This window comes from Bombina bombina, chromosome 6 (assembly GCF_027579735.1).
Source record: "Bombina bombina isolate aBomBom1 chromosome 6, aBomBom1.pri, whole genome shotgun sequence".
NCBI classification, from domain to species: Eukaryota; Metazoa; Chordata; class Amphibia; order Anura; family Bombinatoridae; genus Bombina; species Bombina bombina.
In genome coordinates this window covers 731,074,129-731,611,868 of record NC_069504.1, presented here as the reverse complement: position 1 = coordinate 731,611,868, position 537,740 = coordinate 731,074,129, and the positions used below count along the sequence as shown (strand labels likewise).

General features: G+C 40.2%; 3 protein-coding genes across 5 annotated transcripts; 2 read left to right on the top strand and 1 right to left on the bottom strand.

Moving 5' to 3' along the window:
* The first annotated feature begins 38,071 nt into the window (after nucleotides 1-38,071).
* Nucleotides 38,072-38,666, top strand: LOC128662241 (translationally-controlled tumor protein-like). Its single transcript, XM_053716064.1, has one exon. The coding sequence runs from the start codon at nucleotides 38,143-38,145 to the stop codon at nucleotides 38,653-38,655; it is 513 nt and encodes a 170-aa protein (XP_053572039.1). The 5' UTR covers nucleotides 38,072-38,142; the 3' UTR covers nucleotides 38,656-38,666.
* Nucleotides 38,667-57,118: 18,452 nt separating this feature from the next.
* On the top strand, nucleotides 57,119-510,758 carry LOC128663560 (patatin-like phospholipase domain-containing protein 6). 3 transcript variants are annotated; one of them, XM_053717939.1, is made up of 34 exons: nucleotides 57,119-57,389; nucleotides 61,082-61,184; nucleotides 146,423-146,475; nucleotides 155,695-155,732; nucleotides 155,809-155,943; nucleotides 181,181-181,340; nucleotides 200,131-200,211; nucleotides 210,265-210,393; nucleotides 246,067-246,147; nucleotides 246,643-246,715; nucleotides 277,682-277,783; nucleotides 316,213-316,298; nucleotides 316,738-316,812; nucleotides 330,791-330,868; nucleotides 331,063-331,265; nucleotides 364,601-364,732; nucleotides 365,492-365,612; nucleotides 366,855-366,968; nucleotides 375,743-375,806; nucleotides 375,893-376,003; nucleotides 376,091-376,154; nucleotides 376,277-376,445; nucleotides 384,653-384,835; nucleotides 387,208-387,326; nucleotides 387,440-387,596; nucleotides 404,161-404,277; nucleotides 404,420-404,489; nucleotides 404,580-404,696; nucleotides 409,953-410,101; nucleotides 432,215-432,367; nucleotides 473,030-473,146; nucleotides 473,217-473,310; nucleotides 509,952-510,007; nucleotides 510,077-510,758. In XM_053717939.1, exons 1-34 carry the CDS (start codon nucleotides 57,354-57,356, stop codon nucleotides 510,110-510,112), a joined length of 3,576 nt encoding a protein of 1,191 aa, XP_053573914.1. In that variant the 5' UTR covers nucleotides 57,119-57,353; the 3' UTR covers nucleotides 510,113-510,758. The 3 variants fall into 3 exon arrangements, with proteins under 3 accessions (XP_053573914.1, XP_053573913.1, XP_053573915.1); XM_053717938.1 differs by having other exon boundaries at nucleotides 509,949-510,007; XM_053717940.1 differs by lacking the exon at nucleotides 366,855-366,968 and having other exon boundaries at nucleotides 509,949-510,007.
* Nucleotides 510,759-518,223: 7,465 nt separating this feature from the next.
* LOC128664593 (zinc finger protein ZFP2-like) lies at nucleotides 518,224-525,924 on the bottom strand. Its single transcript, XM_053719410.1, has 4 exons — nucleotides 525,812-525,924; nucleotides 522,455-522,581; nucleotides 521,833-521,931; nucleotides 518,224-519,846 (listed from the first exon to the last, which is right to left on the bottom strand). Exons 1-4 carry the CDS (start codon nucleotides 525,920-525,922, stop codon nucleotides 518,318-518,320), a joined length of 1,866 nt encoding a protein of 621 aa, XP_053575385.1. The 5' UTR covers nucleotides 525,923-525,924; the 3' UTR covers nucleotides 518,224-518,317.
* Between the last annotated feature and the right edge of the window lie 11,816 nt (nucleotides 525,925-537,740).

Below are 537,740 nucleotides of genomic sequence, written 5' to 3'. Positions count from 1 at the left end.
AACCCCCCATCTGGGGTCAGACCTGAATAAATACTGGGCATATGGCCTTCAATAAAGTACATTCTGTTTTACCTTCAATGTGGAGCCTGGTCTCATGTTTGAGGGGGGAACTGGTTGGGTTGTGAGTTGCTAAACCCATATTCAGGACATCTTTCATCAGGTATTAACCCTTGGTATCCTGTTGGTACCGTAACACCACAGATATACACAAACACACACACATAAATACACAGATATACACTGATACACACACAGAGATACACACTGATACACACACACACTCATAAACACAAAGATATATACAGACAGAACGATGGATACATTTCAGATAATAACCTATTGTAAGAGGCAATGTGACTGCACTATATAGTATAAACAGCAGGTGATAACACACAAGTTTGCCCACAGCCCCATGTTAAACATACACAAAGGCTCTATTAACCTTTTAGCGCCGTTATGCCGTTGTATTCCGTCCAAACGACGCTGGGCTTTAGCGCTATTAGGACGGAATACAACGTCATAGCCGTTTGACTGTGATTGCAGTCTGGAGGACGCACCCCTGACCCGATCCCATAATTGAAATCTCACGATCGCGGGGTTTCAATTTGTCTACATCGGAACGTTGTTCCGATGTAGACATTATGACCCTATAATGAAAAGGGTTAATCTATCAGCTTTAGGAAACACTGTGTTGTATGTAACACTTTTATTTAATTACATTTGTTTACAAGATAATAATTTGTCATTATAATTTTCAGAATATAGGCATAAAGTGAATATTATCATTCACATTAAATATTTGCTGTTGAGCCAGCCACCCTACCTTCTTTTTACTAGTGCTGCAAGGGACTAGTCTAAATCTTCTCAATCTGTAATCACCACAGGGAGGGGCGGAGTGTGGAGCTAAACAAGCATGATGCCGTATGCTATAATAAATTGCTAAACTTAGTTGCCAGAGCGTCACCCCTTCCTCTTCTCAACGAACTACCTGACCGTAACTTTGTTTGATAAAAAACAGACAGTAGAGGGGAGGGAGGAGGTTGATGGAACGTAATGTATTACAAACTTAGACAGACAAACAGTAAAACAACTGCAGCGTTCTGCAGAGCTGCTGCCTCATTTATCTGCCTGGTTCTCACAATAACTAACTCAGGCACTAAAATGCCGCCCCTGTCAAGTACCACCTGGGTCAGTTGGACTCACTTGGTCCCATAATTGAGCCTGTGTTCTGTTATATTTGCCTAATGTGTTATGTTTTCCTACCTACGTAACACGTACGGGCAGATAGAGCACTTTCATATCCACCATTTTTGTTTGAAACGGAGGCTGATATCAAAATATTGATTGGATGGTAATATTTGACTGTTTTGAGTGCAGATCTCTCTCAAACATAAAACATTAAAATATAATAAAAAACTATTATATATGTTATTAGCTTGTGATGATTTTTTAGGGTACAGATATGTTTCCATTATTTTTTGTTACATAGCCTGAAAAATACATTTATAAAATGAACGCTATCACCACAAGCTAATACCATACATAATATTTTGTGTTAAGGTTTTAATTATTTATGTTTTAAAGAGCTCTGCACTCAAAACAGCCAAATATAACGTGGTCGGAAAATTATACAGAATCCGATCACTATTTTAACATCAGCCTCCTTTTGAAACAAATATGGCGGATATGAAAGTTCTCTAGCTAGCTGTAGGCTTGGCCATACGCATTACGTAGGTAGGACAACGTAACAAGGTAAGGAAATATTAGCCTTTTTTAAGGCTTCGGGTTTGCCTACGCTGCATCCAGGTGGATTCTTTTGGCTGTGTGTGCAGCCAACATTCTTTTGGCTGTCTCGTGAAGCCAACATTTCTTTGAGGATGCGTGCGCACCTGGCGACGGACGTGTTACAAACGCAATTATAGTTTAGATTTAGGTAATGGACTAATCTAGGATTAGGAAATGGACTAATGTAAACTGTGGTCTCGGAAGGAAAGATGCTTTTATAAAGTATGCACAAGAGCTTGTATTTGATGTGTAATTCCTTTTTCCCTCTCCTTTCAATAATATGTAATAGCTATGCAAGACCTACAAATGTAAGACAGAAAATATGATGTTCTATTATCTGTTGTATTTTATGTTGCAATGAAACAAAATAAAAAATATTTAAAGTAAAATGACTTTTTTGTCACATTGTCAAATTGTGAAGTGTGACTGGGACTGCTTTACACTTTGTTTATAAAGGAATTGCTTTCCTCTCACTGGAGGCTAAAAAAAGATTTTGTTGGAGAAAATCACCAGACCGGTCAGGTGATAATCTTCAAAATGTTTTAAGTATATAGCTGTGACAAATAAAAGAAGCCTGACTTCACACATCCAGAGGCCAAGGATGCAAGGAGGGGTCAGACATGCACCCAAACTAGACAGACAGGGATAAATGATTTGTAATACAGTTAGGGCCAGATTACAAATGGTGCGCTAACAGTAACGTGCAAGCAATATCGGGTTAATCGCGGCTGTTTGTGAATGTTGAGTTTATCGCTCATATAACAAGTTGAAAGTAATTGGGAACACGTGAGCGCAATTGCGATTTACGCTAGAATGATTACCATGACCTCAGAACTCTGGGCAACTGTTTCACAAAACAAAATGTGTGACAAATACATTAAAAAGTACAATTACACTCATAATAACGCTATCTAATAAAAATTATATATATATATATATATATATATATATATATATATATATATATATTGCACAAATGATATAAGGGCTCAGATATGAGGCCTCAGGTGACAGAAAAAAAAGGGCTTTAACATAGAGATACATACATATACATGTCTAAATATGTTTATATGTGTGTACATATGTATTTATATGTGTTTATTTGTTTTTACAGACATAAAAACATACAGGCATACCTCAGAGATATTGCGGGTTCGGCTCCAGACCACCGTAATAAAACGAATATAGTAATAAAGTGAGTCACACTTTGTTTCTCAGTGCACATAAAAGTTATATTTACACTATACCATACTCTATTAAGTATGCAATAGCATTATCTCTAAAAAAAAAAACCAATGTACATACCTTAAAGGGACATTGAACCCAAATTTTTTCTTTCATGATTCAGATATAGCATGCGATTTCTTTTACTAGATACGACAAGTCCACGGATTCATCCTTACTTGTGGGATATTATCCTCCTGCTAACAGGAAGTGGCAAAGAGCACCACAGCAGAGCTGTATATATATAGCTCCTCCCTTCTCTCCACCCCCAGTCATTCTCTTTGCCTATACTAGTAATAGGAAGAGGTAAAGTGAAAGAGGTGTTAAAATGATAGTTTTTATTTTCTTCAAGCAAGACTTTTTTATTTTAAATGGTACCGGTGAGTACTATTTTATCTCAGGCAGCAGATGGAAGAAGATTTCTGCCTGGAGGTTGATGATCTTAGCAGTTGTCACTAAGAGCAGTTGTCACTAAGATCCAGATGAGTTCCCACAGAATGGCTGAGGAGTACTAGAGAAGCTTCAGTGTGGGGAACGTTTTTCATGCTACAAGCATTGAGGTATGTTCAGTCATTTATTTCTGGAGAGACTGTGATATTTCAGAACAGGCTGACATAGTTCCCATGAGGGAAGGGGTAAGCAGTAATCCTATAAATAAGTAGGGGTATTACTGGAGACCTGTTTATGAATGATTATGGGATAAATGCTGCAAATGATGGCAGCATGGTTAGACACTGGGGCAGCATAACGTTTTATTGCACAAACTGTTTTATGTTCACTGTTACTGAGCATTGTATTGGAGGGTTTTCACATGGCTTTATTTGTTATTTGGGTTGCTAAAACCCACATGGCTAGTTCCTATACCGCTTCCTTGCGGTTTTTTAGGCTGAGAGACATCACATATGATGGGCGGGGCCTAATTTTCACGCCTCAGATGCGCAGTTGATCTTCACAAGAAGGCAGCAAACTTCAGCTTCGGTTGGGCCCAAACTGAGACATAGGCTAACGGAGTCATAGTGAGACTTGTCAGACTCCTGAGGGCAGGTAGGCGCCACAGCAGAGCTGTGGCGAGGTGCAGGGGGTTGTTAATTTGTTTTTTATAACGTTTTTCTTATAGAGGGTTACTTTGTCCCTACTTGTGTGTGCAATCTTAGGCTACAATATAAGAAGGATATATGCTAATATTGTGAGCGTTTTAGCATTTTAAAGCAGATTTGGAAAAATTGTGAGCTTTTTTACTTCTTAAAGGCGCGCAGTACCGTTTTTCAAAATTGGTCAAGAGACCAGAGACTATATTCTTTGGTGGTTGTCACAGGATCATCTGTCCCAGGGAATGTGCTTCCGCAGGCCAGCATGGGTAATAGTGACGATGGACGCCAGCCTCTTGGGCAGGGGTGCAGTCTGGAATTCCCTGAAGGCTCAGGGTGTTTGGACTCAGAAGGAGTCTCTACTACCAATCAATATTCTGGAACTGAGAGAAATATTCAACGCGCTTCAGGTGTGGCCTCAGTTGGCTTTGGCCAAATTCATAAGATTTCAGTCGGACAATATCAAGACTGTAGCATATATCAATCATCAAGAGGGAACAAGGAGTTCTCTAGCGATGATAGAGGTTTCAAAGATATTCCGATGGGCGGAGGCTCACTCTTGCCATATATCAGCAATCTATATCCCAGGAGTAGAGAACTGGGAAGCGGATTTTCTAAGTCATCAGACTTTTCATCCGGGGACGTGGGAACTCCATCCGGAGGTGTTTGCATCATTGATTCGTCAATGGGGCACACCGGAATTGGATCTGATGGCATCTCATCAGAATGCCAAACTTCCTCGTTACGGGTCCAGGTCAAGGGATCCCCAGGCTGTACTGATAGATGCTCTAGCAGTACCTTGGTCGTTCAATCTGGCTTATGTGTTTCCACCATTTCCTCTGCTGCCTCGTGTGATTGCAAAAATCAAACAGGAGAGAGCTTTGGTAATCCTAATAGCGCCTGCATGGCCACGCAGGACTTGGTATGCGGATCTAGTGGACATGTCATCTCTGCCACCGTGGAAACTTCCGTTGAGACAGGACCTTCTCATTCAAGGTCCGTTCCAACATCCAAATCTAAATTCTCTGCAGTTGACTGCCTGGAGATTGAATGCTTGATATTATCTAAGCGGGGTTTCTCTGAGTCGGTCATTGATACTTTGATTCAGGCTCGCAAGCCTGTCACTAGAAACTACTCATGGAGTAGGGTTAGGATTACTAGGATTTTGTCCTTTCTCCAAGAAGGATTGGAGAAGGGATTATCAGCTAGTTCCTTGAAGGGACAAATTTCTGCTTTGTCAATTCTACTACACAAGCGTCTGCCGGATGTCCCAGACGTTCAGTCTTTTTGTCAGGCTTTAATCAGAATCAAGCCTGTATTTAAACCTATTGCTGCGCCATGGAGTTTGAATTTAGTTCTCAATGTTCTTCAAGGGGTTCCGTTTGAACCTATGCATTCCATAGATATTAAGTTTTTATCTTCGAAAGTTTTGTTTTTAGTTGCCATCTCTTCTGCTTGAAGAGTTTCTGCGTTACAATGTGATTCGTCCTATCTTATATTCCTTTCTGATAAGGTGGTTTTGCGTACTAAACCTGGATTGTTTAAAATAAGAATATTAATCAGGAAATTGTTGTTCCTTCTTTGAGTCCTAATCCTTCTTCTAAGAAGGAGCGTCTGTTACATAACTTGGACGTGGTTCGGACCTTGAAGTTTTACTTACAAGCGACCAAGAATTTCCGTTAAACATCTTCTTTATTTGTTGTTTATTCTGGAAGACATAGGGGTCAAAAAGCTACGGCTACCTCTCTTTCTTTTTGGCTGAAAAGCATTATCCACCTGGCATATGAGACTGCTGGACAGCAGCCTCCTGAAAAGGTTAAGGCTCATTCTACTAGAGCTGTGGCTTCCACATGGGCTTTTAAAAACTATGCTTCTGTTGAACAGATTTGTAAGGCTGCGACTTGGTCCTCCCTTCATACTTTTTCCAAATTTTACAAATTTGATACTTTTGCTTCTTCTGAGGCTATTTTTGGGAGAAAAGTTCTTCAAGCAGTGGTGCCTTACATTTAGGTATCTGTCTTGTCCCTCCCGTTCATCCGTGTCCTGTTGCTTTGGTATTGTATCCCACAAGTAAGGATGAATCCGTGGACTCGTCGTATCTAGTAGAAGAAAAGGAAATTTATGCTTACCTGATAAATTGATTTCTTCTACGATACGACGAGTCTACGGCCCTCCCTGTCATTTTAGACAGATTATATGTTTGTTTCAAAACTTCAGTCACCTCTGCACCTTTTAGCTTTTCTTTTCTCTTCCTATACCTTCAGTCGAATGACTGGGGGTGGAGAGAAGGGAGGACCTATATATACAGCTCTGCTGTGGTGCTCTTTGGCACTTCCTGTTAGCAGGAGGATAATATCCCACAAGTAAGGATGAATCTATGGACTCGTATCGTAGAAGAAATCAATTTATCAGGTAAGCATAAATTTCCTTTTTAAGCAACTTTCTAATTTACTCCTATTATCAAATTTTCTTCATTCTCTTGGTATCTTTATTTGAAAAGCAAGAATGTAAGTTTAGATGCTGGCCCATTTTTGGTGAACAACCTGGGTTGTTCTTGCTGATTGGTGGATAAATTCACCCACCAATAAACAAGTGCTGTCCAGGGTATGAACCAAAAAAATTGCTTAGATGCCTTTTTTTCCAAATAAAGATAGCAAGAGAACGAAGAGAAATTGATAATAGGAGTAAATTAGAAAGTTGCTTAAGATTGCATGCTCTATCTGAATCACAAAAGGAAACGTTTGGGTTCAGTGTCCCTTTAATTAAAAAAATACTTTATTGCTAAAAAATGCTAACCATCATCTGAGCCTTCAGTGATTCACAATCTTTTTGCTGCTGGTGTGTATATATGTGCATACATGTGTATTTATGTGTTTATTTGTGAATATATACTGGAAAAAACTTGCTTGACATAGGGTTGCTACAAACCTTCAATTTGTAAAAAGAGCAATATCTGCAAAGTGCAATAAAATGAGGTATGCTTGTGTATATATAAACATAAATACATATTATGTACACACATATAGACATATACAGTATATAAGTGCATTGGAGCCATTTGCAGTAAAAGGGACAGTCAGTTTTAAAAGATAGATAATCCCTTTTATTACCCATTCCCCAGTTCTGCACTAAAAACATGGCTCATATTAATACACTTTTTACCTCTGCAATTACCTTGTTTCTAAGCATCTTCTGATGGGCCCCCTGATCACATGACTTTATCTATTGACTTGCATTTAAGCCAATTAATGCTGTGTTGTTAGAATCCAAAGGCGTCAGCACAATGTTATCTATATGGCTCACATGAACTAGCTTACCCTGTTGTGAAAAGCAAATACAAATGCATGTGATCAGGGGGCTGTCTTTAGGCACTTAGAAACAGACAAATATTTAGAGGTTTAAAGGTTATAAAGTATATATATGTATGAGACAGACCGAGACTGATTCTCTCTCTCTAATGGGGAAAATAAAGTAAACCCTCTTTGAATTCTATGGTTTTACATTCAGGACATAATAAAAATCATCTGGTCCTTAGCAGGTCTTAACAGGGCCGGACTGGGACTAAAAATAGGCCCGGGCATTTTAGGGCAAAGAGGTCCACTCCCCCCCCCCCCCCCAGCTCACCATTTCTTATTTAACCATAATTCATAAAGCAGCCAGCATATCTTTGTATTCTAATTAATCTGCATTATACAACTCAACTCACACTGTTATCTGATAGGGAAACATGGCATACTTGGAATCTATAAAACTGGTTGTAGCTACCTAGCCTAATTCAACACAATAAACATTACTTAGAGAAGAGATCAACAATGATCATCCAAGGCAGCAATAAGCAATTCAATTGGTATACATACTGATTACTGATGGCAGACTCTGAATCTATAAAACTGGTTGTAGCTAGCCTTATTCAACAAAATAAACATTACTTAGAGAAGAGATCAACAATGATCATCCAAGGCAGCAATAAGCAATTCAATCGGTATACATACTGATTACTGATAGCAGACTCATAATCTATAAAACTGGTTGTAGCTAGCCTTATTCAACAAATAAAGTTAATCAGTATAGTATGTATACTGACAGTGACTAAATTGCTTATTGCTGCATTGGATGATCATTGATGTAACTTATAGGTCACAAAGTGTAAGTCACATAACACACATTTAGAGATAGCTATAGTGCACAAAGTATATGCATAGGGAGCAAAGTATACGTCACATAAGATAACACACATTTAGTTGTAGCTATAGGGCACAATTACACAAAGTATATGTCACATAACACACAGCTATAGGACACAATTCTGCAAAGTATATGTCCCATTACATTCAGCTATAGGGCACAATTCCACAAAGTATATGTCACATTGTAACACACAGATTTATGGCACAACGTATTATGCCACTTAATAACACATATAGCTATAGCATGATGAATCTGATCTCTTCAATTGTTTTTGCTGCCTTGGATGATCATTTGCTGCCTTAGATTATCGCTTCAAGACTTCAAGAGATTAATGATGATCATCCAAGGCAGCAAAAACAATTGCATTATTATGAGTCACTCACATACTGATATATGCCGAAATTAAAGAATCAGAATCAGTAAGTGACATGTAAGTGACTTATAATGACAATCAGTATGTGACAAGTCCACTTAAATACTCACCCATACATACAGAAATACACACAAACATAAAAACACAAACACATAAGATGGTTTTAAAAAACAAAAACAAAACTATGCCACACACAAAAGAAAAGGAACTGGTTATGGAGCGCAGAAAGTACAGAAACATATTAACACGCACACACATATATATACAGCTATATATCCACATCAGCAAGAATAATGCTGTTACATGTGCCAGCTCTATGCCAAATTCAGACCCCCAGACCAGACGCATACTCTCTGCATTCACATTATGTGGATATACAACTGTTATATCACAATCCTGGTTATAGCAACTATAACACATTTAATGGTGTTCTTATAATTGATACCAGGAAGGTGTAGTGCGACACATCACTACTATATTAGTGGAGTCACCTATGATTATTGAGCTCAGTCAACAATTTTGCACTATCATTGCCCTTAGTATCTCTAATAGACTGAGGTTTGAAGTATTGTTGATATTTAGTATTTTCTTTGGGGGGCGATTACTTTAAGAGATAGGACTTGGTGAGACTTTGAATTACAAGGAGTAATAACCCATACACACATATTTAATTCATAAACATTGACCTCATATATCCCCTTTTCCTTTGCTTTCCACTGTCTATTTGCAGACCATAATTAGGGCTACATTACAACGTATACCATATTTGGCTGATGTGTACTAGTTGATTCAAATGCTGTTTAGCTGCTAGCGGTTTTAATTTAGCTTTACCCATTTTAATAAATAAATAAAGATTTGAGTTTTAATTTCAAGAACCACGTTACACCTTCATTAAAAGAAGGTCCAGTGTGCTGGAAATGGTATCCTGGCCAGCTCTCATGCTGAAATATGTAAATGCAATATAACAACATCAACCTCCTGACTAAAAGAGAAAATGGGGTCCGGGGGTTGGGAATTAAAACAGCCTACCATGGTGGCACACGTGTAATCACCATATACAGCCGCAGCAGGGGAGACTGTACCTAGGTGGCCTGCCTGGGCCTACTACTAGGCTAGTAATGTATCCTCTCTCAGACCAGACCTCACCTACCTGGCCACCTGCTGAGTTGCAGCCTCGTCATCGCACTCGCAGCTCTCCTCACTGGCACTGCTCACTAGCCACCCCCACTGAATGCCATGGATGGACCCAGACCAGCGGCAGCATCTTTCCAGCCTCCACCACTGCACTGACACACACAGCACTAGTCTGTCTAATAGCCGCTACCTCTCGGTGTCACGTGGACCCGGGCGTGTCGTCACTCACAGTGCGCTCAGTCTCAGACCTGTCAGTAGCATAGTTAACCGTCAGAAACAGTGCGCCTGTGCGACAGATCCGAATAGGGAAGGTATATGATGATTGGCTGAAGTATTACGTAGTACCGTATGGCCGCGGCGTAACTAAACCAACTAAGTTCTCAAGAGGATGGAATGTGATGCTGCTGCATTAAATTAGAAGTATACAGATACTTAAAGGGCCACTAAACCCAAAATCTTTCTTTCATGATTCCGATAGAGAATAGAAATTTAAACAATATTACAATTTACTGCTATTATTTATTTTGCTTCATTTTTTAGATATCCTTAGTTGAAGAAAAAGCAATGCACATGGTGAGCCAATCACACAAGGCTTATATGTGCAGCAACCAATCAGCAGCTACTGAGCATATCTAGATATGCTTTTCAGCAAAGAATATCAAGAGAATAAAACAAATTAGATAATATCAGTAAATTAGAAAGATGTTTAAAATTACATTCTCTTTCTAAATCATGAAAGAAAAAATGTGGGTTTCATGGCCCTTTAATAAACATTAACATTTATTAAATATTTTACAAAAAACAAATAAAAATTAAGTTTTTAAGAAAACTGTTTGTATGCTGTGAGGTTGCAGTGGGCGGGGCTAAACTACTTCGCGGCCTATCGGACATTTGCCCGGTATGCCCGACATCCAGTCTGGGCCTTAATATTTGGTAAATACAACCTTAGATGAACAACAACACATGACATATTACACTGTGTCATGATTTATTTAACAAAAATAAAGCCAAAATGGAGAAGCTATGTGTGAAAAACTAAGTACAACCTTATTCCTACCATAGGAATTAAGAGGCTAAGTAGCAGCCAGGTGCTGCTAATCAAATGCCCTTGATTAATTGATCATCAGCAAGTGTGACCACCTGTATAAAAGCTGAAGTTTTCGCAATTTGCTGGTCTGGAGCATTCAGGTGTGTGTTAACACAATGCCAAGGAGAAAAGACATCAGCAATGATCTTAGAGAAGCAATTGTTGCTGCTCATCAAGCTAGGAAGGGTTATAAGGCCATTTCCATCATTCTAGAGTGAGAAAGATTATTCACAAGTAGAAAACATTCAAGACAGTTGCCAAACTTCCCAGAAGGGACGTCCCAGCAAATTCATCCCAAGGTCAGACCGTGCAATGCTCAGAGAAATTGCAAAAATAAAAACAACAAGTTACATCTCAGAATCTACAGGCCTCAGCATGTTAAAGATCATGACAGTAAAATTAGAAAAAGACTGAACAAGTATGGTTTGTATGGAAGGGTTGTCAGGAGAAAGACTCTCTAACAAGAACATGGCAGCACGGATTAGGTTTGCAAAGTTGCATCTGAACAAACCACAAGACTTCTGGAACAATGTCTTTTGGACAGACGAGACCCAAGTGGAGATGTTTGGCCATAATGCACTGTGCCACGTTTGTGCTGATATGCTGTGTTTGGTTTTCACCAAACACCTCATACCAACTGTCAAGAACGGTGGTGGAGGGGTGATAATTTGGACTTGTTTTGCAGCCACAGAACCTGGGCACTTTGCAGTCATTGAGTTGACCATGAACTCCTCTGTATACCAAAGTATTCAAGAGTCAAATGTGAGGCCATATGTCCGACAGCTAAAGCTTGGCCAAAATTGGGTCTTGCAATAGGACAACGATCCCAAGCACACCAGCAAATCTACAACAGAATGACTGAAAAAGAAAACATTAAATGTATTGCAATGGCCCAGTCAAAGGCCAGACTTCAACCTGATTGAAATGCTGTGGCGAGACCTTAAGAGAGATGTGCATAAATGAATGCCAGCAAACCTCAATGAACTGAAGCAACGTTGTAAAGAAGAGTGGGACAAAATTCCTCCTCAACGATATGAGAGACTGATAAAGTCATAGAGAAAATGATTACTTCAAGTTATTGCTGCTAAAGGTTGTTCTACAAGCTATTGAATCATAAGGTGTACTTCGTTTTTCACGCATAGTTTCTCCACCTTGGCTTTATTTTTGAAAAATAAATCATGACACAGTGTAATATGTCATGTGCTGTTGTTCGTCTGAGGTTGTATTTACCTAATTTTAAGACCTGCTAAGGACCAGATGATTTTTATTATGTCCTGATACGTAAAACCATAGAATTCAAAGAGGGTGTACTTTCTTTTTCCCATGACTGTATATATTTTACCAAAAAAACATTATATATATATATATATAAATAAATATTTGTTTATGAATAAGTAGAATATATATTTTTTTGTGAGGACCATTGAAATGTGAAATATTCATATTTTCATGTCGGATTAGGGTGCTTGAGAAAATGCGATCGGGTTTGCATGTGAGTAGGGTGTTAGTTTTTCCCCCCTTTTTGTGCTCCTTTGAAGTCTAAGGGGGAATATGTTAACATGGTTGTAATATCTGAAGTTTGGCTTTTTGCACGTATCAGGTTAGCGCGCAAGCGATAAATAGAACTCAACTCGTAATCTGGCCCCTAATAAATCATAGATTTGGGAAAACTGTATGGAAAAGCATTGATTCTTAAAATCATTTTAGAAAATACATTTATTTTGCTAAAAATACCCAAAATATGGATAAAGGACAGATTAATAGAGCAAATGGTAAAAAAAAAGCAGAACTGGAATAAGTATTTCATAAATCTTTCTAAACCACAATTTATGAGTTATCATTTTTAGTATTCTCAGCTAACCATGATGCATGTTTATACTTTTCATTACAAAGCATTTTGTATGTCTTTTGAACATAGTTTCAATGTATATGAGGAATGTTGGACTACTGTCATGTAAAAAAATGCAAAATCAGTTTACCAATTTAAAAAAAGGTCATTTTAACCTGCAATCAAAATGTCAAATACATAAAAATAGTTTCTCGACTGAATTAAAGGGACATGAAACCCAAGATTTTTCTTTCATGATTCAGATAGAGCATGCAATTTTAAGCACCTTTCTAATTTACTCCTATTATCAATTTTTCTTCGTTTTCTTGCTATCTTTATTTGAAACAGAATGCTCTAAGCTAAGGAGCCAGACAATTTTTGGTTCAGACGCTGGACTGCATTTATTTATTGGTGGGTGAATTTAGCCACCAATCAGCAAGAACAACCCAGGTTATGAACCAAAAATGGTCCGGCTTCGAAACTTACATTCTTGCTTTTCCAATAAAGATACCAAGAGAATGAAGAAAATTTGATAATTGGAGTAAATTAGAAAGTTAAAATTGCCTGCTCTATCTGAATCACGAAAGAAAAAATTTGGGTTCAGTGTCCCTTTAAACATTTATACTTCTGTTATCAATTTTGCTTAATTTTTTGACATCTTTTATTGGAAAAGCAGCAATACACTACTGGGAGCCAGCTGAACACATTTGTAAGCCAATGAACATGGGCATACAAGTTCAGTCACCAATCAGCAGCAAGTTCCAAGCTCCTGAGCCTATCTAGATATGCTTTCAACAAAGGGTACTAAGAGAATGAAGCAAATTAGATAATAAAAGCAAATTAGAAAGTTGTTTAAAATGATAAGCTCTATCTGAATCACGAAAGAACATTTTTCCCTAAGTTTTTTTTTTCTTCATCAAAATGCATGATTAATAAGTTGTGACCTTTCTATTAATTTTTTAAAAACACATATAAATACAAGAAAGGTTTCATCCAAAAATAATAATTTATACTTTACTATTGTACATTGCTGATACCTTCAGACAGGACCACCCTTAGCATTTGTAGGGTCTTGGGCAAGCACCCTTATTTCCCTGTCCCAACATTCATTATTACCTATATAAAGAATAACACTATATATTACACCTGATAACATAAACACTTCTTCATTAACTAAATACAGGATGCACACTGAACCTTCTCCTACCTCCAATGGTGCAGGAGACCCTCTCGCCCTGCTAAGTGATTTGCATTGATACCTGCAAGTTTAAATACTATTCCAAGCAGAGACAATACTTGCTTATTTAGCCTTGTTACATTTGCACTACCATCAAAAAAGGATACATAAATGAGCCGTGATATCTAATAAAAAAGATTAAAGGGACAGTCTACACCAGAATTTTTAGTGTTTTAATAGATAGAAATTCCCTTTATTACCCATTTCCCAGTTTTGCATAACTAACACATTTATAATAATATACTTTTAACCTCTGTGATTATCTTGTATCTAAGCCTCTGCAAACTGCCCCTTTTTTCAGTTCTTTTGACAGACTTGCAGTCTAGCCAATCAGTGCCAGCTCCCAGATTACTTCATGTGCACAAGCACAGTGTTATCTATATGAAATATGTGAACTAACACCCTCTAGTGGTGAAAAACTGTTAAAATGCAATCTGAAAGAGGTGGGCTTCATGGTCTAAGAAATTAGCATATGAACCTCCTAGGTTAAGCTTTCAACTAAGAATACCAAAAGAACAAAGCAAAATTGGTGATAAAAGTAAATTGGAAAATTGTTTAAAATTACATGCTCTATCTGAATCATGAAAGTTTATTTTGGCCTAGACTGTCCCTTTAAGTACAATAAGGAAGGAGGTATGGCCTTAGGTGTAGCTAGGTAACCCTTGTAATGAGTGTCTGGTGACATCTTATGCCTTGGTGTGACTCGGTTTATTTAAAGGGATATTAAGCAGTGCTCTTTTTTGTAAAAACAAATATGTAAGATCAAAGTAAACATAAAAAGAAACAATTATGCAAAAAACAGCAAACAACTTGTTTTCTTGCTAAATTAGCAATTATCATGGTAGCCCCTGCCCTGAGTGTGATACGAGTGGAGAATTTTTTCTGTCAGTTCTGAGCATGAGCAAATCTAACTCTGTGTTATCTAGTAGTCTATTCACTTTATAGAAAACCAGCCTAGAAGTTTTATGACATCATCCTAGATAAACCTTCCTGTAGAGACTGCAACCACCTTGTAGGGCTGTGACAGGAAGTAATGGACAAAGTACAAATAAAGTTTAAAAAAATAAATAAAAGGTAAAATCCATTCAAATAGATGAATAATACATATTGCAATCATTTTTTATTAAGTTTATGCCACTGATTAGTACTTTTTTATTACAACAATGAAACAGACTGTTTAATATCTCTAAGTCTACAGCATAGTCGCTACATTAGGATATGCTCTGCCACAATAAGGCTGCTTTCATACTTAAAGGGACAGTCTATTACAGTCTTGTTAAAAAAGATAGATAATCCCTTTATTACCCATTCCCCAGTTTTGCATAACTAACACTGTTATATTAATACACTTTTTACCTCTGTGATTACCTTGTATCTAAGCTTCTGCAGACTGTCCCCTTATTTAATTTATTTGTAAAGACTTGCATTTTAGCCAATCAGTGCTGACTCATAGATAGCTCCATGGGAGTGAGCATGTTATCTATATGGCACACATGACCTAGCGCTGTCTAGCTGTGAAAAACTGTCACAATGTACTGAGATAAGAGGCAGCCTTCAAGGGCTTAGAAATTAGCATATTAGCCTATGTAGGTTTAGCTTTTAACAAATAATACCAAGAGAACAAAGCAAATTTGATGATTCAAGTTGTTTAAAAGTGCATGCCCTATCTGTTTCATGAAAGTTTAATTTTGCCTAGGCTGTCCCTTTAAATGCCAGAGACACACCTAAGGATACACCCCCTTCCTTATTGTACTTTGTAGTACAGATAAAAAATCATAGCAGGAGATTGAAGACACAATGCTATGTTTGGATTTTACCCTCTATTAACAGTTACAGTAAAATCTCAGCAGATTGGATATTGCTGAAATGACCTTTTTTTAAAACACTAGCCAGAGTGAATATTATAGTTTACTATACTATCATTTGGAGATTATTTCTGTACTGGACATGCAGATAATAATATCTGTGATGATTTTGTTGTGTGCAATATTAAATATTACATAGAGACTTGACACTTAGGCATTGTGTTCCTTCAGACGTTATATTTGTATGTGATTATTAAACATTTGTACATTTTTTACTACCAATATGTAAGTGGCAACATTTTTTCACAGTCTTTTTTCGAGTTTATCTAAAACTTCCACAAACGCACACACACACACACACACAACACACAGAGAAAACCCAGCACTCACTTACAAGCTCTCAGCTAAGATTTAAAAGCAAAAATGGAAAGGTTAGTCACCGCATCTGGCCAAATGGGACAAGCTCAGGTACCACGTCAAGGTCCTTTCCAATACCTGAGACCCTAAAACAGCCACACAATGCAAGCTTTCAAATCCAAACAAACTGAAAACAAGGGAAGGGTGCACAGGAATATGTAACCACCCTAGACATATACAAAACACGGAAGGGAACTGCACTCTCATACCGGACCGGGTACACATCCCATGACCCTGCAACATGCTCAGCCCTGGGTGCCACTGGCACTCACAGGAAGCTGTGCTGTCCCCAGAGCCACAAGCAGTTAACCCCAGACAGGTCTGGGTGCAAGAACCATAGGGAAAATTACAAAACAAATTAATACAACACACAGAGAAAACCCAGCACTCACAAGCTCTCAGCTAAGATTTAAAAGAAAAAATGGAAAGGTTAGTCACTGCATCTGACCAAATGGGACAAGCTCAGGTACCACGTCAAGGTCCTTTCTAATACCTGAGACCCTAAAACAGCCACACAATGCAAGCTTTCATATCCAAACAAACTGAAAACAAGGGAAGGGTGCACAGGAATATGTAACCACCCTAGACATATACAAAACACGGAAGGGAACTGCACTCTCATACCGGACCGGGTACACATCCCATGACCCTGCAACATGCTCAGCCCTGGGTGCCACTGGCACTCACAGGAAGCTGTGCTGTCCCCAGAGCCACAAGCAGTTAACCACAGACAGGTCTGGGTGCAAGAACCATAGGGAAAATTACAAAACAAATTAATACAACACACAGAGAAAACCCAGCACTCACTTACAAGCTCTCAGCTAAGATTTAAAAGCAAAAATGGAAAGGTTAGTCACCGCATCTGGCCAAATGGGACAAGCTCAGCTTGCATTGTGTGGCTGTTTTAGGGTCTCAGGTATTGGAAAGGACCTTGACGTGGTACCTGAGCATGTCCCATTTGGCCAGATGCGGTGACTAACCTTTCCATTTTTGCTTTTAAATCTTAGCTGAGAGCTTGTAAGTGAGTGCTGGGTTTTCTGTGTGTGTTGTATTAATTTGTTTTGTAATTTTCCCTATGGTTCTTGCACCCAGACCTGTCTGGGGTTAACTGCTTGTAGCTCTGGGGACAGCACAGCTTCCTGTAAGTGCCAGTGGCACCCAGGGCTGAGCATGTTGCAGGGTCATGGGATGTGTACCCGGTCCGGTATGAGAGTGCAGTTCCCTTCCGTGTTTTGTATATGTCTAGGGTGGTTACATATTCCTGTGCACCCTTCCCTTGTTTTCAGTTTGTTTGGATATGAAAGCTTGCATTGTGTGGCTGTTTTAGGGTCTCAGGTATTGGAAAGGACCTTGACGTGGTACCTGAGCTTGTCCCATTTGGCCAGATGCGGTGACTAACCTTTCCATTTTTGCTTTTAAATCTTAGCTGAGAGCTTGTGAGTGCTGGGTTTTCTCTGTGTGTTGTATTAATTTGTTTTGTAATTTTCCCTATGGTTCTTGCACCCAGACCTGTCTGGGGTTAACTGCTTGTGGCTCTGGGGACAGCACAGCTTCCTGTAAGTGCCAGTGGCACCCAGGGCTGAGCATGTTGCAGGGTCATGGGATGTGTACCCGGTCCGGTATGAGAGTGCAGTTCCCTTCCGTGTTTTGTATATGTCTAGGGTGGTTACATATTCCTGTGCACCCTTCCCTTGTTTTCAGTTTGTTTGGATTTGAAAGCTTGCATTGTGTGGCTGTTTTAGGGTCTCAGGTATTGGAAAGGACATTGACGTGGTACTTGAGCTTGTCCCATTTGGCCAGATGCGGTGACTAACCTTTCCATTTTTGCTTTTAAATCTTAGCTGAGAGCTTGTAAGTGAGTGCTGGGTTTTCTCTGTGTGTTGTATTAATTTGTTTTGTAATTTTCCCTATGGTTCTTGCACCCAGACCTGTCTGGGGTTAACTGCTTGTGGCTCTGGGGACAGCACAGCTTCCTGTGAGTGCCAGTGGCAGCCAGGGCTGAGCATGTTGCAGGGTCATGGTATGTGTATCCGGTCCGGTATGAGAGTGCAGTTCCCTTCCATGTTTTGTATATGTCTAGGGTGGTTACATATTCCTGTGCACCCTTCCCTTGTTTTCAGTTTGTTTGGATTTGAAAGCTTGCATTGTGTGGCTGTTTTAGGGTCTCAGATATTGGAAAGGACCTTGATGTGGTACCTGAGCTTGTCCCATTTGGCCAGATGTGGTGACTAACCTTTCCATTTTTGCTTTTAAATCTTAGCTGAGAGCTTGTAAGTGAGTGCTGGGTTTTCTCTGTGTGTTGTATTAATTTGTTTTGTAATTTTCCCTATGGTTCTTGCACCCAGACCTGTCTGGGGTTAACTGCTTGTGGCTCTGGGGACAGCACAGCTTCCTGTGAGTGCCAGTGGCACTCAGGGCTGAGCATGTTGCAGGGTCATGGGATGTGTACCCGGTACGGTATGAGAGTGCAGTTCCCTTCCGTGTTTTGTATATATTGTTTTGTGTATATATATATATATATATATATATATACACACACACACACAGTATATTGCTTGTGTTAAATGGGTCTCATTTAAATGATACTATATAATTTAAACGAGTAACAATTAGACATGTATTTTGGTTTTAAATAAAACTTTTCAGATTAATAAAATAAAAATGTATTATCTTCTTGACCTTGTAATACCATTTTTTAATGTCAATAGTCACTGTGCAAGAGTCTTATTTATGACCTTATTTATGACAGGTGTAGGTTACGATGTCGGCTGCATTACCCAGCGTGTGAGCCCCGTACATTTAGTTCAACTGCATGATTGGGCGCACTGTGATTAAACGGCTAGCCCGCCTTGTCACGCTATTGAAAAAAACAGAAGCAAAAGAGGACAGTGATGAGGGTAAGGTAAGTAAACTTCCCTTTAAATGTATTCCAGTGTACAGTATTTGACTAAGAATAAAATGCCTCCTCTGGCTCTGCCAGTCCATGCATTACAAATATGGAGCTAAATTAGGAAGGGGCAGTCAAGGGGTCAAATCAGAATTAATTGAGTGTTTTGTTTGTTACTGGCAACCTAGAGATAAAATGACTGCTCAGCTGTAAAACAATATACATGGTGGGATCAAGAGGAGGGGCTAAGATATGGATATATTTTTGTATTGGGAGGGACACCCATCTGCCAACCAAAGTCATAACTTGCCTTTTCTTTATAAAAAAAAAAGACTATTGAGTGCACCATAACTATATAGAAACTATAAAAATTTAAAAAGAAACCTGCCCCCAGCTTCACAATGAGAATGCTATGTGGCGAGCATTGAAATACATAAATCACAAAGACTCTTTAGATAGGTATTGCAGCTCTGGATAATAGTTGCTGGCATACTTGACAATACTTTCTACAGCACTTGGGGACAGGAGACTGATCAGTGGGTACATATTTAGGCCTAGTTTCCATTGTTGCAGCACTTGGGGACAGGAGGCTGATCGGGGGTACATATTTAGGACTAGGAATTTATAAAACCAACAATTTTTTATCGTTAAAATAAATGAAAATGGGACAAAATAATTAATGAAAGTATATTGCAAAGTTTTTTTTTTAACTACACATAAAGAGATTCTGGCTCCCTGGGAAAAATAATAAAATGTGTCCCCACCTCCCTCTAATTCTAAAGTGTAACCCCTTTTAGACATTAAGTTTTAAATGAGACACCCATTGTCATTCACGTGCAAACATGAATTACAATTTAGCCATCAATCAGCAAGCGCTACGCAGAGTTCTGAACCAAAAAATGGGCAGGCTCCTAAGCTTACATTCCTGCTTTTTCAAATAAAAACACCAAGAGAACGAAGAAAAAATGATAATAGGAGTAAATTAGATATTCAGCTGCTAGCAAAATGCATGTAGGGCTAGATTACAAGTGGAGTGCTAATTTAATTGTCTCTTTCCTTTCAAAGAGAAGATCTCTACTATTTCTAGAGATACTATTTCTAGCAAGAGTCCATGAGCTAGTGACGTATGGGATATACATTCCTACCAGGAGGGGCAAAGTTTCCCAAACCTCAAAATGCCTATAAATACACCCCTCGCCACACCCACAATTCAGTTTTACAAACTTTGCCTCCCATGGAGGTGGTGAAGTAAGTTTGTGCTAGATTCTACGTTGATATGCACTTCGCAACAGGTTGGAGCCCGGTTTTCCTCTCAGAGTGCAGTGAATGTCAGAGGGATGTGAAGAGAGTATTGCCTATTTGAATTCAATGGTCTCCTTCTACAGGATCTATTTCATAGGTTCTCTGTTATCGGTCGTAGAGATTTCTTCTCCTACCTCCCTTTTCAGATCGACGATATACTCTTATATACCATTACCTCTACTGATTCTCGTTTCAGTACTGGTTTGGCTATCTACTATATGTAGATGAGTGTCTTAGGGTAAGTAAGTCTTATTTTATTTATGACACTCTAAGCTATGGTTGGGCACTTTATATGTAAAGTTCTAAATATATGTGTTTAAACTTATATTTGCCATGATTCAGGATAATCAGTATTCCTTCATTCAGACTGTCAGTTTCATTATTTTGGGATAATGCATATGAATAAATATTTTTTTCTTACCTTAAAATTTTCAATTGACTTTTTTCCCTGCGGGCTGTTAGGCTCGGGGGGGCCGAAAATACTTCGATTTATTGCGTCATTTTTGGTGCAAACTTTTTTGGCACAAAATTTTGTCATTTCCGGCGCCATAGTTGACGCCGGAAGTTTGTTCGTGGTTGCGTCATTTTTTGACGCATGTGTGTTACAGACTTTTTTTGCGCCAAAAAATGTGGGCGTCGTTTTCGGAACCAGAGGATGTGGCGTCATATTTGGCGCCAAAAAATATGGGCGTTGTTCTTGGCGCCAATAATGTGGGCGTTATACTTGGCGCCAAAAAATGTGGGCGTCATACTTGTTTCCACTTTTTTTCACATTATTTAAGTCTCACTTTTTTGGTGCTTCTGATTGCTAGAGGCTTGTTTATTTTGCATTTTTTCCCATTCCTGAAACTGTCATTTAAGGAATTTGATAATTTTGCTTTATATGTTGTTTTTTCTATTACATATTGCAAGATGTCTCAACCTGACCCTGGATCAGAATCTACTTCTGGAAAGACGCTGCCTGATGTTGGTTCTACCAAAGCTAAGTGCATTTGTTGTAAACTTTTGGTAACTGTTCCTCCGGCTGTAGTTTGTGTTAGTTGTCATGATAAACTTTCTAACGCAGATAATGTTTCCATTAGTAATAATCCTTTACCTGTTGTTTTTCATTCAACATCTAATGTTCAGGATGTCCCTGTTAATGTAAAAGAATTTGTTTCTAAATCTATTAGGAAGGCTTTGTCTGTCATTCCTCCTTCCAGTAAACGTAAAAGGTCTTTTAAAACTTCTCATATTTCTTATGAATTTTTAAGTGACCGTGTCAGGGTTTGCTGAAACAAGTTTCCCTTATGTTTTGATAATAGAAATAATTAAGGACCACAACTGCTGGGAGAATGACTGTAGGCAATAGTTTGTTTTGCATGTGTGATAAGTTTGGATAACATATGAATAAACCTTGGCAACAATGATAAACTGGCAATCACTATGCAATGTTTAATATACAGGTAGGGATTACACATACACCCTATGGCTGCCACATGTATCAGGGTTGACACTGTGATGGAAAAAATAATAGCAGCAGGGGTAGATGTTAATCTGTCCTGAGATACAGAGATTCATAACTGAGTGAAAAGTAGAAGTAATATAAACCAAGGCACACTCAGAGGATCACTGTGATAAAATACAGAGCAAAACAAAATAAAACTCTATGAGCTGATTAAGTAGAAAATAAAGTCTCAGTGCGGCAAAAAAGGAGGCAGGAAAATAGATTGATGAAATTAACAAATAATTACTCACAAACTCCTAGACATTGTGTACTGAATGGGAACGTAGGAGGCAGAAGGAAACTCCGGAGAGCTAGTAGGCTTCAGGCCTCCGGCGAGATGCAGAGTGAATCGCAGCCGGCGATGACGTCACCGCGTTCCAGTTTAGTGCAGAGGAGGAAGCAGGAAAGGAGAGCGGAAGGCTTAAAGAGATATGCAGAGAACAGAGCAACTAAATCATATGACCAAGACAAAGTAATAACGGTTGAGCAGAGATTTACAGGTTTAAGGTACAAACGGTTATCATGTAGAATAAAAGGATATTAAATTCAGATGCTGGTAGTAGAAACAGGACCAAGTAGAAATCCTTGTATGAAGTTTCCAGGCAAAGGCTCACAGAATTGAACAACTTCAGAACTGCAATACTAAGCAATGAGCTTAGCAAGGAGGAGCCTTAAATAGGCAGAGGGAAAGGTAATTGCAGACGTTAAAGGGACATTGAACTGTGAGCTAGATTCCTGACAGACCGCCATCATTCTGACTTATCTGTTTCTGATGAGGATCTATCTGGTTCAGAAGATTCTGCCTCAGATATTGACACTGATAAATCTTCATATTTATTTAAGATGGAGTTTATTCGTTCTTTACTTAAAGAAGTGTTGATTGCTTTAGATATGGAGAAGTCTAGTCCTCTTGATACTAAATCTACTAAGCGTTTAAATTCGTTTTTTAAACCTCATGTAGTTATTCCAGAAGTTTTTCCAGTTCCTGATGCTATTTCAGAAGTAATTTCTAGGGAATGGAATAGTCTGGGTACTTCATTTACTCCTTCTCCAAGGTTTAAGAAATTGTACCCTGTGCCATCTGATAGATTAGAGTTTTGGGATAAAATCCCTAAAGTTGATGGGGCTATCTCTACTCTTGCTAAACATATTACTATTCATACATCGGATAGTACTTCCTTTAAGGATCCTTTAGATAGGAAGCTTGAATCCTTTCTAAGGAGAGCTTATTTATGTTCAGGTAATCTTCTTAGACCTGCTATTTCTTTGGCTGATGTTGCTGCAGCTTCCACTTTCTGGTTGGAGGCTTTAGCGCAACAAGTGTCAGACCATAATGCTTATAGCATTGTTAGTTAAACTTCTTCAACATGCTAATAACTTTGTTTGTGATGCCGTTTTTGATATCATTAGAATTGATGTCAGGTATATGTCTTTAGCTATTTTAGCTAGAAGAGCTTTATGGCTTAAATCTTGGAATAGAGATATGACTTCTAAGTCAACATTGCTTTCTCTTTCTTTCCAAGGTAATAAATTATTTGGTTCACAGTTGGATTCTATAATTTCAACTGTTACTGGGGGGAAAGGAACCTTTTTGCCTCAGGACAAAAAATCTAAAGGTAAATATAGGGCTGTTAATCATTTTCGTTCCTTTCGTCAGAATAAGGAACAGAAGCCTGACCCTTCCCCTAAAGGAACGGTTTCTGTTTGGAAACCTTCTCCAGTCTGGAATAAATCCAAGCCTTTTAGAAAGTCAAAACCAGCTCCCAAATCCGCATGAAGGTGCGGCCCTCATTCCAGCACAGCTGGTAGGGGGCAGGTTACGATTTTTCAAAGATATTTGGATCAATTCGATTCACAGTCTTTGGATTCAGAACATTGTTTCACAAGGGTACAGAATAGGTTTCAAGGTAAGGCCACCTGTGAGAAGATTTTTTCTCTCACGCATTCCAGTAAACCCAGTGAAGGCTCAGGCGTTTCTGAAATGTGTTTCAGACCTAGAGTTGGCTGGGGTAATTGTGCCAGTTCCAGTTCTGGAACGGGGTCTGGGGTTTTACTCAAATCTATTCATTGTACCAAAGAAGGAGAATTTCTTCAGACCAGTTCTGGATCTAAAAATATTGAATCGTTATGTAAGGATACTGACATTCAAAATGGTGACTATAAGGACTATTCTGCCTTTTGTTCAGCAAGGGCATTATATGTCTACAATAGACTTACAGGATGCATATCTTCATATTCCAATTCATCCAGATCACTATCAGTTCCTGAGATTCTCTTTTCTAGACAAGCATTACCAGTTTGTTGCTCTTCCATTTGGCCTAGCAACAGCTCCAAGGATCTTTTCAAAGGTTTTCGGTGCCCTTCTCTCTGTAATCAGAGAACAGGGTATTGAGGTATTTCCTTATTTGGACGATATCTTGGTACTTGCTCAGTCTTTGCATTCTGCAGAATCTCATACGAATCAACTTGTGTTGTTTCTTCAAAAACATGGTTGGAGGATCAATTTACCAAAGAGTTCCTTGATTCCTCAGACAAAGGTAACCTTTTTGGGTTTTCAAATAGATTCAGTGTCCATGACTTTGTCTCTAACAGAAAAGAGACGTCTGAAGTTGGTTTCAGCGTGTCGAAACCTTCAGTCTCAATCATTCCTTTGTGCATGAAAATTCTAGGTCTCATGACTGCTGCATCGGACGCGATCCCTTTTGTTCGTTTTCACATGAGACCTCTCCAGCTTTGTATGCTGAACCAGTGGTGCAGGGATTATACAAAGATATCACAATTAATATCCTTAAATCCCAATGTTCGATCTTCTCTGACTTGGTGGTTGAATCACCATCGTCTAATTCAAGGGGCCTCTTTTGTTCGTCCAACCTGGACTGTAATCTCAACAGATGCAAGTCTTTCAGGTTGAGGAGCTGTATGGGGATCTCTGACAGCACAGGGGGTTTGGGAATTTCAGGAGGCGAAATTACCAATCAACATTTTGGAACTCTGCGCGATTTTCAGAGCTCTTCAGTTCTGGCCTCTTCTGAAGAGAGAATCATTTATTTGTTTTCAGACAGACAATGTCACAACTGTGGCGTATGTCAATCATCAAGGTGGGACTCACAGTCCTCAGGCTATGAAAGAAGTATCTTGGATACTTGTTTGGGCAGAATCCAGCTCCTGTCTAATTTCTGCGGTTCACATCCCAGGTGTAGACAATTGGGAAGCGGATTATCTCAGTCGCCAGACGTTACATCCGGGCGAATGGTCTCTTCACCCAGAGGTATTTCTTCAGATTGTTCACATCTGGGGACTTCCAGAAATAGATCTGATGGCCTCTCATCTAAACAAGAAACTTCCCAGGTATCTGTCCAGATCCAGGGATCCTCAGGCGGAAGCAGTGGACGCGTTGTCGCTTCCTTGGAATTATCAACCTGCTTATATCTTTCCGCCTCTAGTTCTTCTTCCAAAAGTGATTTCCAAAATTCTAATGGAACGTTCGTTTGTATTGCTGGTGGCTCCAGCATGGCCTCACAGGTTTTGGTATGCGGATCTCGTTCGGATGGCAAGTTGCCAACCTTGGACACTTCCGTTAAGGCCAGACCTTCTATCTCAAGGCCCATTTTTCCATCAGGATCTCAAATCATTAAATTTGAAGGTATGGAGATTGAACGCTTGATTCTTAGTCATAGAGGTTTCTCTGACTCAGTGATTAATACTATGTTACAGGCTCGTAAATCTGTGTCTAGGAAGATTTATTACCGAGTCTGGAAGACTTACATTTCTTATTGTTCTTCTCATAAATTCTCTTGGCATTCTTTTAGAATTCCTAGAATTTTACAGTTTCTTCAGGATGGTTTGGATAAGGGTTTGTCTGCAATCTCTTTGAAAGGTCAAATCTCTGCTCTTTCTGTTCTTTTTCACAGAAAGATTGCTAATCATCCTGATATTCATTGTTTTGTACAGGCTTTGGTTCGTATCAAGCCTGTCATTAAGTCAATCTCTCCTCCTTGGAGTCTTAATTTGCTTCTGAGGGCTTTACAGGCTCCTCCGTTTGAACCTATGCATTCTCTGGATATTAAATTACTTTCTTAGAAAGTGTTGTTCATTTTGGCCATATCTTCTGCTAGAAGAGTTTCTGAGTTATCTGCTCTTTCTTGTGAATCTCCTTTTCTGATTTTTCATCAGGATAAGGCGGTGTTGTGGACTTCATTTAAATTCTTACCTAAGGTTGTGAATTCTAACAACATTAGTAGAGAAATTGTTGTCCCTTCATTGTGTCCTAATCCTAAGAATTCTCTGGAGAGATCTTTACATTCTTTGGATGTAGTTAGAGCTTTGAAATATTATGTAGAAGCTACTAAGGGTTTTAGAAAGACTTCTAGTCTATTTGTTAGCTTTTCTGGTTCCAGGAAAGGTCAGAAGGCTTCTGCCATTTCTTTGGCGTCTTGGTTAAAGTCTTTGATTCATCATGCTACTTTTTTTCTACTTCCTGGGCTTTTAGGAATGAAGCTTCTGTTGATCAGATTTGCAAAGCAGCAACTTGGTCTTCTTTGCATACTTTTACTAAATTCTACCATTTTGATGTTTTCTCTTCTTCAGAAGCAGTTTTTGGTAGAAAAGTAATTCAGGCAGCTGTTTCAGTTTGATTCTGCTGCTTACTATTTCATTTTTTTGATTTGGGTTGTGGATTATTTTTTCAGCGGAATTGGCTGTCTTTATTTTATCCCTCCCTCGCTAGTGACTCTTGCGTAGAAGTTCCACATCTTGGGTATCTGCTATCCCATACATCCCTAGCTCATGGACTCTTGCTAATTACATGAAAGAAAACATAATTTATGTAAGAACTTACCTGATAAATTAATTTCTTTCATATTAGCAAGAGTCCATGAGGCCCACCCTTTTTGTGGTGGTTTTGATTTTTTTGTATAAAGCACAATTATTCAAATTCCTTATTTTTGATGCTTTCGCTCCTTTCTTATCACCCCACTTCTTGGCTATTCATTAAACTGAATTGTGGGTGTGGTGAGGGGTGTATTTATAGGCATTTTGAGGTTTGGGAAACTTTGCCCCTCCTGGTAGGAATGTATATCCCATACGTCGCTAGCTCATGGACTCTTGCTAATATGAAAGAAATGAATTTATCAGGTAAATTCTTACATAAATTATGTTTTTTCCCCACAAAGACAGGAAGTCTAGGAAAAATGTAAAATCTCATTCTTTTCTTGTATCAGATAGGTAAAAGATCTGTTCAAAGCAAGGTTCCTATAGTTACTCTGGGGATCTAATGCTCATTAAACAAGTCCAAATAGGAGGAGATGTCGGTTCCCACCTCCAAAACTACTATTTCAGTAGCATATGCTCTAATACATTGTGTTCCAGCATTTAGCAAGCGCTACCCAGGGTGCTGAACCAAAATGGGCTGGCTCCTAAGCTTACATTCCTGTTTTTTCATATAAAGATTCAGAGAGAACAAAGAAAAATTGATAATAGGAATAAATTAGAAAGTTGCTTAAAATTGCATGCTCTGACTGAATCATGAACGAAAAAAAATTGGGTTTCATATCTCTCAAGGTTAGTTTATGTCCATATTAGATTAAAGGCTGCTTAGGAGGCTAGTGCGTTATCCATTAGGCCACTGTGGCTTGACACCACACACAAAACAACTATTGTTATTTCTTCAAACAAATTGAGTGTCAATTATTTTTTCTCTAACAGTAGAGATGGATAACACTGTTATTAACCTATCTGAACCTTCAGTGTCTTTCACTCCCTTCAGTGGCTATGTGTGGAGAGCTGTTTGGGAGTCTCTGATAGCACAACGTTTTGGATCTTCATAGACGAGGTTGCCAATCAATATTATAGAACTGTGCAATTTTTCAGGACTCTTCAAGCTTGACCTCTTTTAATAAGGGAGTCTTTTCTCCATTTCCAGACAGACAATGTCACAACAGTAACTTCTGTCAACCATCAAGGGGGAACTCAGAGTTCTCTAACCTTGATGGAGGTGTCTCAGAATTTTCTCTTGGGCAGAAGTCAAGTCTTGCCTAAATCTTATGATTCAAATCTCAAGAGTGAACAATGGGAGTCAGACTTTCTCAGTCATTAGTCTTTACATCCAGGGGAGTGGTCTCTTCATTAGGATGTGTTCTGATTGTTGATATTTGGGGCCTACCAGAAATAGATCTGAGGGCTTCTCACTTGAACAAAATGATTTGATAGAACTTCCCTGGTACTTTGCGAAGTCCAGGGATCCTCAAGCAGAGGTAGTGGATTCTCTAGTAGTTCCTTGGTCAGTTAACCTGCTTATCTGTTTTTTTTCCTCTGGTTCCTTCTTCCAGAGTGATTTTCAAGATAAGACTAGAAAAGTAATGTGTAATCCTGATTGCCTCAGCGTGGCCTTACAGGTTTTGGCATGCAGATCTGGTTCTAAGTGTCCCACAATAGCTTAGTGGTAAACTTTTCTGGCTAGTTAGTTAAGAGTTAAATTCCTAACTATGACTACATATTCTTCACAGTGCATGTCTGTAATATAAACTTAGAAATCTTTTTGAAAATTGTTTACTCTAAAGTGAGTTTTGTAGCTGGAAATATTACTCAGAATAATATATCTTATTATCTGATAATCCAATTCCCAGCAAGTTTATAAAGTAACAAATAACCTCAAGATAATGTTTCAAGAGGTGAGACATGTGTGAGAGACAAATGTATCAGCTTAAAACAATCCCTTTGCACTGCTGTGATCAATTAAAGCAATCTGTTAACCATGCTTAAGACTGTGTATAAACTTGTTCAAAGAGTGAGTTCATAAGTTTATAACAGAATTTTTCAACAGTAGATTTACACAAGTTCAGCAGCAATATATTTTAAGTAGTTCCTTGTCAGGTTAGTTTACACAGCAAACAAGTAATTGAGCAATTTAGTTAAAGAAATATACTTGCGGTTTAAATTCTGATCCTGTTTGATGAGATGTGCAAAAGGAGTTCTGCAAGGAAATCCTGTGAGACAAGAAAGCTGAATGACGTTGTGAGCTGTGAATATAAGAAGTAGTTCTGCAAAAATACTTTGTGTAGATAAACAAAGTTATGACTTGAGATGAGCTGAAAAGTACTGCAACACAAGCAAGATGCAAAAGCACAAAATAATCAAGCAAAGGTGTGCTGTAGGAAGTGAGGTTTTATAGCCAGGTAAAAAAGGAAGTGGAATGTCTTAAAGGGATATCACAATGTCCTTTCACTGATCTGTTAAGGATTATCCTTCCAATCGTTGCCAAAATCAGCTTTAAAGTCCAGTCATCTGCCTTAACCTCTTCCTCTGCAGTCAGACCTTTTATCTCAAGGTCCTTTTTTTTCCATCCGGATCTGAAATCTCTAAAACTTCATGGGATGTAAATTGAACACTTAGTTCTGAGACAGAGGTTTCTCCGAAAACTTGTCTCTAGGAAAATTTATCACAAGTTTAGAAACATACAATGATGTATAGATCATCATTTTCCTGACATTCTTTTAGAATCCCTCGGAATCTTCAGTTTTTGCAAGACAGTTTAGATAAGGAATATCTGCAAATTACCTGACAGAGCAGATATCTGCTCTTTCTTTTTATTTCTCAGAAGATTGCTTGTCTTTCTGATATTGCTTGTTTGTGTTCAGGGCCTGGTCCAAATTGAATCTGTTATTAAGCCTATTTCTCATTCTAGAAGTCTTTACCTAGATTAAAGGGTTTTGCAGACTCTTCCTTTTGAGCCTCAACATGTATTTGACATTAGACTACTTTGTTGGAAAGTGTTGTCTCTCTTAACCTTCTCTTCTGCTAGAAGAGATTTTGTATTGTCTGCTCTCTCTTGTGAGTCTCCTTATATTACATTAATCAGAATAAGGCTTTGCAGACTAAATATTTTTTTTTTGCCTAAAGTAGTTTCCTCACACAATTTAAGTAGGGGAATTGTTATTCCCTCTTTGTGTCCTAATCCTAAGAATGCTTCTTAAAGATCTTTGCATTTTTGTTAGAGCATTAAAATATTATGTTAATGCTACTAAAGATTTCAGAAAAAACTTTTAGTCTGTTTGTTCCTTTTTCTGGCCCTAGGAATTTTCAGAAGGCCTCTGCTTTCTTTAGCCTCTTGGTTAAAACGTTTGATTCATAAGGCTTATTTAGAGGTGGGTTAGCGGATTATGGCTCATTCTAGTAGGTCAGTTGCCACTTCTTGCTTACTGATTATGCCTGTTTTTTTTATTTTTTTATAAGAGATTTTCTTCTTTTGGATTGAGGATTTAATTTCTCAGCGAAAAAAAAATGGTTTTTTTTTTTTTTTTTTTAATCCCTCCCTTTATAGTTGCTAGTGGACTTCCACAACTTGGGTATTAGTTTCTCATACGTAATGGATCGTGGACTCTCACCACCTATATGAAAGAAAACATAATTTATACTTGCCTGATAAATCCATTTATTTCATGGTGGCGCAAGCCTCCACCCTTTATTTGGGGTTAAGTTATTTTAAGCACATCTTTTTTCCCTGCTCCTTATTTTTATTTTTTGGCTCTTACTCCTTCTTAAACCTCACTGCTTCGCTATACATTCAAATAAGTTATGTTTGAGGTGGGAGGGCACTTAGGGTTTGGGAAACTTTGCCTCTTTCTAGTGGTAGGAATGTAAATTCCATATGTAACGGATCATGGACTCTCACCACCATGAAATAAATTAATTTATCAGGCAAGTATAAATTATGTTTTTTTTTTAGGTAAAAAACATGGGACAAAAGAAGGAGTCATATAATCACCTAAAAAGCGGACATAGGGACATTATTATCACCTTATCTTGCTTAGACATTTGGTCACTAGTTTCTTTAAATACATTCATTCTACAATTTGTTTGAACCTCATGTAGATAATATAGTTACCATATAATTGTAATTTAAAAGTTCCCATAAGCAAGCCAGTAAGTGAATGTCTGACAATTGTGCCTATAATGTTAGTCTTTAAATTTACATAAAATGACAAAAAGAAAATGCATAAATGTGTTTAGAGCATTTCATAGCTTGCAAATAGCTATGTGTTTAACCTCTGCGACTCCTGAGCAGGACACAGCAGACAATTGCTGGATATGTACAGTATATATAAGCTTCCTGACTCAATGGCATTGTCCAGCTTATAAGCATCAGTGCACTGCCACTCTAGTGTGGACTTTAAAAAGACATAAAAATGCAAAAAAAAACAAACAAACAAAACAAAATCCTCTAATGTGTTACAGCATTTGAAAGGGACATAAACCCAAACATTTTCTTTCATGATTCCGATCGATTATACATTTTTAAATATCTTTCCAATTTATTTCTGTTTTTAATTTTGCTTAATTCTCTTGTTATCTTTTATTGAAGAAGCATCAATGCACTACTGGGAGCCAACTGAACACATTTGTAAGCCAATGAAAATGGGCAAACAAGTTCAGGCACCAATCAGCAGCTAGCACCAAGCTCATGAGTCTATCTAGATATGCTTTTCAACAAATGATACAAAAAGAATGAAGCAAATTAGATAATAGAAGTCATTTGGACAGTTGTTTAATATTGTATGTTTTATCTGAATTATGAAAGAAAAAAATTGGGTTTAATTTAACTTTAGATAATGTCCAAATTTGTTAATCATTCAGAGTGTATTATGATTAATATATAAATATGCTGTCTGTATTCCTCAATTTAGAGTTCCACATATGCGGTTATACACAGTATCCTGCTAATAATAATCCCCACAAGTAACACTCTCATTGGAGTCCCACAATCGCGGGTTCACATATGGGGTATAAGCAAGAGTTCAAATCATTGTTAATTCCAAGTGCATTGAAAATGTATGAGAACTTAAGGCTTACCACTTCCTTGGCTTTCTATCGGGAGTACGGACTGTACCGCAATGTAATCCTCCTCTGGTAGTGTGAGATTCGCAAGCACTTCGGTTATGGTGTGTATCGCCAAACTTCCCTGTGTTGTGGACAGCCTCGTTCCAGAAGCCGGCAATACGTCATCCAGCACGGCTGAACCTGTAAGATCGTGGGGATCCTCCACACCCCCAGAACAGTAACGGATACAGTAAAGACTTCCAAAAAGGTAATTTCGTTCTTACGGTAGTAATGAGCAAGGAGAGGAGAAGTATGTAGTATACAACTTCGATTTATTGAATAATTTTAAAAGCAGTAACAGAGCACAGCAATTCAGAAGTTACAGCTGACGCGTTACCTTTTTGGAAGTCTTTACTGTATCCGTTAATTTAACTTTAACTATGTGTGTAATCTCTTTGCACAGGTTAAACACAATCAATAGTGCAATATTAACCCTTTGAGTGCTAAGCACTTTCCCACCTGGGTGCTAAGATTTTTTTTTTTTTTAAACAGAGTAGGAAACTCTGTGACGGCTCAGAGCCGTCATTAGCACTCAAAGGGTTAACCCCTTGAGTGCTAATGACGGCACTGAGCCGTCACAAATTGTCTCAGTCAGGTGCTAATGACGGCTCAGAGCCGTCACTAGCACTCTTCCACTTTGAGGGAGATCTGGGGGCTCCCACCGGCTCCTACCCCAGCGATCGGGCCTGCATAGTGACAGGCATCGCCGGGGCTTCACGTTACATGCGGTGACGTTGCGCGCAATGATGTGATGACATCACAGTGCAACTTTATTTATACTTAACAATGTTATAGGAGCAGGGGGCATGCTGCTTAGAAGCCTGTATCTCAGGCATCTTACTAGCTACAGACCCCCAAGACCCACCGTTGGAAAGTTAATCACCTAACCTTTCCAACAGTGTAAGTCTTGGGGATCGGAAATAATAACAAAAAAAAGTTAAAAAAAATATTCTTAAAAATATAAAATAAAAACAACCTTTTAAAAAACCTTAGCACCCAGGTGGGAAAGTGCTTAGCACTCAAAGGGTTAAAGTCAGTCCTAGAGCAGCAACTCAAAAACATAAAGCAACCAATTTTCTCTATAAAACTCCCGTTTTTTGTTATCAAGCGCCCTCTACTTTTATGGTAAGGTCACTGCAATCTATAAAGTATGCTAACCACAGATGCTGAAATCACCCTTGCAAATGAGATATGTAGCAGTCAGCAGACTAGATAATTAAAGTGCTGATGTTAAGCAACTCCGGAAGTAATGTTATCTCATTTTTCAAAAAAATATAATTTCTATTGCCTTTGTCCTGATTTGTAACTGTCTCACTGCCACTTATATTAAAATTATATGAATTAACTATCAATCCAACGCCTATAGTTCTTTCCAACTTTATAATATGCCAATGACTCCTATGTGATACAGCTACAACTGACTTTTTAAAATAAAACATCTTTTAAAACTTATATTTCAACTGCATCTTTCATACCCACCTCCTCCTCTAGTGACTGCTTTATATCAGAACTACTAAAAATATATTTAACCCCTAAACATATTTGCTTGTATTAAACCACATACAAAACTTTGAATTCGGGATTGGGAATCTATCCGTAATAAATAAAAAAAACAAAATGAGTAGAATGGAATAGATTTTAACTAGTATTCTGAACACAGCGCTAACACACAATTATCTTTAGTAATTATCCATTATCTGCAGCTTTTGGTACTGTTGACTATGCAACCTATGCTGGAGAGATCTCTGGTCTTGGTCTTTTTTTGCTGAGGTATCACTTGGGATGTTAAAAGGATATTAAAGTGAAGTTAAACCCACTTTTTTCTTTCATGATTCAGATAGAGAATACAATTTTAAACAACTTTCTAATTTACTTCTATTATCTAATTTGTTTCATTCTCTTGGTATCGTTTGTTGAAGGAGCAGTAATGCACTAATGGTTTCTAACTGAACGCAAGGGTGAGCCAATCACAATCAATATATATATGCAGCCACCAATCAAAAGCTAGAACCTAGGTTCTCTGCTGCTCCGGAGCTTGCTTAGATAAACCTTTCAGCAAAGAATAACAAGAGAATGAAGGACTCTATCTGAATCATGAAAGAAAAATTTTAACCCAACATTTTTTAGATAGGGCATGCAATTTTAAACAACTTTCTAATTTACGTCTATTATCAATTTTTCTTCATTCTTTTGGTATGTCTTGTTGAAAAGCAGGGACCTATGCTTATGAGCCTGCCCTTTTCTGGAGCACTATATGGCAGCAGTTTTGCAAGACTGTTATCCATTTGTAAGAGCACTAGATGGCAGCACTATTTCCTTCTCCAGATGCCTACCTAGGTATCTCTACAACACAGAATATAATGGTAACAAAGCAAATTTGATAATAGAAGTAAATTGGAATCATTTTTAAATGGTATGCTCTGTCTGAATCACAAACGAAAATATTTTGGTTACATATCCCTTTAAGGGCTAGAATACAAGTTGAGAGCCAATTTATTGCGTGCATTTGGCTGTCTATTGCTACCGAGAGCTTGCAGTAGCAATTAGCGCTTATAAAAGTAACCAGAGATCAGATTTTTGGTTAATTTTTTATAAATGAACACAATATATTCACATTCCTTTTTGCTGCCTCTTGTCTCTATAACAAACTACATTACTCAATTACTCCTTCTCCCTCTCCACCTGCACTGTTCATTAGCCCATCTCTCTTAAACTCACCTTATTTTTGTACTCATGAACTTTACCTATTCCTAAACTCTCTCCCTCCATGCACCTCGTCTCAAAAACATCAAATCTGTATCTCATGTCACTCTCCCTCTTGCTTTTACTAACTGATGGTGACATCTCCCCTAATCCTGGTCCCCAACAACTGCCTAGCCGTGCACATTCATGTGTACCGTCCCATAGACTCAGAAAACAAAACTCTGCCAACCTTACTCACATTCCTCTTGCATCAAAAGCCACTTCCCCTTTCACTTGTGCACGCTGGAACTCTCGCTCTGTTTGCAACAAGCTCACTTCTATACAAGACCTCTTTATCTCTCGCTCCCTCAACCTTCTGGCCCTAACAGAAACCTGTCTCTCTCCCCTAAACACAGCATCCACTGTTGCTCTGTCACATGGGGGTCTCCACTTCAGCCACACTCCTAGGTCTGGTAATAGACAAGGAGGTGGTGTAGGTATTTTACTTTCCTCTTGTTGCACCTTTCAACAAATACATCCCATCTCTTCCCTCACATTTTCCTCATTCGAAACCCACATGATTTGCTTATTCTCTCCTCTCTCTATACTTGTTGCAGTCATATACCGACCCCCTGGCTCCTCAACTCAATTTCTAGATTACTTGGCTGCCTGGCTACCTTATTTCCTTTCTTCAGACACCCCTGCCCTCATTCTTGGCAACTTCAACATCCCTCTTGACAATCCCACTGCCTCATCTGCAAAACAACTTCTGCAACTCACTTCCTCTTTCGGTTTGTCAAAATGGACTGATTCTCCCACTCACACAGACGGTCACTCCCTTGACCTGATCTTTAGCTATCGATGCACTCTCTCAAGCTTCACAAACTCCCCCTTCCTCTTTCTGACCACCATCTCCTTACTTGCAACATATCATCCCTCCCTACAATTCTCCCTCCTTCTACTCCTCACACCAAACTTCACAGAAGCATTATGTCATTAGATCAGCAACAGCTTGCCAATTCCCTCGAACCCCTCCACTCATCCTTCTCCTCCTTTTCCTGCCCTGACCAATCTATCTGCCACTATAACTCCACGCTTACATCCATCCTTGACAATCTGGATCCTCCTACCATAGCTTGGAAATCACACACTCATCCTCAGCCCTGGCATACTCCTCTGACACGGTACCTACGCAAATGTTCCCGTAGTGCTGAGCGGCACTGGAGAAAATCTCGAAGTTCAGCTGATTTTCTTCATTACAAATTCATCTTGAACTCCTACTATTCTGCCCTTAATCTCCATAAGCAACACTACTCTTTTCTCTAATCTTTCTTCAAACCCAAAACGTCTGTTCTCCACTTTCAATACTCTTCTCCGCCCTCCCCCACCTCCTAATACAACTTCTCTGTCAGCTCAAGACTTTGTCAGCCACTTCATTTACAAAATCGACTCCATCAGAAACAAAATCAGCTCTCAACATAATTCCATTCTCTCACCCCCTCACATGCTCTCAATCAACCACAACCCACATAACCTTAAACTTAGCTCATTCTCCCCTGTTACGGAGGAAGAAGTTTCCGCACTTATACTGCGCTCTAACCTCACTACCTGTCCCCTTGACCCTATCCCCTCACAGCTACTCCCCTTCCTCTCTGCTACCATTACCCCTATACTCAATCACATTTTCAACCTCTCGCTCAGCACGGGGTATATTTCCCACATCTCCGCAACATGCACTAGTTACACCTATCCTCAAAAAACCTTTTCTTGATCCTACCTCCCCATCCAACTACCGCCTATTTTCCCTCCTCCCTCTTGAAAAACTAGTATATGCACGCCTTTCCCATTTCCTTACATCAAACTCCCTCCTTGACCCACTGCAAACTGGATTTCGTCCCCATCACTCCACAGAGACAGCAATTGTTAAGGTTACCAACGACCTACTTACGGCAATATCAAAAGGCCACTTTTCTCTGCTTATCCTCCTTGATCTGTCCGCGGCCTTTGACACCGTTGACCACCCTCTTTTGCTCCAAACCCTCCAATCCTTCGTTATCTGTGACACAGCCCTCTCGTGGTTCTCTTCCTACCTGTCAAACCGTGCCTTTCTCTGGGGCCTCCTCTGCCCTGCCACCACTTTCTATCAGAGTAACACAAGGCTCTGTCCTCGGTCACCTTCTCTTCTCAATCTACACGTCATCACTAGGTTCCCTAATAAAGTCCCACAGTTTCCAATTTCATTTGTATGTCGATGACACCCAAATCTACTTCTCTGCACCAGACCTATCTCCTTCCTTGCTAACCCGTGTCACTAACTGTCTTTCTCACATCTCTTCCGGGATGTCCTCTCACTACCTGAAGCTAAATCTCTCCAAAACTGAGCTCCTTATTTTCCCCCTTCTTCCAAAATCTCCACCCCCAATCTCTCTATAACTGTCGACAACTCCATCATTACCCCTACCCTGCATGCCCGATGTCTCTGGGTCACATTTTACTCAGATCTTTCTTTCACTCCTCACATTCTGTCCTTGGCTAAAGCCTGCCTCTTCCACCTTAAAAACATCTCTAAAATTAGACACTTCCTTACACAAGACACAACCAAGATTTTAATCCACTCTTTCATCCTTTCCTGCCTCGATTAATGCAACTCTGTCCTCTCTGGTCTCCCCACCTGCCGCCTAGCTCCTTTACAATCCAAAATGAATACCTCTGCCAGGCTCATCTTCCTTACATGTCGCTCCTCTTGCCTCTAGGATCAAACACAACATTCTTACTCTGACATACAAAGCCCTCAACTGCACTGCTGCCCCCTATATCTCAGACCTTGTCTCTAGATACTCTCCCTCCCGTCCCCTTCACTCTGCTCATGACCTCCTACTCAACTCCTCTCTTGTTACCTCATCACACTCCCGTTTACAGGACTTCGCCAGACTGGCTCCCATCTTGTAGAACTTTCTTCCTCGCTCCACAAGACTCTCCCCTAGTTTTGAAAGCTTCAAGCGCTCCCTAAAGACTCTACTGTTCAGGGATGCATACAACCTACGCTAACCTTTCTTTATACCAGTTCCTCTCCTCCATCGCTATCCCCTGAACCCCCTTAGCATGTAAGCCTAAGAGTCCAGCTGCTTGTAGATCACCTTATTAAGAGCTGACTAAAACAGTGCAACTCTTGGCAGCGCCCTCTACCCATTTGATCCATATAACTGTTTTCTTGTACTCCGCTTTTATAATAAAAAGTAGCATTTAAAAAAAAAAAAAATAACTGCACTAGGCAGTATTTTGGGGGTAAATTAGGCGGGTGTGCCTTCACATTGCGGTCTATGGGAACTGTGTGTTCCCAGTAAATATATATGTATATGCTTACATAGATATATATTTATGTGTTAATATGTGTATATACACATAAATAAATGTATATAATCATATACATATATACAACACCAATTCCAAAAAAGTTGGGACAGTATGGAAGATGCAAAAAATCAAACAAAAAGAGTAATTTGAAAACTCAATTTACCCTGTACTATATTGAAAACACACAACCATGTGCTTGTAATCCGGGCAGAATGTGGTTTGGCGTTGTCCTGCTGGAAAATGCAGGGACGTCCCTGGAAAATATGACATCTGGATGGCAACAGATGTTGTTCATCAAAAGAAGGTACGCTCGCCTTTTTCTCTGCCCAACAGCTGTCGGCGCTGAGCACAGAACAGACTGCTCCGGGGTCCCCGACACTTAAACCACCAAAATGATCATCTACAAGGACATTCTCACCAATGATGAAATGTTCTCCGACATTTATAAAATCAAAGAAAGATGTGGAGGGTTGTGTTTCGAAGTTAATGGCAAGATGGTTACCAGAACAGAAGGCACAATTGAAGATGCCCTTATTGGTGGAAATGCAACTTCCGAGACCCCAGATGAAGGGACGGACTCAACAACAGTCACTGGCATTGACATAGTGTTGAACCACAAGCTTGTGGAAACTGGCTTCACCAAGGAATCTTACAAACGATATATTAAGGGCTACATGAAAGCCATCAAAGACAAACTTGAAGAAACTAATCCAGAGAGAGTAAAACCCTTCATGTCAGGAGCTGCAGAGAAAATAAAGTCCATCCTTGGCAACTTCACTAACTATCAGTTTTATATGAGTGAGAGCATGAACCCAGGTGGTATGGTGGCTTTGTTAGACTTCCGTAAGGATGGAATTACTCCCTACTTAACTTTCTTCAAGGATGGCTTGGAAATCGAAAAATGATAACAAACCTTGGAATCGGTTGGGCAAAGTTTCAAAGACACTGCATCTGGACTGACTCCATTGGGCTTCATTCGTTTGTTTTTTTTGGCTCCTAAATAATTGCAATGGGGACATTTTTTAAATTTTTACCCACTTGTCATTGTGAAATAAAATTCATTGTAACCCACTGAAAGGCAGTGCCTCTTGGTTTGGTGTCTCCTGGGAATGTTAATTCTAAGGGTATAACCTGGGTTTGAGTTGGTTTGCACAAAAATACCCTGCTCATTATGACTGTACTAAACATGCACAAGGATGTGGACCTTCTGTTATGGACAACCTTCACATATATAAAGGAAATGACCCCTGGATTTTCAATTACTACACTCTTACAATTTGCCTTCTCAGAAGTCAGTTCTAGCTGTTCCATGTACTTCTCACTTTTGGAGGGGATCATGCTGTTAGCACCAACTGATAGAGGATTAAAATGACTGTTGCCTGCTCCAACAGGTTTTTTCCCCCCATCATGAAGGGATCTTTCTTTTAAAGAGAAATATGACCCTCTAAAATAAAATCTCAAAAAAAAAAGAAGAAAAAAAGAAGGTACGCTCAAGCACAAGTTTTCTGTATGAATAAAACTTCACTTTTATTAATTTATATTCCATATAAAAACAAGAGATAACCACAAAAAGGGGATGAAGGTGTAAGTAAGCATGGCTCCAAAATGTGTACATATCTTTCTGCATTAATGGTGCCCTCACAGATGTGCAAGTTACCCAAGCTGACATACTATGACAGATGCTGGCTTTTGGAGCTGACGCTGATAGCTTGAATGGTTCTTTTCCTCTTTGGCCTGGAGAATACAACGGCTGTTTTTTCCAAAACTATTTGAAATATTGACTCGTCAGACCACAAAACACGATTCTACTGTGCTACTGTCTACTCTTTTTGTTTGTTTGTTTTGCATTTTCCATACTGTCCCAAATTGTTCGGAATTGGGCTTGTATTTAATATTGCTGCACTATTTACCCCCTTCCATGCAATGTGAACACGAGGTCGCATTTGCATTGCTAATAACCTGTAATACCAGCTCACATTTGCGTGCGCTGGTGTTACAGAGTGTAGCACAAATATCGCTTTAGCAAAAGCAATATTTTGCACTCCAATTATAATCTGGCCCTAACCTATTTAGTGTGCGTTTACCAGAAATGAATCACTATGAGGCAAAATAACTGCATATACAATAAATGTTTTAAAAACATTTAAAATGGCCAAAACAGTAGGAAAAAAAGCCATTGTGTTGCAGTCTTGTGACAACCCCCTTGAAAAGCCTGTACGGCGCTGGTCGTTAAGGGGTTAAACTGCTGCTACCTAATCTCTCACCGCAAATTTAGAGTTGGCATATAAAAATATCCCCGGACTCATTCTGCCAGGGTGAATAAAAAGCCCTGAGATCAGAGGGGTGCCTTTGCATGAGCATTTGCTCATGCAACACTAAATTTGGGAAACAGATGCACCCCCCAATTTGCAATCAAATGTGAACTTTGTCTGTCCAATCATTGATAAATCTACCCCTATGTGTCATTACCAGACAAGTGCTGCCTGAGTCTTGGGGTCCCATCTGGTCCAGTTATAGAGCAAGACCTGCTCCTATCAGGCTCTTCAATGTAAATGTTTAAACGTTTAAACAAAAAATGCTACAGCTCTATTCTAGTTGTAATAATTTCTGCTTCAATGTCTGTGTGTATGTGCATGTGTCAGTGTGCTTCAGGTATGTGTGTTTTGATGATGTGATTGTGGCCAAAGTATAAGACAGTAAACTCAAAATTAAACAAATTGATTGGATGGAGTATGGCATTTAAAACAACTTTCCAGTTTACACCCAGGGTCAGCTTAACCATGGGACTAAGTGGCAGCAGTAGAGTGAGTTTCCAAAAAACAATTGAACAGACCAAAACTGGATGCTATCCTTGTCTACATTGCAGCCACTGCAGTTTGATAATTAAAGGAGGACATTTTGTACACCCTACAAATGGCAATAAATTTCAAATGAGAGATTTTCTAACATGTAGATCAACTTTTGTCATCAATATCATCAAATGTCTATGTGCCAGGATCTATGTAGGAAAAACATGTAGGGAAGTTAGAGAACGCATCACTGAGCATAAGTCCAACATAAGATAAAAAAAATAAGGATACACCACTTTCTCTCACTTCCTCTCCATGGGTCATAACATTAGTCAACTTAGGTTCCAAGTGATTGATCATGTCACTAGACCCAGGAAGGGAGGTGATAGGAAACATTTGCTCAAAAAGAGGGAGATGTTCTGGATTAAAAAAACTTGACTCCCTGACACCAAAAGGATTAAACAAAAGATTTTGATTGGTCTCAGTTCATATAAATAAGCCTGTTATAAATACAAATATGTGCAAGATTCTGATATCATTTTAAAATGTGTTTATGTATCGGTTTGGTGTTTAAGCTTTGTTTTTTTTATTGTATTTTAAATTGCATTTGAAATGGTTTATTCTTGAGCTGCTATTGTGGTAATAATGAAGGAAAAATTGTATACATGCATACTACAAAATAACCACATGATGGCAGTACAATTTAGTTTCTAATGCATGAGAATTGCACAGGTATAAAAGAAGCATACCTGTACATGATTGAGATGACATGGCTAAGAACCTATTGCAGGTTTGAAACATTATTTGTTTGTTATACTGATGGACCCTGCCTTAAAGGGCCAGTAAACCCACCAAATAATGTTATATAATTTTGCACATAGTGCAGAATTATATAATATTAGGTTAGCGCCAGCTTTCTAAATCAAAGTATGGCACAGATATTTTCCTACAAAAATGTATTTTACAGACCGCCGCTCCTGGCTCTACTGAGCGGGTCTGTTTTTTTTTTTCTAAGCGCATCGGGCACGCTGTCTAGTCACAGCCAGCCCGATTGCGCCATTAAAATGAATGTAGTTCGCTTCCACTCTGGTTTGGTAGTGGGAGCAAGCTACATTCCTTTTAATGGCGCGATCGGGCCGGCTGCCCGACACACCTAGAAAAAAACCCAGACCCGCTCAGTAGAGCCAGGAGCGGCGGTCTGTAAAATACATTTTTTTAGGAAAATATCTGTGCCATACTTTGATTTTGAAAGCTGGCGCTAACCTAATGTTAAATAATTCTGCACTATGTGCAGAATTATATAACATTATTTGGTGAGTTTACTGGCCCTTTAAGAAAATAAAGGTCTTTTAAAAAAAGATACTTGGTGGCTGGAAAATGTGTTTGTGTCCAGTTCGGTGGAGACCTGACTAGTCTCTTTCCTTGCCCCACTCTGGAGAGTGTGCTGTCTTCCCCCATGGATAAAGAAGCACTTAACAAGGGGCAGCACTTCAGTGACTGAGTCAGTCACTGTCACACCCAGACCACTCCTGTCCTCTGAGGGGGAAGTCACAGCCTCCTGGCACCATAACCTCATCATGCACAAAGACACAGTACTGGTCATAGGCAACATTGAAAGTGGGACAATTGCATCTCTTACCTAACTTCCTGACCACTTATTGTGTAATTATGCATTAGCATGCAGATAAACAGGCAGGCTTAGTAAGGTCAGCGTCCAGGCCTAGTAGGCTGATGTTAATCAGTAATGGTACTACTGGGGAGATGGTTTCATTGCCTTCTTGGACACAGACCTGCTGGTGCAATAAGGGAGAGGTATGCTGTCTGCATTTATCGATGTGCGGCTCGCATATATATAAATAGACCCCATAGAATGCTAAAGACATGTGCACACAATCCTAAACTCCTATCCTATCAGCCTGCTTATTGAGAGTCATTTACCAATACATTTCATTTTATATCACTAATTGGCACAATGTATGGTCCCTAGGGAATGCTGTAAACAGCAGCATTTGTGGAACCCATAGGGATGCTGAGCTGCAATGTACCTGCCTCTCTGAACTTAGCATGGTGCTATTTTAAAGCAAATTTACAGATACTTGGTTGTACATACACTATCTATCTATATTTATATCTATCAAATGTAACACTTCTTGTCACCTACATGCCTCTTGTTTTTTTGTGAACTACCTCCTGAAACCCCAGCTGTGACATTATCCTACAGACAAACTCAACTAATTGTTTACTTCCAAATAAAATTGTGCATTTGCTTTGAAACTAGAAAACGTTCTACATCTTCAAGGGACAATGTGAAGATAAAATAACATGCTGTAACACGTAGGTAAAGGCCTGTTTGTAGCCCCGAGAGTTGCTCTTTTGGTGTTTCTTTGTATATGTTTGGGCAGAGGAGAAGTATACGCTAGGAGCACACAGAACGCCAAAGGAGACCAGAGATTCCACCCAGTAAGAAATGCAAACATACATAAAGAAACACCGAAAGAGGTTGGTGATAAAATACAGTCAAACAGTTGCCGGTGAAAGTTTGCATTACAAAGTGGGGGAATACGTGGAACTGTGAAAGGCAACTGTAATAGTGTGTGAGTGGGTTTGTGATATTGCACCAAGTGGCTAATGGGAACCTGGAGTGTAAAACTGTCCAAATGTATATGCACAACTAAGTGGGCACTGCAACAGTGTGTGAGTGGGTTCTGTAAAATCACATCAAGTATCCATCAGGAACCTTGAATTGTTTAAAATAACGGGCAAGCAAAGTGGATATAATCCTCCATGTCTATTGAAATAATTATTTTTAAGATTGAGTCCTTTTTAAAGAAACACCATTTTTTTGAGAAAATATATTTTTTCTGTTTTTATTTATGATAAACACAGGTGGTTTATTTATATTGTATATGTTTTTATGCATTGTGGTAAATTAAACAAAGATTAGTATTTTATTGATATTTTGCTACTCTCTTTGTTTCATATATTGTAAGAATATATGTAACCAACTTGCCTCCATCTTGTCTCTAGTTCTTTATCTTGTATCTATTCAGCCATTCTGAACTATGTACCATGTATGTGATGTTTACTAATATAACAGCAGCACTGTTTATAACAAACAAAGCAGACTTAGACTGCATGTGCGTGCCTGATTTTGCTCTCCAATGCCTTGTATGGTGAAATACTCAGTTCCATGAAGTGCAGAATACTGATCAGTGACATGTTGTACCCGGCCTCAGAGATGACCTCTAACACATAATATTTAACATTGCACAATAGCAGGACATGCCAATCAACCTGAAAGAGTGAGTGTCGGTGGTGGTTGATCTCGCCACCTCTGAGGTGACGGAAGGGATGCCACTCGTTCCGGTTTTGAGAGGCACAGCCCCGGAATTGGGAGGTATGTCACATGTACCGGAAAATCCTCTCATAAACCCAGATTGCTCTCCTCTCTGCAATTTCATCTTCCCTCCCTCCCTGCCAGCCACAGCTCCTTTTAAAGTGAGTGTGTGTGTCTGCTCCCACTTCTTTCCATGCTAGCGCACATGGCTTTTAAAGTGGACACAGCACAGTAGGGAACAGAACTGCTGCTTTTATTTTTGTTATAGGGATTTTTTTGTATATGTGTTGAGAAAGCCTGTGCGGGAAGTTTCATTGGTGGGAAATCTAAGGCTTATAAACATCACGCCTGCATGTCCGTCTGTAGCTTGCAAGTGAATGACATGCAGACTGCAGAGGATCTGATAAGGTAAGGCAAAGCACCCTCTCAATGGGTGGACATGTCACTTGTCAGTAAATCTGTCACACAGGGTTAAAGGGAGAACAAACACCAAAATTGTTATTGTTTTCAAAGATAGAGTTTTGCATTACCAACACTGTTATATTAATATACTTTTAACCTCTGGAATGACCTTGTATCCTAAGCCTCTGCAAACTGCCCCCTTATCTCAGATCTTTTGACAGACTTGCATTTCAGTCAATTAGTGCTGACTCTTAAATACTTCCACAGGGGTGAGCACAATACATGTTATTAGCTATTCACAGCCAGACTGTGAGATAAGAGGTGGACTGCAGAGTCTTAGAAATCAGCCTATGTTTAGCCTTTAACAAAACATACCAAAAGAAAAAAGCAAATGTAATAATAAAAGTAAAATGGACAGTTGTTTAAAATTGCATGCCCTATCTGAATCATGAAAGTTTAATTTGGACGTCACTGTCCCTTTAATGCTTCTATAACCTCTGAGTAGGTAACTTATTTTCAGTGTGTGTAATATTTACACTCTTTTTTTATTGCATGGTTATTTTACACGGTGTAGGAAAATATGCTTGTATATTTTTTCTCTAAATGCTTATGATAATGACCTGAACAACTTTTACTATACAATTTTTAATTTTGGCTCAAGGTAAATTAAATATAATCAAAAAGTATTAATACTATTGGTGAAACTACATTAAAGCAATTATCTTAAAGTGACAGTAAACAAAAAAAATACACATTTACAGTAAATACAAATATCTGATTGCAAAGATGACTTGAAATTTAGCTTTAATTACTATGCAGGCAAGCATAGATATGCATTTACTGCAATGTTTAGTTTGTTTTCCCTTTAATAATTGATTGTCTAGGACTGTCTGCACTTGCAAGTTAGCAACCTTTTGTATTGTTTAAAGTTTAGCATATACAATTACAAGTTCAAATTAGGTCTCCTGTAATAAACATACATCACTATAAGCCACAAATGTTTCAAAGGGACATGAAACCCAAACATTTATTTCATGATTTAGGTAGAATATACAATTTTAAACAACCTTCCAGTTTGCATCTATTATCAAATTTGCTTCATTCTCTTGGTATCATTTGTTAAAGGAGCAGCAATGCACTACTGGTTTCTAACTGAACAGTGAACACATGGTTGAGCCAATGACAAACAGTATATATATATATATATATATATATATGCAGCCACCAATCAGCAGCTAGAACCTAGGTTCTTTGCTGCTCCTGAGCTTACCTAGATAAACCTTTTAGCAAAGGATAACAAAAGAAGGAACCAACTTAAATAATAGAAGTAAATTGGAAAGTTGTTTAAAATTGTAGGCTCTGGAAAATTGCATGCTCTGAGGTTCCGGTGGAGGAGGAGCACAGTAAGTGCTGCTGAGCTCCAGCTCCTGCCCTACAGCTGCTGGCGGTTACCTTCGCGCCATATCCCAATCAGTGGGATAGCTACCTGGCTAGCTTCTGACAACGCTGCTGGAACCAATACAGTGTTTTTTTTCCACCTCGCTGTAATGCAAGTCATGTGTTAAGACAAAGGATAAGGGGAAATGAAAGAAAGCTACTCTGTCTAAAAGCTTCTATATAAATTTCCTATATCTTCCATGCCCTCAATTGTAAAGATATAATTGAAAAGACATTTCTCCGTATTGACTAAGCATCACTCATTAACCGGCAAAGGGAGAAAATTGGAGAAATATGGTAAAACTTTTCTGCTCCCCCTGGTAATTTAGCAACAAGACACCGAGAAACCTGGGAACTCTACTTATTCACGCCAACTCCGACTACCTTGGAAGTTCTCACCGGGAGGATCACTGAACTCACCCCCCAAGATTTCCAACAATAGAACCATCACCTGTCCAGGGACACTCCTCCTTCATCTCAGACGGGGCGGCTTCCTCCCCACCCTCCGGCGGACAGGTGCTGGCTGGAAGCGGGGAGCGGACCTGTCGGCGTAAGGGAGAGGAGGGCTGCATCTGCCAAACTGAAAGAGGCTAGTCCGCTCCTGGTGGAACTCCAGCTGTAACCGGCACAGTTTGGAAGGATCCCCCGCTGGATAGTAACAGAGCCTGTGTGTCTCCGGTATCTGCGGTTAGACTACCCCGGCAAAGACAAAGGCACCTGCGTTGCCCCACCCTCTCCCACCGGTGCTGCGAGAGAGGGGTAGGCGGGCTGTAACCACAAGAGCGGGAGGTACAAGTCCTGGAGCCCCGCAAAAAGCAAGCAGAAGATTCTCTTCTCCCACCGTTGATACACGAGAGGTGGAGAGAATTACAGAGGCTCCAATCAAAATTTCTAAGGCACGAACAACTTCGGCAAAGGGCAGCCTCCTCCCTAGCGCAACACATCCTACACCTGTAAGAAGAGGTAACGCTCCCCATGAAAGGTTGATGACAGTAGCAGTTGAAGCTGAGGTGAGTTCAGTTAATTTACAGCTCCTAAACAGAGACACTACTCAAGAGCAAAAGCTATTACTTAAGGGGGAGCGGTGGCAATGAACATTCTCCTTTACCAGGCATAATATAGGAAAAAGTAACTTTTTACCATAAAGGATAAAAGCAAATCCCTTAGAAATACTGAAAAGCTTTGGAAGAAAACCATCAACTTTCATTAAGAACACTTATATAAAAAGCAGCAACTCTTCCTTTTTTTTTTTTCTTCTCCTTTTTTTTTTTTCCCTTGTTTGTTCTGTTGTTTCTACATGCTGAATTGAAAGGACACTAAAAGCAACACTGTAGCATGTTGGCTAAATTTGGTTGATATAACTGCATGTTCTTGCAAGATTTATTATTAAGTTGCTAGGAGTTATTTTACTGTTTCAGTGTTAAGGGAAGGAAGGCTAAAGTGGGGAAAGGCGAGGGAAAATAACTTAGAAGGGGATTGATATTGGTGGTAAGGAAATTATATTTCATTAACTTAGAAAACTAACCCTCCTTTCTTAGAATAGAGAAAAAATTCTCTAAGTACATGTAGGATTGTATGTGTTTTTTCTGATTTCGGGGGGGTTTTTCAATTTCACCCCCTCTGGCTTATTTTTACTTTACTGCATATTGTGCCAGGTCCACAAGTGAATTGTATTTAAAAAAATCAGAGTGTACTGCAGGTAGGGTTTTTTTTCTTTTTTCTTTTCCCCTCTGTTTCATTTTTTTTCTCTATATCGAGATATTGCCTTCTGCCCTTTCTAAATAGAATAAATATAATAACTAAAGGGTTTAACTAAGCTTAGTGGGTTCAAATAAGACCCAAACTGCCCCTTTGTACTGTAATAAAAAGATTAGAGGGGGATCATCAAATGGAAAACTCAAAGAATTAGATCTAATAAAATCAAAAGTTTGCTTCCCTTCATAGGATTAAAGGAGACAACACATATATAATCACATAACCTTCACTCATATCACGAATTTATTGTTCACTAATTTTTCACAATATAAATTAAATAGCTGGGTGGTCAACACCCCATCTAAATTACCTCCCTTTTCACTTTTTTTTAACACACGAGATCACCTCACTAAAATTTTCCTCACCTTTTTCACTTCTTCCCTTATACTCCCTCTTCTCCCCCCCTTTTTTTTTTTTTTTTCTCTCTCTTCACACGCACGCTGCACTTATTCCAAAACTAACTTGCACATGGACAAATATTTGCATGGTCATCCCAAAACACCTCCTTTAACCATGACAGGGAGACAGAGAGAGAAGAAGAATAAACCTCTCTCTGAACACTAACGGCAAACCCTCCAGCTACGCTGGAAACATTTGACATTCAAACTCTGGTTAATAGCATTTCGCTAGCCCTAACCCCTAAATTCGAATTCTTGAAAGATGAAATAAAACAGGACATTGCATCCCTATCCAATGAAGTCAAACAATTTGCGCATAGAATCTCTGAAGTAGAACAAAGAATTTCTGACCTTGAGGACCAGAATATATCAAATATAACAAATCGATCCTTGACTCTACAAATAGCTTAATACTAAAAATGCAGAGTAAAATTGAAGACTTAGAGGATAGGTCAAGAAGGAATAATTTAAGGGTTGTTGGGGTCCCAGAGGGAAAAAAATATGAGGATTTAGAGAACTTCATGTCCAACATTTTACCCCGGGTACTCCAAATTCCTGAATCCCACCCCCAGATAATTATTGAAAGGGCACATAGGATAGGATCATTTAACTTAAATAGAGTTAACACAAGACCTAGGCCAATCATCGCAAAAATCTTAAATTTTCAACACAAGGTCACACTGCTTCAAGCATATCGCAAGCACCAACCTATACTGCTAGACGGTGTAAAAATATTGATATTTCAAGACTACTCCGCAGAAACAGCTTCTAAAAGAAAAGAACTAGCCCCACATTGCACAAAATTCATAAAACAAGGGGCATGGGCCACATTACTATATCCTGCGAAATTGAAAATAGTCATAGAAGGTCATACTCACATCTTTGAATCTGCGCAGGAAGCAGAAAATTTTTATGTTGAAACATATCCTACAGTACTAAGTTAGAACAATGGAAAGGATAGACAGGATTGTGAAATATTGTTCTTTTTTCCTTTTCTCTTTTCTCCTCTCTCTCATCTTTTTCCTCTCACTTATTGGTATAATAAAGATGACAAAAACCATAGTGGGGGTGGAGGAGGGAAGGAAGGTCAAACTTCCTCTTATAATTTGTCTTACTTGGGTTAACTGGGTAATTGATTTTAAAAGAAAAAGAAGAATCTTTTGTGTTGGGTCTTTTTTTTTTTTTTTTTTTCTTCTCTCTCCCCCTTCCCTCTTTAATACTGTTTAAATGGACATAAAGAATACTTTTAAATTAATATCTTGGAACATAGGTGGCTTAACATCTCCTATAAAGAGAAAAACAGTGTTGTCCCACCTAAAGAAAAACAGTACAGATATTGCCTTCCTGCAAGAAACCCACTTAAAATCAGAGGAAGTGCTTAAACTTAAAACCACATGGGTTAAGGAAGTATTATATTCGTCTACAACTAAGAGGAAAAGTGGGGTAGCAATTCTCTTAGGGAAGAAACTTGATTATGAGGTCATATCTACAGAGACAGATGGAGAGGGAAGGTACCTGATTGTAAAAATCAAAATAATGAAAATAATGTATACACTTTGTAATGTTTACGCCCCTAATGTTTTTAGTTTACCGTTCTGGGAAAACTTACAAAACAAACTTATGCTACTTATGGAAGGACATCTAATCTTGGGGGGGGATTATAATATGGCACCCAAATACCCACTCGATAGACTGAGACAGAACCCTACCCCTCGAAAAACAAAGAGAGACAACTTAGAGTCAAAATTATTCATTAAATTAACTAATAATCTGAAGATCTGTGACATATGGAGGGTACAAAATTCGTCAGAAAGGGAGTATACATGTCACTCTCGTGCACACAAGACACTTTCCAGAATAGACCTTTTTTTAATTGATGAAAGACTATGTAAATCTAAAGTTATAGCTGATATTCTTCCAATTACTATTTCCGATCATGCCCCTATTTCTTTAGTATTCCAGTCCAACTATTTAACAGGAGGGAAAAGAGGGTTTAAATTCCCACAATATTTAAGCACTGATAATAAATTTAAAAACTGGTTGACAGCAAAATTTCGTGATTATGCTCAAATTAATCAGGAACATATCTCACAACCAGCACTTTTTTGGGAAACAGCCAAAGCTGTCTTAAGAGGGGAAATAATTGCATACACTATAGCTAGGACTAAAAAGTATAAGAAAAGGGAAGGAGAGCTTCTTAGAGCGGTAACAAATGCATACAATAGGCACATTTACCAGCAAAATTCAGAAACATGGTCCAGATATATCTCTGCGCTAGCACATAGAGATTCTTTTTACCTATACAAAACAACACAAAAGGACCTTAAACTACAGGCTAAGCTATACCACCACGGGAATAAAACAGGTAAACTCCTGGCAAATCTGGTAAAACGAGAGAAAGCATCTCCTATAATAGAATGTATAATATCAGAAGGCAGGCAACTTAAAACGTCAGCAGAACTTCTCCGAGCTTTTGAGGAATATTACAGAATCCTCTATAATGGTAAAACATCTAACCTTATACAGCGTGATGAATTTTGGGAAAAAATCACGCATCCTTTGCTATCGCACGAAATAACAGATTGCTTAAACTCTACTATTACCGAACAAGAAACTCTTACAGCAATTCATAAACTAGCTAACAATAAAGCTCCAGGACCTGATTCCCTCCCAAATGAATTTTACAAGATATTGTCTACTGAAATTACAAAGCATTTAACCTCCTTATTCAATGATCTCTATCTTAGAGGGGGCACGCCGTCATCAGATTTTGTTGCTTCTAACACAACTCTTATTCTTAAGCCAGGGAAGGACCCGGCAAGGAAAGAATCTTATAGACCTATAGCGCTTCTGAATACTGATTACAAATTGTTAGCAGCTATCCTGGCAACTAGGTTGCAATCCTTCTTTCCTTCCATTATTCACAAAGATCAATCAGGGTTCATATCAAAACGAAACTCCTCAGCTAAAATTAGGGAATTATTCCTAACAATTGAATATTTTAAGGTAATGGAGGAGATGCGAACCGGGGGGAGAGGGGAGACCCCTGATAAGGCGGTCATTTTCATCGATGCTGAAAAAGCATTTGACTCTGTGCATTATGATCATTTGTCTTACACTTTGGAAAAATTCGGGCTAGGCGGTAATTTTCTACGATTTTTTAATAATCTGTACAAAAACGCCTCCACGAAAGTCATAGTAAACGGAGATCTAACCCAGGCCATAAAATTAGAACGGGGAACCAGACAGGGGTGTCCCCTCTCCCCCTTATTATTTGACTTGGCAATTGAACCTCTGGCAATATCAATCCGTCAGCAACTGGAAGGAATTAAGGTAAGAAAAAAAGAGATGCGTATGGCACGATGTCTTGATATACCTATCAAATACGGTTAATAATTTACCTAAACTTCTCAAGATAATAGATCAGTTTGGGTCATTCTCTGGTTACAAGGTAAACACAGCTAAATCAGAGTTACTCTGGATCAAAAAGACAAAAGACTCAACGACTGAAATTCCTTTTACTATAGTACAAGACTCAGTCAGATACTTGGGTATATGGATATCTTATAACCCGGACGATTGGTATTCTTTAAACATACTTCCAGTACTTAAGACCGTCAAAGAAGTCTTTAAAAATTGGCAGAATCTCCCCCTCTCATTGTCAGGTCGTATTGCTTTGTATAAAATGACCCTTCTCCCTAAAATACTTTATGTTCTGCAGAACACCCCACTGATTCTTAAAAGGAAAGACATTTTATCATTTAATATAGCCCTGCGCTCGTTTATTTGGCAGAATAAGAAGCCTAGAATCTCATTAGCTAAATTAACATTACCTTTAAAACTAGGAGGACTATCTCTTCCTGATCTAAGGAGCTATAATCAAGCATTTTTAGCGCGGATCATAATAGATTTGTTAACCAATAGTGATTATATTACGAATTCTGAACTTGACGCAGATATTACTTATCCAATCGAGCTGAGGGCTATAACACACTGTAATAACAACCTCCTCCCTCCTGATTTAAAAAAAATAAGCTCGATCTGCAACCCAATAAAAATGTGGAAGAGGATGTGTAAACAATTATCTATTGAATCTAAGGTATCAAGATATAACACACTCTTAAATAACCCACAGTTCCCAGCAGGGATGCAATCGACCCTATTCGCTCAATGGCAGATCCAAGGTTTAAGCCAAGTCCACCAACTAATAGATTTCGAAACTAGAAGTGTTAGAACATTTAATTCCTTAAAGGAGGAATTTGGTATCCCTAATAAAAACTTTTTTGCTTACTTACAAGCTAGACATTACGCTACTAAGCTAACAACTGAGCATGGCTGGGACTGGTCACTTGGGAGTATTGATAATTGGATTCTTTTAGTTAAGAATGGGCTCACTTCAATCTCTTATATTTATCAAATAATGGTCTCACTTAGGGGCATAGAGACACTGGAAAATATTCGGCATAAATGGGCTGATTTGCTAAAACAAGACTCTCTTACTGTTAGCACAATCACCCTTTCAATACAAAAGGTGTATCGGGTAACCCTCTCTACAACTTGGAGGGAATCGCACATTAAGATTTTGCACATGTCACATTTTACTCCGAAAAAAGGCGCACAGTGTCAGGCCAGTTTTAATAAGTGTCCAAAATGCCTTCTCCCCTCGGCTAGTTTACTGCACATGTTATGGGAGTGTCCAAAAATACGAAATTTCTGGCTCAAGACACAGTACTGGTTAAATACCAGCTTAGGCCTTCCCTCTCTGTCTTTTTCTCCAACAAAGATTGTTCTACTTAATCAGGATGAGAGTTTACCTGTTAAGGAGGCCAAAATCATTAACCTGATCATTTTGGCTGGTAGATACCTAATTTTAAAAAAATGGAAAACAAAAACAATTCCGAGTGTAAAAGAAATTAAAAATTGCTTAAAGAAGCAATGTATTATTGAGCAAGTAGATACTGATTTACAAAATGACGATGACGTAAAGAGATTCTTCTCAAAGTAGTCTATATTTATAAAATCTCTCCCCGATAGTGAAATAGAATATATAATTCATCCGTTCAGAAACACAGAATTAATCCTATTAGGTATTTGGTAATCAGAGGTAACTATCCCCCCCCCCATTCTCTTTTATCTTTATATTTTTTTTTTTTTTTTTGTTTGTATGTTTGTCAGCAAATCAATAAGGTGTTAACCTTATTCGCCATAGTATGGGCATTTTTTGGTTTATATGTGTTAAAAAACTGGTTTTGTAATAACCCCCAAGTATGTAAATATAAAAAATATTCTCCCCCTCTTCCCTTTTTTCTTTTTTTCTGTACCCCAAAATTGAAACTATATTATAAAAAACAATAAAAAGAGACTATAAAAAAAATAAAAAAAAATTGTAGGCTCTGTCTAAACCATGAATGTCACTTTAAAATAAAAAATTACAAATTCAGATATTTTAGCATGAATGTTTGAAGCCATGCCTACAAACCACACCCCCATGTCCCACCCATGAAAAGTGTCCAGGAATTAGCTGGGTAAAAGGTGGCCACCCAAGGTTGCGGAGAGGCAGAAGAAGCAGTTTCTACTTTTTAAATATTTGTCAGCAGGATCGCTTATTCAATCTTGCTCCGCATAGCCTCAAAAGCTGCAAATGCAGCTTCATAAATCAAACCAAAGTATTATACTTAAACAGATCCGGAATGTTAGCGATATTTTAGATGGCGTTTCATTCATCAGTTGTAATGCGCTATAACTTAATTTTTAAGGCAGCGCTGAAATTCAAATACTCCGTGCTGTAACCACCCACTTCAAAAGTAATATTTTTTGTTGAGCTAACGGATTAAAATATTCTCCAATCTGTGCTCTAGCTACAATAAAAGTGCCGTATGGCTAGAACGCCGATTGAAAAACAGTTGAAACAGTTATCTCAACAAAAAAAATTACTTTTGAAGTGGGAAGTCAGATTGCGGGGAATTTTTTATTTAAGCGCTACATTAAAAAGTTATAGCTCATCTTCAGTACAACTGATGAATTTAACTCCATCTAAAATATCGCTAACATTCTGGATCTGTTTAAACAGAGGGGAAGATTACTATTACTTTAAGTGGCTCCTTCCCTAAGGATATGGATAGTCAAATGCAGTACCTCAGGATATAAGATACAGTGTTGATGCTTCCTGCATCTAAATGTGGAGAATTTGTTTCTTCTCCTTTCTTTCATCAGTATATTGAAATTGTTTGCACTACTGTAAGATATCTGAACACATCCGGTGAACCAATGAAAAGAGGCATCTATGTGCAGTCACCAATCAGTGCTTAGCTCCCAGTAATGTTTTACTGCTCCTGAGCCTACCAAGGTATGATTTTAACTTAAAGGGACATTATACACTCAATTTTTCTTTGCATAAATATTTTGTAGATGATCCATTTATATAGCCCATACAGGTTTTTTTGGGGGGGGTTTTTTATGTATAGTTTTGCTTATTTTTAAATAACATTGCTCTGAGTTTCAGACTCCTAACCAAGTCCAAACGTTTTAGGAGAATACCGAGGTATACCTACTCCAGCTTGCTTCTGTTTGTGTAAAGAGTCTTTTCATATGCAGAGGAAGGGGGCAGGAGAGTGTCTTTTATTTCCCACTTAAAGGGATACAAAACCCAATTTTTTTCTTTCATTATTCAGATAGAGCGTGCAATTTTAAGCAACTTTCTAATGTATTCCTATTATCTATTTTTCTTCAATCTCTTGCGATCTTTATTTGAAAAAGCAGGAATGGAAGGTTAAGAGCCAGCCCATTTTTGGTTCAGCACCTTGGTAGAACTTGCTGATTGGTTTGCTACATTTAGTAACCAATCAGCAAGCGCTACCCAGGTGCTGAAATAAAAATGGTCCGGCTCTTAAGCTTACATTCCTGCTTCTTCAAATAAAGATAGCAAGAGAATGAAGAAAAAATAATAATAGGAGTAAATTAGAAAGTTGCTTAAAATTGCATGCTCTGTCTGAATCATGAAAGAAAAAAAAATTGGGTTTAGTATCCCTTTAATGTGGGTGTTCTAGCTACCTTTTTAACAGAACTAAACTGGGAGCTTCTAAGTAAGTTTTTAAAGTGAACGTCAATTTAGATAAATCGGTGCCCGGTTTTTAATAATCCTATTAAAAACAAGGGCAGTTTAATTCATCAAAATTTACATTTCACTCGTTTTCTTCGAATACTTACATTTTAATCCTGACAGCCGCTGCAGCGCTTCCTCCGCTCGTCACAAGCCCTCTTTGCGGGTCCAAAATGATGAATCTGGCTTCCTCTAATCACGGCGTTGCCTCAGGCCATGATTCCCCCAGGGGGGAATCCCTGATTGGAAGCCGGATTCGTCATTTCTGACTTATGAAGAGGCTTCCGACGGCCGGGGGAATCACTGGAGCGGCTGTTAAGATTAAAAGGTAAGTATTTGAAGAAAACAAGTGAAATGTACAATTTGATGAATTAAAGTGCCCTTGTTTTTAATAGGATTATTAAAAACCGGGCATCGATTCATCTAAATTGACATTCACTTTAAACAGTTTTATACTGGATTTTTATATCAGTATCTGTGCATATTATTCTTTATAGTAGTGTCTATTGCATGCAGTTATATGAAAATTGGTGTACACTGTCCTTTTAAGGATACCAAGATAATGAAACCCATTAGTTGCTAAAAGTAAATTGGAACTTTTAAAATAAAACGTTCTATTGGAATCATGAAAGAAAAATGTTGAGTTTCAAGACCCTCTAAGTCACTCTCTCCCTAAGGATATGGATAATCAAATGCAGCATCTCAGGATATAAGATATATTGTTAACGCTCCCTGTACACGAATGTGGAGAATTTTTTTTCTGTTTCATTCCTTCCTCAGTGTTTCTTATACATTGAAAGAAATTGTCATAATTTTTTGTCTCCTTTAGTACAACTACTGTTTATATATTTATATATATTTACTGTGCTAAATATAAAAAACAAAAACAACTTTATGGTATTTGTTATTATTCATGTATGCTGATGAATTATGTAACTTATATGGTGCTTTGGAAGGGTTGCTGGTCAAATAGGGAGGGGGGCTGGAGTCCAGTGAGGTCTAATTTTACCCTTGTCTCCAGCACAATATTTGCCATTATATCAGTAGATGTATGTGGATAAAAGTTTATGTATATACTGTATATATCGCTGTGTTAAAACAGTATTTGAAGAAAAAAAACCCTGATATTTTGCATTTCTAATTTGCATATCTTACCCAGAATCCTCTTGTGCATTGGAAACAATGTATGTGGAATTTTACTGGGGAAAACGCAAGCGGGGAACTTGCCTAGATGTGCTAATTTTCTGTGCACAAATTTGTATTAATTAACTTTTGAGACATGGAGGATTTTAATCTCCCCCATAGTGTTAATGTGTATATATATATATATATATATATATATATATATATATATATATATATATATATATATATATATATATATATATATATATATATATATATATATATACACATATACATATATATATATATATATATACATACATACATACATACATACATACATACATACATACATACACACACACATATATATATATATACACACACACACATATATATATATACATATATACACTACTCGTGTACACCTAAATAAATAATTATTCTATTTTCAAAAACTTTAGAGTAGTACAATTCTTCCATATTTGCAACTGTCTTCCACTAATCATACAAAATGATTCAGTTTTAAACATTTACAGAAGCAGTTTTTCACCATGTTTTAGTTAGCACACCTCCCCCAGCATTTAAAAAAACATACAGTAAAATCCTATCACATATTTCTTTGACATTGCTAAAGTCCTCTCTGATCCAACTGTAATCTAGTAGTACTAAAATAACAAGCCAATGGAAGTTTGAGCAGGCAGAGGGCATTCCAGGACAGGCTACTATAGTAAATAAAGTAGTAGGAACCTTGGGTAGTGAGGCGACAAGTCAGACCGCTAATATAGAATATTACCTAAGTAAATACACAAATTAACACGTATTCCTCTTGCCCGCATGATACAGCACCATGGCTACCTGTTTATTCATACAATAAATCACTAAACTGATTAATAAAGTGAATTTGGGTAAGGGGCCAGGGCGTTCCTTACAATTCCAAAAATGGTCGGCATATCGGTTTCACTGTTCCCTGATGCAGTCACAGCGAGTAGCTAAGACTTGTGTATCCGTGTAGACAAGGTCATTCTGTGAGAAGGAAGGTGACAATAATATTAAGGGACAAGGATTTGAGCAATAACTAAAACACATTGCGCAAGTGAGGCGCGTAACCAGCCAGTGACAGAAAAAGTCACGTTATGTTAGCCGGGGAAACCGTATAGGTCAGGCTTTATGATGCTTGTGCGTTGCAAAATATAGATATCATCTCGCAATGCTGAACATTTTATAGAAAAAAAGCTTTGTTCCTGATCCAGAAGCAGAAATGGCGCAACAGGAACTGAGGCTGGGAGCAGACCCGGTAAGCAAAATAAATAAAACTAATAACCCTGGCAAGTTTACTAGCAAAGTAAAACTCTCACATTACTTGAGAAGGGGAGGTTAACACTGAATAAACACATTTCCACATTGTGACAACATTGATTTTCATCTTTGAAAATATAACAAGTGAACAAGAAAATCCAGTGGGTGAAGTTAAAAATTAAATTGACACATTTATAAGTTGTTGTGTTCTTCTATAACGTTAGTGATTTTTACTTTACATGAACTAAATTGTAATGGCAGCAGGAAATAGTGCGGCCAGTGCTCTTGCAAATGGTTGGCATTAATGCAAAAATGCTGCCATATAGTTCTCCTGAGTTTTTAAAGGGACACTCAATTCAAAATTGAACTTTCATGACTCAGAGCGTTTGATTTTTAACAGCTTTCCAATTTACTTACATTAACAAAATGCACATTTTTTTTTTAATTTACACTTTTTGAGTCACCAGCTCCTACTGAGCATGTGCAAGAATTAATAGAATATACGTATATGCATTTGTGATTGGCTGATGGCTGTCACATGATACAGGAAATAGACGACTGAAATTTGTCAGAATTTTTTTTTACTTCTCATTTGAAGTTTAGACTTTAGCGCTATTGCACTGTCTTTTTATCATGCAGTTGTTGATTATGCTAATCAACTGTATTTACTGGTCTTTTAAGTCCCTTCTTTTCATCAAAAGATACCAACAATTTGATAATAGAATGGAAAATTCTTTATAATTATCCTCTTTGTTTGTATCATGAAAATGTTGTTTTTGAATTTCATGTCCCTCTAACCTCTTTTTAGGGGTTATACATATCACACCAGATTAAAGTGAAGGTAAAGTTAATGTGTCTGCTACAAAAAAATAAATATATCATTCAAAATAAATAGCATGTTCATTCATCAATTCTTATATTTTACAATTTTACGTTTGATATCTGTTATAATGTGCTCCGATTTTGCTTTGCTCAAATCAACCCGTGTTTTTTTTTTTCTTTTCTAAACAACGATCACGTTGTTTAGACAGCCAATTGATTCTTTGGCCGTTAGGCGGCCATCAATTGACGTCAGATGCTTAATTGTGCGCATGCACGACTATTAGTAGTTCCTCCTTGAAAAGCGAGCGCGTCCTCGTGTAGCGCATGCGCATTAAGCGGTTCAGTTGTCTGCCCAAGTTTCAACCGCATCGGATCGCAAACTGAAACAATTTTGTTACATTTTGGGCGCATGCACGGTGATTAGAGGCTCGATGTGCACGAGCGTAGTTGACACGTATAGAGCGGGTGGGACCGCTCTATACGTCAAAGCATAGCAAACACGGAAATGCTGGATGGGAGGAGATTAGGATCGCAAGGATTAGAAAAATAAAGGTAGGTAAATACGGTCAGATATAAGTTTATTTAAAAAATAAACATAGCGACTACGTTGTACGTTGGAAAAGGAATATACATATCAATTTTTATGGGAAAAACTTTACCTTCACTTTAAATGTAAAGTGCAACTGATTGATAACAAGCAATGCACTGTCACTCTGCTTTGCATTTCTCAATCAGTTATTGAAAGGCCTTTGAAGGAATATGAAACCCAAAAAAATCAGTTGTGGATCAGATAGAGCATAGAATTTTAAAAAGATTTGCAATTTACTTATATTATCAAATTTTGTTTTGTTCCTATGGTATTGTTTGTTAAAGAGATACCGATCTGGAGAACTACATGGCAGGAAATAGTGCTGCAATCTAGTGCTCTTGCAAATGCATAACATTCTTGCAAAACTGCTGCTTTATGGTGCTCCAGGCACACTCATGAGCTCACTTCAACAAAAGATAACAAGAGAATGAAGAACATTTGATAATAGAAGTAAATTAGAAAGTTGTTTAAAATGGCATGCTCTATCTGTAAACATTAAAGAGCCAGTAAACCCACTAAATAATGTTATATAATTCTGCACATAGTGCAGAATTATATAACATTAGCCTAGCGCTAGTTTTCTAAATCAAAGTATTTCAGAAATATTTATCTACAAAGAATAATCATACAGACTGCCACTCCTTGCTCTACTGAGCGGGTCTGTTTCTTTCCTAAGTGCATCTGTGCACGCTGTCTAGTCACAGCTGGCCCGATCGCGCCATTAAATAAATGTAGCTCGCTCCCAGACCATTTAGTTAAATGACGCGATTGGGCCAGTGTTCTGGTAAGAGGGTGAACTTTGGAAAACAGCAAACCATGTCACTTCCTGTGACGTTACATCAGCTGTTTCACACATTTTGGACCTAATGCGCATGCGTGCCAGCGTCATCACATACCTGGCCTCATATGTCACTGGTAAAATATTTAGAGCTGTGAAATTCAGGAACCCTTTCTAGAGCGCATGCGTGGGATTTTGTATCACAAATGGTGCGCTCATGGAAAGCTGTTTATTCGGCTCCTCTGCAATATTCGGAACTCCGCCCCCCACTGCAACTACTCCCATTACTACTACTACTCTAAAGCTGAGTCTCCTTGCTCGTGCATGACAAACAGCCACTCAGTGTTTGTTTAAACATTTGTTGCAGCAGTAAATCTATCAGTTTTAGAGTAGTAGTAGTAATTGGAGTAGTTGCAGTGGGGGGCGGAGTTCCGAATATTGCAGAGGAGCCGAATAAACAGCTTTCCATGAGCGCACCATTTGTGATACAAAATCCGACGCATGCGCTCTAGAAAGGGTTCCTGAATTTCACAGCTCTAAATATTTTACCAGTGACGTATGCGGCCAGGTATGTGATGACGCTGGCACGCATGCGCATTAGGTCCAAAATGTGTGAAACAGCTGATGTAACGTCACAGGAAGTGACATGGTTCGCTGTTTTCCAAAGTTCGCCCTCTTACCAGAACACCGGCTGTGACTAGACAACGTGCCCAGATGCACTTAGGAAAAAAACAGACCCGCTCAGTAGAACAAGGAGTGGCAGTCTGTAAAATTAGTTTTTGTAGATAAATATTTCTGAAATACTTTGATTTAGAAAACTGGCGTTAGGCTAATGTTATATAATTCTGCACTATGTGCAGAATTATATAACATTATTTGGTGGGTTTACTGGCCCTTTAAATAAGAGCACTGCTGGTCCCAAGGGGAAACTACAGCTAATCAAGTCAGCAGCACTAGTTACACAGCTGTGCTGCAAACCAGACTCACAGTTTAAAGGGACACGAGACCCACAATTTTTCTTTCATGATTTAGACAAAGCTTAACATTGTAAACATTTTTCTAATTTACTTCTATTATCAATTTTGCTTTATTGTTTTGGTATCCTTTATGGAAGGAGTAGCAATGCACTACTGGGAGCTATCTGAACACATCGGAAAGCTAATCACAAGAGGCATACATGTGCAGGTACCAATCAGCAGCTAGCTTCCTGCTCTGAGCCTATCTAGATAACAACAAAGGATACCAAGAGAATGAAGCAAGTTAAATAAAAGAAGTAAATTGGAAAGTTGTTTAAAAATGCATGCTCTATCTAAATCATGAAAGAAAACATTTGGGTTTCATGTCCCTTTAAGGAAAGTGCATAGATTTGCCTTCACTATATGGTGTCAGGGTTTACAAGATAGCCACTGTGTTGCTGTACAGAAAAACGTCCACCATATTTGTGCAGGAAGGCTGTACTTATCCTCTGGCACACTAACCAAGGCTCTTTTATACCCCTTAGGATTACACCACCGTTTTTCAGATTCTTGGAGCAGGACTCATTGTTTTGGGTGGAGCCTGGGTTGTGTGGCTTATCATGATTATGTTACAAGGAGTGTTACAGAGTGAGTATACTTTATTTACTATTTGTTTTCTTACTGGAGTCTGGGATTTTTTATTAAATTATCCATTTTCTTGTATTTATTGTTATGGTGAATTATTAATAAAACATGCTTTGCCACTATACAGTTTTGCTTCTTTCCAACAGTCAAATATTAATTTTATTATTACTTTAGCACAGTTATGTTAAGAAAACAAAAATAACTACAAGCGAGAGTTGGTATTTCTTTCATGTAAGTGGCAAGAGTCCATGAGCTAGTGATGTATGGGATATACAATCCTACCAGGAGGGGGCAAAGTTTCCCAAACCTCTAAATGCCTATAAATACTCCCCTCACCACACTCATACCTTGTTTTTCAAAATGTTGCCTCTCATGGAAGTGGTGAAGCAAGTTCTGCTTGATTTTCTTTTGTGATAGGCGCTTCTAAGCATTTTGAAGCCCAGTTCCTCTCAAAGTACAGTGTTTGTCTGAGGGATGTGAGGGGAGTATTGCCTGACAATGCCATGTTTTCACCTATGGGAAATCTATTCTAAGGCTCTCTGTAAATTGGTCGCAGGGATTCATCTGCTGCCTTCCTTTACAGATCGACATTATACTCCTCTACCATTACCTCTGCTGATATGTTTCAGTACTGGTTTGGCTGTTTGCTATATGTGGATGGGTGTCTTCTGGTAAGTATATATATTATTTTTTAAGATATTCTCAGTCAGTTATGTTTGGCACTTTATCTTATAACGTTTTAAATGTATATTGTATATATTTGCCATGAGTCAGGTCTGTGTATTTCCCTTTGCAGTCTAACAGTTGGAGCATGGAAATTATGTTTATGGGAGTTTTTAGGCTTACCTGGGGCTCCAGTTAGTTGTAACTTGGAGTGTGTTTTTTTTTCAAAATTTTCGTGGGCTTAGGCTCGCAATGACGCAGAATGTTACTTTTTATTGCAATATCTTTGGCGCAAATTTCTTTTGGCGCCAAGTCGTGTCTGCCATTATGCAAGTAGCGTAATTTCTTGCAACTTTTGCGCCTGTTATGATGCAAGCCGCGTCATTTAATTTGTTAAGCCTTGGCGCCAAAAGTTTTTTTCTCTGCGTTTGTGTCATTTTTGGCGCCAAAATTTGTTATAGTAAGTCTCTCCCTCTTTTGCTCTCTGCTCTCATTTGATTCATAGAGGGTTAGGTTGCTTGCTTCTGATTTTACTTTTGTATAAAATTTTTATCCTAAGCATTGTTTCCCATTCTTGAAACTACTATTTTGAGGAAATTTGATATTTTGTTTAAATGTTATTTTTTCTTTTTTGTTACATGTTGCAAGATGTCTCAAACTGATCCTGCCTCTGATGTTACTGAAGGAACTAAGCTGACTGAACACAATTCTACCAAAGCTAAATGTGTATGTTGTAAATTAGCTGATCTTTCTTCTTCAGCTCAAATATGTGGCACTTGTTATGAAAAAGTATTACATGCTGATAATGTGTCTATAAGTACAAATACATCTACTGTAATCCTTCATAGTCTAATGTACATTATATTCCTGTAGATATGAAAAATTGCATTGCTGCAGCCATAGAGAAGTCTATGACAGCTATTCCGCCTTGAAATAAACTTAAAAGGTCTTCTCATAAATCTGATATAGTTTGTATTGATCGACAGCATACTGAAGTATCTTCTGCTGATGAGGATTTCTCTAGCTCAGAGGATCCTACTTCAGAGACTAAAATTGATAAATCAACTTTTCTTTTTATTAAAGGAAGTATTGTTTACTTTGGGTATTGAGGAATCAGGTCCTCTTGATAACAAGAATAGCAAACGTTTGAATTCTGTTTTTAAAACTTCTGAGGTTACTCCTGAAGTTTTTCCTATTCCAGATGCTATCTCTCATATGTTTACTAAAGAATTGTCTAAACTTGGTGCTTCTTTTAACCCTTCTTCTAGGTTTAAGAAGCTATATTGTCAGGGTATCTGTAGATGTCAGTGGACATATAAAATAAGTATGACATCTCTCAAATAGTAAGTTTGAGCATGCTCATTTTATCACTGAAAACATTCTGTGTCTTCCAAATCTTAGATCAGACATAAGATACATTTCTCCTGATTAACATAGCATCTAAGAGTTCAAGAGAGCATCTGTCTCATTAACCAGCACAAACCCCTGGGTTGATGGAGCCAAAATATGCTCAGAAGCCCTTTGAAAATTCTCAATATACATTCTGATCTGGGAGAAGCATATGCCAACTTTCACTAACAGACACATGTGATAATTTAACACCATGGCTCACTGGATTTGGTTTGAAGCTTAATTAGATTCAGGAAAAAACAGTCTAGCTGGAGAAATGACTAAATATCACCTAGATGTTAAGTGCCCCCTATTGAGTTTTGAATACACAAAGTTCATACATACGTCTCAATTTAAAAGAAATAGCTAAACAGAGACAAATGTGACATTGCAGCTCTTAAATTCATTTTTAAAATACAGCCTGTATAATTTTAAATACTGTATAAAAATGTGTATTTGTGGACCTAAAAAGCAGTGACTAATAGTAACATATTAGATAAATATTTGCTGAGCTTGATAAATACTGCAAATAGATGTATAAATGTTTGACATTTTTAACAAGATTTGAATATTAGCCAAAAAAATGGATCTTCGATTTTATCATAGAAATTGATAAAATACTGGTGTTTGGTGTCAAATTGTACATTTTCTGTTATGCTAAATGAATTCTAGATGCTGACAAGAAAGGTTTATTAATGCAAAAAGTTATAGTATATTAAATAATCACTTTATAAGGATGTATTAAATTGTTAGCAATATTGATAAGATTTGCATTTGTGGTTGTCTGCTGCCCCCTAGGGGATTAAAACTGGTATGACAGCCAAATAAATTATCTAGTGGAACACATGCAGAGCCAGATGAGCCAATCAGGGATGCACCTCCCAAATAACCAATGAGAGGGACAAGCTCCGCAAGGGCAAATCAGAGACAAACTCCGTTAAGGGCCTATCGAATTCAGATCAATGATTACAATAAGAATAAAAAGGGGTGGGATTATATCACATTATATAACCTCAATGCATGGAGAGAGAAAAAAAAAGTATTTTTGTCTGTTGAAACTTGTGATTGAATAACTGCTGCCAAATTGGGACACAGTCACTTTTTAAGCAAAAATCTGAGACTAACTTCTTGATCTATGCAATAACCTTTCTTCATATGAGGTGATCTGAATCTACTTGGAAACAATTGGAATATTGAATTGGTTCATGTTGGTGATGTATGACTGTTATATATTTTTAATATTTAAATCAAAGGTATTTGGTAACTATAACTAAATTGCAGTTAGTAATTTTAAAAGGGCACTTTGTATTTTAGCTTGCATTCACAGTTCTGTGTAGTTTTAAGCTAGTCTTTTGAATGCTAAGTTATTTATTTCAGCTCAGATAAATTAGCATATCATTTGGTTGTTTGCATTATTAATATATATAATTTCTGATGTATATAATTCAATGTGTGTCTAAACTTTAACTAATACAAATAATTTAGGAATTTACATTCATTTTAAATTGTTTTGTATGTTCATTTTATTGGAGGTTTGTTTTAAAGAATAATTATTAAATATATTGTGTTATAACCCTAGTATATACTGACAATATCCTTTACCTGTGGCTAATTTAGAGTTTTGGGAAAAGGTGTCTAAGGTTGATGGAGCTATTTCTACTCTTGCCAAACGTACTACTATTCCTATGGAAGATAGTACTTCCTTAAAGGATTCTTTAGATAGGATTTAATTTTCCTATCTTAGAAAAGCATATTTACATACTGGCTATATTCTTAGACCTGCTATTTCTATGGCTTATGTTGCTGCTGCTTCAACGTTTTGGTTGGACAGTTAACAGATCCTGAATTGTCTAGCATTGATCTTTTACTTCAACATGCTAATCATTTGATATTAAATCTATGTCTTTAGCTATTCTTACTAGAAGAGCTTTATGGCTTAAATCTTGGAATGCTGATATGGTGTCTAAATCTAGATTACTATCTTTATCATTTCAGGGTAGTAATTTTATTTGGTTCTCAATTGGATTCTATTATCTCCACTATCACTGGGGGAAAGGGAGTTTTTCTGCCCCAAGATAAGAAATCTAAGGGTAAATTTAAAGCTCCCAATCGTTTTCGTTCCTTTCGTCAGAATAGAGAACAAAAGACCTCTCCTTCCCCTAAGGCCTCTGGCTCTAATTGGAGACCATCTCCAAACTGGAATAAATCCAAGCCTTATAAAAAAACAAATCCAGCCCCTAAGACGGCATGAGGGTGCGGCCCTCAAACCAGTTCAACTGGTGGGGGACAGATTGAAATTATTTCAACACATTTGGACAGTTTCTGTTAAAAATCAGTGGATTCAGAATATTGTTTCTCAGGGGTGTCAAATAGGTTTAAGAATAAGACCTCCCATGGAAAGATTCTTTCTTTCTCATGTTCCAACAAACCCTGTGAAGGCTCAGGCTTTTCGGAAATGTGTTTCAGACCTAGAGTTTTCAGGGGTGATTGTTCCAGTTCTTCTGCAGGAACGGGGTTTGGGTTTTTATTCAAATCTATTCATTGTCCCAAAGAAAGAAGATTTGTTCAGACCAGTTCTGGATCTGAAATTTGTAAATCGTTTTGTAAGAGTCCCAACTTTCAAGATGGTGACTATAAGGACTGTTCTGCCTTTTGTTCAGCAAGGTCATTTCATGTCCACAATAGACTTACAGGACGCTTATCTTCACATTCCAATTCATCCAGACCACTATCGTTTTCTGACATTCTCTTTTGTAGACAAGCATTACCAATTTGTTGCTCTTCCGTTTGGCCTAGTGACGGCTCTGAGAATCTTTTAGAAGGTTCTCTGTGCCCTTCTATCTGTAATCAGAGAACAGGGTATTGTGATGTTTCCTTATTTGGACAATATCTTGGTACTAGCTCAATCTTTTCATTTAGCAGAATCTCACACTAAACAACTAGTGTGGTTTCTTCAAAAGCATGGTTGGAGGATCAATTTTACAAAAGAGTTTCTTGATTCCTCAGACAAGGGTCACCTTTTTAGGTTTCCAGATAGATTCCGTGTCCATGACTCTTTGTCTGACAGACAAGAGACGAATGAAGTTAGTTTTAGCTTGTCTAAACCTTAAGTCTCTATCATTCCATTCAGTGGCTATGTGCATGGAAGTTTTAGGTCTCATGACTGCAGCATTGGACGCAATCTTATTTACTCGTTTTCATATGAGGCCTCTACAGCTTTGCATGTTGCACCAATAGTGCAGGGATTATACTCAGATATCAACTGATATACTTAAATCCCAACACTCAACTCTCTCTGACTTAGTGGTTAGACCATCACCTTATTGTTCAAGGGGCCTCCTTTGTTCATCCTTCTAGGGCTGTGATCAAAACAGATGCAAGTCTTACAGGTTGGGGAGCTGTCTGGGGGTCTCTGACAGCACAAGGGGCTTGGAATCCTCAAGATGTGAGGTTACCAATCAATATTTTAGAACTCTGAGCTATTTTCTGAGCTCTTCAGGGGTGGCCTCTATTGAAGAGAGAACTTTACATTAATTTTCAAACAGACAATATCACAACAGTGGCATATGTCAATCATCAAGGAGGGACTCGCAGTCCTTCAGCAATGAAGGAAGTATCTCAGATACTTTCTTGGGCGGAATCCAACTATTGTCAAATTTCTGCGATTCATATCCCAGGTGTAGACAATTGGGAAGCGGATTATCTCAACCGTCAGACTTTACATCTGGTGGAGTGGTTTTTTCATCTTGTACAGATGTGGGGTCTTCCAGAAATAGATCTGATGGCCTCTCGTCTAAACAAGAAGCTTCCCAGATACCTTTCCAGGTCCAGGGATCCTCAGACGGAGATGATGGATGCCTTAGCATTTCCTTGGTTTTAGCTTACATTTTTCCGCCTCTGGTTCTTCTTCCAAGTGTGATCTCCAAGATCATAATGGAACAATCTTATGTGTTTCTGATAGCACCAGCATGGCCTCACAGGTTTTGGTATGCGGATCTTGTCCGGATGTCCAGTTGCCAGCCTTGGCCACTTCCTTTACGGCCAGACCTTCTGTCTCAAGGACCGTTTTTCCATCAGGATCTCAAATTTCTAAATTTGAAGGCATGGAAATTAAACGCTTTGTGCTTAGTCATAGAAGTTTCTCTGACTCAGAGATTAGCACTATGATACAGGCTTGTAAGTCTGTTTGGGTTTGGAAAACCTATATTTCATGGTGTTCCACTCATAATTTATTCTTGGTATTCTTTTAGAATTCCTAGGATTTTACAGTTTCTTCAGGATGGTTTGGATAAGGGTTTGTCTGCAAATATTTTTAAAGGACAAATTTCTGCTCTTTCTGTCTTATTTCATAGAAAGATTGCTAAACTTCCTGATATTCACTGTTTTGTTTAGGCATTGATTCGTATCAGACCTGTTATTAAATCTATTTCTCCTCCTTGGAGTCTCAATTTGGTTTTGAAGATTTTACAGGCTCCTCCTTTTGAGCCTATGCATTCATTGCATATTAAATTACTTTCTTGGAAAGTGTTATTTCTTTTGGCCATCTCTTCTGCTAGAAGAGTTTCTGAATTGTCTGCTCTATCTAGTGAGTCTCCTTAGCTGATTTTCCATCAAGATAAAGCTTTGCAGACTTCATTTACATTTTTGCCTAAAGTTATGAATTCTAACAAAATTAATAGGGAAATTGTTGTTCCTTCCTTGTATCCTAATCCTAAAAATACTCTTGAAAGGTCTTTACATTCTTTGGATGTGGTAAGAGCTTTGAAATATTATGTTGAGGCTATTAAAGATTTCAGAAAGACTTCTAGTCTATTTGTTATTTTTTTTCTGGCTCAAGGGAAATGTCAGAAAGCCTCTGTCATTTCTTTGGCATCTTGGTTGAAACTTTTGATTCACAAAGCTTATTTGGAGGCGGGGCAGTCTCCGCCTCAGAGAATAACAGCTCATTCTACTAGATCAGTTGCTACTTCTTGGTCTTTTAAGACTGAAGCTTCAGTTGATCAAATTTGCTAAGCAGCAAATTGGTCTTCTTTGCTTACTTTTACTAAATTTTAACGTTTTGATGTATTTGCTTCTTCGGAAGCAGCCTTTGATAGAAAGGTTCTTTAGGCAGTTATCTAAGTCTGATTCTAGTGCTTTTGATTTGAGTTGTTTTGAAATTTTTAAAAGAAAACTTAATTATTTTTTTAATTTCTCAGCGGATTTAGCTGTTGTTATTTTATCCCTCCCTCCCTAGTGACTCGTGGATTTCCACATCTTGGGTATTATATCCCATACGTCACTAGCTCATGGACTCTTGCCACTTACATGAAAGAAAACATAATTTATGTAAGAACTTACCTGATAAATTAATTTCTTTCATAGTGGCAAGAGTCCATGAGACCCACCCTATTTTTTGTGGTTATGATTTTTTGTATAAAGCACAGTTCCTCCTTTTTTGTATGCTTTTTACTCCTTCTTTTACACCTCCCTTCTTGGCTACATGTTAAACTAAGGTATAAGTGAGGTGGGAGGTGTATTTATAGGCATTTTGAGGTTTGGGAAACTTTGCCCCCTCCTGGTAGGAATGTATATCCCATATGTCACTAGCTCATAGACTCTTGCCACTATGAAAGAAATGAATTTATCAGATAAGTTCTTACATAAATTATGTTTTTTGTCCTATAGTATTTTTTCTTGCACTCTTTTAAAACCCTAACAGTACTTGTCAGTAAATGGTCTCTCGAAGCTCCCAGCTGTGCAAGATTGTCACAGCAGCTCTGTCTTGCTCTCACTCCCACAGCTTAATTTCCAGGGATAATCTCCTAGTTTTCAGAGCAAAAACGGTGACTACCCCATCCAACTCACACCCACAGCATGCACAAGCCTCCACCCCTTTTATAAAGCTCCATCCACTGTACATGCTTGACCACTGTCCACCTGTTGCCTGGAAAACTTCTGTGAAATGTTGGCAGATATGGTCTCTGATCTCTGGAGTAGGAAGAAACTTCTGCCAAAAGTTAACCTATGTATACTATTTCCTGCTTGAGTCAGTTCAGTTTCTACTTATTAAGAATTAGGATAGGAGCTCTGCTTCAGCTGAAGTGTTTGTCATTTTGTACAAATGAAGTCTCATACTTATTAGTACAGCAAGCTTGCTACTTCAGATGTCCAGCCGACCCCTGAAAATTGTCAGGGTTCTCATCTGTGACCTTGTACACACACACCTATGCCTGAGAATATGATTATCCCTGTGGTTTCTTCAGTGGATTTAAGGACTGTGGCTCTAATCCCCTCCAATTACCTTCACTTTTATAGAGCAATCTTGCAGGAGTTGGCAGGATGATGGTGTTTTCATAGTTTCCAGCTTTCTTGCTACCTGCTCTTTGTTTATTGTCTACTGTGCTCTGCACCTATCCAGATTTGCCCAGTTCTGGTCTGGAATACAATTTAGGAATCAGGTGGAATGTTCCATTTATTTGTGGTAATTGTGAGAATAATGGATCTATATTCCCCCATTTTCATTTTAACTATATTTTTCCCTTGCTCTTGGCTAGTTTTTTTCACTTATTTATATTGCAGTTCCTTTAAATGTTTGTTTCATACAATTTATGTGCAGTTTTCTGCACAGAAAAAATGTTTGTATGACCAAAGTATTCGGTTCATTATGGTGCTGCTGATCTTTTAAAACTTTTCCAATATTAAACTTTTTACATTGGTTCTCCCTGGCTAATACTTTCCATTGAGAGACCCCTCACTTCTATTATTAGTTCTGTCGATCCTACAAGTACTAGGAAACTCTATTACACTCCTTCCAGCTGCTAACCTTGGGCAGGTGTGTGCACTGGGGACCTCGGCCCTCTAGTCAGGCATGTGTTGTGGCAATTTAGCTTCCCCTTGTTTGTGGGAGCTCTTGTGGTGCCACCATGTGTCATGGGGTGATGTTCAGGACGGTCACTGGTGCTTGTGTGCTTGTTTGTTTAAACCAGCAAAATACTTCCTCCTTCAGTGTGTACCACTCAGGGCTGCAAACGTCACCAGTGTTTCTTGAAGTGATGTGAGTCACCATTGTGATCTTGTTATGCTTATTTCATATTAAATTGATGGTAAAGTTGCCGCAATAACAAAGAACCTTTGTGATACTTGTTATTTTTTAGTATAACTTTCGTAAACTCCCCTTTTTTCTGACTAAAAGGGATAATAAACTTTCTTGTTACTTACTATTAGCATTGTTACTCTTTCCGCCCTTTTGTAAACAACATTTTTTTTTGGTGACGTTTTTGTGAATCTCCTATCAAAACGCTTGCCGTACGGCACTGAAAAGTTAGCTAGAATTCAAAACTGTGTTTTAAAGACTTTACATTTACCATCACTTTAACCCCTTCACTGGTTCTTCTGCACAGATGAGTTCTGCTTTACAGTTGCCTTCTGCCAGAAGCCTCCTGATATTTTGAAGAGGTATGTATTGCTTTCTTTATGCCTCTCTTGATCACTATTTATTTGTATGCGCTCTGATAGTCTTTATTTGTTTTTTTCATTTAGCCCTTGTCTCAAAACTAAGATCATATGTAATAATGATCTTCTGTAATAATTGCTGATATGTCTACATTTGCCAGATTTATTGTAGATGGTTTACTAAACCCACTTATGGAGAACATTTTAACATTTCATCAGATTCCTTCCTCCTCAGACAGGTTTAATCTAAAGCTGATATTTCAGAAGTACCTCCAGCATCTGCTTCTAAGAAATATATTTTGAAAAATTTGTCAAGAATAAAAAGCCGCTTCATATGTCTGATAAATTATTTGTCTTTTCCCCTGCCTCAATTGGTCAGTGTTCACTTCTCCAGTCCTTCCAAGGTTGACATAGATTTACTGTGTCATTCTTACTAAGAATACTTTCCCCTGTTGATTACTCAATGGTAATGGTTACTCAGGAGACATGTTTTATCCTTTTCCCACAATGTTCTCTGTCATTAAAGCTACAGATTCCTGGTAGCCTGATGTGGTTTATTTTGTTGCTAATTTACCTGAAACTCAAGTTTTTCTTGCAGATTTAAAAAATAGTAACTTTTTTTAGACGTCAGAAGCCACTAAGATGTTAAAACGAAATAATCAGTTATTGAGTACTGCAAATCTTGTAAGAAGGGTTGAGACATAGGAAAGCATACAATTGTAAACAATTTTTCAATTTACTTCTATTATTTAATTTGCTTAGTTTTCTTGGTATCTTTTGTGGGAAACCATATCTAGATAGGCTCAGGAAGTGGGAGCTAGCTGCTGATTGGTGGGTGCACATATATGCCTCTTGTTATTAGCTTACCAATGTGTTCGTCTAACTCCCAGTAGTGCATTACTGCTCCTTCAATAAAGGATACCAAGAGATGTAAGCAAAATTGTAAATATAAGTAATTGGAAAGTTGTTTAGAAGTGTATGCTCTTTCTGAATCATGTAAGAAAAAAATTGAGTTTCATGTCCCTTTAACATCCTAGGGTTGCCCTTTAAGGGAACCATGCTGTGTGGTAAAAATATGTAAACCCTAATTGCCAAATATTATTGTGGTAGGAGTATGTTTCTTTCTCAAGCACCAACATTTTGCAAACCCTCTTCTTATGTTCGCAGACAAAATGCGTAGTTTTGAAATTGTAAATCCTCTAGTTCAAGCAGGGCCGGATTGGTCTACCAGGATACCAGGAGATTTCTCGGTTTGCTGCAGCAGCTGGGGCTGGAAAGCTACAATTTAAAGTGGTGATTAATGGATGCAATTGGGTTGTAGGGCTGCTATATAATATCAATCTGACATTTGTATTTAATACAAAGTAATGTAATTTAATTCTGAAAAAATATTTTGGAAGGAGTGTCCCAGTAATCCCCTTTGAGAAAAATGGGGCATGTGCATTCTATCGACTCAACGGAAAATAGGGCTGGTCTTCATATTTTCCAGGGCTGCTTTTTAATCTCAGTCCAGCTCGAAGTTAAAGGGACAGTCAAGTATAAATTAAACTTTCATTATTCAGATAGGACTTTTAATTTTAATCGACTTTCCAATTTACTTTTATCATCAAATTTGCTTTTTTCTCTTGGTATTCTTAGTTTAAACTAAACATAGGTAGGCTCATATGCTAATTTCTAAGCCTTTGAGGGCTGCCTCTTATCACATGCTTTTTAAATCTCTTTTCAACACAAAGAGACAGAAAGTACACGTGGGCCATATAGATAACACTGTGTTCAGGCACAGAAAGTTATTTAAGATCTAGCACAATACAATGCTAAATTTAAGACAATAGATAATAAACAGTCACAGTCATGTGATCAGGGGGCTGGAAGAAGGTTCCTAGATACAGGGTAATCACAAAGGTAAAAAGTACATTAATATAACTGCGTTGGTTATGCAAAACTGGGGAATGAGTAATAAAGGAATTATCTATCTTTTAAAACAATAACAATTCTATGGTTGACTGTCCCTTTAAAGAGATCCCTTTTGTTTTCAAAATTCGATGAGTCAGCCCCAGCAAAAGAACAGAGGGTGTGGAAGGTCAGGTACTGTCCAGCAAGCCAAGCTGCAATGATGATGCTCCTGCCCCTGTTTAGAAGCTTCAGTTCGTGAGCAGACATGATGATTAAAGAGACATTTGGGCAATAACAATCTCAAACAACTGGGTCCTGATCTATGGGATATGATTTGGAATTTACAATCATGCTTCTTCTGACTGTTCAAATCAGCCAATAGGATTTCAGTAGCTCTCATCCTATTGGCTGATTTGAATTTGAAGAATCAAATCAGCCAATAGGAATGCAAGGCATGTCATATTTAATCAAGTACCTTAAATTCACTATTCAGTGTACGGCGGCGATCGTACAAAGAGGATGCTCCATGGTTCTGCGGTCGCCGGTCTTCAGTTCCGCGGTCCTGGATGAAGATAGAAGAGGTCCCAGCTTGGACGAAGCTGTCGGCTGCTTGGAAGAAGACTTCACCACCTGGAAAAGGACCTTCCCTGCCGGACTTCAGGAACGGTGAGTACCTATTTGGGGGTTAGACTTAGGCTTTTTTTACATTTTTTGGGGGTTTGTTTTTTTTAGTGGGCACTCTTAAAAGAGCTGAATGCCCTTTTAAGGGCAATGCTCATGCAAACGCCCCTTTAGGGGCATTGGGTAGCTTAGGTTTTTTTAGTGTTATGTTTTATTTATTTTGGGGGGTTTGGTGGGTGGGGGGTTTTACTGTTAAGGGGGACTTAGTATTTTTTAAGGAAAATAGCTGTTTAACTTAGGGCAATGCCCTACAAAAGGCCCTTTTAAGGGCTATTGGTAGTTTAGCATTAGATTAGGGGGTGTTTTTTTTTGGGGGGGGGCTTTTTTTCCATAGGGATTAGGTTTAATTTTTTTATTTTGGATAATTTTGTTTATTTTCTGTAATGTTAGATTTTTTTATTTTTGTAATCTTAGATTAATTTAATCTTAGCTTTTTTTTTTTTTCAGTTTCAAAAGAGCTTTATTAAAGAAATTTGCAGGTTAACAATGATTTTAGGCATACATACAGATCAGCACAAAGTTGTCTAATTACTGCGAAAGTCTATGCATTCAACATTTCAAAGCTCTCTGTTTTTTTTTTTGATAAGACAATGTTGTAAGTTTTTCCGTATAACTAAGATTACAACTTCCCCACCTACATGGATGGGGTGATAAACAATAAAAGCAATAATAGCTTAGGAACGGTCTCTAAAAACCTTTATACTAATAACCTTTGAGAATAGAGGTATAAGGTTGGCGGGTTAAATAGTGTGGGAAGGGGAAAGAGGATTATTAGTAGAGAAAAGGAAAGGGGGTGGGGGAAGGGGGAGAAAGAGATAGGGGGGAAAAAAAAAAAAAGGGAAGAAAGGACTCTTTTACTATATGGTGCCATTCCATACAGCCAGTATCATCTCATGTGTGTCTAATTTATCTATTTTAAGGTAGTGGTATCTCTCCAACGCAAGGAGATCTGAAACCTCCCTTCTCCACTCCGCTACAGTTGGGACTACTTGGGATTTCCATTTTTTTGGAATGAGTTTTTTAGCTCCTGTAATCATAATCAGCAGGAGTGCTAATTTGGCCGGATCTTTGACTATGGGCAGGGAGCAAAACAGAATGCTCTCAAAGGAGCAATTTAAGTGTATATTCAGTAAACCTGACGCTATCGTAAAAATATCAGCCCAGTAAGCATTAAGTTTAGGGCATGACCACCAAATATGGGAGAGGGAACCTTCACCGCCACAGCCCCTCCAACAAGTACTGCTCAGAGTGGGAAACATCTTGTGCAGCCTAGTAGGTGTAAGATACCACCTACTAATAAGCTTGAAGTGTGTCTCCTGTATAGACGAGGATACAGAAGATCTTTTTGCTAGTGTGAAAGCTTTCAGCAATGATTCCCTGTCTACCTCTTGAGATAGTTCTTTGTTCCAAGTGGAGACATACGAGGGAAGGGACGTTTTGTCCTCAGAGGAAGTTATTTTGTATAGGAGTGAAATAAGATGCCTGGGTATTTTAGGTAGAACACATAGTTCCTCAAAGGGCGTGAGGATTCGTCCCATCTCGGATCTGTTTTTATGGTGAGAGACATAGTGGAGTAGTTGATGGAAGTTGAGCCACGGGGAGAAAATCTCCCCATGGGTCTCCGCCATTTGGGCCTGTGTTTTAAAGGAATTGTTTTCTTTAAGAAAATGCATTGATCCCACCCTGAGACAGTAAGGCTGATTGACTCGAAATCCTAGTCTCCAGTATGGAAGCCCAGGGTTTTCAATTATTGGTGTAAGGGGTGAGTGTTTAGATGAGATATGTGTACTAGTTGCCAGGGTCTTATCCCATTCTGTTAGCGTCTCTGATGTTATAATGTATTTATGTAATTGTTTTGGCCTAAGTGGGGGGGGGGATCCATGCCATTGTACCCACGTTATTTAGTGAGAAAATTTGTCTGTCTAGGTGCAGCCATGCTTTATCTGGGTTGTTGTGGGACCATTCCGTTATTCTCTGTAAAAAAATCGCTCTTCTATATGCAGCTAAGTTTGGGAACCCAAGGCCCCCCCTATCCCTTGACAGCTACATAGTTTTCTTTGGAACCCTAGGTCTGACGTTAGCCCATATATAATTCTCTATTATGGATTGTAGTTGCTTAATATAACCCTCATTTAGGGGGATAGGTAGTGCCTGCAAGACATAAAGAACTCTAGGGTGAATGTTCATTTTACATACCCCTATCCTCCCTAGCCAGGAAATGGGTTTATTCTTCCATCTAGATAGGTCCTTGGCTATATCGCTTTTCAGGGGGATAAAATTGTGCTTAAAAAGATCGTGTATCCCTAGGTACTTAAGTTTTTGCTGCGCCAGCGGTATATGGTATTGGGCATGTAATGAGGTTAAGTGATGGGAGGGGGTATTTATGTTTAAAAGTTCTGACTTATTTAAGTTAAGGTGGAAATTGGATACCTCTCCATAAGCGTTTAATTCTTTCAGTAACTCCGGGACCGAGGTTTCGGCTTTAGTTAACGTAAAGAGCGCATCATCTGCATATAGTGCTTGTTTACACTCCATATCACCCACCCTTATACCTGTGATTTTATCGTTTGATCTGACTTTTTGTGCCAAGACTTCCATTGAGATGGCAAACAATAAGGGTGAGAGTGGGCAGCCCTGCCTAGTCCCATTATTAATATAGAGTGTATTAGATAAAGTCCCATTAACTCGGACCCTTGCGTTCGGTGCAGAATATAGTGCAGTTGTCATATTTAGGAAGGCCTGTGGGAGACCCATCGCCCTCATAGCCCTCTGCAAGAAAGACCAGCCCACCCTATCGAAGGCCTTTTCCGCATCTGTTGCGAACAAGACCATAGGGGTGCCTGTCACCTTCGCATGGTTAATTAATTGAATCACTTTGGTTATATTATCTCTCGCCTCTCTCCCGGGGATGAAGCCAACTTGGTCCCTGTCTATTAATTCTGGTAGGAATTTATTCAGTCTATTTGCTAATATCTTGGCCAAGATCTTCATGTCAGTGTTAATTAATGAGATGGGCCTAAAGTTACTTGGGTTTGTGGCTTGTCTACCTGTTTTAGGTAGAACGGTTATGTGGGCTTCCAACAGAGATCTCGTTAATACTGGGTCCTCTTTGAGATTATTAAATATTTGCAACATATGAGGGGCTAAAACTCCCACGCATCTTTTAAAGTAAGCCGAGGTAAGTCCATCCGGACCGGGGCTTTTTCCAGAAGGGATGTCTTTTATGGCTAGTTGGAGCTCCTCTAGCGTTATATCAGCGGATAGAGAGTCAGCTGATTGTTTGTCAATTGTAGGCAGTTGAACGTGTCTAAAGTATTGATCTAATTTATCTTAGGTATTATGGGTGTCTCGAGCCTCCTGGCTCTCTAGGTTATATAAGTTGTCATAATAGTCACGAAAAGTGTCGGCTATCCCCACACTATCCCCTATCGTTTTACCGGGGTGACTAGAGAGTGGACGTAGGTGTTTATTTGTTTCCTCTTTATGTTTCTGGCTAATATTTTACCTGGTTTGTTTCCCCCCTCATAATAGTATTGTTTAAGATACAGCGCCTTGCGTTGATAAGATTCTGTCAAGTGGTGTTTAAGCGCCAGTCTATTATCTGTAAGGTCGGACAAGATTAGATCGTTGGAAGGGTCCTTTTTGTGAGCTTTCTCCAGTGAACTAATCATTTGTAAGAGTTTGGAGTGTTTATCTCTGGATATTCGATTCAATTTAGATTTTTGTTTTATTAGTATTCCCCTGAGCACTGATTTATGCGCTTCCCATTCTAATTGTCGAGAAGAGGATGTGTGGGAATTAGAAGCGAAGTAGTCAGTGATTTCTTTTTGGACTAAGTCCAGGAATGGTGTGTCATTTAAGAGAGAGTCCTCCAGTCTCCACACTTTTTGTGAGACCGGGATGTCGGGCCAAAGTACTTTGCAGGTCACTGGGGCATGGTCCGACCAGGTTATGGGGCCGATGGAGCAATCCCCGACGATAGAGAGGCCCTGCGAGTCAGTGAGTATGTGATCTATACGGGTGTAACAATTGTGGGGGTTGGAGTAAAAAGTGTAATCCCTATCTGAGGGGTGCAAGGTCCTCCATACATCATGGAGTGTGAGGTTGTGGAATATGTTTCTAATAACTTTTAATTTCTTGGCTGTTATATAAGAGGACCCTCTTGAGGAGTGTAGTTGTGGATCTAAAGCTGTGTTGAAATCTCCGGCTAAGAAGACTATCCCCTGTGAGTGATCTAGGATCAAGTTAGCTATTTTTTTGAAAAAGACGGTTTGTGCCTGATTAGGGGCGTAGACATTGATGATTGTGATTGAATGGCCGTATAGAAGGCCCCTTAACAAGATGTATCTGCCTGCAGCATCTTTTTCGGTGTGTAAAATTTGAATGGGTAGGGATCTGTGAAACAGAACTCCCACGCCAGCTCTTTTATTTGGGCCCGAGGCAAAGTGTGCTGTCGGGTAATGTCTATTGTGCCATTTTGTTTTTTTTCCCTTTTGGAAATGAGTTTCCTGAATCATAAGTATCTGACTGTTCAGCTTATTAAGTTCCCTAAAGGCAATGGACCGTTTCCCGGGGTTATTTAATCCCTTGGCGTTAATGGTGGTGATTTGTAATGTATGATCCTGGAATTTACTGATCCTGGGCTGCATGATTATAGAGGCAGTGGGGGGGGGGGGTGAAGAAAAAAAAAAAAGGAGGGGGAGGGGGGAGGAGGTGGGAGAGGGGGGAGGGAGGAGGGGGAGAAGTAGGGAAAAATACGGGGGGAGGCGAAGATAGGAAGGAGGAGGAAAGGGAAAGTAGAAAGGGGAGGGAGGGAACTCCTGGTGCTGAAGGGTGAGGGAGGAGGGGAGTCAGGTGAGCATTATTAAATATGACATTGTGCAGTTTAAAAACTAGATAACAACAACATTACATATATGGAGATAAAGGAACACTGACAAATATAAAGTGGAATGGTTGATAGAGGAGGAGTCTCTTAGACATATAGAATACAATACGTAATTCTAATCGTCCCTACCTATGGGGGACGAGATTGCAGTCACTATACGAGTTATAAAACATTTCTAGTGTCCACTTACATATAGGATGTGTAGATAAAGTCCCCATAAGTCCGGTGAGTGGTACAGGACAATATTGCAAACAGCAAAATAATCAGGTTCAGATGAGGTATTAAGTCCCGTAAGGACCTGGCAATGGGTATCATTGAACACAGATTTTAAGTTAGAAAACACAAAAACAGTACTTATCTATTCATCCGGAGCGTGTTAGTCCCTAGGTGTAATGTGCATGGAGGGGTCTCCTCTTGTAGAAGTTTGTGGAGCTATGTCCGTGCTCCCTGGCAGATCTAGATCCTTGTAGAATAGTTGAGGGTCAGAGCCCGGTCTGTAAATGAAAGTTTTGTTGTTGTGCATCACGATGATAGATACTGGGAAACCCCAGCGATATTGAGTTTTATTCCTGCGGAGGTGGGACGTTATATGTGAGAGATCCCTGCGTTTCTGTAGAGTAACCGGAGACAGGTCAGTGAAAATCTGGATTTCTTCACCAGCGTGTAGTATTGTGCGTTTTGATCTTGCACTTTTGAGGATATCCTCCTTGTCTTTGAAACTCAAAAACTTCACTATAATGTCTCTGGGTGGAGCTTTAGGAGGAGGTTTGGGCCGAAGAGCCCTGTGGGCCCTTTCAAGTGGGATTTCCTTAGCTGTAGGGTCGTCCTTTATCACCCTAAACAGGGCTTGCAGATAGCCCTCAATTGCAGGGGGGTGGATGGTTTCCGAAACACCCCTAAACCTTAGGTTGTTGCGTCTGCAACGGTTATCCAAGTCCTCCATTTTATCTGTTAGGTAAAAGATTTGTTCTGACTGGCTGCACAGGTCTTCAGAGTTATGTTTGATTTTTTCTGTAATGGAGCTGTGTTGTTCCTCTATCTTCAGAACTCTGTGGTCTAGTGCACCTATATCCTTCCTCAGATCCCCAAAAAGTGACCTCATTTCGGTAAGAACACTCTGAATGTCTTCCTTAGAGGAGAGGTGCAATATGTCAGATCTAGTGATATAGGGTGACTGAGGTATTTCAGTTTGGCTGTCCAGTGCTGGTGCAATATCCTGCTTGCCAGCCATGCTGTCTCTGCAGTTGTCTGACCTGGGTTCAATAGGCTTTAGAAATTGGTTAAGGGAGTTAGTGGGCCCAGGTGTCCCTGGTTTACTCTGTCTCTTACAAGGCATTACATCAAGCAGGAGCACTGGAGGAAAAAATAAAAAGTAATGTTCTGCTTTATATTGGGCCCTGTGTTGTTGGCAGGGAGGGGGTATAAGGTGAAAAGAGCCTGTTCTCCTATATTAAGTAATAGGGATTCAGTGATTAGGATGGCAACGATATTATCCCAGTTAAAATGATATCCCTGCGGGCCACAATGAAAATTAGGGGTTTGCTGCGTTGTGTGATGTGGGAAGTTGCCACGTGTGCACTAGGCCTGAGATGCAGATCCTTTTGGTGTATAAGGGCCTAATTGATACTCCCTGTTCCCTTAAGCAGCGCTTGTTGTGATCTCTTATTATTGGGCAGAAAAGGCTGACCCCACGGTGTCATATGTTTTTAGCCCCTCTGCGCACAAACCACCGGACCTCTCTAGGGGCAAATACTAGATTGACCAGTTGCCGCTATGAGGAGCGGGTATTTCCTTATGAGCGAACCCCTCTGAGAAAGGCGCAGTCACGGGGTGTCCCTGTCAGCCTTCGCTCATTCCCCCTGCTGAGCTGCGATATTAGCGGTCTGGAGGGGAAGCGGGCTCAAACTGTATGTATTCCCGGTGCAAGCTTACCAAGCCAAGACGGCCCCAGGTGCGTAGCTGAGCCCTTCACTGCTCGGTCCCCTTGAGCTGCAGCGGTTAAGAGCGGGCTTTTATGCTGCCGATGTCGGGTCTTCCCTTCTGCTCCAGCGGGTCAGGGTTTTTACCTCAGTCTCCCCTCAGCCTTATAACGTTAAAGAGTGTGGGTTATTAGGGCTCTTGCCATTGTGTAGCGGTTATTGCGGCCATCTCCCAGCGTGGCCTGGCTCCGCCCCCCTAATCTTAGTTTTTTTTAATTTTTAAGTAATATTAGCTTTTTTATTTTAATTGTTTGTAACTTAGTATTTTTAATTTAGGTAATTGGGGTTAATTTAGGGGGTGTTAGGTTAGGGGGCTCAGTAATTTAATTCGTTATTTGCGTTGTGTGGGTTTGGCGGTTTAGGGGTTAATAGTTTTAATAGGATTATTGCGTTGTGTGTGTTTGGTGGATTAGGGGTTAATAGATTTATAAGGTTTGTTGCGATGTGGGTTAATGGCGGATTAGGGGTTAATAGTTTAAATAGGGACTTTGCGATGTTGGTTAATGGAGGATTAGGGGTTAATACTTTTACTAGGTAGATCACGATAAGGGTGAATGGCAGATTAGGAGTTGATACATTTATTAGGTAGATGGCGATGTATGTGAAATGGCGGATTAGGGGTTAATAGTTTAATTAGGCTTATTGCGTTGTGGGGGGTTGTCGGTTTAGGGGTTAATACTTTTATTATTAGTTGCAATGTGGGTTTGATGGCAGATATAGGGGTTTTACGTGTCGGGTTTATTTTTGGGAGCGGGTTAGACTTTTACTGGAGATTTGACATTTTTTTTTATTTTCTTATGCGCCGGTAGTTTCTAAAGTATAGAAACAGGTAAAGAAAAGTTTCCCAAACCTCAAAATGCCTATAAATACACCCCTCACCAAACCCACAATTCAGTTTTACAAACTTTGCCTCCCATGGAGGTGGTGAAGTAAGTTTGTGCTAGATTTTTATGTTAATATGCGCTTCGCAGCAGGCTGAAGCCCGGTTTTCCTCTCAGAGTGCAGTGAATGTCAGAGGGATGTGAAGAGAGTATTGCCTATTTGAATACCATGGTCTTCCTCTAGGGGATCTATTTCATAGGTTCTCTGTTATCGGTCGTAGAGATTTCTTCTCCTACCTCCCTTTTCAGATCGACGATATACTCTTATATACCATTACCTCTACTGATTCTCGTTTCAGTACTGGTTTGGCTATCTACTATATGTAGATGAGTGTCTTAGGGTAAGTAAGTCTTATTTTATTTATGACACTCTAAGCTATGGTTGAGCACTTTATTTGTAAAGTTCTAAATATATGTTTTAAACTTATAATTGCCATGATTCAGGATAATTAGTATTCCTTCTTTCAGACTGTCAGTTTCATTTTTTTGGGAAAATGCATATGTATAAATATTTTTTCTTACCTTAAAAAATTTAAATTTGACTTTTTTTCTTCTAAATTGCGGGCTGATCAGCTCGCGGGTGCAGAAAATGCTTCAATTTATTGCGTCATTTTTGGCGCGAGACTTTTTTGGTGCAAAAATGTCGTCATTTCCGGCGTTATAATTGACGCCGGAAGTTTTCACGTGGTTGCGTCATTTTTTTGACGCATGTGTGTTACGGACGTTTTTGGCGTCAAAAAATGTGGGCGTCATTTTTTGCGCCAATAATGTGGGCGTCATACTTGGCGCCAAAAATGTGGGCGTCATACTTGGCGCCAGTTTTTTTCACATTATTTCAGTCTCACTTTTTTGTTGCTTCTGGTTGCTAGAGGCTTGTTTATTTTGCATTTTTTCCCATTCCTGAAACTGTCATTTAAGGAATTTGATAATTTTGCTTTATATGTTGGTTTTTCTATTACATATTGCAAGATGTCACTACCTGACCCTGGATCAGAATCTACTTCTGGAAAGACACTGGCTGATGTTGGTTCTACCAAAGCTAAGTGCATTTGTTGTAAACTTTTGGTAACTATTCCTCCAGCTGTAGTTTGTGTTAGTTGTCATGATAAACTTTCTAACGCAGATAATGTTTCCATTAGTAATAATACATTACCTGTTGTTGTTCCTTCAACATCTAATGTTCAGGATGTTCCTGTTAATGTAAGAGAATTTGTTTCTAATTCTATTCGGAAGGCTTTGTCTGTTATTCCTCCTTCTAGTAAACGTAAAAGGTCTTTTAAAACTTCTCATATTTCAGATGAATTTTTAAATGACCGCCATCATTCTGACTTATCTATTTCTGATGAGGATCTATCTGGTTCAGAAGATTCTGCCTCAGATATTGACACTGATAAATCTTCATATTTGTTTAAGATGGAGTTTATTCGTTCTTTACTTAAAGAAGTGTTGATTGCTTTAGATATGGAGGAGTCTAGTCCTCTTGATATTAAAACTAATAAGCGTTTAAATTCAGTTTTTAAACCTCTTGTAGTTATTCCAGAAGTTTTTCCAGTTCCTGATGCTATTTCAGAAGTAATTTCTAGGGAATGGAATAGTCTGGGTACTTTGTTTACTCCTTCACCAAGGTTTAAGAAATTGTACCCTTTGCCATCTGATAGATTAGAGTTTTGGGAAAAAATCCCCAAAGTTGATGGGGCTATCTCTACTCTTGCTAAATGTACTACTATTCCTACGGAAGATAGTACTTCTTTTAAGGATCCTTTAGATAGGAATCCTTTCTAAGGAAGGCTTATTTATGTTCAGGTAATCTTCTTAGACCTGCTATTTCTTTGGCTGATGTTGCTGCAGCTTCCACTTTCTGGTTGGAGGCTTTAGCACAACAAGTGTCAGACCATAATGCTTATAGCATTGTTAAACTTCTTCAACATGCTAATAACTTTGTTTGTGATGCCATTTTTTATATTATTAGAATTGATGTCAGGTATATGTCTTTAGCTATTTTAGCTAGAAGAGCTTTATGGCTTAAATCTTGGAATGCAGATATGACTTCTAAGTCAACGTTGCTTTGTCTTTCTTTCCAAGGTAATAAATTATTTGGTTCACAGTTGGATTCAATAATTTCAACTGTTACTGGGGGGAAGGGAGCCTTTTTGCCTCAGGACAAAAAATCTAAAGGTAAATATAGGGCTGCTAATCGTTTTCGTTCCTTTCGTCAGAATAAGGAACAGAAGCCTGACCCTTCCCCTAAAGGAACAGTTTCCGTTTGGAAACCTTCTCCAGTCTGGAATAAATCCAAGCCTTTTAGAAAGTCAAAACCAGCTCCTAAATCCGCATGAAGGTGCGGCCCTCATTCCAGCACAGCTGGTAGAGGGCAGGTTACGATTTTTCAAAGATGATTGGATCAATTCGATTCACAGTCTTTGGATTCAGAACATTGTTTCGCAAGGGTACAGAATAGGTTTCAAGGTAAGGCCGCCTGTGAGAAGATTTTTTCTCTCACGCATTCCAGTAAACCCAGTAAAGGCTCAGGCGTTTCTGAAATGTGTTTCAGACCTAGAGTCGGCTGGGGTAATTGTGCCAGTTCCAGTTCTGGAACGGGGTCTGGGGTTTTACTCAAATCTGTTCATTGTACCAAAGAAGGAGAATTCCTTCAGACCAGTTCTGGATCTAAAAATATTGAATCATTATGTAAGGATACCAACATTCAAAATGGTGACTATAAGGACTATTCTGCCTTTTGTTCAGCAAGGGCATTATATGTCTACAATAGACTTACAGGATGCATATCTTCATATTCCAATTCATCCAGATCACTATCAGTTCCTGAGATTCTCTTTTCTAGACAAGCATTACCAGTTTGTTGCTCTTCCGTTTGGCCTAGCAACAGCTCCAAGGATCTTTTCAAAGGTTCTCAGTGCCCTTCTCTCTGAAATCAGAGAACAGGGTATTGCGGTATTTCCTTATTTGGACGATATCTTGGTACTTGCTCAGTCTTTACATTCTGCAGAATCTCATACGAATCAACTTGTGTTGTTTCTTCAAAGACATGGTTGGAGGATCAATTTACCAAAGAGTTCCTTGATTCCTCAGACAAGGGTAACCTTTTTGGGTTTCCAAATAGATTCAGTGTCCATGACTTTGTCTCTAACAGAAAAGAGACGTCTGAAATTGGTTTCAGCTTGTCGAAACCTTCAGTCTCATTCGTTCCCTTCGGTAGCTTTGAGCATGGAAATTCTAGGTCTCATGACTGCTGCATCGGACGCGATCCCTTTTGCTCGTTTTCACATGAGACCTCTTCAGCTTTGTATGCTGAACCAATGGTGCAGGGATTATACAAAGATATCACAATTAATATCCTTAAATCCCAATGTTCGATCTTCTCTGACTTGGTGGTTGGATCACCATCGTTTAATTCAAGGGGCCTCTTTTGTTCGTCCAACCTGGACTGTGATCTCAACAGATGTGAGTCTTTCAGGTTGGGGAGCTGTATGGGGATCTCTGACAGCGCAGGGGGTTTGGGAATCTCAGGAGGCGAGATTACCAATCAACATTTTGGAACTCCGTGCGATTTTCAGAGCTCTTCAGTTCTGGCCTCTTCTGAAGAGAGAATCGTTTATTTGATTTCAGACAGACAATGTCACAACCGTGGCATATGTCAATCATCAAGGTGGGACTCACAGTCCTCTGGCTATGAAAGAAGTATCTCGGATACTTGTATGGGCGGAATCCAGCTCCTGTCTAATCTCTGCGGTTCACATCCCAGGTATAGACAATTGGGAAGCGGATTATCTCAGTCGCCAGACGATACATCCGGGCGAATGGTTTCTTCACCCAGAGGTATTTCTTCAGATTGTTCAAATCTGGGGACTTCCAGAAATAGATCTGATGGCTTCTCATCTAAACAAGAAACTTCCCAGGTATCTGTCCAGATCCAGGGATCCTCAGGCGGAAGCGGTGGACGCGTTGTCGCTTCCTTGGAATTATCAACCTGCTTATATCTTTCCGCCTCTAGTTCTTCTTCCAAAAGTGATTTCCAAAATCCTAATGGAGCGTTCGTTAGTACTGCTGGTGGCTCCAGCATGGCCTCACAGGTTTTGGTATGCGGATCTCGTTCGGATGGCCAGTTGCCAACCTTGAACACTTCCGTTAAGGCCAGACCTTCTATCTCAAGGCCCATTTTTCCATCAGGATCTCAAATCATTAAATTTGAAGGTATGGAGAATGAACGCTTGATACTTAGTCATAGAGGTTTCTCTGACTCAGTGATTAATACTATGTTACAGGTTCGTAAATCTGTGTCTAGAAAGATTTATTACCGAGTCTGGAAGACTTACATTTCTTGGTGTTCTTCTCATAAATTCTTTTGGCATTCTTTTAGAATTCCTAGAATTTTACGGTTTCTTCAGGATGGTTTGGATAAGGGTTTGTCTGCAAGTTCCTTGAAAGGACAAATCTCTGCTCTTTCTGTTCTTTTTCACAGAAAGATTGCTAATCATCCTGATATTCATTGTTTTGTACAGGCTTTGGTTCGTATCAAGCCTGTCATTAAGTCAATCTCTCCTCCTTGGAGTCTTAATTTGGTTCTGAGGGCTTTACAGGCTCCTCCGTTTGAACCTATGCATTCTCTGGATATTAAATTACTTTCTTGGAAAGTTTTGTTCCTTTTGGCCATCTCTTCTGCTAGAAGAGTTTCTGAGTTATCTGCTCTTTCTTGTGAATCTCCTTTTCTGATTTTTCATCAGGATAAGGCGGTGTTGCGGACTTCATTTAAATTTTTACCTAAGGTTGTGAATTCTAGCAACATTAGTAGAGAAATTGTTGTCCCTTCATTGTGTCCTAATCCTAAGAATTCTCTGGAGAGATCTTTACATTCTTTGGATGTAGTAAGAGCTTTGAAATATTATGTTGAAGCTACTAAAGATTTCAGAAAGACTTCTAGTCTATTTGTTATCCTTTCTGGTTCCAGGAAAGGTCAGAAGGCTTCTGCCATTTCTTTGGCGTCTTGGTTAAAGTCTTTGATTCATCATGCTTATGTAGAGTCGGGTAAGTCCCCGCCTCAAAGGATTACGGCTCATTCCACTAGGTCAGTTTCTACTTCCTGGGCTTTTAGGAATGAAGCTTCTGTTGATCAGATTTGCAAAGCAGCAACTTGGTCTTCTTTGCATACTTTTACTAAATTCTACCATTTTGATGTTTTTTCTTCTTCAGAAGCAGTTTTTGGTAGAAAAGTACTTCAGGCAGCTGTTTCAGTTTGATTCTTCTGCTTATTATTTCAATTTTTTTGATTTGGGTTGTGGATTATTTTTTCAGCGGAATTGGCTGTCTTTATTTTATCCCTCCCTCTCTAGTGACTCTTGCGTGGAAGTTCCACATCTTGGGTATCTGCTATCCCATACGTCACTAGCTCATGGACTCTTGCCAATTACATGAAAGAAAACATAATTTATGTAAGAACTTACCTGATAAATTCATTTCTTTCATATTGGCAAGAGTCCATGAGGCCCACCCTTTTTTGTGGTGGTTATGATTTTTTTGTATAAAGCACAATTATTCCAATTCCTTATTTGATGCTTTCGCTCCTTTCTTATCACCCCACTTCTTGGCTATTCGTCAAACTGAATTGTGGGTGTGGTGAGGGGTGTATTTATAGGCATTTTGAGGTTTGGGAAACTTTGCCCCTCCTGGTAGGAATGTATATCCCATACGTCACTAGCTCATGGACTCTTGCCAATATGAAAGAAATGAATTTATCAGGTAAGTTCTTACATAAATTATGTTTTTGATTAAGTCTATACTGTCCCTTTATGTCTGAACAAGAATTTTACCCTTCATATATCCAACTACTAGAGTAAGATGGGCAGATTTAATTGTCTTTTATTAAACACTAATCAGTGTGTTCAAGCATTTTGCCTGGTTTGTTTAAAAAGGTGTTTAACGTCTTGCATATATTATTAGTAACTCTGTACCAGGTTGAGGTGTTCTACATTGAGTATGAATTTTTGCATCATTAAACAATGAAGCTGCATTAGATAATTTTCTAACTTTTTCTTGTTTTCAGAGGGAGGAGACTGTTTCCCTTTTTTTCCCTTTGGTGTCAAGCTGGATATATATATTTTTAAGCCTGATCAGATGTACATTCTTCCTAGTTTTATGCCATTTATGCCTTATCAAAATGACTTTCAGCTCTGAGTATTAGATCCATTTACCAGTTTATCCATACATAATGTGGTTTCCTTTATAAAGATATATAGGCTTTTTTTTTGTTTTTTTGTTTTTTACTAACTACAAGGCCTATGCTTTTGGGGCCTGTGATTCTCAACTTATTAATGTTCTCACTTCAGTTTAAAGTGAAGGTAAAGTTCGCTGTATTACTATGCACTTATCAGTAATACAGCACAAATCAATGGCACTTTCATTCATGAAAATTTAAATTTTTACCTTTTATTAGTAGTTTTAGTTGCAATCTAACAAGCGTACGATTCAACCCGTTATATATATTTTTTTTTTATCCTGCTGGTTTTCAGAACAGCCAATTGACTTCCTGGCCGTTAGGCGGCTGTCATTTGACGTCACCGCTATCTTCAAAGCTCTGCGCATGCGTTAGATTCCTTCCTCTCCCTGGAAAACCAAGCGCGGCCCCGTTTAGCGCATGCTTACTGACCAAAATTTTTTTTCACTAGCAATACGTAGCAGGCTTGTTTATAACAAGCATTAACGCATGCGCATTGTGTACCATCGTCGATGTTTTGCGCATGCGCAGTGGTTATCTTGTCCGTGCACGAGCATTGTAGGCACGTATAGAGCGGGTGGGAACGCTCTATACGTCATAAGCTAAACAGACAGGAAATGGATCGTGGGTGGAGCTTGGAACGGTAGGGGAGAATCAAATACATTTAGTAACGAAATATGTAATGTAAAAAAAAAAATATGTTAGCGACTGTGTATTTTACAAGGTGATACGTTAAATAATCATTGCAAAAAGACAAAACTTTACCTTCACTTTAAGGGGTGGTTACTAGTTGAGTACATTCTTGAAAAAAAAATAGTTTTTAGCGAATTTTCTATTTTTTTTTTCTTTTGGATATTCAATTTTATGATATAACATATTATATTAAGCCCTGGGTTGCTGATTATGGCCTCCTAAGGAAGATTAGTACTGGTTTTAGACCTCTTTATTCACAGGGACTACTGTATTTTGGGTCTAGAAATCAATCTTGAAAGTACCGATACTTTAAAAAAAAAAAAAAGCTCCACTAATCAAACCTAAGGTTCAAGCATTCTCTTCCTTTAGTTGTCCCTAAGGCAAACAGATTATTCTCCTTTTACAGAATTATATATTTTTATCTTGTTTATCAGGGCAGGTACTTTGGGGCAAAGCTGAAAGTACTCTGTCCTGTTACCATTTGCATGCAGAGATAGGATGTGGTCCCTCTAAGGTGAGTGTTTTGGCCAATGTTATATTTCTCCAACATAGGTGTGTCCGGTCCACGGCGTCATCCTTACTTGTGGGATATTCTCTTCCCCAACAGGAAATGGCAAAGAGCCCAGCAAAGCTGGTCACATGATCCCCCCTAGGCTCCGCCTTCCCCAGTCATTCTCTTTGCCGTTGTACAGGCAACATCTCCACGGAGATGGCTTAGAGTTTTTTGGTGTTTAAATGTAGTTTTATTCTTCAATCAAGAGTTTGTTATTTTAAAATAGTGCTGGTATGTACTATTTACTCTGAAACAGAAAGGAGATGAAGATTTCTGTTTGTAAGAGGAAGATGATTTTAGCAACCGTTACTAAAATCGATGGCTGTTTCCACACAGGACTGTTGAGATGAAGTAACTTCAGTTGGGGGGAACAGTGTGCAGACTTTTGCTGCTTGAAGTATGACACATTTCTAACAAGACTTGGTAATGCTGGAAGCTGTCATTTTCCCTATGGGATCCGGTAAGCCATTTTAATAACAAGTTATAAAGGGCTTCACAAGGGCTTTAAAGACTGGTAGACATTTTTCTGGGCTAAAACGTTTGTTTTATAAACATGTTTAATGGTTTGTTACTTTGAGGAGTTATTTTTATCTTGGGAATTTTGATAAAAAAACGGCAGGCACTGTATTGGACACCTTTTTCACTGGGGGCCTTCTCTAGTCATAGGCAGAGCCTCAGTTTCGCGCCACTAATGCGCAGTTGTTTTTTGGGAAGCAAAGCATGCAGATGCATGTGTGAGGAGCTCTGATACACTGAAAAAGCGTGCTGAAGGCGTCATTTGGTATCGTATTCCCCTCTGGGCTTGGTTGGGTCTCAGCAAAGCAGATACCAGGGACTGTATAGGGGTTAAATGTAAAAACGGCTCCGGTTCCGTTATTTTAAGAGTTAGGACTTTCAAATTTGGTGTGCAATACTTTTAAGGCTTTATGACACTGTGGTGGAATTTTGATGAATTTTGGACAATTCCTTCATACTTTTTCGCATATTCAGTAATAAAGTGTGTTCAGTTTAAAATTTAAAGTGACAGTAACGGTTTTATTTTAAAACGTTTTTTGTACTTTGTTATCAAGTTTATGCCTGTTTAACATGTCTGTACCATCAGATAGACTATGTTCTGTATGTCAGGAAGCCAAAGTTCCTTCTCATTTAAATAGATGTGATGCATGTGATAGTGAAAATGATGCCCAAGATGATTCCTCTAGTGAGGGGAGTAAGCATGGTACTGCATCATCCCCTTATGTGTCTACACCAGTCTTGCCCACACAAGAGGCCCCTAGTACATCTAGTGCGCCAATTCTCCTTACTATGCAACAATTAACGGCTGTAATGGATAATTCTATTAAAAACATTTTAGCCAAAATGCCCACTTATCAGCGAAAGCGCGACTGCTCTGTTTTAGATACTGAAGAGCATGAGGGCGCCGATGATACTGGTTCTGACATGCCCTTACACCAGTCTGAAGGGGCTAGGGAGGTTTTGTCTGAGGGAGAAATTTCAGATTCAGGAAAAATTTCTCAACAAGCTGAACCTGATGTTATTACGTTCAAATTTAAATTGGAACATCTCCGCGCTCTGCTTAAGGAGGTGTTATCTACTCTGGATGATTGTGACAATTTGGTCATTCCAGAGAAATTATGTAAGATGGACAAGTTCCTAGAGGTCCCGGTGCCCCCCGAAGCTTTTCCTATACCCAAGCGGGTGGCGGATATTGTAAACAAAGAATGGGAAAGGCCCGGCATACCTTTTGTCCCTCCCCCTATATTTAAGAAATTGTTTCCTATAGTCGACCCCAGAAAGGACTTATGGCAGACAGTCCCTAAGGTCGAGGGGGCGGTCTCTACTTTAAACAAACGCACTACTATCCCTATAGAAGATAGTTGTGCTTTCAAAGATCCTATGGATAAAAAGTTAGAAGGTTTGCTTAAAAAGATGTTTGTTCAGCAAGGTTACCTTCTACAGCCAATTTCATGCATTGTTCCTGTTACTACAGCAGCGTGTTTCTGGTTTGATGAACTAGAAAAGTCGCTAGATAAAGATACCTCTTATGAGGAGATTATGGACAGAATTAGTGCTCTTAAATTGGCTAACTCTTTTACTCTAGACCCTACCCTGCAATTAGCTAGATTAGCGGCGAAAAATTCAGGGTTTGCTATTGTGGCGCGCAGAGCGCTTTGGCTAAAGTCTTGGTCAGCGGATGCGTCATCCAAGAACAAATTGCTTAATATTCCTTTCAAGGGGAAAACGCTGTTTGGCCCTGACTTGAAAGAGATTATTTCAGATATCACTGGGGGAAAGGGCCATGCCCTTCCTCAGGATAGGTCTTTCAAGGCTAAAAATAAGCCTAATTTTCGTCCCTTTCGTAGAAACGGACCAGCCTCAAGTTCTACACCCTCTAAGCAAGAGGGTAATACGTCTCAAGCCAAGCCAGCCTGGAGGCCAATGCAAGGCTGGAACAAAGGTAAGCAGGCCAAGAAACCTGCTACTGCTACAAAGACAGCATGAGATGTTGGCCCCCGATCCGGGACCGGATCTGGTGGGGGGCAGACTTTCTCTCTTCGCTCAGGCATGGGCAAGAGATGTTCTGGATCCTTGGGCCCTAGAAATAGTCTCCCAAGGTTATCTTCTGGAATTCAAGGAGCTACCTCCAAGGGGAAGGTTCCACAGGTCTCAATTGTCTTCAGACCACATAAAAAAACAGGCATTCTTACATTGTGTAGAAGACCTGTTAAAAATGGGAGTGATTCATCCTGTTCCATTAAAAGAACAAGGGATGGGATTCTACTCCAATCTGTTCATAGTTCCCAAAAAAGAGGGAACATTCAGACCAATCTTGGATCTCAAGATCTTAAACAAATTTCTCAGGGTTCCATCGTTCAAAATGGAAACCATTCGAACAATTCTTCCTACCATCCAGGAAGGTCAATTCATGACCACGGTGGATTTAAAGGATGTGTATCTACATATTCCTATCCACAAGGAACATCATCAGTTCCTAAGGTTCGCCTTTCTGGACAAACATTACCAGTTTGTGGCACTTCCATTCGGATTAGCCACTGCCCCAAGAATTTTCACAAAGGTACTAGGGTCCCTTCTAGCGGTGCTAAGACCGAGGGGCATTGCAGTAGTACCTTACTTGGACGACATTCTGATTCAAGCGTCGTCCCTGCCACAAGCAAAGGCTCATACGGACATTGTCCTAGCCTTTCTCAGATTTCACGGGTGGAAAGTGAACGTAGAGAAAAGTTCTCTATCTCCATCAATAATAGACTCCTTAGAAATGAAGATTTTTCTGACAGAAGCCAGAAAATCAAAACTTCTAAACTCTTGTCAAGTACTTCATTCTGTTCTTCTTCCTTCCATAGCGCAGTGCATGGAAGTAATAGGTTTGATGGTTGCGGCAATGGACATAGTTCCTTTTGCGCAAATTCATCTAAGACCATTACAACTGTGCATGCTCAGACAGTGGAATGGGGATTATACAGACTTGTCTCCAACGATACAAGTAGATCAGAGGACCAGAGATTCACTCTGTTGGTGGCTGACCCTGGACAACCTGTCACAAGGGATGAGCTTCCGCAGACCAGAGTGGGTCATTGTCACGACCGACGCCAGTCTGGTGGGCTGGGGCGCGGTCTGGGAACCCCTGAAAGCTCAGGGTCTTTGGTCTCGGGAAGAATCTCTTCTACCGATAAACATTCTGGAACTGAGAGCGATATTCAATGCTCTCAAGGCTTGGCCTCAGCTAGCAAAGGCCAAATTCATAAGGTTTCAATCAGACAACATGACGACTGTTGCGTATATAAACCATCAGGGGGGAACAAGGAGTTCCCTGGCGATGGAAGAAGTGACCAAAATAATTCAATGGGCGGAGACTCACTCCTGCCACTTGTCTGCAATCCACATCCCAGGAGTGGAAAATTGGGAAGCGGATTTTCTGAGTCGTCAGACATTTCATCCGGGGGAGTGGGAACTCCATCCGGAAATCTTTGCCCAAATAACTCAATTATGGGGCATCCCAGACATGGATCTGATGGCGTCTCGCCAGAACTTCAAGGTTCCTTACTACGGGTCCAGATCCAGGGATCCCAAGGCGGCTCTAGTGGATGCACTAGTAGCACCTTGGACCTTCAACCTAGCTTATGTGTTCCCACCGTTTCCTCTCATTCCCAGGCTGGTAGCCAGGATCAAACAGGAGAGGGTATCGGTGATTTTGATAGCTCCTGCGTGGCCACGCAGGACTTGGTATGCAGACCTGGTGAATATGTCATCGGCTCCACCATGGAAGCTACCTCTGAGACAGGACCTTCTTGTTCAAGGTCCGTTCGAACATCCGAATCTGGCCTCACTCCAACTGACTGCTTGGAGATTGAACGCTTGATTTTATCAAAGCGAGGGTTCTCAGATTCTGTCATTGATACTCTTGTTCAGGCTAGAAAGCCTGTAACTAGAAAAATCTACCATAAAATATGGAAAAGATATATCTGTTGGTGTGAATCTAAAGGATTCCCATGGAACAAGATAAAGATTCCTAGGATTCTATCCTTTCTTCAAGAAGGTTTGGAGAAAGGATTATTTGCAAGTTCTTTGAAGGGACAGATTTCTGCTTTATCTGTTTTACTTCACAAAAAGCTGGCGGCTGTGCCAGACGTTCAAGCTTTTGTTCAGGCTCTGGTTAGAATCAAGCCTGTTTACAAAAATTTGACTCCTCCCTGGAGTCTCAATCTAGTTCTTTCAGTTCTTCAGGGGATTCCGTTTGAACCCCTACATTCCGTTGATATAAAGTTATTATCTTGGAAAATTTTGTTTTTGGTTGCAATTTCTTCTGCAAGAAGAGTTTCAGAGTTATCTGCTCTGCAGTGTTCTCCTCCATATCTGGTGTTCCATGCAGATAAGGTGGTTTTGCGTACTAAACCTAGTTTTCTTCTGAAAGTTGTTTCTAACAAAAATATTAACCAGGAGATAGTCGTGCCTTCTTTGTGTCCTAATCCAGTTTCAAAGAAGGAACGTTTATTGCACAACTTGGATGTAGTTCGTGCTCTCAAATTTTACTTAGCAGCTACTAAGGATTTCAGACAAACATCTTCTTTGTTTGTTGTTTATTCTGGTAAAAGGAGAGGTCAAAAAGCAACTTCTACCTCTCTCTCTTTCTGGCTTAAAAGCATTATCCGATTGGCTTATGAGACTGCCGGACGGCAGCCTCCTGAAAGAATCACAGCTCACTCCACTAGGGCTGTGGCTTCCACATGGGCCTTCAAGAACGAGGCTTCTGTTGATCAGATATGTAAGGCAGCGACTTGGTCTTCACTGCACACTTTTACCAAATTCTACAAATTTGATACTTTTGCTTCATCTGAGGCTATTTTTGGGAGAAAGGTTTTGCAAGCCGTGGTGCCTTCCATCTAGGCGACCTGATTTGTTCCCTCCCATCATCCGTGTCCTAAAGCTTTGGTATTGGTTCCCACAAGTAAGGATGACGCCGTGGACCGGACACACCTATGTTGGAGAAAACAGAATTTATGCTTACCTGATAAATTACTTTCTCCAACGGTGTGTCCGGTCCACGGCCCGCCCTGGTTTTTAATCAGGTCTGATGATTTATTTTCTCTAACTACAGTCACCACGGTATCATATGATTTCTCCTATGCATATTCCTCCTTTACGTCGTTCGAATGACTGGGGAAGGCGGAGCCTAGGGGGGATCATGTGACCAGCTTTGCTGGGCTCTTTGCCATTTCCTGTTGGGGAAGAGAATATCCCACAAGTAAGGATGACGCCGTGGACCGGACACACCGTTGGAGAAAGTAATTTATCAGGTAAGCATAAATTCTGTTTTCATCAGGTCTTTAATATATATTGAAAGACCTAGAATCTTCTCTGTTCATAATTGTTGGAAACATTTAGCCCTGAATAGGTTCTCACCAGGTGAATACAAATAATAGAGGCCAAACCAGAATATTTCAGACAGCGGTAACCTGTTTGCAGGCTGATCTTTTTTTTATGCCAGCAGGACTTCTCTTACAGACAAAATAGAAGAAAAGAAAGGGGAGCTTTTGCTATGTGTAAAGACTTATATACTTAGAAAAAATTATTGATAAGAGAAATATATGTAATTGGTCATTGCTGCTCACACCATAATACATCACTAGCTAGGCAGCACAAAGCAGATAACAAGAACAAAAAATATTATATAACATTCCCCCCCTTTAAACGCTCTCTTAAAATACATTAAGAGAAACATTCACTAAGTAATAAGAGTCCTCACCGGTATTCCTGGCTGCTATGCGGCATCAGGCTATAAAATATTTCCACAGAAAACAAACAAAACAAACAAAATACATTCAGTGCATTTCTAGATAGAATACTTCACAACTAATTTTTACATTTTCACATTTATTGATTACCAGAGGAATAGGGAAGAAAAGAGGTTATAGGAATTATGGGATGCAACCGGGTTGGGCCATCAGGGTAGGTGGTAGTTTATGGGCTGGCTGTAGCCCGTTCCCATAAGATAGCTCAAGACCATCCGTAGGACGAAGTGCAGCCAAAGGAAGAATAAAGGGAAAGATGTTGACCCACAGATGATGGATCCAAGGCAGCCTCTAGCTATAAGGCTGTCTCAGAAAGATACCGTACACTATATAGCAACAAATTAGTGATTTTAGAATGTAATTTAAAATGCCCTTAAACATGGCCACTAAGCCAGAGATACATTGTATGCAACAACAAAGAGAGTTAAGCACACTATAAAAATGATTATGCCTATAAGCATATTACATAACCATCTAGTACTGTGATGCCAATCAAAAGGTGGTCAAAGAGACTTCAAAATCCAGTACTACCATCAATTACACTTTTGCAGATACTCTTTTAATTTGTTTATGGTCAGAGACATAACTATAATTCTCCCTCCCAATAAGATTGCAGACCTTCCCCCTCTTTGGGCAGCCAGTAGGTAGTCTAGGGCCATACAATTCTGGAGTGCAAGCTGTCTGAGTTTTGTCAACTCTCTATCCATGTTCTGGTGCTTCATATACACTCCTTTAACTGGCAGTATGGCCCTTCCAAAAGAATCCCCATAACACTGTGACACTATTTTGGTAAGGGATGTAGGATCCACCTCCCACCTATTACTGATAGCATCTGGGGGTGGGCATTAATGTTCTGAATGCCTGGCACTGCAATACCCATAAAATAAATAGCAGTCATGTTTCAGGATATAACAGACAAGTTTATGGCCATATATCCAGTACAGTCCTGGGGGAGGTTTAGTCTGTAGGGAGTTAACAGGGAAGACAAAACTGCAGTTGGGGCCTATAGGAAACAAAGTAAGGGGTCACACAGCAGCATGAGAGGAATTGATTACAGTCCAGTCATAAAGTTTATATAGTTCAAATTGTAAAGCTCTGAGTTTACCCCTATGGCTGTTTCTTACATGTAACAAAGTTAATGGGAGTGCATCAACCCATTTTCGTCCTGTCTGGGTACATAGCTTAGCAATAGGGAGCTTTAAAGTTTGATTCATTCTTTCAATCTGTCCTGAGCGCTCTGGGTTCCATGTGGTATGTAATTAAGCAATGAATAAGTTCTTTGAGCATTTGCATGGGGCATATCAGGAAAACCCCCCATCAATTTGCAGTCTCTCAAATGAATGGAAGGCACATGGGTGCACTTTTGATATTTTTATTCCCCCCCCTTGGATTAAACTAAGTACAGGTGGCACATTTTAATACAACTTGGTTAGTTGCTTGATGTATGCCAGAGGCAAATAAAAATGTGGATATTGCTTCAGCAGTGTGTTTACTGATGTACAAAGGAAAGCAGGAGTATTAGGTATGGCTCAGAAAGAGCTGGGTATCCTTCTGTCATGGTGTCCTGCGGAACTTACCTGTCCTAGGGCACCCACAGCGTCCTAGAGATCGGCTCGCAATGATCAGCATGCCTGGGGCTCCGTCCCTTTCAGTCAACGCCTCCTCTGCTCCAAATGTGGGCTGGGCACCTGCTGCTGTGTTGTGGTCTTTACAAAATGGAGGCTGCCATGCAAGACGTCCTGCCAAACGCTGCACAAGTTGGGAGGCATGATGAGGGGCGGAGCTGGGACCGTGAGGCATCCAAGATGGCACTGATTCCCAGGGCGTGACTTATGATCTCTGTGGAAGCCCTGCTTACAGGTAAATCCTGATCACTTGATCTGCATACCCTATATTACCCCAGTGCACGCCCCAACTAATGCTTGGTCTTACTCTGATTGTTTACTGACCTGCCAACAGTTGCTTGGTCTTGCTTGTTTACTGGCCTGCCACCTGCCCTGACCTATGGAACCTCCTGACCACGACTTCTGCTCTGATCTGCCCTGTATTGGATACCTGATCTGGCTTTGCTTACTCTTTTCTGCTGCACCTGAGTTTCACTCCTCTACCAGGCCCCTGGTGGATCGTGACACCTTCAGATGTTAACTCCTGTGAAGTCAGGTTGCAGACCCCAGTGTTTCCATTTCTGCATGCAAATGAGTCAGTGGAATGTCAACTAGAGGTAGGTAGGGGAGCCTGTATGTGTAAAATGTAAGTATTCTGTGTTCTCAGTGCAGATGTTGACGTTGCACTTTAAGATCTTTTATATCCTTGGGAAATAGGATCTTTTAAAAAAAAAAAACATACTGTATCTAGAAAAACAAATACTTGTGCAACATTTGCAATTTTAGTGCCTGCTGAAGTAAAAAGGAAATCCTCTGTTTCCCCAACTGTCCTATGACGTGAACTATGCCAAATGCATATTTACTGTCTGTGTGTATATGTTAACAGTTTGACCTCCTGTGAGAAAGGATGCACAAATCAGGACCACTAATGTTGCAGCTGGGCATTGTAATTAGGGGGTAATGAGTTGGCGTCAAAGTATCCTAAAGGGACAGTCAACACCAGAATTTTTGTTGTTTAAAAAGATAGATAATCCCTTTATAACCCATTCCCCAGTTTTGCATAACAAACAGTGTTATAATAATACATGTTTTACCTCTGTGATTACCTTGTATCTAAGCCTCTGCAGACTGCCCCCTTATTTCAGTTCATTTGACAGAGTTGCATTTTAGACAATCGGTGCTCACTTCTCGGTAAATACACATGCGTGCGCTCAATGTTATCTATGCGAAACACATGAACTAATGCCCTCTAGTGGTGAAAAACTGTCAAAATGCTTTCAGATTAGAGGGGGCCTTCAAGGTCTAAGAAATTAGCATATGAACCTTCTAGGTTAAGCGTTCAACTAAGAATACCAAGAGAACAAAGCAAAATTGGTGATAAAAGTAAATTGGAAGGTTTTTTTTTGGACTTGACTGTCCCTTTAAAAGGAGTTAGCACTGCATATACTGAGTTTCTGCTGCCATTTATAACTCTTTAGCTGATGTCAACAAAATTTCTGGGTTGTCAACAAAATTTCTGGGTTGTCAACAACATTTCTGGGTTGTCAAGTAGTAAGTCAGACAAGTCTTCTCTAAGATTTTCAGATAAGAGGGAGCCCATAATTCAGTCATAATGTGGCTCTTTTATCGTCTGGTCATTCTCTCATCAGGGAAATGTGTGTTCTTTTGAGCAACTGTGACCTCCCCTGCTAATATTAAAACCTGCAAGTCTGCATAAGCAAGCAACTAAGAATATTGCTAGACTTTCAATATAGCCTTAAAGGGACAGTCTACATGAAATGTTTTATTGTTTAAAAAGATAAATAATCCCTTTATTACCTATTCTGACTCAGATAGTTGTAATAATGATCTATCCCTTGCTGAGACCTCTATGCCTGGCCTGTATAAGAAGATACAATCACTGCAGACAATCCTTGTCAGATAGCTGAACTCGCCAATACCTTGTCCATCCACAAAGTTGCTTTATTCTGAATATCGGGTTACAGCAGATAATAAAATACAGCAGATGAATGAATGGTTACAGTATTTAAGCGGTCAAAAGTTGATACTGATCGTAGCTTGCAATGTATTAACATGAGTGCTTGTTACATGAGGCCTGTTAACTGCAGCCATGACACAGGAAAACATCATCAAGCTACAAGGGCGGAGCAATACACAAAAAGAAAATGCATAATAGGTCAAAGGTAAGATACTATAGAAAACAGGAGCATTACCAAAAAAGGGTCACTAGATGGCAGTACAGAATAAACATAGGGAAGCATTGAGAAAAATGGCATAAAAATATATAATTTCTTAACTATAACAACATGAATATTAACAGAGGCTATGTAATATTCTATGCCACATTGAGGCAGTACCCCCCCCCCCCCCCCGTCTGGCATAATAAATGTCACTATTTAAATCATAACGGAAGTTATGCATAACAATGTAATTTGCAGAGATGTCTTGAAGACCTGAAAGATATAAGGAGAACATACATATAATACAAGAACAACTATAATATAAGACTACAAGTTTTGTCAATTAAAGTTCGAGATACTTCCTTCTTGAAGTCACAGGAAGAATCCAACAGCATACATAAGTAAGTTCAGTCTCCAAAGGGCAAGAGCAAGATAAGTTCCATGATCGGTCTGATGAAAGTTTTTATAGTCCCTTGTCTTGCAACTTTCACCTCCACCTTACGCACCTTTCCATCATCACTAGGAATGCTCTTTACAATCAGTCCCATGGGTCATTCCATTCTTTCAGCTTGCTGGTCCTTTAAGAGAACGAGATCTCCAACCTTGATGTTAGGGTTCAGACGTTGCCATTTCCTGCGTCCTTGCAGAGTAGAGAGATACTCCATCTTCCAACGATTCCAGAAGCAGTTGGCAAGGTGTTGTACTCGCTTCCACTGATTGTAGCACAGATTTCCTGTTTTAAAGTCTCCAGGTGGAACAGGAACAGACCCAAGCTTCTGGGTAAGAAGAGTAGCTGGAGTGAGGAGAGTTGGGGCCTCTGGATCTACAGACACTGGAACAAGTGGTCTTGAATTGATTATGGCAGATGCTTCTGCCAGGAAGGTGGTTAGAATCTCATGGGTGAGTCTTGTGGATTTCAAGTCCATAAGCATGGAGTCCAGTATTTTACGGGTGATACCTATCATTCTCTCCCAAGAGCCACCCATATGGGAAGAATGAGGAGGATTGAAAATCCATGTACAGCCCTTTTCAGTTAGAAGGTCTTGAATTGGCCTAGAGTTGAGATGTAGCTCTCGACAGGCTCCAACGAAATTAGTTCCACAGTCAAATCTTAATGTTTTGACTGGTCCTCTGATGGCAAGGAATCGCTTTAGAGCATTTATGAAACTTGAGGCATCCATATATTCTATTACTTCAATGTGTACTGCACGCACACTCATGCAAGTGAACAGCACTGCCCATCGTTTGCTATTTGCTTGGCCACCTCGAGTTCTGTGGGCTGTTACCATCCATGGTCCAAAGACATCCAAACCAACATGAGTGAAAGGTGGGTCAGTACTTAACCTTTTAGCTGGCAAATCTGACATTTGCTGTTGCTGATGTTTACCTCTTAGTTTACAGCACTGAACACAGCTATGCAGTGTAGCTGTAATCTGTCTTTTTGCTCCTATAATCCAAAGGCCTGCAACTCTTATGGCACCCTCTGTGAAGTGTCTACCTTGGTGCTTAACCCCTTCATGGTAGTGCTGTATGAGCAAAATGGTGATATGATTGCGAGCGGGTATAATGAGAGGATTCTGTTCTTGACCTCCCACTTAGCCTTGTTTAATCATCCTCCAACCCTTAACATGCCATCATCGTCAATGAATGGGTTCAGGTTAGCTATTGGACTGTTTTTTGGAATGTCCCTCTTGTCACGGATACATTTACTTTCTGAGCCAAAGACATCCTGTTGTACACTGCGTATTATGAACAGTTCACTTTCAGCAATATCCTTTGCAGAAAGAAACCTTTGGCACACATGCCAACCTTGACAGAGAGCATCTGTGGACTTTGTGTGAAAGTAGTGTGCAATGTGGACTAACCTTGCAATGGTACGTACAAGCCTTGTCCACTTGGAGAAACGTTCAAAGCGTTGACAGCCCAAGACGAGTCTTTGTTCAGTTCTGGTGACAAGGGTTTTTACTTCAGGACGAATCTCTGGATCGTTGTCAGGTTCTAGAAGACATCAGCTGTGGTTTCTTCTGGATGACCCAGCAGGAATTCAGGGCCTGGTGTTAACCAAGAAGAATTTGCAAAGACACTTGCAGACACCGGCATGGTGGCATGATCATTGTCAAAGATTCTTTTCATAAAGGCAATGAAATGGTCCTTCATTTCAGGCCTGTTCTTTAGTGTTCGTTGAAGTGAATCTGGATAACGCCTGTTCATGATTGTTTGGGAGTTTGACCCTTGCAGCACGAAAAGGCAATGATGCAACCCAGTTGTTAGACGGGTCCTTAAAGAATTCTTTGTCCATTACTTTGATGAATTCTCTGTCTTCAACTGGCAAGGCTATTTTGTTGTCATCACTTGTAGTACAAAACACTGTGGTACCCAGATTGCCGTCACAAAGTATAGGAGTAACATCGGGTATTTGGATGATGTCAGGAGGCTTCTCCCTTACTTCATAATGATGAGAGCACTGTTTGAAGTGGGATGCATGTCCATTTCCTAATATGTAAGTTTTGAAGGAGTGGATCTCAGATGACGTACGTATACCATTCAAGCATACATCGCCCACTATCACCCAGCCTAGATCAAGTCTTTGTGCATAAGGGGCATCATCTGGTCCATCGCACTGCTCGCGTACTTTATGTATTCTGAGAATGTCTCTTCCTAGCAGTACCAAGATTTCTGCATTCATGTCCATTGCCGGAATCTCATCAACATGGTGCCTTAAGTGAGGATGGTGATAGGCAGCCTCTGGAGTAGGAATCTCTTCCCTTTCGTCTGGTATCTGGTCACACTCGACTAATGTTGGTAGGGGTATGCCTTTGTTTCCTTTGATATGAGAGACCATGAATCCATTGGCCCTTCTGCCAAAGGCCTCTACACGACCAGAACAGGTTCTGAGAGTATACGGTGTTGCATGACCCTCTATGCCGAAGATCTCAAAGAATTTAGGCTTAACCAGGGATCTGTTGCTCTGTTCATCTATTATAGCATACATCCTAGCAACTTTCTCAGGTTGATCCTGTGGGTAAATCTTGACTAGACATACCTTGGCACAGCATTTGTAGTCTAAGCCTTCTCCACAGACTTCTGTGCATGCAGAGGAAACGCTCGCTGTGACTGGAGCACGACTTTGTTGCGCCCCGTCATGAATTGAGACAGGGGTGGAGGCAGTTAGCTGCTGTGGGTTGTCTGGAAGTGGAGTAGGATGCATAGCTGTAACGTGTCTGTCGCTACTGCATTCTGTGCACTTTATAACAAATTTACAGTCTTTAGCAAAGTGACCATAAGAAACACAACACCTGTAGCATACTCTGGAGAATCTCCCTGCTCTCTTGTAAAGTCTTTGCCCTAAGCCCACGACATTTCTTAAGAGGGTGAGGTTTCCTGCGAATAGGGCACTGACGATTAGGGTCTTTATCTCTCTCCCCCGAGTCACTCTGGTGTGCAGGAGAGGATACGGGTGGTGAGATGTCTGTCCTTTTAACAGATATTGCTTTATTAAAGTCTCTTTGTTTAGCTGCCGTGTTATCATACCTTGATGATGTTGGCGAGGATGATGAAGCAAGCAAGTTGGGTTTGCAGAAGCTGAAGCTGGGATCGTTTCTCATCCAGGCTTGATCGCTGATGTACCTGCAAAAGTATGAGAATGGAGGAAAGGATACGTTATAGTCTCTTTTGTATCTTGAGCCCTGTTGTGCCCATTTCTCTTGCAGGTTACATGGCAGTTTAGACACCACTGGATTGACACCATGAGCAGTGTCCAGAAAGCTTAGTCCAGGTAGACGTGGGTCTGTCTTTGCCAACTCTAGCTCCATGAGGAGGTCACTTAGTTCTTGGAGCTTGCGATAGTCTTTGTTCCCTATTTTCGGGAAGTTTTGTAGTCTCTTGAACAGAGCGCTTTCTATGGCTTCAGAGCTACAATAGGCTTGCTCAAGTCTTGCCCATGCAGCAACAAGGCCTGAATCTGGGTGGTCAACATGTACTGTTCTCAGTCTTTTAACACGCTCTGCAGATTCTGGCCCCAGCCACTTTATGAGCAAATCGAGTTCCTCCTTGGTTGTAAGGTCGAGATCAGCAATAGCAGCCTTGAAGGTTGATCTCCAGGCCCTGTAGCTCTCTGGACAGTCGTCAAACCTTGAGAGGCTTGTGTTAATGAGCTCACAGCGTATCATGTATCTGGCGAAGTCAGTCAAGTCTGATCTCTCACTCTTTGGTGCCAAAGTAACTTGAGGAACCCCTTGGGTGTGAAAGTTCTTTCGTGAAGAAGGGTGAAGTTTACCAGGATAAAATGATGTTGCAAGAGCATTCAACTGTGGTGTAGTCTCTAAGGCTTCTGCTGGCTGTGGCTTGAGCTGCGGCTTGTCACTGGAAGTCACCTTATTGTCAGTGGGAGGTGATGCAGTTTGCTGCTTAGATGCACTTGTGTTGTGGATTTGAAGAGACTCAGGCATTTGGTGCTGAGAGGTCTCTGTGTTGAGATTGAGAACGATGGTGTTAGTAGGAGGCACAGGAAATGACTCTATATCGTTGCAAATATTATGCTTTAGCACGTATTTACTAGTGCGTTCAACTGGGTCTTCCAGATCTGCTGGGATTTGGCAATCTGAATTAGTACTTTCTCCCATTGCTTGTTCAAGGACCTTCAGCCTTGCTAGGGCTGCTGCTTCTTCCTTTTCCATTTGCAGAACCTTTATTTGGGCTTCCATCTCTGCTTCCCTTCTGGTAAAGGAGCTTTGTGCTTTTTTGATTCTGCATCAGCACGGGCCTCTATTAGCTTGTCGCTTAATGTTGAACTTCTGGAGCGAGAGGATCTAGAAGAACGTGCAGTGAGCTTAGTTGATGTGGATCTATGAGATCTGGTCTCCTGCAGTTGAGCAATGCAGAACTCTGCCTTTTTTTAGCTATTTGCACTAAGAGATCTCTATGTTGGTCCAGTGCATCTGTTCTAGTCAGTTCTGCTGAAGAGTCCTCTATATTAAAGTCCTGTAAGAAGGCTGTGTATTTTGCAGACAGCCGCTGGTAGCGTTCATACGCAGCAGATAGGTGATCTATAGAGTCTCTCAATTTGGCTGGTTGATCATTAAAGTGTGACAAAACTGACATGCATTGTGAAATTCTGTCCCATAGGTCTGACAGATTGCTGGAGAACTCATCTCTAATGAATTCATAGTTTTCTCTGAGTTTATGTGTCGGTTTTATTGTACGTTTGGGTCTTGCACTCTGTTCAGCAATATCTGCAGGATCTGCTCCCTGTACGTCTGCGGGTTCAGAGGCATGATGTATCTGCGTAGGTTCGGCTATAAAAGAGTCCTCAGAGCCTTGTCTAGACATTTTGCAAAAAAAGGTACTGTCTCTTTAAGAAGACAAACAGCAGCTTAGACAGGTGGGGTAACAGTTCAATGCAGAGAAACAGTTTTCAACATTCAGATGAAGTGCAGAAACTTGTGCGACCATGTGCTTTCACAAGATGGCGGATGGCCCTGAGCTTGATTGCAGATTAGGCACGCACATACATAGCAGGCTGTAGGAATTCTATACAACTTTTGACTATTCTGACTCAGATAGTTGTAATAATGATCTATCCCTTGCTGAGACCTCTATGCCTGGCCTGTATAAGAAGATACAATCACTGCAGACAATCCTTGTCAGATAGCTGAACTCACCAATACCTTGTCCATCCACAAAGTTTCTTTATTCTGAATATCAGGTTACAGCAGATAATAAAATACAGCAGATGAATGAATGGTTACAGTATTTAAGCAGTCAAAAGTTGATACTGATCGTAGCTTGCAATGTATTAACATGAGTGGTTGTTACATGAGGCCTGTTAACTGCAGCCATGACACAGGAAAACATCATCAAGCTACAAGGGCGGAGCAATACACAAAAAGAAAATGCATAATAGGTCAAAGGTAAGATACTATAGAAAACAGGAGCATTACCAAAAATGGGTCACTAGATGGCAGTACAGAATAAACATAGGAAAGCATTGAGAAAAATGGCATAAAAATATATGATTTCTTAACTATAACAACATGAATATTAACAGAGGCTATGTAATATTCTATGCCCCATTGAGGCAGCACATTACCCATTCCCCAGTTTTGCATAACCAACACCTCTTATCTCAGTGCTTTTGAAAGACATGCAGTTTAGCCAATCAGTGCTGACTTCTAAATAACTCTATAGGAGTGAGCACAATGTTATCTAATATGACACACATGAACTAGCACTATCTAAGTGTGAAAAACTCAAAATGCACTGAGATAAGAGGCGGTTTTCAACAGTTTAAAAATCAGTTTGAGCTTACCTAGGGTTAGCTTTCAAAAAATAATACCAAGATAACAAAGCAAATTTGATTATAAAAGTAAACTGTAAAGTTGTTTAAATTTGCATGGCCTATCTGAATCATGAAAGTTTAATTTTGACTAGACTGTCCCTTTAACAATAGATGGGTCCAAGTAATCTGGGAGGAACTTGCCCTCCAAGTGAAAGCTAACAGATACTGGCTATCCTGGTGAATAGGGATAGAAAAAAATGCTGTGCATAAGTCCACTACTGAATAGTAGAGAGTAACTGTAGAAATGCTCAGGTTAGAAACAACATGATGTCTACATATAACAAAGTTATTTACAGCCCTCACATCCTAAACAAATTTAGAATTCTGTTAGTTACAACAAAACCATACCATTATAAGAATTATCAGTTTCTATATGTCACTTTGCATCAAATACATTCTGCACCTTTATTTCTCTTGTAAGGTGTATCCAGTCCACGGGTTCATCCATTACTTGTGGGATATTCTCCTTCCCAACAGGAAGTTGCAAGAGGACACCCACAGCAGAGCTGTCTATATAGCTCCTCCCCTAACCCCCACCTCCAGTCATTCTCTTGCAACTCTCGACAAGGGAAGTATCGAGATAAGTGGTGACTTAGTGTAGTGTTACCTTCAATCAAGAGTTTGTTATTTTGTACTGTTTTACTCTCAGGCAGAAATTAGAAGAAGAATTCTGCCTGGAGGTTGATGATCTTAGCGGTTTGTAACTAAGGTCCATTGCTGTTCTCACACATAACTGAAGAGTATGGGAAAACTTCAGTTGGGGGAACGGTCTGCAGATTACCTGCTTTGAGGTATGTTCAGTATTTTTATTTCTAGAGAGATGAATAAGTTCTAGAAAATGCTGACAGAGCCTTGTGTATTTGAGGTAAGCTTGATGCAGTGATTTAACAATGACTGGGATCATGCTTACAAAACAGGGTAATACTCATGTTAATATTATTTAGTGTCAAAACGTTTACATGTTTTCATAAATAGAACGTTTTTTCTCTGAGGGAGATAAATCTTTATTTGGGGCCTAGTTTTCCACATGGCTAGTCAGATACTCCTAGGAGTATTTTCTTAAGGCCCCTCTGACATCCAGTACATGGTGGGAGGGGCCTATTTTACCGCTCTAGCTGCGCAGTTTTAATTCAGACTGAGACATCCAGCTTCCCTAGAGGAGTCCTTTGGCATCTGAGGACCATTTTAAAGGTTTTATTCCTTCACCAAATCATATTTGAGGGCAGGTAGGAGCCTCAGCAGAGCTGTGGCAAGGTACTCAACTGTTTTTTAACGGTGGTTGACGTTTTTAAATCCGGTTTGGGGGCTAAGGAGTTAACCATCCATTTGCAAGTGGGTGCAATGTTGCTTTAGTCCCTTACACACACTGTAAAAATTTCGAAGACTTTACTATATTTTTACATTGTTTTGCAGTTTAAGTGCTAGTTTTTTTCTCTTAAAGGCACAGTAACGTTTTTGTTTAATTGCCGTTTCACCTTTATTAAAGTGTTTTCCAAGCTTGCTTGTCTCATTACTAGTCTGTTAAACATGTCTGACATAGAGGAAACTCCTTGTTCAATATGTTTGGAAGCCATGGTGGAACCCCCTCTTAGAATGTGTACCAGATGTACTGAAATTTCTATAAACTATAAAGACCATATTATGGTGCTTAAAGATTTATCTCCAGAGGATTCTCTGACTGAAAAAAGGGAGATTATGCCATCTAGCTCTCCCCATGTGTCAGAACCTAAAACTCCCGCTCAAGTGACGCCAAGTACATCTAGCGCGTCTAATTCTTTTACCTTACAGGACATGGCGGCAGTTATGAATGCTACCCTCTCAGAGGTATTGTCCAAACTGCCAGGGTTACAAGGAAAGCGAGACAGCTCTGGGGCCAGAACTAATACAGAGCTTTCTGACGCTTTAATTCCTGTGTCCGATATACCCTCACAATACTCAGAAGCTGAGGCAGGAGAGCTTCTATCTGTGGGTGACATTTCAGATTCAGGGAAGGTGTTGCTTCAGTCTGATTCTGAAATGACAGCGTTTAAATTTAAGCTCGAACACCTCCGCTTATTGCTTAGGGAGGTTTTAGCGACTCTGAATGACTGTGAACCCATTGTAGTTCCAGAGAAATTGTGTAAGATGGACACATATTTTGCAGTGCCTGTTTACACTGATGTTTTTCCAGTCCCTAAGAGGTTTTCGGAAATTATTACTAAGGAATGGGATAGACCAGGTGTGCCGTTCTCTCCCCCTCCTGCTTTTAAAAAGATGTTTCCCATAGATGCCGCCATACGGGACTCGTGGCAGACGGTCCCTAAGGTGGAGGGAGCAGTCTCTACCCTAGCTAAGCGTACAACTATCCCCGTCGAGGACAGTTGTGCTTTCCTAGATCCTATGGATTAAAAATTATTGGGTCTCCTTTAGGCCTGTCAAAAATAATCGTTTTGACGATGCATCGCGATGCGGCATGAAACGATTCTGCATCGATGCGCTGAGACGCGATAATCGATTAACGTTTGCTGCACCAGTGTTCCAAGCTTCAAAGGAATAAATGCCAAGTATTTTTTTAAAAAAGCTGCAAAGTAAACCTTCATGAATTTGCCCCGTTTTTAATAGTATTTTTAAAAACAGGGCTTTCATTTGTGAAATTTTACTCTCATTTTAGGGTACAAGAAAGTAATTAAACTCAGGTTTATCAGGTAGACCATGTAATTTTAAGACACTTAAATGCACTTCTATTTTTAAGATGTGCTTTGTTCTCTTAATTGCACACATCTGTTTCTTGTGATTGGCTATGTTTTCAGCTAGCTGCCAGTAGTTCAATGTTGTTGCTTTAGCAAAGGATAAGAAAATGAAGCAAATTTAATAGGAGTAAATTGGAAAGTTGCATGTTCTATCCAAATCATGAAAGAAAATGTTGGAGTTTCTCATCCTATAAAAATAAATGTATTGCATCTATGCCCGTTAAACACAAGTGTTAAGGCCAGATGTACCTCACTAAATTATCAATTCATTTGGTGTTTAAGATTGGATCAGGTTTATAGGTAGTAAAAAAAATCTTTAGCTATTATAAGTGATAGACAGAGCAATCTTTGGTGCCAACTAAATCTGAATTTATTTTATTTAAATAAAGCCTTGGTTAAAGACAGGTACAAATAAAGCACACTGCAGAGTAATGGTACTGAAACAGTTACATTGCCACTGGCTGCCACTTCACACGTTCACGGATATGTCACCTTTTCATTTTGTGAGTGCGACACATCCGGATGGAAAGGGGTGGGGCTGCTTAAACAGCATTAGATGTGTGTAACATTTATAAATATATTCCAAACAGGTTTTTTTTTTTTAATGTAAATGATCATATTAAAATGTTTTGCTAAGAGGAGAAAATGAATGCTTAAAGGGATACTATAAGCATTTATGCCCCCAATACTACCTACAATTGAAGGTCTTGTCATCACTGCATCTGTAATGTTACAATAAGCTTCAGTGTAGAAAAAGAAATTACATTTAAATAAATTATAGGAATTTAAAGATATTGAAGATTTATTAAGAGGATGGTCAATTATGAAACCAAACCCTTCAATAACGGTTATACACCCAGTCTAGGCCTGTCAAAAATAATCGTTTTGACGATGCATCGCGATGCGGCATGAAACGATTCTGCATCGATGCGCTGAGACGCGATAATCGATTAACGTTACCCACGTGACCAGCCTCCAGGAAACGTAAAAGAAAGTGCGCGAAAGTGCGCGGTACATCGTTTTGACGTCACTGACGTCACGTCACCCAATAAAGCAACATGGGCGCTCATGGGCGGTCTCTTGAAGTGCCGAAGTTACGCAGTAGGAGCAAAGCAGCAAAGCAGGAGTTTGTTGCCTGAGATTGATGATGGTACACGGCGGTATACTACAGCTACACGGCGGGCTCATTTTTATTTTGTGGGAGACAGAGGAGGAGACCTATGGTGAGAATTAGACTAACTAACTGTTTGTTTAGTTAATAGTTACCAAAACGTTGTACATTTTGCCAATGCCATGCCATAATTGCCATTGCCATGCCTGCCTATTGCCTCAACTGCCTACTACTTGCCAATAGGTAAGAGCAAATCAATAAGGGGTACACAATCACATTTATTACACAATAAGGGGTAACAATTAAATACTTGCCTTATTTACTTAACGTAGTATGCTGAGCTGACTGAGGCTCAGGCGTACAACTATCCCCGTCGAGGACAGTTGTGCTTTCCTAGATCCTATGGATTAAAAATTATTGGGTCTCCTTTAGGCCTGTCAAAAATAATCGTTTTGACGATGCATCGCGATGCGGCATGAAACGATTCTGCATCGATGCGCTGAGACGCGATAATCGATTAACGTTTGCTGCACCAGTGTTCCAAGCTTCAAAGGAATAAATGCCAAGTATTTTTTTAAAAAAGCTGCAAAGTAAACCTTCATGAATTTGCCCCGTTTTTAATAGTATTTTTAAAAACAGGGCTTTCATTTGTGAAATTTTACTCTCATTTTAGGGTACAAGAAAGTAATTAAACTCAGGTTTATCAGGTAGACCATGTAATTTTAAGACACTTAAATGCACTTCTATTTTTAAGATGTGCTTTGTTCTCTTAATTGCACACATCTGTTTCTTGTGATTGGCTATGTTTTCAGCTAGCTGCCAGTAGTTCAATGTTGTTGCTTTAGCAAAGGATAAGAAAATGAAGCAAATTTAATAGGAGTAAATTGGAAAGTTGCATGTTCTATCCAAATCATGAAAGAAAATGTTGGAGTTTCTCATCCTATAAAAATAAATGTATTGCATCTATGCCCGTTAAACACAAGTGTTAAGGCCAGATGTACCTCACTAAATTATCAATTCATTTGGTGTTTAAGATTGGATCAGGTTTATAGGTAGTAAAAAAAATCTTTAGCTATTATAAGTGATAGACAGAGCAATCTTTGGTGCCAACTAAATCTGAATTTATTTTATTTAAATAAAGCCTTGGTTAGAGACAGGTACAAATAAAGCACACTGCAGAGTAATGGTACTGAAACAGTTACATTGCCACTGGCTGCCACTTCACACGTTCACGGATATGTCACCTTTTCATTTTGTGAGTGCGACACATCCGGATGGAAAGGGGTGGGGCTGCTTAAACAGCATTAGATGTGTGTAACATTTATAAATATATTCCAAACAGGTTTTTTTTTTTTAATGTAAATGATCATATTAAAATGTTTTGCTAAGAGGAGAAAATGAATGCTTAAAGGGATACTATAAGCATTTATGCCCCCAATACTACCTACAATTGAAGGTCTTGTCATCACTGCATCTGTAATGTTACAATAAGCTTCAGTGTAGAAAAAGAAATTACATTTAAATAAATTATAGGAATTTAAAGATATTGAAGATTTATTAAGAGGATGGTCAATTATGAAACCAAACCCTTCAATAACGGTTATACACCCAGTCTAGGCCTGTCAAAAATAATCGTTTTGACGATGCATCGCGATGCGGCATGAAACGATTCTGCATCGATGCGCTGAGACGCGATAATCGATTAACGTTACCCACGTGACCAGCCTCCAGGAAACGTAAAAGAAAGTGCGCGAAAGTGCGCGGTACATCGTTTTGACGTCACTGACGTCACGTCACCCAATAAAGCAACATGGGCGCTCATGGGCGGTCTCTTGAAGTGCCGAAGTTACGCAGTAGGAGCAAAGCAGCAAAGCAGGAGTTTGTTGCCTGAGATTGATGATGGTACACGGCGGTATACTACAGCTACACGGCGGGCTCATTTTTATTTTGTGGGAGACAGAGGAGGAGACCTATGGTGAGAATTAGACTAACTAACTGTTTGTTTAGTTAATAGTTACCAAAACGTTGTACATTTTGCCAATGCCATGCCATAATTGCCATTGCCATGCCTGCCTATTGCCTCAACTGCCTACTACTTGCCAATAGGTAAGAGCAAATCAATAAGGGGTACACAATCACATTTATTACACAATAAGGGGTAACAATTAAATACTTGCCTTATTTACTTAACGTAGTATGCTGAGCTGACTGAGGCTCAGGCTGCTGCATAATTAATTGCTGCATTATTGAATAATATTGCATATATAAAAAATGTATTATAAATAAATATAGTATACTATTATTGTCTAATAATGTCTCTATTAGTCTAATCTGTATCTATTATCTACATGTTTTTCACATGGATGGATGGCCTGGTCTGAAGTTCTAATATTTTAATAATATATTAATTCAAGAAAGTGCATGCAATTTTAAACAACTTTCCCTATTATATAATTTGCTTATCCTTTGTTGAAATGCATAGCCTCCTCCTTGTGCACAAAGTATTATATACTTAGTAAGTAATGTGTGTGCTGTGCAATGCATTGCTAATATGTCATCAACAAACGATATCTGAGAAGTATGAAGCAAATTAAATAATAGAAGAGTTAGTTATGATGTTTATTTAAAATTGTATTCTCTATCTGAATCATGAAAGTAAATGTTTGGGTTTTTGCACCTTTAAGTGTGTAATATATTACAGTAACTGTGTCAGTGAGTGAGTGATGTCCCCTGCAATTATCACAATGCAATTTGTTTTAAAATTTATGTTCGCAAAATGTATGGCATTGGCAAAGTAGTTGAAGTTACTAGTACTTGTTGATTTTACATTTGCGGCTTGACATTTTGACAACTGGAACTTAGTGTATTTTCTTTTTTTTTTAACACTGACAGAGTTTGACGTTGACAACAACATCATCCGTCACATATGTACATGTCATGCTAAAATGACAGAGGGAGACAAAAAAGATAGAGAGATAAAAAATGCACCTAGCATTTTAAAAGCAAGCATCTGGGCACATTTTGGATTTTATGAACATACTGGAAAGCACGAATTGGACAAGACACACGCGGTTTGTAAAGCCTGTCACACAAAAATTAAATACCTAGGGAATACTACTAACTTGAGAAATCACGTTAGACGTTTTCACTCTGAGATGCTAACCCCTGCCGCTGTCGCCAGTGCCACTGCCAAGGAAATAACAAGACTAGCTGAAGCTCATCAGCCAAGAATTGATGCAATGCTGTCAACTTTGCCACCCAACTCTGAAAAAGGGAAGAGAATAACCAAAGCTGTGGCAACTTTCATAGCGAAGGACCTACGGCCTTACTCTGTTGTGGAAAACCTTGGGTTTCGCAACCTGTTGAAGACACTAGAGCCACGTTATAAGATCCCGTCACGCAATCACTTAACAGAAAACGTTATACCTGCACTCTACCAAGAAACAAAAGCTCAGGTAATTGCATCAATGAGCCAAGCCAGTCGAGTCGCACTAACGTGTGATTCATGGACTTCAGTCACGACGGAGTCTTATGTAACAGTAACTGCACATTACATTAGCAAGGACTGGAAGATCTTGTCGCATGTGCTGCAAACGAGAGCAGTTTATGAGTCTCACACGGGTTCTCATCTGGCGGAGCTACTGTCTCGTGTCGTGGAAGAATGGCAGCTGTCCGATAAATCTGTAGTGCTTGTGACCGACAATGCTTCGAACATGATTGTTGCTGCTCAAGTTGGAAAATTCCCTCATGTAAAATGCTTCGCCCATACACTGAATCTCGCATCCCAGCGGGCGCTGAAAGTGGCCACGCTCTCCAGGCTTTTAGGCAGAGTGCGACGAATATCAACATTTTTTCACCGCAGCACTACAGCAAACCACTGTCTGAAAGAAAAACAGAAATGTCTTGGCCTGAAGAATCATAAGCTAATAACTGATGTGACAACAAGGTGGAACAGCTCATATGACATGGTCGAGAGGTTCCTAGAACAGCAACCTGCAATCTGTGCCACATTGTTGTCTCCAGAAGTCAGAAAAAGTGAGTCAGATCTCTGCACTCTCAACGAAACAGATGTGTCAAATGCAGAGGATGCTGTGAGTGCATTAAAGCCAATGAAAGATGCAACCACACTGATGTCAGAAGAGCGCAATCCAACTGTTTCTCTCATTGCCCCTCTAAATGCACAACTGCTCCAGAACATGACAGACACCATGGGAGACACACCCATGATCCATGAGATCAAGAATGCCATCAAAACAGATCTCCTGAAGAGGTACAGCAGTGAGGCAGAGAAGAAGATACTTTATACAGCCTCTGCCCTGGATCCTCGTTTTAAGGGACTGCCTTTTATTCTCACAGAGGAGGAGAGATTGGAGATATACAGAGGAGTGACTGAGGAGGCTGCATCCTTGGAGGTAATTTTAATTGCATCATGTTTCTTGAATAGATGTGAGCTGTTGTATGCATTTATTTATGCATTACTGTCTCTCTGAGCACACACATAGCATTAGCTGGCTGGCTGCTCGAGGTAATAATGAATGCTATTTTTTCTATTCTTTTGTTCAAACACAGATTGAGTGTACTAGTACAGTTACATCTAGGAGGACAAACGTGGATGAAGTGCCACTGCCTGAGGGAAAAGAAACTCTGGAAGAAGAATCAGCCATCGAGGAGGATAACCCTTCTCCTCCCAAAAGAAAGTCCACATCGCTTCTCATGACTTTGCTGGGACAGTCTTTCACTGACACTGAAGGTACAATAGAACCCAAGACCCCCTATGCCAAGGCTGAAGAGGAAATAGAGAAATATTGTAAAGCCCCATCTCTGCCTCTCACTGAAGACCCTTTGAAATGGTGGCATGTTACATGAGGTCATATTTCCCCTCCTCTCTCATTTGTCAAAGCGATACTTGTGTATCCCAGGTACAAGCGTGTCTGCAGAACGGGTTTTCTCCACTGCAGGAGATGTGGTAACGGCTAAAAGAAGCACCCTCAAACCAGAGCATGTGGATCAACTAGTGTTCTTACAGAAAAACCTACATATTCCATAATTCTGAGTAGTGATTCAGGTTTATAATATTAATATTTAATGTTTTTTGGCACATCCAGAAGAAAGTGCTGTGTGCCCCACTGCCCAGTGCAGACTACTGTTAAGTTATTTTATATTTGTTACTGTTATATAGCTTATAGCTTTTTGAAAAATGAAGCTTAAAACCTTGAGTAAATCTTTGTTGGATCACAAAATATACTAGTACACTACACGACACGACCGACCACGTCACTCTGTCACAGTCACACACACACACACACAATACAAAAGAAACAACACACAACTGCACACACCTCATGTGTGCGTGTCAGTCAGTGTCACCCTTCACCATGATTCACTCTTTTTATGATGTGTGTTTTTTTTGGTATTGTTTGACTGTGTGTGACTGTGACTGTGTGTGTGTTGTGTAACAATATATTTGTGATCCCATAAAGATATTGATAATCAAAGTTAGTAAATCTAGTAGTTCAATGCTACTTCTTGTATAATGTCTATTACTACTTCTAGTGTTACTGTGATGTTTGCCAATCAGGAAGTGCTCTGTTTTGTAGATGTTGTGCTATTGTTACAGCACACCCCTGTATTGTTTGCAATGCAGTGAGTGCATAGTGCACACTGCATAAGGGATTATTAATATTATTCATTCACACTAAAAAATTGTCTATTTTAAATAGACCCTTTAAGAAAGATATCATATGTTTTTGTTTATGATCCCAATCCCAAATGCCATCCCACCCACTCCCAGGCAGATCTGTAGGGGTTAACCGAATATAACCAACCAGTTAACAATAACAATGTGTGTACTGCAGTGTCTAACTGTCTCTTTATGAGTGTGTGAGTGTGTCTGTGAGTGAGTGCCAGTTTGAAAAGTTTGTATGTATCTCATTCTCTATGAGTGTGTGTGAGATGAGTGTATTAACTGCCTTTGAATTTTTTTGTTTGTATGTGATTGTGTGTCTGTCCCAGTGTCACTGTCTAAGTGTCTATGAGTGTGAGTGTGACTGTGGCTGACTGTGGTGCCATTGAATGTTTTTGTTTGTGTGTGTGTCCCACTGTGTCTCTAGTGTCTGAGTGTCTAGTGAGTGTGACTGTCTAACTGTCTATGAGTGCACTATGCAGAGAGTGAGACTGAAGCCAAACCCCACTATAGGGGAAGGAAAAGCCTTGAGTAAACCTTGAGTAAATCTTTATTGGATCACAAATATACTGTACACTACAGACAGTACAGCACACACACAGTGCCACACACAACAGCACAATACAAAAATAAAGCACACACACCTCAGGTGAGTGGCGTGCCACCCTTTCTTCACCATGATTTACTCCTTGATGTCTGTGTCCTTTTTTATGTATTGTTTGTTTGTGTGTGACTGCTGTGTACTGTTCAGTGACAGACTCAGTCACTATTCAGTTGTGTGTAGTACTGCTTTAACAGTAACTAATAACTAACTAATTATATTTGTGATCCCATAAAGATAATATAATCATCAAGAAGAAACTGTAGTTATAGTAGTTCAGTTCAATGCTACTTGTTTTAAATGTCTCTCTCTCAGTCTCTAGTACTATTGTAAGTCTGTAACTGTGTAAACTAATTGTATATGTCACAATCACATGTGTGTTGTGTGCACACTCTGTGCTGTGTGTTGTGTTCCAGATTCTTCACGTGATGTTTGTTTGCCACAAATTGACAGTCATGAAGGCACAGTGGACTGCACCTGTAATTTTGTACCTATAAGGGATTTATGTTTTGTTTTCTGAGGACAATTTTCACACAAATAAGGTATTATGGTGGTAACTTAAGCTTAACCTATCTATTTGGGTTTTAATTTAATGTCTATTATATTATTATTACTAAGTAAGTAAAGAAATTAAATTAAAACCAACATAGATAGGTTAGACATTTATTTGTTGTTCATGTTTCTTTACAAGTGTATAGTGTACTACTTACTAATATATAATATATACATTTAAATATTTTCTTTTACTGAAGAAGTACACTGTGAGCACTGCACTTTTTACACTACGTACTCTGTAACTACAGTTTGATGCCATAATATTGTTTCCAAACCAATACAACAATTGCCATTTAGTATTTACTGTTCTATAAACTGTTGTTGTCTGCTGTGTTCAGACTTTGCCACAGGAAGAGTGTCCTTTTTTGAGCTAATAAAATAAAAAAAGAGTTTATTTCAATACTTTGACTTCTTGAATTTTTTTTTCTGAAAAATTTAAAAATTGGGCAGAAATAGTGCAGTAATCGTGATGCATCGCGATGCATCGTAGAATCGAATCGTATCGAATCGTTACGATGATAATCGTAATCGAATCGAATCGTGAGACAGGTGAAGATGCGCAGCTCTAGTCTCCTTAAGAAAATTTTTATACATCAAGGTTTTATTCTCCAGCTTCTTGCATGCATTGCCCCAGTTACTGCTGCAGCGGCTTTTTGGTTCGAGTCTCTTGAGGAGGCTCTACAGGTGGAGACCCCGTTAGATGATATTTTAGACAGGATTAAAGCTCTTAAGTTAGCTAATTCCTTTATTTCTGATGCCGTTTTTCATTTAACCAAGCTAACGGCTAAGAATTCAGGTTTTTCCATTCTGGCGCGCAGGGTGCTATGGCTTAAGTCCTGGTCAGCAGACGTTACTTCAAAGTCTAAGCTTCTAAACATCCCCTTCAAGGGACAGACCCTATTCGGGCCTGGTCTGAAGGAGATAATTTCTGATATTACTGGAGGAAAAGGTCACGCCCTTCCTCAGGATAGGTCCAATAAGTTAAGGACCAAACAGAATAATTTTCGTTCCTTTCGAAATTTCAAGGGTGGCGCAGCTTCAACTTCCTCTAATGCAAAACAAGAGGGAAATTTTGCCCAGTCCAAACCAGTCTGGAGACCCCACCAGACTTGGAACAAAGGAAAGCAGGCCAAGAAGCCTGCTGCTGCCTCTAAGACAGCATGAAGGAGTAGCCCCCGATCCGGGACCGGATCTAGTAGGGGGCAGACTTTCTCTCTTCGCCCAGGCTTGGGCAAGAGACGTCCAGGATCCCTGGGCGCTAGAGATTGTTTCCCAGAGATATCTTCTGGAATTCAAAGGATCATCTCCAAAGGGGAGATTTCATCTCTCACAATTATCTGCAAACCAGATAAAAAGAGAGGCATTCTTACATTGCGTTCAAGACCTACTGGTTATGGGGGTGATCCACCCAGTCCCAAGAGAGGAACAGGGACATGGTTTCTATTCAAACCTGTTTATAGTTCCCAAAAAAGAAGGAACTTTCAGACCAATTTTGGATCTCAAGATCCTAAACAAATTTCTCAGGGTCCCATCCTTCAAGATGGAGAAAATCCGAACCATCCTCCCTATGATCCAGGAGGGTCAATATATGACTACCGTGGACTTAAAGGATGCTTATCTCCACATTTCGATTCACAGAGAGCATCATTAATTCCTAAGGTTCGCCTTCCTAGACAGGCATTACCAGTTTGTGGCTCTTCCCTTCGGGTTAGCCACGGCGCCAAGAGTCTTTACGAAGGTTCTAGGGTCCCTTCTGGTGGTCCTAAGGCCGCGGGGCATAGCGGTGGCTCCTTACCTAGACGACATTCTGATTCAGGCGTCGACTTTTCAAATTGCCAAGTCCCATACGGACATTGTTCTGGCCTTTCTGAGGTCTCACGGGTGGAAAGTGAACAGAGAAAAGAGTTCTCTTTCTCCCCTCACAAGAGTTTCCTTCCTAGGAACTCTGATAGATTCAGTAGAAATGAAGATTTTTCTGACAGAGGTCAGAATATCAAAGCTTCTAACTTCCTGCCGTGTTCTTCATTCCACTTCTCGGCCGTCAGTGGCTCAGTGTATGGAAGTGATCGGCCTAATGGTAGCGGCAATGGACATAGTTCCGTTTGCCCGCCTACATCTCAGACCACTGCAACTTTGCATGCTCAATCAGTGGAATGGGGACTACACAGATTTGTCTCCTCTGTTAAATCTGGATCAAAAGACCAGGGATTCTCTTCTCTGGTGGTTATCTCGGGTCCACCTGTCCAGGGGAATGAGTTTCCGCAGGCCAGAGTGGACTATAGTGACGACAGATGCCAGCCTTCTGGGCTGGGGTGCAGTCTGGAACTCCCTGAAGGCACAGGGCTCGTGGACTCAGGAGGAAGCCCTCCTTCCAATAAACATTCTGGAACTCAGAGCGATATTCAATGCTCTTCAGGCTTGGCCTCAGCTAGCTGCGGTCAGATTCATCAGATTTCAGTCGGACAATATCACGACTGTAGCCTATATCAACCATCAGGGGGGAACAAAGAGTCCCCTGGCAGTGATGGAAGTTTCCAAGATAATTCTATGGGCGGAGGTTCACTCTTGCCATCTATCTGCTATCCATATCCCAAGAGTAGAGAACTGGGAGGCGGACTTTCTAAGTCGGCAGACTTTTCATCCGAGGGAGTGGGAGCTCCATCCGGAGGTATTTGCCCAGCTGATTCAACTATGGGGCAAACCAGAACTGGATCTGATGGCGTCTCGTCAGAACGCCAAGCTCCCTTGTTACGGGTCCAGGTCAAGGGATCCCCAGGCAACGCTGATAGATGCTCTAGCAGTGCCCTGGTCCTCCAGCCTGGCTTATGTGTTTCCACCATTTCCTCTCCTCCCTCGTCTGATTGCCAAGATCAAGCAGGAGAGAGCTTCGGTGATTTTGATAGCACCTGCGTGGCCACGCAGGACTTGGTATGCAGATCTGGTGGACATGTCATCCTTCCCACCATGGACTCTGCCGCTGAGGCAGGACCTTCTACTCCAAGGTCCATTCAAACATCCAAATCTAGTTACTCTGCGTCTGACTGCTTGTAGATTGAACGCTTGATTTTATCAAAGCGTGGTTTCTCCGAGTCGGTCATTGATACATTGATTCAGGCTCGAAAGCCTGTCACCAGGAAAATCTATCATAAGATATGGTGTAAATATCTTCATTGGTGTGAGTAAGGTCAGGATTCCTAGGATACTATCTTTTTTCCAAGAAGGATTGGAAAAGGGATTATCGGCTAGTTCCTTAAAGGGACAGATTTCTGCTCTGTCTATTCTTTTGCACAAGCGCCTGGCTGATGTTCCAGATGTTCAGGCGTTTTGTCAGGCTTTGGTTAGAATCAAGCCTGTGTTTAAACCTGTTGCTCCGCCATGGAGTTTAAATTTAGTTCTTAAAGTTCTTCAAGGGGTTCCGTTTGAACCCTTGCATTCCATAGATATCAAGCTTTTATCTTGGAAAGTTCTGTTTTTAGTAGCTATCTCTTCGGCTCAAAGAGTTTCAGAGTTATCTGCCTTGCAGTGTGATTCCCCTTATCTGATCTTCCACGCAGATAAGGTAGTTTTGCGTACCAAACCTGGGTTTCTTCCTAAGGTAGTATCTAATAGGAATATCATTCAGGAAATTGTTGTTCCGTCACTGTGTCCTAATCCTTCTTCAAAGAAGGAACGTCTGTTACACAATCTTGACGTGGTCGTGCTTTAAAGTTTTATTTGCAAGCTACTAAGGATTTTCGTCAAACATCTGCATTGTTTGTTGTCTACTCTGGAAAGAGGAGAGGCCAAAAGGCTTCGGCAACTTCTCTTTCTTTTTGGCTAAGAAGCATAATCCGTTTAGCTTATGAGACTGCTGGCCAGCAGCCTCCTGAAAGAATTACAGCTCATTCTACTAGAGCGGTAGCTTCCACATGGGCTTTTAAACATGAGGCCTCTGTTGAACAGATTTGTAAGGCGGCCACTTGGTCTTCGCTTCATACTTTTTCTAAATTCTTCAAATGTGATACTTTTGCTTCCTCGGAGGCTATTTTTGGGAGAAAGGTCTTACAGGCAGTGGTGCCTTCCGTTTAAGTACCTGCCTTGTCCCTCCCTTCATCCGTGTCCTAAAGCTTTGGTATTGGTATCCCACAAGTAATGGATGAACCCTTGGACTGGATACACCTTACAAGAGAAAACAAAATTTATGCTTACCTGATAAATTTCTTTCTCTTGTGGTGTATCCAGTCCACGGCCCGCCCTGTCACTTTAAGGCAGGTGTTTTTATTTTTTAAACTAGTCAGTCACCACTGCACCCTATAGTTTCTCCTTTTTCTTACTTGTCTTCGGTCGAATGACTGGAGGTGGGGGTTAGGTGAGGAGCTATATAGGCAGCTCTGCTGTGGGTGTCCTCTTGCAACTTCCTGTTGGGAAGGAGAATATCCCACAAGTAATGGATGAACCCGTGGACTGGATACACCACAAGAGAAAGAAATTTATCAGGTAAGCATAAATTTTGTTTTTACGCGCTGTCACCTTTTTAACCCCTTAACAACCGTGACGTACAATGTAAGTCACTGGTTGTTAAAGGATTGTCTGCTAATAATAGCACGGGTCTTGCCACGAGCGGCAAGACTGCGCTATTAGAACCTCCCTCCCTCCTGCAGGCTTCCTAAAATAGCGAGGTCTCGCTGCGGGTGGTGAGACCGCTCGCTTACGACTTTTCAGTGCAATATAATTACATAAACAGTACATGCATAATAAAAAGACAATTCAAAAGCACTTAGTTTGAATTTCAACTGAGCAGTAGATTTCTTTCTGATACATTTTAAAGTTAGCTCTTTATTTCTTTTCACTTCAACCTATCACAAAATGCCTACATGTATATTCTATGAACTCCTGCAAATGCTCAGTAGGTGCCTCAGAAAGTGTGCAACAAAAAGACATCTAGACAATGGAAGTAAATTGGAAAGTTATTTAAAACTGTTCTTCATCTGATTCCTAAAAGTTTAAATTGAAGTGAGAGTTCCTTTTAAGGTGTTCTCTCTTTTTTAGTATTATATTAAATTATAAGTAAGCTGTTGAATGATGTATAATGAATTCATAATAATTTCACCTTTAAAATAAATTCAGTACTCAGCATTTCATGTATTACTCTAGACTCTGAAGGATTAATATTACTATTAAGAGTCCCAATTTTCTTTTAGAGAATAATAATCACATGCCTTTTGCAAAATAAATCATTCCGTAACAAAGATTTTCAGACTAGAGTTTTTCTTTCTTATCTCACTTACAGTACGGTGTATTATCTGCTGTGACTGTAGTATGTTACTTTTACAAATATTCTCTCAGTTAATACATGTGATATTACTTTGATTTAGCAAGAAAAACCGTTAATATTAAACTAAAAAAACATTAATGTTTGGAATGCGACTTTTATCAGTAAAGGAATGCTATAAATCTTTCAAACTCTGTCCGACACTAGCCGTGTCAAATAAATCTTACAAAAACTAAAATAACTTCCATATCAATAAACAAAAGCAACTTCATTTTCAACTATACCAGTTAAGGGCTAGATTATGAGTGGAGCGCTATTTAGCGCTCCCGCTCACATGTTAATAGTCGCAAACAAAACAGTGCACAGCTCCCAGGTAGACTCAGATGCAAGTGGAGAGAGGGACTGTCAAACCTCTGTAAATGCAGAAAACAAGAAATTCCACAGCACCTTCCTTTTCAACGAATTTTATTAAACTTCTTCTCCCATGGAGGTACAAACAGGTTGTAGCAACGTTTCGGGAGATTAAGGGATAATCTCCCGAAACGTTGCTACAACCTGTTTGTACCTCCATGGGAGAAGAAGTTTAATAACATCTGTTGAAAAGGAAGGTGCTGTGGAATTTCTTGTTTCCCGCTCACGTGTTAAGTTTGTTAGGCGGAGGTTTTTTTGCACTCGTATTATGATGTGTGGAAAAAATGGAACTTAGAATATCACAACTGTTTTAACTTTTTCCCCATAGGCTTCAATGGAGCGTGAAAACTGCAAAAAAATACAAAAAACTAACACCCATACTTGCGTGCTAACCCAACCACGTTTATTTAAGAGCGCTATATATATGATTTTATATAGGTATAGATATATATATATATATTTAAAAATACTTAGAACACATTCCTCTGTGTGAAAAACATTGGAATTTGACATATTTAAAGTAAATACATAGTTAAACACTTTATTAAATATGATTATTGCATGAATAAAGTTAATTTTTTCAGCTACTTGACTGCAAAGGGTTTCAATGTACTTATATATATATATATATATATATATATATATATATATATATATATATATATATATATATATATATGTCTTTTTATATATATATATATATATATATATATATATATATATATATATATATATATATATATATATACATACATATGTATGTGTTTATATGTGTATATATATGTCTGTAAATACATATACACATATTAAAACATAAATACAAATGTACACACATATATATATATATATATATATATATATATATATATATATATATATATATATATATACACACACATACATATTTAGACGTTTATGTATTAGTGATGTGCATTCGGATCCTTTGTGAGGATCCGAATGCGGAAGTAAGCGGCTGCTTGTTCCCTTTGGGTAATTTCGCCTGCAAAATATCCCCTCTCTAGCATCTGAAGTGGGGATCTTTTACAGGAATCAATCCGGCTATGAACAAAATCTGAAGGGAACGAGCAGCTGCTTACTTCCGCTTTCAGATCCTCACAAAGGATTTAAATGCACATATCCAGTATGTTTGTATCTCTGTGTTAAAGCCCTTTGCAGGCATGAGACCTCATATCTTTGAGCCCTCATAACTTTTTAATGCATTTTTTAAAATAATTTTTATCAGTGTTTGTATGAGTGTAACTTTACTTATCAATGTATTTTTGATGTGTTTTGTGAAACTTTTTTGTCTTGCGTAACAGTTAACCAGAGCTCTAAAGTCGAGCTAACCCAACGCAAGTTAAATACGATTGTGCTCAAGCGAACACATTTACTTTAAACTCATAATATGAGCACCATTTCCGTTGCTTGCATAAAGCTTAAATAAAATTCAATATTACTTTTTTTTTCTTTCCTAGCGACAAGTCTAGCTCTCTGCCAATGGGCTTTTAGAAGCTGTGAGTAAGCTCCTCTGTGTGCGAATGTTAACAGGCTTACAGAATTACAAAACATTACCGAACTTTTCAACAAATAATAAGACATTATATTTGTTATAAAAATGTAGCCAATTGGTATACTGTAAAACATATTCAAGAAGGGTATATTAGTCAAATGTCCTACTATGTGCTAAACCAATGCTTGAAACAGATACCTTATTTTCCTTATTCCTAATTAATCCTAGCAGTAAGCCGGACAAATTATTACTTTAATGTTCCTACCTATCAGGAAAGATTAGCACTAATCAGTACCGGTACCTTTATTGGGACAGATTAAGCAACTTTCTAATTTACTCCTATTATCAATTTTTCTTTGTTCTCTTGCTATCAACACAGCTTGGTCTTGAGGCAAAAAACTTTCAGAATAGGTGGGGATACCACAGGCTAAATAAACTATTACAAATGCCAATATAAGGGTAATGGAAATACGTTTAAACTATTTAATACACTCCAGCTAGTAAAGTGGATCATTGGGAACAAATTATAGGGTAGAATTTTTTGGAGTAAACTGTCCCTTTAAGGTTTCCCAACTATTCTTTAAAGCAGAATAAATGTCAGATTTGAAATGTACTGTAGTGCTGGTTGTGAAAGTCTTTGAATACTTCCTACAAATCTTACCAGTGGGAGAGCATGATATCTGATTGTACAAATAGCAATAACTTTTTAAATGAGTATTTATGCAAGAGTGAATACAAAAGTGTTTTTAATCAAATATGCATGCAATGTAGATTTGACTTTTATGTTACATTAAAGAGAGACATTCAATTTTTTCTTTGTTGCATCTAAAAGAATATATTTCTTTCCTAAGATATGGTGAGTCCACGGCATCATCAATTACTGTTGGGAATATCACTCCTGGACAGCAGGAGGAGGCAAAGAGCACCACAGTCAAGACTGTTAAGTATCACTTCCCTTCCCACAACCCCCAGTCATTCTCTTTGCCTTCGGTGCAAGGAGGAGGTGAAGTTTTGGTGTCTGAAGAAAATTGATTTATTTTGCTTCAATCAAGATTTTAATATTTTGAAAGCCAGAGTAGGTTTGTTCTGATCTTTCTTTTCAGGATTGTGTTTAGCCCTGCGCCACGTTAGTCTCCTTTTAAGCAGTTAGGAACTTGTGGGGTGGGCCTCACTGTGTTTTCCTAACATGTTGCTGCCCTTGTATAGAAAGCCAGAGTAGGTTTACTCTGTCCTTTCTTTTTCCACAGGTCTCTGTGAGGAGTGGCTTCCCCTCATACCGGGTGAGCTGTCCTCCTGCCGGACAGCTAGATGTGCAGGTAAGTGTCTTTTTGTCTTCTGGGGATAAGAGGCTGGTACTTAAGGGGTTAAATTTACTCCAATTTCTCAAGCTGCAACTATTGTGGGACTACAATCCTAGGTTTAGGATGTTCTTTGGGCAGTGAGCAGGCACTTAAATATGCATGTGGCAGTAGAGACTGAGTTAAAATCCTTTATTGCAATGTTCTCAGCCGGCATCCTTTCATTACTAGTGGCGCAGCTTTCATAGCCGATCACGTGACGCTCTCTTTACGTTGCAGAGACAGAGCCGTTGCGACTGAGAGCAAGTTGGTTTATCGCAGCTGTCCAGTTTTCAGCACTACCGATTGTTTCAAGCAGGTTGGCACCTCAGTTACTGACTGAGGTGTAGAGGTCTTAAAAAAAGATCGTTTTTAATTCAAATGGCTGCCTAATTTTTTTCTCTACTTGGGATCAATATAAATGCCATATAGAGGGAACTGGTCATTGATGTGAAGACTTTATATATACGTTGGGCGCATTTTTGTCTTAAAGAACAGGATTAAGGGACAGCGCCTTGTTCAACATTTAAAGGGGCAGTAAATTATATAAGTATACTTGCTAAATATTTTTCCCTGCATTATGGATCCGGATCCTGCTACTATGGACTGTATTCCACTGTAGTAAATCCTTTTTAAGATTTTAAGTCTTTTCTTAAAAGGACATATGTGCATACCTTCCTAGTACTCTGTTCCTAAGGAATAAATGCTTCTGGCTCGTGAGGATCAGATTGTTTTTAAAGCATATCTATCCTTCACGTTGGAATAGATTATTTTATTTTAGAGAATATTTACATATGCAATTCTGTGCTGCAGTTTTTCACTTAACTAATGAAAGTATAGTTAGGTTATTGTCTTCTAAACCTCATGTCTCTCAGGATGATGCTGTTTAGGCAATGCCGCAACTTTCTCCTTAAACGTCCCAAGCCTTCATGGCGTCACATGCAGTGCCCTGCGGTTCCTCTCAGTCTCCTGGAGGAGTGTATTTGCCTGTAGATTTTGCAGCTCAGGTATTCTCTCAATATCTGCGGCTTTATCTGCCTTTCTTTTCCTTCAGGGAAAGCACAAGAGGACATTTAAAAATATTCATAGTAAGGTTTCTGCTAAATATGTTGCTATCTCTCATAAGTCTGATGCAGTGCAGTCGCTAGTAGCGTCTGAGGGTGATATATCAGATTGGGACAGTATAATTCCTTCATCTGATGCTGAAGAGTATCCTATAGATTTAAGCTTGTACACCTTCGGGTATGGTAAGGAGGTTTTGGCTAATTTGGGCGACTCCGATACGTATGTTGTTGTCAACCCTAAGAATCTAGTAAACTTTATAAATACTAGGATTCCTCTGTGTAAGTTTTTCATGTTCCAGACCGTGCTAGGAGATTTTTACAGGAAGGGGGGAAGTCAGGGATTCCTTTTTCCCCGTCTCCTGTTCTTGAAAATATGTTTCCTGTCACTGTCTCCTTTAAAGATCATGGCGCACGGTGACTAAAGTAGTAGGACATTTCTACTCTGGCTAAGCGAACTACGATACCTAGAGAGAATAGCTATTCTTTTTAGGATCAATGGACTAAGCTGCAGGCTTACATGGCAGTTTGTTTTGCCACTGTGTCAAGTGTGGCATCTTATTGGTGCAGTGCCTTGGTTGATCCAATTTGGTAGGGACTCCTTTGGAGGAGATCCAGAACAGAATTACGTCTCTTAAGCTAGCCACTTATTTCATTTCTGATGCTAAGGTGCAGCTTTTTAGCCTGGAACCAAGATATTTGGCTTTGTTGTTCTAGCCCGTGGGGCGTTGTGGTTATATCCATAGTCAGTGGCGGTCTTTATCTGACAGGAATATTTTTGATACTAAGGGTGGAAAGGATCTTATCTACCACAAGGAAAGATAAATAGACCTAATGGAGTTTGCCCTCAATCCGGGATCTGTCCAGGTGGAAGGTGGAATCTCTCTGTTTTGTTTTCAAACATGGATATGAGATATCCCAGATAGGCTGTGAACAAAGTATCTCAGGTTTTCTACAGAGCATTCATACCTTCCTCCCCAAGGCAGGTTTCTCCTCTCAATTTTATCTGCAGGTCAGATAATAGTGTGGCATTTTTGAAGTGCGTTTGGGATTTCTCTTCCCTGTGAGTGATAGTTCCAGTTCCTGTAAGGGAACAGGTGAAACTAGGTAGAGAGAGGCTCTAACTCGACAGACTACATATATAGCACTCTTGGGGGTTAATATAGGGTATAGTTCGATATAGTATGAAAGACTTTGTTCCTTTAGGCAAAATAGAGTTACTGATGGTCTAGTGAGTTTGCGTGTTCCACGTTAAAACATAACTTTTATTGTGTCAAACTTAATATAAAACACTGGAAATAAATTTAAAAACACACTTAGATGCTAAAGACTCAGTGGTTAGCCTGTTCTTTGTAAGTAGATTCTAGCCAGGTGGGTTCTAGGTTATACTGGAAACCTTCTAAAGTATAATTGCAACAGGTTAATGAACCTGATGCAGACTTATAACAAGAGGTCCTGTAAAAGTTGTGTGTATATCCGTGTAATAGACCTAACAGAGTAAAATATTCTGTAGTCTTAAATAATATTAATCTTAATAAGACATTACTTAGTTATACACAACAGTTACTGTATATTACGATTTAACCTGTGGTTAATACAGCTCTATTTCTATTGTATCACCTCAATACTGTTTACTGGTGGATAGTATACTATATATGCTGACATAGGGTGATAAGATTACCTTGAATCTTATTAAAGAAGTTACTGGTGCTGTAGTCAGCAATTTTAACCCAATGTATTCTTTCTAAATGTCAGATTAATGACAAGTTAGTAATCCACATATCAACAGCTTATAAACTTATAGTTATAACGTAACCGTTATTATCAAATGAGTAAGAGAGGTGTTCTTTAATTTTATATAAATGTGCACTTTATATACCGTGTTTTCCAAGCAGTGTTAATTCTCTTTAATAAAAATTCAGTATACATATATCATACACGCTATAACTACTCATGTGCGGCTCATTCATTTCGTTTTAAATATACTGTGTTACAGTTTAAATGACTGATGGAGACACACGTTGTATGTAAATTTGTAACTGTAGCATAGCGGTTGTTGCCAATAGGTGACAGAGCTGTTTGCTGATTATATAGAGAGTTTTAAGTACAGCTAACTCGAACACAAATGCTGTTTATTTTCAGCACACTCATGCAATGCCGGTTTAACCGGTTCAATGGGGTTACTGCTAACCACACCACTCGGTATATAGCCGATGGAGTAGATGTAATTTTACCCGGTAATCAATAAGTTATATGCCCATATTATGTTTTTAATATTTGATTCCCAGCTTGCCGGTAAAACTATATCTGTGTCGAGTGGCTCCCACAGCTCTGCCCCACAGCTAGATATACAGATTTAGTATCGTTTGCACATCAGGTCTATTAAACGATTATCGAGCGTGTAAGAACAAACATAGTTGAATTTTAACCAGGATAATAACCACCAAAGGCTAGTATGTAAGTAAATTTAGAGCAGGTTTGGTACTATAGCATTCTAAGGCTCATCTAAAAAATACAGGAGCTCCAGGACTCCTCACCAATTCCCTAACGTCCCTAACATGTTTCGCCCTAACGGCTTTCTCAAAGGGTGAGCGCGCCGCTCACTGACTGGTTATTTAAAAGATTTTGGGTCCCACCCTTTTGATGACGTCACAATTCTACTTATAACTCGATGCTTCCTATTGGACCCCCGTATCATTACTGATGGGAGTGACATAGTGTGGTTAATACATTGCGATCCATTTCGGGACACTGGTGTATTCATATCAGAACTGTCAATCTATTGTTAAAGACCATTGCATCTCATCGCGGTTTTTAAACTATTGTAACATTCATTCCCATAACGTTGTTTACTTAAGTTTTATAAAAACAAAGATTTATTTTTGTATCAGAGGCTATAAAATTATTGTCATCCTATTTTCCTTGCTTTTGACTTGCTTTGATGGAGTAACAACTGTTAACTCAATCTTATAATGTAACATTATATTATTAACTGCTAGATGTGCAGTGCTAATATCGGACATTGTGTTGCTGTGACAAAATAGTGGTAAATAAAAAATATATATAAAAAAGTGAACAGTCAACAAAAAGATGCAAAAATAAAAACTCTAGTGCACTGTGCTAACTGGATATTTGTGTTCATTTTATTACGTATGAATCAGTCTAGTTATGTGACTGTGTTTGTGCAAAGATAGCTCAAGAATTTAAAAGGTTTTGTATAGATACCCTTATTATTAAGTGATGGTATCTATTGTGTAGTATAAATCTTACGAAAAAGTAACAGTTTTTATGTGAAGTTTGCTCAAGTTAAGCGAGTTGAACTTAATTTGAAGAATTTCTATTGGAGGTGATTGTGACAGTGTTGTGTTTACTAACTTTGATGACCAGGTATTGTAATGTTACATTTTTATTGTTGTAGTAATCAGTTTTTTATAGGAATATGTTATTTTTACTGTATATGGTTAGGTCTTATATTTGGTAGTCACTGTTAGTATGTGATCCTGACATATATAAATAATTCGACAGATATTGACAGTAGTCTTCACATTGATTTAGCCAATCTGATCAATAGTTGTATGATATTACCCAGATTGGGGTCCTATAGGGTTATAAGTATTGACCCCACATTTGGGGTCCTGTAGGATTGTGAATTCCAATCTTTACAAGAAAGATGAGAAGTTGTTATTCTCGTTAAGACCTGAGGGTTGGACTGAATTAATTAAGAAAATCCATCTACTTTCCGCTTGTAGTAGTTTGTTTTCTAAGTTTCCACCCCTAATACCCAGGTTTATTTTTTGTAAGCCAAAACATTTCAAATCACTTTGTCTACAATTGTGTTTTTTCATAAAATGTCTTGCTACTGATGTTAATTGTTTTCCTGCTTGTAGGTCTTTTGCTGCATTTTTGATGTTTCTAAGATGCTCTTGCAATCTTGTTCTTATTTTTCTGGTTGACATCCCTATGTAAAATAGGTTACATGTACATTTGATTGCATAGATGATCCCCTCTGTTTGACAGTTAATGTGTGAATTTATTGTGTGGGTTTTGTTAAATCGGTCCTTTACTGTGTGTGTTTTCACCATGTGACAACATGTTGAGCATGTGCCACATTTAAAGGATCCTTTGGTAAAGGCCGTTGCTGTTTTTTTACTTTGCAGATGACTAGGGCTGATTAGATCTTTTAGATTACTACTTCTCCTATAACCTGTTAGGATTTTTGGTCCTAGAATTTTGTTTAGGATAGGGTCTGATAGTACAATATGCCAATTGTCTTGTAAGATTCTCCTTACTTGTGGGCTAGCTGGATTGTATGTAGAGATAAATCTGATGTTGTCCTGTTGGGATTTTTGTTTTTTCTGTAGGAGCTCATTCCTGTCAGTGCATCTAGCTCGATGTTCTGCTTTTTTAATTGCTCTTTTACTGTAACCTCTGGCCAATAGTCTTGTTGTTACTTCTTTGGCCCTTTTGTTGTAGTTGACATCTGAGGAACAGTTTCTCCTCATTCTGAGGAATTCGCCCACCGGTAGGGCTTGTATAGTGTTTGGTGCATGTGCACTTGTACTGTGTAAGACACTGTTAGTTGCTGTTGGTTTTCTATGCACGTCCATGGATAAGAGTCCTTCTGTAGTTTTACTGATTTCTAAATCCAGAAAGTTGATCTTTGTTAGACTGGTTTCATGAGTTAATTTGATATTGAGCCTATTCCTATTAAGATTTTGGAGAAAGAGATCTAATTCATTCTTGGTGCCTTCCCACAGAAACAGTATGTCATCTATAAACCTCATCCAGAGGGGAATTTTCTCTAGAAACTGTGAGTTTTTTTTTTTTTTTTTTTTTAAATGCTTTATTGAAACATTCACAATACAGTCATAATTAAGAACATCAAGCATTAAGGTTACAAGAGTAATAGCCATATTCAACAGGTAGTACATGATGGTAGAACGTACAAGGCGTATGCCACAGCACATAACAAGAACGCTAAGCTCTCAAAGTTCTCAACAGAATGTAATGTCCTATAGCATAATAAGAAAATGGCATCTATATTTAAGATGAACATATAATTATGACAGTGTGATAATCATTAAATAACAAATAACAAGCAAACATTGTAAAATTGACTCACAGGTAGTATAGCTATATCAACAGAGTAAAAGGTTCTGTGAGTTAGTCTATATCTAGGTCACGACAATAGATGATATCTCCAGAGCGAGATAAGAAGAAGAGAGGAGGAAAAGAGGTAAAGTGTATTAGAAGAGAAAAGGGAAAGAGAAGGACAAAAAAAAAAAAGAAAGGGGGAGGAGGGGGGGGAGTTGGGTAATGGGCGGGGAGAAGGGGAAAGGGGATAGGAAATTATTGTCTTAAAGGGAGGTAAGTGGAGGGAAGTGGATCATAATCCTAGGGACCAGAAGGGCTTAAACATAGGGACACGAGGTCCCTTGGTGTATTGGTTTGGACAGAAGTTACAGAGGCTATTGAACCTGGGAAGCTTTAATCAGGACAGTACTCCCAAATCAGGGCGTGTTGATCTTCAGTACTATGAACATGAGACACATAGGCTTCCATGGACTTGAGATATTTTAGGGTTTCCACAATTTGGTCCCAGCTTGGGGAGGTCGACTGCAGCCACATCCTAGCAATGGATAATTTAAGTGCAAGGAATAAGTAGACACAGAACCTTTTCTGTGGGACAGGCAGCTTAGGAAGCAAGATGTGGAACAAGGTCACACTAGGTGTAGATGGAATGAGAATACCTTTAGTATTGCAATAGTCGATTGCTTTTTGCCACAATGGTACAATAACAGGACAAGACCACCAAACGTGGGTTGGGGTACCCAGGGCATCGCAGCCTCTCCAACACTTTGGGGAATTTGTGTGCGAGATCTTAAATAAGCGGACCGGCGTCAGATGCCACTGCAAAAGCACTTTGAGAAACAGCTCGTACAGTGTGACACAGTGCACCGTTTTTCTAGTTAATTGGGTCGCCAGATGCCACGCCTGTGGTTCATGGGTTACTTTTAGGGAAGACTCCCAACTCTTTATTGGTGAGGATTTGAGAAAAATTGGGGGACGCAGTATGTCCTGGTAAGATGATGAGAGTAATTTTTTAAACGGGAGTTTGAGGTCCTATTTCGCCTCCCACTTAGTTTTAGGACGTAGTGGGCCATTGTCAAAACCCCAAGATTTAAGGAAACTTCGTAGTCTCCAAAACTCGAAATGGAGGGGGAGCGGTGGGTGATATTTTCGGAGGAAGGCCTGGTGGGAGAGTAGTTGGGTCCCTTCATAAAGGTCTGAAACTTTGATAATACCTAGATCTTCCCAGAGGAGTGGGTGGGTATCCGGTAGTGCAAGAAGGAGGCTTCTTATTGCATGAGACGGAGACGGATGAGGCGCAATCGTGGGTAAATTATGAATCTTATCCCAAAATTTCAGATTGGTTTTTACTATAGGGTTTAGTAGAGCCATTGTTGGCCTAGCGTGTGTCGGGAGCCAAATCAGGTCTGCAAGAGTGACCCCCGATGGGAGGGAAGCCTGTTCCAATTCTGCCCATCGACTGCAAGCCGGTGAGCCCCACTGAGTCACGTGTGCTAGACGAGCAGCTTCATGATAGTAGAGAATATTAGGGGCAGCTGCCCCTCCTGAGAGTATGGGCTGTTGTAAGGTGCTAGTGGCAATTCTAGGGACTTTATGTCGCCAAATGAATTTATTACACACCTGTTGAAATTTTCGGATTAGGGACTTAGATATCGGAATAGGCAAAGATCTAAAAAGGTAAGTCAACTTGGGTAAGAGGCTCATTTTAAACGCGGCTATGCGTCCTAACCATGACAAGGAGGGAACATTCCATGTTTCCGTAGCTTTTGCTATTTCAGACAGCAGAGGGGAGAAATTTAGTGAGAGAATAGTAGGAATACTATGGGACAGACAGACGCCTAAATGTCTAACATGTGAAGTAGACCAACAAAATTTGTACGTCTTCTTTAATTCAATCATCGTTTCCGTCGGGACATGAATAGCATAAGCCTCCGTTTTGGAGACATTAAGCTTATAATAGCTAATTGAAGCAAACCTTTCCAATAGCGTAAAGAGGTGCGGCAAGGAACCAATAGGATCTGAAAGTAGTATTGTCAGATCATCGGCGAATAAAGCTGTAGTTTGGGTGGTATGATATACGTCCACTCCCATTATATGGGGGTGGAGCCGAATGGCGGCGGCTAGCGGTTCCATCGCGAGAGCAAAAATGAGCGGTGACAACGGACATCCTTGTCTCGTTCCGTTTGTGATCTCAAAGGGATCAGAACAGAACCCGAGACCTTGAACTGTGGCCGAAGGGTTGGAATACAGGGCCGCTATAGAGGTTATAAAAGAGGTCGGCAAGCCAAACCTTCTCAGGACTGTAAACATATATTCCCAGTTCACCCTGTCGAAGGCTTTTTCTGCTTCCAACGACAGGATGACACACGGTAAGCTGAGTTCCTGAGCAGTAGAAACTGTGAGTTTTGATCAGAAAAGACATATTTTTGCTCCCACCATCCTAAAAATATGTTGGCGTAGGTAGGGGCACAAGCAGTACCCATTGCGGTTCCTCTTTCCTGTAGGAAGAAGCCATTATTAAAGGTAAAATAATTGTGTTTGAGTACAAATTGGAGTAGATGTAATACAAACTCATCATGTAATCTGTCTTCCATAGTAAGGAACCACCTCACTGCTTCTAGGAACTAATGAAAGTATAGTTAGGTTATTGCTCACTGCTCACTGCTTCTAAGCCCAAATCATGTTCAATGCATGTATACAATGATTCTACGTCCGCAGTTACCAACCATGTTTCAGATGAAATATGAATATTTTCCAATCTTTTGAGTACATCTGTGGTATCTTGGACATAGGATGTTATTTGAGTTAGATAGTTTCTCAATCTGTAATCTACGAACTGACTTGCTTTTTCAGTAAGACTGTTTATCCCTGAGACGATTGGTCGGCCTGGGGGATGTTGTTTGTTCTTATGAATTTTAGGGATCAGATAGAAGGTTGCCACTGTAGGTTTTGTAACTTTAAGAAAATTGTACTCTTTATTATCTATGATGTTATCATTTTTGGCCCCTTGTATCAAGTTTATATACTTGTTCAAGTATTCTTGAGTTGGGTTGTACCCCAGTTTTGAATAACAACTCTGATCTCTTAATTGCTTATCTGTCTCCAATCTGTACATGTTCATAGGCCACAGAACAATGTTGCCCCCCTTATCTGATTTTCTTATGATGACGTCTTGCCAGGATTGCATATCTTTTAATGCCTTACGTTCTTTCAATGTTAAATTCTGATTGGCATTTTTGTTATTTTCAGGGATAGACATTATCTTTGCACAGACAATATCATTGTAGACTTGTAGTTGGGAACACATTTTAGGCATGAAAGAGGATTTGTTTTTAATTTTAGTTCTCCAATTGTCCTCTGTTTCAGTTGAAATTTGCAGTTCACCTGTTTCAGTTACAGTTTGCATTTCACTTTCAGAGAGGAGAGTCTCTAAATTTTCCAAAGTGGTTCTTTCTTCGTCTGAGAGTGAGTCTGAGTTACTTCCATTTTTAGTTAGATGAAATCTTTTCAAAGCAATCTTCCGGAGGAAAAGTTGAATGTCTTTAATTATTTCAAATCTGTCTATTACAGGGGTCTAGAATTCTATTCATTCCTGTTCGTGGTTCCCGTAAAAGAGGGAATTTTTCATCCTATGTTAGATCTACAATGTCTCAATAAGTTTTCTCAGGGTACCGTCCTTCAATGGGAACTAGTGGTTTCATTCTTCCTTGGTCCAAGAGGGTCGGTTCATGGTGACCATAGACCTGGAGGACGTGTATTTTTAAGTTCCAGAGTTTTGCCTTTCTGTCAAACACTCTTTTTGTGGCTCTTCCCTTTGGTCTTGGCACGGCTCCCAGAGGGGGCTATCTTGGCAGTGATCAGGTTTCGGGGGTATTCCTGTGGTACCATTCCTGGACAATACAATGGTTCAGGCGTCATTTTTTCAACAAGCATAATCTCATACAGAGATCTTGTTGTCTGTTCTTCATTCCCACGGATGGGAAGTGAAGCTGAAAATGGGTTTCCTTGCTACAGCTACAGGGAGTTTTCTTGGGGACCATATTAGTTTCCTATCTCTGTCAATATTTTTGTCAGAGGTCGGAATAATCAAGGATTCTTTTCTCTTGCATCTCTCTGCACTCTACTGTTTGGCTCTTCAGTTGCTCAATGTATGGAAGTCATTGGTCTGATGGTTGCTTCATTGGACATAATTCCTTGCTCGATTCCATCTGAGAGTTTGCTGTTATGCATGCTCAGATAGTGGAACGGGGATCATGTGGTTCTGTCTCGGAGGATAGATCTAGATCTGTCGACATGAGATTCTTTCATGTGTTGTTTTTCGCAGGGGCATCTGTCTCGGGACACATGCTTCAGGAGACCTTTCTGAGTAATGACCACGGACGCCAGCCTGTTAGGTTGGTGACTATAGACTTGAGAGGAGTCTGCTATTCCATAACCATCTTGGAGTTGGTTTACATCAACCACCTGGGAGGAACCTGGAATTCCTTAGCCTTGATTGGCGTGTATTGTTCCGTGGGTGGACACTCACATTTGTTGTCTATCCTTTATTCACATTCCAGGAGTGGATGCCGGGAGCAGACGTCTATAGAGTCAGTTCATTCTGGGGAGTGGATGCTTCTCCCGGAGGTGTTCTCCAGGTTAACCCTCAAATGAGGGGTGCTGGAGTTGGAGATGACAGTGCGCCAGATTTTCTCATTATGTTTTAAGGTCTACAGATCAGCAGACTATGTCAAAAATCCCTGACGGTTCTTGGGTTTTCATTCCGACATTTGGGTTCCTCAGTTTGCTCTCCTTCCATGAGTCTTTGCTCGTATCACATAGGAGTGGGCTTCGGTATTTTTTATAGTTCCTGCATAGTCTCACAGGATCTAGATACTGACCTAGCGGGGATGTATGTCTTCCATCTGGGTGGTTGTTCCTGAGAGGGACCTTCTAATTCAGGGCCCATTCTTTTGTTTCTCTGAAGCTTTCTGCGTGGAGATTGAACGCTTAGTTCTGTCTAAGCGTGGTTTTTCTGAGTTGCTCTTTGAGACCATGATTCAGGCTTGTAAGCCTGTTACTAGAGAGATTTGCCATAAGTTATGGCATATATATCTTTATTGCTGTGAATCCAAGCGCTACTTTTGGAGTAGGGTCAGGATTTCTAGAATTTTGTCTTTCTCCAGGAAGGTCTGGAGAAGGGTTTATTAGTCAGTACCCTGAAGGGTCAGATTTCTGCATTTTCTTTTTGCTACATTAGTGTCTGGCGTAAGTGTCAGATGTGCAATCTTTTTGTCAGAATTAGGCCTGTGTTTAAGTCTTAATAAAATTAGTGTGAAGTGATGCGCTGGGTTCCCCAACTGGCCAACCTAATAGAAGCTACCTTCTTCCTTAGGTAGCTATATAACTAGGGAGTATCAAATTGGAAAATTCAGGTGGCGCTTAAAAAAGCTGTGGGTTAAATACTAATACAAACTCTTAAAAATTCCCTCTTTGAAAAAAATTCTTACTAGATGCAGTCAGCTCTTCAAAACACTTAATTTATTAAACACAGTATGAAGACAATTCAAATGTCATTAAAAAAAATTTCAAATATCACAAATTCAATCATACGTTTTGGCCCAAAACAGTTACAATCACCATTCATACAGCCTACAATTTCTATTCACTGATAACTTTAACTATACTATATAAAAATTGATACAATAACAGGTCAATATCAGTGCTTAATCAACAATAAAATAGTTCTACCATAAAATGCTCCTTCAACTTTTTTAGGTATACTGAGCTTCTATGAATTTCCTTACTGATCGTATCCTATGTAAACACTATGCAACATATAACCATCAGTGCAATGTTTGATATAAGAGAATCGTAGTGTTAACTTGCTGTTAGTCAGTTCAAACAGTGTCAGCTGTCTCCAATTGTAAATAATGTTCCCTGCACTGATAATGTCAGATATAATTAGAGGAGACTAACACGCTTAATTAATCCTGTGACAAAAAAAAAAAAAAAAAAGAAAGCGATACTATTGGAAAGAGACTGTATTAGCACACCCAGCACCAAGAGTGTTTGTAATTTGGAAGCGCATTTGGAAAGAGGTGGTGATTGGATAACCAAGTTGTTTAAGAACATTGCACATTATTTACAATTGGAGACAGCTGATACTGTTTGAACTGACTAACAGCAAGTTAACACTACGATTCTCTTATATCAAACATTGCACTGGTGGTTATATGTTGCATAGTGTTTACATAGGATACGATCAGTAAGGAAATTCATAGAAGCTCAGTATACCTAAAAAAGTTGAAGGAGCATTTTATGGTTGAACTATTTTATTGTTGATTAAGCACTGATATTGACCTGTTATTGTATCAATTTTTATATAGTATAGTTAAAGTTATCAGTGAATAGAAATTGTAGGCTGTATGAATGGTGATTGTAACTGTTTTGGGCCAAAACGTATGATTGAATTTGTGATGATATTTGAATTTTATTTTAATGACATTTGAATTGTCTTCATACTGTGTTTAATAAATTGACGGCTAGATTTAGAGTTCGGCGTTAGCCGTGAAAACCAGCGTTAGAGGCTCCTAACGCTGGTTTTAGGCTACCGCCGGTATTTGGAGTCACTCAAAATAGGGTCTAACGCTCACTTTTCAGCCGCGACTTTTCCATACCGCAGATCCCCTTACGTCAATTGCGTATCCTATCTTTTCAATGGGATCTTTCTAACGCTGGTATTTAGAGTCGTTTCTGAAGTGAGCGTTAGAGCTCTAACGACAAAACTCCAGCCGCAGGAAAAAGCAGGAGTTAAGAGCTTTCTGGGCTAACGCCGGTTCATAAAGCTCTTAACTACTGTACCCTAAAGTACACTAACACCCATAAACTACCTATGTACCCCTAAACCGAGGTCCCCCCACATCGCCGCCACTCGATTAAATTTTTTTAACCCCTAATCTGCCGACCGCCACCTACGTTATACTTATGTACCCCTAATCTGCTGCCCCTAACCCCGCCGACCCCTGTATTATATTTATTAACCCCTAACCTGCCCCCCACAACGTCGCCGCCAGCTACTTACAATAATTAACCCCTAATCTTCCGACCGCAAAGCGCCGCCACCTACGTTATCCTTATGTACCCCTAATCTGCTGCCCCTAACCCCGCCGACCCCTATATTATATTTATTAACCCCTAATCTGCCCCCCTCAACGTCGCCGACACCTGCCTACACTTATTAACCCCTAATCTGCCGAGCGGACCTGAGCGCTACTATAATAAAGTAATTAACCCCTAATCCGCCTCACTAACCCTATCATAAATAGTATTAACCCCTAATCTGCCCTCCCTAACATCGCCGACACCTACCTTCAATTATTAACCCCTAATCTGACGACCGGAGCTCATCGCTACTATAATAAATGGATTAACCCCTAAAGCTAAGTCTAACCCTAACACTAACACCCCCCTAACTTAAATATAATTTAAATCTAACGAAATTAATTAACTCTTATTAAATAAATTATTCCTATTTAAAGCTAAATACTTACCTGTAAAATAAATCCTAATATAGCTACAATATAAATTATAATTACATTGTAGCTATTTTAGGATTAATATTTATTTTACAGGCAACTTTGTAATTATTTTAACCAGGTACAATAGCTATTAAATAGTTAAGAACTATTTAATAGTTACCTAGTTAAAATAATAACAAATTTACCTGTAAAATAAATCCTAACCTAAGTTATAATTAAACCTAACACTACCCTATCAATAAATTAATTAAATAAACTACCTACAATTACCTACAATTAACTTAACACTACACTATCAATAAATAAATTAAATACAATTGCTACAAATAACTACAATTACATAAACTAACTAAAGTACAAAAAATAAAAAAGAACTAAGTTACAAAAAATAAAAAAATATTTACAAACATAAGAAAAATATTACAACAATTTTAAACTAATTACACCTACTCTAAGCCCCCTAATAAAATAACAAAGACCCCCAAAATAAAAAATTCCCTACCCTATTCTAAATTAATAAATGTAAAAGCTCTTTTACCTTACCAGCCCTGAACAGGGCCCTTTGCGGGGCATGCCCCAAGAAAATCAGCTCTTTTGCCTGTAAAAAAAAACATACAATACCCCCCCCCACATTACAACCCACCACCCACATACCCCTAATCTAACCCAAACCCCCCTTAAATAAACCTAACACTAAGCCCCTGAAGATCTTCCTACCGTGTCTTCACCATCCAGGTATCACCGATCCGTCCTGGCATCCGGTGCTGAAGAGGTCCAGAAGAGGCTCCAAAGTCTTCCTCCTATCCGGCAAGAAGAGGACATCCGGACCGGCAAACATCTTCTCCAAGCGGCATCTTCGATCTTCTTGCATCCGGTGCGGAGCGGGTCCATCTTGAAGCAGCCGACGCGGATCCATCCTCTTCTTCCGGCGTCTCCCGACGAATGACGGTTCCTTTAAGGGACGTCATCCAAGATGGCGTCCCTTGAATTCCGATTGGCTGATAGGATTCTATCAGCCAATCGGAATTAAGGTAGGAATATTCTGATTGGCTGATGGAATCAGCCAATCAGAATCAAGTTCAATCCTATTGGCTGATCCAATCAGCCAATCAGATTGAGCTCGCATTCTATTGGCTGTTCCGATCAGCCAATAGAATGCGAACTCAATCTGATTGGCTGATTGGATCAGCCAATAGGATTGAACTTGATTCTGATTGGCTGATTCCATCAGCCAATCAGAATTTTCCTACCTTAATTCCGATTGGCTGATAGAATCCTATCAGCCAATCGGAATTCAAGGGACGCCATCTTGGATGACGTCCCTTAAAGGAACCGTCATTCGTCGGGAGACGCCGGAAGAAGAGGATGGATCCGCGTCGGCTGCTTCAAGATGGACCCGCTCCGCACCGGATGCAAGAAGATCGAAGATGCCGCTTGGAGAAGATGTTTGCCGGTCCGGATGTCCTCTTCTTGCCGGATAGGAGGAAGACTTTGGAGCCTCTTCTGGACCTCTTCAGCACCGGATGCCAGGACGGATCGGTGATACCTGGATGGTGAAGACAAGGTAGGAAGATCTTCAGGGGCTTAGTGTTAGGTTTATTTAAGGGGGGTTTGGGTTAGATTAGGGGTATGTGGGTGGTGGGTTGTAATGTTGGGGGGGGGTATTGTATGTTTTTTTTTACAGGCAAAAGAGCTGATTTTCTTGGGGCATGCCCCGCAAAGGGCCCTGTTCAGGGCTGGTAAGGTAAAAGAGCTTTTACATTTATTAATTTAGAATAGGGTAGGGAATTTTTTATTTTGGGGGTTTTTGTTATTTTATTAGGGGGCTTAGAGTAGGTGTAATTAGTTTAAAATTGTTGTAATATTTTTCTTATGTTTGTAAATATTTTTTTATTTTTTGTAACTTAGTTCTTTTTTATTTTTTGTACTTTAGTTAGTTTATGTAATTGTAGTTATTTGTAGCAATTGTATTTAATTTATTTATTGATAGTGTAGTGTTAGGTTAATTGTAGGTAATTGTAGGTAGTTTATTTAATTAATTTATTGATAGGGTAGTGTTAGGTTTCATTATAACTTAGGTTAGGATTTATTTTACAGGTAAATTTGTTATTTTTTTTTTTTTTTTTTTTAAATAATTTTTTATTGAGACAACGGATAAAAGTAACAGAAAAGGGAGTGTGTCCCAGCACAAGACAAATACAAAAAGAAAAATAACTGTTACAAATCACATATGAAAGGTACATAAAAATTAAGACATTGGTGTGCTAATATAGAATTTGTTAAGATAATATCTAGACAATAGAGTTTCAATATTTATATAATAATAGGAGTCAGAGATATGGAAGATATCTAGGTTGAGAACAGAGAGATAACATTTGACGTAAATTATAGCACCGACTTTATGACCTTAAATACAGAATGCGCACAGTGAGATCAAAACATGTGTGACTGGGGCATATAGAAATGAAGTCTCAGTTTTATAATACAGGTAACTAGTGGTCCCTACTCTCAAATAAGGGGTAGTCTATACGCTGAAAATAGTGAGAGGAAGGGAGCTGGCATTTATCAGGCCTCCTATAGGCCTGCGTATATAGGGGGATGAGGGATGCAGCGGGCAAGAGCCGCTCATAATGGGGGGGATAGGGGAGAGGGGAAGGGAAGGGGGGGGCGCAGCTAGATAATTTGTCTTAAGGATATAAACTACAGGGCGATGTGAAATTAAATAGTTATCTGCCTTGAGTTCATAATTCTCCTATTCCTAGGGTAGCAATCACCAATTTGTGAAGCACTAGCAGTTAAAGGGGCATTCAAAGAAATGGAATGTAATGTGTAAAGCTAACCCACATGTGGGGGAGGCCAACCAGGACCCCAACACTATAATATTTGAGCAGTAAACTATGACAAAGTGATATTTGGGGCTAGAGGTTGTATCAGAATGAGCATTTCAATCTAATAGGCACTTTCAAGTATATTAAGAAACTAAAATTATAGCATGGCTAATGAGCTTGGTCCCTAACAAGGCTCTATGATATAGGGTGTTCTAACATAAAACAAGGGGCTATATCTTGAGATCAGCTGATGGGCATCATGTAGATATTTCCCCCCTAGATAGATATTATAAAATAGTATAAAAAGAACATTAAACTGAGGGATATAAGGCGCCCACACATATTTAGTGCTATTCCAGTCTCCTAGACTAGTTGGAGATAAAATGTAGTGGTTAATAGTATACAATTAGTCAACCTCTTACTTACATAACTTGAATCTCAGAAGAGAGATGCACACTAATAGTTTCAGAGTTGGGAGCACTCTAATAAAAAGCAGACCATACAGGGCTAGCATATATGTGGACCTTATATTGCAGGGCCAGGGGTATCAACCAACTTTGATTGGGCTCATAACAATAGTAAACAGAATTGGAACAGTAATATGTGAACAAGAACTCATAGTCTCCTTGTCAGCTATAACATATTTCCATATGCTGTTGAGCATTAAAAGTTTAACCATATAAAATAACATAATCAAAATAAAGGAATGAACAAGGGAGCCCCCTTAGCTAATATAAAAAAGAAGTCTTGCAAATATTAAGCTATGCCTGCTTTAAGCAAGTGATACACCAGAGAAGAGACAATATAAGACTTGTCTACTATTAAGGATGGCATGTGAGAGAGCACAGGGTGTAGCGTCATGTAAACCCCAGTATCGCATCTAAACCTGGGGGCAAAATACAGTTAAGTGAGCAACTTTGTCCAGAAGCAACCCATATCCACATAACAGCAAGTTATGACTCACACTATAGTAACGTGTAAAAGAGCAGCAGGACATACCCTGAAAGAACCCTGACTTTTAGCTAATAGCATGATAAACATTTATATCAAAAGTAAGTGATATTACAGCAAGACTACAATTAATTAAATACTTTTACGTTGATAAGTTGACATGCCTGTCCTAACACCATTGGCAAAAAATCTAACTTGGTGAGGCATAAGTGCCTGTTTATTTCTAGAAAATGGCGCATTTAGTAAGGTGCTCATAGACTCAGGGCAGCACCTGTTATAGCAGACTCACGTGAACATAGGGTGCTCCCGCAAAGTAATATCAAACAATAATGAACTGTGCTGTACTGTCAGATAGGCCAGCAGTAAACATTGAGGAACCTTCAAAATTAGAGAAATAACTTTAAGCAGTTAGCGTTCAGTATAGATATTTGCAGTCCCACATATAACTGTGCTGTACTGACAGAGAAGTCAACAAAAAACATTGAGGAGCCTGCAGAATTCAATAAATAACTTTAAACAGTTAATGTTCAGTATAAGTGCTTGCAGCCCCACATATAGCCATGAAGTATGCCAGACATTGAAATCATGTGCCATATGTTGCGAAGCTGTCTTTCTCCTAAGAAACCTTTACCCTATGCCGGTTCGACTGAGCAGATCTCCAATGGGTGAATTAATAGACCGGCTCAGACACAGTCTTGGAGGAGGACGTTCATTGAGGGCTAAGCGCCATGGTAGTTCCCAGCTTTGAGAACAGCGTTGCCACGTAGGTCTGTATCTCAGTGTCCAAAATGGAGCGTGCCCACAGCCCTTCTTTTTTGTGCCAAATCGAGCAGACTCCCTTAGTGTTGCCCCAAGTTTAAGTACAGTAGCATGCTTCCGTTCCTTCACTATTCTGTATGTCTGTAGGTATGGCTTTGTAGGGGCTATATGTAGGATCAGCGAGTAGGGGTGCGAGGACATCTGCATATTCTTACCGCTATGAGAAGAGATCTGGTGCGGGGTGCCACGTGGGTGGGTCAGCGGCGGACACTGTGAATTTATCTGAAAAACATCTGTCTGCGTGGGTGAAGGCACAGTACTCCGCTTCTGCACTGAGTAGTGAATATCTTCTTCGTGAGGTTTCAACAGGGGCAGTAGGTTTTTTAGATCCCTCTGCATGCACTGGAAATGTTGCGCTATTAATGCCTGGGCCTTCCGTTCCCATCTGTCGATTGCCTCCATTGTGGCTGACCAGCGTTGCTTTGCCTTGGTAGGTAGCGGTTATCAGTAGCTGAACTGAACTCCTCTATAGCACCCGTCTAACCAGGGTAAGGGTTGGAAGTCAGTAAATAGATCTGTGCTAATGGCGTCTGTGAATACTAGCTTCGTGAGCCCTCCTGGGCTCCAAATCTCGGCTCCGGGTAGACTGCAGCTTCCATGTCAGCTCCTGACCATCAGTATGTGAGATAACAAAATATAAAATGAGAGGGCGCTAAAAGCAAGAATAAATACCACACTTAATCTCTAAAAAATTACAGGAGTTTAATAAAAATAATTAAGCATATATATAACAGATAAAAATACTAACATCAAAATTAAAGGGACGTCTCCCTATAAAAAGTTAATCGTAAAAATACCACCAATATATTCCAAAAAATATTAAATGTTAAAATTGCATTTATCATCCGTTGGTATAAAGACCATAGATTATAGTCAGATCGATGTGGGCCACTGGTAATTGCAATAAAATTAATCCGCAAATGTTCAGGGACCAACAGTGGGTAGTGATCCAAAAAATGATTAACAATGTTGCAGAATAGTTTTAGTCACTTTGTGGCAATTCATAAATTGATAAGTGTCTGAGGTTTAAAGACAGTGTTCCACCTTTTATATGCAATTATCGAAGATACTTGTGTATATGTTAGGAAGGGCGCTCCAGGGCGTCTTACCGTTTTCTTCTGTCGGTCAAAAGCAGGCCGCTCAGCTTTTATAGCAAAGGTTCACCCGTGGTGATCAAGTGAAGTTCGAGCTTCCAGGTGAACTCCCACTCGGGTTTAGCCGTCTCACAGCAAGCCGTTCTGACCACACTGGTGGCGGTTTCCTCTTAGTGGTTGAGCACGGTATGTAGCCGTAGTAGTCCGTGTCACTGGCTGGATCTGTACTGACTGAGGTTAACACCTCACTTTGTAACTGTTAGTAACAGCGGCTCCAGGACCAAATTGAAATTATAGCAGCATAAATTATCAAAGAATGTCAATGTGTCCCGCACATAGCGTGTATCACGCGCGGGGTAAAAAGACTAGGTACCTAGTGTCAGTCAGTTGCTCTAAGCAGGATAAGCAACTCTCCTTCTACCTGTCACACCATATATAGAATTAAGATATTTTAGTGCCATCGGAGTCCACGTTTTGGACCTCAAAAGCAAACTAAGTCAGGAGCTCTTGCTATTCACGTCCTGCCATGTTGGTAGCTAGCTCCGCCCCAATTTGTTATTATTTTAACTAGGTAACTATTAAATAGTTCTTAACTATTTAATAGCTATTGTACCTGGTTAAAATAATTACAAAGTTGCCTGTAAAATAAATATTAATCCTAAAATAGCTACAATGTAATTATAATTTATATTGTAGCTATATTAGGATTTATTTTACAGGTAAGTATTTAGCTTTAAATAGGAATAAGTTATTTAATAAGAGTTAATTTATTTCGTTAGATGTAAATTATATTTAAGTTAGGGGGGTGTTAGTGTTAGGGTTAGACTTAGCTTTAGGGGTTAATCCATTTATTATAGTAGCGGTGAGCTCCGGTCGTCAGATTAGGGGTTAATAATTGAAGTTAGGTGTCGGCGATGTTAGGGAGGGCAGATTAGGGGTTAATACTATTTATGATAGGGTTAGTGAGGCGGGTTAGGGGTTAATAACTTTATTATAGTAGCGGTGCGGTCCGCTCGGCAGATTAGGGGTTAATAAGTGTAGGCAGGTGTCGGTGACGTTGTGGGGGGCAGATTAGGGGTTAATAAATATAATATAGGGGTCGGCGGTGTTAGGGGCAGCAGATTAGGGGTACATAGGGATAACGTAGGTTGCGGCGGTGTACGGAGCGGCAGATTAGGGGTTAATAATAATATGCAGGGGTCAGTGATAGCGGGGGCGGCAGATTAGGGGTTAATAAGTGTAAGGTTAGGGGTGTTTAGACTCGGGGTACATGTTAGGGTGTTAGGTGCAGACGTAGGAAGTGTTTCCCCATAGGAAACAATGGGGCTGCGTTAGGAGCTGAACGCTGCTTTTTTGCAGGTGTTAGGTTTTTTTTCAGCTCAAACAGCCCCATTGTTTCCTATGGGGGAATCGTGCACGAGCACGTTTTTGAGGCTGGCCGCGTCCGTAAGCAACTCTGGTATCGAGAGTTGCATTTGCGGTAAAAATGCTCTACGCTCCTTTTTTGGAGCCTAACGCAGCATTTTTTTGAACTCTCGATACCAGAGTTAATTTTATGGTGCGGCCAGAAAAAAGCCAGCGGAGCGTTAACAGCCCATCTACCGCCAAACTCCAAATCTAGGCCTAAGTGTTTTGAAGAGCTGACTGCATCTAGTAAGAATTTTTTTCAAAGAGGGAATTTTTAAGAGTTTGTATTAGTATTTAACCCACAGCTTTTTTAAGCGCCACCTAAATTTTCCAATTTGATACTCCCTGTGTTTTAGTCTGTTGCTCTTTCAAGGAACTTTAACTTTGTTCTTAAAGTTTTAAAGCAGGCTCCGTTTGAGCCATTGCATTCCATAGATATTAATTTGTTATCTTGGAAGGTTTTGTTTCTTATTGCTATCTTTTATGCTCGGAGAGTTTTAGAATTCTCAGCCTTGCAGTGTGATTCACCTTATCTTCTCAGTTCTTTGTTCTAGTTAGGTTTCCTTCCTATGGTGGTACCGGACATATATGTTACTCGGGAAATTGTGATTACTTCTCTATGTCCTCATCCTTCTCATAAAGAATGTTGTTGCTCAACTTGGATGTTGTGCGTGCTTAAAGTTTTAATTACAGGCGACTAGGAATTTCGCCAGTCTTCTGCCCTGTTTGTTTGTTTCTCTGGGAAACATAATTTTCTTTTTCTCTCTGGTTGAGAAGTTCAATTCAGTTGGCTTATGAGACTTCTGGACAGCAGCCTTCTGAGAGGACTACAGCTTATTCTACTAGAGTCTCTTCTTCTTGGGCTTTCAAAATGAAGCTTCTGTGGAAAAGATTGCAAGTCTGCAACTTGGTCTTCTCTGCATACTTTTTCAAAAATTTTTCAAATTTGTTACTTTTGCCTCAGCTGAGGCTTCTTTTGGGAGAAAGGTTCTTCAAGCAGTGGTGCCTTCTGTTTAGGTTACCTGTCTTGTCCCTCCCTAATCATCTGTGTCCTCTAGCTTGGGTATTGGCTCCCAACAGTAATTGATGATGCCGTGGACTCACCATATCTTAGGAAAGAAAACAAAATGTATGCTTACCTGATAACTTTCTTTCTTTTCGGATATGGGGAGTCCACTGCCCCGCCCTTTTTATTAAGACAGTTCTTTTTAACTAACACCTCAGGCACCTCTACACCTTGTGTTACTCCTTTTTCTCCATTTACCTTCGGTCGAATGACTGGGGGTTATGGGAAAGGAAGTGATACTTAACAGTCTTGACTGTGGTGCTCTTTGCCTCCTCCTGCTGGCCAGGAGTGATATTCCCAACAGTAATTGAGGATGCCGTGGACTCACCATATCCGGTAAGAAAGAAATTTATCAGGTAAGCATACATTTTGTTTTTAAAGTATTACATGTTTTTAATGGATGTTCGTATTCTGCTTTTTTTCTAGGCTGTGCTTTAATAAACTAATTGTATTTATTTTCAAATTAGACTTATCTCCAAATATATTTTTATGTTATACCCACAGAGTCTGCCTTACCTGATAACCAAATGATGAATAATCACAAGATTCCACCTAAGGTGATTCATGTGTGTGTGTGTTTTTTCAGTTAAAGGGCCAAAAAAGTTCAATTCAGTTTCTTTCATGATTCAGATAGAGAATAACATTTTTAAAAAGTTTCCTATTTACTTTTATTATCAAATTTGCTTCATTCTCTTGTTATTCTTTGTTGAAGAGATATCTAGATAGGTATGTCTGGAGCACTCTATGACAGGAACCAGTGCTGTCATCTAGTGCTCTTGCTAATGTATTACATTGTTGTAAAACTGCTGCCATATAGTACTGCAGACACGTGCACGTTCCTGAACTTACCTTCCTGCTTTTCAACAAAGGATAACAAGAAAACAAAGAACATTTTAAAATAAAAGTATGTTCTACAAGTAGTCTAAAGTAAAAGTATGCTCTATCTGAATCATAAGAGAACATTTTTCAGTTGAATGTCCCTTTTATTGACTCAGATAGAACATACAATTTTAAAAAGTTTGGTATCTATTGTAAAAAAAAAAAGCAGGTAGGTAGGCTCAGGAGCATACATGCCACTAAAGCACTATATTGTAGCAGTTTTACAAGAATACTTTTAACATTTGCAAAAGCACTCGATGGCAGCAGTGTTTGCTGTCATGTAGTGCTCCTGATGCGTGCCTGCTACCTACCTTTAGATGCTTTTCAACAAAGAATACCAAGAGACAAAGCAATTTTTTAAAATTGTATTATCTGTATGACGAAAGAAAGATTTTCGGTTTCCTGTCTTTTTAAGTGATTGCAGTTTTTGCTTGTTAATGTTGTTAAATGTGCTGTAATTACAGTAGCAGGTAAGAAATGCCTTAGAATTATGTTTCCTCTCCTCCCTCTTTCTCCTTTTCTCTTTCATTGCTTAATTCTTTTTTATTGTATTGTTCCCCTTCTCATGTTTTTTAGATTCTATTTCCTGACTATTGATTTCTCTCTCTCTCTCTCTCTCTCTCTCTCTCTCTCTCTCTCTCTCTCTCTCTTTCTCTTTCTCTTCTCTCTCTCTTTCTCTTTCTCTTCTCTCTCTCTTTCTCTTCTCTCTCTCTTTCTCTTCTCTCTCTTTCTCTCTCTTTCTCTTCTCTCCCTCTCTCTCTTCTCTCTCTTTCTTTTCTCTCCCTCTCTCTCTTCTCTCTCTTTCTTTTCTCTCCCTCTCTCTCTTCTCTCTCTCTTCTCCCTCTCTTTCTCTTCTCTCCCTCTCTCTCTCTCTCTCTCTCTCTCTCTTCTCTCTCTCTTTCTCTCTCTTCTCTCTCTCTTTTCTCTCTCTTTTCTCTCTCTTTTCTCTCTCTCTCTTTTCTCTCTCTCTCTTCTCTCTCTCTTCTCTCTCTCTTTTCTCTCTCTTTTCGCTCTCTTTTCGCTCTCTTTTCTCTCTCTCTCTTTTCTCTCTCTCTCTTTTCTCTCTCTCTCTTTTCTCTCTCTCTCTTTTCTCTCTCTCTCTTTTCTCTCTCTCTCTCTCTTCTTTCTCTCTCTCTCTTCTTTCTCTCTCTCAAATAGCCTTAACGAATAGCAGCGCTATAAGAATACAGTGCAGCAATGCACTACTGGGAGCTAGCTGGTGATTGGTGGTCATATACATATGCCACTTGTCATTGACTCACCATATGTTTTTAGTTAGATCCTAAAAGTGCATTGAACTTACTTTAGCTATGTGTTTAACCGCTTTGCAGTTATATGCAAGACAAAGTGCAATAATAAAATTCTATAACACATTAGAGCATTGTCTTTTTGCAGCTTTATGTCCCTTTAACCTCTCACTCCCTGCCTCCTATTGGTTTAGGATACCAGACACCTTAGCTGCCTGTAATCTTGTAGTATGTTAAAGGGTCTTATAAACTGGCTAAAATTCCTTCTAATTGCCCTTCCACTATTACCCTCATAATAACGTAACATTTAAAACAACACTAAACCAAGTGAGATGGCTACTTTATCAGCTTATTTATAACTGTCCCTAAATGGCATCAGCAAATGATATTAGATATCAGGAAGAACATGTTTTTAAATTTTGGTTAAATAAATTACAATATGGTAGTGCCCATTATGTTTTAGAGACTAAAACTTTATTCTTATTTCCTCAACAATTTAAACAATTTACAAATGTAATTTAAAGACATTAAAAATGTACATTATTTTTAGGCTAATCTTTGCTCTGAATACATCATTATATCTAGCATATAGGACACGATTACGAGTGGAGCGCAAACGTTTGCATGCAAGCTATATCGGGTTTTCAGGATTCTTTGCGCAAAACACATAAAAAATACATTACTAAGTATACTTACGCTTATAATAACACCATCTAATAAATATTATTAAAAAACAATATTGCACACCAAAGTTATAAGGGCTCAAAGAATGTGCCAATTAAAAAGAGTGAAAAAATAAGAAAGACCAGAGATGTGAGATATGAGATACATAAATATACATCTCTAAAGATGGATATGTATGTATATATAAATGTCTATATATGTACATACAGGTATGTATTTATGTATTTACATGTGTAAAGATGTATATACACATATAAACACATAAATACATATGTACACACACACACATATATATATTTCTTTCATGTAATTAGCAAGAGTCCATGAGCTAGTGACGTATGGGATATACATTCCTACCAGGAGGGGCAAAGTTTCCCAAACCTCAAAATGCCTATAAATACACCCCTCACCACACCCACAATTCAGTTTTACAAACTTTGCCTCCGATGGAGGTGGTGAAGTAAGTTTGTGCTAGATTCTACGTTGATATGCGCTCCGCAGCAAGTTGGAGCCCGGTTTTCCTCTCAGCGTGCAGTGAATGTCAGAGGGATGTGAAGAGAGTATTGCCTATTTTGAATGCAGTGATCTCCTTCTACGGGGTCTATTTCATAGGTTCTCTGTTATCGGTCGTAGAGATTCATCTCTTACCTCCCTTTTCAGATCGACGATATACTCTTATATATACCATTACCTCTGCTGATTCTCGTTTCAGTACTGGTTTGGCTTTCTACAAACATGTAGATGAGTGTCCTGGGGTAAGTAAATCTTATTTTCTGTGACACTCTAAGCTATGGTTGGGCACTTTGTTTATAAAGTTCTAAATATATGTATTCAAACATTTATTTGCCTTGACTCAGAATGTTCAACTTTCCTTATTTTTCAGACAGTCAGTTTCATATTTGGGATAATGCATTTGAATTAATCATTTTTTTCTTACCTTCAAAAATTTGACTCTTTTTTCCCTGTGGGCTGTTAGGCTCGCGGGGGCTGAAAATGCTTCATTTTATTGCGTCATTCTTGGCGCGGACTTTTTTGGCGCAAAAATTCTTTTCCGTTTCCGGTGTCATACGTGTCGCCGGAAGTTGCGTAATTTTTTGACGTTATTTTGCCCCAAAGATGTCGGCGTTCCGGATGTGGCGTCATTTTTGGCGCCAAAAGCATTTAGGCGCCAAATAATGTGGGCGTCTGATTTGGCGCTAAAAAATATGGGCGTCGCTTTTGTCTCCACATTATTTAAGTCTCATTTTTTATTGCTTCTGGTTGCTAGAAGCTTGTTCTTTGGCATTCTTTCCCATTCCTGAAACTGTCATTTAAGGAAGTTGATCAATTTTGCTTTATATGTTGTTTTTTTCTCTTACATATTGCAAGATGTCTCACGTTGCATCTGAGTCAGAAGATACTACAGGAAAATCGCCGTCTAGTGCTGGATCTACCAAAGCTAAGTGTATCTGCTGTAAACTTTTGGTAGCTATTCCTCCGGCTGTTGTTTGTATTGATTGTCATGACAAACTTGTTAATGCAGATAATATTTCCTTTAGTAAAGTACCATTGCCTGTTGCAGTTCCGTCAACATCTAAGGTGCAGAATGTTCCTGATAACATAAGAGATTTTGTTTCTGAATCCATAAAGAAGGCTATGTCTGTTATTTCTCCTTCTAGTAAACGTAAAAAATCTTTTAAAACTTCTCTCCCTACAGATGAATTTTTAAATGATTTAAATGAACATCATCATTCTGATTCTGATGACTCTTCTGGTTCAGAGGATTCTGTCTCAGAGGTTGATGCTGATAAATCTTCATATTTATTTAAAATGGAATTTATTCGTTCTTTACTTAAAGAAGTACTAATTGCTTTAGAAATAGAGGATTCTGGTCCTCTTGATACTAATTCTAAACGTTTGGATAAGGTATTTAAAGCTCCTGTGGTTATTCCAGAAGTTTTTCCTGTTCCTAATGCTATTTCTGCAGTAATTTCCAAAGAATGGGATAAATTGGGTAATTCATTTACTCCTTCTAAACGTTTTAAGCAATTATATCCTGTGCCGTCTGACAGATTAGAATTTTGGGACAAAATCCCTAAAGTTGATGGGGCTATTTCTACCCTTGCTAAACGTACTACTATTCCTACGTCAGATGGTACTTCGTTTAAGGATCCTTTAGATAGGAAAATTGAATCCTTTCTAAGAAAAGCTTATCTGTGTTCAGGTAATCTTCTTAGACCTGCCATATCTTTGGCTGATGTTGCTGCAGCTTCAACTTTTTGGTTGGAAACTTTAGCGCAACAAGTAACACATCATGATTCTCATGATATTATTATTCTTCTTCAGCATGCTAATAATTTTATCTGTGATGCCATTTTTGATATTATCAGAGTTGATGTCAGGTTTATGTCTCTAGCTATTTTAGCTAGAAGAGCTTTGTGGCTTAAGACTTGGAATGCTGATATGGCTTCTAAATCAAATCTACTTTCCATTTCTTTCCAGGGTAATAAATTATTTGGTTCTCAGTTGGATTCTATTATTTCAACTGTTACTGGTGGGAAAGGAACTTTTTTACCACAGGATAAAAAATCTAAAGGTAAAAACAGGGCTAATAATCGTTTTCGTTCCTTTCGTTTCAACAAAGAACAAAAACCTGATCCTTCATCCTCAGGAGCAGTTTCAGTTTGGAAACCATCTCCAGTCTGGAATAAATCCAAGCCAGCTAGAAAGGCAAAGCCTGCTTCTAAGTCCACATGAAGGTGCGGCCCTCATTCCAGCTCAGCTGGTAGGGGGCAGGTTACGTTTTTTCAAAGAAATTTGGATCAATTCTGTTCACAATCTTTGGATTCAGAACATTGTTTCAGAAGGATACAGAATTGGTTTCAAGATGAGACCTCCTGCAAAGAGATTTTTTCTTTCCCGTGTCCCAGTAAATCCAGTAAAAGCTCAAGCATTTCTGAATTGTGTTTCAGATCTAGAGTTGACTGGAGTAATTATGCCAGTTCCAGTTCCGGAACAGGGGATGGGGTTTTATTCAAATCTCTTCATTGTACCAAAGAAGGAGAATTCCTTCAGACCAGTTCTGGATCTAAAAATATTGAATCGTTATGTAAGGATACCAACGTTCAAGATGGTAACTGTAAGGACTATCTTGCCTTTTGTTCAGCAAGAGAATTATATGTCCACAATAGATTTACAGGATGCATATCTGCATATTCCGATTCATCCAGATCATTATCAGTTCCTGAGATTCTCTTTTCTGGACAAGCATTACCAGTTTGTGGCTCTGCCGTTTGGCCTAGCTACAGCTCCAAGAATTTTTACAAAGGTTCTCGGTGCCCTTCTGTCTGTAATCAGAGAACAGGGTATTGTGGTATTTCCTTATTTGGACGATATCTTGGTACTTGCTCAGTCTTTACATTTAGCAGAATCTCATACGAATCGACTTGTGTTGTTTCTTCAAGATCATGGTTGGAGGATCAATTTACCAAAAAGTTAATTGATTCCTCAGACAAGGGTAACCTTTCTGGGTTTCCAGATAGATTCAGTGTCCATGACTCTGTCTTTAACAGACAAGAGACGTCTAAAATTGATTGCAGCTTGTCGAAACCTTCAGTCACAATCATTCCCTTCGGTAGCCTTATGCATGGAAATTCTAGGTCTTATGACTGCTGCATCGGACGCGATCCCCTTTGCTCGTTTTCACATGCGACCTCTTCAGCTCTGTATGCTGAATCAATGGTGCAAGGATTACACAAAGATATCTCAATTAATATCTTTAAAACCGATTGTTCGACACTCTCTAACATGGTGGACAGATCACCATCATTTAATTCAGGGGGCTTCTTTTGTGCTTCCGACCTGGACTGTAATTTCAACAGATGCAAGTCTCACAGGTTGGGGAGCTGTGTGGGGATCTCTGACGGCTCAAGGAGTTTGGGAATCTCAGGAGGTGAGATTACCGATCAATATTTTGGAACTCCGTGCAATTTTCAGAGCCCTTCAGTTTTGGCCTCTTCTGAAGAGAGAATCGTTCATTTGTTTTCAGACAGACAATGTCACAACTGTGGCATACATCAATCATCAAGGAGGGACTCACAGTCCTCTGGCTATGAAAGAAGTATCTCGAATTTTGGTTTGGGCGGAATCCAGCTCCTGTCTAATCTCTGCGGTTCATATCCCAGGTATAGACAATTGGGAAGCGGATTATCTCAGTCGCCAAACGTTGCATCCGGGCGAATGGTCTCTTCACCCAGAGGTATTTCTTCAGATTGTTCAAATGTGGGAACTTCCAGAAATAGATCTGATGGCGTCCCATCTAAACAAGAAACTTCCCAGGTATCTGTCCAGATCCCGGGATCCTCAGGCGGAGGCAGTGGATGCATTATCACTTCCTTGGAAGTATCATCCTGCCTATATCTTTCCGCCTCTAGTTCTTCTTCCAAGAGTAATCTCCAAGATTCTGAAGGAATGCTCGTTTGTTCTGCTGGTAGCTCCGGCATGGCCTCACAGGTTTTGGTATGCGGATCTTGTCCGGATGGCCTCTTGCCAACCGTGGACTCTTCCGTTAAGACCAGACCTTCTGTCACAAGGTCCTTTTTTCCATCAGGATCTCAAATCCTTAAATTTAAAGGTATGGAGATTGAACGCTTGATTCTTGGTCAAAGAGGTTTCTCTGACTCTGTGATTAATACTATGTTACAGGCTCGTAAATCTGTATCTAGAGAGATATATTATAGAGTCTGGAAGACTTATATTTCTTGGTGTCTTTCTCATCATTTTTCTTGGCATTCTTTTAGAATACCGAGAATTTTACAGTTTCTTCAGGATGGTTTAGATAAGGGTTTGTCCGCAAGTTCCTTGAAAGGACAAATCTCTGCTCTTTCTGTTCTTTTTCACAGAAAGATTGCTATTCTTCCTGATATTCATTGTTTTGTACAAGCTTTGGTTCGTATAAAACCTGTCATTAAGTCAATTTCTCCTCCTTGGAGTTTGAATTTGGTTCTGGGAGCTCTTCAAGCTCCTCCGTTTGAACCTATGCATTCATTGGACATTAAATTACTTTCTTGGAAAGTTTTGTTCCTTTTGGCCATCTCTTCTGCCAGAAGAGTTTCTGAATTATCTGCTCTTTCTTGTGAGTCTCCTTTTCTGATTTTTCATCAGGATAAGGCGGTGTTGCGAACTTCTTTTGAATTTTTACCTAAAGTTGTGAATTCCAACAACATTAGTAGAGAAATTGTGGTTCCTTCAATATGTCCTAATCCTAAGAATTCTAAGGAGAAATCGTTGCATTCTTTGGATGTTGTTAGAGCTTTGAAATATTATGTTGAAGCTACTAAATCTTTCCGAAAGACTTCTAGTCTATTTGTTATCTTTTCCGGTTCTAGAAAAGGCCAGAAAGCTTCTGCCATTTCTTTGGCATCTTGGTTGAAATCTTTAATTCATCTTGCCTATGTTGAGTCGGGTAAAACTCCGCCTCAGAGGATTACAGCTCATTCTACCAGGTCAGTTTCTACTTCCTGGGCGTTTAGGAATGAAGCTTCGGTTGATCAGATTTGCAAAGCAGCAACTTGGTCCTCTTTGCATACTTTTACTAAATTCTACCATTTTGATGTATTTTCTTCTTCTGAAGCAGTTTTTGGTAGAAAAGTACTTCAGGCAGCAGTTTCAGTTTGAATCTTCTGCTTATGTTTTTCATTAAACTTTATTTTGGGTGTGGATTATTTTCAGCAGGAATTGGCTGTCTTTATTTTTATCCCTCCCTCTCTAGTGACTCTTGTGTGGAAAGATCCACATCTTGGGTAGTCATTATCCCATACGTCACTAGCTCATGGACTCTTGCTAATTACATGAAAGAAAACATAATTTATGTAAGAACTTACCTGATAAATTCATTTCTTTCATATTAGCAAGAGTCCATGAGGCCCGCCCTTTTTTGTGGTGGTTATGATTTTTTTGTATAAAGCACAATTATTCCAATTCCTTATTTTATATGCTTTCGCACTTTTTTATCACCCCACTTCTTGGCTATTCGTTAAACTGAATTGTGGGTGTGGTGAGGGGTGTATTTATAGGCATTTTGAGGTTTGGGAAACTTTGCCCCTCCTGGTAGGAATGTATATCCCATACGTCACTAGCTCATGGACTCTTGCTAATATGAAAGAAATGAATTTATCAGGTAAGTTCTTACATAAATTATGTTATATATATATATATATATATATATATATATATATATATATATATATATATATATATAGTGTGCATTGGAGCCCTTTGCAGTTAAGTATATGATAACATGTAAAATCATATTTATGCAATAATTATTTTTAATAAAGTGTTGAAATGTATTTAAATATTTCACATTCCAATGTTCTGCACATAGCAGGATATGTTCTTTGTATTTTTAAATAGATGTTTCTATATATAGCTGTATATATCTATACCTTTATATACTTATATATAGGTATAGATATATAATGTACCAAAATACTATCAGATATATATATATATATATATATATATATATATATATATGTATTTTTGAATAAATATAACATATTCTTCTATGTGAAGAACATTGGAATGTGAAATATTCATCTCTTCATGACGGGTTAGCGAACATGAGAACATGAATTTGGGTTAGCACGCATGAAGGTTTTTTTTCCACTTTTTTTTCTCCATTGACTTCTATGGGGTAATAAGTTATCACATGCGCTAAATTCTAATTGCACTAGAAGTAAGCTGTTTGCGTCCGTCTGGTTAGCACATGAGTGATAACTCTTTACTTTCAACTTGTAATACAAACGCATCCCGACGCGTGTAAAAAGTTTACTTCTAGCACAATTAGCGCTCTAGCGAAAGCGGTAAATAGCACTTCACTCATAATCTGGCCCATAGTGTTTAATGTCCCATAAAGAGAATCAACATGCACTTTATTATTTTGTATTTTACTTACAGTTTTGTGTTACATTTTTCTGTTTCAAGCTTAAGAAAAAACAGAAGGTGGTGAGGCTAAAACAGAGGTAAGGAAGAGAGCTAAACAGGCACAGTGTTGAAGATAGACGAGGAAGCTGTAATAATAACCTCCTTCTCTTTTAGGCATCGTAGGAGGAAAAGAGTTTCACATCCTCAGCAGCACAAAGTACCGCTGACAACTCCACTCCACAAACCTATAGCAGAGCCAGTTGCATCAACTCTGCCTCCTGATGTGCTTTACATGCTGCAGAGTGTCAGGTAAGTGCTGTGTTACTCTTCTCTCCAATTCTATTATGGGGATCTCTGAAAAAAAAACTCTCTTTCAACTCTCCCTATAGAAGAGTTGGAAATTTAGCTGTGATACTGCAGCAGTGAGATATTAGTTTCATAAGCAGGTTTGAATCCAGGACATTGAGCCTGCCATTTTGATTTGTATTATACCTGATAACTTCACAGGCATGTTGCTAGTGTAAACTTGAGGTAAAGTTGGGATAAGCTACATCTTTGTTGGGTTAAAGCAAGAAAATAGGAGGGGATTGTGCATTTCTGGTGTTCCTGGTGGTCTTAACTGGTGTTAGTTTCAAAACATTTCTTTAGTGATCCATAGGTATAATACGGTGCATTAGCTAGGCAATACAGTATTGCCCCTTGCTTTCCTATATGCCCTTTTAGCAGTTATGTTAACTAGTCCAATAAAGATCAGAATCCTTTAAAAAGGTTTATCTAATTATTTTTCTACAAAACACATTAAAGTATGTGGGAATTTTTTACTTAGATCATTTGATAAAGGAATGTGATCAATCCCCTAGTTTTTAAAGAATGTCATGTTTGTTAAGCAAATAATTTTCTTTGATAAAATGGTTAGAGTCATAACGTGAGATTACACTCCAGTCCACTAGGAGGAGGCAAAAAAAACCCTACATACCAGCACTTTAATCTCTCCCACTCTCCCAGAATCCCTCAGTCATTTGTTGCCCACAAAATAACATGAGGTGAATTCAGAAGGGCTGATCTGAGTACAGTAGTCACAGGTGTTAGAAGTCATTATTTGCTATAATTCCTCCCTGTTACCCTAAAGGTACGAAAATGGAGCAGATTGGTGTAGCTCATGTCTCTGGAACATCAACTGGAGGATTGGGGAGCAGATCACTTTAGGCCCCTCAAACTACTGCTTGATTTGGGTCACAGTGATCAGGGGTCTGATTCTCAGCAAAGCTGTACGCCTGGGGGTTCTATTGAATCATCCCCAAAATTCTAGGACTATATTTAGTTTGGTAAATCTGAGCTGTTGGCTGCCATGCGGCCTCCAGTTAAATGCAGATACATGTGATCCTTCACCAGCCTTTAGCTCATCAGGGTCCTCGCTAAGGAGTATCCTGTCTAGATCCCAGCAGTGAAGCTGGTTACATTGTAATCAGACGATTCCTCTTTTGAGGATGGTTTTTCTTAGACTCAAGAACCCCCCAGATGCTGTTGGGGATGATGTGACCTCTAATTTCAGGCTAGAGTATATAGATGCTTTGTTACATGAAGTGTTCATATCTTTTTAGGTAGATGATTCTCCCACTCCTGAAAAGCCAACTACAAAGAAGAAAGATACATTTAAGTCTGCTCCTAAGCAACCCTCTTCCTTCCGTGTGTCTGAGTCAGTTGCTGAATTGATAACCAAGGAATGGAACAGGCTTTGAGTGCCTTTTTTCCCATCTGTCAAATTCAAGGCCATATTCCCGCTGCCACCATCCAAGTTTGAGGTGTGGGAAGCAGTCCCTAAAGTGGATAATTCCTATAGAGGATAATATTTATTTTAACGACCCAATGGACAGGAGCTTGAATGTTTCCAATGGCAGTTCTTTAAGCTGGTGGGATTGCTATTTCTAGTTACTTCAGTCTGGTTTTACGGCCTCTCAGAGCTTTTATCTGGAGACACATCCTTGAAGAAGATTCAGGATCTTATATCTTAAGTCTCAGTCTGCAGATATGGTTTTTTAGAACAAACCATTGTGGCTTCCCTTTCACAGTAAAAACCACCATTGGTAAGGGAGCGTTTCTACCATAGGACAAAAAGACGATGGGTAAGAATAGGCCTTTCGGATGTTATCAAACCTTTCAGCACTCTAAGTCTCAAAATACTAAGTTATCCTCAACCTAGTGATAGGGGTCAACCAAGACATCCTGGAGGGTTAGTTCATACTGGTTCAAGTTGAAGCAGGACAATAAGTCTACTCCTGCCTCCAAGTATACATGTAGGTGTGGCCATACACTTCGCATGAGGTTCAGATAATACTTTTTTTTGGAGGCATGGGAGAGGTTTATAAAAAACCCTTGAGTGTTAGAACGTGTATCTCGGGGATACCGAATCAGCAATTTTTAATTGCATAGCAGACATAGAGAAAAAGGGAGTTATTGTCCTGGTACCCATATCATATCTAATTTATTGTCCCAAAGAATGAGGGTACATTTTATCCTATTATGGATCTCAAATATCTAAACAGGGTCAGCCCATCTCAAGTGGTCCAATATTTGTCAAGTTGGTTGCTTGACCATTTTACATTTTCTAATATTTTTTGGAGTGGTTACTTCTGTGTATTGGTATTTCAAAACCACAATTTTTTAAATTTAATTTTACTTGGTTTAACCATAGTGGCCATCTTTGTGTCATGGGGCATGACAAATTTTGGTTATACAGATGCTTATGGATGGTCATAGCTCCTTGTAACAAAAACTGATGTCTAGAGCACATTACAAGGTACATGTACATATATAAACCTTTTGCACAATCTTATTACTTAGCACTTACGTCCTTATGTAATGGGAAGGATTCATTTCTCCGCTCTAGATAAGTGTAGTGTGTACGCTCACTAATTTAGGTTTGAGATTTCTGCTATATTTTATGGGGGCGAGAGAGCACAATTTCTCTTGTTAAGTGTATCCAGTCCACGGATCATCCATTACTTGTGGGATATTCTCCTTCCCAACAGGAAGTTGCAAGAGGATCACCCACAGCAGAGCTGCTATATAGCTCCTCCCCTCACTGCCATATCCAGTCATTCTCTTGCAACTCTCAACTAAGATGGAGGTCGTAAGAGGACTGTGGTGTTTTATACTTAGTTTATTTCTTCAATCAAAAGTTTGTTATTTTTAAATGGTACCGGAGTGTACTGTTTATCTCAGGCATTATTTAGAAGAAGAATCTGCCTGCGTTTTCTATGATCTTAGCAGAAGTATCTAAGATCCTTTGCTGTTCTCACATATTCTGAGGAGTGAGGTAACTTCAGAGGGGGAATAGCGTGCAGGTTTTCCTGTAATAAGGTATGTGCAGTTAAAATATTTTTCTAGGGATGGAATTTGCTAGAAAATGCTGCTGATACCGAAGTAATGTAAGTAAAGCCTTAAATGCAGTGATAGCGACTGGTATCAGGCTTATTAATAGAGATACATACTCTTATAAAAGTGTATTTTAAAACGTTTGCTGGCATGTTTAATCGTTTTTTACATATGTTTGGTGATAAAACTTATTGGGGCCTAGTTTTTTCCACATGGCTGGCTTGAATTTTGCCTAGAAACAGTTCCCTGAGGCTTCCCACTGTTGTAATATGAGTGGGAGGGGCCTATTTTGGCGTTTTTTTGCACAGCAAAAATTACAGACACAGACATCCAGCTTCTTCCTGCATGATCCAGGACTTCTCTGAAGGGCTCAAAAGGCTTCAAAAGTCGTATTGAGGGAGGTAAAAAGCCACAGTAGAGCTGTGGCAGTTGTTGTGACTGTTTAAAAAACGTTTTTGTCATTTGTTATTCCGTTTTTGGTATTAAGGGGTTAATCATCCATTTGCAAGTGGGTGCAATGCTCTGCTAACTTATTACATACACTGTAAAAATTTCGTTAGTGTAACTGCATTTTTTCACTGTTATTTAAAAATTTGGGAAAATTTGTGTTTCTTAAAGGCGCAGTAACGTTTTTTATATTGCTTGTAAACTTGTTTTAAAGTGTTTTCCAAGCTTGCTAGTCTCATTGCTAGTCTGTTTAAACATGTCTGACACAGAGGAACCTACTTGTTCATTATGTTTGAAAGCCATGGTGGAGCCCCATAGGAGAATGTGTACTAAATGTATTGATTTCACCTTAAACAGTAAAGATCAGTCTTTATCTATAAAAGAATTATCACCAGAGGGTTCTGTCGAGGGGGAAGTTATGCCGACTAACTCTCCCCACGTGTCAGACCCTTTGCCTCCCGCTCAGGGGACGCACGCTAATATGGCGCCAATTACATCAGAGGTATTATCTAGATTGCCTGAATTAAGAGGCAAGTGCGATAGCTCTGGGGTTAGGAGAGATACAGAGCGCGCAAATGCTGTTAGAGCCATGTCTGATACTGCGTCACAGTATGCAGAACATGAGGACGGAGAGCTTCAGTCTGTGGGTGACATCTCTGACTCGGGGAAACCTGATTCAGAGATATCTAATTTTAAATTTAAGCTTGAGAACCTCCGTGTATTGCTTGGGGAGGTATTAGCTGCTCTCAATGACTGTAACACAGTTGCAATTCCAGAGAAATTGTGTAGGCTGGATAGATACTATGCGGTGCCGGTGTGTACTGACGTTTTTCCTATACCTAAAAGGCTTACAGAAATTATTAGCAAGGAGTGGGATAGACCCGGTGTGCCCTTTTCCCCACCTCCTATATTTAGAAAAATGTTTCCAATAGACGCCACTACACGGGACTTATGGCAGACGGTCCCTAAGGTGGAGGGAGCAGTTTCTACTTTAGCAAAGCGTACCACTATCCCGGTTGAGGACAGTTGTGCTTTTTCAGATCCAATGGATAAAACATTGGAGAGTTACCTTAAGAAAATGTTTATTCAACAAGGTTTTATTTTACAGCCCCTTGCATGCATTGCGCCTGTCACTGCTGCGGCGGCATTCTGGTTTGAGGCCCTGGAAGAGGCCATCCAGACAGCTCCATTGAATGAAATTATTGACAAGCTTAGAAAGCTTAAGCTAGCTAACTCATTTGTTTCTGATGCCATTGTTCATTTGACTAAACTAACGGCTAAGAATTCCGGATTCGCCATCCAGGCGCGTAGGGCGCTATGGCTTAAATCCTGGTCAACTGACGTGACTTCAAAGTCTAAATTACTCAACATTCCTTTCAAGGGGCAGACCTTATTCAGGCCTGGCTTGAAGGAAATTATTGCTGACATTACTGGAGGCAAGGGTCATACCCTTCCTCAGGACAGGGCCAAATCAAAGGCCAAACAGTCTAATTTTCGTGCCTTTCGAAATTTCAAGGCAGGAGCAGCATCAACTTCCTCCGCTTCAAAACAAGAGGGAACTGTTGCTCATTCCAGACAGGCCTGGAAACCTAACCAATCCTGGAACAAGGGCAAGCAGGCCAGAAAGCCTGCTGCTGCCCCCAAGACAGCATGAAGGAACGGCCCCCTATCCGGAAACGGATCTAGTGGGGGGCAGACTTTCTCTCTTCGCCCAGGCATGGGCAAGAGATGTTCAGGATCCATGGGCGTTGGAGATCATATCTCAGGGATATCTTCTGGACTTCAAAGCTTCTCCTCCACAAGGGAGATTTCATCTTTCAAGGTTATCAGCAAACCAGATAAAGAAAGAGGCATTCCTAAGCTGTGTGCAAGACCTCCTAGTAATGGGAGTGATCCATCCAGTTCCGTGGACGGAACAAGGACAGGGATTTTATTCAAATCTGTTTGTGGTTCCCAAGAAAGAGGGAACCTTCAGACCAATCTTGGATCTAAAGATCTTAAACAAATTCCTCAGAGTTCCATCATTCAAAATGGAAACTATTCGGACCATCCTACCCATGATCCAAGAGGGTCAGTACATGACCACAGTGGACTTAAAGGATGCCTACCTTCACATACCGATTCACAAAGATCATCATCGGTTCCTAAGGTTTGCCTTTCTAGACAGGCATTAGCAATTTGTAGCTCTTCCCTTCGGGTTGGCCACTGCCCCGAGAATTTTTACAAAGGTTCTGGGCTCACTTCTGGCGGTTCTAAGACCGCGAGGCATAGCGGTGGCTCCGTATCTAGACGACATCCTGATACAGGCGTCAAGCTTTCAAATTGCCAGGTCTCATAGTTCTGGCATTTCTGAGGTCGCATGGGTGGAAAGTGAACGTGGAAAAGAGTTCTCTATCACCACTCACAAGAGTCTCCTTTCTATGGACTCTTATAGATTCTGTAGAGATGAAAATTTACCTGACGGAGTCCAGGTTATCAAAACTTCTAAATGCTTGCTGTGTCCTTCATTCCATTCCACGCCCGTCAGTGGCTCAGTGCATGGAAGTAATCGGCTTAATGGTAGCGGCAATGGACATAGTGCCATTTGCGCGCCTGCATCTCAGACCGCTGCAATTATGCATGCTAAGTCAGTGGAATGGGGATTACTCAGATTTGTCCCCTCTACTAAATCTGGATCAAGAGACCAGAGATTCTCTTCTCTGGTGGCTTTCTCGGGTCCATCTTTCCAAGGGTATGACCTTTCGCAGGCCAGATTGAACGATTGTAACAACAGATGCCAGCCTTCTAGGTTGGGGCGCAGTCTGGAACTCCCTGAAGGCTCAGGGATCGTGGACTCAGGAGGAGAAACTCCTCCCAATAAATATTCTGGAGTTAAGAGCAATATTCAATGCTCTTCTAGCTTGGCCTCAGTTAGCAATACTGAGGTTCATCAGATTTCAGTCGGACAACATCACGACTGTGGCTTACATCAACCATCAAGGGGGAACCAGGAGTTCCCTAGCGATGTTAGAAGTCTCAAAGATAATTCGCTGGGCAGAGTCTCACTCTTGCCACCTGTCAGCAATCCACATCCCAGGCGTAGAGAACTGGGAGGCGGATTTTCTAAGTCGTCAGACTTTTCATCCGGGGGAGTGGGAACTCCATCCGGAGGTGTTTGCTCAACTGGTCCATCGTTGGGGCAAACCAGAACTGGATCTCATGGCGTCTCGCCAGAACGCCAAGCTTCCTTGTTACGGATCCAGGTCCAGGGACCCGGGAGCAACGCTGATAGATGCTCTAGCAGCTCGTTGGTTCTTCAACCTGGCCTATGTGTTTCCACCGTTTCCTCTGCTCCCTCGACTGATTGCCAAAATCAAACAGGAGAGAGCATCGGTGATTCTGATAGCGCCTGCGTGGCCACGCAGGACCTGGTATGCAGACCTAGTGGACATGTCATCTCTTCCACCATGGACTCTGCCTCTGAGGCAGGACCTTCTAATACAAGGTCCTTTCAATCATCCAAATCTAATTTCTCTGAGACTGACTGCATGGAGATTGAACGCTTGATTCCATCAAGGCGTGGCTTCTCCGTGTCAGTCATTGATATCTTAATACAGGCTCGGAAGCCTGTCACCAGGAAAATCTACCATAAGATATGGCGTAAATATCTTTATTGGTGTGAATCCAAGAGTTACTCATGGAGTAAGGTTAGGATTCCTAGGATATTGTCCTTTCTCCAAGAGGGTTTGGACAAAGGCTTATCAGCTAGTTCTTTAAAAGGACAGATCTCTGCTCTGTCTATTCTTTTGCACAAGCGTCTGGCAGAAGTTCCAGACGTCCAGGCATTTTGTCAGGCTTTGGTTAGGATTAAGCCTGTGTTTAAAACTGTTGTTCCCTCGTGGAGCTTAAAATTGGTTCTTAAAGTTCTTCAGGGAGTTCCGTTTGAACCCCTTCATTCCATTGATATTAAACTTTTATCTTGGAAAGTTCTGTTTTTGATGGCTATTTCCTCGGCTCGAAGAGTCTCTGAGTTATCTGCCTTACATTGTGATTCTCCTTATCTGATTTTTCATTCAGACAAGGTAGTTCTGCGTACCAAACCTGGGTTTTTACCTAAGGTGGTTTCTAACAGGAATATCAATCAAGAGATTGTTGTTCCATCATTGTGTCCTAATCCTTCTTCAAAGAAGGAACATCTTTTGCATAATCTGGACGTAGTCCGTGCCTTGAAGTTTTACTTACAGGCTACTAAAGATTTTCGTCAAACATCTGCCCTGTTTGTCGTTTACTCTGGACAGAGGAGAGGTCAAAAAGCTTCGACAACCTCTCTCTCCTTTTGGCTTCGGAGCATAATACGCTTAGCCTATGAGACTGCTGGACAGCAGCCCCCTGAAAGGATTACAGCTCATTCTACTAGAGCTGTGGCTTCCACCTGGGCCTTTAAAAATGAGGCCTCTGTTGAACAGATTTGCAAGGCTGCGACTTGGTCTTCGCTTCACACCTTTTCAAAATTTTTACAAATTTGACACTTTTGCTTCTTCGGAGGCTGTTTTTGGGAGAAAGGTTCTACAGGCAGTGGTTCCTTCCGTTTAAGTTCCTGCCTTGTCCCTCCCATCATCCGTGTACTTTAGCTTTGGTATTGGTATCCCACAAGTAATGGATGATCCGTGGACTGGATACACTTAACAAGAGAAAACATATGCTTACCTGATAAATGTATTTCTCTTGTAGTGTATCCAGTCCACGGCCCGCCCTGTCCTTTTAAGGCAGGTCTAAATTTTAATTAAACTACAGTCACCACTGCACCCTATGGTTTCTCCTTTCTCGTCTTGTTTCGGTCGAATGACTGGATATGGCAGTGAGGGGAGGAGCTATATAGCAGCTCTGCTGTGGGTGATCCTCTTGCAACTTCCTGTTGGGAAGGAGAATATCCCACAAGTAATGGATGATCCGTGGACTGGATACACTACAAGAGAAATAAATTTATCAGGTAAGCATAAATTATGTTTTTTCAACATTTCTCCTCACTTTTGGGTTGATTATCTAGGGTGGGGACCAGATAGAAACCTGAAATATTGACAGTTATAAGTCCTCTATGGTAGTATTCCGCTGTAACAAATTTGAGTTTAAGATTCCACTGGTTACAGCGGTAGGGCTAGTAGAATCTGATGAAAATCCTACTTTATTCATACATTTTAAGAAATTAACAGATGCAATATAAGCATAACAAATAATAAAAATGAAAAGTATTTTAATATAATTATGTTTATGATTGATATACCACAACTTCAAGCTACGTATTTGATTAGAAGCTGTGAGCTTTCCTTACTCAGTCTCTTGGAAATGTTGAGGGAGCATCTGGTGGCAGAAGTCAACTGGGCAGGTGTCAGTTTTCTGAGAACATAGTTCATGGGAACCCACACTTTGTCCTCAGCAGATATCTTGAATGATGTTCTTGGTCCACGTGGGTGCAATAATTTTACCCTGTATTTCAATATTTGCATAAAATCTATTCATCTATCACTTGAAACTAACATACTTCAACTCCTAGTATCTAACTCACATGAATGCTGCCAACACGACAAGCTTTGTCCACGCACTTGCAAGTTTGGGTATTACCTGACATGCAGAGAAAAGACTTCCTACCCTAAAGTCATTATTGTGCCTATACCAACATGAGAGATTATGCTTCACTTTTGCCACTATTATAGTATAGTAACATTTTAGACCTCATCCTAAATCATAAGCTATTGTATGTCAATCATAATTACTGTAAAATACTCTTAATTTTTTTTTTCAAACTTTTATTTATTAAATATCAAACAGTTGGATACAATGTGTACAAATTTGGTCTAAGATCTGGCAATACATAAGTGTAATAAATCACATGTGGCAAGGGTGATGAATCCCCCATTTGCAGACCTTTAGTGTCCCTTAAGTCTCATTGGGTTTCCCCAACTGTCAGTAGTGATATTTATCCAACCGTTGACATTTCCTTTTTTATTTTTTTAACATTGTCCATTATAATGAATGCTGTACCATCAATAGGTACAGGTTGAAGGATTTACATTACATACAGATGCAGATTGACCAGTTCTGTATATTACAAAACATACATGTAACAGAACCTGTAACGGTATAGCCCGGATATCGAGGGTTAATAGCAGATGAAAGATGCCCTTAATACGGGAATAGCAACACACGAACCCAGTTAATACACCGAACGGGGAAAATACACGAAATCCTCCTTTCCTGTAACAGGCAAAAGAATAATTCAAAGTAGCACTTCCCCCCAAACACGAGATCAAGCTCCGTCTTGAGGGTAAAACAGGAACAGCCGGAGCTGTGGGTTTATTGTTCTTATATACACATTCTTACACATTAGTACCACCCACAGGGTTTTGTAAAACAACCAATAAAAACATACAATACTCTCAGACACTCCCACACAAAATCCTCCCCTCTGCCTGTGATAAAATTACCTTACACAATGGGTTACAAAATCCTCCCCTCTGCCTGTGATACAATTACCTTACACAATGGGTTACAAAATCCTCCCCTCTGCCTGTGATACAATTACCTTACACAATGGGTTACAAAATCCTCCCCTCTGCCTGTGATACAATTACCTTACACAATGGGTTACAAAATCCTCCCCTCTGCCAGTGATACAATTACCTTACACAATGGGTTAATGTAATTAAGGAAATACAGTTTCCTTTGTGACCAAATGAAGCATGGCTTTTCTGCCCAAAACCAGTTCTACAGAGTCTTCTATCCTGGAGATAATTGGGAAGTAATCCATTTATCTCCAAGGACAGAGGCAAAACTCCATTGAACACATGGTACCAAAAGACAATAACATACATAAAAATATATAACTGTGCAGCTATTGCATAAAACAGGTACATTCAACAGATCCCCAGATAGCCTAGATCTGAGCGCACATTATTACTGTTCAAATAGGGCAAGCACCGAACGACCCGGCCTTCGTTTCCCTGCAGGGGAAAATCAAGCTTTTCAACATGGGGCCATAGTCTAAAGGCAGCAGGCGGGCAACCAGGCAACTCCAATGTACAGTGGCGAGATTGGTCTTGTCACATCTCTCCCCTTTTCCAAACATACTAACAGGGTATCTGACCTCCTGCCGGTCAGTGCCCTGGTTAGTCCAGCAACCCACCCACAAAACACAATCAGCAGTACAGCCCACCCACAATAAATGGTTACTACACCTGGGTAGAGGAGAAACTTGTTCATGTCCAGGTGCCTCACCACGGCTGTGTGGGGGACTGGTACGCTGTGGGTTGCGAGGTGGGCAGAGACCAGCTGTACTCTGCCCTGGTGCCAGCACTACCACAGAAGTAGCCTGGTGGGAGCCTGGTTGCTGGAGAGGGAGACCGACTGTCTCCCCTTTGGATACATAGCTGTGCTGCTGGAGGGGGAGACCAATCGTCTCCCCTTTGGCTAAACAGCCCTGTTGCTGGGGGACAGGACCGACTGTCCCTACCCCCTGTGTTGTAAGTGCAGAGACCACGGTCCCATCTGCACGGTTGTGGGGCTTACTGTCTCCCCCTGGTGCGTTAAGCTGCTGCTGGGGAGAGGGGGTAACAAGCTCCTCTCCCATACATACTTCCAGCTGCTGGGGAATGGAGACTGGGCTCCCAATCCCCTGCATCTCACTCTGTTGATGGGGGGCAGAACCGACTGTCTCTGCCCCCTGTAACTCAGCCTGCCGCTGGGGAATGGAGACTGGGCTCCCAATTCCCTGCGTATCCCTCTGCTGCTGGGGGACAGGACCAACTGTCTCTGCCCCCTGTAACTCAGCCTGCCGCTGGGGAATGGAGACTGGGCTCCCAATTTCCTGCATATTCCTCTGCTGCTGGGGGACAGGACCAACTGTCTCTGCCCCCTGTAACTCAGCCTGCCACTGGGGAATTAAGACTGGGCTCCCAATTCCCTGCATATTCCTCTGCTGCTGGGGGACAGGACCAACTGTCTCTGCCCCCTGTAACTCAGCCTGCCGCTGGGGAATGGAGACTGGGCTCCCAATTCCCTGCATATTCCTCTGCTGCTGGGGGACAGGACCAACTGTCTCTGCCCCTTGTAACTCAGCCTGCCGCTGGGGAATGGAGACTGGGCTCCCAATTCCCTGCAGGACTGGTGGAGAGACCTCGGTCCCATCTCCACCGGCCACCTGGGGTCCTTCCCAGTAAATCTCCACAATATCTTCCCAGCTGAACGGTTCTGGATCTGGGTCTGTCACCTTGCTGTCCTGCTGAGCCTTCCCAATGGAGTGGAAGAGATCTTGGTAGTCCTGCTCCAGTTCCCACTCCAGGGTTGCTAGGTGAGCCAGGTCTTGCTCTACCTCATGGGGGTCATCCCAGTCATGCCTAGCCTCCCTCTCGTAGAAAATGTCCCTAAGTCTGGTCTGCGCAGGGCTCCCGAAGTCAGGCTCTGCAAAAGAGTCCCATAACAAGCCAGGACCATCAAACTCCTCTCCCTCTGGCTTGTCATGCTCGGTTGTCCAGGGTATATACTGTGCCATATACCACCAGAGCCAGCCATAGCTCCTGCCATACCCAGTGCTCTAGTTCCTTCACCCATTCCTCCAGGGGCTGCTCTCCCAGGAAGGGCATCCGCAGGGCCACTTGCTTCTGCAACCGCTGCTCTTCACTGGGGAGACTCTCACCCCGCTGGTATTGTACATTACCCAGGGCCTGGTACCAGATGCCTTTCCTTAATGCATCCCGGCCATCCAGGTCCTCCTCCTCGTATAGCACTGCTGGTTCCGTTCTGTTGCTTTTAGGGTCGCTGTACTGGGACATGCGTTACCCCCAACTTGTAAATCCCTGGATGTGTAGTTGCTCTTCTGGTCGATGAGGACCATCCCGTCGCTTGCCACCAATTTTAACGGTATAGCCCGGATATCGAGGGTTAATACCAGATGAAAGTTGCCCTTAATACGGGAATAGCAACACACGAACCCAGTTAATACACCGAATGGGGAAAATACACGAAATCCTTCTCTCCTGGAACAGGCAAAAGAATAATTCAAAGTAGCACTTCCCCCCAAACACGAGACCAAGCTCCGTCTTGAGGGTAAAACAGGAACAGCCAGAGCTGTGGGTTTATTGTTCTTATATACACATTCTTACACATTAGTACCACCCACAGGGTTTTGTAAAACAACCAATAAACACATACAATACTCTCTGACACTCCCACACGAAATCCTCCCCTCTGCCTGTGATACAATTACCTTACACAATGGGTTACAAAATCCTCCCCTCTGCCTGTGATACAATTACCTTACACAATGGGTTACAAAATCCTCCCCTCTGCCTGTGATACAATTACCTTACACAATGGGTTACAAAATCCTCCCCTCTGCCTGTGATACAATTACCTTACACAATGGGTTACAAAATCCTCCCCTCTGCCTGTGATACAATTACCTTACACAATGGGTTAATGTAATTATCACAGACAGAAAAATACAGTTTCCTTTGTGACCAAATGAAGCATTGCTTTTCTGCCCAAAACCAGTTCCACAGAGTCTTCTATCCTGGAGATAATTGGGAAGTAATCACATTATCTCCAAGGACAGAGGCAAAACTCCATTGAACACATGGTAGCAAAAGACAATAATATACATAAAAAAATATAACTGTGCAGCTATTGCATAAAACAGGTACATTCAACATATCCCCAGAAAGCCTAGATCTGAGCGCATATTATTACAGAATGGTGCTCAGGTCACACACATACAGTTCAATTGCCATGGAGCCAAAGTCTTTCACATAGTCTTTCGTTATACCAATGGGCTCCATGGCATAGCTATCTGGGGTATTACTGTTCAAATAGGGCAAGCACCGAACGACCTAGCCTTCGTTTCCCTGCAGGGGAAAATCAAGCGTTTCAACATGGGGCCATAGTCTAAAGGCAGCAGGCGGGCAACCAGGCTCCTCCAACGCACAGTGGCGTGATTGGTCTCGTCACAGAACCTTTTTCAAATTAAACACTCATAATCAACTTAACAAACTTAATAAGCGTAATAAACTTATTGAGGCTGTGAGAGATTAGGGAATCATATGAAGATATAGGTAAACTAATTAGCTATGTATTTCCATGTTAATGTCCCCATATATCCCATTCCCCTCTGAGATTTGCCTCAAGCATATACACTGTGTTCTTAAAGGGAGCCAAAAGTTGTCTTCTAGTTGGTAAGTCCAACAATTCTAAATACAGTTTCCATTTGTTCAGGAAGCATGGGACTCTCGTGGACACATCAGACATAGTGTCAAATTGCTCATATATTACATATTTTAACAACATTTGATACTCTGTTCATTTCTCAAAATGTATCAATAAAGTAGGCTTTTCATCAGATTTCTACTAGCCCTACCTCTGTAACCAGTGGAATCTCAAACTAATTTTTTTTACAGCAGAATACTACCATAGAGGACTATCTGTGAAAGTTTCAGGTTCTTATCTGGTCCCCCACCAGAGATAATCAACCTAAAATGAGGGGAAAAGTTGAAAATTGCACTTTCTCACGCTCATAAAAATAAAATAGGAGAAGTCTTAAACCTGAAATATTCTGCAAGCACACTATACGTACGTATGTACCCCTTGGCACAACATTGATCACCTATAACTATATGTAGTATCTACAGAGGTCTTAAATTAAACCTGGCAAAATGAACTGATCTCATGGATTCTAGCTTGAATCACAAACATGCCTTTTATTTTGCTAGGTCTTGCGATCTTCAAGCAGATCTAGTCCATTCTCTAGTGGTGCCTTGGTAGTTCAAGCTGATGTGCAACTTTCCTCTGTTCGTGTTGCTAACCAGAGTGATTTCCAGAATCAAGTAGGGATGGGCTTTAGTGATTCTGATTGATCAAGCTTGGCCTTGTAGAACTTGGTATGCTGACCTCTTGACTTTGGAGGCTTCCTCACAGAGATTGCATTCTCTTAGGGTTCTTTTTTTTTCATCAAGATCTCAGAACTCTTGCTTTGACGGCTTCATATATGAACCCTTTGTGTGTATGTGTTAATATGTTTACAAGTGAATGGACTTGACTGTGGACATGCAGGCAAGCATTTGTGTGAGTATGGGTGTGCATGCAGGTGAGTGCATGTGTGTAAGTGATGCTGTGTGTGTGTATAGTGACTTTGTTTTGCTCTGGAAAAGGTTTTCCTGAACAATTTTCCCATATCACACAATGGGCAGACGTCACATTGTATAGTCTCAACACTGCAAAATGTTGTATTGGCATATATCCCAATTTAACACACTAAGGGCCAGATTACGCTAATTGCACTAGAATTAAACGCTTGTCAGTTAGCGCTCGTAATACGAGTTGAAAGTAAAAAGTTTGCACTCGAGCGCTAACCCGACGAGCGCAAACCGCTTACTTCTAGCGCAATTAGACTATTGCACAAACAATAAATGATTCCCCAATAGAGGTCAATGGAGAAAAAAAAGTGGGAAATAAAACACTGAATTCGCTCACAAACCCGATTGCATATTCACGTATACAGTAACATGACCGCATATTTACATATGCGCTAACCTGACCGCGTAATCTAATGTGCGCTAACCCCACATGAAAATATGAAGATTTCCCATTCCTATGTTTTTCACATAGAAGTATATGTTCTATGTATTCTTAAATACATATTTCTACATATATCTGATGGTAGTTTGGTACAGTATATATCTATACCTATATATCTATATGCTAATATATAGGTATAGATATATACAGTATAGGAATATTTCTTTAAAAATACAAAGAACATATTCTAGAACAAAAAAGTTTAGACTGTGTGATTGGTAGGGAATATAGCTCACCTTTAAAAAGTTATCCCATAAGTTTACAAGTAAATTGTGATATAAGGTGGCGCAATTTAGCTTGCTATTCCCAATTGTATATATATCTATTTTTATATTTTAAATGTTGCAGGTCATTAAACACACCTGAATCTATATATTCCTCTTGGAAAAATGAGCGCAAAAAAAAGTTAAATCAAAAATATATACAGTTTTATTAGTATTTCTTTAAAAACAAATATGTGTCACTATAAAACTGGACACCGGTGTCTTCTAAAATTCAGAGCTTGAATAATAATAAAAATATATAAATATATCCTTCTTCTTTATAATTGTATCTAATAAAGTTAAAACTTACAATGTTGCTAACAGAAATATGTCTGCAATTCAAAATAACCTTTTTCTTCGTAATATACAAGAATGGATTGAGCTCCAAAATTATACAATTTGTGCATATATATTCAGGGTTAATATCACAGTGAGCCCAATATTTTAGGGGCACAAATTAGGAAATGTCACTCGTTAAGAGACCAATTGGCCCAATGTTACCATATAGTGTATCTGAGTGATTACACTATTGCGGTGAGTCCGTAGTGAAAAAGAATTGTTGTACAAATTTCCCCCAACAAATCTCCGTTGGTATCTGAGCTTCTACTTCTTATGTTGGCTTTTTTATTTTAACGGTTTTTCTTTCACCGTTCCTTTAGGTCCTTGCTATGTGACTTTCAATACTGATGATCCTAATTCTTTAGGTGCTTCCTCCTTTCGGTCTGTGACCGATCGCCTCCTGCTGATGTGACCGCTCCTGTTTAGTGCGGTCCGGTAAGGATTACCACCATTTCTATCCACTAGCGGTATACTACTTGACCGCATTGAGGAGCAACAAGTGACCCCTAACATTGAGGGGGTCACTAATCAGGAGCAGACACAACAACAGGAAGCGGTTAGCCACAGACCGCCAAAAAGAAAACCGCTAAGGGACACACCAAAAACCTGCCAAACTGTTTGTGGTGAACAGGTCAAGAGCAAGAAACGACCCCTTAACAACAAGGGGCTCACTAAACAGGAGCGGTCACATCAGCAGGAGGCGATCGGTCACAGACCGAAAGGAGGAAGCACCTAAAGAATTAGGATCATCAGTATTGAAAGTCACATAGCAAGGACCCAAAGGAAAGGTGAAAGAAAAAACGTTAAAATAAAAAAGCCAACATAAGAAGTAGAAGCTCAGATACCAACGGAGATTTGTTGGGGGAAATTTGTTCAACAATTCTTTTTCACTACGGACTCACCGCAATAGTGTAATCACTCAGATACACTATAAGGTAACATTGGGCCAACTGGTCTCTTAACGAGTGACATTTCCTAATTTGTGCCCCTAAAATATTGGGCTCACTGTGATATTAACCCTGAATATATATGCACAAATTGTATAATTTTGGAGCTCAATCCATTCTTGTATATTACGAAGAAAAAGGTTATTTTGAATTGCAGACATATTTCTGTTAGCATTGTAAGTTTTAACTTTATTAGATACAATTATAAAGAAGAAGGATATATTTATATATTTTTATTATTATTCAAGCTCTGAATTTTAGAAGACACCGGTGTCCAGTTTTATAGTGATACATATTTGTTTTTAAAGAAATACTAATAAAACTGTATATATTTTTGATTTAACTTTGTTTTGCGCTCATTTTTCCAAGAGGAATATATAGATTCAGGTGTGTTTAATGACCTGCAACATTTAAAATATAAAAATAGATATATATACAATTGGGAATAGCAAGCTAAATTGCGCCACCTTATATCACAAAGAACATATTCTGCTATGTGCAGAATAATGGAATGGGAAATATTTACAGTAAATACATATTGTAACACTTTATTAAAAATGAATATTGCATAAATATGATTTTACATGTTTCCATCTACTTAACGGCAAAGGGCTCCAATGCACTTATATATATGTACAGGTGGCCCTCATTTTACAACGGTTCAATTTACAACGTTTCAGAATAACAACCTTTTTTTCCAGTCATGTGACTGCTATTGAAAAGCATTGAGAAGCAGTGCATTTATTAAAATAGCCAGTAGGTGGAGCTGTCCGCTTGTGTTGCAGCAAAGCCAAGCAAGCTGAAATTAATCAGTTTAACCAGACCTGAGCTATCGAGCAGATTTCAAAGGAACAAGATCTTCCTGTCTATAAATCAGTCCAGATTGAAATGCATAGAAAGAACTGTTTGCAGAAAAATGCAAGTGAAGTCTGTGTTGTGTGATTATTGTATCAGGTTTATAATGCTGTTTAGCAAATGTTTTTGTTCATTTAACTTAGTTGAATTATATATTCTGTGTTGTGTGATTATTTTATTAGGTTTATAATGCTGTTTAGCATTTAAAGTCTTCATTTCAAAGCTTTAAAAATAATGTATTAGGTGTTACTTATGATAATTTTGAGAGGGGCCTGGAACCTATCTCCCTCACTTCCCATTGACTTACATTATAAACTGGGTTTCAATTTACAACGGTTTCGATTTACAACCATTCCTTCTGGAACCTAACCCCGGCGTAAACTGAGGGCTACCTGTATATATGTGTACATAAGTATTTATGTGCTTATATGTGTAAATATGTCTGTAAATACATATCTACACATATAAATACATAACACATATGTACACATATAGACATATTCACATACATACAATACAAAACGGGGGGAGGCAGAATTATAATAAAACAGGAGTCTTATTATGGTTATATGATATACAGAATAATTTCTGAATGTATATATAATATAAGGCTGCGTGTCGCAGGGTCAAAGCTCAGGACACAAGACAACTAACAAACTAATTGTAATAGATCATACAATTAAGTATAAGTAGCTTTAGTCTGTTGTAGCTTATATCAAAATTATCCCACAATCAGGTGACCAGGATACAATGTTTCCACTGAGCACTATTCAAGGCATCTATTATTTCTCAGATTCCTAACGATGTTACACCTTACCTATCTGAATATGCTTAGACTGTACTAATTGTGTACCTTTGACTAGTTATAACAAATGAAATTAGTACATCAATTTATAGATGTGATCAACATAAGACTGACTGTAACTGATATCCTCACTTGCGATTAAGGATCTTTGCATGCGCATATGTTACATGGTTGATTGGCAGAGGATAATATAACCTGAACCGTAATGACTTTGCTTCCATACACTAAGTGAATATCAGATATGCATTTACTTTTCTGCCTACTCTTATTATCATTCGAATATAACTTTTTGTCACACCAGATTCTTTTATGAGAATTGGGGCAGATCTATGCACATATATTTAAAAGCGAGTTGGATGTTATAATCAGTACTAATCTATCTGGATACTAAATGATAATATAAACAGTATCGGTTTAGCTCATTTTTAGCGCATGCACACATTACTAAGGTTTGTTCACATCGGTCATTTATGTATACGATATTCTCCAACTTCGATTTATATTTGCTGACTGTGATTTAATCTGTCACTTGTAGGTAAACATGATCATCCAATAGCATTTGCTTTCTTGTAAACAGCTGTTCTGAGGCACATCCCTCTATGATGTTGCTTGCATCACTACGATCACACAGACCTCTGATTGGCGGCGTTCATCAACAGATCAGAAATACCGGATGCACTCTGTCCTGCCTCCTTATGACTTTAGTACTTATGTCAGCATTGATGCTTCTGACACACCCCTTACTAGCCACTGTCACTTGATTGACAGGCCTAGCTGGCCAATTGTAACTAAACTTTTTTCTTATCACATTGGAAGGTGGGATTTACGGATTGTTATGCTGCTAAGGCGGCGGCCCGCACCCCTCTGAAGAAGCATTCTTGTGAAACGCGCGTCAGGGGTCGTCTGGAGTAACTCTGTCTCTCCAGTCCTTCTTTTAATGCAGCTTACCAAGGTTTAAACCTTTCTCCCTGTAAGATAATTGGTCATTTCAGCCCTCGGATTGCAAGGGCTTTTTCATAGTCAAACATAGTTACTGCTGGCTGCTATTATTTTATACCATAAGTACATTATGGGAGTTTCAGTGTTTTCCCTGGTTCAAGTGTTTTTAATGAGAACTTAAGCCTTGTGTATGCATGCGTTTCAATTTCTCTTGTTAAGTGTATCTAGTCCACGGATCATCCATTACTTGTGGGATATATTCCCTTCCCAACAGGAAGTTGCAAGAGGATCACCCACAGCAGAGCTGCTATATAGCTCCTCCCCTCACATGTCATATCCAGTCATTCTCTTGCAACCCTCAACATAGATAGGAGGTCGTGAGAGGACTGTGGTGTTTTATACTTAGTTTATTTCTTCAATCAAAAGTTTGTTATTTTTAAATGGCACCGGAGTGTGCTGTTTTTTCTCAGGCAGTATTTGGAAGAAGAATCTGCCTGCGTTTTCTATGATCTTAGCAGAAGTAACTAAGATCCACTTGCTGTTCTCACACATTCTGAGGAGTGAGGTAACTTCAGAGAGGGAATGGCGTGCAGGTTTCCTGCAACTAAGGTATGTGCAGTAAAATATTTTTCTAAGGAATGGAATTGACTAAGAAAATGCTGCTGATACCGAAGTAATGTAAGTAAAGCCTTAAATGCAGTGATAGCGACTGGTATCAGGCTTATTAATAGAGATATATACTCTTCAAAAAATGTGTTTTAAAACGTTTGCTGGCATGTTTAATCGTTTTTTAACGTACATTTGGTGATAAAACTTATTGGGGCATAATTTTTTCCACATGGCTGGCTTAATTTCTGCATAGAAACAGTTAACTGAGGCTTCCCACTGTTGTAATATGAGTGGGAGGGGCCTATTTTAGCGCTTTTTTGCGCAGTAAAAATTCAGACTCAGACTTCCTGCTTCTTCCTGCATGATCCAGGACTTCTCTAGAGGGCTCAAAAGGCTTCAAAAGTCATATTGAGGGAGGTAAAAAGTCACAGCAGAGCTGTGACAGTGTGTGTGACTGTTTTAAAAAACGTTTTTTTCTATTGTTATTCCGTTTTGGGTATTAAGGGGTTAATCATCCATTTGCAAGTGGGTGCAATGCTCTGCTAACTTAATACATTTACTGTGAAAATTTGGTTGGTATAACTGCTTTGGTTCATTGTTATTTCAACTTGAGACAGGTTTTGTGCTTCTTAAAGGCGCAGTAGCGTTTTTTATATTGCTTGTAAACTTGTTGTAAAGTGTTTTTCAAGCTTGCCAGTCTTATTGCTAGTCTGTTTAAACATGTCTGACATAGATGAATCTACTTGTTCATTATGTTTGAAAGCCAGTGTGGCGCCCCATAGGAATATGTGTACTAAATGTATTGATTTCACTTTAAATAATAAAGATCAGTCTTTATCTATAAAAGAATTATCACCAGACGACGAGGGGGAAGTTATGCCGACTAACTCTCCTCACGTGTCAGTACCTTCGCCTCCCGCTCAGGGGGCGCACGCTAATATGGCGCCAAGTACATCAGGGACGCCCATAGCAATTACTTTACAGGACATGGCTACAATCATGAATAATACCCTGTCAGAAGTATTATCTAGATTGCCAGAATTGAGAGGCAAGCGTGATAGCTCTGGGATTAGGAGAGATGCAGAGCGCGCAGGTGCTGTAAGAGCCATGTCTGATACTGCGTCACAGTTTGCAGAACATGAGGACGGAGAGCTTCATTCTGTGGGTGACGGATCTGATCCGGGGAAACCTGATTCAGAGATCTCTAATTTTAAATTTAAGCTTGAGAACCTCCGTGTATTACTTGGGGAGGTTTTAGCTGCTCTGAACGACTGTAACACAGTTGCAATTCCAGAGAAATTGTGTAGGCTGGATAGATACTATGCGGTACCGGTGTGTACTGATGTTTTCCCTATACCTAAAAGGCTTACAGAAATTATTAGCAAGGAGTGGGATAGACCTGGTGTGCCCTTTTCCCCTCCTCCTATATTTAGAAAAATGTTCCCAATAGACGCCACTACACGGGACTTATGGCAAACGGTCCCTAAGGTGGAGGGAGCAGTTTCTACTTTAGCAAAGCGTACCACTATCCCAGTTGAGGACAGTTGTGCTTTTTCGGATCCAATGGATAAAAAATTAGAAGGTTACCTTAAGAAAATGTTTGTTCAACAAGGTTTTATCCTGCAGCCCCTTGCATGCATTGCGCCTGTCACTGCTGCTGCGGCATTCTGGTTTGAGTCTCTGGAAGAGGCCATTCACACAGCTCCATTGGATGAAATTATGGACAAGCTTAAATCACTTAAGCTAGCTAACTCATTTGTTTCTGATGCCATTGTACATTTGACTAAACTAACGGCTACGAACTCCGGATTCGCCATCCAGGCGCGGAGGGCGCTATGGCTTAAATCCTGGTCAGCTGACGTGACTTCTAAATCTAAATTACTTAATATTCCTTTCAAGGGGCAGACCTTATTCGGGCCCGGCTTGAAAGAAATTATTGCTGACATTACTGGAGGTAAGGGTCATAGCCTTCCTCAGGACAGGGCCAAATCAAAGGCCAAACAGTCTAATTTTCGTGCCTTTCGAAATTTCAAGGCAGGAGCAGCATCAACTTCCTCCGCTCCAAAACAGGAAGGAACTGTTGCTCATTCCAGACAGGCCTGAAAACCTAACCAGTCCTGGAACAAGGGCAAGCGGGCCAGAAAACCTGCTACTGCCCCCAAGACAGCATGAAGGAACGGCCCCCTATCCGGAAACGGATCTAGTGGGGGGCAGACTTTCTCTCTTCGCCCAGGCGTGGGCAAGAGATGTCCAGGATCCCTGGGCGTTGGAGATCATATCTCAGGGATATCTTCTGGACTTCAAGGCTTCTCCTCCTCAAGGGAGATTTCATCTTTCAAGGTTATCAGAAAACCAGATAAAGAAAGAGGCATTCCTAAGCTGTGTACAAGACCTCCTAGTAATGGGGGTGATCCACCCAGTTCCGCGGACGGAACAAGGACAGGGATTTTATTCAAATCTGTTTGTGGTTCCCAAGAAAGAGGGAACCTTCAGACCAATCTTGGATCTAAAGATCTTAAACAAATTCCTAAGAGTTCCATCATTCAAAATGGAAACTATTCGGACCATCCTACCCATGATCCAAGAGGGTCAGTACATGACCACAGTGGACTTAAAGGATGCCTACCTTCACATACCGATTCACAAAGATCATCATCGGTTCCTAAGATTTGCCTTTCTAGACAGGCATTACCAATTTGTAGCTCTCCCCTTCGGGTTGGCTACTGCCCCGAGAATCTTTACAAAGGTTCTGGGCTCACTTCTGGCGGTTCTAAGACCGCGAGGCATAGCGGTGGCTCCGTATCTAGACGACATCCTGATACAGGCGTCAAGCTTTCAAATTGCCAAGTCTCATACAGAGATAGTTCTGGCATTTCTGAGGTCGCATGGGTGGAAAAGGAGTTCTCTATCACCACTCACAAGAGTCTCCTTCCTAGGGACTCTGATAGATTCTGTAGAAATGAAAATTTACCTGACGGAGTCCAGGTTATCAAAACTTTTAAATGCTTGCCGTGTCCTTCATTCCATTCCACGCCCGTCAGTGGCTCAGTGCATGGAAGTAATCGGCTTAATGGTAGCGGCAATGGACATAGTGCCATTTGCGCGCCTGCATCTCAGACCGCTGCAATTGTGCATGCTAGGTCAGTGGAATGGGGATTACTCAGATTTGTCCCCTCTACTAAATCTGGATCAAGAGACCAGAGATTCTCTTCTCTGGTGGCTATCTCGGGTCTATCTGTCCAAGGGTATGACCTTTCGCAGGCCAGATTGGACGATTGTAACAACAGATGCCAGCCTTCTAGGCTGGGGCGCAGTCTGGAACTCCCTGAAGGCTCAGGGATCGTGGACTCAGGAGGAGAAACTCCTCCCAATAAATATTCTGGAGTTAAGAGCAATATTCAATGCTCTTCTAGCTTGGCCTCAGTTAGCAACCCTGAGGTTCATCAGATTTCAGTCGGACAACATCACGACTGTGGCTTACATCATCCATCAAGGGGGAACCAGGAGTTCCCTAGCGATGTTAGAAGTCTCAAAGATAATTCGCTGGGCAGAGTCTCACTCTTGCCACTTGTCAGCGATCCACATCCCAGTCGTCAGACTTTTCATCCGGGGAAGTGGGAACTCCATCCGGAGGTGTTTGCTCAACTGGTCCATCGTTGGGGCAAACCAGAACTGGATCTCATGGCGTCTCGCCAGAACGCCAAGCTTCCTCGTTACGGATCCAGGTCCAGGGACCCGGGAGCGACCCTGATAGATGCTCTAGCAGCTCCTTGGTTCTTCAACCTGGCTTATGTGTTTCCACCGTTTCCTCTGCTCCCTCGACTGATTGCCAAGATCAAGCAGGAGAGAGCATCGGTGATTCTGATAGCGCCTGCGTGGCCACGCAGGACCTGGTATGCAGACCTAGTGAACATGTCTTCCTGTCCACCATGGACTCTACCTCTAAGGTTCTACAGGCAGTGGTTCCTTCCGTTTAAGTTCCTGCCTTGTCCCTCCCATCATCCGTGTACTTAAGCTTTGGTATTGGTATCCCACAAGTAATGGATGATCCGTGGACTGGATACACTTAACAAGAGAAAACATAATTTATGCTTACCTGATAAATTTATTTCTCTTGTAGTGTATCCAGTCCACGGCCCGCCCTGTCCTTTTAAGGCAGGTCTAAATTTTTAATTAAACTACAGTCACCACTGCACCCTATGGTTTCTCCTTTCTCGTCTTGTTTCGGTCGAATGACTGGATATGACATGTGAGGGGAGGAGCTATATAGCAGCTCTGCTGTGGGTGATCCTCTTGCAACTTCCTGTTGGGAAGGAGAATATCCCACAAGTAATGGATGATCCGTGGACTGGATACACTACAAGAGAAATAAATTAATCAGGTAAGCATAAATTATGTTTTTTCTTATTATTTAAAAATTCATTTAAAAAAAGTTATTTGTATGAATGATAATTGAAATATTATATACATATTTTTCTTCAATTTTTTTTCTCAGAGCAGAAACATAATTCCTAATGCAGACTAAAGTTACTTATACTTAATTGTATGATCTATTGCAGTTATTTTGTTAGTTGTCATATTTACATACATATTTATCTTTAGACATGTATAAGTATGTATGTCTATGTTAAAGCCCTTTGCCTTTTTTTTCTAACACCTGAGATCTCATATCTTTGAGCCTTTATAGCTTTTGTGTGCTATATTTATTTTTAATGCTTTGTATTAGATAATGTTATTGTGAGTGTAACTGTACTTTGTAATGTATTTTTTATGTGTTTTGTGACACTTTTATGTTTTGTGAAACAGTTAACCAGAGCTCTGAAGGCGTGGTAATCATTCTACCGTAAATTGCGTTTATGCTCAACTCGTAATACGAACGTAATTTAACCTGCGTGCAAACGATTGCAAAAAACCCGATATCACTTGCGCGGAAACGTTTGCACTCCATTTTTAATCTGGCCCTGAATGGGCTGAACAACGCACCCTAATAAAGAGTACAGAATATTGTTTTATCCCATATAACAAAACTACCGTAATATCTACCCTTTTATGTTTTGTCTATCTCTACCTGTTTACCGCTCACTCTTCCCATTTTTCCAAGGTTTTCAACTTTTGTTTCTTCTGTGTTTCCTGCATTAATTTAATTTGTTCTCTGTCAGCTGCTCTTGCAGTGTTATCACAACACAATTACAATGTATCTTATTTCTTCTTTTAGCCTGGTTCTTCTGCATTGTTATTATTTTTCTCTCCCTCTATAACCTTTTGCATCACATTTAATCCTTCTTCTACGTATTGTTCTTATGTCCCCATATTCTTATCTAACCTTTCTTCTAATTTATGTGTCTCCCTGCTTCTCTTTATTACAGATTATTAGGTCATTTTGAGAGACCTCTTTTCCTTATGCTATGCCAGTATGTGGTTTATGAACACTATGATCCTGGATCTATTGTTTTCTGCCCTGGACAGCCCGACTCAAGTATTTATATTGTCCTGAAAGGGAAGCTGGAACTGTCTTTAACCGATCCAGTAAGTTTGTTTTGCTTTGTTTATAAATTGTCTGTTTTTCCTTTATTCATGTTTGTGATGGCAAACTTTTTTTTTTTTGTATTTATAATCCTTTATTAAAGGACCACTCAATACAATAGAATTGCATAATTAACATGTACATAATAAAAAGACAATACAATAACACCTACTCTGTATTTCAAATAAGCTGTAGATTTTTTTCCGGCAAATTATTTTTTTCTCCCATTTTCTGGCCCCCTGTATCATGTGACAGACATCAGCCAATCACAGGCTAGTATACGTATACCCTGTGAACTTGTGCACATGCTCAGTAGTAGTTTGTAACCCAGAAAGTGTGTATATAAAATCTAAAATATTTGATAATGGAAGCAAATTGGAAAGTGTCTTAAAACTGCTGCTCTATCTGAATCATAAAAGTTTATTTTTACTTGAGTGTCCCAAAATAACATGAGGACATTTCAACAATCATTTCAACAATATTAAAGGGGCATGAAACCCCAAATCTTTCTTTTATGATTCAGATAGAGAATACATTTTTAACCCCTTAATGACCACAGCACTTTTCCATTTCTGTCCGTTTGGGACCAAGGCTATTTTTACATTTTTGAGGTGTTTGTGTTTAGCTGTAATTTTCCTCTTACTCATTTACTGTACCCACACATATTATATACCGTTTTTCTCGCCATTAAATGGACTTTCTAAAGATACCATTATTTTCATCATATCTTATAATTTACTATAAAAATTTTTATAAAATATGAGGAAAAAATGGAAAAAAACACACTTTTTCTAACTTTGACCCCCAAAATCTGTTACACATTTACAACCACCAAAAAACACCCATGCTAAATAGTTTCTAAATTTTGTCCTGATTTTAGAAATACCCAATGTTTACATGTTTTTTGCTTTTTTTGTAAACTATAGGGCCATAAATACAAGTAGCACTTTGCTATTTCCAAACCATTTCTTTTCAAAATTAGCGACAGTTACATTAGAACACTGATATCTTTCACGAATCTCTGAATAGCCATTGACATGTATATATTTTTTTAGTAGACAACCCAAAGTATTGATCTAGGCCCATTTTGGTATATTTCATGCCACCATTTCACCGCCAAATGCAATCAAATACAAAAAATCGTTCACTTTTCACAAATTTTTTCACAAACTTTTGGTTTCTAACTTAAATTATTTACAAACAGCTTGTGCAATTATGGCATAAATGGTTGTAAATTCTTCTCTGGGATCCCCTTTGTTCAGAAATAGCAGACATATATGACTTTGGCGTTGCTTTTTGGTAATTAGAAGGCCGCTAAATGCCACTGCGCACCACATGTGTATTATGCCCAGCAGTGAAGGGGTTAATTAGGGAGCATGTAGGGAGCTTTTTGGGGTAGTTTTAGCTTTAGTGTAGTGTAGTAGACAACCCCAAGTATTGATCTAGGCCAATTTTGGTATATTTCATGCCACCATTTCACCGCCAAATGCGATCAAATTAAAAAAAACGTAAATTTTTTCTCAATTTTAGGTTTCTCACTGAAATTATTTACAAACAGCTTGTGCAATTATGGCACAAATGGTTGTAAATGCTTCTCTGGGATCCCCTTTGTTCAGAAATAGCAGACATATATGGCTTTGGCATTGCTTTTTGGTAATTAGAAGGCCTCTAAATGCCGCTGCGCATCACACGTGTATTATGGCTAGCAGTGAAGGGGTTAATTATGTAGCTTGTAGGGAGCTTGCAGGGTTAATTTTAGCTTTAGTGTAGAGCTCAGCCTCCCACCTGAAACATCAGACCCCCTGATCCCTCCCAAACAGCTCTCTTCCCTCCCCCACCCCACAATTGTCCCCGCCATCTTAAGTACTGGCAGAAACTCTGCCAGTACTAAAATAAAAGGTATTTGGCCCTTTTTTAAAAAAAAAAAAAAAAAAAAAAGCATATTTACATATGCTGATGTGTAAGATCCCCCCTTAGACCCCAACCTCACAGATCCCCCACCAAACAGCTCTCTAACCCTTCCCCTCTGCCTTAATGGGCGCCATCTTGGGTACTGGCAGCTGTCTGCCAGTACCCAGTTTTGTAAAAAAATGTGCCTTTTTTTTAAAAAAATGCCCTTTTCTGTAGTGTAGCTTTCCCCCCCCACCAAGACCAACCCCCAACCCCTTCCAGGTCCCTTAGATTACATTTTTAATATTTACATTTATTATTTTTTTTAGCTTTTAACTTTTTTTTTTTCTGTAGTGTAGCGGTTCCCACCCGCTCCCGCCCCGTGCACGCGCCCGCCCGCCACCTCCCGTGCACGCGCGTGCTCCCGTGCGCGCCCCCGTAGATCCCGCCCCCGATCCCGCCCCCCTCCACTTCACACAGAGCACCGATGGCCGCCCACCCGCCTCCCACGTAAGCTCCCACCCACCAACGATACCGGCCATCGATGTCCGGTGCAGAGAGGGCCACAGAGTGGCTCTCTCTGCATCGGATGGCCAAGGGGGGTTATTGCAGGATGCCTCCATATCGAGGCATCACTGCAATAACCGGAAAGCAGCTGGAAGCGAGCAGGATCGCTTCCAGCTGCTTTCCAGACCAAGGACGTACGCCACACGTCCTCGGTCATTAACTGTATTTTTTTTGAGGACGTGTGGCGTACGTCCTTGGTCGTTAAGGGGTTAAACGATTTTTCAATTTACTTCTATTATTTAATTTGCTTCATTCTCTTGTTATCCTTTACTGAAAGGTTTATCTAGGCAAGCTCATGAACAGCAGAGAACCTAGGTTCTAGCTGTTGATTAATGGCTGCATATATATATCGATTGTGATTGGCTCACCCATAAGTTCAGTTAGAAACCATTAGTGCATTGCTGCTCCTTCAACAAATGATAACAAGAGAATTAAACAAATAGAAGTAAATTAGAAAGTTGTTTAAAATTGTATTCTCTACCTGAATCATGAAAGAAAAAAAAATGGGTTTCATGTCCCTTTAATTTACCACTCCATTGAGGAGCATAACCAACTTGTATGGATTAAATAACAACATATTTAATTCTAGGTGCAGAGGTTTGAAAAGTAACTTCTAGTGAAGTCTTTTATTCTTTGTTTTTCAGCTCATCATTTTCTCAGAGCAGAATGTCTCTCTCACAATCCACCAGTGTATCTTTATATTAAGAAAGGGAGGCTTGTATACATCTGGTTATTAACAAGATTTAAAGTTAATTGATAACTATAGTATATACTAAAACAGGAATACACCTGTATGCAGGTTTACAGAATATATCAACTTGATCAGATATAGAAACATATTTTAATGGAAGATAAGAATCATAGGCCCAAGTCTGCCCAATATTTCCTAAAAAGTATAAATTTATCTAGTTAGTAGGATAGCCTAATGCTTATCCCAGATAGTACATTTACACACACATATAAGCAAATTATATTGTGGGGCACCCAAATTTGCATATAAAGATCTATTACATTAAAGGGATACTAAACCCAATTTGTTTCTTTAATGATTTAGATAGAGCATGGAATTTTTGGTTCAGCACCTGGGTAGCGCTTGCTGATTAGTGTCTAAATGTACCCACCAATAAGCAAGAGCTATCCAGGGCGCTGAACCTAAAATGGGCTGGCTCCTAAGCTTTGCATTTCAGCTTTTTAAATAAAGATATCAAGAGAACGAACAAAAATTTATAATAGGAGTAAATTAGAAAGTTGCTTAAAATTGTATGCTCTATCTTAATCATGAAAGAAAACATTTGGGTTTAGTGTCCCTTTCAGTAACTGAAAAGAATAATTATCCATATAATTAATATAATTCATAATATCCCTTCATGGGGGAAGCCTTCATTGCCAGGACCTTGTGATCGCTAGTTTAGCCGCAATAAATAGGTAAATACAAAAGTAACTTAGTGGTTTCTGCAAAACTATAAGTCATATATACAGTATATATACAGGGAGTGCAGAATTATTAGGCAAATGAGTATTTTGACCACATCATCCTCTTTATGCATGTTGTCTTACTCCAAGCTGTATAGGCTCGAAAGCCTACTACCAATTAAGCATATTAGGTGATGTGCATCTCTGTAATGAGAAGGGGTGTGGTCTAATGACATCAACACCCTATATCAGGTGTGCATAATTATTAGGCAACTTCCTTTCCTTTGGCAAAATGGGTCAAAAGAAGGACTTGACAGGCTCAGAAAAGTCAAAAATAGTGAGATATCTTGCAGAGGGATGCAGCACTCTTAAAATTGCAAAGCTTCTGAAGCGTGATCATCGAACAATCAAGCGTTTCATTCAAAATAGTCAACAGGGTCGCAAGAAGCGTGTGGAAAAACCAAGGCGCAAAATAACTGCCCATGAACTGAGAAAAGTCAAGCGTGCAGCTGCCAAGATGCCACTTGCCACCAGTTTGGCCATATTTCAGAGCTGCAACATCACTGGAGTGCCCAAAAGCACAAGGTGTGCAATACTCAGAGACATGGCCAAGGTAAGAAAGGCTGAAAGACGACCACCACTGAACAAGACACACAAGCTGAAACGTCAAGACTGGGCCAAGAAATATCTCAAGACTGATTTTTCTAAGGTTTTATGGACTGATGAAATGAGAGTGAGTCTTGATGGGCCAGATGGATGGGCCCGTGGCTGGATTGGTAAAGGGCAGAGAGCTCCAGTCCGACTCAGACGCCAGCAAGGTGGAGGTGGAGTACTGGTTTGGGCTGGTATCATCAAAGATGAGCTTGTGGGGCCTTTTCGGGTTGAGGATGGAGTCAAGCTCAACTCCCAGTCCTACTGCCAGTTTCTGGAAGACACCTTCTTCAAGCAGTGGTACAGGAAGAAGTCTGCATCCTTCAAGAAAAACATGATTTTCATGCAGGACAATGCTCCATCACACGCGTCCAAGTACTCCACAGCGTGGCTGGCAAGAAAGGGTATAAAAGAAGAAAATCTAATGACATGGCCTCCTTGTTCACCTGATCTGAACCCCATTGAGAACCTGTGGTCCATCATCAAATGTGAGATTTACAAGGAGGGAAAACAGTACACCTCTCTGAACAGTGTCTGGGAGGCTGTGGTTGCTGCTGCACGCAATGTTGATGGTGAACAGATCAAAACACTGACAGAATCCATGGATGGCAGGCTTTTGAGTGTCCTTGCAAAGAAAGGTGGCTATATTGGTCACTGATTTGTTTTTGTTTTGTTTTTGAATGTCAGAAATGTATATTTGTGAATGTTGAGATGTTATATTGGTTTCACTGGTAAAAATAAATAATTGAAATGGGTATATATTTGTTTTTTGTTAAGTTGCCTAATAATTATGCACAGTAATAGTCACCTGCACACACAGATATCCCCCTAAAATAGCTATAACTAAAAACAAACTAAAAACTACTTCCAAAACTATTCAGCTTTGATATTAATGAGTTTTTTGGGTTCATTGAGAACATGGTTGTTGTTCAATAATAAAATTAATCCTCAAAAATACAAAACTTGCCTAATAATTCTGCACTCCCTGTATATATATATATATATATATATATATATATATATATATATATATATATATATATATATATATATAATTTTATTTTTATTATTTATATTTTTTGGAGCATAAAAATAGCTTTCAGTGGATGACAGTTTTAATAATAATATAAAAAGTAAATATATATAAATAATATAAAAAGGAAATATATATATATATATATATATATATATATATATACATATATATACACATATATACAGTATATATATATATTTATATAAAAAGATTAATTATCACATTCCACAAAAACCTGCAGTTTTCTTACATAAAAAAACCTCAAAATGTGTGTATTAGTATCCTTTGGTTCAGCAAAGACCAACATGTATATATTTTTCATTGTTATTATTTTACAGTCTTGATCTGCAGCTATGTCTAAAATGATGCAATTGGGAAACTTTCACTTGGTACAGCAAAACTGCTCAAATTCTTTTAAACTAGACAACCCAAGGTATTAATCTAGGTCCATTTTGGTATATAGTTGGTAATGAGTAAGAGGCGCCAAAAATTCTAATATATCTGGTGTAGAGAAATTATTCAAAAGGTGTTTAGAAAAATATTCAGTGAAAGGTGAGGTGTAAATGATTCTACCATATAGTACTTCACTCCATTAGCTTATAAATATAAAAATTGTTAAATTAAAAAATGTAACTATGTATGAATGTGTATATCCAAATAATATCAAAGGTGTAGTTAACAAAAAAATCAAATAGTGGAATAATCAAAATCAAATACAAAAATAAAAATAAATAAATAAGTGTCCAAATAACAACAATAGAATTGTCCAGTGTGCAAATAAAATCCCATAAAGTGCTACAATAAATGTTGCAGACAATTTTGCGGCAGCTCCTCTGGTGTGTTATGCCACAGTAACACAGTCACGATATCCTAGAAAACAAAACATAGAGGGCGCCACGTGGTGCAGATCAGGCAATCAAGATGCACAATATACAAAATAGCCAAATAGCTACTCACGTGGTATAAAGCACAGATTGTGCAATAAGGCAGACCGGAACCTCAAGTCGTCCGGTAGACACTCAGGCAGTAAACAGGATAGCATAGTCCCACAAAGGTAGTCACGAAGTTCAAAAATCCCACCAGGGGGAGTCCAGGGGAGGATGATTACAAGATGGTCAGGTTCCTTGGTTGTGACCCAAAGTGCACTCAGTCCCACCAGGGGGAGTCAGCAAGTAATATCCAAGGGTGTCCCTTCAGTTTAAGTTAATGATGTCCAAGGGTGAGCCACTGTGAGTGTTATGGTAAATTGGATAGTGCTAAATTCTCCCAAAGATAGCAAAAAAGCACAGTGTAGCAGCAGGTACAAAGATAAAATATTTAATAAAATATTTAATAAAAGATTTAATAAAATAAAAACCTTATTTTTATTATAATCATCCTCCCCTGGACTCCCCCTATTGGGATTTTTGAACTTCGTGACTACCTTTGTGGGACTATCCTATCCTGTTCACTGCCTGAGTGACTACCGGACGACTTGAGGTTCCAGTCTGCCTTATTGCCAAATCTGTGTTTTATACCACGTGAGTAGCTATTTGGCTATTTTGTATATTGTGCATCTTGATTGCCTGTTCTGCACCATGTGGCGCCCTCTATGTTTTGTTTTCTTGGTATATAGTTAACTTTTTCGCAAACTTTGGGTTTCAAACAAAAAATTATTTACACACAACTACTGCAGTCATAAGACAAATGACGTTTATCTAGGATCTCCTCTCTTTAGAAATGGCAGACATACATGGCTTTGCCATTGATTTTTGGTAATTAGAGGCCGCTAATTGCAGCTGCGCATCACACCTCTGAAATTCCCGGCAGTAAATGGGTTAATCAGCTGTTAAGGGTAAAATGTATTGTAGTGCAGTGATTACCCTCCCACCTGACACCTACCACCTCCCTGATCCCTCCTAAATAGCTCTCTTCCCTCCCCCTCCAACTGGTCGCCATCATCTTCCACCATCTTAGATAATTTAAGCCAGTCTGCCAGTATGCAGTTAGTTATTTTTTATTTATTTATTTTCTGTAGTGTAGTGACCAACCTTCCCCTTCAGTCAATCTAACTGTAGGGAACCACTGCCCCTCTAACTATCCCCCTTTTCCATAGTGAAGGGAACCATCCCTCTCTCTCCCCTTCCAAAAAACATTTCCGTAGCCTTGGGAACCCTCCTCTCCCTCCCCCCTCCTGCGATGAAATGCCCACTCACCCCCCTCCTTCCCTCCAAAACCTCCCACAGCACCAGATGCCTTCTACCCCCAGCTGCAGTCTCTGCTGTCTAAGCTGACAGCGGGGACTGCAGCATGCTCCAAAATGTTGGATGTAGTTACTATGTCAACACAGCATGCTGGGCAAAGTACTGTGAGACATAGTACCTACATCTTAAGAGGTTAATTATTAAATCTTCCCTCTACTCCATAAAGGGGTATGCTATTCATAACTTTAGGATGCTGGTAAAATGATTAAAGAATTTCAATCATTTTACTTATTAGACCAGGGCTTGACATAAAAGGTAACAATAAAATCTGTCTATCATAAATGTAAAAGTACACACAGAGCCCAGTGGTGATTATACCAGATGCTATAGAACACTGGTCTGTTCTCCTAAAGATCACAGCTACAGGTCCCATTGCAGACTGAAATCCAGGGACCTGGAAATCAAATAGGACAGCTGTAATATTAAACTCTGGGTTCCTGTGCTAACTGACACACAGGGACCTATAAAGAAATTGGTGCATCTGTAGCACAGCATTGATTTCAATTAGGGCCAGGTGCCTGGGAACTCCAATGTTGTGGAGTGGACTGAGTAAATAGTGATGGTGATAGTCGTGAATAATAGTTAAACAGTTTAATCATAACACAATATATCCTAATTATACAATCATAAAATAGGAAGTTAAAAATAGTCAATTTATACAATCATAAAAATCATAAAAAATTGTGGATCCACAATATACAATAGGCAAATAAAAAAGCATTAAAGCAAATGTGGGTAAGCTGGAGTAAGAATGTCCAACTGATGGACTTTGGCCTGGTATTGGTGATACCCAATCACTGATATGTATATCCAATACTGGTGATAACCTAATAAATTATATGTATGTTCGATAGTGATATATATTTTTTTCTGAGACCCTGAGTTAGAGGGATCAGGGCTGTGTGGAGTGTGGTGGTGTAAAAGTGATGGAATGTAGATAGCACTGTTTTGGCTAATAGTCAGAAGGATGCACAAGTGATTTCTGTAAAAAAACAGCTTAAACAAGCCTTAACTTGGTGAAAGGTGAGTTGGTTCAAAAATTAAGGAAAATGTGTAAATTCAAAAATGGTTAGATATAAAAATGGTTAAAAATAACACATGCTGTGTTGACATAGTAACTAAAAATAAAGATAAAAATGAAAAAACAGTGATAAAAATAATAGGTGGTGGTCACAAAGAACTATTGGTGAATGTCACAAAGAAAAAATGTTGTGAAAATGTGTATACAAAAATGCAAATTGTAATCCGGTGGTGAATTGCAGTCAATGTTAAAAGTTAAAGGTGAAATTAAACGACCTTGTTTCTTGATGGTGAGAATCCCTCTTAGTTCCTAGGGGTGAGAACCCCCGTGATGGATTCTGATTGTCTCCCAGTGAGTGACTTGTAGTCTCTCCTGATGGAGAAAATCTTCCTATTCTTGATGGCGAGATTCCCTGCAAATGGATCCTATTGGTCTCCCAGTTCTTAATTTCAATGTCCTAAAAGATAAATATTGATAGTGTAGATTGTACAGGAATTAATGTTAGATTGAAAATATGCTTACCAGCTCTTTAATCAACGCGTTTCGGCCTCATCTAGGCCTTTCTCAAGACTGTCTGTCTGTTGCTGGTGTTAATTTATAGTGGTCTCTTGCACCACTTAGTGTAATCAGGGGCGTGGTTTAAAACCGTAAGTGTAATTCTGTTTGAGTTTCGGTATCTTTTGCTCTGATCCTCTTTATTATCTTTTCCAAGCCCTTATTTGTGGAATACTAATATCTATAGTATAACTCGTTTATAGAGTGTTTTGAGTCCATAACAATGTCCAATATATTGTTTACAATGTAAGTGTCAGATCTCGTAACCTCTTGAGTGTGATGTCATATCCTAGTGTATGTGATTGGTTCCTGGGTTGTTTACCTGAACATGTGTGTTTCAGTTCGATCAGACGTCATTAACTTACTTGTATGATCTGTCTATAATGATCACTGCCAACCTGGCAGCCGGTTATGGTGTTTTCAATGAGCGGTGTAGAAAAGTTTGTGCATAATGATAAACAGAATAGTTCGGTTGTTTATATTTGGCCTGGAAATTATGTCATATCTTGGTGTGTTGTGATTGGTTCTTAGTGTGTATCTGAACCATATGTGTTTTGAGCGTACTGAACGCTGCCTAACTGACACCCGAGTTTTTTTCGATAAGAGGTGTGGAAGGAGGTAATAGCTCAAATCGGCTCTTATTAGCCCGAGGCTATTTCTATGAAGAGATTAGATGGAGGTAATACAATAATGAACCAGATGCTTCAGTTATGGCTTTTGTGTTTAGCCTGTTTATAAAGGCTTAGTCTGGATGATATTGCATTACCATTTTTTGCTAATCCGCTTATATTAACAGTGAAACAGACTTATATTAACAGTCTTGTATTGGCGGTGGGACAGGCTTCTAGATAAGTCATTTAGATCACAGAATTGTTAGTTAATCTATGAGCATAATTGCGGGTAGTTACAATTGCTAAAGTTACACTGTGGAAATGTTTTTTTAGGTCAAATTGGCTGCAAAGTATTGCCCACATATATGGCAAAGGATACAAAATACTGCACTGCTATATAGATGATGGCAAATCTTTTGGTGGTATCTTTAAGTCTCGTTATTGAGGGACAGATGGACAGATGTTGTTAACAATGTGTAGTAATGAGTACTAACACACCGTCTAGGGGTGTGTTTATGTTCTAGTGCTGATGGCATCTGTCGTAATAAGTCCTATGATATGTATTCTCCAAGTTTACAAAATACTTTTTTATTCTTATTGTATAGTCTTTGTGAGTTTTTATGTAAATTTCAACATCTCAGTCCTATACTTAGAATTAGAAAAATACAACTATTAGTCAGTCTGGATAATATTCAGGTTGGGTCTACCTGTATGACCTCTAAATGGTCTAGAATGTGTTAGCTCTATATCTTCTTATGTGGCTGGTGTCAGCTGAGTAGTATAGCTGCATTACTTATACTTTTAAAATTGTTTAGTGTAATTGGTTACAGTTTAAACTGAGTAGTGAGATAACTGCAATTTGTAATAACACCATATCATTCTCAATTAGATAGTGTATGTCACAGTTTAAGGTGGATGATTTAATCATTCTCAATTGCTATAGATTCTTTGTCTATAGTGTGTGGTCTAGGACGTCATAATAGGGTTGGATGGAAATTGTGGCCGTTAAGAACATTAAGTACATTAAAAAGGATCGATAAATATAAGAAACCTTTGTTGTATAGTGTATGTCACAATTTAGAGCCATTGGATAATTGTTATAGATTCTAAGTCTAAAATGTTAGATCTGTAGTAGATGTCATAACTTAATTGGATAGAAGTTATAACTTCTAAGGCGTAAAGAGCATTAGGCACATTGGTACATTAGGGTGATGTTGGTAAGTTTGGGAGGTTTGCTAAAGCAATTTTGGGTTACACGTATCAGATGCCTTTATGCAGATAATAATTAGAGTCATTATCTGGTTATCTTTGTAGTGTGTGTTCCAGCTGAGGGTTTAGTTGGGACCCTCTTGTCAATTATACTCAGAGCTAGCGGGAGTTGTCTCATGGCACTGATGGGAATATTATTCATTATATCTGCTTGATGAGGCATATAGTTTAGTATAATATTATTTAAGGATCTATTTAGAGATCCATTTTGCCTTCTTGATACTGGGAAACATTAGATTTCTGTATATCTGTTTTATTAGTTGTAGAGGTGTTGTCCTTATTTCATTGATAAGGGATATTGATCTAATTTTGGTCTTGACAGATATGGACGATATGAGAAGTTCTTATACACTTGACTTGTAAACTAGTAAGATAAAACATGTAGATAGTCAGTGTTTGTAGATATTCTCCTATCATGCAACAGTTTTTAAATGATCAAGGAGATGAGGCACCATTTGTCTCTAGCGATTAAGTAGATGGATAAGATCTTCCTTGTTGTTAAGGCCTTTCGGATGTAGACAGTCTAATTGAAAAATCCATTTTGACACTGATGTTAAGAGCTTTCTTTCAAAGTCACCACCCCTCCAATTTTTCTTGACCTTCTATATGCCAATGAAATTGAGGTCTTTTATGTTACCCTGATGTTTAGTAGTGAAGTGCTTGTATAGGACTGTATCCGTATTTAGTTTTTCTATAAGCAGTATGTGTTCTCGTATTCTATCCTTTAGAAGTCTCGAGGTTTGTCCGACATACTGGAGTCCACAAGTACATTCTATCAGATATTTGACCCCTTTATCCTTGCATCTTATAAGGTCTTGTATTTTGTGTTCTTCTTTGGTATGTTTGGAGTGGAATTTGTCTGTTTTCTTGCCACACTTGCAGGCTTTGCAGCTTGGGCAAGGGAAAAAGCCTTTAATTCTTTTTCCACAAATATTAGTAGTTTCTGGCTTCTTAGGCCTTTGGATACTAGGTGCCAGTCTATTCTTTAGATTATCCGTTTTTCTGTAGATGAATCTAGGTCGTGCTGGTAATTTGTCTCCAATGATATAATCTTTTTTTAGTATAGACCAATGTTTGGGACATTTAGTGACCCATCTTCTTTCTCCAGTCCTATACGGTCTTTATACTTCAAAAGGTCTTTTCTTTTGGTCCCTCTCACTTCCTCTATTTTGAGCTCTAGTAGGTCTTCATTGTATCTTTCATTTTCTGTCAATTAGTGTGAGCTTAGGTTAAAAATTCCCTCACTTGTTGTTTTTCCATTCGTGGTCAGAGATACGTCTTTATTATTTGTTTTCCCAGGTTTCTTCAGTCTGATGCCTCCCCTCTTCCCTCTGTGGGTCTTCTTTTTGTGTTTGCTGGAATAGTGTCCTCTCATTCCATGTTTTTCTTTTTTGTTTGGAGTCTCTCTTTGTCCTTTGCAACTGATTGATTCAACTCTAAAACAGATGAGGAAGAAGGGGTTTGTACCAGGGAAGTTGCATCTATCCCTTGGTTTCTTGAAAGTGCAGGCTTATCTTTCTGTGTTTGCTCCCTCCATCTTTTAGTGTTGTTATTGTCCCTTCTATGACTTATATGGTTTTCTGATTCTTCAAATTGTCTCTCGTTGATTCCTGAACCCGTCTCCTTCCAATGTGGTAGGTTTCTCTTATTGGTCTTCTGTCGTAATTATCATTAGTTCTTGAGCCTGTCTCCTTCCAATATGGTATATTATAAATTTCTCTTGTTGGTTTTATGTCGTAGCTGTTGTAGTAAGCCCTTTTATCTTCATATTCATATCTTGGAGAGTAGTGGTTCCTTACATCTGGTCTCCTATTCGAATGTTGGTGGTGGTTCCTTCTGAAATTATCATGATTATAGTAGTCGCCATTATGGTTTCTACCTCTCATATCATTTTCCTCACCCCTGTGGGTTCTATTATAATTTGAACCCCATCTATAGTGGGGTTTGTTCCATGTTCCGTAGTTATGTTGATCAGTATCCTCTTCTTCACCCCATGTTCTATTATTACGGTATGTATAATTATCCCTATGTGAGTTATAATTATAGATCACATATGTTTTATTTTGATTTATGTTTCGCCTTTTGAAAGTTTGTCTGTGTGGGTAATAAGAAGGGTGGCTTCTGGTCTTATAAGTGACTTTAGTCCATCTTTCTGGGTTCTCACTTTCATTCTCTACATTATTCTCAGTGTTTTTTTCTTGGTTGGAGTTTTCTATCTCTATTGCTATAGTGTTCTCGTTATTCTTCATATCTAGTTCTCTCTTTTATTTTCTAGTCTTTTTCAGGATAACTTCCTCCCTAATTTTAGTCACTCTTTTTATTAAGTTTGACTTGCCTTCTGTGATATCTTTACCTGAACTCTCTAAGTTCATTAATATTTCCTCGTCTTCCTTAATATCTGCGTCTATTCGTTTAATCAGTAGTTCCCTATATTCTATAATGAGGTTCATCAATGTCCTAGAGGTCTGTATAAGGGTATCAGTCCATTTAGTGGAGAAATTGTGGTCAGTGATTGAAAAAGCACACTCTTTGTTAATTAAAAGGCCCTTTGGTACAATGTTTAACTCTAGACATTTCTTTAAAAAAAAAAATTCTCCCTTATACTTCACTTCTGAAGTTATCAATTTTTCTAGTTCTTTAAATAAAGTGTGTGTGTCAATACAGTCTTCGTTGTCTATAGTGTCTGTATTAAGGGTGTCAAAGTCAATTCCTTGTCTAAGGGTTTTTTAAGATTCCATATTGATTCTGATTGATTAAGCTGTTCAGATACACTATTGGTTACTCCTTTTTGAATTGTCTTGGCAGCTAATATCTTTGCTAGAGATTGGAGATAGAAAATGAATTATATAGATAGAGCACCAAGAGACAGATCCACCTATAGCTCTGAACAAAGGCTACCTAGCTAGCCTGGGAGAGGTTAGTAGTGAATGTGTTTGTTCAGAGCGCCTCAATTAGGGCCAGGTGCCTGGGAACTCAAATGTTGTGGAGTGGACTGAATAAATAGTGATGTTGATAGTCATGAATAATAGTTAAACAGTTTAATTATAACACAATATATCCTAATTATACAATCATAAAATAGGAAGTATTTTTACTTATTTTTATCACGGTTTTTTCATTTTTATCTTTATTTTTAACCATTTTTATATCTAACTATTTTTATATCTAACCATTTTTGGATTTTTATCAATTTTTGAATTTACACATTTTTCCTTAATTTTTGAACCAACTCACCTTTCACCAAGTTAAGGCTTGTTTAAGCTGTTTTTCTACAGAAATCACTTGTGCATCCTTCTGACTATTAGCCAAAACAGTGCTATCGATAATACAAATAAAGTTATACAGATTTTAGAATATGTGAAAAAAGAAGGTATCCCAACTGTTATCTTAGCAATGGACGCTGAAAAAGCCTTTGATCGGCTAAATTGGCAATTTTTGCGTCTCACCTTATATCAATTTGGTTTTAGTAAAATATTTATAGAAAGAATTTTCTCCTTATATAATGCACCTTATGCAACTGTCAAATTTAACAACTCAATATCAACACCGTTTAATATAAGTAATGGCACAAGACAGGGGTGCCCATTATCACCCATATTATTTGCAATAGCAATTGAAGTGATGGCATCTAAAATTAGGAAAAATGAAAATATATATGGTATTAAGATAGGGGATATCAACTTTAAAATCTCACTATACGCTGATGATGTCCTTTTTACATTATCCGATCCTGCTAAATCCATTCCTGCAGTTTTAACCGCACTTACAGAGTATGGTAAATATTCTAATTTTTCCATAAATCATTTGAAATCAGAACTCTTGAGTTACGGACTAGATAAAGTAAACCTTCAATTAATCACCCAAAATACTAACTTGAAAATAACTTTGAATACTATTAAGTATTTGGGAATCACAATAGCGAATAATCAAAGTGATCTAGTTAAATTAAATTATGAAAAATTGTATCTGGAAACCCAGATGGAAATAAATAGATGGAAAAAGAGACCGCTTTCTTGGTTAGGGAGAATCCAAGCAGTAAAAATGACTATTCTTCCAAGATTATTATATTTATTTCAGACATTGCCAATCCCTTTATCTACTAAGTATATTAATAAGTTTCAATCTCTACTAAATCGATATATTTGGCGTGGAATTACCCCAAGAATATCTAAAATAACTCTTTATTTACCAAAGGATAAAGGGGGACTGGGGGTACCTTGTTTACTAAAATATAGGAGAGCAGCAATACTACAGAGAATAGTGGATTGGAGTAAGAATTTTAAATTGAAAGAATGGGTACAATTAGAGCATAACTTAATACAAGTTAGACAATTAGGGAGCAATTGCTGGTTACCTATAAAAACATGGCCAAAAAATATGCAAGCGTATCCAATTTTTAAAGAGTTGATACGAACGTGGGAAACCATCCTAAAATTAAAAAATCCAATTTCAACAATACCTTCTCCACTTACATCGATCATATTAGACAAATCCTTACCATTTTGTAAATATGGAGGAGAAATTAGTATACTAACACTGGAGGATTCATTACCATTTTACACTTTTATGAATGGAAACATTCTAAAATCAAAAGTAGAATTAATTAATATTGGGGTGATGATATTTAATTCTTGGTTTAGGTACTTTCAGCTTAAATCTTTTTTTGATACATACTTAAGAAAACGAGACTTAACTAGACAAAGGCTTCCTTTTGAAGTATTATGTTCAGGGAAAACATCAACAAAAGGTATACTATCACTTATTTATAAAACAATAATGATATCAACAACTTTAGATTTACCATCTTATACTAAGGCATGGTCCCGAGAGTTTATAATACCACCCACAAGGAAAGAATGGAATATAATTTTTCAACGGCATACTAAAGCTTCAATATCGTCTAGTATACAAGAAACAAATTATAAATTTTTAATGAGATGGTATTTAACTCCTAAAAGGATTAAAGCCATATTCCCTAACTCTTCAGATCAATGCTGGAGAGAATGTGGAGAAATAGGTACAATGTTACACTTATGGTGGCTATGCCCAACAATTTTTACTTATTGGTCGCTAATAATAACTGAGATAAATAGATTATTAGAAATAAAATTGGCTTTAGATCCAATAACCATTCTACTATTTAAGCCAATACCAAAACTATCAACATTACATGATAAAGCACTGTATATTCTCCTGAATAGCGCCAAGCAGACTATACCTAGACTTTGGAAACAGAAAAGAGCTCCGACAATAACAGAATGGAAGTCACAAATAAAATACTTAGTATCAATGGAAAAACTTCACTATCAATTGATGAATCAGATGGATCTATACTATGATAAAGTGAATATTTTACAAATAAATATATAGGAAGACTCCTATGGTACGAAGCTAAAAAGGGAATGAAATAGGAAGAGAAGGGTTTGGGATTCTGCATTGCTGAAGATACCATATTATTCTAAGCTAAATCTGATTTAGACGAGTTTAGGAATATAAAAAAATAAAAAAAAGGAAAATCAATATATAATGAACAGAAAGATTTAGAGTTATTTAATTTTGAGCTTTATATATACACTCTGAATTGTTGGTAAATATGAATTATTTTTGTTAAGTAGAAATTATCCGACGACGACTGTTATCTAAGGATAAAGGAAAATACCTGATCGAAACCTAAGTTAATTTTGATAGATTATCACGTTTTGTGTTGTTTATTTGTATGCTAAAGTGTTGAATAAAGCTTTTTAAAAACGAAAAAAAAAACCACAAAAAAAAAAAACAGTGCTATCTACATTGCATCACTTTTACACCACCACACCCCACACAGCCCTGATCCCTCTAACTCAGGGTCTCATAAAAAAATATATATCACTATTGAACATACATATAATTTATTAGGGTATCACCAGTATTGGATATACATATCATTGATTGGGTATCACCAATACCAGGCCAAAGTCCATTAGTTGGACATTCTTACTCCAGCTTACCCACATTTGCTTTTATGCTTTTTTATTTGCCTATTGTATATTGTGGATCCACAATTTTTTATTATTGTATAAATTGACTAGTTTAAACTTCCTATTTTATGATTGTATAATTAGGATATATATTGTGTTATAATTAAACTGTTTAACTATTATTCACGACTATCACCATCACTATTTACTCAGTCCACTCCACAACATTGGAGTTCCCAGGCACCTGGCCCTAATTGAGGCGCTCTGAACACACACATTCACTATTTCTTCAAAGGATCAGGAAAATGACATGTTCCAGGGCTCCAGGGTCCATTTTGTAGGAGCCCTTGGTGGTGCCTGAGTTCATCAAGCCCTGTATAAGGCAGATGACTTAAGGCTGCTCATATATTGCCCATTTCCAGTTGAGTAGGGGAAGTTCATTGCTAGTCCATTGCAGTTTATCTATACGCCCTTTGTGTAAATTGAACACATCATTATAGGCATAACAGGCAGAAATGTGATAGTAAAATGATCTGGTATATTATAGCTGGCATATCCCTTTATTCAGAGGGACATCAAAATTAAACTTTCATAGTTTAGCTTTCGTATGCAGTTTTAAGAAACTTTACATTGTACTTCTATTATCAAATAAACTTAATTCTGTTGGTATACTGTGTTGTAAAGCATACATAGGTATGCTTTGTAGCACCCATGGACTACTTAGTTAGCTGGTGATTGGTGGCTACAGGCATATGCTTGATTGGCTAACCAGGTGTGTTAGGTAGCTCCTAGAAGGGCATTGCAGATCTGGAGCCGACTTTACCTATGTGTTTAACCCATTTGCAGGGGTTAAAGGGAATTTAAACTTGAGTGTACTCACTCAAGTCATAGGATAGAGTTTAGAAAATTTGTAAAACTTTCATTCATCAAATTTGTAGTATATACTGATCTGAGATTTTCTGCCGTTCCTCCGCCCGCCATATTGCTCAATTGATTGACAGATGACGAATCTGCAATCCATTAATCATTGTTTCCCCCCGGAGCTTTCAGCCCCTTTGCACAAACAATGATTAGTGGATTGGAGATTCGTCATCTGTCAATCAATTGAGCAATATGGTGGGCAGAGGAACTGCGCTTATCGTTATAGCCCCCTGCCAGCGATGGGCCGCCCACCCGCCTCCCTCCTAACCCTCCCACATCACCAGCGATTGGCATCATCGCTAGCCGATGCATAGAGGGCCACAGAGTGGTCCTCTCTGCATTGGTTACTGACCTAGGGTATTGCACAATGACTCAATATCGAGGCATCACTGCAATACCCTGAGAGCGGCTGGAAGTGATCGCGAGGATGTGCTAGGTACGTCGGTGGTCGTTAAGGAACTTTTTTCAGTTGTTAAGGGGTTAAATTCTATCCTATGACTTGAGCGAGTATGCTCAAGTTTACATTCACTTTAAAGACATAGTTATAGACAAGCAATAATAAAATGATTTAACACATTAGTGCATTTCTGTTTTGCCCCTTTGTGTCCCTTGAATTTTGGTTCAGACTCCTAAGCTTCAGTTTCTTTCTGTCCTTCAGGATGGCACCCAGTGGTATATGAAATCTATTCCTCCAGGTGAAAATGTGCACAGTCTGCTTAGTATCTTGGATGTACTGACGGTAAGGAACATATGAACTTTTCTAGGCAGCATAAAAACTTTAATATTTTAAAGAGCTTTTTTTTTAATAATACTGCTTTGTTTTTAAGTTTTATTAGGATAAATATATTACAAACAGTGGACACCATAAATACTTGTTATTAAGAAAATCATTCGGATACGCATCAAATCTCATGCAGTGCAAATACTCCAGATCTTTCAATCGCAAGAATTCAACAGCAGCAAAAGATCACAGAGTCTTTTTAACAGTCCATTGGTCTCATACTGAGTCTATTCCTCCTGTAGAAGCAAAAACTCACAGATACAAACAATAGCTAAATGACATAACGGAACATTAACACCCCTTAGCTTGCTTACAGCTGAAGAATCCAAAGTGTAACTCTTGTTTCACAGCACCTGGAAATACTAAGTATACAAATTTACTAAGAAGATATGCTCTATCATGCCGAGTGAATATAAACATAAAATACAAATAATATATAAGGCTCACAATAAATTATACTTTCAAGGGGGGGCAGAGTTTGCCACTACAGGGAAGAGACATGTTTCTCTACAGCTCCTGCTCACAAATATAATATTTGCTGAAATTTGAAAAATCCAGCCAAGAATAAGCCTTTATTGTTCTTCTATGATCATATGCTTAGAGATTTGAGCTCTCAGGACTCTTTATTTGCGAGATATTAGCAGAGCAGGAGCTGCAACATCATACTCCTACATGAAGGGGCCCTGATCGCATGAGGTACCGGCTCTTTACCTATATCAACTTAGCGTGGCTTCCAGAACAATGACTTTGAGTAATTAAGAACACAGTATAGCCACTCATTAGAGCGCTCCGGACCAGCTACTTTTTACTGATATATACCCAGATCAGGGCCACGGAACCCCCACCCTCTACCCGGACACTCAGGAAGCTATCTGGACTATCCCTTTTTTTCCCGCTGCCAAACACTCAGAGAACAGCCTTTTGGGTCGTATGAAACTCGCTGCAACATGGGTTCGCTAATGGAAGAGGAATGTAGCACCCTAGTGTGTTTAGATAACTCATTTGCGGATCTCAAGCAGAGTTTGATGGCTCTCTTAGAACTAGCGGAACAGCTGCCACAGAACTCATCTCCTCCCTATAACTGTGAGACGCAGCAAGAGCGGTCCCCTCCTATAATCCGGCAGACAAGATGAGGCTCGGATACAAAGGATTACCATGACCCCTTAGTGGGAGCTGAACTCAGATATGTAAGATATACAAATCCTAATGTCGAATAATCTTCTCCGACCGTTGCGGAAACACTCTGTCAGAGGAATTTTTCCTTTTATTCTGACGAGAGCTCCAACATGGCCATGAGGTCCCTGCCATGCCTGCTCACTACAAACGACGAAAGATGGCGTTGACATGCTTCCTTACTAATGTTGAGGAGAAGCTTCACATGACCGCATACTCTCCTAGAACCGTAGCCCACCCCTCCACGATTATACTTGGTAGAAAATAGACAAATACAGGACTGCTGGAAATTACTCCCTCCAAAGTGCTACCTCCTTACAGGTTAGGTGTAGGCTAGATTTTGACTGTCACCATCGGACCCTCATTTATAGTATCCCTATACCAATGTTATGGTAGTTTACTCCGCTGTTTATATATTTAGGTTGTATTCTCATTTTCTGTTTGGCCTGTTTGCACACTTTACTGAGCATTCGTAGGTATAGTAATTATATTTAGTCACAATTATACCTCTAGATTAGGGAGCTCGCAGTCCCTCCAGAACCAATAGCAATACCTAGAGTGTAAATATTAACATTAGTCGCCTAATTGACTTGACTCCCTAGCTAGACACATCTCTGTCTTATCCATCTATTATTTATCTATTTGTTTCTGTTTTATGTATTTCTTTTTTTTATTGATCTCACCAACCACCAAGCAATCTTTCATCACCAATTGAACCCCCTTTTTTCTTTTTTGTTGTTGTTGCGAATCAAACTCATCAAGGTCCCCTCCACCTTCCATGTCATACAGCTCATGGGGTAGTCACTGGTCATTTGTGGATAGCTTTGTAGGGGCCACATTAACCTCGTGTGGAATTAGCTTTGCAGGAAGTTTATTCAACATATAACCCATAACATTCCGCCTAATACCATCTATTACCATCCTACTTATTAGCCCTCTAACTATACCCTCAGATTCTTCTACACCCATCAAACCTTTTACTACAGATGAGTTTTGCTGATATTACTTCCCTACGTACTTATTTAAGTAACCTCAATACTAAAGCTGCCGGCGGCCGAGGCAGCGTAGTAAATCTTAGGGGCAGTACTGGAAAGACCGACAGCTCTTTATAGTGTTTAGATAGGAATCCTTTCTAGGGGTGAATAGGTGGCAGCCAGGCACCATTGGCGCTTGAACTTTTTATTTTGCACCCTTCAAAAGGTTTTCGTATATAGGATTGGTCTCTACATCCCCACACACATTCTTCTCTCTCCAACTGACAGCTGTATTGCTAATTTGCTCAGAGCATTCATTCAACCCCACGTCAGGTTTAGCACACATGGCGACCCATAGAGCTGCGTAAGATAATTGACTGCAACACTGGGGCAGAGTCTCAATACATATAAGTCCGAACATTAGTTCAAAATATTATTAGTAGTGTCCTTAAGCTTAAGCAAACGCATTATCTCACCTATCTCTCCCTTCCCCCTATGCTCCCAAATTTGAGCGGCTCTTGCCCGCTGATTCCCTCTCCCCCTCAACAAATAATATCAATTCATAATGACAGGTGTGAACTTTATTCATTTAACTCTCACCCTCTAGTCTTAATATACCGCTCTTTATTTAGTACACCTAAGGTTGCTCCTTTCCACACAGACTGTATATCTGTGCTTTTTCAATAATACACACCCTTCACATATCCCATCAATTAATATAAAAAATGAGGTTTTAGCGTCATATATCCACTTTCTTATCTAGCTAACACTCCAGTTATGGTACTTAAGGTTTGTTTTTGGTCTTTGTTTCCTTGTATCGTTTTACTATACACATTACCTGCTGTATACTTTTCCTTTATACTTGTTCATACGCTATCTAACAGTAGATATATTTGTTATCTCTTTCTCTTTGACAATAGTACCAAGTAAATGACTTGTAATATCACAATTCAAGGATCTGAACTTTACTTTGTAATTTGCCTCAGGTTATCTGCGTATAACCTTCTCTTATGATCCCTTGTTACTGGATTAACACTGTTCTCTTTCTTTATGTATCAAGTCTATATTATACCTCAATAAAAAATTAAAAAAAAAAAAAAAAATGAACTCTAAGATGGCTACAATATAAATAATAATTGTGTTGTAGCTGTCTTAGGATTTATTTTTATTTTACAGGCAAATTTCAATTTATTTTAAATAGGTACAATAGCTATTGAATAGTTATTAACTATTTAGTGGCTACCTAGCTAGAATGGAGAGAAGTTGACCTGTAAAATAGAAACTAACCTAAGTTACAATTACACCTAACACTACACTATACTTTAAAAAAAATAAAAATATATATACTTTCAATACAGTGCCATTTCACACACATTATGCTGGTTTTAGGAAAGAGAGAAGAAAAAAAAGAAAAGAAATACAACTTTTCTCCCAAATAGCTTTTTCTTTTCTTTCCTCTTTAAATATTGGGGAAAGGAATATCTGACACATCAGAATGAGATAAGCAGAGCCCCCCACCCCCCCAGTCTCTCCCAATTTCTTCTACTTAATCTAAGGTCACACTGAAGCTTTCAAATTGAAGTCCCTTTCCAGCTCTTCTCAAACTAGAGATACTGCAATAGTCCCAGTCTATTTATCAGGTCTGTTCTGCCAACTGTCCCAAATTTCCCAGTACTTATCTAGTCTATCCTGTGCCTTATAAACATTCTTCTCCATACCTGATAAAAATTCTATCATTACTACCGCAATAGCAGTTGTGGGAGGGTCCGGCTTCTTCCAAGCTCTCACTATGCACAATTTGGTATCCCCAACAATGTAAATTGATAGTATCTTATGATATCATAGGACCCAACCAGCAATTACATGACAGAGTGCACTCACCAGTGATTTAACTATTAAAACCCCTATGGAGGAGCACAGGGAGATGTTGTCCCATAGAATTGTTCATTTCGGGAAGGACCACCAAATATGAGGATCAGAGCCCACTTCACCACATTGCCTCCACATTTTGCCTCACTTGTCAGGAACAGGTACAATTTAGAGTCTTTTTGGTTAGAGGTATAGCTTTCTCAAGTTTTTGCTCAAAGATATCACTAGTTAACTCACGTTCCCACGTAACCCAGATACTTTCTCTACAGTAATCAAAAAACAGAATGGTATAATGAATCATAAGGGACTTTATTAGTCTGTAACATCCTTTCCACCTCTTCTCCCATTGAGTGTTGCTTTCTTGGTCCCTGCTCGCCTTACAGAAGCTCAAAAACTGCCTGCTTTCATACCTTTTCAAGGGTGGGGGAGAATCTGTATGAGCTAACAATGTATACAGAGTCTCTAACCTACCCTGATTATATAGATCCTCTATACAAGGCATATATATATATATATATATATATATATAATAAAACAGATGGTAGCGCACTCCCACTCGCCAAAGTCTCAAGACCAGGGTGCATAAATCATCAAATAAAGTCTTAATAATATGCACTCACTGGATTTAAAGCACAGCACACTTTATTAGGTTGTGACATTTCGGGGCATTCGCCCCTTCCTCAGTCTGAGGAAGTGAGTGCATATTATTAAGACTTTATATATATATATATATACACACACACATATACATACATACATACATACACAGTCATGGCCAAAAATATTACCAGATTTCTGTCAGATAATGCACCACTTCGCCCAGAAAATTGTTGCAATTACAAATGTTTAGGCATTCTCATGTTTATTTATTTTGTTTTGTTATTGGTATGAACCAAAAAAGTTAAGAAAAAAAGCCAAATCTGACACATTTCACGCAAAACTCCAAAAGTGGACTGGACAAAATTATTGGCACCCTCAATTTAATATTTGGTTGCAAAAATAACTGAAATAAATCCCTTCCTGTAACCATCAATGAGTTTCTTACACCTCTCTACTGTAATTTTGAACCACTCTTTTTTCGCCAACTGCTCCCGGTCTCTCAGATTGGAAGGGTTCTTTTCCCCAACAGCTGGTTTTGAGATCTCTCCACAGGTGCTTTATGGGATTAAGATCTGGACTCATTGCTGGCCAGTTCAGTACTCTCCAGCACTTTGTCTTAAACCATTTCTGGGTGCTTTTTGACATGTGCTTTGGGTCATTGTTCTGCTGTAAAACCCATGACCTCTGACGGAGACCCAACTTTCTGACACTGACAGATTTCATAATGCCATGCACACAGTCAAGACATCCAGTGCCCGAAGCAGCAAACAACACCAAAACATCAGTAAACCTCCACCATGTTTGACCGTAGGGACTGTATTCTTTTCTTTAAAAGCCTCATTTCTTTTTCTGAAAACAGTAGAATGATGGACTTTATCAAAAAGCTGTAATTTTGCCTTGTCTTTCCACAGCACATTCTCCCAAAAGGATTTTGGCTTCCTCAGGTGAGTTTTGGCAAACTTCAATCTGGCTTTTTTTTTGTTTCTGTGTCAGCAGTGGGGTCCCCCTGGGTCTCCTACCATAGCGTCCCTTTTCATTTAGATGGCGACGTAGAGTGCGAGCTGACACATTTGTACCCTGTGCTTGTCAGGGTGCCAGGAATCAGACTGAGAAGAGAAGTGCAAAAATAATCACACCTTTATTAATAGCAAAAAATAATAAAAAGTCCACAAGTCAAATAACAAGCCAGGAATCAAAACCAGAGCTGGTAGTCAGACAAGCCGAGTCAGGAGCCAATGCGAATAGTCAGACGAGCTGGAATCAGGAACAAGGAAAACAGCAGAGTCAGGAACAAGCCAGGGATCAGGAACCAGGAAGGACGTCAGGCAGCCAGGTAATACACAGGAACTCTCACAAACAGGTGTGAGACAACGCAAAGGCAAAGCATACTGAACAGAGGCCCTTTAAATAATAAGTGATGACATCACAATTCTGAGACTGCATCTTGTCTCACATGGATGATGCACACCAGTCTGGCCATAAAAGGAAGTGCAGGAATTGAGCAGCATCCCCCACAATGCACCATAGTCAGGAAGAGAGGTGAGTAAAATGGCTGCCAGCAGCACATGGCAAACACAACAGGGAAAAAACCCTGACAGTGCTTGAAGGTCAGCTTAAATTTGTCTGGAAGTTGATAGAGGTTCTTTATCCACCATTCGCACAATCCTTTGTTGCAATCTTTGATCAAAATTTCTCTTTCGTCCACGTCCAGGGAGATTAGCTACAGTGCCATGGGCTGTAAACTTCTTGACAATGTTGAGCACAGTGGACACAGGAATATAAAGATCTCTGGAGATGGACTTGTAACCTTGAGATTGTCCATGTTTTTCCACAATTCTTGTTCTCAAATCCTCAGACAATTTTTTCACCATTTTAACTGGTTGCAGTTGTGATTTCTATATTGTCAGCACCTGTTAATTGATACAGGTGAGTTTAATTACAAATTACAGGAGCATCCCAAACTTGGAATGCAATTATTTCTAACAATTTTGAGAAGGTGCCAATAATTTTGTCCAGTTCATTTTTGGAGTTTTGCGTGGAATGTGTAAGATTTGGCTTTTTTTCCCCTCCACTTTTTTGTGTCATACCAAAACAAACAAAAGAAATAAACATGAGAATGCCTAAACATTTGTAATTGCAACAATTTTCTGGGCGAAGTGGTGCATTATCTGACAGAAATGCAGGGGTGCCAATATTTTTGGCCATGACTGTATATAGTTAACAGATTTAAGCTATGTAGCCATAGTGTGATAGGCGATATAGTAAATCTCGTAGTAAGTTAAATCTTCATATATCTTACTGATACACAATATATCTTCCAAGTCAAATACGGTAAAAGTTTAAAACGTAACGTTTATTTGAAAAGTTCATGTAAAAATTCACAGACCTGGATGGCAATAGTATTCATCAAAAGCCTCTGACCCCCATTCGCATCACCTGACGCGTTTCGCCGAAGCTTTATTGAAGGTGACTGTCTTCACAACAGAGAACGGCAACTTTTAAATGTGCCTCTGGTCGCATCACTGCGGATCTTCCGACCAGAGGTGATGTACCGGGGATTCTAACTGTCATGTTCTTTCTAAGGATATTTTGTGAGAGCCTCATTGTCTGGAACAGTTGCTTTAAATGAAGATTAGTAGAAGCCATATAGATTGAAAATATATAAGATTTATTTAAATAACAAAATACTTTGATTGAGCAAATACTTGCAGGGTATTTTAAATATATACTATTCAGGTATGTTATGTCCACATACGCCAGGAGTGGAAAGGAACAAACAAGTAAGCAGAGATACAGATTCAAAAGGAAAGTCTTTCTCCTGATAATAACTGAAGTGCAGGATTTGCACAAAGCAGGAAACAACCTTGTAAACAGGTGCAAAGGTGAAGTCTTCCTTTAAATATTTACTGAAGTACAGGAAACAGGTTCTGGCTTGTGACAAAACAGAAACAATGTGAAGACAATATGCAGCCTAACAGCCAGCCTTTAATAGGGAGGTTTTGCACAGGACTGGCTCTGATTATATTCAAAATTAAGGGCAGCTGTGTTTTGCACAGGTGAAAATACAATTAGAATAATACACATTTGACATCTCTTTTAAGTTGCATGCTATTGCATTTGAAACTCCTAAACTGGTAAAACTGTCTGTGGCTCAACATACAAGCAAACAGAGTAGTAAGCACAGAGCCACAGGTTCAAATCCCCACACAGCCCGTTCAAGCAGAATGCCTCCCAGACCTTTTCTTTTACTTTTTAGTCTGGAGGCTTGGTTCGTGACACTAACCCAATAGGAATAATCTGACAGAATAGTTACTAGGTAGATTAACATACTAAGCAATTTTTTAAATTAAACTAAATGTATATACAAATATATATAGAGAAACAATTATTTGATTACTATGTTTTATGAGTATTTCACATCTTACTGTCTTATTTGTGATACGTTCTATGATAACTCTCTATACATTTGTATTATTAAATTGTTACTACCACTCATATTCCATAGATATTGATAATATTTAGCGTCTGGCAAATTTTCTCAAATTTTGAGCATAGAGCAGTAGAAGAAATGGGAAAAGTTGTAAAGACCACTGCTAAATATGAGGCATATTATTATTAATAAAAATGTTATAGCAATGGATACGTTATGCTTGTCACTTCATAGAAACACCTACAGTGTTCTTTTTCCTCAACATAGGAATACAAAAGAAATGTCATGTCTTGCTGAACCTCCCAAAGGGCACATTATTTTGAATTATGTTAAAAACAAAATGAACTTTTTAAAGAAAAAAAACAAACAAGGAATGAAACATTATCTTAATTGAGATAATAATTACAAATATATTGGGTTGATCTTATATACCCCATGAGGCTTTTGAAATTAATCCTCTATATTCCTATAACCTATGAAGCCCCAGGCATCTATACGGGAATTTGGGAGACAATTTAATATGCCCCTCAAGTGATATATGGGAGAGGGATTCTGTAAAACCTTCCATGTTGTAATGTTTTGGAACACAATGATATTACTGTTTTTATAAAAATATTACAAGTAGAGTATTAAACACATTCAAACATAAAATTAAGAACAATATACAAAGTGCATATTTAATATGTCAAATATGCATGGTCATCAGCAGTAATACTGTAACTATGCCACTTCTGTTATATTTTCATCCTTATGGGTATTAAGACCTGTGAGTGCCTCCTTTGACAAGACTTACTTATTTTATATATATATATATATATATATATATATATATATATATATATATATATATACAGTATATATATATATATATATATATATATATATATATATATAGTTTAATACAAAATCAACTTTAACATTTTTAGGTCATTATAGTGAAAAAAATTACATGCTCTCATTTGTTAGAGCATGTAGTTTTGTCACAATCAACCCTGCAAATCGGAAACTAATGCTGAGTCAAAGAACAGTGCTAGTTGCACAGCAGCAGTTTTTTTTTCTGGGGCCAGCAGTTATCTGCGGCTCCCTAGTGGTACTTTAACAAATAAATGAGAACTACATGAGTCCTATACTAGGTGTGCCAAAAAAAACTGAAATGGAAAATAAGAGAGACACTACAAGATCCCACCACAAAAAGAGTGTAAATGACTGAGCAAAAAGTAAATTTACAGCCCCAATGACCAGCAACATGGGGATATTAGGCTGATTCCTCTTCATAAAGAACACCCTTTAATGTACGTGTTAGCATCAGTCTATAAGATACAGTGGGTATTCAAAAGAATCACCCCCTTTGAAAATAATCACGTTTTGTTGCTTTGCAGCCTGAAATAAAGACAGGCACAGTTTTTGTTTATCCAGTTGTAATTACTCAGTGCAACGTATAACATCCAAGTGAAAGATATAACACCAACATGTCAGGCAAAAATAAAGACAATTCAAAAACAGAATCCCTGAGTTTACAACAGTTCACACTGTATATCATACTATCTTTTTATTAGGTTTTACAATTTTTTTTTACAATACTTTTGCAGACACACATACATGCTTATCGGTGGGTACAATTTAAGGTACTAATAGATTTCATTGTGCATACACAATTTTTTATTTTTTATTTATTTCAGCTATGTATTCTTTAGGATATATGGATATGCCTATTTGTTATTCTGTTTCAGTTCATCTATACCTTAAGACATATGTAACAATATGTTACAATCATTGGTATCAGTAGTGGACCTACTCAACAGAGGGCCCTGGTGCAGACACCCCCCCCCCCCCCGCCCAAAAGGTAACTCTGTATAATGATTTTGAGGATAGATAAATAGATAGGCTCCCCTCTATTAGAATTGTACACATTCTGCACAAGCCTATGTATAGATTGACTGCCATCTCTGAATTCTCTATGAACAGGGTCACCAGCGGCCATACCGAACAGTGACAGCTAAAGCAACAGAGAAAAGTACCTTGCTGCGCCTACCCATTGAAACCTTCTGTAATATTTTTCACAAGTACCCAGAGTGCCTGATTCGTACTGTGCAGGTGAGAACATTTTAGGAGAATATTTAGGTAGGAAAAGCAAAAAACTGTGAAAAATAGTTGATTTTTTATTTATGTATACAGCTACCTTCATCCTATTACATGATCTTTTAGCTTGCGTTGGTAATTAATATTTAACATACAAATGTCTGTGTACCCATTTAACGGTCATTTACCTTGGTAATAAAAAAAACAAGCCTAAAAATAAAAGGAAATTTAAAAAATGTAATTACTATTTCTATTCACACCTGAGAGGCCTTAATGTGAGATTGGTGCTGACAAATGTACTAAAACACATTTGTATGAAATTTGTCTTAATCTGAAGGCTCTTGCTCATCTATCTTTCCTTGATCCAATGGTAACTATTTATCAAGCTTCTTCTTCTGTGTTGATTAATCATGAGCTCTCCTACTTTGTGGCGTGGCCTGTCAGCTAGTGGCAGATCCCCCGACTTTTCTATGTTGACCATTATGAGTTGATTAGCTCCTGAGCCATATAATAAGTCTATTGTATCACCATTCCTATGTGGGCAAAACATGTTCCAGAACTTCCAGAACCTCCTTCTTATCTCAACATTTCTTTTTAAAATATGGATTATACAAAGTATATTTTAGTCCAAGGCAGCATGAATGAGCCTACAACCAGGACTGTGTGAGTGGATTTCAATTGGTGCACCTGACCATATAATTTTATACTTTGTTTATCTTGGTTGACCACACTTCTGCTCTGCAGGCAAGTCTGGTTCACATAAAAAGTAAAAAATGTGGGCTCAGATAAAAAAAACTTCACGTTATTGAAAGAGTAACAGCAACATCTTCAATGCATAAAATCACGGGTAAGAGACACGGTGTTACACTTTTTGGCCGAAAGCTGCCTTAATCATAGACCTGAGTTTCTTTTCCCACATGCCCCTATATAAAGGTACAAATGTAACCTAATTGGAAATAAGGAAACTACCACAGTGAAAATGGGGCAATAATTTAAAGGGATCACCCAATTTTAACACTGACAGAATACTTTTCTAACAAGATATAAAAAAGGTTATATATCAATCCTGTTATCTATACATAACTCATCAAAATAGGTATAAATCCAGCCACTCATTGAGAATTTGTCCATTATTGTATATACACATATTAACCCTCATAAATTATAGTTTTTACCACCTTAGCACAAACCAAGTGCAGTGAACTGAATTATAACTAGTTCTTTAAAACTACTCCTTAGCCATTTCATCTTGAGACCAGATATGCAAGGTGGCTACTTGTTTTTCTTTACATACTTTAGCTAAATTCAACCATTTTGACGTTTATCCCTTTTCTTAGGCAGGAAAGTACTGCTGGCTGCCTTATCTGTTCATGAACACTCTAAACTTACCTGTATTATCTCCCAATATGTTATGGTAGTCTAGTGGATTTTGCTGCTTGGGTATAAGATACCTTATGTGATGGTCTTGTGGACTATCACCATCTTATGAAAGAAAACTTCATGAAAAAATGATGGTGAGAGTCCATAAGTCCCACCCTTGTTATTCTGTAAAGTTAGCGGCAGGGTTTGTTTTGCCCATCATTCACCCCTCTTTGCTCTTGTGGACTCTCACCAAATATCTTGAGTATTTTAGGGAAGGGATTGTGAAACCACAGATAAATAATATAGAAGCAGTAGAAAATTGGCCCACTTAGGTAAAAGCAGGTTAGAACCTTTCTGGGAATTGTTGGTTATTGCTGACAATTTATTGCAACTGCCCTCACTCACTACACCTCCCGCTGACCTTATTAAAACTAGAAATCAAGATGGAGTGAAATGAAAAATCATGGCAGATAAATATTTTGTGGTTCTGTGCTAAGAACTGTGTAACCCGCCAATACCTGTGATTTTGATAAGACGTTCTTTTGCAGGCAGATGCCTTTGAGATTGGTCTGCTTGGAACAGTAGAAAGACTTGGATGAACACCCAGTTTGATATTTAAGCAGGACATGATTGCCCTTAGAACAGTGCTATATTATACAGAAGGAATGCTTAGGGGTTAAAGGTACATGAAACCCAAAAATTTTCTTTCATGGTCCAGACATAACATATAATTTTCAACAACTGTCCAACTTACTCCTATTATCTAATTTGCTTCCTTCATTTGGTATTTTTTTGTTAACAAGCATACTCAGATATGTTTAGGAGCAGTACTGGGAGCTAGCTGCTTATTGGTGGCTCCATATATATGCCTCTTGCCATTGGATCAGAGTATGTGCTCAGCCGGCTCCTATGCATATATTCCTGCTTTTTCAAATAAAGATAGCAAGAGAACGAAGAAAAAATGATAGTAGAAGTAAATTGGAAAGTTGTTTAAAATCACATGCTCTATCTGAATTATGAAAACCTTACGAAACCTTCTATATTTGTTCGGCAAACATTTCACATCAGACACAAAACATGCCAAATTGAAGTGGGTGCAATAAGGACAAGGTGATTTTTGTCATTACATCCTTTTAAATAGGTGGTGAAGCAGGGCAGGCGTATTACATGGTAATACTGAAAAGCCCTTCAGTTTTATGCGTCTACAGCAATGGTTGCTTAATACAGTTGTGTTATATTGGGAAGTGGAATATTAGTGGTGTAATGTTCAGAAGGCAGTGTCTTTGTTGTCGCCTTTATAAAAGATTCACTATATGGCCAAATGTATGTGGACTCCTGACCATCACACCTACAGTATATATATGAGCCGTTTATACATCCCATTCCAAAACTATGGGTATTTACATGCTGTTAGGACCCCCTTTGCAACTATAACAGCTGTCACTCTTCTGGTATGGCTTTCCACAAGATTTTGAAATGTGTCTGTGGAAAATTGTGCCCGTTCAGCCAAAAGATCATTTGTGAGGTCAGGCACTGATGTTGGACAAGAAGGTCTGGCTCACAATCAGCGTTCCAATTCATATTCCGGTCAGGGCTTTGTGCAGGCTACTCAAGTACCTTCATACCAAACTCGTCAAACATCTAGACGCTTCCACTTCTCAATAATAGCACTTACAGTTGACTGGATAGATCTAGTAGGGCGGAAATTTCAGAAACTGACTGTGTTGGGCCGTTTTCTTCAAAAATGGAAAGAGTCCACAGCTGCATTCATTAACGGCTAGATTTGGATTTTGGCGTTAGCCGTGAAAACCAGCGTTAGAGGCTCCTAACGCTGGTTTTAGGCTACCGCCGGTATTTGGAGTCACTGAAAATAGGGTCTAACGCTCACTTTTCAGCCGCAACTTTTCCATACCGCAGATCCCCTTACGTCAATTGCGTATCCTATCTTTTCAATGGGATCTTCCTAACTCCGGTATTTAGAGTCGTTTCTGAAGTGAGCGTTAGACATCTAACGACAAAACTCCAGCCGCAGGAAAAAAGCAGGAGTTAAGAGCTTTCTGGGCTAACGCCGGTTCATAAAGCTCTTAACTACTGTACCCTAAAGTACACTAACACCCATAAACTACCTATGTACCCCTAAACTGAGGTCCCCCCACATCGCCGCCACTCAAATTTTTTTTTTAACCCCTAATCTGCCGACCGCAAAGCGCCGCCAGCTAAATTATCCCTATGTACCCCTAATCTGCTCCCCCTAACACCGCCGACCCCTGTATTATATTTATTAACCCCTAACCTGCCCCCCACAACGTCGCCGCCAGCTACTTACAATAATTAACCCCTAATCTGCCGACCGCAAAGCGCCGCCACCTACATTATAGCTATGTACCCCTAATCTGCTGCCCCTAACACCGCCGACCCCTATATTATATTTATTAACCCCTAATCTGCCCCCCTCAACGTCGCCTCCACCTGCCTACACTGATTAACCCCTAATCTGCCGAGCGGACCGCACCGCTACTATAATAAATGTATTAACCCCTAATCCGCCTCACTAACCCTATAATAAATAGTATTAACCCCTAATCTGCCCTCCCTAACATCGCCAACACCTAACTTCAAACATTAACCCCTAATCTGCCGACCGGAGCTCACCGCTACTATAATAAATGGATTAACCCCTAAAGCTAAGTCTAACCCTAACACTAACACCCCCCTAAGTTAAATATAATTTAAATCTAACGAAATTAATTAACTCTTATTAAATAAATTATTCCTATTTAAAGCTAAATACTTACCTGTAAAATAAACCCTAATATAGCTGCTATATAAATTATAATTACATTGTAGCTATTTTAGGATTAATATTTATTTTACAGGCAACTTTGCAATTATTTTAACCAGGTACAATAGCTATTAAATAGTTAAGAACTATTTAATAGTTACCTAGTTAAAATAATAACAAAATTACCTGTAAAAAAAATCCTAACCTAAGTTACAATTAAACCTAACACTACACTATCATTAAATTAATTAAATAAAATACCTACAATTACCTACAATAAAACCTAACACTACACTATCAATAAATAAATTAAATACAATTCCTACAAATAACTACAATGAAATAAACTAACTAAAGTACAAAAAATAAAAAAGAACTAAGTTACAAAAAATAAAAAAATATTTACAAACATAAGAAAAATATTACAACAATTTTAAACTAATTACACCTACTCTAAGCCCCCTAATAAAATAACAAAGACCCCCAAAATAAAAAAATGCCCTACCCTATTCTAAATTAATAAAGTTAAAAGCTCTTTTACCTTACCAGCCCTGAACAGGGCCCTTTGCGGGGCATGCCCCAAGAAATTCAGCTCTTTTGCCTGTAAAAAAAAACATACAATACCCCCCCCCAACATTACAACCCACCACCCACATACCCCTAATCTAACCCAAACCCCCCTTAAATAAACCTAACACTAAGCCCCTGAAGATCTTCCTACCTTGTCTTCACCTCACCAGGTATCACCGATCCGTCCTGGCTCCAAAATCTTCATCCAACCCAAGCGGGGGTTGGCGATCCATCATCCGGTGCTGAAGAGGTCCAGAAGAGGCTCCAAAGTCTTCCTCCTATCCGGCAAGAAGAGGACATCCGGACCGGCAAACATCTTCATCCAAGCGGCATCTTCTATCTTCTTCCATCCGGTGCGGAGCGGGTCCATCTTGAAGCAGTCGACGCGGATCCATCCTCTTCTTCCGGCGACTCCCGACGAATGACGGTTCCTTTAAGGGACGTCATCCAAGATGGCGTCCCTCGAATTCCGATTGGCTGATAGGATTCTATCAGCCAATCGGAATTAAGGTAGGAATATTCTGATTGGCTGATGGAATCAGCCAATCAGAATCAAGTTCAATCCGATTGGCTGATCCAATCAGCCAATCAGATTGAGCTCGCATTCTATTGGCTGATCGGAACAGCCAATAGAATGCAAGCTCAATCTGATTGGCTGATTGGATCAGCCAATCGGATTGAACTTGATTCTGATTGGCTGATTCCATCAGCCAATCAGAATATTCCTACCTTAATTCCGATTGGCTGATAGAATCCTATCAGCCAATCGGAATTCGAGGGACGCCATCTTGGATGACGTCCCTTAAAGGAACCGTCATTCGTCGGGAGTCGCCGGAAGAAGAGGATGGATCCGCGTCGGCTGCTTCAAGATGGACCCGCTCCGCACCGGATGGAAGAAGATAGAAGATGCCGCTTGGATGAAGATGTTTGCCCGTCCGGATGTCCTCTTCTTGCCGGATAGGAGGAAGACTTTGGAGCCTCTTCTGGACCTCTTCAGCACCGGATGATGGATCGCCAACCCCCGCTTGGGTTGGATGAAGATTTTGGAGCCAGGACAGATCGGTGATACCTGGTGAGGTGAAGACAAGGTAGGAAGATCTTCAGGGGCTTAGTGTTAGGTTTATTTAAGGGGGGTTTGGGTTAGATTAGGGGTATGTGGGTGGTGGGTTGTAATGTTGGGGGGGGGGGTATTGTATGTTTTTTTTTACAGGCAAAAGAGCTGAATTTCTTCTGTTAAGTGTGATCAGTCCACGGGTCATCATTACTTGTGGGATATTAACTGCTCCCCTACAGGAAGTGCAAGAGGATTCACCCAGCAGAGTTGCTATATAGCTCCTCCCCTCTACGTCACCCCCAGTCATTCTCTTGCACCCAACGACTAGATAGGATGTGTGAGAGGACTATGGTGATATATTTAGTTTTTATATCTTCAATCAAAAGTTTGTTATTTTATAATAGCACCGGAGTGTGTTATTCCTTCTCTGGTAGAATTTGAAGAAGAATCTACCTGAGTTTTTCTATGATTTTAGCCGGAGTAGTTAAGATCATATTGCTGTTTCTCGGCCATCTGAGGAGTGAGGTAAACTTCAGATCAGGGGACAGCAGGCAGATTAATCTGCAAAGAGGTATGTAGCAGTTTATTATTTTCTGACATGGAATTGATGAGAAAATCCTGCCATACCGTTATAATGTAAACTCAGCCTTGAATGCAGTAGATGTAGCTGATATCAGGCTGTCATGTATGTATATTTTACACTTCAGTTTTTTGGGAAATGGTACTTCTCTGGCTTTTAAACTGTATACATAGACTTAACCTATTTTGCAGGGACTTGCAATAGGTTTTAAATGACAATTAATTATTGAGGTAAAATGTTTTTTTGCTGGCATGTAAAAACGTTTTTTTCTCTGAGGTACTGGGTGAAAAAATGTTTTGGGCACTTTTTTTCCACTTGGCAATAGTTTTGATTTAAATTAGAGCAGTTCACTGATCCCTCTCACTGTTATGTGTGTGGGGGAGGGGCCATTTTGGTGCTTTCACTATGCATCAGAAAAACTCAGTCAGAGGTTCATTTTCTTCCTGCATGATCCGGTTCATCTCTACAGAGTTCAGGGATCTCAAGAGTCTTTTTTGAGGGAAGTAATCATACAGCAGAGCTGTGCTGATTGTATTGACTGTGATATAAAAAACGTTTATTTGTGTATTTTTTTTCTGCTGCCTGGGTTAGTTATCATTTGCTGAGGGGAACAATCCTTTGCTAAAACTGTATATTCTGACAAAGATTGATGCTATAACTTAATTATTTTATCTGTTATAATATTTTTCTGTGCTTCTTAAAGGCACAGTTCGTTTTCATATTATTTGTAAATTACTTTGAAAAGTATTTCCAAGTTGCTGTTTATTTGCTAGTGTGTTAAACATGTCTGATTCAGAGGAAGATATCTGTGCTATATGTGTTAATGCCAAAGTGGAGCCCAATAGAAATTTATGTACTAAATGTATTGATGCTACTTTAAAAAATAGTCAATCTGTACAAATTGAACATATTTCACCAAACAACGAGGGGAGAGTTATGCCGACTAACTCGCCTCACGTGTCAGTACCTGCATCTCCCGCTCAGGAGGTGCGTGATATTGTAGCGCCGAGTGCATCTGGGCGGCCATTACAAATCACATTACAAGATATGGCTACTGTTATGACTGAAGTTTTGGCTAAACTACCAGAACTAAGAGGTAAACGTGATCACTCTGGGATGAGAACAGAGTGCGCTGATAATGCAAGGGCCATGTCTGATACTGCGTCACAGTTTGCAGAACATGAAGACGGAGAGCTTCATTCTGTGGGTGACGGTTCTGATCCAAATAAACTGGACTCAGACATTTCAAATTTTAAATTTAAGCTTGAGAACCTCCGTGTGTTACTAGGGGAGGTATTAGCGGCTCTGAATGATTGTAACACAGTTGCAATCCCAGAAAAAATGTGTAGGTTGGATAAATATTTTGCGGTACCGACGAGTACTGACGTTTTTCCTATACCTAAGAGACTTACTGACATTGTTACTAAGGAGTGGGATAGACCCGGTGTGCCTTTCTCACCCCCTCCTATATTCAGAAAAATGTTTCCAATAGACGCCGCCACACGGGACTTATGGCAAATGGTCCCTAAGGTGGAGGGAGCAGTTTCTACTTTAGCTAAGCGTACCACTATCCCAGTGGAGGATAGCTGTGCTTTTTCAGATCCAATGGATACAAAATTAGAGGGTTACCTTAAGAAAATGTTTGTTCAACAAGGGTTTATATTGCAACCTCTTGCATGTATTGCGCCTGTCACGGCTGCAGCAGCATTTTGGTTTGAGTCTCTGGAAGAGACACTTCAATCATCCACACTAGATGACATCACACACAAACTTAAATTCCTTAAGTTAGCTAATTCATTTATTTCAGATGCCGTAGTACATTTAACTAAACTTGCGGCTAAAAATTCAGGATTCGCCATTCAGGCACGCAGAGCTCTGTGGCTAAAATCCTGGTCAGCTGATGTTACGTCTAAATCTAAATTGCTTAATATTCCTTTCAAAGGGCAGACCTTATTCGGGCCCGGCTTGAAAGAGATTATTGATGACATTACAGGAGGTAAAGGTCATGCCCTGCCTCAGGACAAGGCCAAAGCCAAGGCTAGACAGTCCAATTTTCGTTCCTTTCGTAATTTCAAAGCAGGAGCAGCATCAACTTCCTCTGCACCAAAACAGGAAGGAGCTGTTGCTCGCTACAGACAAGGCTGGAAACCTAACCAGTCCTGGAACAGGGGCAAACAGGCCAGAAAACCTGCTGCTGCCCCTAAGACAGCATGAATTGAGGGCCCCCGATCCGGGACCGGATCTAGTGGGGGGCAGACTTTCCCTCTTCGCCCAGGCTTGGGCAAGAGATGTTCAGGATCCCTGGGCGTTAGAGATCATATCTCAGGGATACCTTCTGGACTTCAAATCCTCTCCCCCAAGAGGGAGATTTCATCTGTCAAGGTTGTCAACAAACCTAACAAAGAAGGAAGCGTTTCTACGCTGCGTACAAGATCTTTTATTAATGGGAGTGATCCATCCAGTTCCGCGGTTGGAACAAGGACAAGGGTTTTACTCAAATCTGTTTGTAGTTCCCAAAAAAGAGGGAACCTTCAGGCCAATCTTGGATTTAAAGGTCCTAAACAAATTCCTAAGAGTTCCATCGTTCAAGATGGAAACTATTCGAACAATTTTGCCCATGATCCAAGAGGGTCAGTACTTGACCACAGTGGATTTAAAGGATGCTTACCTTCACATACCGATTCACAGAAGTCATTACCGGTATCTAAGGTTTGCCTTTTTAGACAGGCATTACCAGTTTGTAGCTCTTCCATTCGGACTGGCTACGGCTCCAAGAATCTTCACAAAGGTTCTGGGCACTCTTCTGGCGGTACTAAGACCGCGAGGAATTTCAGTAGCTCCGTACTTAGACGACATACTGATACAAGCTTCAAGCTTTCAAACTGCCAAATCTCATACAGAGATAGTACTGGCATTTCTAAGGTCGCATGGATGGAAAGTGAACGAAGAGAAAAGTTCTCTCTTTCCACTCACAAGAGTTCCCTTCCTGGGGACTCTGATAGATTCTGTAGAAATGAAGATTTACCTGACAGAGGACAGGTTAACAAAACTTCAAAGTTCATGCCGTGTCCTTCATTCCATTCAAGAGACCAGAAATTCTCTTCTATGGTGGCTTTATCGGCCACATCTGTCCAGGGGAATGCCATTCAGCAGGCCAGACTGGTCAATTGTAACAACAGACGCCAGCCTACTAGGTTGGGGCGCTGTCTGGAATTCTCTGAAGGCTCAGGGACTATGGAATCAGGAGGAGAGTCTTCTTCCAATAAACATTCTGGAATTGAGAGCAGTCCTCAATGCTCTTCTGGCTTGGCCCCAGTTAGCAACTCGGGGGTTCATCAGGTTCCAGTCGGACAACATCACGACTGTAGCTTATATCAACCATCAGGGAGGGACAAGAAGCTCCCTAGCAATGATGGAAGTATCGAAGATAATTCGCTGGGCAGAGTCTCACTCTTGCCACCTGTCTGCAATCCACATCCCGGGAGTGGAGAACTGGGAGGCGGATTTCTTAAGTCGTCAGACTTTTCATCCGGGGGAGTGGGAACTTCATCCAGAGGTCTTTGCCCAAATACTTCGACGTTGGGGCAAACCAGAGATAGATCTCATGGCGTCTCGACAGAACGCCAAGCTTCCGCGCTACGGGTCCAGATCCAGGGATCCGGGAGCGGTCCTGATAGATGCCTTGACAGCACCATGGACCTTCAGGATGGCTCATGTGTTTCCACCTTTCCCGATGCTTCCTCGATTGATTGCCAGAATCAAACAGGAGAAAGCATCAGTGATTCTAATAGCGCCTGCATGGCCACGCAGGACTTGGTATACAGATCTGGTGGACATGTCATTCTGTCCACCTTGGTCGTTACCTCTGAAACAGGACCTTCTGATTCAGGGTCCTTTCAAACATCAAAATCTAACTTCTCTGAAGCTGACTGCTTGGAAATTGAACGCTTGATCTTATCAAAGCGTGGTTTTTCTGAGTCAGTTATTGATACCTTAATACAGGCTAGGAAGCCTGTTACCAGAAAGATTTACCATAAAATATGGCGTAAATACCTATATTGGTGCGAATCCAAAGGTTACTCTTGGAGTAAGGTTAGGATTCCTAGGATATTGTCTTTTCTACAAGAAGGTTTAGAAAAGGGGTTATCCGCTAGTTCCTTAAAGGGACAGATCTCAGCTCTGTCCATTCTGTTACACAAGCGTCTGTCAGAAGTTCCAGACGTTCAGGCTTTTTGTCAGGCTTTGGCCAGGATTAAACCTGTGTTTAAAGCTGTGGCTCCACCATGGAGTTTAAACCTTGTTCTTAACGTTTTACAGGGTGTTCCGTTTGAACCCCTTCATTCCATTGATATAAAGTTGTTATCTTGGAAAGTTCTATTTTTAATGGCTATTTCCTCGGCTCGAAGAGTCTCTGAGTTATCAGCCTTACATTGTGATTCTCCTTATTTGATTTTTCACTCGGATAAGGTAGTTCTGCGTACTAAGCCTGGGTTCTTACCTAAGGTAGTCACTAACAGGAATATCAATCAGGAGATTGTTGTTCCATCCTTGTGCCCAAATCCTTCTTCGAGGAAGGAACGTCTTTTGCACAATCTGGATGTAGTTCGTGCCCTTAAATTTTATTTACAGGCAACTAAAGATTTTCGACAAACGTCTTCCCTATTTGTCGTTTACTCTGGTCAGAGGAGAGGTCAAAAAGCTTCTGCTACCTCTCTCTCTTTTTGGCTTCGTAGCATAATTCGTTTAGCTTATGAGACTGCTGGACAGCAGCCTCCTGAAAGAATTACAGCTCATTCCACTAGAGCTGTGGCTTCCACTTGGGCCTTTAAGAATGAGGCCTCTGTTGAACAGATTTGCAAGGCTGCAACTTGGTCTTCGCTTCATACTTTTTCCAAATTTTACAAATTTGACACTTTTGCTTCCTCGGAGGCTATTTTTGGGAGAAAGGTTCTTCAGGCAGTGGTTCCTTCTGTATAAAGAGCCTGCCTATCCCTCCCGTCATCCGTGTACTTTTGCTTTGGTATTGGTATCCCACAAGTAATGATGACCCGTGGACTGATCACACTTAACAGAAGAAAACATAATTTATGCTTACCTGATAAATTCCTTTCTTCTGTAGTGTGATCAGTCCACGGCCCGCCCTGTTTTTTAAGGCAGGTAAATATTTTTTAAATTATACTCCAGTCACCACTACACCCTTGGCTTCTCCTTTCTCGTTGGTCCTTGGTCGAATGACTGGAGGTGACGTAGAGGGGAGGAGCTATATAGCAACTCTGCTGGGTGAATCCTCTTGCACTTCCTGTAGGGGAGCAGTTAATATCCCACAAGTAATGATGACCCGTGGACTGATCACACTACAGAAGAAAGGAATTTATCAGGTAAGCATAAATTATGTTTTCTTGGGGCATGCCCCGCAAAGGGCCCTGTTCAGGGCTGGTAAGGTAAAAGAGCTTTTAACTTTATTAATTTAGAATAGGGTAGGGCATTTTTTTATTTTGGGGGTCTTTGTTATTTTATTAGGGGGCTTAGAGTAGGTGTAATTAGTTTAAAATTGTTGTAATATTTTTCTTATGTTTGTAAATATTTTTTTTATTTTTTGTAACTTAGTTCTTTTTTATTTTTTGTACTTTAGTTAGTTTATTTCATTGTAGTTATTTGTAGGAATTGTATTTAATTTATTTATTGATAGTGTAGTGTTAGGTTTAATTGTAACTTAGGTTAGGATTTATTTTACAGGTAATTTTGTTATTATTTTAACTAGGTAACTATTAAATAGTTCTTAACTATTTAATAGCTATTGTACCTGGTTAAAATAATTACAAAGTTGCCTGTAAAATAAATATTAATCCTAAAATAGCTACAATGTAATTATAATTTATATTGTAGCTATATTAGGATTTATTTTACAGGTAAGTATTTAGCTTTAAATAGGAATAATTTATTTAATAAGAGTTAATTAATTTCGTTAGATTTAAATTATATTTAAGTTAGGGGGGTGTTAGTGTTAGGGTTAGACTTAGCTTTAGGGGTTAATCCATTTATTATAGTAGCGGTGAGCTCCGGTCGGCAGATTAGGGGTTAATGTTTGAAGTTAGGTGTCGGCGATGTTAGGGAGGGCAGATTAGGGGTTAATACTATTTATTATAGGGTTAGTGAGGCGGATTAGGGGTTAATACATTTATTATAGTAGCGGTGCGGTCCGCTCGGCAGATTAGGGGTTAATCAGTGTAGGCAGGTGGAGGCGACGTTGAGGGGGGCAGATTAGGGGTTAATAAATATAATATAGGGGTCGGCGGTGTTAGGGGCAGCAGATTAGGGGTACATAGCTATAATGTAGGTGGCGGCGCTTTGCGGTTGGCAGATTAGGGGTTAATTATTGTAAGTAGCTGGCGACGTTGTGGGGGGCAGGTTAGGGGTTAATAAATATAATACAGGGGTCGGCGGTGTTAGGGGCAGCAGATTAGGGGTACATAGGGATAATGTAAGTAGCGGCGGTTTACGGAGCGGCAGATTAGGGGTTAATAATATAATGCAGGTGTCAGCGATAGCGGGGGCGGCAGATTAAGGGTTAATAAGTGTAAGGTTAGGGGTGTTTAGACTCGGGGTACATGTTAGGGTGTTAGGTGCAGACGTAGGAAGTGTTTCCCCATAGGAAACAATGGGGCTGCGTTAGGAGCTGAACGCGGCTTTTTTGCAGGTGTTAGGTTTATTTTCAGCTCAAACTGCCCCATTGTTTCCTATGGGGGAATCGTGCACGAGCACGTTTTTGAGGCTGGCCGCGTCCGTAAGCAACTCTGGTATCAAGAGTTGCATTTGCGGTAAAAATGCTCTACGCTCCTTTTTTGGAGCCTAACGCAGCATTTTTTTGGACTCTCAATACCAGAGTTAATTTTATGGTGCGGCCAGAAAAAAGCCTGCGTAGCTAACGCACCCCCTTGGCCGCCAAACTCCAAATCTAGCCGTAATTTTGTGAAAATAATAACCTGGCCATCAGGAGGAGGCAAATACACTCCAGCCAAAGGCTTACATACTCCTCCCACTTCCCTCATCCCACAGTCATTCTTTGCCTTTCGTCCCAGGAGGTTGACAGAGAAGTGTCAGAATTTCGTCTCTTATGGAGGGTAGTACTCTTCGACATGGGACGGGAGTTTTAAGTAATCCTGTCAGTCTCTCAGTGAGGGCTTGGATGAAGGTTAGAGTCCGAAGATGCAGGAAGAGTCTTTCTGCGAAACCATCCCGACTCATTTTATCAACTCCACAAGCAAACAGCGTTGTCGAACTTCGCTTCGCTGCCTACTTTCTTCTCTCAAGTCCATGGCGGAGACGAGGCTATTATCCGTCACACTTGAAGGGCCGTGTTCCTGTTCCATGGCGTAGATTCCGGTAAGATTGTTTCATTTTACTTCTTCATGAATGTACTGTAACTCATTTGTTCCTGCAAACTCACATGAAAAATACAGGGTCTCAGTGGGAATCCTTTAGTATCTTGGAATCAAGGGTTAATATCTCCTGAGGGGGATTATTGAACTGGGTTTTTTTTAATCATTTTTGTAATGTGATTCAATCTGCTTATGTGTAGTGTTAACTGGGCTTGTGGCTTTTGGAATATAACAGCCTTTCGAAGTGACGCAACCTTATGGTCGGGCGTGCATTTTTTGGACTGTACGGTTCACCTTGTGACCGGGCGTGTTTACGTTCTGGTCTTCCATTTCCGCATTCCTGACTGTGTGGCGACGGAGAAATCTAGTCCGCCGGTGTGTCTGGTTCATAGGAGGTGGTGAGTGCCCCAGCCATTGTGGGTGTCAGGTGCTGTTTAAATTGTTTTTTATTTAGTCCATTTTTTTGTATCCTTTATCCAGTTATGGAGGATGCTGATGTTGAGATTGTTCAACTTTCTGATTCAGATTCTTCGTCCTGTGACGAATGCGAATTGTCCCCATTGACTCAGGTCAGTCAGTTATGTTCTGCAGGCCGTTCTACAGCGCCTTGTTCCTCGGGCTCGGGGAGTCAAGGGACTGCTGAGCGATCCGCCTCGGGGGGCCCTGTCTTCCGGGAGGCTAGTTCCCTACCGCTCCCTACTACTACACATGCAGGTAACCCAGGTTATGTTTTTTACTCCTCGGAGGGTGGATTGTTCCCCCCGGAGGTTGTGGCACGTTTTCGCTTTTACATACTTTTGGTGTTTGCGCGTCTACAAAGTCCAGATGTTTATTTGCGATTGTACTCGTTCCCGATTGCCCCAGGTCTCTCGGCCACAGGAGGGCATGTACAGTTCCCTGCGGGTGTAACTGTTCCTGAGTGTTGTGCCTTTCGTTACAGGCTGGCTCGCCTTCGTGTTCTACTCAGACACGTTTTTGAGCTGTTTGGGGACCCTATCCTTCTCAGTTATGGGAATCATCCGTCTCCTCCTTCAAATGGCTCACCTCGTTAGACATGGGTGGATGAAGTAATCTCCTTTAAGTCTTGTTATCGAGATCCTTCTCAGTTTTGTTTGAAGAACAGGGTTTTTGTTAGGCTGGTCCTGCAGATCATTCTGTTCTTCTTGGGCGATTAACCCTCGGGTTGCCCGTCATTTTATTTTATCCGGTTAGGATGAATTTTATTTCTTTTACAAGATATGACGAGTCTATGGATTTCATCCTTACTTGTGGGATCAAACCTCCTGCCAGCAGGAAGTGGCAAAGAGCACCACAGCAGAGCTGTATATATAGCTCCTCCCTTCCCCTCCTCCCCCAGTCATTCCCTTTGCCTGTGTTAATGTAGGAAGAAGTAAAGTGAGGTGTTAGTTTAGATTCTTCAATCAAGAAGTTTGTTATTTTAAAATGGTGCCAGTGAGTACTATTTCTCTTGTTAAGTGTATCCAGTCCACGGATCATCCATTACTTGTGGGATATTCTCCTTCCCAACAGGAAGTTGCAAGAGGATCACCCACAGCAGAGCTGCTATATAGCTCCTCCCCTAACTGTCATATCCAGTCATTCTCTTGCAAGCCTCAACCAAGATGGAGGTCGTAAGAGGAGTGTGGTGTTTTATACTTAGTTTATTCTTCAATCAAAAGTTTGTTATTTTTAAATGGTGCCGGAGTGTACTGTTTATCTCAGGCAGTATTTAGAAGAAGAATCTGCCTGCGTGTTCTATGATCTTAGCAGAAGTAACTAAGATCCATGGCTGTTCTCACATATTCTGAGGAGTGAGGTAACTTCAGAGAGGGAATGGCGTGCAGGTTTTCCTGCAATAAGGTATGTGCAGTTAATATTTTTCTAGGGATGGAATTTGCTAGAAAATGCTGCTGATACCGAACTAATGTAAGTAAAGCCTTAAATGCAGTTATAGCGACTGGTATCAGGCTTATTAATAGAGATACATACTCTTATAAAAATGTAATATAAAACGTTTGCTGGCATGTTTAATCGTTTTTATATGTATTTGGTGATACAACTTATTGGGGCCTAGTTTTTTTTTCCACATGGCTGGCTTGAATTTTACCTAGTAACAGTTTCCTTAGGCTTTCCACTGTTGTAATATGAGTGGGAGGGGCCTTTTTTCTGACAGAGACATTCAGCTTCCCTCTGCATGATCCAGGACATCTCTGGAGGGCTCAAAAGGCTTCAAAGTCGTTTTTGAGGGAGGTAAAAAGCCACAGTAGAGCTGTGGCAGTTGTTGTGACTGTTTCAAAAAAAAAAAAAAAACGTTTTTGTCTTTTATTATTCAGTTTTGGGTATTAAGGGGTTAATCATCCATTTGCAAGTGGGTGCAATGCTCTGCTAACTTGTTACATACACTGTAAAAATTTTGTTAGTGTAACTGCCTTTTTTCACTGTTATTTCAAATTTTGACAAAATTTGTGTTTCTTAAAGGTGCAGTAATGTTTTTTATATTGCTTGTAAACTTGTTTAAAGTGTTTTCCAAGCTTGCTAGTCTCATTGCTAGTCTGTTTAAACATGTCTGACACAGAGGAAACTACTTGTTCATTATGTTTGAAAGCCATGGTGGAGCCCCATAGGAGAATGTGTACTAAATGTATTGATTTCACCTTAAACAGTAAAGATCAGTCTTTAACTATAAAATAAATATCACCAGAAGATTCTGACGAGGGGGAAGTTATGCCGACTAACTCTCCCCACGTGTCAGACCCTTCACCTCCCGCTCAGGGGATGCGCGCTAATATGGCGCCAATTACATCAGGGACGCCCATAGCGATTACCTTGCAGGACATGGCTGCAATCATGAATAATACCCTGTCAGAGGTATTATCCAGGTTGCCTGAATTAAGAGGCAAGCGCGATTGCTCTGGGGTTAGGAGAAATACAGAGCGCGCAGATGCTGTAAGGGCCATGTCTGATACTGTGTCACAATATGCAGATCATGAGGACGGAGAGCTTCAGTCTGTGGGTGACATCTCTGATTCGGGGAAACCTGATTCAGAGATTTCTAATTTTTAATTTAAGCTTGAGAACCTCCGTGTGTTGCTTGGGGAGGTATTAGCTGCTCTGAATAACTGTAACACAGTTGCATTACCAGAGAAATTGTGTAGGCTGGATAAATACTATGCGGTACCGGTGTGTACTGATGTTTTTCCTATACCTAAAAGGCTTACAGAAATTATTAGCAAGGAGTGGGATAGACCGGGGGTGCCTTTTTCCCCACCTCCTATATTTAGAAAAATGTTTCCAATAGACGCCACTACACGGGACTTATGGCAGACGGTCCCTAAGGTGGAGGGAGCAGTTTCTACTTTAGCAAAGCGTACTACTATCCCGGTTGAGGACAGTTGTGCTTTTTCAGATCCAATGGATACAAAATTGGAGGGTTACCTTAAGAAAATGTTTAGTCAACAAGGTTTTATTTTACAGCCCCTTGCATGCATTGCGCCTGTCACGGCCGCGGCGGCATTCTGGTTTGAGGCCCTGGAAGAGGCCATCCATACAGCTCCATTGACTGAAATTATTGACAAGCTTAGAACACTTAAGCTAGCTAACTCATTTGTTTCTGATGCCATTGTTCATTTGACTAAACTAATGGCTAAAAATTCTCGATTTGCCATCCAAGCGCGTAGGGCGCTATGGCTTAAATCCTGGTCAGCTGACGTGACTTCAAAGTCTAAATTACTCAACATTCCTTTCAAGGGGCAGACCTTATTCGGGCCTGGTTTGAAGGAAATTATTGCTGACATTACTGGAGGTAAGGGTCACACCCTTCCTCAGGACAGGGCCAAAGCAAAGGCCAAACAGTCTAATTTTCGTGCCTTTCGAAATTTCAAGGCAGGTGCAGCATCAACTTCCTCCGCTTCAAAACAAGAGGGAACTTTTGCTCAATCTAAGCAGGCCTGGAAACCTAACCAGTCCTGGAACAAAGGCAAGCAGGCCAGAAAGCCTGCTACTGCCTCTAAGACAGCATGAAGGAACGGCCCCCTATCCGGCGACGGATCTAGTAGGGGGCAGACTTTCTCTCTTCGCCCAGGCGTGGGCAAGAGATGTTCAGGATCCCTGGGCGTTGGAGATCATATCTCAGGGATATCTTCTGGACTTCAAAGCTTCCCCTCCATCTTTCAAGGCTATCTGCAAATCAGATAAAGAAAGAGGCATTCCTACGCTGTGTGCAAGACCTCCTAGTTATGGGAGTGATCCATCCAGTTCCGCGGACGGAACAAGGACAGGGTTTTTATTCAAATCTGTTTGTGGTTCCCAAAAAAGAGGGAACCTTCAGACCAATTTTGGATCTAAAGATCTTAAACAAATTCCTCAGAGTTCCATCTTTCAAAATGGAAACTATTCGGACCATCCTACCCATGATCCAAGAAGGTCAGTACATGACCACAGTGGACTTAAAGGATGTCTACCTTCACATACCGATTCACAAAGATCATCATCGGTTTCTAAGGTTTGCCTTTCTAGACAGGCATTACCAATTTGTAGCTCTTCCCTTCGGGTTGGCTACAGCCCCGAGAATCTTTACAAAGGTTCTGGGCTCACTTCTGGCGGTTCTAAGACCGCGAGGCATAGCGGTGGCTCCGTATCTAGACGACATCCTCATACAGGCGTCAAGCTTTCAAGTTGCCAAGTCTCATACAGAGATAGTTCTGGCATTTCTGAGGTCGCACGGGTGGAAAGTGAACGAGGAAAAGAGTTCTCTATCCCCACTCACAAGAGTCTCCTTCTTAGGGACTCTTATAGATTCTGTAGAAATGAAAATTTACCTGACGGAGTCCAGGTTATCAAAACTTCTAAATGCTTGCCGTGTTCTTCACTCCATTCCGCGCCCTTCGGTAGCTCAGTGTATGGAGGTAATCGGCTTAATGGTAGCGGCAATGGACATAGTGCCATTTGCGCGCCTTCATCTCAGACCGCTGCAATTATGCATGCTGAGTCAGTGGAATGGGGATTACACAGATTTGTCCCCTCTGCTAAATCTGGATCAAGAGACCAGAGATTCTCTTCTCTGGTGGTTGTCTCGGGTACACCTGTCCAAGGGTATGACCTTTCGCAGGCCAGATTGGACAATTGTAACAACAGATGCCAGCCTTCTAGGTTGGGGTGCAGTCTGGAATTCCCTGAAGGCTCAGGGATCGTGGACTCAGGAGGAGAAACTCCTTCCAATAAATATTCTGGAGTTAAGAGCGATATTCAATGCTCTTCTGGCTTGGCCTCAGTTAGCAACACTGAGGTTCATCAGATTTCAGTCGGACAACATCACGACTGTGGCTTACATCAACCATCAAGGGGGAACCAGGAGTTCCCTAGCGATGTTAGAAGTCTCAAAAATAATTCGCTGGGCAGAGTACCACTCTTGCCACCTGTCAGCAATCCATATCCCAGGCGTGGAGAACTGGGAGGCGGATTTTCTAAGTCGTCAGACTTTCCATCCGGGGGAGTGGGAACTCCATCCGGAGGTGTTTGCTCAGTTGATTCATCGTTGGGGCAAACCAGAGTTGGATCTCATGGCATCTCGCCAGAACGCCAAGCTTCCTTGTTACGGATCCAGGTCCAGGGACCCAGAAGCGACGCTGATAGATGCGCTAGCAGCGCCTTGGTTCTTCAACCTGGCTTATGTGTTTCCACCGTTTCCTCTGCTCCCTCGACTGATTGCCAAAATCAAACAGGAGAGAGCATCGGTGATTCTGATAGCACCTGCGTGGCCACGCAGGACTTGGTATGCAGACCTAGTGGACATGTCATCCTTTCCACCATGGACTCTGCCTCTAAGACAGGACCTTCTGATACAAGGTCCTTTCAATCATCCAAATCTAATTTCTCTGAGACTGACTGCATGGAGATTGAACGCTTGATTCTATCAAAGCGTGGCTTCTCCGAGTCAGTCATTGATACTTTAATACAGGCACGAAAGCCTGTTACAAGGAAAATCTACCACAAGATATGGAGTAAATATCTTTATTGGTGTGAATCCAAGACTTACTCATGGAGTAAAGTTAGGATTCCTAGAATATTGTCTTTTCTCCAAGAGGGCTTGGACAAAGGATTATCAGCTAGTTCCTTAAAGGGACAGATTTCTGCTCTGTCTATTCTTTTGCACAAGCGTCTGGCAGAGGTTCCAGACGTCCAGGCATTTTGCCAGGCTTTGGTTAGATTTAAGCCTGTGTTTAAACCTGTTGCTCCCCCGTGGAGCTTAAACTTGGTTCTTAAGGTTCTTCAAGGAGTTCCGTTTGAACCCCTTCATTCCATTGATATTAAACTTTTATCTTGGAAAGTTCTGTTTTTGATGGCTATTTCCTCGGCTCGGAGAGTCTCTGAGCTATCTGCCTTACAATGTGATTCTCCCTATCTGATTTTTCATGCAGATAAGGTAGTTCTGCGTACCAAACCTGGGTTTTTACCTAAGGTGGTTTCTAACAAGAATATCAATCAAGAGATTGTTGTTCCATCGTTGTGCCCTAATCCTTCTTCAAAGAAGGAACGTCTTTTACATAATCTGGACGTAGTCCGTGCCTTGAAGTTTTACTTTCAAGCTACTAAGGATTTTCGTCAAACATCTTTCCTGTTTGTCGTTTACTCTGGACAGAGGAGAGGTCAAAAAGCTTCGGCAACCTCTCTTTCCTTTTGGCTTCGGAGCGTAATAAGCCTAGCCTATGAGACTACTGGACAGCAGCCCCCTGAAAGGATTACAGCTCATTCTACTAGAGCTGTGGCTTCCACCTGGGCCTTTAAAAATGAGGCCTCTGTTGAACAGATTTGCAAGGCTGCGACTTGGTCTTTGCTTCACACTTTTTCAAAATTTTACAAATTTGATACTTTTGCTTCTTTGGAGGCTGTGTTTGGGAGAAAGGTTCTTCAGGCAGTGGTTCCTTCCGCTTAATCCGGCCTTGTCCCTCCCATCATCCGTGTACTTTAGCTTTGGTATTGGTATCCCACAAGTAATGGATGATCCGTGGACTGGATACACTTAACAAGAGAAAACATAATTTATGCTTACCTGATAAATTTATTTCTCTTGTAGTGTATCCAGTCCACGGCCCGCCCTGTCCTTTTAAGGCAGGTCTAAATTTTAATTAAACTACAGTCACCACTGCACCCTATGGTTTCTCCTTTCTCTGTTTGTTTTCGGTCGAATGACTGGATATGACAGTTAGGGGAAGAGCTATATAGCAGCTCTGCTGTGGGTGATCCTCTTGCAACTTCCTGTTGGGAAGGAGAATATCCCACAAGTAATGGATGATCCGTGGACTGGATACACTACAAGAGAAATAAATTTATCAGGTAAGCATAAATTATGTTTTTTCTCAGGGAGAAGTCGTCAGTGTATACTTTCCTAAGAGGAGTGGAGACATTTTTCATTTTCTGCCCTGATGTTGATGATCTTAGCAAACGTTATCTAAGATCCATTCTGTTTCCCACAGAGCAGCTGAAGGTGATGTAAAGTGAAATCTTCAGTGTGGAGAACGATGTCACGCTACAAGCAGCATTGAGGTATGTTCATTCTTTTGTTTTCTGGGGAGATTTGCTACATCAGAACAGACTGACAATATCCCTAGCTGGAGAGGGGTAAGCAGTATGCACTATAACAAATGGTGTACCTGGATTCCCTGTTATTTTCATTATTTACTAGTGTGGTATATCACTTTAATATATTATTATGTGGGCTGACGCTGGGAGATGCGGCTGGTTTTTAGTGATGTTTTGACATGCCTTATTATGTGAAGCGCTTATTGCGTAGAATGAGTGTGTTTTGAGCACATGGCTGTTCTATGGAGGACCGACATGTTTGGGTTTTCTTTACCCATGCGGGTCTCGGTAGAATAGGAGTTACGCCCACGGATGGGCATTTTAAAACAATGCTTCTGTTGAAGTTCTCTTCACACTTTTTCCAAATTTTACAAATTTGATACTTTTGCTTCTTCTGAGGCTATTTTTGGGAGAAAGGTTCTTCAAGCAGTGGTGCCTTCCGTTTAGGTTCCTGTCTTGTCCCTCCCTTTTATCCGTGTTCTATAGCTTTGGTATTGTATCCCACAAGTAAGGATGAAATCCGTGGACTCGTCATATCTTGTAAAAGAAAAGGAAATTTGTGCTTACCTGATAAATTTATTTATTTTACGATATGACAAGTCTACGGCCCACCCTGTCATTTCTAAGACAGGTATGTAATTATTTTCTTAAACTTCAGTCACCTCTGCACCTTTGGCTTTTCCTTTCTCTTCCTAACTTCGGTTGAATGACTGGGGGAGGAGGGGAAGGGAGGAGCTATATATACAGCTCTGCTGTGGTGCTCTTTGCCACTTCCTGCTGGCAGGAGGTTTAATCCCACAAGTAAGGATGAAATCCGTGGACTCGTCATATCGTAAAAGAAATAAATTTATCAGGTAAGCATAAATTTCCTTTTTTCATTTTTATTCTATGTTTCCTGCGGGAACTTTCTCTGAGATCAATACTCGCTGTTTGCTTCTGCGGAAGTTCCTACGTTATTCCCATGTTTGTCTGTCTGTTTTTCTTCCTTTAGGAAATTGTCCTTTTTGAACTTGTTCCTTTAGTGGTTCTCTTCTTCATTGAGACCTTCTTGGGCTTTGTCAGTTTCTGCTTGTGGATGGGTCACCTTCGGGGGACTTGGATTCCCTTCGGGAGTTGGTTGTTCCTTTTTTTCGGGACATTAGACAATGAGGTCTTTTGGGCTCCTTCCCCAGTGTTGGAAATGCTCTGCATCTCCTTCTTGGATAGAAGAGGTCCTAGTGATTTTCCACTCATATGGTCAGATATTGCCATCCAGGTGGCATCCAAGCCCATGTTTTACTGTCCTCTGACTTCGAATCTGAGGTGATGTGGAGGCTTGATGTTGCTCTGTTGGGTTGACTTGTCCTCACTGTTCCCCTTGTGTCTGGAGCTCGTGGCTAGCTGGACAGCTAGCTCAGCATTCTAATGCTCTGTGGCTACTCTGTACTGTAGCAAACCGAAGGTAGCTAGTTTCTATCCCCGGCGAGGTCTACTCAGCCTTCCTCCTTTCGAGGTTGATAAAATGAGCAGCGCCTTGTGTCCCTTAAGGGGGATTAGCCGCACTTTTCAAGCACAATCATGTTAATGTTGCTTGGACGCCTGTTAGCTCTAGTGTCCTTTTATGGCCTTGGCTCTTTGGAGTGTTGGGCTCCTGCAAGGGGTGGTCTCTTCCCTTTGGGTTGGGACTTGCAAGGGCTTCTTGCTCTTGTTATTCGGGTTATTCTAGATTTTTCCCTGGGAGGTCTGTTTTTTTATATCAGACGAGGGATTTAGGTTCCTGGAAGTTTGTTTAATCTAAACATTTGTGGCCCTGGCTTCTTGTCCTGATCTTCCGGTTGTCGAGGGTTTTACTCTGTGTTTTCTTTGTGGATCCCGCTGTGGGTTGTTAGCGGACCTTGTGATCCTAGGACTGGCCTGGGGGTTTCTGAGGTACTTGGGCTTAGCCCGTGTTCTGGCTGTTCTGTTTTACAACTTGGCCAGATTTACTGAGAGCCAGGGCTCCTTGGGGCTTGTCTTGTACTGACGATACGGTTCCCTTGGGACAGCCAACTAATGTGACCTGATGGTAGGCTTTCCTGTTTAGCGAACGGAAGGTTTGCGGTTGCTCAACTGTCACTTTTGCGCCTGGTATGTGTGCTAGCATGATGGTGCTAGCATGATGGTGTTTTAAGGGGTTGGGCAATCTGCTATTTTGTTCGGCCGCTTTTTCCTTACGGATAGTGTTTTCTCCATGTCTTCCTATGGATGGCAGCGAGTTAATGGGCTCAGAAGTTTATCTTTCTTAATTTTCTAATTGTAATTTTTCTGTTTGCTCAGTCTCTGAGTTCTGACGTTTTGAGGACTTTGTTTTCAGCTGTCTTTTCAGTGCTGTTGCACAATATTTGGGAGATGTTCTTCTCCTCAATGATGCCCGGTTGCTTCTTGTGGGTTGGGCGTCGTCTCCCCTTGTTCTCTGGATCCATTTGGGTCTCTGTGGACTTGGCCTTCTTTTGAAGGGGGCTTTTCCTTTATTGGATCTTGCTGTACCTTTTGGGTATCCCTTTGGTTCACCCTTGTCCTATCCCTTTTGGGGATTTTGGTACTGTACTAGTAAGGGTTGTGTGGGGACCGACTGCTGGGCGACGATTCTCCTGGAGGAGTGTTGGCTCAGTGAGTCTGCTTTGCGGTCTCTAGTTTTTTGGACTATCTGCGGATCAGTGTCCTTGGGCCCTTATCCTTCTAGTTTTTTTGCCCGGCTCCGACGAAGCGGGGTTTGGTTGGGTTGGGTTTTTTTTCCAGGCCTGGTGCCTTCAGAATGGGCCGCCTATGGTACCCTCCCGTTTTTGCATTCAGTGTCCTCTATAGCTTGGGTATTGTTTTCCCAAAAGTAATGAATGCAGCTGTGGACTCTTTCCATTTATGAAGAAAAACTTAATTTATGCTTACCTGATAATTTTCTTTTCTTCAGATGGAAAGAGTCCACAGTTCCCCACCTGTATTTTTTCTGTGGGGCGTCTCTTATTTTTTTTTTTATTCTTCTGGCACCTTTTCACCCTGGTATTTCTTCTACTGTTCCTTTTTCCTCGGCAGAATGACTGGGGGATGAATGAAGTGGGAGGTGTATTTAAGCCTTTGGCTGGGGTGTCTTTGCCTCCTCCTGGTGGCCAGGTTCTTATTTCCCAAAAGTAATGAATGCAGCTGTGGACTCTTTCCATCTGAAGAAAAGAAAATTATCAGGTAAGCATAATTTGAGTTTTTTAGATGATCCTCACATTTAAACCCTACTGTAGACCATTTTTCAGTAAGAAACCTACACATGTTGTTATCTTTTTTCAGGAGACGAAATAGATTCAGACTATACCATTATTTTATGTATATATTATGACAGGTAAGAAACCTGCAGCAAAAAGGGTAATGCATGTTTCTCTTGTAAGGTGTATCCAGTCCACGGATTCATCCATTACTTGTGGGATATTCTCCTTCCCAACAGGAAGCTGCAAGAGGATCACCCACAGCAGAGCTGTCTATATAGCTCCTCCCCTAACTGCCACCCCCAGTCATTCTCTTGCAGCTCTCGACAAGGGAAGTAGCTAGAGAGATGTGGTGAATTAATGTAGTTTATCTTCAATCAAAAGTTTATTATTTTCAAATGGTACCGGAGTTGTACTATTTTGGCTTCAGGCAGAAAGGTGAAGAAGAGTCTGTCTGAAGTTTTTTGATGATCTTAGCAGTTTGTAACTAAGGTCCACTGCTGTTCTCACACATAACTGAAGAGATGGGTAACTTCAGCTGGGGGAATAGCGTGCAGGGTTTCCTGCTCTGAGGTATGTGCAGTTTTAAATTTTTCTAGAGAGATGATAAGCTAGAAAATGCTGACAGTACCTGATTTATTTAAGGTAAGCCTGATTACAGTGATTTAATAACGACTGGTATCATGCTTGCTGTAAAGGGTAATATTTTTGTTATTTACTCTCATTACTTAATAGATATAACGTTTGCTTGATGTATATAAACGTTTACTACAAATGGTGATAAAACTTTATTCTGGGGCCCAGTTTTTCCACATGGCTGACTAGTTTTTGCCTAGGGATAGTTTTTTAAGGCCCTCTCACTGTGAGTACATGTTGGGAGGGGCCTATTTTCACGCCTTAATTGCGCAGTAGTTTTTGCAGCTTGAGACATCCAGCTTCCCTGAAGGAGTCCCCTGACATATAGAACCCCTCTACAGGGTTTTTGTGCCTTCCAAAGTCGTTGTATGGGCAGGTAGGAGCCACAGTAGAGCTGTGGCAGTTGGTTATGACTGTTTAAAAACGGCTATATCGTTTTTTTGATCCGGTTTTGAAACTAAGGGGTTAATCATCCATTTGCAAGTGGGTGCAATGCTATTTGAGTCTATTATACACACTGTAAAAAAATTCGTAGAATTTACTGCTTTTTTCACTGTTTTATCAGTTTATGTGATTGTTTTTTTTCTCTTAAAGGCACAGTACCATTTTTATTTTTTGCTTGTTCACAGTTATTAAAGTGTTTTCCAAGCTTGCTGGTCTCATTACTAGTCTGTTTAAACATGTCTGACGTAGAGGAAACTCATTGTTCATTATGTTTAGAAGCCATTGTGGAACCCCCTCTTAGAATGTGTACCAAATGCACTGATTTTACTATAGATTACAAAGACCATATTCTGGCTTTAAAAAATTTATCACCAGAAGAAATTGACAAGGAGGAAGTTATGCCGTCTAACTCTCCCCACGTGTCAGAACCTATAACTCCCGCTCAGGGGACGCCAAGCACATCTAGTGCGCCCATTGCATATACCTTACAAGATATGGCGGCAGTTATGAATCATACCCTTACAGAGGTATTATCTAAACTGCCAGGATTGCAAGGAAAGCGAGACAGCTCTGGGACTAGAATAAATACAAAGCTCTCTGACGCTTTAGTGGCTATGTCTGATACACCCTCACAATGTACTGAAGCTGAAGCAGGGGAGCTTCAATCTGTGGGTGATTTTTCTGATTCAGGGAAGATACTTCAACCTGATTCTGATATGTCTACATTTATATTTAAGCTTGAACACCTCCGCATATTGCTCAGGGAGGTTTTAGCAACTCTGGACGACTGTGACGCTATTGTAGTCCCAGAGAAATTATGTAGATTGGATAATACTATGCAGTACCTACTTACACTGATGTTTTTCCAATCCCTAAGAGGTTTTCTGAAATTATTACTAAGGAATGGGATAGACCAGGTGTACCGTTCTCTCCCCCTCCTGTTTTTAAAAAGATGTTTCCTATAGATGCCGCTACACGGGACTTGTGGCAGACAGTTCCTAAGGTGGAGGGAGCAGTTTCTACTCTAAGCGTACCACTATCCCTGTCGAGGACAGTTGTGCTTTTCTAGCTCCAATGGATAAAAAATTAGAGGGTTACCTAAAGAAATTTTTTATTCAACAAGGTTTTATTCTCCAGCCTCTTGCATGTATTGCCCCAGTCACTGCTGCTGCGGCTTTCTGGTTTGAGTCTCTAGAGGAGGCTCTACAGGTTGAAACCCCGTTGGAAGATATTATTGACAAGCTTAAGGCCCTTAAGATAGCCAATTCATTTGTTTCTGACGCTGTTGTTCATTTAACCAAGCTAATGGCTAAAAACTCAGGTTTTGCTATTCAGGCGTGTAGGGCGCTATGGCTTAAATCCTGGTCAGCTGACTTCAAAGTCTAAACTTCTCAACATTCCTTTCAAAGGACAGACCCTATTCGGGCCTGGATTGAAGGAGATAATTTCTGACATCACTGGAGGAAAAGGTCATGCCCTTCTTCAAGACAGGTCCAACAAATTAAGGACCAAACAGTCTAGTTTTCGGCCCTTTGGAAACTTCAAGAGTGGCGCAGCTTCAACTTCCTCTAACACAAAACAAGAGGGAACTTTTGCCCAGTCTAAGCCGGTCTGGAGACCTAACCAGGCTTGGAACAAGGGGAAACAGGCCAAAAAGCCTGCTGCTTCCTCTAAGACAGCATGAAGGAGCAGCCCCCGATCCGGAATCGGATCTAGTAGGGGGCAGACCTCTCTCTTGCCCAGGCTTGGGCAAGAGATGTCCAGGATCCCTGGGCATTGGAAATTGTGTCCAAGGGTTATCTTCTGGAATTCAAAACCTCTCCCCCAAAAGGGAGATTTCATCTCTCACATTTATCTGCAAACCAGATAAAGAGAGAGGCATTCTTACATTGTGTTCAAGACCTCCTAGTTATGGGAGTGATCCACCCAGTTCCGCAGGAGGAACAGGGGCAGGGCTTCTATTCAAATCTGTTTGTAGTTCCCAAGAAAGAGGGAACATTCAGACCAATCTTAGATCTCAAGATCTTAAACAAATTTCTCAGAGTCCCATCCTTCAAGATGGAGACTATTCAAACCATCCTTCCTATGATCCAGGAGGGTCAATATATGACTACCGTAGACTTAAAGGATGCTTATCTTCACATCCCGATACACAAAGATCATCATCGTTTTCTCAGGTTTGCCTTTCTAGACAGGCACTACCAGTTTGTGACTCTTCCCTTCGGGTTGGCCACGGCACCAAGAATCTTTGCAAAGGTTCTAGGGTCCCTCCTAGCGGTCCTAAGGCCGCGGGGTATAGCAGTAGCCCCTTACTTAGACGACATTCTTATACAGGCGTCGACTTTTCAAATCGCCAGGTCCCATACGGACATTGTTCTGGCATTTCTGAGGTCCCATGGGTGGAAGGTGAACGAAGAAAAGAGTTCTCTATCACCTCTAACAAAAGTTTTATTCCTAGGGACTCTGATAGATTCGGTAGAAATGAAGATTTACCTAACGCAGGCCAGATTGTCAAAACTTCTAGACTCTTGCCGTGTTCTTTATTCCACTTCTTGTCCTTCAGTGGCTCAGTGTATGGAAGTAATCGGTTTAATGGTAGCGGCAATGGGCATAGTACCGTTTGCCCGCCTACATCTCAGACCGCTGCAACTTTGCATGCTCAGTCAGTGGAATGGGGATTACACAGATTTGTCCCCTCTACTAAATCTGGATCAAGAAACCAGAGATTCTCTTCTCTGGTGGCTATGTCAGGTCCATCTGTCCAAGGGGATGAGCTTCCTCAGGCCAGATTGGACTATAGTAACGACAGATGCCAGCCTTCTGGGCTGGGGTGTAGTCTGGAACTCCCTGAAGGCTTAGGGCTCGTGGACTCAGGAGGAGGCACTCCTTCCGATAAACATTCTGGAACTAAGAGCGATATTCAATGCTCTTCAGGCTTGGCCTCAGCTAGCTGCGTTCAGGTTCATCAGATTTCAGTCGGACAACATCACGACTGTAGCCTATATCAACCATCAGGGGGGAACAAGGAGCCCCCTGGCAATGTTGGAGGTTTCAAAGATAATTCTATGGGCAGAGGTTCACTCTTGCCATCTCTCAGCTATCCATATCCCAGGAGTAGAGAACTGGGAGGCGGATTTTCTAAGTCGGCAGACTTTTCATCCGGGGGAGTGGGAGCTCCATCTGGAGGTATTTGCCCAGCTGATTCAACTATGGGGCAAACCAGAACTAGATCTCATGGCATCTCATCAGAACGCCAAACTTCCTTGTTACGGGTCCAGGTCAAGGGATCCCCAGGCAGCGCTGATAGATGCTCTAGCAGCGCCCTGGTCCTTCAGCCTGGCTTATGTGTTTCCACCATTTCCTCTGCTCCCTCGTCTGATTGCCAAGATCAAGCAGGAGTGAGCTTCAGTGATTTTGATAGCTCCTGCGTGGCCACGCAGGACTTGGTATGCAGATCTGGTGGACTTGTCATCCTTTCCACCATGGACTCTGCTGCTGAGGCAGGACCTTCTACTTCAAGGTCCCTTCAAACATCCAAATCTAATTTCTCTGCGTCTGACTACTTGGAGATTGAACGCTTGATTTTATCAAAGCGTGGTTTTTCCGAGTCGGTCATTGATACCTTGATTCAGGCTCGAAAGCCTGTCACCAGGAAAATCTATCATAAGATATGGTGTAAATATCTTCATTGGTGTGAATCCAAGGGTTACTCATGGAGTAAGGTTAGGATTCCTAGGATATTATCCTTTCTCCAAGAAGGATTGGAGAAGGGATTGTCAGCTAGTTCCTTAAAGGGACAGATTTCTGCTCTGTCTATTCTTTTGCACAAACGTCTGGCTGAGGTTCCAGACGTTCAGGCGTTTTGTCAGGCTTTAGTTAGAATCAAGCCTGTGTTTAAACCTGTTGCTCCGCCATGGAGTTTAAATTTAGTTCTTAAAGTTCTTCAAGGGGTTCCGTTTGAACCTTTGCATTCCATAGATATTAAACTTTTATCTTGGAAAGTTCTGTTTTTAGTAGCTCGAAGAGTTTCGGAGTTATCTGCTTTACAGTGTGATTCCCCTTATCTGATTTTCCATGCAGATAAGGTAGTTTTACGTACCAAACCTGGTTTTCTTCCTAAGGTGGTATCTAATAAGAATATCAATCAGGAGATTGTTGTTCCTTCACTATGTCCTAATCCTTCTTCAAAGAAGGAACGTCTATTACACAATCTTGATGTGGTTCGTGCTTTAAAGTTTTATTTACAAGCTACGAAGGATTTTCGTCAAACATCTGCTTTGTTTGTTGTCTACTCTGGACAGAGGAGAGGCCAAAAGGCTTCGGCAACTTCTCTTTCTTTTTGGCTAAGAAGTATAATCCGCTTGGCTTATGAGACTGCTGGCCAGCAGCCTCCTGAAAGAATTACAGCTCATTCTACTAGAGCAGTAGCTTCCACATGGGCTTTTAAACATGAGGCCTCTGTTGAACAGATTTGTAAGGCGGCGACTTGGTCTTCGCTTCATACCTTTTCTAAATTCTACAAATTCGATACTTTTGCTTCCTTGGAGGCTATTTTTGGGAGAAAGGTCTTACAGGCAGTGGTGCCCTCCGTTTAAGCGCCTGCCTTGTCCCTCCCTTCATCCGTGTCCTATAGCTTTGGTATTGGTATCCCACAAGTAATGGATGAATCCGTGGACTGGATACACCTTACAAGAGAAAACAAAATGTATGCTTACCTGATAAATTTATTTCTCTTGTGGTGTATCCAGTCCACGGCCCGCCCTGTCATTTTAAGGCAGGTGTTATTTATTTTTAAACTACAGTCACCACTGCACCCTATAGTTTCTCCTTTCTCTTGCTTGTCTTCGGTCGAATGACTGGGGGTGGCAATTAGGGGAGGAGCTATATAGACAGCTCTGCTGTGGGTGATCCTCTTGCAGCTTCCTGTTGGGAAGGAGAATATCCCACAAGTAATGGATGAATCCGTGAACTGGATACACCACAAGAGAAATAAATTTATCAGGTAAGCATAAATTTTGTTTTTAAATTAAAATGTTAATAAACATGGTTATAAACAACAGTAAATTAAAACTCTATAGTAAAAGGAAGGGGTTAAATAAATAAGGACCTTTCTGTATAGTTATGTAACTTTGATATGCACATAGGGGCTCCCATGAGCCTCTATTAAAATATATAGACCTTTATTCATGCCAGATGATCAGTATTACAGGGATCACCTGGTTATAAAAACCTATATAGGGGCTTTATTTTCAAAAGGGGCTTCCGGTCTTTAAAACATTGGGTTATGGGGTCTCTAGTTTTTTTTTTTTTATCACCTCTTACAGGCACCCTTATAAAAAATATGTGTAGGGGGGTATTTTTTTTTTTAAGTGTGTTTACCTTTTAACCCTAAGACATACCGCTTGAAACAGCAGACGATTACTTTTCCATCAGTGTGTCTTGTTTTATTTTTTATTTTTTTAAGGAGTTAAGGGAGCTGAGATCAAGTTGTTTTTATATACACTCCCCATCCAGCTACCTTCTCCTGCTTTAATGTCCCTGCCACTTCCGGATCTAAGTGACGTGTGGGCGTGGTGACGTCATTTTCATGCCAGGATTCTTCCAACTGAGATCTAACCCAATGCCACCTCATAAGTTGCCTATCACTGCATGGGGGACGCTATATGTATATATAAAACATGCTTGCACACAGTATTTAATTAGCTTTACTAAAGATTCCAGTGATGTGGTTTAATACTTCTGGTTTTATTAATGTTCATTTTGGACCGTAATGCCTTAGCTATGACTATATCTAGAAAAACTTGTGTTCTGCATCAACCTGATTGCAGTACTCTAACATGATCATCATTTTTCAACTAATAATCAGTAAGAAAAAGAATTGTACTTGTATGATATGTTAATTAAATGTATTTATTTTGAACCTTTGTTGCCATGACTACTATTGTAATCAACTTGCAATTTAAATGAATGTGGAATTTTATAGATGCTGTGTAATAATTTTCAAAGCTTGAGGAAAACCAAATTTGGTCGCTGTTTTTTTTGTCGGAATCCCTATTAAAGGGACATGAAACGCAAAACTGTTCTTTCATGATTCAGTCAGAGCATGCAATATTAAACAACTTTCCAATTTAATTCTCTTATCTAATTTGCTTTATTCTCTTGATATCCTTTGTTTAAAAGAATACCTAGGTAGACATGGGGGAAACGAAGCATTGCTGGGAGCTAGCTGCTGATTGGTGGCTGCACATTTATGCCTCTTGTTATTGGCTCACCCAATTTGCTCAGCTAGCTCCCAGTAGTGCATTGCTGCTCCTTCAACAAAGGATACTAAGAGAATTAAGCTAATTTGATAATAGAAGTAAACGGGAAGGTTGTTTAAAATTAAATATTTTAACCGAATCATGAAAGAAAAATGTTGGTTTTCATGTCGCAAGCACCAGAACCATAATACATATTGGTTTCAACAAAAGTTTTTTTGATCATTGAATTTTAAAAATAATTCTTAAATAAAGTTAAAATCACACTTAGTAAGTATTTAGCCAGTATTACTCGCATCTATACGCTGCTGGACAGACAGACCCCTTGACTCGCGATAGATTTTGGGAGGCCCTTACCTTACCATCTCTGACAGAAGTACAGCAACAGGGGCTAAATGCAAAAGTCTCGGTGAAAGAGGTCCTAGCGACTATAGGGAAGTTGCCGCTAGACAAAGCATCCGGGCCGGATGGCCTCCCGGCGGAGTTTTATAAAATACTCCAGAGAGAAATTGCTGCACCATTAGCGGAATTGTACAATGATATATTAGGGGGCGGAGTGGTTCTCTCGCGCAGATTCACAGAAGCGAACATAAGCCTCATTCTTAAGCCTGATAGAGAGCCTCTAGCTCCCGAGTCATACCGCCCAATCTCGCTTATGAATTCTGATTACAAGATATTCACCAAGATATTGGCAGATAGACTCGCAGGGGTCCTCCCAGAGCTGATACATTTGAGTCAGACAGGGTTTGTAAAGGGTAGATCTTCAGTACTGAACGCGCGCACATTACAGTTTGTGTTGACACATTACTGGGAGAATGCCGGGAAAAGTCATGTACCACACTCAGAGGAAGCCTGTGTCCTATTAGTGGACGCAGAAAAGGCTTTTGATAAAGTCCTTTGGAATCATCTGTTCTATACCTTGGAACAATTTGGCATAATCGGTAACTTTGCGCGAGCGCTAGACACACTATACTCTATTCCCCATGCGGCGGTACTGGTTAATGGGATCGCATCACAGCCTTTCCCTCTATGCAGAGGTACAAGGCAGGGGTGTCCTCTGTCACCCCTCCTGTTTGACCTGGCTTTGGAACCCCTGGCTGCAAAAATTCGGCAGACCACGAGTGGCCTTAAGATAGGGAATAATACACTACATTTGTCACTTTTCGCAGACGATATGGTATTATATGTGCAGAACCCCAGAGTAAACATACCCATATTGATGACCGTCATAGAGGAGTTTGGGCAAATATCCGGATACAAAGTCAACACTGATAAGACGGAGCTGATATGGCTCTCGTATGCAAATGATGTCCCTGCTTTTCCTTATGACTTTAAGCTGGCGGGAGACACTTTTAAGTATTTGGGAATTCGACTCTCGCGAAACCCGGCGGATTGGTACAGTGCTAATTATACCCCTCTTAAGAGAACAGCAACTGACTTAACCACGCATTGGGTCAAGTTGCCACTGTCCATTTCTGGGAGGATAGGGCTTATCAAAATGGTACTTTTCCCCAAGCTGTTCTACATCATGCAGATGTTGCCACTATTAATACACAAGGTAGACTTACAGTTTTGGAAGTCACTCTTCCTGTCTTTCGTGTGGGCAAACAAAAAACATAGAATACACTCAAATAGAATGATGAGCACAATAGACTCGGGAGGCTTGGCGGTGCCTAATGTGGAACTGTATAATTGGGCTGCGCAAGCGAAGTATGTGCTTGACTGGATGACTGGACAATCCCACTTTACAAACCCAGAGTTAGAGCAGTATGTCACGCAACCATGGTCTCTAAGCATCTTACCGCACTTGACAACTGACAAGACGGAAAAGATACTGGCTGGATATCCCCTCCTACAACAGCCACTACGGGCCTGGAAGAAACTTTGTAACAGATTACATTGTCAACAAGAACTTATAAAATACATTCCACTACAGGGGAACCCTGACTTTTTACCGGGGATGACTACACAGACATTTAGGGAATGGAGGGCCCTGGGATTAGATAGGGTGTCGAAACTACTAGAAGGGGATGGAAAGACTATCTGCACTTTTGCCTATCTACAGGAGACTTACACTTTGCCACGCACGCATCATTTTGCTTACTTGCAGGCGAAACATTACATTACTAAGTTAATCGGCTTGCAAGTTACCCCCAAAGTAACTACGGGGATAGCTCAAATTGCTCACCTGCATTCACAAGGCTTAACATCTATCTCCCCAATATACAAGATGTTGCAGGCCCCAGATAATACCCACACTGTGGAACATATATGTACAAAATGGTCAGGGATGCTGGAAACCCAGATCTCTAAGGAAAAGATACAAGATAGCATACAGAGGGTTCGGAGGGCCACATTGTCAATGGACCTCAGGGAGTCGCACACCAAAATGCTTGAATTGGCATACATTACACCAAAAAACTTTAGAAAATGGGAGTCTAATTCCACAGGTAACTGTCCAAAGTGCGCTCACGCTCAGGCAGACTTACTACACATGGTCTGGACTTGCCCAAAGATAACTAGATTTTGGGGCATGATACATCACTGGCTGAAAACATTAGGCATTCAAATACGAACTCTCACACTACAGGCGATTACACTTTTGGATTGCCAAGAACTAACTAACAACGAAATGACATACACGCACAATGTAATATTACTAGCCAGGAAACTCATATTCAGGAAGTGGCTGAGCAGAGAGGCTCCAACACTGACACAAGTAAAGAACGAGGTCCTCACACAGTTACTTTACGAGCAAATGGATACTGTGGGGGATATCTCTAACCGCACAGCTCATTTCATGAAAAAATGGGCAGTTTACATTCAAACTTTGGGACCCCTCCAGCAGGTAAAAATTTTATATCCCATACGAAACTCAGAATACATACTGGAAGCTCAGCTTAGAGGTGACTGGAGACTGGATTTTGAAAGAGTAGGGACCCCTTAGAGGGGAGGAGAGGTAGGCAAGCGACAGTATCTGACACCCCAGGGGAAGGGAAGCCGGCCGGCTAAACTAAATTAAAATAAATTACAGAAAAAAACGTGAGAAGTACACATTGTTAACAATGGATTTGTACACTACATATTTTTCTTTTTTCTCCTTCTGAATAATTATAGATGTCACAATCTGTTTAAAGTGTTATGAATCATTCTGCATGTTACAGTTTGTTTCTCTCACCATCCCCAGCATGTTGGGGAGAATGGTGTTGCGTTCTTCTCATGGAACAAATAAAGAATTTAAAAAAAAAAAATCCCACTTAGTGAATCATGAACTGAAGTTAAAAAAGTAGCATTTTACACACTCTGAGCGGTCCTGGTTTCAGAAGGTTAAATATAGTAAATATAGCATACAATTTGAAACAACTTTCCAGTTTATTTCTTTTATCAAATTTGCTTTGCTCTCTTGGTATCCTTTGTTGAAGGCGCAGCAATGCACTTCCAGGAGCTAGCTGCCCACATCAGGTCAGCCAATGACAGTAGGGATATATGTGCAACCACCAATCAGCAGCTAGCTCCCAGTAGTGCTTTGCTGCTCCTGATATGTATTATTTTCAATAAAGAATAGCAAGAGAACAAAGCAAATTAGAAAATAGAAGTAAACTAGATTGCTCTGTCTGAATCATAAAATAACCACTTTGGGTTTCATATTCCTTTAAGACATTGACATAAAATAAATTTACCCATTCCAGCCACATCTGTACTCTGTGTAAAACAAAAAAAACATATTCACCATTCAGCCATACACACCAATGGACAGCTTCATTAAGCAAGTTTTCAAAAATACTAATGGAAGTGCTTGGATTTCTGTTCTTAATATGGGTTGTTTCCTCTCTTCAGATCATTGCTCTACGTTTGCAGAAGGTCACCTTCCTCGCTCTGCATCATTATCTTGGTCTGACCAATGAGCTTTTTCAAAATGTGAGTTCTTACAACTTCCTCCAGTGTCTGAGGTCATTATAGGTGCATGGTCAATAAAAAAAAACAGGTAACCGCAAGTATAGCCAATGTGAGTATTGAGCTGCTTTTATATGCAGTGTGGATGATTTATTCAGATAGTTCATTATAAACAGGGCTTTTTTGTAGGGGTACTCACCACCTCTGCCATCTCATAACAGGTAAAATTTGTAGTCAACATGTAAATACTTTAGTTTTCACAAGAGGGGCTGAAAAATATATCAAGCATTGTATTAACTTTGTCCCTTTTGCTTTTCTCAAAGTTACTAAGCACAATATATCGATCAATAATCAGTACCTTTGTTTTTTTTGAGTACGGGACTTTTTTTCTTAGAAAGAAAGCACTGATTATAAATATATAAATATATATTTATGGGAATGTTGTTTGGTGGTGGGTGTTTTATATAAAGGAGCCAAATGTGAGCATGTTCTGTAATGATCGCACACTCCCTCCCCCAGGAACCAAATAAAGAGCCCAGCCCCCCTCACACTCGCCACCCTCGCCTTTCAAGACGTATGACACATGACGAAGGTGAGACCCTGTGTCTGTTTATACAAGATGATAACTTTCTATTTGCCACATCCTCCTATGCAAATTACAAAAAAATGCTCAAGAGATAATGTATTATTATAAACTAATTTTTACGGTCTTTGTTTTTCCTATGTAACATAAAATATCATTACACCAGATGTGCAAGTTGTGCAGGATCAAAACTCTTCCTTTCACAAATAGGACCACCAACTTTACTTAACTTTTCTTTCTTTTTTTCAATCTTGAAATACCCAGTGTCACTGTTTCCTTCTAATGGCAGTGAGGGTCCACGAACACATTCATAACCTATTGGAAATACTTCACCTTTCCACCAGGAGGAGGCAAAGACCCCCCAAACAGAACATTGTAATATCCCTTCCACTTCCCCTACCCTCCCAGTAGTTCTTTGCCTCATGTCATTGAGGTAGGCAGAGAGAGGTGCTCTGCTGAAGAATCTAGTTTTATTGTTCTCAATGGATTATTTCCTGCAAGAAAGGACAGGGGAGTTATTAGTAGCCATGTAATCCTCTTAGAGTTTTAGCGAATGTTAGCTTCTAGATGTCGCAGGGAAGTTCCCATGCCTCCTTCCAGTTTTCTTATGCTATCCTCCCTTTTAGGCACACAGTGTTAGTTACACTGATTTTCCTTGTGTCACAGGTCCCTGTCAGGATGAAGATTTGACTGTCAGACCTGGAACTGCGAGTTGTCAGTAGATGGGTCCCAGACTGGATGAAGACTTCTTTTGGGTAAGTCCCTTATCTCCTTCGTTCGCCTAATGGCTTGTTGCCTAAATTCAGGGATATGGGATCCCCTCTGGATCAGGGATAGGGGCTTTTCTTTATTCCCATTTATGCAATAAAGGACCTCAGCATTTCCACTCATACGTGTACTGTGTACTCTGAATTAAGAAAGCCCTTGTGACTTAATAGGCTAATGGGCTAATAAGCAACTTTGCAAGTCTGAGATTATGGTGGTAAATAATTACATGTTTGAATCCACCTGCAGTTGAAAGGTTTCATAAACAACTAGGACGTGATGCACACTTTTTTAAAACATTAAGCTGGTGCGGCTCTTATTTTGGGCATAGTACATAGCTTAGTTATGGACATTTTATGAGGAACGATGTCATTCTTATGAGCGAACTCGATCTAACGTTTGCGAGGGGGCCCTTAGGAAATTTGATGTGTTTCAGACATGGATTTTGCATGGCTATTAGCTATGTAGTACTGGACATTGGACCGGAGTCTTAATAGGCGGCAACATGGATGCACCGATGTATACAGTCTGCTGATTTTGGCGCCACCCTGCCCATCCTCACTTTCGCTTTGCGCACTGTGTATCATGATCGGCAGTGTTACAGTGCAATGTCTTTTTCATGTCGGTCCTGCAGCGGTTGGAGTTAACCCTTTTCCCGCCGCAGGATCGTTTAGGCACGCACTCTGCCCACTCTGCAGGCCAGGACTGGGGACTTCTTGCGAATCAGAAGTTGTGAGCAGTAGGGTCATGCCTGTAGACAATTGTTTTGAGCTAGGGCTATTGGTCATAATACAGGGCTGTTACGGTGCTCAATATAGCAATTATTAGAAAATCACTTACTGGGTAACATGACCTATAAGGCTATAGACATACCTTATATCTAGTTCATATATTTTATCAATCATCTTTCTGCTGTGGAGAAATATAATATGTGGTGACTTAATAACACAAAGAATGCTTAATCCCATGTATGTCTGCTGTGGAATATAAATTTATAGGGTGACTTATTAGCATTACAAATGCTTCTACACACCTTTTCTGTTGTGGACAATAAATATATATGCTGATTTATTAGCAGTACAGATGCTTAATCACATTGTCACCTGCTGTAGAAAATATGTGTATCTGATGCTTTTATTATCAGTGCTTACCATATTATTTCTTATATGGACAATGCTCATATATAATGGTTTATTTGCATTTCCAATTATTCGCCATACTTACATTTGTTTGGAAAATACCTTTATCAGGCAATTAATATACATTACAAGTACTTAACAACATTTATTCTTCTATGGAAAATAAGAAACATCTGGCGGTTTTATCAGCATACTACTGCTTCACCATACATCTTCCTTGTATGGGACTATATATATCTGGGGATTTTTCAGTAGTACCAGCTTTTAAACATATTTATTCTTATATGGAGGTTAAATATATATGATAGCACTACCAGCTCCTAAGCATACTGGTTTCTTATATAAAGGATAAGCATACTTATTTCTTACTTGGCAATAATCATACATGATGGTTGGTTTTCTAGCTTATCTTGACATTTTTTATTTATTTTTTATTTTTATCTTGACATTTTATTTCTTGTATAGAACAAATACATATCTGGGGGTTTATTGTCCTTCCAGTACTTAATTATACTTATTCTTATAGAGAAAGTATTATATCTGATATACCAGTAATACTGTACCAGTATCTAAATTCTGTTTATACTAGCAGGACCAGATGAGACACTCCTTTTGGTTTTTACTGCTAATAAACTTACCTTGACTTTTCTAGCATTATCTATGCTTTTCAAGGACAAGCACTTCCGCTTCATAGCTCTTCCATGGGTTTACCGTCAGTTCACAGGATCTTGACAGAGATTCCAGGAGTCCTACTTCTTTTAGGTAGACTACAAGGGATTGCGGTGGCACTGTGCTTGGCCGTCATCTTGGTTCAGACTCCAGCTTTTTCCTTCAGCGACAACTCTCTCCGAGAGTTGCTCTAAAAATAAATTCTCGCATTCCCATTTTGAGAGTGGTATTTCAGGACATTACCTATAGTCTGTCTATATGTCTGCTTCTCATATATCAATGCAGGAGAAGTTTAGGAGCTGTGCTGGTGTAGCTAGGTTGTTAACTTACTTGCCTTGCAAGCAGAAGGTCAAGAGTTTGAATCCCTATGTGGGTCACAGTCCTTTCTATGTCCTTCTAGTAATATTTTATGTTATGAAATTCTACTGCATTTAGTGGTCCTTCAATGTATTTCCAATGTTCTTAAGACCGCTGCTTCATAATTGCTCGCTCCTGCTCTGTCTGACTGAGTGTAATGGTCAGGTCGGGCCGGGCTGTGACTAGACAGCTGGCCAGATGCGCTCTGAGGGAAAACCAGACCCGCTCAGTAGAGCACAGAGGGCGGGTCTGAAAACCCCTCTTTTTTTTATAAAATTCCAGCTGCAATATTAGGTTGTATAGAGCTAGCACTAATATAATGTTATATAATTCTGCACTATGTGCAGAATTATATAACATTATTTTCTAGGTTTACTGGCCCTTTAACACACGAGGTAAACAACTCTCTACAAAGGCCAAGACCAGTTATTATAAGATTCCAGAATCTGCAAGCAAAAATGGACATTCTAAGAGCCTATAAGAAAGTCCCATCTCTAGAGTTTCAAGGGAAATAGATTATTTTATTTCAGGACTACTCCATAGAAAATGAAAGAACGAAAAAGGAAACAATTCACCACCATATGTAACCAGCTATATAAAGATAAGAGAATCTTCTTGCTCCTGTTCCCAGCCAAATTGCGGCTGATATCAGGAGACAAATTCTATTTGTTTGAGTCACCAGAGGACGCTAGCAAATATTTAGAAACAAAGAAATAGTTTTGTATATTTTTGACAGTCAACTTATAGGATAAGGTTATACTATGTCAATAACAGAGGTATTCAATGCTCTTTTTTTGTTGAATTCTTTCTTTTTTCTCTTTTTTTTCTCTTTTCTTCTCTTTTTTTCCTTTCTTTTCTTTTTTATTTTGAAACACAATTTTTTTTATATGCTTTCATGTATATGCGTTTGATAATTCACTTGTATACACTGAGAATGTTCCCAGGATTTAATCCTGGATACGTTATAAATACTTTATTAGGATATAAATGGTTAATTTACTCACTTGGAATGTGGGTTGTATACATTCCCCTATTAAAAGGAAAACAATATTAAATTACTTATATAAAAACAGGATTAATATAGCATGCCTCCAAGAGACATGTTTGTCACCCAAAGAGCACATAAAATTAAAATCAGGTTGGGTTAAAGAGTTTTTTTTTTGCAATTTATAAAAATAATTTGAGGAGTCACAATTTTATTTAGTAAAAATATACAATACAAATTTATACATCAAATTCAAGACAACCAAGGGATATATATTATAGTGAAAGTTCAAATAGGGAAAGATAGAATTGTGTTATGCAATTTATATGGTCCTAATGAGCATAATCTAGGTTTCTGGGATAACTTAAAAAAGAAAATATTGCGATTCATGAATTGTCATCTAATTATCATGGGTGACTTTAATATAACCCCAAACCCTACAATTGATAGGAAATGTGATCCACAACACAGAAATCACAAGATTTATATCTCCACCAGATCAAAATATGAAAAATCAACTTTTGATACTATGTTGGATACTTTTAATTTAGCGGATATATGGCAACTAAGAAATCCGGCAGAAATAGACTTTACTTGTGTTTCTAGAAATAATAATGTCTTGTCCAGGTTAAATATGTTTTTAGTTTTAAATAGAGTGAATAAAGTCCAGATTATGGAATTCACCTTTTCAGATCATGCCCCAGTGTTTTTAAAAATGGATCTTGAAATTAAAATTTGTAATAAAAACGTATTCTATTACCCTTCTTTTATTAATACTTCAAAAAAATGTAAGCAGTTTTTACAAGATAAATGGGAAGAATATCATCTTAATAATGGATCCTGTTTAAATAATCATCAGTTATATTGGGAAAGCTGCTAAAGTAACACTAACATCCTATATCATAATGTATACAATAAATCATAGAAGGGAACAAAAGAAGTTGGAATTGGAACCCTGAAATTATTATGACCCTGGGGAAGTCTCCCTATGGGTGATGGGGGAAACCAGACGTGGACTCCTTGCCCAGTGTGCTTAGAGGAATGTGGCTGCACCTCACTGACGAGGCCCATAGGAGGCCGAAACGATCGTCTGGGGTTGTCATATTCCTTGTTCAGAGGAGAATTGCCTGGTATTTCGGGGCTGGACTGACCTTACTTGGCGGGATCAGACTGATATACTTCAGGAAAGTTTTCTTCTGTGAAAAGCACACTGGTCTAAAAGAGGCTGCCTCCGGGTGGTAAATCGCCATAGAACAAGCCACTGAGCTGTTGTTCGTTCCTGGTAGAGCGCTTCTCTCTTTGTATGTAAAGAATAAACGGAATATAACAAATAAAGGCCTAGATTTGGAGTTTGGCGTTAGCCGTGAAAACCAGCGTTAGAGGCTCCTAACGCTGGTTTTAGGCTACCGCCGGTATTTGGAGTCGTGTAGGTAAGGGTCTAACGCTCACTTTTCAGCCGCGACTTTTCCATACCGCAGATCCCCCTACGCCATTTGCGTATCCTATCTTTTCAATGGGATCTTTCTAACGCCGGTATTTAGAGTCGTTTCTGAAGTGAGCGTTAGAGCTCTAACGACAAAACTCCAGCCGCCGAAAAAAAGCAGGAGTTAAGAGCTTTCTGGGCTAACGCCGGTTCATAAAGCTCTTAACTACTGTACCCTAAAGTACACTAACACCCATAAACTACCTATGTACCCCTAAACCGAGGTCCCCCCACATCGCCGCAACTCGATTAAATTTTTTTAACCCCTAATCTGCCGACCGCCACCTACGTTATCCTTATGTACCCCTAATCTGCTGCCCCTAACACCGCCGAACCCTATATTATATTTATTAACCCCTAACCTGCCCCCCTCAACGTCGCCGACACCTGCCTACACTTATTAACCCCTAATCTGCCGAGCGGACCTGAGCGCTACTATAATAAAGTTATTAACCCCTAATCCGCCTCACTAACCCTATCATAAATAGTATTAACCCCTAATCTGCCCTCCCTAACATCGCCGACACCTAACTTCAAACATTAACCCCTAATCTGACGACCGGAGCTCACCGCTACTATAATAAATGGATTAACCCCTAAAGCTAAGTCTAACCCTAACACTAACACCCCCCTAACTTAAATATAATTTACATCTAACAAAATTAATTAACTCTTATTAAATAAATTATTCCTATTTAAAGCTAAATACTTACCTGTAAAATAAATCCGAATATAGCTAGAATATAAATTATAATTACATTGTAGCTATTTTAGGATTAATATTTATTTTACAGGCAACTTTGTAATTATTTTAACCAGGTACAATAGCTATTAAATAGTTAAGAACTATTTAATAGTTACCTAGTTAAAATAATAACAAAATTACCTGTAAAATAAGTCCTAACCTAAGTTATAATTAAACCTAACACTACACTATCAATAAATAAATTAAATACAATTTCTACAAATAACTACAATTACATAAACTAACTAAAGTACAAAAAATAAAAAAGAACTAAGTTACAAAAAATAAAAAAATATTTACAAACATAAGAAAAATATTACAACAATTTTAAACTAATTACACCTACTCTAAGCCCCCTAATAAAATAACAAAGACCCCCAAAATAAAAAATTCCCTACCCTATTCTAAATTAATAAATTTAAAAGCTCTTTTACCTTACCAGCCCTGAACAGGGCCCTTTGCAGGGCATGCCTGTAAAAAAAAACATACAATACCCCCCCCCCAACATTACAACCCACCACCCACATACCCCTAATCTAACCCAAACCCCCCTTAAATAAACCTAACACTAAGCCCCTGAAGATCTTCCTACCTTGTCTTCACCTCACCGGGTATCACCGATCGGTCCTGGCTCCGATATCTTCATCCAACCCAAGCGGGGGCTAGACATCCACTGAAGAAGTCCAGAAGAGGGTCCAAAGTCTTCCTCCTATCCGGCAAGAAGAGGACATCCGGACCGGCAAACATCTTCATCCAAGCGGCATTTTCGATCTTCTTCCACCAGTGCGGAGCGGGTCCATGTTGAAGCATACGACGCGGATCCATCCTCTTCTTCCGGCGTCTCCCGACGAATGACGGTTCCTTTAAGGGACGTCATCCAAGATGGCGTCACTCGAATTCCGATTGGCTGATAGGATTCTATCAGCCAATCGGAATTAAGGTAGGAATATTCTGATTGGCTGATGGAATCAGCCAATCAGAATCAAGTTCAATCCGATTGGCTGATCCAATCAGCCAATCAGATTGAGCTTGCATTCTATTGGCTGTTCCGGTTTTTTGCGTCAAAAATGTCGGCGTTCCGGATGTGGCGTCATTTTTGGCGCCAAAAGCATTTAGGCGCCAAATAATGTGGGCGTCTTTTTTGGCGCTAAAAAATATGGGCGTCATTTTTGTCTCCACATTATTTAAGTCTCTTTATTTATTGCTTCTGGTTGCTAGAAGCTTGTTCACTGGCATTTTTTTCCCATTCCTGAAACTGTCATTTAAGGAATTTGATCAATTTTGCTTTATATGTTGTTTTTTTCTTTTACATATTGCAAGATGTTCCACGTTGCATCTGAGTCAGAAGATACTTCAGGAAAATCACTGCACAGTGCTGGAGCTACCAAGCTAAGTGTATCTGCTATAAACTTTTGGTATCTGTTTCTCCAGCTGTTATTTGTATTGCATGTCATGTGAAACTTATTAATGCAGATAAAATTTCCTTTAGTACTGTTACATTACCTGTTGCTGTTCCGTCAACATCTAATTTTCAGAGTGTTCCTGATAACATAAGAGATTTTATTTTTTAAATCCATTAAGAAGGCTATGTCTGTTATTTCTCCTTCTAGTATACATAAAAGTCTTTTAAAACTTCTCTTTTTTCAGATGAATTTTTAAATGAACATCATCATTCTGATACTGATAATAGTTCTTCTGGTTCAGAGGTTTCTGTCTCAGAGGTTGATGCTGATAAATCTTTGTATTTGTTCAAGATGGAATTTATTCGTTCTTTACTTAAAGAAGTGTTATTTGCATTAGAAATAGAGGATTCTGGTCCTCTTGATACTAAATGTAAACGTTTAAATAAGGTTTTTAAATCTCCTGTAGTTATTCCAGAAGTGTTTTATCTCCCTGATGCTATTTCTGAAGTAATTTCCAGGGAATGGAATAATTTGGGTAATTTATTTACTCCTTCTAGACGTTTAAGCAAATTATATCCTGTGCCATCTGACAGATTAGAGTTTTTGGGACAAAAATCCCTAAGGTTATGGGGCTGTCTCTACTCCTGCTAATGTACTACTATTCCTACGGCAGATAGTACTTCATTTAAGGATCCTTTAGATAGGAAAATTGAATCCTTTCTAAGAAAAGCTTACTTATGTTCAGGTAATCTTCTTAGACCTGCTATATTTTTAGCGGATGTTGCTGCAGCTTCAACTTTTTGGTTAGAAGCTTTAGCGCAACAAGTAACAGATCATAATTTTATAGCATTATTATTATTCTATAACATGCTAATAATTTTATTGGTGATACCATCTTTTGATATCATTAGAGTTGATGTCAGGTATATGTCTCTAGCTATTTTAGCTAGAAAAGCTTTATGGATTAAACTTGGAATGCTTACATGTCTTCTAAGTCAACTTTGCTTTCCCTTTCTTTCCAGGGTACATAATCATTTTCGTTCCTTTCCTCACAACAAGGAACAAAAGCCTGATCCTTCATCCTCAGGAGTGGTATCAGTTTAGAAACTATTTCCAGTTTGGAATATATCCAAGCCTTATAGAAACCTATAGCCAGCTCCTAAATACCTATGAAGGTGCGGCCCTTATTCCAGCTCAGCTGGTATGGGGTAGATTACGTTTTCTTCAAAGAAATTTGGATCAATTCCGTTCTTAATCTCTGGTTTCAGAAACATTGTTTCAGAAAGGTACAGAATTGGCTTCAAGTTAAGGCCTCCTGCTAAGAGATTCTTTTCTTTCCCGTGTCCCAGTTAACACAGCAAAGGCTCAGCATTTCTGAAATGTGTTTCAGATCTAGAGTTGGCTGGAGTATTTATGCCAGTTCCAGTTCTGGAACAGGGGCTGGGGTTTTATTTTATCTCTTCATTGTACCAAAGAAGGTCAATTCCTTCAGACCAGTTCCGGATCTATCATTATTGAATCGTTATGTTAGGATACCAACATTCAAGATGGTTTCTGTAGGACTATCCTGCCTTTTGTTTAGCAAGGGCATTATATGTCTACAATAGATTTACAGGATGTGTATCTGCATATTCCGATTCATCCAGATCACTTTTAGTGTCTGAGATTCTCTTTTTAGACAAGCATTACCAGTTTTGTGGCTCTACCGTTTGGCCTAGCCTCAGTTCCAATAATTTTTTTCAAAGTTTCTCGGTGCCCTTCTTTCTGTAATCAGAGAATAGGGTTTTGGTATTTCCTTATTTGGACGATATCTTGGTACTTGCTCAGTCTTCTCATTTTCGAAGAATCTCATACGAATCGACTTGTGTTGTTTCTTCAAGTTCATGGTTGGAGGATCAATTTACCAATCAGTTCATTGATTCCTCAGACAAGGGTAACCTTTTTAGGTTTCTAGATAAATTCAGTGTCTATGACTCTGTCCTTGTCAGACAAGAGAAGTTTAACATTGATATCAGCTTGTCAAAACCTTCAGTCACAATCATTCCCTTTGGTAGCCTTATGCATGGAAATGTTGGGTCTTAGGACTGCCGCATCAGATGCGATCTCCTTTGCTCGTTTTCACATGAGACCTCTTCAGCTCTGTATGCTGAACCAATGGTGCAGGGATTACTCAAAGATATCTCAATTAATATCTTTAAACCGATTTTACGACACTCTCTGACATGGTGGACAGATCACCATCGTTTAGTTCAGGGGGTTTCTTTGTTCTTCCGACCTGGACTATAATCTCAACAGATGCAAGTCTTACAGGTTGGGGAGCTGTGTGGGGGTATCTGACAGCACAAGGGGTTTGGGAATCTCAGGAGGTGAGATTTCCGATCAATATTTTGGAACTCCGTGCAATTTTCAGAGCTCTTCAGTCTTGGTCTCTTTTGAAGAGAGAGTTGTTCATTTGTTTTCAGATAGACAATGTCACAACTGTGGCATACATCAATCATCAAGGAGGGACTCACAGTCCTCTGGCTATGAAAGAAGTATCTCGAATTTTGGTTTGGGCGGAATCCAGCTCCTGTCTAATCTCTGCGGTTCATATCCCAGGTATGGACAATTGGAAAGCGGATTATCTCAGTCGCCAAACGTTGCATCCGGGCGAATGGTCTCTTCACCCAGAGGTATTTCTTCAGATTGTTCAAATGTGGGAACTTCCAGAAATAGATCTGATGGCTTCTCATCTAAACAAGAAACTTCCCAGGTATCTGTCCAGATCCCGGGATCCTCAGGCGGAGGCAGTGGATGCATTATCACTTCCTTGGAAGTATCATCCTGCCTATATCTTTTTGCCTCTAGTTCTTCTTCCAAGAGTAATCTCCAAGATTCTGAAGGAATGCTCGTTTGTTCTGCTGGTAGCTCCGGCATGGCCTCACAGGTTTTGGTATGCGGATCTTGTCCGGATGGCCTCTTGCCAACCGTGGACTCTTCCGTTAAGACCAGACCTTTTGTCTCAAGGTCCTTTTTTCCATCAGGATCTGAAATCCTTAAATTTAAAGGTATGGAGATTGAAGGCTTGATTCTTGGTCAAAGAGGTTTCTCTGACTCTGTGATTAATACTATGTTACAGGCTCGTAAATCTGTATCCAGAGAGATATATTATAGAGTCTGGAAGACTTATATTTCTTGGTGTCTTTCTCATCATTTTTCTTGGCATTCTTTTAGAATACCGAGAATATTTCAGTTTTCTTCAGGATGGTTTAGATAAGGGTTTGTCCGCAAGTTCCTTGAAAGGTCAAATCTCTGCTCTTTCTGTTCTTTTTCACAGAAAGATTGCTATTCTTCCTGATATTCATTGTTTTGTACAAGCTTTGGTTCGTATAAAGCCTGTCATTAAGTCAATTTCTCCTCCTTGGAGTTTGAATTTGGTTCTGGGGGCTCTTCAAGCTCCTCCATTTGAACCTATGCATTCATTGGATATTAAATTACTTTCTTGGAAAGTTTTGTTCCTTTTGGCCATCTCTTCTGCCAGAAGAGTTTCTGAATTATCTGCTCTTTCTTGTGAGTCTCCTTTTCTGATTTTTCATCAGGATAAGGCGGTGTTGCGAACTTCTTTTGAATTTTTACCTAAGTTGTGAATTCCAACAACATTAGTAGAGACATTGTGGTTCCTTCATTATGTCCTAATCCTAAGAATTCTAAGGAGAAATCGTTGCATTCTTTGGATGTTATTAGAGCTTTGAAATATTATGTTGAAGCTACTAAGTCTTTCCGAAAGACTTCTAGTTTATTTGTTATCTTTTCCGGTTTTAGAAAGGCCAGAAAACTTCTGCCATTTCTTTGGCATCTTGGTTGAAATCTTTAATTCATCTTGCCTATGTTGAGTCGGGTAAGACTCCGCCTCATAGGATTACAGCTCATTCTACTAGGTCAGTTTCTACTTCCTGGGCGTTTAGGAATGAAGCTTCGGTTGATCAGATTTGCAAAGCGGCAACTTGGTCCTCTTTGCATACTTTTACCAAATTCTACCATTTTGTTGTATTTTCTTCTTCTGAAGCAGTTTTTGGTAGAAAAGTACTTCAGGCAGCGGTTTCAGTTTGAATCTTCTGCTTATGTTTTTCATTAAACTTTATTTTGGGTGTGGATTATTTTCAGCAGGAATTGGCTGTCTTTATTTTATTCCTCCCTCTCTAGTGACTCTTGTGTGGAAAGATCCACATCTTGGGTAGTCATTATCCCATACGTCACTAGCTCATGGACTCTTGCTAATTACATGAAAGAAAACATAATTTATGTAAGAACTTACCTGATAAATTCATTTCTTTCATATTAGCAAGAGTCCATGAGGCCCGCCCTTTTTTGTGGTGGTTATGATTTTTTTGTATAAAGCACAATTATTCCAATTCCTTATTTTATATGCTTTCGCACTTTTTTCTTATCACCCCACTTCTTGGCTATTCGTTAAACTGAATTGTGGGTGTGGTGAGGGGTGTATTTATAGGCATTTTAAGGTTTGGGAAACTTTGCCCCTCCTGGTAGGAATGTATATCCCATACGTCACTAGCTCATGGACTCTTGCTAATATGAAAGAAATGAATTTATCAGGTAAGTTCTTACATAAATTATGTTTTATATTCTAGCTATATTAGGATTTATTTTACAGGTAAGTATTTAGCTTTAAATAGGAATAATTTATTTAATAAGAGTTAATTAATTTCGTTAGATGTAAATTATATTTAAGTTAGGGCGGTGTTAGTGTTAGGGTTAGACTTAGCTTTAGGGGTTAATCCATTTATTATAGTAGCGATGAGATCCGGTCGTCAGATTAGGGGTTAATAATTGAAGTTAGGTGTCGGCGATGTTAGGGAGGGCAGATTAGGGGTTAATACTATTTATGATAGGGTTAGTGAGGCGGATTAGGGGTTAATAACTTTATTATAGTAGCGCTCAGGTCCACTCTGCAGATTAGGGGTTAATAAGTGTAGGCAGGTGTCGGCGACGTTGAGGGGGGCAGGTTAGGGGTTAATAAATATAATATAGGGGTCGGCGGTGTTAGGGGCAGCAGATTAGGGGTACATAGGGATAATGTAAGTAGCGGCGGTTTACGGAGCGGCAGATTAGGGGTTAATAATAATATGCAGGGGTCAGCGATAGCGGGGGCAGCAGATTAGGGGTTAATAAGTGTAAGGGTAGGGGTGTTTAGACTCGGGGTACATGTTATAGTGTTAGGTGCAGACGTAGGAAGTGTTTCCCCATAGGAAACAATGGGGCTGCGTTAGGAGCTGAACGCTGCTTTTTTGCAGGTGTTAGGTTTTTTTTCAGCTCAAACAGCCCCATTGTTTCCTATGGGGGAATCGTGCACGAGCACGTTTTTGAGGCTGGCCGCGTCCGTAAGCAACTCTGGTATCGAGAGTTGCATTTGCGGAAAAAATGCTCTACGCTCCTTTTTTGGAGCCTAACGCAGCATTTTTTTGAACTCTCGATACCAGAGTTAATTTTATGGTGCGGCCAGAAAAAAGCCCGCGGAGCGTTAACAGCCCATCTACCGCCAAACTCCAAATCTAGGCCAAAGAAAGGTTTTTAATAGCCAAAAAAGAGAGAGATAGCTTTTGAGAAAGGAAAACAAGAGAAAATATTTTTTTGAGGCAAAGATTTTTCGTTGGGGAAATAGATCAGGAAAATTAGTAGCCTCAATGATAAAGAAACAAAGACCTAGAAATTATATAAACAATATTATATATAAAGTAGAGAAATTACAAGAGCCTAATATAATAGCTAAGGCATTTGTGGATAAACTATCAGTCATATACATCACAGGGAAACAGCAAGGGCAATATTGATCATTTTTTGGTGGGAATAAATTTACCAAAAATAGTTGAGACCCAATTAAAATTAATCAATGAACCTATAAATTCGGAAGAGATAAAATATATAAGTAATTCCTTACAGTTAGGAAAAGCAGCAGGCCCAGACGGCCTTCTGGACGAATTCTATACAAGTTTAGAGAATAAAATCACCCCCATACGGCTTTGCTTGTTCCAATCATACTATATAAATTTAGATGGTCCCTCACAAAATTTTAAATCAGCAACTGTCACGGATACCAGACCGCCAAGGCTACCCCCCTACTACCTGGCTAACTCCTTTTTACTTTGGATTTGGCCATTTCATGGCTTACGGGATCTCACAGACTCTTGATATCTGTTGTTTTTGTTATGTGTACTGTGTTAGGAAAGAGCTGATCTCTGACCGGGAAAACCCCTTCTCGGCTAGCTGGGTTCCTGGAACTGCCGGTCGGCCGCATCACTCCAGACACCCGCCTAACCCCTCTCTGTCTGACTGGGCTCTTGGAACTGCCGGCCGCACCGCACCAGATACCCGCTCCCCTTTACCCCAGGTCGCTCCAGCGGCCCCTTGCCCCAGAGCGGCGCTCTTTTTTTTTCTTCTGGTATCTGTGACAACAACCATAATCGTGATCCCTAAACCTAATAAGGATTCTTCTCTACCTAAATCTTAGACCCATTTCATTAATACATGTGGACTATAAAATATTAATGAAGATATTAGCGCAAAGATTCAAAAAATAATACCAAATTTGTTAACGACAGATAAAACAGGTTTTGTTACTGGAAGATCTTCAGCTACTAATTTAAGGAAAAACCCTTTATGCCATAGATAAATATAGTAAAAGGGATCAAGAAGAGATGTGAAAAAATCTGCCGGAGGCCTTACTGCTTGCATTAGATGCGAGAGAAGGCCTTCAACAGAATTGAATGGTCCAATCTCTTTACTTCACTAGAGAAATTTGGTTTTAAAGGAACATTCTTGGATTTTATAAAGAAGATATACACAACTTCAGAAGCACATGTCCAGATCAATGGACAACTATAAATGCCAATATATCTACTACGGGGAACTAGACAGAGAGGTGTCCTCTCTCCCAATTAATTTTAAATTTTTCTCTAGAACCCCTATTATCCATATTAAATCAGATTATTCCAGGCATTGATATTGGGAGGTGAAATTGGTAGCTTATGCAGACTATTTATTGTTATTTATTTCAGACCCTAAAAAGCATCTAGAAAATATTTTAAAAATTATTGACCAATATAGTCAACTCTCTGGGTACTATGGTTATTAAAGATCTCTACTGACCTATAGCTCCCCTTTCAAGATCTGGATCTACCATTGGAATACTTAGGTATTAAAATCGAACAAAAAAATCTAAATCTTTACAATTTAAATGTTAAACCGGCTATTATGAAAATGATAAAAAATCTAAAAACATGGAAAAATATGCCATTATCTCTTCATTGTAAGATCCATCTAATAAAGATAATACTTCCAAGTATAATGTATATACTACAAATGCTTCCACTAAAGATCTCTAAACTTGATATATTTTAAATAGAAAAAGGTATAAAATATTTTATTTGGAATAATAATAAAGCAAGAATTAGCTTAAAAAATTATATATTCCATACAGAAACGGGGGAATTGTCTCTACCTAATTTAGAAAGTTATAACATTGGTACCCTTATGAAATACAGACTGGAATGGCTTTAAGATAAAAAAACAAATAACACGCATGAATTGGATAAAGAGAAGATAGGGAACATGAGTCTAGGGAAGGGGTATCAAGCTCATTGTATCCAGGGGCCACTGTCCAAGTGTTCTTCTCTCATGAGGGCCACTTGAACAGAGTGAGTGCTCTGGAACTGGATATTCTAGAAACTGGAAGTGACATTTACCCAAACAGTAGTGCATGGTAGAACCTGTAGTCCACAATAGACATACACAGTTTATTTTTATCTTGTGAGTGCCAAGTGAAAAGATCATTCTGGAAATGAATAGAAAGTGACATTTATCCAAACAGTGCAAAATGGGAGTCTACACTGGACAATGCATGCTTGTCTTTATATTTATCTTGTGAGTGCCCATATATATCAACTTGTTAATATAATAACCGATAAAAGGGGGCGCTCTCTACTTGAAATGTAATTGCTAGAATAAAATAAATAAAAAATAAATATAAATACAATCAAAATAAAACTAAAAGAAGGTGGATAAAGAGCAATGCTGGTCAGATGTATCTGTGCATAGTCCATAGACATTAGATGAACGGCTGCTCTCCTCTTTGCAGATCACTCCAGATCAGGCTCTAAAGATGGATACAAAAACAGAGGGGCGCCTCATGTGTAGATCAGAAGTACAGCCAAGTCGCACATTGATCATCGCCAAATAGGTACTCACATTTAGCTGGAGCACCCTTATGTGCTAGTAGTAATGGGCTGATATCTTGGGGTGTATCAGCTAACCCTAGCAACAGTTTCAATCAGGAACACTGGATGCAGCTCCCAGATGTGGTCTGCCCCAAGGTGCGGTTTTGGTGAAAGTAAGGTGCTAACACTTGGCTTCAGTAAAACATGGGGTTTATTAAAACTCACATAAAAACCTAAAGCATCAAGTGTGAGGGGGCATAAAACTGTAGCCCCCTAATGCAACGCGTTTCTTGGCTTTACAATCGCTGTTTCATCAGGCATAAGCTTTAGATCAACTTGTTACACCTCTTAGAACCCTAAAAACAAGTGATGGGGCCAAATGAATAACTTGCCTAGTAAACAAGGGAGGGCCAGATTAAAATATCTTGAGGGCTGCAAATGGCACCAGGGCCTGTACTTTAAGATCACTGGTCTAGGGTGTCTGCTACATATTAAACCTACAGAAATACCATTCAAATTAAGATCAAATCTCCTATTTCAAGATATACTCAATGCTTGGCAGAAAGGAAATTAACTTATGGAAAACAATCAGTTGATTTCAATATCTTTACCATTTAGGAGTAAATCCTAAGTTCCCGGCAGGTAATCAATATCTTTTTAATCTTTGGTATAGTAAAGGCCTAAAATATATCCACCAATGTCTGGAGATTAAACACAGGAAAAGTAAGTCATTCACTTAGATAGCTTCAATGTATGATATTCCTCCCTCTCAATAGTTTTATTTATAGGAAAGTTGTTTAAAATTGTATTCTCTATCACAATCATGAAAGAAAAAATTGGGGTTTCATGTCCCTTTAATTAATCCGGACTTTATGCATTTTATGTGGTCATTCCCCAGGATTTTACAATTTTGGTGCAAGGTCTCATATTTTCTCTCAAAAACTCTAAATATTGATCTTAATCTAAATAGTGTAAAAGTAATATTTTTCGATGAGATAGACTTTGGGAGTAAACAGAATAATCTAATAATTACTTCAATAATACTACCTTTAAATTATGGATTGAGAATAAAGCTCCCTCTATTAAACAATTAAAATATAATCTGATATATCAATTAATAATAAAGAGATATGACCTCTATCAAAATGCAGAAAGGAAAATGGTGTATTTTAAGGGTGAATGGAAAGCCTTCTTGAACACGCTTGAATCTACCCAACAACATAATATACTTGGACATGAATTACTTAACTATTTTGTGACAACTTAGATTAGGAGGTATAATCGCGATTGCTTTGCTGTATTAAGCTTGTTAAGACTAAGAAATGTTATAATTTTTTCTTGGTGATATACTGTAATATGTTCTTTATTCATTTTTATAATTATGTATATTTGAATCATATGTGAATTGTTATTTAATTTTCTCAATACAATTAAAAAAAAGAAAGAAAAAAAAGTTGAATGAATGAGTGCCGGTTTTTAAAAATACTATTAAAAACAGGGGCACTTTCATTCATTAAAGGGACACTGAACCCAAATTTTTTTCTTTTGTGATTCAGATAGAGCATGCAATTTTTTTTTTTTTTATTAAACTTTTTTATTGAGGTTTCAAAAAAGAGTAACAAACAATAAAATAGGTCCAAAAGGCGGTTACAACAGATAATTAATATGGATATATGCAGCAGAGTATCAGCAGAAAGAGCAACATTCAAATTTCAGAGTGGAGACTGTATCTACCTTATGTTAGGATCTTTAAATAATAATCTCTACTGTACAACAACTTAATGCCCTCTTGAGTAGAGAGGGTCGCTGCCCTAATGTGTCATGAAATTAAATGAAAGGTTTCCTATGGATATTTAGAATAAGGGTGCTGTGCTTGATGTGCACATCTGGAGACCGTCTAGGACCTAGAACTATGCAACCTCATTTTTATTTTATTCAAACAATATTCCACCAGATGGCTATAAAAGTAAACAAGTCCCTAGGGCCCGCTTAGACCCAGGGTGTTGTTCATATAGGAGTGTATATGAGAGCATTTAACAAAGAGAGGCCTCTATACAATTTTTGAGGTAGAGAGATTAAATGGAGTAAATAATCTGAGGCTATATGGAGTAATAGTTCATCAGATGCCATCTGGTGTTAATGATAGGTGAAATGGGTAGCGGGCAAGGGCCGCCTAAAATGAAAGAAGAGGGAGAAAAGTGGTCAGCGGACAAAAGCCGCTCGAGATTGGGAAGAAAGAAAGGAAAGATGGGCTTTATATATTATATGTAAGGGTTTTAGAATATATGAAGGAGGGGATGTTTGTACCATGCAGTAATAAAGGTGGGAACTCTAAACATATTATTTAAGTAGAGACTACCCTGGGTGGGTGTACTATAACACTAATACGTCCCTCATAACTATTCTAGTGAGAGGTATGGAAATCTTGGAGGGGGTTGGTATAGATGTATATCATAGGGTGTGTTCTGACTCTATAGGACCCATTAACCCATATGCTGTCCGTTCTAATACTGAAGTTACTGAGAACCTGTCTAGCTGTCCCAGGGCTATATAGCTATTACGCAAAGGGGTTAGACTATAAGTAGAAGACATCACAACCATGATAGGTGCACAATAGATCTCCTCTAATGTATATTTGTCAAAGTCCCACGTCTCCTCATACCTAGGTGAATTATTGTACTGGAAAGAGCAGATTGTGAATGGAGTAGTCTCTGAGTGGGAATCTGGGGAGCTCCTAAGTTTGAAAGTGGAGTAGATGAGAGTATTTTAGTATGAGTTCTACTATCTCTACACAGATTGGGCTAGGAGCAGCGAGTGCTAGCGGCTTACAAGATGTCAGCTAAGGATCAAAAGCAAATGTAGTATAGTTAGCTAAACTAAGCGAGTGGGGATCAGTTGGTGTTAAGGGTGGTAGGTTGTATGCAAGCAAGCCTTAAATATCTAAAGAGGTGTACCTTAGTTGTCCAAATATACATATTTATATCCCCAGTTGAGGACACAATCTCTCTTAACTAAACCGGGAGAAACTTGATGGGAGGCAAGAGCATGGATATATAAATAATTGAGGAAAGAGAGAAAAATAAAGAAAAAAACAACTATGAAGTTCACAATAAAAACCTGTTGGGGCAAAATAACCCAGGAGCTAACTTAACGGGATAGAAACAAATAAGTCCATAAATGTTCATTCAAACTATGATAAGGTAATGGAGGCCACATCTTAACTCCCTATGTCTTATGGGGGAGAAACAGGGTAGTGTGTTAATGTCATAAGTTCTCCATAGGGAAGTGATGGGGTATACTATACTGGAGATGTCATATACAATAGTCTCGCTATCCCAGGCCTTTCTTTGGAAGGTGAGGCAATCCAGTAATGTGAAGAGGTGGTAGTTTATCAGGACCGTGGTACAGCCATATGAACCATTTACCATGGACAGTCAGTAAACCCAGCCTAGTATACGAACTGCGGGGGGTTTGTTTCTGTATGTCCGTGGTGCGTGTGCTGAACTGATCCCTCTGGACTCCTATATTACCAGGTGTTATGTCGGCGATTCTCTTTACCCCAGCCGAAGTCTTCCTGCGCAATCGTCGATCAATCTTACCCTCGGACGCAGTTGCGAGGAGCTCCGGTAAGTGGCAAGCCGGCTTGGCGGGTGTGAGGTGGCTGAGCAAAGGCGCAGGTGTCACTAGTGTTTTGCAGAACGGAACAAAGTCCGGCTGTTCTTGCGCATCTCTTGACCGAGTCTCAGGGTCTGACTCGGGTACGTAGGTACCGCTCCCTTCTTCTTGTCTCACTTCGCGTCGCAAATAGATTACTGCTGTGTCCGCCATCTTAACCGGATCGCCATGCTCTCTCTCTCCAGTCATCCGGAGGATGTTAGTGAGGTCACTAAAATAGCCGTTCATACGGTGACCTAGGCCATTCAAAAGTGCCCATATCTGTGGGGTTAGATCTTCCTCCATAGAAGGCTGGGTATTGTATAGTTTTAAACCCTTGAATGATCAGGACAAAAGTATACTCTCCCGGGCTGCCCACACACCGGAAGAGGGAGGGTAGAAGTTGTTGTAATATAGGCCACAGCGCTCCGAATCTAAGTCAGTGAAGTTAATCACGATTATTTTGGTATATCCAGGAACCGGGTTGCTTCTTTATGTAGATTAGGTGCCAATCATATAAAAAGCTTGGGATATTAATGCAAACTTTGACTGTTCCTGCAGAGTAGGTTCGGAGCTACACAATTCTGCGTCTTCTCATGTCAGTGGCTTGGTCACGCCCCTCAGAGCATGCAATTTTAAGCAACTTTCTAATTTACTCCTATTGTCAATTTTTCTTCATTCTCTTGGTATGTTTATTTGAAAAGCAAAAATGTAAGTTTAGATGCCGGCCCATTTTTGGTGAACAACCATGGTTTTCCTTGCTGATTGGACAGCACCAATAAACAAGTGCTGCCCTTGGTTCTGAACCAAAAATTTGCTGTATCCTTAGCTTAGATACCTTCTTTTTCAAATAAAGATAGCAAGAGAACGAAGAAACATTGCTAATATGAGTAAATTAGAAAGTTGCTTAAAATTGCATGCTCTGATGAACGTGAGGTATCACGTGACTATTGTTGTTCCATCAGCTATTAGTGAGACAAGGCAGGCAGGGTAACTTCATAAAAATAACATTTTTGTATATATTTTTATATACCCTGTTACTGTTTTTTGTAACTGTGTTGTGCAGCCTCTGTCTCGGCTACTTATACACTTATGGGCGTCCAGGGTCAACCAACTTTATGAAATCAAGGTAAAATCTTAGTGTACCGATACTTCCGGTGGGCGGGTGAAAGTGTCAGTCGCAGCACAGAGAGCTCCGGAGCTTTGAGGCTTAAAACTGCAATATACCTGCGGCGTTCATCCCCAAACAGTGCTATATTCCTTGGCAGGAGAGGTATTAACCTGCCTGGACATCGGACAGCAAGGAATCTACCAACTGATTCCCCCGCCGCAAGTCGCAAGACAGAAGAAGAAGCAGAGACTAGCTGCAGCTGCAGCCCTGCTACCGGAGATAGGTAACTGTCTCCCAACTTACCACAAAATAAAGCAAGTCACTTCCCACAAATACATAAGGGGATAGGAGACAAACGCTCATCTCATCTGCACATCTCTCTAGCTAACAAACTGACTTTAGCTACTGGCGGGAAAAGCCGCCATTACCCTCAAAATATAAGTGCGCTGCGGCGCCCCTCTACTTCCTATAAGAGAGACAGCAAAGCAGATTGTAACTGGGGGCCTTGGGGTTATTACTTAGCTCCACTTACTCTCAAAGGTAATCCAGGGGAATACTACTCTATAGTCATAAGCGACACTGAGGCAGTGGGACATTAGAGTGGCCGGACTGATCACGCTAGCTAGCCATCTACCACATAGAGCAGAGAAGTAGCAAGCACGTCCTGAAACAACACAAACTGGATATAATCAGCTCACCTGGGCCTGCTGCCTTCATCTAGCTGCCTCATTCAAGCAAACTAAACCCCCGGTTGCAACAGTACATTTAAACAGAGCGAGGGGGAGAGCACAGCTTAGGGAGCCTCGCATAGAGCGCTTAAGACTGCAAGTGCACCTTACATCAGGAAATATTACTTTTGCAATAGTGGTATGTGCACTAATACTATGCAAGGCTAGGTGCTAGACCCCATGCCTCCCCTCACACCCACCGCATACTGACCTCTCTACTAGCCCTGATCAGTTCAACACTTGGAAGCCCTGAGACATCCAACAAAGACTGTTACACTAATCCACTTGGGATTCTTGACTGAGAGACTCTTGGATCTGTATGCAAAACTATTATCAATCCTACACTAAAACAACGGACACTATGGCGAGCAGACTCAAAAATGCAGAAAAGAAAAAGACCCACTTAGAAACTACACAGATTACGCCTGCACACAACGAAGGGACCACTGTTTTTTGAGTCCCCTCAGCAACTCAAGCTGCATCTACAAAGGGAGGAGAGTCGTCAGTCAAGAACAGATCAGGAGGGCTCGCCCTCCACCTCAGAAACCTGAGAATGGACCTCAGAGCTTTAAAAACAGAACTTTGAACGTTTTACAGCATAGGCTATGTAGAGCCATATCCTTTACAAGTGGGGGGGGGGGAGGGGGGTTTCTTTTCTTGTCTTTAGAAGTATTTTATTGCTGATCTGCGGGGTGGGGTTGAAAGAAAGGGTAAGTTAATAGTTATACCACTGTTTTCTAACTGTTTTGTCTATAACCAGAGTGAACCCCCAACCTTCAGGCGCTCCCCTGGGGGAGGACAGGAAAATATATAGAGGATAAACTCTGACTACCTTGAAAGTAAGTAAAAGAAAGGGAGCTGGGTAGACTCACAGAGCCATACACACAACAACATTATTCATTGACACATAGACATACAGCTGGTGGTCAGATTTGTGCTCCAAGGAGGAAGGCAGAATGAGGATAACTTCCTTGAATGTAGGAGGGATAACATCCCCAATCAAGAGAAAAACCATACTACGACAGCTTAACACAAAAAAAACTGACATAGCAATACTGGAGGAGACACACCTCTCACAAGCAGAACATAAAAAACTCAAGCAGAGTTGGGTGGGAGAAGTACTTTTTACTTCCTTTGAGGCAAAGAGAGCGAGAGGAGTAGCAATTCTGCTGCGTAAAAACCTACAATACAAAATTTTACAGACAGTTGAGGATGCTGAGGGACGATATTTAATTGTTAAGATACAACTAAATACACAATGTTTGATACTCTGTGGAGTGTACGGACCCCACACAAGAAAAAGGGAGTTTTTTAGACACCTACAAAGTCAGCTGTTACAGTTCTCAGATCTCCCCATAGTAGCAGGGGGTGATTATAACATAGCTCAGTACACACCAGCAGACAGATTTCGTAATCCAAGCACAGTCACGCACTAACCACAATCATGGGCAGATTTGAAAAGGGAAACTTTAATACTGCTAAACTTTAGAAATACACTTGGTCTCGCAGATGTTTGGAGAGAAAAAAAACAAGACACAAGAGACTACACATGTCTACACCCCTCCAAAACTACCCTCTCCCGTATTGATTAGTTTTTGATATCCAGACACCTCTGCCCTAGAGTTAAAGCGATACGCATAGACCCCATAGCCATTTCAGACCATGCGCCAGTCACACTGGAGTTAGACACTGACCGAGTAAATGGACAGGCTCGCAGATGGAGGTTTCCCACACACCTTTATCATGACCTAAATCTCAGAAAATACCTGATAGGAGAGTGGTTAACTTATAAAGAGTTGAACATAGAACACTTGAATGACATATCACTGTTTTGGGAATCAGCAAAGGCTGTCTTGAGAGGGGTGGTGACAGAATACGCTGCACGACTGACTAAATCACGAAAAGCAAGGGGCGAACTACTTTTACGGCAGCTCTTGAATGCCAGAAACTGATACTTGCGACATCCAACAGAACACAATAGTACTAAATACAAAGACGTTAAGGGCCTCAGAGACTCCTATTTAATACAAACCTCAGTTTCTGCTCAGAACCGCCTACAAGCCAAGTTTTATCGTAATGGTAATCGTACAGGGAAACTATTGGCAAAAATTACAAAGCTAGATAGAAAACCTAATGTTATTACTGCCATAAGAGAAAAGGACAGGTTACTTACGCAGGGACCAGAAATACACAAAGCATTCACAGACTATTACTCTAACTTATATGGAGCTCAAAGTGTAGATGTAGAAAGGAAACAAAACTTCTGGGAAAACATCACCCTTCCGCAGTTAGATGCAGAGCAACGAGACAAATTAAACGCCCCAATTCACCCCCAAGAGGTAATTAGATCTATTGATGCCATGCCCCTAGAGAAAACCCCGGGACCAGACGGTCTACCTGGGGAATTCTACAAAATGGCAAAGGAAGATATATCAGACACCCTTGCACTACTTTACAACGCTATCCTAGACGAGAAGGCAAAATTATCAAACAGATTCACGGAAGATAACATAACTGTCATCCCCAAGCCAGGGAGAGACCCACTCATAACATCATCGTACCGTCCAATCTCCTTACTTAATTCGGACTACAAGCTGTTCACTAAAATATTAGCTAATAGACTGGCAGAGGCACTCCCATCACTGGTCCATGAGGACCAGACTGGGTTCGTGAAGGGCAGATCCTCAGTTAAAAACATGAGAAAGCTACAGTTGATACTTTCACACTATGGGGGGGGGGAGATACTGACCAGACCCAGGGTACTGTTGACGCTTGCTTAGTACTAGTTGACGCAGAAAAAGTGTTCGACAAGATTCTATGGGACCACTTGTTCACCACATTAGACAGGTTTGGGATACAAGGAGCTTTTGTGAGGGCTATAGAAGCTATCTATGACAAACCTCAAGCAGCGATTTTGGTCAATGGCACCCCATCCAGACCTTTCTCGCTCATGAGGGGCACGAGACAGGGGTGCCCCCTGTCTCCGCTCCTTTTCGATCTTGCACTAGAGCCACTCGCAGTAAGAATCAGGAAAGACACAGAAGGTTTAACAATGGGTGGGGAGACTATTCACCTGTCGCTTTTTGCAGATGACATGCTCCTATATACGCAGAACCCCAGAAGAAACCTTCCCATAATAATGCAAATTATAGACAAATTTAGTGCGATTTTGGGATACTGCATTAACAAGGATAAGTCAGAACTATTATGGCTGTGAGATAAGGATCCCTCGATACCCCTTAGAGAAAATTTTAAAATAGTAACTAATACATTTAAATATTTGGGTATTACTCTATCAAAAGACCCTGCCCAATGGTACGAGATAAATTATCGACCACTATTCAGAGAACTGCGTAGACTGTTACAGAACTGGTACCACTTTACGTTGTCGGGGAGAGTGGGCTTGGTTAAAATGATACTGTTCCCAAAGCTGCTGTACCCTTTACAGATGCTTCCAGAGCTTTTACGCAAACAGGACCTCACTAATTTGAATAGAGACATATTACACTTTCTGTGGAAAGGGAAAAAACACAGAATTAGCTACAAAAAAATGACATGTGCGCCCACGATGGGAGGGTTCGGACTTCCAAACATTGAACACTAAAACTGGGCAGCCTTAACTAAATACGTAATGGACTGGTTCTTAGATAGAGGACATTTCACTAATCAGACACTTGAAGCGGAGATTATCAGACCATGGTCCCTCAAAATGCTACCACATATGACAAAAGCACAACTCGACCCCATAGCGAAAAGGGTGACGCTTATACACCACCCAATAAGGGCATGGTGGAAGATCTGCAAGGCCCTAGGGACATCACATAGGCACACTGTATATCTTCCATTACAGGGCAACCCGGACTTTCCGGCAGGACCACAAAACCCTTTCAGCAATGGGCGGAGTGGGGGGTCACGACTTTAAAACATGTATTATCAGACAATAGTGAGGTGGTAAAGTCCTTTAAGGACCTTCAGAAAGAATTTAAAATACCAAGCAAACACCATTTTGCTTTCCTGCAGATGAGACACTACGTACAGGATCTGTTAAAATCAGGGGACATGCCTGAGAGCAAAAGTGAAATCTATAAACTACTGACACTCACAAAAGGGGGGGCGACCTCGATAACTCATGTTTACAATACCCTCCAAATGGCATTAAATGACGACACCAAAGCACATTTACAGAAAACATGGACTACCCTAACTGGACAGTTGACTACTGAAAACTGTATTAAACAGAGCTTTACAAAAGTGAGACAAGCGTCCCTTTCGAACGATATACGAGAATCACACACTAGGTTGATGCATAACACCTACATCACACCTAAAATGCTCCATAAATGGAACCCCGAGGCTTGTGGCAACTGCCCAAAGTGTTCATACCCCAACCCAAATATCCTACATATGCTATGGGAATGCCCAAGTTTAACAAAATTTTGGGGGATGACAGGAAAGTGGTTGGAAAATATCTTGGGGACCCGATTGGTGTTGACAGAAGAGGTGATACTATTTCTGCACACACAGATAGAAACAAGAGAGCACATAAGGTTTATTCACAATACAATACTACAGGCTAGGAAACTTATCTTCAAACATTGGCTCACACCAATCGTTCCGAGCTTGGTTCATCTTAAGGAGTCATTACAAAAACAGATGACCTATGAGCAAATAGACACACAGGGAGACATAATGAAAAGGATGAAACATTTTATTACAAAATGGGAACCCTTCATTAATAGTCTGAGTTTATCACACCAGAAACAGATCATATACCCATTTAAAGACTCTGAGTATATACTCAATGCTCAACTGCGTGGAAGCTGGAACATCTTCCACTAAAGGTTTGCATGGACTGCCAGAGTCTGAGACAGAGATTGAGAGGAGGAGGTGAGAGGAGCCTGGGGAGCGCCTGGGGTGAGATTGGGGAGGGCTAATTCTCAGAATGAGTATAGCGGGATGAGATTATAGGAAGGAAGGTTGTTATAGCAAAACAGTTTATAGTCAAGAGACTTTCACCCTGATGGAAATGCCATTCAATATATCTCTGGATACAGGATCTGTTAAGTATTTTCAGCAAACCCAGGAAGGGACTTAATACTCGATTATTGTGTTCACTTGTGAGTTTCTTTAGGTTTAGCTATGTCATTATGACAAGAAGGTAGATCATCGGGAGACTCACACCCCTGATAGAGTTGTCAACTGTTATAATACTGGGTATACGGACGGTTAAGAACTCTCAACACACCCAGGAAGAGACATAATCCAATCCTCCCAGAGGAATGAGCAGCAATGGAGTTCATAAAACCTAATGTTCTGGTATTGTTCTTGTTAGTGAGTTTTCCTAAATGTAAAGCGAATTTATTATTGAATGTAAGATGGGGGTAATAGAAAAAAAAAAAGAGGTGAAGTAGGGAAGGAGAGGGATTGTTTAATCTAATAGAAATGTACTATGAAAACCCAGTACTGTTGGGGTAGCACTATCTACTATTACATTTTTGTAACCTTAAAGTATAATATTTACTGTGTTGCTGTAACATGTGCTGGAAATAAATAAAATATTTAAAAAAAAAAATTGCATGCTCTATCTGAATCATGAAAGAAAAAATTTGGGTCCAGTGTCCCTTTGAACTTTACATTGCAGCAGTTTAAAAAAAAAAAAAAATACTTTTTCTTTAGCAAGCACAGACCACGATCCTCCGCTCGCAGCTCCTCTGAATTTACTTTAGCAATGACGAAACCGGCTTCCTCCAATCATGGCTTGCACCCCAGAGTGTCCATCTCGTGAGGCCACACCGTGATTAGAGGAAGCCGGTTTCGTCATTGAAGTGCTGAAGTACAGAGGAGCTGCGGGCAGAGGATCGCGGTCTGTATTTACTAAAGTTTTTCTGCAAACCCTTCCAGACGGTCGCTAACAGCTTTTGAGCAATCAGTGTTGACGAGTTTCACTGCTTGCTGCTACACACTCAAGTCCATGTCAGAAGCGCTGCTGAAAGACTGTCACACTTGAGAAGCTGTGCCTGTTCCAAAGCATGGATCCTGGAGGGTAAGACCGTTTTTTATATATACATTTTAAAACGCTATACAGGGTCACATTGTGGCTCCTTTATACCTCAATAGGATCAATGGTTAATATCTCCTTCAGGGAGATTATTTCGATAGTTTGGGGATTTATATCTGCTTAATGTTAGAGATTTTTTAGGCTCATAGGCTATGTGTTTTTGGCTTGGAACAAACAGATTTCACTTTCATTTTTTTGAAGTGTTGTGCAGCTCATAATAGTTTGGCGCCCTTTTTCATAGCACGGGAAGTCCTGTCTTACGTACCACGTGACCGGGTGCGGTCTCTTTCATTTCCTAAGATCCTGCTGCAGACATCACTCCTAAGGAGAGTGTTTTTACTGTTATCTGTCTGGGTCTAGGAGGTGGTGTGTGCCACAGCCATTGGGAGTATTAAGGTGCCGCTTTTTAAATAAAAGCGTTTCTTTATGATTATCCTTCTGTGGGTATATACAAAGCTATGGGGGACTCTGATACTTCATTAGATGGTTCCGCTCCTGCTTAACTGATAAATAATTCCTGTTTATATTGTGAGGAGGCTTTGGTTTGCCCACCTGCTCAATTTTGTTCCATTTGCCTAAACACTGTTCTAAAATCTAAGAAGGGAGACAAGCCTGCTAATACTCATAGGGCTATTAGCCCTTCTGAGCCGTCTACTTCTCAGGAATCTGGGTCCCGAGAAATTACTACCCTCTCTACATTACCAGCTACTGCTCCACGGATATTTACATGGGGGCTCTTCTAGCCATTGCCAGAGCACAAGGTATTGCAGTAGTGCCTTATCTGAACGATATCTTGGTGCAGGCACCATCTTTTCATCTAGCGGAAGAACATTCGGAGTCCCTTCTCGGTCTTCTTCGATCACATGGATGAAAGATAAACTTGGAAAAGAGTTCTCTTACTCCAAGTACAAGGGTGAATTTCCTGGGAACTATAATAGACTCCATATCTATGAGAATATTCCTCACAGATCAGAGACGTTGCAAGCTAACTTCTGCATGTCTTGCCCTCCAGGCCTCCTCGAAACCCTCAGTAGCTCAGTGTACGGAGGTAATCTGACTAATGGTGTCCTGCATGGAAATCATTCCTTTTGCCAGATTCCATCTCAGACCCTTCCAACTATGCATGTAAGACAATGGAACGCGACCATTCAGCTCTGTCTCAAAAGATTGGACTAGACAGCCTGTCGAGAGATTTGCTCTCCTGGTGGTTCTGTCCAGATCATCTGTCCCAAGGCACGTGCTTTTTGAGATTGTCCTGGGAGATTGGGACTACGGACACAAGCCTTTCTGGTTGGGGAGCCGTTTGGAGTGCCAAGAAGTCATAAGGTCTGTGGACTCTGGAGGAGTCCTCCCTTCCGATCATTATTTTTCTTCCTTGAAGGCTTGGCCCCTTCTGGGTTTGTCCCAGTTTATCAGATTCCAATCAGACAATATAACCTTGGTTGCCTATATCAACCATCAAGGGGGGACGAGAAGTTCCTTGGCGATGAGAAAAGTATCTCAGATACTAGAGTGGACAGAGACTCAAAAATGTATGCTGTCAGCGATCCACATTCCGGGTGCTGACAAATGGGAAGCAGACTTCCTTAGCAGGCAATCCTTTCACCCAGGGGAATGGTCTTTTCACCCCGAAGTGTTTGCAGAGATATGCAGCGAGTGGGGGACGCTGGAGATAGATCTCATGGCATCCCGCCTCAATACCAAGCTACCAAGGTACGGGTCGAGGTTGAGGGATCCTCCGGCAGAATTTATAGATGCCCTATCAGTACCATGGAGGTTCAGTCTCATTTATCTTTTTCCTCCATTAACGCTTCTCCCTCGTGTGGTGGCTCGCATCAAACAGGAGCGAGGATCTGTGATTCTGATTACTCCTTTGTGGCTGCGAAGGACGTGGTTTTCGGATCTGGTGGGGATGTCCTCATCTCTTCAGTGGAGGTTACCTTGTCGCAGAGATCTGCTGATACAGGGTTCCTTCGTTCATCAAAATCTAGATTCTCTGAGGCTGACTGCGTGGAGATTGAACGCTTGGTCTTAGTTAAAAGAGGGTTCTCTGAGAGTGTTAATAACACCCTGGTTCAAGCTCGTAAGCCAGTTACTCATATCTACCATAAAGTGTGAAGGACTTGTACTGGTGTGAAGAGCATGGCTTTTGCTGACATAAGGTTAAGGTTGTCAGAATTTTAGCTTTCCTCCAGGATGGACTGGAAAAGGGGCCTATCTGCTAGTACCCTGAAGGGACAGATATCGGCCCTGTCTGTGTTACTGCACAAAAGGTTGGCTGAGCTTCCAGATGTGCAGTCCTTTGTTAAGGCTCTGGCTTGGATCAGACCCGTGTTTAGATCTGGGGCTCTCCTTGGAGCCTCAATCTTGTTCTTAGTATTTTGCAGCAGGCTCCGTTTGAACCTATGCATACTGTTGATGTTAAATTGTTATCTTGGAAGGTTCTTTTTTTGTTGGCTATTGCCTCTGCGCGCAGAGTTTCTGAGATTTCTGCTTTGCAATGTGATCCCCCTTATCTGGTTTTTCATGCTGATAAGGCGGTTTTATGCACTAAACTAGGGTTCCTCCCTAAGGTGGTGTTGAATCGTAACATTAATTAAGAAATTGTTGTTCCTTTCTTTCTCTTTATTTGTCATCTATATGGGGAAGCGTAAGGGGCAGAAGGCTACTACGACTTCTCTATCTTTCTGGTTGAGGAGTGTCATCCGCTTAGCTTATGAGACAGCGGGTCTACAGCCTCCTGAGAGGATAACGGCTTATTCCACTAGAGCAGTGGCTTCCTCTTGGGCTTTTAAGAATGAAGCCTCAATGGATCAGATTTGTAAGGCAGCTACCTGGTCCTCCTTACACACTTTTTCTAAAAGTTTTGCAGGCTGTGGTGCCCTCAGAATAGGGTCTGCCTCTTTTTTCTGTTCCCTCCCGTTATTCATTCAGTGTCCTCTGGAGCTTGGGTATAGTTTTCTCAACAGTAAGGAATGAAGTTGTGGACTCTGCCTGCCTTATGAAAAAAAAACATAATTTATGCTTATCAGATAAATTCCTTTTCTTCCTGGCAGGGAGAGTCCACGACTCGCCCGTAATTTATTATTTTTTTAATGGGCAGTTCCCTTTTTATATTATTTCTTCTGGAATATTTTATGCCCTGATGTTTCTCCTACTTTTCCTTGTTCCCTCGGCAGAATGACTGGGGGATAGGGGAAGTGGGAGGAATATTTAAGCCTTTGGCTGGGGTGTTTTTGCCTCCTCCTGGTGGCCAGGTGTAGTATTTCCCAACAGTAAGGAATGAAGTCATGGACTCTCCCTGCCGGAAAGGAAAGGAATTTATCTGGTCATTCATTCAACTTTACATTCACTTTAATCTTGTGTATACCCCATGCACAATATCATGGTGAATTAAAAATAGATTAAATCAGACTTAATATACTTTTAATTTCCTGTTTATAATTTAATGGAAAATTTTCACACTCTTGTTTAGTATTTTTTCTAATTCCATAAAATCAGGCTGATAAAATCAAGGTCCTATTTTTGGGAGGAAGAGTATTGATCCTGTTCTTTAAGCTTACACATTTTATTATTATTATTAATATGATTACTCAAATGTAATATATTTATAAATCCTGAAAAAAAAAAAGGAAATTTGATTACATTTTGTATTTTCCTTCTTTCAGGACACCAAGAAACACTTCCCGAGTCTTCAGTACCTAGGCGTAGAGCACCTCCTCTTAGTCGCTGTAAATCTATGCCAATGGGACTCTCAAGTCAAAGTAGAGGTATGTTCAGGTTTGAAACCTGTAGCTAACATGGTAGAAGGCAAAGTCTATTTCCTACTAATAAAATAAACATGTTACTTAAAGGGATATGAAACCCAAAATGTTTATTTCATGATTCAGATAGAGCAACTTTCTAATTTACTTCTATTATCAATTTTTCGTAATTCTATTGGTATCTTTTGTTGAAAAGCAGGGACACAATGCTTAGAAGCCGGCTTATTTCTTGAGCACTAAATAGCAGCAGTTTTGTAAGAATGTTAATCATTTGCAAGAGCACTAGATGGCAGCACTATTTCCTGCAATGTAGTATTTCAGATGCCTACCTAGGTATCTATTCAAAATGTCATGCGCTGTCTGAATCTTAAAAGAAAATGTTTGGGTTTCATATCCCTTTAAAGGGAAATTACATACAAATTGTTAGCATGATAATGCCCCTTAGGATTTTGCTATGAATAATGCAGCTGTTTTTCTTTTCACTGATTTTCTGTCCCCAGAACAAAAAGGCCCATGCTGACCAGTCACAAACTAATACACATGTCAAATGATTTGAGCATGATTTGTTGTTTCAACATGTGAAGTTAAAGAAAGAGATTCGGGTAGCCCTACATTCTTCTCTTCCCTTAAAGTGGTTTAGCACTGATTAAAGGGCCATAATACCCAAATGTTTAAACACTTGAAAGTGCTGCAGCATAGCTGTAAAAAGCTGACTAGAAAATATCTCCTTAACATCTCTATGTAAAAAAGAAAGATATTTTACCTCAAACGTTCCTCAGTAGCCACCTCCCATTGTAAAGGATTTCTAAGCAGCATTTTAGTGTGTCTGTCCTGGGACAGCTGAAAGGATGAGCCTCGTGAACTCTCATATTATTTCACCAATCAGGTAAAGGAAGCTTACTATGAAATCTCATGAGAGTTAAGTCAAATCTCATGAGATCACAGTAAGAGTTCATGACCTCAGCACTGCTGATGCTGATTGGCTGCTGTTCATTTCTTCATTTTTTTTTTTTTTTACCTGCAGCTGGGAGCAGGTTAAGTATAACTTTTTACACAGAACTTACTCTGCTGAGCTGAGGAGATTGTGAGGTAAAATATCTTCCTTTTTTATATAGAGATGCTCAGGTGACATTTTCCTGTCAGCTTTTTACAGTTATACTGCATCAGTTTCAAGTGATTTAGCATATGAGTATTATGTCCCTTTAAGCTTAGTTTATTATTAATAATTTTAAACCCTCCCAACTCTCTCTTAGTTTTGTTCTTGGGCTCGTAGGAGATGGATGCGAATAGAGGTTGTTCCAGCTACTTGCTTATTGATTACAAATTTATAGCTCAGACCTATGTGAGACCCAAAGTCCCTGGGGAATATAATTTACAAAGAAGACAGAAAAGTCTTCACAGCATATGAATGATACGGGGACACAGGAATACCCTGTTATGTGCAAAGAATTTCCCTAACGGGACTTCTGCAATAACTACTCTCAGACTTCGCAGGGACTCACCCCTAGCCTCCCCTGACGGAATCTGGTATTTCCTACTGCAATCCTCTGCAGTACTCAATACTTGCACTGGATGGGCTCTCTACTAGATACTGTTGCAGCTGCATTAACATTGACATGCCTGGTAAGCCAGTGGAGGGGTGCTGTGTAAGGTAAGTTAAACAGCACAGACACAACCCAGAAGCTATTTGTAGCTACTTTGACACAGGTACAGCATAGCCAGGGGAATTCACCTGCTAGCATTGAGGACATTATTAGGGAAGCCTCTGACCCTTTTTAACCCTCTGGCAGCTTTAGGGTTTTTTATTTGAGTATTTTTAAAATTTTATTTGTGTTTGGCCCTTTAAGAGAACCTGCAATAGCTTAGTGCATTATGTGGTTCAACATCATGGTGGTGGCCTACATAGTTATCACAGAGGTTAACTGCAGTCCACTGGCCATGCAGGAAGTGTCTATTACTCTGTCTTAGGCAGAGAGCAATTATAGATACCTATTGACAATCACAATACCATGGCGTAGATTTATTATCTGTCGGGCGGACATGATCTAGTGAAATGCTTGTGCAATGCCGTCCTCTGTACATTCGTGGCCAATAGGCCGCTAACACGGGATGTCAATAATCCAGATCGTATCCGATCTTACGACCGCTGCTTCTTAACTTAAGTTTCAGGCGGACATGAAACTTCGGGGGTAGATTGCAGCATCCGCTGCTTGATAAATCTACCCCCATGTGTGAACAACTTTGAGGTGGATCATTCCAGCAGTTGATCGGTCCATTGATGAGAGTGGTCTCTTCATAGAACATTTTAAATCGCTTCTTTATCCAATAGACTTGCAGGACATAGTTCTAATGGCCTATCTCTTAAATCTCACACTTCCAAGCTATTGTGCAAGATCACAAGATCCTAGGTTCTCATTTTAGGCACCTTGGTATGTCCATGGGATCTTCATCTAGCATACCTGTTTTTATGTGGAGAGTCTTTCTAGGACCAATCAGGAGTCAACGTTAGTCATATTAGTTGCTCCAGCCTTTCACCGCAGGACTTGGTATGCGGAACTAGTGCACAACTGCACATGTCCTTTTGCTTTCCTTAGACTCTGTTTTCTCAAGGTTCTCTTTTCTGTCAAGAAGATCTTAAATCTCTCATTTCCTTCTTAATATAAGGAGAGTCCAAGGCATTATTCCTTACTGTTGGGAAGAACTGAACCTGGCTACCAGGAGGAGGCAAAGACACCTCAGCCAAAGGCTTAAATACTGATAACATATATAAATCAGTGCGCCAAAAATGTGAAAAAACAAAAACAAAAATTCATTAAGATTATTCAAGTAAAAATAACCTATAAGTGTATAATACAATACATATATTCGTTAGTGATATACAGGGAGTGCAGAATTATTAGGCAAATGAGTATTTTGACCACATCATCCTCTTTATGCATGTTGTCTTACTCCAAGCTGTATAGGCTCGAAAGCCTACTACCAATTAAGCATATTAGGTGATGTGCATCTCTGTAATGAGAAGGGGTGTGGTCTAATGACATCAACACCCTATATCAGATGTGCATAATTATTAGGCAACTTCCTTTCCTTTGGCAAAATGGGTCAAAAGAAGGACTTGACAGGCTCAGAAAAGTCAAAAATAGTGAGATATCTTGCAGAGGGATGCAGCACTCTTAAAATTGCAAAGCTTCTGAAGTGTGATCATCGAACAATCAAGTGTTTCATTCAAAATAGTCAACAGGATCGCAAGAAGCGTGTGGAAAAACCAAGGCGCAAAATAACTGCCCATGAACTGAGAAAAGTCAAGCGTGCAGCTGCCAAGATGCCACTTGCCACCAGTGTGGCCATATTTCAGAGCTGCAACATCACTGGAGTGCCCAAAAGCACAAGGTGTGCAATACTCAGAGACATGGCCAAGGTAAGAAAGGCTGAAAGACGACCACCACTGAACAAGACACACAAGCTGAAACGTCAAGACTGGGCCAAGAAATATCTCAAGACTGATTTTTCTAAGGTTTTATGGACTGATGAAATGAGAGTGAGTCTTGATGGGCCAGATGGATGGGCCGTGGCTGGATTGGTAAAGGGCAGAGAGCTCCAGTCCGACTCAGACGCCAGCAAGGTGGAGGTGGAGTACTGGTTTGGGCTGGTATCATCAAAGATGAGCTTGTGGGGCCTTTTCGGGTTGAGGATGGAGTCAAGCTCAACTCCCAGTCCTACTGCCAGTTTCTGGAAGACACCTTCTTCAAGCAGTGGTACAGGAAGAAGTCTGCATCCTTCAAGAAAAACATGATTTTCATGCAGGACAATGCTCCATCACACGCGTCCAAGTACTCCACAGCGTGGCTGGCAAGAAAGGGTATAAAAGAAGAAAATCTAATGACATGGCCTCCTTATTCACCCGATCTGAACCCCATTGAGAACCTGTGGTCCATCATGAAATGTGAGATTTACAAGGAGGGAAAACAGAACACCTCTCTGAACAGTGTCTGGGAGGCTGTGGTTGCTGCTGCACGCAATGTTGATGGTGAACAGATCAAAACACTGACAGAATCCATGGATGGCAGGCTTTTGAGTGTCCTTGCAAAGAAAAGTGGCTATATTGGTCACTGATTTGTTTTTGTTTTGTTTTTGAATGCCAGAAATGTATATTTGTGAATGTTGAGATGTTATATTGGTTTCACTGGTAAAAATAAATAATTTAAATGGGTATATATTTGTTTTTTGTTAAGTTGCCTAATATTTATGCACAGTAATAGTCACCTGCACACACAGATATCCCCCTAAAATAGCTATAACTAAAAACAAACTAAAAACTACTTCCAAAACTATTCAGCTTTGATATTAATGAGTTTTTTGGGTTCATCGAGAACATGGTTGTTGTTCAATAATAAAATTAATCCACTCCCTGTAGTCTACCATAAATGAAAAATATGTGAAGCCAAACCACACCACTGCACGGTAAGTGATGGGAATGAAACGGACAGTTCAATTAGTCCAAAATCCAAGTCCTGAATCAGGAACAGATGGCAAGCTGCTTCTTCAAATTTCTTGTTGGTGTCCCAAGATGTTAAGATCTGCAGATATAAATGATAAAAAAGAAGGCGCCACCTTAGTGCACAATCAGATGTATAAAACACGCCAATAGAGCAAGTAAGACCGTACTTACAAGATATATGACACTTGAGAAGTGTCACAACCGCCTTCTGGACTATTATAGAGTCGTCCAGCTAACTCCCACTGGTGCGATCCTGGCTATCGTCTTAATGTGAGAGCGGCGAAAAAAACCTGTTTCCAACGTCAGTCACACAGAGCAGGCTCGTCCTGTAATAGCAAATATTGTTCGGGATACAATGTGCCAAAGGAAAAAGTAGATAAAAGATAGTTCGTGGCAAAGTCTTATAAATGTAAAAAGACTTTATTTCAAAGCACATAAGCACAATGTTTCTCGGTCTCTCCTGACCGTTTCTTCAGGTGCAATCTACATAATCATCTGAACCATGAACTTTTATTGCCGTATTCTCGGCGTCTGCAAAAATGGACAGCGCATGCGTGAAGGTGTAGCAGCTGTATAGAGCTTCCATTGGTAGCATCATAGCCAATGATGTGAGCGTAAATGCTCCAGCCTCTAAGTATGTTAAAATTGTATGCGCTATCGCAACTAAAGTGGTATTTAACCATAAATATAATTTTGATAGTATAATATGCACAGAATATAAAAGCGCATAATGATAAAACTAAAAAAGTAGTGATATTGGTAAATTTTACCGATAGGTCGCTCTTAGTGGTACACCTACACCTCCATTTTAACCCTTGACAATACATTCGGGTAAAACGGAGTGCCCCTACTACCGTTAGGACTGTCTACAAAATACAATTACCTGTTAAACTAACATGGTTAAAAAATCCTATTTCAAGTATACAACTTGCCAAAAAATCGATATAGATAGATAAAACATATAGTTATGACAGATATGTTATATGTTTTAATTATTTTTTAGGTACAATGACTTATTTTATCAATATCGATTTTTTGGCAAGTTGTATACTTAAGTCTTTTTACATTTATAAGACTTTGCCACGAACTATCTTTTATCTACTTTTTCCTTTGGCACATTGTATCCCGAACAATATTTGCTATTACAGGACAAGCCTGCTCTGTGTGACTGACGTTGGAAACAGGTTTTATCGCCGCTCTCACATTAAGACGATAGCCAGGATCGCACCAGTGGGAGTTAGCTGGACGACTCTATAATAGTCCAGAAGGCGGTTGTGACACTTCTCAAGTGTCATATATCTTGTAAGTACGGTCTTACTTGCTCTATTGGCGTGTTTTATACATCTGATTGTGCACTAAGGTGGCGCCTTCTTTTTTATCATTTATATCTGCAGATCTTAACATCTTGGGACACCAACAAGAAATTTGAAGAAGCAGCTTGCCATCTGTTCCTGATTCAGGACTTTATACATCTGATTTTGCACTATGGTGGTGCCTTCTTTTTTATCATTTATAAAGGCTTAAATACCTCTCCGACTTCCCCCATCCCCCAGTCATTCTTTGCCTATTTTCACAGGAGGATGGCAGAGAAGTGTCAGAAGATTTCGGAGTAGTTCTTTAGGAAGGGCATCTGCCCTTCAATATGGGACTGGAGTTTTAAGTAGGAATGTCAGCCTCTCAGTGAGAGCATTGACGAAAGTTAGAGTCTGGAGATGCAGGGAGAGTCGTTCTGCGAACTCATCCAGACTGCCTGCTAACAGCTCCTAAGCAATCAGTGTTGACGAGTTTCACTGCCTGCTTGTTTTCTCACTCAAGTCCATGTCAGAAGCGATACTGCAAGACTGTCACACTTGAGAGACTGTGTTTCTGTTCCAGAGCATGGATTCTGGTATTCAATTTTACATATGTTGAAAACTCTAGAAGACAGGGTCACAGTGTGGCTCCTTTTATCTTAATAGAATCATGGGTTAATATCATGGCTCCTTTTATCTTAATAGAATCATGGGTTAATATCTCCTGAGGGGGATTATTGAACAGTGAGGATTAATCAAATGTGATGCTTTGATTTTATGCTGCTTTATGTGTGAGATTTATTTGGCTCATAGACTGTGTGTTATGTGGCTGGAACGCACAGGGTTTTTCCTATTACTTTTGAGTGCTGCACAGCTTGTAGCTTGGAGCACTTTTTCTCATAGGAGGGCAGTCCTGTCTTGCGCTTCATGTGCCTGGGAGTGGTCTCGTTTTATTTTTCTCTTTCCTGACCGAGCTGGCTGTCGGAGAAGACGCTATTTCTCTGTATTGTCTGGGTCTAGGAGGTGGTGAGTGCCCCAGCCATTGGGAGTATAAAGGTGCTGTTTTTGAGAAATAAAGATTGTTTATTTTCTGTGTCCTGCTGTCATAAGCTTAAGCAATGGAGGATTCTATTTTAGTAGAGGGTACTCCCTCTATTCCAAATAGTAATACCTGTTTATATTGTGAGGAGGCTTTGGTATGCTGCCCTCTCAATTATGTTCCACATGCCTTGACAATGTTATTTGGTCAAAGAAGGTTAACCCTTTTTAGTACCACTGAGCCATCCCCCTCTGAGGACTCACCGTCCCGTGAGGTGCATACATCTCCTTCTACACATGCAGCTTCCCATAGCACGCTTGATCCTCCATCTGGAGGGGGCCTTTTACCACCAGATTTTACCGCACAGTTAAAAATGGCGGTGTCTAAGGTTAAACATAGCTCTCCTGCCCCGGGGTCTTCATGTAATTTATTGGATTTAACTGCTCTGTCTCAGTTATCCGAGGATGAGTTGCACTCTGAGGCTTCAGAGGATGAACTTTCTGGGACAGAGTCTGCTGCCTCTAAGCCTCCTGCTGCGGAGGAACCAGCCTTTTGATTTTAGATTGAACACTTACGTTTTCTTCTAAAGGAAGTCCTGTCTACATTAGAGGTTCCAGAGGCTAAGCTGCCTGATGAATCTTTGATTCCTAAATTTGACAGAGTTTACGAGGACAGGGTATTATTAAGAACGAATGGGACAGAATCGGATCTTCCTTTTCCCCTTCGTCTTCCTTTAAAAAAAAAAATTCTGGTCCCGGACTCTCAATTGGAGTTGAGGGGTTCCGTCCCTAAGGTGGATGGTGCTATCTCTACGCTTGTCAAACGCACTACTCTCCCACTTGAGGATAACTCGTTGTTCAGAGAGTCGATGGATAAAAAGATGGAAACTCTTCTAAGAAAGATGTTTCAACATACTTGTTTCAACTGGCAGCGGCTGTTGCCACGGTTGCTGGAGCAGCTACCTACTGGTGCGACTCCTTATCTGAATTAATCGAGGTGGAAGGTCCCCTCAACGTTATCCAGGCAAGAATTAAGGCCTTGAGAATTGCTATTTTTTTTGTCTGTGATGCAAACATGCAGATTATTAGCCTAAATGCTAAGGCTTCTGGCTTTTTGGTTCAGGCGCTCTGGCTTAAGTCCTGGTCTGCGGATATGACTTCTAAGTCCAGACTTCTTTCCCTCTCCATTAAGGGAAAGATTTTATTTGGTCCAGGCCTGGACTCCATTATCTCTATGGTTACAGGGGGCAAGGGTGCCTTCCTACCGCAAAATAAAAAGAGCAAGTCTAAGGGACAAGTTTCTATATTTCGTTCCTTTCATTCTGATAAACCCCAACGACAACACTCCTCTGCTAATCCTGAGCAAAGCAAGAGTACTTGGAAGCTGGCTCAGTCCTGGAATAAGACTAAATCAGCATGAAGGGGCGGCCCACGATCCGACTCTGGATCGTGTAGGGGGTAGACTGTCGCTCTTTTCAGACGCTTGGTTCAGGGAAGTGCAGGATCCATGGGTCCTGGAGGTCATAGCTCAGGGATACAAGATAGGTTTCAAGTCTCATCCACCCAAGACCAGAAAAGAGGGAAGCCTTTCTGGGGTGCATGCGGATCTGTCCTCCTTAGGAGTCATTATCCCGGTGCCTATCGCAGAAGGAGGTTTGGAATACTACTCAAACCTTTTCGTGGTCCCAAAGAAGGAGGGAAGTTTCCACCCGATTTTGGACCTAAAGTGCTTAAACAAATTTCTAAATGTCCCCTCATTCAAGATGGAGACAATAAGATCCATCATTCCCTTAGTTCAGGAAGGACAGTTCATGACCACTATAGATCTGAAGGATGCTTACCTTCACGTTCCAATCCCCAAGGACCACTTTCAGTTCCTAAGGTTTGCGTTCCTGGACTAGCACTTCCAGTTCATTGCACTTCAATTTGCTCTAACTACTGCTCCAAGAATTTTTACGAAGGTTCTAGGGGCTCTTCTAGCCGTTACCAAAACCCGAGGTATAGCAGTAGCTCCCTACTTGGATGATATTCTGGTACAAGCACCATCTTTTCGTCTGGCGGAGGACCGTTTGGAAACTCTTCTCTCTCTTCTTCGATCTCATGGATGGAAGATAAACCTAGAAAAGAGTTATATTATCCCAAGTACCAGGGTGGAATTCCTGGGTACTATAATAGACTCCATATCCATGAGGATATTTCTAACAGACCAGAGACGTTGCAAGCTAGCTTCGGCATTTCTTGCGCTCCGGACCTCCTTAAGGCCCTCTGTGGCTCAGTGTATGGATTTGGTTGGTCTCATGGTGTCCAGCATGGACATCATTCTCTTTGCCAGGTTCCGTCTCTGACATTTGCAACTGTGCATGCTGAGGTAGTGGAACGGCGATCTTTCGGATCTGTCTCAACAGATTTCACTGGACAACCGGTCAAGAGAATCGCTCTCTTGGTGGCTCTGTCCAGATCATCTATCCCGAGGGACATCCTTCTTAAGAACATGCTGGGAGAGTGTGACTACGGATGCAAGCCTTTCAGGATGGTGAGCTGTTTGGGGTGCCAAGAAGGCACAGGGCTTGTGGTCTCAGGAGGAATGCTCCCTCCCGATCAACATTCTGGAACTTCGGGCAATTTTCAATGCTCTGAAGGCTTGGCCCCTTCTGGGTTCGTCCCAGTTTATCAGATTCCAATCAGACAATATAACCTCAGTGGCTTACATCAACCATCAGGGTTGAACGAGAAGCTCCCTAGCAATGAGGGAAATATCTTGGATTCTGGAGTGGGAGGAGGCCCAAAGCTGTTCGCTGTCAGCGATCCACATTCTGGGTGTGGACAACTGGGAAGCTAATTTTCTCAGCAGACAATCTTTTCATCCGGGGGAATGGTCTCTCCATCCCCAAGTGTTTGCAGAGATATGGAACAGGTGGGGGACGCCGGAGATAGATCTCATGGTGTCCCGTCTCAATACCAAGCTACCCAGGTATGGGTCGAGGTCCAGGGATTCTCAGGCGGAGCTAATAGATGCATTCGCAGTGCCTTGGAGGTTCAGTCTAATTTACCTTTTCCCGCCGTTACCACTCCTTCCTCGTGTAGTGGCCCACATGAAGCAGGAGCAGGCATCAGTGATACTGATAGCTCCATCGTGGCCGCGAAGGATGTGGTTCGCGGATCTGGTGGGGATGTCATCATCTCCTCTGTGGAATTTACCTTGTCGCAGGGATCTGCTGGAACAAGGTCCTTTTGTTCATCAAAATCTAGATTTTCTGAGACTGACTGCGTGGAGATTGAACGCTTAGTCCTAGCCAAGAGAGGTTTTTCTGAGAGAGTTATTGATACTCTCATTCAAGCTCATAAACCGTTACTCGTCACATCTATCATAAGGTGTGGAGAACCTACATTTTCTAGTGTGAAGAGCGTGGATTTTCCTGGCATAAAGTTAAGGTTGCCAGGATCCTATTGTTTCTCAAGGATGGACTGGAGAAGGGCCTTTCTGCCAGTTCCCTGAGGGGACAGTTTCGGCCCTGTCTGTTTTACTACACAAGAGGCTCTCTGAGCTTTCAAATGTACAGTCCTTTGTTAAGGCTTTGAATTGGATCAGGCCTGTGTTTAGATCTAAGGCTCCTCCTTGGAGTCTAAATCTTGTTCTTAAGGTTTTGCAACGGGCTCCGTTTGAGCCTATGCATGAAATTGACATTATATTGTTGTCCTGGAAGGTTCTATTTCTACTGGCTATTGCTTCTGTACGCAGAGTATCTGAGATTGCTGCCTTGAAATGTGATCCTCCTCATCTGGTGTTCTATTCTGAGAAGGCTGTCCTACTAAGTTAGGTTTTCTTCATAAGTTCGTGTCAGACCGCAACATCAATCAAGAAATTGTGGTTCCTTTCTTGTGTCCCAATCCTTCTTCTTCAAAGGAACATTTGCTTCATAATTTGGATGTGGTTCGCGCCTTGAAGTTCTATCTCCAGGCTACTAAGGATTTTAGACAAACTTCTTCCTTGTTTGTTGTCTATTCCGGGAAGCGTAAGGGTCAGAAGGTGTCTTCGACTTCATTATCTTTTTGGTTAAGGAGTGTTATCCGCTTTGCTTATGAGACAGCAGGACATAAACCTCCTCAGAGGATTACAACTTATTCTACTAGAGCAGTGGCTTCCTCTTGGGCCTTTAAGAACGAGGCCTCTATGGACCAGATTTGTGTGGTGGCTACCTGATCCTCCTTACATACTTTTTCTAAATTTTACAAGTGATGTTTTTGCTTCGGCTGAAGCAGCTTTTTTGAGAAAGGTTTTGCAGGCTGTGGTACCCTCAGATTAGGGTCCGCCTCTCTTGTTGTCCCTCCCGTTATCATTCAGTGTACTCTAGAGCTTGGGTATAGTTTTCCCAACAGTAAGGAATGATGCCGTGGACTTTCCTTATATTAAGAAGGAAAAACATAAATTATGCTTACCAGATAATTTCATTTCCTTCTGTATAAGGAGAGTTCACGGCCCCCGCCCGTGTTCTTCGATTGGCGGCCCTCTATATTATTTTTTTCTTCTGGCATTATTTATACCCTGATATTTCTCCTACTGTTCCTTGTTCCCTCGGCAGAATGACTGGGGGATGGGGGAAGTGGGAGAGGTATTTAAGCCTTTGGCTGGGGTGTTTTTGTCTCCTCCTGGTGGCCAGGTTCAGTATTTCCCAACAGTAAGGAATGATGCCGTGGACTCTCCTTATACAGAAGGAAATTCAATTATCTGTTAAGCAAAATTTATGTTTTAATGGCGTGGAGTTTGAACCCCTAGCTTTGGAACATAGAGATTTATTTGATTTAGTCATTGAATCTTTAATGCAGGCCAGGAAGCCTATAACACAAGAGATTTAACACAAGATTGGAAGACATACTTTAAATGGTGTTCTTTCAGATGAAATACTGTTTTTTAAATGCCTGCATACATCTTTTGCAAGGGGTGTTACACCCTCTTTGAAGTATTATATATATATATATATATATATATATATATATATATATATATATATATATATATATATAATCTTTAATAACCTCCTTATAATTCATTTTTGATATACTTTGTACTAAATATGATTTTCTTCGTAAAGGAAAATACCAATCAAGAGATTGTTGTTCCTTCATTGTGTTTACATCCTACTAACTCTAGGTAGCAGATATTACATGATCTGAATTTAGTAAACACTTTGAAGTTCTATCTCCAAGCAACTATAGTTTTCAGTCAAACTTCTAGTTTGTTTTTTCACTACTAAATCTAGTAAGGGGCAGAAAGCTACTAAGGTAGCATTTACCTCTTAACTCATAAGATGGGATTCAAGACATTCTTGATGGTTGGAAGGTAACCTTTCTAAGAGCATTACAGCTCTTTCTTAAAATGCAATTTAAACATTGTGGGTTTTTGAAAGATTTTACATCTTTGGAGCAGATTTGCAAAGATGCAATATGTCTTATCTGCATACTTTTTTCAGAGTTTATCGTGTGAGGTTTTGCTTTTTGGCAAGCAGCTTTTGGCAGGACAGTCCTTCAGGTTGCAGTGTCAGCTAAATAAAAACTGCAGAAAAATTGTCCCACCATTTCCATAACATAGTCCATCGGCTTCGGGATTAATCCCATATGTTATGGAGGACTGTGGACCATCATTATTTTACAATAAAAAACAAACTTTATGCTTACCTGATAAATTATTTTCTTTCGGAATGATGATGTTCCACAGGCCCCGCCCATTTTAAGTTTTTCGGTGACAGTTCTAATGACACCTCTATAGACCCTGCTTTGCCTTTCCTTCTCATTCTCTACTCGGCTATACGTAGAACTAAGAGAGAGATGGAGGGTGGGAGTGTTTTAAAGCTCTTGACTTCCTCCAAGTGGCAGGAAATATATCTCATGGACCATCATTCTGAAAGAAAATAATTTATCATGAAAGCATAAATTTTGTTTTTTCTTTGATGATTCAGATAGAGCATGCTATTTTAAACAGCTCTGAAGCTGCTGATTGGTTGCTGCACACGTATGCCTCTTGTCATTGGCTTTCAGTAGTACATTGCTGCTTATTCAACAAAGGCTACCATGAGAATGAATCAAATTAGATAAAATAAGTAAATTGGAAAGTTGTTTAAAATTGTATGTTCTATCTGAATCATGAAAGAAAAATGTTGGGTTTCATGTCCCTTTAAAGAGGATGTCAAGGTACACTGTAGCTACCATTGCCTTAATTTATCTCAAAGACAATGAGCTTGCATTCTTATTATTTTATTTATAATACTCTTTAAGAGTATGTACGCTAACTGCAAATTAATTGTGTATTTTTTGTAATCTGCATACAATGACTCTTTTTTAATATATGTATATTTCTTTCCAATGGCATGGAGAGTCTACAAATCCATTCTAATTTCTAGTGGGAATTCAACTCCTGGCCACCAGGAGGAGGCAAAGAACACCTTAGCAAAGCTTTAAGTATCCTCCCACTTCCCACAATCCCCAATCATTCTTTGCCTGTGTACATCGTAGGAGGTGTGCGAAGATGGGATCTGAAGAAAATCAAGTTTTTAATCCTTTAATGGGTATTTTCCCTGCAAGCAAGGTTTGGGGCAATGCTGCTGTGTCCATGTAATTCTCTTTAGTGAGAGTAATGGTGGCTAATAGCTGTTGGAGGTCGCTGAGGTTGTCTTTACTTTAACTCCAACAAATTATGCTAACCCCTATATAGAAAACCAGGGTTGGTTACTCTGCTTTTCTTGTATCCTCAGGTCCCTGTCAGCAGTCGGATGAGGCTAACAGACATGGAGCTGCTGTGAACGCTCCACAGCAGAAGACCCTGGAGGGCAAGTCCTTTTCATATATATATTTAAGGATAGAAGATATCAAGAAGGACTGGGAAAACCAGGGACCTAGTGGGATCTGCTACCCTCAGAAGTGGTTTGTATTTTTATTTTATATATCCCTTATTATGGGATATGTTGCGGCTGAGCAGAAATCTAAATTTCTACCAGGGTCAGGGATTTTGCCGCTTCCATGATCAATTATACAACAGCCCAGTCTTTATGATTTGTGGGGACCGGGTGTCATGGTGATACTTTTATTCCCCTTTCTATCCCTGCATGATCAGTTTTTACGGACCTTTGAGATACGTGTATCATTTACTATTCTGGTTTGGCCGCAGTTATGTTGAGCACCTGTTTGTAGTTGCGCAGGTCAGTTTATATAATGCCTTTTCTTTTACAAAGATATGACGAGTCCACGGATTTCATCCTTACTTGTGGGATATTAACCTCCTGATAACAGGAAGTGGCAAAGAGCACCACAGCAGAGCTGTATATATAGCCCCTCCCTTCCCCTCCACCCCCAGTCATTCTCTTTGCCTGTGTTATTCTAGGAAGACATGGTAAAGTGAGGTGTTAGTTTTAGTTTCTTGAATCAATAAGTTTTTTATTTTAAATGGTACCGGTGCGTACTATTTTACTCAGGGGGATATGGAAGAAGGATCATCTGTCCCAGGGGACTTGTTTCCGCAGACCCTCGTGGGTGATAGTGACAACAGATGCCAGCCTTCTGGGCTGGGGTGCAGTTTGGAATTCCCTGAAGGCTCAGGGTGTTTGAGCTCAAGTGGAGTCTCTACTTCCAATCAATATTCTGGAACTGAGGGCAATATTCAATGTGCTTCAGGCGTGGCCTCAGTTGGCTTCGGCCAAATTCATCAGATTCCAGTCGGACAACATAATGACTGTGGCATATGTCAATCATCGGGGGGGGGGGGGGACAAGGAGTTCCTTAGCGATGATAGAAGTATCCAAGATAATCAGTTGGGCAGAGGCCCACTCTTGTCATCTGTCAGCGATCTACATCCCAGGGGTAGAGAACTGGGAAGCAGATTTTCTAAGTCAACAGACTTTTCATCCGGGGGAGTGGGAACTTCACCCGGAGGTATTTGTCTCATTGATTCTCAGATGGGGCAGACCGGAATTGGATTTGATAGCATCTCGTCAGAATGCCAAGCTTCCAAGATACGGATCCCGGTCAAGGGATCCTCAGGCCGAACTGATAGATGCCTTGGCAGTGCCTTGGTTGTTCAGCCTAGCTTATGTGTTTCCGCCGATTCCTCTCCTCCCATGCGTGATTGCTCGAATCAAACAGGAGAGAGCATCAGTGATCCTGATAGCGCCTGCGTGGCCACGCAGGACTTGGTATGCGGATCTAGTGGACATGTCCTCTCTGCCACCGTGGAAACTTCCATTGAGACAGGACCTTCTCATTCAAGGGCCTTTCCAACATCCAAATCTAATTTCTCTGCAGCTGACTGCGTGGAGATTGAACGCTTGATTTTATCGAAGCGAGGATTCTCTGATTCAGTCATCAATACTTTGATACAGGCTAGAAAGCCTGTCACTAGATATCTTTATTGGTGTAAATCCAAGGGTTAATCATGGAGTAAGGTTGGGATTCCTAGGATTCTGTCTTTTCTCCAAGAAGGATTGGAGAAAGGGTTATCAGCGAGTTCCTTAAAGGGACAAATTTCAGCTTTGTCAATTCTGTTTCACAAACGTTTGGCAAATGTACCGGATGTTCAGTCTTTTTGTCAGGCTCTATCTAGAATTAAGCCTGTATTTAGACTTCTAACTCCTCCTTGGAGTTTGAATTTAGTCCTTCGAGTTCTTCAAGGGGTTCCGTTTGAACCTATGCATTCCATAGATATTAAACTGTTATCTTGGAAAGTTCTGTTTCTGGTTGCTATTTCTTCTGCACGAAGAGTTTCTGAGCTTTCAGCGTTGCAGTGTGATTCGCTTTATCTCATTTTACATTCTGATAAGGTGGTTTTACGTACCAAACCTGGATTTCTTCCTAAGGTTGTTTCAAATAAGAATATTAATCAGGAAATTGTTGTTCCTTCCTTGTGTCCTAATCCTTCTTCTAAGAAGGAGCGTCTGTTACATAATTTGGACGTGGTCCGTGCCTTAAAGTTTTACTTACAGGCAACTAAGAATTTCCATCAGTCATCTTCATTATTCATTGTTTATTCTGGAAAGCGTAGGGGTCAGAAAGCTACGGCTACCTCTCTTTCTTTTTGGCTGAGAAGTATCATCCGCCTGGCATATGAGACTGCTGGACAGCAGCCTCCTGAAAGAATTACGGCTCATTCTACTAGGGCTGTGGCTTCCACATGGGCTTTTAAAAACGATACATTTGTTGAACAGATTTGTAAGGCTGCGACTTGGTCGTCCCTTCAAACTTTCCAAATTTTACAAATTTGATACTTTTTGCTTCTTCTAAGGCTATCTTTGGGAGAAAGGTTCTTCAAGCAGTGGTGCCTTCTGTTTAGGTCTCTGTCTTGTCCCTCCCTTTCATCCATGTCCTATTGCTTTGGTATTGGTTTCCCACAAGTAAGGATGAAATCCGTGGACTCGTCATATCTTTGTAAAAGAAAACTAAATTTATGCTTACCTGGTAAATTACTTTCTTTTACGATATGACGAGTCCACGGCCCACCCTGTTATTTTAAGACAGATTTGTTTTATTTTTCTGAAAACTTCAGTCACCTCTGCACCTTTTTAGCCTTTCCTTTTCTCTTCCTATAACCTTCGGCCGAATGACTGGAGGTGGAGGGAAAGGGAGGGGCTATATATACAGCTCTGCTGTGGTGCTCTTTGCCACTTCCTGTTAGCAGGAGGTTAATATCCCACAAGTAAGGATGAAATCCGTGGACTCGTCATATCGTAAAAGAAAGTAATTTATCAGGTAAGCATAAATTTAGTTTTTTTTCCTCTCCCTTGCTGGTCACAGTCGCGGCACTGAGACCGCTTCGCGTGAAGGAGGTTTAGTATAGCGTTACGCTTTGTTGTGACCTGGGGGCATGGCACTCAGTGAGCTTACTTTTACTATGATACTTCAACTTTCAGCTTTAGCTCTGAAGTGTACACTATGCGCTGTCTGCCTGTCTCCGTGAGCACACTATATAACGCTATTACTGTGTCAGAGATTGGCTCACTCTGGTTCTGCTACTGTTTAGGTACCCCAGATTACATAGCTTAGTTTTGTTTGTCGGGAGGTTGCCGTAGTCTATAGGTCAGTTCTGTTTCCCTTAGTCTAGAGCTCTATGCATAGGAGTGCTAACGGGTTTGGAATCTGTGACGTTACACTTTACAGTTTTCTACAGCGCCATTGTGTTTAACTCCTGTGGCGGTTCATTTTTCCGCCATGGTCTGAGGGGTTGGCGCCTTTATTAACGGCTCCTTTATGGAGTCTCAGCAGACATTTATACAGATTATTTATAGGAGGCTTTCTATGAATTATTATTTCATAAGTTTGGGCATTACTTGAATATGAGGGATGTTTGGTGTATAATGCACACATTTTCACATTAAAATTAGCTTCTGTTTTTCAGAACTTTACGCCCGTCCTTAGTATAACGCTGCCATCTAGTGGTTGTTCTCAGTAACCCCTTGCTATATTCCTCTTTTTTTAATTTTTTTTTGACTTAAGAAATAATTTTTTATGCATTCGTAGTTATATACGTTTCAAGATAATATTGGGGCTGAGGCTATTTTTCTGTACATCATTTACTCCAGTCTTTGTATATAAAAGGATTACAAAGAAGCTTGAGGACTGATTTTTCTTTCTGAAAGTGTTTACAATAAACATAATGGAAGCTGCACGCTTATTGTCAGGGTTTTACTACTGAACATACCTGATATTGGCTACCATCTGGTGGCAGTTATGTGTAAATGATGGTTCAATCAATATTTTCATATTTATGTGTTTGCAAACAGCTTTTCAATCTTTTTCAGAGTAGGAGATTTTCGCGCTGTTGGGGGCATGCAAATACTTACGGCTAGATCACGAGTTTTGTCGGTAAGGCTGTCCGGTGCTAACGAGCCTTTTTTCCTTACCGCTCACTTAAGACAACGCTGGTTTTCTGCAAGACGGCGTTAGCCTCAGAAAAGTGAGCGTTGAGCAAAATTTAGCTTCACATCTCACCTCGATACCAGCGTAAGCTGGCAAAACGTGCTCGTGCACGATTTCCCCATAGGAAACAATGAGGCTGAGCTGGCTGAAAAAAAACCTAACACCTGCAAAAAAGCAGCGTTCAGCTCCTAACGCAGCCTCATTGTTTCCTATGGGGAAATAAAAAATATGTCTACACCTAACACCCTAACATGAACCCCGAGTCTAAACACCCCTAATCTTACACTTATTAACCCCTAATCTGCCGCTCCCCACCATCGCCGACACCTGCATTATACTTATTAACCCCTAATCTGCCGCTTCAGACCCCGCTGCCACCTACATTATACTTATAAACCCCTAATCTGCTGCCCCCAACATCGCCGACACCTACATTATATTATTAACCCCTAATCTGATGCCCCCAACGTCGCCGCCACCTACCTACAATTATTAACCCCTAATCTGCCGACCGTACATCGCCGCCACTTTAATAAATGTATTAACCCCTAAACCGCCGCACTCCCGCCTCGCAAACACTAGTTAAATTTTATTAACCTCTAATCTGCCCCCCCCAACGTCGCCGACACCTACCTACAATTATTAACCCCTAATCTTCCGACCCCAACGTCGCCGCTACTATAATAAATTTATTAACCCCTAAAACTAAGTCTAACCCTAAGTCTAACCCCCCCTAACTTAAATATAATTAAACGAAATTAATTTAACATAAATAAATAAATTAATCCTATTTAAAACTAAATACTTACCGATAAAATAAACCCTAAGCTAGCTACAATATAACTAATAGTTACATTGTAGCTATCTCAGGGTTTATTTTAATTTTACAGGCAACTTTGTATTTATTTTAACTAGGTACAATAGTTATTAAATAGTTATTAACTATTTAATAACTACCTAGCTAAAATAAATACAAAAGTACCTGTAAAATAAAACCTAACCTAAGTTACAATTACACCTAACACTACATTATAATTAAACTAATTACCTAAACTACCTACAATTAATTACAATTAAATAAAATAAACTAAAGTACGAAAAAACCCAAAATCTAAATTACAGAAAAAAAAAAAAGAATTACAAGAATTTTAAACTAATTACACCTAATCTAATCCCCCTAATAAAATAAAAAAGCCCCCCAAAATAATATAATTTCGCTACCCTATACTAAATTACACATAGCCCTTAAAAGGGCCTTTTGCGGGGCATTGCCCCAAAGTAATCCGCTCTTTTACCTGTAAAAAAAAAAGAATACAATACCCCCCCAACATTACAACCCACCACCCACACACCCCTACTCTAAAACCCACCCAATCCCCCCTTAAAAAAACCTAACACTACCCCCTTGAAGATCACCCTACCTTGAGCCGTCTTCACCCAGCCGGGCACAAGTGGTCATCCGATCCGGCCAGAAGTCTTCATCCGATGGGGCAAAAGAGGACATCCGGACCGGCAGACGTCTTCATCCAAGCGGCATCTTCTGTCTTCTTCCATCCGACGAGGAGCGGCTCTATCTTGAAGACATCCGACGCGGAGCATCCTTCCAGCACGACGAACTAACGACGAATGACGGTTCCTTTAAATGACCTCATCCAAGATGGCGTCCCTCAAATTCCGATTGGCTGATAGGATTCTATCAGCCAATCGGAATTAAGGTAGGAAAAATCTGATTGGCTAATTTAATGTTGGGGGGGGGGTATTGTATTCTTTTTTTTTACAGGTACAAGAGCTGATTACTTTGGGGCAATGCCCCGCAAAAGGCCCTTTTAAGGGCTATTTGTAATTTATTATTTGGGGGGGGGGGTATTTTATTAGGGGGATTAGATTAGATGTAATTAGTTTAAAATTCTTGTAATTCTATTTTTTTTCTGTAATTTAGTGTTTGTTTTCATAATTTAGTTTATTTCATTTAATTGTAATTAATTGTAGGTAGTTTAGGTAATTAGTTTAATGATAGTGTAGTGTTAGGTGTAATTGTAACTTAGGTTAGGTTTTATTTTATAGGTAGTTTTGTCTTTATTTTAGCTAGGTAATTATTAAATAGTTAATAACTATTTAATAACTATTGTACCTAGTTAAAATAAATACAAAGTTGCCTGTAAAATAAAAATAAACCCTAAGCTAGCTACAATGTAACTATTAGTTATATTGTAGCTAGCTTAGGGTTTATTTTATCGGTAAGTATTTAGTTTTAAATAGGATTAATTTATTTAATTATGTTAAATTAATTTCGTTTAATTTAAATTATATTTAAGTTAGGGGGGTTAGACTTAGTTTTATCTGGGGGGGGCAGATTAGGGGTTAATAAAATTTAACTAGTGTTTGCGAGGCGGGAGTGCGGCGGTCTAGGGGTTAATGCATTTATTAAAGTGGCGGCGATGTACGGTCGGCAGATTAGGGGTTAATAATTGTAGGTAGGTGGCGGCGACGTTGGGGGCGGCAGATTAGGGGTTAATAAATATAATGTAGGTGTTGGCGATGTTAGGGGCAGCAGATTAGGGGTTCATAGGTATAATGTAGATGACGGCAATGTCCGGTCGGCAGATTAGGGGTTAAAAAAGTTTATTATAGTGTTTGCGATGTGGGGGGGGGGCTCGGTTTAGGGGTTAATAGGTAGTTTATGGGTGTTAGTGTACTTTTTAGCACTTTAGTTAAGAGCTTTATGTGCCGGCGTTAGCCCATAAAACTCTTAACTACTGACTTTTAAATGCGGTAGGAGTCTTGCCAAGAGAGGGTGTACCGCTCATTTCTTCCAAGACTCGTAATACCAGCGTTAGGTAAATCCCATTAAAAAGATAGGATACGCAATAGACGTAAGGGGTTTGCGGTAGCCTCGAGTCGCGGAAGAAAAGTGAGCGGTACACCTGTACCTGTCAGACTCGTAATACCAGCGGGCGTTAAAAAGCAGCATTGGGACCCTTCAACGCTGCTTTTTAAGGCTAACGCCAAACTCGTGATCTAGGCGTTAGTCTTCTAAGTACCCTTAAGTCACTGATATGTTTATACTTTTTGATTGAAACAGAGCATATATAATTACTTCATGTTGTTTTTCTATGTCATCCTGGTTTGTACAGGGATGCATTTATCTCTCTCATAGTGAGGGGAATTTTATTTATGTCCGTAACATGTATGTTATCTTATGTTATGTAAGGGAACTTTTTTCCTCATGTAGGGATTTTAACTGTCTTATCCCTATCTTTCTACAGTAGACTTAAGACTTGTATAAGCCTTATGCTTGCTTATCTTTTCTTTAGTCTGCTGTGCTTATTATATGTATGTTTGGGGATTATTAACATTTTATGAATTATCCCTAATCTTCTACCTATAAGAGAATATTCTGTTTTTTGTTATCAGCAGAATATCTGCTTATCTTACCTTTTATTTGCTATACATATTAATTGTAAATGTATTACATAGCATTTCAATCTCATAATTTGAAGGTCCTGAGCTCAGGCCTCGCACATGACACTTGCTCTTAGAATATCCTATCCTTGTATTTTACATATTATATGTATGTTCTAGGGATCTTTATCATTTTCATGTTTTATTCCCCTGGTGGCTTAGAGGCTGAATCTGCAGCCCAGACAGCAACTCGCTGGAGATCTGTGTTCTATCCTGGGGACGTTACAGGAACAAATCTATTTCTTTTCTACTCTAGAAGTAGCGTATTTTTTAAAATGTTATAAGCATTATGTCTGCTTATCTTATTTTCTTCTGCTGGACTTATTATGTGTAGGGTTAGGGGTTATTAGCATTTTCATGCTTTATCTCTCTCTTTTACAGTATACCCTAAAATTGGTATAACTATCCTTTTACAGTACAGGGAGTGCAGAATTATTAGGCAAATGAGTATTTTGACCACATCATCCTCTTTATGCATGTTGTCTTACTCCAAGCTGTATAGGCTCGAAAGCCTACTACCAATTAAGCATATTAGGTGATGTGCATCTCTGTAATGAGAAGGGGTGTGGTCTAATGACATCAACACCCTATATCAGGTGTGCATAATTATTAGGCAACTTCCTTTCCTTTGGCAAAATGGGTCAAAAGAAGGACTTGACAGGCTCAGAAAAGTCAAAAATAGTGAGATATCTTGCAGAGGGATGCAGCACTCTTAAAATTGCAAAGCTTCTGAAGCGTGATCATCGAACAATCAATCGTTTCATTCAAAATAGTCAACAGGGTCGCAAGAAGCGTGTGGAAAAACCAAGGTGCAAAATAACTGCCCATGAACTGAGAAAAGTCAAGCGTGCAGCTGCCAAGATGCCACTTGCCACCAGTTTGGCCATATTTCAGAGCTGCAACATCACTGGAGTGCCCAAAAGCACAAGGTGTGCAATACTCAGAGACATGGCCAAGGTAAGAAAGGCTGAAAGACGACCACCACTGAACAAGACACACAAGCTGAAACGTCAAGACTGGGCCAAGAAATATCTCAAGACTGATTTTTCTAAGGTTTTATGGACTGATGAAATGAGAGTGAGTCTTGATGGGCCAGATGGATGGGCCCGTGGCTGGATTGGTAAAGGGCAGAGAGCTCCAGTCCGACTCAGACGCCAGCAAGGTGGAGGTGGAGTACTGGTTTGGGCTGGTATCATCAAAGATGAGCTTGTGGGGCCTTTTCGGGTTGAGGATGGAGTCAAGCTCAACTCCCAGTCCTACTGCCAGTTTCTGGAAGACACCTTCTTCAAGCAGTGGTACAGGAAGAAGTCTGCATCCTTCAAGAAAAACATGATTTTCATGCAGGACAATGCTCCATCACACGCGTCCAAGTACTCCACAGCGTGGCTGGCAAGAAAGGGTATAAAAGAAGAAAATCTAATGACATGGCCTCCTTGTTCACCTGATCTGAACCCCATTGAGAACCTGTGGTCCATCATCAAATGTGAGATTTGCAAGGAGGGAAAACAGTACACCTCTCTGAACAGTGTCTGGGAGGCTGTGGTTGCTGCTGCACGCAATGTTGATGGTGAACAGATCAAAACACTGACAGAATCCATGGATCGCAGGCTTTTGAGTGTCCTTGCAAAGAAAGGTGGCTATATTGGTCACTGATTTGTTTTTGTTTTGTTTTTGAATGTCAGAAATGTATATTTGTGAATGTTGAGATGTTATATTGGTTTCACTGGTAAAAATAAATAATTGAAATGGGTATATATTTGTTTTTTGTTAAGTTGCCTAATAATTATGCACAGTAATAGTCACCTGCACACACAGATATCCCCCTAAAATAGCTATAACTAAAAACAAACTAAAAACTACTTCCAAAACTATTCAGCTTTGATATTAATAAGTTTTTTGGGTTCATTGAGAACATGGTTGTTGTTCAATAATAAAATTAATCCTCAAAAATACAACTTGCCTAATAATTCTGCACTCCCTGTAGAGTGTATTCTGATTATAAGCATTATGTCTGCTTATACTATATTTTTTCTACTATCATGTTAATTGTGGTTTTCAAAAGAGCCCTCTTGTGGAATGTCACTGGATACATTTTGAGTGATTAGAGTTCAAACTCCATGGGGGCCTTTCCTATATAGAATAGGAGTTTAAGGAATGTTGACTCCAAATTTAAGCATTTCAATGTTTTATCCCTCTTTTTCTCTACAGAAAAGATTACTTTTATTTCCCCTCTGGTGATCTGCTGACAATTTTAATCAATATTTCTCTATGGGAACAATTTATTGTCTAGTCAGTAGTTCTTTCTCTTCTGATATTCTATTTTCCATGCTGACAGCAAGTAGTCATGCTCATTTCAACAACCTGCATATTTTGTTCTAGTTGCTGAAAGTTCTTGTTCACATAGTTTTTATTTAATACGCTTATCTTATATCTATATTTATATATTTTTATGTTCCTAATTGGGGTCTACCTGGTAGTCCAGCGGTAATCCTCTGCGGATTATCCATCGGCTTTAGGTTCTTGTCCTTGATCCAGCATTATCTGAGATGGTCAGATTTCAGGAGTATGTGCTATTATAGTAGCATATTTTGTCACATGGTTTTTTCCCTTTTCTCTTCTATTGGGAACGTAACAAGGGTAGCCCTCATGCTTTGCATGTACGAGGTCCTGGGTTCAGTCCCTGGCATCTCCATTTAATGGGGCCTTCTCAGAGGGCTTTTCTAATAAGATTGTCCTAGACAACCCGACGAGAGACTCTTTGGTCTGGTGGTTCGTACAGGATTATCTGTCTCAAGGCTTATGTTTCTTGTGCCCTCCCTGGGAGATTGTACAGAGGCCAGAGCAGTTTGGGGTCCGTTAGGAGCTCAGGCGATCTGTTTTCAGGGAGAGCAATCTTCAATGCACTGATAGCTTGGCCTCATCTGAGTTGGGTCCGGTTTCTCAGATTCCGATCGTGCAACTTTTCTTCTGTGGTGTATATCATTCACCAGGGAGGAACACGGAGTTCCTTAGCTATGGAGGAGGTTTTTCAGTGGGCAGAGTCTCTTAATTGCCTTATTTCTGCCTTCCTCTTCCCAGGGGTGGACCACTAGGATACAGATTATCTGAGCAGGCAGACTTTTCTTCCAGGGGAGTGGGCCCTTCATCCGGAAGTATTCTCAATAATAACTCTCAGGTGGGGAGTTCCAGGGTTGGATATGATAGCGTCTTGTCTAAACTCTGATCTTCCAAGATATGGATCTAGATCAAGGGATCCACAAGTAGTTCTGTTCGTCGCTCTGGCAGTTCCTTGGAACTTCAGACTATTTTTCCTGTTTCCTCAGTTTGCCCTCTGTCCTCAGGTGATAGCCTGTATCTCCAGAAGCAATGTTTGGTGTTTCTATTCACTCCTGCTTGGCTTCGCAGAATTTTATTTGCCGGTCTGGTGAAGATGTCGTCCTTTCCCCATGGAAATTTCCTCTGAGGAAGGAACTTCTACTTCAGGGTCCTTTACTACATCCAAACCTATATTCTCTGAAGCTGACTGCTTGGAGATTGAATGCCTATTCTTGTCTAGACAAGTGTTTTCCGAAAGGGTGATTGATTCCATGTTTCCTGCTCATTAGCTGGTATCCCACAATATTTATCATAAGGTGTGACATTCATACCTTTACTGGTGTAATTCTAGGGATTGCCATTGGAGTCAGGTGAGGGTTCCTCGCATTCTGTCGTTTCTTCAGGAGGGCCTGGAGAAGGGCTTAACAGTCAGTTCTCTGAAGAGCCAGATCTCTGCCTTTTTGGTTATTTTGCCATAAATCTGGCAGACTTTCCTGATGTTCAATCTTTTGTTCAGGCCTTGGTCAGAATCAGGCCTGTGTTTAAGTCTGCTGCTTCTCCATGGAGCCTTATATCTTGTTCTGCAGCGGGCTCTGTTTGAGCCTTTGCACTCTGTTGTTGTTAAAGGACCAGTCAACACATTAGATTTGCATAATCAACAAAAACAAGATAACAAGACAATGCAATAGCACTTGGTCTGAACTTCAAATAAGTAGTAGATTTTTTTATAACAAATTTCAAAGTTATGTATATTTCCACTCCCCTTGTACCATGTGATAGCAATCAGCCAATCACAAATGCATATACGTATAGTCTGTGAATTCTTGCACATGCTCAGTAGGATCTGGTGACTGTAAATATAAAAGACTGTGCACATTTTTTTTAATGGAAGTAAATTGGAAAGTTGTTTAAAATGACATGCTGTATCTGAATCATGAAAATTTAATTAAACCTGAGTGTCCCTTTAAGTTATTGTCTTGTAAGGTTGTGTTTCTTCTCTCTATTTCTTCTGCTTGTAGAGTCTCAAGGCTTTTGGTTCTGCAGTATGATCCCCCTTCTCTTATTTTTCATGTGGAGAAGGCGGTCCTTCGTACCAAATTTGGGATTTCTTCCTAAGGTGGTTTAGAATCGCAATATCAATCAGGAAATAGTCGTTCCTTTTTCTCATGAGGAAGGTCTGTTGCATAACATGGATGTTGTGTGTGCTCTAAAGTTCTATCTGCAAGCAATTAGCGTTTTTTGTCAATCTACTGCACTTTTTTCTGTATTTTCTGGTAAGTCTAAGGGTCAGTAAGCCACTTCTCCTGCTCTTTCTTTTTGGTTGAGAAGTGTCATTTGATTGGCTTACGAGACTGCTGGATATCAGCCTCCTGAGAGGATTTTGTCTCTTTCCACTAGGGGTGTCTCTTCTTCTTCTTGGGCTTTTAAAAATGAGGCTCTGTGGAACGAATCTGCAAGGCGGATCCTTTTTCCAAATTCTACAAGATTAAGGATTTTACCTCTGCTGAGGTTTCTTTTGGGAGGAAAGTTTTTCAAGTGGTGGTGCCCTCTGTTTAGGTTCCGTTCTGTGTCCTCTAGCTTGGGTATTGGTTCCCACTAGTATTTAAAATGGATTTGTGGATTCTCCATGCCATTGGAAAGAAAACAAAATGTATGCTTACCTGATAAATTCTTTTCTTTCCTGGAATAGAGAGTCCACAACCCGCCCATATTTAAATTTTGAGATGGCTTTTGTCATTTTCATAACTTCAGGCACCTCCATACCCTTTGTGTCCTTTTATTTTTCCATATTCCTTCAGCTGAATGACTGGGGATTGTGGGAAGTGGAAGGATACTTAAAACTTTGCTGGGGTGTTCTTTGCCTCCTTCTGGTGGCCAGGAGTTGAATTCTCACTAGTAATTAGAATGGATTTGGGGACTCTCGATGCCAGAAAAGAAAATAATTTATCAGGTAAGCATAAATTTTGTTTTTTCACATACACTATTAAACAAATGATTGGATTACCTTTTTTTGTTTCCAATTTTGATTTAAATTGTTTGGGTTAGCACTGTCTCAAAATATAATTTGTAAGTCAAAATTAAAGTTAAATGGATTGGATCAAGCATCATTTTTTTCATATTATGTTTTATTGAGGTCATACAGTCAAAATACATACAAGCAATGGAAAAGTGTAAAAGCATAGGCATTACCATATAACATATAAGATAAATATAACATCTGCAGAATACAATAGATACGTTGTACATGGTTAGATTCAGGGTCAATAATCATATTATTCCAACATTGTTATGCAAAGTGAATGCTACCTTATTTTGTAGAATTTACTGGGTATACCTTGGGGGTTTCGTCTAACAGGGGAAACTGTAAGGCCATGTCTATATTTTGGAAGTAAAAATGGTTTTGAAACCTTTTATAAAATAAGAGAAGTTCAAAAGTAGATAGAGAAATGTCAGTGGGCAGAATTTTGTGATAGGATAATTGTGTGAGAGGATAATAATAAATAAGGACCTCAAAAGAGGATAGTTAAACTTATACGAAGTTTCACTAGACTGGTATTGGCTGAGCGTAGTAGTATGTTATTATTTATTTATTTATAAAATATTTTACCAGGAAGGATACATTAAGATTTCTCTCGTTTTCAAGTATTTCCTGGGTCCATAAAACATTGCATTGATACAATAGGGTACAATAAAATACAAAAATAATATTAATACATAATATATGCAAAATTTAACATAGAACAGGTTAGTCATAGTTAACCCGCTTCATTGTGGGCTATAAGCTATGGAATAGGAATCATATGAAGAAGCAGTTAGAAAGTTATATAAAATCCCGATTTTAATACTAGATGGTCCAAGTTTAAGCAGTCCTGGCTGTAGACATCTTACCCTCAGACTAATTTGTGAAGAAATGTAGCATTTTAAAGTAGATTGTCAGATTAGTAGTTTTATCTATCCGGCCAATTACAATATGGGAATGTTATTTTATAGAAACTGGTGGTGAGACATCTGATAGAGCAGAGCAGAGGCAACATAGAAACAACTTTTTGCAGAGTGAGATACAACAACTGAGCTAGGAGTCACTCTTTATTAGGGCTGGGCGATATGGGCAAAAATGAAAATCGAGATTTTGGACCCAAAAAATTGTGATTGCGATTTTCTTATAAATGACTATAACACCTTAATTTTTCAATAAAACGTTTATTTAACACTACAGAATCTTATGTACATGTTTCTTAATGTCCAATACACTCTTGGAGCATAAAAATACAAACCACAAAATAGTTCAAATAAAATTACCTGCCTGTGCTGTGGTTACATAGTAGCCACTAGCCAGTTCTTAGGTCTTCTTATACAACATTGTCATGTCTTCTTGGGCAATCATGAACTTCCCATACATCAGAAAAAAAATATCTTTAAAAAACGAAGCCTCTTCTTTAAAAGAAAGTCTTGTTGAAGGGTTTAAAAACATTTCAGAATGTGCACCATGGAAAATAGATCAGACAGTAGAGTAAAAGTGCACTTGTACTTCACTGTCTGAGCTATTTTCGGTGGTGCACTTTCTGAACTGTTTGCGTCAATAAATACTTTCTTTAAAAGAGGCGGCTTCATTGTTTCTATGTAAACAGGCTTTATTTTACCTGTGTAGGCAGCTGTGACTGCTGCCATTGGAGCTGAGGCAAACTGGAAAATTCATCCATAGCGCAGCTCCTGCATAGCCTCTTTACTAAAAAAAATCGTATACTCGCATTTTTTTAAATTGCGGTGATTAATCGTGGGTTTAAATCGTATATGCAATTAATCATGCAGCCCTACTCTATATATTTAATAAGAATAAAAGCTTAGGCTTGAAATATTAATCTGAGTTATGTCTTCTCTAGTTTAAAACAATGGTATTATACAAACAGTAAAATTATCTTAAGTAGCACTTTTAAATAAAACTGTGTAAGAAGAGCTGAAGCAATAATAAGTTATTAAGTATGACATGTTTAACACTGAGATGTTTAGTTGGAGTCCTCTTCAGTGGAGAAAGAGAGGCAAGTTATTTTCGTTTTAACCCACTCCGGACCTGTATGAGGCTAAAAAAGAACCAGGCAACCCTACAGTGATGCCATAAGTGCAAAAATGGTGGAGAAGTAGAAAGATCTTACATGCAAGAGTCATATATTTCTGGTCTGGCGTGTTTGCTAAGACGAAGGGTGAGGATTTCAGGATCAGCTCCATCTCTAGAGGGAGTATGCAGATTAACGCAGCCTCTTGTGGTGCGGTAGCTTGGATATTAGGAAACTGAAGTGTAGACTCTACCTCATGTATCTTTAGGTCTAGTACTCCCCTATTCCCAAGCGGTAGAAAGAAGTGATTCACAGGTAGCAGCGGTGGCTGCTGTGATGGGCTTAGGATCATGGGAGTGTATAGATGTGGAAAGGTCAGATTGACCGCACAAATACCGATTACATTGTGTAAAAATGATTTATCCTCCGTGTCGTGGGGCAGTAGCTGTATACTCGAGCTCCTCTCACTACACAATAGACAATCTAGTATAGCTCCTTGTAGCGCAGCTCCCTCAGCATCCATGCTCAAAGTCACAGAGTCATTCCCCTGTTTTATCTGATCGGAAGCTTCTCCAGGGCCAGACAGCTTGTTAGGTGCATATAAGGTTCAAGTGGTCTGTGCTGCAAAAAATAATACTAAAAAACTAAATGGTATAAGGAAGGGGATCCCTATATCCCTTTAAATACAAGAAAATGCACAAACTACTACAAAAGGAGACTAATACCTATGTGCTGCAGGAAAGCAGCACATAGGTATTAGTGGTTAGAAACATTTAAAAAAAAAAAGTATTTAATATGTGCACAATACAATTCATAAAATGTGTCCACATATAATTCACATCAGCATATAAAAAATAATAGCAGAGTGTAGTAGACCACAAAAAATAAAACAGAAAAGACAAAAAACAAGAACAACAATTAAAACAAATGATTGAGTCTGTATAAGAACAAATATAGACCACAATAATTCCATGTGCAACAAGGAGAAAACGTCAGGATTGCTGGAATAAAAGATAAATTCCAGTCACCACAAAAGAGCAAATCCACAGGTAAGGTTATTCGTCTTACTTACACCGGGAAGTTGCTGATCCTATTCCCAAGTGGTAAGTATCCTCGTCTGGAGTGTAACACAACCAGCGTTTTCAAATACAAGCCATTACTTCGGTATCTCCATTGACAAACTATAGAAGCCTGGGTTTTATATGCATCAACTGAGCTGCCATCATGATAGAGGGAAAGAAAATGTCCCAAAGGGGCAATTTTTGAGGATCAAGAAAAATTGTAGCACTAGTGAGGATTCAATCAGATAAGCTTAAGAATAAATATTTGGAGAGAGGATATAGTCCAAATAATATAGAAATAGCAAGAGACCTGGTACGGAAAACTTGATAGAAGAAAAATCTGTAAGTAACAAACTAACGGCTAGATTTAGAGTTTTGTCGGTAAAGACCCTCGTACCTAACGCAGCTTTTTTTCCCAACGCACCCTTAAGACAACACTGGTATTTAGAGTTGTCTGAAGGGCTGTGTTAGGCTCCAAAAAGGGTGTGTTGAGCCGAATTTACCGCCACTTCAACCCTCAATACCAGCGTTGCTTACGGTAGCGGTAAGCTGGCAAAACATGCTTGTGCACGATTTCCCCATAGGAAACAATGGGGCAGTTTGGGATGAAAAAATACCTAACACCTGCAAAAAAGCAGCGTTAAGCTCCCAACGCAGCCCCATTGTTTCCTATGGGAAAACACTTTCTAAGTCTCCACCTAACACCCTAACATGTACCCCGAGTCTAAACACCCCTAACATTATACTTATTAACCCCTAATCTGCCGACCCCGCTATCGCTGGCACCTGCATTTTATTATTAACCCCTAATCTTCCGCTCCGGACACCGCCGCCACCTACATTATCCCTATGAACCCTTATCTGCTGCCCCTAACATCGCCGACACCTATATTATATTTATTACCCCCTAATCTGCCCCCCCCCCAACATCACCGCTCACTTACCTACACTTATTAACCCCTAATCTGCCAACTGGACCTCGCCGCCACTATAATAAATGTATTAACCCCTAAACCGCCGCACTCCCGCCTCCCAAACACTATAATAAATAGTATTAACCCCTAATCTGCCCTCCCTAACATCGCCGCCACCTAACCTCACCGCTACTATGATAAATATATTAACCCCTAAAGCTAAGTCTATGCCTAACCCTAACACTCCCCGAAATTAAATATAATTTTAATCTAACAAAATAAATGAACTCTTATTAACTAAAGTATTCCTATTTAAAACTAAATACTTACATGTAAAATAAACCCTAATATAGCTACAATATAACGAATAATTATATTGTAGCTATTTTAGGATTTATATTTATTTTACAGGCAACTTTGTATTTATTTTAACTAGGTACAATAGCTATTAAATAGTTATTAACTATTTAATAGCTACCTAGTTAAAATAATTACAAAATTACCTGTAAAATAAATCCTAACATAAGTTACAATTAAACCTAACACTACACTATCAATAAATTAATTAAATAAATTACCTACAATTACATACAATTAAATAAACTAAACTAAATTACAAAAAAAAAAAACCCACTAAATTACATAAAATAAAAAAAGATTACAAGAATATAAGGCTAATTACACCTACTCTAAGCCCCCTAATAAAATAAAAAAAGCCCCCCAAAATAATAAAGGTCCATACCCTATTCTAAATTAAAAAGTAATCAGCTCTTTTACCAGCGGGGCATGCCCCAAAGTCATCAGCTCTTTTGCTTGTAAAAAAAATACAACCCCCCTCCCCAACATTAAAACCCACCACCCACATACCCCTACTCTAACCCAAACCCCCTTAAATAAACCTAACACTACCCCCCTGAAGATCTCCCTACCTTGAGTCGTCTTCACCCAGCCGGGCCGAAGTCTTCATCCGATGGAGCAGAAGAGGACATCCAGACCGGCAGAAGTCTTCATCCTATCCGGGCAAAAGAGGACATCTGGACCGGCAGACATCTTCATCCAAGCGGCATCTTCTATCTTCATCCATCCGGAGCGGAGCGGAGCCATCTTTTTTCCAGCTGACGCGGATCCATCCTCTTCAACCGACGCCTACTCGCCATATGAAGGTTCCTTTAAATGACGTCATCCAAGATGGCGTCCCTCGAATTCCGATTGGCTGATAGGATTCTATCAGCCAATCGGAATTAAGGTAGGAAAAATCTGATTGGCTGATTGAATCAGCCTATCAGATTCAAGTTCAATCCGATTGGCTGATCCAATCAGTCAATCAGATTGAACTTGCATTCTATTGGCTGTTCCGATCAATCAGCCAATCAGATTTTTCCTACCTTAATTCCGATTGGCTGATAGAATCCTATCAGCCAATCGGAATTCGAGGGACGCCATCTTGGATGACGTCATTTAAAGGAACCTTCATTCGGCGAGTAGGCGTCGGTTGAAGAGGATGGATCCGCGTCGGCTAGAAAGAAGATGGCTCCGCTTCGGATGGATGAAGATAGAAAATGCCGCTTGGATGAAGATGTCTGCCGGTCCGGATGTACTCTTCTGCCCGGATAGGATGAAGACTTCTGCCGGTCTGGATGTCCTCTTCTGCCCCATCGGATGAAGACTTCGGCCCGGCTGGGTGAAGACGACTCAAAGTAGGGAGATCTTCAGGGGGGGTAGTGTTAGGCTTATTTAAGGGGGGTTTGGGTTAGAGTAGGGGTATGTGGGTGGTGGGTTTTAATGTTGGGGGTTGTTGTATTTTTTTTTACAGGCAAAAGAGCTGATTACTTTGGGGCATGCCCCGCAAAAAGCCCTTTTAAGGGCTGGTAAAAGAGCTGATTACTTTTTAATTTAGAATAGGGTAGGGACCTTTATTATTTTAGTTTTTTTTTTTACTTTATTAGGGGGCTTAGAATAGGTGTAATTAGCCTAATATTCTTGTAATCTTTTTTTTATTTTTTGTAATTTAGTGGGTTTTTTTTTGTGATTTAGTTTAGTTTATTTAATTGTAGGTAATTTATTTAGGGGGCTTAGAGTAGGTGTAATTAGCCTAATATTCTTGTAATCTTTCTTTATTTTTTGTAATTTAGTGGGGTTTTTTGTGATTTAGTTTAGTTTATTTAATTGTAGGTAATTTATTTAATTAATTTATTGATAGTGTAGTGTTAGGTTTAATTGTAACATGTTAGGATTTATTTTACAGGTAATTTTGTAATTATTTTAACTAGGTAGCTATTAAATAGTTAATAACTATTTAATAGCTATTGAACCTAGTTAAAATAAATACAAAGTTGCCTGTAAAATAAATATAAATCCTAAAATAGCTACAATATAATTATTCGTTATATTGTAGCTATATTAGGGTTTATTTTACAGGTAAGTATTTAGTTTTAAATAGGAATACTTTAGTTAATAAGAGTTAATTTATTTCGTTAGATTAAAATTATATTTAACTTAGGGGGTGTTAGGGTTAGGCTAAGACTTAGCTTTAGGGGTTAATACATTTATTATAGTAGCGGCGAAGTCTGGTCGGCAGGTTAGGGGTTAATACTTGAAGTTAGGTGGCGGTGACGTTGGGGGGGGGGGCAGATTAGGGGTTAATACTATTTATTATAGTGTTTGCGAGGCGGGAGTGCGGCGGTTTAGGGGTTAATACATTTATTATAGTGGTGGCGAGGTCCGGACGGCAGATTAGGGGTTAATAAGTGTAGGTAAGGTAGCAGCGACTTTGGGGGGAGCAAATTAAGAGTTAATAAATATTATGTAGGTGTCGGCGATGTTAGGGTTAGCAGATTAGGGGTTCATAGGGATAATGTAGGTGGCGGCGATGTGCGGTCGGCAGATTAGGGGTTAAAATATTTATTATAGTGGTGGCGATGTGGGGGGACCTCGGTTTAAGGGTACATAGGTAGTTTATGTGTGTTAGTGTACTTTAGAGCACTGTAGTTAAGAGCTTTATATTCCGGCGTTAGCCCATAAAGCTCTTAACTACTGACTTTTTTTTGGCGTTAGGAGTCTTGTCAGTAGAGGCTCTACCGCTCACTTCAGCCAAGACTCTAAATGCTGGCGTTAGGAAGATCCCATTGAAAAGATAGGATACGCAATTGGCGTTAGGGGATCTGCGGTATGGAAAAGTCGCGGCTTGAAAGTGAGCGTTAGACCCTTTCCTGCCTGACTCTAAATACCAGCGGGCGGCCAAAAGCAGCGTTAGGACCCCTTAACGCTGCTTTTGACGGCTAACGCAGAACTCTAAATCTAGCCGTAAGAAAAGATCAAAAAGATTATTCTCTTTTTATACCCTTTATAACAAACTATAGTTAGAACAAATATCTGTTGGGAAGGATTTTAAATAAGCATTGGGGAAATTTTTTAGAAGTGATAAAAAATTAGGCACACTTTAACCCAAAAAAACACAGATTGTATATAAAAGGCTAGAAATTTGAAAACTATACTAGCACCTACAGAATTACAACTAAAAAAAGGACTATTCTGATAGGGATCTTGAACAGTAAAAGTTATTTTTCGTTGCTTAAAGTGAAAGTAAATACTAGCGTTTTTCAAACGCTAGGATTTACTATTGAAACAAATAAATGGCACTTTCTTGACGTCCATGTTGTAAGAGCTAAGAGCGGCGATCGTTTAAATCAAATAAAGGAGCTTTGAAAGTGCCCTTTATTTGTTTCAATAGTAATTTGTAAAACGCTAGGATTTACTATTGAAACAAATAAAGGGCACTTTCTTGACGCCCATGCTGTAAGAGCTAAGAGCGGCGATCGCTTGAATCAAATAATGGAGCTTTGAAAGTGCACTTTATTTGTTTCAATAGTAAATCCTAGCGTTTGTAAAACTGACAAGAATGTAATCTACGTCATACAGTGTAAATGTGGAATACAGTACATAGGGGAATCGGAAAGACCCCTACGTGAGAGAATTCGGGAGCACATCTGGTCTATAGAGTACTATAGCCTGGATAGGAATAAGGATTTGCCTCTTCAAAGAATTTTGCGATATACAATAATGCTAATTTTAAATGATTTTCCTATACAAGTATAGATAAACGTAAAGGTAACTGGAGGGGAGAGAATTCCCACAAAGAGCTACTTAAAAAAGAAGGATAGTGGATCTTTCATTTGAAAACACTCCAACCAAATGATTTAAGTCAAGAATTGGATATAGTGTGTTATTATTTATTTGATTAAGTTAGTTTTATGTATTATAGTATATGTCCCTTAAAGGGCCATGATACCCAAATGTTGAAACACTTGAAAGTGATGCAGCATAGCTGTAAAAAGCTGACTAGAAAATATCACCTGAACATCTCTATGTAAAAAAGAAAGATATTTTACCTCAAAATGTCCTAAGTATTCACACCCCATTGTAAAAGGACTTTAAGCAGTAAATCAGTATGTATGTCCTGGGACACTGTTGATGCTGATTAGCTGCAGTTAATTTCTTCATTTTTTTTTACCTGCAGCTTGGACAGCAGCTGAATATAACTTTTTACACAGAACTTACTCTGGTGAGCTGAGGAGATTGTGAGGTAAAATATCTTCCTTTTTTTAGATAGAGATCCTCAGGTGATATTTTCCTGGCAGGTTTTTACAGTTATACTGCATCAGTTTCAAGTGATTTTGCATATGAGTATTATGTCCCTTTAAAGGGACAGTATACACTCATTTTCATATAACTGCATGTAATAGACACTACTATAAAGAATAAGATGCACAGATACTGATGTAAAAGTCCAGCATAAAATGGTTTGAAAACGTACTTAGAATCTTTCAGTTTAGCTCTGTTGAAAAGGCAGTTGGAAAGCCCACTGCAAGTGGGAAATAAGACACCCCCCTCCCCCTTCTTTTGCATATGAAAAGACCCTTTACACAAACAGGAGCAAGCTGGAGAAGGTATCTGACGGTATTCAAATAAAACTTTGGGGCTTGGTTAGGAGTCTGAAAATCAGAGCAATGTTATTTAAAAATAAGCAAAATTATACATTTTTAAAAAAAACAAACTTTATGGGCTTTATAAATAGATCATGTACAAAACATTTATGCAAAGAAAAAATGAGTGTATAATGGCCCTTTAAGTAAAAAAATCTATTTATAATATGTTATATACATTTTATAGAATGTATCTTTACAGAGTTATGTGTATGAATATTTAGTTTTTGTAAGGTATATTCCCAACTATCAGACATTTTATGAATTGTATAATAGATATTTTTTGTTTGCCTATATAGCGCATTGTTATATGATCTTCTAATATAAGTATAACAATATTTGAATCACCATTTCCATTTGTGGACTATATTTGCACTTATACAGACTCAATCATTTGTTTTAATTGTTGTTCTTGTTTTTTGCCTTTTCTGTTTTATTTTTTGTACAGTGTACTACACTCTGCTATTTTTTTATATTCTGATATGAATTAAATGTGGAAACATTTTATGAATTGTATTGTGGACATATTAAATGCATTGTTTTTAAATGTTTCTAACCATTAGATACTAATAAAATTGCTTTCCTGCAGCGCATAGGTATTTGTCTCCTTTTGGAGTAGTTTGTGCATTTAGGTGCAAAATCGGAGATACATTGCCCATGTCAGATCTTGCAGCACAATTGACTTTCACCACGTCCCTTCTTAGCTCTCGCCGGAGGTCTGTCATGAAATCTGCCAAAATGTCATAAACTGTCGGAGTAGTTTCTAATAGATCATGCCGTTTTGATGAAATAAAGGTTGAGAAATAGTGGGGTTATCATGAAATGGTGTAGGTCTTCAAGTCACTCTAAATTATAAGCAGTTTGATTAAAATGGACTTATCCTGTAAAGCTAAAACTTTAACTATGTGTAGGTGGTAAAAGGTTTTTGGGAATATGGCTCCACACTAAAAGTATAGTAGCTATGCAACCTTTTTTATACTCTACTTCCAGTATAAGATGCTTTTTTTGTTTTTATTTACAGTATACAACTATTGTTAAGTATTTGATGCAATATTTAGTGAATGGAGTAATAGGGAGAATTAGGGAGTGCCCAGGCTGTGACATTGGTAGGTATACACTTTAGAGATAATTGCAATGACTTAAGGTCTATGTTTAAGCCATTTTCTATATACTGAGAAGTACTAGAGGGGCACCACCATAACCTAAAACACCCCAGTACCCTATCAGTAAGGAAATGGACACCAAAACATCTTAAAGACATTGCTTAATATGTAACAAATCGACTCCTTGCACAAACCCCCTGCATGAAATAAAAATACTATTATGGGATCCTTCAAGCTTGCCAGAAACACAAGTTATGAAGCAGCGGTCTAAAGGTGATTGACACCCCCTGCTAGCGGCTGATTGGCCGCAAATCTGCAGGGGGCGGTATTGCACCAGCAGTTGACAAGAACTGCTGGTGCAATGATAAATGCCGAGAGTGTATGCTGTTGGCATTTATCGATGTGCAGTGGACATGATCCGCAATATCGGATCATGTCCACTCGCACAATGATAATTCGGCCTCTCTATCTTCACTTTCTTCTGGCCAGCAGCAAAAGGGCAGACTCTCTCTTTGTGCTGGTCCAGGTTTTCCTTATATTAATCATTGTTTTTAACCAATCCTGGTTCCCATTCATGACATTGATGTTTGCCATTCAACTTTGAATTCAACTTTCAACTCTGTGTCTAATATAGAATTGTTAAATGAATCAAATATAAACTAAAGATAGATACCTTCACACATGAATGTGTATATCTATATATAGCCCATTTGTTCTGAGGCTTTGTAGGATATATGTTCTTGTCTCATGAGTTATGTTTACTTTTTCAGTGGTTATTGAATTAAAGAAACATTTAAGTATTTTTTCTTTCTTGTAACTAAATTTGTCGTTATCATTTTTTATTTTTATAACGGATATTTCTGTGGAAAAGTATGAAACATCTGTTCTTCTTATGCTTGTGGTGCATCTGTGTTACTTTCCATCAATAGATGTTCTATATCAGCCAGTAATGTTCTACGCCAGTGTTTCTCAACCGCGGTCCTTAAATACGCCCCAAAGAGCACAGGTGAAATAATCAGCTGATCAGTAACCATGGTTACTAACCTGCTCTCACCCAGCAGCTGATTATTTCACCTGTGCTGTAGTTCGGCTATAATGAAAACCTGGCCTGTTGGGGGTATTTGAGGACCGAGGATTAGAAACACTGTTCTACGCAACTGACCAACTGTACACTTTCTTTTAGTTTCAAAATTAGAATAAACAGCGTTAACTTAAAGGGACATGAAACCCAAAGTTTTTCTTTCATGATTCTTATATGATTCAGAGAGATCATTCAATTTTAAGCAACTTTTCAATTTACTTCTTTTATCTAATTTGCTTAATTCCCTTTGTAGCATTTGTTGAAAAGAATGCCTAGGTAGGCCCAGGAGATACAATGTATTACTGGGAGCTAGTTGTTGACTGGTGGCTGCACATATTTACCCCTTGCAATTGGATCACTAAATGTGATCAGATAACTCTAAGAAGTGCACTATTGCACCTTCAACAAAGGATACTAAGAAAACAAAGTACAATGTGATAATAGAAGTACAATTTTATGCTCTTTCTGAATCATGAAAGAAAATATGTAAGTTTCATGTCCCTTTAAATTTGTTAGAACATATAATTTATAGCACCAGCAAAGCTATGTGTTCAACCCCCCGCAAAGGGGTTAAACATGTAACTAAAGTACATGTAGCCACATATAACCTCTGGTCCTGAGCCAATCAGCAGCGGCAGTTAAACAGATGGGTTCTGTGACTGCTGATGATGATCGGCTCACCAGCTGTACCTTTGAACCTTAATGTCCCTTTAAGCATTTTCCCTTTTGTGTCTTCTGCAGGCTTCTGGCGCTCTTTGGACTGTGAGTTTGAGCTACCTCATGTCACGCAGCATGAGGAGAAGAACGCTAAACATTCTAATTCCAGTGTAAGCTTCCATCTTGTTCCCAGAGTTGTTATGCATTACAGGCAGTCCTCGGGTTACAGACATCCGACTTAAGTACAACTCGTACTTACATACAGAGAAAATAGAGCTTTATCGACAATCCTTCTTTCCAGGATAATCCAAAATACTGAAAATCCAATTGTCACAAGGACAGAAAGTGATGTGAAATTTTCTGAACAGGGGCACAGATAGCAAAACAAACTTTATCCTATGCTATCCAAAACAAAAAAAAAATGTTTGGCTAGAGTTTCACCTAAAAAAAGTGCCTGTTCCAACTTACATACAAATTCAACTTAAGAACAAACCTAAAGTCCCTATATTGTACGTAACCCGGGGACTGCCTGTATAGCATTATAGACAAACTGCTAATATTTATTATTCCAGTTGCTTATTTATAGTTATTTTGATTCTGTGCATACAGGACCTTGAAAGGGGCAGAATGGCTAAACTGTTAGAAGATGGCAAGAGAAAACTGGCCAGTTTACTGAATCTGGAGGTGAGAGTGCAATGTTTGTCATTGCTTAAAGGGACAGTCTAGTCAAAATTAAACTTTCATGATTCATATAGGGCATGACATTTAAAACAACTTTCCAATTTACTTTTATCATCAAGTTTGCTTTGTCCCCTTGGTAGTATTTTTGAAAAGTTAAACCTAGGTAGGCTCAAACTGATTTCTAAATCGTTGAAAACCGCCTCTTAGCTCAGAGCATTTTGAAAGTTTTTCACAGTTAGACAGTACTAGTTCATGTGTGTCATATAGATAACATTGTGCTCACTCCCATGGAGTTATTTAGGAGTCTGCACTGATTGGCTAAACTGCAAGTCTGTCAAAAGCACTAAGATAAGGGGGCAGTCTGCAGAGGCTTAGATACAAGGTAATTACAGATGTAAAACTTATATTAATATAACTGTGTTGGTTATGCAAAATTGGGCGATGGGTGATAACGGTATTATCTATCTTTTTAAACAATTAAAATGCTGGTGTAGACTGTCCCTTTAATTCTACTTTGTTTAATATACCATTTTTTCTTTATATAAACAATTGTATCATTCTCTTTCTAAAATTGGTATACACGAGTCATAAGACATTTCTCCCATTTAAAGGGACACTAAACCCCTTGTAATTGCAAGAAATTTCCGTCTTGCTATAGAAAAATATATCAGCCAAGTCTAAACAATTTAAAAATATATATTACCATCTTTTTTCCTGCAATTGTTTTTAACAGCCATACTCCCTCCACCACTTGCCCTATTTGGAGGAGCCAATCAGGGCTCGAGTGTGCAGCTGACAAGGCTAGCCACAGTAATTATGTTAGCACAAACATTGTTTGGCATTTGTTATCTTCTATAGCCAATTAAGGAAATATATGTAGCATCTTTAGCTCAGAAATAGAAAACCCAAAATTTTAAAAGCTAAATTACATGACAAGGGGCACAATAAATAATGAAAGTACACATAACTAAGCATTTTATATAGTATAGCATAGTGTTACTGTCCATTATTGCATATTTTAAAAGGGAAGTGGCTTGCATCACAAGCAGGTGCTGTTTCAATTTGAGAAATCATTGACTTCCTCTAGAGCAGTTATGATGAACCTTGGCACTCTAGAGGTTTCATAACTACATTTCCCATGATGATTAGGCACTCTGAAGTCCAGCCAAGCATCATGGGACATGTAGTTCTGACACATTTGGAGTGTCAAGGTTCGTCACTACTGCTCTAGAGGAATATTATTATAAATCACTGTGTAGGGAAACCCTATAATTTTTAAAACCTGCTTTTACAATATGTTAAGTAAGTTTTAGACATGTAGGTACAGATTTCTTTTTTTATTCAATTAAATAACATTTTCTTTCTAATGACACGGTGAGTCTACGGATCATTTAATTACTATTGGGAATATCACTCCTGCCCAGCAGGAGTCGGCAAAGAGCACCACAGCAAAGCTGTTAAATATCACCTCCCTTCCCTCCACCCCCAGTCATTTTCTTTGCCTACGTTAAGAGCAAGGAGGTGGTAAAGTTTAGGTGTCTGGAAGAAGATTCTTCTATCAAGATTTTATTATTTTTCAGCAGTACAAGCTTGTCCTGCTTTTCTCCTGGGGTGTAGCCGTAGCCCATGTCAGTCCCTTCAGTAGAGCAGTGGTGGCTTTTAAGCAATGAGAACTTGTGGGGTACAATCCTCGGTGCGCCTCCCATGTAGTTAATGCTGCCCTAATATTGAAAGCCTGAGTAAGATTACTCAGTCTTTATCTCTTTTTCCACAGGTCCATGTGAGGGAGCATGCCTCTCAAACCTAGTGAGCTGCTGGGCAGATTACATTGAGGTAAGTGCTATTTTTATTTTTCTGGGCTGCATACAGGAAAAAGATGGCACTTTACTTTTATTCATTGGAACACTAAATATGGCCTCTAGCAAGTTAATGGGCTTATCTAAGGCAGTGGCGTAATCACTGGGGACGAGGAGTTGGGCTCAGTTTAATGGTGGTGTGTTTTACTTGCTCCCGGCGGTTTTTTATTTCAGTAGAATCATGCCGACCGGGAGGTTATTTCTGTTACACCCACGATGGGCGGGGCTACCAGAAGTGCTAACATTTTCTATTGCACACTATTTTCTTCACTTCCTGTGTTCTGGAGGTGAGAGATTTTGTTGTGGTTCCAGTCTTGTATATCGATCGACGGACCTTGGGTGCAACGCTCCGGTTTGAGTCCGGAATCCATCTGATAGCTATTGGCTCTGGTTTTCAGCAGGGCAGGTAGGCACCTCAGCAAGTGCTAAGCTGAGGTGTAGAGGCTGTCAGGGGTGTTTAAACGTTGTTTTCTCACAACAGTAGGTTTGAAAGTTTTGCTGTGAAAATAAAGCAGTTTTCCTTTTTTATATTTATGTTTAAATATTTTTTTATTGGTTGCAAAGAATAAAAACAAAACTTACAGGAACCTACGGCGTCAGAACTAGCCGCATATTACAACAATATTAATAACAACTTGGTACAAAGGCTATAACATTTCAGTGAGTGGTACCTCACCATAAAAGGTATATTAGAGAGGTTCCAATCCCCCTCAGCTTCTTCAATTTGTAAACATCATGAGGTCAAACATGGCATTTCCTGAGGGTGGGTAAAATTTCAAGTAATTAAAGGAGGGAGAGAAAGGGAAAGTACAAAGGAGGGAAAACGAGAGAACAAAGGAGGTTGTAAGCGCTATCGGTGGCCTTATACATAAGAGAAAGTGGGTCAGCTGCCCCTAATAGTTCAAGTGTGTTCAACTAGCTGCCAAGGGTCTAAGAATGAGTAGTTGTCGGTAGGGTTGGGTGATTAAAGCCATTTCTATAGTTCCAGTAAAACCAGATCTCATCATTCGAGTTTTTAGTGTCTAGGGACCACGCTGCTAGGTCATACATGTTATATGTATGTTGGATTTTGTTTTTAATCTCTTGCCATGACGGTGTCCCCACCTTCCAATATCTAGCTATACAAGTTCTCACTATTGTACATAATATTCTAATGAAAGTGTTTATTGGTTTATTGAGGTGGGGTATGCGTTCGTGGATTAAAGCTTGAGCTATGTTAATCTGCACCTGTTCATCTAGTAGGTAACTGACTAAATCAGTTAATGATTGCCATATGGTCTGGACCTCAGGGCAGTCCCAGAACATGTGTCGGTATGTGCCAACTTCTCCACATCCCCTATAGCATAGTCTAGAACTGGTATGTGTCATATGTGTCGTTCTAAGGGGTGTAAGGTACCATCTGAATATCGTCTTCAGGGCGTTTTCCTTAAGGTCAGCGCTCAGTAAGCCCTTGGTGGCTGTCGCTAGGGTCAAATGCCATTGTTCTGGTTCTAATCTAATGTTTAGGTCTGCTTCCCATCTCTGCATGAGAGGTGTCTTAGTTGTGGTCTTTAATTTTTGTATATCGAGGTAAATGTTAGAGATGGAGTGTTTTGGCCTACTTGTGTTACTACATATGTGCTCTAGAGTAGATCTTCCTTTAGTTCGGGTTGGTTGTATATAAGTGTGTATTGCTGAAGATATTTGGAGGTATAGGTACCAGTGCACGGGGTCTGGGGTTAGTTTATCCTTTAATTGGGCGTAAGTCATCATTTTGTTCTGTAGTAGGAAGTCAGCTACCCGGTACAGTCCTTTGTTTTGCCATTTATTAATAGTTCTCTGCAAGTCTTTGTGAAGGAGGTATCTAATGGGCCTCAAAGTTGAGTCTAACGGGCACATCTCTCTTTTGTGTGCTAATTCTGACCATATCGCTTGGGTGGTCTCAGTTGTGGGTGGTTGATGTTGTTTAGTTTCGTGTGTGTTGTTTCTATGTGTCCATAGTATAGCATCAGTTCTGTCCCCCCCCTCATATCTGATTCTAGCTGTGTCCATAGGGCTTCCCCTCTGGCCCTAAGTATTAATGTATCTTGGGCCAATCTAGCTGCCTTGTAGTACTCCACTAAGTTCGGAACCCCCAAGCCTCCAAGGCTTCTATGGTTTGTCATGATTCTCCCCGCTATTCTGACAATCTTTTTACCTCGGATAAATGACAAAATCTCTGATTGAAGTTTCTCTAAGTCAGGGTATAGGATACGTATGGGGAGAGCTCTAAAAAGATAGAGCAGACGGGGCAGCACTGTCATCTTCACCGCCGCTATTTTCCCCATCCAGGAGAAGTTATGCTTCTTCCAAGTCTGTAGGTCTTTTCTGATGTTTTTGTACAGAGGAATATAGTTAGCTTTGTATAGTTGTTGGGTGTGTCCCGTTATTCCCACCCCTAAGTATTTCATGGGGCCCTTAGATTCTTTTAGATCGAAGTTTATTTGGATTAATTTCATTGTGTGTGGGGGGAGTGCTATTGGTAACATTTCGCATTTATCTGTGTTGATGCGGTAGCCAGAGATTAATGAGAACTCTCTTATTGTTTCAAATAGATTGGGTAGTGAATGCATAGGTCTGGTCAGAGTGAGCAGAATGTCGTCTGCGAAAAGACTGATTTTGTATTCCGTCTTGCCCACTTTAACTCCTTCTATGTCGGGGTTCACCCTTATCTGGGCTGCAAGGGGCTTGATACACAACGCGAATAGCAAGGGGGACAAGGGGCATCCCTGCCTGGTCCCGTTTAAGATTGGGAATAATTTAGATCTATAGCCATTGGAGGAAACCTGGGCCGTTGGGTTAGTGTATATAGTGTTTATGGCGTCCATAAAGGGGCCCTCAAAGTTCATGTGTGTCAAGGTTGTGTTCATGTACCCCCAATCTACCCTATCAAACGCCTTCTCCGCATCTAATGCGAGAAGCAGAGAAGGCGTTTTTGTGTCACATAGGTGATGAACCGTGTCTACAATTCGTCTGACGTTGTCTGGGGCCTCCCTGTCTCTAATGAATCCTACCTGGTCTTTGTGTATCAATTTGGGCAATATGTTTGCTAACCTGTTTGCTAGGATCTTAGTAAAAAATTTTATGTCCTGGTTAATCAGGGAAATTGGGCGATAGCTAGAGCATTTTTTTGGGTCTTTGCCTGGTTTGGGTATAATTATAATTTTGGCTTGTAGCAGTTCAGCTGGGATAGGGTACCCTTGCATTATGTGGTTGCAGAATTTGGTCAGGTGTGGTATAAGTTCTTTTCTAAACAACTTATAGTATTCCCCTGGGAAACCATCTGGTCCCGCGGCTTTCCCTGATTTTAGGGCTTTGATCGCTAATACGACCTCTACTGTCGAAATGGGCTCGTTCAGTGTCTTTTTGTCGTCGTCTGTTAGTTTAGTTAGTGAGGGGGTCGCTAAAAATCTCTGTGTGAGGTTCTCTGTCTGTGGACTTTGTGTTACTTTTTTACCATCATAAAGCTGTGCATAGAAGTCACCAAAGGCGTCAACTATTTCTTGGGGATGGGACGTGGTTGTGCCATCTGGTTTCTCTATGATTGGGATATTAGCTGTTTTATATTTTTCTCTGATTTTATGGGCTAAGAATTTGTCTGGCTTGTTGGCGTAAATAAAGTATTGTGATTTTAGTTTCATTATAGCTCTGTTGGCCTGGGAGTTTAGTAATTTAGCCAATGAGTTTCTTTTGTGTTGCAGGGTGTTCAGTATGGTGGGGCTCCCCGTTAGTTTGTGTTGTCTCTCCAAGTGTGCTATGTCCTCATGTGTTTGCAGCAAGTCACGTCTTGTCTTTCTATTATATACAGTTTTTTCTTTTATGAGGGTGCCCCTTAATACTGATTTATGTGCTGCCCATACATACGTCGGATTGTTAGTGGAATCTGTGTTAATGTCCCAGAATTCAGTTAAGTGTTGCAGGGTAGAGGAGTGAACAAGAGGGTTTTTGTGTAAGTTTGGGTCGTAAGTCCAGGATCTAGATCTATTTGGGTCAACCATACTCGGCATCTTAAGTACCACCACTGAGTGGTCTGACCATACACATGGACAAATGTTGGAAGAGTTAAGTATCGGTTGCATGATTTGGCTTGTAAGGATATAGTCTAGTTGAGAGTATGTGTTGTGCGCTGCCGAATAAAAAGTCGTGTCTCTGGTGTTACCATTTAAGATGCTCCAGGAGTCTATCAGTGAATGTGAATTGAGTGAACTCTGAATGTTCCGTATGATGCTGTCTCGTCTTAACAATTTGTTCGTATTTGTCTTTGGTCTCTGTGTGTCTTGTGATAAGATAGGAATGTTGAAATCGCCTGCCATAATAATTCTGACTTGTGACCACTGAGTGATGAGTTGCGATATGCTCGCGAAAAAAATATGTTGTTGTTCATTGGGCGCATAGACATTACACAGGACTACATCTACATTATCTAGCTGTCCCTTTAAGATTAAGTATCTACCTTCGGTGTCTGCTGTGGTGGATTCGTGTATGTAGTTGACTGAGGAGTGGATGAGGATCGAAACTCCCCTCTTCTTTGATTTGGTTGTCGCATGGAAATGAGTGGGGTAATTTTTGGTCCAGTAGTAAGGAAGTTGAGGTTTTACAAAATGTGTTTCCTGAAGAAACAGTATCTTGGCTTTTAGCAAAGTGTATTGTTTAAAGGCTAATCTTCTCTTAGTGTCGGTGTTAAGGCCCCGTACATTATGTGTGGCTATAATCAAGTCACCCTCCATTTAATTGTTGTTTGTGGGTAGTTAGCTTACCTGGTCCGCATGCGACCCCTCTAGGTTTCTTACTCTCCAGTATTGTAGACCCTGCCAGGAAGGGTGTCATATCTACCCTCCTGGTGAACCTAAATTTTAAAGACCTCTCTTTTTCAACATCTGGGAACAGACAGAAGTATAAACAGCTGCAATGCAGCACCGTTGGGCTATGGGCCCACCAGTTTGGATCTGGTTCTCTCGTTTCTGCAGGAAAGAATAGAGGGAAGGATAGAAAAAGAACAAAAGGAACAGGGAAAAACATGTTAAGAAAACGTTTAAAGTGCAATAACAGTAAGTCTTAATTAACTGGGGGTGTCGGTTCAGCTTCACCGAATTGAATATTAGTAATGTAGCAATGGGGCCCCTGTTACTGGGGTAATGTTTGTGAGCAAAGTCTCATTCCTGATTGTCTAACAGCTCCGTATCAACAGGGCCGTCCACTCCAGAAAAAGTAAGCCAGTTTCTCTTTATGCTTGCGTGTTCACATGGTGATTTTGGTGGAAAAGGTGTCTTTTTAGGAACTCACATTGCTCTGGTTATCACCATGTGAACTGGTGGTGTCTGTGGTAAAGAGAGGCCTGTGGGGTCTTTATAACCCTTAATAAGTCCCAAAGAGGAATTTTCAAGTTTTTTGTTTCTTCCTGGTCGATCTTGTCCATTGAGCTTTCGAAATCTGATCTGCTGGTTTGGTTAATCGTTGTAGGGGAGCAGGAGATGTTAATTTTGGGGTTTCTAGGTCGAGGATTTGATAGACTTCCGGAATGTCTGATGGGTCCCTGAGAGTGATTGTTCTGGAGTCTTTGGTTATATACAGGGCAAAGGGGAAGCCCCACTTGTATAATATTTGGTGTTTTCTGAGCAGCTGTGTTAACGGTCGGAGGGCACCTCTCCGTTGAAGAGTTCTGACACTGAGGTCTTGATAAAACTGTATTACATTCCCTTGAAATTTCAGGGTGGGATTCTTGCGTGCACTCTGTAGGATTTTATCTTTATCTTGGAATAACGCCATTTTGATAATTATATCTCTGGGAGGCATACCTTCTTTGGGTTTAGGTTTGAGGGCTCTATGAGCTCTTTCAATTCCCATGTTGAAGTTGTCTGTTCCTCCTGTCACCTGGTGAAACAGTTGTGCTACATAGGAGAGGAGGTCTTTATTGAGGATGCTTTCTGGTACTCCTTTCAGCCTAATATTGTTCCTCCTACTCCTATTCTCTAGGTCTTCGAGTTTTTCGTGGATCTCGTTTAGTTCCTGGTGATGTGAGGTTACAGTTTGGTTAACATTAGTGATATCTTCAACTAGGGTGTCTGTTTGTTCCTCTAGTGTGTCCATCCGCCCCCCTAGATCAGCAATCTCTGATTTGATTTCAGATAAGCTATTGGTCATTGCTGTGTGCATGTTATCAATTTTGTTCCAAAGCTTTTCAAAATTAGCTGTAATGTCCTGTTTTGAGACTAAGCCTTTCAAGTCTGCTTTGGTCACTGGGGTGATGTCTTCCGTGGGGTCAGGATGTTCTACATCTGATGTTTCTTGTTCCCCTTCTTCTGTGTCTTCCGTTATGTTTAGTTTGGGGTGTACAGTGGTTTTGAAGTATGCATTAACTGTGGATGATTTAGTTGTTTTGTCTCCCTTTATCAATCTTCTGGCTGACATTGTTGAGAGGGGTTTTCTGGCGCCTATTGTTAGTGGTGCGGTATAGAGGCCGCAATTTGGTGGTTTAATGTCACTTGTTATGTTGGGCGCAGAGGTGTTTGTTAGGTTAATAAGTGCAACCTAATTAATGATGCGCAATCAACTGGTTTTTATTAGTGTTGCTATTTGGTGTATCAGAGAAGCTGATGTGGGCCTGTGTCTGTATCTTGATTGTGCCGCTGGGCAGTCCCTTATTTCAGCAGTATGCGGGACTCAGAGTCTTTTCTTAGGGGGTGTAAGGTTTTATGGGGTGTCTCCTTGTTTTGTTTTTCTGAGGTTAGCAGTTCTATTTTACCCCCACCTTCCTGGGCTCCCTCTATGATTTCTTCCTGGCCCTTAATTATCGTATGATATGTCGAGTGATGTGAGGGGTCTGTCTGTTGGTCACAGTATTTTTACTATTACTATTGTTGGGTGTTTCTCAGTCTCCCTTCCTGTGCTCGTTAATGCAGGGGGTCTTGATTACCTGTCCGGGAGCTCCGCTCACAGTCTCAGATCGTTGCAAGGTGCGGCGCCATCTTGGATTTCTCCATGCTGCTTTGTTATGTGTGCGGTGTTGCGTAGCTTTTGTCAGCTTACTCTGCTGCTCTTTCTCTTCGGGGGTTCCCTCCGCTGCGATGTGGTCCCCCGATGCTCCCACTGACCTCCGATGTTGCCGGGCAAGTAGTTTGTGGTTATCCGCTGTTATCTGATATAGTCGCCACTGTTCCGCTGCATTGTAGTGTCATGAGGTTTACTTCGTAATTTATCTCCAGCACCTTTTTTTGAGGTTGATAGATCAGCTCAACCATGGGTCAGATTAAGGCTCTTTGTTTTAGCATGATTAGCTTATTGCTAGGGCTCCAAATTAAACTTTTATTCGATGAGCTGAACAGAGCTCACAAATTATGCGGCCATTTCTTAGCTTGGTCAGGCCACGCCCCCAGCAGTGTCTTTTAAACGATCAAGTTTACGTGATGCAATAACCACACTGCAACCTAATGTCAACAACTCAGCCGCTATTGCTTTTCCGATTCCAGTGCCTCCCCCAGTCACAATCGCCACTTTGTGTTGGAAGAGTCCAGGTTTAAAAACACTACAAGTCGCCATAATGATACTACTGACAATCTGACATGACCTTCTACTTCCGGAGGAAGGTGACAGAGTCTCCTTTTTTATATTTAAAGGGACTGTCAAAAATTTTTGTGTGAAATTTTAATTAAAAATTAAGTACTTTTATTTTTAGTTCTGGGTAAAGATGGACCAGGAGGCTTTGCCAAATGTTACATGTACTTTTTCCAAACTCTATAAATTTTATATTTTTGCTTCAATGAAGAAAAAGACAAGAGGCGCCACATAGTGTAATTTGTAACAACAAATAGATAGATAGACAAGCTGAAAACTACTCACAAGAATAGTTGCACCTTAAACAAATGGGGTGCTATCAGACAGGCTGACGTTTAAAACAGCAGTCAGTACGCTGGAGGTCTCTGTGTGTTTGACCCGTCAGATCTTGATCAGGATGTCACGGCAACAGCCTTCCCAAGCTGAAACCGAGTGTAGGCAAATGTACCAACAGGATATCAAAATTTGTCTCGGTAGTGTAACAGCGTGTACTTTAACAGGAGAAAATGAAAGCGTGTCCAGCTGAAGGAGTGCAACGCTCAAATGTCTCTCACATATATGGTGATTAGGAATCGGCTGCAAACTGACCAAATGAGGCTGCAGGATAATTCCAAATAGTGAAGGAATGAAATGAAAGTAGCCACAAAACCGGGTCGTGGTTTAAAACAGCTTCTTTAATATTTTGCAACGTGTTTCTCGATCAACACAAGACCATTTCATCAGGCAGACCGTTTCATCAGGCTATTTTTGCTTCGGCTGAGGCTTCTTTTGGGAGAAAGGTTCTTCAAGCAGTGGTGCCTTCTGTTTAGGTTCCCTGTCTTGTCCCTCCCTTATCATCTGTGTCCTTTAGCCTGGGTATTGATTCCCAATATTAATTAGATGATCCGTGGACTCACCGTGTCATTAGAAAGAAAACAAAATTTATGCTTACCTGATAAATTTATTTATTTCTTGACACGGTGAGTCCATGGCCCGCCCTGTTTTTTAAGACAGGCCTTTTTTGTTGTATTATAAACCTCAGGCACCTCTGCACCTTGTTGCTTCCTTTCTCTCCTTTACTTTGGTCGAATGACTGGGGGTGGAGGGAAGGGAGGTGATATTTAACTTTGCTGTGCTGCTCTTTGCCGCCTCCTGCTGGGCAGGAGTGATATTCCCAATAGTAATTAGATGATCCGTGAACTCACTGTGTCAAGAAAGAAAGAAATTTATCAGGTAAACATAAAAAAAATTTTTTATAACAGATGCATCAGAATATCATTGCAGTGAGAGTTTTTATTGCAGTTCCTTTTAAATTAAATATATAATTGCTGGGCTACAGCATTTAAATATTTTCATACTAACTCTGTTTGCTGACACATCTTATGCTGTTTTAATAACAGTATAAGATTTTGTGGTGTTCCATCTGTTATTTGCTAAACTAATATCACATTAGTGATTGTCAGCTGTGTAAGAATCTTTTTTTGACCTAGAGAAATGCTCTGCAGTCTTAACAAAAGCTTTTACCAATTTCTGATCCCGTTTATAGAACTGTCAGCCTTTATTGTTCTCTTCTTTCCTCTGGTTTGTCTGGCTGCCAGCTGTCTCACATTTTAAAAGGACAGTAAACCTTGTAAGTACAATACATTTTTGCTGTCTTTAGGTTTGTCTCCTCAGCCATGTTTTCCTAGACACTTATGAGTTACACATGCTGCAGGGTGTGCAGGTAGGAACATGAATTTTAACCCTGGACAGCACACAAATAGTGACACTGAATAGCGCTTTTCAAGTTCCTCTCAGCACACCTTGGAGCATGTATAACTCAGAAGTATCCAAGAAAACGTGGCCGAGGCGGCAACCCTAGTTGTCTTACTGTTAGGTAGTTACCTAGCAACGATTCAGCGGCAGGCTCCTACTTTGGCGTTCCTTTCCTTTAAGCCTGTCTTCTGCATTGGCCATTCACTGCGCTAATTTAAAGAGGCCACACCTAATTTCAGGAAGTCTTACCCAAATGGTCACAGGTGTGGGAGCTCCTATATAAATCCACTTAGCCCCTCAGTCTGGGCTGAATTATTGAGGCGTTGCAACTTTTACTTAACTGCTCTTCCTGTATCCTGTGTAACAACAAGCTTGTACTTACCTTGTTCCTGTTACCACTTAACTGAATCCTGCTGCACTTACCGAGTGTCCTGTGACAGCCTCACCAATAGTACCCGTTGGGTATCCTGTGCCTGCTGAGTCTCCTGCACTTGCTGTACCAGTGGCAGATTATCTGAATCCTGCTGTACGGTCTGCACTTACCTGGTATCCCTTGACAACCTCACCAATAGTACCCACTGGGTATCCTGTGCCTGCTGAGTCTTCTGTACTTGTTGTACCAGTGGCAGCTTTCCTGAATCCTTTTGTTTCAGCTGCATCTATCTTGTATCTTGCTGGAGGTTGCTCCTGATTTCCCACTTGATACCTTGTTGCTGGACTGATCTCATGGTACCTGACTATTGGCCAATTCTCAGTTTCTGTTTCTCTTTCTTTATTAACCCATTCGTGCCTGTAGAAAGTTTTTAATATCGTAACAAAGTTCCGATGTAACACTTGCAGGAGAAATGAAATCACATGATCATCGATACAATCACGTGATTTCCAGGCTGGGATCAGTCCATGGGGGACTGTCTATGATGCTAGGCACACACCCAAGTCTGATTTTCCATTCCCTAAAAGGAGGATACTGTTGGACGCCATTTAAGGTAGGACGTTCCATGCAGTCCTAACGGTGTTAAAGCTCAGCGCTATTCCTGGATTTGAGTTCCTCACCCCAAACCTCACACTTCTATAGAATAAGATATCAGCCAAGCCTAAATATTTTTAAAACATATTAACATTGTTTGCCGCTGTTATTTTTTCAATAGCCAAACTGCACCCGCTAATTGCATTATTTGGAAGAACCGATCAGGACTTGAGTCTGCAGCTATTAAGGCTATCCAAGGTCATTGTGTTACTTTAAAGTATATTGTTTTGCAGTTGTTATTAGCTAAAGGCAATTAGTGAAAAATATGAAGCAAGGTTAGCCTAGAGAAGACTGACATGTATTTATAGCTCTGAGAATTAAAATATCTAGACAGCTAAATTACATGAAAAGGGGCAAAATAAATAATGAAAGTATATTGCAAAGTTGTTTAACTTTGCATAGCTAAACAGTTTGTATAACTTCCAATAGTTCCCCAGAGAGGGTATATTACAAACATAAACAGATTTCTCTTTGTGTGCTTTCAAATATTATGTGATATTAGTAAAGTTCTTAAAGGACCAAAATTAAAAAAAAAATCAAAATTAATCTTTAATGATTCAGATAGAGCACAAAACTTTAAACAACTTTCCAATTCACATCCATTATATAAATATGCACTGTTTTTTTATATTTTTACTTTCTGAGGCACCAGCTCCTACTGAGCATGTGCAAGATTCACAGAGTTTACGTATATGCATTTTGTGATTGGCTGATGGTTGTCATATGATGTACTGGGAAGGAAAACAAACTGACATTTGTCAGAAAAAACTTAAACTAAGTGCTTTTGCTTTGTCTATTTAATATGTATTTATTGATTATGCTATTCTTCTGTGTTTAGTGGTTCTTGACATCTTTTCTACCACTGAAGTCAGGAGATAAATGGATAATATAAAGTATTTGTGCTGTTTTTTCATTGTGAAAATGCTTTGTCAGGTGCTGACATGAAGCATTATCGGATGACAAAGCATCACAGATGCCATATGACCATGCACCATTATGGGACAGATTACAAGTGAAGAGGTATTTTGCGCTTCCGCTATACTGCTAATTGCGCAAGAATTAAACTTTTTTAAACATTTAATTCTTGCGCAATTAGACTGTTGCACAAACAATAACCTATTCCCCCATAGAAGTCAATGGAGAAAAAAATACCCGACTCACGCGCAAACACAATCAAATATTTTCATATTCGCGTACCCAATCACATATTCTAATATTTGCAAGCCCGACTGGAAAATATGAATACTGCATAATTATGCTTTGTAGTTATGTGTTTATATTTGTATAGATATGTCTGTAAATACACATATATAGACATAATATATACATCTGTAGACATGTTATGTATGTATCTCAATGTTAAAGTCCTTTGCCTGCCTTTTTTTTTTTAACACCCTAGATCTCATATCTTTGAGCCCTTATAACTTTTTTGTGCAATATTTTTCATGAATAATTATGAATAAAATGTATTTTCAATGTGTTTTTTACTCTCTTTAATTTTGCGAAACAGTTAACCACAGTTCTGAAGTTGCAGTAATTATTTTAGCAACTTGTAATATGAGCGAAATATAACCGGCGTGCAAATGATCGCGAACACCTGAGGGCAGTCGTTTGTGTGCCACTTGTAATCTAGCCTTTTATGTCTATATGATGAAAAATGAAAAGGATGTAATAATTCAGCTTTATCACTTATTGGACATATAAATATTGGAATATTACAACAAATTAAGTAACCGGAACTTCATAATTATATGTTACTTATATATTTTAATAACCTTAATCTCTTCTATTATAGGATGCTGCATTGCTGGATAAGAGGGTAACTTTTCATCATGTGAAGGCTGACACTGTTATTGCTCAACAAGGGGAGCAGGTAACCATATAAACATTTTCTCTTGTTTCTTGCTTACTGTTTAGTTTGTTTTCTTCTATTCATACCTCTCTTCCTAGCCTAATGCCTATATTTTTACCTTATTTTGTTCCTATTGTTTATATATAACTCACATTTCATTTGATGCTCATCATCTTGTCTCTTTTGTATCTCACTCAAGTGTCTTTCTCTCTCAGGGGGTTGGTCTACACTTTCTTCTCTCCGGCTGTCTCCATGTTTATCAGAGTGCTTCTGACCATGGAGAATCCTATATTTTTGAAACCTCCCCAGATGAGATGATTGGACAACTGACGGTTCTTACTGGTGAACCCCTGATCTTCACTATCAAAGCCATGCAAGACTCCTCTTTCCTTTGCCTGAGCCAAGGTCACTTCTACCAGTCAGTTTTACCACTATATATTATTTTTTATATTGTCTCTTTTACATTCCATATATGCATCAGCTATTCTGTCACACTGAATCTAGATGTACGTGCTTTATTTGTCTTCCACAGCAAATACAGGGTACCTTTTTTAGGTTAGGATATTTGATGTATAAGATGATACCATTACAGTATGGTTTTCCAAATTTTTCATCTGAGCAGGTGTTATATTTAAATCTTCTGACAATCAATAAAACTTGTTAATGGATATGATGCTACCTTTATTTTTTGTTCTGAAAAATTCCTTATCTCAATTGCCATCTGTCATCTCTGCACAGCTCCAACTCTCCATTATCAGCCCATCATGGTGTCATTTTCTAACCTCTTGATTGCAGGTGATGGCACAATGTTATCTGGAGCATTATTTATCCTATGTTATGGATAACACAATTACATCCTCTTGCATAGAGGCATTTTTCTTGTAAACTGTTGGGAGAATAAGCATGGACTAGAGGTGCCTTATCATTCCCAGACCCAGTACCCCCGCTATATGCATGAAGATGTTACACAAATGATTAATTGTTCAGAAGCCGATCACTTGCTCATGCTAGCCCATACCTCAGCTCTGTACCACTTAAAGGGACTCTCTCTAAATGGAGAGACATGATTAAGGGCCTTGTGGCTTGAAATGTCTATTGGACTTTATGATCTGAACTAAAGATCCTTTTAACTTAGATTCAGCTAGAACTTTTTGTATTTCTGTTGCAAAAGGCTTGGCAAACTTTTCTATACCTATAAGATACAGTTTCTATTTTTTTTTAATTGTAATATTTTATTCCTACTATTTTTTTGCATAAACTGCAAGATGGTGGAAAGTGACAAAAATATTAATGAGTCATCACTGACCCTAAAGACTGTACCACTCTTTGACACGGTTCAGTTTTTAATAAGGGTGCACATGTGCAGCATATGTGGGTACATAGCTGTTATAGATTTTACTAAATGCATCTTTGCCAAGTATAGTGCTAGAATTATACTAATCAAAATTGAATTGCACTAATACACATTTCATTTTGAACTATTTTGTCTGTTTAAATGTTCAAGGAATTTGCCTGAGACCTGTGAGATTATGGGGCCTATTTATCAAGCCGTTAACCGCAAATATGCTGGAATTCCGCAGTGTAATTGTGGAGAGCTTGATTCGCCTTATTAATCAAACCCTACAGACCGGCAAAAGTAGAATTTTGTGACGCAACATACGATCCGCCGGTCTCAGTCCGACACAGATCGATGCTTACATCACTACAGATGTTCTGAATGCAAATTCGGCACTATCTGACTACTTTTGCTAGTTAACAAATATCTACTAGGTACGCTCGCCACTATTCCGGCCCAGCGTACCTGGTTTTCAATCCGCCGCCCTGGAGGCAGCGGATGCCATAGGAATCAATGGGAGTCTGAAAGCAGCGAAAGCTCATTTTCGCTGCTGCCCGATATCCCATTGATTCCTAGGGGAGAAAAAAAGTTATGTTTACACCTAACACCCTCCCGAGTCTAAACACCCCTAATCCGCTGCCCCCTACACCGCCTCCCCTACATTATACTTATTAACCCCTAATCTGCCACCCCCTATACCGCCGCCACCTACATTATACTTAATAACCCCTAATCTGCCGCCCCAACACCTACATAAAGTTATTAACGCCTATCCCGCCGCTCCCGGAGCCCACTGCAACTAAATAAAGTTATTAACCCCTAAACCTAACGACCTGCTAACTTTATATTAAATATTAACTCATCCCTATCTTATAATCAATTTAAACTTACCTTTAAAATTAAATTAAGCTAAATTAAACTAATAATTAACCTACCCTGTTATACTAAAATTACAGTAAACTATATTAAACTAATAATTAATATACACTAACTGTTATACTAAAATTACATTAAACTATATTAAATTAATAATTAATCTACCCAAACTGTTATACTAAAATTACATTAAACTATATTAAATTAATAATTAATCTACCCTAATTGTTATACTAAAATCACATTAAACTACAAATTAAATTAACTATATTATATATTTAAAATCCTTACCCTACTCAAATAATTTAAATCTACAATAAAAAATTACTAAGTTACAAACAACTAACAACTTAGTTACAAAAAATAACAAACACTAAGTTACACAAAAAATAAACACTAAATTACAAAAAATAAAAAAGAAATTATCAAAGATTTAAACGAATTACACCTAATTTAAGGGCCCTATGAAAATAAAAAAGCCCCCCCAAAATAAAAAAAACCCTAACCTACAATAAACTACAAATAGCCCTTAAAAGGGCCTTTTGCGGGGCATTGCCCCAAAGAAATCAGCTCTTTTACCTGTAAATAAAAAATACAAACAACCCCTCAACAGTAAAACCCACCACCCACACAACCAACCCCCCAAATAAAAACCTAATCTAAAAAAACCTAAGCTCCCCATTGCCCTGAAAAGGGCATTTGTATGGGCATTGCCCTTTAAAAGGGCATTTAGCTTTATTGCACTTAAACCCTAATCTAAAAATAAAACCCACCCAATAAACCCTTAAAAAAATCACTAACACTAACCCCTAAAGATCGACTTACAGTTTTGAAGATCGACATCCATCCTCCAAGAAGCCGGGAGAAGTCTTCATCCAAGCTGCCGAAGTCTTCATCCAAGCCCGCAGAAGTCTTCATCTATCCGGTGAGGACGGGTCCATCTTCAAGACATCCGGCGCGGAGCATCCTCTTCTTCCGACGACTCCCGACGAATGAAGGTTCCTTTAAGTGACGTCATTCAAGATGGCGTCCCTTAGATTCTGGTTGGCCAATCCGAATTAAGGTTGAAAAAATCCTATTGGCTGATCCAATCAGCCAATAGGATTGAGCTTGCATTCTATTGGCTGTTTCTATCAGCCAATAGAATGCGAGCTCAATCCTATTGGCTGATTGCATGAGCCAATATGATTTTTTCAACCTTAATTCTGATTGGCTGATAGAATTCTATCAGCCAATCGGAATCTAAGAGACGCCATCTTGAATGACGTCATTTAAAGGAACCTTCATTCATCAGGAGTCGTTGGAAGAAGAGGATGCTCTGCGCCGGATGTCTTGAAGATGGACCTGCTCCTCGCCGGATGGATGAAGATAGAAGATGCTGTCTGGGTGAAGACTTCTGCAGGCTTGGATGAAGACTTGGGGGGGGGCTTTTTTTTTTCATAGGGCCCTTAGATTAGGTGTAATTAGTTTAAATCTTTGATAATTTGTTTTTTTTTTTGTAACTTAGTGTTTATTTTTTTTGTGAAACTTCGTGTTTGTTATTTTTTGTAACTAAGTTGTTAGTTTTTTTGTAACTTAGTAATTTTTTATTGTAGATTTAAATTATTTGAGTAGGGTTAGGTTTCTAAATATATACTATAGTTAATTTAATTTGTAGTTTAATGTAATTTTAGCATAACATTTAGGGTAGATTAATTATTAGTTTAATATAGTTTAATGTAATTTTAGTATAAAAGTTAAGGTAGGTTAATTATTAGTTTAATATAGATTAATTTAATTCTAAAGTTAAGTTTAAATTGATTATAATATAGGGATGAGTTAATATTTAATATAAAGTTAGCGGGTTGCTAGGTTTAGGGGTTAATAGGTTCGGCACTATCTGACTACTTTTGCTAGTTATCAAATAACTAGCAGGTACGCTCTGCACTTTTCCGGCCCAGCGTACCTGGTTTTCAATCCGCCGCCCTGGAGGCCGTGGATACCATAGGAATCAATGGGAGTCGGAAAGCAGCGAGAGCTCATGTTCGCTGCTGCCCGATATCCCATTGATTCCTATGGGAATGCCCCCTACACCGCCGCCACCTACATTATACTTATTAACCCCTAAACCGCCACTCCCGGACCCCGCTGAAACTAAATAAATTGTTTAACCCCTAAACTGCCGCTCCCGGAGCCCACCGCCACCTACATTATACTTATTAACCCCTAATCTGCCCCCCCCACACCGCCGTCACCTACATTAAATTTATTAACCCCTAATCTGCCCCCCTACACCGCCGCCACCTACATTAAATTTATTAACCCCTAATCTGCCCCCCCACACTGCCGCCACTATATTAAATGTATTAACCCCTAAACCTAAGTCAAACACTAACCCTAACACCCACTAACTTAAATATAATTTAAATCTAAATAAAATTAATCCTATTTAAAACTTAATACTTACCTATAAAATAAACCCTAAGATAGCTACAATATAACTAAAAGTTACATTGTAGGTATCTTAGGATTTATTTTTATTTGACAGGCAAGTTTGTATTTATTTTAACTAGATAGAATAATTATTAAATAGTTATTAACTATTTAATAGCTACCTAGTTAAAATAAATACAAAAGTACCTGTAAAATAAAACCTAACCTAAGTTACAATTACACCTAACACTACACTATCATTAAATTAATTACCTACATTAACTACAATAACATTTTATTAAATAAAAAACACTAAATTACAGAAAATAATAAAATAATTAAAAGTTTTTCAAACTAATTACACCTAATCCAATCCCCCTAATAAAATAAAAAAGCCCCGCCAAAATAATAAAAAGCCCTACCCTATACTAAATTACAAATAGCCCTTAAAAGGGCTTTTTGCGGGGCATTGCCCCAAAGTAATCAGCTCTTTTACATTAAAAAAAAGGACAATACCCCCCCAACATTAAAACCCACCACCCACACACCCAACCCTACTCTAAAACCCACCCAACCCCCCCTTAATAAAAACCTAACACTAACCCCTTGAAAATCACCCTACCTTGAGACGTCTTCACACAACTGGGCCGAAGTCCTCCACGAAGCCGGGCAAAGTGGTCCTCCAGACGGGCAGAAGCCTTCATCCAACCCGGCCAGAAGAGGTCCTCCAGACGGGCAGAAGTCTTCATCCAGGCGGCATCTTCTATCTTCATCCATCCGGCGCGGAGCGGGTCCATCTTCAAGGCATCCGACGCGGAGCATCCTTCCTGGCCGACGACTAACCGACGAATGAAGGTTCCTTTAAATGATGTCATCCAAGATGGCGTCCCTTGAATTCTGATTGGCTGATAGAATTCTATCAGTCAATCGGAATTAATGTAGTAAAAATCCTATTGGCTGATGCAATCAGCCAATAGGATTGAAGTTCAATCCTATTGGCTGATTGCATCAGCCAATAGGATTTTTCCTACCTTAATTCCGATTGACTGGATAGGCAGGATAGGGGTTAATAACTTTATATAGGTGGCGGCGGTAAAGGGGCGGAAGATTAGGGGTTAATATGTATAATGTAGGTGGCGGTGGGCTCCGGGAGCGGCGGTTTAGGGGTTAATACATTTATTAGAGTTGCGGAGGGCTCCGGGAGCGGCGGTTTAGGGGTTAATACATTTATTAGAGTTGCGGCGAGGTCTGGGAGCGGCGTTATAGGGGGTAAACAGTATAGTATAGTGTGGGTGTTTAGTGACAGGGTACCAAGAAAGCTGTAAAAAAGCTGAAGAGCAGCTTTTTTGATTATTTTGGAGAATGTATTCAGGTCCGCGGCCGCGATGTTAGGCGATCTTAGGAGAGCGTATTGGTGCCGTCGAATGCAGGTAAGTTGACGGCTTGATAAATAGAGGCCATTGTCTGAATTTGTCTCTCTTGTAATTCTATATTTAGTAAAAATTAAATTAAGAGTTGGTAATTCTATTACAATAGATTTTTATCATACACTGTAATTGGTATTTCCTTATATAAAGCATCATATTGGTCCAGATTCATGTTCCATTACATAATGATTTAGATTATTTAGGTTAGTGATGTTTGTGTTACAACATAGTGAAAACATAGGGAATATTTGTGGATTCTTGCTTCAACATATAGATCCATAAAGGAGAACAGGCAACAGTTGCTTAAAGGGACACTGTACCCAAAAAAAATATTTTGTGATTCAGATAGAGCATGCAATTTTAAGCAACTTTCTAATTTACTCCTATTATCAATTTTTCTTTGTTCTCTTGCTATCTTTATATGAAAAAGAAGTTTTTTTTTCTTGGTTCAGAACTCTGGACAGCAGTTTTTGATTGGTGGATGAATTTATCCACCAATCAGCAAGGACAACCTAGGTTGTTCACCAAAAATGGGCCGGCATCTAAACTTACATTCTTGCATTTCAAATAAAGATACCAAGAGAATGAAGAAGATTTGATAATAGGAGTAAATTAGAAAGTTGCTTAAAATTGCATGCTCTATCTGAATCATGAAAGAATTTTTTTGGGTACAGTGTCCCTTTAAGTTTTCAATTCTAGGATGGCTAACATGAACACTATTAAAGGGAAAGTAAAGTCAAAATTAAACTTTTAGCTAGAACATTCAAATTTAAACAATATTCCAGTTTATATCTATTATCAAATTTGTTTTGTACTCTTGGCATCCTTTGTTGAAAAGTAAACATAGGTTGCCTCAGCAGCAGCAATGCACTACCAATGACCAGCTAGCTCCCATTGCTCCTGAGCCTACCTAGGTATGTTTTTGAACATAGATTATCAAGAGAACAAAGCAAATTTGATAAAAAAAAAAGTAAATAGGAAATTTGTTTACAAATGCACGCCCAGCGTTATATTTTAAATGTACTTTAATCACCTTATGTTGTAGTACAAAATGAAAAATTGTCTTAATTAATTTTAAAATGCTGGAATCTTCATATTCTGCACAATATTGGTTATATTTTCAGTTGCTATAAAGTCCACATTTTCATACTTGGAAACTAATGGCCGCATTTTCTACTTCTTATGAAAACAAATATATGTTTTTTACTGCTTCAGGTTCACCCGATTTAGGTAAAACTACAAAAGATAATATCCATGGAGATGTCATGGAGAGATCAGTGTGTAGATGACCCTGATCATTTTGCTGTTTCCAATATCTTTAAGAAAGCTCTCAATATCTTTTCTTCTTCTTTTCTTCATATTTCTTTATATTCAGAAGAGCTTTCAGTTTTCTGCTACCACATACATTAGACACACTCAGTGGTAACAAATTAGGTCTCAACAACTGATTAAATAGGGCAGTGAAAACAAAGTAATTAAAGGGACAGTCTTATCTTTCATGATTCAGATGCAATTTTAAACCACTTTCCAATTTACTTTTAGCATCAAATTTGCTTTGTTCTCTTGGTATTCTTTGTTTAAAGTTAAACCTAGGTAGGCTCATATGCTAATTTCTAAGCCCTTGAGGGCCACCTCTTATCTGATGGCATTTTGACAGTTTTTCACAGCTAGACACCGCTAGTTTGTGTGTGCTATATAGATAACATTGTTCATATTCCCATGGAGTCATTTATGAGTCAGCACTGATTAGCTAAAATGCAAGTCTGTCAAAAGAAGTGAAATAAGGGGGTAATCTGCAGAGGCTTAGATACAAAGTAATTACAGAGGTAAAAGGTATATTAATATAACCGTGTTGGTTATGCAAAACTGGGGAATAGTAATAGAGGGATTATCTATCTTTAGAAACAATAAAAAAATCTGGAGTAGACTGTTTCTTTTAATGATACATTGTAGAATTTATTTGTTAATATTGACCACAATAACAAGATTGAGTGTCAAAACCTTTTACAAATTTTTATCTATATATGGCAAACCCCTTTTCTTCTGTTATGTGTGATCAGTCCACGGGTCATCATTACTTCTGGGATATAACTCCTCCCCAACAGGAAATGCAAGAGGATTCACCCAGCAGAGCTGCATATAGCTCCTCCCCTCTACGTCAGTCCCAGTCATTCTCTTGCACCCAACGACTAGATAGGATGTGTGAGAGGACTATGGTGATTATACTTAGTTTTTATGACTTCAATCAAAAGTTTGTTATTTTAAAATAGCACCGGAGCGTGTTATTACTTCTCTGGCAGAGTTTGAGGAAGAATCTGACAGAGATTTTTACTATGATTTTAACCGGAGTCGTTAAGATCATATTGCTGTTCTCGACCATCTGAGGGAGGTAAAGGCTTCAGATCAGGGGACAGCGGGCAGATGAATCTGCATTGAGGTATGTGGCAGTTTTTATTTTCTGAATGGAATTGATGAGAAAAGCCTGCCATACCGTTAAAATGACATGTATGTATACACTTCAGTATTCTGGGGATGGTATTTCACCGGAACTACTCTGTTAAAGGTCATTAATCCTTTTAATAACTATTCTCATGTTAAACGTTTTTGCTGGAATGTAGAATCGTTTAACTTTGCTGAGGTACTGTGTGAATAAATATTCGGGCATTATTTTCCACTTGGCAGTTTTTTTTTTTTTTTGTTTTTTTTTTGCTTTAATTGTGACAGTTTCGTTTCTCTTCACTGCTGTGTGGGAGAGGGAGGGGCCGTTTTTGGCGCTCTTTGCTACGCATCAAAAAATTCCAGTCAGTTACTTTTATATTTCCTGCATGATCCGGTTCATCTCTGACAGATCTCAGGGGTCTTCAAACTTCTTTGAAGGGAGGTAAATTCTCTCAGCAGAGCTGTGAGAATCCTTATAGTGACTGTGAATAAAAACGTTGTTTTATTTTCTTATGTACAAATTTAATTAGTGTTGTTTTTACTAATGGGAACAAACCTTTGCTAAAAGATTGTGTTGTTTTAAAGTTTGATGCTATAACAGTTTTTCAGTTCATTATTTCAACTGTCATTTAATCGTTAGTACCTCTTTGAGGCACAGTGCGTTTTTTTGCTAAAAAAGATTATAACCAAGTTGTAAGTTTTTTTGCTAGTGTGTTAAACATGTCTGACTCAGAGGAAGATATCTGTGTCATTTGTTCCAATGCCAAGGTGGAGCCCAATAGAAATTTATGTACTAACTGTATTGATGCTACTTTAAATAAAAGTCAATCTGTACAATGTGAACAAATTTCACCAAACTGCGAGGGGAGAGTTATGCCGACTAACTCGCCTCACGCGGCAGTACCTGCATCTCCCGCCCGGGAGGTGCGTGATATTTTGGCGCCTAGTACATCTGGGCGGCCATTACAGATAACATTACAAGATATGGCTACTGTTATGACTGAAGTTTTGTCTAAATTACCAGAACTAAGAGGCAAGCGTGATCACTCTGGGGTGAGAACAGAGTGCGCTGACAATGCTAGGGCCATGTCTGATACTGCGTCACAGCTCGCAGAGCATGAGGACGGAGAGCTTCATTCTGTGGGTGACGGTTCTGATCCAAACAGATTGGACTCAGATATTTCAAATTTTAAATTTAAATTGGAGAACCTCCGTGTACTACTAGGGGAGGTCTTAGCAGCTCTCAACGATTGTAACACCGTTGCAATACCAGAGAAACTGTGTAGGTTGGATAAATACTTTGCGGTACCGGCGAGTACTGACGTTTTTCCTATACCTAAGAGACTAACTGAAATTGTTACTAAGGAGTGGGATAGACCCGGTGTGCCGTTCTCACCCCCTCCAATATTTAGAAAGATGTTTCCAATAGACGCCACCACTAGGGACTTATGGCAAACGGTCCCCAAGGTGGAGGGAGCAGTTTCTACTTTAGCTAAGCGTACCACTATCCCGGTGGAGGATAGCTGTGCTTTCTCAGATCCAATGGATAAAAAATTAGAGGGTTACCTTAAGAAAATGTTTGTTCAACAAGGTTTTATATTACAACCCCTTGCATGTATCGCGCCGATTACGGCTGCGGCAGCATTTTGGATTGAGTCGCTTGAAGAGAACCTTAGTTCCTCTACGCTAGACGACATTACGGACAGGCTTAGAGTCCTTAAACTAGCTAATTCTTTCATTTCGGAGGCCGTAGTACATTTAACCAAACTTACGGCTAAGAACTCAGGATTCGCCATACAGGCACGCAGGGCGCTGTGGCTAAAATCCTGGTCAGCTGATGTTACTTCTAAGTCCAAATTACTTAATATACCTTTCAAGGGGCAGTCCTTATTCGGGCCCGGTTTGAAAGAAATTATCGCTGACATTACGGGAGGTAAGGGCCACGCCCTACCTCAGGACAAGGCCAAAGTTAAGGCGAGACAGTCTAATTTTCGTCCCTTTCGGAATTTCAAAACAGGAGCAGCATCAACCTCCACTGCACCAAAACAGGAAGGAGCTGTTGCTCGTTACAGGCAAGGCTGGAAGCCTAACCAGTCCTGGAACAAGAGCAAGCAGGCCAGGAAACCTGCTGCTGCCCCAAAGACAGCATGAACCGAGAGCCCCCGATCCGGGACCGGATCTAGTGGGGGGCAGACTCTCTCTCTTCGCCCAGGCCTGGGCAAGAGATGTTCAGGATCCCTGGGCACTAGAGATCATATCTCAGGGATACCTTCTAGACTTCAAATTATCTCCCCCAAGAGGGAGATTTCATCTGTCAAGGTTGTCAACAAACCAGATAAAGAAAGAAGCGTTTCTACGCTGCGTACAAGATCTGTTAACAATGGGAGTGATCCATCCGGTTCCGCGGTCGGAACTAGGACAAGGGTTCTACTCAAACCTGTTCGTGGTTCCCAAAAAAGAGGGAACTTTCAGGCCAATCTTAGATTTAAAGATTCTAAACAAATTCCTAAGAGTTCCATCGTTCAAAATGGAAACTATTCGGACAATCCTACCCATGATCCAAGAGGGTCAGTACATGACCACAGTGGATTTAAAGGATGCTTACCTTCACATACCGATCCACAAGGATCATCACCGGTATCTAAGGTTTGCCTTCTTAGACAGGCACTACCAGTTTGTAGCTCTCCCATTCGGATTGGCTACGGCTCCAAGAATCTTCACAAAGGTTCTGGGTGCCCTTCTGGCGGTACTAAGGCCACGAGGGATTTCGGTAGCTCCATACCTAGACGACATTCTAATTCAAGCTTCAAGCTTTCAAACTGCCAAGTCTCATACAGAGTTAGTTCTGGCATTTCTAAGGTCGCATGGATGGAAAGTGAACGAAAAGAAGAGTTCTCTTTTTCCTCTCACAAGAGTTCCATTCTTGGGGACTCTTATAGATTCTGTAGAAATGAAGATTTACCTGACAGAGGACAGGTTAACAAAGCTTCAAGATGCATGCCGTGCCCTTCATTCCATTCAACACCCGTCAGTAGCTCAATGTATGGAGGTGATCGGCTTAATGGTAGCGGCAATGGACATAGTACCTTTTGCACGCCTACACCTCAGACCGCTGCAATTGTGCATGCTAGGTCAGTGGAATGGGGATTACTCAGATTTGTCCCCTACTCTGAATCTGAATCAAGAGACCAGAAATTCTCTTCTATGGTGGCTTCATCGGCCACACCTGTCCAGGGGGATGCCATTCAGCAGGCCAGACTGGACAATTGTAACAACAGACGCCAGCCTACTAGGTTGGGGCGCTGTCTGGAATTCTCTGAAGGCTCAGGGACTATGGAATCAGGAGGAGAGTCTCCTTCCAATAAACATTCTGGAATTGAGAGCAGTTCTCAATGCCCTTCTGGCTTGGCCCCAATTAACAACTCGGGGGTTCATCAGGTTTCAGTCGGACAACATCACGACTGTAGCTTACATCAACCATCAGGGAGGGACAAGAAGCTCCCTAGCAATGGTGGAAGTATCAAAGATAATTCGCTGGGCAGAGTCACACTCTTGCCACCTGTCAGCAATCCACATCCCGGGAGTGGAGAACTGGGAGGCGGATTTCTTGAGCCGCCAGACTTTTCATCCGGGGGAGTGGGAACTTCATCCGGAGGTCTTTGCCCAAATACTTCGACGTTGGGGCAAACCAGAGATAGATCTCATGGCGTCTCGCCAGAACGCCAAACTTCCTCGCTACGGGTCCAGATCCAGGGATCCGGGAGCGGTTCTGATAGATGCTTTGACAGCACCTTGGAAATTCGGGATGGCTTATGTGTTTCCACCCTTCCCGCTGCTTCCTCGATTGATTGCCAAAATCAAACAGGAAAGAGCATCAGTGATTCTAATAGCGCCTGCATGGCCACGCAGGACTTGGTATGCAGATCTAGTGGACATGTCATCCTGTCCGCCTTGGTCTCTACCTCTAAGACAGGACCTTCTGATACAGGGTCCATTCAAACATCAAAATCTAACTTCTCTGAAGCTGACTGCTTGGAAATTGAACGCTTGATTTTATCAAAACGTGGTTTTTCTGAGTCAGTTATTGATACCCTGATACAGGCTAGGAAGCCTGTTACCAGAAAAATTTACCATAAAATATGGCGTAAATACCTATACTGGTGCGAATCCAAACGTTACTCCTGGAGTAAGGTTAGGATCCCTAGGATATTGTCTTTTCTACAAGAAGGGTTAGAAAAGGGTTTATCAGCTAGTTCATTAAAGGGACAGATTTCAGCTCTGTCCATCTTATTACACAGGCGTCTGTCAGAAAATCCAGATGTCCAGGCTTTTTGTCAGGCTTTAGCTAGGATCAAGCCTGTGTTTAAAGCTGTTGCTCCGCCATGGAGTTTAAACTTAGTTCTTAACGTTTTACAGGGTGTTCCGTTTGAACCCCTTCATTCCATTGATATAAAATTGTTATCTTGGAAAGTTCTGTTTTTAATGGCTATTTCCTCGGCTCGAAGAGTCTCTGAGTTATCAGCCTTACATTGTGATTCTCCTTATCTGATTTTTCACTCAGACAAGGTTGTTCTGCGTACTAAACCTGGGTTCTTACCTAAGGTAGTCACTAACAGGAATATCAATCAAGAGATTGTTGTTCCATCCTTGTGTCCAAATCCTTCTTCAAAGAAGGAACGTCTTCTACACAATCTAGATGTAGTTCGTGCCCTCAAGTTCTACTTGCAGGCAACTAAAGATTTTCGCCAAACTTCTTCCCTGTTTGTCGTTTATTCTGGACAGAGGAGAGGTCAAAAAGCTTCCGCTACCTCTCTCTCTTTTTGGCTTCGTAGCATAATACGCTTAGCCTATGAGACTGCTGGACAGCAGCCTCCTGAAAGAATTACAGCTCACTCCACTAGAGCTGTGGCTTCCACTTGGGCTTTTAAGAATGAGGCCTCTGTTGAACAGATTTGCAAGGCTGCAACTTGGTCTTCGCTTCATACTTTTTCCAAATTTTACAAATTTGATACTTTTGCTTCTTCGGAGGCTATTTTTGGGAGAAAGGTTCTTCAGGCAGTGGTTCCTTCTGTATAATGAGCCTGCCTATCCCTCCCGTCATCCGTGTACTTTTGCTTTGGTATTGGTATCCCAGAAGTAATGATGACCCGTGGACTGATCACACATAACAGAAGAAAACATAATTTATGCTTACCTGATAAATTCCTTTCTTCTGTTGTGTGATCAGTCCACGGCCCGCCCTGTTTTAAGGCAGGTAAATATCTTTTAAATTATACTCCAGTCACCACTTCACCCTTGGTTACTCCTTTCTCGTTGATTCTTGGTCGAATGACTGGGACTGACGTAGAGGGGAGGAGCTATATGCAGCTCTGCTGGGTGAATCCTCTTGCATTTCCTGTTGGGGAGGAGTTATATCCCAGAAGTAATGATGACCCGTGGACTGATCACACAACAGAAGAAAGGAATTTATCAGGTAAGCATAAATTATGTTTTTACCCGTGTATCCTCTGTTATGGAAGGAGATTGGTCAAAAGTACACTACCTATTATACTGCTTAATCCTTAATTTTATTTCCCTGCTCTAGTAATAATACTGGTACTGCATTTACAAGCGGTGTTTAGTGCCTGATCCTCATAGGTTCACACTTTCCTATTGGCTACACTGTTATGGTACTCAGGACCTCTTGTTTCTGTTTTATTACGAGTTCCATCAAACAGATTAAGGTTTACTCTGTGTGGTTGTTGTGATTTGTGCACTTTTAACCCACTTAGGTTACTTTTCCCTTAACCCATAAGGATCATTGCGCCCCACGGTCCAATTATGTGCTGTTTATGTGCAACGCTTTAGTGGTTGCCTTGGTGACGTGACGTCACTACACGCCCCTTCCACTTCCGGTTTTCGCCATGACCGGTCCTGGTGGATTTCACTACCTAGCGTGTGAGTAAAAGCCTTCTTTTGCAATGAACAGTAATCGATGTAAAATTAACATGGTTTTTCCCTCATCTCCAATGGCATTGTGTTGTGTATGCACCCTTCCTTGCCTTAGAACGAAGTGACTGTGAGTTTGTTTGCGTGTGCAAGTTTGTGCCTCCCATTCCCCCTACGACGCAGCTTCCTTTTTAAACAGGCTGTAATGGGATATGCGTGTGTATATGTGAGTAACACATAGTATTTAGAATTTAATACTCCATATTTGCTAGATATTGGTATATACAATTTTATTATGGTTATTGTTTCACATGATTTAGTGCTTTACACTATAATATTTAATCACTTGATCAATTAATTTTGAATTTTTCAACAATATTTGTTTTGTTTAACAATACATTCAATTTGGATTGTGTGGTAGTCATGACTACCATTTTAGCGTTTTTTTTTTTTTCTTAATTGGGGGGAGGGGTCACTATTTTGTTTGTCTTTTTAAACTGCTTGTATTGCCATTTCACTTTTGTCTGAGGAAGGGGATACTCTATCTCCGAAAACGTCACATTATATTTTGGTGTTTTGAAAAAAGTCCAGTGAGTGCAAGTTTCTTGCCACATATACCTATTACCTACTAGCACCCTGGCTGCTGAAGTTTGAAGTGAGAGTGCTCATCTTGGCTATATATATATATATATATATATATATATATATATATATATATATATATATATATTGTTGGTTTAAATGTTTATTATATCATTGTCAATTCACTATCATTTAACTTCACAAAAAAAACCCCCACTGTTTACCGTATATACCTTGCTAAAATTGCTAACTGGACTAAACACTAACCCACCAAATGCAACTTACGTACGCTCAATAACTATGATGGGACATGAATTTCCTTTAACTGTAGCTGTCTTTGATCTATACTTAAGGATACGTTTTAGTTTCTGTTATTTAGTGCTCTTCAAATTGAAGTTTAGTGGCAAATACATATGAAAAATGTGAAATATGGGCACCTCCTGTTGAAAATCACACATTACAACTGAAGTAGCACGTGTATGTTGTCAAGTACGCTATACTCACACATTGGATTGTTGCAGGTAACAATACAAGCCTGGTTGCTGGAAAACTCCATTGTAAGCAAATAGATACACAACAGCGACATTCATTTGAGCACCCTACAACAGTAGTTACGTATTGCAGTATAACAAAAGGGAGCTATTTCATATATATATATTACATATATAAAACATTTGTGGGTAAAATAATTAAATAAATTGCAAATTAGAAAATTTTATGGTTTCAAGATTCAAACATTTACAAGGTTTTAATGTGAAACTAGGCGCTAATATATTGTTTTCATACCAGGCCACACACTTTCATAAGGAACAATACATTTACATAAAGCTGGAAGCTGTTATATAGTTTTTAGAAAAAAGTTTCAGCATTTGCATGTTTTTCATTAATAGTACTTATTTCTCCTACATTGGTGTGTCCGGTCCACGGCTTCATCCTTACTTGTGGGATATTCTCCTTCCCTACAGGAAGTGGCAAAGAGAGCACACAGCAAAGCTGTCCATATAGCCCCCCCTCTAGCTCCGCCCCCCAGTCATTCTCTTTGCCGCTCTGTACAAGTAGCATCTCCACGGGGGTGGTAAAGAGTATGTGGTGGTAGTTGTAGTTTTTTATTTCTTCTATCAAGAGTTTGTTATTTTAAAATAGTGCCGGTTTGTACTATTTACTCTCCAACAGAAAGTGATGAAGATTTCTGTTAAAAGAGGAGTATGATTTTAGCACCAGTAACTAAAATCCATTGCTGTTCCCACGCAGGACTGTTGAAACCAGAGAACTTCAGTTGGGGGGAACAGTTTGCAGGCTTATCTGCTTCAGGTATGATCAGTCATTTTTCTAACAAGACCAAGTAATGCTAGAAGACTGTCAGTTTTCCCTTCTGGGATAGGTAAGCCATTTTCTTAGACTCAGTAACAGAATTAAGGCTTATATCTTGGGCTCTATGCTGGTTGACACTATTGTGGGCTAAGTCGTTTGATTTTTATTATGTTTATGTGACATTTGGAGTGTTTTTCAAACTTTGAAACACTTTTGAGGAATTTTATTTGCGCCTGGCAGCCGTTTAGACACTTAATCTTGTCAGAAAAGGCCCCTTCACTCTGGAATGCAGAGGGGGGAGGCCTCATTTTCGCGCCTCAGTTGCGCAGTTACTTTTCAGTAGGCAGTGCATGCAGCTTCACGTGAAAGGTCCAGTGGCTTGGAAAAGGACTTCAGAGAGGCTTATTACTGTTTTGAATAACCCCTAAGGAAGGTAAACGCCGCAGCAGAGACTGTGGCAGGGGACTGTAGTGCGTTTAACCGGTTAATTGTTATTTTAGCTCCGGTTTGGGCATTTAGGGGTTAATCTGCCTGATACTTTCAAAGCATTAAGACACTGTGGTGAAAATTTCATAAAGATCGGATTTTTCCTTGATGTTTTTCTGACGTTTCAGTAATAAAGTGTGCCTTTTTATTATTTAAAGAGACAGTAACAGTTTTGTATAAAATAACTTTTATTGCATTAAAAGTCTGCCTAAGTCTGTTTAACATGTCTGTGCCTTCAGATAGCCTATGTTCTGTGTGTATGGAGGCCAAGGTGGTTCCCCCATTAAATGTATGTGCAAATTGTGCCATAGCGTCCAAACAGATTAAGGACAGTACTGTCACAATTAATAATGTTGCCCAAGATGATTCTTTAAATGAAGGTAGTGGGGATAGTTCATCATCCTCTCCTTGTGTGTCAACACCAGCTTTGCCCGCGCAAGCGATACCTAGTACATCTAACGCGCCAATGGCTGTTACTATGCAGCAATTAGCAGCAGTAATGGATAACTCTCTAGCAGCCTTTTTATCCAAACTGCCAGCTTTTCCTAGAAAGCGTGATTGCTCAGTTTTAAATACAGAGGATGAGCAAGCAGATGCAGAAGATAATTTATCTGTTATGCCCTCACATCAATCTGAGTTGGCAGTGAGGGAGGGCCTGTCCAAGGGAGAAATTTCTGACTCAGGAAAAATTTCTCAGCAGGCAGAGCCTGATATCGTTGCATTTAAATTTAAGCTAGAACACCTCCGCGCTCTGCTTAAGGAGGTGCTAGCTACACTTGATGATTGTGATCCTTTGGTGATTCCAGAGAAATTATGCAAAATGGACAAATTTTTAGAGGTCCCAGTGCACGCGGATATAGTGACTAAGGAGTGGGAGAAGCCAGGGGTGCCTTTTGTTCCCCCTCCTATATTTAAGAAAATGTTCCCCATTGTCGACCCCAGAAGGGACGCATGGCAGACGGTCCCTAAGGTAGAGGGGGCAGTTTCAACGTTAGCTAAGCGCACAACTATTCCAATAGAGGATAGTTGCGCTTTCAAAGATCCTATGGATAAAAAATTAGAAGGATTGCTTAAGAAAATTTTTGTTCAGCAAGGTTTCCTTCTTCAACCAATTTCGTGCATTATTCCTGTCACCACGGCGGCGTCTTTTTGGTTCGATGAACTAGAAAATTCGCTCCAGAAGGAGACTCCATGCGATGAGGTCATGGACAGAATTCACGCACTAAAGTTGGCTAATTCCTTTATTTTGGATGCCGCTTTTCAATTAGCTAAATTAGCGCCGAAAAATTCAGGTTTTGCAATAGTGGCGCGCAGGGCGCTTTGGCTAAAATCTTGGTCGGCGGATATGTCGTCCAAAACAAAATTGCTTAATATTCCTTTCAAAGGTAAGACCCTATTCGGGCCAGAATTGAAGGAGATTATTTCAGACATCACTGGGGGAAAGGGCCATGCCCTTCCCCAGGATAGGCCTTTCAAAGCAAAAAATAAGTCTAATTTTCGTTCCTTTCACAATTTCAGGAACGGACCGGCTTCTAACTCTGTAGCCTCTAGACAAGAGGGTAACACTTCCCAGCCCAAACCAGCATGGAAACCATTGCAAGGCTGGAACAAGGGAAAACAGGCCAAGAAGCCTGCTGCTGCTACCAAATCAGCATGAAAGGATGGCCCCCGATCCGGGACCAGATCTGGTAGGGGGCAGACTCTCTCTCTTTGCTCAGGCTTGGGCAAGAGATGTCCTAGACCCCTGGGCTTTAGAGATTGTCTCTCAGGGGTATCTCCTAGAATTCAAGGACCTTCCTCCATAGGGAAGGTTTCACATCTCTCGCTTGTCTTTAGACCAGACAAAGAGATGGGCATTCTTACATTGCGTAGAAGACCTTTTCAAAATGGGAGTGATACACCCAGTCCCAAAAGCAGAACAAGGACTGGGTTTTTACTCCAACCTGTTTGTAGTTCCCAAAAAGGAGGCCAATTCTGGACTTAAAGATCCTAAACAAATTCCTCAAAGTTCCATCATTCAAAATGGAAACGATTCGAACAATTTTACCAATGATCCAGGAGGGTCAATACATGACTACCGTGGACCTAAAGGATGCATACCTGCATATTCCTATCCACAAAAATCACCATCAGTTCCTAAGGTTCGCCTTTCTGGACAAGCATTACCAGTTCGTGGCCCTTCCTTTCGGGTTGGCCACCGCTCCCAGAATTTTCACAAAGGTGCTAGAGTCCCTTCTAGCGGTACTAAGACCGCGGGGCATTGCAGTAGCACCTTACCTAGACGACATCTTAATACAGGCGTCGTCTTTTCCCAGAGCCAAGGCTCATACGGATATTGTTCTAGCCTTCCTAAGGTCTCACGGGTGGAAGGTGAACGTAGAAAAAAGTTCTCTGTCCCCGGTCACAAGGGTTCCCTTCCTGGGAACAATAATAGACTCGGTAGAAATGAAAATCTTTCTGACGGAGGTCAGGAAGTCAAAGCTTTCAAATGCTTGTCGAGTTCTTCATTCCATTCCTCAGCCGTCCGTGGTTCAGTGCATGGAGGTAATCGGTCTAAAGGTTTGCGGCAATGGACATAGTCCCGTTTGCCAGAATTCATCTAAGACCACTGCAGTTGTGCATGCTCAGGCAGTGGAATGGGGATTATGCAAACTTGTCTCCCCAGATACAAATGGACCAGAAAACCAGAGACTCGCTCCTCTGGTGGTTGTCTCAGGATCACCTGTCTCAGGGAATGAGTTTCCGCAGACCAGAGTGGATCATTGTCACGACCGACGCCAGTCTCTGAGGCTGGGGCGCGGTCTGGGACTCCCTGAAAGCTCAGGCTCTTTGGTCTCGGGAAGAATCTCTTCTCCCGATAAACATTTTGGAATTGAGAGCGATATTCAATATGCTCCAGGCATGGCCTCATCTAGCGGAGGCCAAATTCATCAGATTTCAGTCGGACAACATGACGACTGTAGCGTACATCAATCAGCAGGGAGGAACAAAGAGTTCCCTGGCGATGAAGGAAGTAACCAAGATCATCAAATGGGCGGAGGATCACTCCTGCCATCTATCTGCAATTCACATCCCAGGAGTAGACAACTGGGAGGCGGATTATTTGAGTCGTCAGACTTTCCATCCGGGGGAGTGGGAACTTCACCTGGAGGTCTTTGCCCAGTTAACTCAACTATGGGGCATTCCAGATATGGATCTGATGGCGTCTCTTCAGAACTCCAAGGTTCCACGCTACGAGTCCAGGTCCAGGGATCCCAAGGCGACATTAGTAGATGCATTAGTGGCGCCTTGGTCGTTCAATCTAGCTTATGTTTTTCCACCGTTTCCTCTCCTTCCCAGGCTAGTAGCCAGGATCAAACAGGAGAGGGCTTCGGTGATTCTAATAGCTCCTGCATGGCCACGCAGGACTTGGTATGCAGACCTGGTGAACATGTCATCGGCTCCACCATGGAAGCTACCTTTAAGACAGGACCTTCTAGTTCAGGGTCCATTCGAACATCCAAACCTAGTTTCTCTGCAACTGACTGCTTGGAAATTGAACGCTTGATTCTATCTAAGCGTGGGTTTTCGGAATCTGTTATAAATACTCTGGTTCAGACCAGAAAGCCTGTGACCAGGAAAATTTACCATAAGATATGGCAAAAATATCTCTTCTGGTGCGACTCCAAGGGTTACTCATGGAGTAAAATTAGGATTCCAAGAATAATTTCCTTTCTCCAAGAGGGTTTGGAGAAAGGTCTGTCAGCTAGTTCTCTAAAGGGACAGATATCTGCTCTGTCTGTCTTGTTGCACAAACGTCTGGCAGCCGTGCCAGATGTTCAAGCGTTTGTACAGGCGTTAGTCAGAATCGAGCCTGTCTACAGACCTGTGACTCCTCCATGGAGTCTACACTTAGTTCTTTCAGTTCTTCAAGGGGTTCCGTTTTAACCTTTACATTCCATAGATATTAAGTTACTATCTTGGAAAGTTCTGTTTTTGGTTGCTATTTCTTCTGCTAGAAGAGTTTCTGAATTGTCTGCTTTGCAGTGTACTTCACCCTATCTGGTATTCCATACAGATAAGGTAGTTTTACGTGCCAAGCCTGGTTTTCTTCCAAAAGTGGTTTCCAACAGGAATATTAACCAGGAAATAGTTGTTCCTTCTCTGTGTCCGAATGAGACTGCCGGACGGCAGCCTCCTGAACGAATTACAGCTCACTCTACTAGAGCTGTGGCTTCCACATGGGCCTTCAAGAATGAGGCTTCTGTTGAACAGATCTGTAAGGCATCGACGTGGTCTTCTCTGCATACATTTGCCAAATTTTACAAATTCGATACTTATGCTTCTTCGGAGGCTATTTTTGGGAGAAAGGTTTTACAAGCAGTGGTGCCTTCCGTTTAGGTTACCTGACTTGCTCCCTCCCTTCATCCGTGTCCTAAAGCTTTGGTATTGGTTCCCACAAGTAAGGATGAAGCCGTGGACCGAACACACCAATGTAGAGAAAACAGAATTTATGTTTACCTGATAAATTTCTTTCTCCTACGGTGTGTCCGGTCCATGGCCCGCCCTGGCTTTTAGTCAGGTTTAAAATTTTTGTTTTTTATACACTACAGTCACCACTGCACCCTATGGTTCTCCTTTTTCTCCTAACCGTCGGTCGAATGACTGGGGGGCGGAGCTAGAGGGGGTTATATGGACAGCTTTGCTGTGTGCTCTCTTTGCCACTTCCTGTAGGGAAGGAGAATATCCCACAAGTAAGGATGAAGCCGTGGACCGGACACACCGTAGGAGAAATAAGTTTATCAGGTAAACATAAATTCTGTTTTTTCTGTTGGCCTATGTCACACACTCATATGCAGGAATGATCATATTATCATATCAAATTATCATATGACTTAACCTGTATGGATACCTATTGTAACAAAAATACACATGCACTCATAGGGCAGATGTTTTTGAATCTTGTAGAATGTGTTTGTTTTTTAACATAATATTTTATGCAATAAAATCCCAGAGCTCTGTCAGTGTTGAATTTGAATGTAAATAGAAAGTCAAAGAGAAAATATATTTTTTTTTAATCAAGTCCATCCCATAGAAGTGTAAACCAATGGCTAGAATTTTCATTCACACTAGTAACCCTTAATCTGCTATAAAAAGAAGCGGTAACTTTGTGTAAGAAGGAATGATATTGTTTAGGTGATCAATAAAGTTATACTGTGTTATCTTGCAGGAGAGGACAGATCTGTTTCCATCAGATTTATTCATTTATCAGTGAAGGATAAAGGTAGCCTTTATTATATCATCACACATCCCCACTTGAGGTTGGAATTATTCAAAACAAATAATTAGCAAGAGAGTGTTTTTTCTTTTCTTTCTTTTTTTTTTAATCAAATAAATGAAGAGCAGTAGATGTTAATATTTTTCATGCTAAAACCTGTCACCTCTTATTTTTTTTTATCACCCATAGCTTACTAGGGACTATACCCTATGTTTGCTTTTACTTATAGTGACAAGGTTGACATCAATTGTGGCTTCTGTGCTATCAAACGTATCAAAGTCAAACCACCCAACACTGCGGTAGTTCATACATTACAACAGCTCCAAACAATTAGTGACAACTATAAATGTCTAGAGCAACAATAATATAATAGCTACATTATCCTATTCCTAATGGCATTATATGCAGCTAGTCCCAATACCTATGCAACACACTTTTTCACAGTGATACCTAAAAGCTGATTTAGCAGTGGGAGGGCTGATGTGTGGAAGGTTAGACTTCAGGAAGGCTACTTTAGGGTTGTTTTGGGAAGGGGAAGACAGACCAGCCACACTATTTATTGTTGTAGGACAGGCAGGATTAGGGTTAACGGGCGATGACACTGGTACCTATGTCATGTGGGTACCAGTATTATTGTGGCTGGCATCAAAAGCTCATTGATGCCTGGTCATAGCGGCCAAACATTCACGTAATGCTCTGTATCTATATAATAACTTTAAGGGCATGATCCAGTTACTAAAATGGAGCCATAAGAATGAACATTTTTAGAGATTTGTGCTTTAGACCAGTGGTCAGTAATCTTGGCACCCCAGATGTTTCGGAACTACATTTCCCATGATACTGAGCATCATGGGAAATGTCGTTCCAAAACATCTGGGGTGCCAAGGTTGCTGACCCCTGCTTTAGGCTACAGCTTTAGTTTGATAATACAAAGAACACGTTCAAGCATTTTGTGTTTTCAAGTATTTCTACTTTAATGTTTGTGTGTATCCTTCTTAATCCTTCTTTCCTATTCCCTTTTGTCCAGTTATATATTTCTCTTGTTAAGTGTATCCAGTCCACGGATCATCCATTACTTGTGGGATATTCTCCTTCCCAACAGGAAGTTGCAAGAGGATCACCCACAGCAGAGCTGCTATATAGCTCCTCCCCTCACTGCCATATCCAGTCATTCTCTTGCAACTCTCAACAAAGATGGACGTAGTAAAAGGAGAGTGGTGTATTATAGTTAGTTTTTTAACTTCAATCAAAAGTTTGTTATTTTTAAATGGTACCGGAGTGTACTGTTTCATCTCAGGCAGCATTAGAAGAAGAATCTGCCTGTGATTTCTATGATCTTAGCAGAAGTAACTAAGATCCACTGCCGTTCTCACATATTCTGAGGAGTGAGGTAACTTCAGAGGGGGAATGGCGTGCAGGTTTTCCTGCAATAAGGTATGTGCAGTTAATATATTTCTAGGGATGGAATTTGCTAGAAAAATGCTGCTGATACCGGATTAATGTAAGTTAAGCCTTAAATGCAGTGATAGCGACTGGTATCAGGCTTATTAACAGAGATACATACTCTTATAAAAGTGTAATATAAAACGTTTGCTGGCATGTTAATCGTTTTTATATATGTTTGGTGACAAAACTTATTGGGGCCTAGTTTTTTTCCACATGGCTGGTTTGATTTTTGCCTAGAAACAGTTCCTGAGGCTTTCCACTGTTGCAATATGAGTGGGAAGGGCCTATTTTAGTGCTTTTCTGTGCAGATAAAAATACTGACAGAGACATTCAGCTTCCCTCTGCATGATACAGGACATCTCTGAAGGGCTCAAAAGGCTTCAAAGTCGTGTTTGAGGAGGGTAACAATCACAGTAGACTGTGGCAGTCGTGACTGTGTTTAAAAAACGTTTTTGTCATTTATTATTCTGTTTTTGTTATTAAGGGGTTAATCATCCATTTGCAAGTGGGTGCAATGCTCTGCTGACTTGTTACATACACTGTAAAAATTTTGTTAGTGTAACTGCCTTTTTTCACTGTTATTTCAAATTTTGTCAAAATTTGTTTCTCTTAAAGGCACAGTAACGTTTTTTATATTGCTTGTTAACTTGCTTTAAAGTGTTTTCCAAGCTTGCTAGTCTCATTGGTAGTCTGTACAAACATGTCTGAAACAGAGGATACTTGTTCATTATGTTTAAAAGCCATGGTGGAGCCCCATAGGAGAATGTGTACTAAATGTATTGATTTCACCTTAAACAGTAAAGATCAGTCTTTATCTATAAAAGAATTGTCACCAGAGGGGTCTGTCGAGGGGGAAGTTATGCCGACTAACTCTCCCCACGTGTCGGACCCTTCGCCTCCCGCTCAAGGGACGCACGCTAAATATGGCGCCAAGTACATCAGGGACGCCCATAGCGATTACTTTGCAGGACATGGCTGCAATCATGAATAATACCCTGTCAGAGGTATTATCCAGATTGCCTGAATTGAGAGGCAAGCGCGATAGCTCTGGGGTTAGATGAGATACAGAGCGCGTAGATGCTGTAAGAGCCATGTCTGATACTGCGTCACAATATGCAGAACCTGAGGACGGAGAGCTTCAGTCTGTGGGTGACGTCTCTGAATCGGGGAGACCTGATTCAGAGATTTCTAATTTTAAATTTAAGCTTGAGAACCTCCGTGTATTGCTTGGGGAGGTATTAGCTGCTCTGAATTACTGTGACACAATTGCAGTGCCAGAGAAATTGTGTAGGCTGGATAAATACTATGCAGTGCCGGTGAGTACTGATGTTTTTCCAATACCTAAAAGGCTTACAGAAATTATTAGTAAGGAGTGGGATAGGCCCGATGTGCCCTTTTCCCCACCTCCTATATTTAGAAAAATGTTTCCAATAGATGCTACTACACGGGACTTATGGCAGACTGACCCTAAGGTGGAGGGAGCAGTTTCTACTTTAGCAAAGCGTACCACTATCCCGGTTGAGGACAGTTGTGCTTTTTCAGATCCAATGGATAAAAAATTAGAGGGTTACCTTAAGAAAATGTTTATTCAACAAGGTTTTATTTTACAGCCCCTTGCACGCATTGCGCCTGTCACTGCTGCGGCGGCATTCTGGTTTGAGGCCCTGGAAGAGGCCATCCATACAGCTCCATTGACTGAAATTGTTGACAAGCTTAGAACTCTTAAGCTAGCTAACTCATTTGTTTCTGATGCCATTGTTCATTTGACTAAACTAACGGCTAAGAATTCCGGATTCGCCATCCAGGCGCGTAGGGCGCTATGGCTCAAATCCTGGTCAGCTGATGTGACTTCAAAGTCTAAATTACTCAACATTCCTTTCAAGGGGCAGACCTTATTCGGGCCTGGTTTGAAAGAAATTATTGCTGACATTACTGGAGGTAAGGGTCATACCCTTCCTCAGGACAGGGCCAAATCAAAGGCCAAACAGTCTAATTTTCGTGCCTTTCGAAATTTCAAGGCAGGTGCAGCCTGAGCTCTGTCAGTGTTGAATTTGAATGTAAATAGAAAGTCAAAGAGAAAATATTTTTTTTTTAATTAAGTCCATCCCATAGAAGTGTAAACCAATGGCTAGAATTTCCATTCACACTAGTAACCCTTAACCTGCTATAAAAAGAAGCGGTAACTTTGTGTAAGAAGGAATGATATTGTTTAGGTGATCAATAAAGTTATACTGTGTTATCTTGCAGGAGAGGACAGATCTGTTCCCATCAGATTTATTCATTTATCAGTGAAGGATAAAGGTAGCCTTTATTATATCATCACACATCCCCACTTGAGGTTGGAATTATTCAAAACAAATAATTAGCAAGAGAGTGGTTTTTCTTTTCTTTCTTTTTTTTTTAATCAAAAAAATGAAGAGCAGAAGATGTTAATATTTTTCATGCTAAAACCTGTCACCTCTTATTTTTTTAATCACCCATAGCTTACTAGGGACTATACCCTATGTTTGCTGTTACTTATAGTGACAAGGTTGACATCAATTGTGGCTTCTGTGCTATCAAACGTATCAAGGTCAAACCACCCAACACTGTGGTAGTTCATACATTACAACAGCTCCAAACAATTAGTGACAACTATAAATGTCTAGAGCAACAATAATATAATAGCTACATTGTCCTATTCCTAATGGCATTATATGCAGCTGGTCCCAATACCTATGCAAACCACTTTTTCACAGTGATACCTAAAAGCTGATTTAGCAGTGGGAGGGCTGATGTGTGGAAGGTTAGACTTCAGGAAGGCTACTTTAGGGTTGTTTTGGGAAGGGGAAGACAGACCAGCCACACTATTTATTGTTGTAGGACAGGCAGGGTTAGGGTTAACTGGCGATGACACTGGTACCTATGTCATGTGGGTACCAGTATTATTGTGGCTGGCATCAAAAGCTCATTGATGCCTGGTCATAGCGGCCAAACATTCACTTAATGCTCTGTATCTATATAATAACTTTAAGGGCATGATCCAGTTACTAAAATGGAGCCATAAGAATGAACATTTTTAGAGATTTGTGCTTTAGACCAGTGGTCAGTAATCTTGGCACCCCAGATGTTTCGGAACTACATTTCCCATGATACTGAGCATCATGGGAAATGTTGTTCCAAAACATCTGGGGTGCCAAGGTTGCTGACCCCTGCTTTAGGCTACAGCTTTAGTTTGATAATACAAAGAACACGTTCAAGCATTTTGTGTTTTCAAGTATTTCTACTTTAATGTTTGTGTGTATCCTTCTTAATCCTTCTTTCCTATTCCCTTTTGTCCAGTTATATATTTCTCTTGTTAAGTGTATCCAGTCCACGGATCATCCATTACTTGTGGGATATTCTCCTTCCCAACAGGAAGTTGCAAGAGGATCACCCACAGCAGAGCTGCTATATAGCTCCTCCCCTCACTGCCATATCCAGTCATTCTCTTGCAACTCTCAACAAAGATGGACGTAGTAAGAGGAGAGTGGTGTATTATAGTTAGTTTTTTAACTTCAATCAAAAGTTTGTTATTTTTAAATGGTACCGGAGTGTACTGTTTCATCTCAGGCAGCATTAGAAGAAGAATCTGCCTGTGATTTCTATGATCTTAGCAGAAGTAACTAAGATCCACTGCCGTTCTCACATATTCTGAGGAGTGAGGTAACTTCAGAGGGGGAATGGCGTGCAGGTTTTCCTGCAATAAGGTATGTGCAGTTAATATATTTCTAGGGATGGAATTTGCTAGAAAAATGCTGCTGATACCGGATTAATGTAAGTTAAGCCTTAAATGCAGTGATAGCGACTGGTATCAGGCTTATTAACAGAGATACATACTCTTATAAAAGTGTAATATAAAACGTTTGCTGGCATGTTAATCGTTTTTATATATGTTTGGTGACAAAACTTATTGGGGCCTAGTTTTTTTCCACATGGCTGGTTTGATTTTTGCCTAGAAACAGTTCCTGAGGCTTTCCACTGTTGCAATATGAGTGGGAAGGGCCTATTTTAGTGCTTTTCTGTGCAGATAAAAATACTGACAGAGACATTCAGCTTCCCTCTGCATGATACAGGACATCTCTGAAGGGCTCGAAAGGCTTCAAAGTCGTGTTTGAGGAGGGTAACAATCACAGTAGACTGTGGCAGTCGTTGTGACTGTGTTTAAAAAACGTTTTTGTCATTTATTATTCTGTTTTTGTTATTAAGGGGTTAATCATCCATTTGCAAGTGGGTGCAATGCTCTGCTGACTTGTTACATACACTGTAAAAATTTTGTTAGTGTAACTGCCTTTTTTCACTGTTATTTCAAATTTTGTCAAAATTTGTTTCTCTTAAAGGCACAGTAACGTTTTTTATATTGCTTGTTAACTTGCTTTAAAGTGTTTTCCAAGCTTGCTAGTCTCATTGGTAGTCTGTACAAACATGTCTGAAACAGAGGATACTTGTTCATTATGTTTAAAAGCCATGGTGGAGCCCCATAGGAGAATGTGTACTAAATGTATTGATTTCACCTTAAACAGTAAAGATCAGTCTTTATCTATAAAAGAATTGTCACCAGAGGGGTCTGTCGAGGGGGAAGTTATGCCGACTAACTCTCCCCACGTGTCGGACCCTTCGCCTCCCGCTCAAGGGACGCACGCTAATATGGCGCCAAGTACATCAGGGACGCCCATAGCGATTACTTTGCAGGACATGGCTGCAATCATGAATAATACCCAGTCAGAGGTATTATCCAGATTTAAGAGCAAGTTTTCTCTGTGAAAAAAATCACAAAAAGACAAAGGCGCCTCCTAGTGTAATACAGTTGGTGAAAGAGATTTGATAGGTAATCAAAAAGGTACTCACAAGTGGAGCAGCACCCAATTGTGCTAAATCAAACAGACTGGGATCTCACAGTGTCCCAGCTCACTGACACTGCAAGGAAACTGGTTTCTCCAATGTCTTGCCGGACTGACAGAGCTCAGACTCTCACAAAGAGGTTTACATAAAACCAAATTTTATTAATAAAATAAAAATCTCAGTGTCTCATGACACTAGATATTAAAAGAACAAGCAACGCGTTTCTCAGACTGCTGTCTGTTTCATCAGGCTTCCCTTATTATCCAGATTGCCTGAATTGAGAGGCAAGCGCGATAGCTCTGGGGTTAGACGAGATACAGAGCGCGTAGATGCTGAAAGAGCCATGTCTGATACTGCGTCACAATATGCAGAACCTGAGGACGGAGAGCTTCAGTCTGTGGGTGACGTCTCTGAATCGGGGAGACCTGATTCAGAGATTTCTAATTTTAAATTTAAGCTTGAGAACCTCCGTGTATTGCTTGGGGAGGTATTAGCTGCTCTTAATGACTGTGACACAATTGCAGTGCCAGAGAAATTGTGTAGGCTGGATAAATACTTTGCAGTGCCGGTGAGTACTGATGTTTTTCCAATACCTAAAAGGCTTACAGAAATTATTAGTAAGGAGTGGGATAGGCCCGGTGTGCCCTTTTCCCCACCTCCTATATTCAGAAAAATGTTTCCAATAGATGCTACTACACGGGACTTATAGCAGACTGTCCCTAAGGTGGAGGGAGCAGTTTCTACTTTAGCAAAGCGTACCACTATCCCGGTTGAGGACAGTTGTGCTTTTTCAGATCCAATGGATAAAAAATTAGAGGGTTACCTTAAGAAAATGTTTATTCAACAAGGTTTTATTTTACAGCCCCTTGCACGCATTGCGCCTGTCACTGCTGCGGCGGCATTCTGGTTTGAGGCCCTGGAAGAGGCCATCCATACAGCTCCATTGACTGAAATTGTTGACAAGCTTAGAACTCTTAAGCTAGCTAACTCATTTGTTTCTGATGCCATTGTTCATTTGACTAAACTAACGGCTAAGAATTTCAGATTCGCCATCCAGGCGCGTAGGGCGCTATGGCTCAAATCCTGGTCAGCTGATGTGACTTCAAAGTCTAAATTACTCAACATTCCTTTCAAGGGGCAGACCTTATTCGGGCCTGGTTTGAAAGAAATTATTGCTGACATTACTGGAGGTAAGGGTCATACCCTTCCTCAGGACAGGGCCAAATCAAAGGCCAAACAGTCTAATTTTCGTGCCTTTCAAAATTTCAAGGCAGGTGCAGCATCAACTTCCTCTGCTTCAAAACAAGAGGGAACTTTTGCTCAATCCAAGCAGGCCTGGAAACCTAACCAGTCCTGGAACAAGGGCAAGCAGGCCAGAAAGCCTGCTGCTGCCTCTAAGACAGCATGAAGGAGCGGCCCCCTATCCGACAACGGATCTAGTAGGGGGCAGACTCTCTCTCTTCGCCCAGGCGTGGGCAAGAGCTGTTCAGGATCTCTGGGAGTTGGAGATCATATCTCAGGGATATCTTCTGGACTTCAAAGCTTCTCCTCCACAAGGGAGATTTCACCTTTCAAGATTATCTGCAAACCAGATAAAGAAAGAGGCATTCCTAAGCTGCGTACAAGATCTCCTTGTAATGGGAGTGATCCATCCAGTTCCGCGGACGGAACAAGGACAGGGGTTTTATTCAAATCTGCTTGTGGTTCCCAAAAAAGAGGGAACCTTCAGACCAATTTTGGATTTAAAGATCCTAAACAAATTCCTCAGAGTTCCGTCATTCAAGATGGAAACTATTCTAACCATTTTACCCATGATCCAAGAGGGTCAGTACATGACCACAGTGGACTTAAAGGATGCCTACCTTCACATTCCGATTCACAAGAATCATCATCAGTTCCTGAGGTTTGCCTTTCTAGACAGGCATTACCAATTTGTAGCTCTTCCATTCGGGTTGGCTACAGCCCCAAGAATTTTTACAAAGGTTCTGGGCTCACTTCTGGCGGTCCTAAGACCGCGAGGCATAGCGGTGGCTCCTTACCTGGAGGATATTCTGATACAGGCGTCAAGCTTTCAAATTGCCAAATCTCATACAGAGATAGTTCTGGCATTCCTGAGGTCGCATGGGTGGAAAGTGAACGAAGAAAAGAGTTCTCTATCTCCTCTCACGAGGGTTTCCTTCCTAGGGACTCTAATAGATTCTGTAGAAATGAAAATTTACCTGACGGAGTCCAGGTTATCAAAACTTCTAAATGCTTGCCGTGTTCTTCACTCCATTCCGCGCCCCACGGTGGCTCAGTGCATGGAAGTAATCGGCTTAATGGTAGCGGCGATGGACATAGTGCCATTCGCACGCCTGCATCTCAGACCGCTGCAATTATGCATGCTCAGTCAGTGGAATGGGGATTACACAGATTTGTCCCCTCTACTAAATCTGGATCAGGAAACCAGAAATTCTCTTCTCTGGTGGTTATCTCGGGCCCATTTGTCCAAGGGTATGACCTTTCGCAGACCAGATTGGACAATTGTAACAACAGATGCCAGCCTTCTAGGTTGGGGTGCAGTCTGGAACTCCCTGAAGGCTCAGGGTTCATGGACTCAGGAGGAGAAACTCCTCCCAATAAATATTCTGGAGTTAAGAGCAATATTCAATGCTCTTCTGGCTTGGCTTCAGCTAGCAACACTGAGGTTCATCAGATTTCAGTCGGACAACATCACGACTGTGGCTTACATCAACCATCAAGGGGGAACCAGGAGTTCTCTAGCGATGTCAGAAGTCTCCAAGATAATTCGCTGGGCAGAGACTCACTCTTGCCACCTGTCAGCGATCCATATCCCAGGTGTAGAGAACTGGGAGGCGGATTTTCTAAGTCGTCAGACTTTTCATCCGGGGGAATGGGAACTCCATCCGTAGGTGTTTGCTCAATTGGTTCTCCGTTGGGGCAAGCCAGAATTGGATCTCATGGCGTCTCGCCAGAACGCCAAGCTTCCTTGTTACGGATCCAGGTCCAGGGACCCAGAAGCGGCACTGATAGATGCTCTAGCAGCGCCTTGGTTCTTAAACCTGGCTTATTTGTTTCCATCGTTTCCTCTGCTCCCTCGTCTGATTGCCAAAATCAAACAGGAAAGAGCATCAGTGATATTGATAGCGCCTGCGTGGCCACGCAGGACCTGGTATGCAGACCTAGTGGACATGTCATCCTTTCCACCATGGACTCTGCCTCTGAGACAAGACCTTCTAATACAAGGTCCTTTCAATCATCCGAATCTACTTTCTCTGAGACTGACTGCATGGAGATTGAACGCTTGATCCTATCAAAGCTTGGCTTCTCCGAGTCAGTAATTGATACCTTAATACAGGCACGAAAGCCTGTCACCAGGAAAATTTACCACAAGATATGGCGTAAATATCTTCATTGGTGTGAATCCAAGAATTACTCATGGAGTAGGGTTAGGATTCCTAGGATATTGTCCTTCCTCCAAGAGGGTTTAGACAAAGGATTATCAGATAGTTCTTTAAAGGGACAGATTTCTGCTCTTTCTATTCTTTTACACAAGCGTCTGGCAGAAGTTCCAGACGTTCAGGCATTTTGTCAGGCTTTAGTTAGAATTAAGCCTGTGTTTAAACCTGTTGCTCCTCTATGGAGCTTAAACTTGGTTCTTAAAGTTCTTCAAGGGGTTCCGTTTGAACCCCTTCATTCTATTGATATCAAACTTCTTTCATGGAAAGTTCTTTTTCTGATGGCTATTTCCTCGGCTCGAAGAGTCTCGGAGTTATCTGCCTTACATTGTGATTCTCCTTATCTGATCTTTCATTCAGATAAAGTTGTTCTGCGTACAAAACCTGGGTTTTTACCTAAGGTGGTTTCTAACAAGAATATCAATCAAGAGATTGTTGTTCCATCATTATGTCCTAATCCTTCTTCAAAGAAGGAACGTCTTTTGCATAATCTAGACGTAGTCCGTTCCTTGAAGTTTTACTTACAGGCTACTAAAGATTTTCGCCAAACATCTAACCTGTTTGTTGTTTACTCTGGACAGAGGAGAGGTCAGAAGGCCTCGGCAACCTCTCTTTCTTTTTGGCTTCGGAGTATAATCCGTTTAGCCTATGAGACTGCTGGACAGCAGCCTCCTGAAAGGATTACAGCTCATTCTACTAGAGCTCTGGCTTCCACCTGGGCCTTTAAAAATGAGCCCTCTGTTGAACAGATTTGCAAGGCTGCAACTTGGTCTTCCCTTCCTACTTTTTCCAAATTTTACAAATTTGATACTTTTGCTTCTTCGGAGGCTGTTTTTGGGAGAAAGGTTCTACAGGCAGTGGTTCCTTCCGTTTAAGTTCCTGCCTTGTCCCTCCCATCATCCGTGTACTTTAGCTTTTCTATTGGTATCCCACAAGTAATGGATGATCCGTGGACTGGATACACTTAACAAGAGAAAACATAATTTATGCTTACCTGATAAATTTATTTCTCTTGTAGTGTATCCAGTCCACGGCCCGCCCTGTCCTTTTAAGGCAGGTCTAAATTTAATTAAACTTCAGTCACCACTGCACCCTATGGTTTCTCCTTTCTCGGCTTGTTTCGGTCGAATGACTGGATATGGCAGTGAGGGGAGGAGCTATATAGCAGCTCTGCTGTGGGTGATCCTCTTGCAACTTCCTGTTGGGAAGGAGAATATCCCACAAGTAATGGATGATCCGTGGACTGGATACACTTAAAAAGAGAAAACATAATTTATGCTTACCTGATAAATTTATTTCTCTTGTAGTGTATCCAGTCCACGGCCCACCCTGTCCTTTTCAGGCAGGTCTAAATTTTAATTAAACTACAGTCACCACTGCACCCTATGGTTTCTCCTTTCTCTGCTTGTTTCGGTCGAATGACTGGATATGGCAGTGAGGGGAGGAGCTATATAGCAGCTCTGCTGTGGGTGATCCTCTTGCAACTTCCTGTTGGGAAGGAGAATATCCCACAAGTAATGGATGATCCGTGGACTGGATACACTTAACAAGAGAAAACATAATTTATGCTTACCTGATAAATTTATTTCTCTTGTAGTGTATCCAGTCCACGGCCCGCCTTGTCCTTTTCAGGCAGGTCTAAATTTTAATTAAACTACAGTCACCACTGCACCCTATGGTTTCTCCTTTCTCGGCTTGTTTCGGTCGAATGACTGGATATGGCAGTGAGGGGAGGAGTTATATAGCAGCTCTGCTGTGGGTGATCCTCTTGCAACTTCCTGTTGGGAAGGAGAATATCCCACAAGTAATGGATGATCCGTGGACTGGATACACTACAAGAGAAATAAATTTATCAGGTAAGCATAAATTATGTTTTTCAGTAAAACTCGTTTCAAAAAGATGTCCGTAACTATTTTGTTTCCACATGTGTATCAGGATTCTACGCTTGCACCCACAAGTCCTTCTGTCTGTAGCGCACTCTGTGGCTTGTCGGGTCTCAGCATTTGTACGGCAAGTGGATTTTGCTATTGACTGGATGCATGTAGAAGCTGGAAGAGACCTATACAGGTGAGATGTGCTAACAGAGTGGGCACAATCATTTTAACAACACTGTGATTTGGAACAACAAATATTAACTTTTGAATACATTCTGTCTTCTTATTCCTTTCCTCAAAGGGGCATGAAACCCACAATTTTTCTTTTATGATTCAGATAGAGCACTGTTTTTCAAACCTGTCCTTGGGACTCCCCAACAGGCCAGATTTTCAGCATTACCTTGGATGAGAGCAGGTAAAATAGCCATGTTTGCTAATCATCTGATTATTTCACCTGTGCTCCAGTTTAGATATCCTCAAAATCTGTCCTGTTAGGGAGGCATGAGGACAGGTTTGAAAACCAGTGAGATAGAGTGTACAATTGTAAACAACTTTCCATTTTACTTCTAATTTGCTTAATTCTCATGGTATTGTTTGTTGAAGGAGCAGCAATGCATTACTGGTATTAGCTAGCTGAACAACCCAGATAAGTCAATGACTTATCAGCAGCTAACTACCTACCAGTAGTGCATGGCAGCTCATGAGCCTACCTAGGTATTCTTGTCAACAAAGGGTACCAAGGCAATAATGCAGATTAGATAGTTGATGTAAATTGGAAAGTGGTTTTAAATTGCATGCTCTATCTGAATCATTACTGACCCTTAAACATTATCATCGTTGGTCTTTATTTCATATATTGCCTAAAACTATCCCAATTTCTATTATCTGTCCTTTACATTTTCTAGGTTTAAATTACCACACCGCTTTATCTTCTTCTTTTAATTTCCACTAGAAAGGGAGACCCCTCAGACTGCACATATATCGCTCTGAATGGACGTCTTCGCTCCGTCATCGAACATTCGAATGAAAAGTCTGTAGCGATGGAGCATGGACGGGGTGAACTAATTGGAGTGGTAAGAGCAGAGCATTGTGGGCATTCTTTTGATTCATTTCATTATTTTTCATTTTATGGACTTTAAATAACCTTATAGGGGACCTAAAGCTGCAATAGGAAAGTCCTCTTAATAGTGGTGTATTTAGGGTTTGTGCTGCCCCCATGTGTAAGTTTGTGTGTATGTACTTAGAGGAGTTAGTTACATTTCCATAAGCTACAGTGGTTAATGTTCATGGTTAAGGCATCCTGGCAGCATTATTAATTTGTATTTCTTCACAATGCTTTGTCTGTCATTTATCTCCCTTGCCCTGGTTGTCAGCTTCAATATTAACCATATCCTCTATACCCAGTTGTAATGACCTTTCCTCCCCAAATAACCTGTGCAAACACATGGCTGAACCTATGCTTCAAGTGGAGCCAAGGCAGCAGGGCCACAGATCAGGAGCTCCAGATGGTGGGAAGGGGAAGTAGATATGCAGAACCACTACACTGAAGCTCCACCATCTACTGACATCAGACAGAAATTGCTCCATACATTCTAATTAGTGTTAATGGAATTCTCCTGCATTCTGTTTTTTGCTAATCATAATTACTGCATGTTACCCACAAAAAACTTAGCCCCCAGAAATGCTGCCCTACCTAAAGTGCTGCCATAGGCATGTGCCAAGCTGACCTAGATATAAATATCCTCATGGCTCTCATGCTTAAGAACTTCTTAATACAGTATTACTTGTCTATAACTATGTCTATAAATGTATAACAAAGCCAGTGATTGGTGGCTATGTACATACCTCACTCACAATTGGTCATCAGCCTTGTTCTGCTCAGGATCAGAAGTACATTCCTGAGTTGACTTTCAATATGTCTTTTACCCCTTTTGACAAGCTAAACACATAGTTAATGGCAAACAATAGTGCAATAACTAAAATCTCTAAACAATAGAACATTTTCTTATTGCAATTGAATGTTTCTTTAAGGCGCTTTTGCAATTGCTTATTTTCATATTCTTTCATTTATTTCTTCAAAGGTTTATCTAAAAACAATACAAATATATCATTATTCACTCCCTGTAACCATTTCTCTATTCCTTTCTTCCTAACAGCAATTCTTTTTTTATCAGATATTTTATCGGAATAATTCTACATTATCACTGTAACCATTTCTCTGTTTCCCATTCTTATTTACTACCATTATTTTTTCTATCATACATTTTGTATCCATAATGCTGTACATGTCCTTATAAGAATATATACCAATTAAGGTGGAGGCACTGACCCACAGACCGAGAGCTACGTCTGTCCATGCTGTACGAGACTCTGAGCTGGCAAAATTACCAGAGGGAACGCTAAACTACATCAAAAAGAGATACCCTCAGGTAACCGTGCAGTATCCACTATTAATACTGTCCCTTTAAATAGTTTATATTATTAGAGAGACAGTACTTTGCCATGAAAAAAACAGGTAGTTTATACATACTAGAAGAATTTACCAGTGAGATGTCACAATGTGGAGTTATAAATGTAGTTTTGCAGTAGATGTGTTCACTATACAATTTGAAATTAAAGAGACATTTCATTCAAAATGTAAATCTTTATATAATGCTAATTAAGGAACATTGGCACAAGCTGTGGCAAGATAACAATTGAGCAATAATTTTTATACATATTCATTGTAGAATTATCAACACTACTGTTACAGTCAATACTGATCAAAATATTGGTGGTAAAAAATACAGTCATTTACAAGTAGCAGGCAGTTTATAGCAGCTGCCGTTGCTTCTTTGATGGAAAAGTTAAACATATTTATTTCCTGTTTTACTGCCCAGAAGCTATCCATTCTAATCCGTCAGTTTGATTACACAAGCACAAAGCTACCATAAAACCTTTATCACCTGACTCAAAACTAAAAGTCATGAACAACAAAAGGGAAACCTTTCCATTTCTAAACCTGACATTTCTCTCACATTCTTGTGGAAGCATATTCAGTTATAGTGGATGCATTTTACTTTTCTGTCCCTTTAAATATAAGGATATTTTAACTATGATAAGAAGACATTAATGGGATATGAAGCCCAAAAATGTTCTTTTCTGATTCCACTTCTATTATATGCTTTGTTCCTATGGTATTCTTTGTTGAAGAGATACCTAGGTAGGTATAAATAAAAAGAGAGAAGAGCTCAACCTGGGAACAAACAACAGCATAATAGCTTGTTCTATGGCTAGTTACCACCCAAGAAGCAGCCTCTTTTTGCTCAACATGTGCCTTTCACAGAGAAGAACTTTCCTGTAGCATATCAGTCTGATCCTGACTTCACAGTACAGTACAGCCCAGAAATACCAGGCAATCCCTCTCTGAACGAGAGAAACAGCAAAACCCCAGACGTACGTTTCAGCCTATCGTGGGCCTCGTCAGTGAGGTACAGCCATATTCCCTCTAGGCACACTGAGCAACGGGTCCACATCTGGATTCCCGCATCACACTTAGGGATAATTCCCTAAGAGTCATAATTTGCATAAATTAAAAGAGAGAAGCGCTCAACCTGTACTGTTAAGTCAGGATCAGACTGATATGCTACAGGAAAGTTCTTCTCTGTGAAAGGTACACGTTGAGCAAAAAGAGGCTGCTTCTTGGGTGGTAACTAGCCATAGAACAAGCTATTATGCTATTGTTTGTTCCCAGGTTGAACGCTTCTTTCTCTTTATTTATACCTAGGTAGGTATCTGGAACGCTACATGGTAGGAAATAGTGCTGCTATCTAGTGCTCTTGCAAATGGATAACATTCTTGCAAAACTGCTGCTCCAGACACCTGCATGCTGCTGAGCTTATGCCTCTGCTTTTCAACAAAAGATGCCAAGAAAATGAAGAAATATTGATTATAAAATTAAATGAGAGACTTGCTTAAAATTGCATGCTCTATCTGAACCATGAAAAAAAAAATGTGGCTTACAGATCCTTTTCAATATGGGTACTCTTCCTGCATCAGTTCAGCTGTTACCAATTTAGAGTTCAGCAGGGTGAGTTGGAATTCTGGACTAAAGTGCTTTGTTATTTTGCACAAATAGAACATTATGGGCTAGATTACGAGTGGAGCGCTATTTATCGCTTGCGTGTTAACTCCGCTAAAAGTAAGTGTTTTGCACGCGTTGGGTATAGCTCGTATTACAAATTGAAAGTAAAAAGTTTTTGCTGGGGCGTAGCCAACAGCCAAGGAGAACGGTCGCATCTGGCCTGTGCTCTAGCTATGGATGGCATATAAAAAATAAAAAAATAAAGCCAATTCACCACTTATAATACATGCCCTTTTTAATCATAGACAAAGAAGAGGGTGGTACAACCCTTGATCTATTTTTTGGGATCAAGCAGCCTATATAACCTCCATATGAAGACGCTGATATTTGGGGCCTAGGCGATCTCCACGTGGGCAGTAGCTGGTAGTTAGCTGAGTTCCTACGGGTGCTGCACTTTACAGTTATGTCAGTGATCTAAGGAGCTTTCACAGCTTAAGGCGATCCAGAAGTCTAACTCCCATACACTACCAGCCACTTCTGTGCCTCTGTCAGACTAAATTAGCCTTCTGCAACAACATGGAGAACTCCCACGATGCAGTATGCCCGACAGGCACTCTGAGGCTAATTATATCTCTCCTGAAGGATATGTCCACTCGTTTAGACCAGCATCATGTGTGTAGCCGCTCTACCGACTGCAGTCAGTTCACCCTCCCTACCATCAGCTGAACCCTACTTTGCTAACGGCCCATTGGGTGTCCTGTGGAACAGGCAAATACAGCAGGAAGAACATGAGGTCTCAAGGGAGAATTTGTGGTTAGAGGATGTGGCTCAACCTACCGCACATGCTGTAAACAACCCAGCAGAGCCAGAGAAGCTACGGAGACCTGCAGCAACAGAAGCGTCATTGAAAATGGCTGAAACATGTCGGGAGCCATTACTAAAAAAAACACACACATTCTCTTCCAAGTATGAAGCTGATCAGACGCAGTGCGCAGTGGCAATTTCCTTGGGACCGAGTGGTTAAGATGGTGGCAGAGTTCCGGAAAACTAATCTCTGTGGTCCCTACTGAACGGATGGGGGACCCTTTTGACCCAGGTGGATGGTTACCCTTCTATCCTCCCTATGTGCCCACATGGCGCATACGAGAGACGCCAGCACAGTGGCCCGTTAAATCATATACAGAACTGAGCCTCTTGGTCTACGCTGTTCTTCCTCTCTGTTCAGGAACCTAACGATAGCTAATATATTTGCACTTAGCTAGTTTTTTATGAGCCAGCTGTCCGTAGGTAACGTAGCCTTAGAGCTGGACAGCCCATCAGTCCCTATAACTGCCTTCCTGACATAAGGTGACTAGCCTCAATTCACATGAAAATATAGTTCATGCTGCTTATTTAGTGCTGTAGTATTTGCAGAGAATGTGTTTCTTATGTTATCTTTAAAATTCTAAAGGATACACTTAACTCAATCTCCTGGAATATTTGGAACTGGTGAGGAGATAGTTCCATTTTGATGTCGGCGTATACTAATATCTATCTCTGTATGCCAACAGACTTATATAATTGTCTAAAAAAGGTCAATATCTTGCACCATATTGCTTTATTTTTGTTCTAATGCCAGAAGTTATGCGGTACAAATTGTTCAGAACTCATGGGGATTACAGGGTTCCTACGTATTAATCATACTAGATCAGACTAATAGGTTAGATCAAAAGATATTTACAAGTTTGTATTTGCACTACTATATGTGTAAGGTTCAATGTGAGTATATATGGTTAAACAGTGGGGGACTTACATGTCTTTTATTAGCAATTGGACAACACAGGGTTATGCCAGAGACTGAGAATTGTATAAACTTTTGTTACTGAGCTGTATGTTTAACTAGTTATATCAAACTGTTGCATATTTAGCATTTGTATAGACATATTATCCTGAATACCTCTCACTCATCCGTTAGCGCTTAATACCTCCCTCACAGCCTTAATATTGTTCGCAGTTATACACTAGACTCCCTGCATGGTCATGCAACACTTAAGTTGCTACAGTTTCACGCACTGACACTGCCCTTCACTCTCCCTACATAACATTTAGTCCCTGGTATATATTTCCCCCTATTGCAAACCTACAACAAGTATCACTTTAATTGGTTCAGGTTTGTTTCCAAAATCTAGACGGGATTGTTATTGAACTGTGACCTTGCATGATCTTTACATCTCAACATACCTCAATATCTAAGTGTATGCTTCTAGTTTTTAGAGGAGGTTCTTTCTATATATCTTTTGTGATCTCCCCCCCCATATCTCTAGTCCCTGATATATATCTCCCCTTATTGCAAACATTACAAGTAGTACCTCATAGTTCTGATCATAAATTATTACCCACTATCCCGTATACGCTCTATTGAGAGGGTAGTTGAGATGACTCTTTTTGTTATGTTTTACTATACTAGTTTAGGCTAGAGGACCCATCCTATTTTCACTGTTCTTATTGTAATATCTATAGTGTTGTACCTTTCTATCAATCAATATGGCTTACCAGCATATCTGTAGTAGAAACTTTGTACTTGTTGAACTCTCACCAGCTCTCTTAGGGATTACCGCAATTCATATGACTTTAGAGTTATATCCTTGAACTGTTGCACACCTACACCTGAACAATTTGAACCACTAAGAACCCTCTAGATATCCCTCTGTTATAAGAAAGTTCCCACAGAGCACCCCTAAATTAAAAACCTTCTTAACCTAGGTTCTCTACACTTATTATTATGGAGGTTATTCTCACAACATATACGTAGCTGCGGAGGTTATTACTGCTTGCTGTTATATGTATATGTATTTATTTTTTAATTTTTTTTGGTGCACACATTTCAATGTACTACTCGCCTGAATTATGGCTGTGATATATACTTCCATGGTTAACCTATACTAAGACCTACAGCACCTACTCACAAAGCTGCCCTTTTCTGAAACAGAGAGTCCACCTCGATGACTACAGTCATGTTCCTTCAATTGGGAATCATACCCTGTCTCATGAGCCCAATAGTTTCTTTCATATTATGCTTATTACACCTAGCTCTAATTTAATGTTACTAGTTACCTGTGTTTGTTTACTTTCGTTTTGCAGCTTTCTTTATCTAAGTTAACGGGCTTAGTTAGAACTGCTCACACCCATTCCTAGGCATATTTACATTTACCTGGCTAGGCGACTCCTCTAGTGACACACTGATGTCTTAATACAGCTCACATATCAGGGTTCCAAATATCATGTGCCCCAACTCTAAGGAATTTATTCCCTCTTATCTTACTACTGCCCTCTATGGCGGCTTAGGGACAACTATATCCTATAGCTTAGGGTGCAACTGCTCATGCAGCGTTAGCTAAACCTATATATCCTTATCTGACATTGTTACTTGTAGTAACCCAAACATATATTAAGGCACTATCTATATCTCACAATCACATGTTAGGATCTTCCTAGATGTCCTTCTTACTTATAATTAGCCTCTATTATGGAGTCAGTCTTGAGAGGACCGAATTTATACACAAAGGATTATAGATGTCTATAATGTTTGGGTTACATACCTTCCACTTATTTGGAGACAGTCAAGTTTTATTTTACTCCTTTATTACCGATGTTATGACTGTGTATTATGCTTAAGTATCTGTATCAAGCGATGTATCCTCCTTATTATCCTACATTAGTTATTGCCCTGATTAAGCTCCTAGGCTAGGTAATACATTGTGTAGCTCTAGGTTAAACAATAAATAGTCTTTCTACCTGGCCATGGATATCTACTTTTAGAAATAACCACCCCTCTATTTAAGCAACCTACCTGCCTCCCTCTCCCCTGTATACTCTACAGTTTTGTCTGAGTTGGCTCCGCCCTCTCCTCCCCCCATCTTCCCTCATATTTCGAGCGGCTCTCGCCCGCTGATTTTTCTCCCCTTCCCCACATGCTATAGCCCAAACGTGGCCGTCACAAAAGCCAACTCCCCACATCTTATTATTATTGGAATAGATAGCTATAGAGTATCCCTCCTATAGATGTGGGATTATCTCTCTCCCTTATTATAACATAAAATGAAGTTCCATTTTATTTAGCCCAAACCTTTTTCTCTCACCTTATTAAGACATGATATGTAATTTCATCTTTACATACTTATCTCACACTGTTGATCCCACCACATAAAGGCAGTGAATTTAGACTTGTTGTTTTATACCCCTGGGGGGCAGCTCTTATCTCTTTATAGTCAAATACTTTTATTAGCATCTATGCAATCTCTAATATTAGAACACAGATTAGATATGTGGACCTGCAACATTTGTCCTGTCTTATAGGGTATTCATCATGTAATTGTAATCCATGTCGTGCTCTGATGTTATTATTGTTAATGGGCAAATTCTGTATATTACTTTTTCTTGAAACTTCAATAAAAAATTGTTTTAAAAAAAAAAAAAGAAAAAGTTTTTGCTTGCACACTAACCCAACGAGCACAAAAAGCCATACTTCAAATATCGCAATCACGTTAACCTACTGCTCCTTAGAAGTCAATGGAGCGATAAAATGGGGAAAAATTAACAGCCTAGTCATGCGCAATCCCAATTGCATATTCTCATGTGTGCTAACCCGACATGAAAATATGAACATTTTACATTGCAATGTTTTTCTCATAGAAGAATATGTTCTATTTATTCATAAATACATATTTCTACATATATCTGATGGTATTTTGGTACAATATATATCTATACCTATAAATGTTTAGATGATTATAAATAGATATAGAAATATACAGATATATATAGGAATATCTATTTAAAAATACTTAGGACATATTCTCCTATGTGAAGAACATTGGAATGTAAAATATTTACAGTACAAACACAGTTAAACACTATAAAATATGAATATTGCATAAATATGCTTTCTTTCTAATGGTAGTGAGAATCCACAAGATCCATTCTTACATATGGGAAATACATCACCTGGCCACTAGGAGGAGGCAAAGACACCCCAATCAAATCACTTAAATATCCCTCCTACTTCCCTTCCCCTCCCAGTAGTTCTTTGCCTCGTCTAGGAGGAAGGCAAAGATAGCTATGTTCTGCAGGAATTTCTTATTGTTACCCTCAATGGATAGTTCCTTGAAGAGATGGTATGGCGTTATGAGTCTCCAGGTTAATCTCATAGTTTGAGATGCAGGATTAATAGTCTGAGGTCGCAGGGAAGTTCCTTAGCCTCCTCCTGGTGATGTACTCTAGTGGATTTTCCCTATGCCTGCCTGCTTCAGTGAAGGGATCCAAGATCAGCTACATCAGGTAAGATGTCTCTTACTCTGTCAACCCTCTAGCAGGATAGTTTCCTGACACAGGGATTTCTTGATGCTCGATTTACATGATAGTTTCCTGAAGGGACTGTAGTAGTTGTCTTTCTAGAGGGATAGTTTCCCAATAGAAGAGAGCTTACCCTACCCTGGACTCAACGGCTTGGGTATTGGATCCCAGCTGTTATGGCTCATGGACTCTCACCACCTTATGAAAGAAAACATAATTTATGCTTACCTAATACATTTCTTTCTTGGTGGTGAGAGTCCACGAGACTCACCCAATATTTATTTTTTACCTGTTGTTTCTGGCATGCATCTCATTGCCCGGGTTTGTTCTTCCTGCTTTTCTCTTTCTTCTCCTTTCTTGGCTATACGGCAGAATAAGGGGAATCAGGAAGTAGGATGGATTAAAGCTCTTCATGCTTGGGTAATTTTAGCCTGCCTCCTTGTGGAAGGAGTTTAATTCCAGTTGTTATGGCTTGTGCACTCTCAAAACCATGAAAGAAAGAAATGTATCAGGTAAGCATACATTATGTTTTCAAATCTTTCCCTTACCTTGACAACCAACATAATTTCTCAGACATACAATATATATCTCTGCTTTTTATAAAACTGAGTTATCATGGGTTTTCTATTTGCTTTGCTCTGAGTTACTTTCTTACTAATACATTAAGAGAATTTTTCAGTAGTATTCCAATGTATCAGAAAATGTGTCACGCAGCTTTTGATGTGATTTTTGAATTAATTTAATTCAACAGTCTGGACCTCCTGAAAACCCATTGTAAGTGTCACATCTTGTCTGTTCACACTGCTCTCTTTCAGCGCTTACTTTTTTGTTCATGCTCAGTGGACGTGAATCAATACAGCTGTTTCCTGGTTTAATAATGTTAAAAACACAGCTTAAATGAGACATTTAAATTATAAAACGCATGCAAGATAAACTGGGTATCAAAATAGAGATTTATAACTGCAGTTAATTATTTAAATGTGTAAATTTAACATTGCACGAGCAGTTCTAGTGAACTGCTTGTGCAATGCCGCCCCCTGCAGATTCGGGGCCAATAGGCCGCTAGCAGGGGATGTCAATCAACCAGATCGTATAGGAATGGGCGGATTGATGTCCACAGCCTCAGATGCAGCAGACCAGTTAAAGGGCCATTATACACTCATTTTTTCTTTGCATAAATGTTTTGTAGATGATCTATTTATAAAGCCCATAAAGTTTTTTTTTTTTTTTTAAATGTATAATTTTGCTTATTTTTAAATAACATTGCTCTGATTTTCAGACTCCTAACCAAGCCTCAAAGTTTTATTTGAATACCGTCAGCTACCTTCTCCAGCTTGCTCCTGTTTGTGTAAAGGGTCTTTTCATATGCAAAAGAAGGGGGAGTGTCTTATTTCCCACTTGCAGTGGGCTTTCCAGCTACCTTTTCAACAGAGCTAAACTGAAAGCTTCTAAGTACGTTTTTAAACCATTTTATACTGGATTTTTATATCAGTATCTGTGCATCTTATTCTTTTTAGTAGTGTCTATTACATGCAGTTATATGAAAATGAGTGTATACTGTCCCTTTAAGGAGCGCCGCTGCTTCATAACTGCTGTTTCCGGCGAGCCTGAAGGCTCGCCAGGAAACAGGGCATCAGGGGCATTCGGCCCTTGATAAATCGGCTCTATGGGCTAGAATAGACAAGGAAGCCAAAAGCCAGAGCTATAAACTGCTTATGAATTGGAAGAGGGGATGTTGTCAAAATAATTTGTTTATTCATTATTTTTTTTTCTAGTAAGTATAACCCATCTTCCTGTTGCCTTCTGCAGGTGGTAACAAGACTGATTCATATTTTAAGCCAAAAAATTCTGGGAAATCTTCAGCAATCACAGAGTAAGCATATCTGGGGCTCATCAAAAACCAGGGGAATACAAAACGAATCATTACTTTTTAACCTGCACCCCACTTTATTTTTTCAGATACCAGTAACCCAGTCAGTAATCTCTGCACAGTATGCGTCTTACCTATAAGCAACAATGTTCCTCTTACTGCTTTTACCCTTGAGTTGAAACATGCTTTAGATGCCATAGGTAAGATCCCTAAGAATATTAACAGAACAATGTGCTGGTGGTCACTATTAGGTTCAATTTAAATTAAGGAAGCTCTCTATTTTCCAGGACCAACTCTGGTTCTAACAAGTGACATTATCCGGGCAAGACTTGGAGCATATGCACTAGAAAGGTTTGTAACATGCAATGCTTTTCCAGTGTGTTTTGAAGATATAACAACATACATGTGACATATTTTTTTTAAATATAAATATCTTACGTATATTACGGGTTGCATTTTGTCTTCTTTTGTAGTACCCATGAATGCCAGCTATCTAACTGTCTGGCCCAACAGGAAGATCTCCACCGAATTGTTCTGTACCAGGCAGAGCATTCCCTTACACCATGGACTGTACGCTGTGTCCGACAGGCAGATTGCATTTTAGTAGTGGGATTAGGAGAGGAGAAACCCGCACTAGGGGAGGTAAGTAAAATGGGACTTTAGGGACTTAGATGTGACTTCAATTTTTGACCTGAGAGGTTTACTGGAAAGATTTGACTTAGCTTTAAAGGGACAGTCTAGTCAAAATTAAACTTTCATGATTCAGATAGGGCATGCCATTTTAAACAACATTCCAATTTACTTTTATCATCAAATTTCTTTTGTTCTCTTGGTATTCTTTGTTGAAAGCTAAACTTAGGTAGGCTCATAAGCTAATTTTTAAGAGCTTGAAGGCTGCCTCTTATCTCAAGGCATTGTTACAGTTTTTCACAGCTAGAGGGCGTTAGTTCATGTGCGCCATAAAGATAACGTGCTCACACATGTGGAATTACCTAGGAGTCAGCACTGGTTGGCTAAAATGCATGTCTGTCAAAAGAACTAAAATAAGGGGGCAGTCTGCAGAGGTTATCACAGAGGTATAAAATATATTAATATAACAGTGTTGGTTATGCACAACTGGGGAATGGGTAATAAAGGGATTATCTATCTTTTTAAACAATGCAAATTCTGGAGTAGACCCTCCCTTTAAGGTAAGGTGAATCTCTTAGGATCTCTAAAAGGGTGGAATCTAAACACGTAGATCTTAAAGGGACAGTAAACACTGTAATTCAAATATTGTTCTGCAGTCTTCCAATAGATTAACACATTAGTATAGTGATCTTTGAAAAAGCACAATGCAAAATGTGTCAGAAGGTGGTAATGTATCACAATACTGATATATTGCTATTGCTCTTTACTTTTAAATACATTTAATAAACAGTAAGTTTTAACTTCTCTAATTTCTAGCTGCTTCACCTTTGGTGTACTGCCCTACCTCTCCCTTATTATAGGGATGGGAAATGTGTTTAACCCTTTGAGTGCTAGGCACTTTCCCACCTGGGTGCTAAGCTGTTCAAAGGTTTTTTTTCTTTTTTTTAACTTTTTTTCTTTTCTTTTTGGGTCTTGGGGGTCTCTAGCTGCTTAGATGCCTGAGATACAGGCTTCTAAGCAGCATGCCCCCTTTTCCTATACTTAACATTGTCATCACGCATAAGGTGAAGCCCCAGCAATTTATGTCACTATACAAGCCCGATCGCCGGGGTAGGAGCAGGTGGGAGCCCCCAGATCTCCCTCAAGGTGGGAGAGTGCTAGCGAAGGCTCTGAGCCGTCGTTAGCACCAGAGTGGGAAACTCTGCAACGGCTCAGAGCCGTCGTTAGCACTCAAGGGATTAACACATCAGCAAGGCCTGAACTGTATTTGAACAGATTAACACCTTTGTTGCTTCAATTGTCCATGGCAAACTCCACCGACCACTTTCCTTATTTGAAGTCCAGAGATATATATTTTTAGATGAGTCTTTGTTATGAGTTTGGAGATGACAGGCTTGCCACTTTCATTGTTTAGCTTCAACAGAAATGATAAGAAAACAAATTGCAAATTAGGGAGAGATATGTGGCTACCATGTGCTCTTTCAGTTTTCAGGACTGGGAAATCCTAAATTTTCAGACTAATTGTACAAGAAAGGAGGTTAAAATCAAATAATGAAAGTATTTTGCAAAGTTGTTTTACTATGCATAATTAAATGGACAGAAAACCCCAAATCTTCCCTTTAGGATTCATAAAAAACATTCAATTTCCATCTTAATGGGAGTAGAGTCCACTGCTTCATTCATTACTTGTGGGAATTAAGAACCTGGCCACCAGGAGGAGACAAAGATACCCCAGCCAAAGGCTTAAATACCTCCCCCACTCCCATCATCCCCCAGTCATTCTTTGCCTTTCGTCACAGGAGGTTGGCAGAGAAGTGTCGGAAGATTGGAGTAGTCTCTTATGGAAGGTAGTACTTTTCGAAATGGGACTGGAGTTTTAAGTAACCCTGTCAGCCTCTCAGTGAGAGCATGGGTGGGTGAAAGTTAGAGTTCGGGGATGCAGGGAGAGTTCTTTCTGCAAAACCATCCCGACTCATGATTAACAGCTCCTTAAGCAATCAGCGTTGACGAGTTTCTCTGCCTGCTTTATGCACTCAAGTCCATGTCAGGACCAATGCTACTAACCTGTCACACTTGAAGGGCCGTGTTCCTGTTCCACGGCATAGATTCTGGTAAGATTGTTTCATTTATACACATATGATAACGCATGAAGACAGGGTCACAGTGTGTCTCCTTTATCTGTATAGAATCAAGGGTTAATATCCCTGGAAGAGGGATTATTGGACAGGGGGGATTATGCATAATATCTTTATTGTGTTTGATGCTGCTTCATGTCTGAGATGAGGCTCTAGTAATGTGTGAACAGTCAGAGATCGGCGCAGACTTTTTTGATGCGTTTTCTCGATAATGCAGGGGCGGTCCTGCATGGCACTCCATGTGACTGGGTGTGGCCTCTTCCACTTCCTCTTTCCTGATCGGCACATGCGGGAGACGTAACGGTTTCTCTGTTGTCCGGGTCATAGGAGGTGGTGAGTGCCCTGGCCATTGGTGTATAAAGGTGCCATTTAATCTATCTAGTCCGTATTAAAGGCATAAGCTATGGAGGACTTTGATATGTTAGAGAATACTCCCTCTTTAATTAAACCTAATACCTGTATTTATTGTGAGGAGGTGCAGGTTGATCCGCCTGCTCAACTGTGTTCCACATGCTTTGACAATATTGCAATGTCTAAAAGTAATAAGATATTTAGTACTACTGAGCCATCCACCTCTGAGGGCTCTCTGTCCTGCGAGGTGCATTCTCTACATTCATCTCCGATTACACATGCTGCTCCCCAGGGCCCTACTGATCCTTCCGAGGGAGGGGCCTCTTGGCTGCCAGACTTCACTGCTCAGTTGAAAACAGCGGTTTCTGAGGCCTTTCATGCCCTACCACGTCTTGCAAAGTGCAAGCGAAGGGAAAGACATAGCCTTCCGTCCCAGGGGTCATCTGCTCCGTTGGATGTCTCTGATATATTATCCGCTGGTGAGGACGTCTCCGATACTTCGGAGGGCGCTCTCTCTGGGACGGGATCGGCGTCTTCTAAACCACCGGCTGCGGAGGAGCAAGATTTTAAGTTTAAAATGGAGCATTTGCGCTTTTTACTGAAAGAAGTGCTTGCTACGTTGGAGGTTCTGGAACCGAAACTTCCGGAGGAACCTTCAATCCTTAAGCTAGATAGGGTTTACGAGGACAGGGTGGTGCCTCAGATCTTCCCAGTTCCCTTGAAGATATCTACTATTATTAAGAGGGAATGGGAGAAGCTTGGCTCGTCCTTTTTTCCTCCTACCTGTTTTAAATAGCTGTTCCCTGTTCTGGACTCTCAGATCGAGCTATGGGGGGCCATTCCTAAGGTGGATGGAGCTATCTCCATGCTCGCTAAACGTATGACTATTCCCCTCGAGGATAGTTCGTTGTTCAAGGAGCCCATGGATAAAAAATTAGAATCCATGTTGAGAAATATGTTTCAACTCACAGGGTTTGTTTTTCAACCGGCAGTGGCAATCACTGCGGTTGCTGGAGCGGCTACCTATTGGTGTGACGCATTATCAACTATGGTCGAGGTGGAGACTCCCCTTGAGGAGATACAGGAAAAGATTAAAGCCTTAAGGGTAGCTAATTCTTTTATCTGTGATGCAAACATGCAGGTTATTCGCCTGAATGTCAAAACATCAGGTTTCTCAGTGCTAGCCCGCAGGGCTCTATGGTTAAAGTCGGGATCTGCTGACATGACTTCCAAGTCTAGACTACTATCTTTCCCTTTTCAGTGAAAGGTTATTTTTGGTCCAGGACTGGACTCTATCATATCCACGGTCACGGGTGGCAAGGTTACTTTCCTTCCGCAGGATAAGAAGAACAAGACTAAGGGCTCTACTTTTCGTCCCTTTCGTTCAGACAAGTCTCAACGCCAGCAGCCTGCTGCGAAAACCGAGCAGTCCAAGTTATCTTGGAAGCCAGCTCACTCCTGGAACAAGTCTAAGCAGAGCAAGAAGCCCGCCGAGACAAAGTCTGCATGAAGGGGTGGCCCCAATCCGTCTCTGGATCACGTAGGGGGCAGACTATCTCTGTTCACAGAGGCTTGGATGAGAGACGTACAGGATCCTTGGGTTCTGGAGGTTATCGCCCAGGGTTACAGGATAGGGTTCAAGACTCATCTGCCCAGGGGCAGATTCCTCCTGTAAAAACTATCCTCAAGGCCAGAGAAAAGAGATCCCTTTCTCGAGTGCGTGAGGGATCTCTCCTCTCTCAGAGTAATTGTTTCAGTACATCTAGCAGAAAAGGGTCTAGGGTACTATTCAAACCTTTTCGTGGTCCCAAAGAAAGAGGGCACGTTCTGCCCAATTCTGGACCTTAAGTGTCTAAACAAGTTTCTGTCAGTCCCATCTTTCAAAATGGAGACGATCAGATCAATTCTGCCCCTAGTTCAAGAGGGGCAATTTATGACGACAATAGACTTGAAGGACGCTTACCTTGACGTGCCAATCCACAAGGACCACTTCAGGTTTCTAAGATTCGCATTTCTGGACCAACACTTCCAGTTTGTGGCCCTACCGTTTGGTCTGGCGACTGCCCCAAGAATCTTTACGAAGGTTCTGGGAGCGCTGCTCGCAGTTGCATGAGCCATGATGATATCCTGGCCTAGGCTCCGTCCTACAGTCTTGCGGAGGACCACTCAAGGGCTCTTCTCCTTCGTTCCCATGGATGGAAGATAAACGAAAGAAAGAGTTCTCTGGTCCCCAGTAACAGGGTGGAATTTCTGGGTACGATAATAGATTCCATATCCATGAAGATATTCTTGACAGATCAGAGAGGTTCCAAGATTGCGTCCAACTGTCTTGCCCTTCAGACCTCCTCAAGGACATCTGTGGCCAAGTGTATGGAGGTGATTGGGCTCATGGTATCCAGCATAGATGTTAGTCCATTCACCAGGTTCCATCTCAGACTTCTTCAGTTATGCATGTTGAGACAGTGGAACGGCGATCACTAGGATCTATCCCAACAGATCTCTCTGGAGAACCGAGTGAGGGAATCCCTATCTTGGTGGATCCTCCCGGGACAGCTGTCCCAGGGGACATCCTGGGAGATTGTGACCACGGACGCAAGTCTATCAGGATGGGGTGCTGTTTGGGGTGCCAGAGTCGTCGACTCTACCAATAAATATTCTGGAACTTCGAGCGATATTCAACGCTCTGAGATCTTGGCCCCACCTGAGGTTGTCCCGATTCATCAGATTCCAGTCGGACAACATTACCTTGGTGGCTTACATAAACCATCAGGAGGGAACGAGAAGCTCCCTAGCCATGAGGGAAGTATCTCGGATTCTGGAATGGGCAGAAACCCACAACTGTTTGCTCTCAGCGATCCACAATCCGGGTGTGGACAACTGGGAAGCGGATTTTCTCAGCAGACAATCGTTTCATCCGGGGGAATAGTCTCTCCATCCCGAGGTGTTTGCAGGGATCTGCAACAGATGGGGGACACCGGAGATAGACCTCATGGTGTCCAGACTCAACTTCAAGCTACCCAGATAAGGGTCACGGTCCAGGGACCCCCGGGCAGAGCTGATAGATGGCCTTAGCAGTGCCTTGGGAGTTCAACCAAATTTACATTTTTCCACCATTGCCACTCCTTCCTCGAGTGGTGGCCCGCATCAAACAGGAGCAAGCTTGGACCATTCTGATTGCTCCGTCGTGACCACGGAAGACGTGGTTTGCGGATCTGGTGGGAATGTCGTCATCTCTGCCATGGAGATTACCCTGTCACAGAGTTCTGCTAGTTCAGGGTCCCTTTCTCCACCAAAATCTCGATTCTCTGAGGCTGACTGCGTGGAGATTGAACGCCTAGTCTTGGCTAAGAGAGGGTTCTTGGAGAGAGTGATTGATAATCTCATTCAGGCCAGGAAACTGGTAACTCGTCGCATCTATCCTAAGGTGTGGAGGACCTATTTATCCTGGTGTGAGGAACGTGGATATCCCTGGTACAAGATTAGGGTATCCAGGATTCTGGCTTTTCTCCAAGATGGTCTGGATAAGGGTCTTGCCGCCAGTTCCTTAAAGGTTCAGATTTCGTCTTTATCGGTTCTGTTACACAAGAAGCTAGCAGAGCTTCCTGATATTCAGTCCTTTGTTTAAGCTTTGTCTAGAATCAGACCGGTGCTTAGATCCTCTGCTCCTCCTTGGAGCTTAAACTTGGTTCTTAAGGTCTTGCAGAGGGCTCCGTTTGAGCCTATGCATGCGCTTGACATTAAGATTCTTTCCTGGAAGGTTCTATTTCTTCTGGCTATTGCATCGGCTCGCAGAGTTTTTGAGTTAGCGGTCTTGCAATTCCTTACCTGGATTTTCACGCTGATAAGGCTGTACTTTGCACTGGATGGGGTTTCCTCCCCAAGGTAGTATCAGAGCATAACATCAATCAGGAGATAGTAGTTTCTTCCTTGTGTCCTAACCCTTCTTCGTCTAAGGAGAGGTTACTTCATAACTTTGATGTGGTTTGAGCCTTGAAGTTTTATCTTCAGGCCACAAAGGATTTCAGACAGACTTCGTCGTTATTTGTTGTGTATTCGGGGAAGCGTAGGGGGCAAAGGGCCCTTTCTACTTCACTGTCTTTTTGGTTGAGGAGCATAATCCATTTTGCCTATGAGACAGCCGGACATAAGCCTCCTCAGAGGATTACGGCTCACTCAACTAGGGCTGTGGCCTCTTCTTGGGCCTTTAAGAACGAGGCCTCTGTGGAGCAGATTTGTAAGGAGGCTACTTGGTCCTCCTTACATACTTTTGCGAAATTCTACAAATTTGATGTCTTTACTTCGGCGGAAGCTGTTTTTAGGAGAAAGGTTTTGCAGGCTGTGGTGCCCTTAGTATAGGGTCCGCCTTCTGTTTGCCTCCCCGTTTTGTTCATTCAGTGTCCTCCAGAGCTTGGGTATTTGTTCCCACAAGTAATGAATGAAGCAGTGGACTCTCCTCCCATTATGATGGAAAACATAAATTATGCTTACCTGATAATTTAATTTCCATCTGTGGGAGGAGAGTCCACTACTGCCGCCCGTTTACTCCGATGGGCGGACCTACATTTTATATTGTTCTTCTGGCACCTTTTATACCCTGATATTTCTCCTACTGTTCCTTGTTCCCTTGCAGAAAGACTGGGGGATGAGGGGAGTGGGGGAAGTATTTAAGCCTTTGGCTGGGGTGTCTTTGCCTCCTCCTGGTGGCCAGGTTCTGTATTTCCCACAAGTAAGGAATGAAGCTGTGGACTCTCCTCCTACAGAAGGAAAGGAAATTATCTGGTAAGCATAATTTATGTCTTCTTTATTATTTTTTTGATAATTTTAAGGTCTTTATCTGCAGCTATGTCTAAAATTATACAATGGAATAACTCTCATTTGGTATAGCAGAACTGCCCAAATTCTCAAAATTGAGATATATATATATATATATATATTTTTTTTTTTTATTTTTTTTTTTAAGTAAACAACAAAAGGTATTTATCTAGGCCAATTTTATTATATATCACACTGCCATTCAGCCATCAAATGCAATCATATAAAATATTGTTAATTTTTTTCACAAATTTTGGGTTTCTCACTTAATTTATTTACACACAACTACTGCAGTCATAAGACAAATAGTTGTAAAAGCCTCTATTTATTCATAAATGGCAGACATGCATGGCTTTGCCATTATGCAGTTTAGAGTTGTTTTTCAATGTTTAGTTGCTTATTTATATTTTTTGAGATACTAACTAAAGTTTTAAGTTTAAAGACAATTCACTTCAATTTTAGTTTATGAGGAATCAATAGGCTTAGTAGTGTGATACATATAAGGTGCTTGAAGAAAGTTCATTCTTGGGTTTGTTGTCCATGATATATATAGAGATTACTTAGGTCTAAGTTGCGAGTTTGATATGAAGGGTTTAGATTGATATTCTATTGGGAAGACTTAAGGCTGGTTACCAAGGATGTCACATGCTGGACTTGTGTTGAATCGTATTTCATCCATAATATGGTGTTTTATATTGTTGAACAGTTGACATAGTGAACTTGCAGGGTACAGTTTATTTTAAAGAGGAATAACTGGGAGGTGATTTATTGGGATATAATTCTAAGCTGGTAAGATATTTGATGAATTCAGAGTAATTTCTTATAGTAATATCAATAGTAGTCGGGACCTAACCAGCTATGAAAAGTAGAATATTTTTTCCCCTTTTCTCACTACAAAAAAATATTTTCTTCACTATCCAGTTAGAACTTTTCCTCCAAAGCTCACCATTCCAGGCTCAAAAACAGCTGGTTCTCCTGCATCATCCTGGTAGTTCTCTTCCCTCTGGTACTGTGGATTGGCTCAAAATAAGGACTTGGGTATCATCACACTTTCATATTCGTGGTCCACAGCGGATGTTCACAAGGAGAACTCTACACAAAGTGGTAACTATGTTTTTCATCCCTAAAATTATTATTTGCAAATTATTGATCTTGTTCAGTACTTCACGTCTATACTTAACATTCTCTTTGGTCTATGTCACTTTATAATCTTTTGAATTAAAATTGATGAGGAGGTGTAACCAAAGCATATTAATAAGTGTGACATCATTACACAGAATGAGGAAGTACCCAGGGGCAGAGGCATTTTCCCTTTGCTAGTTGTGCATTAGGAGGCTCCCACAGAGCCTATATCCCAGGTCCCGCACAATTAACATGAGACCCTTAATTTTAAATAGGAAAGTCTGCTCTTTTAAAGAGGAGTCCCATGTATCTCTAAGCTAAGCTGTTTTTGCTGAGAGGGAGCTCTAATGGATCAACTACCCCCCTTCTGCTTTACCTCTTTTTCATTTGAAAGGTACCGTTTCCATATAGGATTCAGGTTATGACCGTGCAAAATGGTAATAACCTGCACCACTAGTCAGGAGGGAAGTGTCTATGGTGGGAGTAACTATTGCACAGTTACTATAAATCCCTCTTATTTAACTAGAGGAAAATGAGACCCCTCATTTGAAAGAGACAAATTCCACGGTGATCACCTGCTCAAACTAGGCTAGAGAGTTGTTTGGCAAGCAAAAGGAGTTTCTTTAATGTGCTCCCCATGAAGCACCCATAGCCATACAAAGGGAGGAGCTTGCAACCCCATTTTGGAAAGAGGAGTGATTTCTCATGAAAGATGCTATACTTAAGGGATACTAAACCCAATTTTTTTCTTTCATGATTCAGATAGAGCATGCAATTTTAAGCAACTTTCTAATTTACTCCTATTATCATGTTTTCTTCGTTGTCTTGCTATCTTTATTTAAAAAGCAGGAATATGAAGCTTAGGAGCTGGCTCATTTTCTTCCCTTAACATCTCTAAAGTCTATATTGTGAGGAATTTAACACCCCTGTGCTATCTGACATGCAGATGTAAGTGCACACTAGACTATCGCTTGATCAATTTTAGGATGGATAGCGCTCAAGGCATTTTAAAGCACAATAGAGCCTTTTTGCACATTTGTGATCTAGGCCACACTGTTTAAACTGTTTTTGGTGGATTAAAATGTTAGGGAGATGAGATTAGTCTGTGAGAAGATACTGATATTTAACTCTCATTTGTGAGGTAGCTGAGGGAACTTTGTTACAAAGACAATATTGTGTTCAAAATTCCCTGAGCTTCACTTTACCTATGTTTTTCAACATTTTTTTAGTGGACGTTCCTACCTTTAGCTTATATAGTTGCGTTAGGTGCCCAATACATAATATCTTACATATCGAATGAGAAACACTAGCAACACTTAGAGACACACTTGCTCAACAGTTTTTGTAAATATTTGTAAAATAATTGTGTGTCTGTTTAATTAGGGTAACTTAGTCTCATTAGATAGAACAAAAAATTACCTCCATTCTAGAGGGGGGGGGGGGGGGTCAGGAGCTTTCACCTGCAAGTATGCCCAATATGCAAAATTCAGGGGTTGTTGATTTTTTTTTTTATGTCGGTACACGTCACAGTGGAACTTGTTTTATGTGCAAAGAAGTGAATGGTCACATTATACCAATACAAAATCCAGTTGTCTTGCTGACCTTCCAGACTGCTTTTGTATAAGGATTTGAAATAAACTCAGAGGTCAGCCTCCTCAGTGTCTTGTTGCTAACTTCCTGTTTGCACTTCTGAGAGTTATAACAGCTATAAAATGGATGTTGAAATATACTGCAATGAACCGTTGATGCTTAAAAATTTGCGTTGGACAAATGCTTTTATCACTACTTTGGTGATTACTTTTTTTCAATTTACATTTCTTGGGGAGCAGTGAGTTTTTAGCATTAAAGGGACATGAAAGACAAAATTATTAATTCAGATAGAGCATACCATTTGAAAAAAATGTTTTTGTTATTCAAATTTACTTTATTCTCTTGGTATCATTTGTTGAACATCATATATAGGTAGGCTCAGGAGCAGCAATGCACTACTGGGAGCTAGCTGGTGATTGGTGGCTACAACATATTCCTCTTCTGATTGGCTCACCAGATGTATTCATTTAAGTACCATCAGTGCATTGCTGCTCTGGGCTTTAGCTATGTAATTAATCCATTTGCATATTTATATGCAAGCAACAGTGAAAAAATAAAATCCTCTAATACATTAGACTTTTTACACTTTTACTTCCTTTAAGATTAACTGATATTTGAGAAAGAAAACATGATCTTCTATATACATTACAATGTGAGAGAATGTACTGCCCCTTTAATGTTTGCTATACAATAAGAATGAGACTGTTTCTTCTTTGATTAAAACGTGAATCTACATTTCCATATTGTATTTTTACTCATCATAGCAAGAGCTCTACAACAAGGTGCTGCATAAGAAAGCTGATCATCGCAGCGACTTTTCACGTCTTGCCCGAGCTCTGACGGGAAACACTATTGCTTTAGTACTGGGAGGAGGGGGAGCCAGGTAAGAAATACAATTTTATAAACACACATTTTTATCAAATCCATTTTTAAAATAATATTCTCCTCTGTTTACAATCACTCTCTGCTTCCTACTACAATGTCTTCTGTTTTCAGAGGCTTTGCACATGTTGGAATGATACAAGCTTTGGAGGAGGCTGGCATTCCGGTTGACATGATTGGTGGCACCTCAATGGGAGCATTAGTGGGAGGTGTGTATGCCGAGGAACGGAATGCTTGTCACATTAAGCAGAGGACAAGTAAATGGGCAAAGGTGAGTTAATATGATTTCCACATACAGTACTGTGCAAAAGTCTTAGGCCACCATTAGATTTGTTGTTTTAGCATAGTTTTAATGATCATCCATATTTATTTTAGGTCTCTTTATTAAGATCCAAACAGGAAATATATACACAAAATATATATATAAAAAAACAGAACAAAATGGCTTCATACAAAATTCAGTATTTAGTTTGACCTCCCTTGGCACTAAGCACATCTTGAACTCTTTTGGGGAGACTGTCCTGAAGTTTTCTGAAGTAATCTTCTAGTATATTATACCAGGCTTCTTTCAGCACTTCCCAGAGTTCTTCTTTAGATTTAGGTAGCCTTTTATTTCTTTTTCTGTACAGGTGATCCCATACTGCCTTTATAATATTCAGGTCTGGACTCTGTGGAGGCCAGCCCATGACTGTCAGTGTTTTATCAGCTGTTTTTCTCTCCAAATATGATTTCACTGCATTAGTAGTGTGCTTGGGATTGTTATCATGCTGAGAAATAAAACCATTCCCAAAGCATATTTTAGCCTTTTCACCCTATCCCCTTCCGAAAAAGTGGTTTCTTAGCTGCTACCCTTCCACAAAGACCATTCCTGATCAAGCTTCTTCGGACTGTTGAAGGGTCAACTTGGCATTCCGATAAAGCTGCCAGATGCTGAGCCAAGTCCTTGCTGTACTTCTTTCAGGCTCTAAAAGAAGAAATTCTGAGAAACGTCTCATCTTGGCCTTCCAGTCCGTTGTCCTTGACCTCATCTGATTCTTCAAATGTCTTTATAACAGCTTCAATACCACATCTTCACTATCCAGTTTGTTTGCTGATTTCCCTTTGCTGATGCAAAAGTATGATTTTATATCTGTAAAATTCTGTTATGTTTGGCATTTTGAATGGAATGATTTAATTGAAAGTTGGTCTTATTAGCGAGCTTCCAATGAATTAAACTCATACCACAAGTGTATGTAATGCTCAAGCATGTCTTGCACAAACCTGGTGTAATAGACCTTTTTCAGAGCAGTCATTTTGACATGAAATAGTAGGACAAATACAGGTGTTAGCAGTGACATTTGTGAAACGCTAGGATTGAATATTGAAACAAATAAAAGGGACTCTCGTTCTTGAAGTATAAAATACTTCATGCTGAAAGCTCCTTTACTTGTTTCAAGCGTTCGCCGTTCTGAGCTGCTCAGGCAGCCCATGGCAGAACGCTGTTTGCTAAGAGGTGACGTTTTCACGTATTGGCTAAGAGGTGAAAATGTTACCTCTCTTGCAGAACAGCGTTCTGCCATGGGCTGCCTGAGCAGCACAGAACGGCGAACGCTTAAAACAAGTAAAGGAGCTTTCAGCATGAAGTATTTTATACTTCATGAATGATAGTCACCTTTATTTGTTTCAATGGTTAATCCTAGCTTTTCAAAAAACGCTAGGATTGACTTTCACTTTAATTAGGGTTCCATTCCATTTAGGTTTACAAGAGTCTGGTTCCTGCTGTTGCTCAAGTGTAAGGGGAGGACACACTAAATACTTAACACTTTATCCTAAATAAGCCTTTTTTTCAGATTTGTTTCAGTTTTTTAATACTGCATACAAATATCCTGTATTTTCTGGTTGTATTCAAATAAAGAGACTGAGAGTTAATTATATATGCTCATTATACCATTGCTAAAACAACAAATCTAATGACAGCATAAAACATTTGCACAGTACTGTAACTTTGTGGTCTGAAAAAATGTTAAATGTAGTTGAGCTGAGGTTAATTACCTGAGTCAAACACAACTGTCTGTGAATGCTGGTGAGTACCCAGGGCTGTAAGTTTTGATAGTTTCATGGGCTTTGTACCCACTCAGGTTTGAGGGTGCAGTCCACTTCTGGGTTTTGTATGTGTCTAGGAAAGATTACAAATAGTTGTGACACCCTTGTTCGTTGTCAGTGTATTTAGTTGAGAGCTAAGGTGTGATTGTAGCTTAGAACCCAGGTAAGAAGAGATCTTTGAATGGTTCCTGGGCTTATCATCATTTGGCCAAATATTGTAACAAACTCTTCAGGTTTATGCTTTTATCCTAGCTGTGTGTATAAAAGTGAGTGCTAACTATCCTGTGTATTGTTTGTTATTTTTAACTGTTTTTTTTTTTTTTTCTATTGGACATCGCAACCAAGTTGGCCTAAGCCACTGATTGTAAACACAGCTAATTGTGAGTTCTATATTTATATCACCACAGCAATGGATCCTAGGAAATGGTAAGGGGAATTTGTGAACCCTCCCCCCCCGAGGAGGAGGCCATAGATGCCTCAACACACAAGAACTTTAAATCCCTCCCACTTCTGATGAATCCTTAGTGATTTTTCTTTTGTATCCTTGATGGTGTGAGGTAAAATTTGAATTACAGCTCTACTTGTTGCTGAGAGTGATCCTATAACAGATTTGAGGTCTATTTCCTCCTTGTACTACCCTAACAGTCAGGCCAGGACTGGCCATAGGGCATACAGTCCAGACGCTTATGTGGGCCTTGCTGCTATACACCACCCTCTCTTAATATGGGTAACAATAGGAAAGCTGTTACAAGCTGCCTATTTTGTAAAGCATAAAATACATTTTCTGTTTGTTAAGCAGAGGTGCTGCAGGACAAGAGCTCTGGTGTATTATGGCTACCTAGCTTACACAACTATCCATTTAATTATCTGAGTCTATTTTTGGTACCAGTCCAGTCCTGCTGGCAGAGGGATAGACAATAAGTTATCAGCCAGTCAGAGAAAGATGTTGTCTCAGTGGAAAATATCACAGGCCTCCAAGGTGAAATGTGTGCTTATCCACCAGTCCCCTGTTTTAAAGTGAGCTGCTCCTTGTGAGATCCACAGCCCTCCCCAGGTAAAGTGTAAATGAATCCACCGAATAACACACATGACGTAGACCCTGGACAACTGCGGTCTTGTGCGTTTCGGCTAGTTGCCTTACTCATAGACAACTTAATTTCTTACTGTTGGGAAATACAATACCTGGCCACCAGAAGGAGGCAAAGACACCCCAGCCAAAGGCTTGAATATCCCTCCCACTTCCCCTATCCCCCAGTCATTCTTTGCCTTTCGTCACTATAGGAGGTGGCAGAGAAGTGTCAGAAGATTTTGGATAGTCCTGTAATGGGTATGTTCCCTTCAAGAAAGGACTGGAGTTTAAGTAATCATGTCAACCTCTCAGTGAGAGTATTGATGAAAGTTAGAGTCTGGAGATGCAGGGAAAGTTTTTCTTCAAACCCATCCAGACTGTCGCCTAACAGCTCCTGAGAAATCAGTGTTGACGAGTTTCACTGCTTGCTGTTACACACTCAAGTCCATGTCAGAAGTGTCGCTGCAAGACTGTCGCACTTGAGAGACTGTGCCTGTTCCACAGCATGGATCCTGGAGGTAAGACTGTTTATATTTACACTTTTGCTATACAGGGTCCTTTATGCTCGATAGGATCAAGGGTTAATATCTCCTTCAGAGAGATTATTTGAACAGATAGGGGTTATTTATAACTGCTTTAATGTGAGAGTTTTTAGGGCTCATAGACTGTGTGCTTTTGGCTTGGAACAAACAGGTTTCACTTTCGTTTTTGAGTGTTGTACAGCTCATAATAGCTTGGCGCCTATTTCATAGCAGGGGAAGTCCTGTCCTACGCTCCACATGACCAGGTGCGGTCTTTTCATTTCCTACTATCCTGCTGCGGACATCACTCCTAAGGAGAGTATTCTCACTGTTAGCTGACTGGGTCTAGGAGGTGGTGAGTGCCCCAGCCATTGGGATTATAAAGGTGCCTTTTTCTCCAACATAGGTGTGTCCGGTCCACGGCGTCATCCTTACTTGTGGGATATTCTCTTCCCCAACAGGAAATGGCAAAGAGCCCAGCAAAGCTGGTCACATGATCCCTCCCAGGCTCCGCCTACCCCAGTCATTCTCTTTGCCGTTGTACAGGCAACATCTCCACGGAGATGGCTTAGAGTTTTTTAGTGTTTAACTGTAGTTTTCATTATTCAATCAAGAGTTTGTTATTTTGAAATAGTGCTGGTATGTACTATTTACTCAGAAACAGAAAAGAGATGAAGATTTCTGTTTGTATGAGGAAAATGATTTTAGCAACCGTCACTAAAATCCATGGCTGTTCCACACAGGACTGTTGAGAGCAATTAACTTCAGTTGGGGGAACAGTGTGCAGTCTCTTGCTGCTTGAGGTATGACACATTCTAACAAGACGATGTAATGCTGGAAGCTGTCATTTTCCCTCTGGGATCCGGTAAGCCATGTTTATTACGATTGTAAATAAGGGCTTCAAAAAGGGCTTATTAAAACTGTAGACTTTTTTTGGGCTAAATCGATTGATTATTAACACATATTTAGCCTTGAGGAATCATTTTATCTGGGTATTTTGATATAATAATATCGGCAGGAACTGTTTTAGACACCTTATTCTTTAGGGGCTTTCCCAAAGCATAGGCAGAGCCTCTTTTTCGCGCCGGTGTGGCGCACTTGTTTTTGAGAGGCATGGCATGCAGTCGCATGTGAGAGGAGCTCTGATACTTAGAAAAGACTTTCTGAAGGCGTCATTTGGTATCGTATTCCCCTTGGGGCTTGGTTGGGTCTCAGCAAAGCAGATACCAGGGACTGTAAAGGGGTTAAAGTTCAAAACGGCTCCGGTTCCGTTATTTTAAGGGTTAAAGCTTCCAAATTTGGTGTGCAATACTTTTAAGGCTTTAAGACACTGTGGTGAAAATTTGGTGAATTTTGAACAATTCCTTCATGTTTTTTCGCAATTGCAGTAATAAAGTGTGTTCAGTTTAAAATTTAAAGTGACAGTAACGGTTTTATTTTAAAACGTTTTTTGTACTTTGTTATCAAGTTTATGCCTGTTTAACATGTCTGAACTACCAGATAGACTGTGTTCTGAATGTGGGGAAGCCAGAATTCCTATTCATTTAAATAAATGTGATTTATGTGACAATGACAATGATGCCCAAGATGATTCCTCAAGTGAGGGGAGTAAGCATGGTACTGCATCATTCCCTCCTTCGTCTACACGAGTCTTGCCCACTCAGGAGGCCCCTAGTACATCTAGCGCGCCAATACTCCTTACTATGCAACAATTAACGGCTGTAATGGATAATTCTGTCAAAAACATTTTAGCCAAAATGAACACTTATCAGCGCAAGCGCGACTGCTCTGTTTTAGATACTGTAGAGCATGACGACGCTGATATTAATATTTCTGAAGGGCCCCGAACTCAGTCTGATGGGGCCAGGGAGGTTTTGTCTGAGGGAGAAATTACTGATTCAGGGAACATTTCTCAACAAGCTGAACCTGATGTGATTGCATTTAAATTTAAGTTGGAACATCTCCGCATTCTGCTTAAGGAGGTATTATCCACTCTGGATGATTGTGACAAGTTGGTCATCCCAGAGAAACTATGTAAAATGGACAAGTTCCTAGAGGTGCCGGGGCTTCCAGAAGCTTTTCCTATACCCAAGCGGGTGGCGGACATTGTTAATAAAGAATGGGAAAGGCCCGGTATTCCTTTCGTCCCTCCCCCCATATTTAAAAATTGTTTCCTATGGTCGACCCCAGAAAGGACTTATGGCAGACAGTCCCCAAGGTCGAGGGAGCGGTTTCCACTTTAAACAAACGCACCACTATACCCATAGAGGATAGTTGTGCTTTCAAAGATCCTATGGATAAAAAATTAGAAGGTTTGCTTAAAAAGATGTTTGTTCAGCAGGGTTACCTTCTACAACCAATTTCATGCATTGTCCCTGTCGCTACAGCCGCATGTTTCTGGTTCGATGAGCTGATAAAGGCGGTCGACAGCGATTCTCCTCCTTATGAGGAGATTATGGACAGAATCAATGCTCTCAAATTGGCTAATTCTTTCACCCTAGACGCCACTTTGCAATTGGCTAGGTTAGCGGCTAAGAATTCTGGGTTTGCTATTGTGGCGCGCAGAGCGCTTTGGTTGAAATCTTGGTCGGCTGATGCGTCTTCCAAGAATAAGCTACTTAACATTCCTTTCAAGGGGAAAACGCTGTTTGGCCCTGACTTGAAAGAGATTATCTCGGATATCACTGGGGGTAAGGGCCACGCCCTTCCTCAGGATCGGCCTTTCAAGGCAAAAAATAAACCTAATTTTCGTCCCTTTCGTAGAAACGGACCAGCCCAAAGTGCTACGTCCTCTAAGCAAGAGGGTAATACTTCTCAAGCCAAGCCAGCTTGGAGACCAATGCAAGGCTGGAACAAGGGAAAGCAGGCCAAGAAACCTGCCACTGCTACCAAGACAGCATGAAATGTTGGCCCCGATCCGGGACCGGATCTGGTGGGGGGCAGACTCTCTCTCTTCGCTCAGGCTTGGGCAAGAGATGTTCTGGATCCTTGGGCGCTAGAAATAGTCTCCCAAGGTTATCTTCTGGAATTCAAGGGACTTCCCCCAAGGGGGAGGTTCCACAGGTCTCAGTTGTCTTCAGACCACATAAAAAGACAAGCATTCTTACATTGTGTAGAAGACCTGTTAAAAATGGGAGTGTTTCATCCCGTTCCATTAAGAGAACAAGGGATGGGGTTCTACTCCAATCTGTTTATAGTTCCCAAAAAAGAGGGAACGTTCAGACCAATCTTAGATCTCAAGATCTTAAACAAGTTTCTCAAGGTTCCATCGTTCAAGATGGAAACCATTCGAACTATTCTTCCTTCCATCCAGGAAGGTCAATTCATGACCACGGTGGATTTAAAGGATGCGTATCTACATATTCCTATCCACAAGGAACATCATCGGTTCCTGAGGTTCGCATTCCTGGACAAACATTACCAGTTCGTGGCGCTTCCTTTCGGATTAGCCACTGCTCCAAGGATTTTCACAAAGGTACTAGGGTCCCTTCTAGCTGTGCTAAGACCAAGGGGCATTGCGGTAGTACCTTACTTGGACGACATTCTGATTCAAGCGTCGTCCCTTCCTCTAGCAAAGGCTCACACGGACATTGTCCTGGCCTTTCTCAGATCTCACGGATGGAAAGTGAACGTGGAAAAGAGTTCTCTATCTCCGTCAACAAGGGTTCCCTTCTTGGGAACAATAATAGACTCCTTAGAAATGAGGATTTTTCTGACAGAGGCCAGAAAAACAAAACTTCTAGACTCTTGTCGGATACTCCATTCCGTTCCTCTTCCTTCCATAGCTCAGTGCATGGAAGTGATTGGGTTGATGGTAGCGGCAATGGACATAGTTCCTTTTGCGCGCATTCATCTAAGACCATTACAACTGTGCATGCTCAGTCAGTGGAATGGGGACTATACAGACTTGTCTCCGAAGATACAAGTAAATCAGAGGACCAGAGACTCACTCCGTTGGTGGCTGTCCCTGGACAACCTGTCACGAGGGATGACATTCCGCAGACCAGAGTGGGTCATTGTCACGACCGACGCCAGTCTGATGGGCTGGGGCGCGGTCTGGGGATCCCTGAAAGCTCAGGGTCTTTGGTCTCGGGAAGAATCTCTTCTACCGATAAATATTCTGGAACTGAGAGCGATATTCAAGGCTCTCAAGGCTTGGCCTCAGCTAGCGAGGGCCAAGTTCATACGGTTTCAATCAGACAACATGACAACTGTTGCGTACATCAACCATCAGGGGGGAACAAGGAGTTCCCTGGCGATGGAAGAAGTGACCAAAATCATTCTATGGGCGGAGTCTCACTCCTGCCACCTGTCTGCTATCCACATCCCAGGAGTGGAAAATTGGGAAGCGGATTTTCTGAGTCGTCAGACATTGCATCCGGGGGAGTGGGAACTCCATCCGGAAATCTTTGCCCAAGTCACTCAGCTGTGGGGCATTCCAGACATGGATCTGATGGCCTCTCGTCAGAACTTCAAAGTTCCTTGCTACGGGTCCAGATCCAGGGATCCCAAGGCGGCTCTAGTGGATGCACTAGTAGCACCTTGGACCTTCAAACTAGCTTATGTGTTCCCGCTGTTTCCTCTCATCCCCAGGCTGGTAGCCAGGATCAATCAGGAAAGGGCGTCGGTGATCTTGATAGCTCCTGCGTGGCCACGCAGGACTTGGTATGCAGATCTGGTGAATATGTCATCGGCTCCACCTTGGAAGCTACCTTTGAGACGAGACCTTCTGGTTCAGGGTCCGTTCGAACATCCGAATCTGGTTTCACTCCAGCTGACTGCTTGGAGATTGAACGCCTGATCTTATCGAAGCGAGGGTTCTCAGATTCTGTTATCGATACTCTTGTTCAGGCCAGAAAGCCTGTAACTAGAAAGATTTACCACAAAATTTGGAAAAAATATATCTGTTGGTGTGAATCTAAAGGATTCCCTTGGGACAAGGTTAAGATTCCTAGGATTCTATCCTTCCTTCAAGAAGGATTGGAAAAAGGATTATCTGCTAGTTCCCTGAAGGGACAGATTTCTGCCTTGTCTGTGTTACTTCACAAAAAGCTGGCCGCTGTGCCAGATGTTCAAGCCTTTGTTCAGGCTCTGGTTCGAATTAAGCCTGTTTACAAACCTTTGACTCCTCCTTGGAGTCTCAATTTAGTTCTTTCAGTTCTTCAGGGGGTTCCGTTTGAACCCATGCATTCCGTTGATATTAAGTTATTATCTTGGAAAGTTTTGTTTTTAGTTGCAATTTCTTCTGCTAGAAGAGTTTCAGAATTATCTGCTCTGCAGTGTTCTCCTCCTTATCTGGTGTTCCATGCAGATAAGGTGGTTTTACGTACTAAACCTGGTTTTCTTCCAAAAGTTGTTTCTAACAAAAACATTAACCAGGAGATTATCGTACCTTCTCTGTGTCCGAAACCAGTTTCAAAGAAGGAACGTTTGTTGCACAATTTGGATGTTGTTCGCGCTCTAAAATTCTATTTAGATGCTACAAAGGATTTTAGACAAACATCTTCCTTGTTTGTTGTTTACTCCGGTAAAAGGAGAGGTCAAAAAGCAACTTCTACCTCTCTCTCTTTTTGGATTAAAAGCATCATCAGATTGGCTTACGAGACTGCCGGACGGCAGCCTCCCGAAAGAATCACAGCTCATTCCACTAGGGCTGTGGCTTCCACATGGGCCTTCAAGAACGAGGCTTCTGTTGATCAGATATGTAGGGCAGCGACTTGGTCTTCACTGCACACTTTTACCAAATTTTACAAGTTTGATACTTTTGCTTCTTCTGAGGCTATTTTTGGGAGAAAGGTTTTGCAAGCCGTGGTGCCTTCCATTTAGGTGACCTGATTTGCTCCCTCCCTTCATCCGTGTCCTAAAGCTTTGGTATTGGTTCCCACAAGTAAGGATGACGCCGTGGACCGGACACACCTATGTTGGAGAAAACAGAATTTATGTTTACCTGATAAATTACTTTCTCCAACGGTGTGTCGGGTCCACGGCCCGCCCTGGTTTTTTTAATCAGGTCTGATGATTTATTTTCTTTAACTACAGTCACCACAGTACCATATGGTTTCTCCTATGCAAATATTCCTCCTTAACGTCGGTCGAATGACTGGGGTAGGTGGAGCCTGGGAGGGATCATGTGACCAGCTTTGCTGGGCTCTTTGCCATTTCCTGTTGGGGAAGAGAATATCCCACAAGTAAGGATGACGCCGTGGACCGGACACACCGTTGGAGAAAGTAATTTATCAGGTAAACATAAATTCTGTTTTTTAATAAAAGCGTTTACTTTTTTTCTGTCCTTCTGTGAATATATCTTAGCTATGGAGGACTCAGATACTACATTAGAAGGTTCCGCTCCTTCTGTACTCATTAATAATTCCTGTTTATATTGTGAGGAGGCCGTGGTGTGCCCACCTACTCAATTTTGTGCCATTTGCCTAAGCACTGTTTAAAGTCTCAGAAGGGAGACGAGCCTGCTAATACTCATAGCGCTATTAGTCCCTCTGAGCCATCTACCTCTTAGGTATCTGGATCCTGAGAGATTACTACCCTTTCTACACTACCCGCTCTACATGCAGTTCCCCGCGGGTCAACTAATCCTTCATCTGGAAGGGGCTTTTTTCCGGCGGACTTTACCACGCAGTTACAATCAGCAGTGTCTGCGGCCCTGAGTGCCTTACCCTCCTTTAGATTTAAAATTGAGCATCTGCGTTTTTTATTAAAGGAGGTTCTGTCTAGCTAGAGGTTCCAGAGGCTACACTCCCTGAGGTACTTAAGATCCCTAAATTAGACAGGGTTTATGAAAACAGGAAGGTCTCTCTGACTTTTCCTGTGCCAGTTAAGATGCGAACATTATTAGTAGCGAATGGGAAAGAGTAGGAACTTTTTTCCCCCTCGTCTACTTTTAAAAAATTATTCCCGGTCCCTAACTCTCAATTAGACTTGTGGGGCTCCATCCCTAAGGTGAATGGGTCTATTTCTACGCTGGCTAAGCGTACTACTATCCCTCTGGAGGATGGTTCATTTTTAGAGAGCCTATGGATAAGAAAATGGAAACCTTTCTGAGGAAGATGTTTCAACATACAGGGTTTTTATTTCAACCGGCGACAGCTGGAGCCGCGGTTGCTGAAGCAGCTACCTACTGGTGCGACACTAGGTCGGACCTCATTGAGGTGGAGACTCCCCTCGAGGATATTCAGGAGAGAATTAAGGCTCTGAGAATTGCTAATTCTTTCATCTGTGATGCAAATAGGTAGATTATTCGCATAAATGCAAAGGCTTCTGACTTTGCGGTCCTAGCCCGCCGGGCTCTCTGGTTGAAGTCTTGGTCTGAAGATATGACTTCTAAATCCAGACTCCTTTCTCTTCCTTTTAAGGGGAAGATTTTATTCGGTCCAGGGCTGGACTCGATTATTTCTACGGTTACCGGAGGGAAAGGTGTCTTCCTACCAGAGGATAAGAAAAATAGGCCTAAGGGACGGCATTCGTCTAATTTTCGTTCCTTTTGTTCTGACAAATCACAACGACAGTTATCCTCATCCAAGTTCGAGCAGCCCAAGAGTACTTGGAAGCCGGCTCAGTCCTGGAATAAGTCCAAACAGACTAAGAAGCCCGCCAAGAACAAATTAGCATGAAGGGGCGGCCCCCGATCCGGGATCAGATCGAGTAGGGGGCAGACTGTCTCTTTTTTCCGATGCTTGGTTCCAGGATGTAGAGGATCCTTGGGGTTGTAGCTCAAGGATACAGGATAGGATTAAAGTCTCATCTGCCCAGGGGCAGATTCCTACTCTCCAGTCTGTCTACAAGACCAGAAAAGAGGGCTGCCTCCTTAGATTGCGTACAGGATTTCTCCTCTCTAGGAGTAATTGTCCCGGTACCTACAGCAGAAAGAGGTTTGGGGTTTTATGCAAACCTTTTCGTGGTTCCAAAGAATGAGGGAACTTTTCCTCCAATTCTGGACCTAAAGTGCCTAAACAAGTTTCCAAGTATGCCCTCTTTCAAGATGTAGACAATACAGTCAATTCTTCCTCTGGATCAGGAAGGACAGTTTATAACCACAATAGACCTGAAGGGTGCATACCTTTACGTCCTGATACACAGGGAACATTTTCAGTTCCTGAGGTTTGCCTTTCTGGACCAGCACTTCCGGTTCATAGCTCTTCCGTTTGGCCTAGCTACTGCTCCAATGATATTTACAAAGGTTCTGGGGGCTCTTCTAGCCATTGCCAGAACACAAGGTATTGCAGTAGCGCCTTACCTGAACAATATCTTGGTAGAGGCACCATCTTTTCGTCTAGCGGAAGAACATTTTGAGTCCCTTCTCAATCGTCTTCAATCACATAGATAAAAGATAAACTTGGAAAAGAGTTCTCTTATTCCAAGTACAAGGGTCAATTTCCTGGGGACAATATTAGACTCCATATCCATGAGAATATTTCTCACAGATCAGAGACGTTGCAAGCTAACTTCTGTATGTCTTGCCCACCAGGCCTCCTTGAGACCCTCAGTGGCTCAGTGTATGGAGATGATTGGACTCATGGTGTCCTGTATGAACAACATTCCTTTTGCCAGATTCCATCTCAGACCCTTACAACTTTTGCATGCTGAGACAATGGAACGGTGACCATTCAGATCTGTCTCAACAGATTGTGCTGGACAACCTGTTGAGAGACTCGCTCTCTTGGTGGATCTGTCCAGATCATCTGTCCCAAGGCACGTGCTTCTTGAGACTGTCCTGGGAGATTGTGACCATGGACGCAAGCCTTTCCGGCTGGGGAGCCATTTGGGGTGGCAAGAAGGCACAAGGTCTGTGGACGCAGGAGGAGTCCTCCCTTCCGATCAATATTTTGAAACTCCGGGCAATCTTCAAAGTCTTGAAGGCTTGGCCCCTTTTGGGTTTATCCAAGTTTATCAGATTCCAATCAGACAATATAACCTTGGTTGCCTACATCAACCATCAGGGGGGAACGAGAAGTTCCTTGGCAATGAGAGAAGTATCTCAGATACTAGAGTGGGCGGAGACTCACAGTTGTACGCTGTCAGCAATCCACATTCCGGGTGTGGACAACTGGGAAGCGGACTTCCTCAGCAGGCAATCCTTTCACCCAGGGGAATGGTCTCTCCACCCCAAGGTGTTTGCAGAGATATGCAGCGAGTGGGGGGGCGCCGGAGATAGATCTCATGGCATCCCGCCTCAATACCCAGGTACGGGTCGAGGTCGAGGGATACTCAGGCGGAATTGGTAGATTCCCTATCAGTACCATGGAGGTTCAGACTCGTATATCTTTTTCCTCCATTACCGCTTCTTCCTCGTGGGGTAGCTCGCATCAAGCAGAAGCGAGCATCAGTGATTCTGATTGCTCCATCGTGGCCGCGAAGGACGTGGTTTGCGGATCTGGTGGGGATGTCCTTAACTCCTCAGTGGATGTTACCTTGTCGCAGAGATCTGTTGATACAGGGTCCCTTCGTTCATCAAAATCTAGATTATCTGAGGCTGACTGCATAGAGATTAAACGCATAGTCTTAGCCAAGAGAGGGTTCTCTAAGAGTGTAATCGACACACTGGTTCAAGCTCGTAAACCAGTTACTCGTTGTATCTACCATAAAGTGTGGAGGACTTACTTGTACTGATGTGAAGAGCGTGGCTTTTCCTGGCATAAGGTTAAGGTTGCCAGAATTTTATCTTTTCTGCAGAATGGACTGGAGAAGGGTCTATCTGCTAGTTCCCTGAAGGGACAGATATCGACCCTGTCGGTGTTACTGCACAAGAGATTGGCTGAGCTGCCGGATGTGCAGTCCTTTGTTAAGGCTCTGACTAGGATCAGACCTGTGTTTAGATCTGGGGCTCCGCCTTGGAGCCTAAGTCTTGTTCTTAGTGTTTTGCAGCAGGTTCCGTTTGAGCCTATGCATACTGTTGACATTAAATTGTTATCTTGGAAGGTTCTTTTTTTGCTGGCTATTGCCTCTGCGCACAGAGTTTCTGAGATTTCTGCTTTACAGTGCGACTCCCCTTGTCTTGTTTTCCATGCTGATAATGCGGTTTTACGTACTAAATTAAGGTTCCTCCCTAAGGTGGTGTCGGACCGTAACATTAATTAAGAAATTGTTGTTCCTTCTTTGTGTCCTAATCCTTCTTCACCAAAGGAACGCTTGCTTCACAATCTGGATGTGGTTCGTGCCTTGAAGTTTTATCTTCAGGCTACTAAGTAATTTAGACAATCTTCCTCTTTGTTTGTCATCTATATGGGGAAGCGTAAGGGGCAGAAGGCTACTATGACTTCCCTATCTTTCTGGTTGAGAAGTGTCATCTGCTTAGCTTATGAGACAGCGGGTCTACAGCCTCCTGAGAGGATAACGGTTCATTCCACTAGAGCAGTGGCTTCTTCCAGGGCTTTTAAGAACAAAGCCTCTATGGATCAGATTTGTAAGGCGGCTGCCTGGTCCTACTTACACACTTTTTATAAATTTTACAAGTTTGATGTGTTTGCTTCGGCTGAAGCAGCTTTCAGGAGAAAGTTTTGCAGGCTGTGGTGCCCTCAGAATAAGGTCCGCATTTTTTTTTGTTCCCTCCCGTTATTCATTCAGTATCCTCTGGAGCTTGGGTATAGTTTTCCCAACAGTAAGGAATACTAGATAAATTCCTTTCCTTCCTGGCAGGGAGAGTCCACAACCCCGCCCGTAATTTATTTTTTGTTGGGCAGCTCCCTTTTTATATTATTTCTTCTGGCGCCTTTATGCCCTGATGTTTCTCCTAATTTTCCTTGTTCTCTCCGCAGAATGACTGGGGGATAGGGGAAGTGGGAGGGATATTTAAGCCTTTAGCTGGGGTGTCTGCCTCCTCCTGGTGGCCAGGTGTTGTATTTCCCAAAAGTTAGGAATGAAGTCGTGGACTCTTCCTGCCAGGAAGGAAAGAAATTTATCTGGTAAGCATAAATTATGTTTTTCACTTTGCTATTAATGATATATTAGCTGTTATGCCTCCAGCTGTTAAGTGCAGACGCGTGTAAGGATTGGAAGGTTATCCTTCTATGGCTTTAGCTCATCAGGGACTCAAAGTTACCTATTGATAATAAGGGTTTTTATGATTTAGGATTCTTCCTCTGAAGATGGACTTTCTGAGTCTCAGGACCTTTCTGCTGAAGCAGAGGATGTGTCCTTTAATTAAAGGCTTGTGCATGTTCATACTTTGTTACAGGACATTTTAATTGCTTTAGAAATAGAGGATTTTCCTGCTACAGTTAAGCAACCAGTTAAAAGGATTGATAAATGATTTAAGACAGCACCCAAACAGCATTCTTCTTTTCCAATGCCTGATTCAGTTTCTGAGCTCATTTCTAAGGAATGGCAGAAGTCAGGTATTGCTTTTGTTCCGTCTGATAAGTGTAAATTATATCCCCTCTCCCTTCTGCTAATACGGAGATTCGGGAAACTATTCCTAAGGGGGATGCAGCTATTTTCACTTTGGCCAGGTGTACTGCTATTTCTTTGGAGGATAGTTAATCTTTTAAGGATCCTTGCATAGAAAACTTGAGGGTTGTCATATACAATCCATTCTGCTTGCAGTTTCTTTGTTTAGGCATGCTGTCAGTGTTGCCTGTGTAGCTACTCCTACTGCTGATTGGTGCGACAACCTTTCAGAACTTTAAACTACTCTGGATAACCTTCAGGATCGCATAAATATCCTGAGAACAGCAAATAGCTTTATTTTGTGATGCTGCTGTGGAAATGATTCACTAAAAATGCTGTTTTTACTGAAAAAGCTTTATGGTCAAAATCTTGGTCTGTTGATATGGTTTCTAAATGCAGATTTCTTTCTCTTCCCTTTCCCCTCCAACCAGGACTGGATGTTATTATTGCTACAGTTACAGGGGGCAAATGAGCTTTCCTGCCCCAAGGTAAAAAATCTAAGGGTAGGCTTTAATCCGCAGGACATCTTTGTTTCTTCTATCAATCTAAGATCAGAAAACCTCTTCCTATGCTCAAAGTTCTGGTCCACATCCTCCTGGAAGTCCAGTCCTTCTTAGTCTTAAAGCAAATAGACCAAAAAATCTACCCCAGCCTCAAAAACTACATGAAGGTGTAGCCCCCATGCCAGACCAGTCTCTGGACAAATAAGCTTAGGTAAGCATAAATGTTGTTATCTTAGCCCTACCTAGCTAATACATACCACGTGAGACTCCCTCAGCGGGGTGGACAAAACATACCACATCCCTTTACCTATATAAAGTTGGCCATACTTCCTCATTCCCTCATTATCCCTACCTACTTCCAGGTGAGGTAGCAGGAGGCATGCCTTTTCCTTCTAAGGTTGAGATATATTGTTTTGAATCCTTCATGGTTACAGGATCTACCGTATGGTGTCGTCATTGTAACCCTGGATATCATACCATGATCCGGCATAAAGTCATGCTTGGAGCGTATTAAACATCATTTGTGCTATTATGCCTGAGCATAAAACAGTAGATTTATTATAGATATTTTTTGCTAAACAAGCCACAACAGAAGGCAGAACACAGTGTATAGGGTGCAGCAGTGTCTGCTATGGAGACAGAATTGAATTAAAGGAAATAAGTTCATATGGTAGAACAGAGGCGATATGAAATATAAGACTGCTTTACAGTTTTCTTATTGTTCCTTTAGTAGTTTGTGATACCTTTTTAATGGACCCAACAAAATCAAGGTGCTTTTATTCCATAAGCTTTCAAGACCTCACAGCTCTCTTCTTTAGCTGCAGATACAGTCAGTTTATAGAAGATACCTGTGAGGTCTTAAAAGCTTATGGAATAAAAATACCTTTTAATGGACCAACAAAATGAATCACAATCTACTAAAGGAACATTCTCTGTGGGGCCAATATGGCAACAACACTTTTGAGTTTTCTTATTGAGATGGTAAAACTACTTGGTAAAGAATATTTGATAAAAGATATCAACTCAATAAAGAAGGTAGCAGAATAGAAAGATACAGTAAGTAATACTGATTTTAGGGTTCTATAATAGTCTGTGCTCCTAAGTATTCTGAGTTCCTTCTTATTGTTCCTTCTTATGATATACTTTAAATAAAATCTTTCTTCAAATTCTTTTGATCAATCTTTCTTTTATTTTCTCTCTTTGAGCTTCTCTTTTTTCCTCGTCTTTGTATATCCCTCTTGATGTTATATTTCACCCTTTTAGATGATGTCTTCACTTCCACGAACTGCCATGGATCTGACGTATCCCATTACATCACTGCTCTCAGGTGCTGCCTTTAATGCCACTCTACACAGCCTGTTCGGGGAGCAACAGATTCAGGTACTTAGCATGAGCTATAACCTCAGAATCAACTTCCATTATTTTATTCTTATTCTTCTTTATGTGCTTCTAGTTTTTTGTGTTTTCTGTGCTGATTATTTATCTGTACATACATTTCTTCCTTCTTTTTTTCTAATTCTAGGACTTGTGGTTGCCATATTTTAATATCACAACTGATATCAGTTCTTCTACAATGCGAGTACACAGAGAAGGTAATAGGTTGTGTTTTGCATGGGAAAGAAGCGTGTGTGTGTATAAAATTCATTTTTTTGTGGGATACAAATGCATTCCTACCTCTGCAGGTTCTCTCTGGCGATATGTTCGGGCCAGTACCTCCTACACTCCCTATCTACCTCCTCTCTGTGACCCTAAGGACTGCCACCTGCTGCTGGATGGCTGCTATGTCAATAACTTACCAGGTAAAAAAGAATTTGGGTTATAAGACAAGTGGATACTTAACCCCTTTGTGCCAAATGGACGTTGGTACTATCTCACACAGTACTTTACCCAGCGTACTGTGTTGATTACCTATGTCCTGCACAGAGGCGCATGTTGTGGTCCCTGCTGTCAGCTTAGACGGCTGGAGCTGCAACCAGGGGGTAGAATGCATCTGCTTTCATATGGTAAACCAGATTGCTGATCATTTCAGAAAGTGACACTCTATGTCTCCGTAATGCTCTTCCGCTGGTCCCAAGTGGGAGCGGCGGGAGTGAAGCAGGGTGGTGGGTGACCCAGCATTGATGGGGAGAAGGATTTGTGGAGTTCCCTACACTACTGCAAAAGATTATGAAGGGAGAAAGAGGGATGGGGCCAACACTGAAAAAATATCGGCTTGAGGGGGGACCCTACACAACAGAAAAAAGTGATCTTGGAGGGGAGGGTCACTACACTACAGAAAAAGCAAATATAATAAATATATAAAAAAATAGCAATAATTTGTTACTGGCAGCTTGGCTACCAGTTACAAACATGGCAGGGAGCAGTGGGAGGGGAAGGGTTAGAGAGCTCTTTCGGGGGGTGATCAGGGAGGTCGGAGGCTGCGGAGGGATCTACACTATAGAAATGTTAAAAAAATATATTAAAAAATAAATACATAAATAGAAGCCCTAAACAGCATACTGCCAGACTGTTTGCCAGTACCTAAGATGGTGGTGATCAGTGGGGAAGGGAAAGCTAATATTAATATTAAGGAATTTCAGAAGTGTAGTGCGCAGCTGCAATTATCGTCCTTCTAATTGCCAAAAACCAATGACAATGCCATTTATATCTGCTATTTCTGGAAGGGGATCCCAGAAAATCTTTTACAACCATTTGTCTTATGACTGCATTAGTTGTGTGTAAATAATTTAAGTGAGAAACCTAAAGTTTGGGGGGAAAAATAAAGATTTTTTTTTTTTTCTCCATTTAAATGTTTAATTGATTTTAATGTCATAAGTACAATGTCAGATGAATAACATTTTCAACAGAATGTAACAGAACAAACATTTTTAAGTGAAGTGCTCCATTGATATTTGAAAAGTCTCAAAAGGCCTATAGTTCAAGTTGTTTTTTTAGGGCGTTTCATGGTGATGTAGAGTCCCCGAAGTATATCCATTTGAGAACAGCCTTTTTTTTATGAACAGAGTACTTTTACTTCAAACAGGATTTAACAATTTAAATAATTTTCAATATTGTACTTTCTCTTACTAAAGTTTAAGGTAACCAGAATCCACTTTGTGCAGTTAATATAACATCGTTAATGTGAAGTAACTTTTTCATTCAAGGTATGTCTCAGTTTGATCCCAAATGTATAAAACGTCTAAAATAAAGTTTTGTTTACCTACAAAAGTATAATGTAGTTTTTCTAACTCCAGAACATGGCTTGTTCCAGGTGTTCAATGAGGTTTTTGTTTCATTCTGCAAGGGAATATAGTTTAGGTAGTATAGTTGAGAGTGATTCGAGATTATATCAATTCCCAAATAAGGTTGCTTGTTTTTAATCTGGAAGGGAGTATATGAATATATGTATTGGCGCTCCTCGTTTGAAGTGACAGAGGGCATCAGGGTAGTTTTGGCCATATTTATTGAAGAGTTAGAGGGCACCTTATAGTCTGTGAGTTCTTTTAGGGGGGGTTATAGAGGTAAGTGGGGGAGCTTAAAGAGAATACAATATCGTCTTCGTATAATAAACATTTTTGATGTATAGGGCCAAAAGTCACACCTTGAATTAAGGGATTGTACCTAACCCATGCTGCTAAGGTTTCTACAGTGAGTGCAAAGAGTAAGGGTGAAAGGGGGCAGCCCTGTCTTATACCATTATTAATGGGAATTTTCTGGGAGAGGGTGCAATTTGCACTTATTCTAGCGGGTGGTTTTCTGTTCAGCGCCTAAATACGATTTATTAAAGTGTTTGTAAATCCAAATATTGACAGGGTAGACCAGAGAAAGTCCCAATCCACCCTGTCAAAAGCTTTTTCTGCATCAGTGGATAAGAGAATACGTGAGGATTTTTTGGAGGTCGCTGAGGACAAGGTCTGTAAGACGCGGATAGTTTTATCTTTGGCCTCCCTTCCAGGGATAAAACCGACTTGGTCGGTATGTATTATAGTGGGGAGAATTTTATTTATACGTGTAGCTAGTAGTTGGGCGTATAATTTGATATGAATATTAATAAGGGAGATTGGGCGGAAGTTTGTGACCAAGTCTGTAGGCTTGCCTAGTTTTGGAATTACTGATATTGTGGCCTCAAGGAGGGAGGAGGATAGTTGTCCGTTATGATTCAGGGAGTGGTACATTTCCAAAAAGTGGGAACTTATCTGCGTTTTCAGTAGGTGGTAGAATTTAGGAGTGATGCGGTATTGGAGGTGTGTGGTGATACTAATATCAGACTCAACAAGCTTCCCCTAAATCTGATGTACTCCCAAAATCAGAAAATAATGAAAAAGAACAAAGGGGGGGGGGGGGTGGGGTGCGCTCCAAAGAGAGCTGTGAGTAGGACTATCTATATTAAGTGACGTGAAGAGCCAGTCTTGGTAAAAAATTGGGTTCAAACAACTGAAAGTCTTGATAAAGGCGCTGAAACACGTAGATATTGACTATCCAGTGTGATTAACATTGGCTCCAGCAAAAGGACGGCAGAATCGCAATAGAACCACCCCCCCTACGACCCGGCTATCCGATTGGACCTCAGAGGACCACGTGTATCAGACTATACACACGTCAGGGTAGGAAGGATTGACCGGGAAGTTAAAACGGCGAGACGCCGACCAGAGAAGAGTTTTGCATCCCGCTACAGCGCTCATACGGCGATACGCCGACCGGAGAGGAGCTTTGCAACTAAGCATAGAGACAGCCTTCCCATAACCCAAGAGAATCGAGAGGAGGTAAGGGATATCGGTAGTCCGGTAAGGGGGGAACACCGCTCCACTCTGTTCCACTGATGAAATTTTATCGCTTTGAGTATTGAGCATTTTTAACAGCTGTTTATACCTTTGGATACAATATTAAATAGTTGTGGCCACAACTTGGTTCCTAACATTGTTTACTATCTATCATCGCAGAACGATCCCAGCCTACTCACCATTGTGTGAGCTTGTTCAGGAACTTTTTACACACGGACTTAAGTCCTCCTTTTTTATCATTTTTTTTATTATCTATTGCCATTTGTGTCTATGTATGAATTGTTTCCAGTTTATGCCATTGTATGAATTGTTGCCATTTTTTGCTTTTGTATGAATTGTTGCCACTCTAGGCTTTAGTATGAATTGTGTCTATTTGTGCCTATGTCTGGATTGTTATCTATTATAACCCCAGTACAATCGTTTTGAAAATACATCGTTTTTATGCACTATTTACAGTAAAATTATATTATTCTATTTTCATTTGCGATTGTTTTCAATATATTTTATTATTATTAGCTTTCTATATAACTATAGCATTTAGGTATAATCAGATTATTGCCAAGACCATCATCTATTTTGAATAATCACCTATTCATTCGTAGATCTACAGACCACACATATTCTATAATAATTGAGTGCATGCCACACAGGAATAATTTATTGACACACGAGTATATTTACAACACAGATCTTTATCACGGAGACCTATAACAATTATTATTATTATCACAGATTGTCAACCACAATAATATCTATTCCTTCACAAAGTCACAGAGGAATAATTTATTGGAATACCATTACTTGAACCCAATTTTTTACCAAGACTGGCTCTTCACGTCACTTAATATAGATAGTCCTACTCACAGCTCTCTTTTGAGCACCCCCCCCCTTTGTTCTAGAATTTAGGAGTGAACCCATCGGGGGCCTGGACTTTGCCGTGAGGTTTTAATAGTCTTGTATAACTCTTGTAGAGTGAATGGTGCGTCTAGCACGGAGCAGTCTTCCCTTGTGAGGGAGGGTAATGGGGTGTGTCAGAGATAGTCATTTATTAGTTTGAGTTTGGCTATAGGTGTCCCCACTGGCAAATTGTATAAGGAAGTATAATAGTCGGCAAATTGATTAATTATGTCTTTACTGTAAAAATGGGTCGTCCCTTGGGGGTCTTTTATATTTGATATATATGTTCTATTTTGTCGTTTTTTGAGGGATCTAGCCATGAGTCGCCCAGCTTTGTTACTTTCTATAAAAAAAATTGACTTGGATGTGAGGGCATGCATATGTGCGCTTTTGATTAGGTAGTGGTTTAGGGGTTCTCTACCTTGTGGCATCTCCGCAAAAAGTTATTGAGATTTAGGATTGCGTTTAAGGGCTGTCTCGGTGGCAAGGTAATTGTTTGAGAGTGTAATATATTTAGTAGCTCTTATTTTCCGCTGTCTGTGAGTGTGTTTCATTAGTTTTCCCCTAATGTAGCATTTGTAAATTTCCCAGTTATTTACCACAAAAGTGGTTGTGGGGTCATTAAATTAGAAAAACTCCTCAGTCTTTTTCATAATGTCTTCAAGTATAAGTAGGTCGGTAAAGATATAGTAATTTAGTCTCCAGTTTTGTTGGGGGTTTGGCTTGGAAGTCCATAGGAAGGTAGTGACAACCATGCTGTGGTCAGACCAGACTGTGTGTTGTATTTTGGAGTCAACTAAGGTTGGTAGTGTGTTTTGGTCGCAGAAAATGTAGTCAAGGCGGGTATAGGAGCGTTGTGGATTGGAGAAAAAGGTGTAATCTTTTGTAGTTGGATTTTTTGTTCTTCAGGTGTCAAATGGGGGTATGGTCTGCAGTGCTTGACAATTTGCTCTTATTTGGTGAGATTGAATGTAAGATTTCCAGCAAGATGTATCTAGTGTAGGACATGTTGGAAAATTAAGGTCTCCACCTATTACTTTTGGACCTTTTGCAAAGTCTAGCAGCTGGTTTGTGGCCTTATGAAAAAAGGGAGAGGTGGGGCAGTTAGGGGCATATAAGTTGACAAGCGTAAGTGGTCTTCCGTAGTAGAGTCCTACTAAAATTAAGATCCTACCGTTGAGTAAAGATTAATTTTATGATCATATTTAGTGGCTAAATAGTGGCATCAAATATAAAATAATAGGCCTAGATCAATACCTTGGGTTTCCTTCTTTAAATATATATATAGCTTCTAAATTTTTTTAATTTCTTATTTCCTTTGTTACATGACTAAAACACTGGAGCCCTCGGTCCTGTATAATTCCCATTCAAAAACATATTTTTTTATCACTTTTCTAGCGGATGTGGCTCACTCCCTTGGAGCACGCACAGTCATAGCAGTTGATGTTGGGCAGCAGAGCAGTTGTGACATGCTGAACTATGGAGACAGCCTGTCAGGATGGTGGTTACTATGGAAGCGTCTGAATCCATGGGCTACAAAAGTCATGGTAACTAATACAAGAAATGTCAACCTTCTTCTCTGTCCAGATTTAGGCTTTGATTGCTCCTTACTAATGTCATTGTAATCCATCAGAAGTCTATGTTTGAATCAACTGTCCTGCTGGATGACACATAAAGGACCAGATTATGAGTGGAGTACAAAATTGTGCCTTCGCTCCACTCGTAATACCAGCTCATGCAATTGTGCGCTGATATTTCTCCAACATAGGTGTGTCCGGTCCACGGCGTCATCCTTACTTGTGGGATATTCTCTTCCCCAACAGGAAATGGCAAAGAGCCCAGCAAAGCTGGTCACATGATCCCTCCTAGGCTCCGCCTACCCCAGTCATTCTCTTTGCCGTTGTACAGGCAACATCTCCACGGAGATGGCTTAGAGTTTTTTAGTGTTTAACTGTAGTTTTTATTATTCAATCAAGAGTTTGTTATTTTGAAATAGTGCTGGTATGTACTATTTACTCAGAAACAGAAAAGAGATGAAGATTTCTGTTTGTATGAGGAAAATGATTTTAGCAACCGTCACTAAAATCCATGGCTGTTCCACACAGGACTGTTGAGAGCAATTAACTTCAGTTGGGGGAACAGTGAGCAGTCTCTTGCTGCTTGAGGTATGACACATTCTAACAAGACGATGTAATGCTGGAAGCTGTCATTTTCCCTATGGGATCCGGTAAGCCATGTTTATTACGATCGTAAATAAGGGCTTCAAAAAGGGCTTATTAAGACTGTAGACTTTTTCTGGGCTAAATCGATTGATTATTAACACATATTTAGCCTTGAGGAATCATTTTATCTGGGTATTTTGATATAATAATATCGGCAGGCACTGTTTTAGACACCTTATTCTTTAGGGGCTTTCCCAAAGCATAGGCAGAGCCTCATTTTCGCGCCGGTGTTGCGCACTTGTTTTTGAGAGGCATGGCATGCAGTCGCATGTGAGAGGAGCTCTGATACTTAGAAAAGACTTTCTGAAGGCGTCATTTGGTATCGTATTCCCCTTGGGGCTTGGTTGGGTCTCAGCAAAGCAGATACCAGGGACTGTAAAGGGGTTAAAGTTCAAAACGGCTCCGGTTCCGTTATTTTAAGGGTTAAAGCTTCCAAATTTGGTGTGCAATACTTTTAAGGCTTTAAGACACTGTGGTGAAAATTTGGTGAATTTTGAACAATTCCTTCATGTTTTTTCGCATTTGCAGTAATAAAGTGTGTTCAGTTTAAAATTTAAAGTGACAGTAACGGTTTTATTTTAAAACGTTTTTTGTACTTTGTTATCAAGTTTATGCCTGTTTAACATGTCTGAACTACCAGATAGACTGTGTTCTGAATGTGGGGAAGCCAGAATTCCTATTCATTTAAATAAATGTGATTTATGTGACAATGACAATGATGCCCAAGATGATTCCTCAAGTGAGGGGAGTAAGCATGGTACTGCATCATTCCCTCCTTCGTCTACACGAGTCTTGCCCACTCAGGAGGCCCCTAGTACATCTAGCGCGCCAATACTCCTTACTATGCAACAATTAACGGCTGTAATGGATAATTCTGTCAAAAACATTTTAGCCAAAATGAACACTTATCAGCGTAAGCGCGACTGCTCTGTTTTAGATACTGAAGAGCATGACGACGCTGATAATAATATTTCTGAAGGGCCCCTAACCCAGTCTGATGGGGCCAGGGAGGTTTTGTCTGAGGGAGAAATTACTGATTCAGGGAACATTTCTCAACTAGCTGAACCTGATGTGATTGCATTTAAATTTAAGTTGGAACATCTCCGCATTCTGCTTAAGGAGGTATTATCCACTCTGGATGATTGTGACAAGTTGGTCATCCCAGAGAAACTATGTAAAATGGACAAGTTCCTAGAGGTGCCGGGGCTCCCAGAAGCTTTTCCTATACCCAAGCGGGTGGCGGACATTGTTAATAAAGAATGGGAAAGGCCCGGTATTCCTTTCGTCCCTCCCCCCATATTTAAAAAATTGTTTCCTATGGTCGACCCCAGAAAGGACTTATGGCAGACAGTCCCCAAGGTCGAGGGAGCGGTTTCCACTTTAAACAAACGCACCACTATACCCATAGAGGATAGTTGTGCTTTCAAAGATCCTATGGATAAAAAATTAGAAGGTTTGCTTAAAAAGATGTTTGTTCAGCAGGGTTACCTTCTACAACCAATTTCATGCATTGTCCCTGTCGCTACAGCCGCATGTTTCTGGTTCGATGAGCTGATAAAGGCGGTCGATAGTGATTCTCCTCCTTATGAGGAGATTATGGACAGAATCAATGCTCTCAAATTGGCTAATTCTTTCACCCTAGACGCCACTTTGCAATTGGCTAGGTTAGCGGCTAAGAATTCTGGGTTTGCTATTGTGGCGCGCAGAGCGCTTTGGTTGAAATCTTGGTCGGCTGATGCGTCTTCCAAGAACAAGCTACTTAACATTCCTTTCAAGGGGAAAATGCTGTTTGGCCCTGACTTGAAAGAGATTATCTCTGATATCACTGGGGGTAAGGGCCACGCCCTTCCTCAGGATCGGCCTTTCAAGGCAAAAAATAAACCTAATTTTCGTCCCTTTCGTAGAAACGGACCAGCCCAAAGTGCTACGTCCTCTAAGCAAGAGGGTAATACTTCTCAAGCCAAGCCAGCTTGGAGACCAATGCAAGGCTGGAACAAGGGAAAGCAGGCCAAGAAACCTGCCACTGCTACCAAGACAGCATGAAATGTTGGCCCCCGATCCGGGACCGGATCTGGTGGGGGGCAGACTCTCTCTCTTCGCTCAGGCTTGGGCAAGAGATGTTCTGGATCCTTGGGCGCTAGAAATAGTCTCCCAAGGTTATCTTCTGGAATTCAAGGGACTTCCCCCAAGGGGGAGGTTCCACAGGTCTCAGTTGTCTTCAGACCACATAAAAAGACAGGCATTCTTACATTGTGTAGAAGACCTGTTAAAAATGGGAGTGATTCATCCTGTTCCATTAAGAGAACAAGGGATGGGGTTCTACTCCAATCTGTTTATAGTTCACAAAAAAGAGGGAACGTTCAGACCAATCTTAGATCTCAAGATCTTAAACAAGTTTCTCAAGGTTCCATCGTTCAAGATGGAAACCATTCGAACTATTCTTCCTTCCATCCAGGAAGGTCAATTCATGACCACGGTGGATTTAAAGGATGCGTATCTACATATTCCTATCCACAAGGAACATCATCGGTTCCTGAGGTTCGCATTCCTGGACAAACATTACCAGTTCGTGGCGCTTCCTTTCGGATTAGCCACTGCTCCAAGGATTTTCACAAAGGTACTAGGGTCCCTTCTAGCTGTGCTAAGACCAAGGGGCATTGCTGTAGTACCTTACTTGGACGACATTCTGATTCAAGCGTCGTCCCTTCCTCAAGCAAAGGCTCACACGGACATTGTCCTGGCCTTTCTCAGATCTCACGGATGGAAAGTGAACGTGGAAAAGAGTTCTCTATCTCCGTCAACAAGGGTTCCCTTCTTGGGAACAATAATAGACTCCTTAGAAATGAGGATTTTTCTGACAGAGGCCAGAAAAACAAAACTTCTAGACTCTTGTCGGATACTTCATTCCGTTCCTCTTCCTTCCATAGCTCAGTGCATGGAAGTGATCGGGTTGATGGTAGCGGCAATGGACATAGTTCCTTTTGCACGCATTCATCTAAGACCATTACAACTGTGCATGCTCAGTCAGTGGAATGGGGACTATACAGACTTGTCTCCGAAGATACAAGTAAATCAGAGGACCAGAGACTCACTCCGTTGGTGGCTGTCCCTGGACAACCTGTCACGAGGGATGACATTCCGCAGACCAGAGTGGGTCATTGTCACGACCGACGCCAGTCTGATGGGCTGGGGCGCGGTCTGGGGATCCCTGAAAGCTCAGGGTCTTTGGTCTCGGGAAGAATCTCTTCTACCGATAAATATTCTGGAACTGAGAGCGATATTCAATGCTCTCAAGGCTTGGCCTCAGCTAGCGAGGGCCAAGTTCATACGGTTTCAATCAGACAACATGACAACTGTTGCGTACATCAACCATCAGGGGGGAACAAGGAGTTCCCTGGCGATGGAAGAAGTGACCAAAATCATTCTATGGGCGGAGTCTCACTCCTGCCACCTGTCTGCTATCCACATCCCAGGAGTGGAAAATTGGGAAGCGGATTTTCTGAGTCGTCAGACATTGCATCCGGGGGAGTGGGAACTCCATCCGGAAATCTTTGCCCAAGTCACTCAGCTGTGGGGCATTCCAGACATGGATCTGATGGCCTCTCGTCAGAACTTCAAAGTTCCTTGCTACGGGTCCAGATCCAGGGATCCCAAGGCGGCTCTAGTGGATGCACTAGTAGCACCTTGGACCTTCAAACTAGCTTATGTGTTCCCGCCGTTTCCTCTCATCCCCAGGCTGGTAGCCAGGATCAATCAGGAGAGGGCGTCGGTGATCTTGATAGCTCCTGCGTGGCCACGCAGGACTTGGTATGCAGATCTGGTGAATATGTCATCGGCTCCACCTTGGAAGCTACCTTTGAGACGAGACCTTCTTGTTCAGGGTCCGTTCGAACATCCGAATCTGGTTTCACTCCAGCTGACTGCTTGGAGATTGAACGCTTGATCTTATCGAAGCGAGGGTTCTCAGATTCTGTTATCGATACTCTTGTTCAGGCCAGAAAGCCTGTAACTAGAAAGATTTACCACAAAATTTGGAAAAAATATATCTGTTGGTGTGAATCTAAAGGATTCCCTTGGGACAAGGTTAAGATTCCTAGGATTCTATCCTTCCTTCAAGAAGGATTGGAAAAAGGATTATCTGCAAGTTCCCTGAAGGGACAGATTTCTGCCTTGTCTGTGTTACTTCACAAAAAGCTGGCCGCTGTGCCAGATGTTCAAGCCTTTCTTCAGGCTCTGGTTAGAATTAAGCCTGTTTACAAACCTTTGACTCCTCCTTGGAGTCTCAATTTAGTTCTTTCAGTTCTTCAGGGGGTTCCGTTTGAACCCTTGCATTCCGTTGATATTAAGTTATTATCTTGGAAAGTTTTGTTTTTAGTTGCAATTTCTTCTGCTAGAAGAGTTTCAGAATTATCTGCTCTGCAGTGTTCTCCTCCTTATCTGGTGTTCCATGCAGATAAGGTGGTTTTACGTACTAAACCTGGTTTTCTTCCAAAAGTTGTTTCTAACAAAAACATTAACCAGGAGATTATCGTACCTTCTCTGTGTCCGAAACCAGTTTCAAAGAAGGAACGTTTGTTGCACAATTTGGATGTTGTTCGCGCTCTAAATTCTATTTAGATGCTACAAAGGATTTTAGACAAACATCTTCCTTGTTTGTTGTTTATTCCGGTAAAAGGAGAGGTCAAAAAGCAACTTCTACCTCTCTCTCTTTTTGGATTAAAAGCATCATCAGATTGGCTTACGAGACTGCCGGACGGCAGCCTCCCGAAAGAATCACAGCTCATTCCACTAGGGCTGTGGCTTCCACATGGGCCTTCAAGAACGAGGCTTCTGTTGATCAGATATGTAGGGCAGCGACTTGGTCTTCACTGCACACTTTTACCAAATTTTACAAGTTTGATACTTTTGCTTCTTCTGAGGCTATTTTTGGGAGAAAGGTTTTGCAAGCCGTGGTGCCTTCCATTTAGGTGACCTGATTTGCTCCCTCCCTTCATCCGTGTCCTAAAGCTTTGGTATTGGTTCCCACAAGTAAGGATGACGCCGTGGACCGGACACACCTATGTTGGAGAAAACAGAATTTATGTTTACCTGATAAATTACTTTCTCCAACGGTGTGTCCGGTCCACGGCCCGCCCTGGTTTTTTTTTAATCAGGTCTGATAATTTATTTTCTTTAACTACAGTCACCACGGTACCATATGGTTTCTCCTATGCAAATATTCCTCCTTAACGTCGGTCGAATGACTGGGGTAGGCGGAGCCTAGGAGGGATCATGTGACCAGCTTTGCTGGGCTCTTTGCCATTTCCTGTTGGGGAAGAGAATATCCCACAAGTAAGGATGACGCCGTGGACCGGACACACCGTTGGAGAAAGTAATTTATCAGGTAAACATAAATTCTGTTTTTGAAGTGACCCGCAATCGCGTTTGCATTGCTAGGAAGCTATGTGCTTAATAGAGCGAGCTTCCATAGGCTCTCACTGGAGCCTCGTTCTCATGCCGGGAGACACGGCATGAGAACTAGCGCAGCGAAGAGGGTAAGTCACACAGCAATGGGCAGCAGATTATAAATATATGTAAATGAATATGTACATTTTATATTTATGTGTTAATATGTGTATATACAATACACATATTAACACATAAATATATATGAATATAAGCATTTACATATATATTTACTGGGAACACACAGTTCCCATAGACCACAACGTAAACAACCGCCAACTTTAGCCCCCCAAAACTACCTGGTGTAGTTATTTTATGTATCGAGGGAGAGAGAGAGCGCTGAAAAAGATCACCTCAAAGTACACAGGTAGTTATTTTATTAAAAAATAAAAATGCTACAATTATATTTATTAATAAAATACACACTACTGTATTTTGGGGGCATTTGGGGCACATTTATAAACTAATTGTAATGGCTAGTTATTTGTGGGGTGCCTGCAAATGTGCCTGTTCGCGGGCACGTGATAAATTAGCGCTCCACTTGTAACCTAACCCAAAATATTTCCAGACGTCTTCCATTTTAACATTTGGGTTAAATAAACATACTAACATGTGTACATTAAAGGGACAGTCAACACCATCATTTTTTTTATAATAATACATTTTTTACCTCTGTGATTGCCTTGTATCTAAGCCTCTGACCCCTTATTTCAGTTCTTTTTACAGACTTGCATTTTAGCCAGTCAGTGCTGACTCCTAGGTAACTTCCAGTGCATGAGCTCAATGTTATCTGTATGACACACATGAACTAACGCCCTCTAGTGGGAAAAAAATGTCAAAATGCATTCACATAAGAGGCTGCCTTCAAGGTCTAAGAAATTAGCATATGAGCCTACCTAAGTTTAGCTTTCAACTAGGAATACAAAGAGAACAAAGCAAAATTGGTGATAAAAGTTAATTGGAAAATTGTTTAAAATGACATGCCCTATTTGAATCATGAAAGTTTATTTTGGACTTGACTCTCCCTTTAAATGTTTTGGGCCTTTTTGCAAACCTTCATGGAAGGAAGTATTAAGCAGCCAATAGGAAAGAATAGCATCATCAAAAATATATACGTATACTGTTGTTACCCTGAATGATTCTGAATTTTAGTGTGTTTGGAAAGAAAGGGACATGGGAAAAATGTTTGTGTTTTATATTTTAAACATATTCTAATTTGTTTTTCACAAAATGCATACACGTTTACACACAAATACACTAACAATACATAAAATATACTCACTCTCAGCTATATTACGAATTTTGCCTTATGAGTGGCTCGGTAATAACTTTTTGCGGGGGATATGGCTGCCTTGAGTTCCATACCGCACACAAATACCAGCACTGCTTTGAGCTGCTGTTATGTGCTCATGCACGATTTCCCCATAGACATCAATGGGGAGAGCCGGCTAAAAAAAGCCTTACACCTGCAATAAAGGAGCGTAAAGCTCCGTAACCCAGCCCCATTGATGGCTATGGGGAAAGAAAAGTTATGTTTACACCTAACATCTGCCGTCCCCGACATCGCTGACACCTACATTACACTTATTAACCCCTAATCTGCCGCCCCCAACATCGTCGCCACCTACCTACACTTATTAACCCCTAATCTGCCGCCCCCAACGTCGCAGCCACCTACCTACACTTATTAACCCCTAATCTTTCGCCCCCAATATACTAAAGTTATTAACCCCTAAACCTCTGGCCTCCCACATCACTAAGACTAAATAAATATATTAACCCCTAACCCTAACACCCCTAACTTTAATATAATTAAAATAAATCTAAATAAAACTTACTATTATTACCTAAATAATTCCTATTTAAAGCTAAATACTTAGCTATAAAATAAACCCTAAGCTAGCTAGAATATAACTAATAGTTACATTGTAGCTATCTTAGGTTTTATTTTTATTTCACAGCTAAGTTTGTATTTATTTTAACTAGGTTGATTAGTTAGTAAATAGTGATTAACTATTTACTAACTACCTGGTTAAGATAAATACAAAGTTACCTGTAAAATAAAACCTAACCTGCCTTACACCTAACATTACAATAAAATTAAATAAATTACATTAATTAAATACAATTAACTAGATTACCAAAAAAAATAAACACTAAATTACACAATAAAAAAAAAAAGATCAAATATTTAAACTAATTACACCTAATCTAATAGCCCTATCAAAATAAAAAAGTCCCCCAAAATAAAAGAAAACCCTAGCCTAAGCTACTAATAGCCCTTAAAAGGGCCTTTTGCGGGGCATTGCCCCAAAGAAATCAGCTCTTTTACCTGTAAAAAAAAATCCAAACAACCCCCCAACAGTAAAACCCACTTCCCACACAACCAAACCCCCCAAATAAACCCCTATCTAAATAAATCTAAGCTCCCCATTAGAGGCAGGCAGGTAAGCACCTCAGCAACACTAAGCTGAGGTGTAGAGTTGTCTGAACACTAAGCTGAGGTGTAGAGTTGGCTGATTGGAACAGCCAATAGAATGCAAGCTCAATACTATTGGCTGATTGGATCAGCCAATAGGATTGAAGCTCAATCCTATTGGCTGATTGCATCAGCCAATAGGATTTTTTACCCTTTAATTCCGATTGGCTGATAGAATTCTATCAGCCAATCGGAATTCAAGGGATGCCATCTTGGATGACGTCCCTTAAAGGGAACCTTCAGTGTACAGCTGGGACTGTATGAAGAGGATGCTCCCCGCCGGATGTCTTGAAGATGCAGCCGCTCCGCGTCGGGAGGATAAAGATAGAAGATGCCGTCTGGATGAACACTTCTGCCCCCCTGGAGGTCGACTTCTTGCCGCTTGGATGAAGACTTCTCCCGGCTTCGTTGAGGACTTCTTGCCACATGGATGAAGACTTCTCCCGGCTGGATGAGGATGGATGTCTGGTCTTCAAAAACTGTAAGTGGATCTTCGGGGGTTAGTGTTAGGTTTTTTAAGGGTTTATTGGGTGGGTTTTATTTTTAGATTAGGGACTTTGGGCACTGTAAAAGAGCTAAATGCCCTTTTAAGGGCAATGCCCATTCATTGCCCTTAGATAGGGTTTTATTTTCAGGGCAATAGGGGCTTAGGTTTATTTAGATAGGATTTTATTTGGGGGGGTTGGTTGTGTGGGTCGTGGGTTTTACTGTTGGGGGGTTGTTGTTTTTTTTTTTACAGGTAAAAGTGTTGATTTCTTTGGGGCAATGCCCCGCAAAAGGCCCTATTGGCAGTTTAGTGTAGGCTAGGTTTTTTTCTTCTGTTAAGTGTGATCAGTCCACGGGTCATCATTACTTCTGGGATATTACTCCTCCCCAACAGGAAGTGCAAGAGGATTCACCCAGCAGAGCTGCATATAGCTCCTCCCCTCTACGTCACTCCCAGTCATTCTCTTGCACCCAACGACTAGATAGGATGTGTGAGAGGACTATGGTGATTATACTTAGTTTTATATCTTCAATCAAAAGTTTGTTATTTTAAAATAGTACCGGAGTGTGTTATTACCTCTCTGGCAGAGTTTGAAGAAGAATCTACCAGAGTTTTGCTATGATTTTAGCCGGAGTAGTTAAGATCATATTGCTGTTCTCGGCCATCTGAGGAGTGAGGTAAACTTCAGATCAGGGGACAGCGGGCAGATGAATCTGCATAGAGGTATGTAGCAGTTTTTATTTTCTGACAATGGAATTGATGAGAAAATCCTGCCATACCGATATAATGTCATGTATGTATACTTTACACTTCAGTATTCTGGGGAATGGTACTTCACTAGAATTACACTGTAAGAAATACATAAAGCTGTTTAATAACTAGAGATTATGTTTAACGTTTTTGCTGGAATGTAAAATCGTTTTCATTTGCTGAGGTACTGTGTGAATAAATGTTTGGGCACTATTTTTCCACTTGGCAGTTGCTTAATCTGTTTTTCTGACAGTTTCTGTTCTCCCTCACTGCTGTGTGTGAGGGGGAGGGGCCGTTTTTTGGCGCTTTTACTATGCATCAAATATTTCAGTCAGCAACTCATTGTATTCCCTGCATGATCCGGTTCATCTCTACAGAGCTCAGGGGTCTTCAAAACTTATTTTGAGGGAGGTAATTTCTCTCAGCAGAGCTGTGAGAATTATAGTTTGACTGAGATAAAAAACGTTTATTCTGTAATTTGTTTCCTGCTTTCAGAATTTGTTATCTTTGCTAATGGGATTAAACCTTTGCTAAAGTTGTGTTGTTTACAAGGATTGAGGCTATAACTGTTTCAATTTATTAATTTTCAACTGTCATAGATCTTCTGTGCTTCTTAAAGGCACAGTACGCTTTAATATTATTCTAATTGAATTGTATTTCCAAGTTGCAAGTTTATTTGCTAGTGTGTTAAACATGTCTGATTCAGAGGATGATACCTGTGTCATTTGTTGCAATGCCAAAGTGGAGCCCAATAGAAATTTATGTACTAACTGTATTGATGCTACTTTAAATAAAAGTCAATCTGTACAAATTGAACAAATTTCACCAAACAACGAGGGGAGAGTTATGCCGACTAACTCGCCTCACGTGTCAGTACCTACATCTCCCGCTCAGAGGGAGGTGCGTGATATTGTAGCGCCGAGTACATCTGGGTGGCCATTACAAATCACATTACAGGATATGGCTACTGTTATGACTGAGGTTTTGGCTAAATTACCAGAACTAAGAGGTAAGCGTGATCACTCTGGGGTGAGAACAGAGTGCGCTGATAATATTAGGGCCATGTCAGACACTGCGTCACAGGTGGCAGAACATGAGGACGGAGAACTTCATTCTGTGGGTGACGGTTCTGATCCAAACAGACTGGATTCAGATATTTCAAATGTTAAATTTAAACTGGAAAACCTCCGTGTATTACTAGGGGAGGTGTTAGCGGCTCTGAATGATTGTAACACAGTTGCAATACCAGAGAAAATGTGTAGGTTGGATAAATATTTTGCGGTACCGACGAGTACTGAGGTTTTTCCTATACCTAAGAGACTTACTGAAATTGTTACTAAGGAGTGGGATAGACCCGATGTGCCGTTCTCACCCCCTCCGATATTTAGAAAAATGTTTCCAATAGACGCCACCACAAGGGACTTATGGCAAACGGTCCCTAAGGTGGAGGGAGCAGTTTCTACCTTAGCTAAGCGTACCACTATCCCGGTGGAGGATAGCTGTGCTTTTTCAGATCCAATGGATAAAAAGTTAGAGGGTTACCTTAAGAAAATGTTTGTTCAACAAGGTTTTATATTGCAACCCCTTGCATGCATTGCGCCGATCACGGCTGCAGCGGCATTCTGGATTGAGTCTCTGGAAGAGAACATTGGTTCAGCTACTCTGGACGACATTACGGACAGGCTTAGAGTCCTTAAACTAGCTAATTCATTCATTTCGGAGGCCGTAGTACATCTTACTAAACTTACGGCGAAGAATTCAGGATTCGCCATTCAGGCACGCAGGGCGCTGTGGCTAAAATCCTGGTCAGCTGATGTTACTTCTAAGTCTAAATTGCTTAATATACCTTTCAAAGGGCAGACCTTATTCGGGCCCGGGTTGAAAGAGATTATCGCTGACATTACAGGAGGTAAAGGCCATGCCCTGCCTCAGGACAAAGCCAAAGCCAAGACTAGACAGTCTAATTTTCGTTCCTTTCGTAATTTCAAAGCAGGAGCAGCATCAACTTCCTCTGCACCAAAACAGGAAGGAGCTGTTGCTCGCTACAGACAAGGCTGGAAACCTAACCAGTCCTGGAACAAGGGCAAGCAGACTAGGAAACCTGCTGCTGCCCCTAAAACAGCATGAATTGAGGGCCCCCGATCCGGGATCGGATCTAGTGGGGGGCAGACTTTCTCTCTTCGCCCAGGCTTGGGCAAGAGATGTTCAGGATCCCTGGGCGCTAGAGATAATATCTCAGGGATACCTTCTGGACTTCAAATACTCTCCTCCAAGAGAGAGATTTCATCTGTCAAGATTGTCAACAATCCAGACAAAGAAAGAGGCGTTTCTACGCTGCGTACAAGAGCTCTTGTTAATGGGAGTAATCCATCCAGTTCCACGATCAGAACAGGGACAGGGGTTTTACTCAAATCTGTTTGTGGTTCCCAAAAAAGAGGGAACTTTCAGACCAATCCTGCACTTAAAGATCCTAAACAAATTCCTAAGAGTTCCATCGTTCAAGATGGAGACTATTCGGACAATTTTACCTATGATCCAAGAGGGTCAATACATGACCACTGTAGATTTAAAAGATGCTTACCTTCACATACCGATTCACAAAGATCATTATCGGTACCTAAGGTTTGCCTTCCTAGACAGGCATTACCAGTTTGTGGCTCTTCCATTCGGATTGGCTACAGCTCCAAGAATCTTCACAAAGGTTCTGGGTGCTCTTCTGGCGGTACTAAGACCGCGGGGAATCTCGGTAGCTCCATACCTAGACGACATTCTGATACAAGCTTCAAGCTTTCAAACTGCCAAGTCTCATACAGAGTTAGTGCTGGCATTTCTAAGGTCACATGGATGGAAGGTGAACGAAAAGAAAAGTTCACTCGTTCCACTCACAAGAGTTCCCTTCCTGGGGACTCTTATAGATTCTGTAGAAATGAAGATTTACCTGACAGAGGACAGGCTAACAAGACTTCAAAGTGCTTGCCGCACCCTTCATTCCATTCAACACCCGTCAGTGGCTCAATACATGGAGGTAATCGGCTTAATGGTAGCGGCAATGGACATAGTACCCTTTGCACGCTTACACCTCAGACCACTGCAACTGTGCATGCTAAGTCAGTGGAATGGGGATTACTCAGACTTATCCCCTTCTCTGAATCTGGATCAAGAGACCAGAAATTCTCTTCTATGGTGGCTTTCTCGGCCACATCTGTCCAGGGGGATGCCATTCAGCAGACCAGACTGGACAATTGTAACAACAGACGCCAGCCTTCTAGGTTGGGGTGCCGTCTGGAATTCTCTGAAGGCTCAGGGACAATGGAGTCAGGAGGAGAGTCTCCTGCCAATAAACATTCTGGAATTGAGAGCAGTTCTCAATGCCCTCCTGGCTTGGCCCCAGTTGACAACTCGGGGGTTCATCAGGTTTCAGTCGGACAACATCACGACTGTAGCTTACATCAACCATCAGGGAGGGACAAGAAGCTCCCTAGCTATGATGGAAGTATCAAAGATAATTTGCTGGGCAGAGTCTCACTCTTGCCACCTGTCAGCAATCCACATCCCGGGAGTGGAGAACTGGGAGGCGGATTTCTTAAGTCGTCAGACTTTTCATCCGGGGGAGTGGGAACTTCATCCGGAGGTCTTTGCCCAAATACTTCGACGTTGGGGCAAACCAGAGATAGATCTCATGGCGTCTCGACAGAACGCCAAGCTTCCTTGTTACGGGTCCAGATCCAGGGATCCAGGAGCAGTCCTGATAGATGCTCTGACAGCACCTTGGGACTTCAGGATGGCTTACGTGTTTCCACCCTTCCCGTTGCTTCCTCGATTGATTGCCAGAATCAAACAAGAGAGAGCATCAGTGATTCTAATAGCACCTGCGTGGCCACGCAGGACTTGGTATGCAGACCTGGTGGACATGTCATCCTGTCCACCTTGGTCTCTACCTCTGAAACAGGACCTTCTGATACAGGGTCCCTTCAAACATCAAAATCTAACTTCTCTGAAGCTGACTGCTTGGAAATTGAACGCTTGATTTTATCAAGACGTGGATTTTCTGAGTCAGTTATTGATACCTTAATACAGGCTAGGAAACCTGTTACCAGAAAGATTTACCATAAGATATGGCGTAAATACCTATATTGGTGTGAATCCAAAGGTTACTCTTGGAGTAAGGTTAGGATTCCTAGGATATTGTCTTTTCTACAAGAAGGTTTAGAAAAGGGTTTATCTGCTAGTTCATTAAAGGGACAGATCTCAGCTCTGTCCATTCTGTTACACAAACGTCTGTCAGAAGTTCCTGACGTCCAGGCTTTTTGTCAGGCTTTGGCCAGAATTAAGCCTGTGTTTAAAACTGTTGCTCCACCATGGAGTTTAAACCTTGTTCTTAATGTTTTACAGGGCATTCCGTTTGAACCCCTTCATTCCATTGATATAAAGTTGTTATCTTGGAAAGTTCTATTTTTAATGGCTATTTCCTCGGCTCGAAGAGTCTCTGAATTATCAGCCTTACATTGTGATTCTCCTTATTTGATTTTTCATTCGGATAAGGTAGTCCTGCGTACTAAACCTGGGTTCTTACCTAAGGTAGTTACTAACAGGAATATCAATCAAGAGATTGTTGTTCCTTCTTTATGCCCAAATCCTTCTTCAAAGAAGGAATGTCTACTGCACAACCTGGATGTAGTCCGTGCTCTAAAATTTTACTTACAGGCAACTAAGGAATTTCGACAAACGTCTTCTCTGTTTGTCATTTACTCTGGGCAGAGGAGAGGTCAAAAAGCTTCCGCTACCTCTCTTTCTTTTTGGCTTCGTAGCATAATTCGTTTAGCTTATGAGACTGCTGGACAGCAGCCTCCTGAAAGAATTACAGCTCATTCTACTAGAGCTGTGGCTTCCACTTGGGCCTTCAAGAATGAGGCCTCTGTTGAACAGATTTGCAAGGCTGCAACTTGGTCTTCGCTTCATACTTTTTCCAAATTTTACAAATTTGACACTTTTGCTTCATCGGAGGCTATTTTTGGGAGAAAGGTTCTTCAGGCAGTGGTTCCTTCTGTATAAAGAGCCTGCCTATCCCTCCCGTCATCCGTGTACTTTTGCTTTGGTATTGGTATCCCAGAAGTAATGATGACCCGTGGACTGATCACACTTAACAGAAGAAAACATAATTTATGCTTACCTGATAAATTCCTTTCTTCTGTAGTGTGATCAGTCCACGGCCCGCCCTGTTTTTAAGGCAGGTAAATATTTTTTAATTTATACTCCAGTCACCACTTCACCCTTGGCTTTTCCTTTCTCGTTGGTCCTTGGTCGAATGACTGGGAGTGACGTAGAGGGGAGGAGCTATATGCAGCTCTGCTGGGTGAATCCTCTTGCACTTCCTGTTGGGGAGGAGTAATATCCCAGAAGTAATGATGACCCGTGGACTGATCACACTACAGAAGAAAGGAATTTATCAGGTAAGCATAAATTATGTTTTTTGGGGGGGGGGGGCTTATTTATTTTGATAGGGCTATTAGATTAGGTGTAATTAGTTTAAATATTTGATCATTTCTTTTTTATTTTGTGTAACTTAGTGTTTACTTTTTTTGTAATTTATTTAATTTTATTGTAATGTTAAGTGTTAGTGTAAGGCAGGTTAGCTTTTATTTTACAGGTAACTTTGTATTTATTTTAACTAGGTAGTTAGTAAATAGTTAATAACTATTTAATAACTAATCTACCTAGTTAAAATAAATACAAACTTACCTGTGAAATAAAAATAAAACCTAAGATTGCAACAATGTAACTATTAGTTATATTGTAGCTATCTTAGGTTTTATTTTACAGGTAAGTATTTATTTCGTTTTAAATAGGAATAATTTAGGTATTAATTGTAATTTTTGTTTGGAATTTTTAAAATTAGGTTAAAGTTAGTGGGTGTTAGGGTTACGTTAAGGTTAGGGTTAGACTTAGGGTTAGGTTTAGGGGTTAATAACTTTAGTATAGTGGCAGCGACATTGGGGGTAGCAGATTAGGGGTTAATAACAGTAATGTAGGTTGCGGCGATGTTAGGGACAGCAGATTAGGGGTTAATAAGTGTATGTAGGTGGCAACGACATTGGGGGCAGCAGATTAGGGGTTAGTAATATTTAACTAGTGTTTGCGATGCGGGAGTCCAGCGGTTTAGGGGTTAATATGTTATTATAGTGGCGGTGATGTCCGGAGCGGCAGATTAGGGGTTAATAATTTTATTTTAGTGTTTGCAATGTGGAAGGGCCTCGGTTTAGGGGTTAATAGGTAGTTTATGGGTGTTAGTGCACTTTGTAACACTTTAGTTATGAGTTTTATGCTTTGTAGCGTGAAACTCATAACTACTGACTTTCAGGTGGCGGTACAGATCTTGTAGTTATGGGCTTACTTTTTGGCCGGACAGGCAAACTCATAATACCGGTGCTATGGAAGTCCCAGTGAAAAAGGACTTTTTGAAAGGTGCAGTAGTTACGTTGCGTTACGGCCAAAAAGGTGTGCGGAACAGCTATACCTACAACACCTGTAATACTAGAGGTAGTGAAAAAGAGCCATAACGCTGCTTTTTCACCATAACGCACAACTCGTAATCTAGCCGTGTGTTATTAATACCAGGATATTGATTTTATTTTCCTTCAGCGCCTGCAGCTCTCTTCAGAGTCCGTTTTAACCTCTCTCAGGAGATGATTGGTAAAGCTCCACTTATACTTTTCTTATTTTTCTTATTATTAGCAGTAGTATCATTATTGAATATAATGTAAGAGTGTTTGAAGGGGTTGTGAGAAAACCAGGATAAGCAGAATAAAAAACTTTCTAATTTATTAGTTTATGCACATTTTTTTTTATATGCACACTTTCCGAGACATCAGCTTCTACTGAGCATGTGCAAGAATTCACAGATATACTTATGAGTTTGTGATTGGCTGTCATATGATACAGTGGACAAAAATCAAAGAAACTTGGAATTTAATAAGGATAAAATCTACTGCTCATCTGAAATTCATAGTAAGTGTTATTGCATTGTATTTAACAGTCATTCACTGTTTCTGAATTAATAGTTGATGCTTCTACACAAACATATTCTTGATTCAAATTACAGTGTAGAATAACCATAGAATAAATGTAACATTGTTTATATGACTAAGGAAGAACATGGGTCTCCTAGCAAAATCTGTAGGCAATTGGTGATGGTGTTTCTGCTGACACCTAATTCAGGTCTAGCTTACAAGTGGTGCACTAATTGTTGCACATGTGAAAAACTGTTTATTGCGGCTCTTGAGCGCAATTTAATTTAACATGTGTTGTAATAGCGCACCTTTAGAGCACTGGTTAACTATTGCGCTCGAATAAAAAGTGGAAAAAAAATCTAAAATACATTTAAAAGTATAGTTACAATCATAATAACACTCAGCCAGATTACGAGTTTTGCGTTATGGCTGGCTCGCTAATAACTTGCAAGTTATTTTCACCGCTCACCTTTCATAGCGCTGCTATTACAGGTTTGCAAAAAACGGCTTGTGCGGGCAATATGGTTGCGTTGAGCGCCATACCTCACCCAAATACAAGCGGTGGGGAGAGCCGGCTAAAAAAAGCCTAACACCGGCACCCAACAGTAAAACCCACCACCCACCCAACCAAACCCCCCAAATAAAACCCTTTCTAAATAAACTTCAATGATAAGAAAATAAAATAAACAAAAAATAAAAAATAAAAAATTACAAGATTAAAAAAACCTAAAACTTCGAAAAAATTAAAAAAATCTAACATTACTAAAAAAAAACCACTAACGTTATGAAAAATTAAAAAAAAATACAAAAAATAATAAACGAAATGATCCAAAATAATAAAAATTAAACCTAATCTAATATCCCTATAAAAACAAAAAAGCCACCCCAAAATAAAAACACCCCCTAACCTATCAAACTACCATTAGCCCTTAAAAGGGCCTTTTGTAGGGCATTGCCCTAAGTTAAACAGCTCTTTTACCTAAAATAATTACAAAGTCCCACCTAGAAGTAAACCTCCCACCCACCTAACCCCCCAAAATAAAAAACCTAAGTCTAAATAAAAATCTAAGCTACCCATTGCCTCTAAATGGGCATTCAGCTCTTTTTCGCCCATAAAAATAAAAAAGCCCTAATCTATAAAAAAAAAAACACCCAAAAAAACAAAAATAAAACCCCAAGTCTAACCCCCAAATAGGTACTCACCGTTCCTGAAGTCCAGCGGAGAAGTTCTTCCAGGCGGTGAAGGTCTTCTTCCAGGCGGCGACATCTTCATCCAGCGCGGAGACCTCTTCTATCTTCATCCAGTTTGAAGGCGGCGCATAGCGGAGGTGACCACGGAACAGGACCGGCGACAGCGGAGCCATCCAGCGTGGAGGATCCACTTTTAACGATCGTTGCCGCACACTGAGTATTGAATGCAAGGTACCCCCATTATATTGGGGTACCGTTGCATTCATATTGGCTAAAAATTCAAATCAGCCAATAGGATGAGAGCTGCTTAAATCCTATTGGCTGTTTAAATAATACGAAGAAGATCCTCCACGCTGGATGGCTCTGTGGTAGTTTATGGGTGTATGTGTACTTTGTAACATATTTCGCAAAATCCATAACTACTGGTCTCGGATCACAGAATGTATCGCGGCGGAATAGACTATAACGCAAGCATTTTAGCCAGACTGCACAACCTATAATACAGGCGCTATGAAAATCTCGCACTCAAAAGCCATTTTTTGAGTGCGAAATGGAGAGCTGCGTAAAGGCTAAAACACTTGCATTATAGCTGTACTGCAGCAAATGTCAATTTTGTAGCGGTAAACCCGTACCTCAAAACTTGTAATCTAGGTCTTTTATTTTTCAAAATTAAACATTTTTATTTTTCATAAGTGGACTTTTCATATGTTTTCTACCATGTTCTTTTACAACAACAGGAAATTAAACATTTGTGTGTTCTTGGACAGACCGGACTGTCTGTCGCACATGCATTCTGTCCGAGAAACTTTAAAAGCACGCTGTGGGGGGGGGGGGCAGTTGCGGCACCCGAGGCTCTGATAGAACAGAACTCTCTGGAGTGTATCTGCCCTTGATCATTAATGCATGATCTGATTGGTCCGTGTCTTCCGAGGTCATTGGATGCACAACCAATCAGATAAGATCATACATTAACGTCTGAGGGCAGAAACGCTCCAGAGAGTTCTGTTCTAATCAGAGCCTCGGGTGCCACAACCACCTATGGGAACCTACCCATGGGTCCCACCCCCTCATGCCTTGCTTTAAAGTTTCTCAGACAGAATGCGTGTGCGACAGATAATAATCTGACAGACAAATGTCTGTCGGATAACAGTCCGGTCTGTCCGAGAACCTTTAAAAGCACGTCGTTGTGGGTGGGACCCATGGTTAGGTTCCCAAAATGTGTATGCGACAGACAGTCCGGTCTGTCCAAGAACACAATAACACAGAAATCTTTAATTTCCTGTTGTTGTAAAAAAACATGGTAGAAAATATATGAAAATCCACATATGAAAAATAAAAATATTGAATTTTAAAAAACTAAAATGTTTCATGTTGTAAAATATTTAATTTCCTGTCGTTGTAACAAAAACATTTTACAAAACATAAGTGTTTGTGTAATCCAAAATGAAAATGTTTCATTTACTGTTGGTGTGTTTTCCTAGCATTACCCGGGTAAAGCTCATTGTATGATTTTATTAGCTTTATCCAGAAGCGTTTGGGTAATCCTAGGATTACCTGGGTAAAGCCCAAAATATGATCTTATTTTGGGCTTTAACCACAGCCACTGGGTAATCCTATGATTACCCAATTTCTGACTTTACCCGTAACATATACATAATAAAAGCAATTTGTTTTGGACACATTTTAAACTTAGTTTTATTTTCCTTCCCACTGCATCATGTGACAGCCATCAGCCAATTACAAAATGTGTATACTTTGAGAATCTTGCACATGCTCAGTAGGAGATGGTGCCTCAGAATCTGTGCATTTAAAAAGATTGTGCACATTTAGATAATGGATGTGATTTGGGAATTGTTTAAAATTGTGTGCTCTATGTGAATCATGAAAATTTAATTTTTACTGTGTTCCTTTTAACATTTGCAGCCTTACCAATGAGTGAAACTTTCATCCAGAAAAAAATGCTTGTTACTGTTATACCTCACAGGTCAATTGTTAAGTTATTGTCGTGCCATTAGGGCATTTTTTAAGCAGAAGGGGTTTAATATTTTGGCAAACTACTTATTTTAGATTTTTTTTAAAAAAATTCAAAATATTTTTTAGCATAAAACTAATGTCACCTTAAAATAATTATTCAGGTTCATTTTTTTTCTGATTGAAATATCACTAAGAAAAAAAGTTCAATATATAGAGAATTAATCAAGAGTATGAATACTTTCAAGGCACTGTACATATACATGTATGGAAAATGACTGTAATATACTTTTAAATTACCACTCAGTTTTAAAACAAATAAACCAAGATGAGCACCATAAAGACATAATAAATATCCTTAGTTGAATTTGCCTATTTCTAAACAGTGACAGAGGGAAGAGTGGGATACTTTGGATGTATTTTGCTGGTTGCTGCTCCTAAAGAACTACTCTTGATCTTGGGATGCAGGGATAACACATGGGTGCAAACAGTGGCTCCCATGATGTTGGACATTCCTCCACATGCATAAAAAACTCTTCACACTTTCCTATCCCTCACAAGTTGAAGGTAAAGAAACTACCCTCACGCAGTATGTCCTTAAGATTATCCGGAAACAGCTTAGTGGACTTGTTTTGCTGGCAGTGCCCTCAGATAACTGGAAACTGCCAGTAGTCAGAAAGTGTATATATATATGGGTACCAGCCGAGTACTGTCCTGTTAGCCAGAGATAGTAGTCCCACATTATCCTATCTGAACTGTTAAAAAGGGAAGAGTGAATAAATAATTTGCTTATTGAGTTTGCTGTTCATAAAGGTCACCTCTCAAACTATGGTTCTTGGGAATTCCCACATGCATAAAAACCTCTTCACACTATGCCATCCCTCAGGAGTTAAGGGTAAGGAACTACCTTCTGGCAGTTTGTCCTTAAAGCTTCCAACAAATGGCTTAGTGGACCCATTCTGCTGGCAATGCACTGAGATGACTGGAAGCATACAAAAGCTAGAAAATGGGTACAAATCCATGTACTGTGCTATTAGCCAGCAATAGTGGTGCCACAATTACTTAAAGGGACAGTCAACACCAGAATTTTTGCTGTTTAAAAAGAAAGATAATCCCTTTATTACCTATTCCCCAGTTTTGCATAAACAACACTGTTATAGAAATACACTTTTTACCTCTGTGATTACCTTATATCTATGCCTCTGCAAACTGCCCCCTTATTTCAGTTCTTTTGACAGACTTTCATTTTAGGCAATCAGTGCTCACTCCAGGGTAATTTCACGTGCATGAGCTCAATGTTATCTATATGAAACACATGAACTAATGCCCTCTAGTGGTCAAAATGCATTCAGATTAGAGACAGTCTTCAAGGTCTAAGAAATTAGCATATGAACCTCATTGGTTTAGCTTTCAACTAAGAATACCAAGAGAACAAAGCAAAACTGGTGATAAAAGTACATTGGAAAGTTGTTTAAAATTACATTCCCCTTTAAATCATAAAAGTTTTTTTTTAGACTTGACTGTCCCTTTAAGTTTTTCATACAGAGCAAGGAGACATGTCAAGTGATACCTTCCCACTATTACCTTTTCCATCAATTCCTCAAGCAAAACTCTAAACTAGTGTTGTAATGTGAATTGCACAAGAAGCCAAAATGGGTTTTTAAAATTGTAAGGAAATTGAGTTAGAAAAATACAAACATTTATGACAAGAATGTTTTGAAAAATGTTTTATTATTGGAATACTGCTGTTGGTGATGTGCAAAGTATTGGTGGATATGCAGGTTTTCTGGTGTACTGGAATACCATGGAAGAGCTTTAGTTCTTGATGATTGTTTTGTAATCATCTCACTGTCTTTAACAAATGCAAAGGTTAATGTTTAGCTTTAGCAGCCTGTCCAAGAGATATTGACATAGCTCAGCTACTCTGCCAGACAATATGTATGACTATTTATTTAATAAGGGGACTCGGTTAGCTAAACTGAAGTGACACTCAATTTGTGATCTACTGCCAGGTCTCTGACAGAAGTCTTAGCATTATGAAATATGGTCCCTGACATGATTGACCTATAGTTTATTTTTGTGTCATCATGTAGATTATCATTTCTTAGGTACCAGACATGGCAGAACTGCAGTGTCGTTTATCCTACGTCTCATGTGTCCATCAGCTAGAGTCGGTGAAACTCAGTGGGTACTGTGAGTATCTGAACCCTCCTGTCCAGCGATTCAGCACTAATGATTTCCATCGCTTCCAGGAAATCCATGTAAGTGTATAAGACAATACCTTTATGTGGGTGTTTACACATTGTGCTTTGTAACGTCTGTTCTTAGAATAGAAAAATTCATGCAGAACATGATCGCTGCTCAGTGGGCCTGTGTACCTCTACGCTAATGCCAGCTAAATCTAAACATTTTTAAAACAATTTAACATCTTGTTTGCTGCAAATGTTTTTTATTAGCCAAATTCCACCCACCACTTATGTTATTTTGAGGGGCCTATCTGGGCTTGAGTTTGCAGACAACAAGGGAAGCCACATTCATTATGCTAGTATAAAGTGCATTGTTTTGCAGTTGTTATCAGCTAAAACCAATCAGAAAAAGATATGTAGCAGGGATAACCTTGCAAAATCTAAAGTGTACATTTTTATCTCTGAGAGTTAGAAAATCCTCAATTATAGAGCTAAATTACATGAAAGGTGGCAAAATAAATAAGTCACATAGTAAAGTTGTTTTACTTTATATAAGTAAGCATTTTATATACAAACCAAGGTCTTTACTGTACCGTTAAGCCCTGGAATAGTCACCACTAGATTTATATAAAGGACTAACAAGCCAGTTTAGACAATTAAGGTTCTACTGCCTAACTATAAACTTAAACATATAAATCCTAGACTTTTTACATTACATGAGGTTATGCATTATAAGGTTTATATAAATTCTCTATCAGCAGATTAGTCTTTACATGTGATTGGTCTTCCATTGCCCAACACCATGGGCGAGATTACATATGCAGCGCAGGCTTCAGCATAACCGCTGAAACCCATGTCGCCCGTAATTTTACCTTGCACATCGTGGAATCACATATACGGCGCCGGCAGTTCATAAAGTGCCGTAAGTCAGATAAACTAGTGATGTCCATAAATGTGCGTAAATACAAATTTCTGGAGTCGTCAGTGACTTACGGCACATTAGAAACTGCCGGCGCCTAAGAAAATAAAAAAAAAGTTAAATCTCCCGTAAAAGTCTAACCCGCCTCCAAAAAATAAACTTGACATGTAAAAACCCCTATATTCGCAATCCCCCCACATCGCAACTAATAATAAAAGTATTAACCCCTAAACTGACAAACCCCACAAAACAATATGCCTAATTAAACTATTAACCCCTAATCCACCATTAACCCACATCGCAATAAACCTAATTAACCCCTAAACCGCTAAACCGCTATTAACCCACATCGCAATAAACCTAATTAATCTATTAACCCCTAAACCGCCAACCCCCCACCCCACAACGCAATTAACCTATTAAAATTACTAAACCCCCTAACCTAACACCACCTAAATTAACCCCAATTACCTTAATTAAAAAATACTAAGTTACAATTAAAAACCTAACATTAGAGACTTCCGGGTAGGCGGCAATCCAAGATGGCCACAAGTTTGTGAAGCTCTGCAGACTATCTCAAAAGTTTTGTTCGAGAGTGGTCATTTTTCTAGCCATCCTATTCTCCCTTAGCAAGCAATTTGTTTGGGAACCTTACGGGATCAGAATTGATATCATCTGGCCCCCGAGAAGTCAGAGAAAGTAGAATTTTGGAAGTGTATATCAGACTGTGTCTACCCCTGCAGCCCACGAGGCAATGGATCCAGAAAAGGATATCGCCATAAAGCTACTGGCAATATTAGCACCCAAATTGGATCACCTACTCAGTAACTGCGAGGATCTAATAGAAATAGTGCGAGACAAGAGCCGATCTTGCTTCCCTGAAGCTGCTCCACCTAATTTGAGTCCCAACTACCCTGCTCTAGAACCGCAATTTCTGGACATTGAGCACTCGCGGATACCTGTCCCAGCATGTGCAATCTCAGAGGGCAGTTCTGCAGCTTACTCTTCAGGTGATCTCCTCTTGTCTGTGGAAGAGTTCAGACCGACACCTACTTGGGCTGTGCGGGGGAACCTGGAGCACTTACCCACAAAACAGTCATATCGCTCCAACTGGGGGACGGCCTCGCTTGAAAGTGGCGCGGAAGAGACCGATTCTGGCAGCTCAGGAGTAGAGTGTGAGGCACAGCTGCTGATTAAAGATGTTATCTCAAGAGACTGGACACGCATCGGGAGGATTCTAGTTAGCAGCCCCACAAGCTACAGTACAGATGCACGGCGACCCTACACCTCTGCAAATAACGCCCTGCTATGCCCCAACCTTACTACCGGACAGCACTCCAGATACGATGTCCATCAAAGACTGCTAAACTAACTGATTTCACCAAGGGCTGGAGTGGGTTGACATTATACGGCAAAAGGGGGAACTAATTTAGATTAGTATAGCCCTACTTGTGTGAGGTATCGTTCTCAGTGCAATTACACTTGTATACAAACTGACTAACCGGGGCTGTTGTTATTGTTAGTATTATTCTTGCTAAGCCGCCATTGTGTGGAGAACATCAGCCTTTGTTAAATATTGTAGGGGCAACCTGTTAGCCACACAATTAGATAAGAGGCTTATGTTAATATGTTAATATGTCTTGATGTTTCGCACATACTGTTTTGGAAAAGAGTTTATGTATATCTCTACGGTTGTGTTTGGGTTCCAATGTGACAGTTTTTTTCTTAGACACACCCAGCTACAGTCAGTGTTCTGTGACACATAATCTACGTCAAGTGCCAGCCGCCTCTAACACAGCTTTTGAACCACTACCTCTTGTCTACGTTTCCGATGCCTGACTGTGTACACTACATGCGACTTTGCAAACCATGCGTATGTTTAGAGATAAGTGTGACTACAGTGCCTCAATCTACAGAGTTACGCTTGGAATATAGTCCCATCACTGTGTTTACGTTTTCAGTAACTCTGCTGACTTGGAAACGGGTAATGCATATATCTTAAGATGATTACTTATGGCCACTCGGGCGTCACAAGGGCTTAATTTTCATTTTGTCTTAGATACATATAAGAATGCTGTGTTAAACAGCTAAGGGCTTAATTTTTATTGTAAGGGTTTGTGGATGACTGAGGTATCCTTATGGGTTATGGCACAGCTCTGATGTTCACTTCACAGTGGCGCTAGCGATCTCTTGGCAGGGAATTTACTTCAAGTTTTTATATGCACTAATCAATGTTATCTTTTCTACTGCAGACAGATCTAGCCCAGATCAGCTGTCCTGTGTCCACATTTAATTTCCATCTTGCAAACATTTCTACTTCTTAGGTTACAGGCTTTGTGTCTCTAAGCACATGTTCGCAAGCAGTTAGCGGTTAGTGCCTATCTCTAATTGGATCTGTAACTGCTCTATTCTATATATAAGGAGATCTTACTTCTTACCACACAGCCTTTTTGTTAGCTGAGTACCCACTCTAAATTTCACTTTGCCTTTACACATTTTCCTAAAACTCAAAGACATATCCGCTCCACTACCTGTATTAATAATCCCCATTGTCAGCCTATAGCTGTTATCCTACCGTATCATTACATAACAAATTAGGAAATGGTACTTGCAGTGGCCTGTTTATGGCTTTCTATTAGTTAGTTTTGTTTTGCTCTGACTTCAGCAATGTATACCAATGTCCCATAAAGGGTGATCACTGTTTTTCTGATCGCCATTTGCAAACTCTGCATCAATATAAATGACCCAACACTAGTACTGGCCCATTATTGTATTCTCTCACGATCACCACGATAACTCAAGGCTTATTCTGCGAAACATGTAGAAATGTTATCTGTTGGTCTATATACACCCGCCATGTCCCCCCCATCTCCTACCACCCCTCCCCTTCCCCCTCCCCTGACTCCCCCTCCCACGCCACCCTTCTGTTTCCTCTGTTCTACGACTTAAGTTTGTTTGCTCCCCCATCCCTTACCATTCTACCCTTCCTCTCATCTGTCCCCCCCCCCTTCCGCTCCCCCCTGTTTGTCTGGTTTTGTTTTGTTTTGAAATAATGTTAAAAACCCCAAGGAGGGGGTGCAAACCCTTATCTTTTAAAGCACTGACTGTCTATTGAGAATTCTTGGAGATACATGCATGTTATCGTATGAAATCAATGCTTGTATTGTTTTATCTGCCTCCTGGGCTCATCCTGCGAGGTGGGCTGGGGAGGCACCTTGTAACCTTGCACCCTTTATTGGTTATAAATAAAAGTTTAAAAAAAATAAACCTAACATTACTTTAAAAATAAAAAATCTAAGTTTAAATTAATCTAACATTATAGAAAATAATAAACCAAATTATCAAAAATAAAAAAACTAAACCTAATCCCTATGAAAATATAAAAGCCCCCTAATCTAATACTAAACTACCAATAGCCCTTAAAAGGGCTTTTTTGTATGGCTCTTTTGCATTAACAAAAATTCTAAGCCCCCCTAACAGTAAAAAACAAAACAAAATAAAAAACCTAACACTAAAAAACCTAAGATACCGATTGCCCCTAAAGGGGCATTTGTATAGGTATTGCCCTTAAAAGGGCATTCTGCACTTTTACTGCCCTTAAAAGGGCATTCAGCTCTTGTACAGTGCCCAAAATCCGTATTCTAAAAATAAAATAAAAAAATCCTAACTCTAACCCCCAAATAGGTACTCACTGTTCCTGAAGTCCGGCGGAGAAAGTCTTCTTCAAGCGGCGATATCATCTTCCATCGTGGCGATGTCTTGTATCTTCATCCAGGTCCAAGCTGACGCAGAGCAGAGATGAGCGCGGAACAGAAGACGGGCGACCACAGAGCCATTGAGCGTGGAGATCCTCTTCTGATTTGAACAGCCAATAGGATTTCAGTAGCTCTCATCCTATTGGCTGATTTGAATTTGAAGAATCAAATTAGCCAATAGGAATGCAAGGTACCCCATATTTAAACACGTACCTTGAATTCAATCCTCAGTGTGCTGCGGTGATCGTACGAAGAGGATCTCCGCGCTCGATGGCTCCGCGGTCGCCGGTCTTCTGTTCCGTACTTATCTCTGCTCCGCATCGGCTTGGTCCTGGATGAAGATAGAAGACGTTGCCACGATGGAGGAAGATATCACCGCTTGGAAGAAGACTTTCTCTGCCGGACTTCAGGAACGGTGATGTCACGGATACCAGGCTGCAAGGGCTACCCCTACTACCCAGCTCACTCCTTTTTACCTCGGATATAGCCTTTTGGTGTCATTCGCGGTCTCCCAGACTTTTTTGCTTGTTTTGTGATCTGCACCCCCTCACGGAAGAGCTGATCTCTGACCGCCTAACCCCTTTCCAGCTGGCCAGCTCCTGGAACTATTGCCGGAGGGGAGCTCCCTTGGGAACTGGGAGCTCCGGACCCTCCTACAACTCCTATTTCCGATTGGCCTTCCCGATGTACGTTTGATCACCTGTAGCTCCGGCCCTGTAGCATCTGGAGACCGAGGGCTTTCTAACGACACCCTGGAAGTGCCGCCGCTTCCCTGGGATCACCCTGGAATAAAGTTGTTCTTTGTTTCACCCGAATACTGGTTCTGTCTGGTTATTTGGGTGGGGTCTGTTATAATCACTTTGCTCTGCTACATAGTGGCATGTTTCAGGTATAGGAAGGACCCTTCTGGCGGAGCTACCCAGTTGGGGTAGCCGGAGTCCGTCACATTTGTTTGGCAGAGGTGGGATGCTTCTACCTGGAACATCCAAACCACCAACTGAAGCCTTCTTCGGATGGAGCAGCAGTACGCAGGGCTCCAGAAGAATACATTGAAAGACTTACTGGAAGCTCGAGGGAATGTTGCCGGCAACAAGTCCAAGACAGCAATCATTGCCGAACTGATGAGCCAGCCAGTGTGTCTGATAGCAACCAGAGCAGTGAGCGGCCCATTGAGGCGCCCACGGCAGAGACAGTAATGTCAGAGTGAGTTCCAGTGGCGACTGGCCCTCTATGAGACCACCCCGCCTGAGGAGGTAATCACTCTGATATCCAACACCACCCGACTCAAAATGATGGGGGGAGCCAGGCCGGTTCCCCTGGATCCACTTTCCCAGCCAAAGAAGCTACCCCATGAGCTTTCCGAGCTTTCAAAGACAATGAAGAGGAGATCGACAGGTTCCTCCAAGTATTTGAAATACAGTGCGAGTTGCAGGGTGTTGCCAATACAGACCGTGTCACCCTCCTGCTCGGAAAGCTGTCCGGACGAGCCCTAGAGACTTTCAACACTGTTCCCTTGGGAGACCGAAATAACTATGACCGGGTAAAGGAGCGCATCTTTGCCCGCTATGGTCTCACGGCGGAGGCTTACCGGCTGAAGTTCCGGGAACTAAAGAGGCAAGAGGGGCAGCCTTTTACGGAGTGGACACACCGGTTCACCCGGTCCTTGGACTCTTGGTTCGCAGGCTGCCATGTAACTACCCTGTCCGAAGCCACCCAGCTCATTCTGTTGGAGCACTTCTATAAGCACTCCCCGGTGGACATGCGAGAATGTGTTCGAGATAGAGGTCCCGAGACAGCCGACCAAGCGGCTGTCCTGGCTGACCAGTGCTTGGATGCCCGGCATCAGGCCCACCCTGAGCCGCAACCAGTGACCCGCTCCTCTGCCACCCCTGCTGGCCCCCCCGGTGCCTTCCCGGTACCCCCAGACCCAACCAGCGCCTGCCTGCCACTCCGGGAACATCTCACCTCGGGGGTGCTTTGGGTGCGGTCAGATGGGTTATATCCGAAGGCACTGCCCGGCAGTGGAGAGGCCAAAGAATTCTCCTCCAGCTCAGTGGACAAGGACTCAGTGGACAAGCTCAGTGGACTGGAGGCTACAGAGCCGCCGCCCACTGCTTGGATGCAGAGGGCCCTACAGATTATGCCGAATGGGCAGAGGAAGAGGTCGGGGTCCTACATGAGGTGGACCCAGCCACCAGAGACAACTGCCTGCACCACCGCCAGGTCGACTGGATCAACGGCGGACCGGCCCAGGGATTATGAAGCAGTGGGGCAACTGTTACCCTTGTCCAGCCTTATATGGTCACCCATTCGGACCAAACAGAGAAGTCTCTTGCAGTTCGTGTGGCTGGAGGTACGGTGCTTCAGATCCCTATTGCATGGGTGCACCTGGATTGGGGTGCCAGCTCCCAATGAACCATTTGCCCTCCAAGGTCTTGTTATGGAATGACCTGGGACACCTCACTTCCTCTTTTGTATGGGACAGCCCCTCTGATGCTTGCCCTGTCACCACCAGCCAGCAAGCCGGACGGTAGGCCACCACACTCAATTTGGGGACCCAGGTAAGCCACTCCGCCCGACTCCTACGCCGACCGCTGACCAGATCTCCTGGGCGTCCCCCACTGACTTCGCCCAGGAGAAATTGAGAGACCTGACCCTAGCCCCTTTTCGTGCCCGACCAGATCTCCTGGGCATCCCCCACTGACTTCGCCCAGGAGAAATTGAGAGACCCGACCCTAGCCCCTTATCGTGCCCAGGTAGGGACTGATCCGGTGAGCCCAAGGGGGCACTGTTTTAAGTGGAAGAAAGGGCTCCTATACAGGGTCACCGAGAGAGGGCAGTTGCCCAAGCGCCAGCTGGTAGTACCGCAGAAATATCAGTACGAGCTGCTGCGTAGAGGGCATGACATTTCCCTTGCTGGACATCTAGGAGTCACTAGGACCCGTTACCGACTGACTCAGACCTTCTTTTGGCCAGGGGAGGTTAAGCAGTATTGCAGAACCTGTGGCGCTTGCCAGAGAGTAGGCAAGACCGGAGACCACTCAAAAGCCTTCTTGTACCCTCTCCCCATTATTGACGAACCCTTTAGCCGGGTAGCTGTAGATATCGTTGGCCCCTTGTCCCGTCCCAGCCCCTCCGGAAAAGAGTATATTCTAACAGTGGTAGATTATGCCACCCGGTACCCAGAGGCCATCCATGGTGGATGCACTGCTCCGGATATTCACCAGGGTGGGTTTTCCCCGGGAAGTGATCTCAGACCAGGGGACCCAGTTCACTGCTGAGCTCACCCAGCAGCTGTGGAGGCTTTGTGGGATAAAACCCCTGCAAAGTGCTCCATACCACCCCCAGACCAATGGGTTGTGTAAGAGGTTCAACGGGACCCTGAAGCAGTTGCTTAAGACATTCTCGGCCTCTCACAAAGACTGGGAAAGATACCTGCCGCACCTCCTGTTTGCATACCGAGAGGTGCCCCAGGAATCTACGGGGTTCTCCCCCTTTGAATTAGTATATGGCCAGAGGGTGAGGAGGCCCCTAGACCTATTGAGAGCCCACTGGGAAGGGTCAGTGGGGGAGGAAGGGCTCTCCATTGTGGGGTACGTCCTAGAATTCAGAGACCGACTGAAGGACCTTCAGGTCGCTCAAAGTAGGCAGAAGCGGTGGTACGACCGGAATGCCCGTAACCGAACCCTGGCAGAAGGGCATAAAGTCCTGGCCCTCAAGCCTGTCAAAACAGACAAGCTACAGGCTTCCTGGCAGGGACCCTATCGAGTTGTAGAACCGCTGAATGACACAACCTATCTGGTAGCCAGATGCTCAGATGACAAGGTCCGCCGGACCTTTCATGTAAACATGCTGAAGGCCTACCAAGAAAGAGCAGAGAACTTAGCCCCCATATGTGCCCCGGCCATGGAGGACTCAGAGAGTCTTCCCATGCCGGAGCTCCCTGGGCAAAATAGGATGCTCCCAGGCATGGGTGACATACAGTTAGACAAGAGGCTAGGGACTAGGCAGAGGGATCAAGTCAGACAGGTACTAGGTGACAGGAGGGACATGTTCTCCACTACTCCTGGGTACACCACGGTAGCGGTGCACCGAATGGAGACCCCGGGACAGGCGCCCTTGCGACAGCCGGCGTATCGGGTCCCGGAGGCAGTTAGGGAAAATATGCACAGCAAACTCAGGGAGATGCTGGGCATGGGTGTTATTGAACTGTCCAACAGCCCCTGGGCATCCCCGGTGGTACTGGTGCCCAAACGGGACGGGACCACCTGGTTCTGCATAGACTACCATAGGCTCAATGACAGAACCATGACCGATGCCTACCCTATGCCCCGGGTTGATGACCTTCTAGACTGCATCACCCGCGCCAACTTCCTGACCACTCTAGACCTTTGCAAGGGGTACTGGCAGATCCCCCTGGACGCAGAGTCTATTCAAAAGTCGGCGTTCATCACCCCCTTCGGCCTATACCAGTTTAAGGTCATGCCGTTTGGGATGAAGAATGCTCCGGCGACCTTCCAGAGGATGGTGGATCACTTATGCCTGCGTCTACCTAGATGATATTGCGATCTACAGCGACACCTGAGAGGACCATTTGGTCCATCTAGGCATCGTTCTAGACCGCATCAGGACCGCCGGTCTGACCCTGAAGTCCGACAAATGTACGATAGGATGCTCGGAAGTCCAGTACCTTGGACACCGAGTAGGCTGCGGGAAGCAGCGGCCGGAGCCGGCCAAGATTGAGGCAGTCGCGAACTGGCCAACCCCCAAGACCAAGACCCAGGTCTTAGCTTTTTTAGGGGCCGCAAGTTTGTCCCCAACTGCAGTGCCCTGGCCAGACCCCTGACCGACCTAACCCGAAAATGGTTGCCCCGACAGGTCCTGTGGTCCCCCGAGTGTGAGGCCGCCTTCCAAAGCCTTAAGACATCCTTGATTACTGCCCCTATCCTGACCGCTCCTAACCCAACCAAACATTTTTGTGTTCATACAGATGCCTTCATGTTCGGGTTGGGAGCAGTGCTTAGCCAGATGGACGAAGAAGGGCATGACCACCCCTTAGCCTACATCAGTAGGAAGCTGTTACCCAGAGAGGTAGGCTACGAGGCGGTGGAGAAAGAATGCCTGGCCCTGGTGTGGGCCCTGAAGAAGCTACAACCCTACCTGTACAGACGGGCCTATACAGTTCTCACGGACCACAACCCACTGGTTTGGCTCAACCGAGTTGCTGGGGACAATGGACACCTGTTGCGGTGAAGTTTTGCCTTGCAGCCCTTCAACTTCACTATCCTATATTGGCCGTATTATATGCAATGGGAATGCTGACGGACTTTCCCGGCAAACCGAACTGGGATAGCTCCCCGGATAGCCCCAGGCCGACCCATAGGTGGATCTAGCCAGGTCTGCCGGACTTTTCAGGGGGGAGCACTGTCATGGATACCAGGCTGCAAGGGCTACCCCACCCCCCTACTAGCCAGATTACTCCTTTTTACCTCGGATATGGCCTTTTGGTGTCATTCGCGATCTCCCAGACTCTTGGTTTTGCTTGTTTTGTGATCTGTACCCCCTCACTGAAGAGCTGAATTCTGACCTCCTAACCCCTTTCCGGCTGTCCGGGTTCCTGGAACTACCGGCCGGCCGCACCTCCCCGCATGAGAAGAAACAGGGGTACTAATGGCACTACTGAAGTAGAATGGGAAGGATGCTAATATTGGTTATCTATTATAGGTCTAAAAATTATAGACACAATATCTAGTAATATATTATAAGCAGGGGTGCTGTGTACTAAGTATACAAAACACAGATAAATCAGTCATAGACTGACACTAATGTACACTTGTGTAGCACTCACATTCCTTAAAGGCCTATTGAGCAGATTAGTAGAAAAATGTGAAAAGGAAGAGGAGTATACGGGTTAAAATATAGGGGGGTAGTTATCAAGCCGTCAACCTCAAATACGCTGGAATTCCGCAGCGTATTTGTGGCGAGGCTGATTCGCCTTAGTTATCAAAGGCTAGATCCCGGCAAAAGTAGAATTTTGTGACGTAAACTTCGATCCGCCGGACTCAGTCCGACACAGATCGATTCTTACGTCACTCCAGATGTTCCGCACACAAGTGCGGCACAATCTGACTACTTTTGCTAGTTATCAAAAAACTAGCAGGTACGCTCGGCACTTTTACGGCCCAGCGTACCTGGTTTTCAAACCGCCACCCTGGAGGCGGCGGATCCCATAGGAATCAATGGGAGTCTGACCATAGCGAAAGTACAAGTTCTCTGCTGCCAGACATCCCATTCATTCCTATGGGAGCTGTCTACACCTAACACCCTAACATGTACCCCGAGTCTAAACACCACTAATCTGTCCCCCCTACACCGCTGCAACTAAATAAATGTATTACCCCCTAAACCGCTGCTCCCGGAGCCCACCGCAAGCTATAATAAATATGTTAACCCCTAAACCGCCACTCCCGGAGCCCACCGCAAGCTACTCTATACATATTAACCCCTAAACCACCGCTCCCGGAGCCCACCGCAACTATAATAAATGTCTTAACCCCTAAACCGACGCTCCCGGAGCCCAGCGCCACCTACATTATATCTAGTAACCCCTATCCTGCCCCCCCTATACCGCCGCCCTCTATAATAAAGTTATTAACCCCTATCCTGCCGATCCCGCACCTCGCCGCAAATAAATAAATAGTTTAACCCCTAAACCGCCGCTCCCGGAGCCCACCGCAAGCTATAATAAATATGTTAACCCCTAAATCTGCCGCTCCCGGAGCCCACCGCAAGCTACTCTATACATATTAACCCGTAAACTGCCGCTCCCGGAGCCCACCGCAGCTATAATAAATGTCTTAACCCCTAAACCGCCGCTCCCAGAGCCCACCGCCACCTACATTATACCTAGTTACCCCTATCCTGCCCCCCATACCGCCGCCCTCTATAATAAAGTTATTAACCCCTATCCTGCCGATCCCTCACCTCGCCGCAAATAAATAAATAGTTTAACCCCTAAACCGCCGCTCCCTAAACCCGCTGCAACCTATATTAAATTTATTAACCCCTATCCTGCCCCCCCTACACCGTTGCCACCTATAATAAATTTATTAACCCCTATCCTGCCGCCCACTACACTGCCGCCACCTATAATAAATGTATTAACCCCTATCCTGCCCCCCACTACACTGCCGCCACTGTAATAAAATTATTAACCCCTAAACCTAAGTCTAACACTAACCCTAACACCCCCCTAACTTAAATATTAATTAAATAAATCTAAATAATATTTCTCTTATTAACTAAGTTAATCCTATTTAAAACTAAATACTTACCTGTAAAATAAACCCTAATATAGCTACAATATAAATAATAATTATATTGTAGCTATCTTAGGATTTATTTTTATTTTACAGGTAACTTTTTTTTTTACAGGTAAATTTATTTTAACTAGGTACAATAGCTATTAAATAGTTATTAACTATTTAATAGCTTAACTAGCTAAAATAAAGAGAAATTTACCTGTAAAATAAAAACTAACCTAAGTTACAATTACACCTAACACTACACTATACTTTAATAAATTATTCCTATTTAAAACTAAATACTTACCTGTAAAATAAACCCTAATATAGCTACAATGTAATTAATAATTATATTGTAGCTATCTTAGGATTTATATTTATTTCTCCAACATAGGTGTGTCCGGTCCACGGCGTCATCCTTACTTGTGGGATATTCTCTTCCCCAACAGGAAATGGCAAAGAGCCCAGCAAAGCTGGTCACATGATCCCTCCTAGGCTCCGCCTACCCCAGTCATTCTCTTTGCCGTTGTACAGGCAACATCTCCACGGAGATGGCTTAGAGTTTTTTAGTGTTTAACTGTAGTTTTTATTATTCAATCAAGAGTTTGTTATTTTGAAATAGTGCTGGTATGTACTATTTACTCAGAAACAGAAAAGAGATGAAGATTTCTGTTTGTATGAGGAAAATGATTTTAGCAACCGTCACTAAAATCCATGGCTGTTCCACACAGGACTGTTGAGAGCAATTAACTTCAGTTGGGGGAACAGTGAGCAGTCTCTTGCTGCTTGAGGTATGACACATTCTAACAAGACGATGTAATGCTGGAAGCTGTCATTTTCCCTATGGGATCCGGTAAGCCATGTTTATTACGATCGTAAATAAGGGCTTCACAAGGGCTTATTAAGACTGTAGACTTTTTCTGGGCTAAATCGATTCATTATTAACACATATTTAGCCTTGAGGAATCATTTTATTTGGGTATTTTGATATAATAATATCGGCAGGCACTGTTTTAGACACCTTATTCTTTAGGGGCTTTCCCAAAGCATAGGCAGAGCCTCATTTTCGCGCCGGTGTTGCGCACTTGTTTTTGAGAGGCATGGCATGCAGTCGCATGTGAGAGGAGCTCTGATACTTAGAAAAGACTTTCTGAAGGCGTCATTTGGTATCGTATTCCCCTTTGGGCTTGGTTGGGTCTCAGCAAAGCAGATACCAGGGACTGTAAAGGGGTTAAAGTTCAAAACGGCTCCGGTTCCGTTATTTTAAGGGTTAAAGCTTCCAAATTTGGTGTGCAATACTTTTAAGGCTTTAAGACACTGTGGTGAAAATTTGGTGAATTTTGAACAATTCCTTCATGTTTTTTCGCAATTGCAGTAATAAAGTGTGTTCAGTTTAAAATTTAAAGTGACAGTAACGGTTTTATTTTAAAACGTTTTTTGTACTTTGTTATCAAGTTTATGCCTGTTTAACATGTCTGAACTACCAGATAGACTGTGTTCTGAATGTGGGGAAGCCAGAATTCCTATTCATTTAAATAAATGTGATTTATGTGACAATGACAATGATGCCCAAGATGATTCCTCAAGTGAGGGGAGTAAGCATGGTACTGCATCATTCCCTCCTTCGTCTACACGAGTCTTGCCCACTCAGGAGGCCCCTAGTACATCTAGCGCGCCAATACTCCTTACTATGCAACAATTAACGGCTGTAATGGATAATTCTGTCAAAAACATTTTAGCCAAAATGAACACTTATCAGCGTAAGCGCGACTGCTCTGTTTTAGATACTGAAGAGCATGACGACGCTGATAATAATGTTTCTGAAGGGCCCCTAACCCAGTCTGATGGGGCCAGGGAGGTTTTGTCTGAGGGAGAAATTACTGATTCAGGGAACATTTCTCAACATGCTGAACCTGATGTGATTACATTTAAATTTAAGTTGGAACATCTCCGCATTCTGCTTAAGGAGGTATTATCCACTCTGGATGATTGTGACAAGTTGGTCATCCCAGAGAAACTATGTAAAATGGACAAGTTCCTAGAGGTGCCGGGGCTCCCAGAAGCTTTTCCTATACCCAAGCGGGTGGCGGACATTGTTAATAAAGAATGGGAAAGGCCCGGTATTCCTTTCGTCCCTCCCCCCATATTTAAAAAATTGTTTCCTATGGTCGACCCCAGAAAGGACTTATGGCAGACAGTCCCCAAGGTCGAGGGAGCGGTTTCCACTTTAAACAAACGCACCACTATACCCATAGAGGATAGTTGTGCTTTCAAAGATCCTATGGATAAAAAATTAGAAGGTTTGCTTAAAAAGATGTTTGTTCAGCAGGGTTACCTTCTACAACCAATTTCATGCATTGTCCCTGTCGCTACAGCCGCATGTTTCTGGATCGATGAGCTGATAAAGGCGGTCGACAGCGATTCTCCTCCTTATGAGGAGATTATGGACAGAATCAATGCTCTCAAATTGGCTAATTCTTTTACCCTAGACGCCACTTTGCAATTGGCTAGGTTAGCGGCTAAGAATTCTGGGTTTGCTATTGTGGCGCGCAGAGCGCTTTGGTTGAAATCTTGGTCGGCTGATGCGTCTTCCAAGAACAAGCTACTTAACATTCCTTTCAAGGGGAAAACGCTGTTTGGCCCTGACTTGAAAGAGATTATCTCTGATATCACTGGGGGTAAGGGCCACGCCCTTCCTCAGGATCGGCCTTTCAAGGCAAAAAATAAACCTAATTTTCGTCCCTTTCGTAGAAACGGACCAGCCCAAAGTGCTACGTCCTCTAAGCAAGAGGGTAATACTTCTCAAGCCAAGCCAGCTTGGAGACCAATGCAAGGCTGGAACAAGGGAAAGCAGGCCAAGAAACCTGCCACTGCTACCAAGACAGCATGAAATGTTGGCCCCCGATCCGGGACCGGATCTGGTGGGGGGCAGACTCTCTCTCTTCGCTCAGGCTTGGGCAAGAGATGTTCTGGATCCTTGGGCGCTAGAAATAGTCTCCCAAGGTTATCTTCTGGAATTCAAGGGGCTTCCCCCAAGGGGGAGGTTCCACAGGTCTCAGTTGTCTTCAGACCACATAAAAAGACAGGCATTCTTACATTGTGTAGAAGACCTGTTAAAAATGGGAGTGATTCATCCTGTTCCATTAAGAGAACAAGGGATGGGGTTCTACTCCAATCTGTTCATAGTTCCCAAAAAAGAGGGAACGTTCAGACCAATCTTAGATCTCAAGATCTTAAACAAGTTTCTCAAGGTTCCATCGTTCAAGATGGAAACCATTCGAACTATTCTTCCTTCCATCCAGGAAGGTCAATTCATGACCACGGTGGATTTAAAGGATGCGTATCTACATATTCCTATCCACAAGGAACATCATCGGTTCCTAAGGTTCGCATTCCTGGACAAGCATTACCAGTTCGTGGCGCTTCCTTTCGGATTAGCCACTGCTCCAAGGATTTTCACAAAGGTACTAGGGTCCCTTCTAGCTGTGCTAAGACCAAGGGGCATTGCTGTAGTACCTTATTTGGACGACATTCTGATTCAAGCGTCGTCCCTTCCTCAAGCAAAGGCTCACACGGACATAGTCCTGGCCTTTCTCAGATCTCACGGATGGAAAGTGAACGTGGAAAAGAGTTCTCTATCTCCGTCAACAAGGGTTCCCTTCTTGGGAACAATAATAGACTCCTTAGAAATGAGGATATTTCTGACAGAGGCCAGAAAAACAAAGCTTCTAGACTCTTGTCGGATACTTCATTCCGTTCCTCTTCCTTCCATAGCTCAGTGCATGGAAGTGATCGGGTTGATGGTAGCGGCAATGGACATAGTTCCTTTTGCGCGCATTCATCTAAGACCATTACAACTGTGCATGCTCAGTCAGTGGAATGGGGATTATACAGACTTGTCTCCGAAGATACAAGTAAATCAGAGGACCAGAGACTCACTCCGTTGGTGGCTGTCCCTGGACAACCTGTCACAAGGGATGACATTCCGCAGACCAGAGTGGGTCATTGTCACGACCGACGCCAGTCTGATGGGCTGGGGCGCGGTCTGGGGATCCCTGAAAGCTCAGGGTCTTTGGTCTCGGGAAGAATCTCTTCTACCGATAAATATTCTGGAACTGAGAGCGATATTCAATGCTCTCAAGGCTTGGCCTCAGCTAGCGAGGGCCAAGTTCATACGGTTTCAATCAGACAACATGACAACTGTTGCGTACATCAACCATCAGGGGGGAACAAGGAGTTCCCTAGCGATGGAAGAAGTGACCAAAATCATTCTATGGGCGGAGTCTCACTCCTGCCACCTGTCCGCTATCCACATCCCAGGAGTGGAAAATTGGGAAGCGGATTTTCTGAGTCGTCAGACATTGCATCCGGGGGAGTGGGAACTCCATCCGGAAATCTTTGCCCAAGTCACTCAGCTGTGGGGCATTCCAGACATGGATCTGATGGCCTCTCGTCAGAACTTCAAAGTTCCTTGCTACGGGTCCAGATCCAGGGATCCCAAGGCGGCTCTAGTGGATGCACTAGTAGCACCTTGGACCTTCAAACTAGCTTATGTGTTCCCGCCGTTTCCTCTCATCCCCAGGCTGGTAGCCAGGATCAATCAGGAGAGGGCGTCGGTGATCTTGATAGCTCCTGCGTGGCCACGCAGGACTTGGTATGCAGATCTGGTGAATATGTCATCGGCTCCACCTTGGAAGCTACCTTTGAGACGAGACCTTCTTGTTCAGGGTCCGTTCGAACATCCGAACCTGGTTTCACTCCAGCTGACTGCTTGGAGATTGAACGCTTGATCTTATCGAAGCGAGGGTTCTCAGATTCTGTTATCGATACTCTTGTTCAGGCCAGAAAGCCTGTAACTAGAAAGATTTACCACAAAATTTGGAAAAAATATATCTGTTGGTGTGAATCTAAAGGATTCCCTTGGGACAAGGTTAAGATTCCTAAGATTCTATCCTTCCTTCAAGAAGGATTGGAAAAAGGATTATCTGCAAGTTCCCTGAAGGGACAGATTTCTGCCTTGTCTGTGTTACTTCACAAAAAGCTGGCAGCTGTGCCAGATGTTCAAGCCTTTGTTCAGGCTCTGGTTAGAATTAAGCCTGTTTACAAACCTTTGACTCCTCCTTGGAGTCTCAATTTAGTTCTTTCAGTTCTTCAGGGGGTTCCGTTTGAACCCTTACATTCCGTTGATATTAAGTTATTATCTTGGAAAGTTTTGTTTTTAGTTGCAATTTCTTCTGCTAGAAGAGTTTCAGAATTATCTGCTCTGCAGTGTTCTCCTCCTTATCTGGTGTTCCATGCAGATAAGGTGGTTTTACGTACTAAACCTGGTTTTCTTCCAAAAGTTGTTTCTAACAAAAACATTAACCAGGAGATTATCGTACCTTCTCTGTGTCCGAAACCAGTTTCAAAGAAGGAACGTTTGTTGCACAATTTGGATGTTGTTCGCGCTCTAAAATTCTATTTAGAAGCTACAAAGGATTTTAGACAAACATCTTCCTTGTTTGTTGTTTATTCCGGTAAAAGGAGAGGTCAAAAAGCAACTTCTACCTCTCTCTCTTTTTGGATTAAAAGCATCATCAGATTGGCTTACGAGACTGCCGGACGGCAGCCTCCCGAAAGAATCACAGCTCATTCCACTAGGGCTGTGGCTTCCACATGGGCCTTCAAGAACGAGGCTTCTGTTGATCAGATATGTAGGGCAGCGACTTGGTCTTCACTGCACACTTTTACCAAATTTTACAAGTTTGATACTTTTGCTTCTTCTGAGGCTATTTTTGGGAGAAAGGTTTTGCAAACCGTGGTGCCTTCCATTTAGGTGACCTGATTTGCTCCCTCCCTTCATCCGTGTCCTAAAGCTTTGGTATTGGTTCCCACAAGTAAGGATGACGCCGTGGACCGGACACACCTATGTTGGAGAAAACAGAATTTATGTTTACCTGATAAATTACTTTCTCCAACGGTGTGTCCGGTCCACGGCCCGCCCTGGTTTTTTTAATCAGGTCTGATAATTTATTTTCTTTAACTACAGTCACCACGTTACCATATGGTTTCTCCTATGCAAATATTCCTCCTTAACGTCGGTCGAATGACTGGGGTAGGCGGAGCCTAGGAGGGATCATGTGACCAGCTTTGCTGGGCTCTTTGCCATTTCCTGTTGGGGAAGAGAATATCCCACAAGTAAGGATGACGCCGTGGACCGGACACACCGTTGGAGAAAGTAATTTATCAGGTAAACATAAATTCTGTTTTTACAGGTAACTTTGTATTTATTTTAGCTAGTTAGAATAGTTATTAACTATTTAATAACTACCTAGCTAAAAGAAATACAAAATTACCTGTAAAATAAATCCTAACCTAAGTTACAATTAAACCTAACACTACACTATTATTACATTAATTAAATAAATTAACTACAAATAACTACAATTAAATACAATTACATAAACTAACTAAAGTACAAAAAATAAAAAAAAAGCTAAGTTACAAAAAATAAAAAATATAAGTTACAAACATGTTAAAAATATTACAACAATTTTAAGCTACTTACACCTAATCTACATAACCTAATTACAGGCAAAAGAGCTGAATTATTTGGGGCATGCCCCACAAATGGCCCTTTTAAGGGCTGGTAAGGTAAAAGAGCTTTGAACTTCTAATTTAGAATAGGGTAGGGGATTTTTTTTATTTTGGGGGGTTTGTTATTTTATTAGGGGGCTTAGATTAGGTGTAAGTAGCTTAAAATTGTTGTAATATTTTTAACATGTTTGTAACTTATATTTTTTATTTTTTGTAACTTAGCTTTTTTTATTTTTTGTACTTTAGTTAGTTTATGTAATTGTATTTAATTGTAGTTATTTGTAGTTAATTTATTTAATTAATGTAATGATAGTGTAGTGTTAGGTTTAATTGTAACTTAGGTTAGGATTTATTTTACAGGTAATTTTGTATTTCTTTTAGCTAGGTAGTTATTAAATAGTTAACTATTTAATAACTATTCTAACTAGCTAAAATAAATACAAAGTTACCTGTAAAATAAATTTAAATCCTAAGATAGCTACAATGTAATTATTAATTACATTGTAGCTATCTTAGGGTTTATTTTACAGGTAAGTATTTAGTTTTAAATAGGAATAATTTATTAAAGTATAGTATAGTGTTAGGTGTAATTGTAACTTAGGTTAGTTTTTATTTTACAGGTAAATTTCTCTTTATTTTAGCTAGGTAAGCTATTAAATAGTTATTAACTATTTATTAGCTATTGTACCTAGTTAAAATAAATTGAAAGTTACCTGTAAAATAAAAATAAATCCTAAGATAGCTACAATATAATTATTATTTATATTGTAGCTATATTAGGGTTTATTTTACAGGTAAGTATTTAGTTTTAAATAGGATTAACTTACGGCTAGATTTAGAGTTTTGTCGGTAACGACCCGCGTAGCTAACGCTGGCTTTTTTCTGGCCGCACCTTTAAAATAACTCTGGTATTGAGAGTCCACAGAATGGCTGCGTTAGGCTCCAAAAAAGGAGCGTAGAGCATTTTTAACGCAACTGCAACTCTCGATACCAGAGTTGCTTACAGACGCGGCCAGCCTCAAAAACGTGCTTGTGCACGATTCCCCCATAGAAAACAATGGGGCTGTTTGAGCTGAAAAAAAACCTAACACCTGCAAAAAAGCCGCGTTCAGCTCCTAACGCAGCCCCATTGTTTGCTATGGGGAAACACTTCCTACGTCTGCACCTAACACCCTAACATGTACCCCGAGTCTAAACACCCCTAACCTTACACTTATTAACCCCTATTCTGCCATCCCCGCTATCGCTGACCACTGCATATTATTTTTAACCCCTAATCTGCCGCTCCGTAAACCGCCGCTACTTACATTATCCCTATGTACCCCTAATCTGCTGCCCCTAACACCGCCGACCCCTATATTATATTTATTAACCCCTAATCTGCTCCCCACAACGTCGCCTCCACCTGCCTACACTTATTAACCCCTAATCTGCCGAGCGGACCGCACAGCTATTATAATAAAGTTATTAACCCCTAATCCGCCTCACTAACCCTATAATAAATAGTATTAACCCCTAATCTGCCCTCCCTAACATCGCCGACACCTAACTTCAATTATTAACCCCTAATCTACCGACCGGAGCTCACCGCTATTCTAATAAATTGATTAACCCCTAAAGCTAAGCCTAACACTAACACCCCCCTAAATTAAATATAATTTTAATCTAACGAAATTAATTAACTCTTATTAAATAAATTATTCCTATTTAAAGCTAAATACTTACCTGTAAAATAAATCCTAATATAGCTACAATATAAATTATAATTACATTGTAGCTATTTTAGGATTAATATTTATTTTACAGGCAACTTTGTAATTATTTTAACCAGGTACAATAGCTATTAAATAGTTAAGAACTATTTAATAGTTACCTAGTTAAAATAATTACAAAATTACCTGTAAAATAAATCCTAACCTAAGTTACAATTAAACCTAACACTATACTATCATTAAATTAATTAAATAAAATACCTACAATTACCTACAATTAAACCTAACAAAAAATAAAAAAGAACTAAGTTACAAAAAATAAAAAATATTTACAAACATAAGAAAAATATTACAACAATTTTAAACTAATTACACCTACTCTAAGCCCCCTAATAAAATAACAAAGACCCCCAAAATAAAAAATGCCCTACCCTATTCTAAATTACTAAAGTTCAAAGCTCTTTTACCTTACCAGCCCTGAACAGGGCCCTTTGCGGGGCATGCCCCAAGAAGTTCAGCTCTTTTTCCTGTAAAAAAAACATACAATACCCCCCCCCCCCCCAACATTACAACCCACCACCCACATACCCCTAATCTAACCCAAACCCCCCTTAAATAAACCTAACACTAAGCCCCTGAAGATCATCCTACCTTGTCTTCACCTCACCAGGTATCACCGATCCGTCCTGGCTCCAAAATCTTCATCCAACCCAAGCGGGGGCTGGCGATCCATCATCCGGTGGCTGAAGAGGTCCAGAAGAGGCTCCAAAGTCTTCATCCTATCCGGGAAGAAGAGTAGATCCGGACCGGCAACCATCATCTTCCAAGCGGCATCTTCTATCTTCATCCGATGAGGACCGGCTCCATCCTGAAGACCTCCGACGCGGACCCATCTTCATCCGGCGACGTCCAACTGAAGAATGACGGTTCCTTTAAGGGACGTCATCCAAGATGGCGTCCCTCGAATTCCGATTGGCTGATAGGATTCTATCAGCCAATCAGAATTAAGGTAGGAATATTCTGATTGGCTGATGGAATCAGCCAATCAGAATCAAGATCAATCCGATTGGCTGATCCAATCAGCCAATCAGATTGAGCTTGCATTCTATTGGCTGATCGGAACAGCCAATAGAATGCGAGCTCAATCTGATTGGCTGATTGGATCAGCCAATCGGATTGAACTTGATTCTGATTGGCTGATTCCATCAGCCAATCAGAATATTCCTACCTTAATTCCGATTGGCTGATAGAATCCTATCAGCCAATCGGAATTCGAGGGACGCCATCTTGGATGACTTCCCTTAAAGGAACCGTCATTCTTCAGTTGGACGTCGCCGGATGAAGATGGGTCCGCGTCGGAGGTCTTCAGGATGGAGCCGGTCCTCATCGGATGAAGATAGAAGATGCCGCTTGGAAGATGATGGTTGCCGGTCCGGATCTACTCTTCTTCCCGGATAGGATGAAGACTTTGGAGCCTCTTCTGGACCTCTTCAGCCACCGGATGATGGATCGCCAGCCCCCGCTTGGGTTGGATGAAGATTTTGGAGCCAGGACGGATCGGTGATACCTGGTGAGGTGAAGACAAGGTAGGATGATCTTCAGGGGCTTAGTGTTAGGTTTATTTAAGGGGGGTTTGGGTTAGATTAGGGGTATGTGGGTGGTGGGTTGTAATGTTGGGGGGGGGTATTGTATGTTTTTTTTTACAGGAAAAAGAGCTGAACTTCTTGGGGCATGCCCCGCAAAGGGCCCTGTTCAGGGCTGGTAAGGTAAAAGAGCTTTGAACTTTAGTAATTTAGAATAGGGTAGGGCATTTTTTATTTTGGGGGTCTTTGTTATTTTATTAGGGGGCTTAGAGTAGGTGTAATTAGTTTAAAATTGTTGTAATATTTTTCTTATGTTTGTAAATATTTTTTTATTTTTTGTAACTTAGTTCTTTTTTATTTTTTGTACTTTAGTTAGTTTATTTCATTGTAGTTATTTGTACATATTGTATTTAATTAATTTATTGATAGTGTAGTGTTAGGTTTAATTGTAGGTATTTTATTTAATTAATTTAATGATAGTATAGTGTTAGGTTTAATTGTAACTTAGGTTAGGATTTATTTTACAAGTAATTTTGTAATTATTTTAACTAGGTAACTATTAAATAGTTCTTAACTATTTAATAGCTATTGTACATGGTTAAAATAATTACAAAGTTGCCTGTAAAATAAATATTAATCCTACAATGTAATTATAATTTATATTGTAGCTATATTAGGATTTATTTTACAGGTAAGTATTTAGCTTTAAATAGGAATAATTTATTTAATAAGAGTTAATTTCGTTAGATTAAAATTATATTTAATTTAGGGGGGTGTGAGTGTTAGGGTTAGACTTAGCTTTAGGGGTTAATACATTTATTTGAATATCGGTGAGCTCCGGTCGGCAGATTAGGGGTTAATGTTTGAAGTTAGGTGTCGGCGATGTTAGGGAGGGCAGATTAGGGGTTAATACTATTTATTATAGGGTTAGTGAGGCGGATTAGGGGTTAATAACTTTATTATAATAGCGGTGCGGTCCGGTCGGCAGATTAGGGGTTAATAGGTGGAGGCGACGTGGGGGGCAGATTAGGGGTTAATAAATATAATATAGGGGTCGGCGGTGTTAGGGGCAGCAGATTAGGGGTACATAGCTATAATGTAGGTGGCGGCGCTTTGCGGTCGGCAGATTAGGGGTTAATTATTGTAGGTAGCTGGCGGCGACGTTGTGGGGGGCAAATTAGGGGTTAATAAATATAATACAGGGGTCGGCGGTGTTAGGGGCAGCAGATTAGGGGTACATAAGTATAACGTAGGTGGCGGTCTGCAGGTTAGGGGTTAAAAAATTTAATTGAGAGGCGGCGATGTGGGGGGACCTCAGTTTAGGGGTACATAGGTAGTTTATGGGTGTTAGTGTACTTTAGAGTACAGTAGTTAAGAGCTTTATGAACCGGCGTTAGCCCAAAAAGCTCTTAACTCCTGACTTTTTTCTTTGTAGTGGGGGGAAGGATAGGGGTTAATAAATTTATTATAGGTGGCGACGGTGTAGGGGGGGCAGGATAGGGGTTAATAAATTTAATATAGGTTGCGGCGGGTTCAGGGAGCGGCGGTTTAGGGGTTAAACTATTTATTTATTTGCGGCGAGGTGCGGGATCAGCAGGATAGGGGTTAATAACTTTATTATATAGGGCGGCGGTATAGGGGGGGCAGGATAGGGGTTACTAGGTATAATGTAGGTGGCGGTGTGGTCCGGGAGCGGCGGTTTAGGGGTTAAGACATTTATTATAGTTGCGGTGGGCTCCGGGAGCGGCGGTTTAGGGGTTAAGACTTTTATTATAGTTGCGGTGGGCTCCGGGAGCGGCAGTTTAGGGGTTAAGACATTTATTATAGTTGCGGCAGGGTCTAGGAGCGGCGGTTTAGGCGTTAGTAACTTTATTTAGTTGCGGGGGGCTCCGGGGGCGCCGGTATAGGGGGTAGAACAGTGTAGTTTAGTGTGGGTGCTTAGTGACAGGCTAGCAATAAAGCTGTAAAAAAGCCGAAGAGCAGCGAGATCGGATGAGTGATAACTCTCACAGTCCGCTGCTCATCGCCCCGCGGCTTTTTGACAGCTTTATTTGATAACTTAGGCGTATTTTTTCAGGTCAGCGGCGGCGAAGGTAGGCGATCTTAGGCGGGCGTATTGGGCCGGTGAAGGCAGAAAAGTTGACACGATGATAACTACCCCCCATAATCTTTAATAGGAACGTTTTTTTAAAAAAAGGGATGTTTCACATACACACAGAAAAAACAACTTTAAAAACACAGGAAAATGATGGTTAATATATATCTCGAGGTATTCACCATCAGTGAAAATTATTCATAATAAGTCTGACCTAGGGTGTCCATAATCAGGGTATATATGTATTTTAAACAATGATGGATTAGCCCTGAAAGGGCTATATGGGAGGTTCCCAATATAGGGTCAGAGAGATGGTTAAATATTGGTTAGTATCTTATGGTAGTAAACTGTAGTTGGACTTATTACTATTGGTAGATGGATGTCCATACAACTTGTATTATCAAAAAATATGCTTGATAATAGGATTAGTGTGTATATTCACTTAAGAAATATATATTCGGAGCATTTTTAATCTGTGTAGGAGATACTTATATAATAACATTCAGCTGTTGCTGGTATTAGTAACGAAATTTATGCAGCTTTCAAAAAATAGCAGAATATATCATATAACGCGTGACAAATATCACTAATGTAATATGTACTTATATTTGTATTTGCAGGCGCTCGGATCCACAGTATGTATAATAGCGCTCAGTGTTATAAGTCATCATGTAATTTAAACAGAGATGCAATTATATCCGTTACTATAAGTCTATTGCAGTTACTAGCATACACCCACTGCATCGATACTATATATTTGTAATGGACCTCCCAGTATAAACTAGAAATGACTGTTTGTTAACTTCAAATGCGGTAAACAGCGGTTGCTGATATAAGCTAAATGCTTTAAGGGTTAAGATAAATTATATATGGTCAGAGTATACGTGACCATCCATAACATGTAGTTATTGAAATTAGATCAGAAACCGCTAGTACTTATAACCACCACTTTAAGAAATAACTGTTTATTAACTTCAAATACGGTAAACAGCGGTTACTGATATAAGCTAAATGCTTTGAACGTTAAGATAAATTAAACATGGTCAGAGTATACGTGACCCTCCACAACATGTAGTTATTGAGATTAGATCAGAAACCGCTAGTACTGATAACCACCACTTTATCCCTGCAAGTTTAAAAAATGCTTATAGCATAGAGATTAGCTGGTCCCTGACATGTTTCGCCACATTTCGCTTTTTACCTGCTGACATTTACACTAGATCGCTCCAGCGGCCCTTTACCCCAGAGCTCCGCTCTTTTGGGGATTGGTACTCCCTAGGGAGGACAAGAGGTGGGATGATTGCCGGAGGGGAGCTCCCTTGGGAACTGGGGTTTCCGGACCCCTCTTACTATTTCCCCTTGGCCTTCCTGGTGTATGTTTGATTACCTGTAGCTCCGGCCCCTAACCCTGGATCACGTTGCTTTTTGGACTGTACCATCTGGGGACCGAGGGCTTTCCAACGGCACCCTAGAAGTGCTGCCGCTCCCCCGGGATCACCCCGGAATAGCCACCTCTGTACCACTGGGACCCTATAAGACAATGGACACTAGGGGGGTGCGCCAGCCTGTCTGGAGGTGCGGGAAATGCGGTAGATCTGGGGGTCTGATAAGACTCCTTATCAAGATGAGTTGGTGTATAAAAGTAGTGTGTTTCCACAATAAAGTTGTTCTTTGTTTCACCCGAATACTGGTTCTGTCTGGTTATTTAGGTGGGCTCTGCTATAATCACTTTGTGCTGCATGTTCCAGGTATAGGAAGGACCCTTCTGGCGGAGCTACCCATTCGGGGTAGCCAGTGTCTGTCACAGGTGAGTACCTACTTGGGGGTTAGAGTTAGGATTTTTTTTTATTTTTAAGAATAGGGATTTTGGGCACTGTAAAAGAGCTGAATGCCCTTTTAACTTTTTTTACTAACTACCTAGTTAAAATAAATACAAACTTACCTGTCAAATAAAACCTAACCTGCCATACACTAAAACCTAACATTACAAAAATTTATAAAACCTACCATTGCAAAAAATAAAAAACCTACCATTACAAAAAGTAAAAAAACCTACCATTACAAAAAAAACAAAAACGAAATTATCCAAAATATAAAGATTAATCCTATTCTAATACCCTAAAAAAACACCCTAAAAAAGCCTAACACTAACCCCCTGACGATCCACTTACAGTTTTTGAAGTCCCACTTGAACGATCTTTATCCCGGCGAAGTCTTCATCCAGGCGGCATCTTCTATCTTTATCCCGGAGGTGCTGAGAGGGAGGGTCCATCCTGAAGACATCCGGCGGGGAGCATCCTATTCATACGGTCGCCGCAGTACGCTGAATCTTCAATGCAAGGGATGCGATTCAAGATGGCGTCCCTTGCATTCCTATTGGCTGAAAATTTTGAATCAGCCAATAGGAATTAGGGCTGCTAAAACCCTATTAGCTGTTCAAATCAGCCAATAGGATTTAAGCAGCTCTCATTCTATTGGCTAATCTTGAATCGCGTCCCTTGTATTGAAGATCCAGTGTACGGCGGCGACCATATGAAGAGGATGCTCCGTGCCGGATGTCTTCAGGATGGACCCACTCTGCGCCAGCTGGATAAAGATCGAAGAGGCCGTCTGGATGAAGACTACTTGCCGTCTGAATGAGGACTTCGCCAGCTGGATGAAGATAGAAGAGGCCGCCTGTATGAAGACTTCGTGCCCCCTAGATGATTACTTCGCCGGCTGGATGAAGATCCTTCAAGCGGGACTTCAACAACTGTAAGTGGATCGTCAGGGTTTTTGGGCTAAATGCCCTTTTAAGGGCAATGCCCATATAAATGACCTTTTCAGGGCAATGGTTAGCTTACGTTATTTTAGATAGTTTTTATATTGGGGGGGGGGGTTGGTTGGGTGGGTGCTGGGTTTTTACTGTTGGGGCGGTGTTTGTGTTTTTTTAAAAGGTAAAAGAGCTGATATCTTTGGGGCATTGGTAGTTTATTGTAGGCTAGGTTTTTTTTGGGGGGGGGGCTTTTTTAATTATGATAGGGCTATTAGATTAGGTGTAATTCTTTTTTATTTTTGATAATTTGTTGTTTTTTTTCTGTAATTTAGTGTTTGTTTTTTTGTAATTTAGTTAGTTTTTATTTTTGTAATTAGATACTTTTTGTAATTTTTTTAGTGTTAGGATTTTTATTGGTAGTTTAGTTTTATTTAATTGGTAGTTAGTTTAATTTTAGTATAATAATTATAATAGTTTGTTAGTTTAAATTTTTTTTTTTTAATTTGACAGGTAAGTTTTAATTGAATTTAAGCTAGGGAAATTGTAATTTTAATATCAAGTTAGGGGGTTGTTAGGTTTAGGGGTTACTAGCTTAAATTAGTTTATTTTGTTGTGGACGGCTTTCGGTTTAGGGGTTAATCATTTTTTTTAGTATATTTGTTGTGGGAGGCTTGCGGTTTAGGGGTTAATAGGTTTATTATAGCGGCGGTGTGGGCGGACGGCACACACATAGGGGTTAATAATATTTAAATAGTGTTTGCGATGCAGGAGGGCGGCGGTTTAGGGGTTAATAAGTTTATTATAGTGGTGACAATGTCGGGGAGCAGCGGAATAGGGGGTTAATACATTTTTTTAGTGGCAGCGATGTCGTTAGCGGCAGATTAGGGGTTAATAAATTTATTATAGTGTTTGTGATGCAGGAGGGCCTCGGTTTAGGGGTTAATAGGTAGTTTATGGGTGTTTAGTGTACTTTGTAGCAGTTTAGTTATGAGTTTTATGTAACAGCTTTGTAGCGTAAAACTCATACCTACTGACTTTAGATGGCGTTACAGATCTTTTAGTTTTAGGCTGTAACGCTCACTTTTATGCCGTATTGCAAAACTCGTAATACTGGCGCTATGGGAATCCCATGAAAAAACATAATTTTTACGTGTGAGGGACTGACATTGCAGTACAGGCTAAAAGATGTGCGGTACAGCTATACCGACAACACTTGTAATAGCTGCGGTGCTGTTTTAACGCTGAAAATGCCATATTTTCAGCGTTACAAGCCGCAACGCAAAACTTGTAATCTAAGTGTGTATTAGTTATTGTGGTGGGGGTTGGCGGTTGACAGGTAGATTGATATTGCACATGCGTTAGGTGTTAATATTTTCAGCCAGTTACGGGAGTTAAAGTACTTCCATACTCAGCGTAAGGCTTGATACGCCTGCCTATGTATGGCGAGGTGAAAATGGAGTAAAATTTTACAGAATAGCATATGAATCATGAGACCTCCATGCAAAGAGCCAACTGAGGGGAAATAAAGAGAATAAAGTTATAGACAGGCGGACACTAACTTCATCCTTCTTAGATCTATCAAGGAACGGCTCATGGAAACTGAATCTATCTGAACCCCCAGAAAAACAACCTTTGTCTTAGGAAGCAGTGAACTTTTTAAAAAATTGATTTTCCAACCATGTTGTTGAAGAAACAACAACGACAATGTGCTGGTGTGAGATTCTGCTAAATGAAAAGATGGAGCTTGAACCAAGATATTATCCAGGTAAGGAAACACTACAATACCCTGAGTTCTGAACACAGACAAAAGGGTACCCTAGACCTGAAAAATATTATGGGTCCTGTAGCTAGACAAAACGATAGAGCAACAAACTGAAAATGCTAGTCCAGAAAAAGTAAACCTTAGAAACTGATGATGTTCCTTGAATAGGAACATGAAGGCAATCTTTAAATCTATTGTGGATATAAATTGACCTTGCCGAACAAAAGGAAGAAAAGTCTCCATTTAGAAAGTAGGAACTTTGTTCAGAGCCTTTAGATCCAGAGCTGGTCTGAAAGTTAACTCCTTTAGAACAATGAAGAGTTTGAAATAAAACCCAATTCCCTGTTCCAACAAAGGAACAGAAACAATCACTTCCATAGATTCTAGATCCAAAACTGACTGAAAAAAGGCCTGAGCTTTTACAGGATTTCTCGTAACACTAGAAAGAAAAAACCCTCTGTGGGAAGCCTCGTTCTGATATCTATCCAATAACCTTGGGAGACTATATTCAGAACCCAAGGATCCTGAACAGAATTAAACAAAGCTTCCTGTCCTGAAAGAAGCTTAACCTGCCCCCTACCAGAGCCCCATAGATCAGGGGCTGCACCTTCATACTTGGATGAGGGAGTGGATTTCTTGGAGTGCTTAGACTTGTTCCAGTTAGAACTTGGCTTCCGGACGGAACCAAAGGAACCTTTGCTTCCAAGAGGGGGAATCGGATTTCTGTGTCCTCTTCTGATGAAAGGGATGAAAACGATTAGGCGTTTTAAATTTACCCTTGGACTTCTTGTCCTGAGCTCCTTTACCGCTGCAATCCGCCCAATCTCATACAATCGGGTTGGTTGACACCCCCTGTTAGCGGCCGATTGGCCACGAATCTACAAGGGGCAGCATTGCACAAGCAGTTCACCAGAACTACTTGTGCAATGTTAATTGTCCGCCCGGGATATGATAAATCTACCCCCAACCTCAAAACCCTTCTAGAAAGAACTGCCAAAGACATCATTTTAGTATACACTCAAAAGTCAACGTGCATGCGTAAAAAAAAAAAGTACACAAGTCAAAAAATCTGGCGTGCATTTAAAAAATAAAAAACACATGAAAATCCATGAAAATGTAAGCAGACGAAAAACATGTTGCATATTTATAAATACGTAATAATAAAAATATAAAGGGGAATAACCTAAAAAATATACAACTGTCCCATGGTCATATACATATACTGTATAATAAATAAATATAAATATATATATATATATATATATATATATATATATATATATATATAAATAAATCAATAACCTAACAGGCTTATAGAGTGCCAAATAATACAAAATAAAGTACTTACCAATAGGCACCCTCCTACTGGAGGAAAGCCAAAATCAGTGCTGAAACATAGCAGAGGATATGGCGTAAGAGTATATCAACGAACTAACAGGAGGCAAAGGACAAGTCCCTGCAACATCCATGGAAAGGCTTGTGACTAAATCCCAATAGGTGAAACATATGCTACTACCTATACTCTAAATACATCCCTCCAAAATTCACTGTACTCTAAGGGGAAATGGGCCTCAACTCAGTCTAAGAACCCTACTCACTGAAGTATCAAATGCACATCTTCATTCTTCAACCTACTCCAGCGGAGGCAAAGACAAGACTGAGGTGCCAGTGAGGTGGGAGGGGTTTTATAGAGCTCTCATCCTAGTGGCATGGAAGAGTAATGGATCATGTACGCCACCTAAATGAAAGAAATAATATAATGTGGTAGTTTATTAAAACATTAGTTTCAGATTTGATTTTTTTTTTTACTTACATTAAAAAAATTTTTATTTATCATATGTATTTTACAAGCATTCACCAAGATTACGAGTTTTGCGCTATACCGGGTGTGTAAAGAACGCAAAAAATGAGCGGTATTGCACTTTCCATAGCGCTGCCATTACAAGTTACGGAAAAACCTCCTTGTGCTGTGAGGTATGGTGCGTTAAGCTCCATACCGCACAAAAGTCAAGGGCTGAGTTTACGTGCTCGTGCACGCTTTCCCCTATAGACATCAATAGAGAGAAAGTGTTAGAAAAAACTAACACCTGCGATCGCAGAATGGCGATTGCCATAACGCAACCCCATTGATGTCTATAGGGAAAAGAAAGTTATGTTAAAGACATTGCTGACACTAAATAAAGTTATTTACCCCTAAAACAATGCTCACCGACATCGCCGGCACTAAATAAACCTATTAACCCCTAAACTGCCGGGCCCCCACATCGTAACTAATAAATAAACCTATTAACCCCTAATCCGCCGCATACCCACATCGCCAACACTATAATAAAGTATTAACCCCTAAACTGCCAGCCCCCCACATCATAACTAATAAAATAAACCTATTAATCCCTAAACCGCCGGCCCCCAACATCGCAAAACACTAAATTAAATTATTAACCCTTAAACATAACAACCCCCTAACTTTAAATTAAAAGTTACAATAAAAAAACTAAGATTAAACTATAAATTAACCTAACATAACTATTCTAATAAAATAAAATAAACTACCAATTAAAAATCCTAAATTACATGATTAAAAAAAATAACACTGTGAAAAAATAAAAAACTAAATTACAAATTTAAATAAAGCTAACTGTACGAAAAAAATTAAAGAAATCTAACATTAAAAAAAAAAGCTAAAATTATAAAAAATAAAATTAAGTTAAACAGCTCTTTTACCTTACAAAATTACAAAGTCCCTCCTAAAAGTAACCCCCCCACCCAACCAACCCCCCAAAATAAAAAACCTAAGTCTAAAAAAATCCTAAGCTACCCATTGCCCCTTAAGTGGCATTTGTATGGACATTGCCCTTAAAAGGGCATTCGGCTCTTTTACTGCCCTTAAAAGGGCACTGAGCTCATCAAAACCATAATTTAAAACAAAAACCAACCCAAATTCTTTTTAAAAAACTAACACTTATTCCAGGAAATCTACTCACAGTTCCTGAAGTCCGGACATCCATCTTCATCCAGGCGGTGAGAAGTCTTCATCATTCGCGCATCCGCACATCTTCTTCATCCCGGTGGCGCGGAGCTGTGGAGGCGCAGATCTGTGGAGGCGCGGAGCATCGTCGCTGGCGGCGCGGACATCCAGCGTGGAGGATACTCTTCATACCCTGAAGCTTAAATGCAAGGTACCCGTTTAAATATGGGGTACCTTGCATTCCTATTGGCTGACATTTTCAAATCAGCCAATAGGATGAGAACTACTGAAATCCTATTGGCTGATTAGAAGATAGAAGATGCCCCCGCGATGGATGAAGACTTCTCACCGCCTGGATGAAGATGAATGTCCGGACTTCAGGAACTGTGAGTAGATTTCCTGGGGTTAGTGTTAGTTTTTCTTTATTTTTTTTGTGTGAGTTTTTGTTTTAGATTAGGGTTTTGATGGGCAGTAAAAGAGCTGAATGCCCTTTTAAGGGCAATTCCCATACAAATGTCCCTTTAGGGGCAATGGGTAGCTTAGGATTTTTTTAGATTAGGTTTTTTATTTTGGGGGGTTGGTTGGGTGGGGGTTTTTACTTTTAGGGGGACTTTGTAATTTGTAATGTAAAATAGCTGTTTAACTTAGGGCAATGCCCTACAAAAGGCCCTTTTAAGGGCTATTGTTAGGTTAGGGGGTGATTTTATTTTGGGGGGTTAGTTGGGTGGGGGGTTTTACTTTTAGGGGGACTTTGTAATTTTTTTATGTAAAAGAGCTGTTTAACTTAGGACAATGCCCTACAAAATGCCATTTTAAGGACTAATGGTAGTTTATTGTTAGGTTAGAGGGTGTTTTTATTTTGAGGGGGCTTTTTTGTTTTTATAGGGCTATTAGATTAGGTGTATTTTTTATTATTTTGAATAATTTATTTTTTGTAATCTTAGTGTTTATTTTTCATAATTTTAGCGTTTTTTTTGTAATGTTAGATTTTTTTGATTTTTTTGTAGTGTTAGGTTTATTTAAATTTGTAATTTAGGTTTTTATTTTTTCGCAGTGTTAGGTTTTTTTAATCATGTAATTTAGTTAGTAGTTTATTTTATTAGAATAGTTATTTCAGGTTAATTTATAGTTTAATCTTAGTTTATTTCATGTAATTGGCAAGAGTCCATGAGCTAGTGTCGTATGGGATATACAATCCTACCAGGAGGGGCAAAGTTTCCCAAACCTCAAAATGCCTATAAATACACCCCTCACCACACCCACAATTCAGTTTTACAAACTTTGCCTCCTATGGAGGTGGTAAAGTAAGTTTGTGCTAAGATTTCTACGTTGACATGCGCTTCTCAGCATTTTGAAGCCCGATTCCTCTCAGAGTACAGCGAATGTCAGAGGGACGTGGAGAGTATCACCTATTGAATGCAATGATTTTCCTAACGGGGGTCTATTTCATAGGTTCTCTGTTATCGGTCGTAGAGATTCATCTCCTACCTCCCTTTTCAGATCGACGATATACTCTCATATACCATTACCTCTACTGATAACAGTTTCAGTACTGGTTTGGCTATCTGCTATATGTGGATGGGTGTCTTTGGGTAAGTATGTTTTTATTACTTAAGACACCTCAGCTATGGTTTTGGCACTTTATGCATTTATATAAAGTTCTAAATATATGTATTGTACTTATATTTGCCATGAGTCAGGTTCATGTATTTCCTTTTGCAGATTGTCAGTTTCATATTTGGGAAAGTTAATATTAGAAATATTTTTCTTTCCTGGGGTTTAGTCTTTTTCAATTGACTACTTGTTTCAAATTGCGGGCTGACTTAGGCTTGCGGGTGCGCCAAATGCTACACTTTATTGCGTCATTCTTGGCGCGAGAATTTTTGGCGCGAAAGGCACGTCCGTTGATGCAAGTTTGTCATTTCCGGCGTCGTAATTGATGCAGAGGTTTCACACAGGGTTGCGTCGTTAGTGACGCGAGTGTGTCATTTCCAGACATGGTTGGCGGCAAAAAAAAATTTTAAGTTACGTTGTGCGTCATACTTGGCGCCAAACTTTTTTCATTATTTTTTTGCCCCTTTGCTGTTTGCCTCTTGCCTTTTTACTATGTCAGAAGGCTATGCTATTTGCATTTTTTCCCATTCCTGAAACTGTCATATAAGGAAATTGATAATTTTGCTTTATATGTTGTTTTTTCTTTTACATTCTGCAAGATGTCTCAATCTGATCCTGCCTCAGAAGTATCTGTTGGAACTTTGATGCATGACATCGGTTCTACTAAAGCTAAGTGCATTTGTTGTAAAATTGTGGAGATTATTTCTCCTAATGTCATTTGTATTAGTTGCCATGATAAACTTTTACATGCAGATAGTGTGTCCATCAGTAATAGTACATTGCCGGTTGCAGTTCCTTCAACTTCTAATGTACATGATATACCTATGAATTTTAAAGAATTTGTTACTGATTCTATTCAGAAGGCTTTGTCTGCATTTCCACCTTCTAATAAGCGTAAGAGGTCTTTTAAAACTTCTCATAAAGTTGATGAAATTTCAAATGACCGACAACATAATGAATTATCCACCTCTGATGAGGATCTATCTGATTCAGAAGATTCTTCCTCAGATATTGACACTGACGAATCTACTTATTTATTTAAAATGGAGTATATGCGTTCTTTGTTAAAAGAAGTGTTTATTACTTTGGATATTGAGGAAGCTAGTCCTCTTGATATTAAAACCAGTAAACGTTTAAATTCTGTTTTTAAACCTCCTGTGGTTACTCCAGAGGTTTTACCTATTCCTGATGCTATTTCTAATATGATTTCTAAGGAATGGAATAAGCCGGGTACTCCTTTTAATCCTTCTGCAAGGTTTAAAAAATTGTATCCTTTACCAGCAATTTCAATAGAGTTTTGGGAAAAGATCCCCAAAGTTGATGGGGCTATTTCTACTCTTGCTAAATGAACCACTATTCCTATGGAAGATAGTACTTCCTTTAAAGATCCTTTAGATAGGAAGCTTGAATCTTAGCTAAGGAAAGCCTATTTATATTCAGGTCATCTTCTTAGGCCTGCAATTTCTTTGGCTGATGTTGCAGCTGCTTCAACTTTTTGGTTGGAGAATTTAGAGCAGCAAGAATTGGATTCTGACTTATATAGCATTGTTCATTTACTACAACATGCTAATCATTTTATTTGTGATGCAATTTTTGATATTATCAAAATTGATGTTAGATCCATGTCTTTAGCTATTTTAGCTAGAAGAGCTTTGTGGCTTAAATCTTGGAATGCTGATATGACATATAAGTCTAGATTACTATCTCTTTCTTTCCAAGGTAATAATTTATTTGGTTCTCAGTTGGATTCTATTATTTCAACTGTTACTGGGGGGAAAGGAGTTTTTTTGCCTCAGGATAAAAAACCTAAAGGTAAATCTAAGGCTTCGAATAGTTTTCGTTCCTTTTGTCAAAATAAGGAACAAAAACCTAATCCTTCCCCCAAGGAAACTGTTTCCAATTGGAAGCCTTCCTCAAATTGGAATAAATCCAAGCCTTTTAAGAAACCAAAGTCAGCCCCTAAGTCCACATGAAGGTGCGGCCCTCATTCCAGCTCAGCTGGTGGGGGGCAGATTAATGTTTTTCAAGGATGTTTGGGCAAATTCTGTCCAAAATCAATGGATTCAGAGCATTGTCTCTCAGGGGTATCAAATAGGATTCAGAGTAAGACCTCCTGTGAGAAGATTTTTTCTCTCACGCATCCCAGTAAATCCAGTAAAAGCTCAGGCTTTCCTGAAGTGTGTTTCAGACCTGGAGGTTTCAGGGGTAATCATGCCGGTTCCTTTTCAGGAACAAGGTCTGGGGTTTTATTTAAATCTATTCATTGTCCCAAAGAAAGAAAATTCATTCAGACCAGTTCTGGATCTGAAAATTTTGAATCATTATGTAAGATTACCAACTTTCAAGATGGTGACTATAAGGACTATTCTGCCTTTTGTTCAGCAAGGACATTATATGTCTACAATAGACTTGCAGGATGCTTACCTTCATATTCCGATTCATCCAGAACATTATCAGTTCCTGAGATTCTCTTTTCTAGACAAGCATTACCAATTTGTTGCTCTTCCATTTGGCCTAGCAACAGCTCCAAGAATCTTTTCAAAGGTTCTGGGTGCCCTACTCTCTGTAATCATAGAACAGGGTATTGCAGTGTTTCTTTATTTGGACGATATCTTGGTACTAGCTCAGTCTTTACATTCTGCAGAATCTCACACAAATCAACTAGTGTTGTTTCTTCGAAAACATGGTTGGAGGATCAATTTACCAAAACGTTTCTTGATTCCTCAGACAAGGGTCACCTTTTTTGGTTTCCAGATAGATTCAGTGTCCATGTCTCTGTCTCTAACAGACAAGAGACGTTTGAAATTGGTTGCAGCACGTCGGCACCTTCAGTCTCAGTTATTCCCTTCAGTGGCTATGTGCATGGAAGTTTTAGGCCTCATGGCTGCAGCATCGGACGTGATTCCTTTTGCTCGTTTTCACATGAGACCTCTCCAGCTTTGTATGCTGAATCAATGGTGCCGGGATTATACAAAGATATCACAATTAATATCCTTAATTCCCAATGTTCGACACTCTCTGACGTGGTGGTTAAATCACCAGCGTTTAGTTCAAGGGGCCTCTTTTGTTCGGCCAACCTGGACTGTGATCACAACAGATGCGGGTCTTTCAGGTTGGGGAGCTGTTTGGGGATCTCTGACAGCACAAGGGGTTTGGAAATCTCAAGAGGCGAGATTACCAATCAATATTTTAGAACTCCGTGCAATTCTCAGAGCTCTTCAGTTTTGGCCTCTGTTGAAGAGAGAACCGTTCATTTGTTTTCAGACAGACAATATTACAACGGTGGCATATGTCAATCATCAGGGTGGGACTCACAGTCCCCAAGCTATGAAAGAAGTATCTCGGATACTTGTTTGGGCGGAATCCAGCTCCTGTCTAATTTCTGCGGTTCATATACCAGGTGTAGACAATTGGGAGGCGGATTATCTCAGCCGTCAGACTTTACATCCAGGGGAGTGGTCTCTCCATCGGGATGTGTTTTCTCAGATTGTTCAGATGTGGGGTCTTCCAGAAATAGATCTGATGGTTTCTCATCTAAACAAGAAACTTCCCAGATACCTGTCCAGGTCCAGGGATTCTTTCTTGAAATGTGGACACCAGATAAGCCAATTACGATGGCAAGTCATAGACAGTGTGGGTCCCCAGAGAAATGGTAGTAATCGGGAAAAAATATTGAAGGAAAAAGAAATGTACTGGATATATGAACTAGGATGTATGGAACCTAATGGTCTCAATAGAGACTATGATTGGTCAATTTTTCTGTAATGAAATATCAATAATTAATTATCTTGTATGAAACATATTATGAAATGTATTGTAAAATTTATTCTGTCAAAAGTTTATTCTGTCTAAATTTGTTCATATTATTGTATGGCTATTGTTCAAAGTATGCATAATTGATTATAAACAGGACTGCATAAATTTAGAATGCATAAAGTAATTAAGTGCAAACAGATACTAATACTTAGTTTATATAACAAAGTAATGTTTTTAACTGTTATATTTTTGTTGGTCAGTAGATGGCAGCAGAGCCACTGAATGTAGTGGTTGGCGCGAAACTGAGGGCTTTAAATTTGTTTCAAATGATACAATGTATTAGCATGAATAAGAGTGGCAACACTCGAAACGTCGCATTTTATATCTGTATGTTTAACAGAAAATAAAAATAATTGATATTATAGTGCTGTGGACAAAATTTCTTGTATCCAGGGATTCTCAGGCGGAAGCAGTGGATGCGCTGACACTTCCTTGGTGTTATCAACCTGCTTATATCTTCCCGCCTCTAGTTCTTCTTCCAAGAGTGATCTCCAAAATAATCATGGAACAATCATTTGTGTTGCTGGTGGCTCCAGCATGGCCCCACGGTTTTTCGTATGCGGATCTTGTTCGGATGTCCAGTTGCCAACCTTGGCCACTTCCGTTAAGGCCGGACCTACTGTCTCAAGGTCCGTTTTTCCATCAGGATCTCAAATCATTAAATTTGAAGGTATGGAAATTGAACGCTTAGTGCTAAGTCATAGAGGTTTCTCTGACTCAGTAATTAATACTATGTTACAAGCTCGTAAATCTGTATCTAGGAAGATTCATTATCAAGTTTGGAAGACTTACATTTCATGGCCAGAATACTCCTTGCCTGTCAAGACTCTTATGTTATATGCTCAATTGATTGGAAATCTTGTGAGTAGTTTTATGTATTTGCGTGTCATTAAAGTGTTGTTGGATCTCACACTATTGCAGTTCCCTTTCTTTTTTGCGCTCCAGATTTCACTACTTTGGATTACATTTCATGGTGTTCTTCTCATAAATTCTCTTGGCATTCTTTTAGAATTACTAGAATTCTACAGTTTCTTCAGGATGGTTTGGATAAAGGTTTGTCTGCAAGTACTTTGAAGGGACAAATATCTGCTCTTTCTGTTTTATTTCACAGAAAGATTACTACTCTTCCTGATATTCACTGTTTTGTACAGGCTTTAGTTCGCATTAAGCCTGTCATCTCCTCCTTGGAGTCTTAATTTGGTTTTGAGGGCGTTACAGGCTCCTCCATTTGAGCCTATGCACTCTTTGGACATTAAACTACTTTTTTTCCTTTTGACCATCTCTTCTGCTAGAAGAGTTTCTGAGCTTTCTGCTCTTTCTTGTGAATCTCCTTTTCTGATTTTTCATCAGGATAAGGCGGTTTTGCGGACTTCATTTAAGTTCTTTCCTAAGGTTGTGAATTCTAACAACATTAGTAGAGAAATTGTTGTCCCTTCCTTGTGTCCTAATCCTAAGAATTCTTTGGAAAAATCCTTACATTCTTTGGATGGGGTGAGAGCTTTGAAATATTATGTTGAAGCTACTAAAGATTTCAGAAAGACTTCTAGTCTATTTGTTATATTCTCTGGTTCTAGGAAATGTCAGAAGGCTTCTGCTATTTCCTTGGCTTCTTGGTTAAAGCTTTTGATTCATCAAGCTTATTTAGAGTCGGGTCAGGCCCCGCCTCAGAGAATTACAGCTCATTCTACTAGATCAGTCTCCACTTCGTGGGCTTTTAAGAATGAAGCTTCAGTTGATCAGATTTGCGAAGCGGCAACTTGGTCCTCTTTGCATACATTTACTAGATTCTACTGTTTTGATGTATTTGCTTCTTCAGAAGCAGTTTTTGGTAGAAAAGTTCTTGAGGCAGCTGTTTCAGTTTGATTCTTCTGCTGATGTTTTAAGTTTTTCTTTTCTTCATGAGAATAACTTATATTTTGGGTTGTGGATTAATTTTTCAGCATATGGCTGTTGTTTATTTTTATCCCTCCCTCTCTAGTGACTCTTGCGTGGAGTTCCACATCTTGGGTATTTGATATCCCATACGTCACTAGCTCATGGACTCTTGCCAATTACATGAAAGAAAAAATAATTTATGTAAGAACTTACCTGATAAATTCATTTCTTTCATATTGGCAAGAGTCCATGAGGCCCACCCTTTTTTTATGGTGGCTATGATTTTTTTTGTATAAAGCACAATTATTTCCAGATTCCTTTGTTGATGCTTTGTACTCCTTTCTTTATCACCCCACTACTTGGCTATTCGTTAAACTGAATTGTGGGTGTGGTGAGGGGTGTATTTATAGGCATTTTGAGGTTTGGGAAACTTTGCCCCTCCTGGTAGGATTGTATACCCCATACGTCACTAGCTCATGGACTCTTGCCAATATGAGAGAAATTAATTTATCAGGTAAGTTCTTATATAAATTATGGTTTTTTTTATTTCACAGGTAAGTTTTTATTTATTTTAAGATACTTATATTGTAACTTTTAATTTGAATTTAGGGGGGTGTTAGGTTTAGGGGTTAATAGTTTAATTTAGTGTTTTGCAATGTAGGGGGCGGCAGTTTAGGGGTTCATATGTTTATTATAGTAGTAGCGATGTGGGTGGGCGGCAGGTTAGGGGTTAATAGGTTTATTTATTAGTTGTGATGTGGGCGCCGGCGGTTTAGGGGTTAATATGTTTATTTTAGTGTCCGCGATGTGGGTGGGTGGCAGATTAGGGGTTAATAGGTGTAATAGTATTTGCGATGCAGGATGGTGGTGGTTTAGGGGTTAATAGGTAGTTTATGTGCGTTAGTGTACTTTGTAACATTTTAGTTATGAGTTTTGTGAAACATTTTTGTTTTGCAAAATCCATAACTACTGGTCTCAGATCGCGGAGTGGCTCACTGTGGTATATGCTGTAACGCAAGCATTTTAGCCAGACCGCACAACCTGTAATACGGTGCTATGAGTGCGGAATGGAGAGTTGCATAAAGGCTAAAATGCCTGCGGTATAGCTATACTGCTGCAACTTGTAATATGCGTTACCTGCCATTCCACGCGCAGTGGCCAATTTTTCAGCGGTATAGCCGTACCACACCATAGCGCTCAACTTGTAATTTAGACGATTGTTTGTTAGTAAAAGCTGTAACTTTATCTGTATCCTAAGATCTGTGCGTTTTACTCTTTTTTTATATATGTGTGAGTTTAAAGGGACTTCAAGCCCACATTTTTTTAGAGCATACAGTTTTAAACAACTTTCCAATTTATTTTTTATTATCAAATTAGTTTAATTCTCTTGGTATTCTTTGTTGAAGGAGCAGCAATGCACTACTGGGAGCTAGCTGAATACATCAGATAAGCCAATGATAAATGGCATATCTGTGCAGCCACCAATCAATAACTACCTCCCAGTAGTGCACTGTTGCCCCTGAGCCTACCTAGGTATGCTTTTCAACAAAGGATACCAAAGGAACAAATAAAATAAATAGAAGTAAATTGGAAAGTTGTTTAAAATTAAATTTTCTGTCTGAATGGTGAAACTTCAGTTTTAACTTTATTGTTCTTTTAACCCCATGAGGGACATTTCATAACATACTTAAAGCACAGAGAAGGCAAAGGTCGGAGGGCTATAAAATACCACAACATAACCGTGAAGTGCAAGTGAAACACATCCATCTAGCTCTGTCTTAAAGTTACACTAAACACAAAATAATGTCATGCACCTCCCTTAAATTATAGATGCTGCCATTATGGAACCTAGATTACACTGCAGCTATCAGAGTTGCCGCAGTGAAAGATAGATTTCAACGTGGCGGCACCCATGACTAGAGGGAGGCACGGGATACCCTCAATGCTATGCTTTCCTAATGTCCCTTTAACACTTTCTGCATCTCTGTTCCTTTTTTGTTTAGGAAGTTGGCTATGAATATGGGAGATTAATATTCACAGAGTGGCAACGTGGGGATGTAATTAAGAAAATGTTACAGGATGGAAGTGATCCAACAAGTTATCACCATAAAGTAGAGAATGTGAGTTTGACATTTATTCAGCTAAACTGTTTGCATAACAGCTCTAGTAATTGCTCTTCTTTCTCTGTAGGGTGAAGTCATTCCTAGTTTCACTGATCTAGCAGAAATTATCTCTCGCATTGAACCTGTAGCCAGCCAACATTCTTTTTTTGAAGAGAAAAATGGTAAGTTTCAAGTCTTATCAAGTAGACAGCAATGATATTCTTTGTTTAAAATTGTGATGTAAAACTTGTTCTTTGGCATCACATTTTTTATATAAATCCTGTGCTAGACCAGATGATGAACTTGGAAGAAGGGGCATAAATTTTTATTTTTCAAGAATCTTCCAAAAAACAAATTTGGATGACTATAATGCTGGAAACATTGGGAATTTCATTGATATACCCCCAATAACGCGTCTGATCAAACATCTGGACTTATTAACCCCTTCACTACTGGGAATTTTAGAGAGAAAAAAATATATTTTTTAGCATTTTTACTATCACTCCATTTAAACAGAAATATAGCCTTTGTTTTTTTTATTTTATTTACATATGAAACATATATATATACACACATATATATATATATATATATGCATATTCCTTCCTAAGATAGGGAGAGTCCACGGCTTCATTCCTTACTGTTGGGGAATACAACACCTGGCCACCAGGAGGAGGCAGAGACACCCCAGCCAAAGGCTTAAATATCCTTTCCACTTCCTCATTACCCCAGTCATTCTTTGCCTTCCGTCACGTGTGGAGGTGGCAGAGAAGTGTCAGAAGATTCAGAGAGTCCTGAAAAAGGGTATCTGCCCTTCGAGATAGGACTGGAGTTTTAAGTAGTCATGTCAACCTCTCAGTGAGAGTATTGATGAAAGTTAGAGTCTGGAGATGCGGGAAAAGTTTTTTTGCAAAACCATCCAGACTACTGCTAACCGCTCCTAAGCAATCAGTGTTGACGAGTTTCACTGCCTGCTTTCTCTCACTCAAGTCCATGCCAGGAGCGCTGCTATAAAACTGTCACACTTGAGAGGCTGTGTTCTGTTCCACAGCATGGATCCTGGAGGTAAGATCGTTTTAATTTTTACACTTAAAACACTATAACAGGGTCACAGTGTGGCGCCTTTATACCTTGATAGGATCCAGGGTTAATATCCTCTGAAGGGGGTTTATTAAAAAGTTGGAATTAATCAATCAGTGTATTAATTATTTACATGCTGCTTTGTGTGATTTTTTCCTGGTCTGATAAACTGTGTGTTTTTGACTGGAACAAACAGGTTTCACTTTTAAGTTTCACTTTCGCTTTTGAAAGTGTTGCACAGCTCCTATTACTTGTTGTACTTGTAATAACAGGTCTATGTTCATTTCCTCCATTCCGGCTAAGACTTGAACCTGAGGAGAGTGTTTCCTCTCTTTACTGTCTGGGTCTAGGAGGTGGTGAATGACACAGCCATTGGGAGTATAAAGGTGCAGTTTTCTATAATAAAAAACATTTTTAATTGTGTCCTTCTGTGGGTATAACCTGAGCGATAGAGGACTCTCACATGTTAGAAGGTACTCCTTCTGTACTAAATCATACCTGTTTAGAAGGGAGACAAGCTTGCTAAGGCTCTTAGTCCCTCTGAGCCGTCTTCCTCTCAGGACTCGGCGTCCCATGAGATTACTACCCTTGCTACATCCACATGCAGTTCCCCGTAGCACATCTAATCCTCTATCCGGAGGGGGCCTTCTTTCTGCGTCCCTCAGTGCATTACCTTGCTATAACAAACGCAAGAGAAAGGATAAACATAGCTCTCCTGACCCGGAGTCATCTAAATATTTATCGAATTTAGCTATTATGTCCCAGTTATCCGATGATGAGTTAACCTCTGTAGCTTCAGAGGGTGAACTTTCTGGGTCAGAGTCCTTAGCGTCTAATCCTCCTGCTGCGGAGGAACCATCCTTTAGATTTAAAATTGAGCACTTGCGTTTTTTATTAAAGGAGGTTCTGTCTACATTAGAGGTTCCAGAGGCCGCGCTGCCTGAAGAACCTATGATACCTAAATTAGACAGAGTTTATGAAGACATGAAAGTTCCTTTGACTTTTCCTGTGCCGGTTAAGATGGCAAACATTATTAAGAACGAATGGGAAAGAATTGGTTCTTCCTTTTTAAAAGTAGACGAGGGGGAAAAGGAAGAACCAATTCTTTCCCATTCGTTCTTACTACTACTACTACTAAACCTCTTAAGGATAGTTCTTCGTTTAGAGAGCAGATGGATAAGAAAATGGAAACCTTTCTGAAAAAGATGTTTCAACATACAGGATTTTTGTTTCAACCGGCGGCTGCAGTTGCCGTGGTTGCCGGAGCAGCTACCTACTGGTGCAACTCTTTGTCGGAACTCACTGAGGTGGAGTCTCCCCTCGAGGATATTCAAGACAGAATTAAAGCTCTGAGAATTGCTAATTCTTTTATCTGTGATACGAACATGCAAATTATTAACCTAAATGCAAAGGCCTCTGGCTTTGCGGTCCTAGCCCGCCGGGTGGTCTGGTTGAAGTCTTGGTCTGCGGATATGACTTCTAAGTGCAGACTCCTTTCTCTCCCCTTCAAGGGAAAGATTATATTTGGTACAGGCCTGGACTCCATTATTTCTACGGTTACCGGAGGCAAGGGTGCCTTCCTACCGTAAGATAAGAAGAACAAGTCTAAGGGACGACAATCTTCTAATTTTTGTTCTTTTCATTCTGACAAATCCCAACGACAACAATCCTCCTCCAAGCCCGAGCAAACCAAGAGTACTTGGAAGCCAGCTCAGTCCTGGAATAAATCCAAGCAGAATAAAAAGCCCGCCAAAAACAAATCGGCATGAAGGGGCGGCCCCCGATCCGGGATCGGATCGTGTAGGTGGCAGACTGTCTCTTTTTTCAGATGCCTGGTTCAAGGATGTACAGGATTCGTGGGTCCTGGGGGTGGTATCTCAGGGATACAAGATAGGCTTCAAATCTCATCCGCCAAGGGGCAGATTCCTTCTCTCGAATCTGTCTACCAGACCAGAAAAGAGGGATGCCTTTCTAGGGTGCATTCGGGATCTATCCTCCTTAGAAGTTGTTGTCCCAGTGCCTATCGAAGAAAGAGGTTTGGGGTTTTATTCAAACCTTTTTGTGGTTCCAAAGAAGGAGGGAACTTTCCGCCCAATTCTGGACCTAAAATTAAAAAATTTCTCAGTGTCCCTTCCTTCAAGATGGAGACGATAAGGTCCATCCTTCCTTTAATTCAGGAAGGCCAGTTTATGGCCACTATAGATCTGAAGGACGCTTACCTTCATCTTCCAATCCACAGGGAACACTTTCAGTTCCTGAGGTTTGCATTCATGGGCCAGCACTTCCAGTTCATTGCCCTTCCGTTTGGCCTAGCTACTGCTCCAAGAATCTTTACAAAGGTTCTGGGGGCTCTTCTAGCCGTTGCCAGAACTCAGGGTATTGCAGTAGCCCCATACTTGGACGATATTCTGGTGCAAGCACCATCCTTTCGTCTTGCGAAATAATTCTCAGAGTCCCTTCTTAGTCTTCTTCTATCACATGGATGGAAGATAAACTTGGAAAAACATAATTTATGCTTACCTGATAAATTCCTTTCTTCTGTAGTGTGATCAGTCCACGGGTCATCATTACTTCTGGGATATTACTCCTCCCCAACAGGAAGTGCAAGAGGATTCACCCAGCAGAGCTGCATATAGCTCCTCCCCTCTACGTCACTCCCAGTCATTCGACCAAGGACCAACGAGAAAGGAAAAGCCAAGGGTGAAGTGGTGACTGGAGTATAAATTAAAAAATATTTACCTGCCTTAAAAACAGGGCGGGCCGTGGACTGATCACACTACAGAAGAAAGGAATTTATCAGGTAAGCATAAATTATGTTTTCTTCTGTTAAGTGTGATCAGTCCACGGGTCATCATTACTTCTGGGATACCAATACCAAAGCAAAAGTACACGGATGACGGGAGGGATAGGCAGGCTCTTTATACAGAAGGAACCACTGCCTGAAGAACCTTTCTCCCAAAAATAGCCTCCGATGAAGCAAAAGTGTCAAATTTGTAAAATTTGGAAAAAGTATGAAGCGAAGACCAAGTTGCAGCCTTGCAAATCTGTTCAACAGAGGCCTCATTCTTGAAGGCCCAAGTGGAAGCCACAGCTCTAGTAGAATGAGCTGTAATTCTTTCAGGAGGCTGCTGTCCAGCAGTCTCATAAGCTAAACGAATTATGCTACGAAGCCAAAAAGAAAGAGCGGTAGCGGAAGCTTTTTGACCTCTCCTCTGCCCAGAGTAAATGACAAACAGAGAAGACGTTTGTCGAAATTCCTTAGTTGCCTGTAAGTAAAATTTTAGAGCACGGACTACATCCAGGTTGTGCAGTAGACGTTCCTTCTTTGAAGAAGGATTTGGGCATAAAGAAGGAACAACAATCTCTTGATTGATATTCCTGTTAGTAACTACCTTAGGTAAGAACCCAGGTTTAGTACGCAGGACTACCTTATCCGAATGAAAAATCAAATAAGGAGAATCACAATGTAAGGCTGATAATTCAGAGACTCTTCGAGCCGAGGAAATAGCCATTAAAAATAGAACTTTCCAAGATAACAACTTTATATCAATGGAATGAAGGGGTTCAAACGGAACGCCCTGTAAAACATTAAGAACAAGGTTTAAACTCCATGGTGGAGCAACAGTTTTAAACACAGGCTTAATTCTGGCCAAAGCCTGACAAAAAGCCTGGACGTCAGGAACTTCTGACAGACGTTTGTGTAACAGAATGGACAGAGCTGAGATCTGTCCCTTTAATGAACTAGCAGATAAACCCTTTTCTAAACCTTCTTGTAGAAAAGACAATATCCTAGGAATCCTAACCTTACTCCAAGAGTAACCTTTGGATTCACACCAATATAGGTATTTACGCCATATCTTATGGTAAATCTTTCTGGTAACAGGTTTCCTAGCCTGTATTAAGGTATCAATAACTGACTCAGAAAATCCACGTCTTGATAAAATCAAGCGTTCAATTTCCAAGCAGTCAGCTTCAGAGAAGTTAGATTTTGATGTTTGAAGGGACCCTGTATCAGAAGGTCCTGTTTCAGAGGTAGAGACCAAGGTGGACAGGATGACATGTCCACCAGGTCTGCATACCAAGTCCTGCGTGGCCACGCAGGTGCTATTAGAATCACTGATGCTCTCTCTTGTTTGATTCTGGCAATCAATCGAGGAAGCAACGGGAAGGGTGGAAACACGTAAGCCATCCTGAAGTCCCAAGGTGCTGTCAGAGCATCTATCAGGACTGCTCCTGGATCCCTGGATCTGGACCCGTAACGAGGAAGCTTGGCGTTCTGTCGAGACGCCATGAGATCTATCTCTGGTTTGCCCCAACGTCGAAGTATTTGGGCAAAGACCTCCGGATGAAGTTCCCACTCCCCCGGATGAAAAGTCTGACGACTTAAGAAATCCGCCTCCCAGTTCTCCACTCCCGGGATGTGGATTGCTGACAGGTGGCAAGAGTGAGACTCTGCCCAGCAAATTATCTTTGATACTTCCATCATAGCTAGGGAGCTTCTTGTCCCTCCCTGATGGTTGATGTAAGCTACAGTCGTGATGTTGTCCGACTGAAACCTGATGAACCCCCGAGTTGTCAACTGGGGCCAAGCCAGGAGGACATTGAGAACTGCTCTCAATTCCAGAATGTTTATTGGCAGGAGACTCTCCTCCTGACTCCATTGTCCCTGAGCCTTCAGAGAATTCCAGACGGCACCCCAACCTAGAAGGCTGGCGTCTGTTGTTACAATTGTCCAGTCTGGTCTGCTGAATGGCATCCCCCTGGACAGATGTGGCCGACAAAGCCACCATAGAAGAGAATTTCTGGTCTCTTGATCCAGATTCAGAGAAGGGGATAAGTCTGAGTAATCCCCATTCCACTGACTTAGCATGCACAGTTGCAGTGGTCTGAGGTGTAAGCGTGCAAAGGGTACTATGTCCATTGCCGCTACCATTAAGCCGATTACCTCCATGCATTGAGCCACTGACGGGTGTTGAATGGAATGAAGGGTGCGGCAAGCACTTTGAAGTCTTGTTAGCCTGTCCTCTGTCAGGTAAATCTTCATTTCTACAGAATCTATAAGAGTCCCCAGGAAGGGAACTCTTGTGAGTGGAACGAGTGAACTTTTCTTTTCGTTCACCTTCCATCCATGTGACCTTAGAAATGCCAGCACTAACTCTGTATGAGACTTGGCAGTTTGAAAGCTTGAAGCTTGTATCAGAATGTCGTCTAGGTATGGAGCTACCGAGATTCCCCGCGGTCTTAGTACCGCCAGAAGAGCACCCAGAACCTTTGTGAAGATTCTTGGAGCTGTAGCCAATCCGAATGGAAGAGCCACAAACTGGTAATGCCTGTCTAGGAAGGCAAACCTTAGGTACCGATAATGATCTTTGTGAATCGGTATGTGAAGGTAAGCATCTTTTAAATCTACAGTGGTCATGTATTGACCCTCTTGGATCATAGGTAAAATTGTCCGAATAGTCTCCATCTTGAACGATGGAACTCTTAGGAATTTGTTTAGGATCTTTAAGTCCAGGATTGGTCTGAAAGTTCCCTCTTTTTTGGGAACCACAAACAGATTTGAGTAAAACCCCTGTCCCTGTTCCGATCGTGGAACTGGATGGATTACTCCCATTAACAAGAGCTCTTGTACGCAGCGTAGAAACGCCTCTTTCTTTGTCTGGATTGTTGACAATCTTGACAGATGAAATCTCTCTCTTGGAGGAGAGTATTTGAAGTCCAGAAGGTATCCCTGAGATATTATCTCTAGCGCCCAGGGATCCTGAACATCTCTTGCCCAAGCCTGGGCGAAGAGAGAAAGTCTGCCCCCCACTAGATCCGATCCCGGATCGGGGGCCCTCAATTCATGCTGTTTTAGGGGCAGCAGCAGGTTTCCTAGTCTGCTTGCCCTTGTTCCAGGACTGGTTAGGTTTCCAGCCTTGTCTGTAGCGAGCAACAGCTCCTTCCTGTTTTGGTGCAGAGGAAGTTGATGCTGCTCCTGCTTTGAAATTACGAAAGGAACGAAAATTAGACTGTCTAGTCTTGGCTTTGGCTTTGTCCTGAGGCAGGGCATGGCCTTTACCTCCTGTAATGTCAGCGATAATCTCTTTCAACCCGGGCCCGAATAAGGTCTGCCCTTTGAAAGGTATATTAAGCAATTTAGACTTAGAAGTAACATCAGCTGACCAGGATTTTAGCCACAGCGCCCTGCGTGCCTGAATGGCGAATCCTGAATTCTTCGCCGTAAGTTTAGTAAGATGTACTACGGCCTCCGAAATGAATGAATTAGCTAGTTTAAGGACTCTAAGCCTGTCCGTAATGTCGTCCAGAGTAGCTGAACCAATGTTCTCTTCCAGAGACTCAATCCAGAATGCCGCTGCAGCCGTGATCGGCGCAATGCATGCAAGGGGTTGCAATATAAAACCTTGTTGAACAAACATTTTCTTAAGGTAACCCTCTAACTTTTTATCCATTGGATCTGAAAAAGCACAGCTATCCTCCACCGGGATAGTGGTACGCTTAGCTAAGGTAGAAACTGCTCCCTCCACCTTAGGGACCGTTTGCCATAAGTCCCTTGTGGTGGCGTCTATTGGAAACATTTTTCTAAATATCGGAGGGGGTGAGAACGGCACACCGGGTCTATCCCACTCCTTAGTAACAATTTCAGTAAGTCTCTTAGGTATAGGAAAAACCTCAGTACTCGTCGGTACCGCAAAATATTTATCCAACCTACACATTTTCTCTGGTATTGCAACTGTGTTACAATCATTCAGAGCCGCTAACACCTCCCCTAGTAATACACAGAGGTTTTCCAGTTTAAATTTAACATTTGAAATATCTGAATCCAGTCTGTTTGGATCAGAACCGTCACCCACAGAATGAAGTTCTCCGTCCTCATGTTCTGCCACCTGTGACGCAGTGTTTGACATGGCCCTAATATTATCAGCGCACTCTGTTCTCACCCCAGAGTGATCACGCTTACCTCTTAGTTCTGGTAATTTAGCCAAAACCTCAGTCATAACAGTAGCCATATCCTGTAATGTGATTTGTAATGGCCGCCCAGATGTACTCGGCGCTACAATATCACGCACCTCCCTCTGAGCGGGAGATGTAGGTACTGACACGTGAGGCGAGTTAGTCGGCATAACTCTCCCCTCGTTGTTTGGTGAAATTTGTTCAATTTGTACAGATTGACTTTTATTTAAAGTAGCATCAATACAGTTAGTACATAAATTTCTATTGGGCTCCACTTTGGCATTGCAACAAATGACACAGGTATCATCCTCTGAATCAGACATGTTTAACACACTAGCAAATAAACTTGCAACTTGGAAATACAATTCAATTAGAATAATATTAAAACGTACTGTGCCTTTAAGAAGCACAGAAGATCTATGACAGTTGAAAATTAATAAATTGAAACAGTTATAGCCTCAATCCTTGTAAACAACACAACTTTAGCAAAGGTTTAATCCCATTAGCAAAGATAACAAATTCTGAAAGCAGGAAACAAATTACAGAATAAACGTTTTTTATCTCAGTCAAACTATAATTCTCACAGCTCTGCTGAGAGAAATTACCTCCCTCAAAATAAGTTTTGAAGACCCCTGAGCTCTGTAGAGATGAACCGGATCATGCAGGGAATACAATGAGTTGCTGACTGAAATATTTGATGCATAGTAAAAGCGCCAAAAAACGGCCCCTCCCCCTCACACACAGCAGTGAGGGAGAACAGAAACTGTCAGAAAAACAGATTAAGCAACTGCCAAGTGGAAAAATAGTGCCCAAACATTTATTCACACAGTACCTCAGCAAATGAAAACGATTTTACATTCCAGCAAAAACGTTAAACATAATCTCTAGTTATTAAACAGCTTTATGTATTTCTTACAGTGTAATTCTAGTGAAGTACCATTCCCCAGAATACTGAAGTGTAAAGTATACATACATGACATTATATCGGTATGGCAGGATTTTCTCATCAATTCCATTGTCAGAAAATAAAAACTGCTACATACCTCTATGCAGATTCATCTGCCCGCTGTCCCCTGATCTGAAGTTTACCTCACTCCTCAGATGGCCGAGAACAGCAATATGATCTTAACTACTCCGGCTAAAATCATAGCAAAACTCTGGTAGATTCTTCTTCAAACTCTGCCAGAGAGGTAATAACACACTCCGGTGCTATTTTAAAATAACAAACTTTTGATTGAAGATATAAAACTAAGTATAATCACCATAGTCCTCTCACACATCCTATCTAGTCGTTGGGTGCAAGAGAATGACTGGGAGTGACGTAGAGGGGAGGAGCTATATGCAGCTCTGCTGGGTGAATCCTCTTGCACTTCCTGTTGGGGAGGAGTAATATCCCAGAAGTAATGATGACCCGTGGACTGATCACACTTAACAGAAGAAAGAGTTCTCTGGGTACTATAATAGAAATATCCTCATGAATATGGAGTCTAACAGACCAGAGATGTTGGAAGCTAACTTCGGCATGTCTTGCCCTCCGGACCTCCTTGAGTCCCTCTGTGGCTCAGTGTATGGATGTGATTGGTCTCATGGTGTCCTGCATGGACATCATTCCTTTTGCCAGGTTCCGTCTCAGACCTTTACAACTGTGCATGCTAAGGCAGTGGAACAGCGATCATTCAGATCTGTCTCAACAGAATTCTCTGGACAACCGGTAAAGAGAATTGCTCTCTTGGTGGCTCTGTCCAGATCATCTGTCCCGTGGGACATGCTTCTTAAGACTATCCTGGGAGATTGTGACTATGGACGCAAACCTATCAGGATGGGGAGCTGTTTTGGGGTACCAGGAATGCACAGGGGTTGTGGACTCAGGAGGAGTCCTCCCTCCCGATCAATATTTTGGAACTACGGGCAATCTTCAAGGCTTTGAAGGCTTGGCCACTTCTGGGTTTGTCCCAGTTTATCAGATTCTAATCAGACAATATAACCTCGGTGGCTTACATCAACCATCAGAGGGGAACGAGAAGTTCCTTGGAGATGAAGGAAGTATCTCAGATTCTGGAATGGGCGGAGGCCCACAGCTGTTCGCTGTCAACGATCCACATTCCGGGTGTGGACAACTGGGAGGCAGATTTTCTCAGCAGGCAATCCTTACATCCAGGGAAATTGTCTCTCCATCCCGAGGTGTTTGCAGAGATATGCAGCAAGTGGGGGACGCCGGAGATAGATCTCATGGTGTCCCATCTCTATACCAAGCTACCCAGGTACGGGTCGAGGGATCCCCAAGCGGATCTAATAGATGCACTAGCAGTGTCCTGGAGGTTCAAACTCATTTATCTATTTTCCTCCATTACCGCTTCTTCCTCGAGTGGTGGCCTGCATCAAGCAGGAGCGGGTATCAGTAATCCTGATTGCTCCATTGTGGCCGCAAAGGACATGGTTTGCGGATCTAGTGGGGATGTCCTCATCTCCTCCGTGGAAGTTACCTTGTCGCAGAGACCTGCAGATACAAGGTCCATTTGTTCATCAAAATCTATATTCTCTGAGGCTGACTGCATGGAGATTGAACACTTAGGCCTAGATTTGGAGTTTTGCGGCCAAAGGGGTGCGTTAGCTACGCGTGCTTTTTTCTGGCCGCACCTTTTAGAGTTCACAGAATGGCTGCGTTAGGCTACAAAAAAGGAGCGTAGAGCATATTTACCGCAACTGCAACTCTCGATACCAGCGGTGCTTACGGACGCGGCCAGCTTCAAAAACGTGCTTGTGCACGATTCCCCCATAGGAAACAATAGGGCAGTTTGAGCTGAAAAAAACCCTAACACCTGCAAAAAAGCAGCGTTCACCTCCTAATGCGGCCCCATTGTTTCCTATGGGGAAACACTTCCTAAGTCTGCACCAACACCCTAACATGTACCCCGAGTCTAAAAACCCCTAACCTTACACTTATTAACCCCTATTCTGCCGCCGCCATCGCTGACCCCTGCATTTTATTATTAACCCCTAATCTGCCGCTCCGTACACCACCGCAACCTACATTATAGCTATGTACCCCTAATCTGCTGCCCCTAACACCGCCGACCCCTATATTATATTTATTAACCCCTAATCTGCCCCCACAACGACGCTGCCAGCTACCTACAATAATTAACCCCTAAGCTGCCGACCGCATCTCACCGCTACTATAATAAAGTTATTAACCCCTAATCCGCCTCACTCCCGCCTCAATAACCCTATAATAAATAGTATTAACCCCTAATCTGCCCTCCCTAACATCGCCGACACATAACTTCAAGTATTAACCCCTAATCTGCTGACAGGAGCTCACCGCTACTCTAATAAATTTTTTAACCCCTAAAGCTAATTCTAACCCTAACACCCCCCTAAGTTAAATATAATTTTATTCTAACGAAATAAATTAACTCTTATTAAATAAATTATTCCTATTTAAATCTAAATACTTACCAGTAAAATAAACCCTAATATAGCTACAATATAAATTATAATTATATTGTAGCTATTTTAGGATTAATATTTATTTTACAGGCAACTTTGTATTTATTTTAACCAGGTACAATAGCTATTAAATAGTTAAGAACTATTTAATAGTTACCTAGTTAAAATAATTACAAATTACCTGTAAAATAAATCCTAACCTAAATTACAATTAAACCTAACACTACACTATCAATAAATTAATTAAATAAACTACCTACAATTATCTACAATTAAACCTAACACTACACTATCAATAAATTAATTAAATACAATACCTACAAATAACTACAATTAAATAAACTAACTAAAGTACAAAAAATAAAAAAGAACTAAGTTACAAAAAATAAAAAAATATTTACAAACATTAGAAAAATATGACAACAATTTTAAACTAATTACACCTACTCTAAGCCCCCTAATAAAATAACAAAGACCCCCAAAATAAAAAAAATGCCCTACCCTATTCTAAATTAAAAAAGTTCAAAGCTCTTTTACCTTACCAGCCCTGAAAAGGGCCATTTGCAGGGCATGTTCCGATCAGCCAATAGAATGCGAGCTCAATCTGATTGGCTGATCGGATCAGCCAATCGGATTGAACTTGAATCTGATTGGCTGATTCCATCAGCCAATCAGAATTTTCCTACCTTAATTCCGATTGGCTGATAGAATCCTATCAGCCAATCGGAATTTGAGGGACGCCATCTTGGATGACGTCCCTTAAAGGAACCGTCATTCGTCGGGAAGTCGTCGGTGAAGATGGATGGATCCGCGCTGGAGGTCTTGAAGATCAGCCGGTCGTCATCGGATTGAAGAACATAGAAGATGCGGCTTGGATGAAGATGTTTGCCGGTCCGGATGTCCTCTTCTGCCCGCTTGGATCAAGACTTCAGCCGGAGGATGGACGTCACTCTTCAGCCCCCGCTTGGGCTTGGATCAACACTTCGGAGCCAGGACGGATCAGTGTGATACCCGGTGTGGTGAAGACAAGGTAGGAAGATCTTCAGGGGCTTAGTGTTAGGTTTATTTAAGGGGGGTTTGGGTTAGATTAGGGGTATGTGGGTGGTGGGTTTTAATGTTGGGGGGGGTTGTATTTTTCTTTTACAGGCAAGAGAGCTGAATTCTTTGGGGCATGCCCCACAATGGGCCCTTTTAAGGGCTGGTAAGGTAAAAGAGCTTTGAACTTTTTTTAATTTAGAATAGGGTAGGGCATTTTTTTATTTTGGGGGTCTTTGTTATTTTATTAGGGGGCTTAGAGTAGGTGAAATTAGTTTAAAATTGTTGTCATATTTTTCTAATGTTTGTAAATATTTTTTTATTTTTTGTAACTTAGTTCTTTTTTATTTTTTGTACTTTAGTTAGTTTATTTAATTGTAGGTATTTTATTTAAATAATTTATTGATAGTGTAGTGTTAGGTTTAATTGTAGATAATTGTAGGTATTTTATTTAATTTATTTATTGATAGTGTAGTGTTAGGTTTAATTGTAACTTAGGTTAGAATTTATTTTACAAGTAATTTTGTAATTATTTTAACTAGGTAACTATTAAATAGTTATTAACTATTTAATAGCTATTGTACCTAGTTAAAATAAATACAAAGTTGCCTGTAAAATAAAAATAAATCCTAAAATAGCTACAATGTAACTATTAGTTATATTGTAGCTATATTAGGGTTTATTTTACAGGTAAGTATTTAGTTTTAAATAGGATTAATTTAGTTAATAAGAAATAATTTATTTCGTTAGATTTAAATAATATTTAACTTAGGGGGGTGTTAGTTTTAGGGTTAGACTTAGCTTTAGGGGTTAATACATTTATTATAGTAGCGGCGAGATCCGGTCGGCAGATTAGGGGTTAATACTTGAAGTTAGGTGTCTGCGATGTTAGGGAGGGCAGATTAGGGGTTAATACTATTTATTATAGGGTTATTGAGGCGGGAGTGAGGCGGATTAGGGGTTAATACATTTATTATAATAGCGGCGAGATCCGGTCGGCAGATTAGGGGTTAATAAGTGTAGGTAGGTGGAGGTGACGTTGGGGGCGGCAGATTAGGGGTTAATAAATATAATATAGGGGTCTGCAATGTTAGGGGCAGCAGATTAGGGGTACATAGGGATAACGTAGCTGGCGGCGGTGTACGGAGCGGCAGATTAGGGGTTAAAAAATTTTAATCGAGTGGCGGCGATGTGGGGGGACCTCGGTTTAGGGGTACATAGGTAGTATATGGGTGTTAGTGTACTTTAGAGCACAGTAGTTAAGAGCTTTATAAACCGGCGTTAGCCCAAAAAGCTCTTAACTACTGACTTTTTTCTGCGGCTGGAGTTTTGTCGTTAGATTTCTAAAGCTCACTTCAGCCAAGACTCTAAATACCGGCGTTAGAAAGATCCCATTGAAAAGATAGGATACGCAAATGGCGTAGGGGGATCTGTGGTATGGAAAAGTCGCGGCTGGAAAGTGAGCGTTAGACCCTTTCCTGACTGACTCCAAATACCAGAGGGCGGTAAAAACCAGCATTAGGAGCCTCTAACGCTGTTTTTCACGGCTACCGCCCAACTCTAAATCTAGCCGTTAGTCTTAGCCAAGAGAGGTTTCTCTGAGAGTGTCATTGATACTCTTATTCAAGCTCATAAACCAGTTACTCGGCGTATCTGCCACAAGGTGTGGAGGACCTACTACCTATTCTGGTGTGAAGAGTGGGTTTTTCCTTGCACAGAGTTAAGGTTTCCAGGATCTTTTTTTCAGGATGGGCTGGAGAAGGGACTTTCTGCTAGTTCCCTGAGGGGACAGATTTCGGCCCTGTAGGTTTTATTGCACAAAAGACTGGCTGAGTTTCCAGACGTGCAGTCCTTTGTTAAGGCTCTGATTAGGATTAGACCTGTGTTTAGATCTGGGGCTCCTCCTTGGAGACTAAATCCTTTTCTTTGGGTTTTGCAACAGGTTCCGTTTGAGCCTCTGCATTCCGTTGACATTAAATTGTTATCTTGAAAGGTTCCTTTTGTAACGAAAGTTCATCCTGCTCTGACCTAATGACCTTACTTAACGTAGTATCATCTGCAAAAATAGAGATGTCGCTATTTAATCCTTGCTCCAAGTAATTTATAAAAATATTAAAAAGAAGAGGGCCCAGTACTGATCCCTGGGGGACTCCACTGATTACCTTTGTCCAATCTGAGTATAATCCATTTACTACTACTCATTTCTCCCTATCTTTTATCCAGTTATTTATCCATGAGCTAACATTTTCAGCTATTCCCAGTCCCTTAATTTTGTGCATTAATCTCTCATGTGGCACTGTATCAAAGGCCTTTGCAAAATCTAAGTATATCACATCAACTGATTCCCCTTTATCTATATTTTTTACTTACTTCCTCATATAATCTAATTAGATTAGTTTGACATGATCTATTTCTCATAAAACCATGCTGATTAGAACTCACAATCTTGTTTACACGAACATGCTCATCAATATAATCCTTTATAATCACTTCAAATATCTTCCCCACTATTGATGTCAGACTAACTGGTCTATAGCTTCCTGGATCATGCCCTCAGAATAGGGTGCGCCTCTTCCTTTTTTCTTCCTCCCGTTATTCATTCAGTGTCCTCTGGAGCTTGGGTATAGTTTTCCCAACAGTAAGGAATGAAGCCATGGACTCTCCCTATTTAAGAATTAAAGGAATTTATCTGGTAAGCATAAATTATGTTGTTGTTTTTTTTATATATATATTATTTTTTATTTTTTGGGGGGGCATAAAAAGAACTTTCAGTGGATAACCGTTTCAACTAGCTATTTATTCACAGAATTATAAAATTATTGTAAATTTACCCCAAAATAGTAAAAAAAAAAGTATATAAAATAATAATCACAGGTCCCAAAAGCTTGTAGCTTTCTAAATTTTGAAAAAATTCTAAACATTTTTTGTTCATTGCATCATTTGATTCAGCTGAGATCACTCATGTTATATATATTTTGCATTATTTTTGATAAGTTTAGCGTTTTTATCTGCAGCTATGTATACATGTTCTAAAATGATGCTATAGGGTAACTCTTATTTGGTAAAGCAGAACTGCCCAAATTCTCAAAATGTACCCTGTAATTATTTATATTTATAAAGTATACAACCCAAGGTATTGATCTAGGCCCATGATGGCATATTTCATGAAACCATTTGACAGTCAGATGTGTGCAAAATTTGATCATATAAAAAAAAATTAACTCTTTCACAAACCACTAAATTATTTACACATAACTTGTGCAGTCATAAGACAAATGTTTTGCAAAAACTTCTCTAGGATCCCTGTGTTTAGAATTAGCAGAGATGTATGGGTAATCAAAAGACCACTAAATACACCTGCACACCACACTTCTGAAAGGATTTTTAGACACGTTATGGCAAAGGGTGCAGGGCCTATTTGGAATAACATAACAGCTCAAATTCTCAAAATTAACCGCCAAAACTATATATTTCTCCTGTTAAGTGTAGTCAGTCCACGGGTCATCCATTACTTATGGGATATTAACTCCTCCCCAACAGGAAGTGCAAGAGGATCACCCAAGCAGAGCTGCTATATAGCTCCTCCCCTCTACGTCATACCCAGTCATTCTCTTGCACCCAACTAATAGATAGGATGTGTGAGAGGACTGTGGTTGTTAAACTTAGTTTTTATTTCTTCAATCAAAAGTTTGTTATTTTAAACGGCACCGGAGTGTGTTGTTTTTTCTCAGGCAGCATTAGAAGAAGAATCTACCTGAGTTTGTGTATGATCTTAGCGGACGTAACTAAGATCCATTTGCTGTTCTCGGCCATTCTGAGGAGCGAGGTAACTTCAGAACAGGGGACAGCGGGCAGGTTCACCTGCAAAGAGGTATGTTGCAGTATATTATTTTCTAAGGAATGGAATTGACTGAGAAAATACTGCTAATACCGATGTAATGTAAGTACAGCCTTAAATGCAGTAGTAGCAACTGGTATCAGGCTGATATGTATGTATGTTTACAATTAAGTATTTCTGGGGAATGGCACTTCACTGGGAAAATACTGTATACATATAACTTTTAGCCTAATCTGCAGTGTGAGCGACTAGCAGCAGGCTTTTTAATAACATTTCATAAATTATATTTTAAACGTTTGCTGGCATGTTAATCGTTTATTTATCTGAGGTACTTGGTGAAAAATTGTTTTGGGCGTTATTTTCCACATGGCTGTCGTTTGTTTTGAATTAAAACAGTTTACTGAGCTTCCCTCACTGTTGTATTGTGAGTGGGAGGGGCCTATTTTGGCGCTTTTACTGCGCATTAGAAATTCAGTCACAGTCTGCCTTCTTCTCCCTGCATGATCCAGGACGTCTCTACAGAGCTCAGGGGTCTTCAAAACTAGTTTTGAGGGAGGTAATCACTCACAGCAGACCTGTGAGACTGTGCTTTGACTGTGATTAAAACGCTTATATTTTCAATTGTTATCCGTTTTTCTGATATTAAGGGGTTAATCATCCATTGCTAGTGAGTGCAATCCTTTGCTAACTTTATGCATTTACTGTGAAAATTTGGTTTCTTTAACTAATCCGGTTCATTGTTATTTCAACTGTGACAGTTTTTGTGTGCTTCTTAAAGGCACAGTAACGTTTTTTATATTGCTTGCAAATTTATTTGAAAAGTATTTTCCAAGCTTACTAGGCTAATTGCTAGTTTGTTTTAACATGTCTGACATAGAGGAATCTCTTTGTGCAATATGTTCAAAAGCCAATGTGGAGCCCAATAGAAATTTGTGTACTAATTGCATTGATGCTACTTTAAATAAAAGCCAATCTGTACATTTTAAGAAAATTTCACCAGACAACGAGGGGAAAGTTATGCCGACTAACTCTCCTCACGTGTCAGTACCTGCATCTCCCGCTCAGGAGGTGCGTGATATTGCGACGCCAAGTACATCAGGGCGGCCATTACAAATCACTTTACAAGACATGGCTAATGTTATGACTGAAGTTTTATCTAAATTACCAGAACTTAGAGGTAAACGCGACCACTCTGGGGTGAGAACAGAGTACGCTGATAATGTTAGAGCCATGTCTGATACTGCGTCACAAATGGCAGAACATGAAGACGGAGAGCTTCATTCTGTGGGTGACGGATCTGATCCAAATAGACTGGACTCAGACATTTCAAATTTTAAATTTAAGCTTGAGAACCTCCGTGTATTATTAGGGGAGGTATTAGCGGCTCTGAATGATTGTAACACGGTTGCAATCCCAGAGAAATTATGTAGGCTGGATAGATACTATGCGGTACCGGCGTGTACTGACGTTTTTCCTATACCTAAGAGGCTTACAGAAATTATTACCAAGGAGTGGGATAGGCCCGGTGTGCCCTTTTCCCCCCCTCCTATATTTAGAAAAATGTTTCCAATAGACGCCACCACACGGGACTTATGGCAGACGGTCCCTAAGGTGGAAGGAGCAGTTTCTACTCTGGCTAAGCGTACCACTATCCCGGTGGAGGATAGCTGTGCCTTTTCAGACCCAATGGACAAAAAGTTAGAGGGTTACCTTAAGAAAATGTTTACTCAACAAGGTTTTATATTACAACCCCTCGCATGCATTGCGCCTGTCACGGCTGCGGCGGCATTTTGGTTTGAGTCTCTAGAAGAGACCATTAGCTCAGTTCCATTGGATGAAATTATAGACAAGCTTAGAGTCCTTAAGCTAGCTAATTCATTTATTTCTGATGCCGTAGTACATTTAACTAAGCTTACGGCTAAGAATTCCGGATTCGCCATCCAGGCGCGCAGAGCGCTGTGGCTAAAATCCTGGTCAGCCGATGTGACTTCTAAATCTAAATTGCTTAACATACCTTTCAAAGGGCAGACATTATTTTGGCCCGGTTTGAAAGAAATTATCGCTGACATTACTGGAGGTAAGGGACATGCCCTGCCTCAAGACAGAGCCAAACCAAGGGCTAGACAGTCTAATTTTCGTGCCTTTCGTAACTTCAAGGCAGGAGCAGCATCAACTTCCTCCGCTCCAAAACAGGAAGGAACTGTTGCTCGTTACAGACAGGGCTGGAAACCTAACCAGACCTGGAACAAGGGCAAGCAGGCCAGAAAACCTGCTGCCGCCCCTAAGACAGCATGAAGTGAGGGCCCCCGATCCGGAAACGGATCTAGTAGGGGGCAGACTTTCTCTCTTCGCCCAGGCTTGGGCAAGAGATATCCAGGATCCCTGGGCGTTAGAGATCGTATCCCAGGGATATCTTCTGGACTTCAAAGCTTCTCCTCCCAAAGGGAGATTTCATCTTTCAAGGTTGTCAACAAACCAGACAAAGAAAGAGGCGTTTCTACGCTGTGTTCAAGATCTTTTGCTAATGGGAGTGATCCACCCGGTTCCGCGGTCGGAACACGGACAAGGGTTTTACTCAAATCTGTTTGTGGTTCCCAAGAAAGAAGGAACCTTCAGACCAATCTTGGATTTAAAGATCCTAAACAAATTCCTAAGAGTTCCATCGTTCAAAATGGAAACTATTCGGACAATCTTACCCATGATCCAAAAGGGTCAGTACATGACCACAGTGGATCTAAAGGATGCGTACCTTCACATACCGATTCACAAGGATCATTACCGGTACCTAAGGTTTGCCTTCCTAGACAGGCATTATCAGTTTGTAGCTCTTCCCTTCGGGTTAGCTACGGCTCCAAGAATCTTTACAAAGGTCCTGGGCTCTCTTCTGGCGGTACTAAGACCACGAGGAATAGTGGTAGCTCCGTACCTAGACGACATTCTGATACAAGCGTCAAATTTCCAAACTGCCAAGTCTCATACAGAGTTAGTTCTGGCATTTCTAAGGTCGCATGGGTGGAAGGTGAACGTAGAAAAGAGTTCCCTTCTTGGGGACTCTTATAGATTCTGTAGAAATGAAAATTTACCTGACAGAGGACAGGTTAACAAAACTTCTAAATGCTTGCCGTGTCCTTCATTCCATTCAACACCCGTCAGTGGCTCAATGCATGGAAGTAATCGGCTTAATGGTAGCGGCAATGGACATAGTACCTTTTGCACGCCTGCATCTCAGACTGCTGCAATTGTGCATGCTAAGTCAGTGGAATGGGGATTACTCAGATTTGTCCCCTATGCTGAATCTGGATCAAGAGACCAGAGATTCTCTTCTATGGTGGCTTTCTCGGCCACATCTATCCAGGGGGATGCCCTTCAGCAGGCCAGACTGGACAATTGTAACAACAGACGCCAGCCTACTAGGTTGGGGCGCTGTCTGGAATTCCCTGAAGGCTCAGGGATCATGGACTCAGGAGGAGAGTCTCCTTCCAATAAACATCCTGGAATTGAGAGCAGTTCTCAATGCCCTTCTGTCTTGGCCTCAGTTAGCAACTCTGAGGTTCATCAGGTTTCAGTCGGACAACATCACGACTGTGGCTTACATCAACCATCAGGGAGGGACAAGGAGTTCCCTAGCGATGATGGAAGTTTCAAAGATAATTCGCTGGGCAGAGTCTCACTCTTGCCACCTGTCAGCGATCCACATCCCAGGCGTGGAGAACTGGGAGGCGGATTTCCTAAGTCGCCAGACTTTTCATCCGGGGGAGTGGGAACTTCATCCGGAGGTCTTTGCCCAAATACTTCGACGTTGGGGCAAACCAGATATGGATCTCATGGCGTCTCGCCAGAACGCCAAGCTTCCCTGTTACGGGTCCAGATCCAGGGACCCGGGAGCGGTCCTGATAGATTCTCTGACAGCACCTTGGACCTTCAAGATGGCTTATGTGTTTCCACCCTTCCCGATGCTTCCTCGATTGATTGCCAGGATCAAACAGGAGAAAGCATCAGTGATTCTAATAGCGCCTGCGTGGCCACGCAGGACCTGGTATGCAGATCTAGTGGACATGTCATCCTGTCCACCTTGGTCACTGCCTCTGAGACAGGACCTTCTAATTCAGGGTCCTTTCAAACATCAAAATCTAATTTCTCTGAAGCTGACTGCATGGAGATTGAACGCTTGATTTTATCAAAGCGTGGATTTTCGGAGTCAGTAATTGATACCTTAATACAGGCTAGGAAACCTGTTACCAGGAAAATTTACCATAAGATATGGCGTAAATATTTACACTGGTGCGAATCCAAGAGTTACTCATGGAGTAGGGTTAGGATTCCTAGGATATTGTCTTTTCTACAAGAAGGTTTAGAAAAGGGTTTATCTGCAAGTTCTTTAAAGGGACAGATCTCAGCTCTGTCCATCCTTTTACACAAACGTCTGTCAGAAGTTCCAGACGTTCAGGCCTTTTGTCAGGCTTTGGCCAGGATTAAGCCTGTGTTTAAGACTGTTGCTCCACCGTGGAGCTTAAACTTAGTTCTTAACGTTTTACAGGGTGTTCCGTTTGAACCCCTTCATTCCATTGATATCAAGCTGTTATCTTGGAAAGTTCTGTTTTTAATGGCTATTTCCTCGGCTCGTAGAGTCTCTGAGTTATCGGCCTTACATTGTGATTCTCCTTATCTGATTTTTCATTCAGACAAGGTAGTTCTGCGTACTAAACCTGGGTTCTTACCTAAGGTAGTCACTAACAAGAATATCAATCAAGAGATTGTTGTTCCATCATTGTGCCCTAACCCTTCTTCGAAGAAGGAACGACTTCTGCACAATCTAGACGTAGTCCGTGCCCTGAAATTTTATTTACAGGCAACTAAAGATTTTCGCCAAACTTCTTCCCTGTTTGTAGTTTATTCTGGACAGAGGAGAGGTCAAAAAGCATCTGCTACCTCTCTCTCTTTTTGGCTTCATAGCATAATACGTTTAGCCTATGAGACTGCTGGACAGCAGCCTCCTGAAAGAATTACAGCTCATTCTACGAGAGCTGTGGCTTCCACGTGGGCCTTTAAGAATGAGGCCTCTGTTGAACAGATTTGCAAGGCTGCAACTTGGTCTTCTCTTCATACTTTTTCCAAATTTTACAAATTTGACACTTTTGCTTCTTCTGAGGCTGTTTTTGGGAGAAAGGTTCTTCAGGCAGTGGTTCCTTCTGTGTAAAGATCCTGCCTGTCCCTCCCGTCATCCGTGTACTTTAGCTTTGGTATTGGTATCCCATAAGTAATGGATGACCCGTGGACTGACTACACTTAACAGGAGAAAACATAATTTATGCTTACCTGATAAATTCCTTTCTCCTGTAGTGTAGTTAGTCCACGGCCCGCCCTGTTTTTTATGGCAGGTCTAAAATTTAAATTAAACTCCAGTCACCACTGCACCCTATAGTTTCTCCTTTCTCGTTTGGTTTCAGTCGAATGACTGGGTATGACGTAGAGGGGAGGAGCTATATAGCAGCTCTGCTTGGGTGATCCTCTTGCACTTCCTGTTGGGGAGGAGTTAATATCCCATAAGTAATGGATGACCCGTGGACTGACTACACTACAGGAGAAAGGAATTTATCAGGTAAGCATAAATTATGTTATATTTATAAAGAAGACAAGGCAAGGTATTAATCTAGGCCATTTTGTCATATTTCATGAGACCAGTTTGCAGTCAGATGTGTTCCAAATGTGAACATATTAAAAAAAATCATTAACTTTTTCACAAACTTTGGGTGTTTCACTGAAATTATTTATACATAATTTGTGCAGCCAAAAGCCAAATCGTTGTAAAAGCTTCTCTGGGATCCCCTTTGTTTAAAAATGGTAGACATGTATGGTTTTGATAATTAAAAGGCTGCTAATTGCAGCTGTGAAGTTTGAAAGTTTTTTTTTTAGATATGTTCAGGCAAAGGGTCAATGGTTTATTTGCTATTGCTTTACTGCCCAAATAAACTTTATATATTTTAAGAATAGACAACCCAAGGTATTGATCTAGGCCTTTTTTGGTATATTTCATGCTTACAGCTGGCTGGTGTTTTTTGCAGGTAAGGTTTTTATTCAAGCTGCGGTGAGTATAGCCTGTGTGGTAGGAGCAGTTACTTCTTAGTGTGACTCCTTATCAGAGATGGTGTCCGAAGAGATTTCTTTAGAAGAAATTCATGATCGTTTGAAGCTAATCAAAGTAGCAAATTCCTTTATTTACGAAGCAATGAATTCAGCTTTAGTGGTACTGAGCCTTATATTTGAAGTTCTGGTCTGCGGAAATGGTGTCAAAGAGTAGACTGTTATATCTTCCCTTTTTGGGAAAGGTTCTCTTTGGTCCAGGATTGGATGTAATTATTTCTACCACAACCGGTTGTAAGAGAGCTTTCTTACCTCAGGACAAACGTTCTTAGGTTAAGTCTAGACCAGGACATTTTCCTTCATTTCATCAGTCTAGAAACCAAAAATCCTCACCGTCATCTACTCAAAAATCAGATTCTTCAAGTCCTCCTGAATGCCAGGAAATTCTTGGAACAAGTTCAAGCAGACACATAACTCATCCACCATCTAAGACAGCATGAATGTGCAGCCCCAAATCCTTATATTTCTCTGGTAGCTGGCAAAGAGCCTGTTTCAGCAGGCCTGGTTAAGATCTGTTAAGGATCCCTGGATACTAAATATAGTATTGGAGGGTTACAGAATAAGTTTACGAATGAGACCACCTCAAAGAAAGTTTCTTCTGTCTCATGTTCCCAAGAATCCTTTAAAGGCACAAACCATTTGTCAATGTGTACAGGATCTGGAATGCAGTGAGTGATTGTCCCGTTCTACAGGCAGAATAAGGCCTAGGCTATTATTCCAATCTTTTTGTAGTGAAAAAGAAGGAAGGCACGTTCAGACCAATTTTAGATCTCAAATCTCTGAATTTTTGTTTATGGTCCCCACTTTCAAAAAGGAAACAATTCAGAGTATTTTGTAGTTTGTTTAGCGTGGTTAATTCATGTGTAGTGAGGAAAAAAGAACGATGAGTCCCAAAATGTGCAAATCCTTTATTTTATTGGATCCGAGCCATAAGGTACAATAAGGTGCTCCCTGTTTTCTGATGCGTTTCACGCATGCGTACATGCGCTTCATCAGAGATAATTTCCTCTCCTACACTGGAGCCTTAAATAAGATGTATTGACCAATGAATTACAGGTATCAACAATATTGCAGATGGTAGCAAGTCTAATTAGCTGATGCATTCACTTTCATGACTTAAACATAATTAGTATATACTAATTTTAGGTAAATAGGTATGTTATACCTGTATTAGTCAGATTTATATATGCTTATTCGTATGAGTATATATATTTTTTTTATAACTGGACTGTTATGTTTGCTCCAGTGGAAAAGAGGAACTGCAGATAAAAGTAGAAAGTTGAGAGATAAACAATGAAATAAAATAGAAAAAGGAAAATATCTGTTATAGAGAAACTTCTTCAATCTCATTTAAGAAAAATATGCAATGATATAGAATGCAGAAAATGGAAAATAAAACACTGTAAAAGATAATAAAAATAAAAGTTAGATAACTATAACATTAACATAAGATAACATTAAGGTTGTAAAATAAGAAACATATGTATAAACAGGTCATCAAATAAAAACAATATTGAATATCAAAGTAGGAAGTGGAGGAAAGGAGAGAAATGGGAAACACACACACACACACACACACACACATATATATATATATATATATATATATATATATATATATATATATATATATAGTCCCATATCAGTTAGAGGGAATATTCCTATGCTATTATGTATTAGGATCCCTTGCTTGTGTTGGTTATATAAAGTTGCTTATACGACAAGATTATTTTTTCTTTCCTAAATTTACTCCTTATTTTGTTCCTCTTTATCCTCTTTGTTGCGTAATTCTCTTATGTAGAAGTGGAAAAATTGAATACAACTCTTTGTCATATTGACCATTTGTATTCTCTGTATACATTTACATCATATCTCCGATTAATACCTTTGGGGGTTCTGGTTTCCAATGTGAAATTCCAGAATACTTCTCTTTTCAATAGCTTTTTTAATCGGTCACCTCCTAATGGGTATTTCCTTCTTAATATAAGGAGAGTCCACGGCATCATTCCTTACTGTTGGGAATACTGAACCTGGCCACCAGGAGGAGGCAAAGACACCCCAGCCAAAGGCTTAAATACCTCTCCCACTTCCCCCATCCCTCCAGTCATTCTTTGCCTTTCGTCACAGGAGGATGGCAGAGAAGTGTCAGAAGATTCCGGAGTAGTTCCTTAGGAAGGGTATCTGCCCTTCGATATGGGACTGGCATTTTAAGTAGTCTTGTCAGCCTCTCTGTGAGAGCATTGACGAAAGTTAGAGTCTGGAGATGCAGGGAGAGTCTTTCTGCGAACCCATCCAGACTGCCTGCTAACAATCAGTATTGACGAGTTTGACTGCCTGCTTGTTCTCTCACTCAAGTCCATGTCAGGAGCAATGCTACAAGACTGTCACACTTGAGAGGCTGTATTTCTGTTCCACAGCATGGATTCTGGTAAGATCGTTTCAATCTTTACATATGTTGGAAACGCTAGAAGACAGGGTCACAGTGTGGCTCCTTTTATTTTAATAGAATCATGGGTTAATATCTCCTGAGGTGGATTATTGAACAGTAGGGATTAATCAAATGTGATGCTTTGATTTTATGCTGCTTTATGTGTAAGATTTTATTGAGCTCATAGACTGTTTGTTATGTGACTGGAATGCACAGGTTTTTACTTTCACTTTGAACACTGCGCAGCTTGTAGCTTGGCACGCTTTTTCTCCTAGCAGGGGCGGTCCTGCCTTGCGCACCATGTGACCGGAAGTGGTCTCACTTTCATTTCCTCTTACCTGACCGAGCTGGCTGTCGGAGAAGACGCTTTATCTCTGTATTGTCTGGGTCTAGGAGGTGGTTAGTGCCCCAGCCATTGGGAATATAAAGGTGCCGTTTCTGTGAGAAATAAACAGATTGTTTTATTTTCTGTGTCCTACTGTCATTAGCTTAAGCTATAGAGGATTCTGATATACTTGAGGGTACTCCCTCTATTCCAAATAGTAATACCTGTTTATATTGTGAAGAGGCCTTGGTATGCCCGCCCTCTCAACTATGTTCCGCATGCCTTGACAACGTTATTAGGTCTAAGAAGGTTAACCCCTTTAGTACCACTGAGCCGTCCACCTCTGAGGACTCGCCGTCCCATGAGGTGCATACCCATCAGTCATCTCCCTCTACACATGCAGCTTCCCGTAGCACGCCTGAGCCTCCATCTGGAGGGAGCCTTTTACCATCAGATTTTACCGTGCAGTTAAAGACGGCGGTGTCTGAGGCCCTTAGTGCTTTACCTCGCCCCGCTAAACGCAGGCAAAAGGTTAAACATCGCTCTCCTGCCCATGGGTCATCAAGTAATTTATTGGATTTATCTGTTTTTGCTCAGTTATCCGAGGATAACTCACACTCTGAGGCTTCAGAGGGTGAACTTTCTGGGTCGGAGTCTACTACCTCTAGGCCTCCTGCGGCAGAAGAACCAGCCTTTAGAGTTAAGATTGAACACTTATGTTTTCTTCTAAAGGAGGACCTGTTTACATTAGAGGTTCCGGAGGCCAGGCTGCCTGAAGAACCTTTAATTCCTAAATTAGACAGAGTTTACGAGGACAGGGCTGTGCCGTTAACTTTTCCTGTACCTGTAAAAATGGCGAACATTATTAAAAATGAGTGGGATAGAATTGGATCTTCCTTTTCCCCTTCGTCTTCCTTTAAGAAATTATTCCTGGTCCCGGACTCTCAATTGGAGTTGTGGGGTTCCGTCCCTAGGGTGGATGGTGCTATCTCCACGCTGGCCAAACGTACCACTGTCCCTCTGGAGGATAGCTCATTGTTCAGAGAGCCAATGGATAAGAAGATGGAGACTTTTCTAAGAAAAATGTTTCAACATACGGGATACTTGTTTCAACCGGCAGTGGCTGTTGCCTCGGTTGCTGGAGCTGCGGCCTACTGGTGCAGCTCCTTAGCGGAATTGATCAAGGTGGAGAGTCCCCTCAACGTTATCCAGGACAGAATTAAAGCCTTGAGAATTGCTTATTCTTTTATCTGTGATGCAAACATGCAGATTATTTGCCTAAATGCTAAGGTTTCTGGCTTTTCAGTGCAGACCCGTCGGGCGCTCTGGCTGAAGTCCTGGTCTGCGGATATGACTTCTAAGTCTAGACTCCTTTCCCTTTCTTTTAAGGGAAAAATTTTATTTGGTCCAACTGTGCATGCTGAGGCAGTGGAACGGCGATCATTCGGATCTGTCTCAACAGATTTCTCTGGACAACTGGTCGAGAGAATCGCTCTCTTGGTGGCTCTATCCAGATCATCTGTCCCGAGGGACATCCTTTCTAAGACCATCCTGGGAGATTGTGACTACAGACACGAGTCTATCGGGATGGGGAGCTGTTTGGGGTGCCAATAAGGCACAGGGCCTGTGGTCTCAGGAGGAACGCTCCCTCCCGATCAACATTCTGGAACTTCGTGCAATCTTCAATGCTCTGAAGGCTTGGCCCCTTCTGGGTTCATCCCGGATTCCAATCAGACAATATAACCTTGGTGGCTTACATTAACCATTAGGGGGGGACGAGAAGCTCCCTAGCAATGAGGGAAGTATCTCAGATTCTTAGGTGGAGACCCACAGCTGTTCGCTGTCAGCGATCCACATTCTGGGTGTGGACAACCGGGAAGCGTATTTTCTCAGCAGACAATCCTTTCAACTCGGGGAATGGTCTCTCCATCCCGAGGTGTTTGCGGAGATATGCAACAGGTTGGGGACGCCGGAGATAGATCTAATGGCGTCTCGTCTCAATACCAAGCTACCCAGATATGGGTCGAGGTTCAGGGATCCTCAGGCGGAGCTAATAGATGCATTAGCGGTGCCTTGGAGGTTCAATCTAATTTACCTTTTCCCGTTGTTACCACTCCCTCCTCGTGTAGTGGCCCGTATCAAGCAGGAGCAAGCATCAGTGATACTGATTGCTCCATCGTGGCCATGAAGGATGTGGTGGGGATGTCATCTTCTCCTCCATGGAAATTACCCCGCTAGAACAAGGTCCTTTGGTTCATCAAAATCTAGATTCTCTGAGGCTTACTGCGTGAAGATTGAACACCTAGTCTTAGCCAAGAGAGGTTTTTCTGAGAGAATTATTGATACTCTCATTCAAGCTTGTAAACCGGTTACTTGTCGCATCTATCATAAGGTGTGGAGAACCTATTTATTCTGGTGTGAAGAGCGTGGATTTCCCTGGCATAAGGTTAAGGTTGCCAGGATCCTATCATTTCTCCAGGATGGACAGGAAAAGGGTCTGCCAGTTCCCTGATGGGACAGATTTCGGCTCTGTTTGTTTTGCTGCACAATAGGCTCTCAGAGCTTCTAGATGTACATTCTTTTGTTAAGGCCCTGATAAGGATCAGACCTGCGTTCAGATCTAAGGCTCCTCCTTGGAGTCTGAATCTTGTTCTTAAGGTTTTGCAGTGGGCTCCATTTGAGTCTATGCATGAAATTTACATTAAGTTGTTGTCCTGGAAGGTTCTTTTTCTACTGGCTATTGCTTCTGGGCGCAGAGTTTCTGAGATTCGCGCTTTGCAATGTGAGCCTCCGTATCTGGTGTTCCATTCTGATAAGGCTGTCCTACGTACTAAGTTAGGGTTTCTTCCTAAGGTTCTGTCAGACCGCAACATCAATCAAGAGATTGTGGTTCCTTCCTTGTATCCTAATCCTTCTTCTTCAAAGGAACGTTTGCTTCATAATTTGGACGTGGTTCGCACCTTGAAGTTCTATCTTCAGGCTACTAAGGATTTTAGACGAACGTCTTCCTTGTTTGTTGCCTATTCTAGGAAGCGTAAGGGTCAGAAGGTCTCTTTGACTTCCTTATCTTTTTGGTTAAGGAGTGTTATCCGCTTAGCTTATGAGACAGCGTGACATAGGCCTCCTCAGAGAATTACGGCTTATTCTACTAGAGCAGTGGCTTCCTCTTGGGCCTTTAAGAACGAGGTCTCTATCGATCAGATTTGTAAGGCGGCTACCTGGTCCTCCTTACATACTTTTTCTAAATTTTACAAGTTTTATGTTTTTGCTTCAGCTAAAGCAGCCTTTGGGAGAAAGGTTTTGCAGGCTGTGGTGCCCTCAGCTTAGGATCCGCCTCTATTTTTGTTCCTCCCGTTATCATTCAGTGTCCTCTAGAGCTTGGGTATAAGTTTTCCAACAGTAAGGAATGATGCCGTGGATTCTCCTTATATTAGGAAGGAAAACATAAATTATGCTTACCAGATAATTTAATTTCCTTCTGTATAAGGAGAGTTCACGGCCCCCGCCCGTGTTCTCCGATGGGCGGCCCTCTAAATTATATTTTTCTTCTGGCACCATTTATACCCTGATATTTCTCCTACAGTTCCTTGTTCCCTCGGCAGAATGACTGGGGGATGGGTGAAGTGGGAGAGGTATTTAAGCCTTTGGCTGGGGTGTCTTTGCCTCCTCCTGGTGGCCAGGTTCAGTATTCCCAACAGTAAGGAATGATGCCGTGGACTCTCCTTAAACAGAAGGAAATTAAATTATCTGGTAAGCATAATTTATGTTTTCTCTATTTGTTCAATGGCCGTGACGGAGAAATTAGATATGCCTTGTTCGTGTAAATTAAAGTGTTTGTCTACCGGAGTTCTAGGTATTTCTTCTTCAATTAAGTTGAGGTGCTCTCTGATTCTATCTTTTAAGGGACGGGTTGTAATGCCTGTGTACTGTTGTAGACAATGCTTGCATGTAAATAGATATAATATGCATGTGGATGTGCAATATATTCTCTGTCTAATGTGATATGTTTTCTTTGTTTGTGTAGAGATAAATGTAAGACTTTTCTTTGTGTATGAGCAGCTTCTACATGGGACTCGACCACACCTGTAGTTGCCTTGTATGGATGACAGCCAGTTTGTGGTAATATCTGCTTTTTTGTGGAATCTTTTAGTGACCATATCACGTATAGTGGGTGTTCTTTTGACCACATATTTTATGCCATTTTCAAACTTGTTTCTTATTAGGGTATTCCCATTTAGTACTGGTAGGTATTTCCTAATGATGTTTGAAATTATATAAAATTGACTGCTATTTTTAGTTGTAAAATATATATCTTCATTGGCAATGTCTCTAGTCTTAGTATTCATTTTCATTTTCTTCATAATTCATTTGGTGAGAAGGATTTGTCTATCAAGTTTTGCTATTTGTTGTTTAATGTTGTGGAGTGTATTTTTGTTGTATCCTCTTGTTATTAGTCTCAACTGCTTGTTTCCTATATAGGGTTAAAGAGGTACAATTCCTCCGGATGCAAAGGTATTGACCCTTAGGGATACCTTTTCTCATGTGTGGGGCATAACAAGAGTCAGCCCTTAAAATGGTGTTCCTGGATAATGGTTTTCTGTAAGTACTGGTGATGATATTATTCTCTAGATCGTGATCTAGTCTTAGATCTAGAAATTCTATTGATGTATCACTTGTTTTAAATGTAAAGCTTAGCCTTAGATTATTGTTATTGAAACATTCTATCATGTCTTTTATAGATAATTCACAATTGTCTTTATAAATGAGTATGAGATCGTTGATGAATCGTCCGTATATAACTACTTTGTCTCCCAGAGCCAAACCATCACTGAATACATATTGGGTTTCAAAATATACCATATATATGTTGGCATATGAGGGGGTAAATTTGGCCCCCATAGCCGTGCCACATTTTTGGAGATAGTAATGGCCCTCAAAGACAAAGTAGTTATGTGCAAGCAAAAAGCTTGTTAATTGTACTAGAAAATCTATGAAATTATCAGAAAAGTCAGTATGTTGGTATAGCCTATATGTGAGAGCATTTAAACCTTTCTAGTGGGGTATGCTTGAGTATAAAGAAGATACGTCTATCATGAGCCATTTGTAATTGCTTTGCCATTTGAAATTGCTTAGTTGTTGAATGAGATGTGTACAATGTATTATGTAAATTCATGACCACAATCGATCTAAAGGACGCATGTTTACATATTCACATTTACAGGGATCATCACAATTTCTGAAGGTTTACCTTTCAACAGAAACATTTTTAGTTTGTGATAACTTCCTTTCAATCTGTAGGCTCTTCTATCTGTAATCAGAACATATGAAATGTTCTGTAGCCCCTTACTTGGACGACATTCTCATACAAGCTCCGTTCTTGCATTGACAACTTTTCACACAGTAACCATGATTGAGTTTTTTAAAGACCATAGATGGAAGATCAATCTTCCAAAGAGTTACTGTCATAGATTGTGTCTATGCGTCTTTCTCTGATGGAGATTCACAGAGAACAATTGCAGAAAGCCTGTGTAGAACTTCAAATAACATCTCATCCATTGTTGCTCAGTGCATGCAACTTGTAGGTTTGGTGGTGGCGGCTTCAGATGCCATCCCTTTTACAAGATTTCACTTGCATCCTCTTCATCTCTGTATGCGTAAGCAGTTGAATGGAAATTATACACCTTTATGTCAGTCACTTTTTCTGGATTGCAAACCAGACAATCTCTTTCCTGGTGGATATCTCACAGGTCTCTGATTCAAGGAGCTTCTTTGCTAAGTCCATCTTGGGCTGTCATTACAATAGACGCCATGCTTTCAGCATGTGAAGCTGTCTGGGAGTGTCAGGAAGGCGCAAGGGGTTTGGTCTCCTCTGGAGGTGAGGCTACCAATTAATCTTTTAAAACTCCAAGTGATTTCAGGGCTCTTCAGAGTTGGCTCCTCTTCAAGTGCAAGACTTATCTTAAGTTTCAATCTGACAATGCCACTTCAGGGGCATATGTCAATCATCAGGAGGAACTAAAAGTGCTCTGGAGATTAAGGAAATTTCTCTCATTCTTTCTTGGGTCGAACACAATCATTATAGTATAGTTTCAGCTATTCAAATTCTGGGAGTCAATAATTGGGAAGCAGATTTCCTCAGTCGTCAGACCTTTTATGCAGGGGAATGGTCTCTCAACCGGGAAGTTTTTGATTAGATAGTAGCACGTTGAGTGGGGTAAGTCAGATATCGACATGATGGCCTCTTGCTTGAATCACAATCTTTCCAGTTACTGTGCCAGGTTAAGAGATCATCAGGTGGTTCTAATAGATGTGCTAGTGGTTCAATGGTCCTTTAGCCTGATGTAATTGTTTTCTCCGTTTGTGCTACTTACTTAAATGATCACTTGAATCAAGCAGGAGATAGTCCCAGTAATTCTCATTGTGCCAGCTTGGCCTCGCAGGACCTTGTATGCAGAATTAATTCAGATGTCCAACTCTCAGCCCTGGACTGTGTTACAGAAGGATCTTCTGACTCAAGGTTGTTTCTTGCATACAGATCTAAAGTAGCTAAATGTTAGCTTTATACTTACCTGCGTGGTTACCGGGTAGTTTTGCTAACCCCCCTCAGGAGTGTTAACATAAATTATGCTTACCAGATAATTTAATTTCCTTCTGTATAAGGAGAGTTCACGGACCCCGCCCGTGTTCTCCGATGGGCGGCCCTCTAAATTATATTTTTCTTCTGGCACCATTTATACCCTGATATTTCTCCTACTGTTCCTTGTTCCCTCGGCAGAATGACTGGGGGATGGGGGAAGTGGGAGAGGTATTTAAGCCTTTGGCTGGGGTGTCTTTGCCTCCTCCTGGTGGCCAGGTTCAGTATTCCCAACAGTAAGGAATGATGCCGTGGACTCTCCTTATACAGAAGGAAATGAAATTATCTGGTAAACATAATTTATGTTTTCTCTATTTGTTCAATGGCCGTGACGGAGAAATTAGATATGCCTTGTTCGTGTAAATTAAAGTGTTTGGCTACCGGAGTTCTAGGTATTTCTTCTTCAATTAAGTTGAGGTGCTCTCTGATTCTATCTTTTAAGGGACGGGTTGTAATGCCTGTGTACTGTTGTAGGCAATGCTTGCATGTAATTAGATATATTATGCATGTGGATGTGCAATATATTCTCTGTCTAATGTGATATGTTTTCTTTGTTTGTGTAGAGATAAATGTAAGACTTTTCTTTGTGTATGAGCAGCTTCTACATGGGACTCGACCACACCTGTAGTTGTCTTGTATGGATGACAGCCAGTTTGTGGTAATATCTGCTTTTTTGTGGAATCTTTTAGTGACCATATCACATATAGTGGGTGTTCTTTTGACCACATATTTTATGCCATTTTCAAACTTGTTTCTTATTAGGGTATTCCCATTTAGTACTGGTAGGTATTTCCTAATGATGTTTGAAATTATATAAAATTGACTGCTATTTTTAGTTGTAAAATATATATCTTCATTGGCAATGTCTCTAGTCTTAGTATTCATTTTCATTTTCTTCATAATTCTTTTGGTGAGAAGGATTTGTCTATCAAGTTTTGCTACTTTTTGTTTAATGTTGTGTAGTGTATTTTTGTTGTATCCTCTTGTTATTAGTCTCAACTGCTTGTTTCCTATATAGGGTTAAAGAGGTACAATTCCTCCGGATGCAAAGGTATTGACCCTTAGGGATACCTTTTCTCATGTGTGGGGCATGACAAGAGTCAGCCCTTAAAATGGTGTTCCTGGATAATGGTTTTCTGTAAGTACTGGTGATGATATTATTCTCTAGATCGTGATCTAGTCTTAGATCTAGAAATTCTATTGATGTATCACTTGTTTTAAATGTAAAGCTTAGCCTTAGATTATTGTTATTGAAACATTCTATCATGTCTTTTATAGATAATTCACAATTGTCTTTATAAATGAGTATGAGATCGTTGATGAATCGTCCGTATATAACTACTTTGTCTCCCAGAGCCAAACCATCACTGAATACATATTGGGTTTCAAAATATACCATATATATGTTGGCATATGAGGGGGCAAATTTGGCCCCCATAGCCGTACCACATTTCTGGAGATAGTAATGGCCCTCAAAGACAAAGTAGTTATGTGTAAGCAAAAAGCGTGTTAATTGTACTAGAAAATCTATGAAATTATCAGAAAAGTCAGTATGTTGGTATAGCCTATATGTGAGAGCATTTAAACCTTTCTAGTGGGGTATGCTTGAGTATAAAGAAGATACGTCTATCATGAGCCATTTGTAATTGCTTTGCCATTTGACATTGCTTAGTTGTTGAATGAGATGTGTACAATGTATTATGTAAATTCATGACCACAATCGATCTAAAGGACGCATGTTTACATATTCACATTTACAGGGATCATCACAAATTCTGAAGGTTTACCTTTCAACAGAAACATTTTTAGTTTGTGATAACTTCCTTTCAATCTGTAGGCTCTTCTATCTGTAATCAGAACATATGAAATGTTCTGTAGCCCCTTACTTGGACGACATTCTCATACAAGCTCCGTCCTTGCATTGACAACTTTTCACACAGTAACCATGATTGAGTTTTTGTAACCATGATTGAGTTACTGTCATAGATTGTGTCTATGCGTCTTTCTCTGATGGAGATTCACAGAGAACAATTGCAGAAAGCCTGTGCAGAACTTCAAATAACATCTCATCCATTGTTGCTCAGTGCATGCAACTTGTAGGTTTGGTGGTGGCGGCGGCTTCAGATGCCATCCCTTTTACAAGATTTCACTTGCGTCCTCTTCATCTCTGTATGTGTAAGCAGTTGAATGGAAATTATACACCTTTATGTCAGTCACTTTTTCTGGATTGCAAACCAGACAATCTCTTTCCTGGTGGATATCTCACAGGTCTCTGATTTAAGGAGCTTCTTTGCTAAGTCCATCTTGGGCTGTCATTACAATAGACGCCATGCTTTCAGCATGTGAAGCTGTCTGGGAGTGTCAGGAAGGCGCAAGGGGTTTGGTCTCCTCTGGAGGTGAGGTTACCAATTAATCTTTTAAAACTCCAAGTGATTTCAGGGCTCTTCAGAGTTGGCTCCTCTTCAAGTGCAAGACCTATCTTAAGTTTCAATCTGACAATGCCACTTCAGGGGCATATGTCAATCATCAGGAGTAACTAAAAGTGCTCTGGAGATTAAGGAAATTTCTATCATTCTTTCTTGGGTGGAACACAATCATTATAGTATAGTTTCATCTATTCAAATTCTGAGAGTCAATAATTGGGAAGCAGATTTCCTCAGTCGTCAGACCTTTTATGCAGGGGAATGGTCTCTCAACCGGGAAGTTTTTGATTAGATAGTAGCACGTTGAGTGGGGTAAGCCAGATATCAACATGATGGCCTCTCGCTTGAATCACAATCTTTCCAGTTACTGTGCCAGGTTAAGAGATCATCAGATGGTTCTAATAGATGTGCTATTGGTTCAATGGTCCTTTAGCCTGATGTAATTGTTTCCTCCGTTTGTGCTACTTACTTAAATGATCACTCGAATAAAGCAGGAGATAGTCCCAGTAATTCTCATTGTGCCAGCTTGGCCTCGCAGGACCTTGTATGCAGAATTAATTCAGATGTCCAACTCTCAGCCCTGGACTCTGTTACAGAAGGATCTTCTGACTCAAGGTTGTTTCTTGCATACAGATTTAAAGTAGCTAAATGTTAGCTTTATACTTACCTGCGTGGTTACCGGGTAGTTTTGCTAACCCCCCCTCAGGAGTGTTAACTTCAAAAGCGAGCCTATTCTGTACAGGAGCTTCCACTGCACTGTATTCTGAGGAGTCTTCAGATGCACTATGCCTAGACTTGCCATGTAAGCCACGCTAACCCCTTTTGATTCTCCTGCTCCTGTCAATGGAAGCACAATAAGCATTACCTGCATATGCAAGACCATACTAATACTTAAAGGAACCATAAGCAGGTTAACGTGCGCCAAGAGGCAGCACCCATTCAAGCGATACTTCTGCACAGCATGATGACATCACACTAAGCCCTATAAAGCCCTCTGAAACACACTGTGCTACCTGTTGTCTTCTCAACTACTGGCTCCTTGACTACTAGCTTCCTACATTGACTTTGATTCAGCTTCCCTCTTTTGGTCTGATGTTTATCTAATCTATCATAATTTGACCTTGGCCTGGACTTTAACCGCTCTATTGTGCTTATTTAGTTTGTTGCCTGCAGGATTGTCTTCCTGTTAACAACATTGGCCTTCTGCATTATACCTCTGTATCTGATCTTCTGGTTGACCATGGCTTCTTCTGACCACATCTTCGGGTCTTCCCTGACCCTTAATAGCCCTGGTGCCTAGCTCCTCTCCAGCCAACCTATATCACTTTGGGTTCTCCAGCAGAGGTGTATGTAAGAGTGTGTTTAATAATTAATATCTGCATAGAGGATTCCACACCGCAACTCTCAGGTAAAATCTTACATAAACCATGAATGATGCATGAATGATAGGAAAAAATATACTTGCTTCATGGGATGCAGCAGGTTTTGGAGTAAATTTAGGATTATCCCATCTGGGCTGAGTGTAACGTCTCGTTCTGCTTGTCGTTGTTATCCCTTGGCATCCTACAGTTCTCTAGTTGGTCTACACTGTTGTGTGGCAGCCTCTTTAGGCCACTTACTGTATGTTGTGTATTATTGTGACTGGTTACTTGTAACCTCTATAATAGTAATAATAAATTATAAACAGAAATGTAATATATATATTTTTTATAAACAACAAATATCCTATAACGCAAGATGGCATATTTTCACTGTATAAAATAAATACCAAAGTTTTATGACTGTGTGACTGTTTACATTGAATGTAAATGATTGCATATTCAAGTGCACATCCATCCTATAAATTCTCTGAGAAAACATCTAGCACCCGTGTTTTTTTATCAAGAGTAGAAAATTACAACTCAAAATTGGAAACAAGTACCCCAGTACTCAATCTCATTATTGGATGAGAAAAACAACTGGTGAATGTTTTAGATTCTTCTGTGATAACATTTTGTTACCAGTGAAAACTAGAAAAATACAAAAATGAATGGACTTACTTCTAATACTACAATACCTGACATAGACATACAGAACAAATGATTAAATAATCAAAATAAAGCAATAGATGTGATTAATATGAACTACATTATAATAAGAAATTTCTGTTTTGCGCTTTCTACACCAGACTTTCATAACAACCTGAACCATTAGAGCGAACAGAATTGCACCCATGAGAACTTGTGGGAGGGGGACTGAAGAGTTGCTGCATTTTTGCCTAGTGTGTTAGTTTTGGTCTACTACCAGTAGCAATGAACTTCAGGGAGTATGCTCTCAGTTTAATGACTTGCACTGTATGGCCTCTGATTTGCTGTTTTATCCCTGGTTATCTTTTTCTCTAAATTTATGTTGGAACTGGTGAGAGCTGAAAAAATAGGTATGTTAAAAAAAAAAAATGCATGTTGCTAATATAGATGCTGTTGAAGAAACACGACAGACAATTTAAAGTTTTAACTGCATGTTAATTTCTCAGCAGAAGAATACACTCAAGATGAAACTGTGGCTACAGAGGAAGATGATGAATATGAAACAGTAAGTGTTCACATGCCCAGTGTGACCCTTTTTCAATCAAATTCTAATTCAGTCCTTTCTGCCTTATAGGAAGAAGAGGAGATATCTATGGGTTGTAACATATGATGTTATGAAAACCATTAATCCATTAGAATAACATAATAAAAAACTGTGGACCGCTTTCTTTTCAAAGCCATTGCAGTCCGCAAAGAGACACAATTTGAAAAATAGGTGCGTCACAGGCTTCTCACACAGTTTTGAAAAGGATTTTCACACAGACAAGATAAAGATACGCCTAAATGGACATTCTGATGATCACATTTAATTTCAGTATATGTTTCATAGTTTAAAGTTTGATGTAAGTAATTTTAAAAATGTATTTAACAAACAATAATCATATTTATTATCACATAACTTGTTCAAAACTTTAGCATCTTTGTAAAACAGACAATATATGGCAATCAAAATATTGCATTTTTTTAAAGGTATCAAGGCTGTAGAGTTTGAAATATCCCAAAACTGTGTAAAAAAATGAGTTTCTGGTAGATTGGGATATAGCTGTTGCATTGTGCCAATGCAAATTATATGGGTGTTTTTGTACCAAATGAATTTAACACGCTTGTGATAAGTAAGTTATCAAAGCTTTTTTCTAAGGGATTAAAATAGCTTTACATTTGGATACTCTGTAAAATGATTCACTATGATTTGAATTTAAATTGTATTTATTTTACTGTGGAAATATTAAATTCAATAAAAACAATGTTGTTTCTTAGGGTTGTTCACATATACTTGAACTATATAGCCTTCAACAGATATAACTGAAATACAAATAGACCGTGCCACATAGTGTTTCACAAAGGTAACAAACAGTTAACCAAATATCCCAAATGGAATGTACTCACTAGGTGACCAATGCCAAACAAATGGTGTATTTTCATAGACAAGAATGGCACAGGATAGCATAGTCATAAAACTACCTGACCCCATATTGGACCCCCACTAGAATGCCCCCCAACTCCCACTTGACTCCCCAAACGTCTATGCCCACTGAAACCCAACAATCCTCAGATATCTGAAGACCTATATCCAGATGTTAAACCTCTGAAAAATAAAGAAAATTACGTTTAAATAAAAATTAAAAATAAAGTAAAAAAATCCACCCAATTTAAATGAAATCACCAATCTGTTGTTGTTTAGCCTGTACCAATAAGTAGCATCAAGGTGCTAGGCAGTTGGTCTGGGCCTAACTTAGGCACTTTAGTAAATCGCACAAACAGCAAAGAGCTACGGCACTAGTAGTGAGAGTCATATACTTCAACAAACGGTGGCTTACTTGAATTCAAAGCTGTAGTCAAGCATTCAAAATCCCACGGGTAGTTATCTAAATATATAACTGATAGATATAGTCACAAAACTGGAATCAATTACCTTCTTAATCAGGCAACCTGCACACTTGCTCTTCCCAGCTTGTAGTGACCTCTCCTCCGTGCGAACATGCACCTGAACGCTGTCGCTGACGTCAAAGCCAATCCGTGTAGGGGGTGAGGAAATCGACTTGTGTATTATGAGAGCCCAGTGTGAAAGTCCATAGCATGAAGAACAAAGTTGAATCCAGAACGACTCACTCAAAAAAAACACTTTATTATTAAAAATACCAGCGTGGGCTGTACAATATACTGAGTTGCAGGAATAAAATCACATTACAAAACAAGCAACACACATCCTGGCTAGGACGCGTTTCGGGTTTCCCCGTATTCACAGTTACCTAGGTGTGTGCTTACTGACATTAACTCTATCATTATCAATCCTCTTATATGAACTACTCTTGTCAAAAGGGTACAGAACATTCTGTGTTAACTATCACAAGTCCTTTTGTGTACACTATTAAAAACGGATAACAGCATTTACTGCATTTAAACTTAGCTACTAAAACGTTAACTTTTTCTAACATTAACTCTATCGTCAATCCTCTTATATGAACTACATTTGTCAAAAAAGGTACAGTTATCTATGCTGTCTGCCACATACCTCGAATATTTACAATTGAAAGAAGAGAACAATATTAACATAAATTTACTCTAGATACAATATATTAATATTTAGATATCTAATGTGGGACTATAAACTCAAGCTATAGTAACAGAAGTCAAATGGGACGAAAAATTATGCACAAATATCTATAAAAGTGCTTGGCCCCAAAAGTGGGAATATTGGTGACATTGCCAAAACAGACGATATGTAGAAGAACAAAAAACATTTGTAACTACTATAAACCTTGATAGTAAGCATGAAGAATCAACCACTCAGGTATTCATCAAATATTATATATTATACTACACATGGTTTTGATTTAATTCAACGGGTGAAGCTATGAAATAAGCTGGTGAATAAGTATGTCAGTAGAGGTATATTTATATATGTGGATCTGATTTTAGTTTAGTAAATATACTACAAGTATTAATAGTTTTAAAAATGATACTTAAATTGCAACAATAAGTATAAATTATAATTCTACCTACCAAATATTATAAACTCGAATATATGGGATGATACCTATAAAAAAAAAAAAATCTTCTTTCTTTCTCTATAATACATATATTAATAAGCTATATAAATACCTTGCAAAAATACTTGTGACCTACATCTTAAGATAATAGAAAAGGTAATAGAGCATCAACTATCACTAGTACCTCTCCCAGTGATTCATAATATCAAAGGATGAATTAAAACCTTTGGGAAATCTAGTGTCCAACTTAAAAATCCAAAATGTTTATCTCCGATATAGTTCTTTAACCCTATCTCCACCTTTTCTAGGGCGATGTACTAATTCTACTGCTTGCCATTTTAGAGTTTCCACTGACTGATTATGTTGATGTATAAAGTGAACAGCAAGTGCTGAGCACTCTTTTTTACAGTTAATATTACTGAGATGCTCTCGTATACGTGACATCACTTCTCTGGTTGTGAGGCCAACGTACTGAAGTTTGCATTGAACACAGGAGATAAGATAAATGACATACCCCATGCTACAATTGATGCATTGGGAAATCTCATACCTGTCTCCTGTGACAAAAGATTCAAAATGTATAGACGGCAATATGTAGTCACAGGCTTTACACCTGGTACTGCCACATCTATATGTGCCTTTGTGAGTCAGCCAGCTATTGGTGGCTTTGGGTTTGGGCAATACTGTTGGAGATAATATATTGCCCAGAGTAATACTTCGCCTGTACGAAAATCTACACCCTTTATCCACTGTATCTTTCAATTTATTGTCCGCTAGTAAGATGGGGGGATATTTTTTAATAATGTTACAGATGTTATGATATTGGTCACTGTAACTCGTTACAAACGTTATTCTTGGTGAGTCTTCATCTCTTGGAAAATATCCCCTAATCCTCCTCTTATTATCAGAATATTCTAATAGTCTCTCTCTAGGGATATTGTCTACTTCTCTTTGAGCATTGTTGATGATTCTCCTACTATATCCTCTTTCTAGTAGTTGCTCACTAAGTGTCTTACACTTCTCCTTGTAGTCAATTTCTCTTGAGCAATTCCTTTCCATACGGATAAATTGACCTTTTGCTATCGCTCTTGAAATGTTTTTTGGATGACTACTGGTGGAGTGCAAGAGACTATTCTTAGCTATAGGTTTTCTATAGACTCTAGTATCAATTTTACCAGAGCCTATACTTGTCATTAGGGATATATCTAGGTAATCTATGGTATTCTCGTTCCATTCCATAATAAATTTAATCCCCATCTCATTAGAGTTTAGGTGTTCAAGGAAATAATTTGCTTCTATTTTGTACCCCCTCCAGACTATTAAGAGGTCATCGATAAATCTTCTGTAAAACACTACAGAAGACCTATAGGGATTTCTATCTCCAGAGATGTGGGACGCCTCCCACCAACCCATAAAAAGGTTGGCGTATGAGGGCGCAAATTTGGCCCCCATGGCTGTCCCACATCTCTGGAGATAGAAATTGCCCTCAAACTCAAAGAAATTGTGTTCAAGCAGGTATTGCACAATGTCAATAAAAAAGTCAATTTGTGCAGTTTGAAACTGTGTAGCATGAGTCAAGAAATATTCAATAGCACGTAATCCCCATGTGTGGGGAATGGAGGAGTAAAGGGAAACAACATCTATGGTTACCCAGCTGTAGTCATCATGCCATGCAAAGTCCTTTAATAAATTCAAAAGATGTGCAGTATCTTTAAGGTGACTCCACAGCTGGGTAACCATAGGTTGTAAAACAGTGTCTGCCCATTAAGACAAGGGCTCAAGGACTGAATCGATACCCGACACTATTGGTTGCCCTCTAATATCATCAAGGATTTTGTGAACCTTAGGGAAAACATGAAAGGCTGGTGTCTTTGGATGTGATACACAAAGAAATTCAGCTTTTTTAATATTAGTGTAACCCCGCTCCATACCCTCATCCACCATAGATTTAATCTGTTCCTGTATAATTTGGGTTGGATTTCTGTGTATAATTGAATAAATTAGGGGGTCCTCCAATTGGCATAAAATTTCTTTAATATAGTCTTCCTTCAAGAGGACTACTGTGTCTACCACCCTTGTCTGATTTTCTAATGACTAAATTGTCATTGTTCTTTAGCTCATCAAGTGCTACTCGCTCAATCTTAGTTAGATTCTGATTAGAACTATTCTCCATATTATGAAGTTTAATAAGTTCATTCTCTACACTTCTGTAAAACATCTCAATACTGTCCCCCTGCTCTGTAGTGGGTAAAAATTAGATTTGTTTGCCATTGTATGTGTCAGTGTAATGTTATTAGGGACTATGGAGGAAATCAAAGGATCTAGTGTGTTATTTTCTTCCCACAGAGTTTCAAGGCCATATAGACTACAGGTCTCATGAAATCCTATTTCAAATTTAGTGTTTGCATTTTGTTGGTAATCATGTGACACACTAGGCAAACTGCCATTATCATTACACGTATTAAAAAAATGTCTCACCAGAGTTAGATTCCGTACCAAACCATTCACATTGATAAGTGTTTTAAATAGGTTGAATTTACAGGACGGTGCAAAGCCTAGCCCTAAATTAAGGACTGAATATTGTGTATCTGTGAGTTCAATGCCTAATGTATTAATAACATTACCTGCTGTACCTATTTGTCTGCCTGTAGTATCATTGTAAATTTGTGTAGTTAAATTTTGTTTGCTCTCAGTGAGTAACGATTTCTGCCTTGCTGTCCATTCCTGATCCCCCCCCCCCTTCTGGTTTTGTGGCGGGTATGTAAAAAACCTGTTCCATACTCATAGAACTTTCATTATCTTCCCCTTGTCCACCTCTTGCCATATTGTCTAATCTGTCTTGTTTATTACTCACTTTAGTGTATTTCTGGGCTGGATCTGTATATACCTTATGTTGTTTATTACTATTTCCTTGTGGAAATTGTCTCTGATCTTTAACTAATTGGCTACCATGTGATCCCTGTTTCCCTTCAACCTGAGCTGAATACACTTGGTTAATATTTGAGCTATTAGGCTTTTTGTTATAATTTTTCAAAAGAGATGGTTTATGAGAACTAGTTTTGGGTTTCACAATTTGTTGTTTAGAAAAGTCTGCTTTTGCCTGACGATTGTACTCTATTGCTTCACTTTCTTTCTGTAATATAATGTCCTCTTCACAGGATTCAGCCTCTGTATCTGAAAAGGACACTTGTTTGTTAGAATATGGGGTATTATCTTCATTCCATTTTTGTTGGTTATCCCCCTGTCTAGATCGTGACCTGGACCTCCACCTTCTTGTTCTTCTATTGCTCTGTCTATTTTGAGCAAATCTGTCTTTCCTTTTCCAGATAAACACTTGTTTATTAACATAGTCATCATGGTCTCTCAGGTACTTTGAATGCTTCACTTCAATTATTTATTTTTTGACATCTTCTACAGTGGTCTGTAAGATTACATCCATCTCACTGTAGTCAGGATCTGTTGTATAAGTGTCTAATGTTAATTGTAGATTTACTATTTTGTCCCTTGAGAATGGAATGACGTTCTGGCTGAATGTTCCAGTAAACTTCTTTTATTAGTGGTTAAATACAAGACCGTTTTATCCAAAACAAGGAACTAAATAGTTCTGTCTAAGCGTGGTTTTTCTGAGTCGGTCATTGAGACCTTGATTCAGGCTCGCAAGCCTGTTACTAGATTTACCATAAGGTATGGCGTAAATATCTTGATTGGTGCAAATCCAAGGTATACTCTTGGCGTTCTGCTCTGAGAGTTTCGGAACTCTCGGCTTTGCAGTGTGATTCGCCTTATTTTATCTTTCATGTTGATAAGGCGGTTCTTCGTACAAAGTTGGGTTTTCTTCCTGAAGTGGTTTCAGATAGAAATATTAATCAGGAAATTGTTGTTCCTTCGTTATGTCCTAATCCTTCTTCTCATAAGGAACGTTTGTTGCTCAGCCTGGAGGTTGTGCATGCTCTATAGATCTACCTACAGGCGACTAAGGATTCACCAGTCTTCTGTCCTGTTCATTTGCGTCTCAGGAAAGCGAATGGGTCAGAAAGCTTCTGCTACTTCTCTTTTCCTCTGGTTGAGACGTGTATTTTGTTTGGCTTATGAGACGGCTGGTTAGCAGCCTCCTGAGAGAATTACAGCTCATTCCACAAGGGCTGTCTCCTCTGCTTGGGATTCAAAAATGAAGCTTCTGTGGAATAAATGTGCAAGGCTGCAACTTGGTCTTTTCTGCAAACTTTTTCCAAAGTTTACAAATTTTATTCTTTTGCCTCGGCTGAGGTTTCTTTTGGGAGAAAAAGTTTTTCAAGCGGTGGTGCCTTCTGTTTAGGTATACCTGTCTTGTTCTCCCTTCCTGGTCATCTGTGCCCTCTAGCTTGGGTATTGGTTCCCACTAGTATTTGATGATGTTGTGGACTTACCATATCTTAGGAAAGAAAACAAAATGTATGCTTACCTGATAAATTTATTTATTTCTGGATATGGTGAGTCCACGACCCCACCCTTTTTATTAAGACAGTTATTTTTGACTAAACGTCAGGCACCTCTGCACCTTTGTGTTATTTCTTTTTCCATTTTTATTCGGTCAAATGACTGGGGTTTGTGGGAAGGGGAGTGATACTTAACAGCTTGGCTATCGTGCTCTTTGCCTCCACCTGCTGGCCAGGAGTGATATTCCCACTAGTTATTGATGACATTGTGGACTCACCATATCCAGAAAGAAAGAAATTTATCAGGTAAGCATACATTTAGTTTTTTTTCTGTAGCAGTTGCTTTACCATTCCCTTTGCAATATTCAACCAGCATCCATATTTCCTTCATCCCCCTTCACATCTTCCTACTAAGCTCTAGTGATCTCATCATTGTTCCATGGAATGATGTTTTGTCTACACCCTTCTTGTTTTACCTTTTATACTAGGATTAAGCCTGATGTTTGTATAATTACTGCTACCGTATATATCTGTCTTATCAGTTGTTCTATTTCCTTGTGTTATCTCTATCTGTGCAAAATATTTGTTATAAGCTTATTATCTTATTACTATTTCTTTTTCCTTATTTCAACATTTTTATCCTTAAAAACACAAGGGTAATTTGTTGTATTCTTATCAATCTTACATGTAGGCAATTTAATAGCATTTAGAATTGAGAACAGATGATTGATTGCACAAGTATACATCTCTATCCAGCCCTAGAATAATGAGGTTACGCTTGTCTGACTCCTGATTTACCCTACGCATTCATACATATCCATATCCTATTTTTAAGGTGGCTTGAATCTCCTTTAAAGGACCAATAAATACAGTGCATTATCAACAAATGCATGAAAAAAGACAATGCGGAGGTACTTAGTCTGAACTTCAAATGAGCAGTAGATTTTTTTTCTGACATATTTCAAAGTTATGTCTATTTCCACTCCCCCGTATCATGTGACAGCCATCAGCCAATTACAAATGCATATACATATATTCTGTAAATTTTTGCACATACTCAGGAGCTTGTGATGCAAAAAAGTGTAAATATAAAGACTGTGTACATTTTGTTAATGGAAGTAAATTAGAAAGTTGTTTAAAATTGCATGCTGTATCTAAATCAGGAAAGTTTAATTTTGACTTGAGTGTCCCTTTAAGTTTGACCAGTGTACAAAGATAAGATAATGTGTAGAGAACATTTTTGTCCAAAATAATTTTCCCTTTTTTTTTTAATTCAATTTCCTTTGAAGTATAAAATATTGATTCACATCACATGCTTTATTTCAAATAATTATTACCATTTAATAATTTAATTTTAAATAGTTATTTGCATACTATACATGCTAAAAGAGAGCACTTCCAGATGAAACATCAAGATTTGTGGATTTTCTGATGTTTAACAAGATGAGAGCGATGGGCAAAGCATTTACCACACACAAGGCACATATACGGCTTTTCTCCTGTATGCATCCTCTGATGTATAATAAGGTTTGAGCTTCGAGTAAATAGTTTTCCACATTCAGTGCATCCATAAGGTTTATGTCCTGTGTGAATTTGCTGGTGTTTAAGCAACGTTGAGCTTTGAGTAAATTTCTTCCCGCATTCTCTACATGAATATAATTTCTCTTCTTTATGTGTCTTCTGGTGGCTGGACAGATTTGATTTGTCTGTAAAACCTTTCCCACAATCATTGCACGTGAATGGTTTCTCACCAGTGTGAGTTCTTTTGTGTATAACCAGATGTGAACCTCTGATAAAAGTTTTTCCACATTCCAGGCACACATAAGGTCTCTCCCCTGTATGAATAATTTGATGTTTCACAAGAGTGGAGCTACATGTAAAACTTTTCCCACATTCATTACAAGCATAAGGTCTTTCTCCTGTGTGTCCCTTCTGATGCAAAAGCAAACGGGATTTGCAGAAAAAACTCTTCCCACATTCCTCACAAGAAAATGGTTTCTCTCCTGTATGAGCTCTTTTATGTAAAACTAGAGCCGACCTGTACTTGAAAGTCTTTTCACACTCATTACATGAATATGACTTGACCCCAGTGTGACTTCTCCGATGGCTAGCCAGGTTTGATCTGTCTGTAAATGCTTTACCACATTCAGAGCAGCTATAAGGTTTTTCTCCTGTGTGCATTCTCTGGTGTACCACTAGATTAGCACTGCGGGTAAAACTTTTGTCACACAATGTACATTTGAAACTCTTCTCTGTCTTGGGAGTTTTTAATTGGTTAATTTCATCTAGTACCTGCATAAGATGCTGGCTGCATTTAGAACAGTTGCTTTGGACATCCTGTATTTTTGATATGTTAGTAATGATGTTACCACATTCAGGACAAGGTTCTTTTAATATATGGAATCGTAGATGCATAATCAGATGTGAATTCTGAGAAAATGTTTTGCTGCATTTAGGGCAGGAAAATGGCTTTTCTTTTTTCTCCATATTTTGGTGAGTGACAGAAGTTGCACTTTCTTCAAAACATTCATCACATTTACTGCATGCATATGAGTTATTGTCTACATGCATTTTATTCAGGGATTTCAGATGTGATCTGTTATAGCTTTTCCCACATTTCGTGCATGTATGTGATCTCCCCTGTATGGAATGAGAATATGATATTGTACTCCCTTGCAACTCCCTTTTTTTAAGCTGTATATGGTTATCAAAGTTACTGTTTCCTAATGTTCTTTCATAAAGCTTAGTTGAGTATGGTTTATTTTCTTGCACAAATGATACATTTTGTGTACAAGTTGTAAAAGGTGAACTTTTTGTTAGATTTGAATAGCTTTGTCCTTCTTTGCTGTAACAGAGAACATTTTCATCCCGTATCCAATATAATCTTTGACAAGGTCTTCGGTATTCTTCTTGAATATTTTCATACATAGGCACCTTATCTGCTAATAAAAAAGGTCAGATTAGCACCATGGTTCACTATAATCATTTGTAAATTAGGTATGTTTAGGAATGTGTTGGTATGTCTCCTAATCTCTAGCTCTGTATAATCTACATATCGGTGTGTATATATATATATATATATATACATACACAGATAGACATACTATACGTTGTGATGAGTATACAGTTAAATACTAAGTTGGCTATATAATGCCTACTTATTTATAGGCAAATGGTAGAAAACATATTTTATGCTTAATGCTAACACATCAACAAGGTCTTTTAAGGCATAACCTGCTGAAACTCGTTGTTTGAAACTCCATTTATGTTTTAAAAGTATATTAATACATTTGGATCTTTCCTAATTTTTAAACCCTGTTTCTGTGTTATGTCTTCTTAAAATAAAAACTAATGCTGAAAAAAGAAGTGCAATAGTTAAAACATCAGGTAATTGATAAATATATCAGTGCACCTTCAAACATAATATGCTGTTTGATAAATGTCTTAAATCTAAGCTTTCAAAATATTTTATTAATCGAGATTATGAATAATCATATGAAGATATTTCTATTGACTCTATGTAGAGGGACGTGTAAGAATAGAGTTCTGTTCATATGCATTCTGAGACCTAGAAAGTAGTTTCCATGCTTGGGTAAAAAAAAGATATGGAAGAGAAAAGTCTAGTTTTTTTTTTCTTTAATGCAGAATCAGCTTGAACTTAAAACTTTTTTTTGGTATCCTTTGTTAAAGGAGGAGCAATTGACTAATGGGAGCTAGCAGAACATATCTGTAAGCCAATGACAAGAGGCATATATGTGCTGTCACCAATCAACAGCTAGCTCCCAGCCCCTGAGCCTACCTAGGTATGCTTTCTTTTCAACAAACAAATAACAAGAGAACTAAGCAAATTAGATGAAAGAAGTAAATTGGAAAGTTGTTTAAAATGGTATGCTCTCTCTGAATAATTAAAGAAAAATTGTGTTTCATATCCCTTTAAATTAAGAAATAAGGGTTGGAAATTTCCACCAGTTCCTGAAAAGTAAATTAAATTGTCCTTATATTTAACACTTAACTAATGACTTTTTTCTCCTGTCTAGTAATTCTTTTCCTTGAATGATATCTTTCCACCACAAATACATATAATTAAAATATTTTCTAATAGCAGGAGCTCTAATTTAAGTTCAGAAGTGTGTGTATTTAATTCTGTCCTTTGGATGATTTTATGATAAGGTACACTGCTACTCAGCTATCAGAAGACCTTTATGATGCATCCCTAAAAGTGCAAATTAAAATGCTCTATTTTAAATTTTTAAAACAAATTCATAATTTTATTATATTTGCAAAGTTTTTTATCATGAGGCGCATAGTCAAAGTTGTATTCTGATGCCATTCCAGATGAGAATACAGCTGGTGTAAGAAGGAGGCATACATGCATATACTCCAATCACCGGCCATATCATATAAGGCACAATGGAAGACTTTGTTGGGCAGAAATATACAATGTGGGTTCATGAAAGAAGTCCAAGACCGCTGCTCCATAACCCTGTACGCCTGCTCTGATGAGGCGGACAGGAATCGCCGGGAATCAAACCGATCGAGTACAATCGGGTTGATTGACACCCCCTGCTGGTGGCCCATTGGCCGCGAGTCTGCAGGGGGCGGCGTTGCACTAGCAGCCTGAATACGGAGAGCGTATTGCTCTCCCCATTCAGCGATGTCTGTCGGACCTGATCCGCAGTGTCGGATCAGGTCCGACAGACATATGATAAATAGGCCCCTAATTCTTCATCTAACATTTCTGTCACATTTATCATTCAGTCTCTATAATCAAAATATGACATAAATCTAGTTCCTTCTTAGTAGTAACAAAATAGCATCCCCTTTTGAGATTTTTTTTAAAGTTTTCAACATGCTCATTTAAAATAGTCCTATAAACATGTGTAACTTCAGAGTCTGGTGAACAAAACTGGATTTTTGTTTCTTACCAATGTTCATTCTCCACATAAGTTCCTGATCACTGCTTACATATGGCTCCTTTCCTTGCTCAATCCTTAATACAATTTCTGGTTTTATACTGAGAAAGCCTGTAATAAAAATTAAAGAAACAAAATTACCTGTATATACGCTAAAATAAAGCCTATAAATCTACATCTGGCCTGCCTGCTTATTCCTAGCAGACATCTACACTAAGTAGAAAAACTGTTTCTGACAAATCGTTCATCACAAAAAAAAAAAAAAGATATTTGTTACATGGGGTTGTTCAGAATTAGTATAAAGTTAATGTAGTATCTAGAACTACTGCTACATGTCAGCAGCAGGGCAAAAAAGCTAAAACTAATTGGGGGGGTAATCAACTGACAAATCGTTACTGACTAGTGTAAATTTAAACTTTTTGAAGCCTTTCCTACCTTTAGAGTAATAAATTTAGCCATATGAATGAGTCAACTAATTTGTTTGGTCCTGTTCATTTATTTTTTTATTAAAGGGACCACACAAATTTAGTTGCTTTTTCACATTCTTCTGAAACGGGAAGGACATGTTTAGCTCCTAGTCAACTGTTATCCTTCAAGCCCAACCTTGACAGACCAAAGATTGGAAATTAATTACCTAATGATCTGACACACTGATAATTTTCCATGATGACATCTTTGTATAGATCCTTTTCAACCTTATCTAAAAATCCCCACTCTTCTTCCGAAAAATAAACCGCAACTTCATCAAATATTACGGGTTCCTGTAACATAAATAATGTGTCAAGTTAAACCATATATAAAATTGCTACCCATTTAACACACTGCACACAGCAGCTTTGCTGTGCACATATTCTAATACTGAAAGCTGACCATACAGTGGAAAGACTATATTGTTTTTAAAGGGACAGTAAAGTCAAAATAAAACTTTCATGATTCAGATAGAGCATGCAAGTTTAAACATCTTTCCAATTTACTTCTATTTTCTAATTTGCTTTGTTCTCCTGGTACCCTTTATTGAAAAGCATACAAAGAGCAGAAATTCATTACTAGGAGATAGTTGCTGACTGCACATACAGTCCTGGCCAAAGTTTTGAGAATGACACAAATATTAATTTCCACAAAGTCTGCTGCCTCAGTTTTTATTATGGCAATTTGCATATAGTCCAGAATGTTATGAAGAGTGATCAAATCAATTGCAATTAATTGCAAAGTCACTCTTTGCCATGAAAATGAACTTAATCCCCAAAAAAACATGTCCACTGCATTTCAGCCCTGCCACAAAAGGACCAGCTGACATCATGTCAGTGATTCTCTCGTTAAAACAGGCGTCAGTGTTGACGAGGACAAGGCTGGAGACCACTCTGTCATGCTGATTGAGTTAGAATAACAGACTGGAAGCTTTAAAAGTAGGGTGGTTCTTAAAATCATTGTTCTTTCTCTGTTAACCATGGTTACCTGCAAGGAAAAACGTGTGGTCATCATTGCTTTGCACAAAAAGGGATTCACAGGCAAGGATATTGCTGCTACTAAGGTTGCACCTAAATCAACCATTTATCGGATCATCAAGAACTTCAAGGAGGTTCAGTTGTTGTGAAGAAGGTTTCAGGGTGCCCAAGAAAGTCCAGCAAGCACCAGGACCGTCTCCTAAAGTTGATTCAGCAGCGGGATCGGGGCACCACCAGTGCAGAGCTTACTCAGGAATGGCAGCAGGCAGATGTGAGTGCATCTGCATGCAGTGAGGCAAAGACTTTTGAAGGATGGCCTGGTTTCAAGAAGGGCAGCAAAAAAGCCACTTCTCTCCAGGAAAAACATTAGGGACAGACTGATATTCTGCAAAAGGTACAGGGATTGGACTGCTGAGGACCGGGGTTAAGTAATTTTCTCTGATGAATCCCCTTTCCAATTGTTTGGGGCACCCGGAATAAACCTTGTCCGGAGAAGAAAAGGTGAGCTCTACCATCAGTCCTGTGTCATGCCAGCAGAAAAGCATTCTGAGACCATTCATGTGTGGGGTTGCTTCTCAGCCAAGGGAGTGGGCTCACTCACAATTTGCCAAAGAACACAGCCATGAATAAAGAATGGTACAAAAACATCCTCCAAGAGCAACTTCTCCCAACCATTCAAGAACAGTTTGGTGATGAGCAATGCCTTTTCCAGCATGATGGAGCACCTTGCCATAAGGCAAAAGTGATACCTAAGTGGCTTGGGGAACAAAACATAAACATTTTGGGACCATGGCAAAGAAACTACCCAGACCTTAATCCCATTGAGAACTTGTGGTCAATCCTCAAAAGGCGGGTGAACAAAAAATCCCCCACATATTCTGACAAACTCCAAGCATTAATTATGCAAGAATGGGCTGCCATCAGTCAGGATGTGGCCCAGAACTTGATTGACAGCATGCCAAGGCGAATTGCAGAGGTCTTAAAAAAGAAGGGTCAACACTGCAAATATTGACTCTTTGAATAAACTTAATGTAATTGTCATTAAAAGCCTTTGACACTTATGAAATGCTTGTAATTTTACTTCAGTATACCCTAGTAACAGCTGACAAAAAGATCTAAAACACTGAAGCAGCAGACTTTGTGAAAATTAATATTTGTGTCATTCTCAAAACTTTTGGCCAAGACTGTATATGCTTTATTCATTGGCTCTTTATGTGTTAAGCTAGCTCCCTGTAGTGCTCATTTAATTGTATGCTCTATTTGAATCATGAAAGAAATGTTTTGTTGTAGATTAAAATGACTTTTATACCGAACAAACTAGCAATACTGACAGTTTGAATTCTCAAACAAAAGCATAATAGATGGCAAATGTAAGATTTGCATTACCTTAAAAGTAAAATTTAAAGGGAAAGTCTAGTCAAAAGTAAACTTTCATGATTCAGATAGGGTGTGTAATTTTAAACAACTTTCCAATTTACTTTTATCATCCATTTTGCTTTCTTCTCTTGGTATTCTTAGTTGAAAGCTGAACCTAGGTAGGCTCTTATGCTAATTTCTTAGCCCTTGAAGGCCGTCTCTTATCTAAATGCATTTTGACATTTTTTCCACAACTAGAGGGCATTAGTTCATGTGTGCCATATAGATAACATTGTGCTCACGCCCGTGGAGTTACCCAGGAGTCAGCACTGATTGGCTAAAATGCAAGTCTGTCAAAAGAACTGAAATAAGGGGTAGTCTGCAGTGGCTTATATACAAGGTAATCACAGAGGTAAAAAGTGTTTTAATATATTCTCAGTAGCACTGAATTCTCAGTAGGACTTTATCTGAAATGTTGCAGGTCAATTTTGACATAAATGTCTGCATGAGGGCTACACCAACAGAGCATAATCAGTGGAAGATATTAAAAAGAATGGGTACTTTTATGGGGTGTAAATTTATATTTGTTTTCATGTTCCTTGATTGAGTTTCTGACCACAAGAAATTATAGGATAACTATAGAGTGATGCAAAACATCTGCGCTTACTGGATTTTAAAGGGATATGAAACCCACATTTTTTCTTTCATGATTCAGATAGAGCATTCAATTTTAAGTAACTTTTTCATTTATTCCCATTATTAATTTTTCTTCGTTTTCTTGGTATCTTTATTTGAAAAGCAGGAATGTAAGCTTAGGAGCCGGCCCATTTTTGGTTCAGAACCCTGGGTAGTGCTTGCTGATTGGTGGCCACCTATCAGCAAATGCTAGGCTCCTAAGCTTATATTCCTGATTTTCTAATAAAGATACCAAGAGAACAAAGAAAAATTGATAATCTGAGTAAATTAGAAAGTTGCTTAAAATTGCATGCTCTATCTGAATCGTAAAAGAAAAAAAAATGAATTTCATATCCCTTTAAGCAAAAAATAAAAAAATGTTATAACATTTTGAGGACAGTTCCCTTGCAACTATTCCAGAAGCATAAACATAATATATTTGTTTTTGCTTAAAATCCAGTGAGTGTGGGTATATTCTTTTTCTTTTCTTTTTTTCCCCGTCTTTTCACTAATACCAGTATAGATGTCTCCCTTCTTGCCACAAGTTCCTTGTGCCATTTTAATTTTTCTGTTGGTGTCATCTCAGAGGTTTTCATCCTTCCATGAATTGAATGTAATGTATTCATTCTGAAGAGGAAAAATAAAAGAGAGGTTGTGTGAAAGAATTTGCATTGCAAATAAATACTAAAAACAGTAATGATAGAAATAATCTACCCTGAACAATAAAAACGCTAATCTTATACACTGCTGTGGTAAGTATATTTTATTATGAATGTACGCACAAATACTATAAAAGTGAGCATTTCTATATGTTTATGGTCATGACTATGGGGTCGATTTATCAACCCCCTTCGCCCCTGCTACGGCTGCAGGTTCTCACAAGAGAACCTACAGTCCATATTTAACAAGCAGCGGTAACCTCTTGTGTGGCGAATTTAAATCTCGCTGGTTTAGTCCAACGCAGAGATTGACGGTTCCTGCCCATGCATAATTTGCTGTGCGCGGACAGGGGGCAGGATTGCATGCAAGCACAAAAAGCGCTTGTGTGCAATGCTGAATTCCGGCAGTGGAATTCAGCCCGCCAGAGACAAGCTGCGACGGACAGGGGCACATATGTGTGCCCCTCTCTTCCGCAGCTTGAAAAATTGAACCCTATATCTCTTATAAATGACAATTATTTTTTTTATAAAATAAAAGAAACAAAAAAAATAAAAAATAAATGAATGAGGGATTGCAATTATGAAAAAGCAACATGAACAGACTTTTTTTTGGGGTGGGGGGGGTAATTTTGTAAATATTTTTTTCTCTAATTTTTTTCCACTGAAAGATTGTATTAAGAAATTATGTACTGTACTCAATATTGTATCCCATTAAAATGAGGGTACTCTGATTCAGTATTTTAGTAGCAAAAAGTATCCAAAAAAATCTATAGAATGAATATATGGCAGAAACATGCAGACTGGTTTGCAGGAAAGAGTAAGCAGGTGCTGGTGGAAGAACTAACAGCTGGAGGGCCAACTAAGCAAGAAATCATTGCCATAATTTATAAATGTTACTTAAAGGAACACTGAACCCAAATTTTTTTCTTTCGTGATTCAGATAGATCATGCAATTTTAAGCAACTTTCTAATTTACTCCTATAATCAAATTTTCTTCATTCTCTTGGTATGTTTATTTAAAAAACAAGAATGTAAGTTTAGATGCCGGCCCATTTTTGGTAAACAACCTGGGTTGTCCTTGCTGATTGGACAGCACCAATAAACAAATGCTGTCCATGGTTCTGAACCAACAATTTGCTGGCTCCTTAGCATAGATGCCTTCTTTTTCAAATAAAGATAGCAAGAGAATGAAGAAAAATTGATAATAGACTTAAATTAGAAAGTTGCTTAAAATTGCATGCTCTATCTGAATCACAAAAGAAAAAATGTGGGTTCAGTGTCCCTTTAAGCTGTCCAAAGCACAAATTAATTGCGTCATTTAACATAAATTTATTTAATGATAATTTGTGAAACAATGTAAAAATGTAATATAAGCTCATTTTAGCGTAATGCTTCATTTTTAGATGGGTGATCAGTAATCTCAGCTTGGGTGGTGTGCATTTTTTTTTTTTTTTTTTTTTTAAGCATATGAAAGTGCTATTTTGTTGTCAGAATTTGCAGGACTTTGCTATTTAAGAACAGTCCAGGAACACACTCATTGAAAAGGTTACAGCAATATGTGTCCCTGGTCTGCTTTGCTATTGACAGAGGCACTGCTCTAAAATTAAAGGGACATTAAACCTAAAAAATGTCTTTCATGATTCAGGTAGAAAATGCAATTTTAAACAACATTCCAATTTACTTATATTATCTAATTTGCTTCATTCTTTAGATATCCTTTGTTAAACAAATAGCAATGCACATGGGTGAGCCAATCACATGAGGCATCTATGGTCAGCCACCAATCAGAAGCTACTGAGCCTATCTAGATATGCTTTTCAGGAAAGAATATCAAGAGAATGAAGCAAATTAGATAATAGAAGTAAATTAGAAACTTGTTTAAAATGGTATTCTCTATCTGAATCATGAAAGAAAATATTTGTGTTTAATGTCCCTTTAAATTTGAGATTCTATTCAGCACTGTCCAATACAAAATCTCAGGATAACTTCACTTTTAATTATAGGTCTTCAGTTCTGGGGGAGGAGAAAGAGCGTAACCTGCACAGGTAAATAAAAGGAATGGAAGACAAAATACATTTGAAATGTATTACATTGCAATTTTTTCACTATATCTAAAATAGACATTATAGTGGAAAAGGTACATACTCTTATTCATGAGAACATGTTATTTTTAAACTAGCAACCCTGCAATGCTATGTGTTTAAGCCCTGCAAAGAGGTTAAACACATTGCTGGTCCTGAGCAGAACCTGCTGGCCAACCAATCAGCACCGGTAGTCACACAGCTGGGTTGTGCTACTACCTCTACTGATTGGGTCATTGGCCATGCCTGTTTGGGACAAGCAGTACTTGAACTATTAACTCATTTGCCAGGGATAAACGCATTGCATTGAAGGGTCACTTTTGGTAAAATTACATGCTCCATTGAATTAGAGTTGGTAAATTTTCCTCTATAATGGCCATTTTATTCAATATGTTAAGAATTAAGTGAAGACTCTAGTCTCTGACATAATCTGGGTCATTAAGGGGTTAACTGCAGAATCATTGCATAGCCCCATTTTATACATATGTTGTCATTACTACTTACTGCAACAAGGCATATTTCAGCACTGCAGAGCCAAGTATAGTAGTAAAGTAACATCAGTTAGGTGGGTCCAGTGTGCAGCATATAGTGTACTGTCACTACATAATTGCAGTGTATATTATCCGGTTAAAGGGACAATGAACCCAAAATTTTTCTTTCGTGAATCAGATAGAGCATGCCATTTTAAACAACTTTCTAATTTACTCCTATTATAAATTTTTCTTTGTTCTCTTAGTATCTTTATTTGAAAAAGAAGGCATCTAAGCTATTTTTTTGCTTCAGAACCATGGAAAGCACTTGTTTATTGGTAGGTGAATTTACCCACCAATCAGCAAGAACAACACAGTGTGTTCACCACAAATGGGCCGGAATCTAAACTTACATTCTTGCATTTCAAATAAAAGATACCAAGAGAATGAAAAGAATTTGATAATAGGAGTAAATTAGAAAGTTGCTTAAAATAGCATGCTCTGTCTGAATCACAATAGAACAAATTTGGGTCCAGTGTCCCTTTAATGAAATGTAGTCACTATGAATGATTTGGTGACTAGACACCCCCCCCCCCCATATTGCTCATTTTAGTAAAATACTTAAGATCCACTTTTTTATTATTATTATTTAGTTTTTTGCTTCTATTCTCAGGATCAATATCTTACTTATTCATTGCAATTATGTTTATAATCAATAATGTATTACCATAAACGTTCAAAGGATAAATCTTAGTGCAGATTACCAGGATACGTGGACACTATTTAGTATTGGGCATACGCATTAGAAATAAGAATAAAATGAATAGTTAATACAACAGGACAATTCAGAACTGGCTACGAAGAGGTCACAGGCTCCTTAAAACGTTTGTTTCCCCAGATTTTACTAATTATTTTATTTATAAAAGATCATTATAATTGCATCTTTTCATTGGTCCTAGGAACATCAGCCTAGCTCCTTTGTATGCATTTTCGTTCATACAACAGTGCAAGGGATACAGTGATGCTCAGCATCTCCATTCAGCTTAAATATAAAATACACAGCATCATAGGCATTTAACGGTATTATCGACGACTCGAGTACTGCAATATACAGTAATAATCAGTCTGCCTATAAAACGACAATGTTACATCTTATAGTACAGAAAATAGAAATAATTTCCTACCTGAAGAATGTCTTCTCTTTGTGACGTTGTCAGGAAGAAATCTAGGGATTGAAGGCCTACAAAGCACTCTGGGAGTTGTAGTTTTCCCACTGTTCTTGCGAGAGCCCTTCATAAATTCTGACAACTGGCTCGCCGCAGTAGTTCCTTTGGATTTATTATGGTTGTGATGTTTGACTAAATCTGCTTGACAACTGGTAGTCTTCAAAAGGTTGCGGCAAAATGTAGTTTATACACACGATGAAACGTTCCCCCCCAAATGCCTAAAATGATTTATAAATATTAATGTGGTGGGGAAGATAAATTAAATTCAAAATAGATTACAATCAAACACGTTTATCAGCCCCACTGACAACAATACATACAACTAATTGGTGTAAACTCAATTTTTTTCTTTAATGATTCAGATAGAGCATGCAATTTTAAAGGGACATGAAACCCATATTTTTTTTCTTCTTCCATTATTCAGATAGAACAGGTGATTGAAAAAAACCTTCCAATTTACTTATATTCTCACATTTGATTTGTACTCTTGGTATCCTTTGTTGAAGTGGATACCTAGGTAGGCACAGGAGCTGCTGATTGGTGACTGAACATATATGCCTCATGATATTGGCTCACTGTAACTCAATGTGTTTACTAGCTCCCACTAATGCATTGCTGCTTCTTCCATCCAGAGAATGAAGCAAATTAGATAATAAAAAAAATACAAAGTTGTTTAAAATTTTATTATCTGTCTGAATTATGAAAGAACATTTTTGGGATTTTATGTCCCTTTAAGCAACTTTCTAATTTACTCCTATTATCAACTTTTCTTCATTCTCTTGCTATCTTTATTTAAAAAGCAGGCATGTAAAGCTTAAAAGTCGGCCCATTTTTGGTTGAGAACCTGGGTTATGCTTGCTTATTGGTTGGCTAAGTGTAGCCACCAATAAGCAAACGCTATCCAGGGTACTGCACCTAAAATGGGCTGACACCTAAGCTTACATTCCTGCTTTTTAAATAAAGATAGCAAGAAAACAAAGAAAATTGATAATAGGAGTAAATTAGAAAGTTGCTTAAAATTGCATGCTCTATCTGAATCAGTAAAGAAAACATTTGGTTTTAGTATCCCTTTAAGTAGACAACCCAAGGTATTAATCTAGGTCCATTTTGGTATATTTCATGCCACCATTTGAACTTACATTTTTTCACAAACTTTGGGTTTCTCACTGAAATTATTTGCATATTGCTTGTGCAATCATGGCACACATGGTTGTAAAAAGCTTCTCTGGGATCCCCTTTGTTCAGAAATAGCAGACATATATGGCTTTGCCATTGCTTTTCAGTAATTAGAAGGCTGCTAATTGCAGCTGCGCACCACACTTCTATTATTCCTGGCAGTGCAGGGGTTACTTATGTATCTTGTAAGATTAATTTTAGCTTTAGTGTAGAGATTACCCTCCTACCTGACACTTCCCACCCCTGATCCCTCCCAAAAAGCTCTCTTCCTCACCCCCACTGGTCACCCCCATCTTAAAGGGATACTGAGCCCAATTTTTTTCTTTCATGATTCAGATACAGCATGCAGTTTTAAGCAATTTATAACTCTAATTTACTCCCGTTATCATTTTTTTTTTGTTCTCTTGGTAACTTTATTTGAAAAAGCAGGTTTGTAAGATTAAAAACCAGCCCATCTTTGGGTCAGCACCTGGGTACAGCTTGCTGATTGGTGACTAAGGGGCATATCTATCAAGCTCCGTACGGAGCTTGACGCCCCGTGTTTGGCTCGCCAGAAACACCAGTTATGAAGCAGCAGTCTAAAGACTGCTGCTCCATAACCCTGTCCACCTGCTCTGATGAGGCAGACAGGAATCGCCGGAATTTAACCCGATAGAATGCGATCGGGTTGATTGACACCCCCCTGCTGGCGGCCGATTGGCCACGAGTCTGCAGGGGGCGGCGTTGCACCAGCAGCTCACAAGAGCTGCTGGTACAATGCTGAATACGGAGAGCGTATTGCTCTTTGCATTAAGCAATGTCTGTCGGACCTGATCCGCACTGTCGGATCAGGTCCAACAGACATATGATAGATAGGCCTCTACATGTACCCACCAATCAGCAATCGCTATCCAGGGTTCTGAACCAAAAATGGGCCGGCTTGTAAACTTACATTCCTGCTGTTTCAAATACAGATTTGAGAAAAATTAAAAATGATAATAGTTGCTTAAAATTGCATTCTCTATCTGAATCACGAAAGAAAAAAGTTGGGTTTAGTATCACTTTAAGTACTGGCAGACAGACTGCCAATATAAAAAATAAGGCTTTTTTTAAATTAATCTTCTTTTTCTGCAGGGTAGGATCCCCCTTATTCTCCAACCTCCCTGACCCCTCCTTAACAGCTCTCTTACCCTCCCCCCTTTAACAGCTCTCTAACCCTCCCCCCTTTAACTATATCTGCCATCTTAGGTACTGGCAGACATACACCCTCAAACCCCTATTTCTGTAGGGTAGTTTGCCCCATCCCTCCCTGTCCCTTTATTTTTTATTTTCTATAGCGTAGGGCCCTCCCACTCCCTCACCCCTCTGCTGCTGGGCCACCTACCCAGTGTCACCGGCTGTAACAATAAGGCATGTGCCCTCATATGGAACTGGAGCACCGATCACACTTCGGTTCCATTTACAGCAAATACCTGGAGCTTCAGGAACTCCAGCTCTTGGCTGTCTGCTGGAGCTTCCTGAAGTTAAAACATATATATATAAGTCTTGCGGTACGATGAGCAAAGTACTGCAAGACGTATATATACGTCAGATTGGGTGATGGGGTTATATTAAAAAAAAACTGTATAATTTATGTCCATTATCAAATTTAAATAATTCACTTGGTAGGTAGGCTCAGGAGTGTGCACTTGTTTTGATAGCTATATGACAGCAGTATTTGCAACAATGTCATGCCAAACTAATCTAATTAGATTCTATGAAGAAGTAAGTAAAAATATAGATAAAGGGGAATCAGTTAATGTGATATACTTGGATTTTGCAAAGGCGTTTGATACAGTGCTACATTAGAGATTAATGTACAAAATTAAGGGACTGTGAATAGGCAGGTAAATGAAAAATTAGATTTAATACTGGAAAATGGAAGGTTCTACATTTTGGAAAAAAAATAAGTAGGTAACCTATTATTTAAATGGGAGAAAGTATATAGATAGTGGGGTGCTCCTTATAACAGGATAAGCAGCATATTGTGTCTTATAAAAGATTTAGTAACATAAAATCAGTTTACAAATGTAAAATTAAAATTAAAAATGTATGTGTTAGTGCCGGAACACAGTTCACAATTTTCCAAAATATATCCTATAAAAAGTGAGGGGTCAAATCCTTATTGTCCAAAGACGATAAAATCCAATGGCAATCAGGCAGAAGACATCCTCTCAGCGGTCCTAACCCAAAAGATGAACCTGTAGGGCAAAAACAGAGCTATTTGGACTATCCGGTGAGTTACTTTAATCCTCAGTCTTTGTTCATTTATTTCAGCAGGGTTGCACTTTTTTTTTTTATCACTCTGTTTTCCCCATTGAATTTTATCATCTGTGGACAATAAGGATCTGATCCCTTACTTTTTAAAGGATATCTTTTGGAGAACTGTGAACAGTGTACTGGACTTTTAGTGCCGGCACTAACACATACATTTTAATATTCTAGAGCAGGGGTGGGCATCTATCGACCTTCCAGATGTTATGGACTACATCACCCATGATGTTTTGCCAGCATTATGGCTGAAAGAGCATTATGGAAGATGTAGTCCATAACATCTGGAGGGCTGATAATTGCCCACCTCTGTTCTAGAGGTACCTATAGGGGCTTAGAAGTGTGTGTTTGCATGTGTTTACGACTATATAATCTGATTTTATGTTATTAAATCTTTTATAAAACACAATATGCTGCTTATCCTGTTTTAAGGCGCACCCCACTATCTATATACTTTCTGCTATTTTGTTACACTTCATTTGGCACAGGAGTGTTTAGGAGTAGCAAAAGTGTTTTAGCTCCCTTGAAGTCCTGGTACGTTGTTTTTTTTTTTGCATATGTTATTTAAATGGGACTAGACGTAGCCAAACAAAGGAGGAAAGGGATTAAGGAGTAGTAATAGATAACAAGCTAAAGATGGGTGCACAATGCAGGGCAGTGGCTTCTAATGCTAATAAGTTACTGTATTAAAAGAGCCATTGATGCAAGAGACCAAAGTATAATTCTGTCACAATATAAATCACTAGTAAGACGAGGGGCGTGTCTGGGTTATGGCCGAATATGGTTGCAAAACTGGAGGCTCTGCTCAAGTAATTGCATTCCGTCATGTAATCTTGCTTCTATTATATCATCCAGCACATATTTTTAATATGTTTAGAAGAGGACAATTTCCTGAACTGGGAAATACTTCTATAATGCATTTGTTACTGTGGATTTATCCAGTCTGGAGCGCTGAGGTCTTTGGCCGCTCTATGGAAGAAAGGCCTGAGTTCCCCCCCACCGGGAAACTGGGTATAGAGAGAAACTCTTAACTCTTTTTCTTTCATATAGGTGATGAGTACATGATCCATTACTCCTGGGAATTACTTTCCTGCCACTAGGAGCATGCAGATTCCCAAACCTCAGAGCTTTATCTAAACCCTCCTACCTCTATAGTGATCTTTGCCTCTGCTGGAGGTAGGTGAATAATGAAAATGTGCAAGATTGTTTGTTATTTTATGTTTTTCCTGGTTAGGACCCTGGAGTTCCCTATTCAGTACTGACTTAGTCAGGAGGGACATATTTGGAGTATCATGCAAAAAGGATACTAAACCCATTTTTTTTTATTTTAAAATCAGGAATGTGAATCTTAGGAGCCGGCCGATTTTGGGTTCAGTACCTGGGTTATGCTTGCTTATTGGTGGCTAAATGTAGCCACCAATCAGCACGCACTACCCAGCTGCTGAACCAAAGATGGGCCGTCTCATAATCTTACATACCTGCTTTTTCAAATAAAGATACCAAGACACCGAAGAAAATTTGAAAATAGGAGTAAATTAGAAAGTTGCTTAAAATTGCATGCTCTACCTGAATCATGAAAGAAAAAAATTGGGTTCCGTATTCAGTATATTTTTAGTACTTCTCCCAGATTTAGTCTGCTAAGTATGAGCATTTTGATAATGTGGATGATGTTATCTCTGCCTTAGCTAAAAAACAAAGGAAAATAGTTTTTTTCTTTTAAATGCACATTAGATAGGAAGCTTGATTCCTCTTTAAGAAAATCTTATCTCCATTCTGGTTATATTTTTAAACCTGTTGTTGCTATTGCTGATGTATCAGCTGCTATCTCTAAATGGTTAGAGAATTTCTCTGTTCAGGTTCTTGATGAGTCTGATAGAGATAATGTCCTAGAGCGTTTAGAGATACTTAAATGTGCTAATGCTTTTGTGGATAATGCTAATCTTGATATTATTAGAATTAGCTTTAGATATTTGTGTCTTTCGGGTTTTTCCAGACTGCTTTATGGCATAAATCTTGGTCTGCTGATGCAGCTTCTAAAAATAAATTACTTTCTATTCCATTTCAAGGTAATAGACTTTTTGGGACTGAACTGGACAAAATCATTTCAGCAGCTACTGATGGCAAGAGTTTCTTCCACAAGATAAGAAGTTTAAGGGAAAATTAAAAAATTCTGGTCAATTTCGTTCCTTTCGTCAGAACAAGGAACAAAAATCAGCGGCCTCTTTTACAAATCAAAGCAGCTCAGGTAAGCCCTGGAGGCCTGGTGCCAATTGGCACAAGTCTAAGCAGTTGAATAACAGTTCACCTTTTTAGAGGTATTATTTTGCATCTGGTGATTAAATTGGTTAATATTGGACAAGAGTGATATTTGTGAGATCTCTTGTTTGTCTCTTTGTTATTTTCTATTTATTATCCCAGATCTCAGCACCGGTAAAGAGTTTTACATTTTGTCCTCACCTCCCCATTACCCTTTGCTGAAGTTACTTTATAAATATATTTAATTTCTGAGCAACTAAGATTAGTCGCTCTTTCTGTACTTCATGCTTGGATTATCTTTTGGATCAATAACAATTCGATTTAAAGGCACCCTCGACTGTAGGGACAATCACATTAAGTACTGCAGCAGCAATTATGGCATTTACATATAGCGATAGTGACTGGGACTCCGATGTCAGAGATACTTTTACTTTTGATGAAATTAGTGGAGATGTCTCTAATATTGAGACTGATATATATATATATATATATATATATATATATATATATATATATATATAGTATTAGAAGAAAGAAAGACGAGGAACTGCAGACTCTATTTCCAAAGTGGTTAGTTTAATGAACAGTCAAGTGAAAGACACAGTCACAGTGTGCAGGGCTGGATCTGACGCGTTTCCCGCATGCTCACATGCGCTTCATCAGAGATCTAGTGGTGTTCACCTGCTATCAGGTTAAATACTGGTGTTAGCCAATAGTGTGTAAGCAAAGCCTAATTGATATTGTGTGAATAAACATAGTGTGCAGGTGTTTGGTGCAAAAAAAGAAAATCTTAAATGTGAAACTCTCCAAAGAAAAAAGTGTTATTAAGCAGTGATTTGGTAGGCTGTGCATGTAATCAAAAAATAACGTGGTTGTGTGTTTATTATAATTAGGTTAGGAAATGGTGACATATTACTAGGATCTAAATACTAAAGTTTAACTTTTTAGTAGTTATGCTGTGCATAAAGATGTAAGCACAACTGAGTTCAACAATCACCACAGTGATAAACAGGATTATACTCTAGGGGTGTAGGAAGAAGAACTATTATCAAAACTCACATTATATATAGAAAACTTGTAGTTGGGCACAAAAGATAAGAATAAGAATGAAAATAAGAATAAAGATGCAGATTGAAAAGGGTAAAGATCGCAACTCTATTATTTGGGAACAAAGGGGCTTTTCTTGCTAATGCCTGTTATTTCACACTATCCATGGCCAAGCAGTTGTTATTATATGTTTTAGGTTTATGATAAGTATTTATTTGTTTATTTATTCGTTTATTTATTTATTTAGTTGCCACCTATATGTGCTGGTTGTTAATTACAATTTAATTGAAAATTTGACATGGTGGCTACATTGCTGGACATGGTAGGTGTAGTAATTCGGGAAATGTGAGATATAGTGTTCCTGCTATCCTAGGTAGCAAAGTAATTGCTACAGGTTTCAACTATCCTGTACAAAAGAGTCTAGTTGGAAGTTGAGTTCCTAGGTGATAGCGAGATGGCATCAATAGATGTAGAAGGGTGTGTGATGTGGGTAAGTGTTTATTGGGGACAACATTCGTTTGGCATATATATAGTGAATACTTGTAAATTGCCTGTTGAACTCAATCCTAGGTGATCCTATCTGTATGGCACCCAGGTGGTTACCCAAATATGTGTTTCGCACACCTGTTGGGCCTATGATGGTGGTGACATCCTATAGGTCCAATATATATAATTTGAAATTTATATACAAGAATAGTTGCTATTGGGGGAGGGAGTCACAAAAGACTGCAATGATGTTATAAAGAATTTAGTGAACTGATAATAATCAAATGATAAAATCATTTTAATGAGTGATGTATCCTAGAATAAACCTATGTATCTATAAAAATCTTTTTAAGATAAAACACATTATATTTTTTTTATATATATAAAACCGATGAACACTCATTGGTTGTTGTTTATTATTTTTTTTTTTTTTTTTTTATATGTGCCAAGGGGCAATGGGATTCGCCTACAATACTAGGTAGGGAGAGGATAAAATGCTCTGTACAGATAATATTATTTTATTTTGGTGGCAGTTGGCGGAGGACTTGTAAATTAATCTATGAATAGGTCCAGGTCTTGCCTCATATTCATGCCTTTTGGGCTTTTTGTCTGTAAGGTAAAGATCCAAAAGGCTTCTTTCCTCTGCAGTTTACTGATTCTGTCAACTCCTCTAATATCCTTTCCTATGTGATCAATACCTAAGAATGAGAATAAATGTTTGATGTGTCCGCCATGTGTTTGAAAATGCTTGGCT

Coding starts and splice junctions, on each gene's coding strand:
- LOC128662241 (XM_053716064.1), top strand. CDS start 38,143: ATGATCATCTACAAGGACATTCTCACCAATGATGAAATGTTCTCCGAC.
- LOC128663560 (XM_053717938.1), top strand. CDS start 57,354: ATGGCGCAACAGGAACTGAGGCTGGGAGCAGACCCG. Junction 146,476..155,694: donor ATCACAAGATTCCACCTAAG/GTGATTCATGTG, acceptor TTCTGTTTCAAG/CTTAAGAAAAAACAGAAGGT. Junction 316,299..316,737: donor CTAAACATTCTAATTCCAGT/GTAAGCTTCCAT, acceptor CTGTGCATACAG/GACCTTGAAAGGGGCAGAAT.
- LOC128664593 (XM_053719410.1), bottom strand. CDS start 525,922: ATGAATACATTACATTCAATTCATGGAAGGATGAAAACCTCTGAGATG. Junction 522,582..525,811: donor GAAGGGAGACATCTATACTG/GTATTAGTGAAA, acceptor TTTATGTTACAG/GAACCCGTAATATTTGATGA. Junction 521,932..522,454: donor TCAGTGTGTCAGATCATTAG/GTAATTAATTTC, acceptor TTTTTATTACAG/GCTTTCTCAGTATAAAACCA.